General features: G+C 41.2%; 2 protein-coding genes across 10 annotated transcripts; one reads left to right on the top strand and one right to left on the bottom strand.

Moving 5' to 3' along the window:
* Positions 1-12,096: 12,096 nt before the first annotated feature.
* LOC140544227 (ectonucleotide pyrophosphatase/phosphodiesterase family member 7-like) lies at positions 12,097-16,508 on the bottom strand. Its single transcript, XM_072667663.1, has 6 exons — positions 16,241-16,508; positions 15,520-15,641; positions 14,505-15,137; positions 13,486-13,717; positions 12,251-12,365; positions 12,097-12,154 (listed from the first exon to the last, which is right to left on the bottom strand). Exons 1-6 carry the CDS (start codon positions 16,506-16,508, stop codon positions 12,097-12,099), a joined length of 1,428 nt encoding a protein of 475 aa, XP_072523764.1.
* A 48,409-nt stretch (positions 16,509-64,917) lies between these two features.
* Positions 64,918-508,956, top strand: rbfox3a (RNA binding fox-1 homolog 3a). Of its 9 annotated transcripts, XM_072666965.1 has the most exons (17): positions 64,918-65,332; positions 90,356-90,388; positions 129,465-129,569; positions 180,288-180,339; positions 264,304-264,376; positions 338,285-338,406; positions 447,780-448,028; positions 464,380-464,526; positions 471,931-471,984; positions 475,104-475,196; positions 477,345-477,405; positions 479,021-479,074; positions 487,127-487,259; positions 487,816-487,855; positions 491,152-491,216; positions 494,345-494,423; positions 496,268-496,503. In XM_072666965.1, exons 5-17 carry the CDS (start codon positions 264,355-264,357, stop codon positions 496,310-496,312), a joined length of 1,164 nt encoding a protein of 387 aa, XP_072523066.1. In that variant the 5' UTR covers positions 64,918-65,332; positions 90,356-90,388; positions 129,465-129,569; positions 180,288-180,339; positions 264,304-264,354; the 3' UTR covers positions 496,313-496,503. The 9 variants fall into 9 exon arrangements, with proteins under 9 accessions (XP_072523066.1, XP_072523072.1, XP_072523071.1 ...); XM_072666971.1 differs by lacking the exons at positions 90,356-90,388; positions 496,268-496,503 and adding an exon at positions 504,725-508,956; XM_072666970.1 differs by lacking the exons at positions 90,356-90,388; positions 496,268-496,503 and adding an exon at positions 496,869-497,161.
* Positions 508,957-510,925: the final 1,969 nt, after the last annotated feature.

Raw genomic sequence — 510,925 nt, 5'->3', positions numbered from 1 at the left:
ACAACCTTGTCCTAATCTCGCTGATTCTCGCGAGTCTTCCGCTAATATAAAAGCACTAATTTAGCGCGCGGCTGTTAAGTTGTCATGGCTGAAGGCAAGAGTGAGTGGTACAGTCAGACGCTGCTGTTAGGCCAGACTTTCTAAATGGGACTTATGATGTGAAATCAGGGACAGTTGGAGCCTGATGATTTTCATTTTCACGCCCAAAAGGGAGAGGATCAGTGAACTTAGGCTTCTTTTTTTTTTTCAGAGACGCCATCCGTCCTCAGACAGTCTGAAGGGTCTTTGTAAAAGGATTAAAAGTTAAAGACCTTCATTTTCAGATTCTTTCATTTAATCTGCGTGGCGCCTGAAACACATACTGGATGGATGATCACATGTAAAAACATTCTCGCTCCGTCTGCTGCCTAAAGTCTATTGGCATGAAAAGAACAACTTGACCTGGGTGAAGAATGAACGCACTGAAGTGCTTTTCTCTATCGATTAACTTTAAAGCTTCTTATATGACAAACCGCAAGACGACTGCCACGGATTCTTTAAGCCCATTTCTATTCAGGAAGCACCCTGAAATTATTTGAGATTAGCATCAAAGCAATTTAAGACTCAAAGCTAATATTGGGCCTACGATAAGCCTCGTTTTTCCATGCAGTTTGAGAAGTGATGAACCTGGGCCGCTGACTGATTTGTTGTAGGTCTTACATATTGTTAGTAGTCTGAGAGGGTAGTCATAACATGCTTGGGACTAGGTTACATGAGCTACTGCAGGTTCCAAGGCAGACTTTAAATTTCCCCCATGCAGACTGAGAAACACTGCCCCTCTTTGTGGATGGGATGAAAAAATGCTGGTTGCTGGTGGGGTTTGCTCTGGTCACATGGGTAACAAACACACCAGGCTGGCTCTGGGACCCCAAGATATATGTTTAAATGATTGTTATTCTTATTCTGTCCAAACACATGCTAAATCAGTTTAGCATAGGCCTGCTTGGAGATCGTAATGAGGAGTGCTTATTGCAACTGATGAGTACGGCCTGAAGAACAGCAGTGTCCTTCCTTTCTGACCACCCAGCAAGCACATAGAGCTTCAGCTTGCTGCTTCTTTAACAAGCATCTTGCTGAACGGCCATCTCCCAACACGCCCACCCCACTGACCTTCTAATATTGATCTGTCAATTAAAATACTGTTATGAATCCAATTAGACGAACGTCTCATTAGGTCCTCATCCTGAAGCGCAGATAGAACTGAACTCTTAGCATCTTGTTCCTGAAATAAGAGAAAGCTCTGTATCATTAAACTGCAGCATGCCACCCAAGCACTGGCATCTGTCCAGGATTGCTAACAATCAGGTGTCAGGCGCAGCACCCCAGCCACGAGGAGGGCTTGCTTGGCCACCCACAATTTCACTCGCGCCATGCCAGAGCGGTAAAAATCACTGCCTTTAAACTTTCAAATTGGCTTTTCTCAGCCACGCCCTGGCAATAAAATGGGTTCTCATTGCTGGTGTTTGTTCCTTAGTAACTGGTCCAAATATCCCTTCTACTGGAATGTGGGTACCACTTGTAAATTCCCAAATTCAATGTATCTTGTCAGTGCGCAGACATTAGAGAAGCAATCCGTTACTCATGTGTTTGCTCACTGCCCAAACTGACACTGGATTCCTGTCTTTCCAATTCAAAAGAAGATAAAAGAACAGATTGCAAAAGCCAATCAAAGAAAGAGGGCCCTCAAAGTGAGGAACTATGACGATTCAATGCTGTGTTTGTGCTTTCAAAGCTACTCTGCTCACATTTGTATGAAATGCCTCTTAAACAAATGATCTGTGCCAAGTCTGGAATGAGAGTTTGCTTTTGCTGTCAGGGTGAGCATAGTTCTTAAACATAGCGTTGATTTTCAGCTGCTTGTAGCACCTAACTCACAGGACCACAGCACTTGCGTCATAGGGAGGTATGAAGATGTTCCAAGGACAAATGTCAATGAAAAAAATGACAGCTGTGGATAAAGAACAGAGTGCTAAAGCTTCACCGCAAAAATAAATGTCAAACCTGCATTCAGAGGAGAAATACAGCTGGTCAGGCAGAGGAAATGATGAAGGAGATGTTCAATATTGCCATTAAAGCATGTACTGCATTCACTTATGCACACTTTCATTTGTCAACACTGTTATTTTGTTAGAATGAAAAGTATTGTCTGAACATCATGTGGAGGAAAAATCTTAATTATAGCGTAGATATACAGTTAAAGACAGTTAATGATGTTGTCAGGGAAAGACATGCATCGGCATAAGCCATAGGGTGGCATAAGTTGTTCTTCACATTTAGAGAAACTCCATGTTATTTATGCAGAACAGCTCTGTACGTTTCTTTTAGCGTATCATTCTGTCAGTACTTGAAGGGAAATTGTTTGTATATCTCAGTAATTTGCAGCGTATGCTGTGCAGCAGAGAGGTGCTTGGCGCCAATGGACGTTAATGAGGTACTTCATTAACATATATGAGTACTGTTTCCTCCATACTGTACATTTAGTTCAGTTTTCAGTAGGTTGATAGAATGTAACATATGCAGTACCAGTCTGTTAGAATGGACTATATCTATATGTAATTTATATGTGTGTGTGTGTCTCTCTATGACTTTACTTACTATGACTTTAAACACACCTTCATGCATGCTGGCCTGTGTTAAGGAGGCAGGGAGTTCTTTGTTGTTATGATGATGGTCAATGATCAAACTCACCATTGGTGGAGAATATGTGTAGGGTTATAATTTGGTAAACAGATACACTATATGGACAAGTATTGGGACACCTGCTTGTTCATTGCTTTTTCTCAAGGGTATTAAAAAATGTTTATGCTGCTTTTGTTGAAGTAACTGTCTCTACTGTCCAGGAAAGACTTTCTACTAGATTTTGGAGCACTGCTGTAAGGATTTGAGTGCAATCTTTACAGCAAGCCACAAGAGCGTTAGTGAGGTCAGGATGTTGGATGATCACCACCCCACCTTATCCCAAATTCACTCTCTACAGGGACTACACAAGCTGTGTGTGTGCATTTGCACATCTGTGTCAGCAATGGGTGCAACTTAAAGTAGCTGAATCTGATTATTAGAAGGAGTGTCCACAAACATTTGGACCTATAGTGCTAGCTACGTAGGTCGCTAGATAGATCTTCTCATTCTATTCTTTCAGATTCAAAGGAGGATAAAAGACAACATTCAAAAGCTTGACCTCAAAATAAATGTCAAACCCACATTCAGCAGAGAAAGAAGGTCCAACAAAGAAAATAAGGAATGATGTCTACAATACTGCCAGCAAAACACAGCTCTATCCAACTTTGCACTGTTTGACTGTTCAGCATTGTCATTTTATGAGAACAGAATGTATTGTTGTTATGCACCATGTAAGGAAAAAAATCTCACTGTGTTAATCATATAACACACTTACAGAAGACAATACAGTATATCACATACGATGTAGCTCAGCAAGATGTCATTGCAAGTCATGGAAAAATCTTAATATGAATTCCGTGTAGACGTGCAGAGGTATCAGACAATCATTCTGTCACCCTTACTGTCCAAAATGGACACTTCAGTTTTCTTTAAGCACAATCGTGCGATTCATAACAGCCAGGACAGAGATGAACCTGCCTTTGGTACACTGATTGTCTCCAAAACTTGATGATGCCTGGAATGTCTGCGTAGAAATGTCTTTGGCAAATGTACTAGGACAAATAGAAAGGATATGTCCTACAGATTCAGATATTTACTGTAATTACTGGTTACTAAAAGTAGCAGACAGCACAAAAGGCAACATTCACTGGAGCCAGTGTTGTACATTCTCAGACTAAAGAAAGAAAAGAGCTGGGTTCGGCTGTTGGCATTATAAGAGTCTAGAAATACTTAATTCTTTGCAAACGGTTCTTAGCTTGGGCACACAGTAAAAAAAACTTATTTACTATTTGCATGTTCTTTCTTCACCCTTCTGATGATTCCCTAAACAGTCATCAGTTGTAAAGTTATAGATCAAAAATATTTTTTGTTATATATTTTTTCCCATAGCATTGCACCTTTATTTTTAAGAGTGTTTTTAAAGTGCACATTTTAAACAACTCGTGGTGTAAGTATTGTTGTATGGCATCCGACATATCAGAGTCATGTATTAGTTACTGCCACAGGAAATAACATCAATCAGTCAGTTAGAGAAAACAGTTTGAATTTTCTTTGCGTGTCAGATCGATTATGCGGATAATAATTTTTCATCAGAAGCGTGATAAGTAAGGGATATATGTAAAACCCAGATTCACTCTTGTACTGAGCCCAAGAATTCCTCTCTGCTTCCACACTTAAAAAAAAATGCTGTGTAAATCCGAAATCCTTCAAATGCTCAAGTCAATTGCGGCTTAATCGAACCGCAAGCTTCATCTTTTGTTCTCCCTGGCTTATGGCAGCAGAAATTGGCAGCATCACCCCTGTAATTTTCTCCCAATGGCCAGGCCTGCGTGGGCTGTGTGCCATTGTTCCACCTATTCCTCTGTGTACTAGGAGGATCGTTTCTATAGCACTGGCAGGCGAAGGATTATGTGCTTAGTTAATAACATTCCAGGGAAAATGTACATTTCAATGCTCACAACTGTCATTTGGACACTCATCTTTTTCCCCCCGCTTGTTTTCATGGACCAGGTCAGATGGAGATTCTTGGGTCCAGCTTTTTGAATGTCTGTGTACAAACGTCAGCTCAGATCTACTAAGCATCAAATGAGGGGATCCACGGGTTTGTAAAGAGCTCATGTAGTTTCTTTTATTTCAAGCTAATTAGCATTAGCATATGTATTCAACAACATTCAAGGCAAACTCTCGTATGCTACTATAATTGTCATTTGAAGGTTCAAAATCTTTGGTTTGCTATATTCCCTGTCCAACTTCATCAGCGGGATAATTTAGGAGTTGGATTGTGAGGCCTGTTGGACGGCGGGACTGGCAGAGGAGACATGGGAACCGTCTGTCCTGCATCGATCGTCTGCAGAGAAGTGAGATCCATCACGTATCGGCCTGTAGCTGTTTGAGGGGAGGTTGGACTGGTGTTGAAAGTATTGGCAGGCCTGATCCATAATAAATGCACCCAGCAGACTGTGGCGCCACTTTTGTATGTGTGTGTGTGTGTGTGCGTGTGTGTGTGCATATCTGCCTGTCTGTACTGTATGTAAGTATGTGTGAGGGAATGCAAGTTTATAGGTCTGTCTATGATTGTATAAAATGAGGTGCTTCCACAAGAATGATAGAGCGCTCTCTAAAATGCCTGTATATGCAAACTTATGATTATACATTCTGGGACAGTGCTCTTTTGCAGTGTGTGCCGAAGAGTAATGGAAGATGTGGATAGTCGTAAAGAACACTGGCACCTCCAGTCTGCGTCGTACGGTTTCCAAAACAAACATGTGTCATGTTTTTGATGGATAGAGACAGTATAACAATTACTTATCCAAATTTCAAAGATAATATATCTTTTGAATCCCTTTTTTATCCCCAAGTGTATCACAGCCAACAACACCAATCAGAGGGCTCCGCCTTTAGAGCTGCGTTTCTGTGGTTTGTCCCACTGCAAGACCTGCTTTTACTAGAGTGATGTTAACCCTCAAAGCCTTCTGACACTTCTGACATGCCTCCACATATACTCAGAGCGAGCAATTCAGACTTGTCAAAAGAAAATTACAGTCCTGCAGTTACTGTTATACAATGCATTACAGCGCAATCGTGCTATTATTGTCTTAGTGAGGCCATTTCTAATATTACCACAATCTTCAGGCTTTATCTTAATCTAGCTGTTTTATGAATATGCATATGAACTATGAGTTACACCCTGATTCACAACCAGTTTAGGCTGATGATGCATAAAACCAGAAACCTTTTAATGAACCATGCTGTTCTCATCAATAAACATCAGTTTTCTGAACACAATTTCAACTTTTGCCATCTATACCAGTGATAATGTGCCCTCTAGTGGATCATTAGAGAATGCATTGGCTAGAGAACTAGAATTGGCCATTTTTGACCCACTACCTTCAATTTGCTACATAGCCAGTGCATAAAAGTTCTCTGTCCACCTGATACATCACCGTGCATAACTCAACTGGTTTAAATGTACTGGCTGAGAGAGACATGAGAGACAGTTAGTGGGAAAAGAAAACATGCTGCTTTGGGCACACATTTTCAAAGCTTTCCTAATACACTTACGCTCACATTTATGTGGCGTTTACAAGGTCACAGTTATGAAAGCCTGCACTAAAATAATTTACTTGATTGATCACTAGAGTCTGAAAACCACCTCAAGTAGCCAATATTCTCTCTCAGCGCTTTTGCCAGAGATGGGCTAAACCAATACACAAGTAAAAGAATTGTTATTTTAGTGAAACAGTGACTCAAGTAAAAGTACCTTTCTTACAAACAACTCGAGTGAAAGTACAAAAGTCACAGATTAAAAACTACTGGAGAACTGCAGCATGTATAGAACTGCAGCAGCAGCAGCCGAATGCCTTCCTACATTGTACACAGTACACAATGCCTTAGTACACTCCATATCTATCAGTATAGCACCTAAAGTCGGTTAGGTGCTCATGCACCTTTTTTGATGCTCTAAAACTTAATAATCATAAATAAAACCTCATAATTCAGCAGTGTGGCCAATCACAGAGCAGTTTAGACAGTACAACTAAAATATTTATTACAAAAATGAAACAAATGAAGAGTAGATAACTTTACTCACAACTAAACTGAAGTAGAAAGAAGTCAGAAGTAATATCATTGGAAAAGTTGGTGTAACTAGTTCCTACCCACCTCTGTTCTTTCAGCAGATAAAACATCACCGCAAGGGCCGAACAGGTGACGTCCATGAAGCACACTGCTGCTTCAATCTCTATCGTAAAGCACAGGTTAGACAGGGATTATTTGGAAACAGCTGAGCTTCAAAATAAGAATGTGACTATTGTGTTCAGACCATGGTGGAAGGTCAGCTCTGGTGTGTGAGAATCTGATACACTGAGTCAGAACAAATGCAACCGAGATGAAAGTGATAGGAAAAGTCACTGAGTCAACTATAATTATCTTAAGTGCCAGAATAGGAACAGTGGAAGTCTCTGATTACTGCTGCTAATGTGCCAATCTATAGGCCATAAAATCAGCCTCTCGGAGGGATTATTTGGAAATGCTTGAGATTGGAAATGTGTCTCTGATTATCCTTTTGAGATCCTGGCTGTATGTGGAAGAGAGAGAGAGAGAGGGCCTGGGGTTTGAAAGACTTTTTAAAACTTCACAGCAGTCTCTAGCTAACGGTACGATTGTGCCTCAGTGGAATTGAGCATACCTCATGGGCCACACGAGTGTGTTCAGCCACATTAAAAGCCTGTTCAAGGACTGCCCGGCACAAAGCTTTTTAAGTCATGTGTCCATCATAATAGAAATAGCAGATTTATAGCCTCCTATTGAGGCTGTCCACCCCACCCCCAAGCCAGCCTCCCACCCACCCCCTCTGCACGCAGTAGATATTACCTCCTAAATCTTGCAGCTATGCTAGAGTTATTCAGGCTGGCAAGCGAGGGCCAGCCAGCCAGGCAGGCAGGCAGGCAGCAGACTACAGACGTGCACCCACATGTTGGCATGGGGAAAAGTTATCACGGATTAACGCCTTGTTTCAGCTCAAAGGAATGCCTCGCCATAACTGCCTGGGCGGGATAGCAGGGGCGGGACTGGGCTCGCACGCTGCGGATGATGTGTAGGTGTTGAGTCAGTTTTTCCACGGCTTTTCTTCTGGAGAAGAAAGCCTCTCCAGGCCCGTTGTGCAGTGACACCTCATTGACAGGTACGTCTTGGTGTCCGTGGCCAGGCCGCGAGACCGCACAGCCTGACCAGCGAGCCGCTCTGAGTAAATCTGTCGTCACACGCCCCTTCGAGGTCTCACCCCAGTGCAAGGCGACACGGTTCTTGTCGGCCCACGCAGGACAAGGCCCCTGGCAGACATGGCGTTTGACCAAGACCACCAAAGCATCCTGGCCAGTTCCTGTGAAATAGTTTGGATGGTTTCAAACCTCATCTAGGCCTCGATTCACAGTCCTTAGAGGCACACAGCCCATGACACACTCAGCTACGGTTTCCCAGCAAGTGAAACAGCGGTGTGCTCTGGTGCCCTTCCTTGGGTGTATGTGCTGTATTTGAGTTATGTACAGATATGAATCAAGTCAGTTCAGTATTAATTAACATAAAGAAAACAAACTGCTTTAACCTCTTCAAGCTTAATGTCCACATTCTTTACTCATGTGATAGACCCTTAATGAAAAAAAGGCTTATTACACACTAAGGTGTATTATTCAGTAACTACAGGTAGGGATATTCTTTGATAATAGAAGTTTGCAATAACACTTTCGTCCCACCGGCGGGCCATAGGCTGTTTAGGGGGTTGATAAGTGAACAATAAGCTGGGACATAGGAATACAATGAACAAATCGCACCCAATGGTTCCCCTGGCTGGGTAACCCCTTCCTTATTAGGCACACATACGGAAAAACGTGCTGAATTTGCTTAATATAAATATATGTATGATTTTAAAAACCTATTACATGAACACTATTCTGTCTTTTATTTGACTCCCTCTTTTGGTGTCATTTGGTGTCAGGGATTCCCTGCCTTAGCTCCACCCTTTCATGTCTCTTAGCCATGTGCTTTTGTTTGTTTTGGTTCCTTTGTTTCCTCCATCACTTCTTGTCTCAGAGTCCTTAGTGTGGTATTGTGGCAATTTGGCTGTGCTCTGTGCTGTAATTGCTCTTGTGTTTTCCCTGAGGCTGTTTTTCTTTGTACAAAGTCTTAATAAATACTATTAACATAAAATTAACATAAAAACATACATCCTGCCTCAACGCCTCCCTTGTGTGATGTGGAAATAATGTACACATTAAACAAAGTCAATTCAAAGCATCCGCGCAATCTACTGTTTAGGGAAGATAAAGGAACTTTAGATTATTTAAGGTCAGGATAATAAAAAGTCGCTGAACATTAAGGGCAGTTTTCTAGAGAACACGTTAAGGCTTTAAACCCATTCTGGCTTTAAAAATGCCTGAGAGTTTTTATAGTCTTAGTCGTCGCAGACTTTTCACAATCGACCTGCCACTGTATGTCAAACGCACACAGAAAGAGAAAAGGAGAAGAACAGGGAAAGAAAGGGAGAGAGAAAGGCTCCAAAGAAGGGGAGTATTTGACGTGTCCTCTGCTTGATGGATGGTTAGGGAGAGTATTAGTGTGTCCCAGTCTGGTGTTGGATTGTTGTCATAGTGTAAAAGTGCTGCTCCCTCATCCAGGGCTTCAGAGTAAAAATCCCTTTTGTTTACGCTATGACGCTCAGTGGCAGACTGCGCAGTCATAACAGCTTTACAAAGACAGTTAACACAAACCTGCGACCTGGCCCTGGAAACACAGCTCAAACAGCTGAGATAAAAGTAATACAGGGAAATTCTTCCACTCGGCTATAGGTACAGTATCAAAAGTGTCAGACCACAGCTAGAAATCTCAGAGGGTTGAGGTCTAATAGCGGGCTGTTAAGATCAGTGCGAGCTTGGAGTGAGCTGGACAATGCTCAACAATATAAACTATGTAACACAAAATTGTAGATGATGTTATTATTACTAATAAAACTAGAAAAATACTAAGAGCCTAAAAACCATTTTCAGGAGACTACAGCATTTACAACAGCAATGCGACACCACACATAATAACACTGGGCCTCATACTGTACACAGTTACTGTAATTTTACAGGGAGTTTAAGCAAAATTGCTATGAAATCTGGAACCTGATGTTCATTCCTAGGAAGCTGAATTTACAATTTACATTTAAATGTCTTTAAAAAAGACCAATCTCACAATTTCAGAATAGTAAGGTGGGAAAACTGAAAGACATTGTTTCCAATTCCGCAACATTCACACAAAATATGCCATTTTTAATGGAAAACACATGTTATACATATGTCAAATTCATGTGCATTGCAAAACTTAAAGGATAATAAAATAATAATTGCTACTATAATTCCTATCCTATATTGTACTAATAATAATGATGAGGAAGATAATGACCATGAAATACTTTAATACATAGGGGGCTCCAAATGGACTAATGGGCAGCCACTAGCACCTAAAGAACGCTGGTTCTAATACTGGGTCATGCTGCCTGCCATCAGCAGCCAGAGCCAGAGAGAGCACAACTGGCTCTGTTCGCTCGGTTTGGGTGGATAGATGGCTCTCTCTCTCCCCGCATCACTTTAGTGTGATGCTGGCCGGCACTAGCATCTGCTAGCCGATTCATCATATCTGGGTATTCAACACTTTCCTCTGAGCATGTTGCTTGTGGTGACGTAGCATCTGCAGCAGTTCGAAAAGAGGCGGTGGCTGGTCGTGCATGTGTTGGAGAAGGCCTCACCCTCCCCGTGTTGGGAACATTACATGTGATGGGGGTGAGTACTATTGAGTGGGTTGAGTAATTAGCTATGCAGCATTTGGGAGGAATATTGGGTAAAAAAAAAGTACACTCACGTGCCTTTGATGGCCTATATAAAATCCTGCTGTTTGTGACACATCTGAGCTAACTATTACCCAAGCTTGTGCACTGTACTCTCAAAAATTAACAACTGAACTCACAGATATTACACCAGTTTGCTATAAATTTGATTATGCGTCTATTATTACTACTGGTATTATTTATTTTAAGGATTACAGGACATTTACAGTAAAATCTAAATTTACAGGGCTCTGCCAGGAAAGCTGCCAGTGTTCCTTTTACGCAAATAGTTTACGTCAGGCAAAGTCACACACAGAGATTTACAAAAACAATGCTTGGCAGTATTATAGCCTGTAGAAAAGAAGGTTGAACTTGTGATTGGAAAGAAGATAATGGAGAGATATTGCAGCGTCTAAATAGGAGAATATCTTGTCTAACCAGCAGTGTTCACAGCAGCAAGAGAGAGAGAGTGAGAGAGAGCGCAAGAGAAAGAGAGAGAGAGAGAGAAAGAGAGATGTTATTGCGCTGGAAGATGGATTGGAGTCTGGCGTGTGTGCCAGGGGGGAGACTCCACATTTCCAGACTGGCTCTGTTCTGCTCTGGCGGGTGACTGAATGTGTGTGTGCATATGTGTGTGTGTGTGTGTGTGTGTGTGTGTGTGTATGTGCATGTGTGTGTGTGTGTGTAAAGGGGGTTACACTGCAGCACACTGTTCAAACTGTTTATGCATACCAGCCTGCTCTGAGTGCCTCTTTGTCATGAGCTGTTTACACAAACGTATTTTGGGAAAATTCCACATGACTGGACAGGATTTCACCATAAATCATTGAATCTGCAGCTTTGTGTAATGATAACTTCTGTCAGTCATTTAGTCCTCCTGAGCTGTCCTTCTTTTCCCATCTCTCTTTTTTGCTGACTCTCTGGGACACAGTAAGAATGTGTGCTGTGTGTGGATTTGAGTGGGTTGTTTCTGGATCTGACGTTAAAGCCGATCAGAATGAGACTTCAGTTCCATTGTTGCAGTTTCAATACAACATCACCATGTTTTGCTACTGTAAGGCCAGATGCTGTGCTATATTTAGTGGCTCCACTAGATGGCAGTAGAGAACAAGGACACAAGCCTCATTTAACTTTCACATGAGAGTTTATTGTGGTAATGAAGGCAACTGTCAGTTAGCACATCAGCATGCTGTGTGTTTTTTACTTTCTCATGCCTTTTCGAACTTTGGTTGCACATATTAAATCAGAAAGGAAAATGTTGACATCATGTGGTACAGACAAATACGTCCCCAAATCAGCAGTGATCGATTAGAACAGAACTCAGATATAATGATCAGTTAAAATGTAATATCTCAAAGTTACACTGAACTATTTGCAAAAAGGATGATCTGACATACTGAGAAATCAGGGCAATCGACTAAAATCATTAATGGTAAACAATAACAGCAATAGCCCAATTAATCAAGTAAATTGCACATATTCATCAACATATGGTCTCCTTAGTTTGTTGGGTAACAATAAAAATGAAAAATCTTGGGAAAAAAAAGAAAAATATATTTATGACACCAAATTGCTAATCACAGTGCTACTTGCTTTAAGTCATTGTTGTCCTGAGCATTTCCTTTCTGATCAAACCTAGAGAAATTAAAGAAGAGGTTAAAGTGACTTTTTACTGTGTGTATGTAAATATTTACTGAATATCAGTGGTAGGCTACTGGTAGGCTACTGTACCTTTTGTTTGATCTGTGGCGTCTGAAGACATGGTAGGATGTAATAGTGATGAAAACAAAAACCAGAAACCCAGCTACTGCTGCCAGGCCGATGAAGAGGCTCATGTGGTCTGGTGCTGATACAAAGACATAGTGGAGGAAGTATTCTTAAATTTACCATTACTCATTTTCTTTAAAGAGTCATTTTTAAGGTAATATGTATATATATATATATATATATAAATATATATATATATATATATACATATATATATATATATATATATATATATTCAGGGTTTTTTTGTTATATTGGTGGGATTCATATACCAAAAAAAGTAGGTTTTTAATTGTATATTTCCATTTTAAAGGTTTGTATATATAGACTGGTGTATATAAATGACATCTGAAACACTGAAGCACTCCGTATGACTTGCATAGATATATGAGGTGCATTGGTAGAATTTGACTGCTAAATAGGTAAATATGCTGTATGTACATGTGTTGTGTTTGTTATAGCACAAAACAATGTTTCTATAAATGAATCTACATCTAAAAGCAAAGACAGTTTGGTAACACTTTACTGTAGAGCACCTACAGGACACCTATTAATGCCTTGTACACATGTGCCTACATAAACAATAATATGACTTATTCCAACAAGGTTCTTTTGTCATGGAGGCTACTTCATATGTCAATTGCAACATTATGTTTATGTAGGTTTATGTCAGTTACCATGAAAAGCTTATTTACAGGAAGTGTTGTGTTACCTTCATAAAGGGGCCTTATAGTTATGTTCTACCGAACGTTTGTTTTTCTGTGATGTGATATGGTGAGTTTCGGTTCATATAGTCATTAGGGAAGCCACAAAACCATTGGAATTACATGGTCTAATGCAGGCACTAATGCACATAATTGTATGACTTCCCCAATAAACACAATAAACACTGCAACTTTACATACAAAAATGTACTGTAGCACAGGAACATTATCAGATGACACTTTATGTATGCTTAGGCAATCTACAAATTGAGCAATTGAGTTTTTGCAATCCAGTTTTAAGATACCACATCTGATTCTTATCAAGAGACTCGCTTTATCTGATATAGTCAAAGTACAGTGGTTTATGCAACAGATGAGCCCCTTGTAATGACAGCCTAGTATCTCTCGCTGTCTGTAATTTGTCCTTTAAAATGTCACATAAAACCCTTGTGTGAAAGAGATTTTAAATAAGCTCAAACCCACCTTTAGGGTCACATGTTTCCCCAGCAGAGAGTAGAAGGTGTCTGGTATTATCCAAGGAGCCATCATTGACCTCAGGCTTTATTCCCAGCAGGTGGCACATTAAGGCGTACACATTGACTGTTTCAAAGGGTCCCACCACCAGATTCTGGTGGAAGTCAGGCCCCACTGCCCTGAAGAAAGGCTTCATGTCTAAGACATTGTTATCAAAGCCGTGTTCTCCTTTATTGAACTGAACTGGAAACAGCTAGAAAATGAAGGAAAAATTAAGCAGTAAGTTAAACATTTTTGCTGTTGCATTAAAACCCTGTTTTTATAGATGCTAGCTATCTTGTACAATGTGTGAACATTGTATGACAAATGGACCACATTATAAAAGCAATATTAAATGGCATTTAAGTTAATTAAGTCCATGTAAAATCTGCATCTGCTAGAAAGTTGCCTTTTTCAAGATGTGAGGTTTTAATGAGGAAGTAATGCATTTTCTGAAATGAGTTGATAATACTTTGAATCAACTGATATGAACTTAACAGGTATCAAACACATGGAAGTACCTTTCTCATCCATTTTGCAGTTACAGAATATGACTTTATTATGACTACCAACTAAATAGCAGGAACAAACACCTCTGGTTTAGAATGAACTTGGCCCGGGACGTCTCAGATTCCCCATAATAGGGTTTGCTGCACTTATAAAGAGCTAGCACACCAGTCAGGGTGGTAGCAATTCAGAATCCACATCTTGGGATGTTCTAGAGCCATCATAGTGAATAGACTTCTCACACATTGAGTGTCTCCCAACAGCATAACAGCATCATAGGCCATTCATGCCAGAGAGGAACAACAACAACGACAAGTGACGCAGAGCAATCGGCGGTGGCGCTAATGGCATCCAAACCAAGGGTGGTTGTTCTCCCTATTAGTTAGGTGGGCATAATATTCTGATATGACTTTGTATACTGCATATTTCACATGATTTATTTTCAGATTTATTTTCATATGAATTTCTATTGGTTTTGACGTTCAAAGACTCACCCCATTGATCACATATCCTGGATCGGCATAAAGAATGATGGGTAAAATGCGTGGATGTTTTGAATAATGAAGGCGAGCAGGCATGTCTTCCTTCTTATAGACATGCAGGTTAGGATGTGCACCTTTCAGGGTCCTGTACACCTTCTCCAGCATGCCTTCTTTGGGCAAAAGCATCCCACTAGGTCCATAGTCCACTAAATGGAACTGAATATCTCTAAAGGAGAAGCCTGGAATTTTGGACAGGATAATCTCATTGACTCCATCTCCTCTAAATACAGTGGTCATACCATGGTCAGCGGTGATGATGATATTCAGGTGGTTGGTAAGGCCGTGATTTTTAGCTGTTTCACGTATATAGCCAACAGTGCGGTCCACCATTTTCACTACTTCACGGCGCTCTGGGGAGTCAGGCCCATATTTGTGACCTGTTGAGTCTGGTTCACCAAAATATAGTGAGACAAAGTCCAGATCCTGTGCTTTAAACCATTCCCCCATGATCGTGTCCACATTCCTCCTCCAGTCTGTCTCATTGGCATAGTCATAGAATCGAGGTTCCACCTGGCTCACTTGGATTCTTTCGCTCTGATAGGTGGCCGCAGTGCCCGGAAAATGTAAGGAGCCAGTTTTCAGACCCTGAGTGAGTTTCAAAGAGTAAAAAAGTGAATTCAGTGCCTGATCTAACTGATCCAACTGACTTTAGGGAGATTTTTATTTATCACAGCTTTTATATTGGTTTTATACATTATATTTTAGCATATTGAAGAGTGTGTTAATTTGTGTTAATTAAGGTTTTCAAAAAATGATAAATATGCATGCTGAGCCTGAACTGTATGATCATTAGAATGCTGTTTCAAATACAGCATTGTGTCTTTGGACCCTGGTCACAAAGTCTCTGTAAAAAGACCACATCTGTGACCACAGTCACCCCTACAAGCACACTGACCCAACAAGAACACAGGATATTCAGAATTGAAGAGAGTTTTTTATTTCTTTTTAGAGAGTTTGTAGGCCTCACCTGTCTTTGAGCTGTTATCCATATAGGTAGACTGCCATTGTCCCAGTAGTCATCAACAAACTGTGTCATGTAGTACTGCTTCTTCTCCTGAGTGGTAGTGTTGAACCACATGTTGTGGATAACTCAATGTAACGTCCTGTGCAGATATATATTGCATATGGATAGACAGTGTTATAGCATATACAGTGCTGGGAAAAAAAGTAATAGGTCCCTTAGTTACTCAATCAATTACCAATTAACCAAACTGAATTGATCATTAGGATCACTTCAACTAGACATGTCCAGGCTTGATTACTGCCAGCCCGTCTGGACAGTCTGGAAAGGCATTTCCAATGCTCTGGAACTCCAGCAAACCACAGTGAGAGCCATTATCTTTAAATGGAGAAAACCTGGAAGAGGGCTGAATCTTCCCAGAAGTACTCCCCACCGAACGTAACCAGCAGAGATGTGACTCGCAGCAATGACTCATCCAAGACGTCACAGAAGAACCTAGCTAAACATCTGAGTAACTGCAGTCCTTGTTTACCTCAGATAAGCTCAGCATTCATCATTCCACCATTGGAATGAGATCGGGAAAATGGCATCAATGGGAGAGTTACAATTTGAAAACCATGGCTAACCAAGAGGAACATTATAGCTTGTCTCACATTTGACTAACAACAACCCTGTACATAGGCTTCACACTTCAGTTCTTCACCCTCATAACTGTAGCATTCTGTACTCTTATTCTCATTCCACTCACCTGTTAACAGAGTGAAGTGTGTGGGACTAGTGATGGTTAGATATGGTGGTGTGACATAAGTAGCTTTCACTCCATCTTCAGCCATCTTGTCCAAATTTGGGGTGTCCACATCACGGTCATAGTCCCATCTGAATCCATCGAAGGACACTAGGAGCAGCTTGTTTCTTATTTTGGTACATGGGTCTCTGGCTGGGGCTGAGAGAGCTGGAGAAACTGCAAGCAGCCAAAGACTCAGAATCCACAGCATTGCCAGAGGAGATCTGCCACACTTACACTACTGAATATGCTCACCATCTGAGGTTCCTTCTCTACACTTCATGCTATTTCAGTTCATCTTGACTTTTATGAGCCGATCATTATCACATCTTATCACAAACACCTTATCTGGGGTTAAAGATGTGTCAGCGTTTACTCAGCACTCTTCTCCAGATTTATAACACAATTCATTAAAAGTGATACTGAAGCAAGTTTATTTTGTATAGAGGTGATAATGTGTAACTGTAATAGAACACTTTAGCATTTCTGGCACACAGAACAGATGTTGCTGTATAATGCAGCAGAGAGAACTCTATATTATGAGAATTTTGAGAGAGATAGTATTTTCTATTATTATTAGTAGTAGTAATATTAGTGGTAGTAGTAGTATATGCCCCATAAGTAAAGTCTGAAGTCTTTTTACTATATGTTCCACAAAACTCATTGTCAGAAAAATCAACAAGACATTATAGATCTATTTAGACACAAACATACTGTACATGATACTCCCTGAACTATTTCTTTAAAACTGCTAATGTAGCAAATTAAGACTTCATATAAAGTCACATCCTCTGTTCCAGTATTGCACATATGATATAAGTGGCGTATCTGCAACCATTACAAAAAGTTTGAAAAGAGTCTGCTAATAAAATTCATTGCGAGGAACTGACCCATGAATTGTCAAAAGCATCCAGTTCTGTATCTGCAAGGTAATTCTGCTCTAAAGATCAGCTATTAAACATTTATGCACTCATAACTATCATTTCAGGAGATTTCTTGGAAAAAAAGGAGTATCCATACTTTCCAGTGGAAACTCAGTGGCATTTATTAACACGATATAGTGGAAAATATCATGAGTGAGCTAAGAAAAAGAGGCTGTCAAAAAAAATGAACACAGACCATTTTCATTATTATTATTATTGTAGAGCCCATCTATTGTATGCATCCCTGCGGAGGGCTACACCAAATTCTGAAATGACTGACCTCCCAGCTACACTGCACATGAAGGTTATGGAGACATTTTAATATAGTTTTGACTTTTGCACAGTGGCACAGGGTGACTCACAAGAATCCCATATATAAGGGAAAGATAGTTAGATTTTTAATAAGAAGGATATATCATGTTCTGCATTTGGTCACTGATGTGATTTGGGTGTATAGGTCATATCAGTTCGAATATAAGCTGAGAGGGTTATAAAAGGAAGAAGAATGAGTACATCCATTTGTATAATTGTCATTCAAAAAAAACTTTCTTCTTAACTTTAGGCATTATGGAGCATTTATATCAGTCTATTTATCATGAAATCTTAACAAAATATAAAGTACAACTGTCCAATTCAAATTATGCCCAAAAGTGAAAAAAGCAAAGGGAAATGCACGTTTTTGCCTGTCATTGATGTTATGTTATCTGTCACTAAAATATTCATCTTTATTACAGCATGAAATGTTTGTCATGCAACAAACACATTAATACAAATACAATATATTATACTCAGCTGTCTCACTTTGTTATAACTGACTTGGGGGAGGGGGTGTATGCTGGTCTTGCACCGCCTGAAGTTTGAGTTAGCTAAAGTTCCAACAGAGGGTGCTGTTCACTATGATAAGACTAAAAGAAAGCAAACTTGATATCAGATCTTTTATGAGCAGAACATTTGCAATAAAGTTAGATAAAGATATAGATAAGATAAAGACATAATGCATCTTATCAGGCTGCTTTTATGCATAGGGACATATAAACACTTTTATAACAGAACATGGAGCTTGTAAATATATGCTATATAGTGTTTTTTATTCTGTAAAAAAAAGATATGTTCCCTGGCATTGCTATAATCTTATGCATCATAAGTATTTATAATACTTTTGTTGAAGAAGCATTTGTTTAAACGCTTATCTGTATCTTACCATAGACTTCGAATTTTCACACAACCTGCTTGGAGGCTCTATAATAATAATAAAAAAAACGTATATAGTAGAACTACAATAGTTTCACAGTAAATTCAGATACTATAGTTTACTACAATGTAGACCATTAGTTGTACTACTCTCGTCCATAACCGTCTGATTCGGTGCTGCATAAGCTAAGGCCAAAGGGAGACTGCAGTGCATTATCTGCTCTACGGAAAGGATCATCATGTGAAACCTGCCATCTATACAAAGCCTGTATGAGCGCAGGATAAGGAAACATAGGTTCACATCCAACTATTTCAGAGATTACTCTCTGGAAAATGCATAGTGCAGTGGCACTCACTAATCAGCTCTAAACAGGACTCACTACTTGTTTACACATAGCTTTATATATTGCTCTTTTGCAGGACTTCTTATTGTTGCAAACAGTCTATATTTTCATTTCACATAGAATTGCAGTTTGAAATTGATGTTGATGTATGCATTAATTTGATTAAGTTGATGTATGCATTAAATAAGACATATTCTTCATCTACAAGACATATTCTTGTTATAAACTATATATGTTATATATGCACATGTTCATGAACAGACATTTTATATATTGACACAGGTTATTATGAATCCAATATTAGTATCCATCCACTTATCCATGACACAGCAAAATCCATTTCTTAAAGTTATTATAGCAGCTTCAAAACGCATGCTATAGGTCTATTATATGTATTATGTAGTCATTTTACAGCAAGATAAAAATTCATTTGGGGTCTACAAGCATTTAACATTAACCAGGCTTTTAGCATTTTGTTAATGTATGTCACACTGTGCAGATAGGCCATGCCTAAATGTTCAACTTTTCTATCCACAGCAAAGAAGCCTTTCTTGAGCAGGTTGTGTTTCCAGCTGTTATATTGTATAGTCTTTAATGAAATTCAATTATTTTTTTTATAATACCTACGCTTGCAGTGCCCAGTGTTGGTATATCTCAATATAAAACACAATGCAAAACAGGTGTTATGAAACACAGTGGTTTCAGAGGATTAATTGCTGCTGGGGACAGAGAATCTGCTTAAGAGATGTGAGATATTTGAAGAAAAGAACTTTTTCCCCCTCACACGCGGATTATAGTTTAATTCCTTGCTTGCCTCATGAATTTTCTTTGCTCAACACTCTCAAATCTTCTCTCTTTGCAACATTAATACAGAAAAGCAACTGAAGACTCGTCATTTGCAATGCAAATGTGGATATTCATATTGTGTATCAAATATAAGCTCAAAAGAAATTAACTTTTTAAAATTAAGTTGATGAGTTACCGTTATTTTGTTAGCAAGGTCATTAGCTAATTAAACAATTCAAACAGCTTTTGTATAATTTACAACCCCCCTTTTTTCTAATCGGCTTGAAAACTCTCTGGAAAATGGTCAGTTGAAGTGGAGGACAGGGTCTTGATCAGTAGACTTGGCTTCTGGAGCTTTTTGTTCTCACTGGGTTCAAACCAGGGCTTTTGTATGTGACTGTAAAAGGCAGGTCTGACAACTTTTGCCAACTGTCTTGTAGTAAGATTCAGGTTGTTCCTAAATGGTAGGCGCCATTAGTGATGAGTATTACTACAGTATAACTCCAAAATACTGCAATCAGGAAAATACAGTATTTACTCATCTACTCTATGCTTCTACAATGGGGTCTTAGGCTCTACGTCTCATTATTTTTTTAGTCACGTACTAGGTATGAGTGCCATTAGACAGCAGTGTTTAACACTGAAACATTATGATTTACTATATGAATCACTCATTGGTCCTATTTGGGTCCACAACAGTAATCAGATCTTTAGTAATACAGACAAGTGTTTCAAATATTGCTGAACAGAAGTTGAATTTTGTCAAACTTTACTATGATCAAATGTGCCATATAGGTTGACACATTAACACTACATATATCAAACAAATATTTATGTTTTAATATTTCAAAATCACATGAATTGTAACTATAATATATAAAAATATAAAAGCTTGTAAGCAAAACTAGATCATCAGAATGGTGTTAATTGTTAATAAACTATGTTGATATGTGTAAGTTTATGTATAAGTTTATTTATTATTAGGTTATTTTATGTAAGACTTGTCTTGTTACTGATTGGCTGAAGTCTGGTTATTTGCCTTTTAACAGGGCCTGTAAAGTATCCAGATAAAAAAAAATTGAGGCCTAAACTGCTCCCTCAATTTAATAAATTGTTACCTCAATTTAACAATAATTTCCCTCAAATTAATAAATTGTTACCTCACTTTTACAGTCCTTTCCCTCAATTTAATAAATTGTTACCTCAATTAAACAATCATTTCCCTCAATTTAATAAATAGCCTCCTCTGTTTAGAGAGAATTTAGTTAAACGAGGAAACAATTTATTAAATTGAAGAAACTGATTTTGAAATATAATGATTTATCCAGTTAAGTCTATGATTTATTAATTAAGGGAATTACTTCAATCGTTTTACATCTCTACATTTTATTTTTCTACCTCCCTACTTTAGGGGCTCCGTACCTTTCACCTGTTCTCAGTTCCCGCCCCGTTTACTGAGCTCTCCCTATCCCCGCACAGGTCAGTTGTGAGACGTCCCTCATTGATTTGCTGTTGCTATGGGTAACGGTCCGCGCGCCCTGAACTAAGGACCCTCTGGTTGACTAGCTAGTTAGCATGTAGCATCTGTTTCACTCCTGCAGAATCTGGTGCAGGGGAGGTTCTGCGTGTGTTTAACCCCTTAGCGGCAGCTGTATACAGCTTTATTACTTCACCAACTTTATGGAATGTTTTTGGACCAGTGCATGAGAGCTGGCAGCCATGGAAATGCACAGAAGAGTGTCAAAGAATCCCCAAAGATTCCCAAACACATTCAGGCAATGGTGTCAAATCCAGGTCCAGAAAGTAAAACTCCACCCCAAGTTTTTTTTTAACCCAACTGCCTGGGCAACTCTGCTGCAGCGTAAGGATCTAGCACTAGCTAGCGGAGCTGCCCAGGCAGTTGGAACAAAATCCTGCAGGGGGATTTTTCTTTTCTGGGCCTGGATTTGCCATTTCCGCTTTCAGGTGGGTTCAAGTCAGAAATACGCATCAGCCCCCGCAGTTAATTAGCAGTAAGTAAGTAGCTGTTTTGCTAAAAACAGATGGTCCGAGTTATAAGGTGAAATTGCCAGAATACAAGTCAACAGTGGGGGTTTAGAAACCAGCTCAGCTCCCAACTTGCGAGCTGCAGTGGCAGCAGTTTAAAACAACCAGAGAAAAATGACATGATGCTGTGTTCAGGATTGGTGCTGAAGGTATGGTGCGACTGTGAACATCGAGAAAACCTCGGGGCTTCAGCCTCAGGAGGGTCCTTACATCCTCTGCAGGTAAACTGCTGTAGGCTTCAGTGACTGTGGCCAAAGTGTTTATACTGTACAGTGAGTAAAACATGCATTTGTGATGCATTTGTTAACTTAAACACTTTACACTGTCTGTCCAAAAGGATTGCTCAGGTGTTTAGGAGTATTTTATGAGTCCTCCTCTGGACTGATGACTGCCTTGTGCCCCTTTTATCACATTTTCATGATTGAATTAATTTCTTCCCACATATTCTTCACTGCTGTCCACACCTCCTATAATAATTGAATTTTTTTCTCCACACATTTCCCAACACAGTCCCGCAAGTACTCAGTTGATGTTTAAATGTCATTGGGTTAAGCATGACCTAAACATCTTCATCCTCAACCCTCTCCATCACTTGATGTTGATGTTGCATATTGCATTGTCTTGCAGCTGGACTTGCATTTCTTGTGATTCTCCACCCAGAAAGAGGAAATAGACATAACCATAGCTGAACATCAGTGCATGCCATACGTACACGTGAGCAATTCCTTTTGACCTTCAGTGTATTCAGCCTGTATATTCTGCAGTGCCTTATGCCCCAGGATAGAGCTTGACCCTTTCTTGTGTGTGTGCTACCTGAAGAACACATCTTACAAGAGGGTGGTCTGTAGTGTTTTATGATGTAGCATCAGTTGAGTCAGTCAGATCCACTTGACAGTTAGCTGCAAACCTGGTTTGTGTTTGGCCTTGAAGGAGGTCCAAGGTGAACACCTAATCTTTGTGAGGATAAGGCATTATCATAATAAGTGCTTAGTTCACTCACTCATCTTCACCTGCATAGGTAAAGGGAAGCACATTGTGTGTGTGTGCGCATATGGGTAAAGTGTAAGAGTGAGAAAACCAGAGACCGAGGTAAAGATAAGGGGATTGATAACAGCCTTCTTGTCTTGTACAACCATGTTTGGTTTAATAAGGCTGCCAAAGCTAAAGCCTGCAGATCTATAGCCTACAGAGCAAAAAGTAGTCCGTGCTTGTTTCTAGTTGGTTGCACCTATGCATGGCCACTTGTTCATGCACACGCATAGCGTTCATTCCATCTGCATAGGGTTTAGTTTTGCGTTAGGTGCACTGCAGATAGATTTTCTTTGTCAAGGTATTTCGAGAGTTTTATGGATGGTGTAACTGAAAACTGGACAAAAGGTTGTTTCTCTGTAGCGCTGTGCAAGTGGGGTTAGAATTAAGCCAGAGTAAAGCTCTGCTCAAGACTACACTTAAGCCTGTGCTGGACACTTCAAAGAACTCATAGTAAGCCGTCAAATACTCCACCGAAACCTCTGTCAAGCATTCCTGTTTATTACGTTGCAGGTTGGAAAGCCACTTCATAACACACATCGTAAGCCCCTGATGGTTCCACTGCTATACGTTAACCTGGTTAAAGAACTGAGGATAAAAGAGACCTCGGTTCAAAAGGGTAGAGCCTTTTAAGGCTTGACGGTGAAATGGTGCAAGTGACTGATGGTTGTAGTGTGGCATTGCATTATGGTGTAAAAATCATCTGTTGGTCAGACACAGCTGCTCTGTTTGGTTTGCACATTTCTGTATTTGATTTGTAAGTTTAATGGACGAGTCCACTAGGTTTTCATGTTTTATGCATAATCCTGCGCTTTTAGATGTAAACAAAGTCATTCAGAGTGGTTTGATGTGCAGTTATTCATTGTAGAGTGAAATACTACAGTAACAGTTGAATACAGAGTGTTATGCATAAGACCCAGGTCATTCCCTTCCCTCATATTTTACTCATACACTACATTGCAAGCTCTTTACAGGGGTCATCAGGTAGGCACCACCCTTTGTCAGTGTTTCACTGAATTAAGCCCACAACACCTACAGCAGGCTCAGCAGTCTGTCACCCTAGACCCACACCCATCTAAGCTCTCTTCACAGAACTATCGCTTAACCAGCTTCAGAACTGTAGAACCACACTGGCCTCTCTGGTGACTAAGGTCATGTCTTGTCCTACGTGCACTCGCTGACTCCGATTTCTTTACTTCACAGTAGTAGGGATGGAAACCATCTGTAACACAAATAAAGCCATTTTATTTACTATGTAAAACTACCAATGAACCTACATGAGTTTTGATGTGATAATGTTAAAATATTTACTGTGGAAACTATTTTGCTATGCAGCATTTTTTCCAAACATGACTGTAAAAAAACAAGATCTTTTCAAAGATGTTGTTAAGCAATGTCTCAGGCTAAATTATGTAGCATAATCCTAACCATTTCGTGTACTATGTTTCTGTGAGAGAGCTTTGAGAGCTCTGATTCTATTTACCACTGCTGTGAACGAATTTGGCTCAGTAAGTTTCTCTAGAATATAGAATAAAGCATTGGAATTGACTTTTCTTTATACCATAACCATTTAATTCTATAGAAATTATAGTGGATTCTCTTTTAGACTTCTGAAGTTTCTGTATTTGGTTGTAGGTTTAAACATACTGTTTTATCCCTGTGTAAAAAGGACTGGACTGTTGACACAAGGCAGGTTAGATCAGTGGATTCATGCTGTTGATACCAGATTCTCAGCCTACCATCTCTGTGCCTCAGTAGCTGTCTAATGTTAGCAAGCCTCTGCCCACTGCAGCTTCAGCTGTCTGTTCTTGACTGATAGAGGGGAACCCATCCAACGCCCCAAAATCCTCAAGGTTTGATGCGTTGTTCATTCCGGGATGCTTCTCTGCTCACCACAGTTGAACAAAGTGGTTATGCATAAATCAGTCTGACCATTCTCTGGTGACCTTTCCCATCAACAAGGCAACATCCCTGGAGGTTTTGAAATCTCTGGTTGCTGCAGTTATTCTGCTTAAACCTCTTTTATATTCATTTTTTGTACAAATTGATATACAGGATTTTGGAATGAAACTCTTCATATTTACTTTCCCTGGAAAACACTTATTTCCCCCTTTTATTTATCTTCTTATGGGAATAGCCTGACTGTGGAAGTATTCTGGTGGATTGTGGTTTGGATTGTGCGGAGCTCATTGTAACCTGGCTTGTCATCACCCTTCATGGATGGTGAGCATTCAGAGCTTCACTGAACTAGAAGACGAGTAGAATGTAAACAGTGAATATCTTTTTGATTTGTCTCTTAAAAAAATGCATTTACTGTATATTTTATGCTATTAAATTTACAAGCAGTACCACGGGACGGGTGTGTACAGCATAAATATGCTGATTTATTTAGCGTTGACTCTGAAGAATTCGGTTGCTGTAATGCTGCAGTGCAGTAATATCCTGGTTGTGCTTTGTAGTCATTTGTAAGAATCACTTTCTGTGCTGTACCACTTTGTAATCAACGGTTATTGCTTAATTTCTTTTAACGGCAAATGCTGTTACACAGCGGCAGTCACATACGGATCTAATACTGATATCTCTCCCATTAATTAAGTGCGTTAATTGTGAGTGTAACAGATGAATGCAGCATGGCTGGCTTCCTCCGCCGCCTCTGTCTCACACTGCGCTGTTTATCACTGGGACATATGCTGTCATCAGCTTTTCAAACTCCACCAAAGCTGCAGCTGACTAATTACCTGTCATTAAGGTTGAACCGTCTCTAAAGATATTCCACTTGCACAGACTGAGCTGAAAATGCATATGCATGTCTGGCCATGTTTGCTGGTCGGTCTTTGCTTCTTGAGCATCTGACGTGCAGCGCTAAAGATGTACGGTGCTGGTTGGCAGTAGACATGTCATCCTTATATTAGGAGAGTTAGACTGAGTGGAATGGACACAGACAGTTGTACCATGGCAATTTATGCTGGTAAATCGAAGATGTTTCTGAATGCTAAGTAGAAAAAGTATTTCCATGGTGACGAGGCTAGTGTCTGCCATACGACCATAAAGGGTACCGCCATCTGTTTGTGTAAAGACCAATTCAACATGCTTTCAGTGGAAACACACTCTCCACGTGTTCTGTCCTCAAAAGGTGTTTTGGTTAGCTCTGAAAATTAGATCATGCTAGATTCACTCTGTGGTATTTCTGATAGTAGTTGTGTGTGTGTGTGTGTGTGTGTGTGTGTGTGTGTGTGTGTGTGTGTTTGTTTTTGGCTTCTGAAATGCAAGTGTATATTTGTTTAAGTAGTTATGGGAGGTAACAAATTGGTACACTACTATTTTCTCTGTATTCTAGTTCTTCTCCTTGTCCTATGCACTCAGGTCACCACAGTATAAACTGTGTGGCACTGTGGGAACGAATTTTTTTAGGGAAATGGCTTATCATATTTTATTTTTTTTATTCCTTATATTGTTTCAATTACATGTTTAAAATGCACCACATTAACCTTCACAAGATGTTTACAGTTCATAAAAATTGCCTTTTATGGTTTTACTCATCTGTTTTGTTTGTGTCTGCATGTTTGAGGTGCTTTCAGTGAGGCTTTGAGGACTGCCAGCAGGGTCTGAGATTGCATTCCCATATTAATATTATCAACATCTGCCGGTCAGATCACTCGTCCCTCATTCCTAAAACATTTCTCTGTCAGTGTACATTTGTTCGCAGCATAGCTATGTCGTCTATGTGTGTTTATGCGGGAGTGTGTCTCCGTAGTGCAGTTTGGAAATGTGTGTGTATTTATGTGTGCGTACCTGGAGTGGTGCAGTGAGGCATGGCAGAGGGTCTGAGATTGCTGTGCCACCTTTAGCGCCCTCCTCTGACTGTTGGCTGGCCACTGGAACAGCGGCCCCTTGTGTGCTGACAGTGATTTATGGGTAATTTAAAAAGTCGTTCTTTTCAAAGCAGCCGGCTGCTGAGAGGGCATCCATCTGCAGCCCATTCCCCCACAGTTAGGAAAAAAAACCTCATTTAAATTTACTTTACAGATCAAGGCAAATCAGGTCTGCATTAAATTGGCTGCATCCTCTCGATGTTCCATCCATGGACCTTCACAAACAACCCACCCACCAGCCCACCTGCGACTTAACAATGAATATAAATGTGAAAGTTGTGTACACTACTGTTTAATGAACGCACCTGTACATCCTAAGTAAGAATCAGCACTCAACAATATTGGGACAATTTATGTATCATGGTTTCCAAATAAGATGTAAGTGCATAATAAAGTTAATGAGTCTATCAACTTTGTCTCACAAAAAGTTGTCCTTTACATTGTGTCAAAAGACAAAAGCTCATGGATGGTAAATGGACTAATAGAACTGTCCCAGAATAAAGTCTTGTTCATTAACCAAAGTTAGATTAGGGGAAAAAAACATCTCCCAGATAAGGACTGTGTGGACATTTCAGACCATGATGTGATTGACAGTGCAAACAATACAGTGGCAGTAGGCTTTTTTATTCATCTGGATAAGGTTTAATGTTCTGTCAAACACCCTGCTCTGATCAGTTGTGGACTTTGAATTTGTGTGAGATCGTAGATTATGGATGAGATGCTATATTCAACTGGAAGTGTCCATGGTAACTGGATTAACCGGATAGGCTTTATAGAATCCAACCTAGGCCTCGGGAGATCAACTACACTTAGCTACACTAAGTCTCAATTGACCTTAGCATTTTTCAGTATACTCCTGCCCAATCCAAACCCAACAGAGGAAACAGAAAAGAGCAGAAATCTCACCATTTGTAACTGGTCAAGTCAGCCACTTTAAGGTGCACCCATTGTTGACACTGGTTGCTCATATACAGCTTGTATAGAGCTGTATATAGAAAAGCACTGCCAAATTAAATTGGAATGCCCAATACCAAGGATATAAAACGATATAAAGGTCTATATAACGTTTGTTGTTTTTTTTGTTTTTTTTTGAGTGATGCAGCACCACTGAGTACATTTTGGGGAGATGTGGAGTGTCATTTGTAATCCCAAACTCTTCATCCAGCATCACTCACTGACTTCACTAATGTTTGTGTGGCTGAATGCAATGAAATTCCCACAGAAATATACGCATTATCTGATGTAAGTCCTTCCCAAAAGAGTGGGGGCTGTTTCAACAAGGGATTTAGGACGAGGTTTTTTATTCGTACCCTGGATTTCAAAAGAAACAAGATGAGCTGGTGTCTATAAACCTTTGGACTTGTAGTGTTTATGACTGCAGTTATCACTAAAATTGAAAAGCAATATCATGGTACGTCAATAGAATCGTACACCTGATTAGACGATATATCACCCAGCACTAATAGGAATAAAAGGGTGAAAGCTTCAAACATTCAGAATGAAACTAGAAGAGAAGAAATCAATATCACAACTTGCAATATCATTTTTGACAAATTAGGTCCCAGAATTGATTTCAGTTACAGTACTTGTGTTTTGCTTCATATCCATTCTGCCGTTTGCCTCAATAGAAATGTGTTTCCATGTTTTACTGCCAGTAGAAGGCCACTCTCTATAATGCTGGGCTTTTGTGGGGGACGATAACTGGGCTGCTGCTCTCTCCAGGTCAGAGGGCAGGGTTTTCATCAGGAAACACCTCTCCTCTTTAAGGGCCATCTGGGATGGTACCGGTTCCTATCATAACTAGATAAGCAACAGGGGTAGGCTGAATGGCATTTACTAGACATCAGGCAATTATAAAAATGGCATGTTTTCTGGTACGCACGCTGTGTTGAGGGGATGAAAAACAAGGTGAGGCGAAGAGCATGTCACCCTGCAATCTGGTGGGAGCTGCCCGGATTGCTCCATAGAGCAAGCGGCATCAGATGTGCAAACTTAACACAAGCCTTAGTGTAATCTCTAATAGAAAGAGACTAGCAAGTGTGCCTGTTTCTGTTGCTAGACATGAGTATGTGCTGTGTGTTGTGTTCAGCAGTCAGTTAATCCAAGAGAAAAAAAGACTTTATAACACATGGGTATTCAAAGTGACTGAACAGGGAAGAGAGTCCAGCTAACCTTGAAATGTAATGTTTCCTGCCTACAGCATCATACGCTGTAGGTCCAGCTGGCTGTTTCTGCTCTTAAGAAAATAATTGAATTACTAATAATACCAATTATATAGTGCTGAAAGTATGAATCCCACTGTATTACTACACCCTTATTAAAGCCCAGTTTAAAATAGAGCCAAGAGACAGACTAAAGCTTTTGGATAGGCCCTCACAGTCCCCCTGACCTAAACAAGACTTAAAACAAGCTGTCTATGCAAGGTGACCCAAGAACATGTCAGAACTATAGGCCTTCTGCACAAAAGTGTGGGAGAAAATCCTACTAGAACTACAAGAATGCCTTGTAGCTGGCAATAATAGCTGTGATTTTTCTGACTCTGTAAGGTGGCCAAACGTTTGCACAGGCCACTAGCCTGTCTTGTGAATCACATATAATATAAACCATCAGTGTTATATTTCTGGTCTAATTAAGCGAGTAGTGTAGAAATGCTGCTTTGAAGCCAGTTCGATTTGACCTCGAGCTTCTTGCCATGGATTAGCCTCGCAGTGCTAATAGCACAGCTGCAGAGCGCCCAGGCCCTGCCGTGCGTGGATCACCTGCCTATTGAGTCTTAGGTGGGGGAGCTGCCGTTTATTAATGAAGAGGTAGAGGTGCCAGTTCCTAACAAGTCACGTCCAGTTATCTGGATTTGGGATAATGACAGTGGCCAATTAGTGTTCTGGATGCAATGCGCCAGGTCTGGGTGCTGGCGGTGGAGGACATGCAAACAGGCGGGATTCCCTAATGTCTGCTGGGTGATGGAAGAGCAGACGGCCTTCTAATCAGCCAGGAGTGACAGGGCCCATGAAAGCAATTCTTGCGCAGTAATCCCCCCCCCTCTGTGGACAGTGTGGGAGATAAGTTGGCCGGGTTAATGCACCGTGCTCTCTTCTGCAGCCACGAACTGACAGGGCCGTGACAGGTAGACATGGCCACAGCCGCTTGTTTATGCTAATGGCATGTCGCGACTGGGCAGATAGAGATGTCGTGGGTGTCCGGGAGGGCTGGGTACACTCACACACACACTCCAGGCCCTGCATAACCTCAACAAGTGAATGTCCACTACAGCGTAGGACCAATAACAGCAACAGTGTTGTTTTGGGGGGATACAGTGCAATCAAATATCAATCAAATATGTGTGTGTGTGTGTGTGTGTGTGTGTGTGTGTGTGTGTGTGTGTGTGTGTGTGTGTGTGTGTGTGTGTGTTTTCACATTCATACAGTGCCATGAAAATTTGTTCACATTCACATTGTATTTGTGTGGTTTTACAGTGGATTATAGTAGTAGTATATGAATAGAATCTGTTAGGATTCTGATAGGTAACTTGACAACTGACACTAAAGCTTGGTGCATCTTTTATGTGCATGCTATTAATGATCTCTTCAGGTGTGAAAATGTGTTTACCCCCCTAGATAATACAAACAAATTGAAGAGCTAATTAGGATCAATGATCAGTAACTGTAAGTGTGAGTGCATTAGTTAGCGACCAGCTTTTGTTTGTGCCCTCCCTGTCCAAAATTCACTTTTATATATTTTTTAAGCAGAGTGAAATTGGCAGCACACAGGTTGTCCTGTCTCCTGTCACAAAAAAGGGGGAAAAATATCTGAATGCCTCAGAAAAACGCTTGTGGATGCCTACCAGTTATAAAAAGGTTAAAAAAAATTACAAAGTCGTAAGGCTCTAGGACCCCACCCTCGGAGCCATACTGTCCAAATGGAAAACATTTAGAACAGTAGTCATATTTCTCCATAAGCAACCTTACCCTAGAACCCTAGAACAACATCGGAAGAACTACAGGTCTTCAGGTCTTGCTTCAGCTAAGCTTCATGTTCATGACCATAAAACACAGAGCAATAATGGGCTCCATTTCAGAATAGCACCTCAGAAACCATTGCTAACCAAGGAGAATGTAACTGCTTAATCTGGATGATCCTCTGGGAACAATGTGTTCTGGTGCTTTTTCATAAGCATTCTTGGTTCTGTTGGTCCGTAGTATTTTCATGATCCTAACCATAACCAAAGGCCTAGAGACCTACAGTTTCATTGTTGTTCTCCTGATCCCATGTTACAAACCATCCAGTCTTAATCCTAAGCCCACATTATTTTGCGAGGCTTTGGGACACTAAATGCTGTTCAGCTCCGCTAGATACATGTACATTGTACAGTGCAGTCCCACAGAGAATGTACAGTACATATAGCTTACAGGTATGTGTGAAGACTGGTAAATGAAATGCGGAAACAAAGTTCACAAGTGTGAGATTTGCCTGAAAAAAAAAAATGCTTGGGAACCCCTAGATATATTTAAACTAAAGTTTTGATTCCGGAGCAGTTTGTTGTTAGTTTTCTTCTTTTTTTTTCACAAGGAAGTTTGATCAGTTTGTATTTGTCAGCTTGTTGAAGATGAAGTAAGTGTTTAAGATTTTGCCTGATTGATATAAGCTTGGGAATCTGGGTAATAATACAATTTGTTACATGGAAAGAGTGAATGAGAAAGAAGCTGAAAGAGACTAACAGGACTGATGGAGCAGTTCTGATCAGTTACAATGTCCAAATGTTTCATACGGATACCAGGTGTGGGCTTCAGTGGTATAAAGCCCCCCCAGAATGAGTTGTGGAGCAGTGGAACTAGCTGGGAGATATGGAAAAATTTTATATCACGATATTTAAAGACATATTTACGATCAACAATATTTCTTGCAATATTTTGTCATGTAGACAAAATGCACCAACAATGTGATTTTTTTACAATGCTATCGAAATACTCTACCATACTGAGTACCTTGATTTTTACTCAAAATGTGCCTCATTCCATTTAATTAAATAAGACTGAGTACACTCTTTGTAATGAAACGTGCAGATAATCAGTGCAAACAAGTGGAGCTGTGTTCTCTGGATGATGACTCTTCATCCAGTACCTTTTGGATGAGTTGGGGATGAGGTGGGTTTGCTGAATGCAATCAAATCCATACAGCAGTGCTTCTCCAAAATCTTGTAGAAAGCCTTTCCGAGAAAAAAGCAGGATAAACTCTATTTAATATCATTGATTTCGGAAGAAACAATGAATGAGCGGGTGTCCCATTATTTTGTCAGTGTAGTTTATCAGTCTGCTGTCTGTGTATTTTAACATTTGAAAAAAGTATTATTTGACTTCAGTTCCTGGTTAATCTCTGTCTGTTTGAAGTTGATGGTAAAAGTCTAATCTGTGTCTGAAGAGACAGATGTGGCATGTTCCCTAAATATGCATATTTTTTTATTGATTTTACATCTGTTGCTACTTTAAACAATCATGATGAACGGACATTTTAGAGGCTTTTTATTTATGTAGAAGGAGTCCTGCCCCAGATCCCCAAGTAAAGACCTGGCCCAACTATCCCCGACTATAAATATCTCTAGTGACATTCCTGGGCCTTAGTGACCATCCAGAACTTTCTTAAATAATTTGCTGCTGCTGTGGCCTTTGGGGAATTTTGACAGGCCAGCTACTTTCTGTGAAGATGCACCATGGTTGCTAGGGTTCTCAGTTTGTTGATAATGGCTCTCATTGTGTTGCAGTGATGTCTTAGAAACTTGGAATTGACTGATATCTCAGCTTTTCTAGATGTTTGAGACCTAGGGCTTTACAGGTGTTCACTCAGTTGTGGTTAATTGCTAAAGTAGTACAGGTATAGGAGAGCTTTTGGCAGCTTTTAGTCTTGATTCAAAGATTTTGGTCATTTTTGGGGTCTTGCTAGTGCGATTTGCCAACATGAGGACCAAAAAGTTTAGTAACCATAAAGGGACTGGCAGGTTAAAGAAGACTTCATTATGGTGAGACTTATTCTGTCATTAGTTGCTGAAGGAAAATATCCTCATACCCATGGATTTGTCAGTGACCATAGACGAATGTCCTGTTTACAAACATTACTGGATCACACGCACTAGTAATTGTTAGTAATGTTCCACACTTTTTGAAAATTCTTTTTCACTCAAGACTTTTGGCAAAGGGATGTGAACAGTCTACTACATACATACATCCTATCCAGATGTTCTCTCACTCTCCTTTCTCTGTACTGCACTTTTATTTCTTTATTTTTTATTTCTGATAGTGTCTCAGAACAATCTGTACTACCGTCTCAACCAGTGACTTCTCTGTTCTCCATATTTATATCTATTTAATTCAGTCTGCACTGTTCTTTACTGCTGCACTTAGCACTTTACTTTAAATATACAACTCTGCACATGTTAAGTTTACAGGTGTGTCTGTGCGTGTATGTCACTGTGTGTGTGTGTGTGTGTGTGTGTGTGTGTGTAGGTTGGGTGTGTTTGTTACTTCCGTAATGTCAGTTATCGTGCACTGTGAGCTACTGTTACCAAAAACAAATTCCTTGTATGTGTAAGCATACTTGGCCATTAAAGTCCGATTCTGATTCTGATTCTGATTCTGAACCCCTCACAACCACCTCTTGTCATTTAGTAAGGAGTACTGCTTAGTGTTTATTTCAGTCCCCTGGTTGTGCATGGATCTCTGTGATGTTGCCAAGAAACCTGTCTATTAGAAAACACAAAAACAGAAATTAAGTGCAAGATGCAAACCAGTAGACCAGAAGAATGACCTGTTTACAATTTGCTAAAGGTAAGTCTGGTATTCTTGAGCTCACCTGTCAAATAAACCATTTTCCAGAACTCTACAGACTTCTAAAAGTAATTTTAGCTTCCTGTGTCCTGGTCATTCTTACAATTTGTTTATTGTTTGTATTAGCTATGTGCATTTGCACATGGTAGTCAAATGCGCCTTAAGTTAGTCAGACTGAAATCTGACTGCTGTGTAGGGTGGAATAAACAAATACACTTGTTGCGCAGCAATTATTGCTAGTGTTCGAATGTACTGGGAGGAGTTTCGGTTGATGTGACTGTTTCTATGTGGTTCAGATGCGTCTCAGATCACCTGAAGTGGTTTACATGGTTGGCCCTGTATCTGTTTTGAATGCAGTTTGGATACTGGGCTTGGCCTTTTCCAGATACAATCCTGATACTCATCTGATAGGACAGATGAAGTGACCAGGTGTAAACAGGTTACATAAACTGTTGTACTCACATGATGTGCACACAAGCATACATTTTTGGTCTTTGTAATGTTTAAGCTAACACATGCATTATTGTATAGTTAATTAGTGATACTGAAATGTGTCTTATTTGCTTTAATATTTGACATTTAAACAAACAATGCATTTTGTTGTGGGTGAACAAACACAATTGAAATTATGCATTACTTTTAGTAGCTGAATAATTTTCATTATGTGAAAATGATACTGAATCTGACTCAGGGATTACACAAACATAGAGTGAAACAGTCCAGTTTCCAGTTTTCAGCACATTTCCATTTTAAATAAAAGGTGACTGGCTTTATTTCTGGCCTGTTCTAATGCTTGACTTAAAACCCAAACATAAGTTTTCAGTATAAATCAGTTCTTACCAATATAGCACAACTTTTCTTGAGGTTATACTATTTGACCTAGAGACCTGAACAAACCTTGTATCATAACCTACTCATGCTTACTTACATATATTTTAAAGAAAGTATTTTGGTGACACTTTTGTTTTGGACAATTACACCACTTAAATGTATCTCTATATAGTTTTTTTGTGCATGCTTTAACTCCACATATATGTACATACATGCACCCAGCATACATGCGTGGCTGTGCGTGTGATTATGAATGTGTTTTGGGGTGATAATGGATGGGGGTGATCCTTGGTTCCTGTGGTTGTCCCTCAGGTCGACAGCTCAGCAGGGAGTTTGGTATAGAGGGTCATTACTCATATCTGCACACACAGGGAGGAGCCGAAGAGGGTGGGAGCCATGAATCAAGGGCGAGCAGCCATCACACAGAGATTGATGAAAAGCCAACGCATGGTTAAGTCTGATTTCATTTACAAGCACAATTTTACTGGAGGTGGGAAGGTGTGTATGTGCGTGTATGTGCCGTAGGGACAAACAACACACCCCTGGGCAGAGATTTCATAAAACAAATACTTGTAATGAATAATGGCATGATGACTTTGATTGAATGCTAGCGAGGGCAGCATTGATCAACAATGCAAAAAAGCTGGACGTCCTAGTCTTTGCACCTGCGTGCGAGGTCATGTCCTCTTCAGTGCGTGTTTATGGCCTGCAGTGATACATGACATGAATCGGTTATCATGTAGATTTTAATTTTTTTCCAGTTTTAATGCATTGAAAAAGGCATGGAACACAGCATGTGCCAAACTAAATGCAAATGCAATCATGAGAAGGTCAGTGAAGAGTGCTTTATATCATTGTTGCATGTCACTGCATGGATCTTCAACTCCCAGCATGTCAACACTGGAATGTCATGCAGCTTTCAGTATGAGATGCAGGACTACCGAAATGCTTTAGGCCACAGTTATACATGGACATTGTATGGTGTGATCGATTGCAATAAAACCAGAAAATAATATATCCCTTTTGGTATAATCAGCACTTCAGAAGTGGCTCAGTATTTTAGCTGTCTAACAGTATTGTGAACCAACTTTCCTAACCAACTTTCCATAAAAATGAAAATACTAATAACATCTAACAACAATCCATCCTAATTCACTACAGTGTTGCCTCTCTGTAATGCATTTATGGTCTGGTCTAGAGGATGTTTTTAAAAATGTGCCTACACACTGCTAAAATTAGAGCCTTCAGTTCAGTTCTTCAGTGTTGCTACATGAAGGACTGCGTCTTCGCAGGCCATTGCAGCTAAAACAGTTGGACTGTTGAATGCCAGGATACAAGCATGCCAAGTTTATTACACAAATGTGTTTTTTGGTGTTTATTTATTATTTAGTTTTCCACTGTAAGTGTAACTCCTGTTCACAATTTCCATTGTATAGTATGCCATGTTTGATATCCAAACGCTGGTGTGGCTGGGCCTTTTGCTTTCAGTTGGGTTTCTGGAGTTGCAATAAAATACTGGTGTTTCTTGGATACATTTGTTAAATTCTGATTTGGCTGCTGGTTCTTAAAAACACATCGATAATTGATAGCTTCAGTAAAGGAGTGATTGGCCCTTAGTAGATCAGTGGTTTTCAAAGGTTTTTGCCAACTGTGTAATCATAGTGATGCACAGAGGGTCGTACAATAACAAGAAAATCTATTTATGCTTTGTCTGTGATTGAACCAGCAGTACTGGGGGAGTCCAGCAGTTGATAATAGATTATACACTCAGTTCGGGTACATTTTGTGATCACCAGAGCTATTTTCCTTTCCATTGTAATGGCAGAAACTATTGGGCACAGTAACTCTTGAAGTCTTGATTTTCTGCTTGAAATAATACAGAACATCAGGATGTGTTAAAGCTTTAGTCAGTGACACAGACTTTGACCCTGGGGACAGTATGAATGGCTCTATCGGATACAGCTGCTGGGGGTTATGGGTGGGTCTCACTGCCTTGTGTTTCCTCCACCCTTCACATCCCCAGGGCCCTCCATCCTAATGTGTGCATGATCTGCTCCAGCCTTCCACTCTAATTTGATAATAATGATATTTGCTCAGGATGCCCTCTGCTTGCACAGTGTAATTACCTACTTTTTATATGATCTCCATTATTGGAAATCGATGTCGATAAGAGTGCCCCATTAGAGCTTGTTATTATCACAGCTTGGTTTTTGCAACACTGCCATTATTATTTTACACTCTGTAGACTGGCAGGGTTTATGGCCTGTTCTGTAGCCAGACTGGAGAGTCAGTGTGATGCAGCGTCCTACTGCTTAACAAGTGGAGCTGTGTGTGCACGGCAGTCAAGAAAATTGACTTATTGCAGCAGTGACACAGATGAGCCTCGTCTTAGTTAATTTAAACAAGTTTTTGATACATTTATTTTACCCATTACCCTTTGGGTGCACATTCTAGCCACTTCACTGTGTAGTTTTATAATATGTAACTTGGTTTCCCTGTGATGTTTAGTATTGGTATTTGAATGTCCTTGTATCTTTTTCAGTACTGAATTATTGCGTTTTTATGTTGATCTTGTTGGTCAGCTCTGTTATGGCATTGTCTTTACACTTAGCTTCTGTGCTAAAATAGCTGTTTTGCGAGTGCCCTCATTGCTCAGGAGCAATTTACTTATTACTAATCTTGATCTGGAGAAAATGTGGTTTTAATGAAAGATTTTTTTTTAATTAAGTTTGAGTAGGAATGTGCATTTTGGCTAATTTTGACATTTGAGGATGTAAGTACAGAGCAGGAATACATGTGGGGCTTTGTCTTGAAGTTACTATAGTAAATGATGTCAATTTTGCATAAAATAAATGTTTACAATGTTTAAAAATATCTGATCATTATTTTTAATCAGGCTGCTTAGTCTTCCCTCTGCCATACTACAACTGCATTCTCAATCTTGTCAGCTCATAAAATAAGATTTATGTTTCATGATAGCAGTAAAACTTAATATTATATACTTACATAATCACAGTTCTAAGCAAAACTGTCACTTACAACCATGCATCTCTCACAGTTTTTGCAGCACATTGCTTGCTGTAAATGGCAGAAACAGCTGCCCATTCACATTTTACATGCCTTTTTTATGAAGGAAGTGATTGGCTGAAACACAGGTGAAAGTGTTTATTTAATTCATACAATTAAAACTAGTTTCCTTGATAAAGCACATCACTGCTGCAAGGTGTGGATAAAATTCTGCTTATAGCGCCTTTATGACAGCTGTTCAGCACCAAAAAATAACAGGAAATACAAAGCACCATTAAATTATTACCATTAAGTGCTGTGGTATAAATCAACAAATGCTCATAGCACTAACATGCTTGTTGAACGTGATTTCTATTGGAACATACAGGCAGGACAGATAAGTTCTCCTTTCTTTTTGCTTATGAGGTACCTGAACAGCAGGCCTTTTTTGAGAAGCTAACCCTCCACATGTGGACGCTGTATAGTCTCTCTAAATAATAATCTCATAATGTTGATGCAAATAAAAGCAAGCAAGGTTAGCCTTTGGGCTACTGCTCACTGACAGAGCTTCTACTTTGCCTAAACTAGTGTGTACCCGGCATGCCCACAGCTTCCACATTTCAGTTTGCAATTACAATGCAAAAACAGTAAAGTAGATGATTTTTAGTAAAAGTCATCCTGTGACCCCTCAAATTTATCTCGCTTAATTTGTGCCAGTACTCAAATACCTCTGCTTAACAGATAATACAACAACACAGTGCCACAGTGTCTCTTAACGTTATTACAAGTTAGATATGTTAGGCTGTCAGTTACTTCAAAATGCAGCAGTGCATTTTTTCATCTTCAGTATGTCCACCATGTGAGACAATATTAACTGATCCTTTTTTGAAAGATTTTTTTAACTTTAGATCGTATCAGAACATCCCTAGAAATAGACTTATCCTAATTGACACCCACGCAGAGTGAAATATGGAAGCATAACCAGTTGGTCTCCCCAGCTTTAAGTAGTCATCAGCATGAACGTTGAATAATTGTGGTTAGAATTCAAATCAAGGCAGCTGACAGACATGAATACGTTTGGAACCAGTGACAGTAGAAAAAAAATAAAATTAATATAAATGGAGGGAGAAAAATCTGGAATGGTCATATTGAGTAGAATCATATTGAGTCTGGGATCTGGTCTGGCCATATTGAGTAGAACAGAGACAGTGTGGGCCAGTTTAGACTAGTGACAAGTCAGGTTTGCAGGAGCCTGATTGTATCACCTAAAAACCTGATACCCATTTACAGTAGATCAAACAGTGGACAGCCAGCCAGTCTGTCGTGTCTTGTCTGAGAAGACTGGTGGTAGTGGAGGGGGGAACAAACTTCCTCTACAGTATTATTAAACATCACTTTAAAGCCACACTGAGACAGTAATTAATGAAAAGGGTTTTTTTTTACAAAGATTTCAGGGGTGTGGCATCATTAACGTCCTCTTAAATACTCTTACTAATCAACTTCATATTGCACATATTTCTAAAATCTACACTAAACATTGTAAATCATACTCTGCCTCCTCCTGGAGCATGTTACTCCCATGTAAATGACACAGTCACACCACTACACATATTGGAAATTGTAATTACATTTACCTAAAAACTATGAAACATTTTTAATAATTTGTTTATCAAAATGATTAACAATATCTGCTTTACATCCAGATGACATCATTGGTGGAGTGTCACTTTCAGAAACAACTTAAGGTTCAGAAAACAAAATCACACTGCCAATGATCATGCCCGCCAAAACTAACCTCTACTCATTCGGTAGAGGTTTGCTTTTCAGTTTTGCAGTTTTGTAGTTCTTCAAGTGCTTTCTGTGTCTGATGTCTGAAAAGACAAACATACCGTCTCAGTGAGATTTGCGATAGTGATGCCAGGCACGGACAGGTGGAGCTCGGGTTATGTTTATCCTCTGCTTTGGCTCTACTCTTCGACTTTCATGGCAGAAGCATAAAAGTTGCCCATGATAAAAATTTCATGGATCAAGAATAGGAATGAGAGCAACCACCCCATTGAGTGCAAGTCTATTCTTGGAGTTCAGGGAGGCTTCAGGGACATCTTAGAAGTTGGAATAAACAGTTATCCTCACATATATTGTCTTCTCTCCAGATTGTCTTCAGGGCTGTCTGAACAGTTATGGACCTGACTGAAAGTTGCATTGCTATTCCAAACTCTTGAAACACTAATAACTGGATTCTCTGAACTAGAATGAAAGACATACCTTTTGTACAAAAAAAAAAAAAAAAAAAAGTGAAATGCGTCAGTCGTTGCTCAGGCTGCCCCTAACCCTGCCATCAACCTTGGCTAAAGCCCGCTCCTAAACACTGATTCACCACTATGCATTTATGCAGATTCAAATTATTTACCTGTTGTTATAGATGCTATTGTGAAAAATTCACAAATCAAATGAGTTCAGAGGGAGAATGAAGTAGATTGTCTGGCTGGGTAATGAAATTGAGAATGGTGACAGCTTAATTAATGTTTGCGAGCTAGCTTAACAAACACTGAAATATTTAGAACAACTTTATATGCATGTAAAATTGTATAACAAAGGGTCAGGTTACATAAATGGTTGGTGAATTTTTAGTTTAGGCGAATCAGAGTTTATCAGATTAGAATGTTGTGCTATATTTGTTAATAGATTGATAATGCAGTGACTCCTTTGGCGTTTTATTTGTGTAATGAAAAAATCTACCAGGCCTGAATCTGTTTTGTTTTGAATCTGTTACAACTGTTTTGTGCTACTAAGATTGTTAGTTCTACAATACTTAATTTCTATGGGCAGGGCATTGGGACAGCACAATAATATATTGCCTAGAGTGACATAATTACATGGCCCTGCACTGGCTATTAGAGCTACAGTATTGACTAAAGTTAACTTTGCCTTAAATTTGCCCTTCCTCTGCCTACAACATACCCCATATACAGCTAATAATGGTGCCTCTTGACAGGATGCAGTAGCTTGGCTTGAAAAGTTGCTAAGCTCCTGAAGAACGATGGTCAGTTGAGATGTATTGGCCTCAGGCAACACAGGTGGGTGCTGTCTTTTTGGATGGCACATTAATGGACCGTTGGCACAGTATCTGCTGTGCACATTGTCTTCTTTGTTTTTGTAAATAAATGCTTCATTGCATGCCCAATAATTGTTAAATAAATGTTGTTCTCTTGTTGTGAATTTAAAATCATAATGAAAAGCAAATAATTTTAGTATAATAGAAGATTAGTTACATTTTATAATGTGATTGACTGCAGTCTTAACCCATTAACATTAACACAAACAATATTTTATATCAATTCAAATCTCAAAAACTCTACAAGCCAACTTCTGCACATTTTAACCAGCCAAGTACTTTTGCCCTGTGCCAGCCAACATCGCTTAAGATTGATGAGAGGAGAAAAGGCCTCTTGAATGTGAATCTACCCATTAGGACAGTTGTGCTCTTTCAGACTCCGGCCGCTAAACTTGCGACCCCCAGGGCCATAGTGGCCCTTGAGCCACTTAAAGCCCAACTAGCCTTGGAAAACAACTGTTCAGTATATGTAAGTCTATATGCAGTTCTTGACATCAAGACTATAAGTATGTTGGCCACTGTATATATTTTACAGTTAAAAACTGCATAATCTTTTTGGCACAATCTAGACAGTATAAACCAAGTAACTACATGACAGTACTGTTTCACAGTTTGGATCATGTGATCATTTAGAATAAAACTAGCAACATGTTTGTCTGTTGCAGTTCTTCTGTGCTAACATGAACGAAAACAAACAGCATTTAATTATATGAATCTGCCCCAGAGGCTTGTCTCCAGCTCCATCTCAGATCAAATGGCAAATGGCTTTGAAGCCAATCTCAAATTTTATGAGAGGTTGGAGCTTTGCCCCTTTCCCCTCATTCTCTAATATAGAAAAAAAAATGAAAGTATTGATTTTCTGTCTGTTTCTCACTCTGTCCAGAATATTAAAATGGACAGTGAGGTCTTGCACGTGGTTCTTTCCTGATTCCCAGTGACAGCTGATGGCCCACATGACTGCAATAGCACAATCCTCTTCTCAGGATTGGCTCTCAGAAGCTCTGCATCGAGTCTGGGAAGGCCATAGGGCTAAGCTTAGTGTTTTATCTTAAATTCCACCATTAGTCCCACATTCGAGTTTTTGTTCTTGAAGAAACCCACAGATCTTTTTGAAGACTTCTTTAACACCATTAGCAAATCTTTGTAACTCATTGTGCTCAGAGCACCAGTCTGCTTCTGATGCACTCTGTATATGAACACTATTGATTGGCATCTGTAAGAAGAGGTTTGAGCAGCTGAATGTATGATTCTCTGACCTTGGCACACTGACAGGTGTAACATAATTGATATCACTTGCCTTTCACTATAATGAATTGAAAGGACATTGCCATAGGTGCTAATCTATATTTCAAGACCCACATTGGAAGTCTTCTCTTGAAATGGTCTAGGTCATGACTACTGATTCTCAGTCTTGGATGTATCATGAAGCCTGGTGCATATAAAATGTGCTAACTGTAAACTAATTAACTATCTCTCTCTCTCTCTCTCTCTCTCTCTCTCTCTCTCTAGGAATTAAAATTGAGTAGAGTGGAGAACTTCCATGTAATTTTTCTTTAAATGGAAATATACACATAGGTAGTATCAGTATAAGAAAGCATATGCTGTTTATTTTTTCTTACAAATCAATGTTTTTATAACTTTAAATTAAACATGTGGTTAGATAGTTTCTAATGTTTATAAATAATTAATATATATTATACTGCATTTGCTAGCATTAACAGCTGCTTTTAATTTATAGACTTGCATTGTTATTGCAGTTGTGTAGAGGCATAATCATACAGCAGTGCAGATATCCTGCAATGCTATGTCTTTTCTAGATGGCAGCAAAAAAAAAATGAAACAAATTAACTACAATTAAAACCAAATAACAAATGACTAAAAGGTAATGGTGAAGGGCAGAGAGTCTGAGAAAAAGCAAAGGATTAAAAATAATAATAATAACCTGGACTCTCGCTGGAGGTCACTTTGAAATTGCCCTGAGCAATTGTTCCAAAGCTGTTTCCCCCCCCCTAAAAACACCCTTGAGATGTGCACCACAAAGGTTATAGTGTTAAAGTGTCCAGTATTAATGGTGACTCTGCTAAACGGAAACATATTCTCAGGGTGAAAACCTCCCTGAGTGACCATGGCCATGGAATGGTTGAGTAAAATATGTGACTGTGAGACTTGCATCTCTACACAATCTATATGAGGCCTCCTCAAGGTGAGGGCTGCTGCGAACACGTCCATCACCAACCATTTCAACTGATTTTTAGGTCCTGTCAACATCCCTTGCAACTTTTTCCTCATGCTTTCTCTCTTTGATTCCCCAGCACTCTCTTTTGTACTTTTTGAGCTGTAAATTGTTTTTCAGTGACTGGCTTCTCCTTGAGCTTGTCATTGTGTTTTTCATTAAAGGAAAGTTATTGGAAAGTTTCTGTTGAAGGACGTCCTTGGCATTTGACTGTGTTCTTAGCTTGTGTGTATACCTGGGAACTGAAGACACAGCTAGGCATTGTTTGTGAGTAGTGGGAGTGTAAACCTTTGGCCTCACAGTGATACAATTTTCTTGAAATTTCCATGGTGCAACGTGATGGAACTTAGTGATGAACTTACGCATGGGACAGTATTTCATGTGTAGAGAAACAGCCAAAATGGATTTCTTTTGGAGAGGAAGCTACTGAATTAACAGTTGTCTCCACACATGAACAGTGGATGGGATTTTTGTTGCACTATTTGAGAATTGTTTTTCTGTGATGAAGATAGGTTTAATTAGCATTCTTCATTAATCTGAGTATAGTAAAAACAAAGAAAACAATTGAGACTGATTGAGAAATGAATGAGATTAAAACCATACTCTGAACATGTCCCTAAGTAGATAATTGGAAATTGGAGTATTTTACTGAAATATTCAATTTCAAATCGTCAAAGTTTTACTTTACATTCATTCACTTTTTTCCCTTCTCACTCCTTTGTCCCCTGCCATAGCTTTTGTATTGCTTCTTCATCCTTTTCTCCACTCTTTTGTCTTGTCCTTTACCTGTGTTGGGTTTGGCTAGTTTTATTTTGTTAGTAGTTTCTTTTTTTTCAGAATAATAGTAGTAGTGTTCTGTTCAATAAACATTTGGGGTTTGACAATAATGCTTATAATTGTGTCCCATAGTATGGTTCAGTATGGAGTGTTGTGGTACAAAACTAATATAAGTGTCATGATACCAGAAAGGTCATACACAACCTTACATTCACAATGGACTTTTCCACAGGTTTTGAAGACATTTAGTAATTTATAAAAAAACATTACAGTTATTTGTATTGTATTCTATTAATAAAAAAGGTAAGTTTTTTTTAGGTATCTAAACCGCTACAGGTCTGTATATAAGTATATTCTTCTTGTGTGCTGTGGACATCATCAGTGCCTTCATTGTATTCAGTGCCTTCATAACTTAAAATGGCAGTTCTTAAATGTTTTGAAAGCAGTAGTATTGAGTGCAAGAATGGTCACAGAGGCACATTTTGTCCACTCCTCAAAGTGTAATATATTTGTGGTCTGGTAGGCCAAGAAGCACACTGCTGTATTTTGATTGATGTCCGAATGTTTACATGTTTAACTATGCTATCCTCTAGTTTGCTTACAAACTGCAGCATTTATGTGTGGCTTAGTAGTGATTAATAAAAACGAAGTAGATAATGTACTGAATGTATAGCTCTGCAGATAAATGCGCATATCTTCACTAGCCCATCCTGCAGTTCTCTTCCAAACCACATAACTCCCAGAAGAAGCTAAACGTCGTAACTGCTTCAGCTTCAAGTTATTGATTAAAAACTTCTGAGCTTGATGGGTTGTGAATGAGTCTCTGTGGATTTTTTTAATCAAAGCATTATTGTTTTCCCCCTCAGTGACATCAGAAAGAAGTGTCTTTTGGATTTCACTTCACAATATCAGCCTCTAGATTGGATACAAGCCATATGAATGTGTGAATAATTTTTATATGCCTGTTGGCATTGTGTAATTGAGGAATGCACTAATGAGAGAGTTGAGTTGATGACTGGGTTGATGCCAATGCACACTATGAATTTTCATTTTGTCACTGTCATAAGAATCTCTCAACTTTTAATTTTGAAAAACACACCTTTATGGAACTTTTTGTAATTTTCAGACAACAGCAGTCATGTACAGATGTTAACTTCCTGGTTATTTATTACATTCATGAGAATATTTGGAAAATAGGTCAAACGAACCTTGGCTTGGCAGTTTGACTGTGGAAGTATCCATTATCTCAAGTCCAACTGGTGGTACTCTGATGATCATCGTGCATACTCAAAAAATGCCTACTGCATACTGTTTTTGTGTCATTATTTTACTTGTTCAGTTGGACAAAGAAAACTGCCCTGAAGATCACTTGTGTCAGGTTACAAGAAATCCTTTTGTTTAGAGTTTTTTTTCCCCCAAGTTTCAATCCTCCACAAGGTTCCACAGGCTGCAGCCCCAGTCGGTGTCTTATTGACCAGGCACAGAGGCAGACGATGCATCAAATTACTGTGTAACTGTCCTTCAGGGAGGTATCTGGCCCTGAACAGGGCCACACTAGACTTTTTAACTGTGACACCAGCTCATTAGATCACAGAGGTCATCCACCCCCTGCTCATTTAGCGGCCAGACCACCAATAATGGACACTCTGGGCGTCATTGGGATGAAGCAGCGTGTCAAAGCAGTGCCGGACTCCAATTTGAAAAGCATTCAGAACCTCCAGTGGGAGTCCCTGCTCTGTCTCGGCCACGTTTGTCCAGTGACCTTCCAGGGTCACTCATTTTTCAGTAGGAAAAGACATTACTTTAGCTATTGTAACTCTTTCCATCCGAACTCCTGATTGATTGGGTCCACATGAGGACAAGGGGCTTTCTGACAACTTTACTTTAACACCTCTTCTCTTTGTGACGGCATTCTTGTTTTGCATTTCTGTTATCATTTTTTTCCGGCCCTGATAAACTTCCTCATGACCGTTCCTTTTTTACTCCTGATAAAACGGCTCAGTCAATATAAACTGACAGCTATCATGCTGTTTCTGTTTTCTGAACGTCTGGCCTTCAAATAAATGAGCTTCAGTTTGGGGCATTATGCATCCTTCATGTATGCGCTCAAGAGACATTTGTTCAGTGGAACTGCAGCTCAAGTTGAAGCGCTCTTGGCACCTGTGATTGATTTTCTTTTGTATGGCTTTGAAGCAAAGCTGATGGCTTTTTCTCCTGACCGAATGCAGTAACCAGATTCGCAAGACAGCGGTGATCTTTGTGTCCTGTTGAATATTGTCTTTAGCTTTCTTCAAAGCTTTGTGCAATCAGAAATCGCAGGATGTCTTTCTGCATCTATATCCACAAAAGAAGGATTCCGTACCATAGCATGCTTGGTATTTCTGGCATAATGGAAGACATTTAGAGCCTTATTGTGATTAAATCACTGCATTACCATCATACCTAATTAGTAGTCATCTCTGTTTGAACTCTTTCAGCTCAGTTTTTGTCACTTGTTTAGCAACTTAAGTGTTATGCAGACATTTTCTTGATAGCAGAAGAATATTTGAATGTTGGGCGCAGTGGTAATCAGACAGTACAGTCCCTGCGTATTCACTGCACATTTTCAATTTGTACATGTTGTCATTTGTGCATGTTAACAAATGTTGATGTCATGATGCACAAACATGACAGTGTGCATTGTGGAGTTGTAACAATTCATCATGGAGAACAGGCGTTCATGGTGATGTGATTCCACTGTTCACTGAGCACTGAAGCCAGTCTTGTCAGGCAATAACACAGATACAGTCACCATTTGTTTTTATTTCAATTTTGCTAGAATATCGGATTGTGAATCCAGTACCACAATTCAGTGAATCGGATTGAATTGTGGGCTGAGGGTCCAGAGCCTTCATAATTGACTACTTCTAAATTGCAGGATTTAGGAGAAATATACAGTAATTTTCAGAGTCAGAAAGTTCTGAAAGAACAGTTCTGAGACTTGTGAAATTTCACTTTCCGTTTAATACATACACTATAGGTCAGAATGTTTGTGGACACCCCTTCTAATGAATTCATTAAGCTATTTTAAATTGCACACATTGCTACCACTGATGTGCAAATGCATACACACAGACAAGAGAAAAGGACCCACAGGAGCAGATGAACAGAATGCCAGAGAGGAATAAAACAACACAAAAACACAGTATTACTTACTGATGCTTTTAGTACAAAGATTAATGTACATTTGTTCTCACCATTATGTAAGATAAGAAAATGTATATATATATTGCTTTACTAACTTTCAATGACCATGGCAAAATGCCAGAAATTACCTCCTCAAGCTCTGCACCTTGTGCTGACACTTGTGCCCGTGTTCAGAGTGAGGCTATTAGTTAATGGAACGGCATGACACAGCACGATGACCTGAGCTGAATAGTGAAACACGTTACGTCAGCTAGCATCACATGTTTGTAGTTGTACGTTAAGGCTCAGACTGTGTCTGGGGTAAGGGTTTGGTCGTGCCAGTCAGACTGTTTGTATGACCCTCTGTTGGTCTACCAGGACCCTGTCCCACTGTTTTGTCTGACCTATCCGCTGTGAGGATCCCTGTCCTTTTGACAGTGACAGATGTACTGCTTGTCTCTGACTACAGGCCTTCACGGAGTTCCCTCTGACAAGCAACAGCACTCAATAAGACAAATGGTCGCAAATCAAAAGCACCTTCATGGAGTGACCGAGGGGTTCGCTACTTGGCTAAGTGATTCTTCATATTTGCAATACACGCTCAATTGAATTGTTTGGGTCAGAGACTAGCATGTAAGGTTAAGAATCTTGTGTAAGGGTTTCTTCTCCTTAGCACTCCTTGAAGGACTACAGAGCACTTATCTGCATAATATGAATACAAATGGCCCTGGCTTTGCATCATATTATTAAGCTGGCTGCTGGTACCCTACAGCTCTGTCAGTTCTCTGAAAGGAGCATGGGTCTTTCTTTACTTTAAAAAGCCCACTTTATGGAAAAATGAATTTGTCTCGCATATGACTGTACCTATGCTGTATTGTCTCACTCTCTGTAAATGTGCATACTAATCACAACATCTACATGTCTGGGGGAAAAAATATTTGCATGAAGACTGATCTAAGATACAGATTTCATTTCAGTTTTTTTCGGAAATGAACACAGGTAAAATTCTGTAGCGCACCTAATAATTGCTGAAATGTTCCTTAGCAAGTTGTACCTCGATCAGACACCTTCAGCAAGTTCTGATTAGATATTTGACCACTGTTCCTTTGGATGGTAGAGTTCAAATAAATTTGTTGATTTTCTGCCGTGGACCAGACTTTTAAGTGCAGTACAACACTTATGTTTGATAGGGTTGAGGTCAAAGCAATGAAGGCCATTCTAAAAGCTTAAAGCCCCTGGGAACCTAAACCTTTCTAATTAAGTTAATCTGGCTCCTCAGGGCCCCCCAGTGTAAAAGTACGAAGTATGTCTTATGAACATTATCCCAAAGTCTAATGAATGTCTGCTGTATTTTACCAGATTTGCTCTCCTCTCAATGTAGAATGGGCGGTTCTAAAAGGGTCAGGTTTACGTCGACATACCCCTGACCAATCACAAGGCTAACTTCTCTGCCCTCTCTTTGAGTCTGGTGCAAAAGCTAAAGCTAAACATGGCGTCCTAATGCCCTGCATTCTCTGTTGTCCCTTCTGTCCTGCGCCTCTCTGCTTTACCATGGAATTTAACAGCTGGGTGCCAGGATGCATGGAAGGTCCCGGCTTACCACCGTAGCTAGGAAGATCTGCGGCCTGCTGCCCATACTCCACTTAATAGTGGCAGATAGTTAAGAGCCCATTTAGGTTTTAACATGTTAACATGGTCATTAGGCAGGCAGCCGTGGTAGGGAGGTGTGCCACTGGTCTGGCATGGATGGTGGTGGGGGGACAGGCCTGGTGGTCGGACTGGTAGGTGGTAGCTGGTCTGACGCAGGTAGCGGGGACCCACATCGGTCAGTCTTCCAGCAGGTCGGGCTGGATGAGTGGGCGACCATTTACTCTGAGAAGGTGTGGCTGACAAAAGATCTGACTATAACAGCCTACTGTAACAGTCTAAATCACTGTACTCAGTATGGAAGAATATTTAAACAGCAGTTTTTAAGAATCTGTCGCTGCTGATGCAGACAAAATGTCATGTCTTTAAATATCATATTATAATATTTTTACCATATCGCCCAGCCCTATATATTGTACACTCATTCTGCCCCAGACGGAGAAAAAAAAATTCAATCAATGATAAGTGAATGATAAGCTTCAGACAACAACTGCATATGTGTTGTACAATTCTTGTAGTTCCTAACATATAGCAGTAATGTGGCAGGAAACAGAGTAACCGGTTAAGACCTTTCACTGCAACATGATCTTTGGAAATACTGACTTTTACTGTAACATAGTTTACAGTGATTAGCCTCGTAAAGGTCTTTTAAACAGTGTCGAGACTTGTAAACCATTCCTCCTTCTGCACCCAAAGCTTTCACATGGCAAAAATCCATACCTAGCTAATACAATCTCATTCCTCTCTCCGCCCCGTCAGTTTAAATAGTCCATATTGAATTAACTCCATAAAAACAGAAATCGATCTTTCCGTTGCCCATCTTGATACTGCTTTTCGCACCACTGAACTCATAATCATCTCTGATCCAGGCAAGGTATTGGTCCAGAAAAAAAAGCTTTTCCCACCAAGAGTCACAGATATATGACCATCAGATGCATGGCTTTCTTCTGTACACAGGCTGCTCGGTTATTTAAGTGTACATTCAATCATTCAATTACTGAACCACTCCAGTAATCGAAATGGTCCTCTATGCATTTTCAGGATTGAGTGCTCAGTAATTAATGAAGGTAGTTAAGAATTAAAGGTACAATTAATTAAAATAGAAAAAGTTGTAGCTAGGATGTTGAAAATAGGAAATTGTCAGCCAAGACAGATTTTTGTGATAGGGTTGTGTCCACCAGTTAGTGGGCTGTGATTAGCTATATTATGTGTGTCATTTGTGCTCTTTTTCACATTGCATCACTGGTGGGCTTTCTAATGAATCAACCATGGTGGAGAACAAAGGCAGGGTGGAAAAAATTAAAACACACATTTGCTTATTGATGCTGACGGTGAATGCTGGAGGGGTATTTGATGTGGATGAAATATTCCTGTGACTGAGAAACAAGAATGCCTGAATCAAAGCAAACAAGAATAATGGAGCGAAGAATGACACATTCATTATTCATGATAGGGGTTTTGTGATACATTTATTTTCCCATTTATTTATTTATTTGTTTATTCATTCATTCAGCTATCTTTGGATCTAGATGGGTTGTGCCACAGTTTAAACTGTGTACACTAAATGGTAAAAAGGACTACATGCAAGCATTAAAAACAAACAAACAAATAAATTGCTGCTCATATTAAGATGACTGAATGACCTGAAATAGATTTGGTTCCTTCCTTTTCTTCTCATCGTTTTTATTTTTCTGATGTATGTATTATAGGAATTCTGATGAATAAGGAGTGTCGAAAGTGAGATTGTGCGATAGCTAGTTGCTGAAGTCTTCTTGTTTTTGCTGAAGGATGTTTCTAGCAGCACTGTTAGTGACTGGAGTACCTTTGCATCAACAGCTACATTGCTTTATTATCACAATGGAGATTAATTTGAATGTGTGCCAGTCACAGTCTTTTTTTGAATTTATTTATTGCTTTCCAGTGGCAGAAAATTGCCCAAATTTGATGAAAATGTGCACACACTCAATCTTTTATGCATCAGTCATATGGGAGCCATCAGACAAACATAAATTAGAGAAATGCATGGTGAAGGCCTCATTTATAAAAGCAAAAATAATCACAAAACAGTCAGCCCTCAGGGATCTCAAACACAATTTCCATTTGCCTCAGATCCTTCATTTTTCTCCTCTGTCACTTTCTGTACCTGGTCCCCCTCATCTGGGGACAATCATTAGACTAATTAGCAGGTAATCAATGTTTAATTAAAACGTGGTTGTTAATGAAAATGACTGGTGGTGCAATTTGGGGCCGACTCTTTCTGGCACGACATTCTCATGTGAAATGGCCATTATAGGAAAGGCACATACTGAACAACATACTTTTTTGAAGTTGTTAGCGTAGGTAAATGAGTGTTCTTATTGAACAGTTTCACTGTATGAGTTCATAAAGTTTGATTTGCAGAGGGAATAAGCAAGGCTTTATAAACAAGGCCTTTAGTTTTGTGTGGCATTACACTGAACAAAACACTGTATCATACTTCAAAATATACTCACTTCTTCATTCTTTGTTGAGAGATCATGGTAAGAGAAACTTTCAATAGAATGGGATTGAGAAGTTTGTTGTAATGTGACTTGGGCTTTCTAATGTCTTTCCCTAACACTTTGTATTTTACTAGATAGATAGATATACACATACATACATATATAGATGGATAGAGTTCAATGGAATTAAGTAGCAATCCTGATGGTGGATCACACATTAAAAACAACAAAGAAATGAATAAATATAAGCATAAAAATATATAATGGTATTATATATTTATGACAACAAATGTGTATGTAATACTAAAGCTGACATAAAAAGCTTTGGATATATTTGACATTTTCTCAAGTTCACAAGCACATAATGTCATTTAAACATAGTATATAAGTGTATGCGTCACAAATTTTACAAAATCATATTTTAACTATTAAGAGCATTGCTACTGTTGTAACATAATACTGACAGAGATCGATTACAAATATAATAATCATCTAAATATTCACAAGAGGGTTTATTCTGATTTTAGTCTGGATTTCATACAACTGCAGTTGAATTAAGACTGTATTTGCCAAAAATAGCCTGGCACAGTCCTGGCAGGTAAGAGAATTATTAAGTTCTAGTTAAATGATGGGCATGGCAGAGTTTGATGAGTTCTTAGTGATCATTTCCTTTAATTTGAACAAAGCGTAATGAGGGGTTGTAATAAAACATCTGTTTTAGCATAGTCAGTGATTAAAACTGACCTTTGAGTAAAACGAGGGAGTGCTTAACGACTGGAGTAGTATGCAAAGTGAAAAATTAATGCATTATCAATGTAATTAATGTCTATACTGGACCTAAAGGCATTATGCAAATGGGAGTGAATCTTAATGTCTTCCACAAGAGAAACTGCTTCTGAGGATTGCCTATAGACTTTTACTCATGAAGGATCTTTTGTCAATTAGAAAACCAACCTTGCTAAAGTTATCCTTCACACCCAACCTCATCTTCAAAGCAATTTTCAGCCAGTGTAGGGCTTGGGGTTTATGTAGTAATGAATATTTAAAATATCGCCTCAGATGACCCTTTGGTTCTTTTTCTAGCCAATGAAGACACTGGTCTCCTGTATTATTAATGGTGGTATGAGCAATCCATTTATGTCAGCTTCTTCTTTTAAGATGTAGATTCTGACTTTAACGTATTAAAGTCAGTATTTCCACAACATCCTTGATTAAATTTGGTACATGGTAAGAGAGAGAAGTATGTAATTAATGTCACATCCATATATGGTTGTTGAACGTCTCACAAGTAATATGGAGTGTATCCCATCTTTGCTACTATAAAGGCCTACACTTTTCTGGGAAGACGTTCTAGCTTATGCAACATGGCTGCAGGAATTAATTCCGTTTAACCTTAAAATCGTTAGTAACATCCAGGCACTGGGATTCTGGGAACAAAAGACCTGACTCTTAGTCTGCAGCTCAATTCAGGTGTTTGATTGTCTTGTCGTACTGCATTAGGTAAATGTCATTCCCAAAATGTTGTCACCATAAGTTGGAAGATGTGAATTTGTATGCTGCAGCATTAACATGTCCTTTCTCCAGAATGTAGCTGCCCCAGACCATTTTTCATTACCAAACTCATACTCATACAGTTGACAATGCATTTGGGCATGTAGTGTTCGCCTAGAATTCCACTGCTCCAGGGTTCAGTGGTGGTGGTGTGCTTTCTGCTACTTTAGCTGATGCTTGGCATAATGTAAGGTGATCTTGGATTTGTCTACAGCTCCCCGGTCATTAAATTCCAACCCATGAAGCTCCTAACATACACCTCCTTTTGTGATGTTGCTTTCAGAGGCAAATTATTCCTCTATAATGAGTGATGCTACTGAGGACAGCTTTTTCTATGTGCTCACTAGTCCCGTTCTGTGTGGCCTACTGTTTGGTGGCCTAGATGTTGTTCCTCCTAGATGTTCCTGCCTCACAGTTTATGACAGAAATCTGTACAACCTGTTCTATTATCAGCTTTTGTCTAAAGCGATTGCCTGAGTGCATCCTTGATTTTTTGCCTCTGTGACCAGACAAAATAGTTGACTGGCTCATACTTTTGGCATACATTTTATTAGGTAAGCGTTGTAGTTTTATGGTCATTGATTTTAGTTCATGATACATTATATGGCCAGATATTTGTGGACACTCCTAATGAATGCACTCAGCTACTTTTGGTTGTACCCATTGCTGACTCATATGTACAAATTCGTACACACACACAGCTTTTCTAGTCCTGGTGGAGAAGTGTTGTTAATAGAATAGGACATACGGGAACAGATAAACCTGGTCGGATGAACAGATAAACATTGCTTAGCTTGACCAGCTGCCCCTTAAAATCCAAGAATTACTGTGTACTATGAACTTTCCCTGGTTGTCCAAACACAGTCTTCAAACATAGTCTTTAAATACAGGTCGAGGACTGAAGACCTCATCAATAAGCACATAATTGAACATCAGTCTTGCACATGTACACACACACACACACACACACACACACACACACACACACACACACATTATATGAACAAATATTCCTGCTATCCCCATGTAATTAACTATGATCACTGACTGCGTTTGGCAGTTTTTGCATCAGCATAAGGATTTCATGTTGATAGGGCACTTCTTTAAATATTTCTGGGTAAGAATTGTTTTGCCAGATTCTGTAAATACATTTATTTTGACAAGGACAAAGCATTGCACTGAAATAGCAATAGCAAAAATGGGATGCTGAAATGAAAAAAGATTACAGCAAACTTTGATTTGGTATTTCGGTTCAGTTGAGTTTATTTATAGTATGACTGTGTCAATAATTTGGTACTTTAGAGGAACTAGATGATATTACATTCAGTTATCTCTGTGAGCAGCATGTAGTGCTTTTAGTTGTATGTGAAGGGTTCCCCTCCTGTGGCTAGACTGGGTCATGACAGTTTGTTTGGAGTTCAACTTTGGAAAAAACAGATGACTTAATCTATTAAATGTTATTCAGTCTTTTTTTTGTTTCTTTCGTGAAGATATGATCTAATATGAAGGGTGAATTATGTCATAAGCTTTAACAAGTGTAAGAAATATCTAAAACAATTTTAGCGTATGAGCATACATCCAGCCTACATATTTCCCTTTGTTAAACATTTTCTATGTGCCGTGCAGGATAATGAATGGGTTAAGCATGAGTTGTGACCTTGTCTTGTAGCAGTTTGAATGAGAAAAAGATAATAACAATTTCACTTAGTGCTTAATAGTGTTCATCTCATACCCCCTAAAATAAGGACTCCTCCTCCCCACAAAATTTCAATGGCCCTTTGTGTAAAATAGATTTCATTCATCTCAACAGTGCAGCACTTATCCCAACTCATGTGCTGCTCACTTTGTATTCATTAGAGCTGCATACTGTGAGATTATGGCGAATGAGGGGTATTCCTGAACCACTACCAAGGCCAACATTTTCATCAATATGTCGGAAATGTGCTTATAGGGATTTAGATTACCTTGATTCATCAATAACCCACACAGGTCAGCAAGGAAATTATCCATTGAATACAATTATGGAGGTAATAAAGGCTTTCATTGTCCTTGACAGAATAATGTTCTTACTCTTTAGGGCAAGAATATTACTTGCAACTACCAATCAAATGAAGTGAAATGTTCGGTATAGCCTGCTAAAATAAGGCGTGAAATCTGCCTTAAAGGAAAAAAGTATGTCTGTGTGTGTGTGTGTGTGTGTGTGTGTGTGTGTATATATATCCTCGTAAAGTCTGTCTAACCCTAGTCTGTCGTTCTATTGTTCTATATATATGTTAGCATACTGCTAACATTAACAAATAATTATTTAAATTTTATTTAAATCTTTTATTTGGTTTCAGAACTTGGTAGGCTGCTTAAGATGCTAGATCTGGCGGTTTTCTTTTAGAATATGCACACAGATATATAGATTCCTGCATGCATATCTTTTTCTGAACTGCCCACTGATGCAACTTAATGGGGCAACCAATGTACTCAGAGGAAAGTGCCATGTACCCAGCTCTAAATCACTGGCCTACAGTGTAATGTGGTGAGTCTACCCACCATGGAGAGAGCCAGGCAAATTGTGCTCTCTCTGGGCGCTGGCTGCTGATGGCTAGCAGCATGATTGGGAACCTGGTCATAGTGACAGCACCTTATTGTAATTACTTAGGGCCTCCAGTGGTTTGCATTTGAAGTAAAGCCTATTTACTTTCAGTTAGTTATTAAATTATTTATTTTTACTTGTACATGTTGCGCCTTTCTCATTCTCAAGGAAACTTTACTAAGAACTTAAGTACATGAAGTGAGTTAGGGTAGGTCTTTAGTTGAAATTTGAAGTAACTGAAGATCATTCACAGAGAGATTGGGAAAGAACATTCCAGAGCACTAAATGCCCTGCAACCCATGGAGGAGAGCCTAGTGTGCAGTACAGCAAGCAGATGACTACCAGAGAATCTGAGTGCGAGAGGGGATGTGAAGATGGAGAAGTTGTGAACGATAAGATTGAGTGAGACCATCAAGGATTTTTCATTGTGAGAAAACTCTTTGTGTTTGATCCGGGAAGTGACAGGCAGCCAGTGTAGCTGATAAGGAATTAGAGTGAGGTGTGCAGATCCCTGAATGTGTGTTGTGTGAACCCTGGCGACGGAGTTTTAAAAATACTGAAATCTGTTTAGATATTTAGCAGAATAACCAATAAAGAGGGCTTTTGTGATAATTGATACGGGAGCTGACAATGAACTAGAGATATAGCATCATTGACATTCAAAAAGGTGAGGGTGGGCAAAGTTGTAGAGGTTAAAGAAAGCAGATTTATTGAGAGATGAAACAAGAGAAATCACCAAGATTTCTGACGTATTGCTGATTTTTACCCATATTCTCCCTCTTATTGCATACTATGCTCTCGACACTGAGAGAGTATAGACTAACACACGCCTCCTCTGACACGGCTGTTGATGCAGCATCACTAGACAACCAGTAAACTCTGAGGAAAGTGCTGTGTACCCAGCCTTGATGCATTGGTCAGCAGACTCTGGAGAGAGCAAAGCCAATTGTGTTTTTGCTGTGCCTTGGGTGACATGACTGGGATTCGAACAAGCGATCCTCTGGTCATAGTGACAGCACCCCATTCCTTATTCAATGCAAGACTACTTGGGACCCCCCTGAGTGTGTTTAACAGTCACAACATCAATTACAACAGAAATACCTGACAGTCTGGAGATTTGGGAGTTGGGGCCTACAAGCAAAACTTCAGTTATATCTTTATTTAAGCTAAGAGAGTTCTCTTTCATCAGATTTTAAGGTCTAAGATACATACTGCTAACATTCCAGTAGCAAAGGACAGTAGCAAAGTGATTAATAGTATCAAAAGCTGCACTTAAATTAACAAAAAGAATGTTAAGAAGGCCATCATGGGCAGAAAGCAGAAGGTTACTGACGGCTCTGAAAACCACTGGCCTGATGTGTGTCAATACTGTGATGTGTGAGAAATTCAGATTAAAGAGGCTCAGAAAGATTGTTTTCAGTGAGGAACTTTTTAAGTTGTGTGGCTACCATTTTACCCATTACTAAGGAGAAAGAGAGATTAGATAGGCCTGTAGCTAGTAAGAGAGTTTGAATCAAGGTCTGGTTTCTTTCGAATTAGAATAGCGGCAGCAATTTTAAGGCCAGCGTGAACAGTACCAGAGGACAAACCTCTGTTTACAAAAGCAACTAGAGTAGAGATGGCATACTCTCAGGCCTTGAGAATGGAAGCAGGGACAGGGTCTGACTGGCAAGATGAAGAGCTAGACTTGATAATGAGTTCAGAACTTTGGATCTATGCTTGTGGAACTGGTGAACTTATGAAGAACTACAAGAAGGAATTCTAGAGAGAGGGATGTTTGAGGAACACATTGAAAATGCTGATGAATCTTACTGACTTTATTAATAAAGAAAGTGTAGAAAAGTCAGAAAGAGCTGAAGCCTGAGATAGAAAATGAATAAGGATTAATAATCTTATTATCTTGGGAAGTGTCCTTCATGAAGGCATCTCTTTATTGTAGACAATAACAGTGGAATGCCTACATCCCTGTGAGTGTGTTTTTAGGTCCTTTACCAAGGAAAGACTTCTGTGATCACCTGCTTGAGTTGTCCTCCATGATCTTCAGTCGGGGGGTGGATCGCCAGTGCATTCTTTTTATTTAAGAATGTGGCAGATTGTTGACATGATCCCTCCTACAGTTCCTGCTCTCTCAGAACTTGTTTTGTTTTGTTTTTCTTTATTTTTGTTACAAAAATACATCACTTTGCTATATCACCTTTTTGGACTGCATATTGAGAGAAATTAAAGAGATATAATAAGGAAAATACCTAATTTAGTTGTGTAGTATGGGGTAAGGAAGATGAGTCAAACCAAAATCACCTTTTAACTTATAACTGCAGCTAAATTTACACTATTAATTATGTAGAATGTTGTGAGCCTGTCTTTAATTACACACACTAGCTGTGCACTAAAATCTGTGACTCTGCCAATTGATTAGCTGTAAGGTTGAAGGAAGAGGCTGGAGGTATGTTTTCTCTTGCAAATTCATAGACTCTGTTCTAGACACAGTAATCAATAGTCATTAGCCTGACGAAGGATAGTTCTAAGCTATAATTGCTTTGTTTACACTGTATGTTCTCATGTGGCTTACGATAAAGTTAGATAAAGTTGTTCAGGGCATTTGAGGCATCTGAAAGGTGTTGTTTGCGGCATGTGTGACTGTAAATACAGGTAAAGGTAAATAATATGATGTTATTCTAATCATGACGCATTACATCACTATACACTTTCATTATTCTGAAATGTGTTTAGTATTGGGATGTTAAACTTCCATTTCCGTTTGTTAAAATGTTGAGATTCTACGTGGTATCAATGCTTGTTGCGTTTTCGATTAATCCACTCTTAGTTTCGGATATGCTAATCGATACACTGATTTGGTGCATAAATCTTAACACCCCCCAGTCCCCCCACCCCCATGTACAAACGTTTACTCACATAAATTGCTGCTAGTACGTTTAAAAGGAAAATCATTCATGCTCTGTAGAAGATAATTAACACATAGTCAGAGATGGAGTAACACAGGGGTATATGAATGATTTATTAGCAAACAGAAGACTGAGATGTTAGCCCGCCCTTTGTTAGGAGGCAGAGAGTGAGGCTTGGGGTTGAACAAAAGGAGAAATGAAACTGAGTGGCTGCAATCTAACAGCGGTTCAGCCTCTCTCTCTAAATAATTCACTCTCCAGTGATCACACTAAATTTAATTAGCTCTTGTTATCCTGATATTATCGGGGCCTCCTCATTGCATCGCTCTTTGAATCAGGACAAGAGGACCTCTCGCTAAACGCAGCAGGGGGAGATCAGGCTCAGGCTTTCAAATACACACACACACACACACACACACACACACACACACACACACAGATGTATGTACATATCAAAATGCTTCCAAATACAGCTACTAGTTCTACACATCACCGCCATGCCATGTACTTGCTTTTTCCAAGCAGTGTAGTGTAGTAAATGATTTTTTGTTTCTTTATGTATTTTTACAGTACAGTACAAATTGTATGTGTACAAGCACTTAAAATGTGTGATGAGATTAGGAATTGAGATTAGATAAGGAAGAGGGAGTGCGAAGTTTCCAAAAAATGAGAGAGAAAATGAGACTCCTAACAACAATGCAGGATGTAGTTTGCTGGACTGATAGGAACTATTGAGGGAAGGAAGAGAGTCCTTTTCAGTTCCTGACTTCACATTAAAGTAGGGATAATTGCACTTATTTAATTTCCAGTCATTAAGTAGAAGTTATTCCTTTTTAAGATGATGTGCAAAAATTAAAAATTGCAGTTGCAAAAGCAAGGGGAAAGTCAAAGGAAAAACAAAAAAGGTGTGTTTATACCTGTAGTTCGCTTCCATTGGTCCAGACCAAGCATGATCATAATACATTATCACATTTTAGTCCTGGTTTGCTTTACATTCATGCTGACATATTTGCTATCGAACCAAAAGGGAAAAAAGTGGTGTATTATGCACATACAACAGAAGGCTGCAAGTAGAGTTCGGCATAGGATGGGTGTTTCTGTGGATCCTGCGTGATCCATGCAATAACTAATGGGAAAATCTTAAAATCTAACCACTGGACCCTTAAACCTGGCTTACTATATCGTGTTGTCATGTTATTAGTGATGAACACATGCTAATTTGTTCAAAGAATGACATACGTTAAGTCTTTTGAGGCATCTGCTGTAATGAAATCCAATTCTAACGGTGACTAGTTTTGAAACACTATGTACTGAGTTAATATGTTGTTTGGTACACAGCCCAAACCATATCGCAAGAGCGCAGAAACATGGGCAGTTTTCTTTCTGCATGGAGACTCACCCGTGGTGAAACAGGTGGATGCGGATGGCATGATGTTGGTGGGGCAAGCTGCAAGGTTGATATTAGAGTTCGTTTAGAAATGAGCTGAGGCCCACTGGCTCAGGCGATCTCGGCTGCGTGTTTGGAGCGCAGTCTACACTTACTCAAACGAACTATACTAACAGAGAAATCACACCAGCGTTCATTCTAAGCTCACCAAAATTGACAAGTACGAACACAAGTATAAACACACCCAAAGCATTCAGAAAAAATGGGTGGTGTGTTCAGTTGAGTGCATCATTTGGACTGAGTTCCCTGACCTGAAGACCATCCACAGCAAGCGATGCAGGACCAAGGCCAGGGCGATTGTAAAGGACCTTAGCCATCCATGCAGTGGACTGCTCTCTTTGTTGAAGTCAGGGAAGCACATACGCTCCCTAAAAACAAACACAGAGAGGGTAAGAAGGGGTTTCTTTGCACAAGCCATTCAAATTCAACCAGGACTCACTGAACATAATCACTTATTATAATAGTTATAACCTCCTGCTCAGTTGCACAAAAGTATCCACTAAGCACTAAGCATTTTACACTTCAGGTGTGCATTTTGTGTAAATGTAATGTGTGTGAATATATATATATATATGTGTATATATATATATATATATATATATATATATATATAGCTATTTCTATTCTTATATATTTCATGTTTATCTTATACATTACCTTACATTACCTTATTCCATCCTTTTGTTTCATGTGAGCGATCAGTTGTCAAAGCATTTCACTAGTAGTTTTACTGTGTCTAACTATGTAGACCACCAGATAAACCACTCAGTGTTCAGCTTAGATAGAGAGGAGAAAATCAACTTTTCCCAGCAGATTTTTTTACAAACTGAAAGCTTTTTCTCTCGAAAAAAAACATAAGCTGTAATAATGGCAAAGGCAACAACTGGACACTGGACTGAAAATCTGATATTATATTTAGTTGTTGAGGTTTCTATATAAGAGATGATGTCTATGTAGTGCATATATTTTCAGCATATATAAATAAGAAGGTGTCTGATGTATGTTTGATTGATAAGTTTTTATAGTTTTACTTTCAGGTCATGGTTTATTAGCAGCATAGGGGCACTTGCTAGCCACAAGCTAATTTGCTACCTCTGACATTCACAGTCTAAAACCATGCTAGACACTCTACAAGAATAGCATACAATGCACTAAAATATAATGCATTATATTATTAGAATATATTATTATTTTGTTTAAAGGGCGATACAAGGGTTGAAGTAATGTCTGCTGAGACGCTAGCAAAGAATATACAGAGTGTGCTTTTCCTGGTCAGGCTCCGTCAGTTCTAGTGGCCTGGTGTGATCTGCTCAGCCTGAATTGCTCTGATTGTGTGACTGATAGAGCAGTATAATGCAGTAGTGTGGTGAGAGCCATGGAGCAGTGACGAGATCAGGTTGGAGATGGTGGTGGTATAGAAACACTCATGCAAACTAACCCACTAGCCCAGCAAGGAGATATTTGCCCCTTGAAACTGCTCTGAGGCAAATAAGACATATATACTGTATATAACTCCCTTTGCTCATAAATCAGATCTTTGTGGAATGAACATCCACAAGATGCTGGAAACATTACATTATTTTTGTTAGTGAAATTGTAGTTGAAAAACAATTTTGTACAAGTGGCGGGAAGAATGAATTCCACAATATACCGGCAAAAATGGGATGCAAATGTCCAACAATATGTTAGAAGGCTGAAGCTGCAAAGAGGATGGCTTCTACAAGGATGTCCCTAACAACACCTCAAAATCCACCGTTCACCACTTGAAGACACGCAAACTGAAGGTTTTGGAATGGCCCTCACAATCCCCTGACCTAAATGTAACACTCTCATTTGTCTGCAGCTATGCAGCAAAGTGTGTTGCACCTCTGAATTTTCGGAAACTTGTTCCACAGTAGCCCTTCTGCAAATTCTGCCCAGGTGGGATAGCCTTTGTTGCATTTCACACATCTATGATTTTTTCTTTGTTGATCCATGGACCACTGTTGGTCACTACTCACCACAGCTGATCCACATTGCCCTACAATCCTTGCCATTTTGGATATGCTCTGACCTGGGTTTCTGGCTAAAACAGTTTAGCCCTTGTCAAGATCCGTTATTAAGAGAAAATTGTTTGTTTATTTTTTTTTATCAACAGGCATGCAGTACTTAACTCGAAGATACCCCCAAATAGTGTATACACAGACACAGGCATTGCAAAAAAAACACACACATACTAAACATTTACATAAACCGGCTTCTGCGACTTCTGTTCATGTTCTTGGTTGATTATTGATAGAGAGAAAAATGATCTTTGAATTCACAGAGCTCACCAGTCTCTTGCTCTGAGCGTATCGAACTGGTGGACGCAGCAGGTCTTCAGTGCCCTGCTCTTGCTGTCCATTCTACCCATGTTCACCTCAGGCAGCCTCACACCCCAGCCTCAGCAGCCATGCCAGACCCCCCCCCCCCCCTCCCCCATCTTGTTAGTCATTCTCCAAAAGCGTCAAAGACGTCTTTATTGCGTGTGGCCTCGCAATGTTTTTTTTTTTTTTCAGGCACGACAAGATGAAGGCGAGTCTGCACTTCAAACAGCTTCTGTTGGCTGCGCAGGAATAACAATCACTGCTTCATTATTTATTTCTGCCTCTGTTGTCTCTGGCAGTTATCGTAGCCATCCGCCGTTATCCCCCTCCCCACCAAACCCCCACCCTTTATTTACGAATTCAAGAGAAATAGTTTCTGAAGTGAAGCGAGCGCCTGGGGAGCTGATTAGCTATTTACAGATGCCACCCACAAAATCCCATGACCCTTAGAGTGGAGGCTGTGAGCAGACAAGCCAATTAGCAAACAGAGGAGTTGCAGCCTGCTATTATTGCCATTATTCGCTCTATTATGGTGGCTATTGCTATTCTTTGTGGAGCGGAGCGGTACAGGCTGAGGGCACCTGCGTGGACCTGTTAATAGGGGTGCTGAGTGGCGCTGGTGGGGCTGGGAGAAGGGCAACGCTGAGCCGATGCCGCCGAGTTCCAGGCAGGCCAGACAGGCTGCTGCTCTGGGTCTCACTTCAGGCCCACAGTGCTAACTAGATATGATGGCTCACCGCAAGGGATCCACACGGCAGATGTGCTAAATGACTGTCTGAGCTGTGTATGTGCATGCGTATGTGTGTGTGTGCTTGCCTGCAAATGCAAGTGCCTAAACAGCGCCGCGTTGGAGTACATTTTCATGTTAATGTGAGTGGGGAATGGACTGATGGTCCACTAATGCCTGTAGTTACGTTTGGATAGATACTGCACTCAGGAGCCTTTAAGACTTCTTATTTTGATTGCAAAGAGTTGATGCTCCAGGTTCCTGAAAGGTATGGCTAAAACATAAGCCCACCAAGACAAAACGAGAAAAAAAGATCTGATTTGATGTGATTTGATTTAGATGTGCAGTGTCTCTCCCTGCCTCTTGTGCAGGCTAACGAGGTAGAATTTAATTAGGGAGGGAGTGAGACGAGTCCTGTGGGATTTCACTGCCTGTCCACAATCTGAACAGAATACTCACTCTCAGAGCTGGACCTGGGTAAAGATGTAGATGATAAACACTGTATCTCTGTATCTACAGACAGGTTGTATTCTCACAACAGGCTACAATTTTATGCATGCACATACTTCATATTTAGAGCCATACAGTGGATTTGCTTGTTGATAGTTATTGTGGTGTTGGCTTTTACAGTGCTGACATCGCAAAAGATCTAAATGCAAATGAGCTGTTTAACGTGTCACAGTGGGTTTGACTGTGTGCTTTGGGCATCTTGACCAATTACAGTTGCAAATGAGCGTTTGTGAGCTTTGATGAATCCAGAATATTCGTGCTGGCCGGCAGTTGTTAATTATATTGTTCCAAGTAATGCAGGTCAATCAAGACTATTAAAATACACTGACCGGCCTCTTCGTTAACACCACATTCTTGTTTTTGCATTTTGTTTCTACCCCACAAAACCACCACAGTGCAGGCATTATTTGGATAGTGGGTCATTATGTGGGTGGGTAGTGGGATAGTGGGTGACACTGACATAGTGGTGGCGTCTATGACCACTTACTACTAGACACTCCTACCTAGTTAGTCCACCTTGCAGATATAAAGTCATAGACAGAAGTTAATTCGTTGCTGCACAGTTTATGTTGGTCATCCTCTAGTCATCCTCTAGTTCATCAGTGGTCACAGGATACTACCCACAGAACACTGTTGGCTGGATATTTCTGGTCGGTGGACTGTTCTCAGTCCAGCAGTGACTCCAGCAGAGGTTTAAGCACTCCAGCAGCACTGCTGTGTCTGATCGTCTCGTACCAGAGCAACACACACAAACACACCACTGCTATATCAGTGTCACTGCAGTGCTGAGAATGATCCACTGCTCAAATACTACCTGTTTTGTGGTGGTCCTGAAGGAAGGGTGAAAGGAGGTTAATTAACAAAGTATGCAAAGAAACAGATGGCTTCTTGTCAGTAATCGTGGAACTACAAAGTGCTCCTGTGTGGTGAGTTGAGCTGGTATAATGGACAATGATTGTAGAAACAAGGAGGTGGTGTTATTGTTATGGCTGACCAGTTCATGCAGCAATATAATCGCAATACTAGTATTTGGTCTGTATCGCACAACCCTACTTGAACATGACACTAATGATGGCTATTAGCAGTGCATTCTACGATGATGGTGATGATGCTGATGTAAAGGTGTTGTTTAATTAGAAGACGGCTGTGGAGACTTTCGTCAAGCGTGCAAGAAATTAAATCCCAGCGTTAAGATCAGGGTTCAAATGGCCAATTTGTATTTTAATTGAAATCAGTGGAGTGTGTTCTGCCCTGAATAGTTTGAGACCCACAAGGGGCCTTCCAGTTACGGCACTTTATATTGAAAATCTACCCAATCATTCAAGGGCTGGCCATACATGTTTATAGTGCTGGATAGTAACAAATCTCTTGGTTTAGGGAAAAAAAGTACTTTTATTCAATGGACTGGTGTAAATCAGTTTACTGAAAGTGTTTCCATAAATTGCGTAATAGCTGTGTCACTATGACCATGATCTTAAGGATGAGCATACAAGGAATAGGGCAAATTACTTCTACAGTGAAACTAATATGTAAATCTTGTAGTCACTGATTTTGACTGGTACTCGTTCTTAATTTATTTTAAATCGGATGGGTTTTAAAAAATCTACCCAACACTGCACATTTGTGTTTCTGTGAGCTTTCTTTTTGCCCTGTTGGATGCACAGTTGTAGCCAGTCTTATCACAGGGTGTTGCAAAAGAAACATACAGTGCTGCGTGACGGATTGTCATATCAGTATTCTCTGTATGTGCATCACGTTAAAGCAGAAAGGGCGTATGTTTAAAGGGAGTGAGCTTTTGGGAGAGATCGAGAAAGACGAAAGGAAGTAGAAGAGTGCGATGCCTCTCTCACTTCTGTCGTTCAGTACCTGTCAGCCTCGGTTAGCGGGCAGAGCCGGCGTGCGTGAAACTGTGTTAGCGGTCAGCACAGACGAGGAGCTCGCATGAAGCTGTCAGCGCATTCTCTCCTCCTCCGCTTTCTCCTCCTCCTCCTCCTCCTCCTTCCCTTACTCTTTTTCTGTCCCTCCTTCTCTCCCTCCTGTCTTTCTCTTTCTCTCTCTCTCGCGCTCTCTCATGTTTCTTCTCGCAGTGTAAGCCACAGCCAGTGAGTGAATGCCTAGGCACTACCCCCACCTCCCCCTCCTGTGTGTGTGTGTGTGTGTGTGTGTGTGTGTGTGTGTGTGTGTGTGTGTGTGTGTGTGTGTGTGTGTGTGTATACACACACACACTGCAGACGCGTGTGGTTGACCGCACTGGGCTCCCAGCTATGTGTGAAGACACGCACAGCACGCCAAAGAAGCAGCCGCACTCATTCTGATGCTCGCTTTTTCTTCCAGGAGCGCTGCGCAGATCGCATCGGAAAACAACCCATCTCACTTCTCTCGCTGTCTTCCACTCTCTCTCATTCTCTCTCTCCCTCCCTCTTGCTCTGTCTCTCTCGCTCTCTCTCTCTTGCCCTCTCTTTCTCTCTCTGCCTCTTCCTCTGTCTCACTTCTATAAGCGCGTAGAGCTGGAGAGGAGGGAAGACCCTCTCTCACTCGCTTCTATATTTTTCAGTCCCTCCCTCTCTCTCTTGCTTACTCTCGCTCTCTCTTTCTCTCTCGCTCACTCTGTCTCTCTCTCTCTCTCTTTGTGTCCTGCGGTGGGATAAGCGCTGAGAGGATGAGCCCCTGATACAGCGCCGGACCTGAGTGACCTGACAGCTCAAACTGTGAGTATACAAGTCTCTCTCTGTCACCTCCTACAGACACACACACACACACACACACACACACACATATATATGTAAACACATACAACAACACACAGTCAGAAGAATAGCGAGATTAACTCTTTCATCTTTAATACTCTTCCCATTTCTCAGCATTTCAAGTATTGCATTGTATTGTTTCCCGGAAAGTGTTTCATTGTGAGTGTTTAGCTTGAAGAGTGTAAAATCCTTGCTTAAGGATCACTCTGTCTGTCTCTCAGCAGCGCGCCGACAGCGAGGTGTTTACGTTTTGAGGGAAACAAATATCCGCTGGCTAAGAGTTGCTCCTTGATTTTTGAAAAGGATGCACTGATTTTTTTTTTTCCCCCCAAGTTGCAGTTGCTTGCTACCGAAGTGCCTACGGAGATTTAACGTCATAGCTTCTCTTATGTGATATTCAAAAGTACACCTCACTCTCTTCCCTTCCTTGAAACAACGCATTTACCTGTCATGCTGTCACCGCTGTGCCGAGTATGTTAACGGGGAACACAGCGAGAGGTAGGGAAAAGCTGACGTAGAAGAGAATAACATTTCCATTTCAAGGGTTATTAGCCCTGAGTTCTACTTTTGGGCTAAAGAATGGGAGTGAGTGTGGCTGTGCACTTGTGTAGGCTACTGTAGAAGAGCTGGGTCTTGACAAATATCTGGGGATATTCTTGTTTTCTGCCCACAAGTTGGTTTTGGCCAGAACTTTTTTTCTGTACTTGCTTTTTCTTAAATGTTGCATTTTCTATCTTCCATAGCTGGGTTGTTTTATGAATTTGGCTTTTAATGCAAGTGTGCAGCTGGAACATATATATATATATATATATATATATATATATATATATATATATATATATATATATATATATATATATATATAGTGCAGTCTGAATGTGGTCCCTACAGAAAAAAAAAAGTCTCTCTGTGTCTCCAGCCAGAAAGAGAGAGACGTACATAGAGAGACATAGACCCGCGTCTTGGTTCCAGCTTGCTTGTGCCTGTTTGCTCGAGCAGTGAAGCATGCCTGACAACTAAAACAGGAACACCGTTCCAGTCTCAGTCCGTCAAAAGTCAGGCAGCAAACTGGACACTTTGGAAAAGGTAAACATGACCTGAACCAAATCAAATCTATTAGTCCCTCTCCACCTGTAGGCACTTGCATACTGGGAATATGTATATGCATATATGTGAAGTCCCGTGTTCAGTAGGCCAGCTGTATGTGCAAAGATGTGCCTAAGAATGTGCCTCAATTTGCGTATAGGCCTATTTTGCATCTATGTTAGGAAACTGACATGTAATGTCCAGTGACAGAGTACTGTGGCTCAGGACTAGTTATAATCAGCTTCTAATCTTTATCGATCTTATTGCTAGATGTGTGAAAAAGGCAAAACAGGGTAAATATGAACATGAAACAGTCTACCAACTCTGACATCGTGAGCTCCTTATTTTGCCCCAGCGATGGCGCCTGGGTTTGTGTCGCCTGTGAGTTTGTTACCATTTCTCAGTTTGATGATAATCTCCTGCTGTGATGCACATGGCAAATAAATGACAGCACAAGATGATGGAGGTAGATGGTCAGAGAACATTAATTCTGCTCCATGGTTTCATATGTTCTTATGGAAACAATGAGCAGACTTTCCAAAGGGAGAATCCCCCTCCAAAAAATAAGGCATTTTTGTCAGTCGCTTATAGTGCAGAGGATGTGCAAGTATGTAGTCACAGATAGCTGCATAGAAATGTGTGACTTGACCAGATTGCTTACTTACACATCACTAAACTGTAACTTGAGGTTGGTCCAGGGTTGCTACAGAGCTTCTATTGAGCTTATGTTTGCCTGTTTAATGGAGGGTTTGTTAGCTTCAGAACCAAGTTAGTTTTTTGGGGCAGTAGGCGTTTACAGGGAAATTATTTACTGGACTTTTTTTGGACGAAAGTCTGAACACAAGAGACATAGATTTGTTAATACAGCCCTAAAGCAATACCCATCTAATACTACTATAATCCAACTATTGATTATAGTATTAGTAGCTGATTTACTATGTACTAGAAATTATTAAATGCCTTAGATTGATCTCACACACACAAACACGGAGGGTGAGATCAATCAGAGACATATTATAATATCTAGTACATATTAAAACAATGGTTATATCTATCTATCTATCTCTCTCTCTCTCTCTCTCTCTCTCTATATATATATATATATATATATATATATATATATATATATATATATATATATATATATATATATATATATAGTACATCATACCATTTGAACTTTTTCCACACCGGAAAATCATTTGTATACAAATGACAGAATTCCTGAGCCAACAACTTGAAATGTGGGCATTATTTAATCGTTCAGACATGAAGTGGCAGTCATTCTCGTTATTCAGTTTGATTCAGTTTCACTAGAAGGAAGAAGAGAGTCTCTGTGGTTGGATCGCCTTGTAATAGAATTTGTATATGGATTAAAGATACCCTGAAAATAACTAAAAGGTTTTGGAACAAGCAAGCTTAGTTTGAAAATGAAAGGCATCATTGTAGTGTTGTGCAAAAATAAATAAATAAATAAATAAATCTTTACTTTGCCAGGATAATACTTGGCATAGCCCAGCACAACTTGGCTGAATTTGAGCTGCTGACCAATATTGTAGTACCTCCTTAAAAACCATCGCTTTTTCCTGTCATTTCTTTTTATATTTTCAAAATGATAATATATCCAAAGCATGCAAGAAATGCAGTGAGATACTATAGAATATTGAATTACGTGACCATTAATTGCATATAAATAACTGTAGTGTAGGCTTATTCTAGTAAAAGTTGACCGTGTAAAACACCTTGTGTTTTTTTTTTCTCTCTTCGTAATTGAAAGCACCTAGTGTTTATGTAGCAAGTGCAGTGCTGGCACAGTGATTTGTTTTGTCAGGATATATTAATGATGTTAATTATGGTTGACGGCTAAATGACAGCAAGTAATCAGGTAGGACTTAACGGAACATGGAGAGCAGTCTGCTAATTTGATTCCAGAGCATATTGTTGAGAATGCTCGCTTTTGAAAGCTGGGTCAAACACACAGGATTTAGATGGCAGAATTTTTAGGAAGCCCTGTTTTAAAGTGCATGTCATCGCTATAGCAAAACCTTGTATTTCTAAACCAACAACTTAATAGGTGAAGGAAAATGTCCTTAACATCTGTGTACTTTAATGCAGCAAGACTTATTCCAAGTAATTGTGGACCATCACTACCTGGTTATTGTATTGAGACCTGTATTGAAAATGCCCACACGGTAAAGGTAAAGGGCAGCTGGCCATTTCACATTCTTATAAAATTGACCAAAAGCAATATAAGCTAAAAGTCAATGTTAGATCGAGGGTCGAGGGTCTAAAAGTGAATGTTTTTCTGCACCATCACATATCACTTACATGCATGGAGAGGTATTTATAGAATTACTGTTATGCTAATTTATCACTGGTGCTTTACTGGGAACTGGTTGGTGGTGCTATATAGGCATTGATAAAACACAATGCAAGTAATGCAGGCTATATGTGGTACGTCTGATGTGTCTATTTATTTCATGCTTTTAATTACAGCACTTTTCCATATAGCTGTTGGCGTAAGCAAGGTGGAGGTAAGCTAGGTTAAAGGGTTAAAGGCAGCTACCCTGACCTCACCTTGGACCCCCTGCTGTCACTGTACCTACCGGAGTGACGGATGTGAGTCTAAAGGATCTACTTGATTATGTTCAATGGAGAGCTTTCTCCTCTCCCACCTTATTTATGGCCCCCTTTCATCCGGCTAGAGCAGAGAGGAATAAATCTGTCACACTCAGATCTACTACACCCCCCCCCCCCCCCCACACACACACACACACACATATACACACTATGTTCTCATTCTATCCTCAAACATAGCACAACTGAAAGCTCCCTTCCTTTGTTAGGCCACGCTATTTACAGGTTGTGCATGAGCACGGGGTGAAGCTGGGGTGAATTTAGGTGAATCTTGCGATGTGTTTGTCACTGTGCAATTATGAGAAATATGTATAAGACTGGATATTGCCTGTTGCTCCAGTGATACCCCATGTTGATGATCAGTCTGCTCAGCGTATATGACTAGATGTGTTAACGTCTGTTTTGGAGGTAGTGCACCAAAGCCTGGCATACTGTCTTTTAGATCCTTTGATGATTTCCTGTCTTCTCCCACCAATGCAGTAGGATACATAAGTAAGGCACAAGATTTACGTCTTTGAAGTGAAGATTGATCTCTGGGCCCAGAAACACTGAGTCATCCACATGTCATAAATTGCCATGCTGTGTGTATTTTCGGAGAGGAGCAGCACTAAGGCCTGCCTTTTGATCACCCTCAGTTTTTAGAAAGCTCCTGGAGCTGCCTCTATACTGCAGCATTTAGAGCAGGCATGCACTCACACACACACAAGCGCACACATGTACACGCACAGACACACGCACACACTAGTACAGAATCTGTAAAATGTTCTGTTAAAAAGTTGCAAAACGAGTCACTAAGCAGGAATTAGAGGCTGCTCTTGTAGGTTTTTGGCTGCTCCAAATCTAGGCTTTGCGTCGTATAAACGGTGATGAATATGCTGATGAGCATGGCTTAATTTTTTATTTGTGGCAGTGAATGTGCCCTTGACTTTGAATACAGTGCTTATGTTCAAACATCCCAGATTCGCTTCAAAGTTTTCGAAACGACAATTGTGTTCTCAGGCAAATTAATTCATATAAATGCCACTCTTTGTACTTCTCCTCCCTTCTCAGAGAACGGAACAAATCTTCAAAAAACAAAAAAAACACCTTTTAAAAAGCACGTTTGCAGTGGCAATAACCTTTGAAGCTGCAGGCAATGACATCTCTGGTATAAACCCTTGCATTGAGTAAGGCAGCGTTTCCATATGCGTGTGCCAAGCCTGGGGTGATTCAATCCATGCCCTCCCAGGGACAGCTTTGATAGTCAAACACAGAGAGATTGTGTGGTCCTAGACAGAATAATGCCAGAACAGTTGACTACTTCCCCTTTTCTTCTGTCTTGTCATCATTAGTGAGCCCAGCTCGACAGTGGTTGGGTTCAGTGCTATCAGAAACCTAACAAAGGCTGTTTAAGGACAAGTCAAACATATGCCAGGTTATGTGACGGGCAAAAAAATGACAATCACCTATGCCTATTGGTCGTCATTCGCAGGTTGAACGTGCAAATGCTGTCCCAAAAACAGGCTTTAAGATGAAGCTGGGAGATGAGATGAGGGCTGGTGTTCAGACAGTGTCTCTGAAGCACACTGACAAAAGGCAGCTTAGCCAACAATTTCCTCCCTTTTTCTCGCAGAGGGTGAAATAAAAAGCGAACTGACTGGGGGAAAGACTGGCTTTATCCACAGTCTGTTTGATGTTGGATTTTGTGTGTGTGTGTGTGTGTGTGTGTCACAGTGTGTCTATGTGTGTGCGTATCTGTGTTTTTTGGGCACCATTGGTCCTGAGAGAGCATTGGCTATCAGAGAGTATGTCATTTGGGGGGAGGGGGGTGCGGTGACTGTGGCCCCTCGAGGGCCTCTCTTGCGTCGCCCCAATCCACCGAAACGAGCGGAAAAGCTGGTTAACACTGCAACCGTTTCTGAGGCACAGACCCTAGCCATTAACGAGCTCTCTGGCTCTCCCTCGCTCTCTCTCTCTCTCTCTCTCTCTCTCTCTCTCTGTCTCTCTCTCTCTCTCTCGTTCTCTGTCTCTCTCTGCCGGGTCTGGTGCTGGTGATTAGAGCACGGTGCAAGCCGCTGTAATAAGGACGGGGGCTACAGCTTTCGCGCCGGCCTGATCTGTTGTGCGGCCATGGTGGGTATTTCAGAGGGCTGCGGCAGGAAGATAGGGAGATTGAATGAAAAAAAAAGTCTAGAGGGAGGAGAGAAGAAAATGGGTGAACTGGTATTAACTGGTGAAAGAGCTGGCGTGGCCGGCAGGGAGAGAGAATCCTCTCTCTGAGCACTCTCGCGACCGACTTCTTTCTTCAAATTCTCAACATCATTTTTTTTTCTTGCTAATAATAGCAACAGCAACAAGAGTAATGTTATGTCGTAACCGTGGTTACTCATTACTCATGCTAGTCTGAATATGCAAAACAAGCATAGGCCTACAGTACAGTGTGCTAATTTCCAGATGTTAAGGGCTATATGACCAAGTGGTGACAAGTGTAGGTGTGTGAATTACACAGTATAAACAGTCTGCTGAGAGATTTATGAATGACAACTATATTAACCAGGACAATTGCAATATCAGATATGCACTCCAACGTATACTGTTCTTTGATTGCAACTGTTGTTAGGTTTGACAAGTTTTATGCAATTTTGGAAAGTAATAAACTGTAAATAGCGAGCAACAACTTCCTGTTTGCTAAAATATAGGTCTTTATTAACTTGTAACATCTGTTTGCTCATACAGGCAAATCTAGATGCACCTACACCCATCCAGCTGATTAACCAGCTGAATAATATATAATAATTTAGTATTTTACTGTTTGGATTGAGCATCATGACCGTTTAACTGCCACTGAGATGAACTTGACTTTCTGGAGAAGGATTTCAGAGCCCAGAATGCTGCCACTGCAATATGTAACTTTTGCGGATCTGCACGACCTGCGAGAATTGCATAACACTGTGTAAACCATAGTCATATTTGTGAGCGTTTGTCATCAATATGCATTAGATCATTAGCATCATTTTGATTGGTTGTTCCTGGTATCACTGTATCATTGCATTGGTAAAGAGAGAACCATTACTTCAGGAATAGGACTTTTGCTGCACATTTTCTTAGGGTGGTTTTTGCACTTGGCAAAAGGGTCCCATAAAAATACAAATGATGTTATATTAATGTATACTGCATGTGTTGATGCTAAATAACTTCTCAAATGTATGTAAAATGTGCTATCGGTTGCCATTATAATGATCATTTAATGTAATGTAGCCCCATCTCCAGTACGTGGTTCTGTCTCCAGTACTCCTATACTAGCCTACAACATCTTGCAACACCAATAATACTGCTGCTGTTGTTGATGATGGTACCAGACTGGACTTATTTTAATAGTAATTAAGATATTAATGAAGATCAGGACAAAGAAGTTTACTAACATCCAAGTGATCTTCATAACGAACACGTCTCGCTCTCAGTTCAGGCTAAAAATGGATTCTTCCCCAAAAAATTGTGCACATCTGAAACGTACCCGAGGTCAACTGTTTCACAAGAAAGGTTTTGTTTTCTCTTCTGTGTGAAATCAGGGAACCACCGGATGTGTATAAGATTTAGTGAAGCTGACCCACATTATGGTTGGTGGTTCCATTTATAGAATGAAGCCTGTTGCTCCATAAATTCAAAGTCAGGTTGACAAGACTACGTATAAGAGTGCCTGCCTGACTTAATTCATTTTAAAATATGTACCCCGGGGTCCACTTTTCCTGTCTTTTGCAGAGGGCCCTAAAACCGTGGCGTAGTGCAGTTACAGTTAAAAGTGATTAAAACTTGTATTAGGATTATCTGTCTAATCTTGGCATGGTGGTACATTTGTTGTTGTTTGGAACCTGTCTAGCTAAAACAACATAATCCAGTTTATTAGTGTAGCACTCAAACTGGAAACTCAACAGAGTGTGATGAATCCAAACTCCAGCATAAATTCATTAGGTTGAAATGGATTTCTAACATTCTGTGAAGCTTTTCCAACCTCCCACCAGTTGCTACGATACAACACATTTGCGGATGCAGAATCTACAGGTCATTTCTCACAGGATTACTTTTACTTGGCAAAGTCATTTAGAATCAATTTTTAAAGCTGACCTGCTTCTTCACCTTTGCTAACTGGCGAGAGGACAGTGTGAACGGGTAGGACAAGCGGTCATGTTGGTGGTGTGGTCACTCTTTGACCCTCCCTAGTGTGAAGAGCAGTCGATTGACAGCGGCTGGCGTGTCCACAGACACATTCCCTGCTCAATCGGACAGCTCTTACACCACCCAGCCCTGGCTTCAAACACTCAGGAGACACACACACCCATACACACACACACTCTCTCACACTGCCTGCACACACGATAGCAAAAAGCTAAGAACCGACTGCTTGTTTATACGTAAGAAAAAGAGAGGAGGTGAAAAACCTCATACATGTATCCCCATCGATTGAACAAACAGAAATGCTGACCAAACATGACAGAGACCCAGTCTACTACCTCCTGCGTACACACACACACACACGTCTGCAAATGCTGGAGCATTGAAAATGCAGCGTCTAATGATTATTGGTCATGTTTGTTTGCTCTTAATATTGATGTGAAATTGTCACTGGAAGCACGAGCCAAAACCTATAGAAGCAGAATAAACAGTGAATAAATGTCAATTGACTGTATCTGTAGAGGAGTATGTATCCTGCCTCTCTTGTAGTCTTTTTATGAAATGCAGTGTGTTTAATTATTTAGGTTCTAAGCGTCTCAGATCTGGTTGGTGCAGAACTACAGACGTTCATGCGTTGTGATAAGTGGACCCTTACAGCATTCAGAGCATTATTGTAGGAATTCTTATTCTAATAGACGCATATCAGGAAATGCATTTCAGGCTCTGCAGGTTCTGGAGTGGCACCCTGTAGTGTAAAAACACATGAGCTGGATTAAATCTGCACTTTCAATCAAAGCAAAATAAACATACATATTAAGGGTGTCCCTAACAAAGGATTTTCTTTGTCGACCAAAAGGCCTGATTTTTAACTAATGCAAACTAATCACCCCCTCCCTTCTGGAAAAAAGGGCTAATAAAGAAATTACTTGGTGGACTAAAGATCTAAAGAACATAGAGCCTATATAGGAGCTTTGCTGTAAGGATTCGGTTGCTTTCAGGCAGAAGAGCATTAGACTGGTCGGGTACTAGGTGCTAGAGGGAAGCTAGATGACGACTCATTGCAAACATTATTATTTGCTGGTTATAAAGTATTAATCTATTAATCTAAGTATTAATATTTTTTACAGTGACAAAAAAAAGCTAAAGTTGTGCCAGCTGTATAAATCCAGAACCTGGCTTCAGGAGTACCTCTGTGGTCAGTGTGTCACTACACACCGTGTGTTGTGTTGCATAGGGCCTGGTGGCTTCTCTGCGCACTGCTACAGCTGGAAGAAGCACCAGGATTAGTAGTGCTAGTTACTGTAGGTTCCACTCGGGTTGCTTTGGCTTGCATTAAGCCGAACAGAGCAGGGCCCTCGTGTCCTTTCCCCCGTCCACTGTCTGTGCGCGTGTGCTTTTATTTAGCAGGAGCTGTCATCTCCCATAAACCCTCGGCGCGCTTACATCCATCGCCTCTGCCAACTTCTCTGTGACGGGCGCACTTGTTACAGGAGAGAGAGCTGACAGCTCCAGTCCGACTGGCCGCTCTGTCTTCTCTGTGAGAGAGAGAGAGAGAGAGAGAGAGAGAGAGTATAGGAGGAGGGCAAAATGAACTGTTCCCCGGGTGGCCTTGGACATAACCTACCCTCTTCCGTCATGCCCTCACTAAAGGCTGAATTCTGAAGTGATTCCCGTAAGCATGAGGGCCTGCACAAACTCTAGCGTCTGTGTAAGTTTCATCAACTCTTTATACTGCCCTGCCTTTTTACGCTCTTGGGGCGGAACGTGGGCATGCCACATTAATCACAGGTTAAGCAAATTATGTGGCAGACTTTTTTTCTTGCTTAAGAAAGAATAATGTTCCTTACTGTAGCGGTGGGCGTTATGGTAGAAATATTATATCCTGAAATTTAAAGACAATTTTACACAATACACAGTATTTATCACAATATTTTGACATACAGAAAAAATGCATCAGTAGCGACAGATTCTTTTAAAAAACGCTATTCAGATACTGAGCACAGTGATTTGTATTTAAAATCTGCTGAATTTTATCTAATTAAACACTGCTGATTACCCTCTTTCTAGTGAATCTCAGTTAGCCAGTGTTCTTTATCCACAATGCACTAAAAATGTATTACAATTTGAATAAAATATCATCATATTGCCCACCCCTACCTCACTGTCACAATTGGCTTGTATCCTGGTATGATTCTGTCCTATGGACTGGAATAGTGCTTATGAGTCAGTCAGGGGTAGATGGCAAGCTAGTACATTTTGTTGGCTGTTATCTAAAGAGGGTCCAAAATGGTTGTACACATACCACAGATCAACACATAACAAAGTTCAATAGAACATCATAGAACACCAGCATGCAAATGAGAAGTATGACAAAGGAAGCCCAGCTGCTTCAATTAAAAGTTTCATATTAAATTCAAAATATGATAATTTTTTTATCATATATTAAGTCTATTCTAATAGACTTTAAGTATATTCTAATGATAAAGAACTAGTTAACCCTGTAAATCAGTGTATTGTAATGTCCCTACATCTAATCTGCCCATGTAAATCATAATAGATAAAACGTCTTGTTGAACAAACTGCACATATATTTGACATTGACATTTGTATTGAACCAGCAGTTTAAGCAATCAGGATAATTGATGGAATAAGAATGTGGACCTCTAAGATAATGTCCTCTTCAAAAGAGGGTAATTGGGGTCAGGTGTTTCAATCAATGCCTTTTATATTATATGCCCCACCAAAAAAAAACACACTGTTGAATAAGTCTAGCACAGCTTATAGTTTTAATGTAGCTTTGCCCGGTTCCCATGAATGCCATTTAGGAGTTTATTTAGTGCAGTGATGGCATCTGCAGCAAGGATTACTGACCACATTAAATCCTAAAAATAAGGTTATATGGAGGCACAAACTGTTGCTCGTATTCAAATAGGTAAAGCAACAGAGAAATTCACATGATTTTTCTATTAATTAATCTGAGAATCAAATGTTCTAAATGAACAAAAAAAAGATTAAAAGTTTTATGAACATTTTTCCCTTTACTGGTCTTTCATTACAGCCAGATATGAGTAGTGGGTTCGTTGCTGCATGGTGACAGGTAATTCCAGGTAATTCCAGCCTGATTGCTTAATGTTCGTCTCAGTAATTGGTCTTGTGGTAATAAAAATACAATTTGATTACTTTATTTATTAATAAACAATACTATAACCTGGCAGCAGTCCATCACCTGACAGTATTATTTCTATTCTTTCTGATAGTGTGGGTATAATTGTCCCAGGTCAGTTGGTCACATATTTTGGAATGAGACGTGAGGAAATAAACTGAGAGCCATGAGAGAAAGGTTAAGTTAGCTCTGGTCATTCAGTGTTAGGATGTCTCTCAGTGTCTCTCCTAAAAGAAATTATTATTATTATTATTTATTTATTTATTTATTTTTTTACAACACTAGAAAAATGGCTGAACAAAAAATAATCCAATGTGAGTCAACATGGTTACCCAGCGCTGGGTCCACTGAACTGTGGTCAGCTAACATAATCAAAATGTGAAATTCTGCCATATGTCATAAGATTAGACATTAGAAATAAGCATATTTAAGTTAAAGGTAAATTAGTGCTAAATTGACCACCATTTCATTATACATATTTATTTATTTATTTGTTTGTTTGTTTATTTATTTAGTCTAGAATACAGACTTGTGTGATTAACCTTGTTTAACTGTTTCTGTTCTAATGAGCATTTTCACACTGAGAGTGAGAAGGTGGCCGTATTTAAGTGATCCAGACACTCACCCTGCAGCTAAAACTGTACAAAACTAGAAATAACCCTGCAAAAGACACTGTGTTCCAGCCAGCTCTGTGGAAAGAGTCTAACAAAGTGACCAGTCGGGCTCACCTCAGCGTTTTGGTTGGAAAATTCCAGCAGTCCTAAAATGGATTTTTTTTTGTTTGCAAATATTTTTGAACAATTTTTGAATTTTTGAAAACATACTAAAGCACCCAGCAAATGATGTACATTTTTTCATGTGTCTTTGCTGCTAATGGTAAAGGCTATTATGACAACACTTGAATGCCCCTGTATATTTTATATTTAGAATATACCTGAGTGGAAGAGTAGACTTTCAATTCAAAGGCATTTAACAATGTATTACATTAAGTTTTTACAAAGTTCCTCCATTTTTACTGGCTCAAAAGTAATAGGACAGTTCACTAAAGAGCAGTTTCATGGCCAGGAGTGGTCTGTTCCCCTCATTGTTTCAAAAAGAAGATCAATCTGGAATTGATTAAAAGTGTTGGATTTGCACTTGATAGCCATTCGTGGGAACTCTCAATATACGGCCCAAAAATGTGTTGATGCAAGTGAAGGAGGCCATTATTAGGACCAACTTATTAGAGAGCGAAACAGAGGGCAAAAAATGTCAGGAATGGCCAAATAAATAATGTGGTATGTTTTTGCATGGAAGAAATGCAATAGTGAGCTCAGCAACTTTAAAACACCTAGAAGACCATGGAAGACAAATGAAGCAGATGAACACAATATTTTCTTTGTTGAAGAAAAGCCATCTTCACAACTAGGGATCTTCTCACAACTAGATGTTAAGTCACTCTTGAGAGGGTAGGCATTGTCATATCATTGTCAAAGTCAATTCTTGAATTATAATACAGTGGGTTTGCTTCAAAAGCTGATCTGTACCAAGAGCCTTTCGAACTTGAAGTATATCTCTGCTTAACTCACCATCCTTTAAGACTTCATCCATGTAAGACAAGCATCCAGACCTTTTTCTGTCCTTGTACCAGAGTGGTGGAACAAGCTTCCCCTGGGTGTCCGAAACGGCAGAGTCACTTGCTGTCTTCATACGCCGACTGAAAACCCACCCCTTTCGAGAATACTTAGGCATAGTGTAGTGCATGTTAAGTATTGTGGTCTCCATACTGACGTTTGTGTTTAGTAGTGTCTAAACTTGTTAGTATATATTGGATCCTAGCCGATACAAACTAGCTAAGGACATTTAAACAGTGAAGCACTTTTGTAAGTTGCTCTGGATAAGAACATCTGCAAAATGCTGTAAATGTAAATGTAAGATGCAAACCACAGTTACCAGTGAGCAGATTTGTTGCTTGTTGCTTCTTGAAGCAAAGAAGTATAATGTTTTTGAATGGCATTCAGTCATCGGACCTCATTCCTCAGCCCTCAAATGTCCATTGTGTCCAGACTGCAGGCAGTCATTGGCCGTAAAAGATTTGCATGCAGGTATTAAAAATTGTCCATATATTTATAATTGTAAGTTTGTCCAATTACTTTTGAGCATGAGAAAATGGAGGGATCATGTAAAGAAATTGTGGCAATGTAACCCCTTGCATTAAAGCTGAAAGTCCACACTTTAAATGCATCTTATTTGCTTCATCTATTTAGGTGTTGAACAGTGGCAAATGGTGGTGTCACTGTCCAAATACTTATGGATCTGACTACATATAACCCAGCACTGTGTGAAAAAGAAAGACGAGGGGGACGGAGTGTGGAGGGGTATATTTTTCAGCCTATGCAGTGACTGGTAAAATGGTAGTGGTGAGATACAGGACCAGTGATTTTGCTGCATGTGGGCAGATTGTGTGTGTGTGTGTGTGTGTGTGTGTGTGTGTGTGTGTGCGCGTGTGCTTGTGTTTGTGTGTGTGTCCGTAAGTGTCATACTCTGAGGCAATGAAGTAGTCTCCATCTTATTCCCTTACACTTAGAGCCTCCATAGCAATCTATTACCAACCTGTCTAGTTTGATGAAAAGGTCATGAAATGTTTTGACTCCGCGGAGAAAAAGCACTCGTGTGTATGAAACCATAGCAGCACTTTTTAGCTGCCGAGCTCCATCCCAGTGAGATATAAACAGAAAACATGTAGGAGTGCGGCTCTGAGGACGGCTCCTTTGGAAAGCTCTGCTTTAGAGTGTCTCCCACTAGAGGCCAGCCACCTCCACTGTGTCAGCTAGCCTGCTGGTTAATCATCAAATACACCCTACACAGGCGGAAAGAGAGAAACAGAGGCTTCTCTGCCTCTTTGTCATATTTCAGTCATCTCAGGCCCTTTGGATAAGCTGGATAAAGGCAAATGTTTATGCAGCAACTCTGTGCCGCAAAACGTGTCAGGCTGTTCTGCACATTAAGTCCAGTGTTTCCATAAAGCAGTTGCATGTGGTCTTCCAGTCTGAATACAAATTGTCAAACAGTCTCAGCTGAGACCCTCTCTGCAGGGGCTCGCCTTTTAAGTTTCCCTTTAGTTGGGGAAAACCAGCAGACTCTTACCTTGAGATAACCTGCCCAACTTATTCAAGGGTATGCAAAGTGCTTCCACTTCCAAAGAACAAGCATACTTTTTAGCTTGAGTTTGCAGTAGCGTTTGCTCTTGCTGGCTCCATCGTCAATGAATGTTTGCACTTGAGATATGACTGCGAGATTTTCAACTGTGATACTTTGTGCATACTTTGAAATAGTGGCTGGATTCTCTGACTGTCCAAGCATTGCCTATTTAAAAAGAACTTGATGGAGTATCAAATCTCCTAGTAGATACTGCTTCTAATCATAGTGCTAAGAGCAGACCGGAAGGTAATGTAACACCAGCAGTCTGTGTGATCAGTAATTCACAAGTCTGCTGTCTGGTGGAGTTTTATCTGTGGATGATCAGTGCTGGGATGTGTCTGAGGAGTAAGGCCGTGTTTCGGGGTGTTCAGCCGCGCAGGCTGTCATCAACGTGTCAGAAAGAACAACCTGATCCATCAGAAAAGCCCTCTCTTGCTGCTCAGGTTGTAGATTGGAGTAGATTGGGTTCCAAAATAACACACTTTCGTATGAACGCTCGTATGAACGCTCATGCAGGTGCTCTGAGTATATATATATATCCATTCCTGAATAGATGTACTATGGACAAAATGAGGTGTTTGAACTTCACAACTTTTTTGGCAAAGTGGGTCTAGTTGTACCTGTCCAGTTTTCTAGCCCTAGTATATCTTAAACTCAACAAGGGCCTATTTATGAATCTACACTTCAGTTCCTCACTCTCATAAATATTTTATTATTAGATATTATTGAATTATTGGATTATTTGTAATATTTACTGAATAATGTATGGTTAACTTGACCACATTTTCAAATTCTCTAGTCTAGGACACTGTTGAACACACATGCATGTTCACATTTTCATATGTAATGAAAGTCATTTATCTCAATAATTACTTTTAATAACTTATAACTGCACAATGTACTATCCATACTGTCAGTAGCTGTAGGTGGCATCACTTTGGCTAAACCATCCCATTCATTCATTTATACATTTCTTTTAGCTTTTTTATTGCAATGATATTGACTTTGGTATCTCATAAGATTAGAACATTAGCATGTTGCAGAGTAATAGGCTAATGTTAAAGATAAAACTTTAGATAGAAAACTTTACTCACTTTTTAATGATTATTGTTTTAGAAGAGTTTGATGTAGAATGTAAACATGGTTCTTTAAAACCAGGGTTGCTATGGAATGGGATTTTCACAGTATTGAAATATCACTTTTTTATGTCCTCACAGTATATGGTATGTGGTGTAAGGAGTAAACACAAGATACTTCACACTGGAGTTCAACTGCTAAGAACATTTTTACCCAAAAATATTTTAATTAGCTCTTGTTTTTCATGAGTACTTTTCACATTTGTGTTATGCGCATGCTGGAGGTGGATACATTTTGCATAAAGTCAGTGTGGTCAGTGTTTTTGCATAAGGTCAGTGGTGGAATTTTTGCAGGTACTGCTGAATTAATTGGACCAGTTGATGTTATTAGCAATCCAGCATATTGGTCACACCCTTATACTTTTGTGCAGAGTTCTCTGTCTATGTCTGGAGGTACATGTGACTGCCCTAATCCCCCCCCCCCCGCCCCATCTTTTTTCCTCTCGCTCTTTCTTGCGCGCTAGCACTCTCTCTGTCTATCTTATGGACTCGTGTGCTCTGGCTCGGAGCTGCTCTGGCGTGTAGCCGGCTGTGGGACGGGTCCATCGTGTGGGGAGCAGGAAGCACCCCACCGGCCCGGCTCCACAGTCCCAGCAGGCGGAGAGGAGAGCCTGCACCTGCTACAGCGCTCAGTCTCGCCAAGCTACAGAGCCACACTCCTCCTTTTGTCCTTGGCCAGCAGTGGCTGCGTGCCTTACTGCGGGTCAGGACAACCAGGTGCTGTCAGGGTGACCACAGTGGTTGTACATCATTGATGTCAGTCATCGACGGGCACTTTTTTTCTCTCTCTCCCTCCTCTCAGGGCATTGATCAGAAAAAAAAGTCAACGTGGAGCCCAAGATGAGATCAATGGGAGCCAGGACTCTCATGGAATTCTACTGCAGGGGGCAGGGCCTGCGTCCTGCGGCAATAAATTTCCTTTGGCATTTTATACCAACAGTATTGTCTGATCTGGCAAAGCTCATTTGGCAAATGTTTAATGAATGATATACCCCCTTCGTCATTTTTATCATCAAGGACGTGGGCGTGATGACTCAAGCTTTTTGTGTTAACAGCGTGAGGCATGGCCTTTTCTTTAGATTCCCCTTTTTCTTTCAAGTTTCACCTCGACATAAATGCAGACAAAAAGACAAGAAATCTATCTATGATGGCTAAAGATGTTCTCACAACCACATGTTGATACTGAAAAAAATACTAGTGTTTTTGTATTTGGTGTTTGCAGAAATAATATACTTACAAAATCAAGGAATTGTTAAAAAGTAGGTGAATAGAGAGTTATTAAGAGTTATAGAATAAGAGTATAGAAGTAAGAAGTATAATATTAATATATATGCTTAATACTCAAAAACAAAAAAAAAATAAAACGCTTGTTGTTGTGTGATTTGATATACAGAACTAAAATGGTTGTTGCAGTATAATCCACATTGGAAATTCAACTAAAAGGTCATTTTTTCATCAGTAGAAAATTCCTCAAGTAAAGCCAAGAAAGGACCGCCTCTCCGTTCTTGATGGCAGTGGTCAAAATCCGATCTCTACCAAGATCCCTTTGAGTTTCAATTACAACTCCGTTTGACCCACCATCCTTTAAGATTCACGAAAGACAAGCCTGCAGGCTTTTTTCTGTCCTGGCACCGAAGTGGTGGAACGAATGGTAGAGTCACTTGCTGTTTTCAAATGCAGACTGAAGACCCAGCTCTTCTAAAAGTACTTGGACGAAGTGTATGCATGTATGTGAATGTTATGGTACCCATACTGACTTTTGTACTTAATAGTATCTAAGCTTAGAGGTATCTTTTGAATGCTAGCTAAAGATATTTTCTGAGTAAACAGTTTATGCCCCCCAAAAAAACAAACTTCTTTATTTTTTAAAGCAATATCTATCCAAGTACCCACTAAAGTACCCATGTACCCAAGTACCCATGATACACTTAGTATTCTGACATATTTTACAATATTAAGAAAACCTCATATTTCCCACCACTACCTCCAGCCATTTTATACATGTGCACAAATAACAATCCAAGCATTTTGAACAAATAGACATCAGTGACTTAATTCCAAGGCTTGAGCCCTACACCAAATGTTGCATCATTCCCATCTTGTGTTAAGATCATGTAGAGCAGGTTGTTAATTGCCTTAAATAGCTGATTTGCATTTAGATTTGAAGAAGCCCTTCTGGGCTGGAACGGAAGTGAGTATGGCATATTTTGGAAAGCTGAGTGAATTGGTCTTGAGCTGAGACCGAGGGCCAGAGTCAGAGACCTGATCAATCCTCTGAACTGCTTAGACAGCAAGCCCTCCCACCCCCCCCCCCTTTCCATCCCTCTCTCTTTCTACCATTCTTTCCTTCCTTCTCTCTCTTGCTCCCTCTCGCTCCCTCTCTCCTCTCTCATCATTTTTTCTCCATCTCCTAATCGATAGCTGATGTTATCACACCTCATCAGCTGTGAATAAGTGATCTAATGGAGGTCAGGTCACCGAGGACTTCATCTATTCTCCCAGCCGAGCCAATGACAGAGGCCTGATTAAGGTGCATATGTGTTCAACAACAGAACAGGGGCATGCACTCATTTTCTGTGTGCGCCTGCGTGCGTGTTTTCTTGTTGGGGTGGAGAGCACACATGGTTTGGTTTACAATCAGTGCAGCGGAGCACTCAGCTCGCGTGGCATGATTATATTGAAAAATGTGCCTCTATATATCACGGCACACACCACGGTCAGCATATCAGTAAGAAAGTTATAGAAGCAAACCCGGGCCAGCTGCTGGTGATGATGAAGGTTAGCTGCGGTACCATTTTAATGGAGTGGGGGCTCAATATTCTGCCGAAAGAGAGAGGCCATAAAATCAGTGAAGAAGTGCAGGCCCAACGTGGTCTAGGAAACATTATGGAAATGGAGTACAAAGCAAACTAATAAAATTCACCCTCCCAACAGATGCACTCTAGTTCAGTTGTTTAATGTCATAATGACGTGCTTTCTGTTTCCTAAGACCATTGCATGCATGTTTTGGTCATGGGATCTAGTGAGGCAATCATGTATCTGTCTGGAACCATCCTTTATTAAACCTAAATAAAGCAAGCAGGATCACAAAGAAGCTACAGAAGAATATTCTTGGTATGTATTTTAATACTAGAATCAGCAGATAATTAAAAAACTTGGGCTAATTATAGCATATCTCTCTCTCACTTTATATATATAAGTGCTTAAATGCTCAAAATTAATTGAATAAAAATCATATAAAATCAAATATACTACATGTGTTCAAATGTTACCCCAGTGGGGTTAATTATAATAGGTGGGCTAGTCTTTAAAGTCACTTAAACATTTTAAATTTCCATAAAATAATGCAGTTTCTACCTTTTTCTGACAGATTGTGTGTGTGTGTATATAAATATAAATATATTTTATATATATTATATATAAAGTAGGTGGCACCTCATATCCATAGTATGAAAGTAGCTGGGGAAAAAAACTAAACATGAGATATATTTCATTATAGTCTTCCCTGCATACATTCAGCCCCCAAATCAAACACTCAACCTGAGTGCCCACAGTCTATGTAACAGATTGCTGAATGTTTCTCGAGGCGCAGTGATGGATGCTGCTCTATCGGAACGATACTATGACATGACATTTATGTAATTGTGTGTGGTTTGGCCTGGCAGCATCAGATAAAGACCTTTTCTCTCCCACCCCCTTGCACAAAGTCTCTTTGTGTAGTAATGTTCTGTCTTTGCCCAATGAGACACTGGGATCTTAAGCATTTAATAGAACTCGACAACTTTGTTGGGCACATTAATTATTTTAATGTCTGTGAGATGTTCACTCTGGCAAATGACTCGTGATGTTTAATATATTGCATTGCAGCTCATTCTCACTTAATTGTTACGTTCACTCTCCGTGGCATGAAGCGCTAACGGACAATGAGAACAGTGGAAAAATATCCCATGTCTAATCGTTTGACTTAAGTGCAACAGCCTTCAGTTATTGTGAATTGCTTTTGTCTGTGATGCAGCATATAATGTCATTGCTCATTGCACTGCACAAGCTCATTGATACAAGCCATGGAGGCTCCACCTCACAATTTACAGGATTTAAAGGATCGGCTTCTGACGTCTTGGCGCCAGATACCACAGGACACCTTCAGAGATCTTAGAGAGTCCATTCCTTGAATAGTCTGTCAGGACAAGGAGGACCTATTCAATATTAGTAATAGTACTAATATTATGGCTGATTTTTGTATTAGAGCTATAAAAGTTAAAGGAAATTTGACTCCATCTTTTAAAGGGTGAAACCTTTTATTTTGATTAGGTTTGACTCACAAACTCAACTAATAATGCACCAAATTTCAGTTTTCTGGTAGAGTAAAAGGTTTAGAAGCAGTTGGCTATGGGCCGGAATGTGTTCTCTTGACCAAGGGGCCAGTAGCATGCAATTTTATGCTTGATTTTTTCTTTGAGCATGCCGGATAAAATCAGTGCTTTATTCGATGTGCTGGTGTTGAAATTGAACAGCTTTAAGCATCCAAACTCTTGTATTTGTGACTAGCTCAAGGACAATTCTTGTTACATGTTACTACATTTACTCCCATTACAACTAGAGTTGGGCTATTCTGTGGTCTTGGTTCTGTAGCCCACTCACTAAGTTAAGCCCACTCGGCTACTAACCTAGCTGGACTAATAGACGCAAATATTGGTGTTAAAAACGTGTATCTGAGAGAGTTGAGTCGAGTGACTGGTGTTGGAGGGATGTTGTAATATGACAAGTAAAGTGCTGGCTAGCTAGGCTTAGGTAAGTTAGCTAGCAGGCTAAACACCACTGCTTAGACTGTGTTCCAGCTAGCTGAGGCTCAAGCCACACATTTAGAGGATAAAGCCTCATGTCACAAGCTCAAGGAAATGGTCATAGGAGTGTTTTTGCATTGTTTTAATTTGATTTCTGGGGACATGCTGGATAAGCAGGTATCCACAATCTTGTGGATATAGAGGATGTTACCATGTGTTTTCCGTTCTTTATTCCCCACAGTCTAATTTTAGCATATTGTTTGCTTATAGGTTCATAAAAAACAAGGTTTTGCAGCTTGCAGATTGGGATGTGAAGAGAAAATGGACCTACTTTAGTGGAATTTTGTGAGTTTTCTATCTGATTTAGTAGGGACCTTTTTGGGCCTTTGGGCTGAGGATTTGTTCCTTCTGTTATTAATGTGCTCACAGTGTTCCCTGCTTAGGCACTTTATGCACATAGTAAATCAGCAGTTTTATTGGCAGTTACAGACACCGTTATAGATCATTCGTGATGGGTTGTCGAGAGTGAGAATGATTTTTTTTTCTTTTCTTTTCTTTTTTGTTATTGTCTTCAGGGTGCTAACTAGCATTGGTAAGCAGGGCCTTTGAGGGCTGGTCAGCTTACAGTGAGAACGGTGTGTATGGTTTCCAATGCATCGTCCCAGTTTGCAAAAGTGCTCTCAGCGTTACTGATTATGCAAGTCAAACACAGAGGCATGAGGATGCACTTACTTTTGGCTGACAAGTGCTATCTGTGTCAGAATTGGGCGCAAGGCTTGCCCTCACCCCTGGCTGCCTGGCTCTGGCAGTTACACTGATCAAGATTGACTTCCCGCAAACTACCCAGCATCCTCCTGCTTCTCTGGGCCTGGAATGGCTCAAATTGGCTCAGAGGCATCACAAACAGGGGCAGATATGTTCAGGTTTGCTTTAATTGAGATGGGGCTGCAGCTGTAGTGTAGCCCATGGTTTTGACTCTCGTTTGTGTTTAATCCTTGGCAATTTGGATAATGCTGAAAGCAGAACATCAAAGGATCCCAACAGCAGCCTGTACATTATTAGCTGTGCTGGGCGCTATAGATAAAATTGAGTCATGGTATTTGGCAAATATATCTTGGTTTTATGTTATTAAAGTTTGCATTAATAAAGTTAATGAGCCTGTGCTTGCTGATGATTGGTTCTATATGCTGCATGAATGTCTGACAAACCCGATATACTGTAGCTTGTTTCCAGTGGACCGTTTTGTCCTGTTTAAATCCAAACTTAAGGGAGTATCATTGCAAAGTATTAAACACACAAACACACACACATTTTCATTTAATATTAGAAGACTATTAAAAAAACAAGCACTGCTTGACCATGAGGGCAGCTTTTTTTTTCTTTTTGGCAGATTTTTGGCTTACCGGCCACTATATACCGTGTGTGACAATAATGTGACCGAAAGAGTCCAGGAATGAAATGAAACAGTGTAGTTGTCCGTTAGAGCACTAGTATTGACCAACTTCAAAAAGAAGATAACTCCGAAAAGAAGGTAAGAGCAAAGGGATGAGGAATTGAAGGGCAGAGCTGGCTAAATCTGTAGTAAAGGCACACGTTACGAGGCCTCAAAAGGCCTAGCGCGCTCTCGCCGGGGCCCACTCGCCTGGCAAGGCTTATACAAATTGTAATTGGGTGCCATAAATCGTGCACAGCGACAGAGTAGGTCAAGGCACAGAGACAAGATTACTAAACCATTACGGTCAATCAAAAGAGTCCTTGAATTGGAAGGTTTTTAATTAGTGTTAGACTGTGTGAGAGTGTGTATGCGAGTCTGTGTGTGTCTGCCCATCTTAAATGTTTGTTGGCATTTCTAAATCTGAAATTAGAATGGATTTGAAAGTCGACTCTGAAAGTTCAGTGCTGATTGCATTGTCCATCAGCTGCCAGGGAAGCGTCCAATAATGGACATTATTTAGCAAACTGTGGCAGTGATGTGAAAATACAACAAGAAAGTAGCTTCATTGTTGCGTTACTGGAGTTTGTGTGAATGGAAGACATTTGACGAGACTTTCAGCCTCTTTTGCTCTCTGCTGAGTTACTGTACGCATGAAGGAGCTTTTGGCTCTGCCAAGTCTTATCATGTGATAATGGAGCAGATCCGCTTAATCATTTGTTAATCTTTCTCAGGCTAATGTCAGCAATACTTAGGAGAATTATTGCTGATCAGGGACTCGGTTTAAGTCTGGAACGGGGAATCTTGTGGTTGAGCAAGTGAGCTTATGAAGCCTCTTGACAGATAAAAAGGTAAATCTTCCCTCAGATTTGTTTTTCTCACTTAATTTTACATTGGCTTTGCATTCATAATACCTCAGGAATCTGTTCATTGATTCCAGAGTGCTAAGAAGCTTACAACTAAAGCAATGTTTAGCATTGCATTCATGCACAAGAGCTAAATTCCTCTGCCTCCTCGTTTTGTAACGGTACGCCGCCCTGGTGACGCTTCTTTCTGCCCGCTGGCCTTCAGATGCAGCCTAGGCGTTACGTGAGTAATGAGCTGTGGTGTGCTAAACTGTAATCCTTCAGAAGGTTCCTCAGAGCTGACCAGATGACCATGTACAATGTGTTTGCTCGTGTGTGGTTTGTGGCGTGATGGTGGTACCCTGCTCTCTAGCTTCTGTGAAGCGTTCCGCAAGAAGACTGGTGTGTTATTCACACACGGCTTGGCCAGGGGTGGAGGAGAGGGGTGGACCCTACTTTGTCTTGTGCGTGTCGTCCTGTCAGCCTGTGACTCATTCTCTGTCTCCCACCTGGCCTCGCAAGATAGCAGGTGTACAGAGACCGTTCTCAGGGGATGGCTGGAGACAGCTGGCCACACACACACACACACACACACACACACTTTTACTTTCATACACTCTCTCCCTCGCTCATTCTCTCTCTCTTTCTTTCTTCAACAAACACACACACTCACTCACATTCTCTCTCTCTCACACACACAGTGCTTACACACAAAAACACAAACTCATTCTCCTTTCTCTCTCTCTTGCTCTCGCTCTCTCTCTCTCATGCACTCATCTCACACACATTCATTATCCTCACTCACTCACTCACTCACACTTAAACACAGTCTACTTGCTTGCTCACTTACAGTCTTTCTGTCACACATCACATACACACATTCATTCTCTGTCTGCCTCTTTTGCTTTCACTCTCTCACACACACAGGCACATCTACATTCACTTATCTTACTTACAGACACTTTTTCTCCTCGTCACTTGCCTGCTCACTCACTCATTCTCTCTTTGTCTCTTACTCTCTTTTCTCACTCACTAAATCACTCTCTCTCACTCACTCACTCACTCACGCTCTCTTTCTTTTACTTTTTCTTTTCACTTTCTGATTTTTACTCTCGCACACGCACACACTCTCCCTGTCTCACTCACTCGTGCTCTCTCTTTCTCTTTCTTTTCTCTTTTTCTTTTGCTAACTTTCTCTTCCTCTCTCTCTCGCTCACACACACACACACACACTTGCTCTCACAGTGCTCTTCACTTGCTCACTCACACTCATTCTTTTTTCTGACGCACCACACACACTTGTACACATTCATTGTCTTTCTTTCCCTCTCTGTCTTTCTCTCTCCGTCTCCCAAATCTTAAGATTAAGAGCGAAGGGCTACCTATTTTGTGTTTGTCTCTCTCTCTCTGTGTCTCTCTCTCTCTCTGTCTGTCTGTCTGTCTGTCTCTCTCTCTCTCTCTCTCTCTGTGTGTGTGTGTGTGTGTGTGTGTGTGTGTGTGTGTGTGTGTGTGTGTGTGTGTGTGTGTGTAGCAGAACGTAGGACTGCTTACCTCTGCCATGGATTTAATTGTTGAGTGCTTGTTGGTGCTTGCCTGTCCACATGTATGTAGACACTATGTTAGACGTTGTGACGCAGCTGGGTCAGTGCACCAACTGCATTCATCCAAAGAAGCCGAACAGTATGTGCTACCATCAGGACAGTGTGTGCTACCATCGGAACAGTGTGTGCTCCCCTTTTTTGCTCTGTATTAGACTTTTTGAATTGCACCAAAATGCAAATTTGCTGTCTCTGTTCATAGTTTCAGGTGCCAGTATTATTTCAGTTTAAAATCTTGTAAATAAAGTAGACCTATTGGTTCTAACACACAAATCGTGTATTGATTTATGAATATTATATCAGATATAGATATAAATGTAGATTCAATATATTTTGTTAATACACACTGTAATACACATGGCCACAGTTATTGGCACCTCTCCCAGAACAACACATTTTATTTTAACAGTTGATTTATTTTGTTTGCATTTAAACACACATCTGATATAATTTCACACATAACTCCAGAAATGGACTGGACAAAATTATTGGCACCCTCAACTTAATATGTGGTACTTTGTTTAACCATATAACCATGAATGAATTTCTTACACCTCTCTACTGGAGTGTTGGACCACTCTTAATTTACTAACTACTAATGGATTTCTAGGGTACCTTCTCCCAACTGCTGTTTTGAGTTATCTGCACAGGTGTTCAAGATTTAGATCTGGACTCACTTCTGGCTGCTTCAGAAATCTCCAGCGCTTTGTCTTACACAATTTCTGGGTGCTTTCAGATATACTTTGGATCATTGTCCTGCTGAAAGACTCACAACCTCGCTTTGGGTCATTGTCCTGCTGGAAAACCCATTATTTCTAATGGAGACCAGCTTTTTGACACTGGGCCCACCATCGTCCTCCAAAATTCTGTGGTAGTCTTCAGATTTCAAAATGCCTTCAAATAGTCAAGGCATCAAGTGCCTTCGTTTTCCGTAAATGGTACAATGGTACTATTTTGGTCTCATCTCTCCACAGGACGTTCTCCCAGAAGGATTGTGGCTTCCTCAGGTAAGTTCTGGCATACTTCAGTGCGGCTTTTTTTTTGAAGTCTCTGTTGTCAGTGTGGAACACAGACACAAGGATTGAGTCAACTTTGCTCCATTTAAATTGGTTGATCATGTGATTTCTATCTTGATAGTACCTGTCCCTTACCACAAAAACCAAAACAAAACAAAAAAGCAGCAAATGATTGAAATCCAATTATTGTTTTACAATTTTGAAACTATGTCCAGTCAGCTTTTGAGTACTACTACTACTTTTCTGTTTTTGGAGTAAACTTGTAAACTTGTAATACCAAAGCATTTGTAATTGTAACAACTGTTTGGGAGAAGTGGTGCATTTTCTGAAAGAAGTGCAGGGGTGCATGTATTTTTGGCCATGACTGTACTGTAAATTTTGATCAAACTTGGTTAACATAAGCTCAGCAGATCAACATGTCTCATATCTGGTCCATCAGCATTTTTGATCACTTCTTTTTGTACGCTGTTGTGGTTGAAAAGTTGCTTTAATTGAATCCATTATCACTCAGAACCTTGCCTTACCCTACTCCAGGGTGCTTGTTCCCATTGCGTGCGGGGTGGCTCTTGTCTGTGGATGGACAAGGCAAATAAAAAGAAAAAGAAAAGAAAGGAAATGGGAAAACAAACAAAGAGAACGGGATGGGATGCTGTGGCCTTGGAGCAGCGCCGATGACACCTCTCGAAAGCATTTCATTCATCAGGGAGGAGAGTGCTTGAGCCTTTGGAAATTGCTGCAGATAAAGGACACACCTTGAAGAATTGAATTGTGAGGGGAAAGGATTTGAATCCCCCCCCCCACGGTGATCCATGCTGTACTGAGGGCTCCTCTTTCACACAGCCTCTGGTTACTGTTCCGCTTTTCAACTGAGCTGTCACCGTGCTCTGTGTCTGAGCACACCTAGAACCCAGTTCTGAGCACCAGCCACTGCTAGTTGGCTCATGTAGCCACTCCGTGCGCCTTAAACAGGTCCTGTTCTCACACACTCACAGCAGGCTCCAGAGAAACACACCATGCTCGGCAGACTTGTTGATCAGATAAAGCTGTTCACGTTTACAGGACCAAGGACCAATATTTTAAAAGACATTGTGTACTTTTTTAATGCGTATGATGTGTATGATGATACATGAAACCTACCAGCGACACATTTATTGACTGAAAATAAATAATAATATAATTGGCAAATTCAATTAAGAAAATAAAATAGATATATTATGGACACTTTGTCGTTGTCTATCTAGTCAGCTGCACCTAACTATGCAGTACTATTGGTTATTGTTATTGGCTATGTACTGAAATATACAGAACAGGAGTTTAGACTTAGTTAGACTTGGTTCTTTCTACCTCAGAAAAACGAGCACAGAAAAATTCCCTTAAAAGATCTATCCACTTTCTCCACTTGTGATGAGACCTGAAATGGGGGTGTGTTTTAGTTTGAAGCTAAAGAGGTTGAAGAATAGCCAGAGGACACAAAGTGGAAGTTGCCATTGCGTGCCTTCCATGCCTACAGTTTGTTCAGTCTGCCGATTCCTCAGCTCGACCTCTCCCTACCAGGAAGCAGTCTTTCCTTTAAATCCCCCTGTGCATATGTAAGGCCTTGTGTGATGTTTAATGCATGCACTTAAAGCCAGAGGACACAACTCATAACAACATAATAATCCTGAATAAAGACATTACGGGCAAGATGAACCAAATAAGGCCTGGCGATTTTATTCTTGCTTATTTCCCCTTAGCATGTATGTGTAAGAGGACAGAAGGGGAAAGCAAGACAGCAGCAGTAGAGAAAGGGGGACTGGCTTAATGAGGAGGATGGCCAAGAAGGAGAAAACAAATAAATAATTCAAGTGAAAGTCAAATAGGAACGGGAGCCCCATAATGAAGAAGGTCATTTTCCCCTTTTGCATGTGTGTGTATGTGTGTGTGTGTTTTTTAAAGCATCTCCTGCACATGAGAGTGGCGAGGATACAATGCTCTAGCGACGTTTAGTAGCGTCTCGCTAATTAGGGCTTCATTAAACATCCTTTCAGAGAGGCAGGGATTAGGGGAAGTCCCTTCGGAGCCGGCCTGTGCAGGCTAGGAGAGAAGGGAGGCAGAGAACTTTTTGATGTGTCAGTCAGGCAGTCTGGCCATTGTCGGATCTCCTCCCCAGCCGAGACGAGCAAACAGCTCTTCTGGTGCTGGAGTGCAGCAGTGGTATGCAAGAGCGACACAATTACAGCCATTCAGACTGACTGTCCCATGAGCGCTCTGGAGGCCCTGCTGTTGTTCAGCTGCAAAGTCTGTCCAGAATGGAGCGACCCAGAGGATGGTGCCCAGGCTTCCACGCTCTGCTCTTCGTCTCTCTGAGGTTATCCTGCCCTTCAGTAACCTAGAGCAAAGAGCGCAGCATGAGACGTCTGTTTACAGGGTCAGACAAAGCAACTCTCAGCAACTCTCAGTAGTGAGACTATGCAAGGCTGGAATACTTTCAGTTCACAGATTACTGATTATATATATATATACATATATATATATATATATATATATATATATATATATATATATAAAACCAGTAAAAAAAAAAAAAAATATATATATATATATATATATATATATATATATATATATATACATAATACTGTATAATAATACTATAATATAGTAGTAATAATGATAATAATAATAATATTTTAATAATTATTCTAACTATAATAATAAGGTGCACCACATCAGAAGCAAATAATTAGAACATGGTTAGAGAGACATTTTGTCTGGTTTGCTCTTAATTGTTGATGTAAGGGGGAATCACTGTCCAAAAAGCTTTATGAGGCCTGATTTAAGACTTAAAACAACTGCCAACATGGGCAGGCCATTACGTCCTGGAAATTCATTAAAGAAAAACTGCAAGATCCGTACAGTCCTAAAATGGCATTTCCGGGACTACAGGAAGCTCTTGCCACAGTTGATGACAAAGTACAGAATTACTCAGAATACCATCAGAAAGAGAAGGATCAGCTGCAGTCTGTCCGGAATAGTGACCCAGAGGATTGTGGCCAGGCTTTCTTGCTCCACTCTTTGTCTCTCTCTTGTGCAGAGATGCAATTCTACACACTAAACCAAGTTATTAGAAATGCAAAACATTTGACTACAACATTTGACATCTTCCCGCTGTTCACCAGTCGATGCTGATGCTGCTGAAGCTGAATCACTGTTTTATGGCTGATATTCCTAATGTTCTGTCTTACTGTTTAAAACCAGACAAATCCTCACAAAAATAATTGTAGCATTCGGCTCAATAACACACAAAAAACTTTTTTTTTTTTGGTTTGTTCTGGTTAACTAGATAAAATACCAATGTTACATTTTGCCCTGCATTCGTTTGTCTAAAACTGCACTCCCTTTGAACACTTCAGAACATAATACAAATAAAATAAATGACTGTGTTTATTCCACAGTACATGTATGCAAAGTGTGTAAGCATGATTTGTCTAAAATAATTGGACATTCTCAAATTCTGTTCTGGTGTGTTAGGCAGAACAGGCCTTTAGAAGTCACTAAGTTCTTTTGTAATTTAAGGAGGTTCAAATGTAGCCTACAGCTAAAACTGCCCAGTAGTGCTCAAGAGGAAAATGGACTTCGTTGTTAATGATCCACAGAAACACTGAAAAAATGTGCAGGGCAAAATTAAATTTGTGCTAAATCCAATTGAGTGGAGCTGCATGGTGAAAGACTACAACCAAGGACATCCCTGACTTCATCCCTGAATTCACTCAGTTTTAGGACATTTACTTACTTGGGCATTGCTTGCTTGGTCAGCATATTTAACTGCTATCAGTCTCCAAAAGAACACTTGGTTGCTTGCGTGCAGTAACTATGTAGTGAATTAGTGGTTTAGCCCTCTTAAAGACTGAAAAGGTCTGTATCTAAGAAGACAAGATGTGTTCATTGTGATATTAAGGGCATTTCCTACATCCAGGGCAGAAAATTATGATTATTTTAGGATGTAAGACCAAGAGCTGTTCTATGTTAAAAGGTGTTGGAAGTTAATCCATGGATTTCTCTCTTTTACTTTGTGTGAAAATTATATTAAACTGAAAATGACTCTCAATTGACTTATGAAAATGACAGCATTGCGTGGTGTGAATTTCTGGTCACAGTTTCATTAATCAGACACGGGTACGGTAGTCAGAGTGTGTCCAGCTTGCATATGCAGTGTTCTTAAATAGTATGAGATAGGAAAAAGTGGGAGTCCAGGTATGACATTGCTCTGGGCCTTTTATTCTGCTTGTTATGGTGTTAAGCTATTTCATTTATTTGGCGTGAATATTGCTGAGAGCTTCCTTTTTTGTATCGGAGGGAGAAAGCAGCCCAGCACAGGGGGAGACATAATGAAATTGCATAAATGTACTTGCACCCCAGAATCTAATTTATTTCTCTTGTTTATTATTGAGAGACAGCCATTATGAAATGTAGAACTTTGGCACTGTCTGAATAGGAAGGGCTGGTTTGGGGCCCTTTAAATTGATGATTACCCCTTTATTCAATTCTGAGCTGGTTAGAAGGGGAAAGAAACGGCAGCGTAATTGACAGAGATTGGTGTGGTTCCCAATACTAATATGCTGGTGGCTGCTTGCGGGTCGGAGAGATTGTGGTGCCTTCCTCTGCAGAGCTGTAGAAGCATGCCGGAAAAGGTGGCAGAGGATCAGCTTTCAGTGACCATTAGGGCATTTTCTGTGGACTCCTCATTTAGTTGTGAGGTTTGTCTGCAATAAACAAAATCAGTATGAATGAAGAATACAAATCTTGATCTTTTTTATTTTTGCATTCAGTTATTTAGAACCCCATTTCAGGGTTTTAGTATCGTGTGAATCGAATGAAACTGTACATGTACCAGTTACTACCAGAGGTGGTGTGATTCCTTCTCATCCAACCAATGTAATGTCCCTATACATGAAAAGAGGTCAAAGGCTTGTGTTTGTTAGGGACATTAGCATTATATAAAAACTGTTAGTTGCCTTATTCAGAATCAGAAATACTTTTCTGATTTTTTTTTTTTTTACAAATTGCAGTTGCTACAGTTGCGACTGTGTATGTAGTTATAAACACTCTACAAAACAAACACTCTATGAAGTAAAATTAAAAACAAAAAGAGAAAATATTGAAATGTGTACATGTGTTTAAATGAAAAGAATATATGAATTGGGCCCTGTAGTATCAAGTATAATGTATTTTCTGTAGCTACCAAACAATTTCTTTATTTAAATAGTAATGTAAGCATTTCACAGATTATATAAATAAACCTGTACAGTTTGAACAGTGCAGTTTGTATAGAGTTGTAATATAAGTTAATGTGTGTATATTCTGTATTTTTTACTACTGTAAGGGACTATTTCACTCACCTTTACACCTGTGTTAATGTAATAAACCTGATTTGATTTAGTTTAGCCATTGCAGTGTACATTTAAGACCTAGTGTATACAAAAAGGCTAATATTTATAAATGAAAAACACAAATCTGATAGTTTGTGAATAATAATTCAACACACATAGGGCCACCTTTTTAAATGTGTCCAGGATGGTGAAATGATGTCAAACAAATGATATTATGTTTGTTTAGCAGATAAAAAAAGTAACTTGTTTCTTTAATGTTTTACATTAACAGTGCAAGTAGGTGTACAAACATAGGGGCTTTCCCGCCAATCTAAATTAAAAGCTCGATTCTAAAGGTCGGAGGTGTTTTTGTATATACTTGTGTGCATGTGTATGTGCAGGCGTACAATGTCTTTGTCTGGGCAAAGTAGTCAGTGTTTGTCTCCAGATGATTGTCAGAAGCACTGATCAATATGGATGTGAAGTGGCTTATCTCTGGCGTGGTGTGTCAATATCATCACCATCTCTGTTAGCCCTCTGATAAACAACGTTTCAGGAAGCTCTCTGATACCGCCTCTAAATGGCATTTGGTGACATCTCACTTTTTTCTTCAGGGAAGTGTTTGACCTATAGAACTTGGGAGTCTGAAGATTCTTTGTTACATTAAGGCAAATGGATTCAGATGTGATGATGGATGGATACTGATAATTGTATAAGAAGTACAAGCAAATTGTTTTCCACTAATTTGTCATCTCATCAGAGAGTGTGGACAGATTTTTTTTTTTTTTGAGGGAGGGAGGGAGAGAACGACTTGTGCCTGCAAGTCTTAGAATCAATGAGAGTCAAGCTTCTTTTTCAAGATAAAATGTCACCCTCCCATGCATAAACAAATTTAACTGGGAATTTCATGATAGGTCTGACTTTTTAGATAACCAACAGAGGGGGTATTGCACAAAACTATTTACTCACGCCTGTGTTGTATAAGATTTAATGTACTGTGAAATTAAAAAACCTCACCAAAAACATCCCCAACGTGTAAAAGCAGCATGCTACCCATTCATGATATTCATGCTTGGCCACTAAAAAATGAGGCATATCCATTGCAAAAATGCATTACTGGCAGAATCAGTCATGAAAGAAGGGTCATTAGCAGGGGAAAAGGAATATCTAAGCAGCAAGATCAGAGGCAGGTATTGCCCGGCTCTATAGCTCTCCATAGCTCTCTTTCCTCAGAACCGATCATAGTTACTTTCCAATGTCAAGTTAAATATGGAGGAAATTTATGTCATTTCAAATGGATATTGAAATCTGTGACCAGGCTGTAACTTTGTCGGCTTCTCATCTAGAAACAGAATTCTTGGAGATATTGTGGGATCTAAATGTGAATGTCAAAGTGTTCTGTAGCACGGTAGCCCTTAGACGGAATTACATGAAAGCATATCAGACTCTAGTGTAGCATTTTAATATAAATATATCTAACCCATAGCTGTGAAAGCTCCAAGGCAGGGATTGGTAGCTTTACCAGAACTCTACTTATTCAGACCTGACCTTAGCTATTTTCAGATGTCAAACGAAATGTAGGAGAACTTCTTTGATCATTTTTAAATGAATATTCTGTGACATGGACAGCAGGGCTGCCAGCCAGCATAAATGTAATTCTGGAGAATATTACTGGGATCCAAATATGAATGTCCAGTAATTCCCTCGGACTTTGACTGAAATGGATATATTGGAATCCATTATATCTTGCAAATGATTCGTGTATATATACTAATGATATCTGTAAAAGTGTATTTTTGCTTCTGACTAAGTATAGCATCAGATTGCAGTGGACCTTTGGTCAGACATATGCTTGGTGGGCTGCATGAATGCTGTGTGGAAGAGCATCGTCTTCATTCCGTTGCTCAGATACCTCCGCTCTGCTCAGATATCGCTGCATCTCTTGTATGAGGAGAGCTTCACACTGGGATATCTCATCTGTGGGTGAGTGATGTCATATCGAGGGCCGGGTAGTTCGCACATTGCATTCTGGGCAGCCGTTTGTCATTGTGAGTTATGCTGCTATAATTGCACTGCGCCGCTGGGTTAGACCTTGGGGAATGTGGCCTTGTCAAGGTGCATTCGTTGCAGGTTACGTTGCTCTGCCCTTATTGATCAGATGAGGGCTGGGAATCTGGTTGAGTAGGGGCTTCTCTGATTGGAATATTTACACACCAGCTTTACTTTGAAGAAGGAAGTGACTGGGTGTAAACACAGTTCTTCTGCTGTGGGGCTGAACTAGACTTCTGCATCTGCGAATCCACTGCCGTTCTTGCCAGCATCTACCAACATACTTACATGTAACATGAATGTGTGTACTAGGGGGCAGTGTCCAAAGTGTAATGAATAGCTAATAAAGATTTTGCAGACTTATGTATCTGGCTCAAAAACTATGTAGAAAGGTTAAGAACTGCACTGTGTAGCTCAGAGTGTTGTTAGTGTTTGCTAGTTCTGCTGACAGCATCTCTACTGCGAGTGGTATCCGATTAGTGGTGTTAAAAGTCTTTACTCTGCTTTCACCTTGAGAAAGTTACTTTTGCACATACTACAAATATTTGAGGATTTTAACACTGGCTTCAGTGGGTTTTTGCAGGTCTGTATTTCAGTTGATTGAGGATTTCCAGCGTCCAGCTCTCACGCAGAGCTGCAGCAACTCGCAAAATACACATCATGTGATCTGACCAGCTCTCAGGATTGGCTAAATTATTTACTGATCGCCTGTTATTTATATATGCCATCACATATGATTGTGGTGCTGAAAATATATCAGTATCAGGCAATACCGATACATAGCCATTTCATCCTTTACTTTTTTAGTTAGAATGTTTATAATGGTGAAAATGGAAATATAAGCATTTGAACAGACCCATAATAATATTAATAATGGGTCAGGTAACACGTGCAGCAACTATAAACCTCATTATTATGCAGTGCATCCAGAAAAAAATATTTCCTCCAAAGTAGACAATTAAATACATTTCTGCTACTCCTATTAATAATGCATTGTTATGAGTAGTTTCATACTAAAGCAAATAAATATTTAAAATCTGAATATGTAGCGTCAACAAATGAACCCAGTAAGTGATTTTCTTTCTACACTAATAAAGCAAGCACTGATTGGGTGCTGTGTCTAGTCTAGTTAGCTTCATGGCTGTTTTGCTATTTAATGTGCAAAATGGCTAACCACAAACCTCCTGTTTTTATATGACATTGTGTGAGCTGTCAGAACAGTCACCTCAACCACACCTGTATAAAGCAACATGGTAAACAGTTCCCTAGACTAAAAACCTCCATTATTGTGGACTGCCTGTTTGCAAAAAAAAAAAAAAAAAAAAAAATGTGTATATATATATATATATATATATATATATATATATATATATATATATATATATATATATATATATATATATATATTTATAATATTTAAATATTGTGCTGTCATTGTGCTGTCATTGTGAAGGCCATAAATGTTTTTGGTCAACATCAGAACCCTATGGCTGGAAATGTGCCCCATTTGCCAAACTGAATCAGTTCTTAGACACTGTGGTTATTGTACCACATGCCCTTACCTCAGTTCGAACAGTAGGTTTCATCTCTCGTGAGCAAGTAAAGGAAATAAACAGGAAATTGGACTTGTGTTCACTCCTACTGTAGTTCTGCCCACACCCTAATAACATATGCAGGCACACAACTATCCACCCTTGTCTGAGCTTGTTTGGATCTCTGCTTAGGAGCTGTACAAATTTTGTTTTCATCTCTGGGAACCATTTAGGTCTGTTACCAATTAGAAGCATTGATCAAACCAGCTCCGCTGCAGGTAATGTTCCATAGTCTTCTGTCAACGTCTCATTCCAAAGTGCTGGGGGGAGAAAAAGAAAATCAATAGCATGCTTTTATGTGCAATAAAGCTGGTTCTTTTGCAGGAAAATTGAACAGTAATCAAAGAGTGTTAAACAGATGATGTTTATGAGCCAAAGCCAGTGAACACACATTATAAAGGTATTAAGTGTCCTGTAAGAAAAATGGATCTGGGGAAGAGACTAAGTGATTCTTTTAGAAAGTATTTTAGAAGGAGGGTGGACGTTGGTTTTGGCACAGGATAGCTATTAGTTTTATAATCAAAAAGATCCTGGCTATTGTATCAGATCTGTTACAGTTTCACCCTTGTCACACAACACAAGAATATAATTTTGGCCCAATCTCATTATAGATTATACCACAGTTTTACTTTGATTTGTTAAATGTGTGAACATTAGCATGTCCAGTGTTTCTTTGCACATAAAGAAGAGAATTAATGAATGTGTATGAGGCATTTTGTCTATGCACAGCAGCGAGAGAGAGAGAGATATAGGCGGTGAAAGAAACAACAAAGCTACTGTTACCATGGTAATACCAATTCTACCAACTTCACTTGATAATGGTCTATGGTTTTCTAGGGGTGGGGCTCTTGTGCACGTCCACAGCTTACTGCATAGCGTGTATTCTTCGTGCGGCTATGTGCATCAAACAGTGACCTTCCATACCACGATACCACGGTTCGGTACAAGTACATATAGCATTATAACCCTACCCATACCCCTACCCACCCAGACAGTTAGGCCAGTTATGCTCTCTTGGACTCCCAACTACGAATGGCTGTGGCATCGCCAGGAATCAGACTGACTATCTCCTGTTGATGGGGCACAAAAGTACAGCTTTTAAGTTTAAGTGCCTTTCATCAAAACATGGTTAAAGCCCAAAACAGATGAGAAGAAACTAATCAATAATGTAGAGAGTTGTAGGACCCTTTCTCATCTTTTACACGCAGTAGTGCTTGCATGTAGATCAGAGCTATTTTTCTTTGAGGAGTGTAAATAAACTGCGGCGCACCAGTGGCAATATCTCACAGTAAAGCAACTCTCTCATATATTGCTGCATAATTATGATAGAGTCTAACATTCCAAAACTAAAGAAATTAAATCCACCACTCTCCTACTGATGCCACAATGTGACGGCCCATTTTTACACCCTTAGACAAAAGCGACAATGGTGTGTATTGTCCAAAGATGTCACATGTTCATTCATACTTTTTTTATTATGGCTTTGCTGTGCAGAATCTAATAGGCAGAGGATCCTCTCTCCCCACTTATACTATGCCCACTATTACTGACTGCCACGTCTCAGTGGGGATGGGGTGCAGTATCATGTCATTACGGGCCAAGGTGCTGACAGGTGGTCAGTTACGGTCATGTGAGGGTGGTTGAGCCAGACTGGTTATCATTCTCCATCCCATAGCAGGTGAAATGGAAGTACTGGAAGGTGCCATCACCAAATGGAGTTCTCTATGATCTGCCGTGCTAATAGTGATAGAATGACCACTCCGCAGCTAAGCGGAGAATGACTCTGTGTTTGCGACACACCTGACCGGAGCATGTTGACCAGAGCTGACAGCGCTTGTTACCCTGTCTGCCCACGGCGGTGTGTCCTTTACAGGGCCCCGTGCCGCTGAAGCTGCTGTCATTCGCCCATCCTGGAGGAGATTAACAGCTTGTCACACTCCCCCCGCAGCTAAAAATATTCTGTCTGCACTGCTGGAGGGCTGGCCAAGCGGAACGAGCTGACGGCTCGGCTCCTCTCTTGCTCTGATCGTCCCCCCCTGTCCCGAGCAGCCTGAGCAGCGAGCTGTCCCACCTCGCCTAACGTGACCTTTAGCGAAGCTTCCTCCAGCACGCTGGGCCTGTCTGTCCACTGCTGCCCAGCTGTCAGGTACATTCATGTGTTGTCCCACTCTTGAGTGTGATTGGTCATGCTACCCCTCCCCACCCCCACGCGACATCCTGTGACCTCTCGACTTGCACACGCTAGGCTTAGACAGGGTGGTCACACCAATGGCCAGCATGTGCCGTGTATTCACACTGTGCTTTTTTTGTGTAGGTGGACCGTGCTGAATATTTGCTTTCCACTTTCATTAAGAGTGTAGTCATGTGTAGCTTGCAGATGTGAAATAGGCTTGTTTAGAAAGCACTTTTCTCAAACCACACACAGGTGATATGCAATGACTCAGCTCCAGCACTACCCTCATCAATTTTTAGCTTATTGTCTATTAGTGATAATCATTAAAGGTGCAGCAATTTCAACAAAACAGAAACATTTAAATAGTGTCTGAGAATTTAAGAGTATGACTGCTATGCCACTTTTCAAAGGGTCTCATTTGCCACCCTTCATGGAAACCATGGAAACAGAAGCTTAGTTAATGCTTACTGTCCTACTAGTGCAGATTTTGCCCATATTTAAACCATTAAACCCATATTTTTTTTTTGCCTCTTTTGTGATGTTTTGATGTTCCGGTTTTACACTATTGAAAATGAGAAGATGCTGTTAAGGTTTTTCAACCTCTCCCCTAAACCTAATCTTTACATGGCCCTAAACCTAAATCTAGTCTGACTTTAGCACTGTTGAGATTCTGTTTCACTTAAACCAGTTTTTAAATATTTTAACAAGCATGATCATTTTGGTTACTGATTTTTAATTGTCATGTCATACCATCCCTGTTGTTAACAGTGGTTGCAGTACTATTAATGTTTTCCTTAATATTACAAGAGAACAGTTAGTACAGTATAAAAATAAAAATATATAATAATATTAATAAGGATGGTAGTAGTAATACTACTACTACTACTACTACTAATAATAATAATAATAAAAATAATAATAAATCAGACCAACTTAAAATTATAAAAGAAAATTTCTTAAATGTTTTGTAAGATTTTTAGTTTAAGTCCCCCCTCAATTTATTTACTCTTTTACTCCCCTATCATATGACATCCCCAGACTAGGAGGCTTTTGCCAGTGAAGCGCTGTGCCCTTGCTGGGATTTAAACGTATGATGCCCTTATACTGGATAAGCGGACACTTAGACTGCAGCACCACTCTGGTGGAATTTCTGCAACATGCAAACACAGTTCTGATATCTGCATGGTTTCACAACTCTAGAGTGGTCCAGCTGTCTAACCGCCTGCCTATCAAGAGAAAGGATGTCATACGTTTGAACCCCATCAACTCCACAACCCCTAATGATCTGGAGTCTGAAAATAAGAAGACCGCCCTCCATGTAATAGGAGGGCTCATAACCTGTAGATGGAAATAAATAATAAAAATTTAAAACAATGATGATCAGACTGAAAATCTTGCAAAACATGAAAAAAAAAATCTATTTCAGTTGCAGCTCATTGTTGCAGCTCAGCAGCTGTATTGTTGGCCAGTGGTGCAGATGCTGAACTACAAATGTAAGTTAGGGGACTATATAATTTTAGGTTGGTCTGACTGGAGTGTTTAGATGCGTAAAAATGTAGACTGTTTTTCATTCTACTCCGTATATGTCAGTGATGACATTGCTTTAATACCTCAGGCTGTAATGGCCAACAGCATATGTCAATAAACAGACATGTCCTATACATTGTGAGTCATGGTGCTACGGCTGGCCTGTTTGAGCTTATGTACAGTCAGAAGGATTTTGGCCTAAATCACATGCAGTCATTTTATGGATATAGGTGTTTTCACCATTCACTTTTAGGACTAAACCTCAATATACTTGTATGGTATATTCATAGCCCACACTTTTGTATTATTAACATATGTAATTAACTTTGTTTCTTTTCTCTACTTAACAAACCATTGCAGTGTTAGAATCACGCTGTCCTCGTTCACCATCAAAACCATGAGCAGAAAGGCTCACCTAAGGGTCATCTCATTTGCATTTCAGTTGATGGTGAAATGTCAGAGTAGCTCAAAGGAGATTTCTGTTGTTGTTTACTGCAGTATAATTCTCTGCATGCCAAGTACTTTCCTCTGCCTCTGAAGACGTGGCAGTGCTTTGGGAATTGCAGATTTTCAGGAATTGAAAACAGTGTTGAGGGCAGGCTGGTAAAAAGAGGTTGTCCCTGTAGGAATATAAGGAAACAAGATGGACAAATGGATTGGAAATGCTAGGTGAAGGTACAGCGTTTAAAAAGAGTACAGTGAGGAGAGGGCATGCAGCGTCCTCTTTCCCCATAGGCTGGCTTTGGGCTTGTCTTTTATGCAACACTTCCAAGCTCAGCACCGTAACGACGGTTCAAATGGGCGAAGAATCAAACGCTGTAGCTGCTCTTCATCCCCTGGCTAATTACCTTCGGGGTTACCGTATGCTTATTAAAATTCGTTCTCTCCCAAAAGTTCGGAGTTGTTTTCAGCATGGAAGAGAAGGAAAAGGCATACAAATAACAGAGCTCAAAGCCAAGAAGTACCTTGAAAGTTTCTCGAAAATTATGAAAAGTCCACCAGGGATGTGAAGCCTGACATTGGAATAATTCAGTGTAAAATTGGTGGAATTAGTGATATGTAGTGAGGAAATAATCAACAACAACTGCTCCAAAATATAATAAATGAAAAAATAAAATGCTGATGCTGCAAAAGAAAAAGCATTTAATTTTAAGGTGACGCTTGAAACTGAATGTGGAAACACAGCAGGCAGAGCTTCTGACTGAATGTTTATGCACTGCTAGGTAGGCAAGGAATTAGGACTGCTGTATACTGCTTATATCTAATGGCTATGCATTACTTTTTGTTTAACATTTAAGCATTTTATCAAAGGTAATAAACATTGCTTCATTTAACAGTACACGTCTTGGTCATTTTAATGCAAATCTGCAAATATCAAAAGAAAATGAATAATTTATGAAGTGAATTTTGCTCGAACTCCTTTTACTCCTATACGACACAGTTCATTATGGCACACAATGTTGACAATTAGCCAAATCTAATAGTTCTATAATGCTATGGTTGAAATATGTTCTTTTAGTGATAGGAAAGAGCATGAATTAGAACTAATTCTGGTTTAATTGTTCCTATATTTCAGAGGTGGCAAGTTCTGAAGGATAATTTATTTCCTGCCTAAAAGGGAGCCTGGCCCGTGCCGGCAGACAAGAGTGGTTAATTACAGTAGATAGCCTTATCTCCTTGTAATTATTTTGGTCTCTTTGGAGTTTCCTGGCTCAGACCAGCCAATCGATGTTATCCGACCATGAATGAAAGAGGGAAAAGGCAGGGACACAATAAGTGAACTGCAGTTTTGGGCAGGGGTTAAGATGGGCCATTATATCCTTATATGCTACGTGGGAGCCCTGGCTTGTATGTCTGTCAGCATGGTGAGCATGGTATAATAGCAATTATTAATGGCCATTTACTCCACATTACTGCAAAATGTCTTTAATCACAGAGAGGCCAACTATACTTAATTAACTTAATGTTGGTGTGTTGCTATGCGCATTACCTAAAAAGGAACAGTGGCCTAGGTGGAGAAAATACATTTGCTCCAAGCTGCAGAATGGCTGCAAGGCTTATGCGTTTCATGAACAGTTTGATGAAATGCTTATGGTAGAAATCAGCTGGCTGACAGTAAATAAAAAGCTGTATTTAGGTGGAAAGCTGTTGTGCGGATTGTTACGGCTTTAAATGTGCCTGTTTAAATCCCTCCTTCTCACAGCCACTATTGGTTTAAACTGTTTCCCACCCCAGTCGATTGACCGCAGTCTGAAAATGCCTACAAATGTTATTGCCTAAAAATGTGTTCTTATTGGGACAGTGTGCACTGAACAGAGTTTGTATGTACATCCCTAGTATGTATATGTATGTATGCAGCATAACAAATTATACAGTGTAGCAATAATTTGAATAATATTCACACTTGAATTGAAATTATAGAGATTTTCAGTAATATCAATTATCAGTCCACAGCTACCTCACACTAGGGATGTGCCAGCCACTTCCCTCTGGTAGATGATTTAGGGCCATCAAAGGCAGCATAATTACACATGCTTGCAGCTTTTTCCTCAGAGTTGTGGTGCTCATTGACCACAGTGGACACTTTGCATTTTAAAAGGTGTCCTAGAAGGGAAAGCTGTTTTTTTACTTAGCATAGTTGAATACTGAGAGTTCAGTACAGTGAAGTGTCATGCTGTGAACCTCAAACACCGTTCAGAGTGTTCTTCCTCAAGAGCAAAACCTGTGTAAGCAAAATGTAGACACAGGCCGATTCCAAAACCCCAAAACTGTCTTGACTCACGCCCGCAAAATTACACAGGCTCAGCCCACCAGCAAAAGTCTTTTAAGGCTACGCACAACAGCTGCTTTGGGAAAATATGGCAGCAAAAACTAAACAGGCTAAGAGCTAACGCTAGCCAAAGCAACATAGCATGTGAAAGAGAACGATAGAGAAATACTTGAAATGATGGTGAATATGGTCAATAATATAAATGATCAGTTCAAGATTATCCGCTGTTTTTAGTTACAGTGCTAAAATCAAAGCTATACTATGATATGCTATATGGCTACTGTGAACCATCACAGTGACTGCAAACTACCTAATCAAAGCATGGCACATGCAAAGCATCTTGTTTTTTTACAAGCCCACCATGAAAGAAAAATCTGAGCATTTCATTTTGAAGCAAAATAATACAGTTGTAAATAAGCTTTTAAAACTGCTTTAAGGCAACCAAAGCCACATGTTTAATATTCTTTCATCAAAACAGTAAGTTTTTTCCTCCCGCTCTGTTTTATTTGTTGTGTTGTCTTCTCCCTCATCTCTGCCCTAGCCCCGCCTAGTCATTAGTGTTCCCACTTGTGCCTCCTTTGTAGCCCTGCCCTGTTGTTATCTTCCCTAGGTGTACCTTGTCAGTCTCTATGTATATATAGTCCCTTAGTTTCAGTGTTCCTTGTCTGGTCTTGTGTGTGTTCAACATTAGTTCATGGTTTGATAGCTTGGCTTGTTTGTCTTCTGTTTGTTAGTGATGACACAAGTGGGGTTTTTGAGAAATTAAGACAAATGAAACAAATGATTCGGAAAAAGATTCGTTCTTGTGAAATCTTCGATTCATCGCACCACAGTGACATCTGGTGGTCAATCAGTGGTCAAATCAACAACATACGTCTTCTACTGTGTTTTTGTTTTTAATACAGAAGTGTGTTTTTGTGATGTGATTTGTGAAATAAAAACCAATAACGGATAAAGCAATGGTGTGATGTTTTTGCATATAAATTGCTGTCTGGGCAGTAACATCACTGTGCATCTCTTTTAAAGTCTGGGAGGGTGTGGTAATGTCATGTTGACAACAATCACAGTTCTGGGATTCGAGATTTAGAAGCATTTTGGCTCAGTACGTTATGAACTGAGGCACTTGGCTCAGCTTGTACTTCCTCGAAACGTGTGACTTATGAAAACCTTTTTTTTTTTAGTCATGTGACTTTTTCATTTTGATACGGACTTTGAAGCAATGTGTCAAAACTGTGCTTAGAGTGAATCAATTCAGTTTCGAATGCAAGTTTGGAGGTTGACATCACTACTGTGTGTTTGTTTCCTCCGTTAGTTCTCTTCTTTGCTTTGTTTTGTTATTTCTAATTTCTTAGTCTTACTTGCATTTACTCAAAACCATGAACCGTGACTGTATTTTAAAAATTGCATCTACGGAACTTTTTAACCTCAAAAAAAGCAACCCTCGCTTACCATTGTCCATAACACCATATTCACCTTAGTAACAATCGCTTTTTTATATAAATACATAATAAATAGGCTTGTTTATATGTATTTGGCTGTTACGTGCTAGATATGTGGGCCCTCACAATGATTGTTATCTTAACATGCTTTAACATGCTGGCCACTTATTGTTGTTTTTTTTTTTTTTTACCTTATACTGAGTGGCCTTGTGAATGTTGCATTATGTATATTATGTATACCACAATTGCTGGCTATGTCTGATTGTTGCTTTTTGTCATTTGTGATTTCTGTACATTATCTTAAATACCTAAACCTAAAACTTCTAAAAGGTCCCCCCCCCCCCCCCCCCACACACACACACACAATCCTTGAGTGAAAATGCACCAAAATGCCTCTTGAGAAAAAAGACACCGAAATGGAGGAAAATGGGAGCCTAAGATATGGTATGCTGCCAAAGATGCTGCCTCCTTAATATGTAGCCATTTTCAGTCATGTTCTGCATTCCTGAACACTTCTAGTAGATCCTAAATGCCTTTCTCAAAGGAACTTTCCCCCATGGTTCAAATAATGGCACAATCTCTTCAATGTTTCCGGGGGGGAAGCATAGCGAGCATGAACTTAAGAGTTGCATAACAAAGGAAATGTGTCTATATTCTTACCGGTCTGGCCCATCAATATCTTGCTGTTACCGAGCAGATTGCTGTGCTTGTTGTCCAGCACCTAGATAACTCTTGTATCTAACCAAAACATTTATGTCCACTTGGCGTGGAATCCTCTCGACAGCGTACACATAGATCAATGCCTGTGAAGCAGGAAGTCAATGCAACCTGCAGCGTGTGAATGTGGAGTGCTCAGAAGAAAGTGGCCGTGTTTTGCCTCCCTGTAATCATCCCAACATGCCTATCCGCCTGGACACAAACACAGATGAAACACCTCTGCGAGCTGACTGGCTGCTTTACTGGCGCTATCTCCATTTCAGTCTCATTACGACTCAGCTTTAAAAAGCGGCAGAGCTGACAAAGGGACAGAGCTGTAGCCTAGGCGCACACAGGCAATGACTGAGCACTGGCAGCACAATCATGCCCATTACCTTTATAGTCCAGGTAATTGACTTCCAGGTACATTCACTTGAGTGCTAACTGCGCTTTAGTATCTCTCTCAGGGCCTGCTTTGAAGTCGGAGGCAGTTTGTATGCTTTGTGTTTGGGAGCCAGATTGAGTGGCTAGTTGCGACAGAGGGAGAGAGAGTTAGCGGCCACACACAGATCTGATGGGCTTTATGTTCTCTGTCCGACTGAACTGCTCGTCTTGATAAGCATCAGGGAAGCTCTCAGAAGAAGCAGGATGACCAAAAGCGATACACATACACATGCATCTCATTAGGCCTTTAATGGGGTTACTTATGCTTAAATGCTATTGATACAATTTACATATCACCAGATGTAACCTATGCAAAGACTTGGTCACCCTTAGCCAAATGAAACAATTGTAAGTTGCACAATTACTTCATATTTGATGGGGAAAAAATAGCAAATTGCAAAAGTTTGGAAACAATTACCTGTGTAAAGGTATCAGAACGGTTAAATCACTTAAATCCCTTAAATGAATCATTATGATTGGTTAGGCAGTTCAGAAATCATAATTGGGAATAGTCTGCTGATTGCAATTCCAGAGTGCAATAAATGACCAATTAAAATTCAAACATCCTACTTACAGTTAGCAACCATTCTCCTCTAAGCAGTTGGCTGAACATCTGAAATTGACTGAAACTGATTCCAAAAAAAGCAAAAGACGGCTGTGTGAAAACATCAGAGTTCTTCCACTGTCCAAAAAGACATTAAGAATGGGCAGTTAAGCAGATCTGTGGATCTGTAAATCCAAGAAAACTTTCCCACATGGCCAAAAAGGGCAAGTGATGTTTCCACATTTTTCTCATGTAAAGATTTGGGCACCCCTAAACCAAGTTATCTATGTTTTTGGTAATGTTCAGCTGCAAACTAGCTTTAATAGCAATATGTATAAACAGCAGTTGCAATAAACCAATCAAACAAGAAGATTTAAAAAGTGCTTTTTTCAAATTCAACACAAAATTACACTTTTAATGACTTGCATCGGGTGTACTTGTGATGAATCGCATCAACTACCTGACAAGGGGTTTGTTAACTGTGGCATTCGATTGAATGTTAGAAAAATGAAGAAATGAGACAGTCGAATAGTTGTCCAAAACGTTCAAAGAAAACAACGCAGACTGTTAAATACAGCTGGGAGCATAGTTCACAATTTCAAAGTTAACGAAACACTGGCTACACTACCTGGACGTGGCAGAGGTAGGAAGCTAGATTCCTGAGGAGGCAGATGGTCAAAAAGCCTTGAGTGACTGCAAAAGACCTGTAACAGGATTTTGTGGCAGCAGGCACTAAAGCTTTAGTTTACACAGAAAGGTGCATACTAAATGCTTATGGTCTTCATGCCTGTACACTTCTACTGACCAAAAAGCACAGGAAGAGTCGACTCCAGTCTGCTCAAAACCATATAAATAAGCCACAGAAGTTTTGGGGTTCTGTTCTGTGGAGCTATGAAACAAAACTGGACCTATGGATCAGCATTATGTCTGGAGGAGGAAGAATGAAGCATATGCTGAAAAGAGCACCCTGCTTACAGTGAAGCATGTCAGTGACTCAGTGATGCTCTGGGGCTGCTTTGCTTCCTCTGGCACTGGAAACCTGCAGCACGTAGAAAGATGACGAGATGGATTCATTAAAGTACCAGGGAATCCTGATTTGCATAGGGAGGGGGGTAATTTTGATTGCAAGATTGCACATTTTAAATGGGTATACGTTAGCATCCCCTACAGAGAATACACTTCTGCACATTCTAAAGCATAATTAGTCTATGTTTACTTAATTTAACAGAAAATATATGTGTGTGCAAAAGTAAACAATATTGTTTTTATATGTTAAAGACAGAAAACAAGTAAGAATGTGCTTCTAAATTGGCAGAATTTCAAGTTTGTTTCTCAAAGAATGGAACAAGGACATTCTCTCAGTTTTTTTTAAATGTGATTCTGCTGGGGGTTTTTTTGTCCTGCATTTTGTCCAAGTTGTTCGCATGTATGGTGTACTGGAAAAATGTCTTGGAAGTATTGTTAAGTTATATTTCATCTTTCCCATCCTTACTCTTGAATCTAATCTCTCAGATGAAGAGAGGAGGTAGGGATCTGTGCTTGTTAGGATGTATGCGTAGGGGGGGTGTTTTCTGCACTCCATGTTCTGGGCGGCCCTCTCTTATTGTGCCAGTGTTAATAACAAGCTGCTGCTTAGGATCCAGCGGAGCCACCGGGGTTGGGGGAGGGGGGGTCAGGGAGGGGCGGCTTGATCAACCTGCCTCCGCACAGGCCTCCACACTGTTGACCGGTTAATCACTGCCGCTAATTACCAGACCCAGTGCTGTCCACTGCATGCTAATGCAAACTGCTTCGAGAGCCAATGCCTGGAGGTCCCATTCTGCATCTGCTGTCGGCACAACATGCAGGCTGCGAATGCATTCCTCTTCTGCAGGTTCGAGTAAGCGCCCAAACTCTCCTCCTTTCAGTTGTATTATGTATTCATGTAGGTGTGTGTTTGTTGCAGTTTGTTTGGCCGGTAGGTGAGGGCAATTAGGCAGGATGCTCCCTGGTTCCCCTTGTGCTCAGAGGGCAGTGGTCCATTAGCGTGGACTCGTAGCTGCAGCACTCTGCTGCGTGCAGTTGTTGAGCCTCACCTGTGGAAGACGGCGCTTATTGATGGCTAATGAGCCTAGTCTCTGACCCTTCCTCACTCTGTCTGTTCTTGCTAGAATAACACTATCATTTGCAGCTTATTTTCCACTGCAATCCAGGAATCATATTCGGCTGGTAAATTCTTTCCTGTGGCGCGGTACTGGTAAGCAGCTGTACTTAGGTACTGTAAAAGTATGTTGGGCACGGAAAGGAAAAGAAATGATTACATTTAATATTATTAAAGTAACACTTTCTTATTCCAAGCTATTGTGGTCTATTCTGCAGAAAATGGTGAGTCAGGCCCTCTTAAAGAATACAGGCATACAGGGCATGCCTGTTGTTGACACAGACCGTTGACCAGCGAGTGCTAAAAGGGATACCATCACTTACATAATTAAATGCATATAAATATGTAATATATATAAATAAACATGTGCCCGCCTGTGTATGTGTGAAGAGAAGCATCAAGGGCATACAGTACTGCAGTGTACTTCAGTGAAGAGGTTTGAACAGAAAGTTTCTTGAGACTAGTATGTTTAGAATGTGCCTCTCTTATAAACACAAGAATACAATAGCAGCTGTTTACTTAAAAAAACTCTTTTTCTTCCCCTAACTTATTACCCATCATTCCAAGAAATTGTCAGACAGCAGCATCTCCAAGCATCTCCTTTTTTGACATCAAATCTCTCTTCAGGAACAATTCAGTTTTTATTTCTCTCACTGTACTTGTGTGAAGGTCAAGTGCTAACACCTTGATGATTCTTTCCACTTCAACACTTTTTGACATGAATGCTGGTCTGAAAGAGAAAGGCTTGTGTCACATTCAGAGTGTTTTTCTCTTTGCCCATATCTAGACTATATGCATTTACAGCAGCAGACCCTCAAGTCTCTGGGAATTTGGCACTGTTACAGCATTGCTTTGTTGTGTTGTAGGGAGCGGCTGATGTTTACTGAAGGACAAGGTGAAGGTAGGAATGGGAATGGACTACTCATTTACCAGCCTGCCTTGATTCATCAGTAACTTTCACTTTTATTTTTATGGACATTGATGCTTGTGATGAGATTCCAGTTACAGACGTTTCCCGTTCTTGGCCTTTGGCTTCATCTGAGGCCAGGGCAGGAAATGAATTGAGTGGTTCTGTTTTAGCACCCACCCAGTATCACTGTCATTTGAGTTTCATTGGAACCCTTTTACTTTTACTGTTATTTCATGACAAGCATCGCTCTGTATAGAACATAAAACAGCATGGTAAAATGATATTGAAGTGTGTGGGGACCTTCCATACGAGCTTTTACATAGCCTGTGAGTGGCAGAAAAGTTTAGCTTTCTCCTGTGTTGTTGCCTAAATGTCCTGCTGATATAGGAGCATTTGAAATTACAATCGGAAAGTCACCTTGATCAATGAACCTGCTGCATTGTCACCACGTGGACTTCACTGTGCTATTTTGAGGACGTTTCCAGTGCTGTGCTACAACTGCTTCATCCAAGCCTCTTAATTGCACACAACGGGTTTGCTTTGTGTTCACAGTGCATTTGCATGAGGATTGCTCTGTATGGTGATCCATGAGCATTGTCTCATCATTTCCTCCTTAGCGCTGTGAATGCTTTTATGCAACACCCACATCATTGCCTATGTACAGGGCGACAGATGGGGCTGGTATGTGGAGATAGCTCAATCTCGCTGAATTGGTGGGTGAATGTAGTGCAGACGATGGGCTGCCAAAGAGGGGCAGATGTGTGGAGGAACTTTTACAGGGCTGCTGGGAAGCCCTGCTCTGCTCAAAGGTCACTCTGATGGGTTGAGCATACCCTGTTTCAGGACATCAGGTGGTCTTTGTGAAATGAAATGCCCTTAAAGAGACCATCTGTGTGCCAGGGCCCAGGCTGTCCTTTTACATTTATGTTGCTGGCTTTGTGTGTTTATGCGGTTTTGTTTAATGTGCCCTTTTTCTCTCGTACTCTTGCTGCCCACTGATGCTTCGCCCCGAGCCCTAACTTTGCTCTGTTATGACCGTGAAAATAAACGGCGAGAGGAACTCCCGGCAAGCACACATTTCCATTCATCTGCGATTGCCACTGTCCTGGCGGCCTCCCCCAGCTACAGTGAGGCTGGTTGTGGCCATGCCTGACATCTGTTGGCATAATGTTGCAAGGAGCCTCCGAGGCAAGAGTAACTGATCTCTCAAGCTCCTTTTCTCTTTTTTTCTGTGGGTTAAATGGTGTCTGAGGGTAATTACCAGACGGCATGGGGTCTGGCTAATTAGGCCTGGCTTGCTCTGTAATGAAGGAGCAGGAGGAAGGGACCACCAAGGAGCTTGACCAGTCCATGTTGGTTTTCTACTTTGGGCTCAGTCTCCTCACCTGCTGGCTTTTAATGTCCTGCCACTTGCCGAGGAGTAATGGACTGAGATGTCACTCGCCCTGGTGGAGGCGCTGAACAGTTTTGCTGGCTGGAGAAAAACCTTAAATTAAGTAAAGATCACTTTGGAACACCATTGCACAATGTCACCGGGGCCTTCCTTGTGCTCTTTATCAGGTTTATTTAGAGATTTCAGTCAGACCGGTCACTACACTTGAGTGGAAATGGTGTGAGTTTGAACCTAAACTGCTTTTTTTTTAATGGCTAATCTTTTATTAGCTCTTAAGGTTGTGTAGCTTCTGCAGAGAGCTACACTATATTGCCAAAAGTATTCACTCGCCTGCCTTCACACGAATATAACCTTGAGTGATATCCCATTCTTAATGCATAGGCTTTCATATGATGTCGGGGCCACCCTTTGCAGCTATAATAGCTTCAACTCTTTTGGGAAGGCTTTCCACAAGGTTTAGGAGTGTGTTCATGGGAATTATTGACCGTTCTTCCAGAATCGCATTTGTGAGGTCAGACACTGATGTTGGATGGGAAGGCATTGCTCGCAGTCTCCGCTCTAATTCATCCCAAAGGTGTTCTTTCGTGTTAAGGTCAGTCAAGTTCTTCTACACCAAACTCACTCATCCATGTCTTTATGGACGTTGCTTTGTGCACTGGTGCACTGGATGCAGCTGCTCTGCCATGGAAACCCATTCCATGAAGCTCTCTATGCACTGTTCTTAAGCTAATCTGAAGGCCACATGAAGTTTGTTATCTATTCTGCAGAAAGTTGGCGACCTCTGTGCACAATGCACCTCAGCATCCGCTGACCCCGCTCAGTCATTTACATAGCCTACCACTTTGTGGCTGATTAGCTGTCATTTTTAATTGTTTCCACTTTGTTATAATACCTGTATAACTGTGGAATATTTAGAAGTGATGAAATTTCACGACTGGACTTGTTGCACAGGTCGCATCCTATCACGATACCACACTGGAATTTACTGAGCTCCTGAGAGCGACCTCTTCTTTCACAAATGTTTGTAGATGCAGTTTGCATGCCTAGGTGCTTGGTTGTATACACCTGTAGCCATTTAATTGATTGGAACACCCCAAATTTAATAATTTGGATCGGTGAGTGAGTATTTTTGGCAACATAGTGTATATACTTTAAATATACATTCATGTGCATTCCATCATTTTTGCACTTTTTTTCCCCTTCTTTCTATCTGTCAAGGCAGTGGTAACATTCTGTCTCCTGATGCACGAGCTAGAACTTTCTGAGAGGCAGCAGACACTAATCGCTCCTCTCTCAGTGCTTTATGGCAGGGAAGAGGAGAGGAAAAAACATGCTTTGCATGGTTCCCTTCCTTCACTTTCAAGCTTGAGCAAGCCACTGGAGGGGAGGCTGTTTGAATGGCATGAATAACAGCGAACACGGGAGGAGGACTCAGCATAGATGATACAATCCCTCTTTTTGACACCAGTGCCTCAGCATACACACCCAGAACTCACCAGCAGACACTGATATGATGGCGCAAAATGAGATGTCTTGTACATAGAAATGACCTGTTTTCTTCTTTAACTTTTTTTTTCCTCAAGGTTTGATCATTTTGTATAAATTATATGAGAAGACAGGAAAACACCCACCCCCTAACAAGTTGTCATGCATGAACATGGTTTTAGTTTGTGAATGACAAGTTCTTCTGATGCATATTTGAAGAATCCAGGTAATCTTTTTTGACAGTATATAGTAGAGGTTGCATTGACTAGTCGACTAGGACATCCACTAGCCGCTGCAGTGGGGAGCTGTTGGCTAGGCAGAAGGAGAAAAAACAGCAGGCAGATGGTAAAGGAAGCAGTTCTTCTGTGAAACACTGTGCCAATCAAACTTCTGTAGTCTGGAAGTACTTTAGAAATTAATCCAGTTCTATAGTCAACAGCACAATGTGTAAAGATAAGCTTACGTACAATACAAATACTTCAAATACTGCTATGCATGACCATCCCAAAATGTAGCATCCAGTGCTAACTGCTAACCACTTGGAAATAGGCAGACTAGCATCACACTACCCTTTGGAACACCATCACCCTGTAGTACAGTGCTCTAAAAGGGAGTATTTCTCCAGAGATGAAAGGTCCCTACCGATCTATCAGAAGAGTAGTCTGTGTTTAGCTGTTATCCTAAATACAATGTGACCCATTCTTTGCTGTTGTCAATCAGCATTTAACTGCACTAATAAAAAATGCAGTTCTTATGCTTGTGAAATTACATCTAGTCAACTAGTCAGCTAGTAAAAATGAATAGTTGTGCATCATCTATTATACATAGCATAATTTACTTCTCTGCTGTTTCACATTATCCAAGAGTTGCACAGCTTTGTATGCAGCACTGTTAGGTAGGCACCGATTTGTGTGGACAGGAAGGTTGAAGCAAGTGAAATGGAAAGGGTGAGAGAATTAATTAGGATCTCCTCAGCCAATCAGATTACTCATTCCACACCTGTGCCTGGCTTCACTAATGCAATGACAAAGTAAAAATAGTGCCAAGAGAGCTTCATGGCAGATGAGCCTTAGGCTCCAAAAAGAACAAAATAACAAAGCAAGCTGGAAACAAATATGGCGTCAAACTAGAAGAAATATAAAGCCAAAAAAGTAAAAAAGCAAATGCTTATCATTAAACCACATTGTGTAATAAGTATAATCGGGCAAGTCCTGTAAACCTTGGACATTTCTGCAAACATGTCAATCCAGCTGATCCAGCCAAGAGCTGTGTATTTCTACTGCACATTTAGGTTGTACCTAACACCATTGGAATCTGCAGATGATCAGCCTCCCAGGGTTTTTTATCCTCAGTGGTTACCGACCCTGTGGAAACGTACAAACCTATTCTGTTACATCTAAGCCAGCACTTTATTGTGCTCAAACGTATTGGATTAGTAGTATCAAGTTCACACAATTTAAAGGTAAAGGTGAAAACTGCAAGAAGATAGATCTCCAGGAAGGAGGTTGGGGATTTACCTTGCCCTGTAGCAAAATGTTTCCATTCCACTGTTGCGCAATGCAAGGCATGTAAGTATATATGAGATGACCAAGATACATGTTGTGAGATCAGGAAGATGTCTCTTAAGTTATGGGGGCAGTCTTATGTGTGTAAAAATCACTACATGGCTTTACGTCAGTATTACTCATATTCAGCAGATGCTCTATGAATGTTGTGCTGATGTTGCACATCCATTTTTAGCTGTTTTTCACTTTTGTGAAAATGTTTTTGCATCATTCCTTATTTTCTGTATTACTGCATATTTATAACAGTAAATGCTTTTAGATCTTTTTCTTTTAATAATTTATAATTTTTTCCTTGTTTCTTTTAATTTCGTACTGTCAATTAACTCACCCCTTTGTATCTCCCCTTAGCACTAGTAATCCTCCCAACAGTAGGAGGGTAAGGACTTAACAAATGTCTCCTTCGATACATGCAAACTGCTGCCCGTACGGCATTGGCAGGCAGCCGACACAAACGTATGAAAGTGCCACGTCCAGAGCTCCACCACACGGACGCATGTGCGTTAACATCGCTTAAGAGTGTTAAGAAGGAAGAGTAACACCTACTTACCCGGAGAGAGCATGGCCAATTTTGCTCTCTCTGACTTCAGCCGCTGATGGCAAAGCGCCATAGATTCGAACTTGCAACCCCTGGGCCAAATTGGAAGCGCATCAGACTGCTGAGCCACTCAGAGTCTTTAAACACAATATAAACCTGGACAATGAGAACCTTATGAAACACAAAACTCATTTGTAGGAATGTAATGCTATGTGTATCCGTCCTGAACCATCATGGTACAGGGGTCACGGTTTGGTGTGCACAGTCTCACAGAGAATAAGACGGTATACTGTAGCTTTAAGTTGTGTGAATGTCATGCAGAACTGAAGTTTACAACCAAAAGTTCGACCTGGAAACCGGTTTGCCGCACTTCCAGTGTGCTTCTGTTAGCAATGACCTCCAAGCACGATCACATACATAAGGATAAAACATGAAGTTCTTTGATTCTCTTTCTCAGTTTTTTATACTTAAAAGATTCATGTGGCCTAAATAGTTAGTATCTGTCTCAGTACTCACATGCCAATTGCAATCCCAGTTCACAGCCATACATCTTGTGGTTGTGGTTTATTTTTCTTAATGTGTCTTACATTGTAAATAGCTCAATAGAAAATGTTAGCATTGATTTGGAACCATTATATAACATGGTTGCCTTTAAAACCTTAAAAAAGTATAGAAGGATCTTTACAAAATTTTCATCCAGTGAAAGGTTCTTCAGGAAACCAGGGGTATTTCTTGTGTGGCTTTGCTCCAAAGAACCTTCCCACTATGTCACCTTTTAAAGATAATAATGATACTAATTATCATGAAGTCTGACCACCTTTGCGCCTTCTTTTTAGTGGCTGAGATTCCCCCACGCAGGTCTCGTTCACCTGCTGCTGACGTGCTCCGCAATTATAAGCAATATTGTCTGCTGCAGTCAATGAAACAAAGATGCTGTGTACAGAAACAGGACAAATATTCTCCCTGTCTGACCATCTGCAGGCAGGCACAACTCAGCATGAGCCCAGAAAATGAGGTCAGTTGGGCTTTTGATGCAAGAAAGCTGCAGGAGGACATGCTACCCCTGCAGTGCCGCAGCACGCACATGAAAGAGAGGAACTTTGCCAGCACTGTGCCAATGTATACCGCAATGTTTCGCTTTTTGCTCTTCTCAAGAAAGACCGTAACAATCCCTCAAATAATTCAGACTACTCTCAGCATTCTCATCTGGGAGTTGAGGCTTACTGCTGTTCTGCAGTACAAAAAGCAATATTTGATTTTTATATCAATGAATTTGCTGCTTAATTGGTGTTCAAAGCCTAAATCGTTGCTCTTTGTAACCATTGGTGACGTCATTTGAATGTTGATTTTTAACATGTGACTATGAAAAACACTTGCATGAAAGGAACATGCATATGCATGTGGTGAAGATGTGCCAGAAGTGTGCTCCAATTTCCAGCGTGTTCCACACATAATAGCTATGCATTTCTCTTCGTAATGAGCAGTGTCCTCCTGCACAGAATGTGAGCTGAATGTAGTGGTTGGTGTGCCAGGCGTGTACTGTGATTCTCTTCCCTCGGGCTGAGCTCGGTGCAGGTCAGGGTGCTGGGCCTAGTGCCAGACTGGAGCTTTCCCCACATCTCCCTCTGTCCCTCTGACAACCACAGGCTTCAGAGGGACCTGTCACAGAGCAAACTGCTGACACACTGCATGGCATATCCTTCCAAAACTTTTTTTTGGTAGGAAATATTCCCAGCGATATTAGACTCCCTATATCCTCCCCTCACAATATGAAATCCTGCAGTTAAATCTAGAAGACCATATGTATGGGAAATGAGCTTCTCTTTGTTTATTTTTTTATTTATTTATGTATCTAATGAAAGAAAGATGACTTTCTACAACCACCACGAGGGATTATGATTATTTTTGTTTCTTTTTCTACCCCAGGCTCCCTAATTAAGATCCCTCTGTGCTGTTTCTTTTCATATTTAAAAAAAAAAAAAAGAAGTTTCATCAAAGAATGCTACCCTCATAAGTAAACAAATGCTTCAGCCTCAACTTCTCACCATCATCAACATCTGACTTTAATGACTGTCATCACAGTCCAATTGAGTTAGGGTTAGTTCACTGTAGAAACGTAACTCTGTGGTCATTCCAGCTGTACAGACGGCGGGCTACAGGTATCTCGCGTTCTTCATGTTGGCGGCCTGTCTCATTCCATTTTCAACGTTGTGAAATATTTGTTCAACAAAGTGTGAAATGCTGCAACATCTGTTGTGCAATTAGATATTTAGGCCCAGCGCCGGCCCACAATGGCTGTCAGTCTCCGCTGCTGTCTGCACAGGTATGAAGAGTAACGTAGTTAATTGGCCAGCAGCTGCAGGCTCCGCATCTGGGGGGTGCGGGCACAGATGATGTTTCCCTCGCTGATTACCTACTGCTATATGTCAGCCACTCTGGATTACTCACCCTATGTCACACTACTGCTTAACCTTCTTGTTTAATGACTGATACTGTAATTTTTTAAGACACTTGATCTATGTCCCTGCTCACCCAGTAACAGATGACATCTTAATTGCAAAGTTTGTATATAAGCTACGAATCACTTGGCTTGGCAAAATTAAGGATACCTAGCTGGCATAATCACGTAGCAACATATTCGCTTTTTCAGCTTTGCAGTTTGTTTTTTGCAGTTAACACAAAAATTACAGAAAAGTTGGGTTAAACTTTGGTAGATATGTACTGTTGTATTCTGCCTTGACTGTAACAAGCCCCTGTAATGAAAACTTTAAATATATGTGTACACCCATCTGGTCCTGCGAATCATCCGTAGTCCATGTTGAGACTTGACAGAGTGTGGGATCTCTCATTAGGAGTAGAAAAGTGCATGAGTGATGTGGAAAGGTCTGTTAAACATGCAGGTATTGTCTGGCTGAGTTTAGCTATCACTGGAGTACATCCAGCGTGAAATACCACGTGTCAACTATCGGCAACAGGATTTACGAGCTATATGAAATGGAGAGGGCAAAACTACCTCAGGGTTTGGAACCCACTATTGGTCTTACGGGTGATTATTGGACATCACAACGTAATGACTGCTATCTCTGAGTTACAGCTCATTATATAGATGATCAGTTGCAATGTCATTCACATGCTTTAACGGTCATGAAAACAGTGGAACATCCAAAGTAAAGTGAGCAACCTTTGCACAGATCCAGTGCAACTCCCGTGCAGTTTTCTCTTGCCCCCAATGTAGAATTCCTCATAGCAGTGGGCTTAGAAACCTCATGTCTGAAGCAACATGCTTCTAAAAGCTTCCACATAAAGTTGTAACATAAAATGTTTACCTAGTGTGGCTTTAATAAATCCATTTATAATGGAGAGGTACGTTCAGGACATTGTAAAGGAAAATATCATTCAAATAACATTTAGTTTTTTCCCCTTAAATATACCACAATCAACATTACACATAAAATTAAATACAGCTACAGAATTATGAGGAATTCCCCTTTAAGAACTCAAATACCTCATGATTCTGGTCACAATTCTTCACAATTTCAGTTTAAGACCAGTTTATGTACAAATGTTAAATCACAGCGCTGTGCTCATGATTCTAGCTCTGTAGCTTAGCATAATAAAGAGAAGTTGGACCTTTCTCTGTTCTTGTGTGCTTCCCTTTATAACACTAAGCAGCTCCGGCTCTCTTTGTGCATCTTGAGAATGACAAATGATATTGATCAATCACACATATGCTGAATTCTCCCTTTCAGTTATGATCATTAAATCTACATTAGCCAGTGCCAAAAAAGTGCATTTTCTTGTCTGCTAGTAACTTTTCAGTGTGATTGACTTTTTCCACAGTGGGGGAAGAGAGCATTTGCATGGACAGCAGATTGTCCACTAGTCCCTATCGTTATGGTACAGAGTAGGGGGACAGACAGGAAATGGATGATGTGGATGAGTCTGCCCCTGTTGCCGGAACCCAGCCCCCAGAACATGATTAATGATGCACCACTCTCTCCCCCTCGCGTTCTGTCTCTGTCAGGAGTCAAGTGGGCTGCAAACAATAATAAACAGTCCAGACCTTACCACACCGTGCAGTGTACACACACACACACACACACACATAGTCACAAATGTGTACAAGAGGTTCTCTGTTTATTTGTGAAATAATTATACTCCTCAGTATAATTTAACGTAATTAAACAATTGGGTCTGTTTTCTCAGACGTGGACTCTGCCAAATCTTACCCATCCTACAGTTGTGCCATTCAACTGTATCTGGGTCTGATGGGTCTAATGTCTTGACCATCAGCCACTGATGTGAACTGAGTTTTAGTACAGCAGTCTATAGGAGTTCTATTTCTCTTTTGTCTTCCTTAGGGCCGGACCCTTGCCCTGCACCCCCCCCCCCCCTTCTCTTTATTCATTCTACTGTTGCCCCTTCTGAGTTTTAATAGGAATTTTAGCATTTTGTTGGAGTGCCACAATAATCATCAATCTAACCAGCATCATCCTGAACACCTGTTTACAACAGAGGCTAGTGAAATGCAAGCACACACACACACACACACACACACACATGGCCTGTGACTTTATTTAGTAGCACTGTCTCTCTCATCCCTCCCCTGAGTCCATCACTTCACACTGTCACATCCTTCTCTGCCTGGCACTCAGGAAGTGCCATGGCCAATCAGCTGCTGGACTCCTGCAGGATTCCCTGTGCTCTGGAGCAGAGTCGCCTTGCTCTCTGGCACGCCTCACCGTTCATCATACTGACCACTGCAGGGCCTCGACTTCACCTTGCTGACCAGCGAAGAGGAAAAGCGTCAAAAATCGCCAAGGCCTCAGCTAGGGGGATGTATTATCATGAGCTGGAAGAACCTTATTTTGATCCAAGGATAAATGGATGCACTCACTATTGCATTGGATTGCGCTTGTGGGTTTACACTGGATTGCAGTCTTATTTATTTATGAGGCGTTAAGTAAACAGGCCCCAATAATGATCCTGCTGAAATAGGGTGATGGCTATATACTGGGTGGGTGTATTTTGAGTTAGTTCAAATTAAATGTTAAAAAGGACCTTGTTGCTTTGTGTAACACTCTATAAATGGACTGGTGTGATTGTATAAGACACTTTGGGTCTCCCACACTGCCTGGGCATTGTGAGTATGATAATGGCCTGTTTGACGAAATTGTCAGCTTCATTGTGTCATGTTGGATTTGGGGAGAGAGAGGGAGTGAGAGTGAGAGGGAAAGAGAGAGAATCTCCCACTCGTGAGAGTCCACTTTATCTCAGTAATTGGCTCAGTAACAGGGGAAACACTGTTTGTGTGCTTGATAGCAAGGACACAATCCACTCAGACATGCACACACACACATAGACACAGCATTTCTTTAAGCTCAGGAAAAAAGAGGCCCGTAGGCGTTTTTCCTTAACCCACCTCGTTACTGTTATGATTGAGCAGCCGGGGGAGGAAGCGACTCTTCGTTTTGACCTAATTGAGGCATGTGTTCCATTGCTCTCAGAAAGTGACCACTCTTTGAGGAGGACCCTGTCTACCTGTGGATATGAATACGGCAGACTTTGTTGGCAGCAAATTAAGTATTTATGCATTGGTGTATACAATATGTCTGTTAATTTGAATGTACTAATGTCACATGCCTGTATGTTTCATATGTCCCGATTGAATATTTGGCTGATAAAACTGACCAATAATATGTCCTTAATGTCATTAATTGAGAGCTGCAAAATTTTAACACAATACAGATAAATGCTAATAAATGGGGCCTGGCTAGTTGTAAGGTACACCAATTCAGTTCAAGTATTCTTCATGTATTCCAACAGTGAGTGTGGTGGAGACACTGGAAGATACTAGTAAATGAACGTACTTGGCTAGTAGGGCTGTGTATTTGCAAGAATCTGGTGATAGGATACGTATCACGATACAGGGGTTACGATACAATATATTACAACGGTTTGTGATGCGGTAAGCAAGGTGATATATTAGGATTGTTAATTATAAATCAAAACATAAACAACACTGCTATCCACAAAATGAACCACTGTACAATTAATCTTTGCATGTAAAATATACATTTAAAAAACGCTTCAGTGTTTTTGACAATTGATACAGTATTGCAAAAAATAATATTGCGATGCTTCAGTATGTCAATATTTTCTGATTTCCCCATAAGCTAGGGTTTCCGTATGTTGATGTTTAGATCGGAAAGTCCAGTTTTGAGCTCTAAAAAATTAAATAATAGATTTGATATATTTTGGACCCTTCATTAGTGTTTGGCAAAACTCTCATGCTGATGCCCACCCTGTACAGAAAAGTGTAATTGTGTGTTAAAGTTGATCTGCGACATTGCAATATTAAAAAATACAGTTATTTTTACCAGATTTAGAAAGAAAGTCAATGATCCAGCATGTCATGATATTAATATTGCCCTCTGTGTGTCGAAGAATTGTCCTGCCTCTTGCAGTTGTGTCATTTATAATATAAACAGTGCAAATTTTTCCTTTTGTTTCAAACATGTGACCTTGCACATGCTGTGATGCACACATTGCAATGGCAATGCTAAAGCGATAGATTGTGCAGCCTTAGTTCCACATTGCCGGATCGTCTCTGGTTCTCTCTTTCTCCTTATGTGGTTGCTCTGTAGGAGCATCAGGCAGCACATGAATGCCAGGGAGTGGGCGGTGGCTTTACATAAACATGCTTTTGTTTTTCTCCTCACCTTCGGTGCCCAGCAATACTGCTGACTCTGTGATGTGTGATCACACATGAAGGCTGATACCATCATGAGCATCATTACCTCAACGTGCTTCAAATGAGCCATTCACCCTCAGTGATCACGCCAGAAATATGGAAACAAAGCATTTTTCTTTGCATCTTTGAAAGGCTAGTCCATTCTTTATCATTCTGCCTTTTAAAAAAGTCAAAAGATCTTCAGGAGATTACTCAGTTAGTAGCTAGTATAAAAAAACCCTCATATAAAAAAACCCTCAGCGATGTCTCTAAACACAAGTATGCTGAGTGAAAATACTTGGAATTGTTCCTTTAGTCCGTTACTGTAACAAAAGACAGATGGCTCAAGAAATGCTGTGACTTTCCTGTATGTTCATATGTGAACGCTTGGTAATTATGTTTGACTGAGGTTTGCGGATTATAGCTGGCAGCTAAGGAAGGGACAAAGAGCACTGACTCAATGGGATTAGTCCTACATCATGTAAGGACATCCACCCAAGTGGAACAAAAACCTCATTAACATCTCACGGAAACACTTTTAATTAGCCACATTTTATTCCATTTAAAGCTTATACACATACACAGGAGGCTCTGTAGACCTCTGCAAGGATGCGCAGATAGTTCAGGACTGAAGATTTAAATCAAAGCTGTGGAAACAAAAGATTTTAACTAACATTCAGCCTCCTGTACTTTTCCTCATTGTGAAATTCGGAGTGGAAAAAATAAATATAACATAAAGACAAAGGCTATACCAAGCAGTGACATGAAAAAAAAACAAAAAAAAAAAAACATGCAATTTGAAGTCTGTGTCAATAGAACTCTTATTGTGCATCAAAAAAATGGTGTTTAATTGTGTAACACATTGACTTTGTCCTGTGCAAATGCTTTGTACAATTTTTGTGTGCTCTGGCGGAGTCAAACTACCCCTTTGTATGTTTCTCCTTGCTGCGATTTTTGCAGTCCCTGATCATTTTTCTGCTCTTTTCCCTTTGGGCGTGTTGAGGTGAAAAGCTGGTTAAGGTGTGGAGGGTTATCATGATTGGGCGGAGCAGCAGCAGGCGACTGGATGCAGCGGGGGCAGATACAGCTAATTCCCCCCGAATCCATCCCTAATCCTTTTGTCTGTGCACGTCACCAGGCAGGTACCATTCATATGAGAGCATTAACTGTGTGCATGCTCTCTTTACAAACACATTCTACTGTATTGAGACGAAGCTCGCCTTTCTAGAGGTAGGTTACGCGAGGACAGCAGAGCTCGGAGTGGAGGCTCCGAGAATCAAAGCACTTTCAGAAGCCGAGGGAATGAAATTTTCACTGCGGTCTCACTCCAGTGGGTTCCAGCAGCAGACTGGTGGGGTGCATAGTGGGGGTGGCGCGGGGTTGGTGATGTGGAGGGGTGGGGGGTGGTGGGTCAAAGTGTGCCATGGCTGCAGGAATCACTTGAGAACATGTCAATCTGTGGCAGTGGGCAGTGGCACGGAACTGATTGCCCTCCTAAAACAGGAAGGAAAAAAAAAAAGATTCCCACACACATTCACACCCTAACAATTACAGCTTCTCCACCGCGGTCTCCAGGCTCTTAACAGAGAGGCAGCGGTCATGGAGTGGTGGCTGTGCTGCTGGTCACTTCCCCACAGAACCCAGACTCAGAAACTGCTGGGAAAACAACGCTGATGTATTTCCACTTCCACAGTCTGCGCCAACAGCGCTCAGCCGTTCAGCGGCCTTGTTGTCAGGCAACTGTCATGGAATGAGCAACGGTTCGAGAAAAGACATGTGCGTAACCTCTGCATTCATTTTCCAGGCGAATTGTTTCTCCCAGCGTGTTGTCAGATTCCCAAAAGCAAAATATCAGCACATATCAGACTGGCATTACTGGGAGAACAAAAGATTGTTTCAGTTTGTTATCACCTGTGACTATTGGCTAGAAAGAATGTCAATTTTCTACACCAATTTATCCCACATTGCTTCATGGATGGTTGTTCTATTTGCCTGTCTGTAGAGACACATGTGGCCACACGCACACACACACACAGATGGTTTGTTTTTATAGGCTTCTTTGGCAGGTACTTCCACACGAGTGAGGCACTATTTATAGCACACTATCATTATGGTTGTCCTCAACATGCATATCTCTTTATTATGCTAATGTAGCTGCAAAATTCACAAAGTAATTGCACGTTGCATTTCAGCTTGACTGCATGTCTTTGCACATTAAATCATCAAATAGATGTTTCGTTTCATAAAGAATGAAACCAGCTTTTGTCTGTAATCAGCTGTTTTGTTATGGTGACTCAGTGTCTCTCAAAGAAGAGGGACTCTCTGTTTTTTTTTACCCTCCTATTAGATGCACGACTAAACAAAGCAGGAGACTAATTCTGAACCTTTTCAAAGCTGCAGTAAACTCTCAGTAATTCAGGTGTGAACTGGTGGACGTGGTGTCGTGCTCTCTCCGCACAAACGGAGAGTGAACGACACCATCGCATGTGCTTGTGAAAATGACTGGTGCTGAAGATAATATCTGGATTTTCCCAAGCTGCATCTAATCAGTGACAGATTCAAAAACATACCCAACAAGGCCTTACCAAACACAGAACTGGTGCTTACTGGGTTTTTATTGAATATATTTTATCATATTTATTGCACCATTCTGAGTTCACTTTAAAGGCTGTTTTGCTGAAAATCCAAGTAAATCAGCAGTTTTAGAAATGCTCAACCAGCCCGTTTGGCACCAACAGATCCCCATTCTGATGTTTGTTGTAAATATTACTGCTGAATTTTATGCAGTGCACTCCTATCATATGATGTGGCTGATTTAGATAACTGCATAAACGAGTAGATGTACAGGTGATCCTAATAAACTACTTGATGATGGTGTGTGAATGTGTATGTGTGTTCATATACATAGACGCACACACACGGACAGCATTTCAATTTTTTATAGATTTTTGGGGCGGGGCAAACCATCTAAGTTAACTAAATATTTGGGTCTACATCAGTATAAATACTTAAAATATCAATAAATAATAATTAAATAATATTATAATGGTTGATAAGGTTTGCACAAAATCTCATTATTATTACTGCAGTGAGTCCGCTGAAATATGGCTATCCTGTTTAAAACGCTAATTAGCTGGGGGGTGGAGACTTGAGCAGAAAGGCCTCTAAGGGCAGTCTGTTCAAATTGTCATTTATCATCCGTAAGGTCAGTTTTCTGCTTTTTCTTGTATAGCCATTTCTCACCATTGACCAACGCACCTTTATTATATTGCATGTGGAGAGAGACATTACTAACCCAGCCCTACCTTGCTACCCCCCAAATGTTGCTCATGTACATGAGTATGATATATGTATATAATCCTTTAGCAGATTGGTTGTTCTGTGTTTCTCTATGTCGTAGGATTAAATACACTGTCTACGACTAACAGTCAAAGCAGACATTCAGCTTTAGATACCTTCCCATCCTGCTGTGGTTTCGTGACTGCTGACACAGCGGGTTAAAGCACGACAAGCGAGATGTAGCAAAATCTTTAAAACATATGACATCACGTTTAGAAAAACAAGATTTTCTTCAAGATGGTTGATGAAAAACTATAAATCCATTTTGAGGGCAGCAGTGGGGAAGCCGGTGACATCGATATGTCAGAAATGTGATGTGTCTTAGCTAGTCCCTGTACAGCTACAGCACATCACATGTAAGAGCAAGAAACTGAAAACGCCTACTGACAGTGCTTAGAAAAAATGTCACCGATCTATGTTAATACAAAGTACAGACTTCCAGTGTCTTTATACGTTTTTTTTCTGTATATATGTTTTCTATATTATTTAAGATATTTACAGAGGATAGTTCTGGAAGGGGTCTTCACACACACACACACACACAAAACTACTTATGACCCTTAATAGGCTAGAGACAGTTCTCTATGCTGTAAGAGATTTAGTTGCTTCCTCATCAGTAACTTTATAGTTTATGTTGGCTAAATAACATTTTTCCACATACAAATCATACTGTGTGGCTTTTGCCCTCCAAAGACCAGTGTATGAATCCGGTCAGTGAGCTCTTTGTAGCTAAGTTAAGTATATCCGCTAGCTATTAGCCCCGGAACACATTTGCTTGCCATTCTACAGAGCTAAAACGTTGCACTGGACCCGAAATCTACTAGTGGAAGTGTTTCCTCTCCCCGTGCTCCTCGCTGTACTGTACAGTACGTTTGGACTGTGCTGAGGTGCCTATCTTTTGTGTACAGCCTGGAGCTGAAGCGCTTGACAGTTCATTAAAGAACCGAGAGAACGTCTGTCCTTATTTTTGGATGGCGTGTTGGAGGAGAGGGATTGCACGAGCTGCCAGGAAGCAGCGAGGGGCGGACACAGGGAGCTAAAGTGGAGCTTTTCTCAGCGCTGGCATTGTGTTTCCAGGGGCTTCAAAGCTGTCTGCCCCAGAGCTGCTGCCTCTTGAAGCACTTTGGAGAACGGCTACCTTGATCAAGCGATTGAAGAGACAGATTTATGACGAGCAAAGACTGTTTACAGCTAAGGAGATTCATTTCCTCAGTAGAGAACTTCGGTTAACTTGAGTTCATTTTAGCTAGTACGGTTTTGAGTTGATCAAAATTCGTGTCAGGTCCAACCTTATCTATTTTGGTGCATTCTTCAGTATTTATCATTTGTATATTAAATAATGAAATATTTGTTAGTACGTGTGTGTAAAAAGTGTATCCACAGTTTATTTATTTTTTGACCTGGTCAAGTCTGTATCAGCAAGTCTCCTAACCTTTTAGCATTTAAATAATGCACATTACAGGGTTGACAACAAAACTGCAGAAGTGGGACTTGATAAGTTCATAAAATGGCTATTTTTGGATCACTTATTTTAAGAGTGCCACAAGTAGTGTGTATGTGAAAATGTTTGAAGATGAAATATCTAGAGTTTAGTCTGGACTATATTCTGCATGCCCTCATCTACTGAAAATTCAAATGTGTCGTTTAAGTATTTGCTGATGTGCATTGTTTAATAAATAAGGATAACTATACAAAATGTATAGGGGAGCATACACTATAAAATAGGCCAGAACACTTTCTTTTCTTCCCAATTTATTTTTTTTTTAAGTATTTTTAACTTTTGGTACCTGTTTAACAATTAACATTGAGTTGACCGACCCACTCCATGTTAAGGACGAGTAAGAGGAGAAACACAGCAAAGTGAAACAAAGAAGAACGAGTCAAAGTAAGGGTATGGCGTTAGGTCCATGCAGGAGCAACGGTAGCGAAATGAATGGTTCAGTAGGGAAGAGATGACCCTTTTCTGCTCCCTGAGGCTGCCACACTGTTTTTCTCCGTCAGCATCATCTGTAACCTCCAGCAGAGAGAACGAAAGAGAGAGCGAGAGAGAAAGTTGTTGTAGAGCTCGTCCTCTGCCAGTTTCCTGTGCGGTAGCTGGAGAAGGGGCATGGCAGAACAATGGCGATAATCAGCAGGATAACTTTTGATGGCCTATGAGGTTTGCACTCTGCTTCCTTTATTCAGAGCTGCTAGGAGTGGTGAAATGCTGGCGTTAGAAATCATGAAAGGCAAACTGACAAAAAGGTTTTCTCAGAAACTCTTCTGTTGAATTATGAAGATTCATGTGTTGACTTTAAATTCTTATGTACTTTAATGTGACTTTCTGATGCCATTTCATAGCTGGTTTGGTTCCTCTAAAATTCTTCCTTTCCATGTTTCCTTCAGAATCGAGTCCAATCAAGAAGCAATGCTGCCAGCTGAAAATTAGCTCCAGGAAGCCGTGGAGAGCGTCCAGTGTCCTGCCACGACCAAAGCAGCTTCTCTGATCTGGTAGGCATCTCTGTTATTATTAAAAATATATATAAATAAATTGGGCAAATGAGGAAAAACTTGCTGTGTCATGTGTAGACCTGTTCCAGTTGTTTCTGGTGATATGGAGAGCTTGCATTATTTACATTCCTTTTTTAACCTTACACTTAGCCACTAATAACAGCTCTCATTTAGTGGAGGAAGGTTACAATGAGTGCTTCCAGTGAGATGAAGTTATATTAACGACAAAAAAAGATTAATGTAATTAATAGGAGCTTGCGAGTGAGGGTGGATGTGGGACTCCCCATTTGCAGGGTTATTTCTGCATGAGTGCACAATGGGAAATCACTGGGAGGCAGAAATCGGGCTGCGAGCAGCAGGAGGTCCTGAGGACTACTTAGGGCCGGATGACTGATTTGGGTTTCAAATCGGCAGAGATGCTTCAGCTTTTGGTAGCCTCTTGGAATAATTTCAAGAGCTCCCCAAATCCCGGAGCTATATTGAAAGTATTCTTGGAATTGGTTACAATTCATATTTTTCCCCGTCCGGTTCTAAATTTGTTTCTCATTTAAAGTAAATACTGGGTCTAAGCTCCACTTGCTCTCATCACCCTGGGAATAAATGTGCACCACTTGAAGGGACACAAGCACCAGAGAGGATTTGTTTGCTCATTCAGAGCTGGTGTGGAGGGGGACGTGTGTGAGGATGGGGGCGTCCATAAGTGCACTTGAGCTGCTGAGCCAGGCCAGTGCCGCTGTGAGTCAGGTGCACACATGGCTATACACATGCGCTTACAGATGCACAGCGTATGTGGAAATTCTAAATATGTTAGCTTGAAGTCTGTCATAAAGATTCAGGGTGGTTTGGTGCGACCCCTCACCTGTAACACTTTATTTTGTTGTAAGAATAGACCTTTATACCTTTGTATTCTAACACTTTATACCTTTGTAAATGATTAATAAACTCTTAACAGAGTACCAGTAACACATTTGTAACTACATATCAGTGCAGTGAAACATCTGAATACAGATAAATGCATTGAAGATGTGCTTTGACTTCCATTAAAAAAAAAAAAAAACTAACCCTGCCTTACCCAAAACCTAACCCTAACCGTGGTCCTAATTCCTAACCCTCATCCTGGTCTTAACTGTAACCTTAAACTCAACCCAAAACCTAATCCTAACTCTAACCTCAACCCAAAGCCTAACCTTAATTCCAACCCAAAACCTAATCCTAACCCTCATCCTGGTCCTAACTCTAACCTTAATCCTCATCCTTACCCTCATCCTGGTCCTTACCCTAACCTTAACCTCAACCCAAAACCTAATCCTAACCTCAACCCACAGCCTAACCTTAATCTCAACCCAAAACCTAATCCTAACCCTCATCCTGGTCCTAACTTTAACCTTAATCTCAACCCAAAACCTAATCCTAACTCTAACCTCAACCCAAAGCCTAACCTTAATCCCAACCCAAAACCTAATCCTAACCCTCATCCTGGTCCTTACTCTAACCTTAATCTCAACCAAAAACCTCATCCTTACTCTCATCCTGGTCCTTACCCTAACCTTAACCTCAACCCAAAACCTAATCCTAACCTCAACCCACAGCCTAACCTTAATCTCAACCCAAAGCCTCATCCTTACCCTCATCCTGGTCCTAACTATAACCTTACCCTCAACCTAAAACCTAATCCTAACCTCAACCCACAGCCTAACCTTAATCTCAACCCAAAACCTCATCCTTACCCTCATCCTGGTCCTAACTATAACTATACCCTCAACCCAAAACCTAATCCTAACCTTATATAGGATGTGGAGGATGAGGCCATGGCCTGCATTATCTGTTAGATGATCAGTGATTTCTCAGATGAACATCTACAGAACTCCAGACACTCCAAATAAAGTGAAAAACAACTGAGATTATAAACAAATTTTATTTATTAGTTAATTAAAAGCCTCTTGATAATTTACAGAATGTATTCAGATGCTTCACTGCTGCTGCATCATTGAGATGTTACTAAGAGTCTGATGAGTGTTTATTTCATCTAAAAAGGACCACTCAAAATAAAGTGTCACCCTATTTGTTAGTGTAGTATGTTAGAAGTGTATGGTTTGTGATGCAGCCACTTTGCCACTGCCCACAGAACCACCTGTAAACACCACTGCAGTAAATAGTTCTGAGAGGACATAGTTTTGAGCGTGCAACTTTTGTTCCAAGTTTGTCATGTGTTTTTGCAGTTCTGATTTATTAATACACCGACTTTTCCTTCTCATCCAAACGTTTTAGCAACATGCATGATGTTATTAGCATTTTCAAAATTCATGATATAAGTGGATGGAAAATACTTTTAATTGTTTTAAGTTTTAAGAAGGTTTTGATCTTGTATGCATTTTCAAACGGCAGCTAGGCCATCTTTACGGCAAAGTAGTCCACAAATAAATTATTATTTATTTTTTTGGATTTGCTATTGTTTCACAATTATCAACATAGCACATAAAACTTTGGAGAATGGTTTAGATGTGCTGGCAGGCATTTTTGAACTGTTCTGTTAACGCAATAAAGCAGACATCAATAACAAGAAACCCTTGCTACATTTTATTGCCTAGGCATTTATTTGGAGGAACTGTGTTTGAGGGATACAAGCAAGTAGTGTTAGTTGAAGGTCCATGTTTGAGAAGGAACAGAAGATGCTGAAGCCATTGAGGTTTGTGTTTCTGAAGGAGCAGGAGATGGGAGTGGGACAAGGTCATTAGGATTCTGATGGAGTGTTGGCGTCTGGTGGTGCAGAGCCATGCTTGGCTGCATGGCACGGTAGGGCAGCACAGTGGCCATTAAGGCAGCTGGGTTTGGGGGTCAGGGCCCATGGAGGGCACTGCTGGGAGCATGCGTCAGGCTTCACTCCAATGAGTACCCTGGGCAGGTGGTCTATGGGGGGACAGCGGGCTGGAAGACCAGGACAAATTGGCATAGGGAGGCTCATTTCCCAAGCCCAGCATGAGGGACAGCATAGTGACTCAATGAATGGGGGGTGGAAAATACAAAAGCAAAGACTCCCAAGGGCACCTGAGTATGAGTGATGATTTAGAGGAGAGGTCAGTCGTTTGTACTGTTCCCACATACTCTATGCACTGGTCACTTCCCTGCACCAGCTGTGCTTCATAGAAAAGGGCAAGGGCTACAGGTCCAAGCACTTTGTGTTTAAGTGGACATTTTTACACACAGACAGCCACATTATCACAAACATTGACAAACATAAGCATGACAGATGACGGTTCAACAACCTTAGTTTTATTTATGTATTTATTTATTTATTTATTGTTAACAGAAGGCATATATATGGAAACCTTTACAAAGTCTGTATTATCCTGAATAAGTATGAATAAGGTATTCCTGAATGGTGCAGCTATCTAAGCGTTGGCCTGAGCATTGGGAAATTTAATAATAATTAAAATAATTAATTAAATATTAATTCCACCACCATCCATCGGCCGGGATAATTGTCTTTCTTGCTCCTCCATCACTCAGAACTGACATAACAGAATTGATAGCTAGGATTCTTCTCCAAGCATGTTCAGCTGTCCAATGATATTGCGTCAGTGGAAGTTCAAAGAAGAGCTGATGTCTGGCATCATGTGACTGAATAAATCACATGCTTGCCTTCCCCCTCACAGCACTGGTAGCATTGTGTGTAACTCTTGACTAACGAGTGGAAATATAAATATATATAATATAATATATAATATATTTCCACCCATTAGTCAAAAGTTACACACAATGCTACCAGTCATACACGTGTCAGCAGAGCCTAATGTCACCATATCCAATGGCAAGTGTCAGCTAGAGGTGTATAAAGATGGCTAAGCAATGGGCTGTGGAGCTTTATCTCTTGATTTTGAAATGAGTTGGAGTGGCTTTGGTTAAAGGCAGTCAGATCCTCACAGCAATGTTCCAACTATGTTCCAACTACTGTGAAGTCTTCCCAAAACATTAGGGGCTGCTACTTACTTGCTACTTAAACGAAGGTGTATGCTTCTTCAAGCCACAGTGACAAAAGTCAAGTGTGTAAAATGAGTAGTGAATAGAGTAAGTGGACTAGTGTAGGATATTTTACAACAAAGGCATTGATTCCAGTGTAAGACAGACCTATTTTGTCTGTACAATTAGGACGTTTTTATTTCAGCAAAGACTGATGACTGTATTGTATAAGAAAGCCAAGGCTGTATTGGTCTGTGCAATGTGAGAAAAATCAGTGTACCGTGTACTTTGTCCTTGGTGTGACTGCGTTTTTGTATTGTGTTTTGATTCAGCGTGTGACAGTTACTGATAGTAAAGTTTTCTGACACTGAAGGTGGTATAGGGTTTATTCTGAAGAATAAAATTCAGAAAGCCGCAATTGCTGAAGCACACTTTTTTTTTTATTTATCCGGTATTCTCTGCTTCTTATTTCAATAAGTAACCTTGGAAATTCAGTTTCTAGAGTAATGTTTTATGTGCAAGGGTTCGCCGTTTTGGATTGATAACGCATTGCAAATGAAGCTTTTCTCCTTCATAGAATTTGGTAGGATAATGACAATGATAAAGAAGGGTGAGTGGGTGGAGCAATGGGTTGGGGTATGTTGCTTTGCGGTCATAGCAGACACTGTTTTCCAGAGGCACATATTCTTATGAACGCTTGTTCCACACATGTGTCAGCAGGGCCGGGCATTACTCTCGGTAGGTCCATGCATGCCTGCATGTGATTTAGGGAGACAGCGGGTGTGTGAAATGTGTATTTCCCCCACACACCCTTGCCAAAAGATGACACATGCCCTCTATACATCAGTGGCCAGGGATACAGTGGTTGACACCTATTCATCTCCCCAAGACCTGTCTGCATGTTTTTAAAGGCTGTTAAAGTGGCATCCATCAGAACAGGTGAAATTCAGCGTGCAGCAGCCATTCTCTGAGTAGCAGCAGCCCTGAAACTGGCTATCAAAAGGGAGCGGCTGAGGCTGCCATTCATTCCCAAATCGAGTGACCAATCACTGGAAAGACATGACTGCAGCACACATCACGCTGCCTTTACATAGTGGTTATGAAGTAAACAAATTGTTCAGTTGAGTCATATTGTTGTTGTCCCCCCCCCCCCCCCATCGTCCTGAGAATATCCAATAGATGACAACTTTATTAAGCAGAGGCAGATTTATTTTTGAAAGCGCTCATTTCAGTAATACATTTTTTATTCTGAAGGACAATAATGCTATCAGTCTTTTTTCTTGCAGGCATGGAACTGTTGATATGTGGGCGGTGGGGTATAAATCTCATCTCTGCTGTCAAAAAGAGTCTGACCTGTCCATGCCTGTGCAGGCACACAGTGCCTGTATATCTGCGTAGTGCATACCCCCCCACACACACTCTTTTACGTTAAAGCAGTGGTTCTTTATTTGAAATCTGCTTCTGTCTGATTGAAACACCCTCAGGTTGTATCTCTCAGACATTTCATTCATAATCATTTGTTTGTTCAATGTGCCATCTAGTGCACAAAAACTCTGACTCCATCTCATAAAGAGAGAATTTTTCCCCCCTCTGTCGCAGCAAGCTCTCAGTTGATAGCAGAGAGTCCTTAAGGGCATACAGTGGCAGACACACACAGTTTGCTTCTAATGATTGCATTCCCACGATGTGTGTGCTTTTTCTCGCTGAGCTCCTCCAACAACCTATAGAAGCATGTATGTGATTATAGTATAGGGGTGGACCTAATATCACATGTTCATGATACACGATGCAGAGCATGACAAGCTTTTCTGCAGTGTTTTTTCACTCATTTTTAAAAATAAAAATAATTTCCTATACCTGCTAATTTACTTAAAGGAACTGTTGCAGCCTGGGTTGCTTTTTAAATGAGACAGTATGGCACAGCCGTAAAACAGATCAGAACAGATGTCATTTATATATATATATATATATATATATATATATATATATATATATATATATATATATATATATATACACTCCTTTTAATGAATGCATTCAACTACTTTAAGTTGCACCCGTTGCTGACATAGACGCAGACACACATATATACACCCATCTTGTATTTTACCTGTAGAGAAGTATTGCAAATAGAATAGGACTCTCTGGAGTTGATAAACATAAAATTATTATTATCATGCCTAATTCCAGGCATTGCGCTGTAGAGCACTGGAACTGGGTTTCCTGGAATAATGGAGCTCCATCCAATACTTTTGGGATGAATCGGGGGTAAGGTGGGGTGGTGATCATCCAACATGCTCGCCTCACTAAATGCAATCTGTACAAATTCTCACAGCAATGTTTCAAGATCTTGTTTTCTACAGTGGAGACAGTTACTCCAACAAAAGCACGATAAACTCTTCTTTAATAGCCTTGATTTGTGAAGAAACGATGAACGAGCAGGTGTCCCAATACTTTTGTCCTTGTACTGTGTATTAGTCTTAAATACACAGTACACAAAACAACTATTTGTTCAACTCAAGACTGCTGAATTCTAAAAATAAAGGGATAAATAGAGGTTGGAAAATGGGCTGGTAAAATTAATTTATTGAGTGTTTTGGCACAAAAACCCAAACAGACACTGTAAGTGGACCCCAAGGAAAATAATAAAATACTGAACAAATGTAGGACATGGCACCTTAAAGTACTGACACTATCCTTGACATGCTCAACAAAGCTTACCGTGACATAATTTATCAATTTAATGAAGCATATCATCATATCCCACACCCAGTGTTAATATATCCAGTTCAGACAGACTCCGGAGTCTATTTTAAGATGTTTTGACTACATTGACTGGAAGCTGTAAAGCTATACTGAATTTATTGGAAGCTATACTGTCCTACTCAGTCTGTTCTATGCTATGGTTCAGCTGGCTATCAAGAGAGTGTTTGTTCACAGTCTAAATGGCACACAGATCTTATTCTCCTCACTATCTCCATCCAGGTCAATGACTGTCTGTGGCTAATCCCTACTTGTCGAGCCTCATGTTCAGGCATTAGTGGCAATTAAACATGGAGTTTGGCTCCAGATGTGTGGCTAAATGTGGAGTGGAGAATTGGCTGGGGCTCACTGGCACCCATGTGGCCAGACTCTTCGTCAGCTCCCTGCCAAGCAGATCCTCTTGAGCGTATTCCTTCACTGAAACTTACACCCGGAGTAGATACAGCAACCTCGCACGCACTCACACACATTCCCATGAAGCCTAGGCCCACTCATGCAGCGTGGCTCGCAGTCACAGCCTGTTCCACTGGCAGCCCAACTGCTGACGCCGTCACCTGTCTTTGTGGATGAAGGTGATTGTGTTAGCACAGTCGTGCTGAGGAGCTGGCACATCTCACCCACATTAGTCCTGGAGAAAAAGAGGCAATGCCTGCACCATCACTCCTTAAACCTCTGCTTTCTGTGGGGACTGAAGGCGAAAGCCATTGATTATACTCTGACTTAATGTGTAGAAGTGCGCAATATGACACTAAGATGACATGTTAATGTGTCCACTATTAAATCAGTTTTTTGGACTGTGTAGTCAAAGACCAGTACTACAAACATACAGAATGACTGCTTGTATCATAAAAAAAAAGACTTGCGTTTATATATCAATTATAAACAGCTAATGTATTACAGCTTATTACTGTGCCGTTTATGCAGTGTTTTCTTATCCTTTTTTATAGTTTGTGCAAAAGTTAAATTGATCATTGTATATAATTTTCTCATTATTTTAGATGTAGCACTGCTGCCTTACTGATCTATTATTTTATTCATTCCACGTTTTGTATTGCTATATTTTTGCCATTTTCACGCTACCACCTTGTACTGGTACTTATAATTAAGTTGTATGTGTGTGGCATGAAGTTAATCAGACACCTATTATCATTTTACTGTATGTACAGTACATGATTTAAGCAAACAAGTGTGTTTCTTGTTTTTTGGAAAAATGGTCACAGTCAAGCAGCAGTGTCCTGCATTTTATCTGCATTAATTACCATCCAAAATCCGAAGCCTCCCAGATGTAGTGTAATAGGGCTGTGTGCTGCCTCTAACAAACACCCTCAACCCAAAAACTCATTAGAAAAAATGAAGCCACAGCATTTGGTGCTTATGCGGTAGGTTGTAAACATATTAAAAATTAAATTGCACCTACAGGCTTTGAAGATGCATTTTTAATTTGCAATCTCTCAACTTTTATTTAGGATCACGCTTTCATGACGAGATAAACTTAATTTATGAAGTGATTTTAAAGCTTGTAATTGGAAATTAGGTCAGTTATATGATTTCCTGACTGCTTTAAATGGTACTACGCAATGAGTCCACTCATTTTTTTAATTTAAGGTAAAGATCAGATCTACTTAACTCTGGAGAACTATTGTATCATGTGTGTTTGTTTATCGTATGGTATGAAGATTAATGTAGGTAGAAGGTTATGCAGGTCATTCAAGACCTTCCATCAGTTTGGAAGGTGTGTCAGATCTATAGATATTAAATTAGCTTTAAACTAAAGTATCTTTTTTCACTTTAATGTATAATATGAGAAATATTAGTGCTCATTAAAATTCCCCAACTAAATAACCTGTTTTGAAAATAGCCTGTGTTATAGTATTTTTATTTGTTTGTGTTTTTTGGGGAATTTATACTTTTAACAAATTCCAAGCTCTAGCTGATAACGTACTGTAGCTGTGCAGTGGAGTGCACTGAGCTTGTTTGATTTTCTAAGGGGGAAACTGATTGGGAGCAATTAAACCATTGGAAGTTTATGAAGTCCCTGTTGTGTGTTTCGGGATCATGTCGTTGTGTGGCACTTAACAGATGTTCTGACTAGAGTGTTGTTTGCAGTCCTCATAGCCCCGTTTTTATGCACCCTTTTACAACTATGGAGTCCGTGTTTACGAGCACGAGTGTTTATGGCGACAATTTTCAGGTGAGTCTTCCAACAAAATGTGCAATATGAGGACTGACGTGCTCACTTTTCCGCACAGCAGAGAGTAATTTAAGTGGGCACAGATGTGACTTTGGCAGGAGCCAGACCCAACAAACAGGCCAGGAGTAAGCTGCCCAGTTCCGTTTCAATTCAGTCAGACTTGAAATGCATCTAAAGCTAGATGTCAAATTCAATGTCATGATATTTTCTAAATATATCACAATTATACTGATAATACTTAATTATTTCATTAAATGAAGTTAATACATTAATTACAGTTGGCCTAATAAAGTCAATGCGCAAGTGATTCCTCATTTGGCTGCTTTTAGAAGAATAGCTTCTTTTGTTTGAGCTGTTTGAATCGCAAATTTAAAAGATAATATGTTCATGGTTTTCTTTATTAGATTTTTCTTTGTAAGGCTGCTTGAATTTATTACTGACACCCTTACCTCAAACCCACCCCTTTCCCTGGACTGGTAGCCCTGTCTCCTGGGGCTTGCGCCATATGGACAGCAGTGAGCAGGCAGCAAGAGCATGCGAGCAGACGCCGGCCACAGTGCTCTTCTTTGGCACAGGTGGCACCGTGGCACCGGCTTAGGCCGACACATCCAAGAGAGTGCTGCTTAGTCAGCCCACTTTCTCTCCTGAGGAGCCCAGAGCCCTCACACAGGGCCGGGGCTAATGCTGCCAGCACACACCCACCTGAAGACCAGAGCAAAGCAAGCACAGAGTGCATCGTCTTCTTGCAAAACCAGCAAAAACACCATGCAGGCATTCGTCAAGGGGGAAAATCTCTGATTGAATTCCTTTGCTTTTCTTTAAGAAATGATTCTGTGTAAGCAATTCAATCCCGAATTCAATCAGTTAACCATTTGTTTAGCTTACTTTACAAATATGTTGAGTACACAAATGTAACTGATAATTAACTAAGTATAGATGATACCATCAGTACACAGCCTTTTTTGCATCTGTAGATTTTAAAGTGGCTCAATTCTTATTTTGTCCAAAACAATGAGGATTAATCTTGTTAATATTTAGATTAATACGTCATACAGTGTCCTGAACAATGCATTTGACTCTAACAATCAGCATTTTTTTCATTTTGAACATGATACACTGATGAAAAAGGGGTGGTTAAACTGGATTTTGGAATTCTATACGACTGCAATTTTTTACCATCCTAACATTCATACAAATTAATCTCATAAATGATTATTAATATATTAATATAAAGGAATATTTTTATTATATTAAAACTTCCCATTGATCATTGTTCATTGCATCTTGCTCGGATGCCTGAGACCTTTTGCAATTATCAGGGAAGACTACTGATGAATGAGGCATTTATAGAATCGTGCTGTGACCCATGAACAAGTTCAAATCTGCTGTATATTTTGTAGCAGCCATTTGCACCATAGTATTCCCTACATCTGTTGTGCGTCACCTTGGTCCTTTATGCTGGGCTTGGCATGTGCTCTGGGCAGATGCCATTACACAAAAGGACATGCGGTATTGATAAGGGAGAACGGTAGTTCGCGGCCGTGCTCATGGGCCGCACATTAATAAGGCTAACACTTGGCCGGTTCAGCGTCCCTCCTGCAGTTTGCACTCCTGCCATCGCTCTGGGGGAAATTTAGACATCACTTTTTATGTCCCCACCCCCCTCCTCAGACACCTCCACTTATGAACCCTGCATACAAATGCTTGGAGGTGCTGTCCTGATTGATGGCAATTAGCATTTGGTAATGATAACAGATGTTTGTGGTGCCAGGAGGCTGGTACCTGCCGCCCACTCTGCCATCTGCCATGGGCATCGGGGGCCTGGCATGCAGGCTGGCTGGCACGGGATAGCAGGGAGGGGATAGAGGGAGGAGAAGAGGAGGAGGAGGGGTGTGTTACATTGTAGTCTCCCCCTCTATTTGACTTGAGAGCCGGGCCTCTCTGCAGGGCGTATCCGGTGTGTGCCGCATCACCTGATGCTGAGTGGATTTGGACAGGGCGTATGTGCTTTGTGGGCATGTTTTCATTATTACGTGTCTCCTGAGATCGGGGCGAGAAGTGTGAATGATGGCATTTTTAGATACCCGCAATACTTACTTCATCTTTTGGACCTGTACCATGCATACTGCTGATAAGAGTAGAAAGCACTTACAAGGTGAACCTTTCAGATGACATTCGATTTAATATTAATTAAATGGTGATTCAGCTTCAATTAGTGAAAAATATTTTACATTTAGATAAGTATTTCAAAGACAAATGTGAAAACCTTGTAAAGGTAGTTTTTCCATTTTTACATGGCATGAATATTTTAATGATAAATGGACCAAGATTAAAAGTCATTCAACTTTGAAAAAATGTTCATCCTTCTTTTATGAAGTGCCGGTTTCATTTAGGGTGGGCAGTGCGGCAAAATATAACCCATTATCAGCCATAACATTAAACCACCAGACCAATATGGAGTATATATCCTCTTGCGCTGCCAAAACAGCTCTGACTTACTGAGGCATGGACTTCACAAGACCTCTGAAGGTGTCCTGTGGTATCTGGCTCCAAGATGGTGCCAGCAGATCCTTTAAGGATTTACATGTCCTGTAAGGTGTGAGGTGGGGCCTTTGCGGTTCACACCAGTGAGCCTTGGCTCCTATGACCCTCTCGCCAGTTTACTGGCTGTCCTTCCTTGGAACGTACTAACCATATCGGAAACATCTCACAAGACCTGCCGCTTTAGAGAAGTACTGGCCGTTCATCTAGCCATCACAGTTTGGCCAAAGTGGCTCAGATCCCTGTCCTGCTTCAAACACAGCCTCAAATGCTTTAGTACTGACATAGTTCTCATCACAGTAAGGAAACCCTTTTGGTGCAATAGAGAGCCATTTTTCATCATAGAGAAGAGCTGTTTTATCAGACAAAGAACTTAGAATTTAGGCATTATGGTTCTTTTGGTTGTCTTGGTTCTAAATACAACCTTTTCTATTTGGAATGATGCATGCAGTTGTTCAGTGTTCCTTAAAGACTGATAATAGGACTATACTGAACTATAGGAATATACAGTGCATATCCTTACCTTGTAGCTCATGGTTCAGGTGTTTACACAAATATCTGTTGTGCAACCTTGTGTCCTCACAAAGCACACCTGCTTGCTGATAGAAAACGTCCTTGGCAAATCTCTTTTCATTAATTTTATTTGCTTGCTCTTTGACCAAGGAGTTTTTACAGGAGAATATTGAAGCTGTTTCTTCAATAACAGCGTCGACCTGGGTGAGTGCCGGGGAGACACACTTTTTTTGAGAAATTAAACTAAAGTTAGCTTAACCTCCCATCATCTGTCCTCAAAGGACTGAGAAAAAAGATAGGAAGAAGCTTTCAGTGTAGACTTTGATTGGGCTTTTTTCTTTTTGCTTATGTCAACTGATTTTATTTCTTCTCACTGACAAAGCATTCATTTTGTATGCTACTGTCAGTTCAGCCCCCTCCCCTCTGTGTCTGTGAGAGCTCTTTTCCAGCACACATTGCTCTCCCAGGTCTCTAATGTCTTGATCAAACCTGCTTGAGATAAGCTGCATTCAGATGTGCACAAAGTCACAAGGAGTCAAAATACTTAAGTTTCACTCTCAGATGACGCCAGAGTTGAACCCACAGAATTGTCATGGCATCCCACACATTAACCTCTTAAACTCCACGGAAGTGCGAGTTGTTCTATGGTTATTCTCATGCCTATAACCTTAATATAACTCGGGCAGCTCCCACTGTTTTCCATGTTATTATGCATGTATTTCTATGTAATAATAACCTCTAAACTATAGAAACTGTCTGACGTTTCAGGGTTTAAAATAAAGGTGCCAACAGAAGTTCTGTGAAGCGCTGCCACAGATGGTTGTTGTTTGTCAAGAAGATATGAGCGTATTTGTAAAGTTTTAGGCGCTCATAATGTAAATGTTGGCAATGGGGCTCCATGATATTGGAGGAAACTGACATTTCAATGTCTAAATCTTTTAGATAGTAATCCACAATACTGGATTGTTCACCAGATTTCACCAGAGGTCAACTGAAATCCATGGTCCAACATGTCATGTTATTAATAATGTCTTCTATGTATTCAAGATTGGAGTAAAATCAATTCTATTGGGCAGCTATAATCTCCCCATTGGTAGATGTGTCAGGGAGAATGAGACCGGTGCAGAATTTTGATTGGTGTAAGCAGCAAAAAAGTTGTAGACGTGTTTGATATACTTGATATGACATTGCAGCTGACATTGCACGTCCTGTGATGTGACTATTGCACATGCACACATTGCAATGGCGATGCTGAAACAATATATTATGCAGCCCTAGTTGGCAACATAGTGGTCACACATGCCAGCATATTTTAGTTTGTTACAGTACTGGGTTTTTTTGATTACCCACTGTTGAAAATGTTCTGATAATGTGAAGATAATTGTGTAAGCATTGTAAGTATATGCAGTTTTGCGAGTTGTGTGACAAACATTACTGAGCCAAGTGAACTATATTTATTTATTATTATGTACTAGATTGTGTGATGTCTCTCTCTCACTGTATGGCAGGTTGTGTAGGTTTAGGCTGCATTGTCCCACATGCTGCTCTCTCGCCTGCATCCACTGTTGTCTGTCACATTCACTCAAGAGAGAAACATGTCATGTGCATCCCGCCCTCTCAGGGAAAAGCTGAACTGTGTAACATTCTCACTTTCACAAGTCTCACTCGCTACTGATTGAGATTTGGCTGTGTAAAATCAATACTCTAATCTATAGCCTATTCCCCCTCAATAAGCCTCTTTTCTGACAGTGCACAGGTAAAGGTGACCCCCGTGAGTCATTGGTATTAATAACCCTAGCTGGCACATGAAATATATGGACTGCAGTCAGTCTTAGTTCTTGTGGATGAAGCCCGCCCCATGCCTCCTCCCTTAATACGTTGTTAGATGTTGCAAAGTACACAGTGTATTAGTGCAAATATTGACTTGGGCAAATTGAGTCCACATGGAAGACAGTGGTGCTTGCGTTTAAGGTCATAAATGCGCAGATTGCCATGCAATGATGTAATGATGAATTCCTGAATCCTTTTTTTTTAACATTTCATTTGCATAGTTTGCTTGTGTTATTCATTAACGGTTTGCATTTTATATACTAGGAATTAGCGAATCAATTCAAAGTATTGAGGGTGACTTCAAATTGACTTTGGTTTTATTTGACTTCATTTACATTTCTCAGCATGGAAAGTAAACCAACTCTGTAAACACGCTCGGATGAAGGAGTTCTTCAGCTGTCTGTCAAAAATGTAATTAACACACATTATTCTTTCAAAAATTCATAACCTTGAGCTGAGACATACAAATGAGGTTTGAAAAGGATGATTTATAGTGTTAATATGACACAGATGAAATGAGTGTGCTGGCACCACAGTTTAAGTGCATGAAGTCTGTGCCATTTAATACACTGTTCAGTTCATTTGTCAAAATGTTTATTTGTCACACACCTAGTCATACACTTGTTGGGTGGCATTGCATGGTATTTCTGTACATATTGACATGGGAAAATCGAGTCCACTTGAAAGAGAATGACATCTGCCGTAGATATGATTTTGTCATAAGAACAACATCAGCGTTGCCACACCATGAAGACCAACAAGCTTCAATACGACTCCCTGTGCTGAAAGCTGTGCTGGAACTCATTAGGGATGCGTACCGAAGTCACTAAGGGAAGACAATCTCTGACCTCTCTGGAGCTGACAGTCAATAAGCACATTTTTGGTGGGATTTGCAAACAGCCATGACTCGAGGGGGAGGTCTCCAAGGTGCTTGTAGGACCAGGTTACAAATGACTGCCATCTCTAATCTAGGAATTACAGTGGAGTGACACAATACATCTTGAGCCTCGGTGGAACATGCAGTGGCTAATTTAATCTTGTAACATGAAGATTATTTTTGATTGGAATGGAGTTTGATCTGTTTGTCCCTTTAATTTGGCTCTAACCGGCTGACATTTTCACAGTATTTAATAAAAGCTGCACTCGATTCACGGCCGGGTGACAATCTTTTATTTACTCGGTGTGGATAAAACCATTAATTCATGGTAATTAATGAGTGAAGTGTGGAGGGCGCGGGTACAGCCGCATCCGCTGGGAGGCTTGGGGGAACAGACTCATTCATCTCGATTAGACACACTTAGCTTCTGCCTCCCTAGTGTGGCTTTTCCATTTTAATACCAGCTAGCCTCTCCGTGCCTTAACATGGTGTTCTCCAATCACCATTCTTCAACCAGTACCATTGTGCCTGAGGACCAGACACCCATAGAGACCCATCTAACTAGCTGTCTGCCTGATATAGTTTCTCTCATAAAAGTGTGGAGAGGTTTGTGGATTCTTTTGTATATATTTAAAAGTGTATGTATATATATATATATATATATATATATATATATATATATATATATATATATATATATATATATATATATACTTTTTGTGATGGACTGAGCCAGGTCATGCGTCGAGTCAGTGGTGTCTCAAGAGACTTGGTGCAGAACGATTGCAGGGGAGAAGAGGATGTTTTTTTCCCAAAGACCTCCCACTGGTAAATATGTAGTGATTTAAGCTCTAAGTCTCAGTACACCCCCGGTGTCACTTCTTTTCTACCAGCGCTAAAGAATAGCTACTATAGTGAGAGGACTAATTTGACAAGACATGCGAATTAACACCTTTCAAGGCAACTGCCACATATGCCTACCTAACAAGGACTGGGAATAAAGTTGGTTCTTGTAGGCCTTATTCCTTAGTCATAGCATGAATGTTAATTTCACAAACCTGCTGCCTTCCAGGAATTAGAATGACTTGAGGAAAGCAGATCGAAGCACCGCATAACAAATCTGTGCTATGACGGGGGCCATGTCCTCTGAAATTTGAATTTTCAGCTCCACTAAAATGATCATTTTGAAAAGCATGCATGACTTAGCTTTGCTGTAGTTATTACGGTCCTATTCAAATGTCCGTCTTGGTTTCTATGAACACCGTGGAAACTTTTGATAGATTTACCCCGATAGTCAGGCTGAAGGCATCCATAGAAGAGAAGTTACCTCCACACACTATAATCAAAGCAGCTACAACGCTGACAGATGACCAATCAGATCTAATATATTATAGCGCGCATGGAGAACTGCTCTGTCAGGAGAATCGGCTGGTGCTGTATTAAAATTCGAGATGTGTCTAAAATTGGCTCAGGCCCTGGCTTGTGGTTAAGGGCCTCTATCGAGATTCTGCACAGGTCCGGGGACCAATCTTCAGGCCTGATTTATCTGATGTTTTCTAAACAGTTGACAGGGGAAAACAAATTCATCTGGGCATTAAAATACACCGCCAGGCCCCTAGCAGATTCCAGGAAGAGGCCTTGCCATTGCCGTGCCACTGGGCCACCATTAGCTTTATTAGAAATCCTATCGCAGCTTTCTCCAGGCAAAACCTGAGCCCGTAACACACCCCTATCATACCTGACTGGGTACAAGCAGCTTTTGCTGACAATATGTCACTGCTCTGTCGTTTACACCAGTATTTGCATGTCATATACAGATGTACAGATGTAGCATGATGCTAATCAGCTATATGATCCTCAATGTATTAGATGTTGAAAAAAACTGTTCACACAGTAGGTAAAGTGCCCAAATCCAATGTTTTTTCAGGCTGTACTATATCTGACATTCACGCTCCTAAACTGACGCACATGTGCAAATGAGCAATGCTTCGGTTTCATGTTCGCCAGCTTCACAGGAGCAGTTCCGGTAGCTAGGCTTATCACTGAGAATGCGTTCAAGCTTGCTGTAAAAAAGGCAGATTATTCAGGCATGGCCACTTCTTTGGTTTTCGTCCTTAGTTTCTTTAAACTTAGTTTTAATTTTGACACTTTGAATTTTATTTCAGCGCTTTGACGCAGCAGTGCCCTTCTGTGTTCATGTTTGGCCATTTCCTTAGATATTTCTTCAAACACAGAGCATTTGTGATATGTGCCTTCTAATTTAGCTTGAACAGAGACATCATCCCAAATATTTACATTTTTACAAATATTTTAATTTAATTTTTATATAAATTTTTCGCTGTCCCGGCATGAAAAACCTCCCTCACTGCCCTCTGTCATGCATTTCCCTTTTCGCCGAATGTCACGTTGGATTGACGCATGAGTTCCGATATGGCTGTTCAGACTGAGTCACATTGCCACATAACAGATATGTATTGCATTTCAATACCACACAGGAGAGTAGCTCAAATCTGAATTGAAAGTGTGGAATTCAGAGTGTCAGAGTTCACACTGCCACACAGAAAACACATCTGTGTCACATATGCCACTTTTACCTGCTGTGTGAACATAGCCACATTGCCATTTTTATGATCTGCTTTGCAACATTGATATTTATGTGCTTCACTGTCACAAAATAGCTGCTGTTAAATATGTTTTGCTGGCAGAATTATAAAAAGGCAATGCAATGCAATGTTCATAATTCTCTAACTGCACTGTTCTCGTGCCATTGGTAATTATTACAGATATTGAAGTTCCATGTGTGCTGTTATTAGCTTTGTAGAGTTGCATGTTCTCTCTGAAATGTTGCTATTTTGGTTAGATTGTGTCAGCTTTTGCCTAATGCCGAAAAGAAAGGCGCAGTGTCTGTTTGGAGCAGAGGAAGTTCTTTTTAATATGAAACCTAATCCGGAAATATCTTGGCAGCGCACCCTGGCTGGTCTTTAATGTGTGGTTCAAATCCATGCCGATAGTGCATTAAAGCTCTTGTAGAAATGGCAACTCTCTGTGCTGTAAGCTCTCGCTCACCGCCTTTTTCTGTCTCAAAGTTTTCACACGACAACAATGACGAAGGGGCATCATATTGTCTCGGTAACACGTGTTCCAGGATAGCCATCTTATCGCTGCACTCCAGACCCATGTAAACACAAAAGCGCTCTCTCTTTCTCTCTCTCTCTCTCTCTCTGTCTCTCTTTCTCTCCCCCTCCCTCCCTTGCTTTTTCTCTCTCTCTCTCTCTCTCTCTCTCCATCCATCGCAGTCACTGATGTGACTCAGAAGCCTCAGCTCAGTTCCAGCTAAGCGTTTAGATGTGTGTGTCTGTCCCTGTGTGTGTGTGTGTGTGCGCGTGTGTTGCAGAAGCTCACTCACTCACTTCCCCCTCAATCTGCTGGGCTTTGTTTGCCCAACACTTGTGTGACAGAACGCACTACACATGCCTATTAGGGCATTTGTGCACTGGGGGGAGATTAAAGCCTCCACTTTTCTTTTTAAATGAACTCCCCTCTGATTCCTCCCACCCACTGCACTGGAATCTGGGTGTGATAATCCCTCTCTCTGCGAGCTTTGACAGACAGTGATGGATGGCAAATCTGGTGAAAGCGCTGACTGTTTCTTTGGCAGAAAATTAAATAAAGTAGCCATTTATTCTGAATTACATTACATGGAATGTATAATATGCACATCATAAGTGTGCACCTACATACTTACACGGATCATCTGAACTGTGAGTCATGTGCTGTTCGACTTACCAAACAATGACATCTGACAGTGTCATGCTTGCTACATTAAGTATTTAAAATGGCTACATTCAAATCTCCATTTATCCCCTGGCTAACCTTGCTTAGCTGACAACTTGTGCGATTTTCAGACTGTTGGATCATCTTATTGTAGCTGTGTTTTTATTCATTTAGTTTTCCTTAAACCTTTTGAAATAATAGTGTGCAGATATTGATGGTTGCACCTATATTGGAGGATTATGCTGGTGCTAATATTGATATTTTTGCCATACAGCCTAGCAGGCCAACCTAGAAAAGATTTTGCCGCTTGGCCTGACTGACTGACCGAGCGAGTAAGTGATTTTAAACGTGCATATGGAAGGAGTATATCTGTCCAGTGGCCATCCATCTACCTGCCATAGACAGTCATCAAATGCAGAGATGAGAGCAGTGACACTCAGTGATTGCTGAGCAGAGAGGTTACATTACCCAAAGTTGAGCTGTTTCATGTGCGTCCTTACTTCGTGCATTATCGAAATTTGGCCCGTTGTGAATCAACTGATCATTTTGAGTATTTGAACTCACCTGATCACCTGATTATTTGGACTCACTGGTGAAAACTAAGCTGCAAAAACAGCAGGTTTTAAATTTGATTGCCTAATTTTTGATTTACAGTACTTGTCTGAATATTTGACATACAGTCACTGAACATGTCCATTCATGCTGAAGATAAAAGAGATCTTTCAGCCTGATTTTTTTTTAATGAAGCACAATACAGGGTAGACAAATAGAACAAAGGTAATTTGCATATATTTGCATATATCAGTCTTGAAGGTACAGTATTGTGCTCTTCAAATTGACTATGACTGTTGTTCTTTGGTTTCATATATATACACACTTTTCTATCTACCTATATATATATATATATATATATATATGTGTGTGTGTGTGTGTGTGTGTGTGTGTGTGTGTGTGTATATATATATATATATATATATATATATATATATATATATATATATATATATATATATATATATGTATGTGTGTGTGTGTGTGTGTGTGTACAATGGCCCATTAAACTGTTGGGTCATGTTATTGCCTGCCATTAATTCAGGGGCTTTTTTCATGTGAATTTGTTTTGTTTTGTTTTTGAGGGGGGTGAGTGTGGGATAGGCATTTCACAAAATATGAGCAATAAGAGAAATCATCACACAGCTCAAAGGTTAGAGTGGTTGGTGGAAGTGGACTGACTTTGATTCTGATCTGATTAGCATGTCTCACAAACAGAGTTTATTTAGTCTAACAGCCTGGTCATTTGGCGAGGAATGTGACTTACTCTGGAGTACGTGTGCTGTAATCCACTTTTCCACCCTTTTTCGACTTTATTGAACATGCCGTACTGCGGACAGGGAGCCATGTCAAACACAACTTCAGCCTTGACTGATGGATTACACTATACCTTTATCTTGGAGATTTAATCATAAATCGTGTAGTAATTACATTTTACAAAGAGCAATTAGAGAGCTAGGTCTAGCTATTTAATCTACCCCCAAATTCCACCCGATGGCTTGATTTTCATTATCGGAGAGGGATAATGAGAAGGAGAGTTTTGCCTGCTCTCTGTCCCTCTATAAAGACAATCAGTCCACACTGATTTTACCTCATTCAACCCCCACCCTCCCTCACTCGCTCTCTCCCTCTCTATTTCCCTCTCTCTTTCTCTGTCTGTCTCTGGCTCCGTTTTAGTCTCTCTGTTTTCCCTTGTGGATTTCTCTTCTTATCCTTTCTCTCATTTTTCTAAACTACCGAAGTTACAAAAGAAAAAAAAAAGAAGAAACATCTCAGTACATTATACATTACTTTTCACTGTCAACCTGTGACACGATTCAGGTTCAGCGGCAGAAGCAGAACAGTATATACCAGGTGAGAATTTACTTACATACGATTTTTGTTTAATTATGTAACACCCACACATGCGTGTGCAGGAAAGTAAGCTGTGATGAAAGTAAGATTTTGAACTGAAGAAGATCAGTCCCGAAGCTTGCTGCACAGTTCTTTAGCATGGCCTGTGGGATGAAGAATTTGTCTGAAGGGATGAAGCACAACACGTCATTACAAACAGTGGGCATAAATTATTCAGGCCTGCCCACACATACTAATCTCCATACACCTCAACTAGGGCTTATGCAATAACCGTTCGGAGTGTTGCCTTCTCGTGCTCGAATTTTAGCACCATTTATGCAATGTACCTGAACCCTCAAAACCCATCACAATAAGCCCAGCAACCACACTGCAGCCTCTGTAACTGCAATACATTACCATACATTAAAACTCCAATTATGTCTGGATTAAGATTTTATTACCATATGGTGTTTTGTGTGTGGCATTATGCAGACGAGGCAGTACGAATGCGTTCAGCAAGAAAAACTGCAAGACGTTCGTTAAAGCCTAATCCTTTTGCTTTAACATTTTACTTCTGATCCAATCCTTCACCAGCAGCATATTTAAAGTAGCTATATGAGCGGTGTTTTCAGTTTCTTAGGAGGAAAAATGGGAGATTTTAGTCATAATAGTATTTAAATGAGTGATACCGTTCCTCCCTGCACTCTACAGAGTAGAAAATCACTCTGTAAAGTACTCAGTATGTCTGGTACAGCTTGCTGTGCATAGAGAATCTTTCATTCATTGTGAAAACCTAAATCTAATCGATTGAGAATCAGTGGTTAAAATTTATTCTTATAATCCCACGTGTACGTTTCTAGCCATTTGATAAAACTAACAGCAAAGCTAGTAGAGTTAATCAATAAGGTCTTCACCCCTTACACCTAAATGGCTAAATAAACTCATGTTTCACACAGATCTGAAAAACATCACTGGCCAAAATCTGACCAAACAGTTCATCATGGGAACATTGGAAAAACACCCTGAACACCCTGAAAACACCTTGTGTTTTTTCTAACATGACACTTCTCAGAAAATCGACATCTTCACATTTACAATTTCAAATTTTAATAAAATCTTTTTATATGATTCTGAATTAATTCCAAATTATGTAATCTAGCCAATTGCAATCAAAAGTACAACGAGTAGCCCGATTTCCTGTTATTTGAAATGTTATTCTTTCTGTTATACACCATTTTACACAGTCTTGGTACACCTATAGTGTTTTATCTGTCCGCCTGCTGCTGCTGATGGCATATAGTATTTTTCGTAAAGCATTGGTCACACGCTGGAATGATGAGAGCGCGGTAAGGTGTAGCGAAAACACAGACCATATGGCATGCATCTATCTCCTGCTGAAAGTGCCTTTTGATTATTTCTGCATTCTGTGTGTGTGTGTGTGTGTGTGTACGCACACGTGTTTGGTTGCTTGTATACGTGTGTGTGTGTGTGCTTTAGAGAAACTTCATAAGAAAATGGAGAAGAGAAAGAGAAATAGGTGCAAACAGTGTTTCTCAGTTGTGGCGCAGCAAAGCTGTACCCTAGCGTTCTTCCCCGCTGTGATATTGGGAAGGTGCTATGACAACCGAGATTCATTGGAAGCGATTCCAGAGATATGAGTGTGTGCTGGGTTGTTCTTTACAGTGCAGATTAATTTTAAGGGTTCACTGTGACAGTAAAGGTGACCAGCCATCAGAAGAAGGAAGCCCCACTAAAACTCTATAACACAACCTTTTTTAATCCTGACTCTATTTCCTCAGAGTTTTCTGAAGGCGACAAATAGCCTCCTCAAAGCTAGTGGCCCTGATCGCGCGTGCTTTCATTGCCCTGCACTCCTACACATGGCTTAGCTGAAATGGAAAAGGTTTCAGATGCGTTATCCAGTCTGTCTGTAGGAGTGAAGAACAGTTATTTAAGTCAAAGTTTGCAGCATAGTCCTTAAGTAATTTGGCAGGGGCACAATTTTATTGTTTTGGCTCTTTGCTCCAGCATGTTGGATTTGAAATGAAACGTTGACTGTGAGGTTAAAGTGCAGAACAGCAACATTTAATTCAAGGATATTTGCATCTATTTTGGGCGAATGTGGGAACACAGCTTTTTATATACGTTCGTCGTATGACTGCCAAGTGTTATACTTTATTAGACTTCTTTATGATTTACTCAGTACAGACATAAATATCCCTGAATTAACGATGACATTGTGCGCATCAAGCTCATTGAATCATTGGAATCACATTAACTTTATATTAAATCAAATACCCATTTATGTCAGTCAGTTACTTCTTCGTGAAACGAACAATTTGATTAAATTAATCCCTTGTCAACTGTTAAGCATTATGTGTTACCCTTTGGGTTTGTGTGGCAGCCAGTGGCACAGAAAACATTATACAGGTAAATGGAAGAATGGATTCCACTAAATCTCAGTAAATTCTGGAAGCAAATGTGAAGCAGACAGTCAGATATTGAAGTTGAAAAGAGGATGGCTTATGATAGACCACAATTGTGCAATCCACAGGCAACAGTATCAAGAAATGCAAGCTGAAGCTTTTGGAATGGCAAGACCACCCAAGAACAAGACGTGTTCTGCAATTGGTGAAAATCTCTATAACAAGAAAATAAGGAAACGCACCTGCAAGCTGTAATGCCTGCCGAAAGGGGCATTAAAACCTCTATATTGTCTTATGTTCATCTAATATAATGTAGCAGCCTTTTAACATTTGCAGATACTGTAATTGTTTGAGTTGTGTTTCATTTGTTTTACTTAAAATTTTGTTAAAAAATCAACAAGATAATTGATTTGCTCTGGAATACCCAGTTGTGTTGGTGCATTTTTGTCAGATTAACACATTAAATGGTGTAAAAAGTCTTAAATACATTTTCGTAGTCGGACACTTGGTTTATGTAGCTCTGTAGTTGCAGGTTGAAACAGCTGCTCTCACACTGTGGGCATGTTCTAGTTGAAAAACCCAGTCCTCACGGTCACCCCCTCTCCTTTCTTCTGCGAGTGGCCACAAGTGTGTTGTACTTTCGAGCAGTAAGTTAAAGTAGGCAATTTTGATGCATTTTAAAATACAACAAACAAACAAACAAAAACCATCTAGCTCTCTCACTCAAATAGAGATCTAATAATAGAACCACATTTCCAACTACTATCATGCTGTAAACCTGTTTATTACCAAAGTGCGTTGAGTCTAAGTTAAATACCCTTGATATAGTGTGTTTAGTTACATCAGTAAACAGTAAAAACGGTTGTTTGTTAACAAATCAGTATTTTAACTTTGAGGCAGTGGTAAATAGTCCCTGTCAAAGACCTCCGAAAGAATCCAGTAGCTATTTGTATATGACATGGTTACTCAAATATGTATCTTACAGTTCCACAGACTAAATTTCCACTGAGTTAAAGGTCCATAGAGGAAAAACGGGCTCTACAAATCCCACACATTTCACAAAGTACAAAATGAAGCTGATTATCAGAAAATATAGTCCTCGGAAAACTGTAGGGACAAAATTGTTGGGACACCTGCTCAGTCAAAAACAAGGGTATTAAATAAGAGTTCATCCTGCTTTTGTTAGGGTGTGAGAGAATGTCTCTACTGTCCTGGAAAAGCTTTCTGATTTTTTTCTCCCTGTGATTGGACTGCAGGAAACCTGAAACTATTCTGTGCAGAATAAAATTTTATTTGGTCCTTACCAGAATCCACATTTACTCCTGTTATATGATATTAATGATATGATATTAATTTTTTTGTCATATTTGTTGCAGCATGCAGCCACAGTTCCCCTCACTGAATGTCAGTAATAACATTAGAAACGAATGTTGATTTTTCAGTTCATGTTCATGTGATCCCTCTTTCACACATTGAAAATAATTTATTCATAATTACTTATATTACATAATTACTTACTTATATTTATTCATAATTTCTTTATAATTATGTGTGCATTGAGATTTTTGTCTTCACTCAAATAGCAGTAAAAACTAAAATACTGTGATTTCCATCACTTTTACAAATCCAGTGTGCTGCAGTAAAGCGAACGCAACTGAAATTTCTACACCTGTGTACAGTGTACATTTTCCGTATTTGTATGTCTTGCATGCAGATGGGGAAGTTTTGCACCTTTTTTTTTTTTAGTTTTGGTGAACTGCTTCAGGAAAACATGAAGGGGAAGTTGAAGTTGTGAGCCAACTCCAAGCCATGGCCTCTGGCTGTTACTCTAGGTGCTTGCCCACCAAGCTGTTTAGCATGCATCACAAGGAGCTGGGCCATGGGAGCGTGTTTTTCTCTCCCCTCCTCTACCTCGCCCATGCCGTCTGCACTGCTGGGGAGGTCTCCCAGAGCCACTGCTAGAGCCTCTGCACCAATGATGATTAGCCTAATGAGTGATTAATTAGGCACCAGCGATGGAGGAGGGGCAGTGACCTCTCAGAGAGGCCCTTCAGAGAGAGAGAGAGAGAGAAGGAGAAAGAAAGGACCCACATTCATGAAGTAGGACTGTATAGGGCCGTGTTTATGCTGCAGTCTAAACACAGTGTGAGTTCATACAGATAAGCTCTTAAAAATAGCAGTTTTTAAGAAATGGTTGTTCTCTTGATACAACCTGTAACTGGTATTGAGTCTCACAGAACTGTAAGGCTTTTAGGGAGCTAGAAGAATCATCCCAACCACAAGTAAAGCTCCCAGCCACAGATAGTTACCAGTTTCATAAACAGTTTAGCTTTAATATTATGCAGAAAATGAACCGAAGGAACGTAGTTCCTTTTTCTTTCATTCGGAGACACTAACTCTAATGAAAGATCCTTATGCTTATGCTTAACTTTGATCTGAATGCTTCTGTTCTGGGACGCAAAGTTCAAAAGGGGACGAACATAAGAAAGAGCAAGAGAAAGGCATTACTGTTTACATGATAGGCATTCTCAGCTTGATTTGTCACTTACGGTATAGGTGTTATAATAGCGTGAGGACCAAAGGCATCCACAGTATTGCAGCTCAGTGCTATCTTTTGTACCCACTTACGCTTGCAGCAAAGTACTGACTTTTAAACTACCTTGAAGAGAATTATCTGAGTGTCTTGAACATAGCTCATAATCAAGCAGAGAGGCTGTGGCTGAAAAAGCTTGACTAAACCCTATTTGGTAAACCTCTTCTGACAAGCACTGAATTAAAAAAAAAAAAAAAAAAAAAGGAAGGAAGGAAAGAAAAAATGGAAGACTTCACTAGTCATTCACACCCTTTGAGGAAAACACAGGGAAAAAAAGCTAGATGAAATGTTTGCAGAAGAAATGTATGCAGAAGACAGACAAAAAAGCAAGCCCTCACTGCGGTAGCAGAATTTGGCGTACTGTTTCCTTGCTGTAAGCTGGGTGGATGGTAATAATGGGGAGCTGCTGGGTGCTCTTGACCTGTAATTTCCCTGATCTGTGATGCTTGCACTGTGAGTAATTAACGTCCTGCTTCATACTGCCTTCCATAACTCTCTACCACTGTAGTTAAGTTTAATGCCCTTGTTGATACTCGCTGTCTCTGAATTTCTCTTACTGTGCACTTGGTAGCCATAGGAAGCAGACTGTCTGTCATTTTAAATGAATAAAAAATGCTCTTCTGTTTGGACTGTTTAATAATATTGAACAGATGAAGTAACTTGACCCTAAACAACAGACAGCTGTTAACTGAGAGTGCAATTTGATGAATGGATTTTTTTATATATCTATAAACCTTACCTCAACAATGAATCAACGCCGGTGAACGAGTCTAAGTTATGCCGTGCAAGCATTTTTCACACCAAGTTCTGCTCCAAAAGTTGCAGGCATTAGCCTCTGTCTCCTGCCAGGACTGCTGAAGCTCTGGCTCAATACGAGTATTTTCCGTTAGTTTGCCTGAGGGGAGCCTGTGGAGAGGCTCCACTTCTGAGTTGTGCTGTGGTTCGTGCTGGATGATTACATTTTAAATTTGGATTCAGATCTTGTCTCTTGACTTTTATGGGCTTTTTACACAAGATTTAGTGTGTCTTACCTGGCTGTGGTGAAATTGCTGAGAGGGTAAGCCAACTTGGAGCTTCAAATACAACAAGTTCGGTCTCATTGAATTACAAGAGAGGAGAGAAGGGAAAAAAACGCAAGCTTCATCTGCGTTCCATTGTAGGCTCTAGCTCAAGTCGCATGTTCCCCGGACTTTGACCGTTAGGGACTTTGACTTTGAGAGTTATGGTATGGTTGTTGCTGATGACAGTCATGGGTGTCACTCTGGCCATGAGGTTAAAACAATTCCCACACAATCATAGAAACAACACAGTGGAATAACTGTCACACCGTGAAACAACAAAGGTGATGGCGGTGGACAGGGGCACGGTTTACATTCAGGTGGGGTGTCCCTGCTAATCCGATTTGACGTTTGCATTTGCCGCTTGAGAGGAGCGGCAGCGAGGCTTTGAAAAGAGTGGCAGGCGCACAACAAGAAGTTTCAGAAGGTGTAGGGTTATGGAAGATTGGCCCGAGTAGACGAAGGCCCTTGGACCTTGCCATGTTATTTCACTGTTGGACCATGACCGGTGTTGTGGTTTGGCCACTCAGTCTCCAACTTCTTCATGCCTTCACAGTGCGCTTTTGTCAACATTAGTCTTGTCAAGCCTGGTATTCATTATTTTACCCTAGTAAAACTAACTAGTGTGATTCTCCTGTTTTAATTTTTCATTTTAATTAATGTTAGTTGTCTTTGAGGCGATGGTTTCTGGTGTAGGCCAAAACATGGCTAAAGCATGGAAGGCAGCAGTGCATTTCAGCCAGAGAGGTCGTTTGTACATGGCTGCTTTAAATCTCTCTCTCAAGGGTGTATCATTGTGTTAGGACGTCATTACCGCCACGTCCTCTCAACTCCTAATGATCTCCAAATTTCTCATTGTCAGAATGTTTTTCCCCCTAACACAGTGTGCTGAAAGGGGTCTAATTAGTTGAGGAACAAACCTCTGTGATATGTCCCCCGCAGTGTAGGGGAGTGTGTTGTACTTCTGTTCACTGCAGTGTTTTACCCACAAGGCCTTTTGATGTTGCTACTGGGTGCGATTCAATTATGAAACACACATGCATGTATATATTTATATGGGAAGAAAGTCCTTCAGATGCACCATGGCACACCGGTCTGCCAGGGAAATAAAATTAAGCCTGTCAAGGTAAGCCATTTGCAGACTCATTCAAAAAGGCCTTGTTAGCACCCTCAGGCTATCGGATGATATAACACATTCAGGTGGACTCGGCTGCGAAAGAGACACACAGTGAATCTGATTGGACTGGAAGAAAGACTAGCATATGGGTAAGAGTCAACTCCCTCATGTTTAGCGCGAGTCAATGTTGGAAATGAAATTGTCCTTAATTAGCACAGAGGCAAGAAAAGGTTAGTGTCATGTATCACTGCACAGGGCATTGCGAAAGTTCTTTAATTGGAGACAGGAAAGCTCTGACCAGAAAAAGTGGGGATGTGCATTTAGCACAGGTTCTGATAATGTCATATAATTGGAAAGAAATCTGTCATGGAAAACTCGCACACATATCCTTGAAGGCTTGCACTTTAAAGTAAGATTAATTAAGTTACGGCTTCATTCTCTAATTGTGTATTCCAATATAATGAGTTGAAAGTTGAAGCAATTATTCCTCTCTCTCCCTCTCCCTCTCCCTTTTCCTCTCTCTCTAATATTTATATATCTGCAGTGATTTGAGGTCAGCTACAATTACTAAAGCTTCATCTCAGTGACTTGAAAATAAATTGAATTGTGTTAAATTAATGAACTTCACTGTGATACCTTTCTCTCCGCCGTCCCACACTTCAGAAAGGTGTTGATAAGAAGATCAACCTCGTAATCTTGTTCATTACAACCCGCGAGTTCACTCGGCGTTTAAGCTCGCCGCTCGATGGGGCAAGTGGACCTCAAGCTGATGCTAAATCATGATTTAGTTAATTGTGCTCTGTGACAGATGGATAATAAATATTGATATGGATTATTCAGACCATATGTACATCCTTGATTGGTCATTATGGCTGTGAGCATTGCACAGTGCTGGATCCTGCTGCTTCAAATGAGTCAGACAGCACGGCCAATAAATACACTTGAAACTTGCTAATGAAACCCATCATTATGAATTTATACTTTGGAAAAACATAAATCACTGCGGATTGTTTCAAATTTGCACTTGCTCAACCGTACCCTGCAGAGCCCCAGGCACATCTCAGCTAATGTGAAAAATTAATATACTGGGGAACGCGAAGGTCCGACGGCATTGTTAACATGTTTCCAATTGTGGCAGAGCAGGGGTCAAATCGGTCACTATGAGTTGCATGAACAGCTATGATCAGCCATCCTTACCGATTGCAAACCTGAAACCAAATCATCACACCTTCTCACTGAGAGTGAACAGAAACCAAATCTATAAATCTGTTTCCTTTGGGCTTCATTTGTTCAATCTGATGCTGTGATGAAGGCTGCTTTTTATTTTCCAGTTACTTTAAAGGAATGAAGGATGCAGCTTTGCTCTAATTCTCAGGTAAGCTTTTTCATACTTTGTAATTATAGTTTTGCAAGTTCCGTATTGGCACTGTTTGATGATTTCATTCATTTGCCCTGTACTCCCTTGATTGCCATCAAGGTTAGATTTACTAACTATATTAGCCTTTTTTGTAATGAGGATATAAATTCCCTGTATAAATTTTCCATAATATAAAATATAAAGTTATTTTTTTTTTTCTTTCTTCCAAATTAAAACCTCTTGACTCCTAACATCAACCAAAAGTTACACTGTTTTCAAGCGTTTATACAGTGATAAATATATTGCGGATTTTAGAGCCAGGTTTAGTAATTAAGTTTAAGCTGGCTTTTAGCTCCACCTACTTTCTCACGCTCCTTCAAAATTCTGGAGAAACAGCGGCATAGCTAAAGGCAGGTCATTTTACAGAAACACCGTACCCAAACAGAGCCATAAAGTTATTGCCCTGCACATTTTATTGCGTTTCCTGCTTTAAAACGCTCATATCAGCAGTAAGGGATTGTTGATGAGTAACATTTGGAATATATTCAAAATATATTAAAAATAGAAATGCAGCATATATACACATTAACTTACACTATACATACTCTATATATACTTTCAGCTACATTAAATGATCACATAAACAGCTGGAGTTAGCCTAGAATGTACTATGGTTCTCTTGTTGCGATTTTTTGCCCTCTCTCGCACCTCCTACCTTGTCCCCTCTTTCGGCCAGCAGGCTCACGCCATGGACTGTAGCAATCCTAGCGTGCAGTTCTTCTTGCAGGCTGAGTGGCTAATTTCTCAATGTTAGCAGGGTCTGGCAATAGTATACATTAGCTAACACTAGGGTTCACTGTTTTTCAGCCAGGCCTGTCATGTTTGTGTGTTGAGTGACCATTTTGCAGTCCCATTGTGATCCCATTCGTAAGACGTTAGAGCAGCTACAATACTTTTTCAATGGGGCCGTGTTTCACGGTGAGGTCATTGTCACAAGAAAACCAGTGTGGGTTTCTATTTTACCTTTCACCTTCTTCCCACTGCCTGGATCCCGCCATTGCCATTCATCGAGTGTTTGAGCTCTAGCTTGAGCTTGTTATCATGCTTTAGTGCTGTTAAATTGCAGTACAAGCAAGCATGGAATACCAATGGACGCCATTCTTTTCTACCTGCGTTGCAACCAGACACGCCATTGGATAAAACCAAATCCCCTTATCACGTGGCCATTTGCGGTCAGCGCAGTGACAGTGGGCGAGCTTGAGGAATTTGAAAAGTCAAGGTAGACATTAACATGTGGAATTTGTGGAGTTGAGCTGAAAATGGGCCAAGCACCAGAAAAGCAGAGACAAGGGAAAAAAAAAACGGGGAACGAACTAAATCAACCCCCTTAATTGGCTTGTTAAGACATGAAAGAGCTGGCTGAGTAGGGTGGCCTTGAAGGAAAAGGATAAAGGGGGGTTAGGGGAAGAATGAAAGAGCAGCAGAAGGGAAGGAGGATAATGGAAGAAGAGAGAGGAGGGAGCGAGAAAGCTGAAGTTAAGTTGACCGACAACTTTGTTTAATTTGGGTGTTTTTGCAGAGTGATTGGGCAGGCAGGGCTGTGGGGAGGGGAATGAGATTGTGGCATGCACCAGGCCTGGCTGATGAAGCCATTACGCCGTTCCCCCACCAGCACTCAATCATTGTGACACATCAATAGGCGCGCTAGATGGTCATTCTTCAAAACGCAACCAACCCACCTTGTCCACAGTGCTAATCGCACCAATCATTCAGTGTGAAGCCTGGAACCTCCATCCCTCCGAAACTGCATCTCCACCTCTCTGTTCCTTTCCCTCTCCCTTTGACTAACCACACCAGAGGCTTCCCTGTCCTGTCTCATCCTGGGGAAGAACAGAAGGCACGACTGTGTGCTGTTATAATACCACTTGGAAATACAGTTCCATGAAAAACCCAGAACTGATATAGAAGCTTTACATCATGTGGAGTCATGAAGTCTTTGAGAAAGGTCTTTTTCATTCACATATCTCATATACAGAAATGATTCTATAAAAAGCCATCTAGCCATAGGACCACTGTGTCCTGTTGATGATATATACTGAGTGTAAGGGCTACCACAGGTGTTTAGCATACTATAAATATGAGATATTTTGGTTTTGAAATCTCAAGCGAGATTTTGGACCCTAATCACAGAACTGTTTTCAGCAAATGGTGTGTGTGTGTGTGTGTGTGTGTGTGTGTGTGTGTGTGTGAGTGTGCTTAGCTCTATTTGGCATTTTTTCCCCCTTTCTTTTCAGCTCTGTTTGGCTTGGTAGCCATTTCCAGCTCACAAATCACAGTCTGAGAAGCTTAAAAGACTGGGCTAGACTGAGCGGCCATATGTTGCACTTCTGCCAAATTTAAGAAAGTGATCTGTGCTGTGTGTGTACGTGCGTCTCCTCTCTTCGCCTGTCAGCACAGTATCACAATGCAGCACTCTCAGCAACACGCTAATCAGGTTAGGTTTTGATACCTGCTTTAATATTCCTTTTAAGGGGTTATCATCTCTCTTCCTTCTCATAAATAGGACGGTGCTGTCATGCAAAGGCAATGTTTCATTTATTTCTGCTTTTATTTATTTATTTAGTTAGTTAGTTATCAGCTTTTTTGCAGTACCATATAACAGACAAAGGCTAAGGGGTGTGTACATCACAGGTTAATAAAGGTGATAGATGAGCCAGATAACTTTGAGATATTTAGCTATACTAAGCTTATAGAGGTGTAACTGTAGACAGAGGTCACGGTTCAGATGTCCAGCAGCACCGCCCTTGTGCGATCAACCTTGATTTCATAAGTTTAAATAAGATGTAAAAAGGACAGAATATCAGAAATACTTGAATATTAAATATTTTCAGTTGTTTCAAGCTAGTTAGTTTAAAACTGAACACTAAGTGATAAAGAATAAATAAAGACAAAATTAAGACCGGTTATGAGTCACTCTGAGAGAGAGAGAGAGAGAGAGAGAGAGAGAGAGAGAGAGAGAGAAGGAGGTGGGGGAAGGGGCTAAACCACTACAGTTCCCACAATACCATGCCAATCCAGTGGCTTACAGCTTAAGGGTGGCACATGCACTTGTGACTGTACAGTATTTACCCTAAAAGCGTGTACCGTGTGCTGTCTGCTCGCACCAAACCGTGACCCCCGTACCGTGCCGGTTCAGTACAAATACACGCAACGTTACACCCCTGTAAGCTAATGTGGAAAAATTATACTGCAACTGTTTAGGCATTTTTAGCAGGCATTGATATTTGTAGTGACTTATAATTATAGATGAGTAGCAAGCAGAGTCATGTAATATAAATGTGCTTGTTTGAACAAGCCTGTTTTGTTGAATACTTTAAATCAGTGACTATTTAGAACTTTGCATTTGTTATGTCTATCTCAGAGAGGCTGAGAAAGTTCGATGAAATGGAGATTTTTAGATGTCAACAGGGCTGCAACGTGTGCTCATATTTGTGAGAGAGTGTATTATACATTGCTACTTCGATGCCTAATGTGAGCTCATTGCCAATGACATGTTGGTAATGATGTGACTGAGAAGGAAGAGATCTAACAAGATTTTTACACTAAATTAGACAAACTACTCTTGATGTTAACATATTTTAGGTAAATTTGTTTTTTCGGACAAATCAACAAACAGGTACATTGCCCACTGAGCAGAAAAGAACATTTGTGTAGAAGATCAGAAATACATCATATCATATCATCATATCATAGAAGGGTTCTCATCCAAAATAATAATAATAAAAAAAAATCATGAATGTTAGCCAGTGTTTTTTTTTTCTTCCCTGCAGTTAACCAGATATCTATTTATTAACTCTTATGGATGCTCCCGTAGTTGCACTCCCGAATGCACAGCCCTAATGTAGTGTTTTTCCCTACAATATTGTGATATTTTAAATGTGGATGAATTGCCAGGGAATTATAATGAATGGTGTTTCATTTTTATTTCACCACACCACAAATGGCCATGTTCATAAGGCCTTCATAAGGAAGCTGGTATGTGTCTTTTATACTCTGGGTCAGCAGAGTTCAAAGTTCACAAACTCTGCTTCACTACTGTAAACTGTGATGGCCAAGCTGCATTCAGACTACATTCTCTTTCTCTCCAGTGGTGGTGAATGTTAGGCATCATGCGCGGCTTTGAAGCACCCCACATAACAGGATTCTTTAGCTACACCTCGGCAGGGGAAGAAGGGGAAAATAAGGATGAGAACCCTGGGAAAGAATGTATGTGATGGAGTTGCTTTTGGAGGGCTGCCTCCAGCCACCCACTGCAGTAATCAAACTAAGCCAACCTGACCCACTTTGCTGCTGGTATCCCGGACTCACTGCAAATCACGCTCTCATCCCTCCCTCTATCTCTCTACCTACCCTTTTTCATGTCTTTGTGCCAGGCTGCCCACTCTCAACCTCATCCAGCGCTATCCATCCACACGCAAAACACCCTCCTCCCTCGGAGCACCCAAATCTCCACCACTGCACATAACTGTAGCTGTGTAAGCAAACGGGGAAAACAGAAAAGAGCATTGGCATCTGCCCTGTTGGTCCAAAAGGGTCCTTCTCCCACAGAGAGAAACTGGTTTAGCCAGGGAAAAAAAACTCCACTAGCCAGACCTTCTCTCACCGGCCCCCTGCCGGAAAGCCCCGCGGTGCTCCCCACCCACCACAGCCAGCAGGATGAGGATCATTACCACTGACAAAAGCTGCTCCATGAGTAATCACCAGTGTGGGAAACCCAACGACGCCCATTTCAGTGCTGCCTCTGCATCTCCTCTGCTCACACTCCACTGTAACCATCTCTTCGCAAGTCCATCCTTCCATTATCCTTGCGTAACCCTGTATTTCCTTGGAAATGTGACAGTAAGGGCAGATTTCAAAGTGCAGTACTTGCTGTGGTGCAGGACACATTTAACAAGAACAAGATCTCTTGACCCAGATGATATAATGCACAGCGGTGTAGAGAATTATGGCCCACACCATTTATGCTGTAAGGAACATCTGACACGACCTCTTATTAATGCATTAATGATAATGCTCAGAGGCTGTGTCTCTGGCTGGCTTTCTCTTCACAAAGTCCTCTCTCTGTGAAACAGCTCAGCCGTAATATCATTATGTCTGAAAAACCGTGCTCTCACGCAAAACTGCTCCGCACCCTTAGGAATAGAGTGCAAGAACGAGAGCGCTGGAAAATACTATGCAGTAAAGTGATTGTTTCAGAGATCCAATAAGTGCTACATCTTTGAGCCTTGAGTCCCTGTTACAGCACTGTTATTTACTCTTAGAGACTTCTCCGTCCTGAGCCTGTTAAGCAATGAAACAGAAGGCCTGCCCTAGACTTCATAAACATAAAACAAGTTAGCCACTGCTATCCTTTCAGATTCTCTGTATTGCAGCTGTCAGGAATAGCAAATCAAAACTGTGAATGACTTTTTTTTTTTTCCCCTCCTCCGTGTGGCTGTGAGTGCAGGGATCGTTTGTTCTTTTTCCACAGTCTCGCTGTCAGCTGCTCTCTTGTAAATAATTCACTTTGCACCGTAATGGCCACAATGATACCGAGCCACGGTGCAGATTTTTGCGGTGCATTGTCTCCCCACCCCTCCAGTAAAATGTTTTTATTTTCACAAACACCAAATAAAACCTAATGAGCGCCGTTGATAAAAATATCGACTCTTGTTAAAAGAGAGAGAGAGAGAGAGAGAGAGAGAGAGAAAAGAAAGAAAAAGAAAAAAGGAAAACAGAAAATGGAACTTCTAGAATATTGTTGCTAATTACTTCATGACCTTACAAGAAATATTTCGGGGCCAGAAGAGATCAAAACAACTCCCTGCTGGGCTCCTTGCACTGCTTAAGCTGTTCCCTTTCTTTCATCCATTTTCATTCTCTTTTTACCCCTCATTGTTTCTTGCCTTTCCTGTCCATATTTATATAGGAATCCTATTCACATGGTGGTGTAAATTTGTCCTGTACAGTATTTTTCAAGGCTCTCTATATTTAAAGTTTAAATGGAAGGACAAGTGTAGTGCATGTTACGTTGTTCCTGGATGCAGTGAATTCTCTTTTAGCAACTTCTTCTGTAAGTAAATATTAAAAGTCTGAACAACCATCAAGGTCTGCCTTGCGTCAGTAAATTCATGAACATCCTTCTAAATATCAGAAGATACCCTCTTAAATATTTTGGTCTTTCTGTCAAACACCAAATGAATTATTAACTAAATGCTGTTAGTGAGAAACAGATAGCTCGGGTATGCAGTGGGAAGCTGTATTCCTTCGCCAGGAACAGAATTCGGTCCTTTAGAAGATCTGCGTCTTTGAATTCCCCACTCTCTGGAGGAAGGCCAGAGAGAGGGTTTTGCCAGGCATGTATGAGGAGCTATTGTTATTGATCGTTTGTTGAATATGAACTCGGTCTCACGCTCTGATTGTTTGAAAAAAGGGAGAGTTTGCCACATCGATTAGCATGCTAACTAATATTAACATGTTGGCTATACTGTAGATCCCCCAGGGACACCTCAAGCATGCTTGCTGTTTAAGTAATGCAGAAATATTATCAGAGTCGTCCGTGTTGCTTTTTCTGTTTTTCTGCCAACACTTTTCATGTAACGATGTGGTTGTTAGTTGCAGAAACCATTAGGACCGATTTTGAGGTATTGAGAATATTTGTGTTTATTTTAAGTAAGGTCAGAGTGGCCAAGTTTACGCATTTCACTGAAGAACAGATTAAGCAAGCCCTCTTTAAGTCAGCTAGTTATTCTTGGTTATTATTTTATTTATTCATTATAAGTGTTGCATGTATAAGGTGGTAGTAACTTCAGGCTGCTGCAGATTGCACTGCATAAGGATGATCAAACTATAAATACATGTGGGGTGTGTGACAGGATTCATTACTGGAGAAAAGGTGGTACAGTGCAGGGAATGTCTCGTTCAATGGCCATAGTGCGAAGGACGTAGCTGAATTTGCAGGTGTATCAAAGCATATGGTCATACTGGTCTACCAGCAGTGGCAAAAACCCCAGTCTACAGGAAATTCTTGTCAGAATTGGGGCCGAAAGACAAAACTAACGGGTATCACGGCTAGTGAATCAAAATAACTTCGTTTCCAGGATTGCTTCTAGAAGTCAACACAAGCAGTTTCTGCATTTCTCCAAGAACTGCATTTTCATTTACAAGCCGTGAAACCCTCCTCTCAATCCACAAATCCCGTTGCACACCCTGCAGGTATTTATAGCCCGATCATCCTTGTTTAACGCAGCCTGCAGGAGCCTGAAGTTACTATCACCTTAAACACACAAGGTCACAATTTCTTTGGTTTCTTTGGGGAACTTATATTCAGTAAACAAATATATGTAAAATAGAAGTATGTATACAAGTATGTAAAATAGTTATTATGCACCACACTGGGTACTGAAGTGTTACAACACAAAAAACATGTGTAACAAATGTGGACACATTTACAAATTGTTGGTTAGTGTTTTCTGATATGTCAGTTATTAATTAGTCATTCTTTAGGGGTGGGGAAGGGGATGAGGTCATTAGCTGACATTTCGATCAATTATAAGGTCGGTTGGTTGACTAAGAAAATCCTTATTTGGGCACGACCCAATACTTGAGCTTGTCAGACAGTTCTCTGTTCAAAGGCATTTAGCAACATTCAGTGTTCCTGCATGTATCTGTTATCTGAAATGGACTCCTCTGCTCCCTCTTCTGCTGTCATCGCTTTCTCTCTTACTTCTGTCTGCACTCGTTACTGCATCGTCCAACTTCTGTCACCAAATAAAAAGCTCATCCCAAGTTCTGTCAGAGCCTGAGGAGTTATGACCAGCCACATTCAGCTCTGTCCACAAGTTCTGCTCTCTTGGTGCTATTTCCCCTATTTTATTACTGTCCCATTCTCGCTGCACATTTTGGGCACCACACTCTAAATCAGATGACAAGTGTTTAATGTCTGGCAATTGGCGGGAAGAACACTGAGTGACTGGCTTTAAGACATCTGTGCCCAGGGCAGTGCTGGGCCTAAGATCTGCTACATTGGAAAGGTTTAGTTTCAGAATGCATCAGAAACCATTTTCATTCATCATTTTTTTTTTCCAGTGAAATGTGTTGTTAAGAGTAAGCTTAACACACACAAGAGTGCTATGTAATGAATCACCATTATCTGCTGTCATTAGTGAAAATAAAATAGTATTGTTATTGTGGTAAATGGGGCTTTTTACCACAGTTTAGAATGTGTTTTGGAACCAAAGCTCTTCAAATATACAATATAGTGAAATTGCCCCAAACAAAGAAAAATGTTCTTACCATTATTGTTTTATTGTGGTGCCATGTCTGGCCCTCCACAGTGGCCACAAGGACATAAAAACAATTGATTAGTCAACCAAGTCTGCAGTGTTGATTATTAATAAAGGGCAATCAGTTTTTATTGTTGATGCATCAAAGCGTTCCATATTTTTAATTAATAAACTATGTTAGCTACTGGTAGCTAACTCCACTCCGACACCATTGCTATACTCACAGAGACTGAAGGTTCAGACTGGAATGCCACTCTACCAGTAAGAGTGCTTGTGCTAGACCTTGTGCTCCTGATTCTATATTTTACTGCATGTTATAAGTTAATAGATATTTCAGTGTAAAATGTACGGGAAACATTTGTGGGGATTTGACTACCTTAGTGTCATTACACCATAAATTAAGAAATCATTCATGGTTTATGAAATGTGGGGGTAGTGGTGGCTCAGTGGTTAAAGCCCTGGGTTTGTGATGACAGGATTGTGGGACTGTCACTGTTAGGCCCTTGAGGCAAAGCCCTTAACCCTCTCTGTTTCCTGGGCGCCATGGCAAAGGCTGCCCACTGATCCTGTGTCACTGTATGTGTTCGTTCACTAGTATGTGTTCACTGCACGGATGGGTTAAAGGCGGAAATCAGATTCCATCTGTGTCCAACACAAATGGTGAATGTGGTTGTCCTGTCTGTCTTCAGACATCTTGTACTTGTACTGGTCTCCCAAATGGCACAACTGTTGGCCTTGCAAAAAATGGGCATGGGTTTGAACAAGGCTGGAAGTCAGCAGTCCTCCATCAAAACTACGAAACGGCAGAAGAAGAGATAATTACCATCAAATCTCTTCTCCCGACTGACTGTGTATCATACCGTATCTCGCTTGTATTGCGTTTTGTAATCCACTCAGGGTTGTATAATATTTCCTTTTACCGCAACAATCTGTGCTTTCTCCATGTTGGCTTAGGCAGAGCAGAGACTGCACAGAGAGCAACATTGGTCATACAGCCAGAGTAGCAGTGCTATTAATCAGGGATGTGAATGTGTGTGTTTACCAAAAGTTGAACTCCATACGAAAGTTCTATATTTATTCTACATTTATTTCTACATTTATTCCTGTGGAAGTTGTTTATGTGAATCTGATAGAAATGCATGGTATTTCACACACAGATATTTTCGTCCAAAAAGTGTGGACCAGGGCTTGTCTGGAGATTGCAAGTTTAAACCATGGCCAGTAGTCAAAGAGAGAATACTCTGGGCAGGTAGGGTGGCCTTTCCTCTTGTCCATTTCTTAACACAGTGTGTTTAGAACGCTTTAGAAAAATATCAAATGGAACGACATATTTAGTTTAGTCATTTATTCTAAAAGAATGAGTGAGGGGTTATTATTACCCATAAAAAATCTGCCAAATTAGTTGCAGCAAAAGTACAAAAAAGACACAAAAATACATATTTTTATGTAAATATATGTAAAAATACTAGACAGAAGATATAGAAATACTCAAGTCAACCCATACACACTGTGTATATTAGCACAGTGTTTGTTATTTATAAAATACATGAGCTGTTGAAGGTACCCAAATAAAACTGAAAGGAGGGGAAGAATCTGCTCAGACTGTGGGCTGTGACACCTTCCCTGTTTGTAAGATGAATGCGCTGTGTTATTGTTGTATTATTTGGACAGGGTGATGAAGGAGGCTGCGACCCGGAGAGGTGAAAGTAAAATATAAGTGACTGATTCCTGCTTCAAAAAGGAGAGGGAGAGAGCTGTGCTGGTTTGAGTTGCAGCTTGTAACGTTGCCCATTACATTTGAACATTCTGCCCGTCCTTTAATCCATTTCGACTTGTCTCAGACATTATCCCATTTTCAGCACAAAATCATTTAGCGCTTTGGCACCATGTATGTCATTAACCTGCGCTGGGGCCCGGCAGCCGCTCCATTCTATTTCTCCGGCTGGCTCTGTGGTGTGAGCTGCTGAGCTGCTGCTATTTATCAGGCAGACGCAGCCCCATCATCCCACCACCCGCTGTCTCTCTGATTATTGTTGACCAGCAAAACACTTGACCTGCAAACGGCAGCACTATGAGAGTAATCTACCTTGACATCTTTGTATCTAATGGCAGCGCAGGATCGATGGCCCCCACACACCCTGTGGGCACAGCGGCCCCTTTCTCCACCACTGCTACTGACCAGATCTGCTGCTTGGACCGGTCACATACACGTGGGCCTTTAGCTTAGTTAAACAGGCATATTCAGGAACTGCTCTTATCCCCAGGGACTTCTAGTGGCCACTGCGTATGTGCTGGCAGCTAAAGAGGGTCAGTATAAATTGTTTGCTGTTTGACACCTTCGGTTGAAAATGGACCTCAGGGTACAGGCAGCCACTGAAATGGATTCTGCTATTCACTTTCTATGCAGGCAGCTAACATAATGTGGATGTGTATATATGTGTTTATCTGGTTGGTGGGCCTCTATGTACACATTTAATACAAAATACACAAAAATACATAGATTTTATTTGTTAGTGTTGTTGCTGCATTTAACCACTGACCTCAAGTAAATCTTTTTTTTTTTTTTTAAGTTAAGTAGTAGTCACAGTCTCGAATAAATAACTTTGGCAAATCTTAACTCTTCGCAAGTAAGTTCTTGCTACCTATAATAGTCCGCCCAGAGCGAGTTCCTTTTCTGTGACTTCTGGACCATATAAGATTGAGTGGAAAAATTCTGAATTTTAGGGATGCGCTGTATGTTGTGGGAAGACTAATTAGTAGACAGATTTGTTGAATTAGTAGAATTGCACATTCAGTGTCACGTTCAAAGCTGAACGTTCAGATCCCATGAGTAGGATCGTACTTGTGGAAAAAAAGAAAACAATACTAAATCTAATCACATGTGGCCTGTGCAAAATTGAGTAACACCCCATTTGCCATAAATTGCAGCTTGCAAATGCTTTGCTTTGCCAGATAAAGTTTTTTTGATTTGTATATGCGAGATTTGTACCTCATGCCTGCAGGAAGTCTTTACTTCTGAGGTATTGGGTGGCCTGGCTTCAGTTTGTCTCGTCAGGTAGTCCACAGTGGATTTAAAGAAGCCATGTGAAAGCACATTTTCATACAGAATTTGCTGATATTTTGTGGAATCCATGTTTCCTTCAACCAATGCAATACTAAGAATAAAGTCACCATATCATTTGCCAATAAACACACCATATTATCATAGGTCCACCCCCCTGCATCACAGTTGGCAAGGTGGTGGTTCATGAATTGTAGTTCCTTGTTTATTGAAACTTTGCTACTAATTGTTATTTGAATTTAGTTTATGCCTTTTGTATCAGTTCATCTTTTTCGGACATTACTACCACAGTACCAGGATTTTGGCTGCTATGCTTTTAAAAAAAAATAATTAATTGCATGACACTTCACTTTGTGTAGTTAATCGAGAAAATTTTTGAAAAATGAGTGAGAGATGGAGAGTTCTAAGTTAAATCATTAGATGCCCCGCACATTTTTTTTTTAAACATAAATATTGGTATTAGATCTAGACAATTTTGGTATTGCCTGGATCAAATTGGATATTAAGGGCTGAATATACTCAGATGATCACTTAACTCATCCTGACAGTAACTGCTCACAGCATTAGTGTTAAAGACTGTCTTAACAAAACCAAAATGTCAGTCATTTTGGAAAAAAATCATTTTTTTAGTCAGTTTGTCATGAAATGCTCAAATAATGCTCATTCCAGCTAGTATTTTCTAATAGTGAGGACTCAAATCGATCTAGATAAATTAGCATAACAAATATTAACTGTACTTGAAAAAGGTATAAGGACTCAGAAATGGTCTTAGAGCTCCATGGGTTTATAAATTGTGTGCTGTCAATTGCTGCCATTGAACATTTAATTAACACTTTGCAATGCCCTGTTTGAAAGCAGATTGACTAGTGCGAATGCCACAGCATATTCCTATGAACAGGCCAAAGCTATCGCTTGGAATAAAGCAATTATTGGATCTTGGGCAGGTGTTTAAATAAGTAGGGGAGTATTTCATCAGGCTGCAGACGGTAGGTCCACAGTTGGTAGAAAAGTTCAATGTATTGACGCGGGGTGCAGACAAGGCTTCTCAGGAAAAGTGGTGCGTCAGCTGCAGGTTTGATGTCCAGGCTCTTGCCCAAGGGGAGGCAGGTTGGCACCCAGAGATATTGACATGGGGACAGATCATTAGCCCTCTCTCTATCCCTTCATCCCTCTGTACCATGTTTCATTTAAGGTGCCAGTCTCCTGTTAAGGTGCCAGAAGCCTCCACTGTTATGCTTAACAGGCAAGGAGAATCATATTCTAGAGCGCTCTCTGCATCTATTTATTTTTATATCAGTTATTCCTTAGTTTGACATGTGAAACAGAAATTAGAATGCTAGACACATAAAAAGGGGTATATATATATATATATATATATATATATATATATATATATATATATATATATATATATATATATTATTTTGTGAGCAGAAATAAGTTATTGCATGGATAGTTTATTGATTTTGAGTTGCTAGAAAATACTTGCACTCAGCAGAGATTTCGGCAGATGTGTAATGATGGTGCAGAAACTTGATGCTAAACCTTAGACAGATATTTTGCAATACTCTGACCTTTCCCTGCCTGGTAAATCCTGGGGGCGTATATATATATATATATATACATGGAAAAGGAAAGGAAAGAAAAACAATGACAAAAACTATGAAAGTAAATGCATGTTTTGTTTTATTCTGCATGCTCTATTTATCCAAACATGCTTTAATTATTCAAACATTCTCTATTTTTCTCATTTTTAACACCACTGGTCCACATTAATTGCTCTGCATGGGAGCCAAATATATAGTATGACTAATAGCAAAGAAATGAGGTAAGAGTATGCAACAAAATGCAATAAACAGGAGAATGAAGGAAAGAACAGCAATTAATAAAACAATTAGCAATGAGTGACAGCAGTTACAAAGGAGGTTATTCCTTCACAAATGTACTTAAGTATCTTGTAGAAAGTGTGATTGGTTGGCCAAAATCTGAGAAGAACCTACTTGTAAGTGACTGTGACTAATTTATTTCAGCTCCTAGTTCCCCTGTCATTTATCATGATAGGAACTTGGTAATACGTGCCCATTTTTGCACTTGTGCAAGCTCTTGTCCTTCAGACCAACCTTTGCAATCTGCTCTTCATTCAGGTGACTTTTCTCCACAGGCTCATTAAGGCGAGATGTAGTCCTCCACCACTGAGAATGGGACATCTGTCACTTTACATTTAAGCAGAGGATCCTCACTGCACACCCTCCTAACAGACAAACAATCCATCCTTATTTACCCAACACAATTGCAATTGAATTGGATTTTGGATATGGAGCCGAGTGCTTTTCAATTTGAATCAGAACTTTAAATAGTGTTTTTTTCCCCCTGATCTTCTCTGGCTTTGGAAGGTGTGAATAGGAATTTGGTGGGTGAAGCGTCTGACCTTGTGCTTACAATGAAATCACAAGTGATGGGGGTGGGTTTAGAGAATTCAATTGACCTCTTTGGATCACTGAGAATGTGCTTATATTATGTCAATGACTGAAGCTGTAGAAGGTGGTTGGTTCTGCTTACTTGTGTTTGTCATCTGTTAGTGGACTCTTACTGTATCTGCAGCCTGTCTGAATGTAAATTTCACTGTAGGTACCTGTACTGACACGAGAAAACGGCGACACTGAATGCATTATTAAAAGCAGCCCACCTTAACATGCTTGTATCGATGTTCCTGGGCTGTGACACGGAACTACCATGTCAGGACGTCAGACCAGTAAAAAAAAAAAAAAAAAAACTGGTTTTCCACGTTGCTGGGTTCTCTGAGGTATGGGTTTGTGAAACCTGTGAAATACACAGCCTTATACATAAGGTTTATATTGCCTCATATGCATTTAATATAAAAGCTGGTCATTTTCCTTTTATTATTCCATATACCACATACTGCACAGTATTGTATTCAATATAACACCACTAATATGCTTTAATGTTTTAATGAAGGCTGCAGTTGACGCAACTTGACATAATGCAGTGCAATAACGATATAGTCATATTGCCCACCCTTCTGGTATATAGAGAGAAATAGTGTGGGTGTTAATGTGGGAGATTGCCAAGTTCCCTGGCTAGTTGATCCGCTGTGTTCTCCTGTATATATGTAGGCCAGCCCAGTGGGTTCCACCTTCAAAAACCCACGTCTAATGAGCAGGTGCCTCTCCCCAGAGTCAAACCTTGGATGCTTACTTCTCCCGCTCCCTCAAATGCTTAAAACAACCACTCTGTTGTTCAGCAAGGTAAAACCAGAAGGATGGATCGCCTCAATACCAGAGGTAAGCCGGATGGAACGGCAGCAAATAAATAACCAATGACAAGGAAAGAAAATATTAATATCTATAAGAGTTTTGTCGTCTTCCAGACTTGCTTGGCATCCCCTGCGCATATGTTATTTACAACTTGTAACTAGTGAGGCGGTGCCATCTCCCTTTGTTAATTCTGTCAGGGTGATATTTTAATAAATCATGTCTGACAGTCCTGGAATTGGCACATCACTTTTTAAGGCGCGGTGCCTCCAAGCTAGCAGGCTGATTGATATGATTTGGTTGATGTTCGAAGCATTGCCTGATGAAGGAGTGAGCAATCCTGAAACCCAAAATCTTGTCCGGTAAAGCACGTCCTTGGGTGTGACGGTGCTCAGCATATTCATCGTGATCGCATGACAGACTATGTCATGCTTTCTGATATCAGCAAACATTGCCACCCCCATTCTTCAGCTTGGATTTAACAAACATCCTGTTGATGCGCAGAGTGCCAATACTAGTAGGGGGTGCGCCGTTTTCTTATGGCGGGCACATTATTTCTGTTTTGCTATATATTGCCATTTTATGGTGTAAATATTAATAAAAGCAAACAAGTGATTGTTGCCTGCTGGTGCTTCAGTTTCTATTAAATACTAATCATGTGCTAGGACTCTATCCATTCTTATAGGCTATAAAAGCCATGTTCATGGGGTAATTCTATGTTTTCTGTGAAAATCAGTGGTTGCGCCTCTGAATGCTTTGCTATGCCTTCTCACCAGCATATCATTTTAATTTCAGTGCATTTATTTAGCCCACCGATATCATGTCACCATTTACTCATACTCATGTATCTTCAAGTAGCATAAATTTGTTTGTTTGTATTTTCACATAATTATATTAGTGTGAAAAGTAGTTGATTGCATTTTACTAATTAAGATTTCATTGCTAATTCTTTTATTTCTGTTTAATTGTGACTGACTTTTAAGGTTTCATCATTTCAGTTCAGACAGACGTTATTCGGTTCACTGAATCTGCTCTTCAGGTTTCTCCTGCATCATCATGGAAACATTCAAGGCCTAGAATACTGCTAACATCTCAGGACTTTCACCCCTTCTGTTTCTTTCCCTTTTACTCCAATCCATGGCCAAAAAGGCAAACATGGTCAGACCTGTTCAACTTGGGCAGAATTAGTACGGCCTTGAGTTTATTCTACTGCCTCTTCATGAATTATTCCCTAGCAAGATGGGAAAAAAAGTTGCAAGTTGGTTCAATACATTTCTCTACATTGACGTTTTACCTTGACAACAGCAGGTGGAGGGTCTTCAGCTGCTATGTAGCTGGACTTGTTTGTAGTGGTGAGTCTGCTGTGCCAGACATACTTACCTACTGTCTAGATCTTTGTAAAGACCAATAGTGCATTCAGATTGCTTCTTGTTTGCAAACTTTGCTCATTGGTTTGCAGCTAGGACTGCTTGGCTGAATGTGCATGCATGCATCCCGAGTACAACACGTCCTCCTAGAGATGTGTAATTGATTTAAATGTCCAGGGTTGATGACCCCAGCTGACATCGCTAACAGTCCAAAGACAGAACAGATGCCTAAGATTGTATTGCCATATGTTGCTTAGTATTAGTGCACTGTTGCTTTTTCTTTTTCTTTTTTTTTCTTCCTTTTACGGCCTGCCAAAGCAGGATGGTTTTTATCTCAGGGTTTATTTCAGGTTGTTGTAAAAATAGCCAGTCATCAGGTAGGCTTAATGTATTCTGTGTTAGGAAAAGGATCGTTGTTAAATAGAAGCTGTACTTTAACCCCAACCACATATAGATGAGAGAAGTCAAAGTTCGAGTCCCAGGTACCCGAGGCTATGCCGGTGTTTCTCTATCTACCAGTCGGAGAATTGTGCCTCGCTGCAAGTCCACGTTGCTTGGTTGCCATGGAAACTACATTGGCAAAACAGCACCAAATGAGTAATGCCCCCATATGCTTTTTTGTGGTATTGAAGAAAAATATTTTAATTGCTCAGAATTAAGGAAAGGAGAAGACAAAGTGCTAGCTCCTTTCTCAGTAAACATGTTTTTTCTTTTTTTCTCTTTTTTACTTTTTTTTTTCTTCATAAAGCCATTCATGATGAAAGACCATCTGTCAGGGCTTAGTCTCTCGCTTCCTTCCCCAGTTTTTTTTTTTTCTTTCTTTTTTTTTTAATGCCGATTTATTTCACTCATTGGCTGTTTTGACTTATGGAAATTAGACTGTCTTAATTAATAAGAATGCTCCCACCTAGCTCATCAGCGAGCAGTGGAAAGTCGGCCCTCTCCATTAAACAGGACATGCATTATATGCTCCCAGCCAAATTAGAGTGATTTCATTTGCTCCCTTCCTCATCACTTACATAAAGATCTCCCCCTTGCTCCTGCCGGAGGTGTGAACATGGTGTGGGCTTTGGAACAGCTAAAAAACAAAACCACTCAAAAGCACACTGACAACCAAATCGAAAGCTTTACAGAGGAGACATTATCTACCACATGTCTCAGCGAGGTGGTTCTATTTTGGGGTAGTGTGTGTGTGGTGTGTGAATTTGTGTCGTGTGTGTGTGCGTGTAGGAGATTTATAATGCAGTTTAGCAGCATGGTGAGTAGTCCGCTTGTTCTTACTGCCTCAAACATACGCAGGGTTTCAGTGTTTCAGTGTGTGGGACATAGAGCAGCGGTGGCATTTGGGACGGAGGCAGCGGGTAGAAGGGCTGGGCAGGAGTCTGGGTCGAGGCGAGTGATTCCTTGGTGGCTGATGAATGGTGGCACTGATGGGTCATTTGTCCCGGTGATGGAGTTAGCCACTGCCCTTTGGGAGGAAGAATAAAATAAAGAAAGCCAGAGCCAAGCGTGACGGATCGCCCAACGGTAACAGAATAAGTGGCTGCCGTGCACACTGCTGCCGGAGCCGACCTTACTCTAATTGGACATGCTCAGGGAGCAAGGGGGGTGGGGAGTGTGTATGTGTGTGCATGTGTGTGAATGTGTGTATGTGCCTGAACTTGCCCGCAACACCCACAGACCAACCAGTCACACATCTAAGCAAGAGAGAAGGAGAGGGCACCAAACCAGGTAGGAGACCTCCAGTTCACAGTATGAAAGATGCCCATCAAAAAACATGCATCTTAAAGAGAGGATTCTGCAGTGACCTGCAGTGGTGACCAATAAGTAGGGGTGTGACCAAAAACTCAGCTCACAATTCCAGTAACGCAATTCTCACAATACATGAAGAGAAATGATGACGGGGCCCGTGTCATTACTAATATGACCAGAGCTGGGGTGTGACAAGCCCAGAGCTGGGAGTGTGACAAATGACATTGACCGTGCTGGTGTGGGTTACTTTGTTTGTGACCTTTGGTGTTCAAACAGTGCAATTGACCTATCCATGCTCTGCCCATAAATGTATTCTGTTGTAGCAACTGTTGCTAGGTTGGGCAAGATTCACAGAGTGTTAGCATAAATCTCATTCAGCGTAAATTAAACATGCTTTCAGTCTTGGCTTAGAGACACTACATAAATGTGGTGTCTGGTTCAAAATATCCAACATCCTAAGAAGCTTCTCCAACCTCGCAGCATTGGCTACAGAAACACATCTGTGGGTGTAGTATGGATGCCATACACCCCTTCACGTAAAGTACATGGTCACATTTTTTACATCACAGCAAATTGTGTTGTGCTGTAATGTTGTATCCATAGAAGTCACAGCCCATACAAATTAGAGCACCGTGGCTGTGTCCGAAACAGAAGGCAGCTGCCTTGAAGCCTTGCTGTCTATACTGTCTCATAAGTCAGTACCTTAGAAGGCAGCATTGGGATAAAGGCACCTACAGCCTAATCACATTTGAGATGCACTTCGATGTCAGCGATACGCCATAACATTGCCAGGATACCGCCAGGATAAGTACTGTCAGCTGGTGGCGTAGCTAATTAAGATAGTTAGATATAAAAAGCCAAATATGACTATGATACCAACAATTTCTCCTTAGAAATAAAATATTACTGAGAAATAATTGTAAATAACATTTTTACACATTGCTGCTTGCTTCTGCCATGGTGCTTTTTCTGTCAAAGCGAGTTGGTGCTAACCCAGAGGATCATGGGTTACGTAAGTCAACAAAGGATACATCTACACTGCCTGAGTAGGCAGCATTCATTACGTTTCAGACACAGGGCTGATATGTATTGCGAGTTAAATTGGTCTGAATTTCCAGGATTTTGTCCATTGCAATTTGATTGGCTGTTGGATATGGCATGTGACCTGAGTATGCTTGTGATGACAGCCATGTTGGAAATGAGAACTAGAGAGAACTAGTTTACTGTAGCTTGCTAACAGCCTTATAATTAATGCCATAGTAAATATGAATGGGCATATAAAACAACCCTGCTGGCCATCTGCACATACATGTGTGCGTACTGGCAGCTTAGCGGATGCGGGTGTGGAACCCACAACCCTCTGGTCATGTAGTACCTTGATCAGCTTTACCTCACACAGACACACACACACACACATTATATATATTAAAATGGGGATAAAAAGTGGCATGTTTTTTGACCTTAATACACACTCAGCAGGTTGAACTGCAGTGTTTATCCACACAGTTGTTAAATGATCGTACATTGTATGTCAGCAGATAAAAAAGACATAAACGCTCGTATCAAACCTGACTGAGAGTGACAAGCTGGCAAAGTTCAGCATGCTTTAAATAGAAGCACTTGGTGTCCCTTCGAGCCTCTTCAGTGTACTGTAATCCTGAATCCACGCGGATGTGTGTGGACACTGATACGGAGCGAACGGAAAAGCTCAGTTTTTGTTGTCCCACTCATGGTAGGTGTTTGTGTGTCACACCTCCGCAGCATCCCCTATGTGTGTGTGTGTGTGTGTGTGTGTGTGTGTGTGTTTGTTTTTTTCCCTTTCCTTTCCTTCCAAAATTCAGTGAACGTTTTCCAAGCCACTATCCCTCTGTGCCTCCCCCTCCTTGCCCAGGGGTGGTGGCGTGGGGTGGTGGGGTGTGTGTGGGGGGTGTAATCCAGCCTGGTAGCACACTGTGGGTCTTTTGAAGCTGCTCTGAAGAGCCTGGTCAAGGTAATCTCCGCTCGGAGGAAAGCCGTTTACAGGGAGAGGGAGGCAGCGAGGGTGGGGAGGGTGCGATGGAGAGTAACAGAGAGAGACAGAGAGAGAAAGAGAGAGAGAGAGAAAGAAAGAGAACAGAGAGCCCAGGCAGGGGATGATAAGGCCAGGGGGATTTTGTTGCCTTTTTTGGGGTAGGATTTTTTTGGCACAGGCTTTTGCTTTTGTCACTGGTAGGGAAAGAGAGAGGGAGCTATGGGAAGCGGGGCGGAATAGAGAGAGCAAGGAGTGTGTTGGGATTCACACACACGCAGCGCGTTGATCTCCAGATTGCTCGTGTTGGTGATGAAGAGTAGCCGCTCGCGATTGTGACATGGAGTGAGAGATCGGAGATGGAGTGATCTGGAGGAGCAGCTGATCTGACAGAAGCTGCATTAATAGAGGCATATGCCTGGAACACAGCACACACACACACACACAAATTCGTACCACACAAGAGAGCCAAGCAGCCACAAAGAAAAAGGCAAGTTTCAGTCACAAGCAGTGATTACAACAGCGGAACCTCTAGCAGCAACTGCTCCCATGAGACGCTAATGTAACTACCAAAGATACTTCGCCATCGCTTTAAGTGGAGAACAGTCGAGCGAGTGATTGGTCTTGGTGTTGTTTAGCATTGCTGCCTGCCAGGTTGTCTTCACTCATACATACATATGAAAGTGTTGTATTCTTGAATGTCACAAAGAATGTTACATAAATTAATAAATTAGCTTTACCTATAAATGTTACATTTATTAGTATAGGTTTACAAAAACAATACAAATGAATAAAAAAGTAATAATTTTGATCCAGTAGTCCAACATCACCTACACTATCTATTCTTCCAGAGCACAATAAATATAACATTAAATATATAAGCCATTATCTGAAGATTTCAATGTGATGACAATGCCATTGTGTCAAAGTCCTAAAGTATTCTAAATAATTATTATTATTTATATAATTATTCTTACTAAATTGTTTCTAAAGAGTTTTAGTGGACTTTCCTCCTATAATTGCATTTTTTTATTGTTACTGTTATGAGTTTGGACAGGCTTTACAGACCAAATGTCCCATAGTAGAACAGTTTTATAAGCTACATAACATTGCATTTTAAGTTTAATGCTTTGCTAGAGATGGACTATGGGTCATTCATTTACATTTTGTACCCCCAGTTTACATTTTCTACCCAGTTTTGAAGGCCACTTACCCAATCTTTCTTCATGTGAACCCCACCTATCGCTAGCAATGCCCCCATCACTAGGAGGGTGACGACTAGCACATGTCTCCTCTGCCACATATGAAGCCAGCCACTGCCTCTTTTCAAACTGCCGCTGATGCATCATTGCTAGGTAGCCAACACGCTTGGAGGAAAGTGTGGCTCCCTTGCTGCAATACAATAGCTAACAGATGCCTGTGCTCACCAACAACACATTAGGACTGATGTGGGGAGGAAGTGCCATCAACCCACCCCTAAAAGAGCAAGGCCAGTTGTGCCCTCTCAGACTCCGGCTGCTGATGGAAAGCAGCGTGACCATAGTGGGCAGGATCATAGTGGAAGCGCCTTTATCTACTGGGCCGAGGGACTGTGTTGCTGTAGATGATCAAATTGAAAATAGTGGAAATGTCAGCAATAAATGTACTGCTATATTTACGTGAGCTCGATTACATGACCAAAAGAAATGCACCCTATCTAACTTACTTTTCACAGATATACAAAATAATCATGCTTTCTAATAATCATACTTGCCATAGTCTGTCATGAATGAATGTATAAAGCTTGTCCAGCCTGGCAACAGTTAGTATATTATATAATAGTGTATTATGGGTTATGTTTTCCAAACGTTAAAAAGGTCTTTCTCACTCCCTCACTTTTAACATTCCTTCTTTTCTTTCCCACTGATGTACAGACTCTTATGGTGGCTGTTTTTTTGTTTTGTTTTTTTTTGTACATATGTTGACATTTTTCCCTCCTCTCCTGACTTCATGGTTTCACAGCTGGCTGTTCTGTCTCTCTCTCCCTCTCTCCCACCTCCCTCTTCTGATGCAGGTTGATCGGACACAGTTACTCGCCACGCTCTGCCTGGCCCTTTCTCCCTTCAGTGAGTATTCTCATGCTAATTTGACTGATTAGGTGTAGAAATCTCCATGGCTGAGCTTGTCTTTCCGGGTTTTACAGATTCTTAGCTCCATAGAGGAAAGAGTGTGATGCATGAGAGATAGATGTAGAGGAAGAAGGAGAGGGAAATTCCTTCACTGTGGTGTGTCTTGAAGGTGTAGGAGGTGTGCTGTGAGAATTGCTCTGCAAAAGACAGTTGCTGTACAGTGGAACAGCATGGAAGTTTTTTTTGTATTTGGGGATAATTATCAGGCTCTCAAAGACTTCTCCCTGAAGTACTGAAAGAGTGTAGTAACTATTCCTATAATTACCCGAAGTGTCTAATATTTTAATATAAGAGGGTTTCAGTATAACTTTTAGTGTTGCATTATCTACTCTGCTATTATACTACCATTAAGTGTTAAAGTGAATGCTAGATGATCTATATTTTATATTGCATACATGTAAGTCATTTTAAATATGCTAATATGATGATACAGTGTATATAATGTTTTGGTTAGCTGAACCACTGCATGACCGTGTTACTGAGAGTTTATTGTTTTTCTTCATGGCATCATTTGTATTGTGATAAGTGTTGCTTTGCTCAAACTCTTAATCAATATTACGTGATGGTATTAAATAACAACAAAAAGAAATGGGAGGATAAACATGCCCAAAGCCCCTCCTCCCAATCTAACACACCAAAAATACTATCTCTACCTTTTTCACATATCCAAGTCTTTACAGCCATTCACCTCCCTTGAACTCTGTCAAATCTCTTATCATGTATCAGAGAAAGGGGCTGGCTTCCTACCAGAAGCAGAAGCCAACTCCAACCCAAAGTTCTTTGAGTTCTCTCCACACTCTTCAGTCTCCTCCCAAATCATCATATGCTGATGGCATGATCTAAACTAGCAAAATTATGTATTAGACCAAATGGCATGCCACTGGTACCTAAACCAGCAACATTTGCAGTCAAAATTAAATGTCTTTGATTTAGCAAAAATAGCATTTTGATATATATATATATATATATATATATATATATATATATTAGTAGAATATCTATTATTATTATTATATTTTTTTCTTTTTTTTCCAAAATGGTTGGAAAAGTCCAAGATTCTATTACAGAACAAGGCTTCCAGGCAACTGCATTTATACACATGGTAATTTATTGAAGACATTTTGCATATCTTAATTTATTTCATAATTTAGTATACCTTGAAATTACACATCCTGCCCCATGACTAAATGCCTTTATCTCTTGGAAGCCAATTGAGGGGTGCACAGTTGGGTCTGGGCCTGTAGGTGATAAACACCTGGTGGTGAATAATTTGTGATTAAGCGTAATTCTCCAAGTCAGGCTACTTTCTTCTACATTACGATTATCTGTGGGCAGCTCAGATATAAGTCTGAACCTCAAGGAAAATGTTTGTTATAATCAAAGCAGTGCTTGCATAATATTTAAGCAATGTCAAGTGAAGGTTTAAGGGAAAATGGAAAAGGTGTTAATGAAATGAACATGGTAGATTTTAAAATAAAAAGTATCTTCCACACTGCTGATTGCTTAGCGTATGGCCAGCATGTTTACCCACCCTAGCCAGTGAGAAATGTGGCGTTCCCTAGGGGAGGGAAGAGAGGTCAGGTGCTCCAGAAGCCCTAAGCTCTGACCTGGTGACACTCGCAGTGAGGAGCATGACCAGGGCTGGAATTCTCCTTGGACTCTGAGTCACAATGCTGCCGAGGAGAATTGGATGAGAGGTGTTGCACTGGTTAATCTGTACAGACAAAACACTGTTACCTGAGGCAATCCTCCACTAAAAGATCCCCAAGGCTCAGCGATAGCGTGGCAGAGGTTTAATCGTGAGAAACACCAGTAGCTACTCTGGTCATGTATTTTGCCTTGAGCCTTTTTTGAGCCCTGCTGGCCCTCCAGAGTCAAACTAAATGCGTCTGTGTGTGTGGATGGCGGACTCTAGCTTAGCAGAAGATCTGGAGACGTCTTTTCAGTTTTAAGGGAATGACTGAATATTTTCTGCTCTTGAACTGAGAGAACTGCCTGTTGTGGTTCAGCGTTGCTTTGTTTTGGTTTTGCTTCATGACTGGATTTTATCCCCTCTGAATAGACTTCAACATTTCACTGATCTGAAGTGCTGAAATGCTTTCATCATTTGGATTTTCTTTTTGCAATAAAATTGCACACTACATATGAATTGTGCAGCTTGTAAGATCACAATGAGCAAAAACCTTACTGGAATCTCTACAAAGTAGCTACGTGCAGACACCAACAGCCTTCCCCAGAATTCTCCACACCCTGAGACTGTCACATTCGTGTTCTGATAAGGCACAAGGTTATTTTTGCCATTCTGTCACAGTTTTACTCAGTTTAATGTAGTTTTGATACAGCAACTGGATCAAATGCTCTGTGATCTTTCACAGCTAAATTATTTAGGGTCTCAAGATTTTTAAATTTAATATCACGCACATCGATATCCAGCAGCCTGTTTTAGGAGAAAGTGCTCATCTTTTTTTTGGGGGGGTCTTGTTCTTACATTCTGTCTCATTGCAGTTTTTCTGCTCATTTGGTATGTGACTACTTGTTCTTGTTCCTTTATTTATTAGGCCTGATGGCTTACCTTTGAGATAGATCGATGCTGTCAGTCACTATAAATGAGAATCACCCTACCAATTAGAGATGATTAGGTTAGCCTTAGCCAATCACTATGCTGAATTCCCTGGTGTTCGTGTGCAGTTTATCTGGTAGTATGGAGTCTGTGTGAATTGCAGTGAAGAATGATAATTTGTACTTTATAACACATCTAGACAATCTGAATAATTGATGTGTCTGTACATCAATATATATATACACATAATTTTCTTTTTTCTTTTTTTTTCTTAAATTTGCATCTCTATCTGTATGGCAACCATTTTGTTCCAGTCATTTCATCAAATAAAGCTACCTAATTTGCAGACTATGAATGGAATAGCTGGCATTGCTGTTGAAAGTCACCCAACAGCAATGTGAAACTAGTGACGAGCCTGCTAAGAAATGAACGCTGTGATTAGGAGTGAAGTTTAATTTTGAATACTCTCAAACTTCAAATATTAGTACTGTGTTGCTTAAATTTTAATAATAACTTCTTTGCATTATAATTATTATAATAATTTCTTTGCGTTATTGGATTATTTTTGAGCAGTTGTTATTTCAAATAAATGCTCTAAATAGCAATATTTGTATTTAGAATTTGGGAAGATGTTGTCCATAGTTTATGAAATACAACACCAATATTTCCCTAAACACATTGCCTATAAATAGTGAAACCAGAGAAACTGCTAATATAGGGTGGTATCTTAATTTTTAGGAACTATATATATATATATATATATATATATATATATATATATATATATATATATATAGTTCTTCTGTATATCTAGATGTAAAACAAGTGTAGTCTGAAACCTGTAGACAAATCTGATGAAAATAAATGAATAAAATAATTCATTTAATCATCATTTTTGCTGTGGAGTTTGACACCCCTTCAGAAATTTGCAATGACAAATTCACACAAATTCATCTAAGCCTCTCAAAGGTGCCTTTCAATTTTGTTTCCTACATTTGAAGCAGTTGTTAATTATTTTCAGATATCACACAGACCTGCTTCAGAGACACACAGTGATACTGGATGTTCTACCAAAGTAAACTCAATTGAGTTCTTCTTCATCTTTTTCCTGAATATTGGTCTGAAATGTGGTGGTTATTAATATTGAAAAAAAAAACTGTAAAACTGTTAAATGTTTTATTTCTCAAAGGTACACGTACAGTCTTATGCAAAAGTTTGAGCACACTTGGTCAAATAGCATTTCTATTTTTATGTTTGCTGAGGTCTCGGGCCTAAGGTAAGGCACCTGTTTTAATTCAGAACTATCAACTGAATCAGATTTTTTTTTTCTTTCTGACTCTTTAGATGCTTAGCACACATTGGCTCCACTATGCAACTGTCTAAAGATCTACAAAATAAAAGTAATACATTTCTATAAGACAGGGCAAGGCTATAAGCTATGGGCTGTAAGCTGGATGGTGTTAAGAAAAGGGTTAGGGTGAGTTAAGAAGTGATGACCTAGACAAGATCTGCAATACCAAGAAGACTGAAGACTCTCTGTGACAACTACTTGTGTGCTGGTAAGAAAGGCAAATCAGACGTCCATGTGAATGTCAGGAACTTGCATTCAATTTTAGTCAAGACAAAATTGCATCAAGACAGCAGAATGATGATCCAAAACATACCTTAAAACCACCATGGACTACCTAAAGGAATGACCCTCACAGTTCCCGGATTTCAATATTATAGAACAGTTGTGAATAGACCTAAAACCTGTGCATGCAAGACCAGCCAAGAATATCCCAACACTACAGGCCTTTTGAAATAATTTTAGCTGCTAGGGTTTGCAAGCTGTGATGTCTTCCAGAGGGGGAGTTACTAAGTTCAGACTCTGTAAGGTGCCTAAATGTTTAAAGTTTTATATTTATGTATTTATTTATTTAGGCTAGACTAAGTAACTGCGTTTTAGGATTAGCTAAAATATTGTTTTAGTGATCTTTGATGAGCTGTAGATATGTTAGCTATGTGTGCTACATCTCAATTGAAATAAAAAAAGTTTCATTTGGTCAAGGATGCTCAAACTGTATTTCCAGTTTGTGTTTTGTTTTGCTGTTATTATTATTACACATCATTTATCAGAAAATAACTAGGCCACATTAGGCTTACAATCATCCCAGATTTCTACACAAATGTATTTCATTACAAACAGGTAAAAACAGGCATTTTTTTTCTGAAGAGCTTAAAGAGCTTCTTTAAATTGACAATTAACATCAAATTGGTTGTTTGACTTCTGCCTGCTGCAGTAATTATATGTAATATGTAACCGTCTGTCAAATTATTGTTAATCACCTGAGGAAAAGCAGTAGAATTCCCTAACTTGAGTAAATGACACCATTAGTGAGGATTCTTCACACAAAATGTCTAGGACTAAGTCTGAGCTTTGACTGGAAAACTGGCCCTTAATGCTTGCTAAATTGTTGAGTGCCTATAAACCTGTTTTTTTTTTCCTAAATAGGCTCTCAACCCCCCTCTTACAAAGAAAAACACAATGGGCTACTTCAAACGTAATGCTATCCAGAGTTTGTTTCTCATCATATGACTGCAGTATGTTCTCATGGACCACAGTGGGGGATGAAGCTGACACTTGTGGCAGCTGAGCGCTTTTTCCCCCTCCTCTGTCTTTGTAGCTGTTGTGTGTGTGTGTATGTGTGTGTGTGTGTCTCATTAAATGTGGATGGTGAACTAGCTGCAGATTGCCTGGAGATTGCTACTCTCTCGGTGTAGCGGTGAAGCCCCTGTCTGTAGATGAGGTACGATTGACATTTCTCTCTGGCCCTCCGCAGGGTGTCTGTAAGGATCTTGAACCCATTCAGACTGGCTCCGAAATCAAATCACTGCCACTGCCACTGCCACCACTCACTGGCCCCATCAATTATTTAGCACCAGCTCGAGTGATCCAAAAGGTTGAGGGAATTTGATTTTTGCAGGCACCTCTGGCTGGTCAGACCTTTGACATTAGCTTGTGCAAAGCCACCATAAGCAGTGGTGATGTACCAGTAGGTTTCCTGTTGTATCATGTCCTTTGCCATCCATCAGAATGCTTTTATCTGTAATCAATACCATCACTGATTTAAGGTTTGCTCGTTCTTCATGCACACAGAGATTTAAAACGCTGGGCGCGAATGGAAAGCTACAGCTTTTCTCTCTGAAGGGCCCGTGCGAAAGATGAATTTTCCAGCAGAAGGAATGTCCCCGATTCCTCCGGTTTGCAGTGGTTTGGAAGTAGCTTGGGGTTATCCTCGCTAATTAAAGTTTGATTTGATCAAAGCACACTCTTTTTCAGCTTGAATTTTAATTAGATGACGGGGCCACTGGTCCCCGGTCCATTGCAAGGACATCTACAGAGTTTCTAACACAATCTCAAAGTCTTTTAAATTCAATTTAGGGGATTTATTGGACAACAGCAGCTTTTGGACAGTGCAGGGATAACCATCTCGTCTGCTGGCTTCCCATCTCGCGCTGCCGTCGGGACAAAGGGGCGGCAGCCGCACGAGACGAGCTGCTGCGGCGGCCCTGCTCCGGGCAATGTCACCACGGCAACTCCCGCTCCCCTCGGCCCATTACCGCAGACAATTGAACCTGCTATCAGAGCCCCGGCAGAGAGGATGTGTTAAACACCGCCAGCCGCACTCAACAGCTTATTTGTCGCTCAGCTATCTATCACCAGCACAGAAGCCCGACAGCATATGCAGAGCGCCATTTCATAATGATAAAAATCACATCTCTGTGCTGACTCGCAGGAAAGATACCAAAAAAATAATAATAATAATAATAAGTCCTTCCCCACTCCCCCACTACTTCTTTCCTTGAGACAGGAGCGAATTCCATGCAGCAGAATCAATTTGCAGCTGGGGGCCCGTTTGTGCGAGTATTGCTTTTGTGTGATATCATCTTTGCCGTACATTTCCGGAGGTCAGAGCAGACACAGAAACAAGGTCAAGCAAGACTTGATCGACAGTTTCTCCGTCTGCAGCAGCGAAACAATTACCCACTTGGGAATGGCAGGGATTTTAAACCATTGGGCTTTAAACATGTGAAAGGTCTCGTAGATTCAATTTAAAGGGCTCAATATCTTTCATTTTTCTTGTATTTTCCTAGGGTCCACATATATGGTTTGCGAGGTACAGTGTCATGTGCCGAAACCATTCACAATTCAGTTAGACGACTGTTCCCAACCTCCCTTTGTTCCCTTACAGTCAAACAGGCTGTCTGTCAGGCTTATTGTTGATTGCTGTAGGAATGTTGTAGGAATGTAGAATTCCCTAGCCAGAGGAAATTACACCATCGGTGGCGATTGTTCACACAGACAGTTATTTTTTGTTACTGTCGTTCTTTAAGACATATATACGTAAAAGACCTCTGATTTAATTGACTACACTGTATTGTGAGCAGTCTGGGCTGAAAGACTCTTAATAACTTTAGCAGGCTCGGGCTGAGCTAACAAGCTGTAGCTTGAATTGCCGGCATTGCTGTACATATACAGAATTTCTATACATATGAATTGGTATGTCGCGAAACCCTGACAGTGTTTACATGCTACAGCAAACTGTTCTAGGAAAAAAAAATCCATGATATGGGCCCTCTAAAGCCATTCCAATAATGGGTTCTTGTATTCGTCGATAAGAGTTTTCCCATCCCGTTCGTGTTTCCAGGTATTTATGCATGCCCCTATGTGAGAGATATGAGGGTCAAAGAGGGGCCAGGCCATCTCACTGCTGTTTTTGAAGCAGGGCTTTGGCTTGATATACTGTGCATGTGGTTTGTCTTTACCCTAGTGAGTACAAAGCATGGACTTCATCATCATGGCAGTATAAAGAATGGTGCACGGACACGCCTTTCTACATGATTCCCGATCTGAAAAAAACATGAGCCTTAGCTTCGGTTCAGCGGCGCTTCTTCTCTGTCTTTGGAGCTTCTGATTCCTTTTTTTCCCTGCATGCCTGTGAACTCCAGTGGCTCGGAGGCTCATTTTCAAGCGCTTGTCCGCTGCGCCCTAACGCCGTTCTGTTTATGAATCATGTCAGATCTTTGCTCTGAAAGCTGTGATCAAAGAGATGCAGTGCCACGCGCGACGTGAACTCTGCCCATCCACTGATCACTAATCCGGCCCCCAGCCTGGCTGTCCGCACGGGAGAGAGTCTACAACTGCAGCCAAAAGCTAACATTATTATATTTAATATATGCGTCAACAATTTGCAAATATTAGATTAGATAATTTTTTTTCAAGCAGAAGTTCACTGCATAACCCGGCCTATTTCAAATTGTCCTTAATTATACCAGAGGGTGGGTCTGAAGCCCTTGGTTTGTCATTTGAACCAGGGGCTTTGTGTGAAGGGGAGAGCAAGGCGAGCCAGAGCTTAAAAAGCTGCCCTCAGGCCCGTACAGGACACAGGTCAGCAGAGATGACAGTAGATACCACACAATTACCGTGCTAATCTACTTTCATTTAGTTGCAGTGAAACTCCAGTGATGACAAGGTTGCATTAGGCAAGTGCTTAACGGCAATTAAACAATGACCCTATGTTGGCCATGGTGCAAGTGGAAGTCATCAGTGATTTCGTATGTTTCTGCAGTTCGCTGCTTTTTCCTTAGCTTTTTTCGTGTTTGCAAAAATCTTATGAGACTTAAACACTAGTCTAGTTCAGTGCTGTCAGAAGCAGCGTTTCTGTTCCACAATGTTTTATGCAAGAATGCCTACTTTAATAGACTGCATGGCAGTGGGGAACGGCTAGTAACCTCCAATTTTTCTCTTGCTGTTATTTAAATGGATTTTATTAGCTTTAAATCTCTTCGGGTTCATTGAATGCCCAAAAAAGGGGGGAAAGAAATCTCAAGGTCCTTTAACCTGAAGGAGGCTAGCACCTCCCTAAATTAGCCTTCTCTTTGCGCACATAGCATGGCATTAGCTGCAGACAGAAGTGCTCTGCATGGACTGCTGAAGAAAGGAAGGTGAAGAATGGCAGACTAGGAGATTTGAATATCTCAGCATTAAAATGCACAAAGCTGGAGCGTGTCTGCAGGGGAGGCTTTGAAATTTCCTCCACCTCGACTCTTTTAACTCAACCCTCACGCTCTGCCTCAGGACCCTCAGGGCTCCCTGCTACGAAAGGGGCTGCCACGTGCTTTTCCAGACGCCACACACATACACGCATGCACAGTCACGTACACACACATATTTCCAAACTTATAAGCACAACAGGCCAAATATTATACATGAAATTGCTTTTGGATTCTTTTTTTTCTCCATTTTTTGACGTTATATGCAAAAAACACAGGCAAGTGTAGAATTGTTACGTCTCGTTATGGCTTGTTATGAGCATTCTGTAACATAACAAGTTAGTGTAGTTAGCTTAGATGTGAAGACCAGTGCTTTGCACATCCCCAGTGTTGCTTTTAAAGATGCGTATAATCACTGTCTTCACAAAACATTTTGAGGAGAGGAAAAAATACTAGGTTTTCATTTAGACCATTTCTATTGGAGAATTGTATTTACACCATAGTAAGTGTGACTTACTGTCTGATACTTACTATCTTACCAGGACTTATTATCAAAAACATTAATTTATATAAATAAATAAATTTAATTTATAATCAATGTAATAATGTAACCCTAGCAAGGCTGAAATGGTGTAAGTACTAGAATGACCGTAGAACATTTTGACCATTTGAAGTTGACATGCTAATGTTCTTTTTTAAGTAAAAGACCTGAAACAACCATATAGACGAATTCGAAAGCAGGTGCATTCAGTGCTGTTGCTTCTGTAGTAACGTTTTCTGTGCTTTCCCCAAGATAACCTCCACCACCTTCACTGCCACACTCTCTCTGTCTGAGTCTGTCTGAGTTTTCTGTAATACTGATCTTATAACAGCATCAAAACCAGGGTTCGGATACATGTTTTTATGTTGTCAAAATATAAAAACAGTCAAAATTACCATCTTGGCCTGTTAATATTAAGCTGTATAGACAGCTGTCCTACATGCATTTAGCAAGCATTTTTTAGCAAACACAACTGATTCTGAAGTATCAGTATCAGTATGATAGTATCAAGTGTCAGTATCAAGTATTCAGTATCCTGAATAGACATTACGTGTTACAGTTTTGCCCTACTTGGCAGTTTTAGCTGTCCTGTATTTTTAAACTGTGTTGTCTTGGTGGACACATGGCGAGCCAATCATCTTTAAATCCTTTGTATTATCAGAAGCATTATCACAGACTGGCTTGAAATCCTGTGCTTAAGGATGCTATTAAAGTGAATAGGCTTTCGGTTTGTGAAGGCTTCATACAGTAGTGAAAAAAGTTTTTTAAAAGCTCTTCGTGCCCACTGTGTGTCACCTCTGTCACACTTATGGACAGTGTCAGACAGATCTAGTAAATACTCCAGAGCAGATGAATGTAATAGTCTGACCCTTGGCTGGCAGCGAAAAAATTCCAGATGGGCCAATTTGTAAAGATCACAGTGTCCAGCCGCACAAGAGAATAACAATATCTCCATTATATAAGATGAGTCATTTCCCTCATTCATTGCTTATAGCTTCACATAGAAAGGATGAAAAATGCCATTTCTTTTGACCTTCGCTGTAAAGTGTAATAGCCGTTCATACTCTCACTACTGACCATTGAAAATGTTACAAGCTCTAGATGCCCAGTTAACTCCTGACCTACTGTTTTAAAGCAAAGATTCAAAGTTACGGTCACAAAATATTACAGGGCAAGTTTAAAACCACAGACTTTAGACCAGCCTGTAGACCAACTTGACTTTGACTTGTTAGCTTATTCAATTTAAACAGATTCAGGGCAGATGATTATATTGAACCTTTTGGGAAAACTTAAATTTTCTCGAAGTGAGACAGTGCAGTATGTAAAAAGTTACGGAGCCTGTGGAAAATCATAGAAATCATTGTAAAAGGAATTAATGATATGTTCTGATTTTGAATTTAAAGTTGCCAAAAATCAGCACAGATATTTACCCATCATAAAATTACAAATTGATTAATAAGTTCTCCATGAGAAGCACTTCGAATAACAGCTGCCTCGAAATGACCTCCTAATGAATTCAGTGTAATGGTTACAGAACTGTTTCTGAATGAAAATTTAGTGCTGCTGGTTTAAGAAAGGTTGGGTCGGTCTCTTCCTTAGCACATGACCACACGCACAAATACGAAGGGGGAAATAGACGGTTGAATATTTTGTTGATTTGTTGTTGATTTTGTTGTAAACTATAGTGAACTGTTACTTTATATTCAATAAAACAGCAATTGTGGTGTGCGCACTTTTATCAGTATGTAATAACACCATCTTTTGCAGGTTTTGCAGCTTGCAAAACGTTGTTTGTAGCCAGTTGGTGTTCTGTTCTTGTTTTAGTCAATATTCATCCACTCCTCCTGGTAACATGTCTAGTTCTGTGATATTCTTGGGCTTTCTTGAATGTCTACAATTTGAAATTATGGCCAAATATTTGTTTTTTGTTTTTTTTTACCTCCTCAGTCAACAGCAGTTATTTACTAAATGAATGTGGCTTATATAGTATATTTTACATGTTGTGTTAGCAATGCTGCACAGTTAAACAGTGCACCACCACTGATGTGTTGTTTAAACCATTCTATGGTTATTTGCTGGCATATGGAGGTTTACTGGCCAACATTTCTTGGAGTTTCTGAGAGTTTTCTTGGACTTTCAGATCTTGCCTTGATTTCCCCTGGAAATTAAGCTGAATCTTCTCCTGCCTTGTAGGCATTAATTAGCTTAATTTCCTTAGTCAGCAATTTAGAGGAACACATGGTTGTTAACTCCTAGCACAAGATATTTATTACACATTGTATACAAATTGTTATCGGTTGAAAATTTTGAGCGGCCTAACCTAACCTAACACGTCATTGAGGGCCTAATGACTTAATTAAGCTCCCCAGGACTTCCTAAATAAACATAAAACAATTTTTGTGTCCTGCTCAAAGCTAATGTGTTGTACTACTTTCTTTCTTTTGTACCACTGTGATTAGTACCACACTTCCCCAACCTTGATTTCATTTACAGTCCTAGTTTTCATCTATTTAGTTAAAGAGTGAGTTGCAGCAAATATATTTTTCTTTCTTTTTTGGGTGGTTGTTGTGTTTATCTCGTAAAACTGTTTGTAATATTCTGATTAGAATTTTGCTATTAATAAATATTTATTCTAGCTTACAGTATTTTGCTAATGGTCTTTCAAGAGTTTTGAGCAAAATTGAGGATTGTGTCTTTGCCCAAAAGAAATGTAAAGACAAAGATGAATAGCACCGTAGCAGCCTTTGATGTGAAAGAGTCCTCTCAGTTCTTTCTTAACTGAAGATTTTGGCAACAATTCCCTTTGATAGAATATACCTGGGCGTTCCTTAGTAAGGCTGTGGGAGGGCCTTTTGATGTTGTGATCTTCTGAAAAGTTTCGTTGTTGCTGCGAGCGCTGAAGTGAACTGTGTTATTGGCGCACTGAGATTTAACTTTCTGCTCAGTGGGTGAAATCAGTGTGCTCAATGGTCTTAGCTTAATGTGTAACTTGACATCATCAAATGTTAGATTTCAGATTACATATTTAGGACAAATAGTTCAAGACTGCATGTTGGTGTTTCTCAGATTCTGGAAGACTCTCTTGAAAATAAAACATTCTTTGGAGCGATAGCACAGAAGAACACTGTCTGGTTCATTAAAGAACCTTTCAATGGATGTTTTTTTTAGGAAACAAGTCCTTGGTGTTCATTATAATCCATAAGTGTTGGGCCTGGCTTTACATGAGAAGTTGAGAGCTCTACATGAAACCACTTCATCAAATCCTGTGTATGCTTTTCCACACACTACAGAAGTTTGCTGATGGAGATATGCCCAGCAGCAGGTTCCTGAGTGTAAGCAAGTGTAGTGGAGTGATGGGCTGAAGTTGTTTGGATGCAGTGTTTAGTGATTCTCTCTGATTGCGTGTGGATAAAACCTGACAGTTCCTCTCCCTCGGCACGGCTGGCCTGATGACAGTAGACCGTTCACGGCGAGGCACTGATCACTCTAGCGCTTGCTGGATTCACCGCATGAAAGAGGGTGTCTACACTAGCGTACCTTTTGTGTCATTTCATGGGCTGCATGTTTTCATCAAGCGTAGCTGCGAGTCACTTGTAAAGCAGCTCAGTCTAGTGTCTGTCACTTTTTTTTTTGGCGTGGAGAGAGGGTCTTTCACTTCAGTAACAGGGGAAACTTTTAAATGAGGCGCTTACACAACAAAGCCAGCGCTACAACTCTAACAGCAACACCCACCCTCCTCGCTCACTCTTTTCATCACTGCAAGACTGCTCTTTCATTTTCCCAGTGATTTTCGCTGACGTCTGGCTGCAGACTGCATAAGAGATGGGAGCTAATGCTTGAGAGACACTCGCGCCAATGGCTAATAATAAGGTGCCTCGCTTAGCCGAGGGCTTCCACGGAGAGGAGATGCTTAAACTTGCGCTCAGTCGTCCTGCTGTGAGATTAGATAGTTAAACATTATCAACAGAGCCATCCATCTCTGTACGCTGTATCGCAAAAACAATGATATCTGACCTTCGCCAGTGACGTGTAATTGGACATGTTATAGCTGTTCCCGCCAGAGTCGGGCTTGGGTGGGTTAATTGAAACACACCGCAGCAGCTTGAAGGCCCTCTGCGGGCTCAGAACTCCTATACTGTCCTCTTGACTCTTCTCATATCGTCTCCCCCGTTCCGCCGTCTCCAGCTGGCTGTTTTGCCAATAGCGTGCATTCCGTTATAAAGAGCGCTCCGAGATCCGACAACGCATCGTTTAAAAGAGCGGGCTTTGGTGTGTTTGTGAAGTTAGCTGAAGTCTAAACAGGAGCTGGTTATACTCCTGAGACACATGAGCGCTCATTTTCCCTTTGAGCCGACTCCAGTAAATCACTTGACACTGCAGCTTTATAAAAAGAGCGCACGTCAAATCTGAAGCCACCACAACAAAAGCCCCCATTGCTTTTAAATCAGATCAGCTTTGGGTGTTAGTGTGAAGCAGGACCGGGGGATTCCTCAGGGCTTGATGGAAACACAGGCTGCGAATGAAGGCAGACCGTCCCTGCGGGATAATTGGGCTTCTCCCTCATGAGCTGTGCCGGATTGCTCAGCGAGGGAGGCAGCAGCTATTCTGCTGAATTCTGTTTCTTTTTGTCCAAAGTCCTGCTATGAGCACAAGGATAGCATCTGGTGAACTAAATATTAATGAAGATCCTAACTTACAGTGATGGGTAGTGGCTGATTGTACACGCTTACTGAAATAAGTTCGAAATGAATAGCTAATGAGGAAGTGGGACAAATTGGGGCAAGGTCATTTTCAGGACACTTCCAGATTGTATGAATGATCCATGCCCTATCCTCTTATCATGCCCATCTGTACTTTGCTTCTTCTAACCGCTGCTAACTGCTCTGGCAATCCATTATCATTCATCTATATTCTGTACTTTATAAAGGAACCTGCACGTCCACAGCTCAGTGCTGAATAAAAGCCTGGTTTGAACATATAATATACCGTGAGAGGAAATTGAGAGTACTTTGTTTTTTCCCCTGCTTGTGCTTCCCAATTGACATTTGAAATGGGCTTTTTGATGGATTGTGGTGTTTTACCTTAAAGGGTTAAGTGTTTGCTAACACATCCTGCAGCGTCAACACTAGGCTTAGGCTCATTAGCATAGGGAAGCGTTGCCTAGAGAAGCTGCCAGTGTTGTGGATCGTACTTGCCTGTACTGAGGAGAGAAAAGGGGGAAAAGACCTAATGAGGTAGCCAGGGAGTGATGGTAGCCATTTTTTTCTCAACATAGGCTCTTTAAAAAAAAAAAAAAAACAGGTTTCTATGGAGGCTCAAAAGTTCTGCCTGTGTGCAGTTTGTCTGCAGTTTGTGATTCTTTTTTTTTAACCATGTTTTTTTCCCCCTTTCTTTTCTCTAAAGATACAGGGGAACAAATAATGTGTGCACTGGAGGAATCGAAACAGTTCACAAGTTCCAAACAATCTGTAACTCTAAAACTGCTGCTGATGTCAGCTTATTAGACAGTGTGAGGCCAGTAATATATAGCCAGACAAAATTCTGCCCAAACCTGACCTAGGCCTGAGCACAACCCACTGGAAATCAGTCAGCATTCCTAATCACAGCGCATGCTAGGTTAGCTTGATGTTAGGTTATCCATTGCCAATAACAGCTGTGTACAGATGATCTGCTATCCAGAGTAAAAAACTCCACCTTAACAAAGTTAGTGATCAATTAATTCCTTGGAACAACAGGCCAGACATTCTTTAATATGTAGAAACTATACACAATGTAGACACATATACTACTGTATTGCATTGTACTACTGTTGTCACTGGTCTCATTAGCTTTGGCGGATCTTGCAAGCAATAAGCATTGGTGAAAATAGGAGCCAGCTACTGGGTTACACCCCCCCAGTCCCCCACCACAAAACTACAGACGGAAGTAAGGAGGGCATGATTGTGAAATTTACTTAAAATATTTAGTTGGTTTACGCTTTTTTAAACTTTCATGCTTACACACACATTTTGAGCTTGTTTCTGCTTCTGATGACCAGGTGTTAAGAAAGATGTAGGCTGGCAAGCTGTCAACCTGCCTGTTCAGTCTTAGCATTGTTCAGCATCATTCAATCATGTTGTTCTTGTAAGGCAGGCTAAACACCAGCACTGTCTGAGTTTTAGCCGAGTTAATGTTGTGTATTTATTGTGTATTATATATGTATACATGTATATACATACACTATTTCTACAAAAGTAATGGGACACCTGAATGGTCGTTGTTTCTTCCAAAATCAAGGGAATTAGAAGAAAAAGTTGATCTTGCTTTTGTTGAAGTAACTTTTTCTACTGTCCAGGGAAGATTTTAGAGCACTGCTGTGAGGTTTTGATTGTGTTTGGCGACAAGAGTGTAAATAAGGTCAGGATGTTGAAATCACCATCCCAACTCATCCCCAACTCCTCAACTTATCCCAAAAGTATTGTACGGCGCTCTATCCATCATTCTGGAGATCACAGTTCCACTGTTTCACAGCTCAATGCTTGGGGCTTTATACCTTTATATCTGGCCCATGCCTGGCATTAGGCATGGTGCCATTGGGTTCATGTTTATCTGCTTCAGAGAGTCCTATTCTGTTGGCGATACTTCTCTACAAGGGGGTAGGCAATCTGTATGTGTGCATTTGGTGTGTCCATAAACATTAGGGGTGTCCACAAACATTTGGACATATACACGTAACATCACCCACCCGTCTTTCACCGAAATCAGCTCTGTCAGGTCTGTCATTTGATTAGGACCCTAATATTAAGCACAATTGTGCACCCAAGGTCGGGAGCCGCTGAGCTTAGACAAATGCTTCAAGGTCTAATGTGGGATAATGATGTTGAGATAGTACTTGTCAGTATGTGCTTCTTTTCTAGTCAAAGTAAATGTAAGCTTTGCGGGAAAGAAGCAGTACAGAAGCCTTTATTCCTGCTCAGTTTTCCAGGCTTCCTGAACACACCCAGTCGTCCGTAGAGGGGGCCGCTCATTTAAATGAATGGACGTGTTTGTCCTGTGTGGAGGACATGGTGGCTGATCTAATACTGGACCCTTTGCACTCCTCCTTACCCCACCCTATGTCTCTCTCTGTCTTTTTCTCTCTTTCTTTCTCTCTCTCTCTCTCTCTCTCTCTCTCTCTCTCTCTCTCTCTCTCTCTCTCTCTTTCACCCTCCATCTCTCCCTGATTCTCTGGTGCCCCCTTCCCCCTCCACCATGTCTCTCGATTGATGTTCACAAGCTCCTCAGAACTCGCCTCCCCGCCTGCCCGTGCTGCTCTCCGCGTCCCTCCAAGGAGAAGAGGGGAGTTGGGTGGGTGAGGGGATTCAAATCACCCTACTTCATACACACACACACACACACACACACACACACACACACACACATCAGTGGAGACCCAAGAAGCCTGGCACCCCTTTGATTCTGCAAAGGACGGAGAAGTAAATAAAACAACAGGGCGAAAAAAAGGAGAAGCAAATGAAAGTTTGTACTAGTAGAGTGTTGGAGCAGTGGATTATTGTCTTTCACAGTGCCTTTCGATTTTGTTTGGATGAAGAATAACAAAGCAGAGCCAGTTTCCTCTTCTCACTTAAGATGGAGCTGGGTTGTACATGTAGACAATTATTGGTGAACAGACATCTTTGTCAGCGTACCGTACTATATCTACCATTTTAAAGCCATCTCGATTGTTAGCACTACCTTTATTTAGTTAGATTAACAGAAATAGACACTTGGCACATCAACATGCTATTCCATGATACATTCCAGCGGGTACAGTAGTCACTTTCCTATTACATGTAAAATAGTTTCAGATACAGCTCAAGCTTAAAAAAACAAACGTTAACCTCCTAAACCCCTGGGAACTACCAGTGGTTCCTGGCTTTTTCCACCACTGTTTTAACTTAGGAACAACTTAGTCAGTTTGCATTGCTTTGCATGTAGTTACCGATTAGTAATGCTTAGGGTGTAATAAAAGTCGTGGCGCATAAGGAGTTAAAGGCTTTTCGCACAGCTAGCAACAGATTGCTTCTACACTTCCCCTGTGAAAGGTTAGAACTCCCCCACTCAACACAACATTTCATTTCAGGATGAAGTGTTCCTCCACTTTGCCCTCAGCTAAATTTGCAATATCACTGGCTGATGTAAGCATGAGTATTTTTACTGGATGTTGTTGCTCTTCTATCTGTGTCCTTTTAATATTCGCGTTGGCCGGGTTAGCTGTTAGTCTAGCAACTGCTCACTTCCAAGGCTTTCTCAGATTTTCTTCTCTCCGTCTTTGACCGCTGCCACAGGCAGAACCACAGATGTTGGAGAGAAGAGACGGTGAAAGACGGTCTGTTGAGGATTTAGCCTAGCACGGGTGTGCTGCTTTTCAGCTCCTCTTTGCGGATACTGTCACCGGCTAAGTGACCAGGCCTGGCTCATGTAGCAACACGTTTCCTGATATCTAGCAGAGGCAGGAAGTTCAAGAACAACATATTTACACCATTTTTTTCCCAAAGTGATTGTGTTTTGACTCTTTGCCAGTTTTGACTGGAGCAAGCAGGGCTTTCACCAGTGGGCTGGGTGTCTGTAAATTTTGGGGGCGTAAGCGAAATGAGCCAACATTGTTACATGACAATTTTTCATTCTATAGTAGCTTTAACATTGAAGCCTGGAGGAAAGACTACAGTGATCAGAAATAAATCTGTTCATTAAAAAACCCTCAGGCCCTCAGCACCTGGAAGTTACACTATATGTCCAAATGTTTGTGGACACCCATTTTAATAAACAATAGTGTTTCATCCAGTAGTTTTATTGAGTTGGGGATTTAGGGATGAGGTGATCATCCAACATCCTGACCTCACTAGTGCTCTTGTCGCTGTCTTCACATCTGTGCTCTAAAATGCGGTAGAAAGCCTTCCATGGACAGTAGAGACAGTTACTCCAACCGAAGCAGGTTTTTAACCTAACTGTTTTTAATACACTTGATTTAAAAAAGAAACGATGAATGAGCTGGTGTCCCAATACTTTTGTTTGTATATTTTATCTTCAGGAAAATGGAAAGTATAAAATAATTATAAAGTAATTCAATTTAATTTGAATCGAGACAGAAGGATGAAATGAACCTGTTAAACGTGACGTTTAGCAAATATGCCAAACTGATGCTTCTGCCTTAGTACAGCATGCTACGGTAGTAGGAGGCCATGAGTCAAATCCAAGCCTGCATTTTTTTCAGCACTGTACCTGTAGCCGTGTTTGCAGGCATCAATGCTTAAACTCCATTGCCTCTGCTCACTAAAGGCATTGCAGTAGTTTTAACCAATTAAGGAGTTAGAGATTTTGGTGTGTTTATAAGACCCATGGCATCTTATTGAATGTTTTCTACTTTTCCTTACTTACATTTATTTTCCTCAGTTCAGCTGATGAAAACGCATCTAATTCACGTTCAGTTTGTTGCAACATAAACATGTGATGGTGAAATCCAGCAACTGTAGAAAATGATCACGGTCAGCTCATAATTGCAGGCAAGTGATTATGTAATGATTGCAACAGGCCTACTTTTTAGATGGTAACATTCAACAGAATATGAACAGAACTGAGACGCTGGCAAAACAAATCAATGGATTTTCCTTTCCTCTGCATCTTCTATCATTCAGGTCAGGCCATGAAGATGTACTGTTCATTTCATATCACTTTTAGACATGTGAGTATTTATCACCCGAATGTATAGCATCTGTTCCAGGAAAGAGCGCAGCCGCCCAAAAGACTGCAAACAATCTCTGCGATGTTCCCTGACACAGTCTTTGCTCCACGTCTGCATTGGTATTCAAGGCAGGCCTGTGCACATGGCAATTTGCTTAAGAGCTTGCTAGGAGGAAGGAGTCAGCCCTCTCTCAGTTCACGCTGCTTTCCCACATGCAGGAAATCCCCACTTCATATGCACACTGTCGATCAGAGGTGTGATCTAACGGCTGCTGCTGGATTTAGGGGCCGTGGTGGACCCTCGCTCGCGGCCCGCAGGAGCAGAGGGAAAAGCTCCCCCCGCTCTGGAGGAAAGCTGAAAACAAAGCCTTTTCTTGTTAGCCCTCAACCGAATAAAAGCCAGAGACGAGGAGATACCATGGAGCTTCTGCATGTTAATGTTCTGGTTAGCTCCATTGTGCTAGGAACTGCTTCCATGGCTTTTGAGGTTAGACTTTGCTAAGGCTGGATGATCTTGATAGGAAACTCAGTGTCCAGTGTTCCCACATATGTCATGGTGTTACATGACCAAACAGTATGTCATGTTTTCATTGATTTAATCCATTGAAATCTCAGGCTTATGACATGTTGAGGCTTGTTCTTCAAAAACTATATGGAATGCAATGCAGTGATGAACTGAAGCTTGAACTGAAGACCCTGGTAGGTCCTAAGTCCATTTAGAGGACTGATGAACCCATGCTTCCTCTGTTTTGGTACTATATGCTACAACAGGGCTGGTGTCCAGCACAGTTTGGTGATTTCCCCTGTTCAAACACACCAGCTAATCTTCATGTGGTTGGTGTGGCGCAGCAGATAAAACCACTACCTGCCAGTGAGCTATTACATGTGGGAGACCAGGGTTCGATTCCCAGTCTGGGTGACTGTATGCTGCGCTACACCAATAAGAGTCCCTGGGCAAGACTCCTAACACTACATTGGCCCACCTCTGTAATACAATAACCTTGTAAGTCGCTCTGGATAAGAGCGTCAGCTAAATGCCATAAATGAAAATGTAAATGTTATGAGTAACACATACGTTGAGGTCAGGTGTGTTGGTAAGATGTTTAACATTCATAAGCCTATAATGACAACTGACATAAACCTATTCCAACAAGTTGTCATAAACTCTGCTGTGATGAATTTCAGCTCAAAAAGTATCATGATTTGGAATTCTCCTTAATATGTCCTTATACAGTCCTTATACAGTATGTTGCATTGCCCAAGGTTTGTGAACACCTACACCAGTGTTTCCAGTGTTCTTTTTAAAGACTCATTCAGTTGAATGTGGTGCAGCTGTCCACAAAAAGCTGTATGAAAAATACTGTGATTTACTGAAAACAGGTGAAATAGTAATAATAATAATAATAATAATAATAATAATAATAATAATTATTATTATTATTATTATTATTATTATTATTACTATTTCACCTGTTTTCAGTAAATCACAGTATTTTTCATACAGATTTATATTATTATTATTATTATTATTGTTGTTGTTGTTGTTGTTGATGATTTATTACTAGGCCTTAATACTGGCTACTGTACATTCACTATGTTGAAGTGTACTAAACCTGCTGACCCTGCTCACTGTAATCAAACACATCAGAATTTTCTTGCTTGAATTGGATGGGATTTTAAGCTTTAAATGCTACTTCCATTACCTTCATTAAATATTTCATGCATCACTGTGAGACAATAGGTGTGAGTGTGTGTGCCATTTAGTAGGAATATCTGTATTTGGCCTTGGACCCCACAAGTATAAATGCTTTAAAAATAAGTAAAATTTACTCTTGGTTAATGAAGTTGCTGTGAGCTGTATACAGTTAAATAGATATACTAAATTGTAGAATATTTCTGTGACATTTTAATTGCATTCAGTCATAAGAGCATTCATGAGGTCAGGTACTGATGTTGGATGACTGTTTTGGATGACAAATGTCAGAATGCAGTTCCACTTCTCTATGGCTCAGGAAGGCTTCATTCAGGAACGCTTGCCATTAAGCATAGTGAACTTAGGCTCTTGTGGAACTCCTCCAGAACATTCCATTCTATTGGCAGAACTTTTCTATAGAGATTATACAAGCTCACTGTGTGCAACCCCCCCCCCGCCCCACCCCCCGTGTGTTGGAGCACCTTAATACAGCTGACTTCAGTGAAATGGAAGGGTGTCCACAAACATTTGGACACATAGTGAAAGTTTATATCAGATGTCATAAAAGTCTAGATGGCTAGATAATGCTGCCCTTGCCCATGGTAAAGATGATATTTCACCCAGCACTATTCTATGCTTCCATAAACTCAAAGGAACTCACTCTCTCTCTCTATCTTATTCTTTCTCATTCTCTCTCTCTCTCTCTCTCTCTCTCTCTCTCTCTCAGACCCCTACCTGCTACCCATCTGCCAGCTGGGAATTGTCTCTAATTTCATTTAAGTTCATTTGCACATTTCCAGCACTTTTAATTAGGTGAGAGGAAGGGAGGAAAAGTCTGGGAAATGCGAGAAACTCTGTGATTAAGATTCACAAGAGGCCGTCCCGGTGGACGCTGGTCTGAAGCACAACATGAGCACTAAGCATTATCTGATCGCTTTAGTGCGCTGAGTGTTTTTCCCACTCTCCAGCCAGCTCTCCACTCCAGTGCCTGATTACAGTTTTCTCTCTCTCTACCTCACTTGCCCGCTCGTTCAGCAGCTTCGGATCCAGACACAGCTATGATGTCTGTCTCATTGCTCACCAGAAGCCATGAAGCTTCATCAGAGTGAAGCGGCTGCAGCGGCGCGTGGGCTCATCCAGGCCCGATGAGAGCCAGCTGTGGGTTAGGGGAATCAGACGCCGGGGGCTCCATGCACAGATGGCTGGCTAGCTGTCTAGCATCTAGCTGGGCTGGCCCAGGGCCGGACAGGTGGGCGCTATCTGGGCTCTCCACTGTGCTTTGCCCAGTCAGCTTGGGCCTTTAGCGCTCAGCCGTGCCAGCTGTTTCCCATGCGCAGATCTGCTGCCTTTCAGGCATTCCTGTCTGCCCCTACGGAGCCGCAAGATGGCCTCATTGTGTCTCCTATTCTAAGAGCTGCAAACCACCGCTCAGATCCTGATTTCAGATTCTAGATTTCAACTTGCGTCCCCCATTCAAAAACGGGCACACACATGTCCAAAAGTATCCAGACACCCCTTTTCAATAATTCATTCATCTTCTGTAAAACACCCATTGCTTATGTTGACACAGGTGTTTAATTGTGCAGAAAGTGAACTGAAAATGTCTGAGTTTTGCAGAAGAGCATTGCCAATAGAATGGGATGTTCTGGAGCAGCCACACATGAGCCTAAGGTGATAAGGTCCAATGCCAAGCATTTAAGGGACATAAGACCTCCAGCACTGGGATGTGCAGTTATGGAACTCCACTGAAAACCTTTGGTATGAATTGGAATGGCCTTGGTGATCCAGAACTAACCATCCAACATCAGCATCTAATGCTTATTTATTAACTAATTCTCTTCTGACTGAATGCAGTTGAGTCCTCACAGCAACATTTACTGTTGTTTTTCAGAGCTATAGAGATTCTTACAGCAGCAAAAACAGGGCAAACTCCCCATTAGTAGCCTTAATTTCAAAAGGAATGCTAGATAAGCAGGTGTCTACAAACATTTAGACATGGTGTACAATTTCAAGCACCACTCCCAAGACCTGAGGGAGTTCTTACATAGGTCAAATCCTATTTTTGTAATCATCAGTGTGTCTCACTCTGGTTTTGTTAATGAGTTTGGAATCAGTTACTGATGGACCAAAAAAACGAGCCAAGCAGTGTTTGTTTGCCAAAGCTTCTTTTTTCACATTAATAAGATGTGAGTGGTGTTAGTGATGTATGATCCCCATATTTCAGATGAACCAAATCCATTTTAAAAAGTTGGCTGTAATTAACACTATTAATTTTCAAAACACCAGACTTGAATCAATAACAGCTCTCTAATTATCACTGTTGTTTTTGGAGCAAATAAATTTTCATCCCTAAACGAGTACAGAATTCTAAATGCAAAGTCCGAATGGGCTTATTTTTAATTCATGATTATAATGCTAATATAATGCTGTTTTCGTTGATTAGTGTTGCACTATCCCATAATTTTGTGATTCACGTCCTTTGTCCCATTTCTTGTTTTACAATAATCAAAATTGATCCTAGTTAAATCAAACATTTTTTGTTGATACATGGATGCAATAATTGTATTATTAGAAGCCTTTTGTTAAAATCTTTTTTTGTTGTAACCAACTGCTTATTTTCACATATTTCATGACATAACAGGTGCTGTGCAGAGAATAGAACACTGCTGCTCTATTGCATATAAAAATTCAGAGACAAAAAGGGCGCTATAGAATGCCCCGCTATAGAATCACCACGTGTCTGAACCTTGTATCTCCAAATCATGTAAGGAGACCTTCCTTTGGTGTAGATTAATGTAAAGATAAAAAAAAAGTTATTTTGGGCCATTAACCTTTCTACCATGCTTTTACAACTGATGTATACAAATGACCTCTGTTCTGATTTACTACCCAATGCGGGGCTGAAACACTCATTATAACTGTGATTGAGGGAGTCTCAAGTCTTTTTCTAAGCCGCAATAATAGACAAATCCTACTTAAATGTATAACACACAAATAGATGCACTGTTCATGTATTTTATTGAACACAGTAAACATCCAAAAGATAGACTAGACAAAGTAAGTGAACCCTTGGATTTAATTGCCTGTAGATCCTACTTTAGCAGCAATCACTCCACCAAACATTTTCTGTAGCTGCAGAAAAAGATTAGCACAATGTTGAGGATGAATTTTGGACCATTTCTCTCTGCATATGTATTTTAGTTCATCTACATCTCTGGGATGCCTTGCATGCACAACCATCTTCAGGTCATGCCACGACATCTCGATAGGTTTAAGGTGAAGACTGATTCCAAAACATGCATCATCTTCACCTCAACTATTCTTTACTTGACTTAGTTCTGTGCTTTGGGTCATCAGCCAATGTCTCTTTTGATCACAGACTGCTGCCCGTACATTCTCCTGTAAAGTGTTTTGGATACATCGTTCAGTTCATTGTTTCATCAATGATTGCAAGGTGTCCAGGCCCTGATGCTGTTTGCATGCATCACACTAACGCATCTTGAGATAAACTGATTTGTCAGTAACCAGACTTTGTGTGAGTTAATTTAATGATACACAGTAAAAACACAGTTTGTGTTCTTAGAGAATCTTAAAGAAGATTAACACAGAGAGCACTTACTTTTTCTAGCCTGCACTGCGGATGTTTAATGTGCTAAGAAAACACATAAAGTCCAACTGTTTGTGTGTCTTGCACCTGTATAACTTGCTGGTTATCACATGAAGCAGTTTGTGTGCAATGTTGTACAGCTGAGTGTTCAAAAACAGCCAAACTAGCTTTTACTTTAAATCGATGAGTACCTAGAGAGATCACATCCTAGATCTTGATAGGTTGGCTGTGGAGGATGTTTGGTGCCCTTTTTGGGGCCCTGAGCTCAAAAGCAGCTCAAAAAGTTCAACCATCGTGTTCAACCAAGATGTTATCTTTCACATTGACTGTTTGTTTGGAAAGTCTGTAATTTTCTCCCACATCATGGATCAATATACACAGAGTCAACAAGCTAGTAAATATGACATTGAAAGTAATGTGCATATACATATTCATGTGCTGCTGTTGAGACAAATGCAGGTTTATACAGATGCAACTCTTTCATTGACTATTCCATCTTTTTGGCATGCAGCACAGCATCTAAAGCTATACCTCCTACACATTAGCGGTTGCATTCCGTGACAGAAGGTAGCTGGTAATTGCATAATTATTTATACTCTGTGAAAGAGGCAAGATGTTTTAATTGATTAGAGGACAAGTGAGAGCGAACTTCCCAAATGAGTTCTCTTTATTCTCTTGTAAAAATGTAATAGACTGCAATAAGGCTTTGGTTTTGGGTTATTTGGAACTTTTTATGTGGATACGTGTAAACAGAGCCTGTTGTTTTATATAATACTGTAACTTTTTCCCCGTTCTGACCTGTTTTTCTTGCTATTCTATAGATGGATGAAACAAAGAATAATAATAATGACTCCGCAGTGACCTTGTGAAATAGCAGGCTCTTTTCTCTGTCATGGTGGGAAAAGTGCAGTGAATTAAAAGACTAAATGTAACTTCTCTCTGGCCAGGGCTTTTCTCTGCTCTGTCTTAATCAGCAGCATGAAGCTGAGCTTATGGATACCTCATCCTGAACTCTAATCCCTGTTGATTAAAGAAAAAGAAAGATGAGAAAATAGAATGCCAGAAGCATTAAGAAGAGTTGCTGTCAAAATATGCCAACAATAAGCATGTTTAATGGTTTCTCTGTGCGGATATTTATTACTATTATTAGTGTTTGTCAGTGTTTTTGGTTTTGTTCATCAGTGAGCAGAACATGTGTGGATTTGTTCGTTTTCTGGTGCTACAGCCTATAGCTGTGATGTATTCTGCTCTAATCCACACGTATATAAATCATTTAACCTTCTGTAGACCTGAGTTTTGAGAGCACACAGTGGAAACTCATTTTTAACTGAATATCAAAGGGTTTCCCTTTTTCACCTCGGTTACTTTCATGCTGCTGATTTTCTCCTCCTTTGCCTCAAAAAACAAGAACTTTTCTCGCTCTTTTACATTTTCTATTTCTCTCTTCCCTTGTTTAGCCTTTCATCAGAGGGTGGGGAGAATAATGAAGCTTCACCAGAGCACTGTGTCATTTACATAAATGATTATATTGCAATTTCACACTTATTTGCATGGGCTTCCGTGGTTTTATTATGAAAGTCATATATTATTCTGGTGGCACTGCCCAAGCAATTTAGAGAAAGAGAGAGGGGGAGAGTTATGAGGGGGTTTCAGTTCTCTCGCATATTGTCTGGGTCTTGTGCTCTACATTGTAAAATTCCATTTAACCCATTGCACAGATTGTAGAGCTTTGATGACACATTTTGGATGGATCAAATAGATATTCTTTCTTTTCTTCCTCTAACACACTCCCCCCACCCCAACCCCAACCCACCCTGCTTTTTCACTTTTTTCTTTAGAAGGCTTCAGATATGCCTCCGTACACCGTAATTTGCATGTCATTAATCAAATTAGCATTAGTGTTGGGAAATAGGTTATCCATTAGATACACAACAAAAAAAAAGTGATTCCCATTAAGCATTTCATTAAGAGTTTGCCTAAAAATAAATTAGCAGCTAAATTACCAGTTAAAATAAATAGTTAAATTGTTAGATTGTCGCCAGATTTCCTCATCAAAATAAAAGGATGTCATCTCGGTTCTCACAAAGCAATCTAAATGAAATCTGATTCTTTTTGTGAAGATAAAAAAAAAAAAAACACATCCTGTTTGTTCGCCTGTGATGCTACATGCATCTGACATCATATAGTACATGCCACAGTAAACGCATCCACAGTATTACTATAGCAACCAATGTGGATATGACAGAAAGTCAATACTGTGCCTGAGAACACAGAGCTCATCTAACCACCTACAAACAAGAAAGCAGACAATCAGATCTCCAGATCGGTTAAAATAAAAATATTGGAGTTTGTTTGAACACAGCCAGGGTCACTTTTTGGAATGAGACAGATTGAGCACCCTATTGATTATTGCGACTGGACTGATGTCTCGTGATGGACTGCACATCGTCACCGTCACACCAAAACCTCCAAAATGGCACCCTAACCTTCTTAACTTTCAATGGAAGTCAATGTAAAAAGAGGTCTTTCTTTTGGTCCATTCGTCAGGAAATTGACACAACTACCACATTCACATTATGTGTAAACGTGAAAAATGGAGATTAAAGGTTTTTGCACGAGAGCGACAATATATAGGAGCAAAATGTGTCCAAGGGAAGCTCTGTGTTGTTCACTTTTATGTGACCGCCTTCTTTGTTTCAATATGAAATTCATTCATTATATTTTAATAAGAGATATTTTAAAATTTTCGCTTTCAAAGTTAAAAAAAAAAGCCTTGAAATCTCTCCATTTAAAGTCATGGCATGGCAGTCTGTTATTTTAGTATTTTGGTGCTTGAAGGTTTAATGAAAAAGAAAACTATTTTTATTATTGTTTTATTAACATTTAAACTGATAATTGTTAAAGTATGCTCTGCATTTGCATATCTGTAAAATCAACAGTTCATTTTTGTTGTAGGCTTTCTGGCCATAGATGAAGGTCATGGCACTGTTTTCCCTTCTCTTGCATATATATCATACATACTGTAACTTTGTACATTTGTGCTCATTTGTGCTTGCGAGGGAAACATAGGGAGAGAGAGGAAGAGAGAGAGAGAGGAAGAGAGAGAGAGAGAGAGAGAGGGAGAGAGAGAGAGAGAGCGCATCAAACCTGCTCTCCACCATCCGTACACCACATAATTAGGTTCCAAACATGTACAGTATTGTTTGTTTATAGACATGAACCTCAATTAAAAATTGAAGTGGGTGTGTGTGTACTTGTTTGTGTGTGTGTGTATGTATGTGTGTGGGCGTGTGATTGTGTGTGTGTGTGTTATTCACATGGTCATTAGCTGACTTTCTGCCATGTCTCAGTGAGAGCTCTACAACCTTGCCTCTCTGGTACATATAATGGTCTAGGCGAAGATTGCCTAACGACAGTGACAGCGACTACGTTTGTGTGTGTGTGTGTGTGTATGTGTTTGTGTGTGTGTGTTTGTGTCTCTTTGTGAGAGGGGCTTTGTCTTGCCTTTGAAGAATGGCACCGAAGGCCTGCTGAGATTAAAAGGTGGCCTCTGCATTTCCATTATTCATTTGGCGCTCTGCATTTTGTTTTCAGACTGAAAAAAACATGCGTCGACATCAAAGGCAAAATGAAGGAAAGGAGGAGAGGAGCGGGTCGTCATAAGGAACAGATGTTGCATTTATGTATTTCATTATCAGCCTTGGATACCCAACAAAGTAGTTTCCTCCCTCTCTTGATTCTATTATCACAGTATTTATGCTGTGGCGGAAAGGATAAAAATGCCAGCAGTCTCAGGTGTCAAGGTTCAAGCCTCAGCCCCGTGTAGCCGTGCCCCTGCCTGTGTGCCTTTGAAGTGGACGCACATAGACACGCGCTCCTTCTATTATTCCGGAAAGAAAAGCCACGTTTGTCACGTCGACACCGCCAGGCCGCGTCCAAGCGCAAACGTCTAACTCGAGACACAACAGGCGAGCGATCGCGGACGCACACTGTCATCACTCGTGAGGAGATGTGTGGAACAGACACTAACTGTTGCGTCAGGCGTTTCTTTATCGAACATCTAACGCTGCAGACTAAATCCAAACACTGCCAGCTAAACCAGACATAGCCCTGGAACTATCTTTGCCTCATTGGATTTATGAGTACCAGCAGTTTGTGGAGTAGCTCTCTGGAGATCATAATTAACGCTTGGTAAAAGCCCACCTTTAACAAGACTTGAAAGAAAAGCCGGGCTGTAGCTCATTTCCCCATCTCCCACTATTCTGTCTTGCCTCTGAAGCCCCGACCAACAGCACTTCACGGCTATGAACGGGTTATTACCGACGTCGCCACATTTCATTGGAGGACATTAATATCTGTCAAGCGTGCACACCCCGACTCCCCACTTCATTTATTCTGCTAGCCTTTGGATTTAATTACGTCTCCAGCCTTCCCCCAGCAAGCTTGCACCAATTATTCTTTAAAACAATGAAGAATTCATTTACACCTGTTGTCAAATAGGTTTTTTGGGGGCAAAAAAAAAAGATAAAGGCTGTCATTACAGTTGATTTAATGGCAGTCTTTTTTCCACTCCCTCTCCAACATACTTTTCATATTTTATCATGTATATATATTTAACATGTATATAGTCAGCCCCTAAAGAACAGCTCAGACGTACTGCACAGAAGATGAGCACCTTATTTTCCCTCTAGCAATCACATGTAGCACTGCAATCAGTCCTTAACCTGTCTCTATCTCCCTTACTCTCTCTCTGTATGTTTGACCGTAGCATATGGCGTAGTACGAAGTGATGGAATTTGGCCATTGACTGATTATACAAGACAAATTGGATGCAGAAACACTTGCATGTTTCAGCATGGCGCTTAAAGAAACAGAACAGTGATGAATTCAGCTTTCCTCAGCCAGGCTAGGCAAGGCATTTACTCACTTGTGTGATTTATTATGCACACTGATGTCTCTGTACACCTAATGATAGCGTTGTATTTTCTCCTGTTGGTGTTTTATATATTTTTTTCGTGCTTTTGTCGGCCCAGTCAGAGGGTCAGTCAAAAAAAGCCAGTGGCTCTAACAGTCTTCGGCCTCATCCACACAGACATGTTCAGCATGGCTGGAAATGAATTTCCCTGTCCACTCCAACATCGCTTTTGGAAGTCCCTTTGTCCACACAAGGACACAAAAATGACCTACAAATGCTCACTTACACATGCCAGCCCAGGAGGAGGCGAGATATCAGTGGTCAGTTTAATGAAGTGGGTAACAACATCAACTTCTCCATGATAGACTAGAGTTTGATTCCCTGGCTTTGCAAGCACACCACCGTGCAATAACAATAAGAGGCCATGGGCAAGACTCCTAACACTAAATTCACCTACTTGGTTCAAATGTAAGTTGCTCTGGAGAACAGTGCCAGCCTATTGTGCTATAAATGCAAATGTAAATGCTAATATGTCCTAAAATTTCACCTTAAATGCTTTGTGCAGATGTTCAAACTTTGGGCATGCATGTTTGCAAAATGTGGAGGACATTAGAGAGTATAAGGATGAACACAGTGGCTATGTGTAGCAATATTAGACAAACAAAAAGGGCTTAAAAACCACACTGTGTAGCATTTTTACCATTAAAAAAAGCTTGAAAATCATGTTGGTGCTCCACTAAGAGAATAGTGTGGCTATAGTTGTCACTCAGCAGGCTTTTAACTGCACTTTGTAACTTTGGAGAAGTAGGCAGGATAATGCTTAGAAGTGTGTAACACTGAATTTGCTTCTTTTACTCTCAATAATTTTTCTATATCTCTCAGCTTGTCCAGAAATGCAAAGCATGTTGTAATGCGTGTTGTTTAGGGTTGTCTCAAAGTCAAGAAGCAAAGAAATGCCAGTTCTCCTGGTTTTAACATGTGTGGCCTGACTGTGTAAAATTGTTGTGTTAATGTAAATATAAATGAAGTACTGTAAGTACTGTAAGTTACTGACACCTCGGCTGGTCAGATACAAAACAAACAGAAACAATAACTGCACATGTTGATGTTGTATCTTGTATTTTCGGTTTTCACTTCTTTGCATGGTGTAAAAACTCCAGTTAGTCTGCATAGTATTCAAATTCTATCATCAACAGACTTACAGAAAAGGTCCCAAATTACTTGGAAAACCTTGACATGTTGCCTTCTATTAGAACTTCAGAGGACTTTTGCTTTTTCTGTTGTGACTATTTTGGAAATAACAAGGTTTTCTTTCCTGCAAAGGCTGCATGTTCAGTGACTCTATGGATAGAATGCAGAAATGCACAGAGAGAGAGAGAGAAAAATACCCCCCCCCCAAAAAAAACAACAACAAAAAAAACATATATAGTACAAGAAGTATAATAATTTCCGTGTTCAGTATGATACAGTGTTATCTCAATGCAGTGCAATTTTCAATACAACTAAAATAAGGAGTGTCTGAAAATAGAACCTCCAAGGTACAATGAATGAAACATCACCTGTGCTTTATATTGCTGTGATTTAACACTCTGGCCACAAGCTAATATGTTAGCTCCAAGCTTACACAGTAGACACAATGCAACATACCATCCACAAGCTAACATGCTTGTCACGATACAGTTCAGTACAATATGATATGCATTGCATCTCAAAGTATACGTAAATGCATGTTTAAGAGTTCCAGAGAATGTCCAGTGTACAGTGTTGGCAGCTCTGTTTTGGTCAGTACTAACAAAGCTGTCTGTTTGCTGTGGCTACTACAGTCAGAAAGGATGCAGTGGGCTAATATTTCCACACCGGCTGCAGTAATTACTGTAAACGCTACTGTTCTCCATCTAACCATCTAATCATAGAGGGATAGTTATACAGAGTTTGCTGAGAACAAAGAGAGAGAAGAAGAGGAAGAAAGCAGGCATGGAAAGCGTGGGAAACGGAGGTCTGGAATAATCCTTATTCCCACATGATGGCAGATCCGAGGGAAGTTGTGCAAATGTTTGCTTGAAATTGTTACCTGGTGTGTGTGTGTGTGTGTGTGTGTGTTGTGCAGAACAATCTGACAAAAGCAATACAGTTACCAGTGATAATGGTCAGCCTGCCGCCAGCCACAGACCCATACACGCTTATGGTGATAGAATTTAAGATTAAGATAAAATGGTCAGGAAGCAAACAGCCTCTGAGACGAGCTGCAGACTTAGCCTGCTTCTATATGTGCACAAAAGACTAAGTATGCCATTGACAGAGTAGACAGATAATACAGAAGATGCCGACAGATTTCTTAATGAACCGAGGGTGTCTAGAAAAACAGTGTAATTGTTTTCAATTAGTATGCTATTGGAAAACCTACAGAGATTTAAATTGCCTTTTGTTTCATGTGGCGACCTTCGGCGAAATCCTTTTCTTCCCTCGTCTTTGTCCCTTTCTCTGTGTATTCATGGATGTAAGAAAGATAGCGGTTAAGAAGTTTTAGCTATGCAACATTTTTTTTTTTTTTGTATTTGCTCAGCCATAAGGCTTTCCTGGCCTATCTCTGAGCCCAAGGGAGGGATTTAGCTTGGCTGGGAAAATCTAATATTTTCTTCAAATAGAAATCAAATAGAAACCACTGGACAACCTTTGTGTGCCAGTGCCGGGGAAGATGATACAATGCTGACCCTTGACTGGGAGCGAGTCCAGAGCTAAATGCTTTGATTTAGAGTGCAGCTTCTCATGGAGCTCCCACACACACACACACATACACACAGGTAGGTAGGAGATGGCAGAAAGGGAAGAAGAGAGAGACAGATGGGGAGAGACAGAACGAGAGCGAGAGAGAGAGAGATAGAGAGTGAGCAGGCGTATGCTGGCTTTCCTTATTGAAATGAGTGGTGTGACCCATCATTAAGTAAATGTTACATTTCTGCTCTCGCTTTGCCATCATATTCATATTCCAGTAATAGATGGCAAAGTATGATTTCGTCTTGCCCTCACAGATAGAGGTGGTGAATGCATAGTGGAAATGTATAGTGATGCTTCAAGAATTTAAAGCAGACACTCTTAGACCTGTGGCTTTAAGCTCTACCATTGCCAGTCTCTGGGCTCTTTTGGAGTAAATTAGTCCTCTGTAACCTTCCCTGTAGCCTCGCTTGCCAGACAGTTTGCAGTATCACGGCAGCACAGCGAGCGTGTTCAGACAGGGGACCTGAGTCTTTTCTGTCACTGAACCCTGTTATGAACTCAACTACACACTTTGTACTGGAGTGGGCACGTTGATTAGTTAACGTATTTTCTAGCATGGTGACACATGGCTTCTCTCTCTTTCTATGAATGCAAATACTGCAGACATTCGAGAATCAACTGAGTGGGACAGCATACGTTGGATTTCTTAAGAACCAGATGAAATCACTACACCCTCATGACCCAAACACCAAAGGTGTAGCACTTTCGGTAAAGTAACACAAAAAACAGACACTGAATGTTCAACACAGCGTATGTAAATGCAAAACTGTATCACTGACACCCTCCTCGCTCTCTTAAGTGGGTCTCTCATTTGCTAGCTCTTGTGTAAACCATGGTCAATATTCAAAACTAGCCATTTGGTTGTAGCCTATTAGGGTAAAAGGGGTGGGGAGACAGAGGGAGTTTTCTTTATGCACATACCCATGCTCAAATCCCCTTACATTTTTGTTGCCTTTGCATCATAGAACCTACACTATATGTATTAAAGTATTGGCACACCTACGCATTACACCTACAGAAGCTTTTGTAACATCCCATTCTAAACCCATAGACCCATGGAGTTGGTCCCTCTGCAGCTCTAACAGCAGTTTAGGAAAGTTATTGACTCAGTACTCAATGTGCCTCAGCACTGGGCCACCCCGCACATGGTCTGCCACTTTGTGGCTTAGCTGTTGTGGCTCCTAAATGCTTCCACTTTTTTTCAACAATACCATTCACAGTTAATGGTAGAATATTTAGGTTTTTGTAAATTTGCTGCATCAGTAGCATCCTTTTACAGTACCACTTGTGGCACTGTACACATGTGGCAGTAGGACTGAATCAAACACCTGAATTCAATGATTAAGTGGTTTGGCCCAGTACTTTGTCCATTTAGTGTGTTTTGTTATGGGACTGGCATGACAGACATTGAGGAAGTTCTATGTTAGAACTTTATTTATCTGGGCCATCTGTATAATGTTTTGGAAGGGGGTTCCTCACAAGTTCTTTAGTAAAGGCAGTGGTTTTAGAACCGTATAGAATCATGTCAATTCAAAGAACCATTTGAATGCCTAATGGTTCTTTGCCTGGCTCCTCAAATACAAACACATCTTGCAGATGGTTCTTTATAGAGCCATTACATCCAGAATGTACACCCAGAAATGACCTGAAAAACTACTAAGCACAAAGCCAGCAAACTGAAAGTATTACTCAGAAAGTATCTGTGTCCTTCTGTGACTGCTAATTAGCCGCAAGCCACTTTTCAAAGTCAAAGTAAACTTTTTTGTCATTCTTTTTTCACCAGTTGAGAGTTGTTGAGTCAGGAACAAAATATAGCTCCTCCAGGACATGGTGCTACATTTAACATGAAACGGCAGCAGACAGTCAGACATTAAACACAAAGCATTCCCACTTTCCCCTTACAGTTCTGCATTGTTTTAAGTTTATTAAACCAGCAGAGGTACAATATCAATTTATGATCCAACTATGGGGCAAAACTCACGGTAGTACATGTTTAGATGTTACTTGTGGTTGCAGAAGATTTCTTCAACAACCATCTTTGTTTTCATTTCATTTGTATTGCTAAACTTGGCAGTGAAATCTTGTTTCCCCATACACTTGTCCTCCTCATATCCTTTCAGTGCTTGGGTTGCAGATCTCTTTGTTCTTTGTGTTTGATAGACTTTGCTGGAAACATCATATAATGAAGAAACAAATGGAGTCTGATTTGGCATTAACACCAATAAGGATCAAGCAGTCCCTCATCATGCCCTCTTCTTAAAACACTCTTAATTAAAGAGCATTTATATCAAGAGCTCTCACAATCTCTACACGGAGGACGACGTAATTATCCTTTTGTGTTAATGATATTATCCCAATAAAGTCTTGATTAATTTTGCCACTCTACCTTTGTAGCGAAGGTCTGATATGGGGGATTAAGGCATTCTGGCTTGTGTGTATTTCAGCTGATAAGAGAAAAAAGTGTAACAGTGACAGATAATCAAAGCATGCCTTCTGTTCGCAAGCTGGGGAAGTGATGGAGCTATCAGGGGCCTTTGAGAACCGACCATGATTATTTTTTTCCTATGAGGCAGATGACCCTGACTTTAAATTTGTATTGGCAGTTGTGCGGTGGGTGTATGATCAGGGCTTTGCTCGTTCTGCCTCTCGCTATGTTAGGCGTGCACTGTTACAATGTTACTGATCTTAGTGTGTTTATTCATCTTGTTTTCAAAATAGAGATGCAGAGATTAATTTAATTATGGATGGATGACATTGATTAGGGAAAAGTCAACTTGTTCACTTAAAAACAAAGTAAACAAAACAACAGTGAATTGGTTCAATCAATCAGACAATTTTCAGTCCAAATATGTGATCGGCGATCAGCTGTTATTCCAAGCCAACCCTGAGAGTTAATCTGTGAGGCCACTCGACTGCAGAAACCCATTAAAGCCAGTGTTAAATCTCACTCTGTGTGTTGATAGAATGTTGCCAGTTGCTCATATCTGAATCAAACTCGCATACTTGTAAAGTGTGTAAAACTAACTTCCCTGGAAAGATTGGCAATTGGTATTGGCCCCAAAAACTCTAGATACTAAATTGGAACTTCTGGATACTAAATTGTGTAATTACAGACAATATGGTGATATCTTGAATAGCTATCACTCCTAAAAGCCTCTTATAAACCTCCTTTTAGGAAGTATAGGAATTATAATCTGAAGAACCTTTTTAGAATATAATTCCTATAATTCCCTCAATTTAGTATCCAGGGGTCTAAGATAACATAATTGATCCTGTTTAATATATATATATATATATATATATATATATATATATATATATATATATATATATATATATATATATATATATATATATTAGTTTTATTCTTTTATCTGGGAAAACTAAAATTGTACTCGTAGCTTTAATTTGCATTGTCAGAAACAGTGATTCATACTATGTGATGAGTGGAAAGAGGTCAGGAGAGAGAGGAAACGCAAGGGATGAGCGTGAGGAGGAGCGGTGCAGGTCAGCCGGCCCTTAGCGGGGGACTGTGCTATGAGCAGATGCATGGAGCCGCTCTCGCACTAGTGGACATATGGGCCTGTACCGAAGCCCATGCCAGTGCTAGCATGTTACAGCAGATTGGTTTTAAATGGGCGGGGCCAGAGGTACGTCCCGCTCTAAGTCTCTTGCCTCTGATCCGGGCAGGCGGCCAACAGTCCCGAAGCCGGAAGGTCCTGGGGTTTGGCCTGGACCATCGGATATGGCAGGGCCTGGGCTTCCTCTTGTTTTCTCTTTTTTCAGCACAGGTTATATTTACATCTCAGCGGCTACTGAGTCCACCCGTGGTCCAGGAATGTCCTCAGCTCGGCCAGGGTTTTTGCACTCTGCGGAGTGCAAACAGGCATCCACAGTCCTGCTGGTAGGTGTTATGACATTTGAAGGTTCGGTACATCAGGCTTGTGTAATGGAATGAACCTGTGACACCTGTGAGACAGGCATTACGTCATGTTTCTCTTCATGTTTTTGTTTTTTTTCTGTTTTTGTCCGCATAGACATTTTTAAGATTTTTAGATTTGCCCAGAGATGTGCACAACTAATTCTCATCATAAATCAAAGTGTGATAGTAGAATCAGCATTTATTTGGCATACTTTGCATGAACATATATCTGCTATTATTTCTTCAGAAAAACAGTTGTGAACAGCCATAGTTAACCCATTCCATTCATCCTCCCTGTCAGAAACGACATGTAAAAAATGCTCCCTTTTGATTACTTTCCAAATCCTCCTGTAAAGTGCCCACTGCACTACACTGTCAACAGATTTATATATCCAAGAATATTCCAAGAACAGTTTTTAAGCATCACCCATTGAATTCTTAATAATATTAACTTCAATATCTCTCCCACCTGTAAAGGACTGGAGTGTTTATTTATGATCGGATGACGGCTGTTGTTAAAGTGACTAGCGCAGTCATGATTGGGTAATGTCTCCTTTATGGGATGGAATTTATTCAGGCTTGGGATGGGTTCAGATTCAGGGTTGGGTTGGGGCCAAGTTTGGGCTGGTATCAGGCAGACTCTGTTGCTGAGTGCGGGACAAAGTATCCAGTTTGGTTAAAGCTCTAGAGTGCAGTAATGTTGTGCATGCGTTAGAGAAGTCACTGGTGTGTGATGGGGGACCGACTGAAGGTTGCCCGTTTTTTTTTGTTTTTTTTGCGCTGTAAGAATAGAACATCCCCGGATCACTGCAGCTTCCAAATGGAATCAAGCTGGCGGCCCCGGGGTTCTGCTCCAGCCTCGGCTGGCTTTGAGCAAGCTCTCATCTCGCTCACAATCCACTCTGTTATTTCATCTCCTGCAGCTGCCAGGCTTATTCTGCCGCTGCCAGCCAGCCGCATGAGATTCCACACACTTAAATAACTTCAGCAGAAGCCTCCTCTCCTCCTTCTCCTTCCATTGTCTCGCGTGCTGCCTTGTTTTCCTCCGCCCCTGCCTGTATTCTGCTGTAGAATTTAGAAATAATAATCTAAGCGAGGGCTCCTTCTGGAAAGCTCTCTGGATGAAGACGCTGAGCTGGATAGGGTGCTATAGATGGAGAACCAAGGCTTTAACCGCCCCCAGATGGAGGTGGCGATTGTGAAGGTGAAGCTCCAGCTCCAGCTCCAGCTCTAGCTCCAGCTGTAGCTTCAGATTGACTTCTTACCTTCTTTTTTTCCATAAATCTGGGACGAGACGCTGACGACAAATTCCCTGGATGGATTTTTAACAAGGGGAGCGATAGAAGCGGCAATAGAGAGGAGGTAATATAAAGGGCACCGAGAACTCTTCCTTCATTTCTCTTGCTCACCCCTCCTCCTCCTTTCACTCAGTCCCTCTCTTCTCAGCCTTGCTCCCTCTCACTTTTATGGTCGCCATTACACTAGACCTCCGTGCTCCTCTAACAAGAGGTTTTATGTCCCTGGAAGTTATTAAACACATATAATTACTGTTAAACAGTGCATCTGAGACGTCCGAGAGAGAGAGAGAGAGAGAGAGAGAGGGGACAGAGTTGAAGATAGCATAGCCGGAGAGAAGGGAAAAGAGAAGCCGACTAGTAATGAGGAATCGGAGGTATGAGAGAGACAGAAAGAGAGAGAGAATGGAATACTAAAACACCTCCAAGGATGAAAGGCAAATGAATGAGGATCGGTTATACAGTGGAACATTATACAGTTTTCCTCATTGCTGTGCACTTACCTCTATTTTGCAGTCTGTAGTAATTGACCCTCTCTTTGTTGCATCTTTAAAGTCACCCCCCCCCCCCCCCACCCTTTTGACACATGTATCCTGTCTTTTTGCAAATGCACAGCTTATAATACAGCTGGTGCTATCAAAGTTTGATGAACTACTGTCTATCTGAACAGGATGGCAGCTGTCACGGCAAGAGCGCATTTCCACACAAGTTTTAAAGCATGCCAAAGTTTCTTTTGACCTCATATATCATTCATACTGATGTCAAGTTGTTTCTATTTGCTTTCGCCACCCCCTCCCCCTCCTGCCCCAATCACCCACCCCCCCCCATCGAAAAGATGACTATAAATCTGAAGCCTCACAGATTGGAAGCTCATGCAAAGACTGACTGTTTATAAAGCAGTGGAGATCCTCAATAGCAAACTGACTGATAGAACACAAATATTAGTTCACATAATAAGTGGAGCCTTTACTCCCAGTTAATTAATATTCCCCTTGCCATGCGTCCGCCCTACTGGTTCAGCGGCGAGTCAAGGGGAAGCAGGCTGCTGCGTGGTCAGATAAAGTGCTTCAGTTGAAAGCTCTGCTCACAGGCTCACCTCTTGGGGCGTGCAGCTGTTTCTTTTCTAATGGAGACATCTTGTGGATGTCTTGGTGCGTTACAGCTTTAAAACTAGGCTGGCTAAACCTGGCGCCGTCTTTTGGATTCTTGTTTAATGCAGTTGCATGGGTCGTGTAATTGCTCCCACTTGCTCGCAGATTTAATAGCTACGATTATTTGAAACCCATAAAGTTTAGTATTTCTATGTGTTTCTGACATATTTAATATGTATTAAATTGGGTTGATATTTATGATATATTAGGCATATAAAGTGTTGCATGGAAATGTCACAACATGACAGTGTCTTTGCTTTGTTTGCTTTGTAGAGGCAAGAATTTCTTCACCATTGACTTTGAGAAACCTCGTAATGTATCATCTAATTTATTTATTTTTTTGACCAAATATGGGTACTGTAATGCCTTTATCCAGGGAGTGGAATTTCCCTGACACTGCAAGGTGCAAAAAAGAATAGGGGTCTTGTTCATTTTGATGGCTAATTAATACTCATTAATTCATAGTGACATACTGTCCCCTCTAGATGAACATGTGCTCATGCAGGTTTACCAGAGCAGACTGGGCAAAACAGATTACCATAATGACTCATTTATCTCCACTCCTCTCTCACTTTCCTATATTAACCTGACGTTTTGCGTAACAACAGTGTAACATTGTTAAAGAAGCAGATCTTTGTGGAAAGCCGCAGAGTTTCTATATAGAAGTCAGCTTGGATTGACGGCTTGATATTAAATCAGGTCTGTATTTGTGCTTCTTTGACACCACAAGAAGTGTGTGTTTGTAATGCTAAAGGAAATTGTTTGCTGTGGGTACATTTCTCATTTGCAGACCTCAGTTTGAATAAAGAACCTTTTGCTCCTGCTTGTTAGAGACCCAGTACGTCCAGCAGATGGCGTCAGCAGTCTTCAGTAGCTGGAAGGCAAGTGGCTTTTGGGTGCGCGGAGTGCAGAACAAAGTTGAAAGATCATTTTGGCAGGTGGAAGTGGTGCGGCATGAGGTTAAATCTACTTAGGTGAATGTAAGGCCATATTTTTTGGGTTTGGCTCTTAAAGATCATCTTAATGATGTTCTACAATAAGGTTTGATGTTGTGTAAAAGCTGAAGTTTAATGCAATTAGCATGTGCTGATTGTAGTCTTGGACAAAAACCTCATTAATGCGGTTTAGAAAACTGTTGGTTTGCACTGCATATTGAAGAGACTTTCCTAAAGCAGTAATGATTTCAGAGCTAATAATTACAGAGTCGTAGGCAAAATAAAGGTTAATGAAACTCCCTTAACTGTTGATTCGTTATTGTAAACATGTTATTTAGGGGAGTAAACTTGGATGAACAAAAATGAATAGTCGTTATCCATGTCATTAGCACACCTGTTGTTCAGAGGAGCCTGTAATTAACATAGACTAATTACTCTAACAGACTGACATCTTCACTGAGGCAGATTTGAATACACATGGATTTATTTATTTATTTTATTATATAATATTTTTTTTTGGAAGAAATGAATGTCAGAGCTGAGAATAAAAGGGCTGCACTTATTCTCTAATGAGCTGCATGATTGGTATTAGGCAGTCGCACAGTAGAAAACAACACATTTCCTCCTTTGTGCGTCCGTGTCCTGTCCATGTGTGTAAACGTGTCTGAGTGGTTGTGTGTGTGTGTGTGTGTGCGTGCATCTCTGCGGAGTGCTGCGTCCGGAGTGCACCGCTATCTCTGTGTGAACAGTAGTGCAGCTGCCGAACAGAAAGAGTGCGCAGAAAGGCGAGCATTCACAGCTTAACTCCCCGGAGTTACTGCGTCGGCTGCATTTATTTCCATTATTAATTAAACTCATTAGTGTCTCTCTGGTGAAGCTTTGCTCCGAGTCCTCATGCTGAGCGAGAGAGAGAGAGAAAAAGAGAGAAAGTGAGAGAGTGAAGTCTTTCTTGTTGGCTAATCCCTTTTGTGTTGCAGTTGCTCTGCTCTCTTTGCATCGGCGGTGATGTGAGGCCTCCCTCTTCGCCCTGTGTCAGCTGAGGTTACGCTCAAACCACAACACATACTCACTTTGATGTCCATCGGTGCTTTCCTGCTCAGGCTAATTCGCAGATGAAGCCTCAAGGAGAGGAAAAAAGGAGAAGCAGATACTTGGATACTTACATGCTCTAACTTTCTTTCGCGTTTAATTTGAAGAAATGTCTAAATATAGCTGAACAAACTCGTAAAAGTTGCGATAGTAGGGTTTCCGCTAAGCATTCAGTCTGACTGACATGCTTATTGAAATATAAATGCATATATATTGATTACATTCGGTATACATGCTGTATCGCCGCAAACTAATACAACTTGTCCTCTTCCTTGCTTATGAACACAGTTGAAAGTTTTGAATCTGCATGGTCAGCAGCGTTTCTCTGCTTGTTTCAATGAGTTACGAGTGAGAAATAATCCATATCAAATTACAGCATGCTTTTTATCATCACTGAGGATGGCTGTGACTTCTGGGTTAACAAATAAGCCTATATTTCCTGTATTTCTAGCCATAAATGTGTGCCAGTGCAGCACCGGAAACCTCTAATATGCTGTGAACCACTGCTTCTGATCTATTTTAGGTGCTGCGGTGAAGGGAACTGGGTAACACTTGTGGGAAACTTTATTTTATTTATTTATTTGTGTGTGTGTGTGTGTGTGTGTGTGTGAGCGTGAGCGTGCACACTCCTGCAATCTCATAACCACCTCTAAACAGGAGCGGTGCAAATGAATCAGATAAACATACTCAGTGTGAGAGCCCAAATGTTCCTCAATAACTGTTTGACACTTAATTAAAACTTTCATCAGCGCCACAGGAGGAGCGGATCAGTTCATTTCAGGGTTACACCTTAATTATACAATATACTCCAAATCATGTTTCCCCCTAATGAGGAGCAGGACGAGAGTGGAAATTAAAACACTCTTTAGATTGATAAGAAGTGGCTCTGTTTCCAACCCCCCTTTGTGAAGGGGATAGACTCGCAAGACCTTTCAGTCAAGAGTGTGTGTGCGCTTGTGGGAGATATGTGTGTGTGGCCATCCACTTTTATGCTTCTCATGTTTTCATGCGCTCGCCGAACGTAATGCCGTGCTAATTGTAATCAGAAGGGTGAGAAATAATGAGAATTATTCGGAGCTGATCCGGGCTCCCTCTTGGATTACAGTGTATTAAACTGGCAGATATTCATTATCTTGTCCGTCTTACGCTGTTGACTGATGGATTGCATTGCGGGATGATTTGTTTTTTTTTTATCAGTGTTGAACCCCAAAGGCCCAATTTTCAATAGTTTATATGTTAGAGTGTCTTGAAACACAATGAGAACTGTTGTTGTGTTTGAGCTCAGTCTCAGAATTCTCTGAATATCTGACACCACTGAATATAATAAAGGTTTGAGGGTTTGCCATAGAGGAAAACCTTTTGGTCCCGTAAAGAAGCATGTTAGTAACTGAGATGAGTGAGTTTGAAGAACCTTTTAATAAAAAAAAACCTGTACATCAAAGGAAGGGTCTTCATATGTCATATTTCTATTATAAACATTTTTTTTTCACCAAAATGGCTCCTCTGTGGCATCCCTCAAAGAACCATGTGCAGAATATTTATTTTTAAGAGTGTGTCTACCATACCTCCTACCTCCAACATGGCAGCTGTACAAGAGAAGGACAAAGCCTGCCTAACTTGGAAGTCCAAATCATTTTGGAGCATTTCTATTGGTCTGTTCTTTATGAAATTGAAGTTGTTCTTTACATTTGACAAAACATAAAGAACAACTTCCAGATTTGGATTAGTGAAAATCAACAAAAATGGAGAGGTTTTGTGTGACAGCGAAGTGATGGGATTGGTTGTTAACAGTGTCAGCAGTATCAACAGTGTCATTGACATTATACAGAGTTGCTTTTATTCTGAAAGCTCGAGCTTGGCATCATAACACATACAGCTATGATACTCAAAGATACAATTCACTAGGCTTTATACGTTTACATTTACACTTAGTTATTACTTCACCAGAGTGGCCTACATTTCAACGATGTTACACTAGTAGGTGAACGTAGCATCAGGAGTCTTGCCCAACAACTCTTATTGGTGCTGACAGTGCCTTCACACACAGCGGTGTCTGTTCACACGTGTACCTTCTTAGTAACTCCTTAGGTATTGTACTAGATTTCCTGCAGATACATTGCCGGGTCTGTTCTGGCTCTGGTTCAAACTTCACCTCTTTCTGTTTAATCACTAGGCTTTTGGAGTGGTTAATGTTCTTTTGAAGGAAACTTCAAAGTTTCTGCCATTGTCTTCATCGCTACCAAACTCATCTTTAGTCACATCTCCTCCGCCTGCCTTCAATTTTCACAGGGCACTTGATTCATGGTGGTGGAGACGGTGTAACGCTACAGCAGAGATGAGGATGGAAATATACACTTGAGTAAAAGAGAAGAAGAGAGAGGTGTCGATGCTGCCAGCTGTTTGTCGGTAGAGTTTTTAGCCATATCGGGCTGGATCAGACAATAGCCAGGCACTCTGCAAGTCAGTATTTTGGCTTTAATAACTTCTATAATTCTTTGATTATCAGGCCGCTCCAGAAGCCTATTCCGCTGCCAAAATGACCTTTACTTTTTAATGCTCAGGCTGTAAGCTGACTTTTAAGGAGCCCTGTTGAAGTTTCCTTTCTGGGAGCTGCCGTGCTCTGTGTGATGTAGTGCCCACCTTCACCAGGGAGTTTGTTTCACCTTTTGCTGCCTGCGCCATGTGAATCAGAGGGAGGGAGAAGAAAGGCTTCACGGTCTTTAGAATTATGTGTTTTGCTCAGAGAAAGTTATTAGGCTGTATTGCCAATCCACAAGGCACATGGTAACAACTCATTACATTAACCAGCTCATGCTCAGGCATAAAGCAGCTATTACAGCCTTGTGATACAATCCTTTAACCACATGATTTCTCAAGGCTGATGATTTTGAGATGTAAAGAATATGACCTAAAAAATCTGTTTCTAATATAATTGACACCACAGTCACATTCCATTGTTACTTTAATTAAATCAATAATAAGCTCATAGTCATGTGAATGATGTTCAGAAACTGTCCTAGTGCTTCCAGTCATAGTGGCAGCTTCTTTTGAAGTAGCGATAGAAAACGCAGTAGCACAGAAAGCTCCAGTTTCACATGTGGATGCGTTTTACTATGATCAGCGTGAGCCATGCATGTTCCCCTGGATGCTCTGGAGGCAGATTTTAACGAGTTAAAGAGAACAAAGTCTCTAAGTGTGTCTTCAGCAACACGTTAGTTCTTCTCTCTTTCTTTTTGGTCTATAAAGCTTGACTGAATGTCTTGCCAACCTGCCGACCTCTGCTTTTTCACAAAGGGCGCTGATGCACACATGCTTGAACGTTCCAGCCATTATGACCGGGTTAGGCGGGGAGGCATGAAATAATGGTGTCAGTTTCTGGCTGCCATGCCAGCACTGAAATTAATAAATGAGTGACAAGCAATGATCTGCAAGCTTTTTCTTTCCATAAGAATAGTGGCTAATAAAAGTCCTCATCAGCACAGGCCATTTCCATGTGAGGGAACAATGCAGATTTCCTTCATGGACCCCTAAATTAGCTCTGCTGAGCTATTTATGGGGGATTCTTCGACATTAATGTTTTTGGAAGAAAAATAATGGCACATTTCGGTTGGTGTAAAACCTCTCTAAATCTGGCCACTAGCACTTAATGTACTTTATTACGCTCGCTGCCCCTCTCGTATTCCTATTCATCCTTTCATTCTCTCCCTCATTTTGTTTTCTATCTGTTTGGTCCAGCACATCTGCCATATAGTGCTCTATTGCGGACGGGCTGTAAAAGTGGCATGTGAAGTAGCCACTGTGTGTGATCCTCCACTGCTCTGGCTCTGTCTGACAGCTGCGTAGTAGAGGTAGAGTGAGGAGCGAGAAGAAACGTGCAGCAAGGCCCACTCTTCTCCTGCTGTTGTACTAAAAAGGTCATAAGTGTTATGAGATCAGAGAGCTCGCTCATTGTGAAATCAGCAGTTATTAACACACTGTGGAGTCGTTACCTCTGCGCAGTGCTGAGAAAGAAAGTGCTTCATTTAAGTTCTGCTTGGTTTTGGGTCGAGGATCATCTGGGGAAAAGAAAAAAAAATAGTCCTTATTTCTATAGTAAAGCAGTGCCTTTTTTATATTTGATATTCTAATGAAATATCTCCTCCTATAGGTAAAGGTATAGAATAGACAGTGAATGACTTTAAGCTGTTATGACTATTTACATTATCTTGTAATGATATATATATTATGTGTGTATATATGTATTTTTATATTATACTATATATATATATATATATATATATATATATATATATATATATATATATATATATGTTATGCTAACTTGTTTGACCTTTTTGAACTTTAAAATCTTTGTTTCCATTCTTGATGGCTCCTATTTCCTATTATTATTATTATTATTATTATTATTATTATTATTATTATTGTTGTTGCTGTTGTTGTTGATACTGAGTCAGAATTGTTCACAGTGGTGATGACCGGTAATAGATAGCCTAAGAGTTCAATGCCAAATGAAATGGTTATGAGTAGAATACCTGATGCTTGGTTCCTTTTTTATACAGTTCCCTGTTTCCCATCGTTGTTTCACAGCTGGCCACTCTGAAAAACATTTGTTTCCATCTCAACAAATATAATTACAGCACAAGTATAAGAATGCATAAAAATGATTTTTTCCACAAAAAACACAACTTCAAAGAGTTAACTGAGACTGTGTAGAACAGTCTCTGTCAGTTAAATATGCTTACAGATCTGCCACCGACAGAGTACTTCCAATTAATGTGCTCTTCTTGAGGAGCTGATTCAGACAGAGGGGAAGAACATGGACTGCCAGCTGGTACAGCCCGTCATAAACTGTTTGCTTGGGAGCCGAAGTAAAACGAACAGCAAAACCTTCGTAAAATGTGTCCGCTGCCAGGGACTGGAGAGGCCAAACCAGACGGTGTCAACCAAGACAAGACAGACAAGCCAACATCAGCAAAACTCCCCCTGCATCATGCCCAAACATTATTCAAGGATGTAACTCCGCGAAGGCCTGTGCATCTCATGCCTCAGGCTGTTAAAGTGCTTACCTGCAGTTTTCCTATTCTTTAAAAATCAATTCCATCAAGCATAATGTCCACTTTTCTAGTTTGAATATGAGATAGCAGGCGGCCCTTCCTGAGCGCCACTGTAATGGAAGCCGTGTGTCTTTAGCTGACTTATGTACATTGGGGTAATACATGCTGCAGAAAATGGAGCATATCTGCTGTCATCTGCACCCGGTATTATCTTCAGCGCACCGCGATCTTTGCTGTACTTAACCGTGACATTCATTTCCAGCCATACAGTGGAATCGCGGGGTCTTTTTTTTCCCTCCACCCCCCCACCCTCCCCATGTTCTAGCATGCATCACAGGCTGATGTTTCACCTTAGCTGCTGCATCTCATCATGGCCTGGATCTTCCCCTGAAGAACAGAAGTAATAACCGTGAAACAGTCCCCCACCGATATGCGGGTGAAGATTAAGAGTGTTAATATGCTGTGCTTTTTCGCGGGCTTTTACACGCATGCACACACATTCTCTCTCTCTCTCTCACTCACACACACACACACACACACACATACACACACACAGTCTGCACCCTCAGGCTTTCTCCTTTTCTTTCAGCTATGCTCTGCATGAACTAATGACAGCTCTCAATGACATAGTGTAACTCAGGGCCAGGCTAAATGCACCAGCGCTCGTCTGTCACAGCGTGGCCTGACACACACACACACACACACACACACACACACACACACACACACACACACACACTCACTCACAAGCACACACAAGCTGAGAAAGGCTTTGCTCAATAAGTCTGGATTCCCATCTCACACTGCTGACCTGCCCTGCAGACACATGTGGTTATAGTCACACGTTGTTATAGAGAAGCTGTGAACCATCTTGCCATTTTATTTCGAGGATTTCTATTGCCTTGGAGTCTCTTTGTTTATTGGATCTGGTGGCTAATGCCGTGCCATAGCCGTGTGCCGACAAGCGCGGGGTTATGCATCTGTACATTCCTGTTCAGAAAATGCGTTTTTCCCTGGTTCCAGAGGATTAAATAAATCTGTGGCTGCGGTGTGGTCTTAGTCCCTAGCCCTGTCAGCCTCAGTCTCTGCTGAGCTCAGTGAGCTAGGAAGAAACGTTCCGGCAAACGGGAGATAATTGAAAATCAAAAAAGACTTTGTTAATTTGATTAGGCAGTGCCCGAGCTCGAATTGTTCTTCATCAAATTAGATTCCATTATGACACGGCAATTAAACCGAGCTGGCACACACTCGTATGCACGCAGAGTGGAGGGCTGGAGCTGTGAGCACGGATACGCAGGGTGAGGAGGAGGGGAACTGGGTAGTCGGGGGTGTCTGATAGGGCAGGGAGGACAGTCATTATTGTACTAGGATCATCATCATAAAACATAAGTGCATATACAGTGGACAAAGGGCACACGCTGCATTTTGTGGATGAATGGGCTATAGTACCAAACGGGCTCCATCCTAAGTCGGTGTGTCAATCAGAGATGTATTATCAGAGGCTGCTGGAGTGAGCGAGTCAAGGAGAGAGGAGAAGAGAAAAGAAAAATCTGGAACAAGGGAGTGGACTAATTTTGCTTAATTTGAAAATGACTAAATGTATTCAGACTAAAATCTCACCAAAATGATCCCTGATGTCCTACATTTCCAATTGAGTGTCTCTAACTATACGGAAGAATCCCCACTGAGGTTTAGTTCATTAATTACTGTTGGATATTAGAAATGTCACATAATAGAGAACAAAATTGGAATTAAAAAGGCAAGGTCCAAGTTACTAGGAGAAATCCCAATAAAAAAAGAGTAGCCTCTAGTGAATATAAACTCATATTTACATATACGTATATTAGAAAACATGTGACCAAGTGCCCAGTTTTTGACGTCTCAACAGATCCAAAAGATCAGGAGAGGTAAAACAGGTAACATAAATGGAAATCATCTCCAACTTGCAGTAATGCAAGTTTTCAGAATTAGCATATTTTGAAGTGGAACATATAATATCCGAGATCGACTTGACCGCCTTTCATCAAAACACAGTTAAACTAGCCACACATTAAATTTGAGTGCATGGCTATTATGCAGTTAGTGGTAACAGCATGTTCAGAGCCCAGAAAGTGGAACAGGCAATTCTCTCATATTAGAGCACCTTGAAATGCGAAACTACCATAATCACAACATTATGAAGTAGTGCAGCAGTGTGATGTATTATCTATAAAATGTTGTTAAATGGTGGAGCTGTGGGGCTGTTGTGGGCTTTAAAAATATAAACATCAGATCAAGCTTGTAACTGGCACAACCTAACTGATTTTGTCGGTAGTTAAACAGAGTGGAGTAGAGCTTTCATCTGATCACCTTGAGGTATTACCAAAGGTGTTCTACCTGCAAACCTTCATAGCTGTCTGACAGACAAGTGAGAAACCACCTTAAAGACCGCGAAGGTAACTTTTTCACTTTAGCTAACCATGCTAAAGTGATCATCCACATAACGGAGTTAGTTGAATTAGTGAGCTTCCCAAAGCTAACCATCTGCCTAGCTTTGAGGTTTTGAGCTATACCCTTGTGCTAGAACAACACTCTGAAAATATACTACAGATACACTATGTGTCCAAATGTTTGTAGACACCCCTTCAAATGAATGCATTCAGCTTCTTTGCATCCATTCCTAAAAACAAATGTGCAAATGCACACACACACACACACAGCTTTTCTAGTACCTGTAGAGAACTATTGTCAAGAGAAGCCTAAGGGGTATAAAGCCCCCAGCATTGAGCTGTGGAGCAGTGGAGCTGTGTTCTTTGGATTGATGGTGCCCCATTTACTACTTTTCCAACTACTGTTCCACTTTTTCCAACATCCTGACTTCACTAACACTCTTGTCGCTAAATGCAATCAAATGCTCACAACAGTGCTCCAAAATCTAGTTGCAAGCATTCCATGGACAGTAGAGACAGTTACCCCAAAAGCCGGAAAAACTCCCTTTTAATACCCTTTGGGAGAAACCACTTGGATTTTGGAAGAAACAGTGAATGAGCAGGTGTCCCAATACTTGTACCTATAGTGTATATTCGTTTAGAATAATGTTGGATATGGAAACGTTTGAAAAGAATAGCAGCTGACGTATAATATAAAACATGATTATTCAAAATGAGTTACAATGTCTCCAGCTCTCCTGTACTTATATTACACAGTTCGGCCCACAGTGCAAAACAACTTAATTGAGACATCCCAACATGATTTATGATGACTCTGTTTGAAAGCAAATCTAAATACAAATGTAATTGACTTGTTTATTGTTGTGTTTATTAAAAATTTATATATATATATATATATATATATATATATATATATATATATATATATATATATATAATCTAGTTATATAAGTTCAAAGATTACAGTACAACTAGCGGACTGCTTTCAAGAAACAGCAGGATAGAATATAAGGTAGAATGTACATATTTATAAATTAGATAAACAAAGAAGAAACAGCTTGTATCAAATAAAATAACCAAAATTTAGAGACAGTAAGAGACGGTAAAATAAATAAACAGTAGACAGTAGAGATAGTAATAAACATATAAACACCCAATTTAAATAAAATAGAAAAATATCAAATAAAATATCAAGTGTAAGGTGCAACAAGTGCTAAGTGGATGTGCAAGTGGTGTATAAAGTGTCCTTTGGACGTAAGAAAAAAACTAAATCATATCATAAACTAAATTACCAAGAACTACAACCACAGTCTGTTATTGATGTGTAATGACGATCAGGTTTAAGGCCTAAGCCGCCCCCTGTTAGAAATAATGTACTATAATGTACTATAGATTGTGTCAGCCTAATGAACCTCAGTTCACAATGTAGCACATAACATGTAGGGAGTAGTGACTAAGTTAGTGATTGAACCATTGCGAAAACAGCATTACATAGAGTTCCTCCAACTCCCCTTTAAAGCAGGTAGTTTGCTTTACTCAAAAAATACAAACAACAAGTAAAAGCAAACAGTCAGTTGTTAACATTAAGTGAGTTACATGACAAATTTGTAGCTATTATCTTCTTCTCATTTATGTTTGGTCAACTTATTCAAGCTGTAAGTGCAACTATAGTAGCATGAGTATCATTATCCGGTGTTGCAGCCAGTGGAGGCGCTAATGTGCTAGAAAACCTATGTTTTTTAAATTGGATAAGTATGAGACCCAAACTGAAAGATCCACTTCTTTTCTGCTGATGAGTGTAGATGCCATCGTGGTTTTACCATATCAGGTGCTTGTATGGGTCAGTCCTGCTCCCACATGCGCAGCCTGCTGGGTAATTAAGGTGACTTCCTGTGAAGAGAATCGCATAGATTGTGAAGCTTTCGGTGCTATGGCCTGTGCCTGCTCCCACGACTGAGCCAGTCGGTGTGTTTTCATTAAAAGGAGGAAGCTGGCTGACAAGGACTATTACTTCCTCCTAGGCTTGCGTGCCGATGGGCTGTTGTTTTTCTCCTTTTCACTATTCGCCGTCACCTTCACAACTCCAACCATCCATCTTGGCTCCCCAACTCGGCTGCGAATCCCCTGGTTTCTGTGGAGCTAATTGTGCAGAAACGCAGTGGGAAAGAGCGCTAGTATTAAGCCCTGTGCTGGGATAGAGGAGGAGGAGGAGAGAGGAATTTGTTACCAGCGACGGAAGCGCCACACTTTGGTTAATGGGAAAATAGATGAAGGGGGACCAAAAGAAGATAAAAACTAAGAATTCCCAAAGGATAGAGGAAACGGTCGAGTGAGGGCAATAGCTCATCCTGCACAGGCACACCGTGCGTTTGTTCTGCCCTTTTTGGCAGGCTGTCTCATTCCATCCGTTCTTGGGTGAACGCTAGAAGAACATGGAAAGGACTGAGTTACTCATCAGTGATTTTGTAGTTACTTCTAGATTTGCGGCTTTAGAGGATTGAATACCCCATTTTCCATTCAAAAGATTCAATTCACAATCCAGCCTTTATCCAGCCTTTTAGATTTGAACTATTCATGGTACACGTTTGGTAATTTGTCACGCTATCCAACCATAGGCAGAGAACCTGCCTGGAAAGTAGAGTTTGATGCCAACCATTAGTGGCGGATCCATGCACACGGTACAAATGGATCGACCCAACCCCCTCACTGGTTGCGACGCAAGGGAACCACAGATTAGGTGACAAAGTTTAACCATACCAGTGTAGAATACAGTTTTACTGGCACTGTTACTTTTTTAGTAACAATTTCCCAGTAATAAATTCCTAAATCTGGACACAGAGCTGCAGCGAAGACATACAGACTCAGCAGCTGTCTGTCACATGAACGCACCATGTAAATTGTGCCACCAGAACCAGACGGCAACAACACAGAGCACTGCCAAACACCTAAAGCGACATCACTTTGGTGTGTGAGTGGAAAGCAGAGTTATATTAGTGTGAGATGTGGGACTCTCATATGGACACGGGGTGAGGGTAAAAAGGACTAAAACTTCTATGAAATTAAATGAAAGAAAGAAAAAAGGCTAAATAAAAGCCACTAATGCAAACAGACCATGTCAAAATAAGGTACTAATACAAATTAACAAAATAAAACTCACAATTTCAAGCAAATATATTGACATTATAAAAGTCACTACAATAAACAAAACAGTAATACAAAATACCTTCAATACTGACCTTAAAAATTGATCCAATCTGAACCATGAGTTTTATGATGTTACACCACTTCCAGCCATCAGCAAACAAAATGACAAAAAATATAATGTGTAACAAACCTTTGAACAAACCTGCAATTTAGACACACCTGATTGTGTGATCCTGATTGTTGAGAAAGTGGTGGTGTTTTATTTAATACTTACAACAGGAAAGGTTTTGAATTAAAGTACTAAAAGTGGAACACTTTGTAAAAGCTGTTAACAGACATTGTAAGGGGTGCCATAATTCACATTACTGTCACTGTTTGGTAACCACATTCTGGACAAGGTGATGAGTGGTCCTTAGCTAATAAAAATGTCCCACCAGTACCAAGGCAATTGAAATGGTCCTTAATCCACCACTAATACGTAAATGCAGAAAACATAGTACCCATATCTAGAGGCATGTAATTTCATTTATGGAAGCTCATCATACTTAGTTTGCCACTATTTCATTTAAAGAAGAAACAGCGTCATTTTCTGGCCAAGCTCTCTGGCTACTCCTGCTGTAATTTAGACATGCTAGGTTGACAGCAGGTCTCAGAAGGTCTGGAGAGAGGACTATGGGTTTGAGAAAAAGCTGCCCACTGGAGTGTCTCAGACACAGCAGTGCCATGGAGAAATGAACTTACCCTGCAGAAGTCAGAGCCTCTACATTGGCACTCAGGCCACCGGTGCCTTTCCAGGATGGCTTTTTCTCCATGCATACTTACACAGTGATTTCCTTCACAGTTTGAATTGCGCTGATTTTTATGTATTTCTGACCAATAGGGTTTAGGATGAAGAAGCAGTTGTGTCCTTTCTTTTCATATTATTTGTTTGAATCAGGTCATGAACTGACCACAGCACAGCATTCCAAGGATAATCCCAGTGTGTGTTACCTCTTAATAGTAAGGTCCAGCCCTGCGCTAAGGAGCAGCCTGAACCCCTTGAGGCTAAGCTCAGATGGGCGGCATGGAAGACTGATTTGTACCATGTGCAGCTTGAGCAGGACGACTTTTGGAGAAGGCAATTAAAACTCTGTCTACGATACTAGATTAAGCAAGACAGCTTGTATTGAGGTGTCCTGTCCTTACCTGATGTCCCACTTGTGCTGATGCTTCTGGGCACTCAGAGATAATTTCCCAGTAGGTTCCTTTAATGGTATGGCTAAAGTGCACCGGGTTTGAGACAATTTAAAGTAGCCTCACACTTTCCTGTGGTATTCTTCTTGTCTTGGCTCATACACTGTCACTAAGAAGAACGTACCTTTATTTGTTCTCAGTTGGTGGTTTATTTTTTTTATTTTTTTATTTATTTATTGTCCCTTGGTAATGCTGTTAACTTATCATTAGTGTGGTCATGAAGTTAACAACCTTTGCGTCAGTGGTTGTATTAGGCCTGACTCATATCTCCAAGTGCCCCTTTTTGCTCGGTTTCTGTTTCATCTAATAATTCTCTGCCCTGCTTGTTTCCGCCGCAGCTGCTAGGGTCCTGTTACTGTAGTTTAGCAGGCGATATTAGAGAATCTATCTCTGCTTTTGTTTTGTCTGGCTGTTTGTGGCCCAGCCTCCCAGATGGCCTTAGTGCAAATGGTCTGTGTGGTTCGATGGTATACTTTCTTGGTTAAACAATCAGCGGCACTCAATGGTATATCCATTAAGATGTAAAATGGCTTGAAAGATACTCCTCACTGTTTGGGGGGAATATTTGCAAGAGGGTCCAAATCGATCGTCCTTTACAGCCCACTGAGGCCATTGTCCAAGTGCAATTGGAAATCTTTGGGAGAGTATCGGATGGCCAGAGGAGAGAGAGCGAGAGATGCACCACAGATAGTAAACCGCATGGAGGCAGAACAAATGAATTGCTCTTGTGAGGAATGCAAGTCCACGTAGCCCTGTTTGCCTCTGGCTATTATCAGGTGACACAACCAATGATTGTGTGGCCATCACTTTTCTTAACCGTATCCCAAATAAATGCCAGCCTGGAGCCTGCCAGCCGATCGTTAGCTGGCTCCTGTGGGATGCGAGCCCAGTCTCAGGCTGTCTCTGATCTCAGCCTGTGCCAGAGGCAGTGGCCATGCCAGCTTTGCAGTGGAGGACCTGTCACCGGGGGTCACTGACTGCTGAGAGACTTCCAAGGTCATTGTGGAACATGCCTGCCAACGTGCACCCTTCAACTCCAACCCCCCCCTTACCCCCTCACCTGTGCCTCACACACATCTTCACTTTCAAAGGTGAGATAAAGAGGAGCATTTAAATAACAAAGTGCAGGTCTGGGAGTGCTATTGAACTCAGCCGTGCAGAGCTCCTTGCAAAGTCAAGCAGAAAGGATTTTATGCATCCTCAAGGGCTCTTTAGGACCTGTTAGGGTCCAATTCCCATGCTCCTACTCCTGGATAACTGCTGATCTTCTTGAAAGTCTGAAAGTGAAGGTGTCTGGCCAGTTCTTTTTCTTCAACGACTCCTGCTGTGGGTGTTTTGTTTATGCATACACTTAGATATAAGCCAGAGTTTACTACGCTGTTATTTTATTATTTACTCTTTGTTTGTTTTCTTTGGAAAGTGGGAATCTTTGGAAGGCTACTAAATCTTTTACATGTGGAGAGTTTAAGAAATTCTATCATATCAAGCATCCCTACTCAATTTTGTTTACATAGGCAGGGAAACTTTGAAACTTACAGAAGTCTCATATTTGAGGTGTTCGCAGGGGGTTTTCCTACCCTTTTGGCTAACGCTCACGATGAACCCACACAAGTCCATGTAAGCATTTTTTTGGGAGCGAGGACGAAATATCCTGTAGTTTATGCCAAATTTCTCTCTTGTGATTGAATAATGACATGACTGTACTGTGTCGTGGCTCCAGTCTCGGTTATTGGCAGAGCTTCAAAGGGCTTGAACTAACTTTCAGAAGACTTTGCTCCTCAGAGGTCGGAGACCTGCTCTGCTGATGTGTACAGAAAAGGGGATATGGATATGTGTATGGCTTTGAAGTGATAACTAGCCATGCTTCATAATCCGGTTCTCCTTCTCTGCACCGGGTCAGGTGAGGCTGGTTGTGTGATTTGAAGAAAACTGACAAAGTAAAAGTGAGCAGACCTGGAGAACCTCAGAGGTCTCTCTCTGGCGTTTTGAAGAAAAAACAGTTCTTTGTAGAATTCGTCTTATGAGTGTAGTTGATGAATGAAGACGTCGTTGATGGAGTATGGGAAACCGATGGGATGCTTCTCGCGCTCAAATGATCCGTCTCTCTAAATTGCAGCACTTTTCAAAATTTATTGTTCAATTTATTTTTGTACCCTTGATGATGATCAATAGAAACAGCTTTGTTCTCACTGAGGATGTTTTCTCATTGTTTTCTATTAGGGTTTGATGGAGTGGGAGAAAGTCAAACCACAGAGCAATTATCTCAAACTGTAAAAAACCCAAATAATCGTATAGCAGTTATTGTTTAATTCTGAGACACATTTAATATCTGCACATCTTATTTTCTCATAATCCAATCAAGGTATCAGTATTGAAAAAGTAAATGCTACCGTCATGTAGTGAAGTGCAGCACGCTGAAGCCTTGCGCATTCATTTTCACTAGCTGCTTATATCTTAGTTATTAGCCTTATTCATTTATTCAATTCGATTCAATCTATTCAGTATCAGTGTTTCTCCAAGTTTCATTAATCCTGATTGTGGTACAGATTACACAGGTGTAATAAATCTTCAGCATTTTGTCTCCAAATGAATTGTGTGCTTACTTAGCAACATTGTACACCGCAAGTATTCGCTTTAATTAAGGCATTGCAGCAATTTTTTGGGACCTTTTTGGAGAAAATAAGCACTGTTTGGAAGCACCTTTAACCGGTTGCAAGCTCCTAATGATTTTACTGCTTTATACAAAGTCTTTAGGTTTGCTTTTTCAGTGAAAATTTACATTGCAGACAAATGGATCACAGGACACCCTTCCAAATTATACCTTGCACTGCAGTTCTTGGCAGCAGCTCTGATTGTAAATCCTTTGCAGTATTATTTTGTCCGTGTTTACTCACAAGCATTAGCACCTTTATGTCGTCCATTCATTTTCTACTGAGTAAACACAGCGATCCACCGCACACAACAGGAGAGTGGAGAATTAAAAGAAGAGGCAGGGTGAGGGAGAAACGCCACACATTCTTGATCACAGTCAAACAAATGCAGTGCCACATGGAGGCAGCCACGGCAGCGCATGCACACACTTCCGCACAAATACACGCACATGCAGTATTTATACGACGAGTGTAGTTAATGTAGTCGTTAATTACATTAGATAGTAAAATGGGACCATAAAACAAGAAAAGTGCCTGCCTTTTCAAAGAACTTTGCTTCTGTTGCATTTCTGGACATCGACCTCCTAAAAAAAAAAAAAAATAATAATAATAATAAAAAAAAAAGATCAACTTTTATGTGCGCTGCTGGTGAGGTGCAGTATGCTGGATAATGTGTTTAGGAGTGACAGTGGAATTAAAGAGGCAGAGTGCCTGCTGCTGACTTCTGCAAGCCTCTCTGGCCTCTCCAGCCTGCTTCACTGTTGCATAGAACAGCATGAAGATAGTAACGTCATATTTTGGAGTCTACTAATGCACCCTTAGAAATGGATTACCCTCAAATTCTACAGAGTCCTCTCTTTTACTGCTGGCCCATTATTCACCTTCCTGGCTTGTGTGTTGTTTACAGCAGCGGTGCATTGCATTTTTCAAGTGGAAATATTCTCCTTTTCTCAGAATGGTGAGTGATATCTCTCTCTCATAAACCTTCACCTCTGGCCCCCTTCCTCACCCCTCTCTCTCTCTCTAGCCCATCTCTCCTAAATCAATAGTTCATTAATTAAAGGAAAAGGAGCACTTCTGCTGGTTACTGCTCACTAGGCCGAGGGCCGCTAGAACTGTGGGTCAGTGTGTAAAACCTGTCTTTGGCTGCTCCGTGAGGACGGCGTGTCCGATTCAGTTTGCTCACCCTTCTAATTGCTGCGTAGAGTAGATTTGGATTTATGTTTGATACGACATTAGAATAGAGAATAAACATAGTGTCATTTTTGTTTGTTTGTTTGTTTAGGACTGCATGTAGTTTGAGTCTCATGGTCATATCAGCTCTGTCCTTCAGTCTCAGACATGGGACCCTTTTCTTACAGTACAAGCATACGAGTCCAACGTCTCAACAGGAGGTTGACAACAGAGACCGACAGAGGTTGTATGTATGCAGTTTCTGAAAGATTGGTCAGTTGTCTTGTGGCAGTCAGAAAGGAAATCGCTTTTGAAGGTGTGGCTCCACTGCTGGTTCACAGACAGTATGTATTTAATACACAACCCATCCCTGTGCTCTGGATGGTCATGAAAAGCAGGCTGATGTGGCTGTGCTGAGCCTGGATATGTAAGTGAGATGGTTTTAAAGAGGAAAGACCTTTGTGTGAGGAGATAAGATGTTTTACTGCATTTATAAATAAAATTAATGTGGTAGCTTTACTTTCCTCACATTTGGTAGATTACCCAGCGGATCGTGGGCTGTGAGGTTCTGTGTGGTTCCTTGTTGATCACTATGATTAGTTTAGGCTGCTTTTGTAATGGTAAACATTGCCTTTAATATTTTAGACGAACACTGAAGTAATCGTCATGTACGTTAGCACATGACACACAAACGTATTAAAACTTGATGGCAGTGACATCACGTGTCGACTGATGATTGATTAAGGCTAACAGTTAAGAACTGAAGTTGTACTGACTGATATTCTATTTGTACTGGTATTGATATTAATTGGCAGTCTTTTAGATTGAGTTCTCGGATGAGCATTATATCCATTATATGCTGTATAACAGCAGCATGTTGGCCAAGCAGTTTGTTTTTAGTTTATTTTTATGTATTTATTTATTTTATTTATTAGATATTATTTTTATATTATTTATTATTTTTTTTTAGGATTTTATCTATTTTAAAAGAAGGTCTCCAGGACTTACATGAGACATAACACAAGTTATTGCAAGCTTGTAAGTAGAGCTGGACAATATGACAAAGTTTATTATCACCATTAGAAATACGTCATACATCACAATATGTGGTCATATGCAATCATGAGCACACTGTGGGCATTGTCTTTACTTTTAGACATCTGACCAACTACATATAAAATATAAATATAATATCATAGTTTAAAGGCGGAGCCAAAAAAAAAGTTAAAAAAGTTAAAAAAGTAGATGAACTTTTGCCTTAAAATGATGCAAGCAAGCGCTCAGTTATGTTTTATAATTTAGTCACTTTGTGGTAATATGGGCTCCATTCTCATTAGTGAGTAATTGCAAAGTTGATGTAATTGCGAAGTTATTGCCTAATGGTCATTCAGAATGAGGGAGTTTCTGTGTGTTGCTTTATCTGGCTCTAGTGAATCATGAACCTGACGGCATCTCCAAGCCCCCATGCTAAATCATAATCCCCTGACCGTGGCTGTCCTCTGCGCAGGTTAACCCCATTGGTAAATCGCTGTCATTTGTCATCAACTGACATAAACTGCCACGGATGATTACGACAGTGTCATGTCCATGATACAATTATGTGGGCTTTATGACTGAGTGAGTCAAGTTTAGTGTTAGCTGTCCATTCCTCTCCCCTTCCACTGCACTGTACATCAATCGCTCTCTCCCACATTCTCTATCAATCAAGATTACCCCCTCTGCTGCCAACAGTTGGAGATGAGCAGCATCTCGGCCCCCGTGAAGAGGGGGTATCCTTGGCTGAATCGCATTAGAAAGACTCTAAATCCAAATTTCACAGCTATCAGTCAAAAAGAGCATTCATCTCAGTTGCACTTCACGTTTGTGTTTTGTGCTGGGAAAATGTGCTGTAAAGGTCATGATCATGTAATTATTCTGTAATGGGTTCCATATTGTACCGGCTACAGCTGATACTGCTCAGTTTTTTTCCTTTATATGTGTGGGTGTGTTTGTGTGAGCCATGCTGGTTAACTATCATTTAGTTTCCTGAACTAAATCACAATAAATTAAGTGATGAACGTTTAGTGTGGTCAGGCAAGTAAGTTACAGATCTCTCGTTTTACCCTTAGAAGTAATACTCATCACTGATAGTATTATGACCATGTTGAAATTATTTGGACATGTTTTTTGTTGCTCGTCATCAAAATGAAATGCAGACTTACATCCATTAATATACAAAAATGGGATGTTAATTCATGGGAGATGGATTTTAGTTGAATTAAATTTTCTACAAACATTACAATTAAAAATAAAAATAAACAAATAATAAAAGCGAAGAAAGGTGTTTCTGGAAGGGTATTTAGTTTGTATCATGCCTCATTTGTGTTTATCTGTTGGGAAAAGTTCCATAAAGGCTGGTTTTAAACCTCTAAATACCACTTTTCATGTATTCCTGCATTACATACAGACAGAACCAGACCACAAAAAGCCTTTATAGGTCTTGATGTGTGGCTTGAAATTCATTTAGGAGAATTACCCAGTCAGCTTTTTAAATCAAGCTACCTCAGCACTGGGATTGACAATACTGAAATCTGAAAACGGAAAAGTTTCATGAAACTACAACAACACCGTATTTTGTGATCGCAGTAGTGTTCTTTTTAGAAGTTACTTCTCTAGTATCACAGGCATGTAAAGTAAGACTTTGCTTGCAGTGATGTGTACTGTATAAGCAGTACTGTAGATAGTTTGCTGCTCTTTGCAAAAATAGAAATATAGGTTCCTCTAGGGAAGAGCTCAAGGGAAGCTTTATGTTTTATTTACAATGAGCAAGCAATACATTTCATGGGGGGGTGGGGGGGGGGTAGAGGCATGGGGAAGGAGTGCGTTGAGGGGTGCGGTGGGTCGAGAGCAGGGGGTGTCTGGAATAGCGCAGTGAGAGCACACATGGAAGAGAGTATCATTTGATATAAATAAAAGAAGCAATTTGATGAGAATGATGTAGAAAGGGGAAACCGATAGCCCTGAGGTAGTGGATAAGCCTCTGTTCAGACTTGCATCCATAAGCCTTATGGACGTTGACAGTGTGAGGGCTGCAGAATTGAACATACATTTTCTCCTCCCCTCTGGTATCAAGTGGAGGAGTCAGCAAGCGGCCAATATCGCCACAAAGTATCCAAGAAGAGCAACATGTTTTATTTACCTGCGTTTAAAGCAAATTCCCTTTTCTGCTGCAGCAGTTATCCTTGTGCTGCACTCAGATATTGCCCTATTTGGCCATCCCTCTGTCGCCGTGATTCATTTATTTAGAGAACGAGAAGGTTGAGAGAAATATAAAGAGTCGAGTTGAAAGCCGCTTTGTTTATGCCCACGTTTTCCTCCACTTTACACTGGAGAAAAGTGAAATATTATATGAGCCTTAGAGAACAGGCAGTGGTCTTTTTCCTCCCCGTAGCTGTTTATGAAAGTATCCTTTCCATTTTACGGCCCGCATTTGTGTTGATTCCGCTCACTTTCCTTAAGTTGTTCCAAGCTGACACGATGTTTTTCGATCTCTGATGTGAATGTTTCTTCGTTATTTGCTCGAGGTTTGTATCACCCTTTCCTGTTTTAAGCCATTTGCTAACAGTTTACCTCACTGCTTCCTTCTCGCTTTATTCTAAATCTGAGCATTTATTAAATCAGCCACAATAGCAAACTTACTCTTTAAAAAATCCCAGTTGCATATTCCACGCACCTTATAAGAGGCATGTCTTGAATATGTCTGCCTCTTTAAAAAAAAAAAAATGTGGCTGCTAAATTGAATACATGCAAACAGGCAATTTCCACCCATCACATCTGCTCTCTGAGCGAGGTTTTAAATAAACGATCCTCAACCCATCTGTCTGAACAGCCGGATCGTATGAGATATTTTAAACAGGGCTTGTTAAGAGACCATCACTGTTCCAGCCCTGCCTGACTGGAGACTTAAAAGGTAGGCCGGAGCTGAGCTGGTTGAGGGGTAGAGTAGACATACTGGGTTTTTTTTTCAGGGGGGGAGGGTTGAAAGGAGACAGCTTTCAGATAGGCTGGAACTTTGTTGATTGACAGGTGTAATTAAGGTGCTGGCATTGATGTGATGTATTTTATTTAACACGACCACTGCTGCCACCACCACCCATCCCCGACCCCCCCTTAAATCAGTGGCGTACACCTCCCCTATCTTGCATCAATACCATGACTGCTCATGCCTGTGGCCATGGCGGCCACTGTCACCTACGGACAGCAGATTGGAACGCTGGTTATCCTCCACTTCAGTTGTCAGGTCACGGTTTGCCATTCTGCTTAGCAAAAATACCCCACCCCCACCCCCTTAAAGCTTCCTTCAAGTGCGCACACTCACTCGAACACCTCTGTATCAGCACAACCTGCGGAACAGAGGAGAAAAATGGATAAGAAAAAGGGAGAAAGCAGCCGTATCGATTTATCTGAAAGGCTCACTCAAACATGAGGACTGCTGCTGACTTCAGCACTTCCCTCCATTGAGACGAAAGAGCAAAGGATTAACAACATCTGAAACCGACCCAAACGACTGTGCTTCAGATCGCCTTAGGACCAGCTAATCTAGAAATGGCCTTGTGAAAAGATAGAGGTGGAGAATCCCCTGCTTTATACCGTATGAACGTACACTCTTTAAAGTAAAGGCGCCTAAATGGTTCTCAGCTTGGAAGCAGGGATCTAGGAAAAATCTTTGTTCAGATTTCAGTGTGTGGAGGTTTTTAGGCTGTCAAAAGGCTCTCTATACTTCCACATCTCTTTTAACAAAACCATTTATTGAAGGACTTGTTAGGCAAACAACACCCTACACCACACCCTTTCTAATTAATGAATTCATTCATTGCTGACACAAGTGCTCAACTGCATTAACCCAGCTTGTATCATCTCTTTAGAAAAGCATTGCCAATAGAATGGGAGGCTCTAGAGCTTAAAGTCACCATGCCACATGCAAAGCATCATTTAGCGAGGTGTAGAGCTGTGGAGCAGTGAGACTGCGTTCACTGGAGTAATGTAGCTCAATCCAGTACCTTTGGGATGACCTGGATTGGCATTTGTGATTGTGAACTAATGGTCCAACATCAGTACCTGACTTCACTAATGTTGTTGTGGTTGCAATCAAATCCTTACAGCAAGATCTTTTGTGAAGTCTTCCCAGGAGAGTCGAGGCTGCTCCCATAGCAAAGGAAAGATATTCTTGATTTTAAGAAATTTTGCACTCTTAAAATAAACACACTTTATTATAGAGATTTTGGTCAAAAATGTTAAATCAAGTGGTGGTTCTTCACACCTTCTCATCTCTAGTACAAACATGGTTCTTCATGGAACATAAAGCAGTTCTTCTAAGGCATCACTCAAAGAATCCTTTATTTTTAAGAGTGTAGTGTTGCTGCTCCATGTCATCGCTCTAAAGCGCACACTCGAGCACACCTCTTTAAATAGCATGTACTTATGCTATACATATGGAGGTTAACACGAGCTAAAATCATCAGAGAAAGTCTTTATTTTTCTGTATTACAGGCGTTCTAATTTAATTTTGAGGTGCTCCATTGTTGATGTCAGATACACTCCTTTGTTAATGCTTCATCCCTAGTGCAAAAAAACCCCAATCCAAATGTGCTTTACACATTCATTTACACATTTTATTATTTGAAGTGCCCTTGGGTGGTACAAAGACTATAATAAGCATAAATAAAATAAGTAATTGGCATCGGTTGAAGTCGCCCCCTTGCGTGCAGCATTATTAGTTTTCCCTTGACGATGCATTTGAAAAGTAAGCAAGTGTTACCCACTGAAGTAAAGAAACAATCAAGGATCAAAATCATTTTTGATTATTCTTGAGATCTATAGATTTTACGGTTCTTCTAATTGTGAAATTAATTAGTCTGCATATCCAATCCCTGTGTGGGCTTATAATGCATCTGTTAAGCCTATAACTCTGACAGATTTGCACCAAATGCCTGAAATTAGGCTTGGTGCTTAGAGAGGCAGCTCGCATTAGATTGTTATTTGGCGGCAGTGCAAAACCAATTACTGGAGGAAAAGAATCATTAATTATTTAGCTTAGACCACACATTCAGTTCAGTAAACAAATTATATCTAAAATACTGTAAGCAAGGCAACATGATTTTGCAATGATAAGAAGTTAGAGCTTCTTTGGCAAATTCACTACTAGCTGTTTTTGCTGAGGGCTCGTTCCAAAGTTCAGAGTTGGAGATTTCTTGTCTGTTAAATCTGTCTGCGTGTGCTGTGATGTACATTAGATGTTTTATGGCAATTTCAAGACTGTTTCACATCAGACATGACAGAATATTTAAGCATGATTCATTTCCGTATCGGACTATTGCCACTGGGTTTTTTTCAAACCTTAAATTTGTAGAAAAGAACGGAAATCTCACAAAATGAACAAACAGTGATAGCAGGTAGATTTTGGGAAGCTGAATGGGACCACAAAGTTAAAACTCTGGGCGCTTTCAGACACACCAACATGATCCATGATCTCACAAAAAACACCCATACTGGTTCACCAAAAATAAAGATCTGTTACATTGTTTTTTTTTTCCCACCGGACCACTGGTGGAGCTGTTGCACAAAATACTCGAAGAATACTCTCATCTCTCATGTACTAGAAGAAGAATTTTAAATAACTGCTGGGAGATACTGCTGCTTATGAACCTTTTGGCTCAGATAAAAGAGAACTTGATGGATCAACATGAAGAAACGGTAAGGAGTCTCCACACTACCGTTAAGGTTAGGTGTAGGTTTAGGTGTAGATTAAAGTGTAGGTTAAGGTTAGGTTTAGGTGTAGATTAAAGTGTAGGTTAAGGTTAGGTTTAGGTGAAGATTAAAGTGTAGGTTAAGGTTAGGTTTAGGTTAAGGTATAGGTTTAGGTGTAGATTAAAGTGTAGGTTAAGGTTAGGTTTAGGTGTAGATTAAAGTGTAGGTTAAGGTTAGGTTTAGGTGTAGATTAAAGTTAAGGTTAAGGTTAGGTTTAGGTATAGATTAAAGTTTAGGTTAAGGTTAGGTTTAGGTGTAGGTTAAGGTATAGGTTTAGGTGTAGATTAAAGTTTAGGTTAAGGTTAGGTTTAGGTGTAGGTTAAAGTGTAGGTTAAGGTTAGGTTTAGGTGTAGATTAAAGTTTAGGTTAAGGTTAGGTTTAGGTGTAGGTTAAGGTATAGGTTTAGGTGTAGATTAAAGTTTAGGTTAAGGTATAGGTTTAGGTGTAGATTAAAGTGTAGGTTAAGGTATAGGTTTAGGTGTAGATTAAAGTTAAGGTTAAGGTTAGGTTTAGGTGTAGATTAAAGTTTAGGTTAAGGTTAGGTTTAGGTGTAGGTTAAGGTATAGGTTTAGGTGTAGATTAAAGTTTGGGTTAAGGTTAGGTTTAGGTGTAGGTTAAAGTGTAGGTTAAGGTTAGGTTTAGGTGTAGGTTAAGGTATAGGTTTAGGTGTAGATTAAAGTTTGGGTTAAGGTTAGGTTTAGGTGTAGGTTAAAGTGTAGGTTAAGGTTAGGTTTAGGTGTAGGTTAAGGTATAGGTTTAGGTGTAGGTTTAGGTGTAGATTAAAGTGTAGGTTAAGGTTAGGTTTAGGTGTAGATTAAAGTTTAGGTTAAGGTTAGGTTTAGGTGTAGATTAAAGTTTAGGTTAATGTTAGGTTTAGGTGTAGGTTAAGGTATAGGTTTAGGTGTAGATTAAAGTTTAGGTTAAGGTTAGGTTTAGGTGTAGGTTTAGGTGTAGATTAAAGTGTAGGTTAAGGTTAGGTTTAGGTGTAGGTTAAAGTGTAGGTTAAGGTTAGGTTTAGGTGTAGATTAAAGTTTAGGTTAAGGTTAGGTTTAGGTGTAGGTTAAGGTATAGGTTTAGGTGTAGATTAAAGTTTAGGTTAAGGTTAGGTTTAGGTGTAGGTTAAAGTGTAGGTTAAGGTATAGGTTTAGGTGTAGGTTAAGGTGTAGATTAAAGTGTAGGTTAAGGTTAGGTTTAGGTGTAGATTAAAGTTTAGGTTAAGGTTAGGTTTAGGTGTAGATTAAAGTTTAGGTTAATGTTAGGTTTAGGTGTAGGTTAAAGTGTAGGTTAAGGTTAGGCTTAGGTGTAGATTTAGGTTAAGGTTAGGTTTAGGTTAGGTGTAGGTTATAGTGTAGGTTAGGTTTAGGTGTAGATTAAAGTTTAGGTTAAGGTTAGGTTTAGGTGTAGATTAAAGTTTAGGTTAATGTTAGATTTAGGTGTAGGTTAAGGTATAGGTTTAGGTGTAGATTAAAGTTTAGGTTAAGGTTAGGTTTAGGTGTAGGTTTAGGTGTAGGTTAAGGTTAGGTTTAGGTGTAGGTTAAAGTGTAGGTTAAGGTTAGGTTTAGGTGTAGATTTAGGTTAAGGTTAAGGTTAGGTTTAGGTGTAGGTTAAAGTTTAGGTTAGGTGTAGGTTAAGGTTAGGTTAAGGTTAGGTTTAGGTGTAGGTTATAGTGTAGGTTAAGGTTAGGTTTAGGTATAGGTTAAAGTTTAGGTTAGGTTTAGGTGTAGGTTAAGGTTAAGTTAAGGTTAGGTTTAGGTGTAGGTTATAGTGTAGGTTTAGGTGTAGGTTATAGTGTAGGTTAAGGTTAGGTTTAGGTGTAGGTTATAGTGTAGGTTAAGGTTAGGTTTAGGTGTAGATTAAGGTTAGGTTTAGGTATAGGTTAAAGTGTAGGTTAAGGTTAGGTTTAGGTGTAGGTGTAGGTTTAGATCAAATTGAAGGTTACATTTGTGTCATTTCTCTTGGTTACAGTAACGTTAGGTTGAGTCAGGTCTAAGAGGAGTCACCTGTTTCTTTTTTTTTGCTTTGATTAAAAGCATTAAAATTTGGGTGAGCCAGTCTACTACTTCTGAAAACACACCTAAGACCATTTACTTGACTTCATGCTCTCAGATATGAGGCTTTAACAGGTGTGATTTGAGCCCTTAGATAGCTGTCTGTTTCTGGCTGCACATCAATGTCTATGGAACATTGGGTCTTTGGTAATTTGGTTGGGTTGCTGTCAAGTCCAACTTCTTTGAGCAGACAATGTTTCCAGTTTAGCCGTTTTCCCAAATGTTTTTCCGCGCAGTGTTCCAGCGGGAATATGACGTCAATGTATACACTCTACAGACCAATGTTTATAATTATTGATTCTCAAGAACTTGTTGGAACCTTTCAATTGTTGAATTATCGTTAGATCATATATCAGATATCAGATATCGTTCTTCATGCTCACCTATCTCTTCTCTTGGTTCTTCTGTGACATCGCTAAAAGAACCATTTCTAGCATCTTTATTTTTAAGAGTAAGTGTGTGAAAGTGCAAGTCACTGGCTTGTTTGATTTGAAGTTGTTTCGTTGAGACTGATTTTTTTTTTTTCCAGCAAGCTCTCATCACGTCTGAAAGCCTTCTAACAGCAGCACTGAGATTATGGTCTTGATGGCCGTGGCCGTCATGTGTTCTGCAGTGATGTCCAGAAACAACTCTGCCTCAGTTTGGAATTGAGTAGGAGTAGAAAGAGATTCATTGAAGTCAGTAAAGCCAAACTGTTTTAAAGCATTTGTGTGACAGTGTTATGGTCTAATGCACTTTTGTCAGTTCTGGATCATGCCCCTGCAATTTGAGGTAGCTGTGTCCTAAATGTGATTCACTCAAAATGAAATAAAGCACTTTTATATGAAACGTCCTCTCTCTATTCCCCAAATGGCAAACCTGATTCCTGGTGGAGGTGCAGTTTGAAGACCACTTGATGCGGTTATGAAAGTATAGCACTGGTAGAACAGACAGAGCATACAGTATCTTGGCACTTAAGGATAATTGCCAGGGTGACGGCACAGCTGTCTGCACTCTGTCTAGTGGAAACCATTCCAGTTTTTGCCAGTGCGAAGCGGAATATAACATTAAATGAAAGTTTGGACATGTTTCTAGTTAGTTAACCCTTATAGTTTAGGAAAAAATAATTGTTGTGGGAAAATGAATTGTCTGTTTGAAGTAGTGGTTTCAGATAAGCACCGTTAAAATTCACCAATTAAGCTGCATAAACAACATTTATTTATTCAGATTTATTGAATATCATATAATAATAATAAAACAAATGTTGAGAGACATAAACATATTTTCATGCAGGTTAATTGGAATAGGAGGGGGAGTGCGAAAATCACAAAGTTTGGATATAAAATGTGGGTATCCGGAGTGCTTACCACCCCTGAAACTGTGAAATAAGACAACCCGTCAGTTTTTGTCGAGAAAGCAGAAATTCAGATTTAGATTTGGTTCCCCTTCCTATGTCTCATGCAGGCTTATCAGAATTGTACCTCCCCTCTATCTGAGTGTCAAAGTATGGCCTTTGTGAAGATGCTCCCTTGTTACGAAGCACCAGGCCTGCTGCTAGCATTGTCTAGCAATGTCAGTGCAAAGAGCCTATCATGGGGTTCTTCTGTGCTGCTCTGTTGTGGGCAGCCCATACAACACAGATTGCTACATTGCCTCAGAGAACAAAGGAGCTGAGTGGATAACTTTTACAATTTTTGATGGTTCCATTAAGCTGCAGTCTGCAAAAACCTGTTCCAGTGTGCACTAACCAATTTGGGGTCTGACTGGAAAACCAGGGTCCGTACAACACAGGACTAGTAGCAAAGACGGATTAATACCAGCTGTGCCTGGCAAACTGGTATTAATGATTAACTGGTATTAAGATGAGGGAAGTGTAAGTATTTAAAGAATAACAATGTGAATAAGCCCTGTGTTTCTTAAGCGGTTTAGCACTGGGGGCAGCACTGAGGTCATATATTAACTAGATGTGTTTTTCTAGATATTAATGATTAGTGTCTCCAGAGTGTTTTTGCTGCTGATTTTATAGAGATTCACAATGTTTATCAGAGGTTAGCGACATTACTGTGTTGAGCTATGGGAAAGTGCAGCTCAAAGCAGACTGAGTTGTACAGCTGCAGCAGTGAAATCACCTATGTGCAGACTTCACGACTAAAAAGATTAGCAAGTGGCAATTAGTATCATCCAATCAGTACCTCTGACTTTTACTATGAGAAAATATGAAATGGACTATGAGCAAAGTCTGACTTTCTTTCCTTGCTCGCACTGGAACAGTAAACTAACCACAGTTCTAATGGAATAACTTTATATTTAATATTGTAGACTTAAGTTTGCAAAGGTCGATCTCATTATCGTTTAAAGGAACAGGCACTCATAAATGGTCATTCTGAACAGGGCTGTTTAGACAGGATGAGAAGAGTGCTGTGGTGCTTAAGACTTGTGGTATTTTAACCAAAGCATGTCACAAATATTGCATTAAGACTCCAGGAAACTGTGTTAATTCGAGAAAAAAGTGGTACCACCACAGTGCCCTGCAGCATGGGCTCTAATGTGTTGACGTTTATCACACCCAGTCACATAGAAGTGTGCTGTTATTTCAGATGGTCTGTAGGAGCATTATTTATTGGAGCAGAACATATAGGGGGAAACAAATGGTTCTGGCATCTAAAATGAGTAGATTCCGGGTTTTTTTTTATCCCCGAAAACTTCACTCAATGCTTAGTTGTATATGTTTCTGCTTGAACGTAACGTGCCTCATTTCACTTGTGAAGAGGGCAGCCAATTAAAACAGAGGTCAGGTACTCAGATGAGTCTTTAAGACACAGTAATGAAAACATCCTGTTTAATTCTAGAGGATGGAGAGAGGTTGAAAATGGTCATGTGAATGAAGTATGACTGTTTTTTTTTTTTTCTACATAAAATTGCACAAACTTTATAAGTTGTTTTTTTTTTTCTTCTTCCCTTCCCAGGGGTCTGGGATAATAGGGAAGAATACAGAAAATAGACCCTTTTAGATTTAGCTCCAGTGTATCCTACTTACGCTATTGAACATAAACAAAACCTTTGACATCATTTCAACAGACTCTTGGTTGGAGTTCAGACTTTACATTGATCTCCACAGAAATACCAAGCCATGCTGTAGAGTGAATGACCTTGGATTGACAGTTCACGTTGGCTGTATATCCACGTAGCTGGTCTACCTCCAGCGCTATACTGAGATAATTGTGTTTGGCTCAGGGTGTGCGCACAGCAAAGGCAACATCAGCAGCAGCTGTGCAGGGACACTAAAACTATGCACGGTGGAGATGTCAGGGCACAAAAGGCTTGCAAGCCATTTGGACAGCGGTGCCATTTAAGAATCAATAAAGCAACAGCCATGCGAGGTGTGAATGCATCTTCAGTTCATTGTCTTTCCGCCATTGTCAGCAGAACGGGCCTGCTTTATGTCCACCAATCATCTCTCAGCCGCAGCCGATGCTCCATCCAGTTGCCAGAGCTCGCGGATACCCCTGAAAGGCTACGGCACCTCCTGATAATGAGAAACTTACACCTGACTACACACTTTATAACTTCAAAGTGAATGGGGATAAATATAATATGTAGTTATTAATGATTTGTCTAGCTTGGTCAAAAATTACCCAGAATGTATGTGGTACTTTCAGTAATTCAGTAACATTGTTTAGTCAGTTAGAACATAAAAAAGTGATATTCATAGAATAAACACAGTTTCCAATTTTCCACCAATTTTCATCAGCAACAGTGGCTGCATGTCGCAGTCATTCATCATATGCCACAACATTATGAACACTTAAAGATGATCCGAGTAACACTGATTATCTTGCAACAACAGAGACAAGACAAGATGACCATATTCACCCATTTGTGTTTGACACCGCCTCCATCTAACCGATCACTGCAGTGAGCACATGCACTAGTGAGCAAGCACATAGTGACAGTGAGGACACATGCCTGGAGTGGTGGACAGTCATCGCTGCCGCACCTGGTGAGCAGAGAGGGTTAAGGGGCTTGCTCAAAACCAGGCCCGACAGTGACAGCTTGTTGACCCCAGGTATTGAGACCACAACCCTATCATCAATAGCCCAGTGCTCTAACCGCTAAGCCACCACTGCCCATGTTAAGGTCTGGGATATATGCTAGAAGGTAATAGAATAGTCACTTCTTGTAGTCGTCATGTTGGATGTGTGAAAAATGACCAAGCATGAAGATCTTACAGACTTTGACAACAGCCAAAATATCATGGCCAGATGACTGGGTTGTGGCATCTCCAAATTGGCAAGGCTTGAGGGATGCTCCTGGTCTGTTGTGGGAGTACCTACTGACAGTTGTCCAAAGAGGGACACACCATGCACCGATGACGGGGTGTTGTACATCCAAGGCACATCAGTGCACAAGGGACAGCAAAGGTCCAATCTGTGCTGAACAGACAGATGGTCTACTGTTGCGCAAGTTTCAGAAGAATTATTTTGGATGTTCTGGGAGGAATGTGTCACAGCACACACTGTATCTCTAATTCCTTTGGATGAACTATTGTGATCATCCACTACACGATTTCAACCTGTTGCTGAACAGAACACACCTCAAATCATGCGTGCCTTGGTTGGGAAGCCAGAAATCGTAGTCTGCGCCCCTCCCACACTACTCAGTTCTCTATCCAACTGTCAACTCTGTCTGACAAAAAATCTACAGACTACAGCCAACAGACTCAGCCAGACCAGAATCGCGTAGTGTGACCCTGGCTTACAACCTTGAACCTTGAAGTCGTGGATAAAGCTCGCCTTGTCCGATGAGTCCTGTTCTCTTCTTCTCATCAAGTGGACAGCCTGGTATGTGTGCACCATTTGCCTTTGGGATGCAGTGCAACAGCAAATGTATTATATACAAAATATTTTGGCTGATTGGTGAACAGTTAATGACTCCAGCACTTCTGTAATCGAAGCCTCTTGCTCATACAGCTTGTGGATTCTCTTTACAGTGGAGCTCCAATATTGTTTTTTTATTTGAGCAGCTGAGCTTCAGCTTACACTAGTACAGATTTTCAGACCTAGGAAAATGGCTTAATGGCTTCAAAGTAAAAATAATGGCATTAATAATGTATTGCACTAATAAATACATTTTGAAAGTGTTACAGCTTTAGTAGCCCAGAAAGTGTCATAAATCCATTGATTGACACGTGGCAGTGACATGTATATTTGTCTAATGCTGGGTGCCTTGTCCATTTTTAGTGCTGAATCTGTGCTGGGCTTGATGAGCGACTCTCTTCTGAGGCCTCTATGTTACGGTAATGGACAGCCTTTTAGCTCTCTCGCCATAATCATAAATTTATCGTCTCTGCGTGCAGATGGTCTATAACCATGCATCACCATCAGACCCTTACCGGACAGAACCGAGGAAGGGTCTTTCTTCCTCCCTTCCCTCGCTCCCTCTCTCTCTCTCTCTCTTTCTCCACATTGCCGTTGCTTTCTGCAAACTAAACAGATATGCTAGGCTGCTGAAATTTGTTTCCACTCCCAGCACTCGCTGCAATTTGGCTCCAATGAAAATGAAAGGCGGGTGATGGATGGGCCTCTGTAAAACAGGATTATGTAATCGGCAACTCGCGCTCTCCACTTCGCCCACAAAAAAAGCCCTGACCAGGGAAGAGCGATGAAATGAAAAGGGTTGGTGGAAGGCCTGACCCCATGGGTGTGTGTATGTGTGTGTGTGAATGTTTGTGTGTGAGTTGGCGCTCCCCAGCTGAATGCCTGGCATGTTTCGCTTCCGACACACTCTCCATCAGACACCCACTCAATCACTGTGGGATACAGGCAAAGCCCCTTCATCCACCCAGCCAGGCACAGAGTGAACAACTCTGAGGACACAGTCCCTCTTTGCTAAACCTATTCCCAGCTGTAATATCAGCAGATAATCAAAGCTGCTGCTCATTTAGCTAAAACCATGCCGTTTTAAGGCAGGCTGTTTCCTACATTTTTCTTCAACTTAATTTTATAATTGTAATCTGTTTGTCTGCAGTTATAAGTTATTGTTTCATGACTATTTTAACTTATCTGTATGTCTTGGAACTAAACTTGCCGGTTTGCTGCTGTGCTCTTCACTGCTTTTTTATGTCTTGTTCAAAAGTAGACCAATCAGAAACACTCTTTATAACTTTGGTAAGAATTGGAGGAGCTAAACTGCTGTAGACTGAATAAATATACTGTTGCTGTCATGCAAAATGTACATTTTAGTATTAAAAAGTTTCATTTTGGTTATTTTGGAAAATTTAGTCTGTTAATCTGGAACTGTCCAAAAGTTAAAAAACAGCAAAAATGGAGATACAAGATACCATTTTCTGTGACAACGACAAAAGTTTGTTCATTTAAATTAGGCTGCATTTGCCACTCAGTTTATATATATGGACCATATGGCCTGAGCATCAAGCACTTTTATTTCAAAGTTAGAAATAAAGGCCTTCCTATGCTATCGTCTATGCCATAGTGCTGTCTTCTCCCTTTTTTCTTTCTGTTACCTAACCACCCCTCCTAAACTAAAAGCTTTAACTCTTAAAGAATGCTGCCATCTGCATCTCCATTAGTTTTCAGTACAGACATGCAACATGTCTTGGAGTGACATCACACATTCACCCAGTGAGATTTGTTAGCGGACGTGTTAATCACTATCCAGAGAGATATCCTCTCAGTGTGCCTTGCCTGGAAAAAAAGATCCTGATCTTGGCGCCTTTGTTTAATCACCCAGGACATTTTAATGGCTCGTCAGAAAATGGTGAAATATGACTGGAGGCTAACTGATCCAAAAATACCCATAAATCCCCATCCAGGGAGCTGTTGTTGGGGTCTACAGGGGGTAATCCATAACTCTGGCAGCTCGGATAAAGGAAGAACAATTAAAATAATGAGTGGGCTGATTAATCTTTACATTAAATATTAAAAGCTCCTGGGGGTGGTCATCACACACGTGAGTGGTGATGAATGTCTGATATATGAGTGTGTGTAGGCATGTGTGTGTGTGTGTGTTCGCTTCACACGCTGACCAGAATTAAGACTGTTGTTGTTTGCAGCTGCTGATGACTGGTATGCTGAAATGTAACAGCACTGTAAATCCTGTAAGTTAACCCTGCAGTCCCTCATGCTTCTTTTGCTTCTGCATGTCTTTGTTTTAGTGCCATTCGGGCTGCTTGTCTGTTTCTCTCATAGGACCAGTTTTATTTTAATTCCACTTTTCTGCTCATATAACTGAATACACCAAATAAACGATAAAGCATGCACAGTTTAAACAGACATTTGGGAGAAGGAATAAGATTTTATAAGCGTGCTGTGTTTGGAGTACCATAACCCATCTAATCGGAGGGTTTGAGGGGTTATATAATACATGTCGTCACTGATTATATTCTGTTGTGAGCAAAATTATTTAAATTCACATGCTTTAGTGAGTTTAACTGGTTGCTTTAGCTAATGTTTTGGGAAAATGAAGCATTTCAGTCTGCTACACAAAGTAAGAATGGTCGCTCTCCATAGACCCACTGCCTGACCAAACACTGGAGAACAGTTATATTATGAACCAGCTCAGATTTATTCAAGATTTTATAAAAGTTTAATGAATAACTGAGGGGTATATGAACATATTCCAAAATAACAAACAAAATCCCAACAAAATTGAACCTACAGTGCAAAACACAGAAAACTTAACCTAACCCACTGCTTAAAAACAGGAGAAGAAGCGATGCATAAAATCATATGATCATCTTGGATTTTGAGGCACAGCATGGTATGGTATACTCAGAATGGTGCACTAAAGTAAAAACCTCCAGTGAGTGACTGTGCTACAGCCGAAAATGTCTTATTGATATGAGAGGTCAACAGAGAATGGCTAGACTGCTTTGGGTTGATAGAAAGGATACGGTAACTCGGATAAACACTCTCCACAATTCAGGTGAGCAGAAAAGCTTCTCAGAATACACAACATGCTAAACAAGAGGCGGATGGGCAACAACAGCAGAAGACCACGTCAGTTTTCACTTCTTTCAGTTAAGAACAGAAAGTCCTGCATAGGCTCACCTGAATTGGATTGCTGAAGACAGGAGAAACATAGCCTGGTCTAATGAATCTTGATTTTGCCTAAAGAGCACAGTGGGTAGGGTCAGAACAGCATGAATCCGTGGACCCAGCCCAGGCTGGTGCAGGTGGTGTAATGGTGTGTGGAATGTTGGGTCACACTGAATGCTACAGCCTAGTTAAGTATTGTTGCTGACCACCAGCATCCCTTCATGATCACAAATTACCCGTGTTCAAATGTCCAGCATGATAACGCAGCGATGCAGAAGTTGACCAGTGACAAGAATCTCAAAGGAATGTTCAGTCGTCACCACAGCAGTGTTTGTAAGTGAAATGAGATTTTGTTAGAATTATAAATATTGTTGGACATGATGATACAGAATGTATATTTAATGCATATATATATATATATATATATATATATAGTTTACTTTGCTCTTACGGTAATAGTATAATTATGAAATCATAGTTAAATAATATCACAACACAACAATAACTTTACTCTGCTAAGAGTTAAGAAAATTGATGAAACACAAGTATTGCTTTAAGCACTTTCTTTTCCAGCTGTATGCCATACTGCATGAGTGATGTATGGGCCTCTGTTGAGAGCCTAGAAGCTCGCTGCCAACCCAGGTGCTGGACTCGGCTGGGGACGCTGTCTGTCCTTTGGGGAAATACAGCGTTATCTACTTGCAAGGAATGCTTCTTTCTCTCTCCGAGGGATGGTTTGGCAAACAAATCAAATTTACTCAAGTCCCCTTACCCCAAATGTCGTCAATCAGCCAAGATGTTTGGTGTCTGAAGTTTACTTCCTCAGATTTGCACTGGAGCTATGAGGCTAATTCAGCTAACAAGGAATGGAAGCTTATGATTACATGCGTTGTGCAATCCACAAACTTACATGGTCACTGTGTTGAGTTGTTTACCAACCTCAAATAAGCTTGTGTGGTTTCTGACACTGTATGGTATATGGTTATCAATAAAAATGCTTTAGCTGAAAACAGTAGTAGCACCCGTTGTGAATGATGCCTTTAGTCCTAATTATGGCTTTTTTCTTTTCTATGTTTTAATATAAAGTACATTATCAAAAATGAGACGGGTCATGATTTTGTGATAAACTGATTTTGTGATACACCAACAGGTGAGTCCCTTATTGTTAGCTACATTAGCTGCATAGCTTGAGTGCAGAGCTAAATTAGCAAAGCCACAGGTCCCCTACAGGGCAAAGCTACACGGCTCCCCCAACATTTGAAGTGAGTAGATAATGGTATGAATCAGATTTTTTTTCCCTGCCTAAATATAATTTGAACAGTTTTCAAAATTTTTTAGATTTGAATCAGGTCGTTGGTTTAAGCTCTGAGATGTTTTTATTCGCTGTTTCACGTGCTGTTGGTGCCAGCAGCAGACTCTTTCTGAATGGAGGTGCGAGGCCCTCGCCGGCTGTCAGAAGGAGGGAAGCTCAGAGCTGTCAGCCAGAACAGCAAACACTGATTCTAAATAGACTGAGAACAGAAATGGGCTTAATAAAATCCGCCGGCGGATCTCCAGCACCCCGGCAGCACGGCTTGTCTCGCACTAACCCGTGAAATCGAGTTCACCCCGAGAATGGATGAGCACTCCGCGTGCCTCTCTCGCCTGTCTGATAATCTCCCACACACACAAACACACACACCTGTCACACATTCACACGCACACACTCACCTGTCACATACATGCAAGTATTGAGCTACTAACCCATATATACACACTCATGCAGGCACTGGTAACTAATTACATACTCACAGTTGTCAGTGTCATCACCTTTTACTTCATGTGCGAAATAGCAGTAGTTTATCTGTTGTAGTCTCAGAGGCATGGACTGACTGACACTTGTGTTTGTGTCTCTTTTGTTGGGTTTCACTGCAGATGTATTGTACCTGATTGCACAGGCTAGCGGAATGACTCAGAAGTTTGTTCAGAGACCAGTTTGTTGTCTTTTCTTGCGGTGTGTTTGGGTGGCCATATGGCCGCAAACCTTGGGTGCACGTTTGTCTTGTGGTCTGTTACTTCAGGCTCAGGTGTTTTTCATGCTGTTTACCATCTTATTTGCGCGTCTTGCACAGCCTCTGCAATCAGGAATCGTAATGACCTTTTTCAATTAGATTGATTGCAGACGATTTGCTGGTAAGCTCATCTGATATCACCTCATCAAGCACAGTTTACTCAACAAAAGGAGATCAATCGTGCAATTGCTCTTTCCACCAGGTGAGGTATTCTTTGTAGTTGGAATGCAGTGTGTAGTTCTTGTTTGGGAGAGCTGTCCAAATGATATTTAGTGCAGTTCCCAACGAGGAGACGCTTATCAGTATAAAGCCTTTGCGCAGCTGCTATGTTCTATTTAAAGAGGATGGTTTGTGAATTTGGGATGCAGTTAAAAAAGTAAAAATCCACTGAAACTGCTTCATCTTTGCTTCATGCTTTAGTCTCATGTTGTGAGGAAGTGAAGGCATTGCTGAAGGAATGCAATCCGAGGAGGAAAAACTATGATTGGGTTGCTGAGGTACGTATATAAATTAAGTAGTAAAATAAAATAAATAACAGTTGTTTTGGGGAAAAAAGGGCCACATATGCCACAGTCTGAGATCAGCTAAATAAAAACCAATCTAGCATGGATTAAGAGCTTCTGGTGCTGAAACCATCTAGCTCAATGTTTAAAATGGGGGGGGAGAAAAAAAAAAAAGAAAAGTAGTTAGTCTTGCCAATGCTATCAGACTCAGTACCTCAAGTTCAGAGCCAGCTCCAGTGTTTGCACCACGAATCTGCATGTTTACACTGGAAACATAATTACAGCGCTTCCATAATGCAATGATATACTGTGGGACACCAATGAAAACGAGATGACAGTCTTACTGCCTCCAACGATGGCTTGATTTCCAATTTAACAACTCACTAAATCCGTGCTGCTTCTGAATAATTACCATAAAATCCAGTTTTCATCTCGCGCTATAAAGTTGGCTCACGTTGTTGTCCTGATCCTGACGGAAGAAAGTCGCTGATGACAAACTAACGACATTTCACGACCACAACCATGTGCCCACCTCCCCTCCACCCCCCAACTCCCGCCACCCCCGCTCCACCCCTCCTCCATTGCCGGCCCAGCCAGAGTGATGGATTTTTATTGCTTGCTTTACACCCTTGTTACTTTTTAGTGTTTATTTATGTTTTCCTAAATCAACTCAAATTGGAAATAAACCATGTCGTTGTTTATAATTATTTGTTTGTTTGTTGTTGATTTTGTTTTGGACTTATCGTTTTTGGCCTGCTCTTTATGGTGGGCCATATTTCATTTTAAGCCCCCCTCCTCACCATAACTCATTTCACTTTTTTTTTTCTTTCTTTCAGAATTTCAAGATCTTCTTGGTTAGCATCATGTATGCTCTATTTTCCACAGGTTCCCATTGTGCCCTATTTGAGCTGTGAGGAGGAGGAGGTTTACCTACATGTTTGGAATGGAGACATCACTTAACTCTGCTTTCAGTCATTTACAAGCAGTACATTATGTAACGCCGTGTGAACAGAAAAAAGCATATTCTTATATCAGTATGTCAGTAGTGAAACACAAACAAGAGGAATAACATTATGTATTTTAGAATACATTGACATTCTGTGTTGTTGCCTAACTCTACGTTTACCCTATGTCTTTCTCTGTAATTTTAGTATAAACTGCATGTGGTTCTAAATACTTTAGCCTGATTGTATTTCTCATTATTAAGGTATTTTGCTAAACTACCCCACCACTCACCCAAAGGATCTCACGTAAAATTATAAAGGCAGGGAGACATGCCCCAACCCCAGGTTACATTGCAGTATTAACACTGCAACATTTCCCTTAAGCACATAACAAAGGAAAGACAAATGAAGGGGTGTAATATTTTGTATGTATAGTTTACATGTAAGGATTAGTGTTAGGCAGTGGTTCATTTTGTGGTGTGTTTAAACCCTGACCATTAGATAGCAGTGTTGTGCTCTTCAGACCCCACTGTTCTGACGGTAGAACATATAAACTTCAGTTTTACATGCTTGTAGGGGTATGATGCTGTGTTTATATACACATATCACATATGACAGTTTTCCTACAAAAGAAAAATGCAGTATATCACAATATATTAAATCATTCCCCTGTATCGCATCGGCAGGTTCTTGCCAGTGCCCAGCCCTACTCTTCACTATGGTGCCCAGTGTTTAATAAAAGGAATGAAGCTGCAAACAATGTAAGCGTTTCCTTTATCACAGCGTCTTTCTCTGTGCGTGTAGTGGGAACTCCTTAATACCTTAATGGGAAAAACAAAAATCTGATTCATCACACAGCCCTGCTTTACAGCTTTTAAAGTGAGATTTCTGTGAAGGTGCTGATTTATATAAGAAGGCTGTTTAAAAAAAAAAAAACAACCATGCTCAACCATGAGTTCTGTACTCATCATGCTGATGATCAGCTTCAGAGACACTCACTACGCTATATAGTTTTAAACCGCCTTGTATCCTCTCTCATGCCCCGCGCTCCATGAGCCGCATGTGTCCATTGCAGTCGTTGCGTCCCACTGTATTATTTATCGGAGCAGGCGGTTAATGGCAGAGTCTCCAGAGCGGCCTGGCATTTGGGAGCTCTCATTAACATTTGCTACATGTGGTTGAGCAGGGCTGCTGGGGAGTGCCGTCCGCTCCCTGCACTCATATATCTCAGCCATGCCGCTGCGGCCCGGGCCACTATTTACTGCTTACCTAGTGCAATATGAGACAAAGGAGATCAGGGCTGGCACTGAGTAATATTTCAACCACACTGATGGTCAGAGGAGAGGGGTGACCTATGGAGTTGTTCTACCGCACAGGCTATTCATGAGCAAAAAGAAGAGCATGTTATATGCAGAATTGCCTTGCAGTGTAGTTAAAGAGATGAAGATGACCTGTAAGACTGCATGGGTGTGGAATTCAGCAGTTACACATTTAGGGTTGGTCAGACTCAGTACATGCAAAATTACCACGGATCTGCATGGGCAAACGCAGGGCTTCCATAGGGCAGTTGTTTGCTACTGGACACCATTTCAAATAAGAACATGACCTTCAACTCGGCTTTGCTTTCTACTGCGTCAACTGCGTTCTTGGTCTTGGTCATGTTCTTAGTTTCTGCCTCTGGGTTCAATCTAAGTAGAAAGCAGATCAATCCCATCCTTAGCCTTGGTCTATGGTCTTAAATGAGGTTTATTTATTTATTTGTTTGTTTGTTTATGTATTATTTAGCTGTCTATGCTTTGTTTTGGTGGTCTGTTTTGTTCCAAGGAGTCCTGGAGGCTTGGACGATTTGATGGTTTTATTATTGCGCCATCGGTAGTCTTGACCAACGTTCTAATTTTAACTAAGTCGGCAGCTTAGTCGGCAGTTTGCATGTGCATGGTTAACGGCGCGAAGGAAGTGATCCACCACGTCGTACTCCAATACAACCAACCATGACTGGTGCATTTACGAACAGCACAAATGACAGAGAAGAGATTGTGCGCAGTGCTCAGTTGGAGGTGAGGGGACCAAAAGTTGGAGGGGTTACTTTAAAGGTGTATTCCAGTATCAGCTTACTAATCACCTGTTTACTTTCCATTACTTCTGAACAACTTGTCTTTTTAAAATCATATAATTTCAATAAAAATAAGTCAAATACAAGTTTTATGTTTTATAAAACAACGTTATAGGGAACAATACTGTAGTTTACACTGATCAGCCATAACATTAAAACCAGCTGCCTATTATTGTGTAGGTCCTCCCTGGGCTGCCAAAATGTCCCATCAAGGCCCTAAGACCTCTAAAGTCATCCTTTGGTATCTGGCACCAAGACATGAGCAGCAGATACCGCTAGTTATGAGGTGGGGCCTCCATGGAGTGCATCAGTGACCACTTTTTTACCTTTTAGTAGGTGCTGACTCGTCGTTTCAGAAATGCTCTGACTTATGCCGTCTATCCATCACAAAATAGACTGTTTACTTGTTGCCTAATATATCCCACCGTTTGTCATGGGCCATTGTAAATAAATAAATAAATAAATACATAAAATAATAAATAAAATAAAATACAATAAAAACAATATAATTCACTTCACCTGTAAGAGGTTTTAAATATATGACATATAAAATATGATTTTTATATATAAAAAAAAAAGTTTATGATTTTCTCGCTATACCATAAAGTCCAATCTCCATCTAGGTCTAAACATTACAGAATCCGGTCTTGCTCTGGTGTCTCGGCCTCCGAGGTAGAGCTCTTGCTGGTAATACCCATGTCAAGCGCTGCCTATTAGAAAACTGCATACCATTTGAATCCCAGCTGAAAGTGTTATACCCTCTAATACATCCATTCACGGAACAGAGGGATCAGCTTTCATGTCGGCTCCTGCCGCTTGATTATGCAAATCAAATTACTCCGGACTGTACGTGGCGGCGTACTTCAGGGCTCTGCTCTGGGCTCCCTGCAGGAGTTGTGCAGGAGCTGCAGGCTGTCTGTCATTCACTGCTGTTTCCAGGTCAGTCTGAGTGGCACGCTGATCCGCTGTCTGTGTGTGCGCACGAGTGTGAGTGTGTGCGTGCGCATGTGAGGAGGGGGATATTTACTCTGTGAATGGAGGATGAATGGAGTAACAGCTCTATTTACTGAGCCCGTGTAGCCTGCTCGTCTAATCTGCTTTACAAAGCCAGGGAGAATCCGAGAGGATTCTGAGGGAACATTACAAATTCAAATTGTCCTTTTGTGTTTGGGCACTGCTGTGGGTGCTTTCTTCTTCTCCTTCTTCTCATTCTTCTTCCTCTTTTTCTTCCTATTTTTCTTCTCTTCATCCTTACATCCACCTTGCATGTTGACTTGAAAGGACGTGCTGCCCGCAAACTCTATTGTCTGCCTCCTTTTCTTCAAACACATGTGGAACGTACACACACAAACACACAAATTGGTGTCACAGTTCGTTCCGTTGATCTTTTAAATGCACAGAATGGAAATCAGTGTCGACTTGTCTCACGGCCTCTCTAACAGAGTATAAAGCTTATCTGAAATGAAATCCACGCTCAGTTTCCTTTTTGTGTGCTCCTTCTATTTTCCCCCTCATTAAAGGTCTCACGGTTTGCACTAGTAGGAGTCAGCAGGCACCGGTAGCCCCTCGGCTAAGAGGCGCGGCACTGTCGTCTGACAACAGATGAAAACCCCTGTCAAGTGTTAATGGGTGCACGAACTAGCGGGACAACTAGCGTGTGTCTCTGATATGTTAATGGCTCAGGTATTCCTACCTGATGTCATAAAGCAAAAAAGACGATGATGCTGCACTTGCTGGGATGGAGGAGGTGGTGGTGGGGGAAGAGAAGGGGGGGGGGGTATGTTGTACTGTAGCTCCAGCCTCTATCAGCGAGCCTCTGGGCACTTTATAGTTGAGACATTACATTACATTATGACATCGCTTTTCACCACACAACTGTGCCCAATTAATTTATTGCTGTGCAGGAAGCTAAATCGCTTGGCAAATAGACTTTAGTAGGATTTTTTTTTCTTTCTTTTTTTATCCCCTGCTTGCAACATCAGGGTAGCACAAGTGATTGCCGTTTTTATTGTTTTTTGCCACAGTGCTCTTCAGTTCCATGTTATTTATCCCTTTTTACCATCCAAATAATTAATCAGCTCCACCACAACAGGAAAAAGAAACAGATTTTAATTACTTGTGATGAAATAACAAATTGTTTTGGCTTTGTTCCCGAAAACACTAGAGCTCTTGCATGGCAATTCATTACACACAGAGAGGAGCTGGAGGGAAAGGAGGGACCAAGAGCGATGCTCTGTGGGGATGAAATCAATACAGACAGGGTGTGTGTGAGTGTGTGCATGTGCTGGTGTGTATATGTGTGTGTTTGTGTGTGTGAGTGCAAGAGAGAGAGAAAGAGAGAGAGAGAGATCCGTAGGGACTAGATCAATACGTTCTCAAGGGTTCGATGTCTGAGGCACAGCTCAGCACACATACCAGCAGACAATAGACTGCATAATGTGTACACTTGTATCATGTACAGCTGCAGCCGTGTTCTTCATACCACCCACATGGTAATAATTACTCAGGCGCAGATGCTGCTCTGAAGTTATGTTAATATGCACGATTTGCGCAGACGCTGGAATTGATGTCAAACGTTTTGAACGTCACACAGACTGAATGTGTTGCTTTAAAGCTTTTTAAAATTTCATCAGTAAACTGAGTGTGTTTACTGTGGATGACAGTAAGCGACGTAAGTGACCGTAAGTGACCGTAACGGGCCGATTTGATCTTAGTAGGACGGCAGGATCTTCATGGAGTGTCTTCAAACAGCGGGTGAAGGAAAACAATCCGGGTTTCTTTCACATGTCATGTGTTTGCTTTTGTTTGAAGGAAAGTACACTCAGCATCCTGCCTAATGTAGTGTGCTACACCTGCACTCTTTCCTGAGCGTGCGGCTGCATCCAGGGAGTTGTTGATATGCAGCGTGCAGCTTATTTTTTCCCCCCTCTTCTGAGTGCCCATTTTCTGGCCAGCGTGTAGAAATTCACCATAAATTAATTCTCACACAGCCAGTACTGCACTGGATTTCCCAGAAGACTTCCAGTTTCTCCGACTTCACTTCTGCTCCTGACCACAGAGGGGAACACTCAGAATGAAGTAAGACACTTCCCGATGGAGAGAGAGCGAGAGAGAGACAGAGAGAGCTGGAGAGAGATTCTCGGCCTTTGACGAGTGCTGTTTTTTAATAAACACACCCGCCCTATATATCAGATTAATGTTAACTATTTAATGACACAGAAGAACAACACTTTTATCAAGCTGTGAGGATATGGCCCGGGCACTATGCATATTTAATCAGAATGGCCCGCGATAGAGGCCATTAAAGCAGTGTAATTATGGTAATGTAGAGAAAGAGGCGTTTTTTTGCCGAGTGCTGCATGCGCTCTCTGGGGTCCTGTGTTTGGTGCTGTAGAGCCACTGTGCCCAGGGAAAAGCTGCAGCATTGCCATTTCTCCTTCTCTATAGCTCCGCTGCCTGATTAATGCTTCTCCATTTCTCTCTCTCTAGCTCTCTCTCTAGCTCTCTCTCTCTCTCTCTCTCTCTCTCTCTCTCTCTCGTTCAAACTCTCGCTCCCTTCCTTTCTCTCCATCTTGCTCTCTGCTCACTGTATCAGTAGATGAGAGCATGATGAGAAGACTCTTTCTCTCTCTCTCTCTCTCTCTGGATCTCTCTCTGGATCTCTCCGAGGCGCATTTGAGCCACATTTCAAGCAGTGTAAAAGCAGCCGTCTCTCCAAGACACATTCGACAACTAAAACTCTAGAAATAAGGGGCCGCACCAAGAGCAGATTTGCATATTCGGTCCCACCCAGTGATAGGATTTCAGTCTGACTAACCGGAGATGTATTTGACTACCAACACATTTGGCTAAATTCTTATCAGGATACAATCCAGATAAGTGACTAGATGTAAACGGGGTCTTAATGCTTGATTCGTGTATAGTAAGTCTATACCATTGTGTGTATATAGATGTACAGTCCGAACAGATACTGTATATTTTATTTATTTTATTATATTTATTTTATTTTGACTTCTTGCAAACAAAGAATCGGTTGTGGATGGAGGTTAAATCAGCCCATACCTGCTCCTATATAAGATTTGATTTACATGATTTACTTTACTTTTTCTAAATTAAGCTTTTTTGTATGATTGAGAACATTTAAATGTTAAAATTTACTGTAAAGTCACTGTATTCCCCCATCTGCACATAGTATGACATCATAATATTCTAATATTTTACTAAATTGTAATAATAATACTAATAACTCCAATATGACTTTTAAAGTTTATATATTTTATATCACTGACATAAGCTGTTTTAGGTCATGTGTAGTTTCTATAGTTTTTAAATGGAGAGTAATTCTAGTAGCATTTCTTCTTCGTTGTGGTTATTATGGAGTCTGAGCTTAGGGGAAATATATAGCATGAGACAAATCATGCTGGTATTCACTTATATACCAGTACACATCCCACTCCCACATGCTAGGGGCCTTTTGGTTCTCCCAGAGAGCGGTATACTTGGGCACACACACATAGTCTAGCCTAGACTCAACTCATCTCAGCCTGCTGATACTAGCCTCAGCCCTGGTGTCAATCCTTCAGCATGTCTGGTAAATGGAATGATTTAGTCTGCTGCTGTGTGTCTGGGCCTCAGCTGTGTTCACTCAGAAGAGGGTTAATGGGACACAATTCCTCAGGAGAAGGGATTGCAGACGAGGCTCAATGCCTGCCATGTCTGCGCTTAATGAATGTCACGTGTTTGCAGATTCGGTGTTTACTTTCAATATTCAAATGCGAGTATGGAGTGTGAAGGCTCCTGACAGTGCATTATTTTCCCTTTGTTCTCCTAAACTAAGTCAGAGTATATCTGTATGTGTGTGACAGGGCTGGTGTGTAGCAGTGCATTAGTCTGTGTTGGGGCTAGGAGCTGGTTTGGTTAAGCTGTGGAAGGTGTGGGCTTACCCATACCTTTGTTCTGCCTCAACATTTGCATAATGAAGGCTCACTGGAGTGAGGAACTGATTGGAGTCTTCACACTGGCACATCCACACAGTGTAGTACCTCTCCACACTGCAGCTACACTGGATTCTAAAACAGGGATAATACACCTGCACACGGTCATTATGGAATCAAAACTAAAATGTAATTAGCAAGCATAGCCTCTCTAATTTGCCCACTGAGACACCAAAACATGTTACAGTTATTCACCTATTACACCGTCTTTCAAATGTTCAAACATAATAAAATGCTTAATTTTTCAATAAATACATACATTAACAATCAAAATAGGAAAAAAATACTGTTTTATACTGTAATATTTTCAATGAATTTCATATACAGTAGAATGCTAGCCTTTGGGCATGCCTGGGTCCTCTGGGTGCTCAATCTTTTTTTGCCTTTATCAAAATATGACCAGGGGTGTCCAAACATTTGCAGAAAATGAATCTGTTACATGTGTTTTTATTACTCTGCCAGACTCGATCATGTCAGATGCATTTGCTTGTATGTCAACATGCAGTTTGTGTGTGTTTTTGCAGGATCCGTGTGGCAGCAGTGAGTGTCCACAGCTCAACCACAGCCCACTGTACATGGAGACCCCCAGCTGGGCAGGTTAGTGTGTGTGTGTGTGTGTGTGTGTAGTTGCATGTTGCAATTGTGTGGGGGAAGAGAAAGGGTGTCTGTGAATGGATAAATGAATAAATGCTGTTCCAGGATCACTCTTAGACCTGCACACCAAGACCCTGTCTCCACCTGGTCACTTCATGCATCTTGAGTATTATGATTATATCTGGATAAGGCCAAGCTGCGTAAAACTGCAAGTGTGAACACACAGACGCATTTAAATCCCAACAGCATTTCAGCAGGTGGCCTGAGACGCATTGAAAGCGTTACAGAAGTGCAAACACACCCATCTCTCCAAAACACATTTGACAACCAAAAGTCCTCCCAGTACAACTGCAGCACCAGTAATAATTGCTGCACAAGTGGATTTGCACATTCCACCCTACACAGCAATCAGATTTCAGCCTGACTGACCCATTTGCCCATTTGACTACTGAGTGTAATGGCATGGGTCTAAAATCATATCAGGATACAATCCAGATACTGGTCACATGAAGTATCCAGGTGTAAACGGTGTCCAAGTCTCTCCCACACACACACTCTCTCTCTCTCTCTCTGTATATCATTTAACATTTTTTTCTCTTTATCTGTTTTTGTTTTTCATTTTTCTATATACACTTTATTCTTCTGCTCTGTCTCTCTTTCTTTCTCTTTCTCTCCGCACACACACACACACTCACACACAAGCTGCTCTCTGTTTCCTGATAGTGTACCTCTCACTAATACACAGCTAATACCTGTACTCAGCCTCTGTCTGAAAGATCTCCTCTTTTCTGATGTACGGAGAGAAGCAGTCTTATCTCTGCTTGGACTCCAAACAAACCTCCAAATGTCAGCCCGTTCCTTGGCTTGCTCTTGCCAGCGCGAGGGACCCGATAAGAGTTTGCCGTCGAAGTCAGTGGCAGCATTGTGGTGTGTATGTGAGTATTGGAACTGCAGGAGTGTGTACGTCTTTAAAAGGCAGATGGGAGCAGAGTGGGGAGCAGAGGCGAGGAGAGGGCTGGGGCGAGTGAGTGAGTGAGTGAGTGAGTGAGCGCGGTGCGGGGTGGGTTGTGCTGACGAAAGGCCTTTGATTCTGAGCATGCCCATTAGAGGGAGCCATAAATCCTGGACTCTCCGGACTGCCTGTGTCAGCAGTCCATGGAATGAATTGATATTAAACGCGACAAAAAGCCTCTTTAATTCAGCCTCCACCAGCCTCCCCTTTCTCTCTCTCTCCCTCTCTCTCTCTCTCTCTCTCTCTCTCTCTCTCTCTGCCTCCCCCTGTTCTGGACTGTAATTGAAAAGAGGAGAAAGAGCCCTGCAAAGCCAAGGCTGTCATCTTAAAACCGTCCGCAATTACATCCCTTCAATCCATTATTTAAAAAGCTAATTAATTAAATATTATTTATAAATACCCAGACATTCTCTGGCCTTTTCGTCTTGACCCTTAAGCCGTTGTTTTGCACAATGCATTTTGGAGAATATGAACCATTTGAGATGCCAAGCCGGACAACTAATGCGCATGAGTGTGTTTCTTTACCTATGTATTCTGCCATGGTGCTGACTAGTGGCGCTGACCCATTGCTTACAGTAGGCTTAGGGAAAACCTGACAAGGATCCTGGCACAGACTGGCCACCTAGAACACCTCAACAATAAAGTAGCCACTCCTTTGCAGCTGCGTAGATTTGGTGACGGGGGTAGTCTTGATCTTAAAATAATAGAGATAACTTCCCTTCTGTAAAAAAAAGCTGCATGGCCAACTCAAGCTGGTTGATCAGCATAGGTTAGTTTTTTGTTTGAGTTTGATGGTTTAGCTGGTCTAACCATACTGGTCAACCAGTTATGCTGGTCGTGGTGGTTGACCAGCTTGGTCTTGCTGGTTATGACCAAGCATGACCAAAATCAAGTGATATATACAATGCTGGTCGAGAGCTGGTTAACCTGCTAGCTTAACATGGGGTATGCTTTTCACCTAGATGACCAGCTTTTCAACCATCTTGACCATCATTAAAGACCAGCTTAAACCTTCTTAAACCAGCTACCAGCAAAAGCTGGTCTTGAACTGAGTTGTCAGCAGGGTTGATCCACTCTCAAGTGAGGCAAAATGAGTATTCTCAGATGTGCTGTTGAGAAGTGGACAGTTACGGTTCTGAAATCTGTTTGGCTGAGCCACATCAATTTAATTCTGCATTGAAACCGTTATGCTGCTTATGGACTGATATTTGATAATTATGTTATTTGGGGATGATAGCCTGATGTTAATGAACTATATTGCTTGGTGGAAGAATTATTTATTACAATAGTCAATAATTAAATTAAATTAAATTAAATTAAATTAAATTTAGAATGTTTATGTATCCTCCTTTAGCCTTCATACCCACACACCATCCACCATGTATGGATTCATCAGACTGGTAATGAGTATTGATATTGATTAATAGAGTAAGCAGAAAATGCTATTTCAGAAATTGGAGGAGAAAGAAAGAAAAAAAGAAAGAAAGAATCCCAAAACGAACCTGGAACAGCACACACTCACACTTTGTGAGTCCATGTTAAGTGTGTTCTTTGCTGTGGGTTATCAGAGTGCCTAAGTAGGTTTAGCATGATAACCTGTCTTTAGAAGATCATCGTAAGTGAAGTGCCTCAAATAGCTCATTTACAAGCATAGTCATTTTTTAAAGAAGACATATCTGATCATATATCAGCCATTTTTATTGCTCTGTTTTATTGAAGGGTAGGGATGGGATTATAATGAATGTAGGATGTGCCATCATCAGCAGTGACATCAGTGACTTAGGTGATGCACAGGTCCTAAGGGCCACTGTATTTCATATATGACAGTATGATAAGTGAGACCTGCTATTCCCAAAATTGCCAAGATGAAGAACAATACATCAAATGAGGAGGGTTGTGGCGCGCCGCTCTTTAAAGAGCACCGGATGGCGTTTTAAATGGGGCGCTGGGCATCTCTGAGCGCACCACCCAGTATTAGCTACAGCTGTTGCAACTCTTCCACTTAGCGGGGACCCTACATGGAGGCTCTCAGCCCGTTCGCCGGCCTGCTTGATGGATTGAGTTAGGGAAAGCCATCATCTGGTTGTGCATGCGCTCACTGAGCGAGGTGGGCCCCGCATGAGTAATGATATTTGCCTGGAGTCATCGAAAGCTGGATTTAAGTATTTTGGATTTAAAGTAACATTTGTCTCTATTGTTCACACTGAGGAAGTCATTAGTCAAATTCAGCTACGTCTCCCCAAACGACGTTCCTTCCCCAAGAGCATGCTGTGCAACTGTGTGATTGTCAGAGTTGGTGTTCCACAAATTATTCATGTAATCTTTTACCCATTTTTCCCCTGATTACCTACAAATCTCTTTCAAGATTGACTGTATCATTCCGAATACACCATTTGTCTCCTGGTACTATTTCTGAGAAGTAACACTTTGATAGATGGCTGTCATCATGTGTTCCTGGTTTTTGCAATAACGAGACAAAGACAGAACAGAGTCACTAAAGTGATGTATTTTAACATTAAAATAAGTCGTTAAGTGACAGTGATGTGCTTTGCTGTCCACAAACAAGGCAAATGGCATCACTGGGTTGGCTACTCTTGATTTTGTAAAAGCTGAAAGACCACAAAGAGGTTCACCCCCTTAGGAACTTACCCAGCATTCTTTCACGTTTGCTTAAATGTGTGTAAGCCAGGTGGAGCTGCTTTTGGAGATGCTCGCACCATGTGTCACCAACGAGTTATAGTGAGAATTGTGAATAAAATTGAGAATAAAATGTCACATTTTCACCTTCCAAAAAATCACTTTGGTGTATGAGATGTCATCAAATTTGCACATGTTCATTTCAATTTGCTGGCAGCCATATAAATGGCATAATTACATCAGTGTGTGTACAGGACTGGAATATTGCAACACAAAATGTGTGCCGTAGTTTTTCATTTCTATTCATAAAAGTGGCAGTTATCAGCATGCTGCTGTGATTCAGTAACAGCCTATCAATCAGTCAGCATGTTAATGTGCTCCTGAATATTAATGAACAATGCTCGGCCTGTTTGTGAGCCTTCGTAGATGGTAATTCACGGGATCCAAGCCGCGGATTCTAAGTAGAAAACCAGAAGTAATGTTCGCCGAAGTAAAGTACAGCAACAGGCTAACCCTTTAAATCAATTGCTTAGTCAACTGCTTGTATGTATGTGCATTTAAGACTTGCCTGTGACACCAAACATGTTTGAAAACCGATTTAGAAAAGAGAAATGCATAAAGGTTGACTTCGTCCTGGGACATTTAACATCAGAATCATTCAGGATTTTTTTTTGTGTGTGTATGTATGTGGCAGTGTGCTTTATGAATCATTAACGGTGCATGTCAATAAGGAAAAAGTGCAATAGCCTCACTTTTTTTACACAGGCAGTAAAGCATGTCAGTGATCCTACTTTATGATTGAATAAACATGCTACCACAGGGCTACTTCTTCTATACGCCGGTGTACATCTGGCAGTGCACTTTATGAATCTGGCCCAAGGTACCTCATTACAACTCAGTAAACAGCTGTAAACAACTGTATTATATGCGACAATTATAAATAGGCCCAGACTTAAATTTCCCACTCTTATAACTGCATGGCCTATATGTTTGTTACCAGATAAGTTAGTAGTTTAACAGATTAATAACTGAATAATTACAAAGAAAATCACTGTCACTTTCATATAAGCCAAATTATCTCATGTGCCTCATGGTTTAATAATCCTTTTCCAGCTTCTTCTTCTTCTTCTTCTTCTTCTTCTTCTTCTTCTTCTTCTTTTCTCCTTTTAAAGTTGTGGAATCTGAGTTATGAATCTGAGTTATGATGAAGAATGTTAATTCTGACTTCAAAAGTTGCACAGCACTTCCTGAAAATGTGTACCTGAAACATATATGAGCAGCCCCGGCAGAGAGGTGGCTGCGAGTCATTCCTGCACGGATAATAGGCGAGTGTGAGGTTGGAAGCGAAGGGTGAAGGAGCAAGGATTGCACCTGACCACCACACCTCTGCTTCTTTATGTGTGCAGCTTTTACGGATTCGTCAATGGAAATCTAATTGCTAGGAAAGCGATCAATTCCAACTCAATTACTGTTGTGGAATGTGGCACGCACAATATCCCCTCCTGGCTGTTTGGGCGCTCTGTTTGTTTAAGGTCTAAATCATGGTGCTTATGGAGTGCACCATGAAACACAAACCAGGGCTAGGATTTGAAGTACAAACTTCCAGGCAAAGGCTCCTGCCATGAATGCTTTAATACCGTATGTGTTTATGATAACAGATGAAAAAACATGACCTTGTGAAAGAAAATATGGAGTAGAATGAAAAAGTGTTTGCGGCACACATATGGACGGTGCCAGCTGTCCTTACAGTGTAGCGGGAAATGAATGGGAAAGTGTTAAGTCACAACAACACACCGCTCACCTTGTATCAGCTGTTGGTATTATGAATGCCACTGTGGGCACTTCCTGTTCAGAGTGAATCCCATCATGATGGATCTCTGTAACATTTTTGTTACAAAAGCTTCTCTTTCCCCCTCATTTTCTCACTCCTCTAAGTCCTTAAAATGAGCGTTCCCTAATTGTAATTACACAAGGACTGTTTGGCCTGTATCAGCACTCGCCAGGAGGCCCCACAGCCAAATCACCGGATTCACATCAGAATTGCTGTGACACGGCTTTAATTAGAAAGTTTTGATGTTTTAGAATGCTTGTTGGAAAGGCTTGGCAGTTCTTTGAAGCATGAAGACATGACATTGATTATAGAAAGCTGTCCTTCCTTCAGCAGTTGACATCAGAAGCGACGGGTTAATATCTCTTCATGTCCGCCCCCCTCACCCTCCCTATCGTATCGGCTGGAAATGACTGGAATGTGAATGACATGCGATGACAAGCCTGATGCATGAAATTCTGGCCTGGTTTGATTATAATTTCAGACTCGTGGTGGAACATGGCTAGGGGTAAATAAATCTGTCTGAAATTATTTCCTGGATTACCTCTTATCGCTGCAGTCGTCTCATTCCCAGGATCCTGCACTTTGATAACATTAGAGGAAATGATTTGTGAGAGGATGAAAATGTACAGCACGTTCACATTACATTCATTTTGCCTTCAGTCTGTGGACTGTAGCGTTATAGATGGGACCTAATGGATCAAAGCGTACTTTGCAGTGGCTGCAGAGAGGTGAATGGGGCCTTAACGAAAAAATACACCAATAAAGACTGCCACAGTAATAATAATTAGTCAAACTCACATGATTGCCTTTGGTTAATGTTCTTGCGGCTCTTAGAGATTTGTTTCCCTACTAGTTCCTCATCAAAAATTAAGAGGGAAAAACCTTAATGATAATTGCAGGGGGAGCTTAAGTAGAAGTTTTGCATTATTAAGCCAGCGATGTCTCAGCACTTGGGAGGTGCAGAAGGTGATGAGAATCCACTCATCTCCCTCATCTCAGGCCTCTCTGATGGGATGCAATGTGTTGTTTTGTTGTTTATAGGGATAAGGAGACCTCCATCTCACCCAATACAGCTTACAATGGGCCCATTACAATTAAAGTGCAGAAAAGAAGGGCTGCTACAAATGGAGAGCGAGTGTGATGAGAAAGCTGTAGGAACGTGTGGAGGAAGGCTGTATTAAACAGTCAAGAGGTAATTTTTAGCCCTAGGGGAAGTTGAATTATGCTCTATTACTGGTCTGGACCTAATGCTTTCCCTGCCCAGTACATTGCTCTAGCACTTACCCAAGGCTAGGGACTGGTAATGTCTGTGATTCTGCCCATTGCTCTGAGCAAACTGCAGATTTCACAAAGGTGTGCTACTGCTAATCCCTCTCACAGAACACAAAACGATGCTGTATTACTCTTTTAGAATCACTAGTGCTTTCTCTTGTGTGTACTATGTCTGTCTTAAATTATTGCATCAATAATGTAGGGACAGTCCCATGGGATTTTCGTAGTGGCATTCCTGTTGTGGCCTGACCTGATACTAGCAGTGCAAACCTCATTCTGCGGCCATTGCAAGAGTTGTAGTTTTCAGCCTGCATTCAGAACACCAGGTCTCACACATAAATGTAGGATGAAACATAATGGCTCTTAAAAATGGAGGTGCTACAAGTGGTGATTTGACCAATGCCATAGATGAATCACGTCTGGTTCCGTAAATAACCATGTTTGTAAAAGAGCTGTGTGATGTGAAGAAGCTTTAAAATTAGGAAGAACCTTTATATCAAGTGAAGGTTCTTTAAACCAAAAATAGGAACCTAAAGTGGTTCTTTAATGGCATCTCTCTGAGAACCTTATGTAATACCTTTGTTTTTTTGAAAGTGATGGGCGCAATTAAAACAAATAAATCCAGTAATTTTTTGTACAAGCTAAAATGAGCAGCCAGGGTACACAATGTATCCTCAGAGGTCTTTTACTTAACTGGGCTGCTGGGGTTGTCTGTTGACCTATCAGGAGACCTTAATGATCACTTACCACTGTCAGTCTTACAATAGCATCTAATTGTTTGCTTGTCCCTTTAATCAAGCTTTTGTTCCAACTTGACAAAACACACCATTTGTGGAAGGATAACTGGGTCTTAACCTGAGGAGTTTTCTTTATGACTTTTCTAGAATCAACTCTTGCTATCATTCACACATGGCCCTTAAAAATCTTAACAGCCCTTGACTGCAAAGTAAAAATGGGTTTTTGATTGCATTATCTTTCTTGTGTGAACAAAGAGCAGGCCAAATAAATCCAATCTCTGTAGTATTGATCGCAAATCTCAATAATATTTATACTTAAGTAATTTCAGGCTATGAAGGAAAGTGCCTTTTAAAAGGAGAAACTCCACTTTTGATGTGCTGCCAGAGTCTATCACTCTAATCCATAGCAGGGAGGGTGCAGGGAAGACTCATTCCTGCCTTTTGTATGCGACACTCTCATCAGGCTATAAAAGTATGATGCGTTTATTGATTTGAACACTTCAACTCATATGTTTTCACCTAGCCTAGCGCTGCTGCTGAGATTAATTTCTGAGTCTTCGATTCATGGACACACCAAATAATGAATAGTGGTGATTCATGTCCTTGCTTGTTTTAAATGCTTAAATTGATATGGTTCCCATCAGATCAGTGCAGTAAAGTGGATATATGCTCACCTTCCACCACAATATGAAATAGAAATGTGTATTGATCATGTTGAGATCCACAATGGGCTTTGTCACTGGAAGATACTGTGTATTCTCATTTTACCACGATATAGAGTGTATGCTTTATATAATCCATCTTAATGTCTGTTCATAAATCTCTCTAATAGGTCGCTGTAGATTTTCATCAGATTTTTAACATCTGTACACTCATATATTTTTTCTTTAACCCCTTTAATTCCCAAGCCTCGTTATTCAAGAATTACATGTGAAACAATGTAAATTGATTCAGTTATTTTGACGTTATTGGGATCCACCAGCTGGTCCTGGAAATGTGAGGAGTTAGAAATACACAGAAGACGCTTAGGACTACAGATATGTCATTTAATATGTGCTGATTAATCTTAAAGGCATGCCATTTGTTTTACAGTAATAAATATTATACAAATAACAGGTAAAACCATTATGACTGTTCAGGCAGTTTAGCTTGAACTTATATATGTTAATGGATATAGCTTATAGCTGGCTTAAAGGGAATAAACCTCAGCTGAGGCTTCCTCTCAGGGATTTATGTACTGTTTTGACACTTCCTTCATGCCTGCTGAGTGCCGGAAAAGAAGCAGAGTGGTTTGGGGTTGCAGCAGGAGTGAACCCTCACTATAACCACTCTTCATTTTTCTCCAAAGTGACATCTACTGTCCAGCAGGTGGTACCAAACATTTATCTTTTCCTCTAACTTCAGGCCTGCTGAAAAATGCAGACACCCCAAACAATGGGCTCCCCGGCATTGCTTTCAGCCTGAGACATGCTGGTAAACACTGAGCGCAGAGGAAAGCTAGATGAAGAAGCAAAAAGACATGTTCCAGACCTAGAAGTTCTCAGACATTTGAGTGTTTTTTGTTGTTTTGTTGATTTTTTTTTTTTTTACTGCAGGTTGCTGACATTCTCAAATCGCTACTTTGTGTATCAGACCTGCTTTGAGATGAGTGTGGCAGTTCTGCATCTTTTCAGTCAAACATTGTAAAACGCTGGGGCTAGTCGTTAATCCTCCTCTCACACGTTTAATGACCGCTGCAAAAACGAAGACATAAAAGCCCTCTTTTTTCCCCCTGAGGGTGGGAGAGTTGGAGTTGGGGGTTGTGTATAAGGGTGTATATGTGTTGGGGGCGGGTAGAGCAATGGGAATAGACTGCAGTAATGTATACAGTGTTATGCAGATGCTTTTGGTTAAGACTTCATTCTAATAAAGAATCTAGGAGAACTCACACACTCTCTGCTTCCGTACTGAGTTAAGGACTCTGTTCCGAATCTAAGTGAAAAAGTCTTTACAGAACTGTGTGTGTGTATATATATATATATATATCAGTACAAATACATACCAGTGTCTATTCCTTTTAGGAGTGTTAACATGATGTAATATATGCATTCCAATACATTTTTCATATTGTTGCTGTTGTGTGAAAATCTTGTATCTCCATTTTCCATCGCTGTTCATATTCTAGCATAATTTGAAACTAGAAGTTGTCTTTTACATTCTCACAATTCCATCATCCATGCTGGAGAAATGCTCTAAAATGACTTATATAATCTTTTCACAGTGACTTCCACTAGGTTTTTTTTCCTTTTTCTGTTTGCCATTTTGGAGATACAATGTTTCCGTGTGACAGCGGCTATTTCTATTTCTAATAATCTATTTCCAACATGCTACTATTTGTATGGATGTTCTCAAGTTGTTACTCCTTATGACTGCTTATGTCAGTAAACAATTGGAGTGCAGAAGCCATGCTGTGTTCAACCTATGCCGAGTCAGTAATCCATAGAATGCAGGGGGTGCAAGTACGAAGTGTAAATTTGTCTCCGAGCAGAAGGTGTTTGTGCAACATTTGTATGTGTGAAAGGCCTTGATGTGGTGTTGTCAAAACACATGTTAGTACTCATTATAGCACTGTTCCTCACTCCTTCATTTGTATATTGTGTTGGGCCTGGGCGTTCAGGAGGAGCCATCTAGCCTACAGTAAGCGTGCACTCTCTCTCCACTCTCGCCCATTCATCATGTTGACACCGGTGCAGCTACTTTTGTGAAATGGAGAAAAATGGTTAAGTCAGCTCTTTTCCTGAGCCTCCTGCAAGTGTGTGTGTGCGTGTGTATGTGTGAGGGTGAGAGTGACTGTGTGTGTGTGTGTGCGCTGTTTTTGCTCCCATGTATGTGTATGTGTGTGTTTTCACATTGCTGTGTGTGTCCACATCGCTGCGCACATGTGTGAGAAAGACTGAACTGATCTGGACGTGACATTCATGACCGTACTGCACTGTGTGGACCTGTATTTCTTTGTTTTTCTACATATTTTAATTGTTTCATATCACATTGTTGATAAACATCATTCTTAACTAAGCTATTCCTAACTAACTTTGTTATTATTTTCCATCCATGGGGTCCATTTTTAATGTGTGTACAGTAATGTGAAAATAAAAAAAACTTTTTTTAATAGATTTAAAAGTATGGAAATCCTTACTTGAACAATATTGAGAGATGAAGGTAATACAAATGTAATTAATAAAAATATTAAAGTTAAGACACCCCATATTTGTTACTTTATTACAAATGCCTGAAATCAGAATTGGGTGCAGATGATTATAACAACACTAGATGGGGATTCTGGAGGAGCTTGTTTTATTTAAATCTCAGACATGTAGTTTGGTTTGCTCTTGATTGGTAAAGTGAGTCTTATTACCATGGTGAGATCCAAAGAGCTTTCTGAGGCCTTTAGAAAGAAGGTTGTAGATGCAGATGAGTCTGTGAAGGAATTTAAAAAGATGTCAGAACATTTAGAAATCAGTCCATCTACTGTCTGCAAAAATAATTTACAAGTGCAACAACTGTCAACATGGCCTGATCAGGCTGTCCTAGTCAAGTATGTGTAAAGAAGTGTCCAATAATCCTGAAATGTCATCATGGGATCTATGAGTAGCTATTGGGGCATAAAGTGTCCTAACTTTTCCCTCACAAGACAATTGCCTTTCTGTAAGTCTATTAATTACGTTTTACAAATGATTTTGAAGAAATGTATTTTCTTTTATTGATTTATATTACTTAAATTACCTTCATCTCTTAATATCATTTAAATGAAGATCAAAGATCCATATGTTGAAATATTTTATAAAATGGGGTTTTCATAAGGTGTCAGCTTATGACACCTTCAGACACCTTCAGATTAGCTGCTCTGTGTTTTGCTACATTTAAAAAGTAGTCCAGGTTAAAATACACCTTTTAACTCCAGTGTAATTTGGTGAGGTTAAACAGCTGTAGGCTGAATGGGTGGCTGTATGTAAATGCATTGTTTTCCTATTTTTTTTTCTGGTAAACAATTCAATCAAAATAAGATGTCTTAGCATTAAAACTATATTAAACTCATTTATTTCACAAAAAGATGGAAAAATTCAGTTTTCTGAAATGTGGAACATTTAAAACTGTTTAATTCAATGTGTTTTGTTGGCTCACAGCAATTTTGTTTTGTTAAGTGTGTATTCACCTTATTTTTCCATGACAATAATGGTGGTGGCCAGCTTTGTTTATTTTCTCTGTTAGAACTTCTGGTGTTACAGCTGATCTTTTGATACGGATTCCAACCACAGTGATAAGAAACATACAATAGGTACATTTGGGGAAGGCTGTGGAAATGCCCCATTAAATAACATTAAATTGCCTTTTGGATTCTTGGGTTAGCATAGCCTGGTACTTTCTGATCAGTGTCCACAGCAGTAGGCTACTTCATACTGCGTTCACTTTAAATATGATACAACTATGAGCCGTTTGATATGAAATCACTGGAAATTCTAACATGGGGGCCAAAGAAACTTACTCTTGAAGGTGGATGTGGCAGAAAAAGGCCTAAGGCATAGCATAACAAGTACATCAAGTGGTTTAGAACCATGGGACGAATCCTAGAAAATGGGAAAGGGAAAAACGACCAATCATATGCATTCCCATTTTGCTGGCTATGAACCTGTTCTTTAATGAAGATTTATGAGCTTAAATGTACAGCTGTTGATGTTGAGCTTCATTCGTTTCAGTTGATGTTGAGCTTGATTCTTAGCCAAGCATCCTCCTATTTTTATGTGCTACCTTCCACCACGGATTCAAACACAAGCATCCCCTGTCGCTGAACTAGCCGTTGCTGATTGTGCCGTGTATCTGCCCTATAGTGTTTATGTGGACGTGAAGCATATGTGACGACTTGTATCACTAAATGCGTTCTCTCCTGTCTCCCTTGTACCAGCAGTTAATATAGCAGGGATATCAGCTTCCTTATCTAATTTTTCTGAAGAAAGAGGAGGACATTTACATACATGGGCCATCACACCACTGAGGACACATAAATAAATGACAAGATTTTCATCGGCCCATGTGTCACTTTCGGTTAGCTCTGATGTCTCCGAAACGGCTATATTTTCCTCCTGTACATTTTCCGGGGCTGCATATATAATACTGCAACTCAGCTTGTTAAGAATACCAAATACTGAAATAGTCTCATTTGGACCGCAATATTATTCTAGACCAGCATCAATGTCAATCAGGAGCAGAAGAGCAACCTCAGGTCTGATTGAAACCGATTTTACTGCTTTGCCAAGTGTGTATGGCTCAGAGTATCAGTTAAGCCATAATGAAGAAAGCCTTAGATTTGTAGATCGTGGAAAATTGAGTCCTGTACTTTCTGGCACTAAATTATGATGTCATAGACTATATTTATGATGCATAGTGTGTGTGTGTGTGTTGTGATGTATGATACACTCCTAAAAATAAAGATGCTTCAAGTGGGTTTTTGAAGGATCTCTGGCTCCTTATGGAACCAAAAAAGGTTCTTGAAGAACCATTTGAAGTACCTTTATTTTTGCAACTGTAGTGTTAGGGCCCACATAGTCTAAGCCCAACAAGCGGAATAAGGCACTGTCACTATGACCAGAAGATTGCTGGTTAGCATCCCGGCCATGCTGCTGGTCATTGGCAGCTGGGGCTTTGAGAGAGCATAACTGGCCTTGCTGATGCACCAGGAGCTGGGTACTTGGCATTGTCCTCCGAGTACGATGGCTGGCTGCGCACATGTTAGAGGAGACGTGTGTCGAGGGGTTCACCCTCCCAGTGTTTGGGGGGATTGCATGTGATAGTGAAGTGATAGGTATGGGTTGGGTAATTGGTGATCCAAATTGGGCATAAAAAGGCTACAAATCAGAAATAAAACTTAAAAAAAGAAACTGTAGTGTCTCATTTTTGACTGTATTTTGCTGACAGTGTGTGTGTGTGTGTGTGTGTGAGTGCCTGCATGTGTGTGTGTGTGTGTGTGTGTTAGTCTGCATTAAAGATAGAGGGTGAGAGAGATAGGGCAGTGAACCCAATTACACCTCCTTCGCTTGCCGATTGTTATCTTAAAGGCTGTTGATTAGTCTTTGTTAGAAATCTTCATTAAAGATTTAAGGAGAGAAAAGTCACTTGAGAAATTTGGAAATTAAATATTTAACGAGCTAATTCCTATCTGTGTCTTGCACCTTTACAGCTAGCTTAGCAGTTCGCCCTGTCATTAGCGGTCGGAGGTCATTTTAAAGCATGCTTCCGAAAGAGGGCATTAAACCAAATCACAGCTAATCTATCTTCCCTCAGAAAGCACTGCCGACATCTGACTCTGACTCGCTTGTTTTCCTAAGAGAAGTTAGACCTGCAAGTCTCCAATTACAGACGCATGTAGAGATTAGCGGGAGAGTGTCAGATGTCAGTTACATCAGTTCTGATGTTTGATATGTGTCAGTTTATACCCTTTTTGTTGTGTGTGTGTGTGTGTCTATGTTTGTGTGTGTGTGCATGAATGATGGATAGATACTTTCACTCAAAGTGCATTGAGCTCAGGTCCCTTTTTTAATGGATAAGAGTTCTGCTTAGTTGCTCGCCCTTTTGCTGACACTACACACACCCGGAGTAAGGGGACCACCCAGTGTAACAGATATTGAGGGGTGTCGGTGAGTAGCACGGTGGCTGCTCTTTGCCACTGTGAGAGAGAGAGAGAGAGAGAGACTGTCTCTCTGTGTCACACAGTATTTGTCACATTTCAGTGAAGTGAACCGTGAAATTTGCTGGGCCATTGCTCAGGAGAGAAGGAGAAAGTGAGATAGGCCCTGACGAAAGAGAGAAGAGGGGAGAGGGGAAAAGAGACACAGAGATACTGGTAATTCCTGTCCATCGTGAGTTCTGCACTGAAGTCCGGATTCGGTACAGTCTGAGTTGCGCACACCACGCAAAACTCATCATTTTTTGTTTGTTTGATGCAGTGGGCAAAAGAATACTGCCTTGTATTTAAAACACTAAAACTCTAATAAATAAATAAATAAATAAATAAATAAATAAATAAATATCTGATTCAGTAGCCTGAATACACATGTATCACACCTGATTCTGGTTTAGATGTAGGACTGTGTTTAGTGCTAATACTAGTACTAAAACTAGTTTTTGATTATAAGGTAGTATAGATAAAAGTGTCAAAGTTCAGTATGGTCAGATATCAAAGATACATAATCAGAACCAGACAGTTTTTGAATGTGGATTCGATGCACACTACTATTCCACAATTTCAGTTCAAAACAGGAGGACTTCAAAACTGTTGGCCAACTAATGGCAAAGCTGGTGGTCCACTGGCATTTTGCTCAGCTTTTTTAGCAAATAGCCACTTTTCAGTGCTCATTTTCCACCAACAGCCAATTTACTTGTTTTTCCTTCACTTCCTACTTTTGTTATGCTTCATAAATTTGTTTAATAGTTTATTTTACTGTATTTTTTCGGATTATTTTCTAAAATAAAAGTGTCTGTGCATTTGAAATTAGTTCGCGAATATAGTTAGATCATGTGCGCATCACAATTCTCTGGGTGGCCTAAGGGTGGAGCAGCAGTCCAACAGTGGCCAGTTGCCTGATGTATGCCAGCTATAGGGGTTAGTACAAAAGAGGATAGTATGTTAATGTTTAGTGTACCAACTTGCCAAACTCGCACTATTAAGATTAATAAGTAGTCTATACCTAATCATATATAGATATGTAGTATATTGTACTAGTTTACCTATAGTATAGTATTCTAATTTGGGACACAGCCTCTAATTAGACTACTTTTTTTAAAGCTTGACCAACCTCGGCTTCTACGAAAGAACATGTGTAAGTGAAGTTAGGTCACATCTGCATAGACAACACTGTCACTTGGAGATCAAAGCAGAGAAAGCAGAAAGACGTTTTGGATGGAGTTGCCAAGTTTTGGTAAAATTCTCCATCTTAAATTTTGCATATAGCCCACCCTACAGAAGCTGAAACTTCTGTCCATTTTACTGTCCAAATGTAAAAATCTACCACAGCAGTGGTCAGAAGTTGACATACACTCACTCATCATAGACCTGAATACCATGGTGATATTGGGCTTCAGTGATTTCTTTGAACTGTTCTTTTTCTTGTATCTTTTTTGGGACTTTTTGAAATTATTTTATAAAATTGCACACAGGATTCACCCTTGAATGCCCTTTTCAACCAATCTGCTGGGAAAACCATGAACCTGGCATTCCTGCTGTTGAGCACAACATTTTATAGTCATCTACTTATCCTTAGGTTATGCAGATATGGGCTGGTTGGAGAAACAGAGAAAAGCTTCATTCATAGGAGAGGGGAATAGCATTTTTAACATCCGTCAATCAACAATCAACACTAGAACAGTTTACTGTCCGTCATTTCATTCATCATGCAATGTCCACACAGTGTAAACTGGCATTTTCAAATGCTGTAAAAAAGGATGATAGATATTAGTGTTCTTTTGATGGTGCTTCTGTTGTGGATCCACTTTCTAACTATTCACACATTCTCTGAAATTGATGAGAATAGTCCTGCTGTTCCTTCTGTTTTATAAAGCTGAAGGCCAACGAAGAAAAAGTGATCGTGTGTGTGTATGTGTGTGTGTGTGTGTGTGTGAGCAGAGAGAGCTGTCTGCTGCTTGGTTGAGGGAGATAGTGGCAATGCTGCATGAGGAAGAGGCCTCCATTGTGGATGAGAGGCCTATTGACCAGACATGTAAAAAGAAAGCTGCAAATGTTCATTTAGCTGGCTGCCCAGCTCCTGGGAGGCCATTGATCGGCACAGAGTGAGACTGTAATCTGCGTGATTGTGGCGTCGCGGGAGGCTTCGACAGTGCAGCGAAGCTCCATTTTATCACAGGTGGTGAGGGCCATTAGGAAGGTGCTGGGGTCTCTCGGGTGGGGGAGGAGGAGGAGGAGGAGATTGGGGAGGATCGCACGTCTTAAAACGAGCCGAGGGTGAGTTGTTAAGTCATTGATTACTTGCCCGCTGAGATTACAGAGACGGAATGGCAATGTGGAGATAACATGGAGAAGTGCATTGCAGTCTCTCTCTCTCTCTCTCTCTCTCCCTTGCGTTTTCTCTCTCTCCTCTTTCAGTTATGTACTCTTACGCTCTCTTTCTCTGTGTCCTCTTTTACTCTCTCCCTTGCATTGCTCTCTCTCTCTCTCTCTCTCTCTCTCTCTCTCTCTCTCTCTCTCTCTCTCCTCACTATCTCTCTCTCTTTGTCGCGCTGATCCTCTGTGCTCTGTGGCCTCCTTATGTTGTGTGTGAAGCTGCAGTGTGTTCAGATGTGGCACTGACATTCTGCACGGTGATTCTCTCTCTTATCCTCATGTCACACTGTGGCTCCGCCGTTTCGGAATCCATGTGGCTGTGGTGAAAATTATCAAAGGCTGTTGGCTGCACTCCCTCAGCAGATGTAATTGACACGTCTGGTAAACGCCGCAGAGGCGACAGGAGCGGGGCTGAAATGGTGGTATCATAATTTTGAAGTTTAACAAAACAAATTGCATTAATGCAGCCGGCCCTAATGGTATGGATGCAAGGCAAGGCGCTTGTTTTAGTCGTAAATTGCACTCAGCAGGGAGTCCCCAGGGCTCCTGGCCATTTACACTCCTAATGAGTTATCGGGCACCCAAGAGCAGTGGCTCTAATTGCTTTGGCTTTTTCACTCGAGCTGTCCAAACTGAGGGCATTAGCAGGGAGGAAGAGGGGAGGGAAACAGGGACGTATGGAGAAGGAGAGGGTAGTTGGTGCTCCGATCACATAGATTATATGTTGGCCTGAGCCTTCTATAAGTAATCCAATCCCAGAATGCCTCTGTCGCTGCCCGAACCCTCAGAGGAGGGAGTTAGCTGAAGCTTGCTCTGAGATTGCACCAACTCTTGCAGATCTGAAGGCCAAGGTTGCATCTACACCAGGCCAGTTGCTCAATTACCTGGCCGGTTTTAAACTGTGTTGGGCCGGGTGGAACTAAAAGTGGCCTGCTCAGGGTTGCGTTATGGCTGAAATTAATTTGAGAGATATATTATTGTAAACAATAAACTCCAGAGACTGATTGATTGCAGAATGATTCCAGAGCTCCATATTTACATATTTGGTTCAATACTGCTACCAAACAATTCATAATAATAACAACTCAGTAATAAGTCTTGAGACTATAGCTGAATAATAGGACTCTTCCAGCAGCATAATTTGGGTCCTCTGTTAACCATGTATAGAATAAGCATGGTTTACAGCTGAAAGGAAGGAAACCAGGTGCAACGACTCATAGTTTTATTGTTCTTGTAGAAGTGCGACACAGAAGGACAGAAGAATGTAGGCTGTCATACCTGTTAGGCATGAGTTTACCACGTCCACAACATTAAACCTTTTTGCTTTTACACACAAATCTTTAATGTAATATTAAACCCCCCTTTCTCCATGTATTATTAGTATTTTTGTGCTATTAAAACAGCTACCCTGTATATTACATTAACATTTGATCTATCCATCCGTCAATCCGTTTAAGGTAGTAGTAACTTCAGGCTCCTGCAAAAGAGGTAGAAAAGGAGGTTTAAACACCTCAGTGTCACTGCTGGACTGAAAATAGTCCACCAACCAGAAATGTCCAGCCAACAGCATCCTGTGGGCAGCATGTGACCAACACAAACTGCGCAGCAACCAATGAAGCTTCTGTGTATGACTTTCCATCTACTAGGAAGAGCGGCTAGGTAGGAGGGGACAGTGAGTGGATGCAGTGTTTAAGAACTTCTGCCACACTAACTCGCCACCATCAGTCAGTATCACTACAGCGCTGAGGATGACCCACCTCTCAAATAGTACCTGCTGTGGAGTGGTCCTGTGGGGTCCTGACCATTGAAGAACAGGGTTAAAGGAGGCTAATGAAGTATGCAGAGAAACAGTTAAGTATAGTCTGCAATTATAGAACTACAAAGTGCTTCTATGTGGTAAGTGGAGCTGATAAACCAGACAGTGAGTGTAGAAACAAGGAGGTGGTGTTAATTAAGTGGGTGATCGGTGCACTGCGATAGTAAAAATTTTACCAGAACACAACAGACAGCAGTGATCTAACATGTCATGATAATTATAATGCACTCAGTGTATCTGTGATATTATCAGGCTCTGGTATATATCTGGTACAAAATTAGAATAGGGCAAATTAGCAGCATATGGTAAATGCTTACTGAGATGCTTACCGTTGTCCACCATGAATTTTTGTCTTTACTGCATCCACTAAATTTTGTAAAGTATGTAAATCAGTGCTGTACCGTCGACTCTTTTGTTAGTAGGGCCTCTGAGTTTGTGGGTGTAGTTTAAAAGTCTAATGGCAAATACAATAACCTCCTTAGCACAAGATCATTTATTTCTTTGTTGATGGTGCAGTCGTATTAACTGTGTATGACCAGGTCTCTATCCACAGAACCATAAAAGAACAAGCTTACAGAGGCTGTGACCAAGCTAAGAGGAGTCACGCCTCAGCTTGCCCTGATGAGGTGAGTATCTTGGGGCAGGCATCAGCCTTGACCCCTGGACAGATGAAAAGAGAGGAGAACGAATGATTGGCACATGCTGAAGCTGGGATAGTGGGCTAGCTGTGGAGAGATGAAAACAGAAGCGCCTGCATTTTTAATGACTGTCCATGACAAGTGCAACTGAGGCCCTGGCAGGTCCTCGTTAATGCCCATCCAAACTGTCATTGTATAGATCAAGTGGATAAAATGTCAATCTTAATGTTTTTTACTTAATTGTATGGGTGGGTTGGGTAATTGGCCATCTAAAATTAGGGAGGACATTAATACACTGTTATGGTTAACTTTAGGCTTATGTGTGTCCTGAACCGTTGGGGGGCGATCTGTATTCATCACAAATTATCTGTGGTCCGTTACACCACTAGTTTCTGTACTCTTCTGGCTCACTGTTAAAAACTCCTTTAATATCTTTTTAGGGGTTCTTCAATTTGAAGGAGGAGGCTCTTAAGATGATTTGAGGAATCTTCAAGGAACATTTTTTCTTTTAAAACCTTTTCCTGAAGGTTCCCCAAAGCAAAATTTTGAAGAACCTCCAAATGTTCCTCAAGGAACTTATACTTTTAACAGTATACTTGGACAGTGTCTGGAGGTGCTGCGTCTGGGAATTAGATTTTAATTTATGTCTCTTAGTTTTTCTTCTGTCAGTTTTCTTTGGTTTTCCCCATGTTTGTTTGTAAGTGTCTCTTCCCTTGTCTTTGCCCTAGCCCCACCTTGTCATTAGTGGTCCCACCTGTGCCTCTTTTGTAACCCTGCCCTGTCTGTTAGTTTCTACTTTAGTTTGGTTCTCTGGTTGTGTTTTTTGTGTCCTGTTTTGCTCTGTTAGTTCTGTTAGGGTCACAGTTACTGCTGCCATTACAGTGTTAGTGTTATAGTAATCATTTGTATAATAATATAGTAACTTGCATAGTAAGTCAAAAATTATCATTATGCATGTTAGGCTATTATCTAAGTTTGCAATAGACAGTGCCAGTCTATTTTAACACAACCCTCAGAAAAAAAATACATTGTGATTACTTTTTATGTATTGTGAAAGTGTTTGTGAGTATCATGATGTTATAGTTTTGCCTAAGCGCCCACCCTCACCCCTTCTAGATACCTACAGCCGCTCCTTTTTAAGTGCACATTATGCTGCATCTGATGGGTTAGCTGAGCTTAAACACAATCAACAGCTCTTGTTCTCGCAGGTTGTTCTGGCTGTCTGGAACAGCAGAGATGATGTGTAAAACCAAGGCGTACTGTTGAGTGCTGGACTGGAAAGTTTTGTCTGGGGAGAGCCAGCACTCTGGAGGGAGGGGGGGCTGACTTTTGTTTAGCATGCTCTGGCTTTTCACTTCTGCTTAACTTCCTCCTTTAATCATGAGCGGATAATTAGAGAGGCCTGCAATATGCAAATGCATTCACATTTTCTCCGGGTTGTTATGCAAACTTATTAAAACGTATTAAAATCATGGCTAATTACTGAGGAGCCTGTGGTGAAAAGGAATCAGATTCATTTTCCTGCCTTCTGGTAATGGGAAACAAACAGAGGTTGGCCCTGCTGGCAGTAGGGGAAATTGGGGGTTAAAGATGCTGAAGTGTTCATTCTGCTCGGCCAGAGTGACCAGCGAGAATCAGTGAGATATTAATCACCAGCTGACTGAGACATCAAGTTTTTTTTTTCTGGAAGTACTCCAAATGCAATTTTTAAGGCTAATGCAGGTTATTAAATTACACAGTAAATGTGCACCATGGGGGCGTGGTATTATTGTTCATACCAATTAAAATAAGCTAAAGTTTAATATATGGTATTCATATACCATGGCCTTCCAGTAGTAAACAAAAGAGAACTGCATTTCTGCATTAACTGCAGTGTTTTCCTTTGCATCAGTACATTGTTTTGCATATTTTGTGTATATTAATGTGTCAACTTGATGTTCTCAAGAGTGTTAATATGGCTTAAACCTGGCTTACTTGGCTATTGCAATATAAACTACATTACCATCGTCTCCATGTATCTAATGTGGTAGTTGAAAATCCATTTCTGCTATAAACATTCAGATCTGTGCCTTTCAGTCCCCGAATATCACCTTTAACAAGATCAATACTGTTTTGCCTTTGAAATCCAGTAGGTAGCACATTTTGTGCATGCTCTCCACTTTTCCCTTATCATTGCTTGGACACCCTGCAGAATTATGAAAGATGAATTCCATAATTCAATTTTATAATTTCAGATCCCCGCAAAGGATTCTCCATCGCTCGAGTGCCTATGCCAGCCCAATTTATCATTCTGGGAAGCGGCCAAAACGGGAGCGAGCTGGCAAACTGTTGCTTTATGAATGAGCACTTGATTTAGCACTTACATTTTTTTCTCGTCAAGAAGGGACGACAACTAGTGGGGGAAAAAAAAAGTGGGTGAGGGCCTAGTTTGGTTAGGCCATGCAATTTTAAAGCAGTTTAAGCTAAATTATGTTCACACTGTAGTATTTTTGATGACACTTTAAAACCTGAAAACACATTCCATTCAGATATCTGTTAGATTATTAGAATAATATCTATCTGTCTGTCTATCTGCCTGCCTGCCTGCCTGCCTGCCTGCCTGCCTGCCTGCCTGCCTGCCTGCTTGCCTGCCTGTCTGCCTGTCTGCCTGCCTGTCTGTCTATCCATCCATCCAACCAGCCTACTCTGAAAAATATTTCCTCTATTTTTGCCTGTTTATCACACTAAATGATTGCAAATCCTCATCCAAAATGTAAGACAAGGACAACATGACGAAACACAAAACACAGTTTTTAAATAATTAAAATTACAGGAGGTTTTATTATTAAAGAAAAAAAGTGTTGCATCATCTCCCACTCAGCCACATGTGAGCATGACCTGCCGGTTTAAGGTCCTGCCACATCTCAAGTGCTAAAACTTCTACTTTTAACTCACCAGACCACAGAACATTACTCCAACAGGCGTAGAGTTTTTAGAAATGAAGTTTGTTACTTTGTTTTTTATCAGTCTCTTTTTTAATGGTGGAATCATGATTTACAGAGTCTGCATGATAGTATTGGGTGCTATTATAGTTCTAGCTGCTCCCATCCTGTTACATTTCATGCCTTCATTTACATTACATAAAAGTAGCAAAGCTGTGATCCTCTTGAGCTTTCATGGTCATCCAAATGAAACTCAAGATAGGCCTATTACTAAATCGCGTATGTCTGTGAAATGATATGTTGCAGCCTTGTATCCTGCCGCACCGGCTGTGCTTTGGTGTGAAAGCAAGTTTTTTTTTTCCTTTCCATTGAAGATCTTACAAGGAAAGCTGCCTCTGTTAGGCATAAACTATTGAATTCTTACAGAGCCCTACAAGTACATACATCTCCTCTCACGGCTCCTGCCACTTGCAACATTATCTGTTTCATGGTTCTACTTCCTGCTCTCTCGATTATTTCATGTAAAAAAAAAAATGATGGGGTTGTGCCATAGGACCAGTAAAGCCAACTACAGAGCAGGAATCTAATGATATTAGTCTGGGTATGATTTATGGTAATTGACCCCTAGCTGAGATGGTCATAATTAATCTGCCTCGTCACTTGCGGAAAAGGCCAACTGCTCGTTTGTGTGTGTATATATGGCTTTTATATATAGTATAGTATATATGTATAGTGTAGCTGAGGGATGCTATTGTTTCACAGCACTAAGTCTGAATCAGCGTATTTGTCCTCCTCGAGGCCTGGCAGTGGAGGTTTGCACCTCTTTTGCCTTTTATCCTCCACTCTCTGGCCCAGTGTTTCTCCTGCCAGCTTTTGCCTCTCAGTGCCATCACCTGGGAGCTCTTATCCTGTCCTACATGCGCTGCTTCTCCTCCACTCGGATGTGGTGATTAGGGACCATACTCGGAGAGTCGGTGAGGAAGAGTGAGACAATGAAAGAATGATAGAGAGACAGCAAGAGAAAGACAGAGGGAAAGAGAAGCGATGGCTGATGTTGGACTGGCAGAGCAGAGCCGATGCGTCCTCTCCTCCTTGGATTTGGATTAGCATTTGTGCGGCTGCCTGACAGCTCCAAACAAGCCCATCAGCGGGTGGCTTTGATCAACTCAGCCGCTGCGGCATTGTAGCTAATGAGGGCGCGGAGGCCCTGCGAGCTGCTGCTGCTCCCTGCGCTCCTCGCCTAGCCTGTCTCTGGCAGCGCCAATCCACACACGCTCTCACACACTCTCATAGCAGCAGACTGCTCTCCAGCTGAACTCACAAGCCCCCTCCTCAGCCTCTTCGCCCACACTCACACTCATCCGTTCAAGATCTACTGCTGTCACTCTACTGTTTAGCACTTTTTTCCTTCTGAGAGAGATCTTTTAGAATAGTACTTTTGGCCTGATGATCACTAAATCTCTAAAAACACTAAAAGCTGAATGAACGTCAACTATCCAGTGTTTCTTTTCTGTCTTTGGCCAGCCGTAAAGCCTTGAAGTAGGTTCATTCTTAATGTGGACGCGTCACATTGTGTGCGGCCAAATGGATGTACTTGCGGACGAAACAGCCGGGCAGGGAGACCACTTTCGTCATGCATCGTTCATTGTCCAGAGAAAACGTGTGGCAGGAAGTGGAGCAGCTTCTAGCTTCATGCTTGATCTGCTTTGCGTTGCTTTGCCACCCAAGATCCGGCGGTGGTGCAAGAGGTATAAACACTACTTAAGTAGTGAACCACTTTCTGATCAGAACTCATCACTGCAACTGCAGTTGGTCCCAGTTACCATCTTCTTTGTTCTGAGAAAGCCTACTGACTGTGTTTGGGAAGATCACATGTCATAAAAAGCAGGTGCAATCTGAGTGTAACATTGACCTCAATTAATTAGATTACTGTCAAGTGCCAGAGGTTTGAGTCTGTCCACAAGGCCCTGTCCACATGGAGCTTTTCTGTAAACCTCTCCATACACAAGAGAACGCAAATACTCTCTAAAACTCTAGCATGAGCATACTAGCCCAGTAGGGGACGATAACTCCTCACAAAGTTTGATATCATATTCATCAAAAATCAAGTGTAATGGCTAAAACAGACCTAAATACAGAACAAAACTGACCACAAATACTTGTATCTCACACTTGAAACCTGATTTGTAGCAGGGGCAAAAAGTAAATAAAGGAAATATGAAATATGGCCTCCGTCTTCAACCCATTTGTGCCGCGAACACACACATACACACTAGTGGGTAAACACACACACTGGACAGTAAGCGCAGTGCCCAAAGCAAAGACAGTTAAAGGCCTTGCTCAAGGGCCCAACAGTGGCAACCTGGGTATTAAACCCACAACTCTGCCGTTGCTGTGGTGATGCCGCTATCTCCCACATACTCCTGAGAAGTGAAGTAGAGGAGAAGTGAAGTTTTTGTAGCTTCTGAATGTGAGTGCAGGGCATTCTAACACAGTATAATGAAAAAGTAACATAGTTAATATTATAATGTCATTGATTTCAAAAGCTGCACACGGAAAACACTGAAAATGAAGCTTGCAAAGCTGCTAAGGTGGAGAACATGTTCAAACAGCTCAGTTGTCAATCACCTAAAATGTGCTCGTGTGGACAGGAAAAATCTGTAGATCTTTAAAAATAGGTGTGTGGACAAAGACAAAGAGTTGGAAATGAATTAGAATTAGAATCTGACTATTCTGATATTATTTTAACAGCAGTTTATTACATTTGTTCAGATTTTAGAATCAGAATTTTGGTGTAAGACAGCAGCAGCTGTAGAGATGAGGTGTGTGGTTAGACTTGTTTAGTTCATTTCTAATTAGGGACTCTGATTATTTTAGTTTTGGAGGATACCAAGCATTTCATTTGAATATAAAACCAGTGAACCTCACTGTGCAGAATTACTTATGGGCATTATCTTATGTTAACACAAATATTATATTAACTTGAAGCTTTAACAAAATCTTTAGTAGTAGTAGTAGTAGTAGTAAACACAAAAACTGAAAATAAGACATTTTTATAACATCTGTGATCAGGAAGTAGTACTGAATATGAATGTCCACATCTGGCTGATTTTAACCAGCTAATCAGTAGCATGATAATACGGATCAAGTATATTGGATCAGCGCATCACTGTTTTAACTGTACCTCATAAAAGCCCCAGCTGACATAACTGGAAATGAAACAGCGTTGAGTTCTGGGGTTTTCAGAAACCATACACCTCTTTGTAATTCAGTTTAAGCTTTGTGGAAATAATACCCTTAAGGAAAGACTCTTATAATGCTTGTTTTCACAGATGGAAGAGAGTCATTAGATCAGTTCAGCGCTGCAGTGTGAACTGATATTAAATCCTATGGATGTGTTGTTCTCTACCAACTAGCCCATCGTTCAGCCCTGTATAGATGACGGCACCCCCACTTTTAGCTGAGTGATCTCCTCCTGACACTCGGTTTTCTGTTCTACAGACGTCTCCGTCTCCCTGACATGTCCTCTCTCCTGACTGGCAGGGCCCTCCAATCCTTTCCCATGCACCCCCTTCTTTTAAGATGTTAATTAAATCCTTTCATTAAATATCACTACGCCGGTAGAAAGGGTCAGTTTACTGATTGCCTGGACTGACACCTCAAATCAAGAGTCCTTTCTTTTCTCTCTCTCTTTGTTTCCTAATTTTTTAAAGGACCCTCCCGTGGAAGGCAGGTTCATTGTAGAAAGGCTTCGTCTTGGATCGGCCCTGTCATTTTGGATGTGGCATTATCATATTCCGTGGAAGAATGTGACTGGCCTTAATTGCCTAGAGATTTAATCAGTGTTTTTTTTTTTTTTTAAATGATGGGGCATTGTGTAAGCTCCCCCAGAGGACTAGATGTCCCTAATGTGGAAAACATGAAAACATTTTAGCATTTTTACATCTCAGCATCTTTTTAATCTTGCTTATCTAAGTCAACTATCATTTACCAGTGGCTTTCAATTCAATGTAGTGTAATAGAGGAGTGTGTGTGTGTTTGTTTTCGTATTCATGCACATGTGATTGTATTATATGCAAGCACTTATTGTTCCTGAGAGCAGGTCAGGGATTTCGGAATGCTTTATGCAGCCTTAAAGTGGAGCTTACTGTTATTTGGAGTGGGGCAGGGCCCTGTCATGTTCTCGATGAATCTGGGTCAATTTCATGGTCCTTGATCACAGGAAGCTAATAGTCTTACTGAATGATAGAATCTTAGTCATGGAATTTGTATCAGTAATTGAGATTTGTTAAGAAATTTGAGAGAAGCTGTAGTGTGCTCCACATTCGTATTCTTACAGTGTTAGAAATAATGGTACAATACTATTATATATCTGCAGTTACAAGTTTGGAATCAGATTTCTTGCAAATAATTGCTTATTAACATAGTTAATCCTAGTAGTAACACCTGTATTGTATTTTGTACTCAACAATGTAGATGTAGGGCTCAGAGTGGTTCGGACGACTAAAGTGTTGCCACTAGAACCCGAGGATCCTTGATTTAAATCCTGGGTCATGCTGCCTGCCATCAGCAATCAGAGCCAGAGGGAGCACAGTTGGTCTTGCTCTGTCTGAGTGGGTAGATGGCTCTCTCTCTGCCCACATCACTTCAGTGTAATGCTTTTTGCCCAGTGACATTGCATCGGCATTGCATCTCGAAAAAAAAGGCGACGGCTGGTTGTGCATGTGTTGGTGGAGGCACATTTCGGCCCTCACCCTCCCAGTGTCTGTAGTGTACTATTGAGTGGGTTGGGTAATTGGCTACAATTAAGGAGGGATTTTTTTTTTATGCGTATATAAAGATTTTGGTTTTCATGAACCCTTAAACAGTCCACATTTTTGCTCCATTTTTGTGTTGCATGTTGGGTTGGAGCAAAAATGTAGTTGCTGTAGTGCCTTGGGAACCCTGAGAACCAGTTTCAGAACTACTGCACCAAGATAGATGACAAAAGGTAGTTTTAGGTGCCGTATTTAATTTATTTATTTAAATTTACACTCCATGAGCAATTTATTATGGACAATGATACTAATACATTTGCTCCTCAAATCTCTATGACGTGGATGCCACATAAATTTGGACATTCGTTTGAGATTCTCCTCCATTATGTCTTAAATTCAAGCTGCAAATTCTGACCCAGTTATCTGTATGCCCTGTGTGCCTCAGCAGAAATCAAGATTCAACAGACCAGGCTATGTTTTTTCAGTCTTCAAATGTCTAGTTTTGGCGAACCTGTGCCCTATGCCCACTGCAGCCTCAGCTTTCTGTTCTTGGCTGACATGGCCTTTTGCTGTTTTAGCCCATCTGCCTCAAGGTTTCATGTGTTGTGCATTCTCGGACATTTGTACAGAGTGGTTATCTGAGTTTGCCTAGCTTTTCTGTCAGCTCGAACCAGACTGTTATCCTCTCTCATTAACAAGGCAATTTTAAACTGCTGCTCATTTGATTTTTTTTTTCTTTTTCACTCTAGAGCCTGTTGGGCCTAAAAATACCAGATCAGCAACCATCTGGCTCAAACAATAATGCCACGTTCAAAATTACTGAGATCACATTTTTCATGCATTCTGATGGTTGATGTTGAAGCTGCTGGCCCATTTATGCATGATTGAATGCACTGCTGCCACACGATTGGCTGATTAGATCACTGCATGAATGAGTAGGCATACAGGTGTTCCTAATAGATTGCTTGGTGAGTGTATGTGACAATGATGTATTTATAATAATTTTGTAAAATAATATGACATTCTTTTAGAATTATCTACATGATTGTTCGTTATGTTGAACGAAACTCATGTGTCAAGTTGTAACTGCAACCATACTAAATATTGATTCCAAACTTTTAAGGGTCATTGGACAGATTATATTTCTGTACTTATAAATGTACTTGTATGACCCTTATTTATTCTATAAAGGGGGCTCTTTTGTTTAATACTTAATCATTTTTCACAAACAATCCAATGGTCCAATCTTTTTGGGTAGTGTCAATAGTCTTCCATCACTGACCGTAGACCATCACCATGTCCATTCCTTGTTGAATGCAGTGATGTTGCTCTCAGTGCCTGAGATAATCCTGAACCATTCCGTCTTGCTGAGCTTCAGGAGTATAATAATGAGGGACCATTGTCCTGTGTAACATAGTACTGCTTTCAGCAAAGGCCATAATCACAGTAGCATTTTCTGTGCGTTTCCCTTTGAGGGGAAAAGGTGCAATGAAACCTTGCCATGATTACGTGTCAGCGTCCTCAAGAAAAACATGCTCGTTAATCGACTTATCACTTAATGAATGAGGCCCATTAATTGATCAGCGGCGATTCGCTCTCTCGGTTCGCTTATTGCTTCTCTTTCCTAAGATGGAGGAGCTCATGCAGGGGTGCAGGCTGAAACCAGCACAAAGCTGCGCTCACTGCTGCGGACTATCGATTTGACCCCCTCCTCCCTTAACCCCCCCCCCCACAACACACCCCCCTCCAGAGGGAAAAGGCAAAGCTGCTGAAATGTTTCTTTCCTTGCTCCCAATGAGCCCTGCGCCCAAAATCTATTAACGGAAATAAATAAACACATTCATTAATGGAGACTGGTTGCTTTTTTTAGCCAGCTGCCCGTGGGTGGGGGAGCTGGGGCTGAGCCGAGGCACGATGCAGATGTCTTCAGAGTGGGGGACTGGCTGAACTCTCCAGTGGCCTCTCCTATTAAGGCTCGGCGCTGTTGTTGAAGATGTGAGGTAGCGTTTGCTTAGAGGTGCAAACTGCAAGCACTGACGCCTTCCGAGCCACCCTCACCAAACAGGCGATGAAGCTGCGTGATCAGTAGAGACTGCAGCTTCAGGTTACAGTCACTTTCCTTGTATGTCTGTAATTTTTCTTATTGCTAAATATGCTCATTACCTCCAGCTTTCTGCAGCTGGTTTCCGGGTTTAGGGAAAGATGATGGCTCGTCTGTCTGCTGTAGATACTGGCAGCTCTTCTCTCTATTGCCTGTGCTCTCTCTCTCTCTCTCTCACACTGACTCACACACATACTGTGGTCACCAGCAACTTTCTCTTCTCCATTGTTCTCTTCAGTCTCTCTCTCTTTTTCAATACCTCTCTCCTTCTCTTTCGCTCTTTCTCTCTGTGTACTCAGCAGCAATTTTCTCTTCTCCATTGTTCTCTTCATTCTCTCTCTCTCTCTCTCTCTCTCTCTCTCTGTCTCACTCACTACACCCCACCCCCCCATCAGGTGAGAGTGCAGTGGATTTACAGTGGCTGCCATGCCACCTCGCTTCCATCCATAAACAACCAGCACTCCTGCCTCACGTGCCTCCACATCGTCACGGCAACATCCATCATCGGAACTCTTAAGACAGTCATCCTCTTTCATAAGGAGGCTTCCTCCAGAGCCCTCTCGGACAGCTCGTGTAAATCACGAGAGGGAAACGGGGAGAACGAGAGAGAGAGAGAGAGAGAGAGAGAGAGAGAGAAACAATGAAAATAGCTGCTAGCTGAAGGAGAGAAGTGTGTGCCATGCTCTTGTAGCCCCCAGCAGTGATATACAGTATGGCGCTGAGGTTTTTTACATTTTACTACCTGTGCTATGCGGACGGCGGGGAAAGCTGTGATCAAATATGCAGCAATAACACCCTGAGCCATACAGATGCGCTCCTTCTACAGCGCACGCCATGCCACTGCCATTCAGAGGCCTTGTAAAGAGAGGAGAAATGAGCAATGGAAAAGTGTGGAGCACTGCAGTGCTGCATCCGGACCATCGCGGGTGTCTGCAGATGTAGCCGACGTTACATGAATTCCCACACATCTTAATCAAAACAGTGCTGCGGTCGCACTGGCCACAGGGGAAGTTGCTGTAGTGTGCACCTCTGGCTTTATAGGCATATGAATGCTGGGATCTTCAGTACAGGATTCACTTTCGTTAGCGCCTGCCATCAGTGCCATTGCGACTCTCTCAGTCTATCGCAGCTAAAATGATGATTAAAGGGTCCTGCCCTTTAAATAGACAATCCTGTTGACCCAATTTAGAGCTGCGATCAATGCGCCACTCGCCAGATTAATTGAGACGCGTCTGATTGATTTTTTTTTTCCTTCCCTTTTCTAAAAGCAACCTCCACAAACTGCAGTCCTGCAAGGCTGCGGTGAAGAATGGTTTGAGGTGCCTGGAGCAGGAGGTGGAGAGCAGGGAGAGTGTCCGCTCCTTCTAGTAGCTAATGTTTGCCTCACAGGCCTTCCTCTGCTCTGTTGTTAACAAGGAGCATTGAGGAGTACTAGCACATGCCATCTAATTTATGCATTACACAGAAGTCTCATGGGATCTGCTGTAATTTTCGCTGCCTTGAGTGGCTTTGGAAGGGTCAGTCAGAATGTATGAGAGCCAGGTTTGTTGCTTTTGAGCTTTATTCAGATGGTAGTTATGTTGAGATTGTTTCTATTGTGTTTGTGCTCAAATCTTGTTTGGTAGACACGGGGTAAAATTCAGGACTGTATGGTAAAGTACACCATAGTATTCCACTCATGGGTATTGTACAGTACTATTAGAACACAGAAAGAACAGCTCAGTAAGAACAACATATCATAAAAAGAGCTCCAGTTAGTATGTATGTGTGTGTACATATAGGTTTGTGAGAAAAATGTGAGAAATGTGATAAATCTAAGAAAATAAGTACTCCTGAACTTTCTGTAAAACTTACATCTTTGCATCTTTACATTTTTATGCAAATGCATTGGTTGAGAGCACTTGACAAATCTGAGTTAATTTCAACAAGGGAGTCCTGATTCTAAGTTCTGGTAGCTTTACTGCTACAGGAATCCCATTTTCAAAAGATGTGCTTTTCATAGTTGTGTAAAAGAAAAATTGTTAGCAAATCTGAATAAAGCCAGTTTCATCTGATTATTTCTGTTTTTCAGTGTTTTTTTTCAGGAAAAATATTTTGACACCTCTTTGGGTGTCAGCTGATCATATCCTTATTTTATTCATTTACACTATATATCCAAATGTTTGTGGACACCCCTTCTAATGAATGCATTCAGCTATTTTAATTAGCACCCATTGCTGACACAGATGTTCCAATGTACACACGCACATCTTGTCTAGTCCCTGTAGAGAAGTACTGCCAATAGAATAGGACTCTCTGGAGCAGATAAGCATGAACCTATTGCCAGCATACCTAATGCCAGGGGTGGGCTAGAGGGGTATAAAGGCCACCCTGCATTGAGCTGTGGAGCAGTGGAACTCATACTTTTTACTTTTACTCATACGGATGAGTTTGGAAGATGGAGATGAGGTGGAGTGGTGATTATCCAACATCTTGACCTCATTAACACTCTTGTCGCTGAATGCAATCAAATCCTCACAGCAGTGCTCTTAAATCTAGTAGAAACCGTACCCTGGACAGTAGAGGCATTTACTCCGACAAAAGCAGGATCAACTTTTTGGAATGTGAATGAGCAGTGTCCCAATACTTTTGTCTGTATAGTGTACTTTTGTCCCTGTTCCTTTTTAAAGGTTTATTTCTGCACCTTTTAAGTAAAGGGCAAACTGTATACTATAATAGGTGCAGTACTGTAACTCCTCTGCTACATTTTGTCCAACCTCAGAAACTCTTAATATTTCAGCACATTGAGTATCACGGATATCTTTGGGAGTTTGGGATGTGTGATTTTCTGGTCATGTTTTTGCCTCAGCTAGTGCAGCTGTGTATCCACTAATGTCAAGAAATATGGATGGTGATAAAAAAAAATAAATCTGTTGGCACGCATTGTGCTGTTGCAGGTACGTAATGCAGGTGACTAATGCGACCAATTCCCTGTAGACCCGTAGTGCTGCTTTCAGTTGTGGTAAATGCCTCATCAATAAAACCATATGTTTCACCTTTGAGATCAATCACTCTCTCACCTAGAGCTCCACTGATGAGCGGTTAGTCTTGCTAATGATGGAGGGTTGATCCAAGATCTTATTACACCCAAGGCTTCAGTGCCCTTTTACTCCACAACATTCAATAGTATAGATCAAACAGTATAGTACCACTCTGGGTCTGGGTACACAGAGGTGTCTTTTACCACAAATGGAGGGTGATATTTGATATGTTACACAATGGATGTGTTCGATGATGACTAACAAATGCACACATGCTACAGAACCAGTCTCACTGATGGATTTGAAAGGATTTGGAGTAGTCATATCTTTAGACAGATCGAGAAGTGCTTAATGCATTGTCCATTTGTTTGCACTTGACTTTGTCTCTATGTGTGGGTTAAAGAGCTCATGTCAGGACCTTTTTTCTATTTTAATTATAATTATTAATTATAAGATTTTGTTATTCATGTATGTAAAAGGGTATGTCATTTACCATAGTGCAGTCCATGCAATCAGTTTTCATGCAGTGGAAAGACAGTTCAGTTTGAATGAGCCAAATGGTACATTTTGTCATCTTACAGAGTCCCCCCTCTTTGGCCGAAATCTCCGCTTTCCAAATGTTTTTGTATCCAGCTAAACGTCCCTCCGTTCTTGTAGTTGCATCTTTTGTACCACTCTTCTGCAGAAGGTTTCTAGTTCTGAGATCTTGAGTCACTTTGCATGCGCAGTGAAGCAGCTGATTTCTAATTGTTCTGAGATCTTTTTTTAAATCCCAGATTCATATGCATCTACAACCTTCTTTCTGAAGGCCTCAGATGGTACACGCACACTCACATTACCAATCCAGAGCAAACCAAACTAAATGTCTGAGGTTTAAAATAAAAAGACAGGCTCCTCCAAAATCCCCTCTAATGATGATCTGAATTTGTAATGGTTTGCCTGATTCTAATATTAGGCAGTTGAAATAGTAATAAAAATGAGTGTGTCCTAGCTTTATCCTCACAGGGAAATTGTATTTTTATTAATGACGTTTTACAAAAGATTTTTACATTTCTTTAGTTTTTTTTTTGTGTTTGGTTATATTATCTCCATCACCTGATGTTCTTAAAATGAAGATCAAAGATCCATATGTTTAAATACATTAAAAAATATTTTTCATGGAGTGTCATAACTTTTCCACATGTATTTCAGGTATAAATTAAAAAACGGAATAAATGAATTAATAAATAAAAACATAAAATAAATAAAACATTAATATACATTCTAAAAATCTGTTGCATTGTATGTATGTAATGTATTTTTACTGTTATATTGCAAAGTAGAAATAGAATGCACTTCATTATATTTTTAGTACATTAAGTTTTTCTTTACTATTGATTCTTGAACTGGTTGGTTTACACCGGTGCTTGTACTGCTCTGTTCAGCCTCTAATAGAGTAGAACATCCTAACATTTCACTAATATTTAATTATCGCTCCGTCTTCCAAGGACAAAGCGAAGGAAACTGTATGGATTGGAGTTGATGACTGTTAACTGTACAAACCTGCTCATTTGTTTTTATTAGTGGCTCTTTGTCTTGCTCCTCTCCCCACCCCCCCTTCCACCCTTTAGCACTTCTCCAGCTCTCCTCTCTAAAGGTAGCACAGGGCCTGAGTGACAGAGCAGGCCCCCAAAGCCATGCAGTTTTAATTAACAACATGTCCCCTGGTGGCCTCTGGTCCCAGGCACAGGTAAGGCCAGCCTCAGCTCGGTTCAGGCCCCTCCGAGGGCGGGCTGCATTGACAGTAGTGGCCCGATTAAAAGTCACAAGGTTGACAGTTGTGGCACTTGTGGCATTTTTTAGCCCTCCTTCTCCTTGGTGAAAGGTCAGGGAAGACAGTGTTCCAGAGAAAGTACGCAGAGATGTTATTAGCCAGCTACTCTACACTGTTAAGTGTATATATTAAAGTCCCTGTGTAGAAATCCGAAACTGAGATGAAATTAAGTAGTCTACACAGTGTTATTATAAAAATGGACTAGACAGAAATTAAAAGGTGTGCTATAACTGTTGTAAAGGAGTAGTAAACTTTTGTATATCAATTAAAAGTCTCACACTATCAGCAACAGCTTAAATATATGTGTAATTACACGGCTGGAAAAAGTTTGAGGAGAGCATGTAAGAACCTGTACTTTGTATCCAGCCTTAGAAAGAGGTCCATTAGTTTACTAAGCAAAAAGGTAGAATCCTTATTGGTGATAGATTTTCCCCCAACAGGGTGTCCATTCAAGAAAAAAATAAGCATTCATGTGATTTTTTTGTGTTGTCATGGTTCTATAAAGAACTGTTAACCCCCTCCCCCGTAAAAATCCCATGTTTCAACGCTTTCGCAAGTGAGCCCTGGCTCTGTGTGACAGTCTGCACAGAGTGAGTTCTTTTGGCACGAGCAGAATGGGGGAGTTTGACAATGTGACCGTTACTCAGCAACTCGGCTGTACGTCGTCTTCAGAACGTTATGGGGAATGGACAGTCCGTAACGGTGCAGGAGCCGATAATGAATGAATGAATATTATAGCTTTTTGACTGAATGATGAATATTATAGTTTTTTGCCTTTTCTAAAAAGTAGAGATACTTCATGGCTCTGACTGATATAAAAATGAAATGATAATTTTAAAGATAAACAATGCAATGTTTGACGCATTTACCATATCTCACAGCATGAAGCTGATATTCCACCTTAAAACAGTGCTGCAGTTATATTCTGGTGCCTACTGGGCCTGAGTGCTGACATCTATTGAGCTTCACAGTTTAGGTGGAGTGGAAAATTCCAGTTAGACGTCAGGGAGTAACTCTAGCCTTGTGAAGGTAGCTATATTTTATGTCAGAAACGTTCTACTAAGGTCATGTGACAGGGTGGTTAAATGATCAGAGGCAAAATGGAACTGATCTGAGCTGGTTACTTGCTCAAGCACAAGTATAAATGAGCACATTAGTGACCGATATGACTGGAGAACTTTGGTTAATAAACTCAGGTGTAGGGACACGTTGCGTGCTGGGGGAAGCAGGTTAGATGAACTGCTGGGATTATAGCTGGTTGCTGCGTCACGTTTGAAGCTGAAGATACTACGCAGAACATTCCAGTCCCACTGGTGGGACCGCATCAGCCAGGGACCAGCCACGGCAAATCCCACTGGTGGGATCGTACTTGCTAAAGGGTTAAGTAACTAATTTACTGAACAGTGGAAAACACCATTTGATTGTGTTTTGTCTATGATGGAGAGGCTGCTGTAATATGTATTTAAATAGTTGTATATAGCACCAAAAAAGGTTCCACGATTGTAAAAAAGAAATTTTGGTACCTTAGTGCCAAGACTGTATGTGTAATAAGCTTCTATTATATGTTGGCTACATTAGTCCTGCAGCTCAAAAACGAAAGACGCAAACATCAAAACTGAGCGTGCTGTGGCTGGTTGACTAGAATTTTTATGAAACCCAAGATGCCTTTCAGAATTGCGTTAGGCTGGGAAAACCGGAAGGTCGTACATTTACAGGCAACATTAGGAGTGGTTTGTTTGGCTGGAGGGAACAACACCTTGAGTTGTCAGATCACATGAAGTCCCAGGTGGGATTAGAACAAGTGCTCGTCGTGTGTGGGGTCTGCTGTTGCCTAATCACCTGGTTCGAGTGCTGGCCTTGCGTGTAAGTGTGTGTGTGTGTGTTTTGGAAGTTTAGCTGAGGCTCAGGAGTTAATGAGGGCTGCTCAGGATGCGTGTGTCCAGCGCAGGGCGAGGATCGTGGCGTCAGCGTTTTGGGCCCGGCTGGCCGGGGGGCGGCTGCAGGTGGGCAGCGTGCGGCGGGCCGCTCTCTCTGATTTATGGAGGTGTCAGCTCGTCTGGCCGTGGGTTGAACCCACAAATCTCAGCACCTTTAAATCATTGCAGTGCGGAGCCCGGGGGGAGGGCAGGGTGGGGTAGGAGGTGTAGGGAAGGCAGGGGTGGGGGTGAGGGAGGGGGGCAGAGGGGAAGTGGACACGGGCCTGAGTGCTGACATCTATCGAGCGCCAAGCAGAGAGTGTACATAAATTCATGTACATACACACACACACACACGCACAAATGCACATCCGCACACATCCAACCGCAACTAGCACACATGCGATGATCCAGACAACACCGCCCCTCTCTTTTATCAATCCATCTACATCATCCCTCGCTCAGTGTCTGTCGTTCAGCAGGAGGCGTCATGCATCACCTGCTGTCCGAGCAGCCTGATCACTCGCTTTTTCTGCTGACAGCTCTCTCTTGCTTTGATGAAGGAGATTTTTTTGTCAATCGCAAGATCCTTGAAGGGATACATTAGGTTTTGAGCATGTAAACTCGCTTGTTGTTCAGGATTGATTCATCTCTGAGCACCCCGTATCCAAACAAACGATCATTGGATTGATGAGGACACTGGACCAGAATTGGATTACATGAAACATGACTGGGCGATAGATGCAAGAATAGATTAATTTATGTGCTCTGGTTACTTGATTTGTGTTTTATGTGGAAGGAGTTGAATTAAAAAAAAAAAAGTATTGCAGGCTGCAGTGCTGAAGTTCGGCTGGGGATTTTTATGGTCTGTGAACTCTCTGCAGAATGAGGCAGAGGTTAATGCGAATTTGTCAAGTGTAGCATAAGTCATGTCATTTTCAGCCAATGGCATAAAGAACAATGTGCATTCACTTTGAATCCGCTTTTAGAAAATATACAGTGTTTTTTTTTTCATTAAAAAACTTCTTTAAGAAGTTGAAGTCTGTCTGCCAAAGCATTTAAAACTCTTTCTATTTTCACAAAAGCTTGAAATTATAGAAGTTAATTTAGTGCATTTTTAATGAGATAATTAGCAGTACAGGACATGACTGTGAGGTTTCATGGCCTGTGGTCATCAACTGGTGGTCCAGACAAATAACTAAAGCACGATCAACCTATTAAAAGAAAAAAAGGTCTTAGTGGATGAATGAAATATTTGTTTATTCTTATTCTTATTCTTATTATTATTATTATTATTATGTTTATTTATTAACTATTATATTTTTAATCTATTTTTTTCCTGTGAAAATAGTTATATATACTATAAAAAAATAGTTTTTTTTTTAAACAGTAACAAATATGCATACAGTTAATGTTCCTTCATTGGCAAAAGTATCATCAAAATAAAAATAGATTTTGGATTAATTAAGATTAAACCATTCATTTTCATGAAATTTGCCATTAAAAAAAACATTTATTACCATTTGTTTATGTTACTTTGCATATCTTGTAAAGGTTATAACTGAACCGTAACAAAGGTACGTTAAGCATTCCTGCCCCAGTTGTAATTATTTATTTATTTATTTATTTATTTTTTGCTTGATGGTTTGTTTTTATTTGTTATGCGTATGCACAAACCTGATTTCTGACACCTCATCCAGGATGTAACTTATAAAGCTGTCACAGTTATTTATGTGACATGTTATCTGGTTTAATAACTGTGTTGCATATATGTGATGCGCCTGTTTGACGACTCTCTGGGGCTTCTGGTATCGCATTTATCTCTGCATCGTTCAAACATCGCAGTGTGATTAAGAACACTCAGGTTGTGTGATCCTACCTGAGACATGGTTTAGTTTATTGCTTGTTTATAGTCTAGTTATCGTACCAATTTTTTTTACCCTCCCTAAATTTTTTTTTTTTGCCTTAGAAATAAGAAATTTACTAAACCACATGTGAAACATACATTTTTTTCTCAAGGATGGACGTTAATATACACTGAATCTACAAGACATGATCAGGGCAGAGTGTAAATTCTCCCTCATGGCTCCCTCATGCTCGTACATGTTTATTTACGTAGCCATGCATTCCGAAAATTACACAGAGGATTTTTTTCCCTCATTAACATAAAGCACATGAGCTCTGTATGTGTATGTATGAGTGCATGTATTATTCATGGCCGCACCGTGCAAACGTATGTGTGCAGTATTAATGGGAAAAAAGTCGGTCTAAATATAGGCTTGATTTCCCAAATGGAAACGGTGGGTGAGAGTCGTACGCCGAGCCTCCTGCATCCCACGTTTGCTGTGTAATTTAATTGTGAGCTGATTAAATGTAGAAATGCAGGCAGAGCCCAGCATGCCTATGTAATGAATTCAGTCACCCCCACCTCCCCCCAACCCCGTCCACTCCACTCAAAAAAAAGAAGAAGAAAAAAGTGTGTGCTCAACAGGGCAAAGATAAAGTGCCAGGATGAAGGAGCACCTGCCCCTGACATGACCTGCCTGTACCATCATTGTGAAAAGCAGAAAATGCACCGTCATCACACATGGCTGCTCAGAAGCAGTTTACTCTTGGTCCTTTAGTCTTACAGCCTCTGAAAATATGCTTTTTTTAATTGTGTTTGCAAAAAAGACATAAATAACTGAATGAATAAGTAATGCTTAACAGTCAGAAGGGCCTTAATTTAGATAAAGTACACAGCGTGTCACTTCATCACTGGATATCTGCTTCTGTTTGTGCAGAATTAACGGCTCCATTTGAACACTATTGTAATGAGTTTCTACATGAGTAAGACTAATGTAACACTTACCTTTAAATTTGTTTTCCATTAAAGAATTAGAAGTTTGCAATCAGACTGAATTAGGTCTAGACATGCAGCAGTGTCAAACAGATAACCGTGAGGGTAATTGTAGATTTTTTCATAGTTTAAATGCCCAAACTGTCTGCCTAATTTAACACTAAAAAATAATTGCAGGCCTGTATGATAAAGTAATTGCTTATCTTGTACGTTCAATGGCACGGTGCTGGCACTCCAAATCACTGTGTGTCAGATCCATTCATTAAATGCTCCTGCACTTCTCCTAATGCATAGTTTTCCAAACGAGCTGAGCACTTTGTTCCTCACAGTGGCACTGCTGCCTAAACGAGACTCGGCATCCGGGGCTGATGCTTCTGACGGCTTTAAACCAGTCAAATCTCAAGCATCCAAAGACCGCATTGCTGAGTTTTTTCCCCAACCGTAAAGGTATTTGTGGTCCAAGGACCTTGAGACAATTAAACTGTGAGTGACTCTGAATAAATTGCTCATTTGGATTTGTGTATGCAAATCCAAACAGTTGCTCTGAGAATTATAGAGACATATTTAACACATTTTTGGTGAGGGTGTAATGACACACAGAACTCCAAATTAAATATATGATATGCTGGTGCCTCATTACAGTACATTTTGTGAATGTGGACCACACCCTGGAATGGCTGGGACAAGTAGGTGCAAACTCTGAGCTTATTTTAGCTGAAAATAAATAAAAAATTCTCAGTTTACTCTCACTTCAGGGCTGCTTTGAAACCACAGACTGGCAAATTGTTTGTGATGCAGCAAGCACTGACGCCAACAAATACACTGACTCCATCACAAGCTACATCAGTAAATTCACAGATGACAATGCAGGGGTGACTACAGGGACAGAGTGGAGTCATGAATCTGACCTCAGACATATCCACATATGGACAGCACACTAACCATTTCTGTACCTGAGGGGGTCAGATCTTTTAAGACCGTCAATCCAGGCAAGGCACCTGCTCCTGATGACTTCCCCAGGCGTGTCTTTAGATCATGTGCTGACCAGCTGGCGGAGGTTTTCAATGACACATTTAACCTTTTAACCATCTTTAAGAGCTGTCTGTGTTTCCCACATTCTTCAAGAGAACTGGCCCTTTTCCAGTTCCCAAGAAACCTGCTATCACCTGCCTGAATGATTACCGTCCTGTTGCACTGACATGAACTGCCATGAAGTGCTTCAAGCGGCTAGACAAAGCTCATATCTGCCACAAGGGACCTGCACCGATTTGCACACCACTCAAACAGCTCTACGGACAGTGCCATAGCTCTGTCAGTGCACACTGCCCTCACTCACTTGGACAAGAACAGAACATATGTGAGGATACTGTTCATAGACTACATTTCAGCATTTGACACGATTATGCCTGTTAAACTCTTCTTAACACCGATCTCCACAACTGGACTAAGCACAAATTTAGTATTGTTTTCCATCGTAGAGCTAATCGCATATGAAGACGAGATAGCCGACAGAGGTCAGTGCGTTCTTACCGTGACAGCAATACCTGTATTTATTAATAGAGCTGAAGTGTAAAGATGTACACCTCGCTGATGACCTCACCCTGTCCCTCCACACTAACACAGCTGTAAAATCTGCCTGTCAGACCCTCTTCTTCCTGCAAAGGCTCAAGAAGTTTGCTCTGCCTCCTAACATCCTTACCAACTTTTACAGATACACCATAGAAAGCACTCTTATGGGCTGCATCACTGTCTAATATGGCAGCTGCAAGGGCCTTCAGAGTGGTGAGGACAGCAGAATTCATCATAGGCAGCAAACTCTCAGCCTTACAGGACATCGCTCAGTCACAATGCCTTAGGAAAACCTACAAAATTAGGTTGGACAGTAGTCACCCAGCACATGGTCTGTTTACCATATTGCCATCTGGCAGGTGGTACCACAGCATCTAGTGTAGAATGAATAGACTAAAGAACAGTTTCTACCCACAGGCTGTCAGGCTTCTGAACAAGTCGTGAAACTGTGAATTTATTCCCAATATCATTGTCAGTCAGTCACTGTGTTATTATATGATTGCTATGGACACTGTCGCTAAGCCACTTTAAAGTTACAATAATAACTTTCTTTAACATTTGAATGCCAATGCTACTATATACTTTCCACGTCACTTTGTGCACAGGTCTTGTCACTTTCTGTTGCCGTTGTTTATGGTCTACTGCTATAGATACTGTATCTTTGTGCACTTTATATTTATTTTATTTATTTATTTACTTATTTTTATTTATTATTTAACTTTTTAAGCACCACTCCAACTTGATTGTAGCCCTCTCATTTGCACCATGCTGATAAAGCTAACTACTCTACTAAAGCTAGCTACTACTTAGATATTTTGTGCGTAGGTATTTTGTACATAGTATAGCTTTCTATATAAAGGACTCTTCTTGTTCTGTATGTTTGTTGTACTGCTGTAGAATCTAAGCTTCATCACAATCATTTTAGTCTTGGCATGATATACAAATGACACATAACCTAAAGTAATGGTTATGTTACCTCACATGAAATCAAAGTCTGTACTTTTTACATACTACATTTTTACAACTGTTTTAGGCAGCTATGCTGTTAGTGAATCTGAATCTGTGAGGGCTTTGCTTCCTGTGAAACTTGAGCTGAGCTGATCTTCAGTTCTGTAATCTGATTTAAACCGCTTCAGAGATTATCTTTGTGAAACGCTTTAGTTGTTTGAATGTAATGAACCACACAGCCTCGTCTGTTGTGTACATCTATATGAAATGTTTTTAAAAAGCCAGTTATAAAGAAATACTTTTTTTTTGTTAAAGTTAATTTCGGAGTGTGTACTTAATACTTTTACAGGAGTAAGAAATGTAAATTACAATTCAGCTTTTATTTAAGTATTTTCTAGCTGGAATATTTGTACTTTTACTTTAGTATTGTGGACATCTGCCACCTCTGCCACATTCTATAAATTCTATCTATACCTTGTTAACGTGTCTACGATAAGTCTTCGCAACCCTCCACCTCCCCAACTCCTCCCTTTTAACCCTGCCATCTATCATTCCTGGCTCCACTTATCAGAGAGAGGACTGGCTTCCTTTCCATAGCATAAACCCGAACCCGAATCCAGCCCAAAGTCCCCTGTAAGTTCTCTTTTACAGTCATCCCCCGAATCATCATAAACTTAAGGCATGGTCTGGGCTAGCCAAATATGTGGTTGTGTTAATAAGTTGATATAAATAAAAATAAATAAAAAACAGAACATTGAGATTGTATTGATAAATTGGGAACTAAAACTGGAGTGGCTTGACCATTATTTGCACATGATGCTTCATTGCTGTTATAATTGGAATAAAGGTCGGTGACTTTACTTTTAAGGCTCTCTGTTTCAATATAGTGTTGTTTACTTCATAAAACATTGTGTGTGATCTTGTGAATACTGGCCTGGCTTCAGCTGTACATAAATTACAGTGATTCTTTTTAAATATGTTATCCAGTGTATATGCATGTGCTATGCAGTCACTATGTCACAGTTTTGTTTTATTAGATTCCATTTGTATTTTATATATCAACTAGGTGTACTGTATCCCTATTGAGTTTGAGAGCAGACATATAACACATCTAATATTTTCATAATCAAAGGTATGACAGTGTCTCTACAAAAATAGAGGCAGTCTACAAAAAAGTAACGGTGGGCCTGTACCATTCTGCAAGTGTATTTTTTTCCAATTCCTTTCTGATACTATCATCTCTATTTGCTCTCTCCAAATTTACATAGATATTACATTTCAACAGATTGCTCAAAATTCAAAGGTTTTCTTTTGGGGACTTTTCAGCTGCATGAAGTAGTGACCAGGAAGTGTGAGGTATTGCTTATGCAGCGTCGATGCAACACACGAGTCCAGGCCTTGGCTGGGACTGCAACTGTTCTAAAGCCTCTTCATCCTGAAGCCATAATAACAGTGAGAGATTTTGCATTAAGGCCCTCAACTGGCTTGACTAAATGGAGTAGAGTGCAATTAGTTTTCCAAGTACTTATCTCATTAAAGTAAATGAATTATTGATTTAACGACACTCGTGCTTTCAGTTGGAGGGGTGCTGCTATTATGACTCTTTTCTGTTGTTTAAAAGGGCAGTGCCATCTTTGGTCAACACATGTCGCTCAATCACCACACAAAAAACCTGCTGGTTTGGGATTGATCTCCACGTTGTCAATGCAACGTGCATTTAATTATTGGATTATAAATGCAGTACAATGGTTTTGTGGTTTGACCTTTTTGGGGGGGCGAAGTTCATACATTCGAGTGGTTCGGGCTCATGAATAAAGCTTCCTTAAAATGGAAATGGGACATAAGGTCCTAAGAAAAAAGCATGCATTCCAAAATGAGCATGAGTTCAGACTAAGATGGTAGTCTGTAGTCAGTCATGGAGGACTACTTGCCCCTTGTAACACCGCTGGCCTCGTCATTAGAGAAAGGGGATGAAATTCTGGTAGTACAGGATGCACTGGAGGAGAGAGAATTTACACCAGCCTGTGTATTCATTCATTGAACCTGTATGTGCAGCTGTGAGTGAAGGCTATGACTGCTATTTCGTCCAGTGATAGCTGGGGATGGTGGGAGCGGGAAGGAAAAAATGCTTTAAAATGTTTGGTATTGTAATGTTTCCTGTCTGCTGGTGCACATCAATTTTAGAGGCAGCTAAAAGTCGCTTCACTCCTTAAAGATAACATGGAATTTTCTCACAGTGTATCCTGCTTAAGATGACCAAGGACATGAACTAACAAGGTAAAAAATGTCTGTGTTGATTTCACTTTGCCTTTTTTTCTTTACTATAGCTGTGAATCCGGCTCTACATTGGCTAATCTAAGCTGCATCTGGTTTCCCTCAGAAAATAGCTGAAGTGAAGTGAATTAGTTTCCTATTTAGCAGCTACAGCAAGGACAATGACCAGAACAGGCTGAATAAGAGCCTATTGACTCCTAGTCATATCATGTGACTTGTATCTGGATTGTATCCTGATAAGATTTTTAGTCAGATCGTCTCCGTTTTAGTTGTACTGGGAGGAGTTTCAGTTGGTGAATGTGTACTGGAGAGACGGATGTGTTTCCACTGCTGTAACATATGTCTCAGATGCGTCTCAGACCACCTCCTGTACTGGTTTGAGTGATCGGATTTGTAACTGCTTTAAATGCGTATTGGGTGTGTTCACACTTGCATTTTTATGTACATTGACCTTGTCCAGAAATGGTCCTGATACTCAAGACACAATAGACCAGATTTAAACAGGGTCTAAGATCAGACAGGATATAAAAGTGTTTTTCGCCGTGCTGTAGAGGCTCTTGACCAGACTCTGGAGAAGGTGAAGGAGTTTTCCAAGGCTTGTATTAACCAGAAAATTTCACAAAGAAAAACTGTATTCTAGAATTAGCTATGGAGCTTGTTAGGAATCATGTGAAAGTAAAGGCAGTATCCCTGGCTACCAGCGCAGATCACGAAAGAGGTAATGGCAAGCGAAAAGACACTGCAAGCAAAACCAAACTCGAGCTATCTGTGACAGATGACACATAGCAGTGTGTGGAAACTGTATGTTGAAGCCCACTCAATGGGCATGTTTCCAAGCATCATTTTATCGGTTGATAAATAAATAAATAACATCATCACTTTTACATCCATCTCCCTGACTTTTCGTATGACATGTAAGAAAGGCACTGTTTATTTACTTATTTATTTATTCTGCTGTTCCATGAATTCGCATGCTAACTTTGAAAGGTCAAAAATCTCCACCACAGCCATTCTAGTAGTGATAAAATCCGAAAGTAGCCAAAAGTAGTTCTGTGTTGACGTTACTCCGAAGAACCCTTTTTGCACTTTTATTTTGTAAGTGTTTGGTCTGTGCACATCACAGGGCCAATGCATTTCTATGCTATAGCACTTGGTTACAAATTTTATGATAGATCCATCCATCCATCCATCCATCCAGTGGACGATCACTGTGTGTGTGTGAAGTTCTGTGCCATACAGAGGCCGATCAAAGTAAGGAGAAATACCCCAGAATTTAAAAAGGACTCCTCTTTTTTATGAGTCACGGACCCTGCAGTATTTTTGCATGGGCAGCGATATTCAAGGCAGACGGAGACATGGTTATTTAAGAAGATACTGCAGAGTAGTTCTTAATTTGGCCTGGTTCTCCCTACAGCTACAAACTTGCCTGGATCTCCAAACCCCTGTTTTGCTCTGAATGACAATGAGCTTGTGTATTGCTCGCGCTTTAAGAGGAGTAGCTTTTCCTCAACAGCATCAAACTGTAACGTGCCTCTCCACATCACATCACAACCCAAATTATTCATGCCCCAAGAAACATGCCATGCCTCATCAAGTAGATAAGAAGCCTCTTTTTTTTTCCCTTACCACTTCTTCTTCTTCTTCTTCGTCGCCTTCTTCTTCGTCCTTAAAAAAAAAAGAGCAGACCTTCTGAAAAGACCTGGAACAGTGTCTAATAATTACTCATTTGCTTAATGATTGTAATTAATCAGACTGGTGAAATGGTGGGCTTTTGTGGATCTTGGCTGATAGGGTAGCGTGTACGCTTTTTAATCTTTATTTACATGTGCATATGAATTATCACCGTTTCATCATCACCATTGGCCGCGAGACCTTGCTGAGACAGGAGCCCAGCCGAGCATTTTTTCCATGCATTTCCCTTCCGGTGCCGGGCTAAATGTGGCCTTACTCTGCACTTATGGAAAAAGGATGTCTGTCATAGCCCCAGGGCTGGTGGAGGAGGATGGTAAGTACTATAGCAGTGATAGCCCTCCACTTCCTCTCCAAATGAGGGTTGACACCTGAGCTGGAGCATTGCCTCATAATCACACACACTTCCACATGTGCAGTCTTCCAGTTCAGCACTTTCTGTTTGGCTAGGTGACATCACCGCTGCTGTAAGCTAGAAAAGTCCAGCTGGAATTTGTATGATAGCATTCCATTTGGTAATATTGCCCCATTGTATTCAGTCAGCTAGAACCAGGACCTCACATACACACTGCACAGGCCTGGCTCAGGCTATCTCATTTTCTAGGTACAGTCAGACCTGATGTCTGTATAGCTTTAGAAGAGCTGTGTTTGTTTGCCTCCTGCCGTTTGTGTTTGGTAGCCGGGCCCGGTGTGCTCGGGCTGTGGGTCATGTCTGTTTACAGTGCGTGGTCCTGCCGCAGTGTACTCCTGCTGCTCCCTTAACCCCCTGTTTACTCCTCACCATGTATTATTAGCCGTATCCAGCCAGACACCCAACAGCCCTGTCTGTTTTTCTCTCTCTCTCTCTCTCTTTCTCTCTCTCTCTCTTACCTGTTCTCTCTCTACCTCATTTACTCACCTCCTCTCACTGTCTCTTACACTGTTCTGTTTTTCTCTCTCCCTTTCTTTCACCTGTTCTTTCACACACTCTCTCTCTTCCTCTTACATGTACCTCCTCTGACTCCCTCACACACTCACTCTCTTACTCCTTTCTGCTTTTTCGTTCACTCACCTCCTCTCTCTCTCTCACTCTGTCTCTCTCTCCTGTTCTACCCGTCTTTCTCTCTCTCTCATTTACTCACCTCTTTTCACTTTCTCTCACACCTGCTTTCTCTTTCTTCTCTTTTCCTCTCTCTCTCCCACACACACACTCTCTCACACACACACACACACTTTTCCCTCCTGCCTGATTCATTTTCTACTACTGCAATTACCAGGATTGATCCTCTCAGGGTCTACTTCCACTGCTCTCGGTTTTACAGCAGGCCCTTATTTATTCGTTTGTTTCCTGTTGCCTCTCCAGCTTAGATCATCTTGGGTCTGATTGAACATTTGCCCCAAAGTGCTTTTAGCGGAAATGAGTTGAACCCCACGGCAGAGCGACGGTGGAAGTGGGCTGTATGAATGCCGGGCCGGATTTGAGTTATTGCAGGACGGCTGGATGGAAAAGGGGGCTGGAATGGCGAATGGGTCTGCTGGATGTTTCGGCCTTGGCGCTACATTGATCAGCCTGGAACTGCTCTCACTCTAACAGCTGGACTTTGAAATGGCCATCGAGCCAAAATGTCCCCTTTATATCTTGACTGAGAGCACACTCTATTTGTTTTCTATCAGAAGTTTTTTTATAAATTGATTATAGTGGGTGCGTGACTCTAGCCCACCCCGAGCCTACCCTGCATCCCCTCTCTGTGCTGCAGAAGCTTATGTAGTTCCACTAAGTGTGAAAGTGAGAGTGTAAAGAGAGTAAGGGGACCAAGCATCAGGAAGAGAATACGTTCTGCTTGTCAGGTTTTAAAGCTATTTCTTGATTCCTCACACACACACACACACACACACACACACACACACTCTTCTCTTTCACCGTTTTTTTTCCCCATTAGGGTCAGCGAAGCCAGCTCCTGCTGGAGCAATCATCTTGTTAATAAGAATGTATGTATGTTTGTAATCGCCGCTCTTATCGATGCGTGGCTCCACAGTAGCATGTCAGAGGGCCGGTGGATAAGCCAGCTTTGGGTGGTGGGATTATATTTGGTGTGATGGGCCTCCCCCGTGGATTAATTAAGTGTTGTGAGAGTGGGGTACAGCACAGCCTGGCTAGACCACAGAGCTGTAATTCCTTCTGCCAGCCGTGTTGCTCGACGGGCAGGTTAAGGCGCAGATTAAGGGTTGCGTGGTTGGCACGGAGAGCAGAGGGAGGAGGCCGGCGCCTCATTAGGCATTGCTCCCACTGTGTTTGGGGAAGAGGCCGAGAAGCCAAAAAAAGAAGGGCAAAACTGAAGGAAAATAAACAGTCCTGTAGTCAAAGGGAGACTTGTGAGTGCTTACCAAGGGCTGCTTTAGAGTGGGCTTAGAGTGGCCTGGGAGGTCACCCGCGAGTTCTCTTTACTGTTGGGTAAGCACCATTTTACCTGCTCTGTTTCACTGGAGTAGTCAGAGGAGATAGTAAAGGAGACAGGCTTTGGATAGACAGTGCTAGCTGGGAAAGATGTATCATTCTGTCGACTCTTAAAGGCCAAATTTGATAAAACGTTCCTTAAACACTAGAAAATATAATCTTAGTAAGAGGTATTTGTTACACTTTATCATGGCAGGATGCTAATTTTAGGTTCATTGTTGTATACTTTACCATACTCCCAAACTCCAGTAATATTTTGTGAGCACAATGCTAAGGATATTAAGCTTGTGGCTGAGACGTGTGGCCGTCACAAGACTTACTACTACTCTTGTTGCTGTTAGCTAGGTTCAAAAACGATAAAACCCATTTATCTGATAAATGGATTGTTCCCTGAGGGGACAGTATCTTGTGTAGAAGACGACTAGTCCTCATATGCACCCAACACTGTACTGGTAAGACATAGCATTAGTTAATTTGCTGATGAGGCGGCTTAAAATGGCAGATAGTAAACCCGCAGCCAACACACTTGACTCACGTCTCACAGACCATTTGATCTGTCGAAGAAAAGGCTAGAGTTTTTAGATTATATACAAGTGGACAGTCATAAACATATAGAATTGTAACAACCTTACTGTTAAGTTATTTGTGGATGTGTTTATATACAGCACCCTCCACAATTATTGGCACCCCTCGTTAAGATATGTTCTTAGGCTTCTTCTAATAAATTCACAATTTTTTTTTGGACAACAATGCATGAAAACTGAAAAATCCAACCTTTAATTCAAGAGCATTTATTATAGTGTAAAAATCCCACATTAAGAAATCATTCTTTTACATGAAATCATGTGTGCCACAATTATTGGCACCCTTGGTTAATACTTAGTACAACAGCACTTAACCTTCTCCTAACATTTTACAAGATGGGAGAATACAGAGAGAGGGATCTTCCACTATTCCTCTTTGCACAATCTCTCTAAATCGTCCAGAGTCCTGGGTCCTCTCCTATGCACTCTCCTCTTCAGCTCACTCCACAGGTCTTCAATTGGGATGAGGTCTGGGGACTGAGATGGCTTCGGGGGGAGCTTGATTTTGTGTCTGGTGAACCATTGTTGTGTAGATTTGGCCACATGTTTAGGGTCATTTTCTTGCTGAAAGACCCAGTGACGACCCATCCTCACTTCGTCAGAGGCCACCAGATTTTTTGATCGCAAATTCTCCTACTTACTTAATTCACTTAATTCACAGTGGGCATGAGGTGCTTTTCAGTGGGAGATTTTGCTTCTGAAATAAAAATTGAATTTATTTTGAGGCTTTTAACACATTTTAACCAATAAATAGCCAGTAATTGTGGAGGGAGCTGTATAGTCTTGCGCTCAGAGTCTTGCGCTCAGAGTCTTGCGCTCAGAGTCTTGTGCTCAGAGTCTTGTGCTCAGAGTCTTGCGTTCAGAGTCTTGCGTTCAGAGTCTTGCGTTCAGAGTCCTGCGTTCAGAGTCCTGGGGTCAGAGTTCTGTATTCTAAGAGTCCTATTTGCTAAGTTGTGAGTTCTAAGACTTCTGGAGGCTAAGTTCTGTATGTTGTGTTCTGAGTTCTGTATGTTGTGTTCTGAGTCCTGTGTTCAGAGTTCTGTAGAATTGTAACAACCTTATCGTTAAATAATTTGGAGATTCTGAGATCTGTATTCTGATAGTTCTGTATTCGAAGTTCTGAGTCCTGTGTTTGGAGTTCTGTGTTATGAATGCTGAGAGTTCTCTATGCTGAGTTCAGAGTTCTGTGTTCTGAACTCTGTGTTCTGTATGCTGAGAGTTCTCTATACTGAGTTCTGTGTCTAGGCTTGTGAGTTCTGTATTCTAGGTTCTGTATTCAGAGTTGCGTGTTCTGTATGTTCAGATGAAACTAGTAAGGACGTGTTTTGCCTAAAGCCGAGCTGTCAGTCTGTGGCAGATACTGATACTGCACTAAACATCAAGACATGGGTCTTAGGAGCGGAGTATGTGTATATGTGGTGTGTGAGTATATTGTGTGTACTCATTCATGAACAATATGTGCAGTACTTATTTTTTTGTTGTGTGGGTGTGTGTGTGTGTGTATGTGTGTACACTCTCAGGGTGCATGTGTGTTCTTCTCTGGTCCTGACCCCACCGGTAATTAGTAAAGTAGGAGAGGAGTTCCTTGCCCACTGGGTGACCCCTTTCGCCCCACTGTGCACCCCGTGCCCCGTGCCTCCTGGAGCTACCCTGAACCCCCCTCTGCCTTCCTACCTGCAATTAACCCCACACACCTCCATATACGCACCACTGAGAAATGAGCAGCATGTGCTCTAATTACTCATTGGTTACTGCTCATTTATCTGCCTCATTTCTTGTGAGTAACCTCAAATGTGAGAAGAGATTTGAGGCGTTGTAATTTTCCTCTTAGCAGCTGTGAATGTGTGCAGCAATTCGCCTTGTTCCTCATGTTTACAAATACGTCATTCCTGTATGGAAATAGGCAGGAAGGGAGTAGCTGGCTCTGACCCTCATGTTAGCCATATGTACACATAGAAGCCCACAAAACCTTACAAAAGGGTAATATCCAAATCACTGCTCAATGTAAAATAATAACTTGCCCAAATTCCTATCCTTTGTTCTAGACGCCGTTAAGTATAAGAGTGTCTAAAGGTAAGACGGTGGCCTGCTCTTTAACATCAATAAGAGCTTAGCATGGCCATGCCTGTCATCTTATTAGGAGCGCTGCAGCTAAATGTGATCATTATCTCTGGCAAGAGGGAGAGGAGCGAATGAAAGCAATGGAGTGCAAAGATAGGAGGGCCCACTAAGCAGCCTGTGCTGAATTGTCTTATTTCAATTAATTTCACTGCTAATGCTCTGGATGAGTGTGATTTTAACATAGATGGTTTTAATAAGCGAGTCAGTGCAGCACAACGCATTAGCTCCTTCCGAGGAGGGTCAGCCAAGTCCAGTCAGCACGGAATCCACTGAGCCCCTCGCAGCCTTTCTGCTGCCTATCACTTCCCCGCTCCCTTAAACTGACCTATAATGCTCTCTGAGGCTGGGATTCGTAGTCCCTCTTGGCTCTTATGACCCCCTGTAAACTTTACCACTTGATGCACATGTGTGTCTGTTTAATTGACCCGAGAAGACCTATTTATCTATTTTATTTGCTCTCGAGACTCTCCTACTCATTGCCGCATCTCCAGATTCACTGGAATCTCAGGCTTGTATTTTGAGGCTGTAGGTGGCCCCTGTGGATCCGTGTGTCGCAACATTTTGAGCCCCCCACAGGCTTTTGTGTAACTGTTTTTAGGTTTTCCCCCCAGATTATTGTGTACCTGCACGTGTTCCCAGTGGGCTTGTCCACTGGCTGGCTCCTCTCTTTTTCCGTATCCTGCGGGGATATTCTCTCTACCGAGACTGAACTCCAAAAGTTGCTTAAAGAAAGAAAAGAAACTTTTCAGTTCTTTTTCCCCATTCTCTCTCACAATAATTTCCCCATGTTTTAGCAAAAAAAAAAAGAAAAACACTGAGCCAGTTGCGGCACATTTGCATTCTGCTAACGTCACAAGTTTAATGTGATCTCAGCTCCTTCCTCTTCCAAAGTAGTCATAGACTCCACTCCATATTCTAGCACTTTGAATCTAAGCATGCTAAATGAATGTTTGCTCTTGGTACTGCTGAGCTGGCACTGTGTGCCCTATAGTGCTTCATAATTACTCATAAGCTGAGGATCAAATAAAAATAAATGGCTAGGGTTTTTTTTCCTTCTTCTTTTTTCTTTTTTTTCCTCCCTGAAGTGAGACCTTGAGAACACACTTTAGAAGAACAAATTATTCACAGTACAGTTGGAGCATGACGTTGGGGCCATATTAGAAGCACTTTCCTCAAAGACCTGCTTATTAATCATTTAGAGATCTCTGCGAGTTAATTTAGGGAATCATTGCAGCTTGTTGATGACCGTTTGTTCAGGTTATTGATGGCCTTGAATGAGCGTTTATTGACAGTATTAGCAAAGAAACAGATTTCACATGCCTTTGGTGGGCGGCTGACATTTTAGCGATGAATAAATATGGATAAGGGACTCTTAATTACATGTCCTTGGCAGTGACGCACAACTTGATGCAAATACCCAGTCCAGACGCTTCCTATCGCCATACACCTTTGACTGTGTTTGATCCGCAGCCACGGTCAAGCAGGTTCTAATTTGTGCTACAGTTTTATCCCTGTTGGCAGATCCTTGTCTCATTGTGCATGGCCGCTGCAGCTGGTTCCACAGGGCTCTCGTAACAATGCATAGACCCTCTTTCTGCTGAGTCATCTGCGCCCCAGACACAGGCCAGCAAACAGAGAAGCAGTCATTAATTTAGACCTTCTTTTCTCTATTCCACTGCCACTTCTGCTGAGAATGCACACATGGATACAAAGGTTTATTCAAATCATTAAAGGCTTGCATGCGTTTGAGGCTAATCATTTGACCTTTGGTTTTGTGTTCTTGCTAGACAAAGGTTAGTATCTGCAGCAGAGGAGAACATTAGTTATGTCATGTGATTTATGACGAGAGTGTTAATGTAGAAAATGTAAATGCAGACAGAGATCAATATGAAACAAATAGCAGAATCCTAAATTAGCATCTCACTGCCATTGTTTCACAGACTGTGCTGAGGGTTGCTGCTTCATTGAAACTCCACTTGCTGCTTGCTGCGAAAACTTTATCCTTCACGTTAGGTATTAATCAAACTATTATGTGTGCCAGCTGCAGGTGGAGAGCAATTTTAGAGAGTTACAGGGGAGAACTGTTCAGTGTGGTTCAAACTGTGGTGAATTCAAACAATTTAGGGTGGTGCGTAGTGATGAGTGATAAAACTGCATGTAAGTTTGTCATCACATGATTACACTCCATTTACAATATGGCATATCGCCTATATGCTTTTTTCTTTCCTCCTAATTGGTCTCCCATATAGAGAATGGAGCCCAAGTTTTACAACCCGGACCAAGTAAATGATTGAGTAACATGACCAGAGCATCCATTTCTAAGTGTTTAACATTTGGAGGAGGGGACCTCAGATGAATATCTGAACTCAGAGGCTAAATACAGCACATAGCAGCAACTGAAACCCCTTTTTTCCCCGAAGTGGAAAATCATAAAGATCTGTAATTTGAAACTGTGGGGAAACCTTTCAAGGTGCTTTGAGGAATCTTCAATGAACTTTTTTTTTCTAAAAGTCTTAAGAGGTTCCTCCACAGTTCTAAATTGAAGAACCTCTAGCATCTTGTACTTTTAACAGTGCTGGATAGGACTAGAATTATCTATGCACCACTGACTTTAGCAGAGAAAGAAATAGACATGGCTGATCTGGAGAGAAATAAAATACAGAGAAGCCTGTGAAAGAGAAAATTACCCCAGTTCAAACAGAATGCAGTGAAAATCTCTCATCTCATATATGGATGGGTTTCAAATACTTATTGCCATGTTAAGGGATATCACGTAACGGATCTGAAGGGAATGGGCATGATTTTTGTCTTTTATTTGTTGACTAGAAAGATGGAAACCCCCTGCATCCCCCTCAAATAAAGCCCTGGTTATTCCAATACACCATAAGCACTTTCACACCTTAATTGTGTGGTGTGAGCACTCCACCTGTACTTGGGTGCGCATCAAACAACAGAACTCTGATCTGTCTGAAAATTCTGTATCCCAGCCCATTTGTATGCCCTGTGTGATGCTCCTATAAATACCTTCTTAATGGTCTTCACCAAGCTAGGCAATTCAACATCAGAACAGAATCTGCCTGTTTAACACATGATTCTCTGCTTATGCTTATAATAATGGCAGATTTCATCAAGGCATTTGATTATTTTTGCATGGACCACAGATCAAGTGCTGTGAAGCCGGTTCTGAGTCCCAGCAATCATACTGATAGTGTTTGTCCAGTGTTTGACCTTCTGTTTGGATATTTAGGCTTCCTAATTGTTTGCTCATGTCTCTGATTGTATTCATCCATTTAGTTACTGGCCATCCTTTTCCCCAGCTGTTCCAAGGCAGAACTGTATTTACCAATGAATTGGTTCTTTATATAATATGTAGAAAGTAACCTTCAGTTTAATTATCTGGAGTGAGAGATGAGGCTTGGTTTGGGCAAGGATCCATTTATCCATTGCTGTCCGCAATACTCTTGAAAGTGTTGGCCAACACTAAAGTTCAAAAGCATCATCATTTTTACATACTTTTGCACTTTTTTATTGTGCCGCCTTCACATTCATACAAAACATTGAAGATCTTTCAAGCTCCTTCATTCTTTGTTTAGAAATGCCACCCTGTGTTGTATTTCATCAGAGCTGGATCCTGTTCTTAATAATGAATTAAAGTAGCTAAATCCTGTTCAGGTTCAAGTAGTAAAATGACCATAAAAATCTTCATAACCAGTGCTAAAGCGATCCTAATGTTGGTAGAATATTTGTTTTAATCATACAAAGCTTTGTCATGTTGAAGTTTATATCTGTTCTTTCCATCAGATTCAAATCCCCAGTCATTTTCCTCTTATTCTGTTTCTCTAATTATACACTATATGTACAAAGGCTTTGGGACACCTATTCTTTCATAGTTTCTTCTGAAATCAAGGGTATTAAAAGAAGAACTGTCTCTACTGTGCAGGGAAGGATTTCTACTAGATTTTGGAGCATTGCTGTGAGGATTTGATTGAATTAAGCTACAAGAGCGTTAGTGGGGTCAGGATGTCGGATGTTCACCACCCCATCTCATCCCAAAAGTACTGGAGGGCTTTGTACCCCTCTAGCCCATGCCTGGCATTCGGCATGGTTCCAATAAGTTAATAAGGACTAGACACTCTAGTTTGGACATATAGTGTATGTTCAGCATCTAGTTTGAACAAGTGTAGTGATGGCATGCAGCCTTAAATTGTTCCAAATGAAACACACACTTCTCAAAATCATACAGCACTTGTACCCCCACCAGATTTCTGACCAATTAAAGAACCCAATGAACACTTGTTTAACATGCATAATTTGCTGCACTTCAGCCGCCGCTGTGTGAAACCAAACCAGCTGAAAAAGAGACAGTGTCATAACGATCCAAACTCACTGTAGACATTATTAAGTGATCTGGGTGTAACAACAGCCTAAAAGGTGATAAATAAGTGTGCTACACCATTGATCAGAGACCAGGTTGTGAGTGTGACGGGGGAATCTGCTCTCTAATCCAGGCCTGGTCACCAACCTGCATCAGGAGTCTGCCACTCTATGGCCTTCAGTAGGTTTCAGTTGTGTGCGAAAGGCAACAGTCGATAATGATGTGTATCTAATGAGGTGAACAACCCAGAAAACCTTGGTCTTGATGTAATCAGACATATTCATTTACTTATTTATTGGCTCAATCATTCATTAGTTAGGGGATTTCGGATCTTCTGATCTTCTGTCTGGTTCCGAAGCTCATAAAAGTGAGATCCACATCGCGTTCCAACATTCCAGGGCTTTACACATGAACCTCAAATCAGACAGTTCGTAGCAGTAACCTACTGTCCCTGGTAGAGCTCAACTCTGCTCTGTGTGGACCTCAGCTACAGAGATAAAGTTTGCAGGTGTGAGGCCCCGGCTTGGTTTGACATACTTGCCTTGGGCAATGTGGAAAAAAGACCCACTGAACTTGTGAATTTCGAATAGTGTTGTCTCTCTCTCTCGCACTCTCTCTCTCTCTCTCTCTCTCTCTCTTTCGCTCTCTCTCTTTCTCCCTCCATACGCGGTTGCTTGATTTCTTCTCCTGCTGTCTGTGCACTCATGCAGAATTAGCTTATTTGTCAGCGAGCTGCGCCTCCGAGCCCTGGTGCACATCTCTAAATCCATTTCCAGAAGCGCAGCACAAAGGACGTTGTCCTTATGTCATGACGACAAATTTGCTGAGCTTCCCCGATCCCAATGCAACGCAGGAAAATGGTCCCATCGCTCCTGCGCAGGCCTGTGGAGCACTAATGAATGGGCTTCTGCTGCTGAAGAGTCCTCATTGCACCTTTTTTTATTATTATTATGATTATTACTATCGAACGTAAGCTGTTTTTTTTTTTTTCTTCTCTTCTTCCGAACTCAAGGTGCTCTGTAAACATGAGTCATACACAACCCCGGTGGGAAAGAGAAGATATATGTTAGATATTCATACGTCTGGAGATATTCTCGCCTAGAATCTGAGAGCCGAGCTGCGTCTTGACCATCCGCCGATTCTGCAGCAAAGTTTCTTCCTAACTTCAGGTGGGGACTCTTCCCGCTCTCTGTTTTGACATCTGCATAGTTGTGCCAAGCTTGATGCCTTCAGAACCCAAACTAATTTGTGGAAAACTTCTCCTGCCTTGTTCACGCCACTACATACGGCGACGAGCGCACTGTTAATATTGCACGGTGCCTCTGCATTGTAACGTTCATGCAAGACAGAAATGGAAGCTCTTAGATCACAGCCTGCAAACTCACCTGTACTGCGCTTTCACCCTGATGTATTTCCTTGCCATTTGAATGAGCTTCCTTCCTCGGCGTGTCTGATGTCAGGAGCTGCATGTGGGGTTTCCTCAGCAGGTGTTGTTTTTTAATTGAATCCAAAATCTCTGCGGAGGCCATCTTCCCCGCCTCCGCCTCATCACAACAACAATAGCTGGTTACGGAGTAATGAATGGCCAAATCACGCTTGCTTTGTTTACTCATTTGTGACTGTCACACTGCTCTGTGTTTAAGGATTCTGGCAAACTTCAAGCTTGTTTTCTTCAAATGCTCTATTTTCTTCCAACCCCACAATCCATATGCTTCACAAATGGGTTCAGTGCAAATGCATTCTTTAAAAAAAAGTTGTACCCAGCAGAATTCATGAAAGGATTAGAAAGATGGTTTTGTACTACATAATTAGACCTTTCTTGTACTTTGCGTTTTGCTCCAAATTCTAAATTTCATATACATTGAAGAACTCAAGGGGGCAGGGTATGGCAGGGAAAGTGTACCCGTCTGGATCTAGTGGATCTCCATGGAATTCAATTCAAAATCTCTAGAGATTAATTTTTTTTATTTTTTAAATCAATTTGTTTGTCGACTTTTTCCCTTTTTCTCCCAATTTGGCTCTGCCAATTAACTCACCCGTTCGTAGCTCCCCCTAAAACTAGCAATACTCCCAAAGGAGCTCCCTAGGAGATTAAGGACTTAACACGTTTACTCTGATACATGCGAAACCAGCCACTGCCTCTTTTTGAGCTGTCCCCCCAGCTCAACCGCACCAGCTAACAGATGCCTGTGATCGCCAACGTCGCCAACGAGAGATAAGGGGAGAGAGTGCCATCTACCCACCTAGAGAGAGCACTGCCAATTGTGCTCTCTCAGACTCTGGCCGCTAATGGCAAACCGTTGTGCCTTAGGATTTAAACCTGTCTACACTTTAGACTGCTGAGCCACTCAGAGCCCAAATATAACATATATATATTTTTTTTTATTTTTTTTTATTAATTGATTGTTTTTCTTGTTAGTCACAATATATACTGTTACTGTTAAAATGTTTGGAATCAACACTTTATTACTTTGTGTGTTATAATAATGTATACAGTGTCATTATAAAACTGCATTACAAACAATTTACCATAAAGTATAATAATTAAAATTCTTATCAATGTTAATTTAATGTCAATATGATAAGTTAAAGAACTATCTGTATGCAATATTCACTTATATTTATACAATACATATGTATACATATTTTTTCAATATTCATATATTCTTTTTTATCATTATAATTTTGGGTTATTTTGGATAATTTTATTATGCAATACTTAAGGTTTTTTTTATTCTACAGTTCTGTTCATAACTCAGGACATGTCTGGAATTTCTTATGATTTTTTTTATTTTTATCACTTTTATTTTTTATTACTTTATTAGTTGTGAAGTTGCATTATTAAAATATAATGACAGTGATTCCAAATCTTTGAACATTGGTGTACATACAGGGATACCTGTGCCACAGAGCAAATCCCATAAAAAAAAAGTATAGTGCTAAAGCTAGTGACTCTCTCCCGGTCCTATATAATACCTTGGTTGGAATCCAGTGGGGATACACTAATGTAACTGTTAGCCTTTGATGGAGGTCAAACTGGATACATTTGCTGTGTGGACAAAAAGGCAATTGGTACAAAGCATTTACATGAGTGTTCCACAAACCTCAAAATAGTCTTCATTTAATAATAGTGCTTTTTAATGCTTTGTTCATTAACAGGTTCTATAAGGAACCAAAAGTGGTTCTTGTAGGATAACGTCCCAAAGACCCTTTTTTGGCGTCCTTATTTTAAAGAGTGGCGGAGTTAGCACTTGTGGAGAGTTTGGACAGTGGCAGATTGTCCAGCTAGCAGGGGGGAGGAGGAGGAGGTGGAGGAAGTGGAGGCGGCGGCGGTGAGACCCAGGATGAGTCCTACAGTGACACGCCCACTGCGCTCTGCCCACCTGATTGATTAGCACTGTGATGGGGATGTATGGAGGGGTGAGGAGAGCACAGCTCTCTCTTGAATCACCATCACACATACACACACACACACACACACACCGTCTCTTTCTCTCTCTCTCTCTCTCTCTCTTTCTTTCTGCATGCATTGTCTAGCCCAACCACTGCGAGAGTGGGCTCTCTAAGGAAGGGGGGGCCTCCCCACAGCAGCTCTTTCTTTCCTTAAATGAAGTCCATTTTTAACGTCAGACTGTGTGCACACCAGCTGTGTGCAATAAGCAGGAGCGTTATGAATACAATAATACTTCCTGATAGCTCTCTATTAACATCCCTCTGTTTATTTGTCAGTGCAGAGGCTTCCGGAGCCTTGTTATGAAACTTGTAGATGGATTCTCAGGCCGTGCAGTGGAGCTACCCACAGGGCCGCTGTTAATAAGAATCTGTTGGAACTGATTTCAGTTAATAATACAATTAGTGGCTGTTCACATTGACTGGAACTCTGATGGTTAGGGTCTTCATTTGCAGCCATGTTTTTTGTCACCCTCTGAATGCAGTTCATAGCTGTTTAAGACAATAATCGTCTGTACTAACTGATGCTAGTGCTTTGTTGTTTTTCTTCAAATGCTGCTACATATGGTAGACAGTGCTTTACTTTTTATTAGCAGCATTTAATGTATTTTTAGTAGGGCTGGGCGATATGGTAAATACATCGTATCACAGTATTTTAAAGACATTTTCACAATACAGAATATTTATCACAATATTTTGACACCAATACTCAAATACACTTTATTTGCTGCACTTTATCCGATCAAACTAGACTAATTACACTTTTTGTAATAACATGTGCAGTACTTTAATCACTGACAATATCCACGATATGGTTAGAAAAGTACATTATGTATCACAATAAGTGGAGTTATGAATTAACTACATTTTGGAAGCAGGAACATACCCGAGGCCCTTCCTTCCTAATCGAACATCCTATAAATTCCATCTCTACCTTGTTCACATGTCTACGACAAGTCTGCCCAACCCTCCACCGCACCATCTCCTTCCTTTTAACCCTGTCATCTATCATTCCTGGATCCACTTATCAGCGGGGAATGGCTTCCTACCACAAATCAGAAGCCACCGGAACTCCAGCCCTAAACATCTCTGAGTTCTCCCCCTATCTCTTACAGTTTTCTCCCAAATCATGAATTTCTGGCGATTTAGTGTTATGTAGACATGGTGGGTGCAGTTCACACATCAGAGAGGCAGAGATCATACATGTTTAGCGACAGACCACGAGAAACACACCAGCAACATTATTCTGTTTGATGTGTCTCTTCGCATTCTGATCGGTTTAACCATCTGTTTCATGTTACAAAGTGATGACATAGCACTTGAAATGGAGACAAAGTTTCTAACCAGCCAGTTATGACCATCAGAGGCTTTTATTGATTACCTGTCTGTGTTGTTATCCTGGGTCTTTTGTTTCCTCAAAATCTCCCATTCTGCTGCACTGTGCAATTAAAGGGACTATAATTCTTCCCTGACTTCTTTTCTTATCTCATATACAGTATGTACAGACTGTATGTACCCACATGATTCACATAGGACTGCCATTATTACTTAGTTAAACTCAATTACTTGATAAACAGTAAAATGTTCAGAGTTTTTAGTTGGCAGTTTGCATAATGATAATGCATATTTAAAAGGTGCAATATCTTACATTATTGTTTTTTATTGTCATTAATGTTTTTTTCACAATGATAGAAATGCTTTAACCCCTTAAAGCGGAAAGGCGTGTTACACACTAAGGGGATTTATTCAGTGACTACAGGGACTTCTATACAAACTTGTGGGGCTGTTCTTTGGTAATGGAAGTTTGTTATAACACTTTTGGCCGGTTGGCGGCCATAGGTGTTCTAAGGGGTTCAATTATATTAAGAAGGTTTTGCCTTCAACCGTAAAGTTACAAGTTTGTGCAAAAGCCTGCAGCTTTCTGTTTTTCACCTTTTGACAATTAAATTTTGTCTGTCATTTTACATGTGCTTTAGATTGTGTTAAAATTTCATGAATAGATGAATAGAACACACACACACACACCGTCTCTTTCTCTCTCTCTCTCTCTCTCTCTTTCTTTCTGCATGCATTGTCTATGAATGAATAGACTAAATAGAAACGTTCCAATGACTTGGAATAAAATCATTTTACATCGTTATGACTAGTTTTTCTATAAAGTTGCCATTTTAGAGATAGGAGATGTTTGCGTGATCCCAACAGTAGACATTTTTGGAATTCTTGTAGGTTTGATACTGCCCAAATAAGTTTTTTTTGTTTGAACCTTTTATAACTTGATTAATTGTATAAATGCTTTACGACTAATATACAGCCCCTACCCATATCTGAGAGGCTTCACCTTCATCTTGCATCATTTGCAGTTTCACTTAAAGCGCATAGTGAAGCAGAAGGGTGGCTCAGCATCTCAGACACTGAAAATTAACTTGAGGTAACGCTTTAAAAAGCATTTATGAGGGCTATTTTGCATCAGAAAGTCATGTGTGATTCACTGTAACAAAACATGTGGGGCCAATAGCTTTTATGAACCCCTGCCAAGATGAGAAAGACTGATCGAAGGTGCTTCTCCCCCCCGATGACCCTGAACGGAAGCGACTTTAATCTCTGTTGAGGTGAAAAATGAGGGGCGCGGGAGAAAAGAAAGCGGAAAGCAACTTGTTATTCTGGCCTTTTCTCCGTTACTGATGTGTCTTGGCCTGCCGTTGTCAGACAGGCAGGTGGCACATTATGCCATAGGAGGAGAGGTGCCTGCTGGCAGGGCAGACACGCAGGAATAGAGAGAGCGAGGGGGAAAAGGAGAGAGAGAGAGAGTGAGAGAGAATGCAGGAGAGGCAGTGGAAAAACGAGAGCTGAAAAGAGAATGATAGAGTGCATTTGAATGGTCAGGTAGTTAATGCTTTATGAGATTGGGCTGGGGGGAGACAGGGGGGAGTGCAGCGTGTGCAGTATTACACCACATAAATCTGGAAGCCTGCTTTCCCTGCCTGTGCTCCTACTTAATTACCTGGGCCCTGCACACACCTATAGCTCTTCCCTAATGGTCGCCTCTCACAGCTCCTCTCACGCCACAGGCCACCAGGCCAAGGGCCTCTGCAAGCCCACCACACTCAGATCTCTGTGGGAATTTTTTATTTATTTTTTTGCTCGCACTGCATTTCGCCCGAGAGCGTTTGCCTTCTTGGCGTGTGGAAATGCTGGAAAAAAGGCTGGGTGGAGGAGGGGCGGGTGGAGCCAGCGGGCTCTGCTCAGCTCAGCTCAGCTCAGCTCGGCCAGGCCGGGAAGCGCTCAGCATTTTGTCGGTTTCGCAGGCGGGCAGGATCAGAATTTCATGCATAAGATGGCTCCCGTCAGGGGGCCCTGCTTTTGAGCCGGCCGTTATGGATTTAACGATTTCCCCGGAGCGCGCGGTGGCTGCAAAAACCCCCGGCATCTGCGCAGCACTGCCATCTTGAACGCCTCCGATTGACCTTGGAGATTATTGCTGGACTAGGCAGCAGAAAAGTTATGCTATATCTTAGTCAGGAGCTGTCTTCTATCAATGAGCTGCAGTGTTGGCCATCGATCCGTTCCACGCCAGGACACAGGGCTTGATTGATGCTTGGCGAGCGGCTGGCTGGCCAGCCTGGAGGACAGCCTTGGGAGAAAACAGAGGCCCTCTGCTTTTCCACCGCCTCCAGCGTAATGGCTGCGATGATGGAGTATAGATGAGGACTCTCTGACCCAGAACTCCAAGGCCTCCAAACTGAATTACACAAGAGCTCGCCTGCTCCCGGGCTGTTTTTTGTGATAATGTTGGCAACATAGTGGTAATGATCTTTGAACCTAATTTTTTTTGGGAGTGCCAGGTAACCCTGCGTTTGACAGCCTCAGTCGTAAATATTTCATCAGGTCTTTGGGATGAAGAAAAAAATCCTGAATGATGCCTTGACAGCCAGGGTCACAAACAGTGACCAATGGGGATGGACATCATCATAAATTTCACTTTCTCTGACCGTCCCTCCCCAGTGATTTGCCACGCAGTGTATAATTTATCTCTCCACCAGGCTTGCATAAGGCCTGTCAGTCATTCATGGCAGCATGTCTCAAATCAAAGGAAGAGTTAATAATGTGATGCTCTGGGACGGTATGTTTGGACAGAGCGCTGGTGCGTCACCTTTTTCCTACATGCAAACACAAACGATCCACGATGCCTTGCTTTTTATATTAACCCATAATGAAGTAGCACTGTTGGTATTTTTTTTGGTTTGTTTGTGCTGATAAATTGATGGGCAGCTAGTTGGCACGAGGTCTGTGGGCCCTTTGTGTGAAATCCTATCTCTAAAACATCAAAAGCTGCATTTGTTGACTACAAGCCTGCATGTAATTTGCATGAGGATGGTTCAGATCCCTTCTTCATGTACTGTTTGAGTCACGCTGCTGTATGGGGTTCATTCACAGCTTATTGCTGTTAAAGTTAACCCCATGCTCAACATTAACCCTGACTGCACTGGATCTGGACAACAATGCTCTTTTTGCTTGACTTCATATAAAGTTTTTGTTGGGGGGTGGGGGTGGGGGGACTAAAGACCTTTCTTCTGAGTTACATGGTTTATATGTTGTCCTGTTGCAGTCTATACTTGTCTTTTCAGACACACACACACACACACACACACACACACACATCACATGCTGTTTTATACAAAACCTCTACAAGACAAAAATCCAATAATCTGTAGAAGATGATAAATATATAAAAGATATATATATATTTTTTAGATGTTATGAATTTTATATAAAATGCATAACAGCATGTGACAGTAAAACTGTACTCTGCAGTGCATACTCTGGTAGTAAATGAGCACACTGGGCAAATCAATGTTGTTTTATCAGCTTAATTATTTGTATATTTCTTTCTGTATGTTTACAACGTTTTACCCATATTTGGCAGTCATTCACATTCTACATGCCTCTGTAATGGAAGTAGCTGTGTATTGGTTCCTGTAGTGTATTGTGTTACTCCTTTATTGGGCATTGCTGATTATATTTATGATGCATACTCGTGGCATATACAAACAGAAATATGAAAAGTGAAACAAATGTGCATATGAAATACTATACTATTAAACATTGTTCTTTTCTCTACAATTTGTAAAGCAAATGGGTATTTATTTTCTGAATTTTAAATTATTATTAAATTATTAAAATATTAGTAACGTTAAAACATATAACATTTGATCATCTGAATGTGGGTATATTTTTAATATGTTAAATTAACAAAAAAAACTTTTTTGAAAACACTTTTTTAAAATAGCCAGAAATGATATGACATGGCCGTTGTGTATTTATTTTATTATTTATGCATTTGTATTATCTTTCTTATGATAGTTATTTACTTATTTATTTATTCAACCAGTATACCTTTACTTAAAGCCATTAAAGTCAGCTCATTTGTGGATCAAGCCGGGGCCAATAGCATGTGGCCAGAATGCCTCTGACTGTCCCTGACTCACCAGGGCCTTTATTGTTTCATTTTCTGACATGAGAAACCTCACCTCTTGCTTTTATCTTGCTCGATTCAAAATTGGTGTGTGTGACCCAGCAAGTGAGTGTGTTTGGGTCTTGTTACCCCTGCCTTGTTAAGGGAATGCCTCCGTGTGGTCAGTTCACAGGAGATCATGGGTTACCAGGTCAGGACCAATCAATCAGCTTTGATCTTTAATAGACCTCCCTTCCTGGCTCCTCAATTAGACCTTCTGTGCAGGATTTTCCAATTCAAGGCACAGGGGAAAGGCCGAGAGGGAAGCAGTGTATTGGCACCATAGAAAGCTGTGAGGATGGGTGGGTGGTTGTAAGTGTGTCTGTCTTTGTGTGTGTGTGTGTGTGTGTGTGTGCGTGTGTGCGTGTGTGCGTGCGTGTGTGCGTGTGTGCGTGTGTGTGTGTGTGTGTGTGTGTGTGTGTGTGTGCGTGTGTGTTCTTATTCTGCATTCCAAAGGTTTTTTTGTTGTTGTTTGATCAACACTGTATACAAGCGTGGCGTTAAGTCAGCGTGCATTACACAGAGCTATGTTATAATACATTCATGCTCTCTGCGCCTTTCTAGAAATTGTCATTAATTCTACAGACTTTGAAGAATGCCGTGTAATAAACCGCATGTGTTTCTCAGTCCTGCTCGCTCAAACAGCAGGAATGAAAGAAGTGAGACTGGGAACTGGGAACTGAAAGCTCCAGCTCCTCCTGACTCCTGGGAATCCTCATACAGCTGTAGTTGACAAAGCAGAGCAGACAAAGAATGAGTAGCAAATTTTCAATCTTCCCCAGGAAAGGTCCCCTCAAGCATACCAGCTGCACATGTACCAGCTTTCTCTCTTCCTTCTTTTCTGCACTGTTTTTTTTTCAGTTGTGGCTCTTGTTATACAATATAAATGAGTCAAGTCTGGGACAATCCCTTTGATGCTTTTGAACGATTGCTTGAGTGAACAGTACAGTAAGACGACCCATACAACTCTTTCTAAACCTCTCTCTCTCTCTCTCTCTCTCTCTCTCTTTCTCTCTCATATTCATTCTTTTATTCAGACTTGATTTTTTTGTATATTAGGTGAACATAAACCCATGAGTCTGCTTGTAAGAAGAGAGAGTAAGGCAGACACTGTGTGAGTGCCAGTGTTTGAATCTTGGCTTTGCGGGAGTTGTTTCTGCAAGGGGAGTTTGTTGCAGAGAATGAGTATATAAGGGGTGCATAAACCCCTGTCCTCAGAAGGATTTGATGGCGAACCTTTAGAAAAAACATTCCCCACAATTTAGATAATTTGATTAGATTATTTTGAATCAATTCAGAGTCCAGAAACTTAAACTGTACCTTTATATTTTAAAAATTAAAATCTGAAAAAAATAACTTTATGAAAAAGCTATATTATGATTAATATTATTGTTGTTGTTAATGTTGTTGTGTAGTGATTTTGAAAAGTTAACCTGTTTGTTTTTTTGTTTGTTTATTGAATCTCATATTTATCAGTTATGTTCAATTCTACATTATAAAATCATGTGCTGATGAATCGGCACCTTCAAGTACATTTTAATCATCTTGTGTGTGTGTGTGTGTGTGTGTGTGTGTGTGTGTGTGTGTGTGTGTGAGCGCATGCGCTGTATGTGTTAGTTTTGGCTACTCGTTATCCTCTCATGTAGCGCTGGCAAAGTTCACAAGCCTCTTGTACTGCAGTGTTGGCAGTGTGTTCTGTGGGTCCTGGTGCTTGGGCCCCTGGCTGCTTCTCCTCAGTAACTCAGAGCGGGGCTGATTGCTCGGGGCCTCTGCTCTGCTTGTTTGGTAGCTGATCAAAGGGCCACTCGTTTGGGTGCCCAGTGCGTTAAACTGACAGGAATGGAGGAAAAGACAGGAGAGGGAAGAGTGGGGGGGTGTGGAGTGGGGAAGGGGGGCCCGTCTCTCCAGCTGTCTCTGGTGGCATGCCAAGTGGGATGGCGAGGGCCTACGAGGGGAGGCCGGCTGGGGATGGGCTAGCGGAACGCCACACTGGAGATATGTGAGACGCTAATGATCCTACCCCTCCCCGTGCCGCGATGGCGCACTCCACCAGGCCCCATCCAAGTGGTCTGCTCCACTGGGGATTCTCACCAGCAGGTCCAGGTAGCCATGATTGCTTTTTAATGCGTGGCTCTTGGCCAATGAGAGCAAGGATTTTCATCAAGTATGACTGCAGAAATATTAAACTAGCCTGGGATCATTTTTCAGTCATAGTCCATTAAACAGTGGGGGGAAGTGGAGCCAGGAGCTCACTCCTGCCTGCACAAGTTTACCCAATTAGGGCTCTAATTTTTTATTAATACGCCGCAATGTTAAATAAACATGCAAACAGCTTTCGTGGTGTATGCCAATTAAATGCTGTTTTATTTGACTGCTACTTTAATCAGGCGGCTGCGCAGGGGGAGGATATGGAGTTTAATTAAATTGTAGTACTCTGCTTTTCCTGTCAAGGCCCTTTTATGATTTTTAAGTAATCTATAAGGACATCAAGCATTGATTTACCCATATATTAATAAGTTATGCTGGACCGTACCACCGCAAAAACCTCGGTTCACAGGAGACTCGTAAAGCAAGATGGCAAGAAACAAAGAAGCCAGCAGCGGGTACGAGTCGTTTTTTACGGCACAGCAGAACCGTTACACCCACAAACAATAATCTTGCCTCTGTGGAGCGAAGAAAAAAAGTTTCATAAGCTCATTTTGCTGGATTTTATCGCTTCCTCCATTCCATCAATATTGCCTTCTGGTTGATTTTTAATTTCAGGTTGGAGACCTCAGCATATTTAGAGCTCGGCTGATGACATTGTATTTATTTAGTGTTCTCGTCAATAGTGCGCTCAAGTGCAAAAAGTTCTTCCCCCTGCCTTCGCTGGATTCATATCCAACATGTCAAACTGACAGCAGAAACTTCCACAGTGCTAGAGGACTGTGTTCTGCTCAGTGCTGCTGGGGTAACATGAGAAGTCTGAGTGATTCTCCTTTTTCTCTGAGGAGTCTTGATTATAGATAGATGCATTCTGTGAGAGTCTCAAGGCAGTAAAATCAAAAACGGTGCTTCTACAGCTGCATTGTCTCTTACTCCATATACTTACTCCATAGCCGACTGCTATGCTCTTTTGACAATGTATGATGCGTTTATTGTGTAGTCATAGATTCAGCTGTGAAGTAAAATCAATAAATAAACAACATTTACACTCACAGCAATTTCTAAAACCACATCACGCGTAGTCACTGTCCAAAAACAAGTATCTCCAAAATGGTAGCTTCACAGGAGGAGGCCAACCCATTCCTATCTTTAAGTTAAACATAATTCATTTCAAGCATTTCTGTTGGTCCGTTCTTCATGACATGTTTACGCAGTTTAAATTGTAGCTGACCACCCCGATTTGGAGTAAACTCAGCCCGTTATATCAGCTCCACTGACCATGTAGAAGTTCCATAATTGCAGCCTCTAGTCCATCTGTTTCCCTGCATGCTTTGCTATCCTGCTTTCAACATGTTCTTCAATGGTCAGGACTCCACAGCACTGCAGTGACACTTACATAGTGGTGGCCTGGTACGAGTGGATCAGACACAGCAGTGCTGCTGGAGTTTTTAAACACTGTGTTCACTCAGTGTCCACTCTGTTAGACAGTTAGACTCTGTTAGACTCCTACTATTCAAGTCAGAGACAGAAGCTCATTTGTTGCTGCATAGTTAGTGTTGGTCATCCTCTAGTCCTTTATCAGTTGTCACATCCTGTGGATGCTGACCGCAGGATGCAGTTGCCTGGATATTTCTGTTTGGTGGACTGTTCTCAGTCCAGCAGTGACACTGAAATGTTCAAGCACTCCAGCAGCACTGCTGTCTGATTCACTCGTATCAGCGCAACACACACTACTAACACGACACACTGACATTAGTGTCACTGCAGTTCTGAGAATGAACCACCACCCAGATAATACCTGCTCTGTGGTGGTCATGTGGGGTCCTGAGCTTTGAAGAACAAGGTGAAAGGAGGCTAACAAAGTATACAGAGAAACATATGGCCTACAGTCTGTAATTTTAGAACTGTAAAGTGCTCCTGTATGGTACGTGGAGTTGATATAATGGACAATGAGTGTAGAAACAAGGATATATATGGTATTAATGTTATGGCTGATTGGGTGTATATCGTCACTATCCTGCATATATCTTTATTTTTGACATTAAATTAAATCTGAGTCACTTGTTCTTTATTGGGTCTTATTGAGTATACACTTGACGTTAAAATGAACTCAAATTGTCGTAAAATAAAATCCTGAATGTTGGATGAAAAGCAAATGTAAAACCCTGTGCTTTTTATTCTCATTAGTGATAGTGTTCCCATCTTTTCATGTTTCAGGTTCATCATTCATGTTTCATCATTCAGGTTAATGATGACCTGCTCCCCCTTTCTTGATCCTCAAGTGTGTGTGTGTATGTGTATATGTGTGTAAGAATATATATGTGTGTGTATGTTAAAAGTGAGGGCAGAGGTGGTGGCCGTGGCAGTGGCAGCAAGGTGTTATTAATGCCCTGAATCCCTCGCAGCCATGTCTGCTGCCACAGCCTCTTTGCTGTATTAATCAGAGCGGCTGCACACTCTGCACATGATTAACTGGTCCAGGAGCAGTGTTTAAACAGGCTCTGCCACACTCCGCACTTTGTAAAGAGGCCGTGGACCATCCCCAGGGTATAGGGGGGTAATGAATACATCGTTTGGAGAGGCAGTGCGAAGCACTGAAGAGGCTTCGGGAAGAAGACGACCTGTCTTTCTCCGTCTCCAGCCCCGCTGGCCTCGGCTCCGACCCAGCACCGGGCAAGGCTGGGACAGCCATATGGAGGGGCTTGCGTGGCCGGAGTGTTTGGGTTGGAAGGAGGTTCCTGACAGGACTGCCCTGTGGAGAGGAAGTTCCAGGCCTGCCTGTGTGCGGTCAGCCCTCTGCCAGAAAGGAACCGGGGGTGGGAGGTGGTGGTTGGGGCACATGCCCAGACCGCCATGGCTAAAGCCAAACACTGCAGCTCATAGCTCATAAAAAAAAAAAACCAGTTAGAGGCTAAAAAAAACATTGTTCGGTTTCAGAGTAATGGAAGACGCCCAGCGCATCGCTTGCTGTCAGTGCAGTTGTCAGGATTCAGCAGTGTCATCCTGTCCAATTCTTTAACCATTAGTGTAATGAGATGTCCCACAGCAGACTTGTTTGTTTTCTGTCTGTTTTATTTTCTATCATCCGTCGTCATGCTTAAGTGCAAGGAATGTATAATATTCGGATTAGTACCAACATCACTGGTGGGTAATGGCTATCGTGGATGTGGGAATGTTGCTCATTAGGGATCTTCACAAAATCTGTCCATCTGTCTTCCTGTCTGTCCGTGTGTCTGTCCTGTCCACAAATGATGTTTCTCCACTAATATGTGATGAGCAGCAGTGGAGTGAGATCGTAACTCACAGAAACAGGAAAATCTAAAAGAGGCAGACTACAGCCATTACTCAAGCAAATTTTTTGGAATAAGTCCTACCCCCCCCCCCCCCCCAATTCTTCTGAAACTGGTCTCGGAATATTTACCAGACTCGGAATATAAATACCAATTGGAGCGATTGAAAGGGACGTCGACATTTGTAATAAATATGCCTGCTACATGCCAATCTGTTGCTTAGAGCCAGAGTCTAGTTGATTTAACCAGCTGTAACTCATGAACACTTTGACCCGTTCTCACCAAACCTGACACACACAAACCTTACAGCACTGCAAGAAGGCTGGTGCATTTTGGTGCAGTTTCATCAATAAGGCCCATTATTACATGCAAATAACTATCCCAGCAATCGTTTTAATCAAGCTCAATTTACATACTGCATCTTTGGTTTTTTACCAGTTTTTTTGAAGGATGGCCACTGGCCAAGACGATCTGACAGAACCAACCATGGTCAGCCATAATGAAACTTAACCCCTGATCTCTGAGTCTGGTATGATTTCAAATCAATCAGCTCCTGGAAGTGATGAGGAAAGCAGCTTGTGTCTATGAAAGCAAGTATGTCTCCCTCTTTAATGTTTGACTTCTAATGGTGTAACCCTTTTCACCTACATTACCTATTATTCTTCTTGCTTTGTGCTTTGTCACATGAAAAATTTGACCTAGACTGGCCTTGAGGAAGTGCTGTTGTACACAAGTACAGTGTGTGCTTGCAGACCACTGTTGGTCAGAAACGTGGCATGGTTGTGGTCAGGGATAAACTGAAGTAATGTGCATTGACACTGACTAACAAGCTCACACACAATAAGTGTGTATAAATATTTTCCTACAATATTATTCAGTGCTGATTTCAACTTCCAAGTTTCAATTAGCCGATCCAATTAGACTCCTCGGTCACAGGGCGCTGCAGTTCCTTGTACGTAGCTCGTACATGTTGTACGCCAACAATGTTGCTGGCTTTTTTGTTTGTTTGTTTGTTTGTAGCTCAACTCCCATTCCTGTGAAATTTGTAAAACTATCACGACTCACGGGGAGAAGCAGAGTAAAGAATTTTAAGACCAGTAACCAGATACCCTTCTGCACATCACTCAGCCCAGTCTATGAGTATCAGAATATAGCAGAGCTAGCAAACACCACTATCCACACAAAGCAGCAAACAGTGCAGACCATATTTAACCACAAGCAAGAGTACAGCAGCAACAGTCGGAAAGCTAAAGCTTTTGGAGTTTGTAGCGCTAGGTAAGCAGCCCTTTTCGGCTGCGTTTTCACCTTGAGCTCCACAGTGCAGTTCTGAATGGCCGCACATGGACGCTCTCGGCTTGTGCTAGGGTTTACACAACGCTGAATTTTCTGAGTGAAAATGAATAAATCAACCCTCTTCAGGAACATAAATGTAAAAAGCACAAGGCATATTATTTATTTGTTATTTAAATTTTAATTTAAAGAAAATATGATATGTGCATTACTTTTGTACACCTTATAAAACTTTGTATCTCTAAAATTACAGCTTTATCTACACAACTTCACATTTCATGTTGAGAGATGATGCACTGAACATTACAGAAGACCTGCACATGAGCAAGTTTGCCTGGAAAGATTGATGTAGCATCCAGCCCTGCCCTCAATTGATATCTGTGATCCAAAGATCATATTGAAAGACAGTCTGCAATTGGGACCGACCCCAAAAACATACTAATTCAGCTGTGATTAATATTGAGGCTTTAACATTATAGCTATAGCATTATTTCTTTGACCTTTTATCAAGCTAGCACAGCTAAACCACGCCGCAGACACTCATCAGTCCACTGATTTCAGAGTTTTGTGACATTGACCCTTTCTACTATGGTTTGCACAGCAGTTTTAGTTAGTTGCTCTTAGTTGCTTAGCTTCTGCTGCGGGTGCAGGATGTTGTGTCTAATGTGCTTACACACATAACAGGTTGTGCAGGTGGGCTTGGTGTTACACATCTTACGACAAAACCATCTTTTTCGAGGATGCTAAATTGAAGCGTTGGCATAGTTTTGACTTTTTTGGCCCTACATACCTCTGTGCTACAATCTCTGTAGTATAGCCGTATTTCCTTTGGCTTTCAGTCAAGTGTTGTCAATGAGAAGCACCTGCGTGTATATGTGCAAAAGACAGAAGGACACACAGAGAGCGAGAGAATACAGACAGATAATGCTGGTGGATTTAGCCTGTTGATTGTTATTAGGCTGTTACTCTCTGTGTCTTAAATCGCAGTGTTATGGCCTCCTTATCAAACCCAGAATTCTCCGCTCTCACACACTGTTTACGACAACTTTGACATTTTGCTCAGTTTTTTAAAGCGCTTGTCAAATCTGTCAAACTGAGGGAGAGAGAAAACGCAGTTTGGCCAGCGGGTAGGGGGAGAGAGAGAGAGAGAGAGAGAGAGAGAGAGAGAGAGAGAGACAGAGACAGAGACAGAAAGAGCGAGAGAGCAAGGCAGAGAGCAAGAGAAACAGAAGAAATGTGATAAGAGAGCAAAGGAGAGTGAGTGAAGAGAAAGAGGGTAGAGAGAGAGAGACAGAAAGAGTGAGGAAGTCTGCTGGTGAAGTCTGAGGGTTGGTGTATGTGTGTGTTTGTGTGTGTGTGTGTGTGTAGCAGAGCTGCACTTGTGTGTACTGCTCTGCTCACGGCAGTCTCATCTCACTGTCAATAACTCATCACAGTGCGGCGTTGTGAACAGAATGCCCTCAGACTAGAGGCATCCTCCAAAGCCATGCCTTCCAGCCATGCCACCGACTCTGCTCGCAGGCATGCAACCCAGCATGTTCTGATCATATTACATCACCTGCACAAAAAGAAGCATTGCCTGGATCGTGCTGTGCCTCTTTTGTCTCAGCCCAAAGTCTCCCGTGCATGCGTTGCCCCCTAAAGGGAAAAAAGGGAGAGGAGGGGGGGAGGGGGGGAGAAAAGTCACAGAGCGAGCGATTTTATTGCTAATTAGGCTATATCGTTTTATAAAAATCAGCCACGTGGCACAGATATAACTGCGTTATAGCCGTTATCGATTCGCTGGAGCATGGCCCATCGGCATGCATATTCATGGGGTGATGTAAGCGCAGTGGAGAGCAGTGCCGAAGCCCGCTGCTGAATGATCCCTGGACTTTACAGTCATGCCCAGCGAGCCTGCAGCAGGCAGCCACCATAAACAATCACGCCAGGCCCATTAATAACTCTAAAACGCATGCACTGCCCCGGCCACAAAGAGCACAAGTGACATTTTAATGGGCCTTTTTACTTTTTGTTTTTCAATAATGAATGCATGGCTTGCCGTGGCGCACCACGCGATATGCGCATCGCCGTTGTTTTGAGGCACAATGCAGATTTTTGCTGTACTTGGCATTTATGGAGAATAATTTAATATACATGGCTTCCTTTATGTGTTCTCCTCAGGTTCTGTTTCAGACAGGGGAGATGCATGTGAAAGATGGAGGTGGGGTGGTGTGAGGGAGAGGGAGAGAGAGAGAGAGAGAGCGAGAAGAAGGCAAAGTGTATGTGTATGTGTAGGAAATGGTTCAGCTGTATAGAAAAGAATAAGGCATGGGTAATAGTAAGCTCCACATGAGACAGTATGATGACATTTCTATACCACAGGCTGGAAAAGAAAGTGTGTGTGTGTCTCTATAAAAATATATGTGCATAATTCAAAAATGCATTTTATAGCAGTGGTCTCCAGCCCTCCTCCTGGAGAGCTACCTTCCTGCAAGTTTCAACTTCCAACTCAGACCTAACACCACCCCTTTCAGCCAGTGCGGTGGATACAAAGCCTGCAGGACAGCAGCAAAACACAGTGTTCTGTGCAAATGCAATGATGGTCAGAAAAATGTTCACAGTGTATTTTAGACTGCTGCTGCTGCTACTGACCCACCCAGTTTAAGCCCCATATTTTATGTGGTTAATGCAGAATAAGCTAATGGAGTGCAGTTAATTCATATTCTTCATCTATATCAATTAACGTAATCATTACTTAGAAATACTGCTGTTCTGCTTCTAATGTTCAGGGCTGTGGACTGTAACATCACAGAACCGTCATAAAACTAGCACCTAGTGCAGAAATACTGTTACACGGTGAAGTAGGGTAAATAGTGTAGGCTTTTACGTGGAATCATAATAAAATAAAATATTTAACTTTATTTAAAATATAAAATGAAATGTAATGGGTTTTATTTTGTAAGTGAAAATGAATTAAATCCTCTCCAGGAACTTTACTTTAATGTAAAATGTGACTGTACATTTTAAAGCATTATTTATTTACTTATTTTTTATGTATTAGGAAAATATCACATTTACGTTACTTTTACACACCTTGAAAATCTTGTATCTCTAAAATGACAGTTTTGCACAAGGAAAACAAAACTTCTAAATTTCAATGGAAGTCAATGGGGGAAAAATCTTATGTCACTTTGGAGCATATCTGTTGATTCACTTATAAATTTTTGAGACAATTTAAAGGACAGTTAGCAGTTCCACATTATGGCATCATTTATTTATCATTTAAAACTGGCAATTTTATTTTAGTTGAGTTTAAAATAAATATTTTATATCTACGTCATATAGATGGAGTGATGTGTAATAATAATTATATACGTTTTTTTTTTTCGTTTTTTTTTGTGAAATATTTTCCCACTAACCCCTCTGTGTGGAAGCTGTGCTTTACTCTGACCAGCTCTTGCAGTTGTCACTGCATTCTGCCTGGATGGGATCTCTGCTTGCTGCATTTCTATAGTGTTTCTGTTAGGGAAATGAGCAGAGAGAGCAGGGCGAGTATCGAAGATATCTTGGGCGGTAAACAGTGTCTTTGAATTAAATCCATTGAAGTGAATCGAACGCTGCAAGGCAAAGTTGCAATTGGCTGCAAACTATGAGAATTGCTTGGGGTATACCAGAAAGTGACCAGAAGCACATTCTGCTGGAACTTATTTAACTACATAAAACAAATCTCGTGCATTTTCCCCATACTAACTTGTGTCCTGCAGTTCCCAGAGTGTTTCCCTGTCCATAAAAGTGGTTAAATGTGATCTGCAGTTCCAGTAAAGTTGTCTTTGTCTCTCTGTTCTTCCAGAAACTAAACCAGGCAACGGGCTCTGCAAATCCGGAAGCATTGCTCTCTTTGGAAACGTAGTTTACAGTGGGCTGCTGAACGATCACTTCTGGCACTTTGGGGTTCCCCTCGTCACGAGACTGGTGAGTGCGTTCTGTGTTTTTCTCCACCTGGAACATGGCTGTCACTGATTCAGGCATGGGCAAAATCCTGTGAATGTTGATGTTGAATGGCACAGTAAATGATTAAGAGTGTTTCTTTATCCCAGGTAAAAGGTGGATTTTGTAAAAACAGGGCAACCTCATGAAAAAGCAGCTTATGTTTTTGTGCCAGATTTGTATGTGCACGACGTATATGGTATACGGCGAGACTCTTGCCATATCATTATTGCATACAATCAATAAGTTGCACTTATGCATTCAGTAGTTGTATGGCAAGAGTTGTCTCATGACTTTCATTCACAGTGTTTTGATAGTCTCTGGCTTTGCAGGCTTTATCAGTTGTGCAGTGTGCCTGGTTTGGTCGAAAGTTGTAGAATTGAGGATAATGTTGAAGGCCAAGGTCAGGTTCTCCTACCACTCTTCACTACTCTTCCCCACCTTTCCACAGGTCTAAATGATTCAATCATGCATTGGCATGTGAAGCTTTTGCACAGGCTAACTGAATATTGAGAGTTGGGTAATGAAGTTTTAATTGGACTGCAATCTTAGCACATGTCAGTGCCTCATAATAAGTTTGTGTTTTATTATGAATTGATAAATATTGATGCTGTGTCTTCCTCCAGAAAATGTGTCAGAGGGGATTAGTATGCAGGAAAGAGAAAGGGAGAGTTGTGGGTGACTCGTATTGTTTAGAGTGAAAATGAGACAATTGCTTATTGCGACGCCTCGTGCAGAGCAGCTCATTTTTTTACAATTTAAGAAAAGCAAGACTAATTGCAAGCTACCTGTTTATTAGCATGTGCCGTTGTCCGGTGTTCTCCCACAGCAGGGGGGGCATGTACTGTATCATAAATGCATAAATATGAGTGAAGAATGTCTGTAAACGGAGAACTGTGGAAGTGCAAATGTTCCAATGTTGATTAAAGTTACTTGAAATGCCCTGTTACCAAAAGACGTGCATGAGTCGCCAGTCCCTATGAGCTCTGATTAAGACTTGCTTGGCGGGGTATTGAGATGTCAGCTCGGGATTCTGTCAGTGCGCTGTCTTCATTCTGTTATTTTCAAAGGTGTCTCATGCAATGAAAATATGTCAGCCTGTCGACACAGCTTTTCAGTGTGACAGGAGTGGAGCAACATGAATGTCATACCTGAGCTGTTGACCTAAAGTGAAGGCTCCAGTGACACTTTTTAAAAGAGGCAGGTCTGGCAGGATGCTTATTTATCAATAAGTATTTTAGTTGTGTGATTTTCACTGCCTGCGATGGACTGGCACCCTGTCCGGGGGGTATTTCTGCATTACACCTATTCCAGATTTCAGAAAGTCTCCAGACACACCACAGCTCTGACCGAGAAGAAGTGGCTAAAAAGGCAGAGAAGGGATGGATTTTCACTGCGGCTTGATACGTGTGCCGCCTGTTATTTCAGAACACATGTGGGAAAGACTTCAATCTGCTAATGAATACCGAGCACACCTTTTTCAGACTCTTTCAGCTGTAAAGTTTGCCCAGCTAAAGCGTTCCGTTTATTTAAGTCACTGTGGCGCCTGCAGTCTAAGTGGAAGGCAATTATAGTGTGCTGTGGTGAGTGGTAGTGACTTTCTGTGAGCTGCCATGGAATTATAAAAGCTGTCCCTTAATTCCAGGGGCTCTAACCATGTGCTTTCTCTGACAAACGAAGCAAATGAGTTGTTGCCTCTGCAATATGCTGTAAGAAGAGAAGAAAAAAAAAACCAGCCTAATTATTCGCATTTTTGGAAATCAAACACTTCCACAGCGTGGCAGCTGCTGCCTTCGTTTGGACTGAGCAGGTTGTTGGAAGGTGCTTTGACTAATCCTGACTTGTGGCCCAGCAATCCAATCCCCATCCCAAGACCACACTACATCCACTAAACTGCATCTTAACCATATTAAGTCCCTCTAATGTGTTCAAAACATTGAGCACCACCAGCAAATGGAGAAAAATGGAGGGCGCTTGTTTTTCAAACTTGGTCTCCCTCGATTTTCCATGGCGGGTTAATGAATAAATGAATTGGAGCGGTAATTGGAAAGGAAAGGAGTGCCCTGCGAGTGGAGGAGAGAGGCATGCGGCTCCATTGAGTTTATGGAGGCAGAAATGATGACGCTGGCTAAAGCGCTAATGAAGAAGGCAGGGCGGACTGAGGCGGACTGGCTGACAGGACTAAGAGTTACAGTGCGCAGCGATCTGCGTGTGTGCGTGAGTGCGCGCGTGCGCGTGTGAGAGTGGGATGAGTCCTCATTACGAGGTGTTTTAGGTACTTGGCTTGCATGTGGAATGGCGTGACGGGTCCCCACTTCATTGCCAGTAAAAAAACTGAGGAGGGCAGGTGAGGAGGTATTGTCCAATCACTGTCGCCGGCCTCACATGGATGTCTGCATAATGCTGAACGCTGTCAGCTGGCTGTCACAGCCCAATTTCAGCTTTTCAGCAGAATATGTGTAATTGATAGCACTCTGGGGGTGCTTAGGTCTTGGCACCACACAAGACGGGCATAACCCCGCTGTGACAGGGGCTTTTAATATCTGGCATGCTGCTACGGTGATGAACATTTACGCTGCATCTTGTGTGTGGATACATTACGGCTAACTTCTGGGTTTTCACTGAGTTAAAAAAAAAAAGGTAAAAAAAAACACACACAACAGCAGGGGGCAAAAACCTGCTCACTTGTTTTTGCTCCTTCAAGATATTCCTGGGCTTGCACTATTTCCAAGACCTGCTGCGCTTGCGGCCAATATGGCCTCCCAGATGTGTTCACCTGCCGTTGCTGGCCGCCAGCTCCTAATTAAGACAGCCTGGCCTGGACACTGGCTCAGCCTGGACCTGCCTGGCCAAAGCCTGGCCCATCTGCCCTGCTTAAAGAAGAAAAATACTACCGGCGTGCTCAGCCCAGCTCCGCTCTCCTTGACACCTGGACTTGGGTGAGGGAGCAAGAGAAAGGGTACTTATCCTGCATGCAAGGCTTCTTACCCCTTATTTGTGTCTGTTATACTACCTCGTAGTGTCATTATAGGACCTGTGTCCTGTTTAAGGTCCATTTTTGACATTTTTGAGGGGTTTCTTTATGGAAACATAGTACATCATCTTTTTTATGAACTGAACAGGCTATTTTCATTAATGTAACTTTTATGACATCTATGTAAATGATGTTTGTTCTGATTGGCTGTTCTGTTCTGATGCTTTGAGCTGAAGTGTGAATGGGCAGAGCTAGTCTACTGTGAATGGATATGTGTAAATGTATTGACAGTGTATGTGGAAAAACACTGTTCATGTTTAAACAGTATGAATTGGGAACCTTTCAGCAGCAGTGTTTATGTGCTACATTGGAATTCTTCATTTCTGTGATAGACACGGGTCTAAATGTAGGCCAGTGAGGTAGACTTTTCAGTGATCATAGGGGAATGAAGTTTCGAAATGTACAAGACCGAAGCCCATTACCCAGCTCTGCATGATGAGTCACATGAACTTTGTGACAAGGCTGTGTGTAGCATGGGAGTCGGTGGAGAAGATCAGGCGAGATGCAGAGATCAAGCCCCTGGACTGAACGACGCTGGCATTAAATATTGAATAAACGGATTGCAAGTTGGGAGAGAAAGAGAACACGACAAGGAGCATAACCAATTCAGGTCTCTGACTATTTTCCCCTCCTTCCTCTCAAAGAAAAGGTTTCTTGTCTCTGTAATGGAAAATGACGTCCCGAGGGCCATTCGTCCGCTTAGTACTTAACCTGAACAAGCAGCACCCTAAGCATGCTGGGTAATGTTTCAGATTGAGCCAAAGAGAGAGACCGACAGAGAAAGAGAGAGAGAGAGAGAAAAGCAGACAAAGCGTGAAAAGGGTTACTTAAATGTAGAAAACAGTGGAGAAGCATTAGAAAAGAGAGCTGTGGTAGATAATGGAAAGCCAGAGGAAGCAACAAACCCAGTTAGTCCACACACGATCACTTAACAGCCCTTTATTAACTTTGTGATTATCTGCTTCATGCAGGTTGTGTTAAACAGAGTCTCTGCTTCATATTCCTCTCACTTATCTTCTTCCTTCAGAAATTTCTTCCCCCTCCATATGCTTGAAAACCAGTGAATAGCGTGCTTTAGCCACGGCATGTGCGTGCCTCTCTCTCTCTCTCTCTTCACTTATTTATGACCCCGACTTGAAATAGACTAGACCATTTGATAAAGCTGGTTTCTTTAATCCAACTTACTGAAGGAGCATTTCGTTTTTGTCTCCCTTCGGGGACTGATGAAGGGGAGAGTCTGTTAGAGGCAGTGTTAAAACCAAAGACATCCATTGATTCGAATCTATAAAAAATGTATGAATAACAGTATTGCTTCAATTGCTACATAATATATGCGTAATATAAGGCTGTAATACCGTGATAATGGTGAACTCAAATCGAATTGAGTATTTGTATTGATTAAAGGCCTGGATTAAATATTTAAATGGGTCATTAAATGCAGGAGTTAGCGTAATAAGGTGTTTCAGTCACAGGACTCCACCATCAAAATGCGTGCAGTTTTAAAACCTTCCAAAAGGTTAACGTTTACGAGGGCATCCAGCTGTGTATTGACTGCATGGGTTTAAATTTGCTGAGACAGACTTACAAGCCTGTCCACTTTGCCCACCCCCACCCCACCCTCCAACTCCCTCCAAACGGTCCACCAATGCACCCACTCAACAAGAGGCATGCACACAACACACACACACTCACTCACTCACTCACTTACGGACATACACACATTCAGGTCTTTTCCTCTCCCCGCCTGCCGCTCTCCGCCAGCCCAAAAGAGCAGCCTTACTCACTGCATGGAACCTGTCAAGCAATTCCCTCTGCTCTCCAGCTGCACTCGCTGACTGCTGATTGGCCGAGGCACAGAAAGCGCCGGAATCCATCGAAAGCCCGGCCACCTCTCCCTCGCTAGCACTGCGCCGGAGGGGGGAAAAAGAAGCACTAGGAAACAAAAAAAGAAAAAGAAAGAAAAGAAACAACAGAAAAAACTAATGAAAGCAAGGAAACGAATGGGAGAAAAAGACGGAAGGGACGGATCAGCTCCTTTTTGATGTGCACTTACAGTTTCCACACCTTGTCTTGCTTCCGTCGGCCGCTGGCTTCCTGGCGACTTTTGCCGTGCTTCAGCTGAGTGGGGAAGGAGAAGTGTCCTGCAGCTCCTCGCTAACAAGCAACTCTCCTACTCTCCTCAGCGCAGCAGACACGAGAGCACGCCTCTTTTCTTCTTCTCCTCCTCCCCTCCCCTGCTCTGGATCTGGAGCTACTGCGAGGCTCAGGCTGGAGTAGTGAATAGAGCGTCTACTGGACCTTCCCGCTCGTCCAGGAGCACCACGTCACTGGAGCTATGCTGGAGGCAGAAGCTGGACAGCTCCCGGAGTTTCAGCTCTGAATCCGTAGCTCAAGAGCACCAAGTGTGGCAAGTGCAGAAGATAGCTGGAGAGAGTGTTCAGAAAGGAAGAAAGTGAGCGTGAGTGTGAGTGGGTGGTGGAGAACAAGAGAAAGAGAAAGCCACTTGACTGATCATTGGAAAGAAGTAGAAGAGCTAGAAGAAGAGGAAAGGAGCGACTGGAAAGTTAAAAGGAAGGAGAAGGAGGTTCCAGCGTCTTTCCGCCTCCTGTCTTCTCATTCCTTTCTCTTTCTTTTCCTCTTGGACGGAAAACAAAAAAAATCATCAGTTGCCCACCAAGGTTCCTGAAAAGAGGAATACTTGACAGAGTGAAAAGGAAAGAGAAGTTGGAGACCGGTGAGCGTTCTCCAAGCGTGGCGGACTGAAAGAAGAAAAAAAGAAAAGAACAACCGACAGATATCCAATCAGACTCTCGGCCTGTCCTGCTGAGGTGACCACCACTGCTGCCCCCAAGCCTGTCTTCCTTTGGTCCACACTCACCTGCCTGCTGGCCGAAATGATGATGTACTTTTGGGTGAGTAACACGCCTTTCCCCATCACAGCGGCCTGCCAGCCGTCATCTTCCTCTCCCTCCTCTTCTTCAGTGCACAGCGGGATATGCCGAGGTCACGCAGTGGGAGTGGAGCAGTAGTAGAGCTTCACTCACTCGCTCGCTTCATCTTTTTCTTTTTCTGCTTTTCTTTATTTTTCACAAGCGCAAGCTCACACTCTCTCTCTCTCATATTTTCTCTCTATCTCTCTCTCGCTCTCTCTCTCTCTCTCACTCTCTCTCTCTCTCTCTCTCTCTCTCTCCTACTCTCTACCCGGTCTGAGTGTGTGTTGTGTCTCTCTCAGTCTGAGCTATGTTTAATATACCTCCACTCTGAAAGGCCCCTGTTCTGCAGTGCTGGTCTGAAAGGAGACGTGAAGGCAGCTGTATCTGTGCAGAATGTTTTATTGATGTTCGCTATGAAGAAAAGGATTATATGACCTGATTCTGCAAAGACCTGGCAATTTCTCAGCCCAGTGAAGGAGAGTGTTCAAACACGAAACAGCCCAAGTGGATGTAGATCCAGTGTCGAGCAAATTTGTTTAAAGCGAATCTGCCTCCACCTACGTCTCTATCTCTTGCTCAGAGGGGTGTGTGTGTGGGGGGGGGGGGGGGGGTGGGGGGGGTGGTATGTTCTTTGGTTTGCTTGATTGCTGGTAGTGTTGTGCAAACAGGAGCTGCAAAATTCTCACTTTTAGACAAGCATTTCCTGAATTCAAATTTGTTTGGTTTCCAGTTGAAGTGAAGTAGAATTTTATTATTGCATTTTGGTTTCATGAGAACTGCTGTCATCTGCAGCAGCTAAACGAATGTGCTGCCTGCACTTACTGTTCCTGCTAGCAGGCTGTTAGTTCATCAGCTTCAACTATTTGTTTATTTTTTAATGCTTAATTTCTAGTAGAATTTTAATGCTTTCATTTGTTGATTAGCGCTGATCCTGTTGGGCCCATGACCCTTCCGATAGCTCTTTTTTCTTTTTTTTCCAGATTGAAATGAAAGTAGAGTTAATACTTGAATGACCACTGCTTTGAAGCACGTCTCCTACCTGTAAACACTGTTTCTGCTAGCCAGCTGCAAATTCTCCAACTTCTCTTGTTTGTTTTATAGTAGAATTACAATAAAACTGCATTTTCATTAGATGATCACTGCTTCAAAAAGGTCCTCTCTGAAATAGCTTACCAAGTCCTATCTGCATTACTGGTCATGCTCGTGAGCTGTAAATTATCTGACCTCTTTAAAATGTGCTTTACGAACTTTAAAATGACAGCAGGCCAACAGATCTCTATTAGATCACCAGTATAAAAGAAGCATTCTCATCAGGAGGCGGAATACCCTACCTACTAATTCTACTTCTAGTTCTTCAGCACATTTTACAGTACAGAATCTCATTGGCTGAGCGTTGCGTTCTCTGCAGTGGCTGGAATGTCCAGCTGCACTCACTGTTCACGAAAGCTTCGCCATCACACAGTAATGATGGGATGAAAGCGCAGGCGTGCGGGAGAGGAGTGACAGTGGGAAATGTCCAGCTGCGCAGGAAGCGAGCTTTTAGCTGTTAGCTAACGTCAGGCCGTGAGGAGGATAGGAGGATACCCTCCTCTCTCCCCTCCTCCTCCTCCTCCGTTGGCCCGACTGAGCCTCTGCCCTGCCCGTCAGGGGCCAGATGAAAAGTGCGCACTCGCCGATGTGGCAACCAGGATTTAATGATCGTCAGAAAGCAATCTCTCATCTTTGAGCTTATGCGCACCGCTTTGATAGCGAGGGCCGGCCATTAATCATTCTCCTTCATCGCTCCTGTCTGCTGCTGCAGCCCGGAGCGGCTGTACACACTACTGCCGCTGCTGCCGCTGCTGCTGCTGCTGCATGTGCTGGGCTAGGCCAAGATGAAGCTACGGGCGCCACGCCGCTGTCCCACTCACACGCTTAATCTAATCTGGGATCGCTTTCAGCCGGCCGCCAGGAAGTGCGAGAAAAGAGATAAAATTTGCCCCTGTCAGACATCCTGTAACTGCTTTGCTAATGTAAGCAGAGATCTTGTTCTCCCTGAAGAGGAGAGCGATGTGTGTGATGGGGGTTTTAGAGGGTGGGCGGGTGTGTGTGTGTGTATGCATGTGGGTAGGACATAATGTATGTTTTCATTGGGAAGGGGGATCAGAATGGACAAGTGCTTCGGCTGTGCAGATGCAGACTTGCTGCTGTGGTTTAAACAGCTGGCCGATATATCGTCATATGCTGGTACTGGTGTCCCATGACTGTATAGACTGATACACAAGAAATTGTTTAGCGTTCGCTTCCGAGCTTTTTTAAAATGCATTAAAAATGAAATTAATAGTAAGCTCTGTCTGGAAATGTGGTTTGTGTGGTTAACATTTTCAATAATATGAATGGTGCCCTTTGGTGTCGCTTTAAGAGGAGAAAGCGGAACAAAACAGCCCCAGCAAAACAAGCTGTCAGACTTGTAAGCCTTTCTTTTAGCAGCACTCTGGAGGCATTGGGTTCATTAACTTAAATGCAAAGTTAAGGAGGAAATTCCTCCAGTTTTTCAAACTGCATAATTCATTCAGTGAGATATTTATTTCGAGTTCTTTAAAGTGTTTTGATTTGAAATGGATTATTAGAGAGAAACTTACTAACTCTTGATTTCTTTATAGCGGAGTTAGACCTCTAGCTAGTGATAATGGTAAAATAGTATGTTTGCCTTACACCCTGTATATACTTCTATATAGGGGTGTGTGTGATGTGGTAAAGATATTATATCACAGAATCTTCATAATGTTTATCGTAATACTTTGGCGTGCAGACAAAATGCATCAGCAGCGACAGATCCTTTAAAACTGCTGTTCAAATACTCTGCCGTACTGAGTACAGTGATTTATAATCCAAATCTGCTGCACTTCATCTAATTAAACAGCACTAATTACACTCTCTGTAATGAAATGTGCAGTGGGTCAGTGTTCTTTAAGCACTGATAGTATCCTTGATGCGCTCGCTTGTGTCACGATAACAATATTTATCACAATTTTGATCAAATATCACCATATTGCCCAGCCAGTATTCGTCATGTTTATTTGGATATAGTGCAGTAAATAGACATTTATGTAATTAATGTATTTATTTCATTAATCTGGCACAACTATTGTATTTTATCTGTGCCAAAATATTGGAATACAATATTTAAACGTCTTTAGGTGTCATGATATTAAATTTTTATCGTAACGTCCACCCCTGTTTTTAATGGTTTTATGTAATAACATTTAGAGGCCATAAACACTTTGAATGTCTGGTTCCCATGGCCACCACAGTACATATTTCAAATCGCTCTGAATTTCTGTTTATTAATGGTTGTATTATGCAGTTATTTATTTATTTATTTATTTAATTGATTGAATTCCCCTTTAAATATCACATGATGGTGTGTTTTATTTGGATAATTCAACACTACTGCATTTACTACCAGCAGTAGTAATTTGGCTTTAAACAAAGGGACGGGAAGGAAAACGGCGATAGCCAGGGTGGTCTCTCGCTCTATTACAGTGGGGGGCTGTTTTAAAATATAGAGAGAAATAAGGCTTTGATTAGGATGTTTTGCTTGCTGTATAGCAGTAGAAAAAGAGGGATAGAGAGAGAGTGTTGGAGTGAGAGAGAGAGAGAGAGAAAGAGAGAGAGAGGGGAGAGTGTCTGCCTCTCTCCTGCTCTGTGTCTGTAAGTTGATGAATAATTGAGGACTCAGTGCGGGGGACTTGTTTTTGAGGGAGTACGTGTGGTGATGGGAGAACACACCACTTCTCTTTTATATAAAGGCTTAAGTCAACTCCTTGGCCCAATTGTATATATATATATATATATATATATATATATATATATATATATATATATATTTCTTTTTTTTTGTTTGTTTGTTTTTTTACGTGCCCAACCCAAAGTCTAACCTCATGTAACTTTCGCATGTGGGCACAGATTGTGTACTGCAACGCGCTGCCCCCTTGATTATATGCATTTTACATTAGCATCCATTTGTCGTGTGTATTCACTATCAATATGCAGAGTGGAAATGATGTGCAGAACACGGAAACACAATGTTTAACAAGGCTATAGGTTACCCGTATGTGCCTGTGTGCTGAGGGGCGTTGTGGTATAGTGTGCCCGTCCTCGTTTTAACGATACGGCGCGTGATAGAGTAAATGTCAGCATCGTCGCACCTCTGGATAAGTGTCTTTTGTTCAGGCGGTGCTGTAGCCCTGCCTCAGAAGGTCCGGCTTCACTGGAGCTCCCTCCAAGCTCTCCATATTCATTGAAGGCAGCATCTTTCGGAAGCGGCGTCGATCAGCCATGTAATTCGGAAGCGGAGAGTGGCTGCTGCTGGTGTCATATTGCTAAATGAAGTGCTTGTGCTAATTTGTCACCACATTAATTGATCTGTGTTCTCCAGTCACGTACTGTGGGTCCTGTAGTGCTCTGCCTGTGCATTTCATCTCCAGCACCATGCCTCCGCCAGCCCGCCTGACAGCTGGAATAAGTTTCCATTGGCTCCGTTGTCTGAGCGAGGCCTTCAGCTCTTGCTTTTCTGTGACCTACGCTTGCACAATCTTGTTTGTTCACTCTTTTCCCTGATTTGTGTAAGACGGGAAAAAAAGCTATTTTCGGCCCTGACATTTACTAATGCATGCAGAGCAAAACTGCCTTTTCTGTAAAGTTATTATTAAGTGGGTTCTCTGCTTGTTTGGGTTTGATGTTTTTTTTCTTCCACAATTTCCCCCTTGTCCCCCCAAAAATCATTACAGTATTGGCCACCTGTATCCATGTACATTCTTTAAAAGGTAGCCTGATGAACCTTTCTGTTGGTGGTTCTTTAAAAATGATTCAATAGAAAGCACTCAATGAGAAGCGAAAGTGGTTCTTCTGCCTATTTGTTCTCGTTCTTTGGAGCAGTGCAGTCCGAGAACCACGTTTGCTTGGCTCAAACGTTTCTTAGAGCTCAGTTGAAAAACTCCATTAAAAGGACACCAGAGGAACCACCTTTGATCGCCTGAAGAACCTTTCTATTGATGATTCTTTAAAATCCTTTAGTTCAAATATCCCTTTATAAATCAGAAGTGGTTCTGATGTGGCATTGCTTTACAGAACTCTTGGCACCCTTATTCTTGGTTTTTTGAAGTGATGTCCTTGAAGAACCACTTTCAGTTGCGTAGAATTTTTCAGTGAATGTTTCTTTAAAGACATGAAAACACTCCATTCAAAGAATACCAGAAAAGAACCACTTTGGATTGGTTCTTTAAAAAATCAGTTGAAATCTTTCCGGTTGTAAATCCTTTAGAGAACCAAAAGTGGCACTTCTATGACATTGCTTCAAAGAAAGCTGCTTTTATCTTTGGTTCTTTAGAGCAATGCTACCAAAAGAACCACTTTTGTTTGTCTAGAGCATTTCAGTTTTTGTAAACCACGCCATAGAAGAGTTCTTGAGAGAACCCCAACTGTTCTTCTTATTATTATTATGACATTGCACTGATGAACCATTAATTTTGTTCTCTGAGGAACCAAATGTGGTTCTTTTATGCCATTTCCCCCAAAGAACCCTTTACGTGTTCCCTTGTTCTCCTCTTTTTCCATCCCCTTAACTTTTCACCACCACTGTCAAAGAGCCATGAGCTTGGTGGCTACAGCCCGGTTTTTAGCATGGCTTGGGGACTGACGTTAGCTTGTGGATCACGAAGATTTCAGAAGCCCTCCACCAACACCGGCACATCCCCAGGCAGCTGCTGCCAGTGGCTGAGCCTGGCCCTGGTGCTCCAGCGTGTAATCCTGCTGCCTCACGCTGCCTCTAACATGCCTGCCACGGACTAATCTCCCTCGCGCTTACCGATAAGACGATTAAACAGCAGACCAGGAGAGGGGTTTATCCCTCGACTACAAAGAAGGTATGCACACTGGGGAGAGCCATACCACTCCACAGTGAGCGTGTGCGAGAGAGTAAGTGAGCTAGAGGCGGCTACGACTGTGGCTTAAGCTTATCACACCTTGCCATCATTAGCTGTGTTTACACTGGGTTTTCCCCTGGAAAAGGTCATTACAGGGATGCTCCATTATCTCTGTCTCTCTCTCTCCCTCGCTCGCTCTTTCCATCACTTCTCATATTGCGCTCTCTCTCTCTCTCTCTCTCTTTCTCTCTCTCTCTCTGGAGGTGTGACTCGAAGGCATTATCTCCAGCACCGCTTAATGTTCCCCACCTTTCTAATGGACTGTGACGCTGGGACTTTTGAGTTTGGAAAGGCCAGGACAGGGCAGATCTGCGGCCCTGGCCAAGCCGCTGGGCTCCGGCTGGGCACTGTCCGGGCAGCTGGATAGATCCAGGAATCAATAGTGCTGTGGTCAGGCCCGGGAAGAGAGCGCAAGGTCACAGCGAGGGCTTTTGCAGCAGGCGAGGAGCGGAGAGGCTGAGCGTGAAATGAGTGTCACGAGAAGGCATAAAGCAATGAGCATAATTACTCAAAGAGTTCCAGAATCAGCACACTCGCCCTGCGCTAACTGATTAGAGCAATTTAGCCATGCCATATTACAAGGGGAGCATCCTTCATTAAGCTCAAATGAAAACAAGAAAAAAGCAAGAGGACGGGGCGGCGGGGGACAAGGGGGCAGTTCGAATAGTGGAATCTAAAAGGACAGGGCAGCGTGTAGGACAGCAGGGAGTGAAAGAAAGAGAGATGAACGGCGCAGCATGAGGAATGAGAGAAGAGTGCCCCTGTGTGTGTGGGCTGGGAGGACACTCTGGGGGACACAGAGGTTTTAGCTGTGGGCCGGGGACATCTGCGGCTCTGCCAGCCACGGGTCATTAAGATACAGAGGGGACACACAAGCTATAAAACTAATGGCAGGACACTGACATTAACATTATAGGTTATTGACCTATCTAAGGGGATTTATGGTGCAAATCAAGAGACAGTGTCAAAGGGAATGTGAGAAATAAGACCAAATCCACACCCTAACCCCACTCTCCACACGCACCCCGCCTCAAATAATCTCACTAATCAATCCCTCGGAATTTTACCAGACCATGCTTGAAGTGAACGCTTGCTATCTTACTCTGTCTCTCTCTCTCTCTCTCTCTCTCTCTCTCTCTCTCTCTCTCCCATCTCTCGTTCTCTTGCTTGCTGTTTTCGTTCTCTGTTTGTATTCTCCCACACTCTTTCTTTTTCTGTATTTTTCTTCTCCTCTCTCACTCTTCCTCTCCTCTCTCACGTCATCTCCTTTTCTCACTTTTTTTTTCTTTTTTCTGTTTTTTTTCCCTCACTATTTCACCCGGCATATCTCTCTTTCTCTCATTTCTATCTGTTTCTCTCTTTTGATTTTTTGTCTCCCTCACTCTTTCTCTTCTTTCACTCTCATCTTTGCTTTTTTTGTCTTGCTCTCTCATCTCTCCTTTGCACACGCTTTTTACTGTCATTTTTCTCTCTCTCTCACTCTCACACTATCATTCTGGTCCTCTATCACTCTCTCATTTCTCAATACCTTCTTTCTCCTTCTTTCTTCTCTCACTCATTTCTCTTCTTCTTTCTCCTCTCTCTCTCTCTCTCCCCCATTCTCAATCTCATTTTCTGTTACTCATTCTCTCTTAATTCTCATTCTTATCTAATCTCACCTCTCTCGTCCTTTTGTGCTTTCTTTCACTTTCTTTCATTTGTCTCTCACTTTTTCTTTCTCTTTCTTTTCCTCTCTCACCCTCTCATCTCTCTACCTTCTTTCTACAGCTTCTCTCACTCACTCTTCATCTCATCTCCTTCCCATTTCTGTTTTTTTCTGATGCTTTTTCCATCTTCCTTCTTTCATTCAACTCCTCTTCTCTTCTCTTCTGTTTCTCTTCTCTCATCTTCTCTCATCTTCTCTCATCTTCTCTCCTCTCCTCTCCTCTCCTCTTCTCTCCTTTTCTCTCTCTGCTCCTCAACCCTCGGCGTGGTGGTGTGTGCAGGTCAGGCAGAACATGATCTGTTGTTTGAAGTGCGCTGCCTCTTTTCTTTCCTCGACCCTTTGTTCGCAGAACTCCCACAGTTTGACATCCTTCACACTCGCCAGCCTGGCCGAGGGAGAGGGGCGTGCATGTGCACAATCATACTTCATCCAGATAAGCGTAGACTGCATGCGTGCAGGAAATTTCACACCTATCTAATTATCTCTAATGATCATAATCTAGTAGCCTTCAGGAATTTCCTGAAGAGCATGGATTTCAGCAGATTGAATCTTGCTCAGGCAAGTTGAGGCATTCGGGTCAGTTTCGTGGAGTGTTTGAATTGAGGGCCTTGCTTGTCTGAGAGTGAGGGAGACGTGCTGTGTTCAGATCAGTATGTAGCAGAATATAGTAAACAATGCCAAGTGATGTGCAGTGAAGGCAGTGAACTTGATAGGTCTGCAGCATCACCAAGAAATCCTTCTTTGATATTAGTTTGACTCAGGTTTTTATGTTGTTGTCCAGAAATCGTTCAAGTCATGATCAAACACTGATCACAGATGTAGGTGTTTTATAGTTGCTTTATCGCTTATTTTAAAGGATAAGACAAAGAAAGTGAACTGGATTGGGTTTTCAGTCTGAATACTGCTGAGGTTTGAGTTAACCTTGACTTCTATTGAAATGCTTGCAGAGGTTTTGTTAGTTCAGAACAAAAGCTCACTGTTTGCTTATACTTCAGGCACACTTTGCAACACTGCGCTTCATTTCCACTATTTCATTTGTCCAAAGCTGGTTTAAACATCTGTGCTTACCTCACAATGAGGAGATAACACATGTGGGCTATGGCATTATTCCCAAGGTAATACTTTTGTCAGTTGTTCTCTCAGAATTCTAATAAACAGCTTTCTATAATTACTTTGCAAACCGACCAAGAAAATCTGATATTTAGTTAACTGTGCATGCACACTAAATGCCCAAATGTTTGTGGACACCCCTTCTAATGAATGTATTCAGCTACTTTCAGTTGCACCCATTTCTGAGACAGAGGTGCAAATTCACACACACAGCCTTGTCTAGTTCATGTGGAGCAGTATTACCAACAGTATAGGACTCTCTTGAGCAGATAATCATGAACCTATTGGCACCATACCTGAGTCCATGCATGGGTTAGAGAGGCATGAAAATGGAGTATAATGTCTGGAATGATGGTGCTCCATCCAGTACTTTCGGGAGGAGTTGGGGATAGAGACCTCACTGACACTCTCGTCGCTGAATGCAATCAAATCCTCACAGCAGGGCTCTAAGATCTAGTAGAAAGTCTTCGCTGGACTGTGGAGACAGCCCCTCCAACAAAAGCAGGAAATATATATATATATATATATATATATATATATATATATATATTTTTTTTTTTTTTTTTTTTTTTTTTTTAATACCCTTGACCCTTGAGGAGGTGTCCCATTACTTTTGTCCATATAGTGTATGTTATGATGTCTTGTTTAAGCTGTACGCAGTATTGTTTGGCATTTTACCGTTCAAGATATGCAGTGCAGGTGGCTTTTCGTTCTCTGGCTCAAGGAATAAACAAGATCTTAGCATCCCAAAAGCCTGGGCCGGCCGGCGCACTGTTGTGTGAAATGCTCAGTGCTGTCAGTAATCTGAGTGCAAATGGAAAGGCCACGCGATGTCATTTTCAGAGCCGGCCTGTGAGCTCAGCCCGTTCTTGAGGTCCTGCAAGGCTAACATTGTTTTCCTTCAGCTGCCCGCTCTGCACGCCTAATGGGGTCTGTCTGCAGACCTGTAGATTTAAGTAACTTTGTCTAAAAGCCTTTTTAATGGCCCTCTGTTTGGTTTGGGGAGCAAAATGCAGGCAGGAAGCAAGAGACTGAGGCCGGGGAAAGTGGAGAAATATTGAAGAGGAAGAGAGGGAAGAGAAACAGCAGAAATGCGCTGGGATGTGCTGGGCTTACTTAACTGTTTGTTTACTGGATTTTTACATGCAGCACACTCTCTTCATCTCTCTCTGTGTCTGTCTTTCTCTCTCTCTCTCTCTCTCTGTATTGATTTATTCCAGTCCTCAGCAGTATTGTGACAGTTGCCGAGACTGGTCAGTGACAGTCCTGTGAGTTGCTACTTGTTGTGTTGATTTATTTGGGAGGTAAGCCGTGTTGACTAGTGTTTCTGTATGAACACTGTTAGTCTGGGAGGGCCGAGTCTTTATATCACTCGCTCTCCCTAGTCCTCCTGGGAGTCACATGTTTATTCATTTGGCCACATATATTCCACACTCATACTGCTTCCACATTACGCTCACTCAGCCCCTGACTCGGTCTCTAAATGTGTGGAAATATGTATTTTTAATGAGGCGCAACATGATTTTTTTTTTCTGGCCTGTTTTGATTTTATAGGCGTCCACACTGTGCCCTTCTCCTTCTTCTTCACTTGGTTTTTCTAGGCTGGACCTGAAAGTGACATAATAGGAAAACTGTAATGGGACGTAGAGGCTTAATCATCATGAAGGGTCAAAGGTTCAGTAGCTTCCATACATCCAGTGAGAGCTGTTTGTGCCCAGCATGCTGTACAATGATGTATTATTGTATGCTTTCAAACGGACAGCACAGAATTGGCTTCCCCAGCCATAATAATGAAATTACAGTGTATCCCCTGTTGATGTAAACCTAAATAACCAATGTATTTAGCATCGCTAGCTTTGGAGGCTAAAAAAAATAAATATGTAGGAGATCTATCTCTTATCTGCAGAGTGATAGGAGCGTCGTATTTCAGTGCCGCAGCCTGGCCAGTGACAGGTGACAGGAATACACCGTTACATCATGGCTGATATTTACCTAAAATCAGTGCACAAACCCAACCTTCCTGATCCCATTTCTGATAGCCCCATTCTTCCAAACATTACATTTACAGTTTTGCATTTCTCTCGGTTTACTTTCGGGTCCCTGTCATCATGCAGCCAGACTTCCATCAAGACAAAAGCAGACGGAGCTGCAGTTCCACTGTCTGTCACGGTGTCACTTTAAAGTAACTGAGACGTCCAAAGTTTTGAACGATTTCCTCTCCTAATTCAAGCCCAACACTGTTTCACTTACGGTTGGCTATGTATTGATTATTTTGGTGGTTTTATGGAAATAGTCCACTGTGTGCTTGTTCCCAGTGTCTCTCTGACAACTTCACTTGACCGCATGAACGTCACCTTTTCTTCTCCTAGGAACTGACTGGAAAAAACTATTTCAAACTTCCTCCACTTTCTCTATTTGTTTTGTGCTGAGGAAACCCAATGTCTCTGATTTGAGCAATTTCAAGACTGACGTGCCTCAAGCTCAGCTGTGAGTTTCAGACAGCTGACTCTGCTGATGCTCCATCACGAGAAGAATGAAATACAAAGCTTTCTTTCCTCTGTGGCACGTCTAATTGAATTTAACACATGTTCCCCATTGTTTTTGCCTGATTGAAAACAAGTGTCTTCCATTAATTCAATAATGGGATTTAGTCCAAATGATTGCCCTATTAGGCAGAAACGTGCGTTTGGGCTCACATTCATTTGACTTCATCTCAATGTACCGTGCTTTCACTCCACAGGTAATTATACTGGAATTAATGTCATATGTAGTAATTGGATTCCAAAGCAAAGATTCCTCATAATAGCACTTGTAATGAGAAAAAACTCCCTGCATAGAAATCCGGTATTAGAACATGAAACAGTGTTGGCACACAAAGTTCGGCAGAGGGATCATTATACAAGAAAGTCTCTGTATGGGGTCGCTCTTTGATCCGGGCACCTCAAAGCCCTGCAGCGCAGAATGCCATTGTGCAGCAGCCACCAGGGGACTGGCTAACCAGCGTTCACCGGTACTGGCATAAAAGATCTACTTTGCTGAGGCACAGCAGCTTTCTTTGTAGTTATCTTGCAGGGTGGTGTCTTTTTTAAGTAGATTATTACACGATGAGGCAAACAGCTGCACACAAATCACAGTTTATGGACAAAAGTATTGGGTCACCTGCTCATTCATTGTTTCTTCTGATTTCAAGGTTATTAAAAATAAATAAAATATTTTTTCCCGCTTTGGTTGAAGTAACTGTCTCTACTGTCCAGGGAAGGCTTTCTACTAGATTTTAGTTGCTGTAAGGTCAGGATGTTGGATAATCTCCACCCCACCTCATCCCCAACTCCCCAACTAGGGACCTAAAAAAGTATTGGATAGTGCATCATCATTCCAGAGAATGCAGTTCTGTGGGTCTGTATCTTAATGCAGAATGCCTTTAGTAGAAGGGGTGTCCACAAACATTTGGCCATATAGTTTATAGATGCAGTGTTTTTTCATCTGTGTACAGAGAGCTGTTGGTTGCAGTGTTAGGTAGCTTGCCACACCTTTGCTACAGTAACAGTCTCTAACGTGTGTTAGAACTTTGCTTTGAGGATTTGATTGGATTCAGCCACAAGAAGCATTAGTGAGGTCAGGTCCTGATGTTCGATGATAAGTTTTAGATTACAAACACCTCTCCAGCTCATTTCATTCTGTAGGCAGCGGTTCAACTACTTTACGCCCCAAAACTGGGGGGCTTTTCACACACTTTTAGCTTGACTTTGGTCAATAGTCTGCTTTGGTCACTTTTCCATGGCGGTTACATGACAGTGCGTACATTTTCACACCAGTGTGAACAAGCAGTGCTTCTTGATGTAGATAACTTACAAATTCTAAGAGACATCTGGACAATTTTGGAGGTATTAATATAATTTTTGTTGTTTGTTATAATTGTTTACCCAGTTTTACTTAATATATATAGCTAGATTTTATGGGTTAATGGGCCTGCAGGTATATTAAAGTGCTTCTTTAAGCAGACTAACCCTTTAGTTAGTCTCATTTGTAGAAAATTTGCTCCATACACGCTCTGTATGCTTTGCGTGCTGTGTATGAAGTGTCTCGAGTGACATATCAATCACCGGCAGCAGTGGCCGGGGTGTGCGTTGCTGTTTCCCTGTTGTTGTCTTCATCACGAAGAGTATTATTCCATCTGCCATGTTTGTATAAGCCATATAAATCACTGGCACTGAGAAACACACCCAACAGTGATCATTCCGCTACAGAGGTTTGTTTTCTGACATGAAGTACACAGCTTATTCGATTCGGATTGCAGTAATGGTCTGGAGACGGCTGTGTGAGGACAGCAAATCAGTGGGAGCTTGTTCCCCTGTTAAAGGAGCGAGTCTGAAACATGGCTGACCTTTTCCACGTGTGTAGGAAAGGCAGACGGAGCTGGGCGTCGGGTGCCGTTCGGGGACCCACCACGGCGAGAGGGGCGAGCGGCAGACCAAAAACAAATGGAAAGAAGCAGCAATCAATTTGCTGTGCAGAGCAACTGTTAGAAATCTGCCCATAGTTATTCCAGCTAGTTAAAGTTTAATGCTGCTGCTTCTCCAGGCTGCCAGCGAGGCAGGGTTGCTCTCGGTGCTGTGCACGCAGTTTGTGTGTGTGTGTGTGTGTTTGAGCATATCATAAATGCGCATTCACTGTGTGCCAACTAATGGCAGATAGTGCTGATCACAGTTTTCTGTGATTTGTGTTGAATATATGGGTAATACTGTATACTAAATATGGTTTGCTTTAAATCTATATTCTGTTAGATTTGCATGTGCTTTTGTGTGTGCAAGTGTATTAGTGGGAGGGTCATCCTTGTGAGTATGTGTGTGTTGTGTATATGAGTGGAAGATTTGTGTGTCTTTGTTTTCATACAATTTCAGGACAAAAATATCCTGAGCCTTTAGTAAAACCAGAGACAAATAGGAAACTTACAGTGTTCGGGCACACACTATTGTTCTGAATGGATATCCTCTATATATTTGTTCATGTGTCCTCTGTAAAAACCTGTACTGGGGTACATCCTTTGTGTTACTTGTTATTATAATATTTATTAGATTAGTAATATTACTGTCATACACATGCATGAAATATATATCCTTTGCGGCATAAAAGTACATGTTTAACTGTGGTTTTGTCCCTGCATAATCTATTCATGTTAGCTAGATGGCTCAGCCCTTCATTTTGCAAGCTTGTTATCAGTGCCCTATCGGCTAACATAAATAAATCCTATGCTTACATAACTGATGCCTTTGCTATTTTAATTAAGTCCTTCAAAACTTTAGGTGCCTAATATGTATTTTGGTATATTATAGAGTTATAAGTGGCCTTAACCGAAACATAAAGCTGTGAGCTATTGTTACTTTGTCTGTTGCATGCCTGACTTTCTTTTTAAATATTTACGAATGTCCATTACTCCATACAAAAAAACAAATAAATAAATAAACTGAAAGCTCTAGCTTCTGAAGCTTTTGCAAAGATACTCTGGCATGATGGAAAATGTAGTGCCTGTAGTTGCGTGTCCTGTAGTTCTGCTCAGCAATCCAGGATAAATTGACTTTTTACCCCAGGGATTTTAGTGGGGCACAACAACATTTTACTGGGGCACGTGCCCCATTAAATTGGGTCTAATGACGCTCCTGAATGACTTCATGCAAATTATTATGTCAACTGAAACCAAACATCAAAAATCAAAACTAGACCTATAAGAAAAAAGGTACTATTTGGTACAATACAGTAACAAATAAGCAAGTAAGTAGTTATAAATAAAAATCAGATATAAACACAGCTTTCCTTTAGTTTTAAAAGTAAAGAAAAAAAATGTCTTTCTGTTTTAAAATCTGATTGGCTAAGCTGCTTTCTTATAAAAAATACTGAGATGTTTTCTATTGGTTAATCAGAGTGTGTGATTCATAACTTGTGCGCAACTTGCATCTGTGACAGCTGGATTCATTCAGGTGGTATTTTTTTGTGGGACAGTGTGGTATCACTATCACTAAAACATGCTAACATTTCTCATTGATTAATGAACAGACTTGTTACTGCAACACTGTTTGCTCTTACCAATGCACTTAATCTGATGGTGCATTCTGTGATTCTCTAGGGAAATACTATGAGCACTATTAATACGGTCAAATGGTCAAAACCTTGCATTTTGGATAGTGAGGTTAAGTTTACCAGCAGTTTAAAAAAAGTATACTTGTCAAATTGCCAAAGTTGCATACACACCACACCGATAAGCATGACATTAAAACCTCCTGCCTAATATTGTGTAGGTTCATCTTATGTTGCCAAAGCAGCTCTGACCCATCAAGGACTAAACTCAACATAGCCAGCATTGGACCACCTGCCACTCTGTGAACACCCTACCAGTCCTGCCATTTGGGAGATGCTCTGACCTGGTCATCTAGTCATTATAATTTTGCCCTTGTCAAAGTCACTCAGACCCTTTTTTCCTGCTTCTAACATGTCAACTTCAGGAACTGACTGTCCACTTGCTGCCTAATGTGTGCATCCCAACCCCTGACAGGTGCCACTGTAACCCTGATAATCAGTGGTATTTGCTTCACCTGTCAGTGGTTTTAATGTTGTGGCTGATCTCACACATGTATATCCACATGACATGTATGCTCTGACATGCTGACATTGCCTAAAAACAAAAGTGCATGAGTGCGTCTTGTTGAGGGAAGCTAGCCAGACTTTTTTTTTTTTTCTTCTTTTGCCCGTGAATTTCCACGCCTCTAATTTCTGCACTCTCCAGCCCTTGCCTTATCCTCCTCATTAATATTTAAACCCACACCTTCTGCAAACTCACAAAAAAGTGGGAGAGGGGATTGTGTTCTCAGGGATCCCTTAATCCCCAGAATTAGCAGTTTAATAGCAAGAAGCCATTTGTAGATTAGAGAGATCAGGCTCGCGGGACCTTCCTTTATACTCACTACTTAAATAGAATTAGAATTCTAATGCCGCTACAAGACCCCATTTAAAGTCACCCTTTCAGCTCTGTGTTGTCCTCGCCCCATGACAAAGACTCCGAAAGGACTCCAGCGTGAGGACGTGGAGTAACACTTGGTGTGTGCCTGTGTTTGTGTGTGTATATGTGTGTGTGCAGGCACAATATACTGTATATTAGCCATTTAATTCAGTACAAAAAGTCTATTCTATGTGAGTGTTGTAAACTATTTGACTGAATTAACTACATATGGGACCTGGGGAAGGTTGAAGAAGCCTTTGAATCCTGCTCATACATATGTATACTATGTATCCTCAGTGTTAATGTCTTATTTGAGTCTTAGTCTTTTTTTTTCACCTCCTCTCCACACAGCTGATTTGGCATTCCTCCCTCGTAGCAGTAATATGTGGTAAACAAGTCTGCTTTTGGGGCACGAGTTAGCTCTCTAACAGCTCGTGAAAAGCGGGATCAAACCGCCGCTATCTCTCCTCATTTTCATATAATTTGCCCAAGATGACAACTGTCTATTTCAGCAGTGCATGAGATAAAGTCAGATCCAAGAAAGGCTGTGTGTGTTTTTAATAATCATCTGGCTGGAAGTAATTTAGTCTCATGCTTATGTGGAGATGGTATCTTTGTGGCCTCGGCTGTGCCAGCAGCCGGCCCAGTGTGAATGAGCGGGATTAGCACAAGCCTAAAGAGCTGTGAAATTCTCTTTGGAGACCCCCCTTCTTCCCACCTTCTCCCCAAAAGATCAAAAACAAAGCAGGCCTTTTTTTTAGTTTGGTTTGGTGAGTAATTAAATTTGCTGTGACATGTTAAAAGATTATTCTGTCATGTTGCTTCGCCAGACATTCCTTGTTTTTTTCACCCCTTTTCCTCTCTTTCTTCTTTGTTCTTTCTCTTCTGAAACGTTCATTTGTGATATTAAGTGCAGGAAATGACTTGCGCTTGAGAACCCTCTGAAATTGAATGAGTCCGAAGCGATGGATTGCATGCCATTCATTTAGAGGGAGAGTGTGTGTGTGTGTGTGTGTGTGTATATGTATATATATATATATATATATATATATATATATGTGTGTGTGTGTGTGTGTGTGTGTGCGTGCGCGTGCATGCGTGCGTGTAGGTGTGGGGGTAGTAATGCAGAGTGGCTTTTGCCTTGCGGCCGATAAATTGCTGGTGCACTAAATCTTTAGAGGGTTGGAGGGTGAAACACATATTGCAGGTAGCCTGCAGTGATGCAAGTCTTTTTATTAAGCAACTCTGTGCTATAGGACACGGTCAATGTGCTCCAATCCCCTCCTGCCTTTGTGTTTCTTTCATGCTGGCGCATACCTGGCCCTGGCGTTAATGACAAACGCCTTATTGAGCATCTTATCGTTTTAGAAGAATGACCTCCTGGAGATGCATCAAATATTCATATGTAAATAGCCACAGGAGCATGTTTTTTGGAGATGGGTTCCATCTTGACCAGTACTCGTACTGTACGTTCCAGTTTTCAGCTGGTGGTTGGTCGCGTTTTTACTATTACTACTGTGTTTTGTCTCTCTCACGTATCTCGCTGAAGGTGTAAACAGACCTTTACACATGCAATATCAGCAGTGCCTTTAGTGTGAGTTGCATCATCTGTCTGAATACATTTGTTACATTTTAGATACAGCTAAAAAGTTACGAGGGGCTAAAATTGTGTGTTATGTTAGTATGTAAACAGGTCCATTTTCAGTGTATTACAACATTCAACAGTTTTAAAAAAATATTATTTGGAATAAAATCTCTATAGTGTTTAAATCTAACTCTCTAACTAATCTAAGGCTCGTTCATACTCCCTTTTTGTAAAATGATGACGTCCATTTCAAACAATGTAACCTCCACTGCCCACATACTTGTATGCGTCCTTTACATTGACCTGGATGTTAAGACATCCACTAGGGGTAGAGTTGAATGTTTCTGACAAACAGTAAACATGGTGACAGTGGAAGAGGTGGTGATATAATGCACTAACCACAAAAAAGACGAGAGCAGCAGCGGCGTAAACGGCTGGAAAATGGTGTAAAAATGTTCCACCATAAGTTTCTTTTTCTCTGTGTCCATATGGCAGTGGTCATGTTTCACTTAAGCTATTGGCTACACTGCCCTCACGGCTTCCAGTGGCACAGCTCTGTTCCGTCTGTATCCGTAAGCTTTCAGAAAATCTACACAAATATGGGCCAAACAAATGCAGAGTACACACAGAAGGCTCTGTCCGTATCTATGTCCATATTTAAAGCTGAGTATACATAAGCCTTAGGGGTCCAGAACTTCAGACTTTTTAGTTGGTGTGAATGGTGCTTCAGACCATGGGTCAGTTGAACAATGGTAGGGTTTGTTTGCAGTGTGAAAACACTTTTTGGGTTGCTTTAGATTTTTAGGCCGATTACAGGAAGTTGAAGCAGGCTATTTTTACCCATTACACAGTCAAATAAGTAAAAATGAGCATTGGTAGGACATGGGAACGATTATATGACTACTGCACTTGAGGTTGGTGCTGCTGGTGCTGCTAAACCTACACATTTAGATGGCCTATCCACCTTTAGGAGTGTGTAAAATGACCATTTTGGAGATAAGACCTTTTCTTCTGACAGTGATGCTCTTCAGAGCGGTTCCTGCAGCCCGCTGCATCTGCAGCATGAAGAGATGGAGAAGCTTGGTGTAGTCAGGGAGGGGATGGTTGTTGTCAGGTTGAATGTGCCGCTGGCTGGTGACACAGCTGCACTGGTCCGGATGACTTCAGAAGGCGCTGGGATGGAGCTGGCGGCCGGCTCTCGGGCTGCACCCCCCCCCCCACCCTCCTCCTGCTTGCCTACCCCTCCATGCCAGCTGTTCGCCGTCGCTGTGCTGGAGTGCAGTGGCGTGCTGCGCAGGCCGTGCGGATGCAGCCTGTGCCAGTGGGCATTAGAGATCCAGAGAGAAGGGCCTCATCCCTCACACCTGTTCAGCACTGACACACATACACATACACGCACACACTGCCAATGCTGCTGCTCACTGTTTATCAAGCCTCTCTGTGGGCTGCCACGTTTGTGATGCCGAGGTGTTGGCACACGTTAACTTTCATCCTGCACTTTTGGGTCTCGACTTATGTTGACTTTTATATTAGTGATCATAGTCATTTTATGGTTGATGTAGGAGAGTGATGACAGGGTTAACCTCTCCTTTTCTGGAAGTCGAGAACTAAAGAGTGTTTACAGGTGATGACATAGGGCACTCTTTCAGCGATTTTTTGGCGAGCCGTCAACCGTGAACCGCACAGCTTGATTTAGGGCGCGTCAGTGTGTCTTCGTAATGATGGGAAAAGTATGCATTGCGTGGCTCAAAATGCATGAAAGGCACGTACTAAGTCTCTTAATTAATCATGGATGTGTTTTGGGTGTAATAAACTAATCTGCTACTTGCCATTTCCTTTAAGAGCCAGGTTGCTATTTCAGTGGCACAAATGTGCATTGGGCATGCACCTGTGTTGATAATGCAGTGCTAAGATAGTAATGAACGTCTAACTGTTGACGTCTGCCTAGATTGTATTTAGATAGTGGCGCACCTGTGTTTTCCGAAACGCCAAAAAATTGCGCAGGGTGTAAGACAAAGCTCATGGTGTCATGAAAACTCCACTTTAGCAACTTCTGCAAGTTGATAGTGCAAACTCTTAATGTAAATTTAATCTATATGTCATTTACATGTGGCATCTGTCAAGGTGCTGAATATATTCAGGAGAAAGTGAAATGTCTCTAAGGTGATGTGTTTAAAGCAGGAAAAATGGACAAGCATAAGAATGTGAGTCACTTTGACAAAGGCTAAATTGTGATGGCTAGACGACTGGGTCAGAACATCTCCAAAACATTAGGCAACATCTTGTTAGCTAGGTAAGGTAAGGTTTTTCTGGTATGCAGTGACCAGTACCTACCAAACTGATCAAAGAAAGGACAACCGGTGAACCAGCGACAAAGTCACAGGCACCTAAGGCTCACTGATGCAATCCATGGAGGCCCCACTTCACAACTTACAGGACTAACATCTTGATGCCAGACACCACAGGACACCTTCAGAGGTCTTGTGGAGCTCATGCTTCGAATGGTCAGATCTGTTGTGGCTAGGGGAACTATATATATAGCCACAACAGATCTGACCATTCAGCATAATATATATAGGCAGACAGTGCTCATGCTATGGCTGATTGATTATATATACAGCCCTGTTCAAATTACGAGTTTTATTGATTTCCTAAGTGTACATATGTTTTCATCCTCTATAGAGAAGACACTTCTACACATCAGAAGCACATTTACTGTTCGGTGTAATTTAGAGGTGCTTTCAGAAGATTAAAATAAAAAGTTGTTTTAAAATATGCAGAAAATGTTTACATTTATTTTGTTTAGCTTCGTGCTTTACATGCACGTGTTTTGTGGCTGCTTGTTGAATATAAACACAGAAAGCAGAAGAGCTGTGCCATAATGTATGTATACAGTTGGCATTGGTGGTTCCTTGAGAGCGGCTGAATTACCTGCAAGGCTGAGGATAAATCAACATTCGCTCGGAAAAGAAAATTTACGCGTCATGCTTGATTGATATTACAGAACTGCTCAATTGTACACGGCACCACCTCTGTGTCAGAGTCCTTCAGCGCCCCCCCCCCCCCATGCTCCTTTCCTCCCCTCCCCTGCCCGCCCTTCCCCATTTCCTCGCCGAAAAGCAAGATGAGTTTGTTCACTCATTCTCTTCTCTTATTTACTGAGTGCTTGGGGAGAGAAATGAAGTTTATGGTAATAGGGCTATGTCAAGCAGGCCAGGGGAGCGTCGTTTCCATCTGGGTGCCTTCCCTGTTCTGTTTTCCCCTCTTTTCCTTGGCATCTCTTTCGCTTCCTTACTGTATCTGTAATCTTTACTACATCCCATCAGTGTCGGTCATTGAAAGTGACAGTATTAAAATTATTGTAAATAATTTACTTAATTACTAAAGGTGTGGCCTAATTTAGTAATTTATGGTTCCTTCAGAGCTTCTAAAACTCCCTGTGTACAATTAGGTGTCCTGAGCTCTGCCTTGGTGTGTCTCCTGGAGAATATTAGCAGTTGTCTTGGGATTTGTGGCAATCTTGCCAAAAGGATTTCTCTCTGCGCTCTCGCTGGCAAAACCATAGCTTTGAACTAAGTGAAAGATGCAGGCATCGGTGGTGTTGTTTCCACCCAGAGAGTTTCCCTTGATACCCCACAGCCCCTATAAATCAGATGCATTCGGCGCACTGAAATGCAAATGTTGTTGGAGGTGAGCTTAAATTCCATCAGAGATATATTGCATCCAGGCAGCAGCGAGAAGTAAACCAGAACAGGCCAGATTGCTTTTGAGAATTGTATTTCCGTGTGACGTCAGAATGTACAAGTCACTGGACCAAAACCCAAAGCCAGGGAATTCACTTTAGACTCTGAACGGAGGAACGTCGAAGCGGAGTGTTGATCTTTTTGTTTTCCTCCTCTTCTCAAACACATACCAGGTCTCTGAAGTTTTCTTTTTTTTGTTTTTTTGTTTTTCTGAGTGAGAGAGAAGAAAGAGAAAAAAAGGAGTATGTGATGGAGAGTTTGATGGAGTAGCTGACGAAGGCGATGGAGTTGTGTCTCACTGCACTGTTCGGATGATGGATGGACTTTGAGCAGATTTGCTGAACATTAAAAGGCAGAGGAAGCCGCTGGGCCTTTAAGACAGGCAGACGGAAAGGGCCTGAGAGAGAGAGAGTTTTCTTTCATACCTGTTCACCATCTTACTCTAGGACACTGTTCATTAGTTGCAGCGAGAGGTGTTGGCCCGAACCAAGGAACACTCATTGCCAGGGTTAAAGGTGAAATGGTCAAATACCTCAGGCTTTCCCATCACATTCCAGCTGGACTAACTTTCACTACTCTATGATTTGGCCCTGTTGTGATAATCGGGCTAGTTCTTCAACTCTCATGCCTGAGGGGAGCATTCTGTTGATCTGTGTACCTCAAGGCCAGTCTCTGCCAATGAAATGCATTATATAAGAGGATTTTACAGAGAGATACTCCAATATGAGAACTGTGGGTCGATGCTGAAATCTGATGGATCTGTCATATGTAGAAATTAGGACTAAATGTACCTGGATAATAAAATGTGGGGTCAGGAGTTAGTATAGTAGCCCAGCAACACCTAAGCAATCCAATTTTCCATTGGTCAAACCTAAACATATGTAAGGTGCTTATTATTTTTTAAAGAAATTATCTGCTGATACTAACATGATCCCAATAACGTCGTTGTCTAATACTACAGGCAATATAAATAGGTAACTTTTCTATTCGAAGAGCTGTGGCTCTGCCTGTTTGTACATGGGGAAATTTCTGCAGTACTAGTACGTCCCATAATAATTCCCAAAACAGTCGTTAGTTGCTTCAGTTTAACACCTCACAGAATCCCTCACTGTGCTAATCACCTCCAAATAAAGTCGTTTAATGGCAAGCCAATTTGCTTACAATTATATTTCAATTTTTCCCTAATCAAACCATTGTACTCGGGTAATCGCGCGTTAGCCTTTGGGCTGAGGCAGTCCAACACAGCATGAGGTCAAATTCAATTTTGCATTGCGAAATGAAAAATAAGCACATGCTTTCAGTCATCATACCCAACGTTTATTCATGTGGTTCCCCATTGCTGTTGAGTTAGATGAGGACACAGTGAGCACACAGCAGCCTTAAAACACAAGACTGCAGGTGGCAATGAGCGTTAGCTAATCCTGCATTTTAAGTGTTGTTTAAATAAGGACATTGTGCTGCAGTTGTATTATATTTCAAACAAAAGACACTGATTCTGTTGGTCTCTATACTTTTCCAGTAACAGGTTCACTCAGACAAAACCATGTATCTCTAGAACAGAAGTAAAAGCTTAATATTAGGCCTCCCAGAAGACTCAAGAGGCAAGCGTATGAGAGGAAAACCTTCAAAGTGACAACGTATTAACAATTGGATAGAAACAATATTTCATTGCTGTCCAATGAAAAACATGTGTCTCCAAAATTGTGACAAAATGTTCTTAACTCAGAATGGAAGTCAGTGTAAAATAAGTGTTTATCCAAAAGTAATTTAGATCATTTCTGTTGGTCCATTTATGCAGAATGTTTTACACAGTGCACAGAGCAGCTCCAGGTCGTCGACCCAGGTCTTGTAACATCTAGGCTCTAACAGATCCTGCTGTATAAGAAGGCAAAGGGAAGATCCAACCCCCTGGGCAACCAAGCAGGACCAAACTGGTGGCGGTGGAAAGGAAGAAGTGTCTATGTGAAACGTCAGCAGCAAAATGGGCATGCAAGTAAAGCTCTGTTAAAAACAAGTAGAAGTTGCTGATTGGTTGAGGTAAAGGTGACGTTGCATTAGATCCTATAGAACTTTCGCTTAGCTTTCATTTTTGTTAATCTAACAAAATTGGATTCCAAGCAAATTTCATCCAGTTGTTCTTAAAATTTAGGCAACTAGCTTATTAAAATTTAAAGTAAATAGTGTTACGGCTTTAACCTACATAGGCATTTTGTAAGGCTCATTCTAGCTAGCGTCGGTGTGTCATGTCATTTGCTGAGGTAAAATGACAAATGCAGTAGTTATAACAACAATGTAGCGTCAACAATGTGGTGTCATGTAGCCTTAAAACGGCTGCCTCAAGGTCTTGATATGTTGGACAATATGCACTTGAGAGGAAACTGGCAGACACATTGAAATTATGCTCACAACCCCCTAAGTTCAGGGGGTGAGATGTGAACTGGTGCAAGACATTTTGATGAGGCCCCGATCAATGGTGAAGCCAAACTTAGATATCAGGGAGGCTGAAGAAATATCTCTTTGGCCTGCACCAAGTCAATATGGCATGCCTCAGTGCCAGACCTGCCACTTTTTACGCTTGGGCATTGTGGCACTGCCAGGAACAGCTGCACCTGTCTCAGTGAAGAGCTGCCTGGCCAGAGAGCTGGTGCAGGATCTGACAGATAGGTTAACAATAAGGTAATAACAGTACTCTGAGGCCTAGCAGACTGTGCCACCAAACAGTAGATCTTGTCTTGGATACAAGCTGAGAAACATCTGTTTACTGGGCAGCAGGAGTGAGAGTCTAGTCATTTTGGCCAGACATCAGCATGAGCAAATCCTCCAGTAATCCTGCATGCTCGAGACGGGAATAGTCTTCTTTTTTTTTTCTTCAGTAGTTGTCAAGGTATTCAGTGTGAGTGGGCAAACTGCAGATTGGTCTGCTAGCAAATCCTGTTACTGGACTGCTATTTAGGCCAATTAGTTTAATTTAGCTCCTGATCTGGACCAGCAACGCTGGCCAAAGTGTTTATATGGCAGAGTAAACCAGCATACAAATGAGGCGTTTAGCCATCTCCTATAAGCCACCATCTCATCATGGCTTTATCCATGACCTCTGATAGCAAGCTGACATGAATATGAAAACTGAGGCCTGATGCACAGTGATGGAAATGCAAAAGCCTTATAGTAGCTAACCACAATAGTGTTGTTTGTTTATTTTTCTCCAGTTCAGTTCAGCACTCAGTTCAGTCAGCAAAACAGATAAAGTTTATAGGAATGGCCATTAGGGCTTTATTGATTACTCGATTAAACCCTATAATTTTATTTCATTTTTTCACATCCAGTAAAACTTACCATTTTGCTGAATCTGCATTGATCTGTTGACAGTTTACATGTTGATAATGTCTACTTAAAATTCTCCTTATCGTCTTTTTATAGGAAGAATTAGACTTTAGGTATATAAATAGGTATTTTCTCTTTTTTCAGTAATATAGATTTGAGTACACTTGTTTGTTTATTTCTTTATTTTATTATATATTGTATTTTAACTGACTACCCAATCATTAAAATAATAGGTAGATCCCTCAATTAGTCAGGTCATGGATAGTAACATCCTTAATAGTTATGATAGCATCCCTGTCTGTATGTGTCTGGCAGACAAAAGTCTGCAGTTGGTCAGTAGCTGAGATATGAACTGATTCATCAATAACACAATAGCGGAAAATGGCCGTTTTTGTTGAAGGACATATTATCCCAGGTAGTGAAACTGCCCATTTCAAGAGTATAGAACAAAAGACTCCACCAGGGCAACGCTGTCCTTGTCAAAACAGAAGGATAGTAAAAGTGTAGATCAGGAAAGAGCAGGCACAGGATGAAATCTTTCCTCTTCTAATGTGAGTTGAAGAGAGACCAGTACTGGCCCACTTGTCTTCAGAGCTGTTAAACTGTTATGCATTCAATAAGAGATTTTTTAGGAGATTTTAGCACAAGGTTTTTAGTATCAGAGTTGGGAGGCACATCGTGAGTTCAGAAATGAATAAGTTATGAGCCCACACAGCTTGATCTGAGGATGTTGCACCTCACAAGCATTGTTGCCTAAAGCCTTGATTGAAATGGAATTTTACAAATCAGGTAAAATTGGAGATCGCTACAATGCTTGCGCAAGAGCTGGGATCTCAGGCTCTGATACAGAACTGACTTGTCTCATGAATACGTGCACCTCTTTTTTTTGCAGCTTTTTAGCAAATCTGTAGGAGAGAGCAGGGTCTGCTGTTGTGGTTGTTGATAAATAATTGAAATATTTTAGCAGAAATAGTAGGGTATAAACTAGGAGTCTGTGCTACAAATGAAAATGTAAACTTCATTCCAATCAGAGTGGGTGAATAACTCAGCTGAAAGCAGTGCAAGTGTTAGTGTTACAGATTAAGTGAAACTGGTCTAGTCTGGTCTAGGTTTAAACTGGCAAATGCCGTTAAATCAAGATACTTTTGTGTTGTTTGAAGCAGACAAGCTTTTCAACCTGAATACATAAAATATGTATTAATTATGAATAAATATGCCTAGTGAAGGGGAATGTGTGTGAACACGTGTACTGTGTATGAAATGGATCCCTATATATAATGCACTGGGCATGGACATAACTTCTGTTTTACAAGCTACACAGCTTATTTAATTAATGATCAATGGTTGCAGTAAAGTGCAGTTGCCAGTCTGGGTTTTGCTGTATGATGAACAGCAATAAACATATCAGGCTTTGTTTTTTTTATATTTTACAGAGCTGCTGTCAGTTCTCACAGGTTCAGCTTTACATACTCACATGCTCAGTAGTGCTGTATTGCCTTCAAATGTATTATTCACCACAATAAAGATAATATAGAACATTTTATTTGCGAGTTTATTTATTAACTTACTTTTTAACAGTTTGTTAAAACTAACCCCACTGTGTGGAGGCTGTATTTTAGTCTGGCCAGCTCTCTCTGTTTAACTGGAACTAACCCCGCTGTGTGGAGGCTGTACCAAAGGGTTATTTACATGCTTTAACTATCTGTGCTACATTATCAGCAGAATATTCAGTAGGGATAAATTATGTTACTAATATTTTCTAATACAATGAAATAATCAGAATAACAGTTAATTTTGTAATCCATAGGGTAAGTCTAGAGAAACATCGGTCTGATTATTTATCTACATACACAGCTACATACATTATCCAAGTTATCCTAACCTGCATCAGGCTGCATCCGACCATGAATATGTTCCACAAATATACTGTGCAGAGCAGGCTCAGCAGTGCTCTGTTGCCTTCAAATGCATTTTCACCACAATATAGAACATGATGAAACCCAAATACGTTTTATTTGCAAGTTGTTTATACATGCTTACTTTTTAACAGTGTGTTTAAACTAACCCCGCTGTGTGGCGGCTGTATTTTAGTCCGTCTAGCGCTCACTGTGAGTTATGCTGCCTTTAAGTCAACCCTGGAAGTTTGTACTTACGATGTCGGAGCTCGTAAGTATGACATGATTTCTGTTCTAGTGGTTTTGGTCAACACAAACACCCTGGGAAGCTTTACCAATCTTGCCAATCTTTACTTCTGTTTTTCTGTAAGTATATGTGCTATTACTTCAAACATAACGAATAAACAAAGAGCAAAGGATGAGCCTTAAGTGAGTGATTTTATTTCCGGTAAGAAGTATCAGTAGCACATACTACATGTGGATGAGAATAAACCATGAATAAATAGACTGCAGTGTTTGCGTGTTGCTGCTAAATAACTAACACAACCAAAGTCAGGAAAAGTCAGGGCACATCAGTTTGTAAATGCAAGTTTGTGGTGGCATTCCTCTTGCAAATACAATATACAGTGACTTGAAGGCAGCATTATTTAAGTGCTCTAATGTGGTGCTAAATTACATCAACCAGTAGGATAACTGAAATTTCATATGTGTAAATTCTATGAATTGTTATTATTATTTTTACTTTATTTTATTTTATTTTATTTTATTGTATACGATACAGCTGATATACGTAATGTATTGTCACAGAATCCTGGACTTTGGACTGTAGTCTAAATCCTGGACAGATGTAGAAAACAAAAATTAAGAAACTTCTATGCAGAAAACGTAAAAAATGCATTTGTGCCATGAACATTTTTTTAAACGCAGCTGAGCTCTAGGAACAGGCTTGCAGTAACCTTGTTCAAGGCATAACCCCCAATAATCACATAGTGTAAATCTGCATCAAGTAGCAGTCAGTTACAAACCTACTAACACCTGACCTAAAAGTGTCGACCTATTCCAGAAGTTTCATCCAAACTCTCCGAAACCTAAACTGTACAGTAACCTTCAGGCTGAGGGAAGGAGTCTTCACATTCCTCCTTGCTGTTGTTCCACCTTGCAAAGGACAAGCACCTTAGGGGATGAAGGTAGAGGAATTCCTAATGTGGAAGCCCCCTGTCAGGCTATGGCCCCTTTGATTCCCGTTTCAAACGCCAGCCCCACCAGCTGGGAATGCTGCATTTGAAAGTGACTTTCCAATAGACAACCACTTGCTTTTTTGCATACGGTTGTTATGTGCGTCCAGCGCTCTCTGAGATTTGATAGCTTTTTATGTCTGCTTGTACTTTAACTGCTATCGACACCTTTGCTACTGTTGGCTTGACTTGCGCATACCCCCCCACCTTCCCCAATACCCACCTTCCGCAGACCCACATTCCATCCCACCCCGACTTTAGTGCGGGCCTTTTTGCATTGTGTCAGTAAACAAGACTGTATCTGTCATGAAGAGGGTAAAAAAAAGTTCAAACCATCTTTGAAGTTAGAGCACCGCTGCTTTGAAGTTCTCAATGTCACAGGGCGTTTAAGTTCTCATAAAGGCAGCAGTGGGAGTTAAAGGGAAAAAAAAACAGTTCACCCTGAACTTTGGAGAAACTGCACCATGCCAATCAATAACACTGGGGTAAGATGCAGCACTGACCTCTTATTAGGCTGATTTGCGTGGAGCGTTATGGTGGTAGAACATGTATTTAAGCTCTGTTCTCCTCATGGCCACTGTATGATGTGATATACACAAAAAAGAAGAAACATTTTAGCAAATCTTTCAAAGGTCTAACATTTTGGATGCTACCAGATGATTAAAAAAATATGTGAGCAAAAAAATGTTTTTTATATACAAGGAGTTTGAATTCATGGATTAAGCTGAAAGAACTGCTAGGACTACATAGGTGGGGTCAGTTCTACCAGACTATTTAAGAGGGGCTATTTGTAACATTCATTAAAAGGTCTGGTAAAATGACACAAATAATACAATATACTTATATGTTGTTTGAAGAAGATACGCTTTCTAACGTAAATGTATCAAATATCTTCATCAAAAAAAGATAATGAGATAATGATTATAGCAATTTATTGATATAAGTTGAAAAGTTTATATAAGTTGAAAATGAAGAAAAACTGTGCAAAATGTTACTTTAAGCTAAATTGATGTGTTTACATTTCTATGCTGAGATATGACTTCTGATTATTTGGGGAGGCCTAGCTGTAACACTGTGTGTAACTGACTAACCCTCCTGTGTGGAGGCTGTACTATTGCATGGCTAGCTTCTGCCTCTTTTACATGCTTTAACTGACAGTGCTACATTACAGGCACCAAGACATTTTATTAGCATAATAATAATCAGTATGTGTGAATTATGTTAAAATGTATTAGAATATAATTAATTAATCAGAAAAACAATACATTAAAAAGTTTATTTTATAATCTCCAGGGTAACTCATAGAAATATTGGCCTGACAGAGTCCATGTTATCTTAACCTGCGTTCGGCTGCATCCCACTCTTCCCGACTTTGTTCCACAAAAATACAACGTGAACCCAGTAGATTACAGTTTAAACCCAATAGATTTGTAATAAAGCAAAGTGCCCACTGAGGCTGTTCCCGCTGGTTTGATTGGAGCAGTGGGATAGTGTGTGTGATTTACTGAAGCCTGAAGAAAGATGTGCTGGGGATCCGTCTCACTACCTGAATGGCTTTGAAGTGCTGGTGTGAGCTTTGATTGATAGTGTCAGAAATCTGTACTCATTATGCTCATGCATTGGTCTAACTGTGTCGACAGGAATGTGGTTTTGTACTGTACAGCTGCCCCGCATGGATTTGGTACTGTGAGTACAATTTCCCTTTTTCGCCCTGGGAAACATCAGGATGAGGACGCTAAGCTGTGACAGAGCCAGAGTGTATTTCAGTGTAACTCTCTGCTGTTAATTAATCGCATTTACGTCTGTTTCCATCTTTTCTTCTGCATGTTGAGGTTGTTTTGTCTGGCTGTTGGCTTGAGTTGGCTTTTCTAACTTCTTTGTATTCCTAATTAAAAACAGGCTTTAAAAAAAAAACAGGCTTAAAATTAAAACAGGCTTTTACACACCCTTTAAGACTGTTATACTGTATGCAGAACACCTGGGTTGGATTGGCTGCTCTAGACTGGGCCTCAGTGTGAATGCTGCACTGCTGTAGGCTGAATAGATGGACATACAGTGTAATGTAAATGCATCATAAAAATAATGAATTGAAAAAAAAGCATTGATGAACGTTTCATTTCTATTTTGGAGTAAATTGTATAGAATGACATCCTAACTGAAGTCTGGACCAGATCACATCTTTTATGTCACAGATGCAAGGTAAAGTCGGTTTTCTGCTATAATGGCTCTTTAAAAGCCAGGCAACATTGACAGCCTCAGGTAGAAACCTTACTTCACAATTTTGATGAATGCATGTTCAGTCGTAAGCAACTGTTCATTGTTCAGTGTTCACGGTTAGCCTTAATGAGTACGTTTACTAAAGATGGCCATGTTGTGGACTTATGGAAATACTATATATTGATTTTATTGATCTCTTGCCCTATTTGGTTTAAAGAACATTCTAGCTTATGGCTTTAGTGAATAGCAGTTTAACAGACTGAATGACATGAAGAAAAGACAAAAAAAGCCCACTGCAAAAAACATATTTCATACGTCAGCACTTTGTTTAAAAAAATACAATTGAATTCAATGTTGTTGTAAATCAGAAACAGTCAGAAAATGATGAGTGTGTGTGTGTGAGTGTGTGTGTACTGTGTATTGCTGCTCATGTATTTTAAATGCCTTATTGGCTTCTGTTGCAAAAACAATGTGACCACAGGGAATGTCTTTTTATGGTTCCTTCTGAACAACATACATGCACGTCCTGCTCACGCTCACACACACACACACACACACACACACACACCACTCTACCACTCCACCACTCCCTGTGGTAAAGATGAACACCTTGACCGCCTGGTAAAATTACTACCATTTTATGTGCGGACCTACGGCGTAATAAGATTCCGCTATTAATGAAGTGCTTAAAATCTAAGACTTTTCATCAGTGTTAAATCAAGAAACGTTTGCACTTTAACCTTCAGCAGATCAACCCCGACATCTCATTTTAGTCAAGAGTTGCACTCCTGCCTGCTTCATACCAGGAGAATAAAGTCACCTTTAAACTCAACTCATATAGAAGTGTTTTTTTAAGCTCAATTCAGTGATCTTTAGATCAAAAGGACAGTTTCTCAGAACATAATACTGCATTATAATCACACCAGTATTGTAAATACTGCTGCAAGTCTAAAAGAAGGGTCTGCCTAACATCTGTGCTTCTGTACTTTGCATGTTCTAATCATTAGGTCGACATCAGATATTTCATGTTCGTTTTAGGTGCTTTGTTTTGTGTGGAAGCATGATGGAGCTGCGATATGACTACCATTTTTAGGCCGACCTATCCTTTCGCTAATGTATTTTTAATGGTTAGTTTTGGGGGAGACACGTTGCAATTAATGCGCTAAAACAACGTAATTAGCATCAACTGAAAAACAAACCAGCGGCAGAAAGCGGAGTTTACGTGGCAGTGCTCATGTTTAGTGTGGGTGGCAGTGATTTTCTTATATATCCAATTTGTTGTGTGTGCTTACATAACTAACAACAAAGTCTGTTTGACAGCACACACAAAGTCTGTAATGAATATGAACATATGAAAGTCAGATCAATACAGCTATGTAATGTCTGCAAAGTCATTTTTCATATCATCTAATGACTTATTAAAACTAGCCCTGCTATAAAAGACAAGTTAAGGTGTTGCACATTTACATGAAGGGTAATTCGAACTCGGCAGCGGATAGAACATAAGATTTATACTTCACACACACAGACAATAAAATACATACATGTATTAAATGCAGAGAAATGCACTTCACTTCTTCAAGAAAACCCTCTTCATCATTAACACACACACAGACACACATGCACACAAACAGATACAAACACATTAACGCGTCCATTCTTTTGCTCTGCTTGTAATAAACGGTGTTAAATGAATGAAGGTCCTGTAAAGGGCATCGTTGATGGTTTGGAACTGCCTGCATGCTTGCTTATATCAGGCTGGAAGGAGAAGGGCTGAGTGGGGTTGGGGGCTGTAATGGCCGTTTGTTCCCCCCATGGTGGGGACGCATCTGCTCTGTCACAGGGAAATACCTCTGCCCCTTCAAAGACCCCACATGAACCCAATGTGTATTCTACCCCAACCTTCAGAGCTGTCACAGTCCTGCACACCGGTGAGGCTCGGGAAATGTGTTCTTAGATGCTTTTGATGCACTGCGTTTTAATGGACTAATGTAAACACTGTGTTCTGATCGACTAATTCTGTCATATCATTCATGTATACTTAATGTTTGAGCTAATATGCGGCTGCTGTTGATAGAAAATCTTGAATCTCTGTTTTAGTTGTTGTTCAGTTTAAATGTAAAATCAATAACTGACCATAACATTGTGTTCATTGGAAGTTAAGGCATATTTCCTGCCATTGCTTCTGTTTTACTTTTCTTATAAAGTCAATACAGTGGCCATACAGGGTTTTGGTTTAATGACAATAAGCTGTGTGTTTATTTTAATTACCAATGTGGAGATACAAGGTTGTCACAATATTTATTTTATTTACCTTATATATATATATATATATATATATATATATATATATATATATATATATATATATATATATATATATATATAATTTATCTACAAAAAAGGCAACTTTACAAGAGAAGGAGTAAAGCATCATATATATATATATATATATATATATAGTACTATTTATATAGTAGCACATATAGTAGCAGCAAATATGGATGCATGTATATGTCTTATATACTATATATATATATAAGCGAGATATATATATCTTGCTGCTGGCAAGTGAAAAAGATGTATCACCATCTTTAGTTTTACATTATTTTACATTGAGAGGCACCATTTGGGTAATACATGTTTTGTTTTCCATTGGACAGACATATATATGTATATATATATATATATATATGTAAAATATATATTTTTTTAATAGCAACTTGTGCTTAAGATATACGGTTTTGAGAAGTGCTTTTTATAGCTTATTTTAGAAAATCCAACAAAAAAAACCCAACATAATTTCACATGGGGTCCCCAAACTTTTGCATTTGCATAGGATTGTACAATTAAAAAATAAATATGCAAGAACTAGCTTGCCAGAGGGTGAATAATTAATAAAAGAGAATTTTGTGGGCAAATCAAAAGCAAGAGATAGTATTAAAGTGCATGTGTCTGAGAGAGGGAGAGAGAGAAATAGAGAGAGAGAGGCTGACACACAGTGGTGCGAGCAACGGAGGGGTCTGCAATTAATGGCGGGGATCAGCTGTTCTAATGTCATTATACATTCCCTTCATTTTCTACAGTGGAGCTGTTTGATCTTTGAATACCCACCGGACCCCCCCCCCCTTCCTCTATCCCTCCATCCTTCTATCCTTTCCCTCCTCCCTCCTGCTCACTGTTCCTCTCTCCCTCCTTCATCCCTCCTCCCTCTCCCCCTCTTTCCATCAGAACCACCCCCTTTCTCTCTCCGTGGGCTCACATTGGCTTGTGTATGTGTGTGTGTCTCTCTGTGTGTGTCTGTGTGAGGGAACAAGAGAGAGAGAGAGTGCGTGCCTGTGTGTGTGCGTGTGTGTGTGTGTGTGTGTGTGTGTGTGTGTGTGTGTGTGTGTGTGTGTGTGAGAGAGAGAGAGAGAGAGAGAGAGAGAAAGTGCACGGTGGGGCTTGATGACAGAGGGCCCTGGACCATTCTGGCGACGCGCACGCGAGCGTTCAGCTCAGCACACACCTCCTCCTCCTTCTCCTCCTCCTCCTTCTCCTCTTCCACTACAACACACACATACACACGCTCGCGCACACACACACGCACTCACACACACTCTCTGAGAGCTGCCGAGACAAGCACTAACAATACAGAGAAAGGCAAAAGAAGAGAAGGAAGGAATAAGGAGAGGGAAGCCAGACAGAAAGAGAAAGCTGAGAGTGAGGGAGTGAGTGAGAGAGAGAGGGAGGGACAGAGAGTAAGGAGAGAGAGAGAGTGAGAGAGAGGATCTCCCAGCTTCATGCGCAAAACGTCCCGTTACCACATGCTGTGCTCCATGGCGAACACGGGCTGTGTGCTGCTCTCGTCCGGCTCCGGGCTGCTCCCTCACTCGCTTCAGTGCCCCCCTGCGTTCCTCTATCTGCCCGAGGTAAGGCGATCCTCAACTCTTTACCTCTATCCTTCTCTCTGTCTCTCTCTCTCTCTCTTTTTCATCTTCTTTCTCCAGTGCGAGAGGTAGCACGTGCTAGCGTTGTGTACCCCCAACCCCACCCCCGCCCCCCTCCCTCAGCGCCTTCTGCGGGGGGTCATCCCCTGCTTTTCAGTGCTCGTTCTCCACTCTGGACCATTTCACTCACAGTACAGTTGGAGACAATCTGATCCAAACTGAAGTGTGAGCACAGCTTTAATTCAGTCCTTTTTTTCATGTTCCTTAATTGTGACTTAACTGTGTCCACTCACACACTACACTCCGTTCTCCATCAGTGTGTGTTCAGGTGCTGTCACCAATTCCTTCTTTCTTTAGTTCTTTTCTATTAACTGTCAAGAATGGTTTCACGTCGGCCTGTTTGGGAGTTCAAGTTCCAAATATCGTTCTGTTTTAAAATGTCCCAGCTTGTGTGTGTGTGTGTGTGTGTGTGTGTGTTCTTTAAGGAGTTTTTTTTTCTTTTCTCACTTGACACCTCAGACTCGCAGCTATGGGATGGCTCCACCAGTTTACTCTGTGCTGAGCTTTAAATGAGGGTAATTACCTGTATTAAATAACAGAACATGAAACCGCAATTCAGCCAGAGAGCGACCGCCACACTGGTGTGTTCCCCGTAAATTCATGAAAGGGTGTTTCCTCATCAGTAATGCATGTGTGTGTTTTTTTTATTTATTTATTTTTTTGTACGCAATCTACACTGGACAGCTGGACGGCTGGCCAAACAGAGGCAGATGTCAGCTCAACTCTGAATCAGACAATTCCACTGAATGGAAGTTGGCTGACTTTTCTGAGGGTGTCTAGAAATGGCATGCGAACGCTGGCATGCGGCCGTGTTGTGGCGCACGCACCTTACACAGGGCTTTTGGCTTTTGGATGAGTATGTATAATATAGCTGTGTGTGTGAGAGAGAGAGAGAGAGAGAGAGAGAGAGAGAGAAAAGTATGTGCAGTGAATGTGTGTGTGTGTGTGTGTTTTACTACAGGCAACATGTGCGATGGCAGCCTGCGCCTTTCCTCTAGACAGTGTGTTATTGCCGAGATATAAAAATGATAAGACTGTTGAGAGATAACCTGCTGCGTGCTGCTTCCAAATCGCCCCTCACTCATCACCTTAACAGCCCCTTGTCCCAGCACTCGCGCACACACACGCGCAACCCCACCAGCTGTCCGGCCTCTGTCGCTCTATCTCCGCCTCTTGTTTAGTGTGTGTGTGTGTGTGTGTGTGTGTGTGTGTGAGTGTACATGTGTGCACTCGGGCCTTCATGCATATTCTGATATTCTGTGCAAAACTATATACTGTCTGAACACTGAATGTGTGTGTTTGTGTGTGTGTGTGTGTGTGTGTGTGTGTGTGGGTGTGTTAGCATTATTAATTCACTCAGTAAGCTGCTCATATGCATAAATGCATATGTATGTATTAAGTGTGTGAAGTGCTTTGCTTTTACAGCTTTACACACACAGCCGGTGAGAAACCTCATCATCATCATCATCATCATCAATATAAGACCTGGTTGTTTTAAGTCTCGTACTACAAACAGTAGTACACACAGTGTACCGTCTTTCCCTCCTAATGTGTAATGATACCCATTTAGCCACCAGCTGTATTTCTCATGTACTTATTAGCGTAATGATTATTTTCCTTTGCTTGCTTCTGTGAGTTCTAGGAGAGTGTGTGTATCTGTGTGTGCTCATGTTATATGTGTTGGAGCGACACAAATATGTAGTCCTTAAATCAAAATCCATTACTAACGAGACTTGATGGAAGTGCTTTCGGAATCGTCATTGTAAATCGAACATTTTTCATCCCACTTCTGAGAAGCTCACAGGGTTTTAAGAATGTGCTGATTTTGTCCTTGGTTGCTCAGCACTGGCAATAACGTGGATGCTTTAATAAGAGTCTGCATATTTTCGTCCGGCGTTTGTTGAGCTATGCGGTTATAATTTCATTCCACGGCCCTTCATGGTTTTCCATGGAGTTTTGCCTTTTTTTCTCGTGTTTGTTTTCAAGGAAACTGATAGAACACACTGAGTGTGTGACTGTAATTTTGAAGAGTTTTGCTGAGTTTTTAATACGTCTCTGCTTGTTTACCTTCTTTCTCCTTACAGTAGAGGACTGACGCGGCTGCTTTTCCGCATTTCCTACAGTTAATTTCCTAATTCTAACCCAACCCCTCAAATTTAGGGTCAGTGTTAAAACGCGTTGTCTTCTGCTCACTGCAGTCAGATCACATATGTGGCATCCCAGCTCTATGACTATAGATGAGTGATTTTTGCATTTGTGTGTGTGTGTGTGTGTGTGTGTGTGTGTGTGTATGCGCATGGTTAGCCGCAGGCTGCATGCAAGAGCGCTGATATAGTGTGTGTGTAATTGCTGCTCAGTGCTCTGCAGCTGCATTGCTGTCTGCCTTTAGTGGATAAGGGATTAGCGGGTGTGCCAGACTCAGCTTTTGTTTCAGTTAAAGGGAAAAGTTTCAGCCACTTCTTCATTCTGAGCAGCGCCACTGTCCTCACTTGCTGCTGTTTGCTTCTGCACCCCCCCAAACCCCCACCAACCCGCACCCCTCCCCCCCCCCGCAAAATTCTGCTTTTTTCTCTGCCTTGAGTTCTTATTATAGTACGAGTGTGCGTGTGTGTGTGTGTGTGTGTGTGTATGTGTGTGTGTGTGTGTGTGTGTGCATCTCCGTGCCCATCGCTGAGATAAGGAAAATAACATTTCTGATAGTAAATAGAGAATTTTAAACGGATCTGAAAAGCAGAACAGAGGGAAAGCAGGCAGAGGCAGTGTGTTAGAGAGGATGTAATGCTGAACTGCTCTCCTTTTTACTCTGTCGTCACCCAATCCTTTCTTACTCTCTTCAGTGGTTTAAAGAAGGAGAGGAATCACTCCAGGGATACTGTCAGACAATAATGTCAAATGAGCAAGCGATTGATATATAGCTCCTCTCAAATGCTTCCAGATTGAATTCCCCCATGGAAGTATTTCTCATTTTATTATTTCTTCCCCCCCCCCCCCCCCCTTTTTTTTTTTTTTTTTTGATATTTCGGTGGTGAACGTGACCTCTATCTGCATTTATCTTTAAATTTGGTCATATAGGATTTTTCCCCTCCTCTCGTTTTATTGCGGCAGCGGCTGCTTTTCAGCGCTTAAGTCAATACAGAGCAGTAAATCTGCTTGTGCAAGCATCTCTCCCTCCCTGGAGGACAGAAATCTTTACCCATGCTCGGGATAGTTAAACAATTCCCGCTATTGTATAATTCTCTCCTGAGCCCCAGCGCTGAATATTGGAAGCTCGCTCTATGGTGAATTTCTACTGGTGGTTGAAGCCTTTTGACAAGTAGAACCATGAACCATAATATGCTGTGTGTGTGTCTGTTTAAATATATATAGCCTTTTGCTGAAATGCTGTATGTGCTTGCTCTCTCTCACTGTATCTGTCTTTATCTATCTATCTATCTATCTATCTATCTATCTATCTATCTATCTCTCTAACAGTCTAACTGTCTATCTATCTATCGCGTTTTAGGGGACAAACCCTCACCTGTAGGTCTGCTTTTTCTCCCCTCTGAGACCCCCACGGAGAAACGGAGCAAGTATGAGGACACAGAATTCGACTGTACAGCCGCTGAAGGGGTAGCTGTAAAAGAACAAGGCTAGTAATACCACATGAAAGTGTGGACAGGTAGAGAAAACAGGCAAGTGAAAGGGGAAAAAGAATAGAAAGGAGAGAGAGCGTGTGCGCGCGAGAGAGAGAGAGAGAGAGAGAGAGAGAGAGAGAGAGAGAGAGAGAGATGAAATCCAGCTCACAATGAGAGAACGAAAGTGAGATTGGACGGAGGGCAGAGAAGCTGGGAATGTGCAGAGAGGGAGAGAAAGAGAGAGCGAGCGAGAGAGAGCAGTGGAATAAAGCAGAGCAGAGTGTTTAATAGCAGCTGGGATTGTGCTGTGCTGCTGGTGGTCTTAAACTGATCCAGCAGAGTGAGGGAGTGCAGTGCTGATTCCTCCTGAGACTCCTGTGTGCCTGCTGCTCCACACTGTCCCCCACTAATTATCCCCAGATATTTTCAACACCTCTTTTTGTGCGTTCTGTGTGTGTCTGTGTGAGAGTGCATGGACCTGCATATGTGTGTGCATGAGTGTGAATGTGTGTGTGTGTGTCTCTGTAAGGTTAATTCCCTCTCTTCGGCGCACTGAGTGACTGTAACTGAGCACTCACTACATCGTTAAGAAATGCGGATGTCAATAACGGGTGACGTAATGCTTTGGCGGTGGAATCGGGGCCTTAGGGAATAAGGCTCAGCTGAGGCTGATAATGCTAATACATATATTGAGCAGCAGGCACTGAGTACTTCAACACTTTCCGTCCTGGTTGTAAAGGAAAATGCTGGTTAGTCGGTTGTGATTTACAGTGAACAATTCATGTCATGCTGGAAAGCATTCGTTTTTTGCTTTGCTAAGTGATTTTAAGAAAAAGGCAGCCAGTGTAAATTGGCATTTCAAGGCTCTGTTGATGGATGTTGTGTTCTAGATCGGTTTTAATAGGCCTCAGCTGTGTTCGTGCTTGTTGAAAATCAGAGTAGGTTGCTATTCTCAGTTCTCAGGTTTGTTTTAATCTTTAATAAGGATGTAAACACTGTACTTTGGGCTACATTACAATGATCAGGGCTGAGGCAGAGGCAGTGCTTTCTAAAGAAACGCATGTGTACCATTCACCACAGCAAAGGCCTGTTTGTCTTAGACAGGGAGACTGGAGGAGAGAGAAAGTGTTTTGTGCACGGTTAGCATTGCAGAGCTGTGGCTGAACACACACACACACACACACTTAGGAGTGTGTTCTCCCCAGGCGAGTATTGCACTTCACCGATGCAAAGTGAACCGAGCATTTTCATATCAATACTAAATGAGAGTGCTCTCTATAGGTTTTTCTCTCTGTAATGTGATGTAGTCTAGCTCTGATTAAAGTATCGGTTCTATCAGCTCCACTAAATTATTGATTAAATCACCAGGAAAGCGCCAGCATTTGTCTCGGCTCATTCTTATTGTTGTGGGCAGATGCACGCTGTAGGGATCTGCTTCTCCTTGCTTGGTGCATTTGCATTATATATTAAACAAAAAAATGTGTTTTAGCACACCAGTATGACTTGGAACATTAGGCCTAAGATATGAATTTGAATAAGGAATAGCAGCCTTTGTTGCAGTTCAGCCAGTTAAGCCTTTTGTTCAGTCTTGTTTTGTTTTTAATAGTGTGATTAGGGTTTAACTGATGCAGAGTAGATCATATCAAATGAGGAAAGAAAAGAAAAAAATGCCTTGGTGTAATATTCACAATGGTAGCACCGTTCACCGTCATTGTTAAGGACGTTATAAGAGACAGTGAGAGGGAGAGAGTAGATCAGACCATTTTCTATGTATACAATACTTTGTCCTCAGTCATAGTCTAGAGCCTAAAATCAATTCTAAGAAACAGGTCCAGAAATAGAACTAATAGACCACAAGGCCACAATCGCTTCAGTACTCTAGTAAGCTGGAAGAGAGTAAGATGCTTCTTTTTTTGTTGCTCAGTTGAAGATTAAAACAGGCCAAAAAAACAAGGTGTTATTATTTAATTGGACTCTTGCATTTTATGTGCAATATTTGCAATTATCTAAAACCGCTTCTCCAGACCCAGCAGTGTGGCAGTGCTGCCCTTAGTAAGTGGATTCTCTAAATTCCTCTCCTTCACCATGCCCTCTCGTTAATGATGCATTGTATTGTTATTTATTGGTCCGCCACATCCTCATCTATTTCCTTACTTCCAGATATTTCATCCCAGATAATTAGGAACACACAGGATATTAGTCATTTTATTTTGAATTTCCACCGTTTTTTTTTCCTTTCTTTTTTTTTTTGCCCGTAATTAACCAAAAAAAGTTAACTCACCTCACATCCCATGTTATACATTAGGAAAGGTCACGTTTTTACTATATTTAGTCCTGCCAGACTTCTGTCTCTTGGTACTATACCAACACAAACATTAGAGCTGGGCGATATGACAAATTTATCATGATACACTACAGGTACAATCAAGAATGAATACAGTACTATGTTTTTATATGGCCCAATTATTGATCAGTAGAAAACAGCTTGCCATTAATATTGTGAATGCACCTCAAATGTAAATCTTTCACATGTCTGTGTGCATCTTTGGCTGTGTTTGAACAGTTTACTGGAACTTCCTTCCTTCCGCTTTCTGTGATTCCGCCTGAAGCTTACTAACTGCTGGATCCACTTGTGTAACAGATCAGACAAATCTAGGAAGGGATTCAGACACAGCCTACAGCTGGCCAACAGCAGTTTACTGCAGTAGCCTGACCTAAATGCTGTCTTACCAAAGTCTTACCAAAATAAAAACAGACCTGCGTACACACACTTAAAAATTCACAAAGAAAATGCTTCTATTTACATATTTACTAATTTATGCTTTCAGTTTAACATTCACATCTCCAAATGTACACCTGTCCATAGAGCTACTGCTCTGTATGGCCTGTGCAGACCACTAACTGAGACAGGACAGGAGATCTTGCATATTTACCTTCAGCCTTTAAATACCACTTAAATGAACATACATGTTTAGGCCATGCCCACTCCCAAAAACAGAAACGGCTAACGGCATCATGTAGCATCCTTTTCTGCTAAAACTGAGCACCTTTTATGAGTGTTATATTTAGCACTGCACTGTACTAAGTCCAGTTACTAATTGTCTGAGACAATTGGTCTGTGTTCTAGTAGTACTGGCGATATATCTATAATATGCTATATTTAAGCAAGCCCTAACATCAATCTCCGCTTTATGAAACGGCATAAATGGCTGTTTACCTTTGTAACAGTGTGTGTTGCTAAAATTTCAAGCCTAACAAAAGTAGTGACCGACTCATAAGGCAATGTTAAAAAGATGCAAAGGACAAATTCGGTCCACACTCCAGCACTGACCAATGGCTCACGCTGTGAAAAAAGGCTGCAAAAAGCTGTGACTGTATGAGCTGCATTTAAATATATATATTGCACAGCGTGTGAACTCCTGTAGTGTGTGTGTGTGTGTGTGTGTGTGTGTGGGGGGGGGGTATTTATGTGTGTACACAAATTAGACCACTGTAAGCTCTCAGACAGACGGATGTGAGAGTGATATTTCCCCATGCTCAGCTGCTGAGGGTCTGCCACAGCATTGATGTTTCTGTGCTCTGCCGCAGTGCACCCTGGGACGCTGCTGGCTCTGCACCACAGCTGGCTCCAGAGGTGGAGAATCATGGGAAGGCTCGGTCCTCCTGGGCTCTCTGAAGGAGCTGTCCTACCTTCACACCGTCTCGGAAGACCCTGTAACGCTTGAAGGGGTTTAAACTGAGATTCATTCATTTTACTGTTTCTGAACGTGTGTGTGTGAGAGAGAAAAAGAGACAGCGTGTGTATTTAGGTGTTATTTCTTACGGCACAGTGCAGAAGTTTATGTCTCCTCTCCGTCCAGCCCCGTGGAATAAAGACAGTGACCTCTACGTCTGGCCTTATGAAGGTGGCAGGAATTATAGCGGACATAAAATGAGCGAGAGCTGCCTTCAAGTCTCAGTTGTCATCTTTAATTCATTTCTGAATTACGAGAGCTAACATATAAAAGACTTTTATTTATTGCACTGTTGCATTCGGCCTCATAAAAGTGCCAGCATTTTAGATTGTGATTAGCTTTTCAGGTGGCAGACGATATTCTACCTGAATCCTATAAAAGAGCATCCAGTCATGTTTCAATTAAGCCATCATTTCATTAAACTGCTCTGCCATTGATCAGTCTTTCAGGGCTTAATTAAGCAAATGTTGGTTAAAGAAGCCTACATTGAATCACAGAAACCTGGAATTGTTGCGCATTCACATATATGGCCCGACACACACACACAAACACACCCTCGCTCTATGTTACAAAAGCTATCGGTGCCTCACAGGGCCAGGTTCAATAGCAGCTTTTCCTCCCCCTTTTAACTGACAAAAGGAAATCACCATCATCACAGAGGCAGCGTGTTTTAATCCCCTTGCTCGAGATCAGCTTGAGTGAGCGACTTTTCGAGATGATCCAACCGCGGCAGGGCCGCCTTCTTCTTCTTCTTTTCTTTTTTCTTCCTGTTGTGCCTCCAAGACAAGCTAATTAACTGTGTAAGGCGGCTTCATTTTAATACCAGAGACACAAAGTGCTTTAGTTCCTCAGTGAGTGAGCAGAAAATTGCTGTGTAAATTGGAGGCTGTTGCTTTGCCGAGCCTGTGCTATGCTGTCTGCTCATAGCTGGGAATTTAGACTTGGTGGGGATGAGGAGCGCTCCTTACCGTCTCTCATCCTCACCGTCCTCCCTAATAAGCCCATATAAGCCCTGGAATCGCGGGGTGGCTTCACCCTGAGCACACTCTCCTGGCGTAAAGTTAGAGCTGAATTTATAATGATGCTCCTTTGTCTCCTTCACCAGTTTGCCAGTGCTGTGCTTGGACACATTACCATTTCCTAGCCGAGCCTAATTTGTTGAGCAAGGCTCTTTTTATTGAGAGTGCCAGACCTTCTTTCACATCTATATTATCTCTTACGTTAGGCTGCAGACAGGGAGAAAAGGTGGAGAGGGGGGCATATTTTAAACATTCATTTTCATTTATCTATTAAGTTTCTGAAGTTGATCTTTCATCCTTGCCTGACATGAACCTTTACTGGCTACTTTTGTAGCCAAATGTGTGTAAGTGTTTTACCTTTCCCAAGCAAATGTGCAAACTTTAGCTTACCCATTTAAAAAAATAAAGATGCAGTGAAGGTCGGGGTGGGCTATATGGCAAAATTCCAGACTCTGGGAGGGTGAGGACTGACACAAGCCTCCTCCAACACGTGCACGTCCAGCCACCAGCGTAATCTTCTCTCCTCTTTTTGAACTGCCGCCGAGACAATGTCAACGGGCAACCAAGGCACTCTGAGGAAAGTGCTGGGTACCCAGCAGATGCCAGTGCCAGCCAGCATCACACTGCAGTGATGTGGGGAGAGAAACAGCCATCTACCCACCTGGAGAGAGCAAGGCCAGTTGTGCTCTCTTGGGCTCCGGCTGCTGATGGCAGGCAGCATGACCCGGGATTCAACCAGCGTTCGTTAGGTCATAGTGGCAGCACCTTAGCCACTGCCACTAGGACCCTCGAGTGCAGTCATTTGTAATTACTCTCAGTTAATCTGTGTTAATTATGCTCTCTTTGCAAAGAAAACACAAAGTTGTTCAGTCTTTTAGAAGGACTGACCATACCTGTGATATGCTCTGAAAAAAATATCAGCAAATTGCCCAGCCCTACACTTAGGCATGCCATAGAAACACATCTTTGAAAAGGAGCTTTTCGATAGATGGTGCTTTTTGCTAATGAGATGATGACAACAGAATTTGAAGAACCATTTTAGAAAGTATGAAGAACCTCCACATGATATAAAGGTTGGTCCCCAATTAATGGTTTTTCTGTAGAACTGTACGTCCAAGCCCAGAACCATTTAAGAGCGTAATTTGTTGAGCGAGGCTCTTTATATTAAGAGCGCTCTTACATTATGCTGAGGAGAACTGAGAGAAAGTGGGGGAATAGCCTTTTTATCCATTTATTTCCATTTATTTATTTATTTGTAAGTCCGTCTTACACCCTTTACCTGAAATGAACCTTCATTGACTAATGATACCAAAAAGTGCTTCACGTACTCCAGGGGGAAAGTGTGAATATTACATGGTGTAGCAGGCAGATGAGATGTTTAACAAATTGATGTGATATTTGAATTTAAACGCTAGTCTCTGTCTCTCGCTCGCTGTCTCTCGCTCGCTGTCTCTCTGTCTCTCTCTCTCTTTTTCTGTCTCTCTCACCCCTTCTCCCTCCCTTTCTCCAGCAGGATCTGTCTGTGCTGAGTTTCTGCTGGAGTGGAGACCTGCTTTATCTGTGTGTTTAGACAGGCTGGGGAAGAATTACAGTGACAGTGCTTAGGAAATGATAGGCTGGTAGTGAGATATTTGTGCCTCATAAATTCTCCATTCCTCAGCGCAATTTACGACAGTGGGGATGTGTGTGCCGGTGTGGATGCGTATGTGAGTGCATACGTGTGTGTGTGTGTATGTGCGTGTGCAAGAGACAGCTCGTGTCCTGCTGTATCTGTCTCCATCTGCTTAGCCACTTTTGCTCTGCCATAAATTAAGGGCCTATAGACAGCTCCCCTCAAGTCCCTGCTTACATAAAAATGAGCCTCATTCTCTCTCCACCTCTCTTTCTCTCTCTCTCTCTCTCTCTCTCTCTCTCTCTCCCCATCTCTTTCTCACTCCTCTAATTGAAAAAGAGCGCTATAGAGGTGAGCCTAGGATTGACACAGGAACATACCCTCGTAGCGTACGTTGCATGTTATCTAAAGGGCATTAAAGCAGAGGTTAGCATTTTAAAGGTTAGCATGAGACCGTGTTTTTAATTAGCCTGCCTTTAGTGCTAACACGCTGGCATGTGCACAAAGCGCAGCTGAAGGAGGAGGTACAGCATCGGGCCCGGACGCTCCGTTTGCCATTCAGAAGGTTAGCGTGTGGTTGTATTGTAATAGTGACGTTGATGCAGCTCTCTCAGGTAATTACCTTTGTGTTCTCCCCTGGCATCGGTCAGCTGTCAGAAGCACCAGCCCACTGACACTGACGGCTTAGAAAGTGGACGCTTAAAAATGACATTGAAAATGTGCAATGGAAATTGACATGGGTGATATTTTAAGGCATCTGACCTTTGACCTCGGGCATGGTCATTATGAATGTGTGGTATCTGTCAGTGGTATCTGTGCATTTTCACTCTTTTGGCAACATCTGATAGTTGGTTTTATGATTCTGGAGTGGAAAGCATTCACTAATTTTGGAAATTTTACTCAAGTATTACTGAAACTGAATAGCATTACATTTTCAAGAAAAAAAAAGAAAAAAATCTTTAAAATATATATTAAAATAAATGATATATATTTAATTATATTAATTATGTTTAATATAATTTCTAATTTTACCCTCATTTTCTACCCAATTTGGAAGACCTATTACCCAATCTCCATTCATGTGAACTCCCCCACCACTAGCAATGCCCCTAGGAGGGGTGAAGGAGGGTGAAGTTTAGCACAAGTCTCCTCCGATACATATGACACCTGGCACTGGCTCTTTTCGAACTGCCGCTAAGGCATGAGGCATACATGATCACCCCTTTCACAACATCTGATGATGTTTTAGTTTGTTCGTCGGTTTTTGTATACGTACCAGGGCCAATCCAGGCATATTTTAATGGATTGGATATTGCCTATTTTAAGCCTGATTCAGTCCTCTAGGCACTATTATTGTACATTATTCACAGCCTGCATCAGTGAGGCGTGTTCTCGGGACACTCATACAACACACACAGCTTGTCTGGTCCTTGTAGAGAAGTCTTGGCAGTAGAATAGGACTCTATGGTGCATAGATATTCCTAATGCCAAGGGTGGGCTAGTGGGGTATAAAGCCTCCCAGCATTGAGCTGTGGAGCAGTGAAACTGTGTTCTCTGGAATGATGCTGCTCCATCCAATACTTTTGGGATGAGTTGAGGATGAGGTGGGGTGGTAATCATTTAACATCCTGATCTTACTAAATAGCTCCACAAAAATGCTCCACAAAGTCTAGTAGAATACCTAGAGAGGTATACCTAGTAGAGACAGTTACTCCAACAAAAACAACGAATGAGCAGGTGTTCCTTCTTTTTAACCAAATACACTCTCAGAATGTCTCTACTCTTACATTATGGCTGTCAGTCTGATTAGTTTTGGCCGATACTCAGTTTGAATGTACTTGGATTGGATGGGGGCAAAAAAACTGAATGGGGACCTTTTTAATTTTACAGTTATTTTGATTTAGTAGCCTCTCTGAGCTTCACTTCTTCTCCTTTTGTCACTGAGCTTCCCGTACACACACACACACCTGCTGACCAAATAGCACTGCAAAAACCACTCTGCAATCAACCCTTTAAAACTCAAGTATTTAGTGCTTACTAATGAGTCACAGTCTGCGCATAATGTGTGTATATATATATATATATATATATATATATATATATATATATATATATATATACTGTAGCTTTAATCAGTAATAGTTTGATCCGGAAGGGTTTATTGATCATTTTGCAATTCTGCAGCCAACATATTGATAGGGTTTTTCCTTTTTTCCCCAGTTCCCTCCATATTCTGAGTTAGACAAACAAAAAATGGGATTTTGATTCAGGACAAAAAGTGTTTTTAATCCATCTGCTGATATTATTACGGGTGTTGTGCTGAATGAATTATTAGTCTCTGTTCTAGACGCGCGCAGAGAAGCGAGCTGGTCCCAGTAGCCTTGCATACTCAATAATGACATTATCATGCATGTAATGAATAATCCAACATATGCCTCATATTAACAAATCCTTTTATTGCATATCACAGAGAAACACAGAGACTGGGAAATTTTAATGAAATGCATACTCAAATTGTTGCTCCTCTGCGGCTTCAACAAAATGATTGTTGAGATTTCACTTTGTATAAAAGTCAGTGGACTTTTCTAGCCAAGCTCCGCCTGGCTTTGGAATTCATTTATTTATTTATTTATTTTTGTTTATTTGTTTGTTTTCTGGCTCTTTTACATAGAGTACCTTTAATGAGTGCTATGGTCTTCCTCTTTTTCTGTCTCTGGCCAGGACTGGTTTGGAACGGAGCGGAACTGGAGGAGAGGAAGATGGCTTGGCACCTTTCAATAGTCCGCTAATCAACAGGCCTCTCTCTCTTTCCCGTTCTCTCTCTCTCCCTCGCTAACGGAAGCTCTTAATTACTTCTAATTGTGGCTATTAACATGAGAACGAGGTGAAAATTAAATAATAAAATCCAGACAAATATTGATGTTAATTGATAGAGCCAGTCTCTAAAAGCGCCACTCCGAAATGGTTTCAATAAGTTTAGATTAACCCCCATTTGCATACATTAATCGAGGATAATTAGAAATTAAGATGATTGCTGTTGAGGCTGATCACTGGATCAGTGTGTGTTTGTGTGTGTGTGTCTGTATGTGTGTGTATGGGTAATCTGCAGTGTAATGAAAACAGGTTGGCAGAGGGACACTCTGGGCGGTGGTGCTCTGCGTGTCCTGTCGTATGTAATTACTCTAATCAGCGGAGGCGTCTGCGTGGAGACACTGCGAGACATCCAGCCCCAGCTCCCTCGCACATGAAAGTGGAGAGCAACTGCACTGCACTTACTCTACCTGCTGTTCTAGCTCTTCAATCTGCAGTTACTGTGCGTCTCCCCCACTCAGTGGATCTGCTGTCAGTGGACCTCCCCAGTTATCTGTGCTAATCATCGGTCATTTGTAGTTTGCTTTCTGCAAATTAGCAGCTGAATTTGAATTTGTCCACTGGGTATGCTAATGAGTGCTGTATTAAGTTTTAAGGGAGATTCATATCACTATAAAGTAGTGTTGGGCATTATGTTGTCAATAGCAGAATATTAGTACTGATATTATGCTGTAATATAGATTTTAGTGATATTGATAGATTGTAAGCATTATGTCTGTTATTACTTTCTAATCCATGAAGTAAATGGACAGAGTTTCTGTTGTCCATTTCTTTTTCTAATTCACATTGTGTGCACCCTATACATGCTATCCAGGACCTGACAGGTAGCTGCAATATTTGCCATTTGCTCAGATTGGCATAAGATTGTTTTAGTAGAACATAAATACTAAATGAACAGCCAGTGTTCTTTCTGGAAATATGCTTTCTGTTTGATTAACATTTAAAATATTATGCAGTGAAAACCGAGGAAAAACGTCCTGTCAAGCTGTATCAGGTGATCAAAACATTCTTGGTGTTCTAGTGCTTAGCAAGCCAGGGTTCATTAACTTTCTTAATGCTAACTAAAATATCACTGGGTACCATGATCTAAACATCATATTTGTTGAAACACATAGTGAAATTGATCTGTTTCACTGGACACTACTGCAAACCGTATGTTTAGATACCTGCCCATCCCTTGTTGACTATGCAGTGCTGTGTTTCAACACTGCCGAAGTGGTTTAGTGGCTAAAAAGAGCAGAGCTATCCTTTTGGCATCTCCCAACATTCATACATTCCATGTTCCCCATTCATCAGAAAAACAATGAAATCAGGGCAGGGCATTGGAAATATTGAGAGATCCTGTTCCAGGCTGTCGAATCCCATGAGATGGTTATTAAGGTGACTGTAATTTGATAAGATGAATAAAGTTTGCGCGCCACAGGCAACTCAGCACTTTCCTCCCGGCACTTTGTCGACCTCGCTCCTCCCCCTCGCAGAACTTCTGACAGAGGAAAAAATCCCTGACATTGGCAGCTGCGGGAGCCCACCTATCGATTAGCTCTCTCGTTCCATCATATCTGAAACGGATGATAGACAGGGACTTGTTTTGATGGGGTAACAGAGAAGTCCAGCAGGGTGTGGTCTCTGTGGGCTGTTTGGAGCTTGAGCAGTCCTACAGTCTCACTTTAGTCCAGACTGAGCTGGGTGCAGTGGGCAGTGCTGCCTCCTACTCTCTTCCCTGGGTTCCTCTTGAGGTCAAAGTACACCGCAAAGACCAACGTTATAAGGTTACCAATTGAACAGGGAGAGAACAGTGTAGATTCTCCTGACAATCAAACATACAGAAGATATGGAACATGTTTGTTCGTTTGTTGCTGTTTTTTTTTGTTGTTGTTGCTGTGATTGCTCTGGCCTTGAGGTCAACGTTCCCCAACACACACTAAGATTCCAATGTTGGCAACATAACAGCCTCTAAATGGCTAGGAGAGGTGAAAAGGTGATACTGAAGAGCTTAGATATTAGCCTTTCTGATCATCTGCAGGGTACAGCTGTCTCCTTCCCAAAGCTGAGAAGGTTTTGGATTAAACTATGAGGAAGACCACACTCACAGCTCAATGTGACAAATATTAACTAGTACTGCAGGAGATGTTGTGAGAGGTTTAGGCAAAGGGCAAAAGGCATGGCAGGATGCAGAAAGTACACTGCAGCAAAAGCATAGGATCATGAGGAACATCATCAACATGCCCACTGTGAATTCTCAGAAAAACCACATGCTCTACCATTCACACATGTGCTCAATCAGACATTACCTGGTCTTTGTACTAGGAAGCTGGCAGGATAAAGCCCTAGTTATGTCCAGTGCAAATGATTCAAACATTAGCGTTCACATATGCAGCTCCTCAGGGAAATGTTCAGAAAAGTTCTGGCTTACAATGCATGTCTGAGAGGAGCTTTAGTTAGCTAAGTTAACCTCTCTGCTGTTAGCATGATAGCCAAACATTTAAACAGCACTTTTATTTGCATTAAACTGTGACGCATTCAAATGTAAACGACTACACATCCTCCTCAGCAAGTCCCCAGCTTCTCTGACTAGCTCTAGTCTAACCACTAGTCTCAAGTCTAACCACTCTATAAGAGAGGAAAACATTATACAACGGATCCGATGAGGGAGAGTACTTTACGATCTCCCAGCAGTCACACCCAGCTAAAGTGCATCAACCCAACATTTGGTTTGTTGCTGTTTGTTGGGTCGCTGTTCTCCAGCTTTTGCAGGTGTTGATTATCACTCAGGCCTACGCGCAGCCCACAGCTTGCTTGTCTTCCTGGGACAGCTGGAGAGACAGAGGATGAATCTGACGTGGCAGCTCTTCACTGTGTTTGCGTGGGCCTCACCGCAGGCATCTTCCCCCTGCAGATCCGTCGCCGCTCCGGGGCTCCGCGGCGCTTCCCCCAATCCTGCAGGATCTCCCCGCACAGCGCGGTTGAGACATGCGCACGCCACTTCTCCTTTGTATTGCCGTTTGTTCTCTCTCCATTTTTCCCTCCACCCCCCACAACCCTCCACCCCTTCAGTTTTGCGTTGTGGCTGTTTCTTTGTTAGGTATTCCTCCAATTTAATTACGGAGGCTTTGAAGTTCCCATGAATAATGGCGAAGTGCGCCCTTCCAGAGCCTTCAGCTTTTTATTCAGATCAAAGATAGCTTTCACATCAGCCAGCACTCCAACCCTCCACCCCCCCTCCCCAATCCCGACCGAGAGCAATCACAAGCGTTTCAGAGACCAGGTGCCAAGTCTTCTCTGCTACTTGCTCCCCCTGTCAAACGCACAGGGGCCTGATCTGTATGGGTATTGAACTGTTGTTGTGAGATGTCAAAAGCTCACTCTTGACTTGGCACTGTAACCAGTACACAACCTCAGACCTCCTCCACAAGCTTAGCCCCTTCTCAAAGGGGGCCAATGGCAATGAATAATCTCAGCATCTTCAAGTTTACATCTCCGTGCCGATGCTGTCAGAAAGAAATGACTGTGTGTTTCCTGATGCAGCAGCCTCTAAATTATGTAGGAGTGTCTTTTTGTATTTCTTCATAAACACTGTTTCATTAAGTGTGAAGTGTGTGTGTGTGTGTGTCGCAAGTGGCGTAGCTCTTTGATCACGTCTTTATTGTAGCAGTGTGAGGAAGTCAAAGCGTGAAATAAGGTGACTAGTAAAGTGCATTGCGTTCACACTCCTGCATATTGCATGCATTTCGTCCTCTAAAACTGTCAAATTAAAAAACGGCAGAAAGCTTTTCTACGAACTCTATCTTTACGCGTTCAGAAAACAAACTGACTGGGTTAGGACGTTCAGCCAAATGTCATCAGAATGCGGAGAGAAGCTGAGTCCCCACGCGTCAGACGAGCCCTCTCACTGCTAAACAAACACACCCGCACACACATTCGCACACTGGCAGTCTGGAGGAGACATACTGATGCACAGGGCATGCCGCACCACTTTGGTTTTTCCATTCCTCTAAATGGCTTGTCAATTACACTGGGTAAACAGAGGGAGAGTTGAGGAGTAAATCTAGCGTAGACAAATATAAAATCGCATCCCCACAAGATTAAATGCCACTGAGCCTTGCAAAAAAATATTTCAATAAGACAACAGCGCCCGGGTTGAGGCGTCAGTGTGTACAGATGTGTGTGTGTGTGTGCGCATTTGTGATTGTGTTTGCTTGTGTGTGTGTTATGTGGAGTGAGACCTGGTTCCACCAGCTCTGAATAAAACAAGGGGGTAAAATAATTCAATAAGATTTGCGGTATACTTTCAGTGAGACAGTATTACTGAAGGGCTCTAGAGCCCGGTGAAATGAATGCAGATGGTGCATGGGGCAGGCGCTTCCTGGGGTGTTATGGGCAATACACTAGATTACACTGGCCCAGAGTGCAGATCCATGACCAGCCCTGGGACTGGGGCACTCCTCTGCAGTGGAGCCTCCAATCACATTCCTCCCACTGCCAGACATTCTATAGGCTAAAGGGAAATGCAGCAACAACACAAGTGGAGCTTTAGTGTTGCTTAACTTTGTTGAAAAGTGTCTTTTGTGCCTCTGTTTGACTAGAATGAGGGGATTTTCACCATCCAAAATTGGCATCGCACATAAGTTGACTCTTATAAGTTAGACTATCTCTGTTTTAATGTAATTGCAAAATTACGTTTGACCTGTCTTAGATCTGTATTATATAGATGCTTTTATATACATTTATCTATATCATCACTGATATGCTAAAACCTTGTATGTCCTACTTAAAATAATCTTCTTAACTATGGATGTATTCTATTTTAATAATTTTGGAGCATTTCCATTGGTCCATTTATCATGAAATTCTAATTCAAATAAAATCAGTTAGTAAAATCAATGATTGTGTGATAGTGATGATATATATGCTATACGTGTTCTACTGTTTTAATGTCTAAAAATTACAAAAACAGCAAAGGATGACTCTTCTTTGCATAAAAATTTGCCTGTACATATGTCCAATGAGGTCTGGATCGAACTTTTAGAGTGAAGGTCCTCAAATCTGGACCTTAAATCCAGTTTCACATCCTGGATTTTGTTCTCGCTGGAAGTTAAGAGCACAGTTAATGTAATTCATTGGCCACATAGTGTCACACCTACGAAGGATTCCAATATTCCAGGACTGGAAACCGGATTCAAGGTCCAGATTTGAGTACGTCTGGTTTAGAGTCTGCACTTCTTCTGCAATGTCTCTACTCGTTTCAGTGAGCTACAAGTCTAAAAAAACTAATATTGAATTACTGCTGGAAAAAAACTGCTCTGTCTAGGGATTAAGCTAGCTCAGGCTGCATTAACAGCAGCAATTTACGTAATACATGCTTTACTCCTTGTGAACGATTCTTTAGGCATTCACTAAAAGGTATTGGCAAGCTTTTGTTCATTCTCCAGTATCCCTCTGTCTCACTCTTTAAGTTCCATAGTGCAGCCCAAACGCCGTAATCCTATCCCCGAGCGCTGGCAGACTGCGCCACGCCATTTCATTAATTCCGAGCCATTAATGACGAAAAAAGGAAATTGAAAAAGAAAATATGGCTATCAATCCCTGATGTTGTTGGCAGGTGTATAATGAAGTATTTGAGTCCAATTGAATCTGCGCTAATTACGCTAGCCTCCAGATATTACTTCATCTGTACCAGTCGAATTAATGTAACCCTGCATGTGGGAGGTGTGCTTCACATACTCTGAGTCACCCCTGCTGTCACACTCCAACACACACACACACACCGCACACTCCGAGATAAACACACACCCACGCGTGCATACACACACACTCTCTCTCACACACACACGTGCATGCACAAGGCCTCATGCTACATAATCTCTCTCCCCCACGCAGGCGGGCACGCTTTGCTAAGCAGTGAGGAAGCCCCCTGGCTGGCCAATCCTGGCCTTAATTACACATGCAGCACTTTGGCGAGAATGAGATTCCATTAATTCACTTCCACTGAAAATATTAGGTCACTGTGAGCCCTGTTGCCACGCTCCTTACGTGAGCAACGAACTTGAGCAACGGGAAACAGTGTAACGCTCACAGGGGTGCTATTAGTGGCTGTTTTAAAAGTTATAGCTTTTGATATAGTTTTCATATTGCATGTTGCAGATCATATTCAGCAGTAATGTGTCGATATTGGCTTCAATATGTAAATTTGAAAAGTTGGAAACATCATTTAGAAATTGGAATTAATGTTTTTTTTTAATAATAGAAAAGCAATTGATTGGGAATAAATGTTTCACATCAATTCCGGTGCAAATTCACAGGTTTCAGTAGGATTCGTTGGAATCTGAGAATCTGGGAGCAAAAAAAGCTGTAAAAAAACAAGAGAAAGAAGAAGGATTTTGTTTTAGATGTCTAGAATGACGAACAGAGATGTAGCTGATTCTGAAATCTCAGAGGGCTGTAAAGCATCAGGAAACAAGATAAAGTGTAAAAAAATGTTAAAAAAAAAAAAAATGCTTCCAGTCAGCACTGTATGCTGAATTACATTTGAAAATACCTTCCAGGACCATTTCCCCAGCTACTCCCCAGGTCTTCTTCATGCTTGTGTGTATGTGTGTGTGTGTGTGTGTGTGCTGTTGCCCGTGACCACCTGCCCCTTTCCTCAGATGTGTGCAAAACAGGTCGTTCCTCATTAGAGCTTGCCTCATCAAAGGCTCGGACCAGATAGCGCTCAATATTCAGCACTCCAGAAGTTCATTTTCCTCTACAAATCACGCAGCTCCTCTCCTCTCTGCCAGCATTTAATATGCAGGCTTCATGTATCCTGACGAGGGTGCGTAATGATTATTTAATGCTGAGATAATTGCTTAAGGGCTGCTTGCGTTGCTGCTCTTATTTTCGTGGTGCGTCTGCGGAAGAAGGCAGAGGGATGGGTGCAGGTTCCCGCAGCCTCAGTGTGATCTCGCTCCGGCCTCCCCTGGACCTTTCTTCTTGTCCGGCTTCCCTCGCACCGTGAGAGTTCTCACTTAAGCCGGACTGGCTGTGGAGACAAGAGCCCCTGTCTCAAGTAGGCAGATGAATTATGCATTACGGGTGATTGTGGGGTTTGCTCTTTTAAGTGCTTTTTGCCGGCCTCATTAGAGTGCTGCCTGGCTAGCCGTTGTTACAGATGTGACGTTGGCCAGAAGCTTTGAGATCTTGATCAGTGTTGAGTTTGTAGAGGGACTTCGATGTCCCTGTTTGTTTAGAGCTGCAGTTCTACAGGTGGATTTCACATCCACTACTGTTTGGAATCACAGTTTCCATCACTTTTTACTATTTGGTAATAGCTTAAACAATGTTGATTTCAATATTATAGACTAGACACCAGATTGTATTTCTAGGTGTATTTTTAAATGTTTAATTCAGTGGAGCTTTTGGGGAATTACTAGAAGTTAATCATTCTCATAATATTATTGTTGCTCTTCAATAATATACTGATAAATAATAAACTGTAATGTAAATTATTTATCAGTGTAATATAACGAGGCATTCTGTGCATTAGCTCTGTTATTACTTTCTGGATGCTGTAGAGCTTTCCCAGTCATTTTAGAATAAACAACAGATCTGAAAATACTACTTCCTTGCTGTCCTGCAGCCTCCAACAGATTATTTGACACGTGTCGCACATTAGACTGGACAGTATGATTATATTTATTTTCATATTGCCTAATAATGTGGCAGATTGTATCAGCATGCTGAATATAGTCAGTGCTATATGCATACACTAACACTATACACTAACCAATTATATGTTTCATTACAAAGATAGCAGAACTTTTTTTGGGGGGGGTATTTTCTCCTTTGCTTGTTGGTGTTTTTTTTCCAATTCAGTTTAAATCAATTTAATTTAACCAATGTTGTCACAGATCAGCTTTACAGAGACCCAGATTCAAGCCTCTTGTAAGCAGGCCAAAGGCAACAGTGGCTAAGAAATACTCCTGCACACTCCTGAGAAACCAGGCCTCAGAAAGGGAAGCTGTCCTCATATTATCCATACCAGATTGCAGAACAAATAGCAGAACAACAAAAATAACTAAACAGAAAGTGTGAGAGTATGAGAAGCTGTGGCTAATTTGACAGCAAGCCATGAGATATATGAGATATATAAGAATGAGAGTGAGTGAAGTCCATGCAGATTAAACAGCGACATGTTTTGTCCATTTCATCTTAAAAAGGTCAGATTAAATAAAAACTGAGACCTCTCTGACAGTATTGTGATCTTATATTACTGTATAGCTAGCTCTAACTAGCTAAGGCTTTTCTTGGGTAAATAGCAAAGCACTTTGTAAGTCGCTCTGGATAAGAGCGTCTGCTAAATGCCGTAAATGTAAATGTATCGCCCACCTCTACGCCAGTACTAGTGTGGAATAGTTTTAGATGTGCAACAACAAATTTGGGTTTTATATGATTAATAACATTCTATACTTGGGAATTGTAGTCTGACAATTTCAAAGAAAACTAATTCTGCTTTAGCCAAATAAAATGTAACAAATAGTTTATGGCTTGTTGTTATGGATGATACCTTTTTGAGGTGCAGAAAATTTTCTGTTGGATTTATTAAAATTCTTGTTTGGATCTCAGGAACTTTTCTATGGTTGGCATGCTCATTTGTGTCCACTCTGCATATAGTGACAGTTAGAACTATATTGTTTTTGGAGAAGGTTAATGGCGTAAAGGGCATTGAGTGGAATTTGCAGTGATATCACGTACTCTCGCCAGTCTCAAAACAAATCAAATGGCTCAAATTGTCATTTGATGTTTGGCATCACTTTGCATGCTAATTGCAAATAGCCACATGTACAGAATATGTGTGTGTGTGTGTGTGTGTGTGTGTGTGTGTGTGTGTGTGTGTGTGTGTGTGTGTGTGTGTGTGCACACTCTCCACTGCCCTTTTCTTCCTATGCGCAATGTGATACTATCAGGTTAGTGCCAGTCATGTTCAGATTTGCATCTGCAAAAACAGCTAGAATCATGATGCTGTTTGTTGTTGTAACTTGTTTACAGTCAGAGCTCATGATTCATGTGTTGTGCTGTAGCTCCGTGGCATGTGCCTGACTCTTCTGCGCTTAACACATGGGCTTGATTGCCATTACCACAGAACAGATCTTTCTCTCTCTCTCTCTCTCTCTCTTTTTTTTTTTTTCTCTACCTTTATTAATCTGTCTTCACTTCCCTCTTCCCTACTTCTCCTCATGCTATCATGCTCCCGTTCCCCCTCTAATCTCTCTTCATTTGGTGCTTTATACTTCCCACTACACTCTCTCTCTCTCTCTCGCTCTTCAACACTCTCTTCATCCAGCGAGCTCTCTTACCCTTTCTTTCCTTCATGAGGATCAATTTAGCCCAACATGATCCTCTGCTGCGTGCGTCTAATTCTAGGACTCTCGCGCAGCTCGCCATTGTGTCATAATCGGTGTGAAATTGATTTATGGCTCCTTTTCCGCCCCTCTAAACAGCTGCTGAGTGATGCCTCCTGTCATAATCTCTCCATGCTGCCGCTCCTCTACCGCGCTCCATTCCACACACACTATATTCTATGGGTATTTCACCTCACATTTATAACATGATATCTGAGCGGAGCGGAGTTCTTCTCGTGCCCTCTCGCGCTCTCTCGCTCTCGCTGTTCACTCCTTGGTTTTTGTGGCTTCAAACAAGCCTGCATTATTAATGCGAATTTTACTAATTCATCTGAACAGAGCAGTGAGAGAAGGGGAGTGAGAGAGGGACTGAGAGATATAGAAAGAGAGAGGGACCTAGAGAGACAGGGGGGAGAGAAAGAGACAGGCAGACAGAGGGGAAATGAGAGAGAGAGAGAGAGAGTGTGAGAGGCTGGGTAGGGATGGTAGGGATGTAGTGGCACACTGTAAAGTTTGTTCATGGAGCAGTAGAGGCTGTAGTGATCTACAGCTGTGACGTCCACCAAGCCAGACTCACCTTATCAATTATGAAGGTGGGCCGCAGTTCTTCGTGGTTTAGCAACGCGGGAAGTGAAAAGTTTCCTCTCTGCCTGTCGTCTTACAGGTGAACAAGGGCTAGATGTAGACTTCAAATCTGAACTGGAAAGAATCTTGGCTATTTTCCACCTCTAAAGCTAAAGTTATATGTAAAAGACTTCACTTTCGAGGTCAGCAGTCCAGGCTAAAACACTCCTTAGACCATCAGTTTGACTGAGAGAGCTAAATTGCTGCAGTGTGGTTAGGCAGACATATGCAAATAGGTAGGCATGTGATATCACAAAAACTATTAGAGTTGTTGTTGCAGCTTGGGTTGCATAAATACTGCTTTTGTCAGAGTAACTGTCTCTACTGTCCAGGGAAGGCCTTCTACTGGATTTTGTAGTATTGATTTGAGGATTTGATTGCATTCAGAAGCAAGAGCATTAGTGAGGTCAGGTATATTGGACCACTGTATCTCATCCCCAACTCACCAACTCATCCCAAAAGTCTTAGATGATGCATCATCAATCCCGAGCTTCACTGCTCCACAGTTCAGTGCTGGGGAGATTTTTACCCCTCTTTTACCCCTTACCACCTGGCATTAGGCATGGTGCCAATAGATTCATGTTATTCTGCTGCAGAGAGTCTTATTCTATTGGCAGTGCTGCTCTTCAGAGCTAGACAAGCTGTGTGTGTGTGCATTTGCACATCTGTGTGTATCATATATTAGAAGGGGTGTCTACAAACATTTAGACATATATTGTAGCCGGATGACTGGATGGAAGGGGTTGTCCAGCTTGCACGCCATCTCTCCGCTTTTCTCCTCCTCCTCTCCACTCAGAAAAGCTGAGGAGGTCGACTGTGGCCCCCCAGGCACAACTCCAAGTGTCCAAATCGGATGGGCCGTGCTGAATGTGCAGGAGCTGTCAGGTGCTGTGGCTCGTAACATGAATTAGTGCTACTATCAGAGACCCTGTGTGTGTGTGTGTATGTGTGAGAGAGAGAGAGCAAGCGAAAGAGAGAGAGGAGGGTGGGAGGGCTGGTGGTAAGGACTGGGACTGCTGCTTGGACCCATAGCTGTGTTCCACCAAAGCCCAGCTCATACATTACTAATGCTCTGAGCAATACAAGTCTCATTCATAATAGATAACCCCGCCTGCACCTGCAACGTATATCATACACACTATAAAGAGGTCAGCCATTCACTGGCTACCACTGGAGGTGGGGTGTGTTGGGGGGTCTGTGGGTGGGTGGGGTCTCTGCTGAGCCCAACTGTAAATCAGCAATCAGTCTCAGTCTGCTGCCTAAGACCCACCACAACATTGCACTCTTAGCTATACCTGTTCAAGCCCCACTCTCCACCTCTACCCCCAGCCCACTTCACCTCAACTCTCTCTCTCTCTCTCTCTCTCTCTCTCTCTCTCTCTCTCTCTCACACACACACACATACACACACATCCCCTCCCCTTCCTTCCCCTCAGTTCATGTCTCATAGCCTCTTTCACTTGCGGACAATTTACGGTAATTGAGAGCAAGCAAAAGCTCGGCTCATATGGCGCAGAGGAAAATTGCCTGCGCAAGGCCGTAAATTAGCTAAGCAAAAGGGGGGATTCAGGAATTATGTCCGCTTGGCGAGAAATGAGCGTTTATCAGGTGGAAAAGCTCCGGTGCTGGGTGGCAGTGGACGCAGGCAGGCTGGGCTGGCCAGCTGGGCAGTGAGGAGAGAGAGCGAGTGAGAGAGAGAGTAAAAGAGAGTCGCCCGGCTGGACAAGGCCGTTTACACACAGCTAATGCTGTGGCGAATAGGCCCTCCCAGCTCGGATGGATGGAGCCTGGCTGACTGTGGCCAGTTTCAGGGGAACAGATGCCTGCCCCCATTCCATTTTACACCAAAGTCCCAGTTTTATCTTCCTCTAAAAACTGGATCCAAATCAATTAGGCAGCGGAGTTGACAAAAGCAAGGCATTTGGAACCCCACCCTTACATATGGTGGAAGTGAGTGTGTTTAGCTATCAGTGTGGATCAGAGAGAGGAGAAGCCATTCAGCTTTATTCATTCCACCTTCAAATGCTTTTTTTTTTTTCCTCTGGAGATGAAAAAAGGTAAAGTAATTGATCTGAGTCCCTTGGCAGTGTCATGGAGTATGCTGTACTGTCAGACTGGAAAGCACTACTTGTGCTTTGTGTGTGTGTGGCGTGCAGACACTGAACGAACAGAGGATCTGAGCCATCTATTATTTACTGCGTTTTTATTTACCTCATCAAACAGCTGCCACCAACAATCAGATGCCAAATGAGTGCAGTTTATGGCAGGGAAAACAGGCCACGGAGTAAAGGTCTGTTTTATCTGAGGAGTGCTTTTAATTGATGGAGCTTTAATGACACAGAAGAGAGCGAGAGAAGTGAAGTGTCTCAAACAAAACTCTGGATACATGCAATCTTCAGCAGAGAACCTGTCTTAAAGGAGCCACTGCTCATTAGGTTTCATTATGCAGATTTTATTTTTTTAAATAACATGCTACGCTAGCTCTGAAGCTAAAGTTTTTGTCTTATGACATTTTAACCATTTAAACCATTGCTTAACTATTTTAACCAACTTTTTTATGGCATAACGTGTTCTTGTAGTTTGAGTGGCACCCAAAAAATAGAGACTCTTTAGAAGGCAGGCGATGAGCTGCCGTGGCCGCAGTGACATGTGCTGCTTAATGACTCTCGTTTAATGTTTAAAACCGATTTATAACGATCTTATAACAATCATTAAATGGATTTTGGACATAAAAATTTTAACTGCGGCTACTTTAAAGAGAGGACTTCAGTCTGAAACGCCACTTTGAATGCTTTTAAGTGAACTGGTAATTTAGTTGAAAGAATCTGAAGGACAGTTCCTGCATTTGTGCTCCGCGTAGCACAGACACATACTGGGTTCTTTTGTCGGAAATCCTCTGAGCATGAACGGAATAGCCACCTCGGCCTTTTGACAAAGTACCGTACACTCTTAATGACAAAGTCATGGTGGCACGATGGTGCAGCAGGTAGTGTGCGTGTGTTGCACAGTCCAGGTGCATAGGGATGTGGGTTCGATCCTTGTTTTGGTCACTATTTGTGTTCACCCCGTGTCCTTTTGGGGCTTTTTTTCTGGGTACTCCTGGTTCTCTTTCTTCCCTCTTCCTAAAATCACATGGTAGGTGAATGTGATTGTGGCTATGCTGAATTGCCACTAGGTGTTAGTGAATGGGTGTGTGTGGTACCCTGTCCAGGGGATATTCCTGCCTTATGTCCAGTGATTTCAGATTTCTGGGCTCCAATCCCAGTGTGACCCTGACCAGGAAGAAGCGGATAAGACATTAGCTGGATGGATGTAGGGCAGTGGTTCTTGGTTCTTGGATCTACGGTTCTAGTTGCTAGGTTCTAGTCTACCTTGAGTTAGTACAAAACAAGGTTCTTCACATCTGGTTGGGACGCCCAGTGGCTGGCACATAATGCAAGGCTTCTACCCATACACCTAATTAACAAAAATTTATTTAAAGGTTGTTTAGGAAGTCATTATTTTACCATTTTTGAACAACTGACTGTAGTTGGTGCAGCAGTTTTGGACATATCTGTGTAAGAGCCTATATATCCAGGACCCAGGCATGTACAGTAACTGTACAGTACCAGGGTGCTGCAGAGCTGAAACTCTGACACAGCCCAACCCTGCAGGCTACATCTTCCTCATTGGAAGTCTACTGTGCAACCTGCTCTTGTTTGTGAATAGAGTATGTCCATATGTTGCTGTTTTGTGTGTGTTTCTATTCGAGTGTGTGTGTATGTGTGTGTGTGTTTGTGTGTGTTTTTTGCTGTTGGGCCTGCTGTAAGTGTGTCACATCTGCTCCTCACTCCATTACAGAGCAGCACAGCTTTCTAATGGCTGTCCTTACACCTGTACACACACTGCGCTCACATACACTCTCCCAGTGCACCCTCTGTAACTGCACATTTGAAACATCACACCTAAACACACACGCATACACACATAGCACTCCCCCACTCTTCAGTTCCCATTACTTAGACAGAACTTCCATTCGCTAATTCTTCCCCCCTTTTTTTATAATAGTCTAAAAAATTCATAAGCTTCTCCAAGGGCAAAATACTGTACCACTTAGCGGATGAATATTTTATTCTGTGCTAAACTACGCGCAGGCGTGTGAAAGCAGGCATTGGAGTGGACTTCCTCTCTGCAGTCTGCCGGAGCTGATTGGTTGGCTGCTTGGAAAGGAAACATTGTTTGCACTTCCTGTTTTGTTTTGTAAACAGCCGTCTTCAGCGGATTTAAATGATTTAGCTCTTTTAAGTGGGTTACTTATAAGTAGATGGGATTCGTCTATTTCACCGACTCTCTCCCACGTAGAGCTGCACGGAAAGCCAGCAGTTTTGCCAGTTTCTGATCTGATATTCATGAGCCACGCACATCCGCCGCTCGCTCTCGGCTTGTCAGCTCGGGTCGTTATCGTGTCGTCTTCGCTCTGGGAGCAGTTGCTGGAATTATATAAGAAAGGCTTATTGGAGGAAGTGTCTTCCGGACCCGTACTGCAGTGTTTGGCTACAGCTTGTCTTGATGCACGTATTTACAATACAATTTTTCATTCTGAGGTCAGGATTCAGGCTGATTTTTCAATAATTTATGTGTTAAATATGTCTTGAAATACATCAGTGTCAAACAAAAACTTATATCTCCATTTTTGACATTTTGTTCTTTACATTGTCAACTTTCAGAATGAAAGGGCCAATAGAAATGCCCCAAAATGACTTGGAATAAAATGACTTCCATTGAAAGTGAAGTAGGTTTTTGTCCAACAGTGACAATATATATTTTATGTAGCATTCATATTTCCATAAACTCTATAAATGATGTGTTTTAGTAGTGTATTAGCATTTTTTACACCATATTTAGACACACAGACAGGTAAAACAGAAAAGGGCAATACATGCTATATACAGAACTATGCAAAAGATGTAATGTAGCTGTGAAAATTTCAACTTAAAAGCTCATTATCCAGGTAGTAAGAGTTAATTTGCTCAGTAAAACAATAAGAAAAGAATAAATACTAATAGCATTCATACAAAAGGTAGAATGTAATGTAAAAATGTTTTTACATTACTGTAAATTAAGACATCTCTAAAGCTCTCCTGACAGGAGTCTAGTAATATTTGTAGTCATTAGTGGTTATTTATGTTAAATCAGGTGAGCTGGAGGTGTCTAGGAGAACTCTGGAACCAAGGCCTTTAAGCTAGCTCTCAAGATCTCAACTTTGCTTTGCTTAAGAAGAGAAATTCTTGCTACTTTTTACTGTATTTAGGTTTACTGGCATCTGTTCTAATGTGATCTGGAGTTTGTACTATTACAAACTCAGACAAATGATTTAAATAATGTGCTAAGCTACCTGTAGCCAAGAACTAGGCATTAAGAACCTCTAATCGATGTAATCTTGCCCATATTGATTGTTTTTTTTGTTTTTTTTTATCCTGTTTACTTTTTGTTTTTGTTTTTAATTCTGTTAGTGCTTTCCCCACAGTGTGTGTTCCTGTGCTGCTTATATAATTGTTCATTAATTGTAATTGAGGTAAAATGTTCAATTAATCATGATATTGATTTTTAGGACATATCGCCCAGCACTACTAAAACCTCTGCACAGTACTACACATATGAATATACATACACATAAAACCATAATACCTACTATAATGCGTATATTAGAAAAAAACAAACTATGCCAATGAGGGTGTGGAAGAGTGCATTGTAGAATGGAGCTATTTAAGGGTCAGTAGGAGTGTGGTGGCCAGCTAGAAGAGATGAGTGGACTGAAGGAAAAGCAAGTTGTTTGTTTTTCTTCCAGTGAATAAACATGTCATGTCCTTTGCCTCTCAGCACTGCTGTTACTGCTCATGTATTATGATCTTTTTTTTTTTGTATTGAGTCACCAGCAGCTGGTTCTCCTGAATGAATGCAGGCTTTCTGTGTGTGTGTGTGTGTGTGTGTGTGTGTGTGTGTGTGTGTGTGTGTGTGTGTGTTTGTGCTTTTTCTTTACATCAAACATAAAGTGTACAAGAAAGACTTTCATTCTCCTCACACACACACACACACACTTCCCTTTCTGCTCTTTCCCGCGATCTCTCACCTCATTCGCCCCCCCTCTCTCCACCCCGACTGCCCAGTCTCCATTTTCTCCAGCGTCTCCTTTGGCATGTCTTGCAGGAAATTAATTTGATTGGGCAGAGTGCTTGCCAGTCAATATTTTAGGCTGAAGTTGCTGAAACGGTGCAGGCCTGCAGTAAGTCCTCCGACAGCGGACTGGAGACAGGCCAGTACTGTGTGTATGTGTGTGTGTGTGTTTGTGAAAGTGTGAGACACTGAGTCCAGGGTGCGGGGAGGCTATGACCTGACACAGCGCTGTCTGGGCATGGGTAATGGGATGAGACTGGGATGAGCACATTTCTCTACTCTACTATGTGTCTGCTTGACGAGAGCTGTGGACACACTCTAAATAACATCACTACTACCAGTCACAGAAGCACATGTTTAAAAGACCCTGTGCACACTATTGTCAAGAGATTGAGGCGAGCTGATGGAAGTGGATGCAAATGATGTAAACAAATGAAAAATATCCAAACACATCGGTGTGAAAATCAAATGGTGTACAGGACTGGACAAAGTTCACATCATAAAATTGATCCTTTGACAAAATCTACATCATAAATCAGATTTATTCATAGCCACAAGCAGTGCAGTTTATGGCACTTAGCAGAATTTGAATGAGTCCTCAACTTGGCTTCCTGAAACAGAACAGCAGAGAGAACAACACAAACATGGTACAGCCAAGAAGGCCCAAAATCTGGCTCTACATCTCTAAACTAGTGAAAAAAAAAGATAACAGAGTGAATTTCAGTAAAGCTTCAGAGCTGCAAGGCGTATTAGATGCAGCCACTCCTTCCTCACCACCATCTGGCTAAGAATGCACACCATTCAGCCATGTTTCCCTCTCCAGCAGCAGGTCAAGATATCCTTTTCTAACTTTAACAGCATACAAAGAAGTTGGTTCTCCCACAAAGCCAAAACAGCAGTGTTGAATCCCCAGTGTTACCTAGTCTAGAGTTGTGAAGAGTTGCTTTAAACGTTAAGATAGTGTTCAAAAATGATATAAGAAGGTGTTGGATGATGAGGAGTTTAATTAGTTTAGGCTCCTCACACAGTCCTCACACCTTTCCTATTGGTTTCTGGCACCACCAGAACCCCCCCCTTTCTCACTAACCACCATTGTGTGGTCATTCCCCCTAGGCTACATCCATATGGGCGTTCATATATATCTTCTATAAGTTACTGTAACTGTTTGGCCTCTGTGTTTTGACGGTTGTAAGAGCAAGTTGCCACTTTCCCTGCAGGCTGCATACAAGTATCCACATATGCACTATTGCAGGGTTAAACCATCATCTTTTGTGAGTATGGTGAATGTTAATATGCCAGTTAGTAAAAGCATATAGTAGTAACTGGCAGGAGCTGACTCAGTTCATTAAGCGTACTGTCCTAAGTGGAAGCAATTGCTCTTAAGCTGTAAAATTATAGTGAGAATTAGATAAACAGTGTGTTTTAATTAACACAAACAGAGTCTGTAAAAGTGTTCTTTTAACTCTAAGCAAGATAGAATTAACACTGAGTGTTAAAGTAGCACTATTCAGAGCTTTCACCAACATATAGAGTGGGTCTTTAAACAACACTCATTGCACTCACTGCATTTCTAACACTGACAAGAATGTTAAATAAACTTTAGCCCATCGGAATTGTATAAACACTTTAAAAGTGTTAAAATTAGCACTAACAGAGTTGATTTAACACTGGCGACATTCTGTCAGTGCTGTGAGCTTGGGAAATGTGGGATGTTGAGCTTCACTTGGGCAGCCAGCTCACTAGCTTTACTTTCACAAACTGGTGTTTTGAAGTGTTCTGAGAGCCAAATACCAGCTCTAGCCACCAGCTTTGATAATTAATTTCAAGAAATTTACTCATTTTTCTTAAAAAACATTTGGTTTTCTTTGCTTATGTTTAAGACCCTCTGGATTTGGAGGGACTTGAAACAGGCTGATGTCTGCAGTGTTTTATGTGCCTCCAAACTTCAGAAATTCATTTTCTTCTGCTGTGTTGTATTGCGAGAACTTCAGAAGCACTTGGGCCTTTATGATAATGAATTCTCATATTCGTCTAGTCTGATATTCTTAAAGGATAAACAGGGTTGGTGGTGCTAGAGGTATTATTGTAGTAATGCTATTAAATTAAAATGTCAAACAATCTTTAGTCTAATTAGTACCGCTCTTTCACTATATATAAACCATGGATCAGTATACTGTGACATGTATGGGAACTGATGTAAAACATCACGTGTTCCTTAAAACTTCTCTTCAATGTGTTGGGCTTAAACTGTTAAACTGAGCTTCGGTGTGGTAGATTTTTTTTTTTTTTTTTTTTTTTGGGTGGGTGGGGGTGCTCCTGTTTCTCGTGTGTGTAGACACAGCGGTGGCTAATTATCCCCTCTGAAGGTGATCCAGAGAAGTGTCTGGGGTCCTGCTGAGCACTGTGGCCAATGGATTGTGTCCAGTGGACAAGTGTGTCTGTCTATATGTGTATGTGTGTTAGCCCGGGTTGATAGGACTGTCACGGACACTCAGAGCCCACCTCAGAGATAGTGGTGGGGTGGGGGTGGGGGGTTGGAGATGCTGTGATTGGGACCAGGCCTCTCCTCTTGTAGGACAGGTCCTAATGTAAAACAGCAGGACAATAAAAAGACAATGGAGATCCATGATAGCCTTGGCTCCCCACCGCTCCTCCTGAATAGGGTCCGGAATGGCAGCGCGAGCGATCGATGACCAGAGAGGCTGAAAAAAAGAAACGAGGGGAGGGGGATGAAGACTGCTGATTAGCGAGGATGGCAGGCAGCAGGAGCACCCCAACTTCACCCAGCTTCTTTTGTCTCACTCTCCCTCTTTCTCTATCTCTCTCACGGGCGCACACTCTCACTCTGTCTCTCTCGCTCTGTTCTGCTGCTCTTTTTCTCTCTCCTCAGACTTTGGGTACTGTTTGCCTGTTACTCCCCATGGCATTGCGGTGACATGGCATTTAATAGACTCCCCGGTGTGAAACAAACTACCTCAATTAATTCCTCAGCCTCGGCCCTGGCCTCTACTGAGACACTCACACCAGCAGCCCCTCTGGCTTTCTGAGTATGTAGGTGTGTGTAATGGAGAGTGTGTGAGAAAGGTGTGTGTGTCTTTTTGTGAAGATCAAGCATATATCTTCATTGTTTTGGTCAAAATATCAACTAGTAGAATGTGTTATATATTTCAAATAATGTATATTGTATATGTTAATGAAATATGGCAGTTTTTTAAGACATACGGTACACTCTTAAAAAGAAAGGTGCTTCAAATGGTTCTTTGAGAGATGCCATGGAAGAACCACTTTTGGTTCTATTAAGAACCACATCAGTTCTAAAAACTGATGTATCAATTTAAGGGCCTTCACACTCACATCTCTAATACATTTTTTTGTGTTTTTATAGAACCAGTAGTGGATATTTTATGGCATTCCTCAAAGAACCATTTGAGGCCTGTTTTACTTTTTGGAGTATAGCCTTTCAAACTGCAAACTTGACCTGAACAAAACTGACTACGGTTTCTCATTATGCTGAATGGGATTTTTACCTGGAATGGGATTTCACCAGCATTTTGGGAACCTTCTCCAATCTGGCAACAGTTGCATCTGTGGTCTGAGCATGGATCTGTTTGCTTGAGTCTTCAACACAGATGTCAGCGGGTGTTAAGTTGTGTTGAATATTACAGAAAGTGCAATAAGCAGGTGTCTTCTCTCCATCTCTTTGCTTCCCGTCTTTCTCTCACACTGAAAATGAGGACATGTTGGCTGCCTGTCAAGAGCAGTGCCGTCCCTTGTCTTCGTATCGCTTGTGTGGGTGTGAATGCGCCCTGCCTGTGAGTGTGTAAGTGTGTTTGTGTGTGTGTCTTAAGCATGGAGTGCTGCTTGCTGCGTTATTCGGCTCACATACCCTGGAACACACTCTGAAGAGCATAAAGTAAAGCTTCTTACACACATACTCGACCTTGAGATCTTCCAGGATGTTTATTGCTGCTTCTCAACGGCCCAGGTTGGGGCGCACGTACGTGTATGTATGTGTGTGTGTGTTTGTGGCAGTGGCGGGGGTGGTGCTGGCAGGGCAGGCCGCACCCTATCCTGGGGCTTGACCATCTGGGCTTATTGACCGGCTGCTCAGTGATTCCAGGAGGTTGCTAGAGAAAGAGAGAGAGAGAGCGTGAGGGAGAGAGACAGAGAAATAAAGCATAGTTCACTGTATACAGTCTTCTGCTGGCCTACAACAAGTTGACCTGCACCAGAGCTTTGAGTGACCCCTAACCTGAGCATGCTCCTCTCTGGTATGATTGTGTGTCAGTGTACATATCTTAAAACGCACACACTCACATACAGATACACTCATACACATCTAATGCTTGAGCTTTTGCTCCTTTGGGCTTATTTTGCTCTTTTTTTCCCTTTTTCTGTCACTAGTGCCACTTTACAGAGAGAATACCTCACCACATGGAGTCCGGGAGTGGTACTTGAATTTTAACAAAAGCATTGTCAAAGACAGAGTGAGAAGGATACTTCACTGTGTGTGTGTGTGTGTGTGTGTGTGTGTGTGTGTGTGTGTGTGTGTGTGTGTGTGTCAGAGAGAGAGAGAGGGAGAGATTGAGATGAAGAGAGCGCTGACTCAATCCATCAATGATTCAACAGGCCAGACGAGCGGGATAGGGCTCTGTATCTGCCCTGCCAGCACTACTGGACTCAGGCAGAAACTCTATCTCTCCCGGGGCCGCCAGGCCTCCACACCTCGGGACCCTCCGAGATACACACTCCAGCCCGGGGGAGCTCACACACACAGTCACACACAGACCTATACAGATAGCAGGAAGCTATATGACCGGGTCGACCGCACCTCTAGCAGATAAGACAAGATCCCGCCATCTGCTCAGGAGAATACACATACACCATATACACCCCCACCACGCATCACACACACATGCGTCCCAGACCCCTCCATTCTTACTTACCATCTATATACAGCAGTATAGACCTTTTTAGTGACATATGAATGTATATTATTCCTGAACCAGGCCACATATCCTTCTGGAATGTGTTTTCCATTGTTAATCCACCTCAAAAGTTAACCTTTAGAAGAAGGGGTGTAATGGCACAGAGAATTCAGTATGATATGGTAGCACCTCAAAACATTCAGTGGTACAAGATGTTCCTATGATAATGTTTAGGTAAAATAACAATAGCTATTTTTATGTATGAATACAATTCATAATTTACATTCTGTGGAAGAGATTCAAGAGATCAATTTGGGATATTTTGTGTGTTTTAAAGTTTGATCTAGTCATATACTACTCAGGACCCAATTTCCCAAAATCTTTGTATTTTTAGCTGGTAGAGAGAGTGTTCAGTGTGATGCTCGCTAGGCCATTTAGCAATACTCTTTGTGCTAAGATGCTTTTGGGAAACCCAGCCCAGATTAGTTTGGCTCAGATAAATCTATAATAAGTTCTTCAGACTTTTTCCAACATCTGCTGCTCCGCCCTCCAACAGAAATGAAAAGAACTTATAACTGCTTTAATAAAAGCACAGTCATTGAGCCTAGCAGCATAAATTACACAAGGTCTTCCACCTCCAACGTACACTTTACTCTGATACACTCCAAAATAAAGATGCCCCAAATGGTTCTTTAAGTGATGCCATAAAGGAACTTTTTAAAAGCTTCACTTAATATCAAGCTTTTTAACCACCCACATGGCTCTATTATAAACATGGTTCTTTATGGAGCCAGAAGTGTTTCTTCTATGGCATTGCTTAAAGAAGCTTTTGTGGCACCTTTGTATTTAAGCTGGTTTGGTATCAAGATCATTCCAGTACAAATACACACTTTAGACTTTAGTCTATGAACTCCCAAACTACACAAGCTGTTTGGAAAAAGGCATTCTATTTTTCTAAACTCACACGATTCAGAACAGTCTCATTAGAATGATCATTTCACACAGTTTCCGCATGAGTGTCCGTTCAGTAGTTTCTTTTTCATACGCTCCAAACAGAGAGAAATCAGAATGCTGTACCGCCGATGTTTTTTCAGTTCTTCTTCGAGAAGAACTCGAACCAGTGGACAAGAGCTCCTTGTGCATCGTAATATATGTATGATATGTCTTTATGCACATATGCTGATTTTTTTTGGGTGCCGTTGGTCGTATTTGGTGTGTGTGTTCCTCTTTGCCGTTATGGTGTGCAACTATTTTCCTATCTTTCCTTTTGTCTGTATGAACAGCTTGCGTCAGCATGTTTATGTAGCTTGGTGGCGCATAGCCAGTCTAACGTTTGTATTTGTAAACTGATGGTCTTTTAGAAGCATAGGTACGTTGTGGACGTGATGCCATGTTTTTCTTAAGAGTATAGGTTGCAGACATGTGCCTAGTTTTGATCCCTGAATGTGGTTAGCATGAAGTATGATATTATTTCAACCTTGATTTTGTCAAGACGTAGGGTGAATTAGCCTGATGTGGGACATTTCTGCTTTTGGGTGCTTCCTGTTTAAAGATTCCTTCAAAGATTGGACCTTTAAGACATCATGTGATTTAATCACAGGCCAGCACAGCTTGTATTAACCCTTTTTTTTTTACTGTTCAAGGAATTCAAGGAAGACCTACACTAAATAAAGCTTAGGTGTCCCACATTAAGCACATCAGTAGGTTGGACTAAAATTTTTTTGTTTGAAAGTTGAGAATCTGCATATGTGGCATACTTTTTTTGCAGTTGTAATCACAAGCCATAGTGGCAAATTCTGAAGATTAAACAAGGTTCAGTTGCTAATTCGCTTCCCTGTAGTAGAACCGTTCAACGTAAGGGTCATTTTCTTATTCAGCAGCTTAGCTCTTTGGAGCGCAGTATTCTGTGTAATTCTTCGTTATTCTGACCTCTCTTCAACTCCTCTAATAGGTGATTAATCGAGGCCTAATCGGCAGTTAGTTAGCACTTAATTAGTTCCTCTCTCTTGACCGGTGGAATGAAATGATGGAGCATGCAGTAAGCAGCGCTTTATCCCTCAATCCATCATCCCTACGCATCTTAAAAGGTGGCGTTAATCTAAATTTAATAACGCCTTCATCGAAGACTGCCACTGTACAGACGAGTAGATTCCTCTGATTGTTTGGCTGCGGTGCACTTTTGAAGATGAAAAGCTACACCCACTTCCTTTTGATATCTAGTGAGGCACAAAGCAGCGCAGGCTTGTAGTTTGTGACCCAAACCATGCGGCGAATGTTCGCACCAGCTCTTTTCACAAGGCTTAATGGACTAACCTGTTGAAAATAACAGCAGCGAGCAATACACTGTCGATTGAGTCTCAGTATCAGCCGGAGTGCATGTGTTTTTTTTTTCTCCCCTCCTTATTTGCCATGCATGCTCTTCCAGAAGCACCTCTCTTCTCTTCTTTCCCTCCATCCCCTCCTCCCGCCTCTCAAAGTCAAGTGGCATTTCCATTTTCAAATTGCTTCCTAGTCCTTTGTGAATAGAATCGAATTACTCTGAAAAGCACTGATTGATTCTTTCTGAACACAATAGTTTTCATCGTTTAAGCCCATAGCAGCCGGTCTCTCTTTCTTATATTGGCTATTGAGTCGGTCCCAAGTGCTGGTAGCGGTCATTATTGTGGGCGCTGAATGGGTGAATGGTAAAAGGGAGGCATAAGTAACAGATTGTGGGAGAAGGCTGGGTGTGAAGGGAGAGGTGAGGGGCGGGGGATAAATAAGACTTTGTCTTTTGGGTGGCGAGGCAGTTGGTTTGGTGTCAAAAGTTCACTCCATGCACGCTCGTGTCAGTGGTTCAATCGGTCTATGCCCAACACGGCCACTCAGCCACCTGCTGCGAAAAACCTGAGTAGCAGAAGAACCAATTTTTTAAAAGCTCCATTTCTGGATTTGGGAAAAGGTAATTTGAGTTTATTGATTCGATAGAAGCACAGAAAGAAGGCAGTGGGGTGCTGCTCTCATTTAGGAGCCCTCATTATTAGTTTGTGGCTTATATGAATCTTCTGGCAAATAAATTGAACTTCAAAATGTTTACAGGGGATGGAAAAAACTTTATTTTCAATAGAAGTCAATATAACTAGATTCATTAGGTCATTTGGATTATTTCTATTGGTCATGATTCATAATTTTTTTTTAGACTTTAGATTCCAATTATTGGAGAAACCGATGTTTTTGTGTGCAACAGCCACAATTTAAAAGTATATTTGGCTGTTTTTGGAAGCCATACACACATAAAACGGACCTCAGGGGACAATAGAAATTAAATGTAGGATAGGGCCCCTTTAAGAGTAGGTTTATGAGTGAGCACATCTCTTGGTGAGTTTTGCCACATGCGTCCTGATCTGTTGAGTGAGGTTCTCAGCATTGTTTTACTGTAGGCCAGAGCATTTCCCACCCCCGCTTCAGCTTTCTCCTTTCTCTTTTCAGCCAAGACCTAGGGAGAATCAGCACTGGCCCAGTGCTGCTACATGGGGCTAGCGGATGCTTTAACCAATTTTACTGCTGATGTCCCTTTCGGCAAAAAAGCACACCTCATAGCACCGTTTCCTTCCCTTCACCAGTATGTGTGTGTGGGTGTGCATTCATGTGTTGGCATGTTTGTAAGTGTGTGAGAGGGTCTGAGAGTGTGTGTATGTGTGTGTGAGAGAGAGAGGAGAGAGAGAAAGAGAGCAAGTCTGCGTGTGTGTATAAGGCCTGCCAGGCTGGCTAAGGCGGAGCAGGCAGCCTAATGGTTTGGAGCATATATATTTAATGGGAGTGGTGCAGGGCTGTAGCGAGTGTGTGTGGTTTATGGATTGGCTCCTGGTAACAAACCCACAGCTGTCAGAGCGGAAGGCGGAGGAGCTGGAGAGAGATAGACAAGTGCCGGTCCCCACGGCGACCCTGCTGCTCCGGGTGCAGATGGCTGCTGGGAGGCAGGAAGTGGGACCAGGCTGTCTTCCTGTTCCAGCGGGTCGGCCTGCGCAGGCAGCGGGCGGCCGTGGGCCGGGTTTAAACGTAGGCCTCAAGCCTGCGGATAGGGCCATGGACTCGGTTCAAACCAGTGTGTGTGCTTGGCACCGCAGCAACCCTGAGAGGATATACCTTTAATATCAAGGGTGGATTTTTTGGACGACGCCGCTTCTCTCAGGCCAGATGGCAAAAGTTTCAAATGATTTTTTTAGAGCGATACAGCTCTAAATTCTCAATGACTGAGCCACATTCTAAGCCACTGTAAAAGACTCAATTTGCACTTCACACACATCAGTTGTTACTTTTTAATAACTAATGATTCTTCAACTGGACAAGTTTTCTTGTCTAATAAGCTACGAAAGTTCTCCGTCTCAGATGAGGTAATGCTAAAGCTAACACTGGAGCAAGGTCTTTCATCATACTTTAATGAAATGATAGAAATATGCTTTAATATGTACACAGAATGCTTTGATCACTAATGAAAGCTCTGTACAGGCCTGTTTAATCTGACTAATTCATCAAGCTAACTGTCAGCGGCAGAAAAGCTAAATTAACCAACTGATCTTAACTTCACTGTAAAATGTGTATTAGCAAGTACAGTAACCCAGCAAAAGTTTCTGTATTGAGCTGTGTGTGTGGTCTTCCAGACTGTTAAAGCAATGCTTCTTATCTCTGGTCCTGGAGACCCCCTGACCAGCATTTTAGGCGTTTCCCTGCTCCAGCACATCAAATTAATATGGGCAGTTAATACCCAGTTAATACAGCAGTTAATACCCAGTTAATCATATAAATCACATGTGCTAGAACATGGATTGAGAAGTTTTGAGAGCATGGAAAGATGGAATGTATAATAATGCAAAGAGTTTTTATGTGAGGAAGGAAATGCATTTGGGCGGGTAGTGTCATTCGTTCTGACAGTGAGCTTGAGAGAATCAGAATCAGGTTTGATTCTGAACAATTAGGTGGTCAGGGGGGGCAGTTAAGGGTCAACTGGTCAGGTGACGTGTGGTTTGTGGGTGAGGGACAGTGTGTGTGCATGAATGAACATTACGGTTCGTAATGAATATTTTGCATTTTGAATATAATGCATAAATTTCTTGTTTTCTCCCAGTTGGTGCCTTGAGGCAATAAGCCATATTTTATAAGTGATATATCAACAGGGATCCCCATGCTCCCAAAAAGTGGGGTGAGATTATTTTTTATAAATAAATAAAAATTCAGGTCATAAAGGGCTAATAATTCAGATCGATTTCCTGCCACAATCTCACAGTTTTCTTTTTATTGCCTAATGAAGGAAGTAGCATTTAGAGATGGTTGTGATTGACTGAGAGGCATGTTATTCATTATTTTGCAAAAAAAATATATAAAACCTTTATATTATTTTCATTATTTAAGTGGACCGACATACCAAATCCAGAGATCCCTTTTGCCATCTTTTATGTTTAGGTACTGTAATTTACCTACATTTTCTAAAAGCCATAGGCCATTCATGGCTTTGCAGCAACAGCTTATTCCCAAGCGAAACTCACAGCTTGTGTAACACACAGCTTTTTGTGCATTATTGCTTTGTCAGTTGTCAGGGTTTGTACTGCGTTAAATGCAGAGTCTGCTCATTCCTGACCTGATTGATAATTTTTTTTTAATTATTGAATATTTTTCAAGCACAAGAAATCAGTCAATCAGCTCGCTGCACACAGCAGCCCTGTTAAAGATCAGCAGAATAGCAGAGCCTGTGTGCAGACATGCGGCTTTGGATGGGTGAACTGCTCTGTAGCTACGCTAGTTAAACTTGGAGAGCCTCCAGTAAAATGGGCCGGAGCCGAGAAGTTTTTAATTTGCCACATCATAAAAATAAAGTCCATTTTCCACATGAGGGACCTTAAGGGGCTGACAAATGTTATCAAGAGCAAGCGACAGAGGCGGGCACGGGGAGAAAAGGGGCCGTTTTTTTTTCCATTTGACTCGTTTTTGGAGGATCGGGTGCTTCGCTGCAGCCAACGGTGCAGAACTGGAGGTGGCTCTGGCTGGCCATGACGGAGCAACCTGCTGCAAAAAAAAGAACACCTAGAGGCAGCTTTCAGAGCGTGTGGATCCTGTTGTCGTGGCATTCTGAAGCGCAGTGCATTTGTAAGTAGTGTGAAAAAGTGCTTTGGATGTTGTTTAATCATTGTTAAAGGTTTTTTTCCCCCCAGTTTGAGCAGGCAAGAATCTAATAAAAGAGTGTGTTAGTGGGGCACCTTGTTGTGTGGAAGTTCTTTAAATTGAATTATGTAACACAGATCAGCTCGTTTCAGCTCTTGTCCTGTAATGTCCAGCTAAGGCAGTGTGCATCAGCTCCATCTGTGGGCAACACTTTGATACAACATGACAGTGAGAAAAAGAGGCTGCGATAGGGAGCATGCGTGTGTGTGTGTGTGTGTGTGTGTGTGCATCTGAGAGAGTTTGTGTTTGTGTGTTGGACAGTACAGAAGCAAAGGAGTCTGTGATGAGACTCTGGATAAAAAATGATTAATTCCCGCAAGCCGTCATCAGAGCCGCTGGATTTAGTTAAGTAATAAGTGCAAAATATTCTCTTTTGAATAATTGATACTTCCCTCTCTGAATTTTCTCCCACTCAGCCTTTCATTTGTGCACATATATCCTGCTGATTAAGTAGTATATCTTACAAGAGCAAGAGAAAGTAGACTCTGTCCTGTGTGTGTGTGTGTGTGTGTGTGTGTGTGTGTGTGTAAGTGAATGAATGAGCGGAAGATAGTGGCCAAGAATGCATGTCTGAAAACATAGAATTAAGCTAAAATGAGAAGATGGTTGTTGGTCTGTTTTCTCTCTGGAACGTTTGGAGAAAAGTCAGGTTTGTAAAGAGGTGTGAAAGTGTTGGTTTAAATATGTGCTGTGAATCACTGGCTTGTTGTAGAGCAGATGGGTGGATGCAACAAAAAAAAAAGTAAATACATTCCTCACAGTGAGTCAGCAGCGAAATGTGTTTTAACACTGTGGTAGAATAATATTGGATAGAAATCAGTGTATCCGTGTACTGTGTGTAACTAAGGAGTGGTCAGACTGTGTTTGTTTGTGATCACTTCTAAAATCTAAAATCCACTGAATTGTTTAAAAAAACAAAGAATTGAATATTTGTTTTCTGAACTACAGTATTTTAATCATTTGTCCTGCAGTTGATGAGAATCAAATGAGTAGCTGAGTGTTCATAGTGCTCTCATATGAAAGGTGTCTTTCCAAAAACAATTAATAATAGTGTTATATAATAGTTATATATATATATATATATATATATAATTATGTTTTTCTATAATTGAAATTGAAATTATTGAGGCAATAAATAATATCAGTAACACTATATATGCACTCTAGTACAAGGTAGTGTAGAAAAAGTTACATGTCACTATATAGTGTCAAATTAAAGGGATTATTTAGGAAAACAATTAGAATAATTACAACATTTTCATCTTACCCTGTTAATACAGTGCTGTTTTGGTCTTTGCTTCTTTAGTTTTAGTCTGGAACTATAAGGCTAATATAGCTACAAAGTAATTTAACTCTGTATTGAACTTGTACTGTGTACTGTATTTGAGAATTATTAGCCAATGTCCGATATCCAATATTATTCATGTGCATATGATGAAGATACATAACGCATTAGTCCGCTTGGATTAGCAGTAATATGACTGCAATGCAGTAGTTCAGCATTACCTTTACTTAAGTAAAGTACAAAAAGCACATCATCAAATATTAGCCTGAAATACTGTATTGGTCAATATCACTCAGTAATATATATATATATATATATATATATATATATATATATATACTTCTTTTTGTGTGCAGTTATTTGCCCGTACCAGTATGATTCCAATATCACTGTGCCTCAGAGAGCTCCCAAGCAAAACTAAAGAAGCAAACTTGTTTTGGCAGATACTTTAGGAGTAAGTGGAAATTTCAGTCCCTTAACAGTTACATTGTTTGTTTGTGCTGGACTTGAAGAACACTATAGGTGTTCATTGAACACTGGGGGATTTGTTATATTGAGTAGCAGCAGCAGCAGAAGCAGAATATCTAAACAACTCCATTTGAATCGTTTTAGACTTAAATAAATACAATATCTTAGCTAACGTATATCCCACATACTGTACTTAGTGTCTGAAACCCTACAGCTCCACATGAGGAAAATTGCTCTTTATAGATTCCAGGCTGCATGCAGCTGGCAGCTGCGTTTCAGTGTGTTTCAGCTGTGCTGGGTTGTCAGCTGTAGAACTGACATGACATGGATGATGCTCCCATCATTTTTCCACCTCCCTTTCCTAAGCACACACACACACACACACACACACACACACACAGAGCCAGACTTTCTCGGCACTTCAATTACATCAGCCACTGTGTCGGTTGTCTTCCCACTTTTGTTTATTTCTCACTTTTTCATGTATTTAATCTTTTCTTCACGCGTGCTGCGTTTTAGTGTGGGCTCAGCACTTTTCCCCCCTCCTCTTCTCCTCTCGTCTCCTCCGCTCTCGCGTCTCCTCCTCGGCTCGGGCTCAGGAGACACTGATGGTGGAGGTGGAATTGCTCTGAGCTTTAGCACTGCCCTGCCGCTGCTGCCCCAGCGCCCAGGCCACGCCACGTGCCTGTGATTGAGAAGAGCTTTGGGGGGTGGGGAGGCCCAGAGAGAATGGAGCTGAGGGATAGGAGGGTCTTTCTGAAATGAAATCATGTTTGTTTGAGGTTAGGAAGGCAAACGAGTTGGTCGTTCACCTGCGAGAATGTAGAAGGCGGAGGAAAATTGAATCAAACCTGGAAAGACGAGCATGTCATGAAGAGCAAAGGGAAAAAATAGACAATTAGTCATTTTGCTCTTGTTGTTTTCTTTTGTTGAGTTCAGACTACATTTGCTCTTGGATGCTGTCTTGAAGCTGGCTTTTGGAGGCACTTAGTAAATAGAAACATCATCATATTGCATAACTTTTTTTTTTTTTTGGTGAATCATTGCTAAGGTGGTAAAACTGTGTATTTAATAGAAACCACAGAACTGCAGAGATTCACTGCATTATTAATGCTGATTTTAATAAGGTTTCATTCAGAAATTTTTCGCCAGAGCCATCAATCACACTGAAAGTATAATTTCTCTCGCTGTCATGGATTAATTGTGTCTGTTCGGTTGCTGACATGATTTATTTAGTGCTCACTCTATTTCTCTTTTTAAACTCTCTGACAGTCTTTTAATTAAGCATTAATTCTATATTTTCCTGCATAGGTGTCTGCGGGATGTATTAGTAGTCTACACGGGTCTCTGGAAAGCCAACTCAATTTCTGCTTTTCTAGACACCTTTTAATCCCACCATCAATTTCATGAAGAGTCAGTGGGTTCTGCTTCTGTAAAGAGGAGAGGGCGGGTTCGAATGTGGTTATCTGCCCAGTGCAATTGTCATCATGGAGAACTGAAACCCTAAGCACCAACAAATCAAAACAAGCATGTCTAAGGAGTCCTTCATGGCCAAAGCCTGCCGCTGAGGCTCAACTGAGATTCCCTGGTCCCTTCCCGATGGGGGGGTGGGGGGTGGGGGGGTGTCGGACCCTTTTTTCAGATTCTTGTCATTAAATCTGAAACCAGGCGAAGTTTAGAAGGTTAAGCTCTGCCGCATATTTACCTTGTGGCATGTACAAAATGCCCCATTGATCTTGTTGATCTTCTGCTTATGAAAGGGCCGTCAGATCCATCCGTCTGCGCTCATCGATTGTCTCTGGCAGCGCGGATGTGTTTAGCGACGGCTGGAAATGAAGATCCGTGCCTGCGTGCACTCTCTCTCCCCCTCTCTCTCTCTCTCTCTCTCTCTCTCTCTCTCTCTCTCTCGTTCGCTCATTCGCTCTCCCTCTCTCCTCTGCTCCTGCCTCAGCACTTTCCGCTCACCACAGCACGACTGCTCAAATTAACACTCATTAGCTTAAGTGTATCTCCTCAGCACAGAGTCATCACTGCTGTTCTCTGATTGATAAGTAGACTGAACACAAACAATACAGTAAATAGGTTCAAACCAAAGACTGAATTCAAATGTTGCTGCTTTTTTTTAGGAAAAGCTGGGATCTCTAAAATTGACTTTATAGGAGATGGTGAATGTTTATGTGCCTAAAAGATTTTATTGCCCAGGTTTTTGCTGGTCCTTTAATCATTAAAACAACATGCAGATTGTTGTTGATGTCACTGACGTCATCTCTATAATGGTCAATTTCCAAAAAAACAGGAAGAAAATGCTTTAATTTTAATACAAATGAATAAAAAAATTGGATTTTGAGCTGCTTGTGTAAAAATAGGGTTTCTCATGGCAATAGCATTTTACTTATTAATTGTGTTTGCTTAACTGTTGAGCAGTAGAATTTTTTTTCTGTTTGTGCTTTTGTAGTTTGTATTTTTGCTAGAGAAAAGATTCTGTGGAGGGAAGGCTAAAACACATTGTGTAGTGAAGTTACAGAGTGAAAAACGGCTTATTTAGTAGCTTTCAGCTCTGTTGTAGACCTGTCCTGAAACTGGCAGACCTGACTGAGCGTTACGCCGCCCCAGGCCAGTCGTAATCGCCCGCCATTGTCAGGATGTTGTCCTTGAATTTGCAGGCTTTTCATATTCTGGCGTGTACATTGCTATAAATAGCAGCAAACGCTAGTCCTGAGCTCGACTCTGGAGCAGTTCCTCACCTGCTGGTGACAGGGCGTGGGGCGGGAGGGGAAATAAGGCCAGTGTTTCAGCTCACCTCCCTCACTCTGGCTGGGCCACCCCTCGGCCCCCCTTCCTCCCCCCATCAGTATGGGCCGCACGACTTTCCCCCATAATGAAATATTCACAGGTCACTGCTTTCCTGAGAAATGATGGGGATCAGTCAATTGCTTTTCAGCCAGTAATTTTCTCCCCCTTCACAGCCCCACTCGCCATGTTGACAGTCATTAGCGCTGGAGGAAGGCTGGATCGAACCACAAACGCCGCACTTTTCCACAGACAGGAGCTAGCATTTAGCCTGTCTCAGCCCCTCTTCCCTCTTCTTCTTCTTCTTCTTCATCTTCTTCTTCTTCTCTTGCACTCCCTTCCTCTCCCCAGCCCTCTTATCTCTCTGAGAATTCTCTCTTGATCTCTCTCTCTTTCTCTCACACCCTCTTTCCTTCATTCTCCTCGTGCCCCTCCTTATCTATTTTGTACTTCCACAATTACCCCTTCCTTATCTATCATACTGATTTCCCTGCACCTCTTTAAAAATCTCTTTGAAATGAGGCTGGCGGAGAGAGCTGGGGTGTGTTAACATGTGTAAACTGGTCTTATCCGTGTAGCCTCGGCCGGCTCTCCGGCTGCCTCTTGTTTCTGTCTTTTAAAAAATTCAGTGCGACTATAGATTTAGCACAAGATGGAATGGGTAATGATGGTGAAAGGGAGTCATCGCTGAGTCTATGCAAATGCAGCAAGCCTCTCATCATTTGAAAGATGTAATGAGATGCGGGCAGACAAATTTCCATCTCCTCTCATGTTTAGCAAGTGGAGTTTTAACCCAGTAATTTGTCATCTCCTGGCTTAATTGTGAGAAATCTGAGAACACTAACAAACCCTTTGTTTTCCAGCACAACATGTTCTATATTTTGTCCCCGTCCCCTTTTGCAACACATCTCATGTATGACTGGTCTTATAGATGGAGGTTTGTGGGGGGGTTGCTCTCAGTGGCTACGTGGCTGATGAAACGAGACTTGTTGGTTTTTATAGATTGTTGTTATCAGTCATTCTTGAAAGATCGCCTCCAATCCCCTCGCAGGTCAGTCAAGCTCTCTCAGTATTTGATAAAGTTAGCAGAAAAAATTGTGAGGGGGAAAACTTTAACAAAGCATATTTTCCTCTTTTATAACTTCGCTTGACCTTTAAGGATATTAACATCTGACATGATGAATCGTCTGGCACCGAGCGGCAGGCTTTTTCTCATTAGCCAACTGTGGTCAAAGGAGATAGTGGAGGTTTATTCACCATAATCCCTCTCTCTTTTTAAGCCCATGTTTCACTCCATATTAGTGTTTGAAATGAAAAGAGCCCTCCTGTGCAATCGCGCCAGCGTCAGCAGTCCCGACCCCGAGTGAATTCCCATTAGTGGCTGAGCGAATGATAGACGGCCTCCCTGCTCTCCATCTCCTCTGCTCACTCAATTAAAAGCTGACCTTCAACCCCGGCGCACTGCTGAGATCCGTCCCACTGTATCAACCTCACCGCTCCAGCACGGGACAGGGACAGGTGGCAGAAAACTGCCAGCACAGGGGAGAGGAGGGCACTGAATTGAGTTAGCGTTCCAACTGGCCTAGCCACAAAACAACACACTGCTGTTGCTCTTGGTTAGGCTAAATGTGGAAAATAATTCAGAATTAAAAAGACTTTCTTCTTTAAAAGAAGCTATGCACTGTAGTTGACCTATCCACTCACTACCTGCAGTCACGTTCTTTCATAGCTGCTGTTTTGCAGTTAGACAAGCTTCACAGCCTTTGCCAAAAAAAAATAAAAATCAGTTTAGATGTTGCGCTTAAGGTCAGAAACTGAGTTGTAGCTTATCAAAACTAGGCAAACTGGAAACAACTTTGACAAATGGGCCGCTATACTAACATTACCTCATTGGACTGAATGGGGTTTTTGCCTACATACTGTAACCTTTTGAACCCTAGGTTTATTATTGAGTTATGAATCCTAATGCAGAAACTGTTGTGAATTATTTGGTAACTGTTTGTTGTAGCATATCTTGTGGAGTCCCACAGGGTTCTATTTTAGGACCAATGAAACTGATGTTAATTATGAAAGTGGTATAGTTTTCAAAGTGAAGAAGGGAAGGCTTTCATGTAGGGTCTAAGAGGTTAAAGCCTGTTCAACCTGGCAACGATGTCTGCAAAAGACAGCATTGGTGAGCAAAGCATGAACACATCAATCATCATGAGGAATAAAAGTGGCAATTTGCTGAGACTCCTGTGGTTGGACAAGGGTCTTCACAATATATCAGTATATCATACTTATATATAACAATTGTAATATCCTTTGCTTTTCTGGGTATTACAGAAGGCTACATAAAGCAAATTAGACTTTCCAATTGAGTGAATCTAGTAGGGGAATTTAGGTGAATCATGATTATATTTGGCAAAATGGGAGTATTTGTAGAAAAATCACCACAATCACAATTCAAATTTGTAAGGTATTTCAATATTTCCTAGTTCTAAGGATTGGGAACAATGGATAAAATGTGTCATTCTAGCAGTATAGCCTCAGTCAGTACATAAGTGTCTAGTCTATTAGTTGTTACTGTACAGTTTAGAACTAATAAACACTAGTTGCTTTACAGCTACTCAATTACAGCTTTCTATAATTGGTCTAAATCTGTTTTATGGCATGTGCAGTTGTTCAGTAAAACGCTCAGTGATAAAGTTTGTAAGTATTTATAAAGAAAGTGTGACATTGTTATTTTGCCCATACCTACATTCACATAATTGATTTTCTTTAATGTAGACAAGTCTTTAACTTGTCAGATTGAGAGCTCACAGCTGTGTTTTAATATACTGAACAGCATATGTAGCAATATTATTTACATTTTACATTTTTATCCATATTATGCAGCCCTAGCTGGAGAGAGCATAACCAGGATTGCTATAATATGCTGGATTACTCATCCTGCTGGAATTGAAGGAGTTACAACTGAAAACTTGAGGGTTTTTTTTCGATTGCCTACAAATGTGGTCATAAGAAAAGCATTAATGACCCCAAATCAAAATTTGTTCCTTCCAACATTAAAGAATTGCATCTATGGAATCCCACTACACTCTCTCTCTCTCTCTCTCTCTCTCTCTCTCTCTCTCTCTCTCTGTCTTTGTTAACTCTCGGTCCTGTGGGTGCGTCCCACCCCTCTAACCATGCTAACCGAAGCCTCAACAAGATCTGAGCAGGTACAGAGGGCAGCCTGAAGTCACTCACATTCAGTGGTGACATCGATAAGACCTGCTGAGGTTTTGGATCAGAGGAAGAGGGAAGAAAGCCACAGCGCTCATACTCTCTTTCCTCTTCCTCTCAGCCTGTGCAGATAAGCACCCTCCAGAAATCACCGTCATGAGAAAATACAGTCCTCCTGCGTGCAGCACGCTTCACTGGGTGTAATCTATATACTCAGCCTGAAAAGAAAACACAGATTTCCCTGCAAGCCCAGGTCTTTCAGCACAGCCCATGTTGATAAGACTGTTGTACCTCCGGTCTGCAACGTATTCAATTTGATATCAATAAAAAAAAAAAAGCGCCTCTTCCAAATCAAAGACATTGTGAGTGGAGTTTTTCCTCTTTCTTTGTGCCTACGAAAGATTCCTGCTGCTCCTAAGACACTAGTCCAACCTTTCTTTAGAAAACTGTTGGAGCAGCCTTCTTTCCAAGACAGGTTTACTGTCCTTGTTTAATTTGTTCCTGACCTGTGTCTCTTTGAATTGATGGGAGCTCTTCTTTTTTCACATCATCTTTTCATTCAGAGGTGTTCATTCTGTTATGCTGCAAGAACTGCATAGCCATAGGCTGTGCTGAATAGTATAGAACATACAAACTCATTCATGTGCTGTTTTTGTGGTTTTACTTGGAAAATATCTACTGACCTTAGCACAAATATGCATTGAGCTGTGGAGCAGTGGCAGTGGTGTTCTCAGGAATGATGGAGACAGTCACTCCAACAAAAGCAGAATGGACTCTTTTTAATACCCTCGATTTCAGAAGAAACAATGAATGAGCAAATGTCCCAATACTTGTTCTGGGATTGCTAAATGTATTAAAGAGCCAAGGAGACCTGAACATCTCTATATGAATTAAAGCAGGGGTCCAGTTTTACCATCATATGTCCAGTATTGTTGCAGGTAAAATTGGACACCCCATATAAGTGATCAGCTGCTTGAAAACTGAGACCAAGTGATTAAACACATGGAATCAGGTGTGCCTCTTCTCATTCGGAATGAAAACCAGCAGCCATACTGGCCATTTGTGGATAAGTTGGACACACCAGAATTAAAGGTTTTTCCGAGAACCATACATCCAATCCAGGAATCACTCAGGAACTTTTTCTTTTAAGTGTGTAGAATTGTTCTTTTAGTGGCCTGGGAGAGAATGAGAGAGAATGTAAGCTAAAGTGGAGGCTCGCTGACTCCGGGTGAACCTAACCAGTTTGTGAAATGGAATTTAAGGCCTGGTGGTCAGTTCCTTGTGGGAGTAACATTAAGTACTAGTGGTCAGAGAAACACTATTACAATGGAATACAAGAAAACTCCCTGAAAGGAAAGCATCTGCTGAAAGCTTTAGAGACACAGGAATATTTAAATAATTAACAAAAAGAAACGTCACCAGAAATTATGCCGAGACATTGCTTTGTTTGAAAAGCAGGGGCTACATTCACATTACATACAGGCCTCCTTCATTCATTTAGATTTTTTGCTCAGATTGGATTTGACCATTTTGGATTTGACTGTTCACATTTAAAAATGCATAAGTGACCTATATTTGTCCATAATGTAAACAAATCTGTCCCTGAAATGGCAAGCTTGCACACAGTGATACATTTATGCTCATGCTCATTGTATTAAAGTGGGTGAAAAGACACATAAAATCAGACATTCATGTTGACATTCATGTTGCATGGCTACAGATCAGTTACATCATCAGTCTAGGACCTCATATGAAAGTGTCTGCATCGGATTTGAAAAGATCAGATTTGACATGTCCCCAAAGCCCTGATAAGAATCAGATCTGTGTCACATTAAGGCACAAAATCCGGTTTGAGTCACTTTAGCCTGGCAATCTTACCATAGCTGTAGGTTCTTAAGTTTGACAGCTATATCCTTGAAAGTGGACTTCCACTGTGTCACAGTAACTGTATGTCGTTTGTGCATTAAGCTAGGTCTTAATGAGCTATTTAGGAGGCACATACATTTACGTAAATCTTTTTTCAGTCATATCTGCATACATGCTAGTGCACAGTTCCTAGTGCACGGCTATCCTCCTCAGAGACTTTAGTATCTTGAAAGAAATATAAGCAGGCCATTGATAAATTGATCAGGCATCGGTTGATCAGGATTGTAGAGTGGCAGTGGGATCTAAATCCTGTCATTTGCATGGCTCCTGCCTGAGCCTGCCTCTCAGCTCCACTGGCTCATTGATCAGAATGGATCTGAGTGGAACCAGTAAGCGAAACCAGGAGCAGGCCACTGGAGCCAATTAAAAGAGTTTCAGTGAGAACAGTCAGCTGTCCTGCAGCTGTCCAGTTCCTTCTGCTCAGTCTGATTTTTCGTAATTGTTGTGCTTGTACATACTGTATTTATGTTCTTGTTTTTCTTCTGCTTTGTAAAGATGTCCTGAGAAGTGAGTTTTATATGGTCCTGTCTTAAAGAGCCCACATCATGATTTGCTGTACTGTGTAAACAAATCACAATGTACCACTGGCTCCCTAGTCCGTGCAGCCCGTATATATGAAGACTAAGCTCCAACAACAGCCAGTTTATAGTCCACAGTGGTTGTGACCTCAGAACCATGATACCTTTTTATTTGACTGACTATTAATTGCTAATTAGTTGTTAATGCAGACAGAAATGCAAGTAGGAAATATGAGAGACAATGATTAATATATGTGCTGTTCTGGCTGTCAGTAAGCAAAAGCGTTGTTGCAGCCTTCCAGATGTCCACATGTCTGAAAGGAGCGACTGAAATGTATTTTTATCTGAACTTAACAGGTGTTCTTTATGTACATTTCAGCTCCGTCTGCTTTTTGAGTGAGGTACAATGCAGGCCCAGCAAATCAGAGGCAGAGGCGATTTACATATATCAGTTTTAAAGACTTAAATGGTAATGTGCAAAAAGGAATTATGGCTGTTTTTATTACATAAAATTCAACAAGCAATAAGAAATGTAGAATGTGCCTTCCTGAAAGATTAGATTTAATAGAAAAAGGCCTGGGTTTCTCTTAATCTGAATTCATTATTCAGTGAGTCTCTCTCAGGAAAGCTACAGTGGTTTGGTGTGGCTGTTGTGGTTGCATGGGCTCTAGGGCAGGAAGTGTGAGTTTGCTTAGGCCTGCGAAAACTAAAAACCGTGTGGTCGGGGCCAGCAGTCTGTGGTCATCTCTCTGCCCCTCTCTCCTTTCTCTCCACTCTTCGTCTCGCTCCTCCTCTCCCAGTCTGTCCAGCAGCAGAGGAAGAGTGGGCTTAGGGGCTGACAGAGTGCTCCATGAATAATACACCATTGTTATCACTCTGCAGCCGGCCCTCTTTTACAATGAAACGGTCTTAAAGCATGAAAGATTTACCATCTTGTCTCCATTAAAGAGGTCGCGGCGGCCATGCTGGTGACTCTGCGTACCTGGGAATCACCTTCAGCGTGCTCTGAGTGCCAGAGAGAGAGGAAGAGAGAAGGAACGAGAGGTGAAGCAGAGGGAGCGATCAGTGGTATTCATCAAAGAGAGCGTACATCATATGTTCTTCTCGGGAGCATGAGTAGGTGGTGAAGTTCTCCCCTCGCTCCTGCCTTTAAACAGAAGGAGAACGTACACACACACAGCTGCTTTCACCCTTCCGTTGCTTCCTCACTTCCATCCTTTATCATTGCTAGAGTTCACAAGCTCCTATAGCTGATAAACAGAGTTCAGACTTCACACACCGCTGTAGATGAGAGACTGCAGTGTGTCGCTGGTGCAGTGTATATGCATGGTAAACATACGGTAGGCAAACTTCACACACAAGTACATCCAGCCTCGATTGTTTAATAAGCAGAACGAGAACTTTCCATGTTTACTCTCCACAGTGCAATATAAGCTCAACTTCAGGGGGAAAAGTCTCGCCAAGGCGTCTGCTCAGAGTTCAGGAGAGGAGATCAACAGACTTGGAGTCTTCTTCCAGTCTGTCTTCATGCCTTCAAACCTCTCTCCTCTCTCCTCTCCAGCTCCATAGGGGGTGCCCTCTCTACCTGCAGTTCGCTTGCTCCCTCATTTGAAAGTAACGCTTTGCCTGAATACAAAAACCATCAGGTGTAATGGACCTACCATAGCTGCAAAGCTGGCATAGCTAACAAGAACTGGAAAGGCTTTGCTGTTCAACAGTACCACCACTGAATACCAACCAGTCCTCCCCAGTTAAGGCCAAGGGGTGGATTTGCTAAAACCAACACTCTGCACGTCTATACGCTGGGCTGCCAGTTTTTGGTTACTGAAGACGTTCATGCGTATGGCATATTAGGCATTGTGTAACCATTGAAATAGAAATGCTTGGTTTTTTATTATTAATACTAGCGTTCTTCACTGTTGCTCATTTAAGTGAACATTTACATTTGTGGCATTTAGCAGAGGCTTTTATCCAGACGTGACTTATAAAAATGCTTTGACGTCTACTCAGGTAATATAGTACAATTATAGAGTACAAAAGCCTGGATGCTTGTCTGCCATGCATCTTTAAGGATGGTGGGTCGTACTTAAAGCTCAAAGTGCTCTTGGTACGGTTCAGGTTTTGACTATAGCCATCAAGTGCGGAGGGGCTGGTCCATTCTTGGCTTTATAGGCCAGCGTCAGGTTTTTGAATTTGCTGCAGGAAGCCAGTGTAGAGAACGCAGCAAGTGCAGACACAGTATTTAGTAGTTAGGAGAACAAGGTCATATGCACTATGATGGGATGAACTGGCAGTGCTTTTAGGTACTGTGTGGCTTTGTATAGCTCCTGGCTAAAATGTGTCTCTGACCACCTCCTGAAGTTTGAGTGATCAGTGATCTTCAACTCTGGTTAAAAAAGGGCCTTGTATGCATGTACAGCTGTTTTTATCTAAATAATCCATTTACACATGCAATTCTGAAGTGTAAATGGGATCTGTGTTTTTCCCCACTTGGTCCATCAGCCCTGACTGACACATTCCTGCTTGTCAATGCATCGATTCCCATTCCCCTGTTCTGGAACCTTCTCCCCTTGTTAGGGGAGACAAATGTGTGTTCAAGTCATGCCCTCCTCGGGCCCTCCTCTTCCTCGGGCAGTCTGTCAACACACACTGTCCTGACGATTTTTTCTGCTCTCCCGTCATTTCTTCCATCCATCCTGAAATCACGCCGCTGTCCATTCAGTTCATCCTTCATTCACTTAGGTTTCCGGCAGATTGTTTTTTCTTTTTTTTTTCTTTTTTTTCTAGAGGTTTTCCTCCGATGGATGCAGTTAGTCACCCCTCTCATTACGGAGATGAGATTCATGGATCATTAGTATTGATAGTATGTGTTTCTTCTTTATGCGTTCTGGACCAAGAATGAAAAGGAGGATAACAAAGACATTTTTAATGTACGTTGGGGAAAATGAGGTTTCATTGGTCGTAGTCGTCTGTGTGTGAAATCTCTATAATTAGAATCAATGGCTGATTTAACGCTTTCCAACAGCTGCAAGATGTTGGGGTTTGCCCTCTCTCCCTCAGAACAGAGAAAAATACAAAGGAATGGGAGAACGAGAGAGGAATACAATGTTGTGTCTTTTAGCCAAACAAACAAAGAAACTTAAAGAGATGAATGAACAAATGAAAGGATGGGCTACAAGAATCAGAGCTGACGTGAAAGAGAGTCGGAATGAGACAAGACAAAGGGTGGGTCTGAGGCCGAGGGAGTAAGAGAGAGTGAGTGTAAGAGCGCGAGAGAGAGAGAGAGTGTGGGACAATGTGGAAGTGAATGAGAGACAGTAGCCCTAGCTGGCCGGGAGTATTGCGGCAGTGGCTTTGTGAGGAGGCCTGATTGGATCCGGCACTGTGCCTGATTTACATATGTTTGCCATTGTTACGGGGGTTAGTGAATATCATGTAGCAGGTCTAGAGGGAGTTGCGACCGGCCCAACACAAAACTCGCCCAGAATTACAATCAGCTTTGTCCCCCTACACCACTCTCTCTCTTTCTCTCACACACTCTCTTTTTCTCTCACTGCAGCTCTCTCATCTTCGCCATGAGTCTCCATCTCATTCGGTCCAACACCGCACATTCACATTTCCGATTTAGGCCACACCCACTTTAGTTTATTTCATGTTTAAAAGAACATACTCAGTGGTTCCTAAGTGGAACAGCTGTCTACTCTCCAAAAACATGTTTTGTCACAAAAGCACTGGCTGTAGCTAGTTGCTGCAATAACTTCCAGTCACAACACTTTTCACACTACTGAATTTAGAGTTGTCGATTAGTCCAGATATTAAACCTGTTAGATATTTGTCAGGCTTGCGAGGCATCAGCGATCAGCTCTCTGATTGCGTCTTACAGCAGTTCAAACATAGCAACGAATCCAGTGCCGATTTGCCTCCGACCTGGGGCTTTTGCCGGCAATCTTCAAGAACAGTCAGTGGCTCTAAATTGTGTAGTGTTATTGTACTGGTATTAGCTGAAATAACTAGCGGTTTTCCTCTATAAGCATGTTTAGTTGTCCGGTGGTGTTGACTTGGCAGCAGATGCGATGGCACTTCATGTGACTTAGAGAAAGCTTTCATAGCAAAGGAGGAATTGGCTCAGGAATCAGTATTAAGTTCAAGGTATCCAGCAAGGAACTGAAGTATGATGTATATATTTATTTATATACACCTGTTTTGTTACCTACATTCCCTTTGTTTGTCCTCAGTCCCTCCCTCTCTCAGAAGTCAGTGTTTACATTCTAGTCTGGAGATAGGACTAGGTCGCCACCTCAGGATCAGATTTCAGTCTGTGGGTCAGACTGGATGTGTATGTGTGTGTGTGTGTGTGTGTGTGTGTGTGTGTGTGTGTGTATGAGAGCTTGTGTCTGTGTGCACACATGTGCCTGTGTGTGGGACGGGGAGTGTGGGATGATTGCTGCTCACTCATCTGTTAAATTAGATTCTTCTGCATCTCGGTCGGCACAATGTAGACCGAGAGCACCATGAACGCAGGCTGCTGATACACATTTACACACAGACACAGGCTGCTCTTCTGATTCAGTCGCAACACTGCTTCATTCACACACCCAGTGAGTAGCTTCACGACGGTGTCACTCATTCGCATCCCGTATCTATTGATAAAATATGGCATTAAACCTCAGCTGTATTGTTTCACTGTCGCAGGAATCCATCGATCGCGCCCCAATCGCTGAAGGAGCTGCACGTTGTTTGATTTGATCTGTATGTGGGGGATATTGTTCACACGACACTGCAGTAAATAATGAACTTCCAGTCAGATTTGTCCATCATCATGAACTATTCCATTTATATGACTCTGCTGTAGCTAGCACTTAAACACACCAGTCTCTAGAGAGTTTCCTCATACACTTCAGTGCAGCTGTGCATCCGTCAGTCCTATAAGACCGTCAGATCCACTTTGTCTGGCGGCAGTGATGTGTATTGTAATATCGGTGGCCAGCAACATATCCATTTCCAATTCCAGAACTACATCAGAATTTCTCCTGGCCTGAGTTTTACTGGTTATAGTGCAGAACTTTGTGATCACATCTGTGTGTAAAGTCTTTACGTAGGTCTTAGTTTCAATATTAGATCAAAGATTCCCAATTTGGTCAAAGACAGTTCCCTTCAGCTAGATAGGTCCCCATGAGCTGGGAAGTAGCATATGCTTCCCCTTTAAAGACTTCTGCTAACAAAATCTCCTCAGAGAGCTCAACATGCTTGGAGGAGAATGATAAGACTGCATTCGGATGGGAGTGGGAGTGTATACCGTTAAGACATCTACAAGCTTTTGCCTGTGAAACAGTTGCAAAGATGAAAATAAGCAGGTTTAAGACCACATCACACTTCACACTAAATAAAAACACCCAAGAAACCAGCACATTTTACCCTGTTTTAGTAGGAGGAGAATACCACCGATAACATTGCAGATGTGCACTATATGTCAAATATTTATGGACACTGCATTTAGCTACTTTAAGTTGCACCCATTGACGACACAGATATACAAATATACGGACACACAGACACAGACCCTATAGAGAAGTCAGACTGTCTGAAGCAGATACACATGAACCTATTGGCACCATGCCTAATGCCAGGTATGGATTTGATGAAGTGAAAGCTTCCCACGATTGAGCTGTGGAACACTGGAACTGTGTTGTCTGCAGTGATGGTGCTCCATCAAGTACTTTTGGAATGAGTTAAGGATGCAGTGGAGTGGTGATCACTAAACATCCTGACCTCACTAACGTTCTTGTTGCTGAATGCAATCAAATCCTCACAGCAATGCTCCAAAATGTAGTAGAAAGCCTTCCCTGGTTACTCCAACAAAAGCAGGATATATATATATATATATATATATATATATATATATATATATATATATATATATATATATATATATATACACACACACACCTAATTTAGGAAGAAACAATGAATGAGTGTCCCAATACTTTTGTCCATATAGTATTTCTTCTAGCACAGTGTTTTTTTTTAATCCTGAATGCAGCCAAACCTCAGTACCATGCGACCCTACATTTTTTACCAGTTAATTGGCTAATTCGAGAAAGGTTTTGAATAGAATAGGCTCCACTGTCTGAATAGGACAGATGCCAGTATTTGCTACTATCGTGCTGAGTGATGGAAGAGAGGGAGTTCCATCTTCCCCATCCAGAGTGAGTGAGGCCAGTTATACTCTCTTGGATGGATTTGGCAGCTGGGGGTCAAACTCATGATCTTTTGATGATAGAGCCAGCATTTTGAAGACTGTTGAAGACTGTTGAAGCACGTGCGAGCCACAAACTATTGGTTTACTAATTAATACATGAGTAATAAGGCTTAGTCCACAACAACCAAAGCTTTGTTTGTTTATTGACTTGTGATGCATCTACAGAGTCACACTGAGCTGGATTTTTGGAACTGAAGGTGATGCCAGTTATGCTGTCTCTGTGGTCCCTGATGCTTTCACCAACACACTCACTTGTTTTGGGTAGACGAACATATTTTGTGGTGACTAAACTCAACGTGAAAACTAGTTTGTGTGGTGCCACCCAGTTCGATTTCATAATACAAAAACTTGACCTTAATAAACTCTCACATTAGAACTAGCTTAAGTTTGAACTTCGAGTATAGCTGGTGCAACTGGCCACTGGTGATTTCTGCTAAAGTTCTGCTCTAAAAGCTCGGGGAAAGGACCAGAGGTGAACTTTATTAATTACACTCTATGAATCCCACTGACGTAGGCAATTACTGTAGGCCTGCACTCACGGCCCTGCTCTCACACAGCAGTGATGAACACCATACAAATGAAACTCCGTTAAAGGCGGAAAATACACACACTCTCAGCCCATTAAGATCAAATGGAAAAACGTGCCGGCATTTCAGCAGGAGATTAGCTATAATACCTTAACCAGATGGTGTGTGTTTTGGAGGACACGTACGTTCTTCAATTACATTCCTCACGTCTTTAATCACTGTAGGAGCTGAGTTACTGCTGCACCTCAGGTGTGGTGCACAATACGTATGAGTGAAAGTTCTATTTTTCTGGTAGTCTTTTGTGGGGGAAAGTGTGTGCGTATGTGTGTGTGTGTGTGTGTGCATATCTACTGATTGTCAATACAGAAGGGATTTATGCTCCTAGAATGTACAAACATTAGATGTATTGTTATATGTTGTCAGTGTAGAATATGTATAGGATATATTGTAATATATTTTCAATGCATTACTAGTATAGGCACATAGAATTATATAAATTGCATCTCTCCCTCTCTTTCTCTCTCTCTCTCTCTCACTCCTTCTCTTTTCATTGGGGTAACAGGACAGCCTAATGGTCCCTGAATAAAATAATATTCCCCCTGACAGGCCATTGGACAGCCCTAATTAATAAAAGTTATTAAAAACTGTTGTCAGGGGACAAAGCGAATTAGACAGGGGGGAATTATGAAGGTGCTCAGGTAGGGCTCAGAAACAGTGGAGAGGAGGGGAAAGAGAGAGAGAGAGAGAGAGAGAGCGAGAGAGGGACTGGGCCAAGATCAAGCTCAGCTGCCCTCATCTTACTGCCTATTACTGCTCCTGTGTTTGGAAGTTTGGAGATGTAATTATGGTTTTCGAAATAGAGAATATTTAACAGAGCGAGGAGTCATGTTTTTGCATTTTGCCTACCGGTGATATATTACCTGCTCGCTGCTGACCACGTCGCTGGCTGTACGCAACTTGTCGCGTTAGAAGAATAAGATGTAACCCAAGCAGTACAGAAAAGAACAGCGTGTTCCTCATGCATGTAATGAACCTCCATTAGCTCCAGCATGACCAACTGTGCACCTACGGCAATGAAACAACGGTCATTTTTCTTAATATTTTATCAGGTTTAATGGGAAATTCTACCTAATGTACATTGCATGTGCAGTGCATACGCATGTAAGCCTGGTTCCTCTTGCAGTGCTGCACTTACTCACTTTATAAGAGCATAATGACAGAAGACTGTTTCTTCCAGACACGTTTGGAATGACTGTGAAGTCCGAGATTTACATGCTTAATAATAACGTCTTTAGGAACACAGATCCACTGAGGAAATGATGGATTTAGAAAAAGGCTGATGAATCTGCTCAATCAGCTCACCTTCTGCTGCTCTGGCTTTCTGTATGTGTCCACCAAGGCTCATTGGACAGTCCCCAGTCCTCCAGCAGCTTGAAGCTGACCTCGTTCTCCTCCTTATGCTATGCAGTTACTCAGGGATGCTTTCAGGTTCTGTTGGCTGCTTTTCTTACTCTGGTCATTTCCTCTAAACTTTAGAGAAGAATCACTCTGAAGCTTGTCAGTCTGCCTTTTGCCACTCATTGGTGGAAGCTGTTTTGAATAAATCATTAGAAGTTATTCATGTTAAACTCTACCACAAGGCCTCACTGTCCTTAAAAAGGCAACTTTACAAAAATATAGTACCTGTTAATCATGTGATGTTACAAAAAGAGCACATTTCAATACACTATATGGACAAAAATATTGGGACACCTGCTCATTCTCCGTTTCTTCTGAAATCAAGGGATTTAAAAATAGATTTGATCTTGCTTTTGTTGGAGTAAGTGTCTCTACTGTCTTTAGAAGCCTTTTTTCTAGATTTTGGAGCATTGCTGTGAGGGTTTAATTGCATTCCATGACAAAAGCATTAGTGAGGTCAGGATGTTGGATGATAACCACCCCACCTCATCCTCAACTCCATAGCTCATCCCAAAAGTATTGGATGGAGCTCCATCAATCTAGACGACACAGCTCCACAGCTCGAAGCTCTGTCTGCCCGTGGTGTGCATTTGCACATCTGTGGCAGCCAATCAGAACAGAGAGGTCATTTACATATATCAATTTGTTTAATTCTGAGAGACGAAGGAAAATAACCATGTTATGAGTGTGGCTGATACATAAGCCCACACAATCTTTGTGTACGTTATGAGGGGGGAAAGAACAAAACCCAGGAAATGTGGGCTTGTGGAAAAAATGACATTCTGGAGTTTTGCTATATTAACCGATTAAACCGATTTGTGACTGTGAGAGTAGTGAGTTAGGGGAGGAATAGTGAAGTTGTTATTAGTGGAAGCTGTTATGTTTGAATGAGGGAGTGGAAAGAAGGAGAGCAGGGGATTAAGCAGAGAACAGGGAAATGGTGTGATTTGTCTAATTAAAATGGATCCGGCTAGACCGCCAATATTTTTGTTTACTGACTAAATGTCTGCTGTGTTTTGGGAAATTATCCCTCTGGTCTCTCGCACTGTCTGAAGTCTGAAACGCATCAATATTAAGCACGGAGAACGAGCCGCCGCGTGCGCTCCTGTTTATGCCTTTCGCGCTAAACCCAGTCTGAACAGATGTGTGTGAGGGGTGGGCTGGGGGTATTTGAGTGTTTGTGCTCACACTATAGGTGTCTGTATGATCGTATGCATGCTGCAGAGATTTGTGGTGGTGATGCCTGACATACTAAACGTAAGGTAAAATGTCAGAAGATCAGCACCACTTTATGCCTCTTTACATTGGAACTCCACAACTTTTTTAGCTTCTTATTGGAGTTCAAAGAGGATCAAATGTCTTATTTATATGATATTCTGAACCCTCTCTGAGGGAGGAGACCCAGTCTGTTATGGTTGTTTACTGCTTCAGAGATGTTTCCCCTCCCTCTGTTTCTTTCAGTTTCTCTCTCTCTCTCTCTCTCTCTCTCTCTCTCTCTCTCTCTCTCTCTCTCTCTCTATGTATCTCTCTCATTCACACACAGTGAAAGTGCAAGGTATATAGGCATGTGCTGTGGACCTCAGAGTGCACTATCAATACTTTCACAACATAGGCGTTGGGACAGATAGGCGGACGTATAGATTGATGTATGGCTGGATAGATAGATGGATGGAGAGAGAGACAAGGATAAATAGAAGAGAGAGACAAAGAAAGTGAAAGTGGGAGAAAGAAAAAGAGGAGAGAGACATAGAAAGTGAAAGAGGGGAGAAAGACGAGAAGAAACGAGGGAGAAAGAAACAATAGTGAGAATAGTGGGAAGTGAAAGAGAAAGTGAGAGAGCTGGGCACAGAGAGAGGGAAGCGAGAGTAAGACAGAGGAAGAGAGAGAGACCGATGAAGGCAGAGAGATTTATTGACATGTGAGGGACTGGGCTGCTGTGTCCCTCTCTTCATTAGCCGACTGAAACAGAGGAGAACAATAAGGCTGCATGAAGTGTAGCGAGCGATTCCCACACAGGAATTCTAATCCCTCCTTCATTCCCTTCACTTCTTCACCTTCCTCCTTGTCCTCCTTGTCCTTCTTTCTGCTCTTTGCTCCTCTTTGCTCCTGTGGGCTGTGTGGAGCCTGTTTTTCGCCTGTGAGGGAAATCACTCAAAGCACACACTGCACGCACACACACACATACACGCACACCCTCGTGTCACTGGAGAGAGTTTTATCATCAGAATAAACAATAGTGTAACACTGCTGCCACTGCGTCTGCTGCTGCTGCTGGAGCCCACAGCAGCTGTGCCACTGCCACTGGTGCTAAATCCAGCCCATGATACAACCATTCTGTCATTCCATTGCAGGCACTGAGGCCCTCATTCTTACACCAGATTACACACACACACACACATACACACACACAAATGCTCATGCGCAAATGGACCAGGAGCTGGAGTGTGTTGCAAGGAGAATATCTACAGTATGTGCACAAAAACCACATTAGTGTAAGAGGGTCACTTGACACTTTCCTTCTTTAAGCTGGTAGTTTACTTTAAATGACAAAATAACTAAATGTTGAGCTTCTGCTGTCTTAGGGGCACTTGAACAGGGTGCCTTTTTTAAGCCTTTCTAGAACACTCTGCACCACTAAAGACTATGAGTGGAGCTGACGCCATCACATCAAACGCAGCACAAATAAACAGCAAGTTTCAGAACGTTGCCTTACTTCCAGTAGCAATACCAGACAGTGCTATGACCATTTAAAAATAGGAACACAATGTAAAAAGGAGAACTGTAAAAAATAGATATAAATATATATATATATATATATATATATATATATATATATATATATATATATATAAAAATCAGAGCTGTCAGATGACCAGAACTCGGCACTTCTAGGTATTAGTAGGTCATACCAGTAAATAGTGGTGTTTTTAGTTGATACAACTAAACCTGCCGTGTTATCAGCCAGCCAATGTTTTGGTCGATTTCTACCCCACACAGCTGTGGAAGGGAAACACAGTCATGGTTCCATGTCACATATGAGATTGTTCTACATCTCTATTTTAGAGAGAGAGCTTAGCCTCTAGGCTGCAGGTTCTGTCTGACTCACACATGCACACCCATACTGTCTTTGCCCACAGCGCTTGGGGGCATGGGGAGGGCCCTCAGCTTGGCTGCTGGAAGAAGGGAGAGAGCCCAGCCTTGGAAATGATTTCCTAAGTACGGTTGGGAGGGGTTTTTCAATCCAATTTGCGCCAGCAGAGTGCTTCTCAGTAATCAGTCCGGAGGCGTGGCGCGCGGCCCGCGGCTATGGAAGCGCTCCGCTGAGAGAGGATCGATAACGGCTGGCCCCGACCGCACCTCACTCTCCCAACACACACACGCAGATGAGTTCTCCCCTCCCTTCAAAAAAATAAAAACAGCCAGTCTTGCAGCACTGGCCGTGAAACAGGAAACACACGTGTGTGTGTGTGTGTGTGTGTGTGTGTGTGTGTGTGTGTGTGTGTGAATAAGTCTGGGTATTTGTGTGTGGGTGTGTGTGGAGTCATTAAATTATTGCACAGGGACTCATGCTGTAAACATTGTGGAGTATGGGACCTCGCCCCTAGTTAAATTCAGATTAATTAATTGTATTATTTTTGTTTAATGCTCACTGGATGCAATTTGTTCCTCAAACCAATAGCTAACAAATATGACACAGTCCAGTGAAGTGTGCCAGTGTGTGTGTATGGTTGTGTGTGTGTGTATGACTATAGATCAGTCAGAGGTGAATGTGAAGGCATTGATATGGTGAGGTTAATGCTGTAGTGCATGAGGCAGGCTTTCTATCACCACTGGCTCTGTGACAGTCACTTACACGCCTGTCAAACTCACTCGCAAAACATCTCAAACTTAACGTGCCACACCGTGCACGCTCTCTCTCTTCACTGCTTAGGGATTTTCTCCGGTGTTCGGCTAAAGGACGTTCTCACTGCACACTGCAGGACAGTCATCTGGTCTGGAGACCGCTGAAAGAGAGCCACTGAAAACACTAAGGAGGATGGCATTAAAAACCAGCAGTGCTGTTAGTAAAACGAAGTGTTTGTCAGATTTTATTGTGCTGCCAATAGTACTTTGACTAGTAGTAATAGCAGTGCTATTACAGAACCCCTTTTCACTACTATTTATAGAAAAGCATTGGCAGTATAGAGTGTGTAGAACAGAGAAGTTTAAAGCCCAGCACTGCACTGTGGAGCAGTGGGCCAGTGTTCTCTGGAGTGATGAAGCTCCAGTACCTGACCACAGGAATGATTTTGGTGTCTGAATGCAACCAAATCCTCATGCCAATGCTCCAGCATCTAGTGTAAAGCTTTCCCAGTAGAGTACAGGGGCAAAGAGAGGAAGAACTTCCTACTAAAGGACTTCCTACTAAAACTTCCTACTACTTCCTGCCCTTGATTTCAGTAGAAACAATAAACAAGCAGGTTTTTACAACCTGGTGTATTTCAGGTGTGTAAGATGTCCTTTTAGCATGGCTGTAAGTAGCTGTGTAATCACAACACCTGGGTTTATTGACTCCAAGCTATTAGATGCCATGACACGTATCTAGAAGATTTTGTGCCATTGAAAATTTTAGGTATCCTCCAGCTCTGTTTGGCACGCAAAGAAGCTGTCGCAGTGTTGCATGTGAAGAGTTAAACGTTCGTCTTAACATCTTGCTTGGCCTGCTCCCCTCCTCTGCCCCATCTTAAGGGAAATAAACTCATTTACTGTGCATTCACTGGGCCGCTTGGCCCTGCTTCAGCCGAGCGGCAGGGGAGGGAGAGGGGAGGGACAGATAATACGATTTAGCTCATCGGAGAAATCATTTACCAGCGCAATTTGTTGACAAGGATCTGGGGATGGTTTTACTGTGGCATGACTTCAGTCACTGTGATGGAGATCCTCTCTGCTCTCCCTCCTTTCATCTCTCTCTCTCTCTCCCTCTCACTCGCTCTGTCTGCCTCCCTCTCTGGCTGCCTCTCTTTCACATTTATAAACTGTCAGAGGCTGGTCCTGCAGAACTATGTGGAAAGGGCACTAAGTGAATTAAAACTGAAGCAATGGAGGGCTGTATTAAATATCAGTTGCTGATTTAAGTTTATCAGAAATAAAAAGCTCTAGGCAGGGGATTTTTTTTCTCCCTCCTCCTGCTTCATGTTGTGTTTTATTTAGCTGAGGGAGCTCGGGGGGCTGATAGCTTCTCAGTCTCGCCTTATTAAATGAAAGCTGAGATATAGTGTATAGAGAGAATTTATTTTGGCTGCCTTTTCAAACCACATCACAGTGAGGCATTAAAAAAAATCACTGATGTATGTGTGTATGTATTTGCTGTGCCGATGGTTTACGTTTTATGTCATAAAGAAACCTCTAAATACTAACATCCAAAAGTATGCTTATGACAGGCAGTGGTATTGATCTATCCATGCTCTGCCTACAAATGCATTCATCCCATAGAACCCTTTGCCAGGTTGGACAAGCTTTACAGAAAAATTACAGAAATACACTTCTACTTACCAGTTAGTAATATTTCTATAAGATACAGAGTTGCTACTTACGACAGTATGACTATATTTGTATATATATATATATATATATATATATATATATATATATATATATATATATATATTTATATGTACTTAAATTAAGGTCAGAAATAATTAAACAAGGTACATGTCCCATCAAGTCCATAGCACATAAAGTTAGCATTTTCTCTTTCTGATGGTCCTTCATTCAAAATGTCACCTGTGTGTTTTCACTAGTGTTGCTGTGGTAGGCGATCAGCGCTTTGCTCAGTGTAAATCTACTATGAACCCACACGTTCAATGCTTTGGCCTCTCTTTTCCAGCTCTACTACAGCCACCCTTATTCTTTAAATGCACGTTTTGCATGAATTTGACAATTTTCAAAAATCTGAAAAGCTACATTTATATAAAAAAGATAATATTAACAATAATAATAAAACAATGCATTGGTTTAATATTGATGTCATTAACTGATCATGGCAACCTTAAAATGACACTACATTGTGTCAAATAATGAATTGTAAAAAAAAAGTACTATATTGTATATTGTCTTTTATGCTAATCTTCCCCCATTATACAACAGAAAAGCTGCCATTCAGTCAGTACAACAGTCATATAAAAAAGAATAAGCAAATAATACTCTTAGATATTTTGACAAACAGTTGTGCACATAGGTAAAGCATGGCTAAGCCAATTGCCAGTTACTATTATTGCTCTGCACAACATGGGAACTGTCCATGGTGCTGAATTCTTTTGTACTTGGAACCAGTGTCCTAGTTCTGAAGACCATGATGGCCTTTGCTGTACATTCAAATACCTTAGGCGAGATTACTTCAAGCGAGGCACTGTGGCCCCCCTCTCTTATCCCTCTCCTTCTCATCTTTCCACTCCTCCACAAGCCCACATCACAACATGACCGCTCTCTGTCCACTCTTATGATGGACAGGTCCATTGCATTCCATTCCCTCTGCCACTGCTTCGAGTTGTGGCGGAGTTATGGGTTCAGGCCATCACACATGGCTCTCAGTGACCACATATTGGACTAATGGGAAGTAATCAGGCATTAGCTTTCTCGGGTCACCCTCTTTTAACCTTTGGAAAAACAAATGGAAGGAGAGCAAATGGAATATTGTAGGTCAGCTTACGTAGAAATAGAACCTACTACACATGGCGTGGCTGGTGGTGGTGGTGCTGCTGCTGGGGAGAAATGAGCACATTACAGGGTTTGCAGGTGCAAGACAGAGACCAGAAAACGGGGGGAAAAAATGTCAGGAGTGGAAAAAGGCAGGAGTGGAAGGTGTGTTGTAGCGTACGGCAGCAGTTCGCTGCCCACCTGATGCAAAGGAAGCAACTCTCTTGCGCTTAGTTTGGCTTCGGAAAATGCTGCTTGTGCCTCCATTTACCTCTCTGAATATTTCATGGCTTGGAGTCAACACACTGAGCAATAATAACGTAATGTTGAGCAGCAGACATTTTCTGCAGACTTTATGGGCTATGTGAACCCCTCCCTCACCCCTCTCCTTTCAGAGCCCTGGCAGGGCAGCACTCCCGCCCTCTCTGCCTGGCTTTATGCGCTGTTTTTCAGACCGCCTGGACAGCCCTCTCCCCTACTGGCGCTTTGAGGCAGGGAAGTGCATCAATACTGCTCAATGTTTCAGTGAATTACAATACCTTCCTCAGGCTATGGGCTCTTTTTCTCTTTCTGACACCACCACGGAGAGAGCGAGACACAGCATTGGAGGTCCAACATGAAACGAGGAGGAGGAAAGGAGGAAGGAGGGAACAAGACCAAAAAAAGAGAACAGCAGACGGATGGAGAGATGGACACACAGACAGGGAGAGACAGAAAGACGTGTTCGCACATCAAATCGATAGAACATCTGCAGTCTGGTTAAAATTCTACTTCAGTACCTCAGACTGGTCCCCACTGGGACTCACTCCGTAGTGACATGAACACACCTTCATTGGATATAATGTAGACACGCCAGTTCTCCACAGCTGCTTCCGATTGTGATGCAATGAGTGCAGAGCAGTGTTGGATGATCAAAGATATCAGCGAGAAAGAGTTGGAAAAGACAGTGTATAGCCTTAAAAAGAGTCCAAAAGGAGTTATTTGGAGCGATATCGTAGAAGAACCACTAAAGCAGCGGTTCTCAAACCAGTCCTCAGACAGCCCTTATATATTGAGAGTTGGGCTGGAGCAAAAAATGTAAACCATCTGGGGGTTCCTGAGGACCAGTGTGAGAATTATTGTCATCGTTGGATTTTCTTTTTTAAAGAGCATGTGATCAGAGAATCTAAAGAACATTTTAAAGGGTAAAGAACCTTCAAATAATCCTAGAACGGGATACTTAAGCCAAGAACCATTTAAGAGCCTTTATTTTTAAAGAATAGCCTTTAGTTCTCTTCATGACCTCTGAGTCCCCATCTCTCGGTCTTTCACTCTTTCTCTTTCTCTCTCTCACCATTTCACTCTTCCACTTTCTCCATTCCACGCCTGTCCATCGTGCGGTCAGTCACGGACGAGTGCGTTTTTCATTTGGATAATGGAGCATTGCCCCTAATTGAGAGGACAGACTCATTTGTTTGCCAACATGTCAATGGCCAGGCCTCTCATTGTTTCCACTACATTTACATTAATGCAATTCTCCCCACTCCTATTAAACTGCAGTCCTCTCTCTGGCCCATTGCTGCAGCCCACTGCTGCCGCCTAATGTTGCTTAGTCAGTGAAAAAAGGTTAATAACAATCAAGCAAAAGAAGAGGAGGGGGGAAAAGGAGCCCTCTCTATTTCCGCTGCTTTTTCTCCACCAGCTCTGTGTAATGGCTAGTGGACAGGGCAGAGAATAGGAGATAAAATTCTGCAGAGTTTTCCCTTTGCCACTTTTTTTTTCATTACCCATTATCTCTTAATGAGAATGAGGTCTCTTGCAGTCATTGTGCCGGATTTCAGCTCTATAATCTCTCCAGTGATGTAATGAGTAATGTGCGTGGCTATTTTGGGATATATTCTTTTACCATCTGCCCACTGTACCTGTTAATTGTTGTACTACAGCGGGGGAATAGTTTGTGACCCGGTGGTGATTCAGAAAGCCTGCCTGGCATTTTTAGCTCGTCAATGAGGTTAATTAATTAGGAGCACCCCTGGCTTACTAAAGTGATGTATCAGTGCCGGGTTAGACGCCGTGTTATTGCCTGTCTTTGCCATCAGCTGAGCGGAGGGCGAGCTCCGGTCCCTACCTATTTGTATTAGATTAATTTCCCGATACTGGTCCCTCTAGACGAGCAGCTTTTATATGGCTGCAAGCTGTGTATGTGTATGTGTGCGCACCCACACACGACGCGTGTACTGATGACCCTGCTGCACCTGTGCTGACAACAGCAGTCTGCCCCAGAGACTGGCCCTCATCTGTCAACACACACACACACACACACACACACACACACACAAACACACACACACACACACACAGACAAACCAACACGTAAACATTTACAAACACACACAACCATAGACATTAAAAAGTCAACACACACATGCACACATGCTCACTCTAGCAAGCTTAGCCAAGGGGTTCTGTATAGTACCAAAACAAGGTTCTGTGATTTCATTCTTTTTGTTTATGCTTTTGGTAAGAGGTCTTACAAGGTCAAATGTGACCGTTCCTCTAAAATAACAATTACATTTTGTGTCCAAATGTTTCTTGACATGTTTTCTAATAAATGAATTGGAGCCAATAGGCCTCTGGATGTGAATCAGTAGGACTCAGATTGTGAATGTGAACCTATTGGCACAATGTCTAATGCCAGGTGTGGGCTAGAGGGGTATAAAGCAATTAAATCCTCACAGAAGTGCTTCAAAATCTAGTAGAAAGCCTTTTCTGGACAGTTACTCCAACAAAAGTAAAAGAGGAAACAGTGAATTAGCAGGTGTCCAAATACTTTTTTGTATTATTATCATTCTTATTATTCTTATTCTTATTCTTTTTATTATTATTACTTTCTATAGTTCTGTTGTATAACCAGCATCTTTGCCAAACCCTTTTTTACATGTGAGGCCAAGTCATGACCGAAAAAAAGGCTCGTCCTCGAATTACAGCCTGCAAACAGTGAGAGAGGAATGAGCTGCTTGGGTATCATAATGTTCTTAGATAAGATGAGAAAACATTGTGTACCTCTGTGACTCAAAACAAATGAGAACCAAAGACAGCAAAAGACTCTCATTTACATCCACTTCAGTCCTCTAGAAATAGAGATGGCTCTCATTTACATGCGGCTTCTCATACACACACACACACACACAGATCGAGTGCTAATATGAGCAAAGATATCTCTTCACACAAGCATAACAAACCAGTAGATACTTATTACATTTCAGTATTGGTTAGATTGCACGAGAAATACCATCTGATACTCATTACAAATTAATTACAAATAAAATCAGTAATATCATCTTTTAAATGATTAAAAAGGTGTGATTTAATGTGATTACAGTTGGATTACTTTTGGACTGTTATAGCTGTTCTGATCTAACTGCTTTATTTGATTCCGTAATTGGCAAATTGATTTCAAGTTTGAATCATCTTTCATTTGCTTTCTTTCGTTCTTCATAAACCACACGCAGCTGTTGTTCTGAGGTTTATGGACAATTTCAAGAAATATAGAAGTGAAAAGAGTGACTTATTGATGGTGCCTAATCAAAAATGTATACTAGAAACACTATAATCTATAAAAAGTAAATCTGATTACACAGGCCTCAAATTGTGATTACAAGTTTTTGATTTTTGCAATCAGATTACATCCTCTATATTACAAGAAATCCGTTACTACTCTCACCGTAGAAGAGTGGGGGAGATTAAAGGAGCCACAAGAAGAGATGGGTCTATGAACGGAAAAACAGAAAATAAAACAGAAAATAAAGTTTGTTTGCTTGTAAAGATCGAACATTGTCTGAATTTGAGATGTGCTCTGACTGTGGATTTCTTAGGCCCCAGACCAAGCCATTCAGCCTCCTTACAACACCACAGCAGAAATAAAAACCAGCACAGTGACTTACAGCTTAAAGTGGACTTAACGTGCACTGTGTTATTCATGGACGGCTGGGGTATAGACGAACTTCTGAACTTTGTCGGTAGAATTGGAAATAGACAGTGGGACCATTGCACTGCTGTCTGTTTTCTGTTTGTTTCTCTGTCTTTAATCAAGATCAGTGCTGCTAGTCAGTGCGCATATCTGCTGCTCGTGCTGTCAGGTACGACTGGGATGGTTTCTGCAGGGTATTCTGTCATTATGATCATGAAATTAGAGCCTGTTGTTCCTTTATCATCTAATATTAGGGTTCAGACCGACAGAGTCATGATTGCTCCTGTCATCTCTCATTGCCCATGATACTCTGATGTTATTGCCATACTGTTGGCTTTGGTTACATTGAATAGGGAGTGACATGAAAGCATGAAAATCCTCTTACTAAAATTGATCAATCGCTCTCTCCCCCTCTCTCTCTCCATCTCTCTTTTTCTCTGGGCAGGGTAACCAGGAGGCCCCAGCTCCTCCAGAGGCCATGGCTCAGCCGTACGCTCCTGCACAGTACCCCCCTCCCCCACCCCAGAACGGGCTGCCGGGAGAGTATGCCCACCCAGGGCAGGAGTACACAGGGCCCAGCCCGGTGCCGGAGCATGCAGCCGCCCTTACTATCTACACACCCACACAGACACACAGCGAGCCGCCCGGCACCGACAGCAGCACGCCCTCCCTCACAGGGACCAGCAGCATACCAGTGAGTACAAACACCCATTTACCATCAGCTTTGTTATACAGATATCGTGCAGATTGCTAAATTGTTGGTCAGTTCAGGTTTGAGACTCAAGATTGATGTCCAAATGTTTGTGGACACCAATTCTAATGAATGCATTCAGCTACTTGAAGTTCTACCCATTGCTGAAACAGATGTGCAAATGCACACACACGCACACAGCTTGCCTAGTTCCTTATGAGAAGTATTGCCAGAAGAATAAAGACGTTCTGGAGCAGATGAACCTATTGGCATCATGCCTTAAACCAGTTGTGGTCTAAAGGAGTGTAAAGCTCCCCGGTATCAAGCTGTGGAGCAGTGGAACTGGAATAATGGTGTTACACCCAATACTTTTGGGATGAGCTGGCGAGTTGGGGAAAAAGACATCTTGACCTCACTAATGCTCTTGTAGCTTAATGCAATCAGATCCTCACAGCAGTGCTTCAGAATCTAGTAGAAAACCTTCCCTAAACAGCATAGACAACAAAAAGCAGGTTAGAAAAAGAATGAGCAAGTGTCCTAATACTTTTGTTCATATAATGTATCTATAAACATGTGTGCAGACATTCACACTGTTGTAAGCCTGCATACTTAAATATATAGTGTAAACGTGTACACAAGGGGGCAGCATCCAAATCAAGATGTAAGCGTTCTGGAAACCAAACCTTGAGTTTCTGATTGAGCATTAGATTTTGCGCTAGGGGTTGAGTGGCCCCAATAGACCAAATGAGTGTTAGGTCACAATACTTAAATATGTTAAGTGTCCACAGACTGGATTCTGTTGTTATTCTGAAAATACTAGTGCCCACTACTGGCTCTGACACAAATAAGAGACATATTTGTGTTGTTATTTACAAGATTCACTAGGCTACTGAGATATAGCATCACTTGAGTTGGAAATATTAAGAGAATTTCAGTGTTTTCATGAATTTGATGATTTTTTGATCACCAACATTTCATGACCGGCAGAACAGACAGCTCATGTATCTTGTTAGAAAATGCTAAATTTAATACTGACTTGATGACAGGTCGACCATAGCTAGGGAGGGTAAGCTGTGCTGTTTGCTGTGATATGTGTATCATGTCTGAAATGCTGGCCTTACACCAAACAACTTTTTAAGCAATTTCACAGACAGTTTTCAGTGCCGAAGTTCTGGTAGAATTGCAGCTCACTCCTGTCAGCTTGATCATTAGTTAGGACAGCTGTCTTAACACTTAAGTTTTTTTCTCATGTTGACGTTCCGCTAAAAAAGTTTTTAGTCTTACCTCAGTGTTCATGGACTTACCAATAGCAACAAACAAAATACACCTTGCTTTCCCAGTTCACTTAATCAGGGTCAAGTCCACATTTTGGGCAGAAGAACAAACTATTGCACACACAAGTGCAGCTGTGTCCAGAAGCTGCTTATGTTTCTGCTCCATTGTTCAACAGTTTCTTTTCTTGTACATTTACATTTGCATTTTGAGGCATTTAGCAGACCCTCTTATTCAGGGCAACTTACAAAAGTGCTTCACTGTTTACCTAAGAATAACCTCAGCTAGTTTGAATAGACTAAAATTCAGATGCCTAAGCATAAACACTACTAAACACAAGTCAATATAGGTGGGTCTTCAGTCTGCGTTTGAAGACAGCGAGTGACTCTGCCGTTCGGACACCCAGGGGATGTTCATTCCACCACTTTGGTGCCAGGACAGAAAAAAGCCTGGACGCTTGTCTTCCGTGGATTTTAATGGATGGCGGGTCGAGCCGTGCCGTACTTGAAGCTCGAAGGGCTCTTGGTGCAGATTTGGCAGATGGTGCGGCTTTAGACCATTGCCATCAAGTACGGATGGGCTGGTCTGTTCTTGGCTTTGTAGGCCAGCCTCAAGGTTTTGAATCTAATGTGGACAGCTACAGGAAGCCTGGAAGGAAGCTCGTAAATTTTCACCAGGAGCATGAAGTGCAGTCTTGGAAATATTGACCCTGCAAGATTCCCAGTCTTTGCAAAATCACCTGTTAGTAACAAATGACAAATTGTCTTTAGATGTGAGAGTGTCAGACTTTAGTCTTTAGTATTTTCAGAGTCTTTTCAACATCTTTCTGGGTATTGTTAGCATTAGTCAAACTTGAGTTCTGAAGCCTAGGACGCAGCCATGCACACAGCCTGCAAAATGCAGTGGAGCAGCAGTTTACACAGGAGGGTTCTGTTAACACTGTTCAACCTCGCAACATTTACTCAGAAAGAACAAATTAGCTTGGAGGGATCACTCAGACCTTATTTTCCTTCTGTTTCCAAAAAGGAAACTAGGAAATGAGAAATGAGGTATGAGGAAGTTCTGCTCTTCTGTGTTCTTGATAGATTGGATTGAATTATTACAGATTAGTGTGAATGATTATTTTAGTGACTCTCCTTAGTCATCGCTTCAGTCTGCGCTCAGATTTCATTTAGAGCTCATTTACCATCACCACTCTGTGAATGAAAGAAGATGACAAAAACTAGCAAATGATTAAATGGGAGGTTGGAGGAAAGTGAGGGATAGAAAGAAGCGAAATAAAGTGGCGATTAGAAATGTATCAGATGGAGCCCATAGTCTCTGTTTGCACTGTTGTGTTTCTCTCTCCTCAACACAGTCAGCACAGAGCTGAACTGTTCATTTGATCTGCAGTCTCATGACAGTCAAGTCCACTGCTGTCCAAACATCCACATCCCTTAGAATCATTTACCAGTAAGTAAAGATGGCTGTGGACCACTTACTAGAACAGCCACCCAATATACAGCTGGCATATGCTAAAACGAGGCATTTTCACTGCAGTGTGTGTGTGTGTGTCCTAAGAGTCTATTCCTCTGAGAATGTAGTATGTTGCCCTTGTTTGGCTAAAGCCTGGAATGTGTTTTTTTTTCTCCCATAGACTTTTGATTAACAAACAAACACTCACAGACAGACCTTACATCCTTACAATAGCTAAATCAGCATTTGTGACCGCTGTAACGAGCACTGTTTCTATTATTCAGGCTGAAAGAGCCAGTGTTAGACGCTCGCTGAGTTTTAATTCCCCAAGGGTCATTAGATTTAATAAAGGCCTGTTTTGGGGCGAGTTTTGATTCATCCTCTACAAGCCTCCACTGTGTCCAAGCCAAGACTTCTGAGGTCCTTCTGACAGGCCAAGTTCAGACAACCTAACATGAAAGTCTCTCAGAGAGGGGAAGGGAGGAGGCAAGGGAGAAAGAGTGAGTGAGAGAGGGAGTGAGGGAGAGAGTGAGGGAGAGAGTAAGAGACATATGGATTGGAATGAAGAAAGAGTGAGAGAGCAAAAAAAAAAAACTTTTTTTCTTCGAGTCAGGAGGGAGTGTGAGGGGACTGCTGGGGATTTTTTGGCTCCAAAAAAATTTAGATTAAAGTTGTGATAAAAAAAGGCATGCCTTTTTGGGTCTCTCTAATTCAGCTTGTTTGGGAAGTATGTAGAGATATGGAGCTTTGGGGGGTTGGAGGTAGGCACAGTAATCCCCAGCTTGGTTCAGAAAGGAGAAGAGAGCACAGGAGAGGGATTATTTTAGGTTCAGGTGAAAGGTAGGCCTAATCTGCTGCTCTAGTTTAACTTGAGGGAGATCTGTTCAGGACTGAGGTAGATCCTTATCCAAGAAAAAGTGCCGTATCGCTGCTGTCTTCACAAAACCTTGTATTTCCAAAACGGCAAGTTCATAGCAGAGGAATGAAAATCCATAGTTTTCATTTAGAATTGTATTTCAGTGTTAGTTTGGACCATTTCTATTGGTCTGTTCATTGTGATATGATCATATTCATTTGATCATTTGGGTGTAAAATGACACACATACTAGAAACCTGGAAAAATTGTGGCTTTTGAAAATGTTTTGAACGATCATTGCCATTGTAGTCTTTGTATTCCAACCCCATCATTACTTTTCGAAACCAAAAATAACACTTAATTTCATTCCTTTGACAGAATCTGAGTGAAGGTCCAAATATAATAAAATAGTATCATACCTAGACTACGGAAATGTACTGTTTGTGAATCAGTACGTTGCTGCAAAATATGGGTATCAGAAATCAGCACACCACACTTCACTAATAAGAGTCTTTGGGTAGGACTCCTACATACACTACGTTTACCCACCTGAATAAGGTCCTCTGCCTTAAACTGTAAATGTTAAATGTTAATGATCACAGGATGTCCTGTACTAAGATTTGGTTGTAGTAATCTTAAAGACTCTGCAGAGTCTCTGCAGCTCTGAAGAGGCTCACAGTGTGCATAATGTGATAACTAAAAAAAGATGTTGTTATTTAGTGTATGTTATGTTCTACACAGAATGAAGGTGTAATGTTTTTATCCAAGTGGACGATTGTTTTTGATATTGGTCTGCCACTAGCACAGAAATGTGGAGGTCAGGTTTGATGCAAGCAGTCACACAGAGAATATGCGGTACATGCTTTTAGGGTCAATACGATATTTTTACAAGTGCACATGCCATCGGGAAACCCTGAAAATGTTGTTTTTGGATTTGCATGGTATTGTGGGTACTGTAGTGGTGTAGCAGTCTTGCTACGTTAACTGTAGTAGTTTGCTGAGGGTTTTTTTCTGTTGTACTGAACCTGTACGCTATTGTGAGGTCCAAACTGTAGTTTCTGTATACTGTTACACCCCTGCAGTTGAGTGCTCTGTAATGGCTGATATATTCTGGTTTTGTTCCCTGCAAAATAATTTTTATTATAAATTGGGATAAAATAAAGGATCAAAAAGGACTTACTCTCCTAAAAATAAAGATGCTACAATGCCATAGAAGTAACACTTTTGTTTCATAAAGAACCATTTTTGTAGGAGCTGTGAGTGTGAAAAGCCTTTTATCGGCTTGATTGGCTTCTTTAAACCTTTAAAAACTTCTACAAATATGGTTCTTCCATGGCAGCGCTTAAAGAGCCTTTTGTAGCATCCTTAAATTTATGCTGTTAACTCTGCTGCATTTCAACATATGCTGCATTTCTCCTTGATGCTAATGGTCTTGTAGGTGTAAGACCCTCACTTAACCTCCCATTTTTTACAAAGGTAAACTCCTGCATCAGATTACCATTACAGTCTAATCAGCTGCAGCATCTATTAGTGCAGCGTGGAGGAGCAGACACACAGGTGACAAAGAGCCTCTTCTTCAGAGCTAGACAGATGAGAGCGACGTGTGGAGAAGAACGAAAAAATAAAGCATCTCAGTCTAATCCCGTTAAGTGAAGCGCCGGTTTCACCCTAATCGGATGTAATCTACCTGCTTGGCAGCTTTCCAATCAGATAGTTTCAATTATGTGGTTGTAGTGGCGCTGGGGAGGGCGGAAGTGCTGAGCAGAGCACTTTGAAAGTGATTTGCAGATAACACTGAATGAGTGTGTTGGAGAAATGACTGAACAGGAGGCCCTCCACTCCACACCACACAGGCACGCGTGCACATTTACACGTCACATGTCTCATGGCAGGGGAGATGGAAGGAAGGGGGTCTGTAAGGTGGCAGTGTATGATAATGTTCATACAATTATTTCCTAGTGCTCCTTGGCTGCTTCCCACCTTGTGCTGTGGTTAGGTCTGTTACATAGGCCTGTGCAACACACACACTCCAATACAATACCCTCACTGTGGAGCACAGGAAAAGCACAGCATTGCACAGTATATCTTTCTGAACCCCATGGTTAATGCTCAGACATTTATCTTAAGACTTAACAATTGTTATTCAGTAACTACTAAGAATGAACCTGTTCATGTGCCTCCTGTTTTTGTATCAACTGTTGTAAAGTTTGACAAGCTTTACAGAATACTGGCAAAAATTCTCATGACATGGATAATAGTTAAATTACTATAATATGGAAAAAAATGTTTTCTCTGTTTCTTATTAGATTCCTTTTTTTACTAATACAGGTTCTATAAAGCCTGTGAAAACACTACATGAAAATACAGTTGTAGGTAGAGCATAGACTGCTCAATTATGTAGAAAGTAGGGTCTCCTGTCATTGCAACCCTAGTAAAAAATTATGAACATCATGTCTACAAAAATGTACCTGCTTTGTTAATGTAAATGTAACAAATATAACAATTTAGGATAGTTTCTGTTTGTCTGTTTATCATGGCGTCATATATCATATATATATGTGTGTGTGTGTGTGTTTATGTATATTCATCATGGACATAAACATGATGACATGTCATGACAATATTGGGCTTCTTGTGGGCCAGAGTTTCCAGCCACGTAACATTTAATCACAGTTCACATATAAGTTGGGGCTTTGAAAAGGCCATTCCAAAAGCTTAAGTTTAGTCTGCTTTACCCAATTCACAACAACATTTAATATGTATTTGGGGTCATTGTCCTGTTTTTATCTAGCTCATGGTTTGAAGTTTTACTGAAGAATTCTAAGTTAGTCTTCCTACTTCATATATTATGCTTTGTGCAATGTACCAGTTCTACTGGCAGCAAATCAGCCAGAGCATGATGCTTCCACCACCAGGCTTAACAGTTGGTGAATGCCTCACCACTCATCTATGTGTGTGATGGTCCATGTGATCACCTGAAAACTTTAGTCAAGTTTGAAGGTGTTGATTTTAGACCAGAGGCTTATTTCTTAAAAGGCATCCTCTTAGTCCATGGCGATGTGCAACTTGCCTGATGGTAGGAGAAATTTCTGACTTGTGTAAATCTATGATCAAGCTTTTCAGATCTGCTCTGAGCTCCATGGGTTTGCATTGTACTTTGTGTTAGTCAATCCAATGTGGGCACAGAGAAGCTACCAGCTGTAGTCAGTCATGATCACCAACAGAACGTTATGAGGCCTTGGCCTTTAGCAAGTTTTAAAGACATTTTTGAACTTAACGTTTAAGTGGGTGTATAAATATTTTTGACGTTGTATGTATAGTGTGTACCCATTAAGCCACAGAAATTAACAGTTCAAATAAATGACTGAAAGCTTCACATTGCTATTCATGTCCATTAAGAATTTATGTAAACTTGCGAGCACAGCTGTTTGTAGTTTGACAAATTAAAGTGTGGGCCAAAATACAGACCCTTGAGTTTTAAAAAGTAAAAGGTAAAAGGAGAAATGTCTAGACACAGTCTCTCTTCCAGCGTGTATACAGTAAGTGTGTCCTTTAGCACACAATAGAAGATTATGTTCATTGGAGTCAGCCCTGTAAGGAACTGTGTTAATATGTCTGGGCTTCCTCAGGTTTACAGGGTGTTTGAGCTTGTGTCAATATCTAAGGTCACATGGCTGACCAGTCAGTCAATAGCATTGTCAGTCCTCTTGCAGGCTGCACATATTTAAAGCGTCCAGGTAATGCACTGGACAGGGGGGATGTAGACCAATAAAGCGGACTCTCCCTGTCATTCAGTAAATCATTTAGCGTACTTATAATCTCTGGCAGAGGCACGTGTGTAAAATTTTGTTAGACGGCGTTGCAGGCTTCAATCGGGGTAATGGGGAATCATAAACCTTTAGTGAGGTAATGCACCTACTTAGCGCTGATTTGGGGAGCTTTTTTTAGCAGGCCGTAAAGTCACCCATAGAGCTGTATCACTGCTGTATTTTATCATGCTTCTGGCCTACAATCTGCCTTGAAGCATTAGTACAGAAAAAGAGATATTTTTGTCCCTTTGGCTCCATTTTATGTCTTTCTGTTGGTGAATGTAATAGATTCCATGTGCAGGCGGGCTCAACAGGTCACAGTCTGTTTGGTGAGTGTTTCCCCTCTGCCAAAAAAAATCCCTCAAATCCGCAAGCGTCGGCTTTGGAAAGTGCTAGAGACATCAAACCTTTTGCATCAGCATGTTGTGGTCTCCTCTGGTGGAAGACCTGACAAGCCATTCGTCTCCTCCTTGAGAAAAAAGAGCACTTTTAATTACTTTCCTTCTTGATGGTGGAGCTGGGGAATGCGGCCCTCAGAAACTGGGACTCTGAAAGAGACAGATGCAGCACATGCTAGCTGCAATATAATTAACATGCAATTAACACAAATTAAAAGGCAAATTGCGCAGGCGAAACCCCCTGTAGATGACTGCTTAGCAGCGGCGATGAGATAATTAGATCAGAACCTGGTGTGTGTGTGTGTGTGTGTGTGTGTTCAGGAGCGCTTACCTCTCCGCTCCAGCTCCTGACTTAATGTCACCTTCCTCCAGAGAAGAGTACTTCTCCTATCCTGCCTCAAGAGCAGGGGAAGTGCCCTGAATGAACAAAAGAAGATTATATCACTTACTCAGAGTATCAGAGTGAGGCCGTTCTTGTGAGTGTGTCTGTGTCAATGGCGTTGTGAGTGTATGTGTGTGTGGTTTGTCGAACCACTTTGGTCTGTTAACTGGTAGTTATTGTTCTCCTCTGAGCATGTTCAGCTGCAGTTTGTAGCGGACGGCTATCTCACGGTGCCTTGGAGGTAGGGGTGGACAATGTGATAATATTTTATCAAATCATGAATAAAAAACTCTAGTAGTATTTTAAAGTATTTAAATAGCAGTGTTTATTTTATAGTTTTATAAAAATTGTGAATCATGATGAACATGTATTGTAAAAATGTCTTTAAATATAAATTTTTACCATATTACAGTACTTTTTCATTACATTTGTGCCATATTGCCCAGCCCTAGTTGGAGGTAACATGTGGTAGCCTCCCAGCACAGGTATCATTGTGTGATAGGGGGAGTTCTAAATTCCAAAGGGGGACTTGGAAATGACAAAATCTAGAGAAATATGGGTGGAAATATGGCAGGGTGACATCATGCTAAAATGCTTGTTCTTCTACTCATTAACATGTGCTAATAATAATATAGTAATTTAAGTTGCAATGGTTACAATTAACTCTATTGTCCCTGTATGTATGTACACACTTCAGTTCTTTACTAGTTAACATGTATATTTATATATGAATATACATTCCATAGGCCCTAAAATGGAACCCTGTGGGACTCCAGGAGCTATGCTAAACCAAATAATTCCAAATAGTTTCTGCATTAGGATTAAATAAAAAATAATAATAACTGTAGGGTTCAAGAGATTATGTAAACACAGCATAAATACTGATAATAGCATTGACACAGTGTAAAAAGCAGATTATCAAATGGTGTAAAATAATAAATTATTTACCCAACAGTAGTTGCTTTGGTATTTATCCTGCATGAAACCACAACCTCAACCTAGAAATAGGACAGCAAAGGACCATAAGGCATAAGGCGTTCACATATGCCAAAGGCTTCTGTCCTAAAACGTTGCTCTGTAGCACTTGACCTGACACACCTCCTGACACTTAATACAACTCATTCGCTGCATGTTTCCATAAAGTGAGCAAATCAAAGTCTCCTCTTTCTCCCTCTCTCTCTCGCTCTCTCTAACGCTCCCTTTCTCTCTCCATCCACAATTGCTCCGGTGGGCTGTGAGAGGCAGGCCAGGCCACGCTCGGCTGCTCTGTAATGGGAGAGCCTGTGCTGTTGCACCACTCACCTGTTAGACATGATGGATAGTGCGGCTCCCGCCGGAGCGGCTGCAGATAGAGCACGTGAATGACCGATGGCACCTCTATGATGAATGGCGAAGGGGGCTCGAGTGAGGGTGCAGTCCGGGGAGCGAGGGCACCAAGGGGTAATTGCGCCTCTTTTTGGCCCATCCATCTGCCCAGGCCCTGTCTGTGCCTGCACCAGGCTGGAGCGCAGGCCTGAGCGGCTCAGCACCCCACAGGCCCCTTGCACAGGGGGCAGGGGAGCAGGCTGGACGTCCTGAGCTGCTCCACGTGCTTTATCTTAACAGGGCTGGGCTGTCCGCACAGCTCTGATGATGGATAATGCCACACTGGTGGTAAACACTGGTTCTGCTCACAGAGAGCCAGCAGGGCCCTCTGGGAGCGCCAGGGTTACAGCAGAGGGGACGTGTTTGTTTGGCTTCAGAAGATATAGTGGAGCCCACTGACCCACTCAGATTAATTGTGGAGAGTTTCCGTTCATGTTTTATTATTCACGACTCCAGATATCACGAGTTGAGCAAAGTTTTATTTCAGTTGCATTGTGTAGCACTAAGTGCAGTTTAGTCTAACAGGTTCAGCAGCAGAACCATGCTTGTTTGCATTCGTCCCTCATGCCACTGTCCAGGAGGTGTAATCGTGGACCACAGAATCACTGACAGCTTTTTGTTGTGTAACTGAGATTCTGGAGGCAGTCCTTTATTCATAGGCCAGAGAAGCATCTTAATCCTTAAATGCATGGATGTCTCACCAATTGTCCCTGCATTCTCCAGGCTGCCAGTTACCCAGAGCTTATATCGAACACAAATTGGTCTGCAAACTGTCAGAATATAATACCAGCAGTGACAACAAGTTAAACAGTATGGAGGTGAGGGGGTGGAGAGTCTGAGTTGATAGTGGCGCATGGTATTTTTTTAAAGGATAATCCATCTGTCACTCCAAAACTCTTGAAAATGGTCACCAATATATAATATATCTAGTCAGTTTATTTATTAGTACTTTCTTTTGTAGGAATATCACAGTGTGCTTGCCCAGCTGTAGAATCAAACCCAAGTCTGCCCAGTCTGTGGACACCCCTTCCAATGAATTGCAACCAATTGAATAGGACCCTTGGGAGCAGATAAACATAAACATATTGGCACCATGCCCAATGCAGGTATGATCTGGAGGGGTATACAGCCCCCCAGCATTGAGCTGTGAAGCACTGGAACTGTGTGCTCTGGAATTATGATGCTCCATCCAATACTTTTGGGATGAGGTGGGGTTGAGAACCTTACTAATGCTCTTATCGCTGAATGCAATTAAATCTTCACAGTAATGCTCCAAAATCTTGTAGAAAGCTTTCCCATGACAGCAGAGACAGTTACTCCAACTAAAGCAGCATACAGCTGCTTTTGTCCATACTGTACATTCATTTATCAAATATATGGGGTAATATTGGTTTCTACAACCTATATTTATAAGATGACAGTTTTATAAACAAAAAGGTAAAATAAAGAGCCAAAAGAGAGCCTCAGTTCCAATGCTAGAGTGCCAATGCCTTTGACAAACAACTGCACAGGAATGTACTATAACTATAGTATAAAAATGGAATGTGCCAAACCAATGACAAAGAGTCATTTTTAAAGCTATGATTTAGTCAAAAATCAAATTTCACCTTTCTCCTAAACATAATCATTGTATGTGTGTGAGCAGTGGCATAGCAGCCACTGTCTGGCCATGCAAGTCGGGGCTGTTCTGCTCTCCAGCGGGTGTCTGATGTGTTTAACCTGCAGAACCCCAATCAGCCACATTGGAGTCCCTGAACTGGAGTCCAGCCCAGGCTTGTGCCAGAGAGAGAGAGGGAGACAGGTAGAGAGAAGGGGAGAGAGAGAAAACGGAGTGAAGGTCAGAGTGGGCTGGAGTGTTCTGACCGTGGAGACCTGCGCTCAGGTCTCTGAATGGAGGTGAATGAACTGGAAGGAGATTTCTCAAAGTGTTTCCTGCTTTCAACGCAGAGTTCATTTACTCTCCCGAAGGAGGCCAAATTCCTTTTGTGCTGGATTTGGGGTCCAGTAGATCCTGGTTATGGCCAGTGTTTAAATCGATAGTGAAGCTGCAGTCTCTATGAGTAATTGTCACAGTAACATAATCAACCATTTAATATCAAGGGAGACTGCTGGAAGCTACACTGTACACTGTTCTAAAACAATCATTTGGAAACTGTGCTCACAAATCACCCATAATATTAGTACCATGCCTAATATTTAGTAGATATTTACCCGCCACAACAGATCTGACCATTCGAGGCATAGACTCCACAAGACCTCTGAAGTTATGCTGTGGTATCTGGCACCAAGACATTAGCAGCAGGTCCTGTAAGTTCGCTGTAAGGATCGCATTAATGAGCCTTATGTGCCGACAACCCTGTCATTATCTGGTTGCCTTTCTTGGACCACTTTTGGTAGGTATTGACCACTGCATACCAGAACAAAACAACAAGGCCTGCCTGATGTTCAGACCTAGTCGTCTAGCCATTACAACTTGGCCCTTGTCCATGCGACTCAGAGCCTTATGCGTGCCCATTTTCCTGCTTTTAACACATTGCCTTTAAGAACTGACTGTCCACATGTTGCCTAATACATTCACCCATTGATGGATACCACTGTAGATGAAGATAATCAGTGTTATTCCCTTTACCTGTCACCTTAGCCTGTGGCTGATGCTAATGTTATGGCTGATCGGTGGATTCTAACTTTTGCAGTTGTTTCGCTTTAAAAAAAAAAACATTTAGCAGAAGAATCTTGTAATACATGATATGAGGTACTTGATGAAGACATACGCTGCCACTCCAGTTCAGAATCAGTGTTTTCAGTAATATAAACCACTTGGATTGCAAATGCATGTATAAATGATTCCAATAAGATCCTAGCATTGTACAACTCTAAAGCTTTAGAATCATTCGTAGGAAAGTGTAGAAAAGGGAAATTGTAAAAGTGTTCAGTGTAGCAGTGGAGGACACTGAAATGATTAAGAAAGCTGTATAACATTGAGAATGATGGTATAATAAAATTAATGTCCAGAATGCCTCTTTTTCTAAAGCTGCAATTAAATTTTAAAGTGGACTCTTTGATGAGAAATGACTATAAATAGCTTATTACAGAATAAAATGTAATAAAACTTATTTTAAAATTATTGGTTTTATGATATTTTTTATATTTTGTAATACTGAATACAATATCTAAAAAATACCATGTGGCGCATACTATTCAAATCTAAGTTATTATTGAATAAAACAACAATAACGATTAACATGAGAAGTGATTGAAAGTTTTCCACCGGTAGTGTACGTCAGATATGATAATAATTTCTTTCTGCAAGTTAAAGTTTAAAATCTCATTTCAGCCCTTATTGTACTGTGTCATTTCTCACCCTTCCTCTTGGTAATGAGAGGAAGAAATGAATGCCTTGCAGCTGGAAATCTTTTACATTTCAGTTAGCAGTATGTTCTTAGCTGTGTCTACTTAATTGCATTTACTTCTCTTTGTTCTTCTTTTTTTTCTTTAGTCCAAATGATGGAAAAAAGGAAGTGATTGATATCTCATTACATCTTCGTTACATATCTGCTGATTTATTCCCTTGTCTGAGTCTGATTCATGCCTGGGTTGTGCTTAGAGCTGGTGGGTGTGTTAGTCAGTTAGATCTAAATTTTGGAAATGAGAACTACTTTATCATTGTCATAACAAACACCATGAAATACTGATTTGTCAGAGAAAAATCTAATTTAATAGAAGATGAAATGAATATAATGAAATGAGATGCCCATGTGACCCAAAGGTGATGTGTTAGCTATGTTAGCCTTGCAGCTCCACCGTTCCTAACTTTAACAATACATTATTATGAAGAGATTTCGTACCAACTGATCTGAGATCATTTCTACTGGTTCATTCATCATGTGTTCACACAATGTAAAGAACAGCTGGTGTTCCATTATAACATGGTATATTACAAATACCATTTTTGGCATATTTTGAACTGGCAGTTCTTTTTCATATTGTTTTAAAATTTCATGATGAATGGACCAATAAAAAATGCTCCAAAATGACTCAAAATAAAATCTTTCTACATTGCTTTCCATTGAAAGTTTTTTTATTCTACTATAAAGTTGGCTTTTTGGATATATGAGGTTTTTAGGTGACAGCAATGACATGCATATGAATAAATAAAGTAATAAGTGACAAGTTACAAGTTTTTGATATGACAGCAATGATATATCATGTATAAGTAAGTTCTGAGCCACCAAGGTATTTGCCTCCTTCCAGTTCCGTTCCCAATTACCATACTACGTATTTATTTATTTTATTATCAAAGTTGAATCCATGCTAGTGATACTCCTTAGAACCAAAGTGATGTGGAGGTTGTCTCTGTGGGCTGGGCATCCCACTGTGGCTGATGTAGTATCAGGCCTGCTGACTGATCTCTGCTTTAGATGTGAGGTGCCTGTGTTGGGTCCCTGTGGCGTCTCAAAGCTGGATCAACATACGTTACCCAACTCATGAGTGTTCACCGTCTGCATTCCCTCCATGTATTTCTCAGTGTTTGAGTTGGTCGACTAATATACAGCTACCTGTATCTGCTGCAGTGTTCCCAACTTCACTCTTACAGTCATCATTTTCCCTCTGGAATTCTGTCTCTTTCTGACTCGCTCTCCTTCTCCATGCTTTATTTTACCACCCTCATCTCTCTCTCTCTCTCTCTCTCTCTCTCTCTCTCTCTCTTTTTTCTCATTTTCTTACTTAGTATTTCTTTCATTATCCCACCCACTCTCTCTCTCTCTGGCTCTCTCTCTCTTTCTCTTGTTTTCTCACTCAGTATTTCTTTCATTATCTCCATCTCTCTCTCTCTCGTTCTCTCTCTCTTTCTGCCGTTTTTCTCTTTTCTTATATTGGTGTTCATCATCATTGCTCTTTCTGTCATTTTCTCTCTCCTCGCTCTCTCATACTCTTGTTCTGTCATCCTTTCTCTCTCTCTCCATCTCTCTCTTTCTCATTTTCCCTCTCTGTCTCTGTCTCTCTCTCTCTGTCTCTCTGTGGAGTACTGTGTAAGCCTACTCCTGTACACAGCGGCCCGTGGCCAGGCCCCGATGTAGCTGCCTTCAGCAGTTCTCTCTCATTGATCCTGCTAAGCCTGGGGAAGTTTAGCTGACATCATCTTTTCATCTGCTCTGCCCATGTTATTCTAATTCATTATGCACATGAAGAGCTGCTGCACGTCTTCTCCCGCTCGCCATGCTTTTTCCTCCACTGAACATGTCTGCACACAACAGGCCAAAAACAAGATAAGTCTGAAATTAATGACCACTCTGGGCATCACAGCTTTCACACACGCCCCTTTTCATCTGTCGTCTCCTAAATTGCGCTTACTTTAGCTCACTCAGTCACCCACACAGTGACTGTTATGATTCTCACTCCAAGGTGGGATGGCAGATAATGGTTTACTTGAGAGTTTAACCCTTCAATGTCTATTGAAAATGAACCTCTATTTCTGCTGGTTCCCTCACTGTTCTCTGGTAGTAATGGGCTGGAGCTAGTGTTGTATTTTTGGATCTACCTGATCTAACAACAAACACAGGCTATTATTTACTTACTGACTTGCTTTATTTAGTGCATTATTAGTATCTATTATTTAAATGTATGTGGTTCGTATAAAATCAAAGGGCATCTCTTTAATGTAAGGGCATCATTCTTTCCCTGCCCACAGAGTGGTGTAGACATTGTAGCCCTAGGCTTGCTCGGGGTCTTTGGGCCTTGCATTATCATGTAGCAAATGACTCTGTGAAAGTGCAGCACAAACACAATCCAGCAGAATGATGTCACATCAGATCACAAGAAACCCCCAGACGACACATTTACACATGCATACGCACTGCCATACATACTGTGACATTTGCTCAATATCTGGCCTGACATTTGGTCAGTATCATGTATCCTGACTGTGAGTGAAGGAAATGGAGACAGAGATTTGGTCACTATGGGAAGGAGAGGGTAAGCGAGAGAGAGTGAGCGAGAGCGAGCGAGAGTGTGGTTCCGCTGAGCCAGTGAGAGATGAGATGAATATATGTCACAGACAGCAGTCCATCCTGGAGCACAGTGGTGTCACTGCTATTTTCTCTCTATGATGGACAGATCAGCACACCGACTTTGAGCCTGATCGCTCCCACCTTCCCTTTAAATCTCTCTCTCTCACTCTCTCTCGCTCTCTCTCTCATCATCCCCTCAGGTCTTCATAGGCCACTGCTCAGTAAATGAATCCTCTGGTCTCAACATGTCAGAGGTTTTTTCTTTTAAATCTGTATCCACACTTCCTGACAGCTTCCTTAATCTTCACCGCCACATACAAATGTTGGCCAAGCAGAGGGAATTTGTAATGTGCCACCAGCACTCCTCCATCTCCCTCTCCTCCTTCTCCTCCTCTCCCCCCATGCCCTACCTCCTCCCAGGCCTCGCCTTTAGGTCCTGCCCATTGCAACATAAGATGCTCCTCCCAAAGAGGTACATCGTCCTTTAATATTTTTTGTATGCTAAACGGGATTGGCTGTTAATCTATGTAAGCACTTTTGTGCATCAGATTTTATTATCCTGCTCTGGAAGCTGTTCATGGCACCATGTCGTTAAAAGTTATTCAATTCAAGTGTACAGAGCCAAAATAACCCGAAACACATCACTATCCAAATTTTTGTTTGTGTTATTTCAGTTTCTTCACCTTTTGGCCAAGTCTACCTGCTTACCCTGCTGTGGTTACTTCACCCAAGCTCTGCCTAGATGGAACGTACAGCAGGGATGTAACAGTATGATCTAACTTGACTGTGCTTGTGATTTCTTCTTCCAGCAGGCGGACGAGGTGGCGCAGACGGAGGGCTCCCAGCAGCTCCAGCTCCAGCCCTCAGACTCATCGGAGAAGCAACAGCCCAAAAGGTTACACGTCTCCAATATTCCCTTCCGCTTTCGTGACCCGGACCTGCGGCAAATGTTTGGGGTGAGTGTAACACCTCAATCACGATGAGGGACTGTTTCAGAGTCTAGCAGTGAAATGCCATGAGATATCATCCAGTGCCACAATGCCAGAGCCAACTACAGACACCTGGAATATATCTAGTTGTGCTCCTCCCACAAATGCATGCTTTTGTAGTCATTTTAGGAGGTTGGAAAAGCTTTGCAGTTTTCATTCAAGTTCCTCATTCAAACTAATGAGAGATAAAGATGCAGCCAAAGAAAGTGGACATTACTGTTTTGTAGAAACCTTCAAATGCAGTGTAGCCTTTGTATAGAAGAAGTAGGAGGTATCAACATGTGTAAACTTTAAGACCCTTACTCACAATCCTTCATGCTTAGTGAAAGTATTTGAAAAATGATGAAATCAGCAGCAAACGGCAACATGCTGCAGAATTTGTAATGGTAATTTACTTTCAGTCTTAATTAACCCTTTAGCAAATACTGTCCCACCAATGGGATTTGCCTTCGTCATCTCTAGTTGGACATTGGAACATTCAGCTTCTATTGTGACACAGCAATCAGCTTTAGTTTCACCAGTCCACCAGCTTCTCCCCCCAGCACACAGTGTGTCTTTACAACACTGCCAAAACACAACATTTCCTATGTTTAACTACACAAGTCTGCCAATCCTACCGGCTACACACTTGCTTGTTTAAGGTCTATTTACTTGTTTACATAATTTTAAAGATCTAACCAATGCAAAAAGTTCACTGTGCACATATCTCACAGCATTACATCTATATTCCACCTTAAAATAACGCAGCAGTTATGTGCAGAAGATCTATCTTCCACATTACATAAGGTGGAATAGAGCATTCCAGTAAAAAGCTAGAAAATAACTGCATCCTTGTGAGTACAGCCCGTCGCATAACCTTAGCATAAGATTTTAATGTATCAAAAGTACTTACTTTGTGTGGACCATCACAGACAGCCAGAACTAAATGTAAACCATGCTAATGTTATTTTGATTACAGAACCAAAATTCCAATGTTTTTTGACAAAAAGATCTTTGAGTGGATCTTGTAAAAATCATCCAATGTCACAACGATGGTAATGGTGGGGTTTCGCAAGCATTTGGTCCCACAACATATCACCTAAAATATGATATTTTTTTTCTACACTTACATTTAATGTAAATCAAAACGAAGCGCAGTAACGGAAATGTGTTTACAGTGTGTTCCAGTGTGCCCCTAAAGTGGGCTAAAAACTAAGAGAGATAAGAGGCCCATAGCAATTGTGTGCTTTCATATCCATAACAGCCGTGGCTGTCTCTCGAAGACATGGAGAGATGTAGAGTTTAACTCCAGAATACTTTGAATTAGCAGCACCCAGCGAGGGAGCCCAGCTAAACGCTACGCACTGGCAGCTTGTTACTGGAAGCTACAAACAAAACTGGGAGGAGGATGAGGGGGAAAAAAAGAGAAAAACATATTGCTGTTGGTCTTAGCTTGTTAAGAGTTGGAGTCAGTGTTTACTGAAGGCGCGGTATAGGCGACAGTGGCATTTAATCTGATGAAGGGCTGTGGATTCAGTGTGAGTGCTGAGCCTGGAGAACATCTGTTCCCTCCGCTCTTTGTTCTCCCTCAGAGAGACGCTCACTCTCACTCCCCTCCGCTCCCATCCGCTCTTCTCCCTCTCTGCCCAGCCTTGATGTGACGAGCAGGGTGCCGCGGAGAGGTCCCACCAGTGGAGACATAATTAATAGTGCCTCTCAGTGCGCTTAAAAAGTGGGAGTTGTATCCTCATTAGGTGTTTGTCTGCTGACAGCTCCTCTATGTGTGTGTGTGTGTGTGTTTCTGCGAGTGTATGTGTGAATGTTTGCAAGAGATGCTGTTGCAACTCTTGCTGTGAAATCTCACAGGGACCCAAGGGCACAATTATTGCATGTCATGGATAGACTAGTGGGAGTGGATGAGATGGACAAGCATGCTGCAGCTCTGCAATCCTATATGAGCAACACAAAAAGGTGGATGCTGCTGCTGGAGTTCATGCAGGCCGGTAAAGAGGACTGACAGCAGCGCTGAGGCCAAAACTCATAGCTACTCATATACCTCAAAACCAACAGAAAAACTCAGCTCAGGCCAAAACTCACTTACCTTTGATTTGCCATACTGTTCATACATTATTACATATTTAATTACATATACAGCCAGTTACACAATTAAAACACATTATTATTCTGAATTAACATGTTTGGGCTGCTCTTCTGACTTTTTCCATCTGTTTCAACGACAGGAAGTGGTAAATAAATAAATGTTTTGTTTACCCCTGTCTAGACGACAAGACTGCATACACAACAACAGCCAGGTTTCAATCCATCTGTAGAATTCAATTGAACTGAGTAACTGAAATATCACCATAACAGTTACATAATAAGGTTGTTTTTGCAAAAGCATTCCTGAGAAAATTAAAAATGCCTTTTGTTTGTAATGTTTAGCAGCTTCTTGTTGCTGTTTTGTTGAATTTCTTTGGCTATATCTTTATCATATATATATATATATATAGATATATATATATAAAATTGTACATTGTAAAATTGTACATTTATAATAATATTAGAGTGAGGAATAGGAGGGAATATTAAGAGATGAACAGGACCTCTACTTTTGCACTCAGTAGCCCTGCTAATTGCAAACCTCCATTTCTAAACGCTTTCAGGCCAAAACTAGACTTAATATATGTCTGGGAAATGAGCCTTATACAAGCCATATCAGCAAGTTCTGGCTGATTCCAGACTTCTATTTTTATCCAGACATTTTATTTCAATTTTAAGCAGACCTTAATCAAACTGCAAGCCAGCTTTAATTTGCTAGAAGGGACCATTGGGCATCCAGCAGTCGAGCCCATCAAAGCTCATCCAAAAATATACATTCATCTCAACTTAGGGTTCAAACATGTGCTTCAGTGGGGAGATGGCACTTTTTGATCTCTTCATCCAAGAGGGATGAAAATTCAATTTAGAATAGCTGATTCTCAAACCTCTAATTTGATGACTCTATTTTCACATTTGGGTACATTGGCATGGAACATAGTCAAACAAAGAATGAAAATTAAACAAGCTTCATTACCCAACCTTATTTGAGCTTAATTTTATAATTAGAAAAAGACATCCAAAGCAATTACACCAATGAGTATGAGGGCTTAATGTTGGCGAATAAAATGGGGTTTAAAGCACCACCTTGGCGATTCCACACAGGAGCTGCTGGAACGTGATTGAAATGTCAGATTCCCCTCTCAAACCCTCCTGTGTTTCTACGACTCTGAACATCCAGCGCCTGAGGAGCTTTCATTAAACTGTAACTACTCAGGCAATGAAGACGGCCACCAACCGCACTTGAAAGTACTGCCATGACAATAACAAGAAAAAAGAGCTCAGCGTAGCACCTTTCACTAATTCCATATTAAGCCAATTAACAGACTGATTTTCTAGCACCTAAATGAAGGCAAGTCCTTCCTAATGGCTGTGTATTGTTACCCACCTAGGGCTGTGCCAAGCTTTACCTACAGTCTTCAGAGGCTGATAAGGAGATAGGACCCGTATGGTTTCTGTAGGTTACTAAAGGAGCTGTGTAATGGCTTTATAATGATGCCTTCTTATTTCTAATCACTTAGTTGAGCAGATTTGTGGATACAGAGGACTCCAGGTTGTTTTAATGGTGGATTTATACACTGCTGACTTGTTTTTATGAGGCATCTCTCTCAGCTTTTACCGCTTTTCTCAGTGGAAAAATGTGGTAATTTACCCCAAACTACACGACTTACAATATGAGAGCCACCCACAGCCCTCAATGCGTCCCTCCCATTGATCCTAATTTCGCCTGTGCTCCTATTAAATCTCTCTGCTGTTAGGTGATTGTGGATGGTAAAGCCCACTGTGACTAGTGTGTGGTGGGAGCACTTCCCTGTGGTGTGTGGGAGCTGGTAGAGATGACTTCACTGGGAAATATTTCAGCTGCTCCCTAAGCCCATTAGGGCGGGTTAAAACCATTAGTGTCCGCAGACTTTGTTTATAGTGACTTGTCTGCGGTCATGAGCAGCTTCACGCTGAGATGCAAATGGACATGCTTGATGCCGGATCTGGCAGGGGGAGAAAAAAAAACAAAAAACATGTCTTAATTTGAACAAATGGAGGGATTTGTGTCAAGTAGCAGATGTTTGGGTTCTGGCTCGGAAATTTGAATTGGGCTGGAAAAATGGACTGGGTCCTGCAGCTGGTCAAGCTTAAACAGAAACTGGCCCCTTTCACCAGTCAGTTAGCTTTTCTCTCTCAGTACATGCACAGTCAGTTAAGATTAGAGCCATACTCTTTGTTGACAGAGACAAAACCCCCTCCTTGTTTCAAACACACTCACACATACACACACTCACATACAAATTCAGTGCTGGTCTCTCCCCACGGCTGGATGGATAAAAGGCAGCTCTTCTTAACCTTATTAGTGACCCGGGCCCTCGATCAATCCCATTGAGCCGCGCAGTGCCTGGAAGGCCCATTTCTTCCCTGTTGTGCTGAAATGAAGCCGACGCGGCTTGCTTGACAGGGTAATTAGTTTTAATGAAATAATACGGCCATTGTAGACAGCAATTAAAATCCGCTTTCATTCCACCCATTAGAGGAACTTAAGGTTTCGCTTTCATTCCGCAGCGTTCTGTAATGATCTCCAAAGCAGGCCCCGTTAAATGGAATGCTTAGGCCCGTTGGCCCTCAAGGGAATGTTTGCTACAATGACCTGCTTGTCGCTTCTCCCCAGCGACCACCAAGGTGGAGGAGATGAAAGAAAACAAAACATCTCGCAGTCACCAGTGTTGGTTAACTGCACCTGCTTCTGTGCAGGGGTCCAGCTGCACACTGGTAATCCAAATTGTGTTAAACACCTTTCTGTTAATGGGAATGACAAATGTTAAGACATGTAAGCCTCCATTATGGTGTACATGTCCAATACAATTAAAATATAATATAGAGACCATGCCAAATTAAATGGCCTAAGTCACTCTACCAGTAGGTTTCCATTTGTATTGTTTGTGGTTGCTTCCTCTCTTGTCTACTCACCATTTATTAGATTTAGATTAGTAATATCTAATTAAGCTCAAATAATATCCAACTATGCAGCGCAAGTCATAAAACTATAGCTTCTTCACCCACACCATGCACAAAATGTTAAATAAGGGGTTGTTATACACCAATCAGCCATATCATTAATACCTAATATTAAGTAGCCCCTCCTTGTGCCACCACAACAGATCTAACAGTTCGAGGCATATACTCCTCAAGATCCCTGTGGTACCAAGACATTAGTAGCAGCACCTTTAAGTCCTTTAAGTTATGAGGTGGGACCTCCATGGAGCGCATCAGTGGGCCTTAGGTGTCCATGACCCTGTTGCCAGTTCAGCTGCTGTCTCTTTATTACACACTTTAGGAAGGTACTTTCCACCGCATGCCAGGAAAACCCCACAAGACCTGCCTGATGTTTTGGGGATGTTCTGACCCAGTCGGCCCTTTGCTGTTCACTTGCTGCCTAATAATTTGCACCCCTTGACAGATGCTGCACTGTAGTTTTCACTTCCTCTGTAAGTGTGTGGTTAATGCTGATTGGTGATTTTTCATTCTGTTGTTGTTTTTATTTTTAGTCATAAGTACAATCTTTCAGCTGCCCGGCACTTTGGTCAGCTTCTGCTGTTTTAAATATGCTTTAGAAGTATTCAGACTGGACTCAACTTGACTACTTGACTTAATAGTCAGGCATCCCTTTAAACATGCCATAGTGCTCGTTGACCTGTTACCTCGCTGCAGAACAATTTGGGGAGTGTTTTATATGATTATTCTCAAAGATAATCATTCTTTTCTCTAATGCTGGAGTTTAATAATGTTGTTTACAGCGTTGTTGTCAAGCTGTGTTCTCAGATACGCTAAGATAAGCAACAGGTCAACTAAAACTGTAACATACAAAAAAAAGTTACAGAAACCCCTAAACATTTGGATTTGCAGTGCACTTACAGACTCGTACTCTCTGAGCTCTTTCTCAGCACGATCCCTAGAGCTTTGTTCCCTCCTGATCTTTGTCATCCCACCCATTACTTAAGCCTGAGTAGAATGTTCCGGAGCAGTACTTTCCAGCTTCCAGTTTGCATGGCTGAGGTGACCTTGCTTTGCCTCGCACTGGCATGTTTATTTATTTATTGAAATAAAGCTGCTTGATTCAAGGTCTCATGGTGGAGATATCTAACCAAGGCTTCTGATTAGCATAAGGCAAGCAGGGTTAACGCAGCGCGGCCTGTTCTGCTTCCAGGAGAGGAGGCCTTTATCAGCCCTCATCAGTCTACAGCCCCTCCTGCACTCGCACGCTTCACCTTTAGGCCACCCAAGTGCTTTTCCGCCGTGATTCGCTATGCACAGAGCATCGCCGGTCCTCATCGATGCGGCAAGGCCATCGCTTTCCAGGGCAGAGCTGCGTGGAGTCAAAGGCCAGCTCTGGTGGAAAGTTTGGGGCCTCTTCTTCTGGACAGTGGCCAGGCCGCAAAATCCATAAACCTCATGCTGTCTCTGAAACCAATTCCCAGCCTGTGCCCTGTCTGTGAGGGAGTGGTCAGTGCCTGCTGGCTAATGCTAATTAGCGAATAAAAAGAAGGATTGGGCATTTCGGGGGCATGAGAATGACAATCAGATAAAGATGCGGAATGGAGGGCAAATGGCTGGAAAATAATAACCAATGTGACAGGTAATTACGAGGACGGCATTCATCACGGCGATAATAAACAAATCATCGCCTATGATGGCTCCTCTATGTCCAATTATCCTTTTTAATTGAGAGGGGGTGTTGGGTGTTAAGTCATGCCAGAAATACGTTCTCCCGTGGCTTCGGCCAGCCTTTTTATCAGTCAAAAACACCACGGAAAATAACAAGGCATTGTCTGTCATTAAGAGCACTGGTGCATACACAGCAGGCTAGTGCTGTGATCTTTTAAAAAATTTTCACCCATCAGCAGAACAGCCTGTTTGTTTTCTCCACAGCGCAGAGGCAGGAACCGTCTCTCTCTCTCACTGTTTCTCTCTCGCTCGCTCTCCAGCAGCCCAGCCATATCAGCTAGCTCCATTTAGCACATTCCGATGGCTGGCCACTGATAAAAGTGTTTGTGGATTCTGTTTGCCTGTGTAATTTTAGTCCAGCAGAGAGCAACTTTTGCTGGAGCTTCTCCTCTATGGGTGTAGCTTCCATAGAGCAGTGGGTATTCTATTTTAGTTAGCTCTGCAATCAAGTGCTCAAGTTTCCTGACAAAGTGTAAAAGAGATGAGTTCTAATTACTCCGTCTCCTTTCTCTCCCCCCCTCCCCGATCTCTCCACTCCTCTCTTCTCTTTCTCTCCCTCTCTCCATCTCCCTTTCTTTTCCGCAGCAATTTGGGAAAATTTTAGATGTGGAAATTATTTTTAACGAGCGGGGCTCTAAGGTAAGTCAGCTGGAAGAGCAGCTCTTTGTCACTTCATCCCTCTCTCCCTCTCCTCACAGGTCCCCTCTCCCCTTCATGAGCCGAGTAATTACAGCTCTCACACAGCAGCCACAAAGTGACACACGCATTGCGCGCACACACACACACACGCACGAGCACACACTTGCACTGTGCCAAGACACGCTCTCTGAAAGGTAGCTGTGCGTGGTTTCAGCTGAGTTGGAGTCAGCTCACCCAGTTAGAATTCAGTGAAGTGGGTGTCTGACCAGTGCACACTGATTCTCCTTTTAGAGCTGTCATACGCTGATAGAAACTGGCTCGTCTCTCCAAGTCGTGGAAGTCTAATGCATTAGCTGTTAGGGATATTTAAAAGTACTCTTCCAGATAGACACACACACACACACACACACACTTCAGCTCGTACAGGACTCATTTCCCAGGGGATAGCTTCTCTTACCTGGGTTCTTCTTTCTGCCACTCAGCTTATGAATAACGGGCGAATAGTGCTTCCGCTGTTTAGCTGTGGAAGCTAATTGACGTGTCCATGCTCCACCCACAGGTTGCCAGGTTGGACAAGCTTTACAGAAATGTTGGCAAAACTCCTGTTCTGCTTAATAACTGAGTTTAGACTGGAGTTTGGGTTATAGCTCGATGGTACCATGAAAAAAAACTGCACTCAGGCTATCTTAGCACTGTTTTTTTTTCACGCATATATGAAAGTAGATAATTTATAGTTAGTATTGGTTAACTCTCTAAATTTCCATTTTTGTGCAGTATAGTTTCTTAATAGTTAAAAGGATTAAATCCATTATCGTTTAGAATGATTTCATGTGAAATTGTGCTTTGCAGAAAAACATAACACTTATTATGGTGGTGATGAGTTATAAATATGACCAGGAGTTATGAGTATGACCATTTTATTTGCTTTCCAAAACTAGTGAACTAGTGAAGCTACACATGTGTGTTTAGAGTTTTATATGTAATGTTGATACATGTCAAACAGTGAAATGAGAAATATCTTTCATGGTCTTAATATTCTGATATGCATGTACCCCTCCACAATTAGCATAGTGCAAAAATCTACATTTTAGACCAAATCATAAAAAAACACCATTGTTTACATCTTAACCGTGAGTGGGATTACCCTTTGAATGAGATGCCAAGCTTGTCCAACTTTGCAGCGACTGCCACAAAGAGCTTGGATAGGTCAGTCATTTGGCTGCAATAAAGGCAGTGGGCTAAGAGGCTCTAAGGCTGAGCACGGTAGCACAGAATGTCAGAAGGATTAATTTTGCTCGCAGTTTTGTTTTTGAATTTATTTTTATCATTTGGGCTGGCCCTAGAACGGCTGGGCGGGCTTATATTTATGGCAGATGTGAAGCCGAGGATCCGGCATGTATACGAGATCATGCCGCCAGCCGCCCTCTCTCATGCATTATCTCCCAAAGCAATTACCAGGCCATACTTGCACAGTGTATATGAACTAAAAGACCGGAGCTTGTTCCGCGCTCTTGTTTGCCGTGCATATCTAATAGCCGGCGCAGGATATGGTGTTTGGGCTGTGGCTGGCCATAATTCACAGCTGACAGCAGCCAAAGGGGGAAGATGAAGAGGGCTCTTCCCTGCGACTGTGTGTGTATGTGTGTGTGTCTGTAGGGTTATACAGGGTGCATGGAGCACAGTAAAGCAAAGGCCCGCAGTGTAGTTCAGTATTTATCATGTAAAATAGCACTAATTGCAGGTAGAGTAAGGTAACACTAGTATATATACTGTGTCTGAAAGTCTGAAAATATCATACATAGTTTTGAAATGACAATATATTATTGCTGTAATGCAAAAACCTTGGATCTCCAAAATTGCAACTTTACAGGAGGAGGAAAAACATTCTTAACTTTTAATAGAATTAATGATAGACAGTCAGTTAGGGCTGCCACAAATGACTGATTTAATAGTTGAATAATCTATCATTTTTTAAATAAATAACAGATTATTTGTATTATGAATTACTCAGTTGCCAAATAACGTATGTTGCTTTCAGTTTTTAAATTAAGTTTGAGGTTGTTTTATGCATGTTCTAAACAACAATAAAGATGAATGATGAATAAAGATGAATATCATATTCAAAAATTCACTTATGCTGTGAATTCTCCTGTTAATCAATAAAATATAACAAAATCTAATCAGTTTTTCCTTAATCAGTTTCCCATGATTATTCAGATCAGCAAAAAAGAAGAAAATGAACCATTAATTTTAGCGTTTGGTTCCAAAGTATTTTGTGTCACTGCCACATTTGTATTAATGACTTTTATTTTGAAACTGTCTGTATGTGATCTAGCAGTCGCATATAGTGATTACCTGTCTCTCACTCCGTGCTCCTCTATATTAAGTTAGTAGTGCGGTCTGTCGTTCTGAGGTTTGACTTACTTGAAGAATTATTTTTAGACTCAGCCCATTTCCACATGAGACTCCCACACCTCACACTAATATAACTCTGCTCTCCACTCTCCACGCCAGAGTGATGTTGCTACAGATGTGTGGCTCTGTTGCCTTCGGGCTTTTGTGGCACAATGTTTACAGACCGTTGCAGTTTTATCCACACACTCCGTTCACGAACAGACAGCTGCTCAGTCTCTGTGTTTTCGCTGAAGCTCTGCGTCCAGATTGAGGAAATTATTACTGTAAAAAGTAACAGCAGCATGATGTGAAGAACAGCTGCCACATTCGCATTAATTCAAATAAAAACATAAAAATGGAAATTCAAGGTTTCTGCATGACAGTGACAGTAATAAAATATACAGATTAAAGGTTTGCTTAGTACATTGTTTAACATCCTGTGTTTATATGTTTTTTTCTGTTTTGGCTGTTAGAATGTGGAATACTAGAGTTTCTGCTAGTTAAGTCTCTCTAGATCTCTCTTCTCCAACAATCTCAGGTTGAAATTTCACCTGTGACTAATGCTTACCGTTCTCCCTCTTGCAACTCTGCTTACAGTGTGTGTTTCTCTCCTTTCTCTCTCTTTCTCTCTCCCCCCTGATTTCTTTCTGGCCTCATTTGTTTTCTCATTTCTCATTTCGTTTGTTTTCATGGCTGTCATTTTGGCCAACTCACGTGACCCTCAGGGTTTTGGTTTTGTAACTTTTGAAACGAGTGCGGACGCAGATCGCGCACGGGAGAAACTAAACGGTACAATCGTAGAAGGACGCAAAATCGAGGTGCACTCCTAATTCCTAAATCCTAAACCCCCCCCCCACAGTCTGCCTGCTGGTGCTTGCTTGTCCCTTTTCTCTTTCTTCTCTTTGCTCTACTAAAGATCAAAATGACCTGATGTCTGTTCGCATGGTGCATGTGTAGCCTTTAGGTATGTGTATGCGTGTGTTTGCGTGATTGAATAAATGTCTGTTACCTTACATTTGAAAAGGTAAGTAATCTGCAGTTACACTGTATGTCCAAATGTTTGTGGACACCCCTTCTAATGAATGCATTCAGCCACTTTAGGTTGCACACATTGCTGACACAGCTTGTCTAGTCCATGTAGAGTATTGTTCAAGTATTGCCACTGGAATAGGACTCTCTGCAGCAGATAAAAATGAACCTATTGACATCATGCCTAATACCAGGTATTGGCTAGAGGGGTATTAAGCCCCCCAGCATTGAGCTGTGGAGCAGTTCTCTGGAATGGTGGTGCTCTATCCAGTACTTCTGGCATGAGTTAGGGGTAAGGTGGGGTGGTGATCATCCAACATCACTAATGCTCTTGTCATTGAATGCAATCAGACCCTCACAGCAATGCTCCAAAATCTAGTAGAAAGCCTTACACTGGACAGTAGAGACAGTTACTCCAACAAAGGCAGGATAAACCTTTTGTTAATACCCTAATGAATAAGCGGGGGTCCCAGTACTTTTGTCCATATAGTGTACAGCTGCAGTTGCCGTGTGTATCAGTGGGTGTGTGTAGAACGTATCGTCATACACGTCCAAATTAATATATCATTTGTCATTGGAACAAGAAATGAAGAGATACAGTATCTGAGGCCCATTATGAATTATTACTAACTCGTGGGCCCCAGATAAAGAATATAAGATGATATGCGATCTCGGGAGTAGTGTGTGTGAGCATGTAAGTGTGTGTGTGTGATCAGATCAGAGCACTATTTGATATGTAAGTGCAGCAAACGGCTTCAGGTTTGATCTTGCCGGCCTTGATGTATATGTGCAAGTTTGTTTGAAGAGGCTGTTTGAACTTGTTGTTGCTAGCAAAACATATATGTGCACACCAGGCCTTAGCTCTGCCCCCCGAAAATATACCTTTTAATTAAACCCAGCTCAGGAAATCAAACTGCCCAAAACAACCCAACTGATACACTATATGTCCAAATGTTTGTGGACACTCCATCTAATGAATGCATTTCTCCCAGACCCCCAAAAATATATGTTTTAATTAAGCCCAGCTCAGGAAATCAAAAACTGGCCACTGCCATTGCTTTAAATCTCACTTGTTTACCCCAAACAGACAAGGACAGACAAGGTTTATTTCTCCTCTTATGTTCCCCAATTCTCTAGGGCACACACAGCCCTCTCTCTCTCTGTCTCTCTCTCAATCTATGTCTCTCTCTTTTTCGCTCGCTCTCACTCCACCCCCCCCAATCCACAATGCTATTAAGATTTTCCATAGGGCAATTAAGATAATTCACATAATGTACAAACAATACCAAGGCCTATATATCAAGGGAGAGTCGAGGCCAGTTGTTTCTTAAAGCTAAATGACCTCCAGTGGCCCTGTGGAAAGGAAAGCTATTAACGCTAATTAACATGAGGGTGAAATACTAACATGGTTCCTGTTGCCAGCGGCCATGTTTGAATTCCCACAGCAGCCCCCACCTTCACGAGAAGCACTCGTGCTCTCCGTGTCGCATGCTGTGAGTGGAGCTCGTACAAAATGACTTCTCTTTCCTGAGCTTCAGTTTACCGCTCATGAAGCATCAGCCTCAGGGTCGTAATGTCTGGGAATCTGCAACTGTCTAGACAATGCAGTGGATGCAGTTGCGCCGAGAAGTGTTATGCAGGTGCCCTTGGTCTTGCTCACAGGGACTTCTGAAACACTTATTTTTTTGTTCAGTTGATAATGAGTCCCATTACATGATGAACTAGACTGCACATCCAACTGATAGAAGTTCATGACTCATTAATATTTCCCATATCTTGTATAAGTCGTTGTTATCTTGCATGGCAACCAGTATACCGATGAACTGACTGACTGTTTGTGCAGTGTCTGCTCTCAGCTACACCTGTTCTTACTGCCTGGATGCTAGCCTGTCTTATTGTCTCATTATATCTGTCTGCGTTGGTTGTGTTTCATGCAGGTAAATAACGCAACAGCAAGAGTAATGACAAACAAAAAAGTGGCTAACCCCTACACAAATGGTAAGTGCAGTGCTTTTCATTCATTTTCTTCTGTATATTTTATGTTCAGCATAGAATTGACCCACTTATGCTCTGCCCACAAATGCATTCTGCCTATGGCCCAACTGATAGACTATAAATGTTCGTAGACACCACTTCTAATAAATACATTCTGTTACTTTAGGTGCCCCCCCCCCCAAGGCTGACAGAGATGTGCACATGCACACACACACAGCTTGCCTAGTCCCTGTAGAGAACTACAGCCAATAGAATTATACACTCCTATTCTACATAAACATGAACTTATTGGCATTCATGTCTAATGACAGGTGTGGGCTAGAGGGGTATACAGCCCCCAGCATTGAGCTGTAGAGCAGTGAAACTGTGTTCTCTGGAATGATGATGCTCCATCCAATACTTTTGGGATGGGCTGGAGAGTTGGGGATGAGGTGGGGTGGTGAGCTACAAACATCTTGACCTCACTAATGCTCTTGTTGTTGAAAGCAATCAAATCCTCACAGCAATGCTCCAAAATCAAGTAGACAGCCTTACTTGGACAGTAAAGTTTTTTTTTTGTTTTTTTTTGGGGGGGTGGAGCAGTAAATCAGGTGTCCCAATACTTTTGTCCATACGTCTGAACCCACAGATTATGCAGTGTTTGTACCCACTACGCTCCAACTTTAATTCATCAATTTTAAGCTGCTAAAGAATTCCATAATCGTAACATAAACTCAGTCTAAATTCTTTGTGGTTTAATGAGATTTTCTCCAGCATTTTGAAAAATTTGTCCAGCCTCACAACAGTTGCTACATTTATAAAGAATGCATTTGTTGACAGAGTCTGGATTGGTCAATTTCCTTAGATACATCTAAATGGTAATTTCGTGCCATGTATGACTCCATACTAAGTGCATGCTGGAACACGCAGAGCCACTGCCCGAGTTTAAGCCACTGTGGCTTTCCCTCCTCTGACTCAACCACTATCAAATTTAGGTGCAACGACTTTACCAAATAGACTGTGCGGAAAAGCTAAGGGTCACTCCACACAGGCCCATTTACAGAGCCTGGTGCACCTCTCTGAAACTCATTCCTCTAGACCGGGGGGGAGGAAGAGGGAGGGTTGAGAGACAGACTGTGAAAGCAGCACAGACCCCCCAGCACTGCTCAAGTCAACCAATCAGGAGAGAGAAAGGAGGCCATTTTACAGCCCCCATCCATCACTGACAGTACACCGGACAGCACTCACTTCTCCACCCCCTCTCGCTGTCTCTCCCTCCCCCACACACTCTCTCTCTCTCTCTCTCTCTCTCTGTCTTTCATTCTCTCACACTCCTCACTACTCTGAGGCAGCCTCCTGCAAACGCTCTTCCTTAACTTAATGTTGACTTCAATATTCTTCGGTCATATCATCTAATCTCTTCTCCTCCTCTTCTCTCCTCCGCCTTGCCCTTCCTTTATTTCTTTATCTTTACAAATCCATATGTCTTTTCTCTATTTTAGAGAATTACCCCAGACTGCATTCTTGACCCCACACAGGTTTCCACTGAAAAGAAAGTTCTACCAAAACACACTCTTCAAAGGTAAAGATATTAAAGGCTTAAAAGCTAATTGTCTCCTTCCTTATGTGTTCTCTATAGGCTGGAAGCTGAACCCAGTGGTGGGAGCTGTCTATGGTCCTGAATTTTATGCAGGTAAATTGCAGATGGGTTTTATTAGTATCCTCTGAGACATGTTTTACATCCTAAAGACTAGAATTCTACAATTAGATGTAAAACAGTGGAAACTAGCTGTTATTCTATACAGGGCTGGGCGAAAACTACTGTATCACAATATTTATCATGATACATGTAATCACAGACTAAAAACATCAGTAGCGACAGATTCTTCAAAACTACTATTCAGATACTCTCCCTTACTGCATACAGAATTTTTTTTTATCTTCAATCTGCTGCACTTCATCTAATTAAACAGGTCTAATTACACTGTTAGTAATGGAACCTGCAGCCAATCAGTGTTTATTAAGCACTAACAGTATCCTCTATATGTTTAGAAAAGCATATTGTTATCACAATAATCACAATATGATAAGAATACGAATAAAGATACGAATTGTAATATTGCCTAGCTCTAGTGAGAAGCATAAGCCTGGTGATTCCATGGAGTTTAAGAGGTTATAGCAGTGTTGTCTAGTCAAGTTCAGGTTGAAGTAGTTCAGCCAAAAAAAGCACTAGCAAAGTGTAATTCAGACAAAGTATAAAAGTATTCTTTTTGAATGGCTGTAGAGCACAATTGATACCTCTGTGTGCTACCTGCTGTCATGTTCATTTCAACAAGGTCCGCAAGCTCCTGCTCCTGCTCCTGCTCCTGCTCCTGCTATTTCTTTTAGCCGCTAACTAGCTGGCAAGAAGAAAACAAGACCTGCGTTGTTTACTTACTGTCCTTTAAGAACTTTATCAGTTTAGGTAAATGAGGAGTGTTGACTTTTTTGGCATATTGCTGTTTTTTTCACTCTTCCATTCTCTTGATTTCTTTATTGCTGTGTGCTCTTTGGATCCTTTGCATCCTAATGAGGGGGAAATGGTATTATTTCATTTGGAAGAAGTGCTGAGCACATCGCACCACTTTAACGGCCTGCCTTTTTGCTCATTAGACTAAAATCTGTTCATTCCAGGACAGCTTTACAGCGAACCTCTAAATAACCGTCTGTGACAGAAAGCAGTCATTTATCATTTTCATTTCAGTCCTTCTTCCTCTCCCCACTCCCTCACTCTCTCACTCTCCCTTTCTCAACATGCCCTCCCTCTCTCTCTCTCTCTCTCTGTCGCCCTCTTTCTTTTTTCTACCCCCTCTCAATGCTTTCCCCACTGGTTCAGCATGACACCCCTGCTGATACATGATCACACAATCAGTTACACATCATTATTACTCAAAACTCCACTCCCACTCTCATCTGCTTACACAAGCATATACTTACTATAGTGCTACAGTATGACAACTGCAGTACTATTGCAGCTACAGTATGCATTTTACTGTATTTCACAGATTAATACAGTATGCATAGTACACAAGAAAAGTAAACAATGTTAAATAATGTATAAAAAAATCACTTTTTCAGGTGAAAGCGTGCACTGAGATCACAAAACAAACACAGCATCTGTGAAAGTACTCCCTGCTGTACTGTAGTATGGTTATTATAGTAGTATGCATGATTACTATGCTAGCTTAATCTATCATACACGGCCTTTAAAATGGTTGTGTGTACATTTACATTTATACTTAAGGCACGTACCACAGCAGATTCTTTTATCCAGACCGACTTACAAAAATGCTTCACTGTTTACTCAGGAAAATACCAGAAATGCTAGAATCCAAACAAAAAAATCTCAAAGTAGATGCTCCCAAATACAAAAGGATTTAGGTTTGGATACCTAGATATACAAGGGCCTTCAGTCAGAGTTTGAAGACAGCAAGCTACTCTGCCGTTCAAACAACCAGGTGCCAGATTGAAGGTGCTAGATTTAAAACATCCACCAAATGTCCATGGATCTGCTTTTACCATTTTGTGAGAAACTGTTATGAAGCTCTGGTGAAGTGGATGCGTCAGGTGCATGTGAGGCCGTCAGGTAAGACATTAGCCTACGAGCCTCACAAACACCCAGCATGTCTGCTTCATAACTGAGCCATTTCTCTGGGAAAAGATGTTCTAGTAATTAGTTTCCCCTCCAAAAATGGTACAAGCCCACGTATAGACATTTGAGTGGATATTTTAAATTTAGCACCTTCAACCATAGATGCAGGTCCTCTCCTTTTGAATAGAAGTTATATGATGTTCTGCAATACTTCATCTTTCTGTGTTGTGTTCATAACACTGCTGTTAAAGTGAAACTCTTCCTTCAGTTGCTGTGACACCCTCTAACTGACCATATTACACTACTCGGTTTCTGTTTAGTATCGCTGTGGTTGTAATTTATTTCAACGGATCCGCTGTACAGGCCAGAAGTTCTACACAAAATAAACAAAGATGGCCAAAAGGAAAATAAGGTGAATACACACTTGGATGTACAATTTCCAATCTAAGCTACATTTACATTTACATTTATGTAAATTTAGCTGACGCTCTTATCCAGAGCGATTTACAAGGTAACTCATATTACAGAGGTGGGTCAGTGTAGTGTAGTCTTGCCCAAGGACTCTTATTGGTGTAGCGCAGCATAGTCACCCAGACCGGGAATCGAACCCCAGCCTCCCACATGGTGTGGTAGCTCAGTGGCAGGTAGTGGTGTTATCTGTTGCGCCACACCAACCACGCTACTCACGCTACCAAGCTACTCATCTTACTCTACATGACACGTAAACCTCACATACACACCCAAACATACATACACCACTCTTTTGAAAACATCCCATCAAATCAGATTTACTGTGGTCCACCACTTCAGCGGCTTGGCTGGGAATGCCAGTGCACTTGATTTATTAGATGCTAATTTTTCACGTCGTCTTAACACGCCACTAAAGTTTGCCAAGCCTAAACGACACCATATGCCTCCTCTGCTCCCTGGAGATGGTAGAGGAGAGGCTAAAAAATGGAAATAAGATATAGATTTCCCCACTTATAAAAGGAATCTTCTAGAAAAGCAAAATGCAGAATCCAGAACCCTCCCCTTGCTTACACATTTTCTCCTCCCTGCCTTTCAAAAAAAAAAAAAAAAAAAAAACAGTGGTGGCCCATGTATTTCTTGTGGAATAATTATGGCTACATTTAATATACTTTGGGGGATGGGGGGCTGAAATCGGATGTAAAGGTGATTAATCACTGTTTATCAGTCCTAGTTTCTGTGTGGGAGATCAGCGAAATTGGGCACCATAAATCGTGCAGTGCTGACAGCGCACTCCGTCTCCATTCGTCCTGGCGCTACAGGTTTATTGTCCTCAAATCCCATTCAGGAGAATGACGGATGAGGGCCGCTGACTGCCTGCTTTTAACCTCTTCCAGGGAAGTCGGGCTTCTCCCTCCCGCAGCCAGCCAATCCCTCCATCCTGCTATTACTTCAACCCCTCCCTCATTTCTTTCTTATTCCACCATCCCTCTCTTCACTTTCTTCACCCCACAATTTCAGGTATTCAAACCTGTTGTTTCTCATTTTTTCTTCTTCTTTCTCGATCTCTCTCCCTATGAACTTTTTCTCTTGCATCTGCAGAAATATCACAGTCTGATATTTTTCTTCCTTACAGTTTTTTCTCTTTTCTCTCCCACGCTCATCTCATCCTCGCTGCCTGCCTGTTCTCCTCAGTCTAAGCAAAGTGGATGGGACTAAGCCTGGGCTGAGGGCTGAGCCACTGACCCCTGCTTGGGGAACTTAATTGTGTAATCTAAGGTCTTTTCTCTTGAGTCTGTCAGCCTGCTCTGGGTGCACATGCATGAAGGACAACGGGGGAAATGTAATATTGATTGATTGACTGCGTCCTCAGCCAATGTATTCAGTGCTTGGCAGCATGTTGAGCCCAACACAACAAATAAGATTAAAATGCAAAGTAGATGGGAGGGAAATATTAATAGTGCCCTTTTTTGCTTTTTAAATAGATGCTAAAACATTTGCAAGTGGGAAGGGTGGCATGTGTTTGACTCGCAGCCATGTCCAACTGATCCAACTCTGCAAAGACACTGTCAGGAGTGACCTCATCTGTTATTACTGAGTAATATTGTCACACAACAGCTTCTGTGTGTGTATGCGTGTGTGCATGCATGTATGTGTGCAGCCTGTTTATCACAAAGTAATTTGTGTAAATTGGTCATTTGAATTCAGTGGATGATGACAGTTTTAAAAGTATCCGAACAGCCTTAGAATTGAAAAACAGTCCCATAGCTTTCCATAGCTTGATTGCAGAATGCATTTCAGTTCTTTATAGAACCATACTTTAAAGGAGTACATACAACAGGTTATCCATGATGGAGGTTATGCATGATAACACATAATAATAGTATAAAAGTATAATATCACAATCTAATAATTAATGTTACAGACAATTTAGTAATAATCATTACAATGTTGTGAAGGAAACTATGATTTCATTAGAGTAGCAGCCATGAGCCATAAGATCCATAATATTAGCAGTCCCCTTAGGCCACCACAATACATCTAAGCCTTTGAAGCATAGACTCCACAATACCTCTGAAGGTGTCCCCCATAATCAGTCACAATCAATCAAGACTTTAGCAGTAGATCCTGTAAGTTCCTGTAAGTTGTGCAGTGGGGCCTCCATGGATGGCATCAATGAGCCTTAGGTGTGCATGACCCTGTCAATTGTAGATACAATTTGGCCCTTCCGAATTTAAAAAAGATGTATTTCTGTATTGTAGTCTATATTCTGTATTAAACCACTGCCTTTACTAAAGACTCGTCTTCTGAGTGTAGAGAACAGAGGTTAATGTAGGAGTTGTAATAGAAAGAGTCCCTAGTGCGGTGGTCATTGAACCAAGCCACCCGATAGAAGCTTTCCAATGAGAGTGATGGCACTAAAGACTTAAAAAGACTGGCATCTCTGAGGCAGCAGTGCATGCCGTCACTTCTTTTTGTCCTAATGTTATTTTCTAATACATTCGGCTGAAAATAGATTTATATTTGTATACAGACGGCTCTGGGCTGGACCATCGCATGCTCCTGCTTTTAATCTTGCTAGCGCTCACATTAAAATAACAGCAGCATATGAGGTATTAGTCAATTTATGCACACGTATAGTTTTGCTGTTGCACAGGCTTTATGGGGTGTCATAACTGGCTGAGGTGATTTATGGGTTATTATTGAATCAGTGCAGCATGTAGACCCATAGCTCATTATGAGATTACATTTATGTACGTCATAGCACACATAATGCACACAGAAAATCAAAGGGAAAATAAGAGCGCTGCATACGAAGAGAATTCTGGATAAATTGACCATGGCCTGGCATATATCACAGACCACTGCTGTTTGGCATATTAACACTGGCGTCCATAGCTTAGGAGGGACAAATTAAAATGTCAACAGCTCCAGTCTATATCAAAACGAAAGAGCAAACTCCTTACCTTCTGCCATCTGTCTTTCTTTTACATCAGACAAAAGGCCACTGCGCACCTCCCCACAGCAGAACAATGCACTCCTTTTTAGGTTTTATTTCAAGAACTATCATGAGCAGTATTTGTAGTCGCAAGAATTTAAGCCTAAACTGAAGTTTTGGGTACAGCTGGAGCACATCTGCCTCAATGTGTGGCCTTGGCCTGGCAGGCACACCACACTACACCAACAAATGTTCATGGGCAGGACTATGTTCACCTAGATGTGTAACATGATTCAAAGTGTAAGTTGCTCTGAATATAAGAACATCACCCAAATGTAAATGTCTTCAAGATGAAGGGTCTTGCCCAGTGCCTTAGAACAACCACTTTCAGTTGTCAGTGGGATGTGTAAATAAGATGTGAGTGTGAAGAGCATTTTTAAAAGTTTAAGGAACCTCCATATATTGTGTTAAGTCCCAGACTACATTTTAATTTCACTTGCGAATCTTCATTTAATAATGTGCAATCCAAACCTAGGCTTATTTCCTCATACCGGCCTATAATTTGGTAGGACCTTTACATCTTCTCACTCATACATCTTATACGTTTTTAAACATGGCTTTTTAAGCAACCGAAAGTGTAAAAAAAATAAATAAACAAAAAATTAGCATCCCACATTTGTATTTGCAATATCCGCTGTTATCTTGTACCTCCATTTTTGCCATTTCTCACTTTTTTAATAATGTGAATGTGGCAGTTGTTTGCATTGAGCCAAAATTTCATAATAAGATGTTTTCCTTCTCCTGTAAAGTTGCTATCTTGAAAATCTTGGAGAAGTTTTTGCGAGGATATACACATACACTGTACACATGCAGTCTCTGCATGCATGTTGGTAAATAAGTACGTCTATGTAATCTGAACTAATTGGTATTAGTATTGGTATTACGTAGTGCTGGGTGATATGTCCTTAAATCAATATCACGATTAATTGAACATTAGACCACGATTATGATTAATGACAGAATAAATAAGCAGCTTGAGTTGCTCAGTTGACTCAGAGTGCAGTCACATGACTACACACATGGTAGTATGTTATAAAGGGGACAATACTTTCCCCACTCTGTGTATTCATGTACTAGCAACATTTTAAAAAATAAAATAAAAATAACTGTCATGAGCAAGATTGCGTTGATTAGTTGGGTTCTGAATGACCGTTTTGATTAATTGCCCAACCCTAGTATTAGGCATTCTAATCCGCTGTCAGGTTGCCTCGACATTCCCTCTCTGGTGCTCGTGAGCCTTTGGTCGCAGTGGCTAATGAATGAGGTAAAGTGTAGAGGAGAGAATGGGTGGCTGTGTCTGGGAAAGTAAATAATTGACAAGGTCCTCAGGGACAAAGAGGAGAGCGTGACGGAGTTGGTGCATAAATGAGAAGAAGCTGGGCCGAGTGCAATGTCGAGAAGTGTTTTGCTTGCACAGTACTGTGGGTAATTATGACCTCACCCTTGGTGCATGAAGGCCACACTCACTGTTAGCTGAAGGTTAAAGAGACACTCAGGATGGTGCATATTCTACACATCGTGGGTTTCTCTCATCTATCTTCTCGTTTGCTCAAAATTTGTTTAAAACCTTTCCTGGTCTATTTGCTTTCACTTCAGTTCACTTTCAGAATTCTCTCTTTTTTTTACTCTACTGTTCTCTCTGTCTCTCTTTCTCTCTTTCTCTCTTTCTCTCTCTCTCTCTCTCTCTCTCTCTCTCTCTCTCTCTCTCTCTCTCTCTCTCTCTCTGTCTCTCTGTCTCTCTCTATTTCTGTCTCTTTCTCTCTGGCCCACCCCCTCCCCTCTTCTCTTCACTCTCATTCTTTCTTTTTTTTAACACAAGTCAAGCATGCTCATACACATTCTCTCCTTCCTGCACTTTTCCCCAGTGTTGACCCTGGTTCGTCCCCTTTCTCGACCACCCCATTCCCAGTGGTGGTGTGTGTGTAGAGTGTGTGCAGGGTGAAATGAGCGATGGTGTCGGGCTGTGACTGCACCTCAAAACAATACGCTCCATCTGCTCCTCCAGCCCCATGTGCCAGCACATTGTGTCTCACCTACAACAGCCTACCACCTCCCCTGCCTCGTACACACTCCGCTGGAGCGGGAGAGCAGCCAAACACACACACATACACACACACTTCCCTTGCCCAAGGTTTCAGAGAGGAGCACAGCACTGAGGTTTCCCTATTTAAGGGATGCCTTTCCGTCTCCTCCCAGCACTCTACCTAATGCGATTTGTTTCCCTTTAAGTGTATGGAAATGCCTGTCTGTGTAGCCTTCAGTTGACCTAGAGAATGACCCCTGAACTGTTCCTCTGTCTGAATGACTAAGCACTGTTTCATTGACATGTGTTGTGTCAACATGGCACAGTAGTTGACATCAGAGGGGAGCTGTTTTGGTTCAGCTATGAGTGTCCTATATGAACACGCTCTGGTTGACAGTTGGCCGAGAGCTGAATGCTTGTTATAGCTACAGTTTAAGAAAAGAAAGTTAACGTGACCTCTGTTAGAACAATGTCCTTATCTTTTCTTCTTTCTTTTTCTTTAATTCCTTTGTTTCCTATTTCTCTTTTCTCTTCTCTTTTATCCTTTTATCCTCTTCCTTCCTCTGACGGTTCATTTCCCTTTCTTGTCTTTTTCTTTTCTCTCTCGCTCTTTCTCTCTCTGCAGTGACGGGTTTCCCATACCCAACCACAGGGGCGACGGTGGCGTATAGGGGCGCCCACTTGAGGGGCCGGGGTCGTGCAGTCTACAACACGTTCCGTGCCGCACCTCCGCCCCCTCCAATTCCGGCTTACGGAGCGTGAGTTAACCTAACTTCAAAAAACATTTACACAATAATATTCCCACCGTTTATTTGTTTAGCCACCGACTATATTTTTTCTTAGAGCAAAGCCTGGCTGTGGTCGCCATAATTCAGTTATTATCACACCCTGAGCTAACTTTAGTGCTAGCTGTTCTGTCTGAGATAATCAAAAGCCCATTCCCAGCTACAGACACAATACCGTTAACTTGAATTGCCCTGATACGAACAATTAAATTGATTTGTGTCACAGTCGAATGATGAACTGAACCACAAAGTCCTGCTGGCACATCAGCCCTGTAACCAAGCAGAGGCCATCAGAAAACAATAGGGATTTCCTAACAGAGCATAAAATTACTCTTCAGTGCGAAAATGGCCATCATTTCTCATTTGCTCCAGCTTTTTCTCGTCTCAGTCAACAGTGCATTGTTTTGTCTGTTGAATAAGTGCTTACAGTGGTAGCTAGCCTGATTTTTTTCATTTCTATGGAAAGCTGTTCAGTGGCTGTAAACTAATGCTTTGTACTTTGTTATTGTGGGGTTTTTTTTCTTCACAGTGTGGTTTACCAGGATGGCTTTTACGGTGCCGAGATCTATGTAAGTGTGTTTCCTCTCGTAATTTTTAAGCTCTTACTCCTTGTTCTGCTTATTGTACATTTAGAAAATCACTAAAGGTTGCAACCCAGGTTTGAGAATGTTTGCCTTTTTGTAGCCATGGCTCCTCACCAGTGCATTGGGAGGGTGGGTAGGATGGCACCCTTGCGTGCAATGCCAAGAGAGCCGATGGAGAACTATAGCCTTTTTGAGACGCTCTCTCTAAAGCACTGCTGTTCTCTTATCTCCATGCTTTGCCAGAACAGCTGGTGCTGAATCTTTCATAAGGCTAGGGTCAACTTGGGTTGTCTTGCAGAAATCCATGAGGACAGCCCTTTCCTGGCCACTAAGAGCCTTGTTAAGGTCTTCTGTACATGCCGTTCCATCTTATAGTGACATACTGAAACAGCGTAAGGCTAAACCTCATCTGACGTGCACCCATTTTTGGGGCACCTCTCTGGTTCTGTTCTGTATGGGCTGGATTAGAACAAAAGAGGACAGTCCTTTTTCAGATTTCGGAGTAATTCCTTAGCAGCATTTTAAAATATATGCTAAAATAATGAAATTTCAACACATTTAGTGAGTGAGATTAGAGATATCACATGTTATGTTGATTTAGACATAGTATATTTGTCATACTTTTACACAAACCCATTTGTTCAGGCTATGGAATATACAAATTTGTTCTTCCTGTACTATGAGTAAGGTTTAATTCAGACAAAACACATTTTGTTCTTTAAAACTAATATCTAATATCTAAAAAATATTGTGGAGTTATATTACACATGAATGTCTTACATTATCCAGAATAAAAAATATATAGTCCTAAAAATAGTAAAAATAGGCCTAATTCCAATCTGAACCACCCACTCCAGACGTGGATTTGAATGGTATAAAAGGGACGTCACCCAAGTCTCTGAATGTAGTGCCAGCAGAGGCTGTTGGAGTTAACCAAACTAAACCCATGTTCAAGTAAATGCTTTGTTACTTCATTGAAATAATTACTCAAGTATAGGCAAAAGTAACCTAGGAAAAACCTAGCAAAAAACACCTGAAGAACTACAAGGAGCTACCTGGCACATGATGCTGTAAAAACTGCAGCAGAACCGTTTAGTACACTTAGCACCTCAGTTGTGGTTAAGGTTAAAAAGGTAAAAAAGTTAATGTTACAAAATCAGAGGTGTCAGCTATCAGCAGTGTAACACAATAAAATTAAAACCAGAGCTGTCTGGGCTGATTGATTTCTCTGTAAGAGTGAGCCATATCGCTTTGGATAAACTACATTAGTGGAGGTTTTTGTTTTGTTTTGTACAGTGCATTTTTATCCTCTCCTCTCAGCTCACATTAAAATGTAGCCAAAAGGCCTCGCATTGCTCGCCAGCCCCATGCCCAAGCACTATTATTCCTGACAGGGTGTCAGAAGGTATTAGACAGTCAGGTGATCAGAGGGAGTGAGAGAGCATGCCTCCCTACCCAGGATTATGTCACTAGAGGAAAAATGGAAATGAATTCAACTTTCAGATCTGAAGGAGGGCAAACCAGCCAAGACACAGCAATGATGCCCATCCCTACATGTTGTGTTTGGAACAAATGCTGCACACCCATAGCCAGGTATATCTAGTGCTGCTTTAACATGGACCTCATGCTTGGCTGCAAACCCAGGGACCACCCTGTTATTATAGCCTACCACCAAAAATAAGCTACGTCGCAGGTTCTGCCTATTTCTTTTTTCGACCTCCCAGGTCGGTACGGCTTTAAAGTCGAAAACTTTGATAGCAACTGAGTGAGAAAACCACTGTATGCCCGAAGTTTAAAATTGGAAAACTTTGATAGCGTCTGAGTGGGGTGGTGAAAGAGAGGGAGACTTTCATACAATCTATACAGGGTTCTCGCAGTGACCTGATTTTCTTTTTCTCCCTTGCTCTCCAGCAGCTAAACATTTGATCTTAGCAGAGTACTATCGGACATTAATCCACAGCTGAAAAATGAATGAGAGCATTTATAATTTAGGGTGCAGTCTTGTATCTGAGGCCATGCTCAGCCTGGCACACTCTCCACCAGTGCCACTGTTCAATGTAGAAGAGATGTCTGCGAATGAAACAACAAAGAAGAGATGGAAGATCCGAGCGGTTTCATTTAAATAGACACTTAGACAAACACTTCAGCGACTAAAGACACTTGCTCCCATCCATTCACAGCTTTAGAGGGAGGCATATTTGTGTTACATTTGTCCATACGCCTTGCTCTTGGAGCGTGGTTATCAGCAGACACCAACTGGATTGCTGATCCTCTTTGGTGGCTAACAATCTCGGCTAATGATATTTGATGCTGCTTACAACATGCCTATTAATAGCAGGCTTATGTGGAGCAATTAATGGCTTTGTCAGATGTCATCTAATGCTTATACAAGCAATATTTAGTGTCTGCCATGCTTTGGCTTCTGTGGAGCACATTTCCTGTGTCAGGACAGCTCCCTCGGGCATTGCGCCAAAGGATTCGTATTGGCCGGCCACATTAATTAAAAGGCCCTCCGATAGCCTCGGCCAAATCTTCCATTTGGTTTGTTCACAGTAAGCAAGCATTGACTGGTTTTAAATGTTTATACCAGATTCCCACTTAAGATGCTGATCGATAGGCGCCCAGTGCTGCCATTCCGATTGATCGAATTGATGTGCTGCAGACAGGGACGTAGCAGGTAGTGCTCCTATCACTGTGCACAGAGTAGACAGGTAAATGGGCTTGTTTGGTTCACCATCGAGTTTTGCCAAGTTAGCCATGTGTGACCTTATTGAGGTCTTTAGGGCTAATTCCATCAAACTGTCTCTTAGCTGTTAAAACCATTCCAACAACTAACCATGGGGTGAACTCCCAAAAAACTTTACTTTTTTATTGTTGTATTTATTTGCAAGTTACAAGTGCGCTAGGGCCTCAGTGTTGGTCTCTGCATGAACTGAATAGAATGTGGGGTAGTTGGATTCAATTTACTGGTGAACTGGTTAAAACTACTGGCTTACAAGCAGCACCTTTAGCAGCACATCATACACTATGAGCATAATAGGGTTCTGTGTAGCACTAACAAGGCATTATTAACTCATCCATCTACAAATAGTTTGTACAGAACCAGTGTATCGAACCATTTAAGCATCCAAAATGTTCTTTGGCTTGTCATGTTTCTATATGGAAGCCTTTTTACAAGCATAACATTAGTTCTAGAAGAACTAGCTCGAGGATAGAACATGCTATTTCTGCACTTCCTTGTTTTTATGTGCCTAATGTTTTTTACTTCATATGATTGACAGGGTGGCTATGCAGCATACAGGTATGCCCAGCCAGCCGCAGCAGCTGCAGCAGCTTACAGTGACAGGTAAGTGTGCCACAGTGCCATCTTTGTCTTGGGGTAGTATTACATTTATTCATCTTCAATAAGATTTCTCATGTTCAATTTTGTGTATCTGATGTCCTAACATCTAACATGGATATAGAGATATTAGCTAATTTCCCAGAATAAATTGATACGGTATTAAGTAAATTTACACAAATACACCACATGAACAAAAGTATTGGGACAACTGCTCGTTCATTGTTTCTTCCTATATCAAGAGGATAAAAAGAGTTTCTTTTGCTTTTGTTGGAGTAACTGTCTCTACTAGCCATGGGAGGCCTTCTACTAGATTTTGGAGCATTGATTTGAGGGTTTAATTGCATTCAGCGACAAGCATGTTAGTGAGATTAGGATGTTGGATGATCACCACCCCACCTCATTCCCCAACTCTCCAACTCATCCCAGCAGCATTGGCTGGAACAACATCGTTCCAGAGAACACAGTAGAGGGGCTTCATACCCCTCTAACCTACTCCTGGCATTAGGCATGGTGCCAATAATTTTATGTTTATCTTCTACAGAGAGTCCTATTCTATGGCATAGTGACTAGACAAGCTGTGTGTGTGCATTTGCACATTTGTACCAGCAAAGTCAGGGATGTCACAATCATTTGGACATGTAGTGTACATTTTATAACACATTTATATTCGCTAGCATGATTTGGAGCATTTCCACCATGCAGGTATATTTACAAACTTATGGCTATGCATTTTTTAATAGTTTAAATAGTAACAGTGGCCAATTTGGTACCCTTAATGCCAGAGTACCAAGTGTAATGGGGGTATACAGGTGAAGTCGGATACACAGTTCTTCATGGAATAGTAGACGTACTATACCCTACTGTACTGTCCAGAGGAAAGGGCTCTTTGAGTAGGGGCTGTAGTGACTGTCTCATCAAATCCAGATTACTCGTGATCTTCTAATAGATTTGTGAAAAATACCTCTTGGACATGACCTCCTGAGACCTCTGGGTGTTAATGTCTCAGATAAGTATGTACTCTTGCACCTGAGTGAGTTTACTTCTCTGAACCTCGGCCACTTATCTTAGGCCTCAAGGGCCGTGTGCCTGTGTATTTCAGTGGTGTGTGCGTATGTGTGTGTTTGAGGAGCAGGGTGGTGCTGGGTTGTCAGTAATTTATCTGGGACCTGTGGGGACCCTGTCAGGTTGGATCAGGGCAGGCGCTGGTTTAATCTAGGCGAGATTGAGCGTGTCAGTGGCGATAAGGCCCAGCCCTGCCCGCTAGCCTGAAGAGCGCAGATAATGTAAGATTTATCAGAGCCAAGCGCCGATCCACATCAGAGCAGGTGAAGAGACTGACATTCTGCTGCAGTGATTTCAGCCGCCTCCTTTTCTCGCGCTCTCTCTCAGTCCTCCCACTCTTTTTACTCTCTTATCCTCTTCCCCCACATGCCTTTCTTCCCAAAAATGTGTTTTCTTCCACACTTTCCTACATTCTCCCTTTACTTTAACAGAGCTTCATCTATGGGCCGTTTACATGATATGTTGTGTAGCTGTTGATTGCAAATAGGAGCAACAATATTATCAAGCGTTAACATGAGCTCACAATCTGATTGTACAGCATTTCTTTGTTTAAAATGACTAAATTACAGGGATTCTTACACAAGAGTGGGCACACATGCAACCCCGTAGTAGTTACTCGTAGTCTATGATTTTGCAGTATGTGTTTAAACATAGCGATTCACTAATTAAAGAATCCTAGGTTTATGCCAATATTCAGTATTTGTAATGTATACACACTATATGTCCAAATATTTTCTACCAAATGTCCCTATAGAGAAGTACTGCAAATAGAAAAGGACTCTCTAGAGCAGATCAACATTAAACTATTGGCACCATGCCTAAGAGGGGTATAAAGCCCCAGCATTGAGCTGGGAAGCAGGGGAACTGTGTCATCTGGAATGATGATACTCCATCCTTTACTTTTGGGATGAGTTGGGGAGTTGAGGATGAGGTCGGGTGGTGATCATCCATCATCCTGACCTCACTAACAATCTTGTCTCTGAATGCAATCAAATCCTCACAGCAACATTTTTTTTTTGACGGCTGAGATGCTTTACAGAGTAATGCCTATTTGTTCAGACTGGCCAGGCACCGTATTGAACAACCTGTGCTGGGGATTCCCGGGTGAACTCCTCAAAAAGGTCCGGCGCAGGCAGTCAAAATCCCCTCTGCTCAGCTTTCTCATTCTCTCATGCTAGCCTGACCTTTGATGTTGTAATAATCCCGGATGACAAAAACCTGGTCAGATCCGATAGTATTTCCATGTGTAATAGCCGTGTCTGGGCAGAGGATTTCCCTCCTCTTTCCTCTTTTCTCCTCTCTCAGTCCGTGCCCTTAGCCCAGGCCCCACACTGCCTTATCTGCTCCCCACAGGCCCTCATTTGCAAGTGTGTGTTTGGAGAAAAGTAAACAAATGAAGAAGAGAAGTGTTGGGAGTAAATAAATAAATAAGTGAACAAGTGAGGCCCATCTTGGAGGAATTAGTTCCAATTCGCCAACAATGAAAAGAGTGGGAGAAACAGCCACCCCCCAGTGCAGGCTGGGTAAACAAGGGAAGGGCAAAGGAGCATGGACAGAATGAAGAGAGCCATATGCACACACACAAACATGCGCATACACACACACACACAAAATATGCCTGAAGCAGGCTGCCTCGCTTTTCTACCAGCCGCACTCCAGTCCCTTTCATTCAGCGTGTCTGTTGTCTTTAAACCTCTATTTCTCTCTGTAATCTGTTTTCTCCCTCTGTTCCTTCCTCTTGTTCCATCTCTTTCTTTCCTCCCTCCATACATTTGCCCCTCTCAGATCAATATAACTTTTACCACATCCTCAAAAAAAAAGATAAAATGCTCACTACCTTTATACCTGAAAAGCAATGGCTGAACACAAATCACCTTCTCCTGCTCTCTTACCTTTACGCCATACATTTATAGCGACCAGACAATTGCATTTTCATCATAGAGCGAGATATGGAAAGAGATAGAGGTAATGGAACTAGTTAAAATGAACTGTGGCTGCCAGTCCACAGCATTCCTGTTGAAGCTTTAATGTTTTAACGGATGCTTCAATCTTTCCTTCTCTCTGTGCAGTTATGGCAGAGTCTATGCAACAGCAGACCCCTACCACCACACAATTGGACCTGCAGCCACGTACAGCGTGGGCACTATGGTAAGTCTGCGTAACACAGCATGAAACCATCACCATAGAACAGCATCCGCAAGTATCCCCAACTTCACCCACAATTCAGACGCCACTTAAACAAGGAAGAAGCAAAAAAAAATGGACCATGAGAATGTGGCTGCAATTAAGCAGAAAAAGTGGAGGAATGAAGTTGGGCTGCTTGTGGATTCTAGTGCTGATTCAGTAACCTGATGCTTGCTAAAGTTGGGTGAGAGTACTGGAGCTCATCTTTTTAGGTATGTCTCAGCTTGTCTAGATTAATTGAACATTGGGTCATCTCTGGCCTGGTAAATAAAAGGGTAGATGTCTTGATGTCCCTATTGAAGTGAAACTTGATTACTTCAGTCTGATAAGACCATTCAGACAAATAATTTTCCTTTCCATATGAGTACACTCAAACTGTTGTGGGCATAGTTGTTCTGTTAATGTTTGTTTTTAGCTAGCTTTTGCAGCTAACATCAAAGATGAAAAATTCTAAAACTCCTATCTGCACAAAAAAGAAGAACTGTATGATTTGTTTGGGGTTTTATTTTTGTATTTTTTTTCCCCCATTTTCTTACCGGTCGTGGGTAGGGACTTTTCCAAAGATTAACGACCATCAAGCGCAGGCAGCAGCGTCCCGAGGGAGATTAAAGAAGAGCGAGAGATAGAGAACAAGCAAAACCAAAAAAAAAAAAAAAAAGATTCCATCGCTTCCACCTCCCCACCCCCCGCCCATGAGGCTTATTGGACAAACACTCTGCCTAAGACAAATGGCTGGAATTTACCAAGCCGACATGCGTGTGATTCTCAAAACAGTATTATTCCCCGGTGCAGCTGCTAGCTAAAAGCTTTCATTAATTAAGACCATTTTTTCCCTCTTCATTTACTTAATTAAAACTGTGGCCTGTGTTGCTTTTTCCTTCCTTCTTCCTCTTCTTTTTGTCCAAATTGTCCTCCCTTTCTCATGACTACAGTTTTCCAGTATGAGACTGACAAAAATATGTAGTTGTCCCTGAGCGGTGTTCCTCTTTTGGACCTTGGTGTTCTTTGGGGGGAGACGCAGGGCGTTTTGTGGCTTGTCACTGCTCTGATTGGCGCATGAGGTGAACTGGGTAGCGGCTAAAGGAACCCAAGATGGACAACACCACTGAGTGCATTGCGAGGGAAATTAATAGGATTTAGTCAGATTTGATCAGCAGACCTCAAGTAAAAAGTAATTCAATAATGAGTCCCTCAGAGGGTAAAGAAAGTTAGTTTCGCCGGCTCTCTGAGAGAACAGAATTCATGCCACGTTTAAGGCGTGTGTGTTTTGCACCGAGCTGCTTTCGGAGAGGCTGGGGATGGAGCCTTTGAAGTTTTTTTGTGCTGGGCCAGAGCAGCGGGGCACTACAGCAGTCCAGCTAAAACAGAGTGCTGAGAAAGTGATTAATATAGGATGTCTCTGGTCAAATAAACCTGAGGACGAGACAGACTACCCTCTGGGTAGGACAGCTATATTGAGGTTCTAAAGAAAACCCATCTCCCTCTTGCTCTCTGTCTAGGTTTCAGGAGAGTTGCCAAGCCAAGATAAAGTTCTGTAATCACCTTTAAGTTGTTTCGAGCAATTTGTTAGTTCCTCCAAAAATATCTGTGTGTTAAACAGGAAGAGTGGTCTGCTTTAGTCGCTGCCCAGTTGAACCTGAAAAAATACAGCCACACATAAGCCAAGGAATTCCCCCTGACATTCCTTAGGGAACGTCAGATGATTTGGTGTGAGAATGGAAGAAGAAAGGGAAGAAAGATGTGGGGAAACCAGCGAATCTACTTTACACTGATTGGAACATTTTTGTTTTTCATCTTTGATGTTGCAGGCTAGCCTATACAGAGGAGGGTACAGTCGCTTCACTCCCTACTAAAGACAGAAAACCCATCCCCAGACAAAACAAAAAGCAAAAAAAAAACAAACAAACAAACAACCCACCACCTCCTTCCCTGGAAAACTAAATAGAACAAAATGCTTCCGGGTTTCTGCCGACCCTACCTTGAACACCCTTTCAACTTGCTGGCGTTTCAGTTAAAAGTTAAAACGTCTTATATACCATCTGTGTGATTTTCTCATGACTTCCTCTCATGATGTTTCTGTCATTGGTGTATTGATTTGGAATCTGTTTTGTTTTGTATTGAAATGTGTGGGCCGAGAGGGGAGGGGCAGAATGACAGCTTGGAGGGAGGAGCGGTGCTGTCCAATGAGCTTTCTCATTTAGTCTGGCCTTAGATTTACGAGCATGAGCTCAGCTGATTTATGGTTAAAGCGAGCGGAGAGTGAGGGCCTTGCAGTGGCGTTTTAAGCATTACTGAATGGCACAGCTCTAAAGCAACCTGAACAAAGCAAGCCAGCCACGAGCTTACATATTTCTCTGCTGTCACTTGAGTGGAACTGAAAAGCAGTGTACATTGTGTCCTGATTTACAGGCTTGAAGGTTATAGGAATGGTACACATGACGACATGGTTCTACACTATCAGAGTTACAGAGGTGCACTCTACTAAATCACCAACGAACCGAAGAAACTTTGAAGGAAAAATCGGACCTTATGGAACTGTAGATAGACTGAATCCTCACTGAATATTGTAGATCTGTCACGATATGCAGTTTTCTTGTTTTGCATTAAAATTCTCATTGCCACAGCCCTCTCCTCACTTTCCAGAGGGACCAATATGATGTCCTCATGTCACTCTTTACTTTGTATTAAATCCTCATTCACAGTAAGGAAATGTCCATGTAATAGTCTAAAGTCCTGACTATGTGATTGTTTATGTGTATAGTTTTGGAATATTCCTGTGAAGAGTTTATTTTGTGTTTTGCTCTCAAAGTATTCCATTGCTACAGACTGATCTAACATTTCAGCTTTGAAAAAACAAAAAAAACAAAAAAAGTTTAGTTCAGTCATTCAATATTTCTATCATTCATCATATAAAGAATAACAGCAATAACAGCACTTCTCAACTGTCTACACAATTTGATACTGTTGTGAAATAGGCACGCAGATCACTTTTTCAGATGGCTCTTATATTGCAGTCTCTTTTAGTTTATTGAGGACAGCTTGTTCTTCTCCTGTTGTCCCTGAACACTACACCCTACAAGCATAAACTTTACCATGAATCCATTCACAGTATCTGAATTGAATAAAAGAGCATGTGTAGTATAAACTTCTCTCTCTCTCTCTTAGGAAAACAGAGCTTATTTTCATGATCAAGTGCCCTGAGCAAGACTTCCCAGTACGAGTGCACGCTTAATCACGGCCATTATCTCCAGCTCTTATATCATTCTGTAAATAAACATAGTGCATTAATATCAAAAGGGAGCGCGCATTCCCACTACATGGTCTATTGCACCCTCTAGCTGATGAAATCTTGAAATCCCACTGCAGCATAAGTGATGACAGCGAAGGCACAGCAACACGCTGCTGAAATATTCATTGCTGTTGTGTAAATAGAAGGCACACACTTCTTCTTAAAGGTCACTCCTGCAATGAGATGCAGAAATACAATACAGAGATAAAAGTGCTCAAAAAAAAGGCAAAAGTGCCAAGTAAGTTTAAAACGAGAAACAAAGAGGCTCTTCCGTCCCCCGAGATGCTGCACATTCTGCAGAGACAAAGAGCCGCACAGCACTGAACAACATGTTCAGGTATTGATCTGCTGTTGAGTTACTTGTTTAAGTGCCTGGTGTGTCCCACCAAAGTCATATATTTCCTCAACATTATTAGCAGGCCAAAAATGTATAGCTGCTTCCACAACCTTTAATAAGACAGCAAAGATTTAAGAGCTCTTGCAAGCTGGGAAGGGGACGAGAGCAAGACAGATCATTTGGGTTTGAGGAGATCAATTGAACCTTATCAGACATGGTATGTACCTCCTTTCAGGTGAGATACATGCCAATTAACTATGTAACACTGCACCCAAATAAACTAGTATAGCCAGAGGATGGGTAGAGTGAGGGTGACTTTACTCTGGTATTCAGTTTCTTTTAGAGGGGAGTTTCATAGATTTCAAATGGAGATTTTAGCACAGTTTGCTTATAGAGGCGTTACCTTAAAGTAATTTAAGGGGGTTTGAGAGAGAAAAAATCTAGCTGTTTCACCGACCTTACAGCGTTAGTCTTGATGTCTGTTCAACATCATTTATAATGGTTATAAAATTCTATTATATTGTTGTCTGTAAATCCATAATAAAAAAACATGGGTTACTATTTCTAATACCTTGCACACATTTCATGTAAATAAGCAGAAAATTTTAAGTTTACACATAAAAATACACTGTAAGCCAAAAAAGCTGTAAAACAGTCTGTAGGCAATGTACACTCAAATGCAGACGTTTTGATGCCCCTGATCAAATGACATGCTTTGTTAATTTTTTGTGTAAATATGTTACACATCCTCTACAGTGGATATACACACATCTATCCATTAAAAAAATATATTATGTTTTTTTATTTCAAAATTACAAATATTTTATATGTTAAGTTAAAACTGTGCTCTAAAATGAAATATATCTCTTTTGTTTCCAGTAGAGGATTTTTTACACTGTTTAACATGTCATTTGAGCAGGGTTGTGAGGTATCACCTAGATTATTCCCTTATAATAAGCAAAAATAATTATAAAAAGTGCATTTTTTGCTAACATTCTATTTTAATGGTGCTCTATAGAATATGTAAAGATTCTGAGAAAAATATCTGCTCAGACTCAGCAGATTAAAGTTAGGGTTAGGTTTGTGTTTTGGGTTGACTTTAAGATTTAGAATGAATTAGATTTAATACACTGTATTATATTTAGTTGAATTGAATGGATACATCTGCAGAGCATCTACAGGGACGATCAAAATAAATCTTACCCACTTTATACACTCTGGATAACTTTGTTCACCTCCAAAAAGTCCTAAAAATGTATATATGAAAATATCCCTTATTTTTCCACCCATACATCCCTATAAAAATTCATACGTTCAGGAACATTTTGGCTGAGTGTTCCATATGAACTGTGTCTTTGTGAGGAGTTCACTAAAGAGTTCACTAAAGCTCCCTCTCAAGGTGACATTACCCTCAGTCCCAGACGACTTGTGATAAGACATGCTAGGCCTTTAGAGAACATACAGAGTAGGACTATGTGTATGAGAGAAGGAGAGAGCGAAAGGGAGAAGGAGTGGGAGAAGGCAATAATCCTCTGTGTGAAATAGGGCCTCTCTCGTTTCCAAGTTGCTCAGGGCGTTGATCATGTCCCCGAGGCTGAGAAGCAGCTCACATAGCCATACATTGACACACACACCCTGCCCAGTAAATAGCTGCTTGCTCTCTTCGAATGGAATCGAAAAGGGGGGGAGTTATAGAAGAAAGGGAGAAAAGAGCCAGGATGGAGAGGCAGCATCCAAGGCAATTTACTCAACAGATTAAAGATAACACCATTGAGTCAATAACCACTGATCTCATTTGAAGATACACCGGGCTTACTCTGCGCATAGTGCTGCCGTTCTGCTCTTTCTATTACCATAGCGGTTGTGGCTCCAGCCACACCATTCTCCGACTAGTCTGAAATCGCATGCAGCCCATTGTAAAACAGAGATTGGATGCTGTGCTTTTTCCCCCTTTTGAAGAAGAAATCTACCATACAACATAATATTTCACTTAAATAAGCATCCTCTCCACACCCTCCACCGCCTCCCCACCTCTCTGGCCTCCATGTTCCTCTGTAAGTAAAAAAACAACAGTTTAGCAGTTGAGCCAAAAATAGTATTTAGTACTGATTCTATAAAATGTAATATTTAATCAGCGCATATTAACAGTTTCGTTATACTTTATTAGTCTAAATATTTATTGAAAGTAAAACTTATATATATATATATATTGTTTTTGTGTAGCTGAGTTTTATAATTCAGTTATTTAATTGAATTTCTAGCTCAAGACATGTTTAGACAAGTCTTGCAGTTTTAGAGTAGCAGGGGTTTCACTACTTGAATGAATGAGAATTAAAAAAATGTTGCGTTTTAATATTAAGAATGGTCTAATATTATTCAAATTATTTACTTAAACCACAGTAAAGGACCAGAGCATAATGATCCTCAGATTGTGCATAAAAACACGGTTACAGGTGAAATCAGGCCACTTTTACTGTGTGGGGAAAAAAGAGCTGAAGTCAAAACCAAGCACCTGGGCACACCAGACAATGTGCTGCATGACCACTTCCATCTTTTACACATTAGTCATCCATTTTTATTTGCTTTCTAACAGAATAAATGTTTTTTTGGATGGTAGCTCAAAACACAGAGCCTCCAAGCTGAAAACGTTGCTGTCTTTTATCAGATAACGGCCGAGCTTGACGACCTAAAAGCTCTTTCTCTGTGGGAATGGAATACTGGGCTAGCGATTCCAAAACAACTGCTAACATAAGCTGTAAATAACATTCATGGTCTCCATCCAGGCTTGCACTTTATCTTTTCTTAGCAGTATTTTGGCTTTTTGGTTTGTTTGCTTGTTTTGTTTGGTTTTGATTTTATTCATGTATGTATATATGCATTTTTCTAAAAATAAGATGCCAACCCTAGTTCGATATGAAGATGTATATGTGTGTGTAACAATAGATGTGTTAGCATATTTAAGGAATCACAGCTCTACTGTAGTGCTTAAAGCTTAGAGAAACAAAGACAACTATCAATTCTTCCTTTTATAAACTTATACTAAAGGCCTAGGGATACTCCATGGTGGATTTTTATATTACTATGTAAGAGGCTTTAAATCACATTTCTTTATACTTTCTCTAAAGAGTGAAGAAGACCGATTATGTCTAAATGTGTTTCAATAACTCTGTGCAGTGTAGTCGGACTATTCAAATGTGTGTAAATGACATTGATTTCGTTTCCAGTTCAATGAAAGACGCTATTTTAAATGACTCCTTCTTTTACTCATGAAATCAAAACGACAGAGTAGATCATTAGATAAGATTTTGCGTTCACTGTATGAAGGTATCTGATGGAAATTAAATGAACTCTGTACAGTTACAGGTCCTATAAACACGTATCTATGCAGAACTATGAAACTCCTCATTTTGATTTAAGTGGCTCTTAGTAAAAGCCGTCCCATTTTTTTCTAGATTAGAAAGAATTGTATTAATCATGCTGTATTATTACTCAATTATAACTCAATTAGCTATTTGTGTGATTATAGCGTTCATAGGGTGAGGCTAAATAGGGCTGAAAAAGAGATGAGTGCTTAGAGGACAGTTTGCTGGCATCTAAATGAAAGTGTAAGCTTGAAGACTGACATGATGGAAGTCTTTATCTTGCATGGGTGCTGCAGTGTGCCATTAAAGACTGCCCATTTAATTGGCTCTGTTAATGCAGTCATTTGTAAGATGGCACCATGGGCCAGGGGCCAGTGTAAAGTGGCAGTGTGCTCTCTCTGTCTCATTTTTCTCGTTTCGGAGGTAAAAGTTTTTAAATATTCAACAGTTTCATAAAATGAAAGACAGGTCAGTCATTTATGGACAACTTTTTTGTGTGATAGGATCTTTTTATGACTTACAGGAATGTATTAGACAGTATGATAGGTATAATGCATGTCTATAGATGTCTCCAATACTGTTCTGTAGTACTTGTTAGTGTCTTCCAGGCGAAATGAGCTAAATAAAATGAATGAAACTTGCCCCTCCCATTGAAACATCTAGACCAGCCAAACATTTAAATATACAAACCAGAGTCAGTCTTGTTTTCCTTTCTTTTTTGTCTACTTAAAACCAATAAAAGTAAGAGAATCTACCTCCTTCCCTACCTCACTACCCACCAGAGACACAGGCAGAGGGAAATAGACATAGGCCAAGATACACAATGCAATGAGATGTACTGACACGCCACAGAATGGCAAAAAATAAGTATTACAGACGCTGTTTTAGAACAGGTCCAGGGGTAAAATACAGTGGAGCCATGTCCACCCTTATATTGCTGCTACAAACCCGATATTAGACTACATTATTAATGCACCTTTGCTTCAGTTATTGAATTACTGAGTCATTTAAAATGAAGTCTTTTCAGTGTTTCATTTCACATGAGTTTTCTTCTGTCAGGGGATTTTTAGAAAACATTTTTAAAAAGAAGCAAAAATGTACCTTTGTGCATATACTATACATAGATATATGTGCACATATATTGGAAATGCTCTTTTATATGTATAATCTGTCACCTTTACTGTAGTCTTAAATGTATACTTGCTGTTGAGATCATGTGCAATATGTGCTGGTCATTTTCAGTTGTTCTGCCTCATACTGTGTGTGTTGGAATCATTGACTGGTAGCAGCAGTTTACTTCTATTTAACCATTTGTTATAGGCTCAGAAGATTCTGTAGTTATAGTTCTGTACAGTATATAAAGACAAAGGTTTCATCTGTTTTTGTGTCGAAATAAAAGACAATTATATCATGTTTATCTTTGTATGTGAATGCACTTAATGTTTGAACCACCCTTTCATCGCTGTCCCACACAAACCTTGTACCTCCAGAATAGCAGCATTACAAGAGACGGGTTAGAAAAGAAAACCTACAGTGAAAGTCAATGTATTTTTTTTTTTCATTCCAAGTAATTGTGAAGTATTTCAATTGGTCCGTTTATCAAAAGACTAGGATGCTGACACTATGGCCTAAGGATTGCAAGTTTGAATACCGGGTCATGCTGCTTCACCATCAGCAGCCCGACCCAGAGAGAACACACTTTGCCATGCCCTCTGTGTGGGTAGATGGCTCTCTGGAAGCATCTGTTGGCTGATACATCAGAGCTGGGGCGCCATGCTTTCCTGTGAGCGGTTTGGCTACCTGGTGACACTACATTAGCAGCAGTTCGTAAAGAGATGGTGGCTGACTTCACTTGTATTGGAGGAGGCATGTGCCTGTCCTTACCCTCCTAATGTTGGGAGCTGTGTTAGTGAGAGGGGGAATCCAAATGAGTGGGTGGGTTAATTGGTTCAGCTAAATTGTGGAGAAAATTAGGTAATTTTTGTGAAAAGTGAAAAATGTAAAAAAAAAGAGATACAAGGATTTGGTGAGGCAGCAACTCTTCAGAAATATATTTATATTATATAATATATAATCTAAATGATTACAAGCATGTTTCCAAGAGCCAGATTAGCCCGTATATGTCCAACTACTGCATTTAGTGTAGGAAAATTTATTTTTTTTCTGATTGATGTAAAGTGAAGACCTTTGTGTAGTTTTGCACTTGCATGACCCTCTTACAGCTCCCATTTCAATGTTTTGACTGCATGTAATTTTGATACTTTTAATAATGGTCACATCAGATTTTTTGTATTGTTTTGTTGAAAGTCAGCTTGAGCAAAAGACTGATTTTTTTAGTATGATACATTAGTATGATACATCTCAGAGGCTCAAACTCAGAGACCAGCTTTTCAGATATTCATAAACAGGTTAAGCTCAAATCCAGACCAGAAAGAATTTTCTAGTGGTCAGAAAAGAGAAGAAGAGCATGTACCTTGTCGTACAAGAGTGGACAGAGTCAGGCTGCTGCTCTACTGGAGTGACTCTAGCACCTCTCCCTTGGTCTGTTTTTGCCCATGTTTGGGAGCCCGTCCTGTGTCTGTGTAAGAGATAATGTGGCTCATGTCGAGAACAGAAGCCCATCATTGGGCTTGATCAGTATGCCAGAGCACATCTGTGAGCCCCTCCAGGGAGGGCTGAGCAACTACAAAGTGATGTTAAAATTAAAGTCGGCCTGTACTCTCTTCTGAGGCTCTTCAGTGCACTGCCACATCTCCCTAAATTAGAGAGCTTCTGTCAGGACGAGCGCCCCCAGGACACCCTGCATCTCCTCTTCTTCCTCCGGTCCTTCTCTTCTTCCTCTCCGCCTCTGTGTCTCTCTCGCTCTCTCCTTCTTTCTCTGTTCCTCCGTCTGTTTTCTCTGTCCACTGCTTCCGCTGCTGAACCTCCGCTCTCCCTATCTTCATTATCACATTCAGAAAAACACTTAATTACGCCCAGCTTTAGCTGAAGCTTGTTCATTGTATCTCGCTTTCGATTCCCCTATCCTCGGATTTGGAAGATAATTCCGAAATGTGTGTTTAGTATTATATGCAAGGATTACTCCCAGTGCTAAGTCTGTACAATTAGCAGAATGTAATAAGCAGATTTTTTTCATTGCAGACTGGTTTTTGCTTTGTTTGTTGTTTAATTGGTTCAGCTGGCTCACAAATGCATGCCGGCAGAAATACATGTTTACCTGTGGCTAGAGGCTTGGTAGGTTGTGCTTTTACTTATCAATCTGTTTTTCTATTTCTAGTAAATAAAAGAGAAAAGGCGGGACCATAGAAGAGATGGACATCAGCTAAATAGTGGACGACGAGAAGGTATAAGGAGGCGAAACACAAAAAACATAAAAAAAAAAGAAAACACAAAAAGAAGTTCAAAGGATCCCTTCCACCGAGGCTGTGAGCAGAAGGCATCATATCGCAATGGAGACGTTGTGAATGACGCAGCCAGGTTGCTGGAGGAAAGAGTTAGCTTTCACCTGGGACAGCCTGGCTGGGTGGAAGACCAGAGAAGAGCTCATCATAAAACTTTTTATTTTTCTAAACTTTTTTAAGTTTATGATTTCAAAAAGAGTAAAAGATGAGTGTATATATATATCTATATAGTGATATATGTATGTATAAATATGTTACAAAAAGACAAATGTTTAAAAATAACAAAAAAGAAAGAAATGAAAGAAATCAGCAGAGGTGAATGATGCATCAATGCAGTGCTGTTGGAGAAGGGGGGTGTGGGGTGTTCTTCCTACTCGACCCAGTAACACCCCCCACCCCCCTCCTGTTGCAGACCAGCTTGTCCTGCCCGTAAGACTGAGCGGGGGGAGAGGGGCACTGGGCAGGGGGGACTGCAGCTCCTTTAGACACAATTCCACACAGCCTGGCCTCATGCGGAGCTCCAGCGCGTGCTGCGGCTGTGTCTTCCATCGCTGACCTTCTGTCGTGGGTCAGCAGTGACGGCTAATGCCTCGGTGGACTAAGGCTAAGTTCCTGTTGAACTGCATTACTTTCCAGGGGAAAAGGTCATGGGCCTTTAGTCAGCGATGCTGGCCTGAAAGGGAAGCTTTTATTCACTCCTCCACCCTCCATCTCTCTCAAATGTCAGTATCGTCAGCTTAAAGCAGCTCTCTAACTAGACGCGATGGGGAGGGAAAAAAGAACGAAAGGAGCAAATCTTGGTTTCGAATTTGAATTTTGAATTAGCAAATGTAGGTCCACTGTACTATAATTCTCATGTTTCATGCCAAGTATAACCCAGTATTAAGAAGAGATGATACTTTGAAAAAAATGACTTTGAAGTTTGTTAAGATCATTGAATACCTTTTAAATAATAAGGAAGGCAGGTGGAGTCAAGGTGCTGTAAATATACCACCAAAAGCCTGTCAAAAAAAACAAAACAAAAAAAATAAAACAGATCTAATGGAGCTCTGGGATGAATGACACAAAAAAGCTCAAGCGGAGGTCCTTACGAGGCTGTCCCCAGGCTGATACAGGAAGGGTCAACAGTCACCATGCATACTCATGAATGTCATGGCTGTGTGTGCAAGAGCTGAAACTACAAGACCTGTTAATGTCCGAACCCAACCAGATTACAAGATGCAGTTCATAATAGCCGTCCATGCTGTCTGTCAACCCTCTGTTTTCAGTAGCACAATGTGTAAAGGCCCACGGAAGTAGAATGGGAGTACTAGGGCTTACAAGGGGTGTGAATGTATGTGTGCGTGAGTTCTAGTGTGTGGGCATGTATTGGTCGCAGGGGAGTTAGTGGGAAATAGGTGGAGGGGGGCTTCGTAGATTCGTGGCCCCAGTGCTACCAAAAAAGCATTACATTGTGGTGTTGTTGTGGAGGTGGCCGTGCTGTGTAGTAAACCACTTTTGTACATGGTGTCAGGGGGCTACAAATTAAGAAAATTGGAGCTGTCTGCTTGGTATTGTCACAGGAGTTTGGCCATCCATCTTGAAAATGGGCTCTTGCCTGCTATAATGTGAGAAACAAAGTGAGATGGGCAGCAGTTTAGTCAAAGGGTTGCGAGCAAAGTTTTACTAAAAGTCTGTTACCTTTCTACTTCTATCAAGCTCCACTTTAGTGACATCCTTATATATTTAAACGTTGTACTAATAACATGCTGCTGAGCATGGTCAAATGTCAATTGTAGCCATTTACTAATGTTGTATTATTGTATTACAAGTATGGAAAACATTTATATATGAATATATCTATTTGTGACTTTGCGACCCTTCAGATGATGATTTTATCTTTTGTTTTTCGATGGTGGTTCAGGTTCATTTTTGACGGAAATTTATGCACAGTCAATGTACTGAGAGATTTTTACTTCGGTGGCATTTTTCTGTCTGTCTAAGTCTTTGTTTCAGCTATTGAATGTACTTCAAACTCTTGAACTTTTTATGTACATGTCCATTATTTTTTAAGCAGTACTTTGTAAATGTATGTACATGGTCTAGCTAGTCTCTGTTCTGACGCTGGACCTGCTGGAGTTCTGTTGGAGATGAGATGGAACTCTGTGAGTCCAGTTGACTTCTACCACACGGAATAGGAGTGCTCTGGTCAGCCAATGGACCTGCAGGACGACATGGGGCAACATGCTAAATTACTGAATCAGTCAGAATGGTTTACCAATGTGCTTCAAAAAAAAGGGACAATGTGCTGTCTGAGTTAGATAAAAAAAAAGACGACTTCTCAAATATTTGTTTTTCTTGATGCAAAATGTGAACAGTTTACCTACATGCAACAGCTTCCTATTAAGAGCCATTGCTCTATATGTGGACTTAAAAAAAAAAAAAAAAAGAAATCGTTTTTCGATGTGACATACAGTTGATTTCTTGGTTTTGTTTCCAGGAATCCGATTTTGGTTCGGTGTGAAAGAATGGTACATTTAGTAACGTGTAGGTAACCTTCTTCTCCAGTCGGCATTCCCGAGCTTTGCAAAATCATGAGCTTCCTTGGACTCAGGTGTAACGACGAGACAGAACTGACATGTTTCCCCTCCTTAGATAAAGATATAACTCCTCTTCGCTGCATTCTTCCTCTCAGAACAATCCTTTATTTTCTATGAAGCTGGCAACTCGTATCTCAGCGATTGTACTACTTTGATACTTAATGGATCATTAAAGGTAACCATATCCTGGGCAGTGGAGGCATCTGTTCACCCGTGAGAAGAGCGTTGCGGAGCATTTCCATGCATCAGCAGTGGCAGATGGGAATCGCCAGTCGAGACGAGATGTTTCAGGGACACTAAAAGCGAGTGGCCGAATCTGCACTGAAAGAGACTGTGACTGAACAAACTTAACAAAAAAGATGTCAATTCCACAGAGATCCGAGACCTCTGGGTTTATTTCTTTGCTTATTTTTTTTTTCTGTATGACACATATATCTTGTTTACATGTCCTGGTTTTCGATTCTGCTATGAGGTGTGTGTCAGCTCTTGCACTGTACCTTTTGGCTTGCTGTCTTCACCCTGTTGCTACTACCTGCCTCCTTCAAGCCCACAGACCCGTCCACCTAAGCACCAAAGCCAGCTCGCCCTGTCTTCCTTAGCCCAAAGCCCAAGAGCCAATGCAACATGCAACCTGAAGTCTGCTAATATTCACCACCCCACCCCCCCCCCCCCACACACACACACACCTGCCCCCACCCCACTTCTTTATCTTGACCTGAAAAAAGTGTTCGTGCCCTCAACTCCTCCCCTCCCGCCCACAACCTTTGTCTTCCTGCCCGCCCGCTCGCTCCACCAGGCCCGAGAGCACTTATGCAGCTAACTTTTCCCACTCGAGTCCCTTCAGCCACGGCTTCTACTCTGCCTTTCTCAATGCCAACCTATTGAAGCAATCAGCCTTTACTAAAGCTGACCCCAACCCCCCCCCCCCTTACTTAGTAACACACCCTCTCCATGACCCAGCCAGCAGCCCTGCGCGTCTTCACCGGTCCCCCTAAGCACAAAGGTTTGAATGGGGTGTGAGTAGGCCGTCTCAGTGAAAGAGTAACCATCCATCCAGTGTCTGCGTGCTTCCAGCCCCTTTCTTTTCTACTACAAATGTACAAAAGCTCCTTCCTCTGTCGGCTCAATACAGAAATGTGTTATATTACAAAAGAAAAAAAAGAAAAAAAACAGTGTTCTTCATGTGCTACACTGGTTCAACGTAACGACAAAGTTGTTTCTAATTTTCTGAGTTTTATTTTCTTCATATATATTTTGCAGTTGTTCCAAATAAGAAAAGTTTTTAAAAAATGAGAATAATAATAATAATAATAACAATACTAAGCAGATAATCGAAAAATCAGTATTGAAAAATGAAAAGACTAAACTTCAGATGTTCTGGGTCTCTCTAACTTTGCATTTGAGTTGTTATCTTTCTGTATGCTTCCAATGTGCTTTAGACAACCAGTACTATTTATTATATCATTATCTTATGATTATTATCATCATGATTAATATTATTATTAATAAATATTTCTTTCTTCAACAAACAGAGACTTGTTCCCTGTGGTGATGGTGTTGGTGATGGTGCTGGTTGGTCTTAGAAGACCATCACCTACTTAATTAAAACCACTCAACTGGTTCCTGCATCTGCTGTGAATAATGAGGATTAGGCATATTTTTGAAAGCTCTCTGTACATTTGCACATTTTCCTCTGTTCTAAACTGCTTGTACTGTGACTTTGTTTCCATGCTCATTCATTTCTCACATGTCACCAGCTGCGTATTCTATAATAAATACAAGTGAAACACGTTTGTTAATATATAAGGTTCCCAAATTTACCCTTTGAATGAATCTGACCTGTATGGACCCTGAATAGAACAGTAAATGCTATGTAAATACTCTGCCTATTCTCTGCATGAGGGGATGAGGCTGTGTGTGTTGTCGTTGTTGTTGTTTGAAGCCCTGTGCAGCTGGCTGCAGTCAATGCCAGAGTTAAGGCTCAGAATTGGGAGTGAAAGGGATGATGAGGGTTTTAGGCCAATTTGTCTCCGGTCCCCCGAGGGCCACAAGACGGAGTGTACCTGTCCGTCTCCCCGACGATCATTTACCTACACAAAGCAAACGCGCCATCGATCCCTCCCTTCTGTCCTCCAAAACAACACAAAGACGTGCGCACACCTGCTCTAACAAACCAGGCTTCACTCTTCACATCGATCCCACCTTTCTGTACTTTGTCATCCCCTCGTTACACGCGCTATGAGGAACCTGGTCCAGTCGAAGAAGGCTTTACATCTTTGCTAGAGGTCACCCGAAGAAGAGGCTGAAAATACCAGCCAGTGTCCATCAGAGTACATGAGCAAGGGATGTGGGAGGGAGGGGGAGGGGGTTGCTGGGGCAAGCGTCAGAGCTGCCCTTTCATTTCATTTTGCTCTAATTAAGCAGACGAGCACTCTCTCTCCCTGTTGGCCACTTTGGTGCAGTAAGGCTTTCTGATCCCTCTTTGGTCAATTATGGACGCAGGTGCAAAGAATCATTGTCTTCCATTCATGCAGGTCAGACTTTGAACTTTACTCTAAAAATGAAGATCCCTTTAGCAAAAAAGGAGTCTACAAAGTACTTTTTGTGCTATGGAATATTTTTATGACTGTTAACAACAGTGGAATATGTGGACAAATGAGCGTTATATCACAATGACAATAAGCATACTTCTGGGTGAATAATGCGGTTAGCACTGCATTGATACAGAATTTTAAGGCTTATTTAAAGAGGGAATTGTAAAAACTAATTTTTCACTGAGATATTATTTAACTCTACATATTTACATTTTCACAAACTAGACGCTCCTCACGTTGCTGTTGTTAATATTGATGCTGGTGCTTTGTCTCACTGGGTTCAGCTCTACCAGCACTGCATCAGCTCCAATGCTTTTGGAAGCTGGAAAATGAGACTTAAACCTAACCCATTCTGTACTGGAATACATATGGCATTATTCTCCTAAATCCAACAAGATGTAACCATTTTCACCAGTGTTGTGTTATCAGTTCCCATATAGTTCCCATAGTTCCTATATATATAGGGCACCACTGTTACGCCATTGGGAGGCACTCAATGTGTAAAGTCCATTCTCGGTACACCTTCACTACAGCAGCTCTAAAACATCCCACAAAGTAGCGGTTTCTGAGATGCTACCACCCTTCACCCGATGTCACAGTCATATCAGTATATTGTGATCTCCCTTGGTTTGGAATTAACTCTGCCCAGGATGTCATAGATGCCATGTGACAGGGTTTGCTGCACTTGTAAATAAGCAAACACACCAGTCAGTTGTAGCAGAGTGCAGAACAATAAGGTACTAGAAGAAGGGTGCTAGCATCTCTGAAACCACTAATTTTTTGCTGGATGTTCCTAAGCCACCGTAGTGAAGGGGTACTAAGAATGGACTTCTCGCACATTGATTGTCTCAGCGCGCCACAGTAGACCAGTTAACCTCTTTAATGAACACCTTCCATCACCTAA

The sequence above is a fragment of the Salminus brasiliensis genome, chromosome 22, assembly GCF_030463535.1.
Source record: "Salminus brasiliensis chromosome 22, fSalBra1.hap2, whole genome shotgun sequence".
Lineage (NCBI taxonomy): Eukaryota > Metazoa > Chordata > Actinopteri > Characiformes > Bryconidae > Salminus > Salminus brasiliensis.
This window is presented reverse-complemented; position numbering and strand designations above follow the sequence as displayed.

Excerpts from the sequence above, each read along its gene's own strand:
- LOC140544227 (XM_072667663.1), bottom strand. The coding sequence starts at position 16,508 with ATGCTGTGGATTCTGAGTCTTTGGCTGCTTGCAGTTTCTCCAGCTCTC. Across the intron at positions 12,366-13,485 it reads ACTCTCTGCTGGGGAAACAT|CACCAGACCACATGAGCCTC; the intron begins GTGACCCTAAAG and ends TCTTTGTATCAG. Across the intron at positions 12,155-12,250 it reads CGCCACAGATCAAACAAAAG|GTTTGATCAGAAAGGAAATG; the intron begins GTACAGTAGCCT and ends TAATTTCTCTAG.
- rbfox3a (XM_072666964.1), top strand. The coding sequence starts at position 264,355 with ATGGAGACCCCCAGCTGGGCAG. Across the intron at positions 338,407-447,779 it reads TTCCCCTCGTCACGAGACTG|GGTAACCAGGAGGCCCCAGC; the intron begins GTGAGTGCGTTC and ends TTCTCTGGGCAG. Across the intron at positions 491,217-494,344 it reads GCAGCAGCTTACAGTGACAG|TTATGGCAGAGTCTATGCAA; the intron begins GTAAGTGTGCCA and ends CTCTCTGTGCAG.